Below are 483887 nucleotides of genomic sequence, written 5' to 3'. Positions count from 1 at the left end.
AAAAAGCAAAGGATGTACATCTCCTAACTGTGCCTGTTTTAGCTTTATTATTGGGTTCACTCTTGGAGTGCAACACTATGCCCCATGGCTCCCACCCCCAACCAAACACTATGCCCCATGGCCCCCTCACCCCCAACCAAACACTATGCCCCATGGCCCCCTCACCCCCAACCAAACACTATGCCCCATGGCTCCCACACCCAACCAAACACTATGCCCCTTGTCCCTCACCCCCAACCAAACACTATGACCCATGTCCCCCTCACCCCCAACCAAACACTATGCCCCAGAGCCTCTTTACCCCCAACCAAACACTATGCCCCATGGCTCCCACCCCCAACCAAACACTATGCCCCATGTCCCTCACCCCCACCCAAACACTACGCCCCATGTCCCCCTCACCCCCAACCAAACACTATGCCCCATGTCCCCCTTAACCCCAACCAAACACTAAGCCCCAGGGCCCTCTTACCCCAACCAAACACTATGCCCCATGGCTCCCACCCCCAACCAAACACTATGCCCTATGTCCCTCCCCCCCAACCAAACACGATGCCCCATGGCCCCCTCACGCCCAACCGAATACTATGCCCCATGGCCCCCTCAACCCCAACCAAAGACTATGCCCCATGTCCCCCTCACCCCCAACCAAACACTATGCCCCAGGGCCCCCTCACCCCAACCAAACACTATGCCCCATGGCTCCCACCCCCAACCAAACACTATGCCCCATGTCCCTCACCCCCAACCAACCACTATGACTCATGTCCCCCTCACCCCCAACCAAACACTATGCCCCATGTCCCCCTCACCCCCAACCAAACACTATGCCCCAGGGCCCCCTTACACCCTACCAAACACTATGCCCCATGGCTCCCACCCCCAACCAAACACTATGCCCCATGTCCCTCACCCCCAACCAAACACTATGCCCCATGTCCCCCTCACCCCCACCCTAACACAATGCCCCATGTCCCCCTCACCCCCAAGCAAACACTATGCCCCAGTGCCCCCTTACCCCAACCAAACACTATGCCCCATGGCTCCCACTCCCGACCAAACACTATGCCCCATGTCCCTCACCCCCAACCAAACACTATGACCCATGTCCCCCTCACCCCCAACCAAACACTATGCCCCATGTCCCCCTCACCCCAACCAAACACTATGCCCCATGTCCCCCTCACCCCCAACCAAACACTATGCCCCAGGGCCCCCTCACCCCCAACCAAACACTATGCCCCATGTCCCCCTCACCCCAACCAAACACTATGCCCCGTGTCCCCCTCACCCCCAACCAAACACTATGCCCCAGGGCCCCCTTGCCCCCAATCAAACACTATGCCCCATGGCTTCCACCCCAACCAAACACTATGCCCCATGTCCCTCACCCCCAACCAAACACTATGCCCCATGTCCCCCTCACCCCCAACCAAACACTATGCCCCAGGGCCCCCTCACCCCCAACCAAACACTATGCCCCATGTCCCCCTCACACCCAACCAAACACTATGCCCCAGGGCCCTCTTACCCCCAACCAAACACTATGCCCCATGGCTCCCACCCCCAACCAAACACTATGCCCCATGTCCTTCACCCCCACCCAAACACTATGCCCCATGTCCTCCTCATCCCCAACCAAACACTATGCCCCATGTCCCCCTTAACCCCAACCAAACACTAAGCCCCAGGGCCCTCTTACCCCCAACCAAACACTATGCCCCAGGACCCCCTTACCCCCAACCAAACACTATGCCCCATGGCTCCCACCCCCAACCAAACACTATGCCCCATGTCCCGCACCCCCACCCAAACACTATGCCCCACGTCCCCCTCACCCCCAACCAAACACTATGCCCCATGTCCCCCTTAACCCCAACCAAACACTAAGCCCCAGGGCCCTCTTACCCCCAACCAAACACTATTCCCCATGGCTCCCACCCCCAACCAAACACTATGCCCTATGTCCCTCACCCCCAACCAAACACTATGCCCCATGTCCCCCTCACCCCCAACCAAACACTATGCCCCAGGGCCCCCTTACACCCTACCAAACACTATGCCCCATGGCTCCCACCCCCAACCAAACACTATGCCCCATGTCCCCCTCACCCCCAACCAAACACAATGCCCCATGTCCCCCTCACCCCCAAGCAAACACTATGCCCCAGTGCCCCCTTACCCCAACCAAACACTATGCCCCATGGCTCCCACTCCCGACCAAACACTATGCCCCATGTCCCTCACCCCCAACCAAACACTATGACCCATGTCCCCCTCACCCCCAACCAAACACTATGCCCCATGTCCCCCTCACCCCAACCAAACACTATGCCCCAGGGCCCCTTGCCCCCAATCAAACACTATGCCCCATGGCTTCCACCCCAACCAAACACTATGCCCCATGTCCCTCACCCCCAACCAAACACTATGCCCCATGTCCCCCTCACCCCCAACCAAACGCTATGCCCCAGGGCCCCCTCACCCCCAACCAAACACTATGACCCATGTCCCCCTCACACCCAACCAAACACTATGCCCCAGGGCCCTCTTACCCCCAACCAAACACTATGCCCCATGGCTCCCACCCCCAACCAAACACTATGCCCCATGTCCCTCACCCCCACCCAAACACTATGCCCCATGTCCTCCTCATCCCCAACCAAACACTATGCCCCATGCCCCCCTTAACCCCAACTAAACACTAAGCCCCAGGGCCCTCTTACCCCCAACCAAACACTATGCCCCAGGGCCCCCTTACCCCCAACCAAACACTATGCCCCATGGCTCCCACCCCCAACCAAACACTATGCCCCATGTCCCGCACCCCCACCCAAACACTATGCCCCACGTCCCCCTCACCCCAAACCAAACACTATGCCCCATGTCCCCCTTAACCCCAACCAAACACTAAGCCCCAGGGCCCTCTTACCCCCAACCAAACACTATGCCCCATGGCTCCCACCCCCAACCAAACACTATGCCCTATGTCCCTCACCCCCAACCAAACACGATGCCCCATGGCCCCCTCACCCCCAACCGAATACTATGCCCCATGGCCCCCTCACCCCCAACCAAACACTATGCCCCAGGGCCCCCTCACCCCCAACCAAACACTATGCCCCATGGCTCCCACCCCCAACCAAACACGATGCCCCATGTCCCTCACTCCCAACCAAACACTATGACCCATGTCCCCCTCACCCCCAACCAAACATTATGCCCCATGTCCCCCTCACTCCCCCAACCAAACACTATGCCCCAGGGCCCCCTTACACCCTACCAAACACTATGCCCCATGGCTCCCACCCCCAACCAAACACTATGCCCCATGTCCCTCACAACCAACCAAACACTATGCCCCATGTCCCCCTCACCCCCAACCAAACACAATGCCCCATGTCCCCCTCACCCCCAAGCAAACACTATGCCCCAGGGCCCCCTTACCCCAACCAAACACTATGCCCCATGGCTCCCACTCCCGACCAAACACTATGCCCCATGTCCCTCACCCGCAACCAAACACTATGACCCATGTCCCCCTCACCCCCAACCAAACACTATGCCCCATGTCCCCCTGACCCCCAACCAAACACTATGCCCCATGGCTCCCACCCCCAACCAAACACTATGCCCCATGTCCCTCACCCCCAACCAGACACGATGGCCCATGGCCCCCTCACGCCCAACCAAACACTATGCCCCATGTCCCCCTCACCCCCAACCAAACACTATGCCCCATGGCTCCCACCCCCAACCAAACACTATGCCCCATGTCCCTCACCCCCAACCAGACACGATGGCCCATGGCCCCCTCACGCCCAACCGAATACTATGCCCCATGGCCCCCTCACCCCCAACCAAACACTATGCCCCATGTCCCTCACCCCCAACCAAACACTATGCCCCATGTCCCCCTCACCCCGAACCAAACACTATGCCCCATGGCTCCCACCCCCAACCAAACACTATGCCCCATGTCCCTCACCCCCAACCAGACACGATGGCCCATGGCCCCCTCACGCCCAACCGAATACTATGCCCCATGGCCCCCTCACCACCAACCAAACACTATGCCCCATATCCCCCTCACCCCCAACCAAACACTATGCCCCATGGCTCCCACCCCCAACCAAACACTATGACCCATGTCCCTCACCCCCAACCAGACACGATGGCCCATGGCCCCCTCACGCGCAACCGAATACTACTTACATTTTGTACTACACATTTTCCATTGTTTATTTCTATTTAGTTATTGTATCTCGTCTGTTTAATTAAATTATATACATTTTATTGACCATAGATTGGACATTCCGTTATTTTGGACTGCTATAGTTTGATGTTTGGGTTGCCCAAGAGGAGTATGGCCTTCGTTGAGTCAGGTTTCCTCAAAAAGCAAAGGATGTACATCTCCTAACTGTGCCTGTTTTAGCTTTATTATTGGGTTCACTCTTGGAGTGTAACACTATGCCCCATGGCTCCCACCCCCAACCAAACACTATGACCCATGGCTCCCACCCCCAACCAAAAACTATGCCCCATGGCCCCCTCACCCCCAACCAAACACTATGCCCCATGGCTCCCACCCCCAACCAAACACTATGACCCATGGCTCCCACCCCCAACCAAAAACTATGCCCCATGGCCCCCTCACCCCCAACCGAACACTATGTCCCATGGCCCCCTCACTCCCAACCAAACACTATGCCCCATGGCTCCCACACCCAACCAAACACTATGCCCCATGTCCCTCACCCCCAACCAAACACTATGACCCAGGTCCCCCTCACCTCCAACCAAACACTATGCCCCAGGGCCCCCTTACCCCAAACCAAACACTATGCCCCATGGCTCCCACCCCCAACCAAACACTATGCTCCATGTCCCTCACCCCCACCCAAACACTACACCCCATGTCCCCCTCACCCCCAACCAAACACTATGCCCCATGTCCCCCTTAACCACAACCAAACACTAAGCCCCAGGGCCCTCTTACCCCAACCAAACACTATGCCTCATGGCTCCCACCCCCAACCAAACACTATGCCCTATGTCCCTCACCCCCAACCAAACAAGATGCCCCATGGCCCCCTCATGCCCAACCGAATACTATGCCCCATGGCCCCCTCAACCCCAACCAAAGACTATGCCCCATGTCCCCCTCACCCCCAACCAAACACTATGCCCCAGGGCCCCCTCACCCCCAACCAAACACTATGCCGCATGTCTCCCACCCCCAACCAAACACTATGCCCCATGTCCCTCACCCCCAACCAACCACTATGACCCATGTCCCCCTCACCCCCAACCAAACACTATGCCCCATGTCCCCTTCACCCCCAACCAAACACTATGCCCCAGGGCCCCCTTACACCCTACCAAACACTATGCCCCATGGCTCCCACCCCCAACCAAACACTATGCCCCATGTCCCTCACCCCCAACCAAACACTATGCCCCATGTCCCCCTCACCCCCAACCAAACACAATGCCCCATGCCCCCCTCACCCCCAAGCAAACACTATGCCCCCGTGCCCCCTTACCCCAACCAAACACTATGCCCCATGGCTCCCACTCCCGACCAAACACTATGCCCCATGTCCCTCACCCCCAACCAAACACTATGACCCATGTCCCCCTCACCCCCAACCAAACACTATGCCCCATGTCCCCCTCACCCCAACCAAACACTATGCCCCAGGGCCACCTTGACCCCAATCAAACACTATGCCCCATGGCTTCCACCCCAACCAAACACTATGCCCCATGTCCCTCACCCCCAACCAAACACTATGCCCCATGTCCCCCTCACCCCCAACCAAACACTATGCCCCAGGGCCCCCTCACCCCCAACCAAACACTATGACCCATGTCCCCCTCACACCCAACCAAACACTATGCCCCAGGGCCCTCTTACCCCCAACCAAACACTATGCCCCATGGCTCCCACCCCCAACCAAACACTATGCCCCATGTCCCTCACCCCCACCCAAACACTATGCCCCATGTCCTCCTCATCCCCAACCAAACACTATGCCCCATGTCTCCCTTAACCCCAACCAAACACTAAGCCCCAGGGCCCTCTTACCCCCAACCAAACACTATGCCCCAGGGCCCTCTTACCCCCAACCAAACACTATGCCCTATGTCGCTCACCCCCAACCAAACACGATGCCCCATGTCCCCCAGACCCCCAACCAAACACTATGCCCCAGGGCCCCCGCACCCCCAACCAAACACTATGCCCCATGGCTCCCACCCCCAACCAAACATTATGCCCCATGTCCCCCTCACCCCCAACCAAACACCATGCCCCAGGGCCCTCTTACACCCTACCAAACACTATGCCCCATGGCTCCCACCCCCAACCAAACACTATGCCCCATGTCCCCCACACCCAACCAAACACTATGCCCCATGTCCCCCACACCCCCAACCAAACACAATGCCCAATGTCCCCCTCACCCCCAAGCAAACACTATGCCCCAGGGCCCCCTTACCCCAACCAAACACTATGCCCCATGGCTCCCACTCCCGACCAAACACTATGCCCCATGTCCCTCACACCCAACCAAACACTATGCCCCATGTCCCCCTCACCCCCAACCAAACACTATGCCCCATGTCCCCCTCACCCCCAACCAAACACTATGCCCCATGGCTCCCACCCCCAACCAAACACTTTGCCCCATGTCCCCCTCACACCCAACCAAACACTATGCCCCAGGGCCCTCTTACCCCCTACCAAACACTATGCCCCATGGCTCCCACCCCCAACCAAACACTATGCCCCATGTCCCCCACACCCAACCAAACACTATGCCCCATGTCCCCCACACCCCCAACCAAACACAATGCCCCATGTCCCCCTCACCCCCAACCAAACACTATGCCCCAGGGCCCCCTCACCCCCAACCAAACACTATGCCCCATGTCCCCCTCACACCCAACCAAACACTATGCCCCAGGGCCCTCTTACCCCCAACCAAACACTATGCCCCATGGCTCCCACCCCCAACCAAACACTATGCCCCATGTCCCTCACCCCCACCCAAACACTATGCCCCATGTCCTCCTCATCCCCAACCAAACACTATGCCCCATGTCCCCCTTAACCCCAACCAAACACTAAGCCCCAGGGCCCTCTTACCCCCAACCAAACACTATGCCCCAGGACCCCCTTACCCCCAACCAAACACTATGCCCCATGGCTCCCACCCCCAACCAAACACTATGCCCCATGTCCCGCACCCCCACCCAAACACTATGCCCCACGTCCCCCTCACCCCCAACCAAACACTATGCCCCATGTCCCCCTTAACCCCAACCAAACACTAAGCCCCAGGGCCCTCTTACCCCCAACCAAACACTATTCCCCATGGCTCCCACCCCCAACCAAACACTATGCCCTATGTCCCTCACCCCCAACCAAACACTATGCCCCATGTCCCCCTCACCCCCAACCAAACACTATGCCCCAGGGCCCCCTTACACCCTACCAAACACTATGCCCCATGGCTCCCACCCCCAACCAAACACTATGCCCCATGTCCCCCTCACCCCCAACCAAACACAATGCCCCATGTCCCCCTCACCCCCAAGCAAACACTATGCCCCAGTGCCCCCTTACCCCAACCAAACACTATGCCCCATGGCTCCCACTCCCGACCAAACACTATGCCCCATGTCCCTCACCCCCAACCAAACACTATGACCCATGTCCCCCTCACCCCCAACCAAACACTATGCCCCATGTCCCCCTCACCCCAACCAAACACTATGCCCCAGGGCCCCTTGCCCCCAATCAAACACTATGCCCCATGGCTTCCACCCCAACCAAACACTATGCCCCATGTCCCTCACCCCCAACCAAACACTATGCCCCATGTCCCCCTCACCCCCAACCAAACGCTATGCCCCAGGGCCCCCTCACCCCCAACCAAACACTATGACCCATGTCCCCCTCACACCCAACCAAACACTATGCCCCAGGGCCCTCTTACCCCCAACCAAACACTATGCCCCATGGCTCCCACCCCCAACCAAACACTATGCCCCATGTCCCTCACCCCCACCCAAACACTATGCCCCATGTCCTCCTCATCCCCAACTAAACACTATGCCCCATGCCCCCCTTAACCCCAACTAAACACTAAGCCCCAGGGCCCTCTTACCCCCAACCAAACACTATGCCCCAGGGCCCCCTTACCCCCAACCAAACACTATGCCCCATGGCTCCCACCCCCAACCAAACACTATGCCCCATGTCCCGCACCCCCACCCAAACACTATGCCCCACGTCCCCCTCACCCCCAATCAAACACTATGCCCCATGTCCCCCTTAACCCCAACCAAACACTAAGCCCCAGGGCCCTCTTACCCCCAACCAAACACTATGCCCCATGGCTCCCACCCCCAACCAAACACTATGCCCTATGTCCCTCACCCCCAACCAAACACGATGCCCCATGGCCCCCTCACGCCCAACCGAATACTATGCCCCATGGCCCCCTCACCCCCAACCAAACACTATGCCCCAGGGCCCCCTCACCCCCAACCAAACACTATGCCCCATGGCTCCCACCCCCAACCAAACACTATGCCCCATGTCCCTCACTCCCAACCAAACACTATGACCCATGTCCCCCTCACCCCCAACCAAACACTATGCCCCATGTCCCCCTCACCCCCAACCAAACACTATGCCCCAGGGCCCCCTTACACCCTACCAAACACTATGCCCCATGGCTCCCACCCCCAACCAAACACTATGCCCCATGTCCCTCACACCCAACCAAACACTATGCCCCATGTCCCCCTCACCCCCAACCAAACACAATGCCCCATGTCCCCCTCACCCCCAAGCAAACACTATGCCCCAGGGCCCCCTTACCCCAACCAAACACTATGCCCCATGGCTCCCACTCCCGACCAAACACTATGCCCCATGTCCCTCACCCCCAACCAAACACTATGACCCATGTCCCCCTCACCCCCAACCAAACACTATGCCCCATGTCCCCCTCACCCCCAACCAAACACTATGCCCCATGGCTCCCACCCCCAACCAAACACTATGCCCCATGTCCCTCACCCCCAACCAGACACGATGGCCCATGGCCCCCTCACGCCCAACCAAACACTATGCCCCATGTCCCCCTCACCCCCAACCAAACACTATGCCCCATGGCTCCCACCCCCAACTAAACACTATGCCCCATGTCCCTCACCCCCAACCAGACACGATGGCCCATGGCCCCCTCACGCCCAACCGAATACTATGCCCCATGGCCCCCTCACCCCCAACCAAACACTATGCCCCATGTCCCTCACTCCCAACCAAACACTATGACCCATGTCCCCCTCACCCCCAACCAAACACTATGCCCCATGTCCCCCTCACCCCCAACCAAACACTATGCCCCAGGGCCCCCTTACACCCTACCAAACACTATGCCCCATGGCTCCCACCCCCAACCAAACACTATGCCCCATGTCCCTCACACCCAACCAAACACTATGCCCCATGTCCCCCTCACCCCCAACCAAACACAATGCCCCATGTCCCCCTCACCCCCAAGCAAACACTATGCCCCAGGGCCCCCTTACCCCAACCAAACACTATGCCCCATGGCTCCCACTCCCGACCAAACACTATGCCCCATGTCCCTCACCCCCAACCAAACACTATGACCCATGTCCCCCTCACCCCCAACCAAACACTATGCCCCATGTCCCCCTCACCCCCAACCAAACACTATGCCCCATGGCTCCCACCCCCAACCAAACACTATGCCCCATGTCCCTCACCCCCAACCAGACACGATGGCCCATGGCCCCCTCACGCCCAACCAAACACTATGCCCCATGTCCCCCTCACCCCCAACCAAACACTATGCCCCATGGCTCCCACCCCCAACTAAACACTATGCCCCATGTCCCTCACCCCCAACCAGACACGATGGCCCATGGCCCCCTCACGCCCAACCGAATACTATGCCCCATGGCCCCCTCACCCCCAACCAAACACTATGCCCCATGTCCCTCACCCCCAACCAAACACTATGCCCCATGTCCCCCTCACCCCCAACCAAACACTATGCCCCATGGCTCCCACCCCCAACCAAACACTATGCCCCATGTCCCTCACCCCCAACCAGACACGATGGCCCATGGCCCCCTCACGCCCAACCGAATACTATGCCCCATGGCCCCCTCACCCCCAACCAAACACTATGCCCCATATCCCCCTCACCCCCAACCAAACACTATGCCCCATGGCTCCCACCCCCAACCAAACACTATGCCCCATGTCCCTCACCCCCAACCAGACACGATGGCCCATGGCCCCCTCACGCGCAACCGAATACTACTTACATTTTGTACTACACATTTTCCATTGTTTATTTCTATTTAGTTATTGTATCTCGTCTGTTTAATTAAATTATATACATTTTATTGACCATAGATTGGACATTCCGTTATTTTGGACTGCTATAGTTTGATGTTTGGGTTGCCCAAGAGGAGTATGGCCTTCGTTGAGTCAGGTTTCCTCAAAAAGCAAAGGATGTATATCTCCTAACTGTGCCTGTTTTAGCTTTATTATTGGGTTCACTCTTGGAGTGTAACACTATGCCCCATGGCTCCCACCCCCAACCAAACACTATGACCCATGGCTCCCACCCCCAACCAAACACTATGCCCCATGGCCCCCTCACCCCCAACCAAACACTATGCCCCATGGCTCCCACCCCCAACCAAACACTATGACCCATGGCTCCCACCCCCAACCAAAAACTATGCCCCATGGCCCCCTCACCCCCAACCAAACACTATGTCCCATGGCCCCCTCACTCCCAACCAAACACTATGCCCCATGGCTCCCACACCCAACCAAACACTATGCCCCATGTCCCTCACCCCCAACCAAACACTATGACCCATGTCCCCCTCACCTCCAACCAAACACTATGCCCCAGGGCCCCCTTACCCCCAACCAAACACTATGCCCCATGGCTCCCACCCCCAACCAAACACTATGCTCCATGTCCCTCACCCCCACCCAAACACTACACCCCATGTCCCTCTCACCCCCAACCAAACACTATGCCCCATGTCCCCCTTAACCCCAACCAAACACTAAGCCCCAGGGCCCTCTTACCCCAACCAAACACTATGCCCCATGGCTCCCACCCCCAACCAAACACTATGCCCTATGTCCCTCACCCCCAACCAAACACGATGCCCCATGGCCCCCTCACGCCCAACCGAATACTATGCCCCATGGCCCCCTCAACCCCAACCAAAGACTATGCCCCATGTCCCCCTCACCCCCAGCCAAACACTATGCCCCAGGGCCCCCTCACCCCCAACCAAACACTATGCCGCATGGCTCCTACCCCCAACCAAACACTATGCCCCATGTCCCTCACCCCCAACCAACCACTATGACCCATGTCCCCCACACCCCCAACCAAACACTATGCCCCATGTCCCCTTCACCCCCAACCAAACACTATGCCCCAGGGCCCCCTTACACCCTACCAAACACTATGCCCCATGGCTCCCACCCCCAACCAAACACTATGCCCCATGTCCCTCACCCCCAACCAAACACTATGCCCCATGTCCCCCTCACCCCCAACCAAACACAATGTCCCATGTCCCCCTCACCCCCAAGCAAACACTATGCCCCCGTGCCCCCTTACCCCAACCAAACACTATGCCCCATGGCTCCCACTCCCGACCAAACACTATGCCCCATGTCCCTCACCCCCAACCAAACACTATGACCCATGTCCCCCTCACCTCCAACCAAACACTATGCCCCATGTCCCCCTCACCCCAACCAAACACTATGCCCCAGGGCCACCTTGACCCCAATCAAACACTATGCCCCATGGCTTCCACCCCAACCAAACACTATGCCCCATGTCCCTCACCCCCAACCAAACACTATGCCCCATGTCCCCCTCACCCCCAACCAAACACTATGCCCCAGGGCCCCCTCACCCCCAACCAAACACTATGACCCATGTCCCCCTCACACCCAACCAAACACTATGCCCCAGGGCCCTCTTACCCCCAACCAAACACTATGCCCCATGGCTCCCACCCCCAACCAAACACTATGCCCAATGTCCCTCACCCCCACCCAAACACTATGCCCCATGTCCTCCTCATCCCCAACCAAACACTATGCCCCATGTCCCCCTTAACCCCAACCAAACACTAAGCCCCAGGGGCCTCTTACCCCCAACCAAACACTATGCCCCAGGGCCCTCTTGCCCCCAACCAAACACTATGCCCTATGTCCCTCACCCCCAACCAAACACGATGCCCCATGGCCCCCTCACGCCCAACCGAATACTATGCCCCATGGCCCCCTCACCCCCAACCAAACACTATGCCCCAGGGCCCCCGCACCCCCAACCAAACACTATGCCCCATGGCTCCCACCCCCAACCAAACATTATGCCCCATGTCCCCCTCACCCCCAACCAAACACCATGCCCCAGGGCCCTCTTACACCCTACCAAACACTATGCCCCATGGCTCCCACCCCCAACCAAACACTATGCCCCATGTCCCCCACACCCAACCAAACACTATGCCCCATGTCCCCCACACCCCCAACCAAACACAATGCCCCATGTCCCACTCACCCCCAAGCAAACACTATGCCCCAGGGCCCCCTTACCCCAACCAAACACTATGCCCCATGGCTACCACTCCCGACCAAACACTATGCCCCATGTCCCTCACACCCAACCAAACACTATGCCCCATGTCCCCCTCACCCCCAACCAAACACTATGCCCCAGCGCCCCCTCACCCCCAACCAAACACTATGCCCCATGGCTCCCACCCCCAACCAAACACTATGCCCCATGTCCCTCACCCCCAACCAGACACGATGGCCCATGGCCCCCTCACGCGCAACCGAATACTATGCCCCATGGCCTTCTCACCCCCAACAAACACTATGCCCCATGTCCCCCTCACACCCAACCAAACCCTATGCCCCAGGGCCCCCTCAACCCCAACCAAACATTATGCCATATGGCTCCCACCCCCAACCAAACAATATGCCCCATGGCACCCTCACCCCCAACCAAACACTATGCCCCATGGCACCCCCACCGCCAACGAAACACTATGACAGTTGGAAAAAAGATCTTTTTGGAGGTGTACCGTTTTATTTGTATTTAAAACTTACATTTTGTACTATACATTTCCCCAAATCATATAGGATGAAACAGTGAACCAGACATAGTTGATCAGTGAGAAACATTGCAGCGTTTCTCAGCTGTCCGTTTCTGGATCTCGGGCTCCAGTGAGGTTGTTCCTACTCTCAGGATAGCATGGAGATGTTGGTCAGTTAGTCTTGTCCTTAGGCTGGATTTATGTAGTTTCATTTGTGAAAAAACGTGCTCACAAATGTAAGTACTGCCAAACATAGAAACCATCTTTAATGCTTCCCGTGAAAGATTGGGGAATTGAGCAGTGTCCAGAGACTGATAGAAGACTAATAAAGGCATCTCTCTTTGCTTATTTTTGAGGGCACTACAGCACTGAAGTTCAATCAGTTCCAGTTGCAGTTGAGGTTGCACACTGTCAACATCAGCTGAGAAAGGGTCTGCAAAAAGTTTAAAAGAGGCTTGTTGGGATTTGAATTGTGAGAAACGATTCTCAGAAACATTTTGCAGTTCCTTCAGGACCTTCACATGCCGATACCATCCTACATACTTGTCATGGGGGAAATCCTCTGCACATGCGGGGTAGTGTACCAGCATCCCTTTCTCCAGTTGGGCTGTCAGAAGCCTTAACTTTATTTCAAAGGCACAAACTGCCTCAAACAGATCCGATATGAGATTTTGGCTTCCTTGCAACTTTAAATTTAAATCATTGAAATGGCCTGTCAGGTCAGTCAGAAAAGCAAAGTCAGCCACCCAGTCAATATCCTGCATGACAGAAGTGTCCATTCCCTTTTCATTAAGGAATGATTTTATTTCGTGCCGTAAAGCAAAGAATCGCTTCAGCACATTGCCACGACTAAGCCATCGAACACCAGTGTGATATAGGACATCACCATAATCCACCTTTACCTCTTCTAAAAACGCCTGAAACAATCAGTGATTTAAAGAGAGTGCACGGACAAAATTAACCGTTTTCACAACAAAGTCCATCACTTCAGTGAATTTGAAATGTGTTGCACATAATGCCTCCTGGTGGATGATGCAGTGATAATTTTTTTAATGGACAGCGTTCTCGCCCAAGTGCCTTTTCAAGCAGCCAATAAACCCATTTTGCTCCCCAACCATGGCTGGCGTCCCATCAGTCGTCACGCCTACCAAAGCATCCCATGGCAAATTTAAATCATCGATGAATTTTTGAAAGGCATTAAAAATGTCAGCACCAGTAGTCCTGCCATGCAAAGATACCAGGGAAGCCAGTTCCTGAAATACTTTGCATTGATTATCTACCCCCCGAATGAAAATTAAGAGTTGGGCTGTGTCACTTGTATCTGTGCTCTCATCAAGGGCAGCTGAAAATAACTTGACATCCTTACACCGCATTTTCAGTTGGCTGTAACAATTGTCAGCCATGTCTACAATACGCCGCTGGATACTCATAAGGGAAAGGGGAACATTTGTAAAAGCATCTTTTTTTTCTTTACACACTGCCTCGCAAATCTCCATCAGGCAGTCTTTAACGAAATCCCCATCTGTGAAAGGACGTGCTGACCTTGCAATAAGCTGTGCAACCTTATAACTCGCAAAGGTGGCACATTCAGATTCTTTTTTTTTCTGGGCAAAAACACCCTGTTGCTTAGTCAGCTGTGTTTTTAGCTCCCCAGCTTTCTCGTTTCCCCTTGCAAATCCTTATACTGTGAATGTTTTGTTTCACAATGGCGGCGGATATTATATTCCTTGGGGATTGCTATTCGTTCGAGACAAATGAGACACGAGTACACATTAGGTTTGGACTCTATGAAAAAAAAGTCTCAGTCCACTCATCCTTAAATTGACGGTGCTCCTGGTCAATCTTTCTTTTTTTTACTGCACTGAACATTGGCAGGGAAATCTTTGGATAAAGATACGAACTCCACTGTTATGCTCCCACTACGACGGTCCAAGTCTAGAGTATATACAAATTATATACTTTTTTGAGAATCCCAGAAGCGACAAAAGAACAAGATCAGATAAAGAACATAGCCTTGCCAGCATACCTTTTCATGCACTTATTGATGGATACTTTCAGGAATAGCGGGCTGCATAGCATATCAAACTGCTATGTTTGAGATTAAGGTGGAAATTGAGGACATTCTTTTAAAAAAGGGGAAAGGGGTGTTTGCTTGGTCCAGGAGGGCCTTCGTACTTTGGCCACGCCCCCTCCACTACAAACGCCTGGACTTTGAAGCCCGCCGGGTGAAGCCCGCGGGGAAAGGGCGCGGGGTGTTTGCGTCCCGCAGGGGGACTTTGTTTGGCCCAGGAGGGCCTTTGTACTTTGGCCACGCCCCCTCCACTACAAACGCCTGGACTTTGAAGCCCGCCGGGTGAGGCCTGCGGGGAAAGGGCGCGGGGTGTTTGCGTCCCGCAGGGGGACTTTGTTTGGCCCAGGAGGGCCTTCGTACTTTGGCCACGCCCCCTCCACTACAAACGCCTGGACTTTGAAGCCCGCCGGGTGAAGCCCGCGGGGAAAGGGCGCGGGGTGTTTGCGTCCGGCAGGGGTGTTCGCGGGCTGCAGAGGGGAAGCGTTGCACTCCTTGTTTGCCTGCAGTGATGTCACTCCAACTCTGAACAGTGGGATGTTGGAGCTTGAAGCCGCTGCTCACTGTATGGAAGCTGCTGCCGTATGCTGTCTTTAAAGGAGGTAACCTAGGTGACAATTCCTTACTGGCGCCTTTTCTGCCCCATTTTTGAGTCGATTCTCTGGGGCCTTATGCCGGACCACCCTGCTCAAGACACTGGGGGGACCTCAGCCCCTGTACCCCTTGTGCTTTTTGGACCTGAGCTCGGCCCGGGCCCCCCTCCCGGCGCCAAGAGGAAAATTAGACAGCTAAAGAGGAATCGGATAGCGGGTCCCTTAGCTGCCTTGACAACACATTGCGCACCAGGAACCACCCATGAGGCCACAGCACCCGTAAATTTTGGGGATACCCACTTCCTGCTCAATGAGATCCGTCATCTTCTGGATAGTCCAAGGGTAGAGCCCTCCCCCTTACTCGCACGGAGTCTGGTTGTTTTACCCTCCGTGCCCCGGCTGGACACTCCCATTTCATCTGTTTTGGCTGCGGGGGACAGACTGACACTAACTGCCCAAACTGCCCAAAGGGTCAATTCCTCCTCAAGCTCCCACAATAGTTCGTGGAGCGATTTATCTTCATCTACAAGTTCAGGGGGTAGCCCCCCCTTTGGTGTGTCCCTATTTTGGTCGGTCGAGATCATTAACCAAAACAATACACCCGCTGGGAATAACCATGAGCCCAACATGACCTCTGACCGACCCACCGAGGAAGCGCCCTTGCATAGGGGGTGTGGGTGTACCCAAGTTCTGGCGGAACTGCCCATCATCAAGGATCTGTTATACACTTTGCTAGAGGCCCAAAGGAAGGGAGATGGAACTGTTCAAGTGGAGGAGCCCATGATCAGCACCCCAGCAGACGAAGGGCACACGTGCCCACTCCTGGAAAGTTCCCTAGATTGTCTACCTGTAGAGGTCCCCCTGGTTTTGTCCACCCCCAAAGGGACTGCCGTTGACCAAATACAGGCACAGGCCTCTGCCCCCATGGTCTACGACTGTACCGAACCCAAAGCCCAGGGTCCATGGAAGTCGGGGGATCAACTCAAGTTGCCGGAACCAGGAAAACCCAATCATACAATAGTCTTTCTTCAGGGGGTGCCCAAACTGGCAGTAGACAAGCCAGAGCCAAGGGACGCTTTACTCAACAAATGCCTATTCTGGCTAAAAACCACTGGAGGCTGCCCGTTTGTACGTAGAGAGGCTTTGGCGGGGTGCATCATAATTACCAGCATGGGCAAAAACTCCCTGGACAGCATCAAATTGACTTTTTGGGACCATAGTATAGCACACAGGGTTTGGGGAGGTTGTGGACGGGCAGGCAAGTTATCGAAGAGTGGGATTTCAATCAGTATGCCTCCTTTTCTCACCCCTGTCGCCCCTGTTAGATCTGCCATAATAAAGACTGGGGCCTTTCCTAGCAACAGCCTCCTTTCAGGTGCTAATTTGACTGCCTTAGGCCCGAGGCGCCATGGATGTTGGAGGAGGCAAGGGGATGGTGGGACCTGATTTTGGACCCAAAGATCTGCTTAGGGTTTCCATTTGAGGGGGTGGATTGTTCGTACTGCCCTGTAGTCTTCTCTGCGGTTGATTCTATGCAACTCTGTACCAGAACCGTATTCTTATTTTTAGAAATGTTTTTGTAGGATGCACTTTGATGGTCATTTTTGGCAAAATAAAGTTTAAAAAAATATATATATACTTTTTTGAGAATCCCAGAAGCGACAAAAGAACAAGATCAGATAAAGAACATAGCCTTTCCAGCATACCTTTTCATGCACTTATTGATGGATACTTTCAGGAATAGCGGGCTGCATAGCATATCAAACTGCTATGTTTGAGATTAAGGTGGAAATTGAGGACATTCTTTTTTTAAAAAAAAATAACATTTCAAAGCACAAGCTGTTGCCAAATTATAAGCTTTTGAAAGGAATTATCACAGGATGACCAATTACTTTAGTGAACATACAAAGAAACTGATCTCAGTTTCTTCCTGGCCAGGGCAAAACTGACAGGAGCTATACCATATTGCGCCAGAGAACAGTGCTACAGGTATTGGCCACGTGATCCACAGCTGGGTGCAGGCAATGGGACGCCCTGAGCTCGCCCTTTTGTTGCCTGAGAACATTTCCAATATATTTTTAGATTCAAAACTGCAATTTCAATTAAATCTTGGAACCTTCACTTTGTATAAAGTGCTTGCCGGTTTGAATTCCTAGCAGATGAATAGAAATGTATTCCATAAAGTTAGCACTGATATTTATTCCTTTTGTAAATATTGGGCTTGGATCCTTTGAGGACCTTTTCAAACCCCCGGTTTCCCCTGTAATCTCCCCAGCTAACATTCCAATGGAACCTGGGCAATGTGGAGTGGCAGGGTAAAAAGATTTGGCTTCCATTTAACTTTTGGAGCCCATTCCCAATCAGGCACAACGTCGAATCCCCCACACCCCCCAACTCAGCACACACACTCAAACATGCAGTGTTTGGTTCATTGGTGAATTCTAAACTGGACAATGTTAATGCCACCTTAATAGGCATTCCTAAATATCAGATTCAATGACTGTAAGTAGCCCAAAAATGTCAAACAAGACCCACAAGCTCTGTCTCTCTCCTGGCATCCTATCTTCCTCCTAGCTGTACTCCAATGAAATAGTGTTGGTACAGGTGGTGCTTTACCAACACCCAATAACCCAAATTAAAAGCAGAGGCTCAGAAAATGAGGGAATGCTCGAGTACAGGGATGCAAGCATTTTGTTTTTTTTCAGGTTGAAAATGCCATCAGAAAAATGAAATCTGGGCATCCATGTTACTGAACTGTAATCATCCATGTTCATTCCCCATACCTACTACATGGCCAGCTTTAGCAGAAACTCCTCGCGGAGCCGCATTGTTTCATCAATCGCCAACCAGATTTGTAAGCCCAACACACAGGACACTTAGTCTCCTATTTCAAGGGACATCCGTATAGGAAAAACTCGAGACAGAAACTTACACGGCTGAATCCTGGATGGGAGGAATATAATCATTACACATGTGGAGAAGCCAATGGACAATGAACCAAGAGAAGCCCCAATAAATAAAGTTCTCTCCTGTCTGCACCAGAAAGTAGGACGCGATGTATAAGATCATATGACTTGAGTCCTTTGTAGGGTACGGATTGATTGGCGCTCCCTCAGTAATAGAGATGGCATAGTAGTGGGATGTGGCAAAAGTAACCTTTCCCAATGAGTGTATGCAAAAGCTTGTTGAATGTGCAATCCAACCTGAAAACCGTGCTCCACTATGCAGAGGATGCATAGGCAAGACAGGGGGAGTTGGTTAGGAGTTAATGAATCAGTAACATTCAACACTGGGTGCATGCTTTCTTAATTTTAAGGCCATGATCTTACTATGTACAAAATGACGTTATGACCAATATATATGTTTTACGTTTTTATGTTTTAAATGGTTTGTAATTGCTCATGCATCAGAAACTGATGGATGTGTTATTTATATAGCGCCTTAATCCAAAGCAATTATTTGTTGGTCAATAACTGTGCCCGTTTGCCTATGGGCCTAAGGCGCAATATAAATGATTAAATAAATAAATAGAAAGATAGATAGGGGCACACACACAAACAAGAACCCATACAGACCCGAACCCCCAATCCCCCAACTCCGAACTCCCCACCCCCCCAATCAGCACAATCTCAAACAAGCACCCATACAGACCCGAACCCCCCACCCCCAACTCAGCACACACACAAACATGCACCCATCCAGACCCAAACCCCCCCATCCCCAACTCCGAACCGCCCACCCCCCAAATCAGCACTCTCAAACAAGCACCCATACAGACCCAAACCCCCCACCCCCCAACTCAGCACACACACTCAAGCATGCACCCATACAGACCCAAACCCCCACCCCCAACTCAGCACACCCTCAAACAAGCACCCATACAGACCCGAACCCCCCACCCCCAACTCAGCACACACACAAACATGCACCCATCCAGACCCAAACCCCCCATCCCCAACTCCGAACCGCCCACCCCCCAAATCAGCACTCTCAAACAAGCACCCATACAGACCCAAACCCCCCACCCCCCAACTCAGCACACACACTCAAGCATGCACCCATACAGACCCAAACCCCCACCCCCAACTCAGCACACCCTCAAACAAGCACCCATACAGACCCGAACCCCCCACCCCCAACTCAGCACACACACAAACATGCACCCATACAGACCCAAACCCCCCCACCCCCCAACTCAGCACACACACTCAAGCATGCACCCATACAGACCCGAACCCCCCACCCCCAACTCAGCACACCCTCAAACAAGCACCCATACAGACCCGAACCCCCCAAATCAGCACACTCTCAAACAAGCACCCATACAGACCCGAACCCCCACCCCCAACTCAGCACACACACAAACATGCACCCATACAGACCCAAACCCCCCCACCCCCCAACTCAGCACACACACTCAAGCATGCACCCATACAGACCCGAACCCCCAACTCAGCACACACACAAACATGCACCCATACAGACCCAAACCCCCCACCCCCCAACTCAGCAGACACACTCAAGCATGCACCCATACAGACCCGAACCCCCCACCCAGCACACTCTTAAACAAGCACCCATACAGACCCGAAACCCCCACCCCCCAACTCAGCACACACACAAACATGCACCCATACAGACCCAAACCCCCCACCCCCCAACTCTGAACCCCCCACCCCCCAAATCAGCATACTCTCAAACAAGCACCCATACAGACCCGAACCCCCCACCCCCCAACTCAGCACACACACTCAAGCATGCACCCATACAGACCCGAACCCCCCACCCCAACTCAGCACACCCTCAAACAAGCACCCATACATACCCGAACCCCCCAAATCAGCACACTCTCAAACAAGCACGCATACAGACCCGAACCCCCCACCCCCCAACTCAGCACACACACAAACATGCACCCATACAGACCCAAACCCCCCACCCTCCAACTCCGAACCCACCACCCCCCAAATCAGCACACTCTCAAGCAAGCACCCATACAGACCCGAACCCCCACCCCCCAACTCAGCACACACACTCAAGCATGCACCCATACAGACCCTAACCCCCCACCCCCAACTCAGCACACTCTCAAACAAGCACCCATTCAGACCCGAACCCCCCACCCCCCAACTCAGCACACACACAAACATGCACCCATACAGACCCAAACCCCCAACCCCCAACTCCGAACCCCCACCTCCAAAATCCGCACACTCTCAAACAAGCACCCATACAGACCCAAACCCCGCACCGCCCAACTCAGCACACTCTCAAACAAGCACCCATACAGACCCGAACCCCCAAATCAGCACTCTCAAACAAGCACCCATACATACCCGAACACCCCACCCCCAACTCAGCACACACACAAACATGCACCCATACAGACCCAAACCCCCCACCCCAACTCCGAACCCCACACCCCCCAAATCAGCACACTCTCAAACAAGCACCCATACAGACCTGAACCCCCCACCCCCCAACTCAGCACACACACAAACATGCACCCATACAGACCCAAACCCCCCACCCCCCAACTCTGAACCCCCCACCCCCCAAATCAGCATACTCTCAAACAAGCACCCATACAGACCCGAACCCCCCACCCCCCAACTCAGCACACACACTCAAGCATGCACCCATACAGACCCGAACCCCCCACCCCAACTCAGCACACCCTCAAACAAGCACCCATACATACCCGAACCCCCCAAATCAGCACACTCTCAAACAAGCACGCATACAGACCCGAACCCCCCACCCCCCAACTCAGCACACACACAAACATGCACCCATACAGACCCAAACCCCCCACCCTCCAACTCCGAACCCACCACCCCCCAAATCAGCACACTCTCAAGCAAGCACCCATACAGACCCGAACCCCCACCCCCCAACTCAGCACACACACTCAAGCATGCACCCATACAGACCCTAACCCCCCACCCCCAACTCAGCACACTCTCAAACAAGCACCCATTCAGACCCGAACCCCCCACCCCCCAACTCAGCACACACACAAACATGCACCCATACAGACCCAAACCCCCAACCCCCAACTCCGAACCCCCCACCTCCAAAATCCGCACACTCTCAAACAAGCACCCATACAGACCCAAACCCCGCACCGCCCAACTCAGCACACTCTCAAACAAGCACCCATACAGACCCGAACCCCCAAATCAGCACTCTCAAACAAGCACCCATACAGACCCGAACACCCCACCCCCAACTCAGCACACACACAAACATGCACCCATACAGACCCAAACCCCCCACCCCAACTCCGAACCCCACACCCCCCAAATCAGCACACTCTCAAACAAGCACCCATACAGACCTGAACCCCCCACCCCCCAACTCAGCACACACACAAACATGCACCCATACAGACCCAAACCCCCCAGTCCCCAACTCCGAACCCCCCGCCCCCCAAATCAGCACTCTCAAACAAGCACCAATACAGACCCGAACCCCCCACCCCCCACCTCAGCACACACACAAACATGCGCCCATACAGACCCAAACCCCCCAGCCCCCAATTCCGAACCCCCCCAATCAGCACACTCTCAAACAAGCACCCATACAGACCCAAACCCCCCGCCCCCCAACTCAGCACACTCTCAAACAAGCACCCATACAGACCCGAACCCCCCCAAATCAGCACACTCTCAAACAAGCACCCATACAGACCCGAACCCCGCACCCCCCAACTCAGCACACACACAAACATGCACCCATACAGACCCAAACCCCCCACCCCCCAACTCAGCACACACACTCAAGCATGCACCCATACAGACCCGAACCCCCCACCCCCAACTCAGCACACCCTCAAACAAGCACCCATACAGACCCGAACCCCCACCCCCCAACTCAGCACACACACAAACATGCACCCATACAGACCCAAACCCCCCACCACCCAACTCCGAACCCCCCACCCCCAAATCAGCACACTCTCAAACAAGCACCCATACAGACCCGAACCCCCCACCCCCAACTCAGCACAAACACTCAAGCATGCACCCATACAGACCCGAACCCCCCACCCCCAACTCAGCACACCCTCGAACAAGCACCCATACAGACCCGAACCCCCCAAATCAGCACACTCTCAAACAAGCACCCATACAGACCCGAACCCCCCACCCCCCAACTCAGCACACACACAAACATGCACCCATACAGACCCAAACCCCCCACCCCCCAACTCCGAACCCCCCACCCCCCAAATCAGCACTCTCAAACAAGCACCCATACAGACCCGAACCCCCCACCCCCAACTCAGCACACACACTCAAGCATGCACCCATACAGACACTAACCTCCCACCCCCAACTCAGCACACTCTCAAACAAGCACCCATACAGACCCAAACCCCCCACCCCCCAACTCAGCATACACACAAACATGCACCCATACAGACCCAAAACCCCAACCCCCAACTCCGAACCCCCCACCGCCCAAATCAGCACACTCTCAAACAAGCACCCATACAGACCCAAACCCCCCACCCCCAACTCAGCACACACTCAAGCATGCACCCATACAGACCCGAACCTCCCACCCCCAACTCAGCACACTCTCAAACAAGCACCCATACAGACCCGAACCCCCCACCCCCCAACTCAGCACACACACAAACATGCACCCATACAGACCCAAACCCCCCACCCCCCAACTCTGAACCCCCCACACCCCAAATCAGCACACTCTCAAACAAGCACCCATACAGACCAGAACCCCCCAGCCCCCAACTCAGCACACACACAAACATGCACCCATACAGACCCAAACCCCCCCACCCCCAACTCCGAACCCCCACCCCCCAAATCAGCACACTCTCAAAAAAGCACCCATACAGACCTGAACCCCCACCCCCCAACTCAGCACACACACTCAAGCATGCACCCATACAGACCCGAACCCCCCACCCCCAACTCTGCACATTCTCAAACAAGCACCCATACAGAACCGAACCCCCCAAATCAGCACTCTCAAACAAGCACCCATACAGACCCGAACCCCCACCCCCCAACTCAGCACACAGACAAACATGCACCCATACAGACCCAAACCCCCCACCCCCCAACTCCGAACCCCCCACCCCCCAAATCAGCACACTCTCAAACAAGCACCCATACAGACCCGAACCCCCAACCCCCAACTCAGCACACACACAAACATGCACCCATACAGACCCAAACCCCCCAACTGTCATGCATGCTGGACGCTACGCTCGTAGGACAGCTAGACCGTTCTACTCCAAATGGAGGCTATTCGATACGTTACCGGGAAAACGACGTTTGCACTTTTCACGTCGCTAACTTCACGTGACTTTTGCTTCATCACGTGAACTACGGTATTACGTATTTAAGCAGCGTAGTAACTTCACTCGCTGCTTCTGATCGTCTCTATTGGCGTTGTGTAGCTGGACCTCTGATCTACATCCTGGCTGAATCCTACAGCTACTTTTGGGCCTTCGATAGCGTGTGTTCCGCCACACGCTGATTCCTGGAGCTATCCCTTCGCGTGATAATTCACACGCGTTCTCTGTCTCCAAGCGCGGCTGGCCAAGGCTGCGTGAATCCTGCCCGCGTGTAAAATCCACACGCGCTCTTCGTCTACACACGCGGCTGGCCAAGGCTGCGTGAATCCTGCCCGCGTGTAAAATCCACACGCGCTCTTCGTCTACACACGCGGCTGGCCAAGGCTGCGTGAATCCTGCCCGCGTGTAAAATCCACACGCGCTCTTCGTCTACACACGCGGCTGGCCAAGGCTGCATGAATCCTGGCCGCGTGTAAAATCCACACGCGCTCTTCGTCTACACACGCGGCTGGCCAAGGCTGCGTGAATCCTGCCCGCGTGTAAAATCCACACGCGCTCTTTGTCTTCACACGCGGCTGGCCAAGGCTGCGTGAATCCTGCCCGCGTGTAAATCCACACGCGCTCTTTGTCTTCACACGCGGCTGGCCAAGGCTGCGCGAATCCTGCCCGCGTGTATATCCACACGCGCACGTTGTCTTCAAACGCTATTTTCTTCTAACTCCTGCATCTGTGGAATTAACAGAAGGATTGATCCCTAAAGTGGGAAGGAAGCCTTTCAAGGATTATTGGAAGTGACTTTGAACTGAACTTTGGACGCTATCCTGTGGTGAACCCAACCCGTATCTAGCGTGAGCCTCGTTCCGTTCGGGATAAGTCTCCCTTACTAATTTTCCCTTCCCTGTCGTTTGTTCTTCATTTCGAATCCATCAAGAGACTTCTGGATTATTCTACCCAGAGATACAGGTCAGTGTGATCATTCCTGTCATTGTCTAATTCATCATACTCAGGTTGGAACAGTTACTCATGATACTTTAATTGGTCCTAGGCTGGGTTTCTATACCTTACCCACGCCCTTTCCAGTGATCCATCGCTCTGCCTGTTTTATCAGCCAGAGGGTTGTATCATTTGGAAGGTCTTTGTTGACTTCACGACTATCAAATCGGGTGAACAGGGATCCGGAAGACCCTACCTCCTGTATCCTTTTGAGTATTGTATCCTTTTCAGTTGAAACTTTGGTACATTCTGACACCAACGCCGAACCCCCCACCCCCCAAATCAGCACACTCTCAAACAAGCACCCATACAGACCCGAACCCCCCACGCCCCAACTCAGCACACACACAAACATGCACCCATACAGACCCAAAACCCCAACCCCGAAACCCCCACCCCCCAAATCGGCACACTCTCAAACAAGCCCCCATACAGACCCAAACCCCCCACCCCCCAACTCAGCACACACACTCAAGCATGCACCCATACAGACCCGAACCCCCCACCCCCAACTCAGCACACTCTCAAACAAGCACCCATACAGACCTGAACCCCCCAAATCAGCACACTCTCAAACAAGCACCCATACAGACCCGAACCCCCCACCCCCCAACTCAGCACACACACAAACATGCACCCATACAGACCCAAACCCCCCACCCCCAACTCTGAACCCCCCACCCCCCAAATCAGCACACTCTCAAACAAGCACCCATACAGACCAGAACCCCCCACCCCCCAACTCAGCACACACACAAACATGCACCCATACCCCCCACCCCCCAAATCAGCACACTCTCAAACAAGCACCCATACAGACCAGAACCCCCCAACCCCCAACTCAGCACACACACAAACATGCACCCATACAGACCCAAACCCCCCATCCCCCAACTCCGAACCCCCCACCCCCCAAATCAGCACACTCTCAAACAAGCACCCATACAGACCCGAACCCCCCACGCCCCAACTCAGCACACACACAAACATGCACCCATACAGACCCAAAACCCCAACCCCGAAACCCCCACCCCCCAAATCAGCACACTCTCAAACAAGCACCCATACAGACCCAAACCCCCCACCCCCCAACTCAGCACACACACTCAAGCATGCACCCATACAGACCCGAACCCCCCACCCCCAACTCAGCACACTCTCAAACAAGCACCCATACAGACCTGAACCCCCCAAATCAGCACACTCTCAAACAAGCACCCATACAGACCCGAACCCCCCACCCCCCAACTCAGCACACACACAAACATGCACCCATACAGACCCAAACCCCCCACCCCCAACTCTGAACCCCCACCCCCCAAATCAGCACACTCTCAAACAAGCACCCATACAGACCAGAACCCCCCACCCCCCAACTCAGCACACACACAAACATGCACCCATACCCCCCAACCCCCAAATCAGCACACTCTCAAACAAGCACCCATACAGACCCGAACCCCCCAACCCCCAACTCAGCACACACACAAACATGCACCCATACAGACCCAAACCCCCCATCCCCCAACTCCGAACCCCCCACCCCCCAAATCAGCACACTCTCAAACAAGCACCCATACAGACCAGAACCCCCCACCCCCAACTCAGCACACACACAAACATGCACCCATACAGACCCAAACCCCCCACCCCCCAACTCCAAACCCCCACCCCCCAAATCAGCACACTCTCAAACAAGCACCCATACAGACCCGAACCCCCCAACCCCCAACTCAGCACACACACAAACATGCACCCATACAGACCCAAACCCCCCACCCCCCAACTCCGAACCCCCCACCCCCCAAATCAGCACACTCTCAAACAAGCACCCAAACCGACCCGAACCCCCCAACCCCCAACTCAGCACACTCTCAAACAAGCACCCATACAGACCTGAACCCCCACCCCCCAACTCAGCACACACACTCAAGCATGCAGCCATACAGACCTGAACCCCCCACCCCCAACTCTGCACATTCTCAAACAAGCACCCATACAGATCCGAACCCCCCAAATCAGCACTCTGAAACAAGCACCCATACAGACCCGAACCCCCACCCCCCAAATCAGCACACACATAAACATGCACCCATACAGACCCAAACCCCCCACCCCCAACTCCAAACCACCCACCCCCCAAATCAGCACACTCTCAAACAAGCACCCATACAGACTCGAACCCCCCACCCCCCAACTCAGCACACACACAAACATGCACCCATACAGACCCAAACCCCCCACCCCCCAACTCCAAACCCCCCACCCCCCAAATCAGCACTCTCAAGCAAGCACCCATACAGACCCGTACCCCCCAACCCCCAACTCAGCACACACACTCAAGCATGCACCCATACAGACCCGAACCCCCCACCTCTGAATCCCCCCAGCCCCCCAAATCAGCACACTCTCAAACATGCAAACATACAGTCCCAAAAACATTCAAAACCAAACATTCATACACATCCGACACCCCCCACCCCCACATCTCAACATACACAACACAAACATCCAAACATTCATACACATCCGACACCCCCCACCCCCGCATCTCAACATACACAAAAAAACATTGAAAACCAAACATTCATACACATCCGACACCCCCGCCCCGCATCTCAACATACACAACACAAACATTAAAAACCAAACATTCATACACATCTGACACCCCCCCACCTCCGCATCTCAACATACACAAAAACACATTCAAAACCAAACATTCATACACATCCGACACCCCCCACCCCTGCATCTCAACATACACAACACAAACATTCAAAACCAAACATTCATACACATCCGACACCCCGCCGACCCCCGAATCTCAACATACACAACAAAAACATTCAAAACCAAACATTCATAAACATCTGACACCCCCCCGCCCCCGCATCTCAACATACACAAAAACACATTCAAAACCAAACATTCATTCACATCCGACTCCGACACCCCCCACCCCCGCATCTCAACATAGACAAAAAAAACATTCAGAAGTCCTTAGCTGGATCAGGGACCTCGATGGGGAGGAAAGAGAGATGCATCCACTGCTCGTTTTGTTTTCTTTAACTGAGGAAGAGGATAGAATAGTGGTGGCATGCAAAATGGTGCAGGGTCTATTGATGGCTGCTCGAGCATGTCTTACTATGACATGGAAGAGACCCACGCTCCCCAGCAAGAGTGAATGGCGAGCAGTCGCACTGAGCATTTACAGAATGGAGTGCCTGACTGCAGCATTGCATGGGGATCGTTCCACGGTAGAGAACGCCTGGTTGGAGTTTCGCTCTATATATGCGTTGTAAGGTGTGTTTGACACACGCTATGTCCAAAGCTACGAAGGCCTAACGATTGGATTGACTCGAGTACGTGTCTGTTAAATCAATGTGCGACTTTTATGCCCACTGCCATGACTGAAATGACGGTTAATTAATGTTGTTCAACGCTCTCTCTAAGTTCCGGTTTGATATCATGTGCGGGGGGTGGGAATTAGGGGTGGGATATGTTTAGATGCAATAGTTTGGGGTTTTCTTTTTCCTTTCTTTTTCTCTTTTCTTTTCTCAGGTATGCGATATAACTGATTGTTATAATACTTACATGCTCGCTTTTTTTTCTTTCTGTAACCAAGAGATGTAAGCTGCATTTATGTGACTGCCGAACTTTTCAAAATCAATAAAAGTGAAATTTAAAAAAAAAAAAACCAAACATTCATACACATCCGACACCCCTCCGACACCCGCATCTCAACACAAACAGACCACTTACCGGAGACGTTCTGGAAGGCAGGTAAGCTGGAACGCTGGCGAGGTAACTGGAATCATGCTACGGCTGGCGTGGTCCAAGGCTGAAAATGCCTTCCGGCATCAAGCCTTATGGACCACGCCAGCCGTAGTGCTGGCCCTCCATTGGTGCAGCACACACGCACTACGTGGCTCATAGGAGCGACATGGTGCGTGTGTGCTGAGCCAATGAGGGCCAGTGTTTTGTCCGGCCCGGAAGACAACAAAGACTTTCTTAATGGAGGGCGGCCGATGCTGCTTGCGGGCTGTCCTCCATTAGGAATGTCTTTGTGCCTCGTGGGCCGGACAAAAGAGCATGGCGGGCCGCAACTGGCCCGCGGGCCGTATGTTGTCCACCCATGTTCTAGGGCCATGCATACTCTCATCAGCGTATCATCATGTTGTTCTTGAGTTTGGCCGAAGACCAGGATGTCGTCGCTATAGTTCAAGCAGTTGGGCACGTGTTTGATGATGTTGTGGATTTCTGCCTGAAAAGTTTCCGCCGCTGAGGATACTCCAAAGCTCAAGCGCTTGTACCGGAACAGTCCGAGATGTGTGGCAAAGGTTGTTATATATCGGGAACCCTTGCAGAGTTCCAACTGATGGTGGCCTTTGTTTAAGTGCAGTTTGGAGAAGACCGTCGCTCCGTTTAGGAGATGTATCATGTCGGTTATTCGGGGGGCCTGATGACGTTCCCTGAGGATGGCTTTGTTTGGTCTTCTCATATCTACACATATTCGGATGTCGGGCGAGTCTCTTTTTGGCACTGGCACAATGGGGGAGACCCATGGCGTGGGACCTTCTGCTGGCTCAATGATGTCTGCCTCAAGTAATTTGTTCAGTTCGCTTTCAACCTGTTTTTGGATATTGATGGGGATTCCGCTGTAGTGCTGGGCTACTGGCGGGACGCTGGTGCCGATCTGTAGCTCGATTTTGTTTGTTTTTCAATTTACCAAGGCCTTTGAATAGTGATGGAAAAACCTGTTCAATGCTTGCCGTCAGATCCAGGTACTTGTGCACCATTAGTTGATACAGTATGTGAATGAGTCCCATTTCTATGGCCGCCTGATAGCTTAGTATGCATCCACTGTCGGTGGCAGCTTCTAGTACATGCATAGGGATGCTTTTTGCATGTTCCTTGTACCGGCATGACGCCATGAAGAATCCTTTGCATGCCAGGGGGGTCTTCGAGCCGTATGGGTAGATGAGGGCTCGTGCTGGTTGTAGGTGAGGGGTGTTTGGTATGCTTTTATAGACTTCTTCGCTGATTACATTTACAGTTGCCCCTGTGTCTATTAGGAACTCGGCAGCCGTTTCATTGACTTGTATCCTGAGTATTGGGCTGTGTTCTTTCGCCGTGTTGTTTCCTTTCTTTTTTCGGCGCTTCGTGTTTCTCCTGTCTGTGGGCTCTTTCTTCCAACGATGCGTTCGACGCGCTGTCCGATTGTTACTGTTCTATGAGGCATCTGACGTATCTCCTGGGTCGTCTTCTTGGTTTGGATGGAGTGGTCTTGCTCTCTCTCCATTCTCTTTTGTCTTGCCTTCTTTCAGGTTGCTCGTCGTAGTGTCTGTGGCGACCTTGATCATGGAGTTGGCGTGCCGTTCGGTGGTGTGTCGACGGGTTTTGTTCCTGTTCTGATGTGGACTTTCCACTTCTTCCTGCTCCTCTCATTTTGCTGCGGAAGATCAAGCATACAGCCTTATAGTGGTCTTCCCCTCCGCATGCAGAGCATGTTTGACCCATTGCAGGGCATATTCCCTCATGTGGATATTCGTGCCCACACCTGTAGCAAAAGGGGTCGCCATTGTTTCTTGCTGTCCCTTCTAGTTTATTGAGGTTTTCGTGCTTTCAGTGTGTGATTTTTATGTCATCTAGGCCTTCTACTTGCGCCGCGAGGGCAGCGTTGGAGCGAGCCAGGTGTAGAATTTCCTCCAAGTTGCGTGGCTGTTGCAGTAGTCGTTTGCGGAAGTCGGCGCTTTCGCACCCCACTATGATCTGCGACCGGAGAGCCTCCTCATTAGAGTAGTTATTAAAGTCACAGTGTTTCATTTTCGACCGTAGTCTCATGACAAATGTGTCTATCGTTTCCCCTCTGTTCTGTTTGGTGGTGTGAAATACATGTCGTTCATAGTCCACATTTGTGTGGGGTGTGAAGTATTCCGTGAGCGCTGTCTTCAGTTTGGCGTAGGTGTCTATGGTGCTTTCTGGTATTTCATCCAGAATGTCCTGCATGTTGGATCTCACTGCATGGTTTAGGAGGTTGAGTTTCTGTTCATCTTCTAGTGGTCCAGCCGCTTTTAAACACACTTCAAAATCCCTCTGCCACCTTTTCCATCGTGATCCGAGGGTGCCGGTGTCGGTGAGATCGAAATTTGCCAGCAATTGGGCTAGGAGGCTGTCCGTCATTTTTCTGTGTTCTGGTTTGGCTGGAGTCACTGGGACTGTCAGTGACTCTCCTTCTGAGCCGCTCATGGGCTGTTGCTACTTCTTTTTTGCTAAAAGTTCACCTTTCAGCTTAGGTTATACTGAAGTGGGCTTTTCTTAATCTTACACCACGTGGCCGGTTCGTTATGGGAGATTTCTTTCTTCTCCCAGTGATGTGAGGCCCTGGTGCCAGATGGGGGAGCTGTGCTATGTGCCGATGGTCTGTGAGGTTCACTATCCCGTGCGTAGCAGTATTTGAGCGCCGGGAGGGCTGCTGTTCCGTGTGTTGGTAGGCCTGTGAGGCCTTGTGTTGGAGACACGGTCTTCCCTCGTGTGCGGTGACGCCAGGGCTCCAGGAGAGGGCGCTGCGCCGCAGGGTGGTGGGTTTTGCTTGCGGTGGGGCGCGTGAGCTTACCCTATTCTTCATCGCGTTGGAGTAGTTTCTTCTGTCTTTGCCATTGGCGGGAGGCCAGTGTCCCTCGACCGCCCGGAGTGTGTGTGCAGGGAGCCGCTGCTCTAGGCCGTGCTCGTCGTTGCCCTTGGCGGGAGAATTGTCCTCTCCATCGCCCAGATGAATGCTACGTGGGGAGTTGCTGCTCCACCCGCGGATTTTGCGCAGGGGGGCACTCTTCCTAATGATGGGGAGCCTTCACGCTCCGATCCACTTACTCTGGGTGTCCTCGACAGGGTGGGGTCCCGTGTCTCCAGTGGTGGCAGGCGGCACACCACGAGGGTGATGGACCTGAGATGGCAGGCACGGTGGGGACTCGTCTCCGCTTCGTCACCAATATGGTGTCCTCTTAGTGGACCGCCTCACGCTAGGGTGTCAGTTGCTCTTCATTCATGCAATGAGAGACAGACACGAGCTGGGGTGCAACACTTCTTTATTCAACGAGTGCCTGCATCGAACTGCCGCCTTCCTCCCTGAGCGGCTCCTCCCCTTCCTCCCACTCCTTGGGCCTCCCCATGTGATAGGGTTGTAGTGACGACACCAGACCATGCTTTCACAAAGCACCTCATCAACAAAAACCCAAACTCCAGCGGCAGGACTCGCACAGGAACACTTCCTTCACTCGAACGTACCCTTTCCTTTTCTGCAATAGGAACCTGATCAGGAGCATCACAAACCTCTTCCACCACACGAACGAGCAGGAAGTAAAACAAAAATCCATCTTAGCATCGCTTATATGGGGCTTGGCTCGCCCCTTTCTTTTGTTGCCCTTCGCAGGCTTTAAAAACGCTTTGGCGCGCTTAGACTTATCCCTCCCCCTAACCCAGGGAGGAGGACCCTGACCCGGTTATCGGGGTGCCTCCTCCATCTTGTTCTGTCTTTCCATTGTCACCTTCAGAGCTGCCTCTACAGGTAATGGAGGGAGCCTGTGGCTTTAGTCTTTAGTCTTGGAGATGCCTGAGAGGTGTGAATAGTGCATAGCTCTCAACCATTTGTCACAGAGGTATGTGTAAACACCCGATTTTATTTTTGGCGGGTGAGAGGCCCATATGGGCGTGCAGGAGGCTTGAGTCAGCTGTTTACAAGGCGGGTGACACCCGCCAAAAGCGTGTGAGTTGAGAGCTGTGGGTGATTGGAAAGGGGAGGGTGCATAAAGCTACATACATGCTTTGGGGGACAATGACACTAATAATGGTCATTTAAATCATTTTCTTTCGCCGTTTCCTTAAGTCTTGAGAGTACTGTTGTAAAACAGCGTTGCGGGGAGAAGGGTGTATGTGGCGGGGGAAGAAGGAGGCGGCGCTGAAGGGAACACACATCGAGCCTGCTACTAATCTTTATCATCTCAGTTTATGTGTTGATCCCGTTTTCCTATTTGGTTGATAACGAACGAACAATCTTCCGTGGTGATAACCAAAACACTAGATCCTGTTGCCCGTGGTGCCAACAAAATCTGCTTCCTGCAAGTTTTTCTGGGTTATAGGCGTCTCTTCACACTGCGAGACGACGGAAACGTCAACTAACAGGTTGTCTCTCCCATATTATAGTACCCAGGGCATAGCACCAGACGACGGACAAAAAGATTTGATACACAAACAGTGCACATGCGCACATTAAGCTAACCTGCGCATGCGCTCATTATTTTGACTTTTCATCGACATGCTTGCAGTGTGTTTACTGATTGCAAGCGTTTGTGTAGCAACTCAGCTTGGTTAGGGGATAGAAGCGTGCGAGAGATTTGGTGCTCCCATGGCCACCTTTCTGTCCAGCGGAATTGGGGTGCTGCTGAGGACGCTCGGGGGGAAAAGCTGCGGACTCCAGACTCTCAGGTGACTGGGGTGACTGGGGTGATGGTGCTAGGCGCCTGGTGGGTCGCGCAGGGGTCAGTGATTTTAACCCACCTAGGAACATTATAAAAAGCGTGAGTCACTGGGCCATAGGGAAGATACTGTGCTTGCATGCACGACTGTCTTATGTCCTGATGCACTCGCCTTTCTTTGCTATTAGTCAGCATTCAAACTCTGTGCCTCTGCTACTGTTTGCACCCAAGCTTCATTTCCCTCCTGCAATTACTCCATTCATTTGCTTTGGGCTCCTGTATGTCTTGTGCTCCTGTTCTTCTTTGCAAATGTGTTATGTTCTGCTGGTTTATACCACGCATCGCTGCCATTTGCATGGTCTCTAGGTGCTCATATGGCTCCGCAAGAAATATGGGTGGGGTTGGTTAGTGACATTAGAGGTATACGATAGAAGTTGTGCTCTTCAGTGGGTGTGCTTTGTTGGAGGGGTAGTGTCCAGTGTCTGGGGGTTGTTTGCAACTGTTTGGTATTGTGGCATGATTAGCAGTGGCTGTGTGGTTTGTGTGCAGTTTTGCTGGCCTTTTGGGCATGTCTAGTACGTGAGAGGTATGCCAGTGGAAAAGCGGGAGGGTGGTAAGTCCCATTTTTTGGCGCTGGGTATGCAGTTGTTTTATTGTTGGTTCTAAGATCTATAGTATCCCATGTTTGCTTTGGTCCCAGAGTATGACTTGTGGAGGTGCACATTTTTATACTTGTCTCAGTGAGTTGTATAGACAGGTTTTAAGTTGTTTTCAGAATGTGTGCACACCCCATCCTCTGTGTATTTCTATAATCCTACTCACAGTGCTCCAGATAGAATTTTGAGGTAGGAGTACTTTACTCTCTACTTTGATGTGACAAGTAAATCCAAATTCCAGAGAGTAAGAGTATTCACATTTGCAAGAGAGTAAAAGGTATTGGACATCAAAGTATTGGACATCCATCAAATGTGTGCATAAAGCTAAATATTTGGAAAATACTAGAAACAGTACAGCCGTATTTCACTTGATCTGGCTTCAAATATTTTATTACACTTGTGGAAACTGCTCTCTCACGCAATAACTTGTAGGTTTATGCTATCCAGCTGCATCTTCGTGACATTAGGACACAGGACCTCTTAAGAATTTACTATAGCTACAGAACCATGTACCAACTAGTTGGGTATTCATAAATAAAGTCCCTTTCTCTACCAGGATCATTACTATGTCTCTCGCCTCTGACTGTTGCTGCCTCTTTACCTATGTTTCATGGCCTCTTCCTTAAGTTTTGGCTCTACCCTTCCTGTTGCTACTTTGTTTCCCTGTCTCCCACCTTTTTACTCTACCTCTCATTGTTTCTATGTGTATTGTTGTGATCTCTTGCTCTGTATCGCTTTGCATATCCTGTCTGGGAATACTATTATTGCTGTTTCTCACCTCTTGTCTTGCTGTCTCAATTGCTGTAACTCCAGTGCCTCTCGCTTGTGTTAATTACTCAGTTTTCTCTCACATTGTATTACTCTGGCACTCCCTCCTTTCTATTACTTCTCTGTCCCAAGTTTAGCCCTTTGTTGTCCTGTGTCTCCTAGGTTCACAATTGCTCTTCATCGCTTCTTTTTATTTGGAATTTGGCATAGCAGTACTAAGTAATGCAAGTTGAAAATGCATTTTCCATCTATAAATATAGTTAGTTTGAAAATTAGGGGGTGGTTCCTTTTTAAATGTTTGCAAACTTGCTTTTGAAATTAGGTTTAAAATTGCAGATTTAGAGTTTTCTATCAGATGCTGAATTAGTTTCCCTACAATTGCTTTACCTGCACTGAATACGACGAAAATTGACCTGAAAACCATTTGCCTCACATATAAGGCATTAAACCACTTAGCCCCACCATATCACACCAATAAGTTTACCATGAAACCCGCCACCAGAACCACAAGATCCTCCCAACACCTTATGCCTGACCTGCCCAGATTCTCTCTAAAAAGAGCGGGAGGGACGAGCTTCACAGTACTTGCCTCCCAACTCTGGAACACCCTACCTCTCAACATTAAAACTATTGAGTCCTTCCAGATCTTCAGGACACACATTATAGCTTGGCTCCTAAACAAAGAATAGCACTACAGATAGGCGGGCACACCTCCCTCTCTGCAACTATGTCTGTGAACTCTATAAACTGTTGTACTTTGAAAGTGTAGTACCCCCACTGCTTACTATGTTGGTTTTCTCTGTAAACTGCTGTATATTGAATTTGCTTTTGTCACACTCTGTAACCATCCTCATTAAGCGCCCTTCTACCTCTGGGTTTGGAGCGCTATATAAATAAAACAAAACAAACCAAGTATGGCAGCACTTGTGAGATGTGAGAGTTCTAAATCAAACATTTACCCTCCGGAAAGCTAAGTCAGTTCTGCTACAATTCAAACCTTTTATCACATCTTAAACACATATCACTGCATGCAGATGCATGAGCACGCCAAGTTATTGACAGGTTTGGAACTCTGAGGTGAAACACTGATCTGTGTGGCAGGTCTATCAACCCACTGAACTAAGTTTCCTAACAGGCTTAGTCATGAAACTAACTTGTCTGTAAGGCTTGTAGGGTTGGGGCATCAGCAGTCCCATGCTGGCTTACCTGACATAACTGGCTCATACCAAGCTCCATGCCTCTTTCAATGAACTATCCTACACGTGAAGCAGGCAATGTATAGAGGTACTAGAGATTTGGCAGACCTGGAGAATCAGAAGTTAGGAGAAGCGCAATACTGATAGCAGGAAGCCTTGAAGTCTCTCAAAGCAATGGAATTTTTCTCACGCTGTCCACCAGTGTGCATACTACCACCTCAGGAGAATGGAGGGGAGAGCTTGGAGACTGTTTCTCATTAGTGCTTTAGCTACATACTAAAACTGCAAACGCATGTTGCTACTGCATCATCACAATGCCACTGTTGGAAAATTCAGGTACTGTTCCAAAACCTAGCGTTCCTGCTAAAATATCTGGTTATGATGCCAATAAATGTGCTTTAGCACTGCTGTGAATAGTTCATTGTCCCATATGGTAGCTCCGCTGAGCAGCTAGAGTACTGTGCTTAAGTGTTGACCTGGTCTCATTTAAAAAATAATAGCTAGTCCGGGTGGGGGAAGGACTGCTAATGTCCCATTAAAATGATATAAAAGTCCATCAACAATCACTGGTAGATTTTCACCCTCCCTATATGCATGAATTATACCTGCTCAGGGGGACGATGGGGTACTAAAAGTAACATTCAGACCACGTGTCCACCAGCTGTTCCTTGCTCCCGCTGCTGTGACTAACAAGTGAATGTGCCCTTTCATGCATGCACACCCACACAGACGCACACATGCAAACACTTGCAATATTTTAAAACTATACCAAACATATCTACTAATTTAACATCAAAAGCCATTTTTTAATAAGAAATGCCAACAAGTGCTTTCTCAGAGGCTCTCCTAAAACTAAAACTCATCAGAAACCTCAAGCCATTAAATGCCATTGATGTACTTGTGAGATGAAGAGGAAACCTAGTATGAATTGCCTATGCAAATCACCAGTAAAATTGAAAAAAATATACTTCTGCAGAGCGTCCTCTATTAAAATCAATGAAAATTGCAGCAATAAAGACAAAAAGGCAGCTCTTGCTGGAACACACTTTTACACTGTACTACACCAATCTTCAAAATCGGGCTCAATAAGAATGCCAATTCGAATGAAACTTCCTAAAGTGTCAAAGCAATTTGCTTTGCACATTAGTGATGCAACATTCTTAAATAACATTGTACCACAGAAAATCAAAGCATTTGAACAAAGTGAAAAACGCACACTAATTTTTTCCCATTTGTTACACTTTACAGACTCAAAGTATTTGCTAGATGAAATAACCAACACAGGAAACTGTTTCCTGATCAGGAGTCGACCTAGTTGAATGTCAGCAACGAACTCCATGATTTGGGGGTGCTGCCAAAAAATAGCCTTGTAATGGATATGAATAAGAACAAGAAAGGTGCTGTATTCACAAGAATTCAGTGTGTAAAAAGGCCAGATATGCACCTTATCTGGAGGGCTGCCTACTTCTTTGTAATCCTGTAGATATACTTGTCTGAAGGATTTGTGAGTCTCTGTACGAAAAATGGGTGGGACCCCCTCTAATTTGCTATGTATTGTCATCACCAGAAGTGCCAATCTTTGAGCCAGTGCATCAGGAAAAGGTGCATTACAATTGGATGACATGAGTAAATCAAGCAACGATTTAGAAACTTAACCACATTTCTTCTCAGCTTATGCTGTTAAAAATAACTGTTCATACTTGACTCTCAAGAACGTAATTAATGCCCACTTTTGTAGAAAATGCTCTTGAAAAGCATACAAATTACATAATAAACCAGTCTGATAAAATATATGAAGGCTTGTAGAAAACGTTTCAAGCAAAAAGAGCATAATTGCAACTTTTGTTTTCCTTATTTTGTATGTAAGGGTACACGTACCAGAATGCAAATCAACGTGATCCTGAACAACCTCCTCTGTGCTTTCAAGTCTTAAACAACAATGCAACCTGCATGCTCCACCTGCTTGTAGGGCTTCTTGGACACATGCCCCCTAATAACCCTTTCCAAAAGTCTTAAAGAGGCCCCTTTGCCGAGCTGTCATTCGCATGCACTTTGTTTGCTTAGCCTGTGTTTGCTCTTCTGGCCTGAGCGGGACATAACAGGAATCAATGGGCCAGGAATATCACTGGGATGGGGCCATCACTGTTAAAAGCAGGCTTCCTACAAGCTGGGCACAATATTGGTTTCCAAATATGCAGCTTAAACTTGCATTGGAAAAAACAAAAAGGACATTTCCAAACTGAAACATGCTTCTTAAACTTAAATTAGCTAGGATTCTTTAAACCCCTCCCCCCCCGAATATAAGCAAGCGACCTGCCCAACCCATCCACTGGCCGAACATGTTTTATAGTACTTGTTTTTTGTATAATCAATTGCTAAAAGTTATAAGATTTACCGCCAGTTTTAAACATTTCAGCAACAGCCACTTAACCTGCTGACCTACCTTGGTAGCCTTCTTTTGTAGGTCATATCTATGGATCCCATAATCTGCTCAACAGTGCAATTCATGAACGTGACTTCTAAGTCAAGAGTATTTCACCTCCAGCCACAATGTCCCTGTGCATAGATTAATTGATTGTGTACCAGTGGCAGCGCGCCCATAAGACGGGTGGGTGCTGTCCCATGGGCGCCCTTGCTGATTATGGAGGAGCCAGCCTATTGTAAATGCTGAACACTGCCTCAGCTGCTTTTTGCAGCTGAGGGAGTGCTTCTGGGCTGTCTTAAACTGTCAGCCGTGCATGTCCAATGAGTTCTGCAAAGTCAGTGGCCTTCTGCTTCCCCAATTTTGCATGTCCCCTTGGGGTTGCTAGCTGGGGAACTGCATGCTTGTCTGTGTGGGGACGGGGTGCTTGTCCTGTGCCTCACTGCATACACTAACAGAGCGGGGCGCTTTGGCTGTTGTGCAAATTAGCTAGTTGCTTCCTGGTTCCTGTTATGCAGGAGCTGGAGCATTGGAATGACATTTCAGAACCGGGACAGAAGGTACGTTTAATTTGTGCATGCTTGTGTTTTATGTAGTGAGTGAGTGTATGATGATGGGTGCATGTGTGAATGAGTGACGTCATTCTGCATGTGAATGTGTGTTTGTGCTTGGCTGTGGAGCTGATTTCAGTCGGGGGGTGGGAGGGGATGCACAACCGTTCTACCCCAGCCAAAATCTGCTCCTGGTACAAGGTGCTGGGAGTGTTTAGGCCATTCTCACCCAGTACCTTACTCTGTCCACCCAAAGCACCTGCTAATGGGAACTCTTTGAGCTCACTTTAATCAAGCCTTACCATCACACTTGGCACCCGAAGTGCATGCCAGTGATTTTTCAATGCAGTCTTCTGAGAGTGAATTACTTCTTTGGAGCTGTAAACCCACTACTGGTGTAATAAAAATGTCGAACAGGTCTTCCTTCAGCTTCTCGTTTTTAAATCTTTTTTTATTTACAATGATAGTTTTTCTAAACTTTTTATTCATATACGTTACAAATTCACGGTCGAATACAGTCATAACATTTTAAGGTTACATTCATCTCATTGCTTTGGATCTTCTTTTATGTTCTTCCAGAATTGGATAATCGTATATGCTAGTTTTTTTTATTGTTTCCTAACAAAATGATCGTTCCTTTGGGTCTAACTGTACTGTGGATGTCTGGTACATTTCTGTGGATGTCTGGTACATTTCTCTGAAGAGCTTTCGCTTTTCAGTCAGTGCCTTGCAGTCCATTATTCCAAAAAGAAGGGATTCCATGGTTTCCGTTTCCTTCCAAAATCTGCAAAAGGCCTGGGTAGTCGCTATTTGCTTAGTTTTCGATAAAAGTTCTCGTGTTGGAAGGAGATTGAGGCAAAGTCGTAGGAACAAGTCTTGAATCTCTTTATCCGGAAAGATCCTCTGATATTTCGGGAGATGCTTGATGGGCCTTATCTCGGATCCACAATTTAGGTCCATTTGCTATTGACTCTTCAGCTGCAGCGTAGATATTCAATCGTTTAGCATTATTCTTATTTTTTTTTTTTTTTAGCATGCTGTGGATGTAAGGTCAGCATTTCCATCGATATCTCTGACTTCCTAAGCTGTTTTTCCATTCATTCAGTGTGTAATTATTAACATCTGCAGAATTTGTACGTCGAATCTCAATGGTTGGGATTTGTTCTTCGCTCTGAATTTTTCTCTACAGATGTAGATGTTTCCATATCATTAATGGATTGCAGTGACTGTGTCGCAATTTCATAACGGATCCGTACCATAGGGAACGATTGAGGTAGCACTAGTACTTTGCACCAGGAGATAGCTTCCAGCTGTTGCCATGTTGAGGTTTCGATTTTACTCATTGCCTCGCCTCCATATGTTAGACTTTCTACTACTTTTTTTCTAAAGAAGGCTACCACTGGTTTCAATGAACATTTCCCATACTTCATATGGATGTAAGCACCTTGTCTGGCTAGGGCATGTGCTTTGGATTTCAGGCGTTCGACCATTGCGCTTCGGACTTTGTTTGGTTGATCCAAATGCCCAAGTATTTCACTGTTTTAACTTGCAATAGTTTGTTTTCAAGAAACTAGATCGAATGAGCCTTTGTCCGTTTCTTGGTTAGCAGCATGATTTTCGTTTTTTGCAAATTCAGCCTCATGTAGCTTTCCAGGTGATCGAGGCATATCTGCAAACCTCTTTGAGTTTTGTCGAAGATAACTGTCATCTGCGTACAGCAGTTGAGTACCATTTATAGTCCGAAGTGAGGAGGTTGAAGAGGGTAGCCGCAAGGGGGCATCCTTGTTTCAGCCCATTCCATGTTTTAATCGGCGCGGTCACTACCCCATCCGCATTCATGCATATTTGAATACTGGTGTTATTGTATAGTTGTTTGATGGGTTCCACAGTTTCACGGGGACCACAAGCTTTGAGTTTGTCCCAAAGTGCTTGTGTACTAACCATGTTGAACGCAAGCTGCAGATCTACAAAAACTGTGTACATCTGGATTTTATCTCTTATAGCCTCTTGTTTTAGCAGATTTCATAAAAATAAATTGATGTTAGTGCCAGCTTTTTTTAGTGAATCCTGTTTGTCTTTTTGCCTGCCGATTGTTCCTCGCAGCCCACTTTTGAAATAAGAATGAGGCGAAAACTTTCCCTAGAGGATCTAGCAGGGCGATGGGGCGATAATTGCTCGGGTTCTTTCTATCGCCCTGCTTGAAAATGGGAACAAGTATTGCTGTTTGCCATGTTCGAGCTTTGGCATTTGATTCCACAATCGGATCGAACAGTTGCATACACAATTTTACCCAATATTGAGTATTCTGTTTAATGACCGCATTGGATAACCTGTCCGGTCCTGTTGCGCGGGACATATTCAAGTTGTTAATAAGGGTCAAACGGTTCTCATAAGTTTAGTCAAATGTCAATTTAGTTGGTTGTTTTTCGGATTTAGTACTTCTTGCTTTATATATCTCTGTGAAGTAGCTAATTCATATTGATTCTAGCACATCCGAAATTGTTCTATCGCTGGTGTTGGAGCGTTGATTGAGAATATTCCATACATTTTCTAGAATTTCTGTTCTTTAGAGCCTCGAGCATGATTTCTGCATCATGTTGAAATACCAGAGATCTATTAGATTTGGTCCAATTTGTGTATCGCTGTTTTTCAATCCTGATCAGCTTATACTTGTTTTCTTTGGTGCCCTTTTATTATACATCTGATCTTCCTACGCAGTTCAGTTTTCTTCTCTTTGATCCACAAATTGAATCAGTGAGAGTGTTGTGGTCTTTTTTTTTTTTTTAATCTTTAATATTTGTTTTTTGCTGAAAGGGACTTAAAAGCCATTCGTAGTTTAATATATCTGTCCCTTGCCGAGTCGTCATTAGGAAGGTTTCAGAGAGACATCCTGTTTGGTTTTTAGTCATTCGCAGTCTGGTGAGTCTTCCATCTAGTTCTACTTGGGGGAGGATCAGTTTTAATCTTACTGGATTCGCCGTGGACCAAACTATATTTATCATCCGATGATCGCTCTTGTTAGAATAGATAGTATCCGTTTTGAGAAGTTGAGAAATGTAAATGTAATCAATGATTGCTATGGACATTCCTCGCGACCAGGTGGGCTGTATTTCCCCTTTTTTATTTAATGGGTTGGTCGTGAGACAGATTTCGGTCGTCCATTTCTTTTGTCCATCGTCGAGCTCTAGTTTTGCTTCGTCATATCTGACTCCTAGTTGATGAAAGAGGTGCAGATTCAGGACGCTGCATATGATAAATTCAGTCTGTTGGAATTGTACAATGGCATTGTCAATGGGCATAAAGACGGCGTCTATGAACACCTCATCATTTATCGCCACCGGGTTCCAGTATACGTTCACAATTTTTTTTTCCGGCGGGCCAAATCTCATCACCTTCTTTCCTGGAGCCCTGAGATTGGTGTCTCAGACTGGTAATTTGGATCCATGGATTCACGTTGGTAGAGTCGATGATATCAAAATTTGCATCTACCTTTTATTAAGGTCAGGAGTCCTGCCGAGTGGCCTCCTTTAGGACCTTGTATTGCCAGATTTGCAAAGGTTAGAAAGCCTTCACAAACTGGCTGCTGAACCAGCCATGTCTCCTGGAGACACACCATCTGGAACTTGTTAAGGTTCTGGTTATTCTGCTGAAAAAGATGAACGTTGCCTCGCGAATTCCATAAACATAGGGAATTCTCGCATATTCGTTGAGTGAGTGATGGTTAATAATGAGGTATTGACCTCACCTGGGATCTAGCGTCTTCTGTGTTTTCTGTGTGTCTCCATATAAAATGCTTCATGTAATTCGTTCTTGGTCGATTATCGATATAGTGGCACAGCGAATCGCTATCCCATCTTGCACTTGAATTTCTCTCTTCGTCATCTCTATTGGATGTTGAGGCCTTTTTTCGATCCGTTCTTGTTTGCTTTATTTTGACTTCATATTCTTGTTTCACTCTTCTACTGGAATCAATATCTTCTATCTATTGTTCCTTATACTTGCTACAAAGGAAACCCAGTTAATGCAGTAGATTTTTGTGTAGCAGGATTTTGTCCCTCAATGATTTGTCATGCTGGTCAAACCACACAATATCCAAAGAGCGTTCCTCTAGGAACTGAACTAATATTATATCCCTCGAGCATATGAACTGAAGCTGGGGGATGGCATGTAGCAAACATAAAATGTTAGTTCTATTTAATATCAATCCCTCATTGAGTTTTGATATTTTTTTCTTCTAACTGTAGTCTATTCGTGGATTGCTTGCTTCTTGGATCGATAAATCTGCGTAGTATCAGTTGGTTGTTATTCGATTATAGTTTTAATTTCTTTTCCTGTCTTTTCCGTTGTGAGATGATACGGGTGTAATCTCTGCTATTGACCTCTCATTGTCGGTGGTTAGGTCAATAACTTCAGATTGGTCTCTGTATGAAACCTCTAGGTTGTCATTTAACACAACTTCACAAGAGAGCTCCACATCTATGTCATCAAGATCATCATCTGTTATGTCTTCACAGGAGAGGTTCCTACCTGCAGAATCTTCTGAGCCATCATCATCCTCATTGGTCAATGATTATCAGAGAACTAAGTTTGAATCATTTCCACTCGTTGCTCGTTGAGCCACTTCTATCTATGTGTATTGGTAGATTGATGGGTGGTTCCTGGTGAACTTGCGCTTCTTGCTCAATTGTGTCTGCTCTTTGAAGGGTAAGGTCTACATCCGGTTTCACTGTCTTTGGTCCGGCAAAATAATCTTTTTTGGTTTGTTGATTCTTTGTGTCCTTCTGGGATAGAGAAAGATGTCGCAAGAAGGCCCTTATGCCTTTCTGATTTTATTTATTTTTTATTTTTTTAATTTTTTTACTTCGACTTTGTTTCTTGTTTGTGTTTAGTTTTATCTTGGGTGGTCATAGGCACGAAGATATCAAAATTCTCTTTCTGCTACTCCCCTTGTTCTAATAATTGTACATTCTCAGGGCACTTTTGCAGAGCTGCTGCGACTGGATTGGCTATGGGTTTCATCTTTATTTTGGGCAGATATAGCTTTCGTGGGGTGTCTTCTTTTTGCCTAGGGTTCCCATTTCCAGGTGTTTCTTCGTTACTGGACGTATTCGTTGTTTCATGATAGGCAGAAATAACTGTTCAGCTACTCAATTCTTTGCTTGCTGATGCGTCTCTTGATCGAGGATAGTTATTTAGCTATCGTATTTGGCTTCCACATAGCAAGTAGAATGTTATTCATCTCCGTTTTGTCCATTCGATAATTTCTTGCAGGCTCGAATAGTCTATTCTGCCACAGCACACTTGCTTCAGCTTCATTGTTTATCCGCTCTTATATTCTGATCATGAATGCTTCTGCATAGATTTGTTTTGATTGTATTAGTGTCAATAAGGTTGCCTGATCCATCATCATCTCAATGTTGGTTTCATATAGCTTAAAGAATGGAATCGGAGCTTGAGATGTAGTTGTTTATCAACATATTGTGGAGATCTATCATTGTTGTTGGAATTGGATCTTTTAAGCATCCTCTTGTTGGATTGCATTGGCATTTGTCACGTGACTTCTCGGGTTCGCAAGGGTTCCGTATATTGCTTATTCAGACTTTTGTTCTTCATTGTTTTTGATGGTAGTCTGCTCTCATTCTGTCGAATTAGTGGAGAGGACTGCTGATTTCATGGTTGTCGAAGAGGACTGACAACCGTCTGTGTTGACATAGGTCTTTGGCCTCTTGTTTCTCCATTGCCAATTTCATAGAAAACCTCTTTCCTTTTCTCATGATTGCTCATGAGTAATTTCTGTGATGTCGAGTGATAAGCGGGCTGCACGTTTATTTGGCGTCTGGTGGGTTGATAGAGTGACATCTTCCAATTTTTATTCTTAGCTCTTGATGTTTGTGCCATTGCTGTTTCACCAGGATGGCTTTCTTTTTTTGTGTGTCATCTCCCACTTAATAGGTGGGAGGCAGTAACTCAGATCAGGCTCGTAGTTATGCAAGCCAATAGATGGGCGACTCGCTGTATTGCTGGTGTCAAATGTCGATTTTATTTGCTTGTTTGATAAAGATTTCGATGTCTGCTGTAACGGCATGACCTTGTTGTTGTTGTTCCTTATTTTGGTCGGCGAACCCATCGAGTCACGTGGACTATTGTGTGTCATGTCAATGGCACACACTGGATCGGTACGCCCTGTTCCTGTGTTTTGCAGCTTGCATATTTCTGCCTCTTCTTTGGTTCTTCTTGTGTCTCATGTCTGATCAATGTCAGCCTGCGGCTTTAGGCCGATATCTTTCACTGAGACCTGCACTACAGATATTGAATGCCGGATTCTCTCATTGGGTTTGTTCTCACTAGGTTCAGTGGATACCGGCTTCCGAAGCATTCTCTCATTTCAGTATTATGCGCCTCCGTCTCCGGGTGATCATTTTGCTCAGCGATGCTTGTTGTTTAGGAGCGCCATTGTAAGTATATAGTAATTTCAACAGTCCCGAATTTGCTATTTCAGGACGTACTTACCCGCTGGGCGTACGCTGATAGATGATTAAATCTGCTATGTTATAGAGCGGCGTCGCCTCGCCCAAAGACCACAAGACTCTGCACCCGACTCCACGGCCGCTCTGCGGCAGGGGTCGGGGTTAGGTAGAGCGTCCAGCAGAATTCACTGCAGTAGAAAGGGGACTCCCAGTGCAGGCAAAAGGCACCACAAGACTGTGCACCCGACTCCGCCCTCTCCGCTTCTCGATTTATAAACACTATGCCTGTCCTTCACTGAAGTCGTGTGTTAAAAACAAGCACTGGCAAAGCCATCATTTTTGGCTTGTGCATAGCTATTGTGCATTTGTCAGGCACTGCTATTGGATGCCCAGGTACTTGCACTATTTTCCACCTATTGCCATCAATGGCCAGTTAATGCCACAACGGCAGTGCCTGGTAATTGCTTTTCGCATGCCTACACAAGCCCAAACTGTTGGCATGGCCAATACTTGTTTAACTGGACATCTATGATAGATGCCTAATGACAAATACCACACCAGGCCATTGGGCCCTCCATTGCCTTGCATGCACACATAATCACATTGTGTGCATGCCAGGTGCTGGGGGGCCTAATGGGCAGGCATGGCATTTTTTACTGGGCAATTATGATAAAGCGAGCATGATAACTGTTATTATGTAGTTAGACTGGCATTTTCGTACAACCAGTTTGGACATGTTTTCATATCGTGGCCCAGCACTATTGGCGACTTGCATCTATTGGGTTATTTCATGAGTTACCCTTCAAAACCAATTGCAAACTGTTTGGATTTTTACCCAATGTTTTAAAAAAAAAAATAGGTGTGCTGTAAAATGCACCATTTTAAGCCATTATTTTAAAAATGTACTCTGGGGGGATCGCACAACCCCTCTTGATTGTTTCGGGCTCCCTCGATACACTCAGTGCTTTGGCAGATTTAGGGGAAATATTTATACCCTTGCAATAAAAAAATAAAAATTCACGAGCCGCTACTGGAGTCTACAGCCAGAAACTGTAAACACATTTCTTTTTTTCAACTTGATTTTATTTGCATTTGTAAACAGAACAAGACATTTCAAGAAATCGGCAAATACAGATGTAAGCCACCACACTGTCAACAATCTAGGTCAGTGGTGCGGTTCTCCCTCTTCGATGTCTCAGCTGCTTTTATCCTCATTATGTTTGTCTTCTACCCTTGTTGTCTCCCTCTAGGACCTCTTCCCCTCTCCCTCCCGATTCAAGTTCCACTCATTTGCTTATTCGATCCCTGTGGTTTCCTTCCTCCAATCCCCATTTGAGCAGCAGAGGGCACCATTCTGCTTGAAACTTGTCCATCTTGTCATTCACTGCCGCTGTCATCCTCTCCATTATCATCATGTTATGTACTTTCCCCTCCCAAACCTCTTTCGAGGTGAGCGTTTCACTTTTCAACACTGGTCTATGGCCAGTCTCTCTTCCCTTAGCATTGCTTCCCACATCTTAGAGAGTCTGCATTCTTCCCTATCTTTTTGCGGGATGCCTAACGGAGACTGTAGCGGGTCCAGACACAGCCATATTCCCGTGATTTCTTCCATCCATCTAAACGCCTCTTTCCAAAACGCTTGCACCTTGGGACGACACCACCACCACATGTGAGCCAAGGAACCTCGACTCCCCCAACCCCTGGGGCACATAGGAGAGGCTCCCACAAACATCCTGGACAATCTCAGGGGATCCCTACGCCAGCCCGTTAACATTTTGAAGTTGTTTGCCCATTCCTCCTTGGAAATCTCCTCCCCCGCTATATCAACCCAGTATCTCTGGAATGTTTGTCTCCCTTGTAGACACCTCTCATTCATGGCTTGTTCAGCTTGGACAATATACCCTTTCTTGTTGTGGACAAGTCGATGACTTTTTCCACTACTGTTAACTCTCTTGCCACCTTTGCACCCCACTTTGGGTCTGTCAATTTCCCCTTGATGTGGAGATATTCAAATACTGAAATAGAGTCCCTTCCCAGTACCTTCTGAACTGTTACCAACTCCAGGAAAACCCCATCTTTAAACAGTTGTGCCCACTGTTCAAGGCCTGCATCTGACCACGTCTGTGAACGTGCTTGTTCCTGGTGTCCCAAGTCAAATGGGAGGGCCCTCCATATGGAAGGCATAGGGGGGTACACAATGTGGCCCTCGTGTGCCTTTAGACTCTCGCCAGACAGTCCAGAAACCCCCCAGCATGGGGTGGGACCTTAGCCATTCCGGGATGGACCTGATTGTAGACCAGAGAACATCCCTCATCTTCAGTGGGTGTGCTAGGTCCTCCAAGTAGGTCCTCAAGTCGCCCCTCATGTGTTCAAGCATCACCCTAAATTGGGCCGCCTTCTAGTATAGGTGGATATCCACCCCCCCGCCCACCCCATTATCCCTTGGCAGGGTCAGGGTTGCAATTTTTACCCATGGCGTCTTGAATCTACGGATCTCTCCTGTCACTTCCAGAAGAACCTATCCGGAAGCTGCCTCGGAACGGCGCCAAACACGTATAGCAGTCTGGGGAGGATGTTCATTTTTATTGAGGTCATCCTACCGTTGCAGGTTAGTATCATTGGTTCCGATCTGTTTAAATCGGTTGTTGGTTGGGTCCGGAAGGGGCCATAGTTGATCGCGACCATCTCCTCCAGATCCCTTTTGACTTGAATTCCCAGGTACTGTCTGCTCTTTTGGACTGCCCTCATGCCTTAGTATCTCTTCTTAGAATCGAGGGTGGGGGGTGGGGTTTGCTCTGCTTTAGTATCAGCATTATTCCCGATTTCCCTACGTTGATTTTAACCCCTGAAAGGCTGCCGTACTCCGCGATTTGGGTCATGAGTGCTGGGAGGGAGTCTTGAATGTTAGTGAGGTAATCCAGTATGTCGTCTGTAAAGAGCGAGTTTATGCACTCAATTCACCCGAATCGGATTTACGAAAGGTTCCATGGCTAGGGCGTATAGCAGTGGGGAGCGTGGGCATCCCTGCCTTGTACATCTTGTTAGTTTGAAAGTATCTGTGAGTCCCCCATTAAACCGGACCTTTGCCCTGGGCCTGTTGTAAAGTTCAGCCACCCATCTCAGGAAATTCATTCGCAGCCCCATCCTCGTCAGGACCTTCATCATAGGACCTTCATCATGAAGGGCCATTCGTCCCTGTTGAAGGCCTTCTGAGTCTAGCGAGACCAGGCAAGCGTCTTGCCCCTTCATTTGTGCCCCATGGAACCAGTTCATGGTCTTCCGAATGTTATCTGATCCTTGCCTTCCCCTAATGAATCTCACCTGGTCTTCATGTATTAGAAGCAGAAATCCCACCTCCAATCTTGTTCCTAAAGACTTTCGCCAAAATCCTTACACCCCATTTAGAAGGGCGATAGGTCGATAAAAGGAGCCCCTGGTGGGATCCTTCCCCCTCCTTATGGATCGCTCGTTGCTAACAGCATCGTGGACGGCAGGCCCTCCTCTCTTAGGCATGCATTAAACACCTTTACCAGACACGGGGCTAACTATGACCTGAATAATTTGTAAAATGTTAACGAAAAGCCATCCTCCCCAGGCGTTCACCCTGACTTCATCCCCTTAATGGCCCGCAGGACCTTCTCTACCATTATGGGACACTCTATGGTTTCCACCATTTCCTTGGGGAGGCCCGTGAGGGGTAGCCCTCACAGGAATTAGTCTGTATCTCCTCCCCATTCCATTCCGAGGTATAGAGGGTACTATAGTACTTGCAAATTCGCACCTGATATCTTTGGTGTCATAAACGGACCTCCCCTCCTCAGTCTTTTTAACCCCAATGGTCCTCCTCTTTTTCTCCTCCATCAGTCTCCAGGTAAGGATCTTATCAGCCCTATCCCCTTTCTCATGATGTTTCTGTTTCAGAAACAGGAGTTTTCTTTCCGTGTCCTGTGTCAGGATGGCCTTCAATTGTGTTTTTCTAGCGTCAGTTTATTCGCTTCTGTGGGCGATATATACTTTCCCTGGGATACCCCCTAGCTGTATCTGCTCTATTTTCTGACGGAGCAAGCTCTCCTTCTACCCCCTTTTTTTTTTTCTTAGAGCTGATCCTGATCAGGCTCCCTCAGATAGTTTCATGAATTTCCTTGAGCCTGGGACTTTGCGTCTGTTAGGCGATGGCGCATAAAGGGGCCAATCTTCGTGACTCTTTTCCTCTCCTTACGTCCTTTGTGCATCCCCTCCCAACAGCTCTCCCATGACCGTTTGTATATTGTCCTCTGTTGCCAGTTTGTAACTATAGCCACCAACCTCAAAGGATATGGAAAAGGGGAAATCCCATCGGTATTTCACCCCTTCCCCACTGAGCCATTTCCTTAGGGGGCAGCATAGGCGCCTCTTCATTAGTGTAAGCGAGGAGAGGTCCTGATAGATCGCTATTTTCACGTTTCCCGGGGACACTGAGCCCTGCTCCTTCGCCTTTTTCAGGATTTTTTCCTATCCGGGTAGTTGTGGAAGTGTGCGAGCACTGATTGTGGCCCCCTCCCAGCTGCCCCTGCTCTGTGCACGCTTTCGATTTTTGGTTCATCCATGTTCTCGTCTCCGAACAATACCTTCACCGCCTCATGGATAGTCCTCCTAAGGTTTCTTTATGTTTCCCCCCTCCTTCTCCAGGATTCCAAAAGTAGTTTCTCCTCTTACAGGTTTTCAAAATCATCCATTTTCAGGGCACCCCCCTTCTCTCCAATCCCGCCAAACCTCATATCTATTTGGGTCTCTATTATCTCGAGGGAGGTCTGGTTGTTCTTGACTGCCTGGAGTTTCTCATCCATTTTGTCCATTATGTCAATTCTGACATTTATTCTATCCACTTTTCCTCCAATATCTGCCCTGATCTCCTCCAGGAGGGAGGCGACATCTCTCTAGGTGGACATTGGAGTCAGCTGTGTTGCTCTCTGACTTGGTCCTCTGAAATTTGAATTGTCCCAGTTTTGCCTTGTTTATCCCTCTTCCCCCGAAGTCCCTCACCACGCTCCAAGGCGGGCAAACGCCCCAGGTTCTTCTCACTGTCCTTTGCAATTGTTCTGTGCCACGAGACCAAGTTTTTAAATGACTGGGTGCAGTGGGCAACGGACACACGCCCCTTCTCTCCTTCTGGGTGTCTTTACCCCTTTTCACCTGCTTCCCAGACCTCGAGAATCCCCCTTCCCAGGCCCTGTCTGTCTCAGGTCTCTATGCGTGCCCCTTCGTGCTTGCTGCACTATCTAGGGGTGTGTGGTGTTCTATTCCTGACTCCACTCCCCCTCCAGGGTCTCCGATGTCAGGGGGGTGAATCCTCTTCTCGGCGGGCACACGCCCAAGGTTTTTACCTGGGGGTCCTCGCCTTATCTCTGTCCCTTGGTGTTTGGTTGGCGCACCGTTGGGTGTGGGTGCCTAGTCCCTCACTGTGGACTCTCTGCAGCTGGGGGCGGTGGGGGGGGGGTGGGAATCCTCCTCCAGACGGGCACACGCCCCAAGCTCTAACCTGGGGGCTCACACCTTCTGCAGGTCCCTCGCAGGTGGCTGGTGCGCCATGGGATGGAGGGGTCAAGTCTCTCACCGTTGGCTCCCCCGTGTTTCAATGGCCTCTTGTCAGGGCCCTCTGCAGGCACCATTTCCACCGGTTTGGGCCCCCTCTGGGTTTCCTGCACCCCTGGTGCCTTTGTCTTATCTTTTCTCTGGTGCTTCTGCGGAGCGGGATGGGGGCGAGGGGGGTCAGTTGCAGTAGGCCTCCGTCTCTGCCTCCCACGGGCCTTCTCACCTCTTGGCTATCGCCGGCGGGCCCGACATAGTCTGGGCCGACACCATGGAGCTCCTCGCCAGCAGGGTTATTGTCACTTTCCCGCTGGCTTAGACCGCACTGTTTTCTCGGGCACCCGATGTCCAATTAACTCTGTTTTTGGTCCGGAGTGCAGCCCAATGTATCCAAGACCACCTGGACTTCGATTGCACCCTCCGTGGGGGGTCAAAGCGCAGGCTCAGTTCACTTTTTGGCCTTATAGTCTGGAGAAGCGCAATCAGGCTGCGTACATACATGCGCCCCCTGGTGGCCTCCCAACTGTAAACCATTCTATGGGTGCAAAATGAGATTCCTGCTACCATTGCTAAAGAACCAAGGGAACAGTACAGTTGCCTCCTTTCCCCCGGTAATGTAACTTTTCATCTGTTGAACAGGCTGCCCTTGACTATAATTCGGAACTGAGTTATGAGTGATATCTCTTGACTGGATGTTATTTATAGCTCATTTGGAAGTTCTCATTTGGAAGTTCTATCTCTTCTGCCAAGTACCACCTACAACTACACGTTATTTCAAGCTGTGCTGGGAGGGATGTCTGCTTGAGTTAAAAGAATGCAGTCTTTTGCTGAGTGCATAGGACATTTTTGCAACTGTTAAACTTTGGCCTTAAACCTACTCTGAACATGCTTATGTCACAAATATTTAACCAGCTTGTCAAAATATAGGTATATTTAAACCAGTTGGGCCTGTTGACCCATATTTGATGTGCCTCTAAGCGCCCATGCCCCCCAGCCCCCCACCACCCCGTTGCATTTGTGTCCCTGGTTTGCACCAGCTAATACTGATTTATAGTATTTGTATTTTTATTGATTTATAAAGTGCCTTACACCAAAGCGCTGTACAAAGAACAACATGATACATAAAAACATAAACTGTGGAAGCATAACAATATGAATCAATCAAACAACAAAACAATAGAAAGAGCAATTAACTTAAAGGGGAGGGGGGGAAAGGGAGAGGGACAGGTTGGGGGTGGAGTAAAGTGGGAGGAGGGCAAGAGGGGGAAAGGGAGGGAGGAAAAGGGGGTAGAGGAGGGGAGGGAGAGTCAGGGAAAGAGAAGAAGGGGGGAAGTAGAAGGGGGGGGTAGGGGATTCGGGGAGGAGGATGGAGAAGAAGAGATTTCAGGGAAGTGCGGAATGAAGGGAAGGTGGGGGAAGAATGGATGGCAAGAGGGAGGGAGTTCCAGTGTAAAGGAGCTAAAAGCTGAAAGAAGCGAAAACGGGAGGAGGCACAGGGAGGAGGAGGTGAAGTGAGACGGAAATGGTCAGCTGATCGGAGGGAACGGGAGTGAGCTAGAAGGAGAGAAGGGAGGAGAGATGGGGGGAGGGTCAAGACCATGAAGAGATTTGAAGACAAGACAGAGAAATTGAAATTTAAGTTGTGAGTGAAAAGGAAGCCAGCCGAGGTAGGAGAGAGAGGAAGAGATGGAATCACGGGAGGTAAGGAGACAAAGGGTGCGTACAGCAGAGTGGTAGATAGATTTAAGAGGGGCAAGATGAGAATTAGGGAGTCCAAAGAGTAAGGAAGAGCAGTAGAAGAGGCGGGAGAAGATAAGGGAGGAGATTGAGTTTAGTAGCGTGGAAAGTGAGAGCGGGCGGATTTTGCGAATGGAAGCGACAGGAGTAAGAAGTGAGAGAGATGTGTTGGGAGAAGGAAAGAGAGGAGTCGAAGAGAATGCCTAGGTTGCGAGCCTGAGAAGAGATAGGGAGATTGGAGGGAGGGAAGTGAATGAAAGGGGGAGGGGAAGGAGGGAGGGGGAAGAGAGTTAGAGGGAAAGAATAAGACTTCTGTTTTGTCGGTGTTAAGAGAGAGAAATCGGGAAGACATCCAGTTCTTGATGGCAGTGAGGCAGGACGAGGGCTGTAGGTGGAGGTCAGTTGAGGAGGAGGAGAGGAGAGGAAAAGTTGAGTGTCGTCAGCATAGAAGTGGTGAGATATGCCAAACGAGGAGATAACAGGGGCAATGAGGGAGGTGTATAGAGAGAAGAGAAAAGGGCCAAAAACAGAGCCCTGGGGTACGCCATACTCAAGAGGGTAGTTAGGAGAGGACCGACCACCCCAGGAGACTGTAAAGGAGCCGGAGGAGAGGTAAGAGGATAACCAGTTGAGGACCGAGCCTTTGAAGCCAAAGGAGGAGAGAGTGTGAAGTAGGAGGGGGTGATCAACAGTGTCGAAGGCTGCAGAGAGATCAAGGAGAATAAGGATAGAGGATTGTTTAGCATGACGGGCAGTAAGAAGGGAGATCAGAATAGAGGTGAGAGCAGTTTCAGTGGAGTGTTTAGGACGAAAGCCTGATTGGGAGGGTGGTAGGATAGAGAAATTAGTGGTGAAGGATGAAAGTTGAGAGTATGCAAGGCGTTCAAGAAGCTTGGAAAGGAACGGGAGAAGAGAGATAGGTCTGAAATTCGAGGTGAGGCATGGGTTAGCAGAAGGTTTCTTTAGTATGGGGATGACCGCGGCATGTTTAAAGGCAGAGGGAAAGGTAGCGGAAGAGAGACAAACGTTGAAGAAGGAGGTGAGGTAGGGGACAAGAAGAGGGTAAATCTTAGGGATGAGAAGGGATGAGATTTAGTGACACCACTGCACATACATGCAAATTATTTATTTTTTAACGGTTTATATTGTATTTGACTTACAAACAAACCAACACAAAGACGGGTTTCACCATTTCCTTACAATCCTGTAGACCTATAGCAGTGCAAACTGTACATATACTGTCCAGTCCTTCCATGTTTCCACCTCCCCTCCAAGCCCAACTATCTTTGTCCATCTCCATTGTCTCGTTCATGCACTCCGTGACTAATCCCTTGAGTGAAAGGCTGACCCTCCAAACCCCATCCGCCCCTGCCCCTTTCACCTCACCCAAAAACATATCTCATCCTGACTCCTCTCTGTCATGAGCAAACATGGATTGTGTCGTTGCTTTCCAAGCTTAGAGGCCCTCGCTCCTTTCATGCAGCCCTCGTCTCCACGCTCTATACCATACTGTGGTCTCTGCTATTGACCGGTTTCAGGTCCTCCCACCAAGCCTCAAGTTTGGGACCCTCCACCCTTTTTCACGCCATAGCTATTCTACATTTTTTCCAGTATACAGATCAAGTCCTTCATTTTGGAAAGTGTGCTTCGTGTTTTCCACCTTGCGAGAAGAGACCCAGCAAGCAAGACTCAGCTGACCATCCCTGCATCTGAATACCTCCTCTTTTCACTCTTTCAGCCACCTCTCGCCAACATTTTTCGGACCACCGGGCATGCCCAAAACACGTGTATCATGTCCGCCCCCACCTGAGCACATCTCAGGCAAGCGTGATTGTCTATCCCCGCCATATAACATAGTTTGTGTGGGGTCATGTATGCCCTGTGTGTGACATACAGTTGGGTTAGCTTGAATCTAACGTTCCCCCGATACTTATTTGGTATGCAACAGCACCCTCCTCCATCGTCTGTGAAGGTTCTCCCCATGTCTGCCTCCCAGTTCCCACACACCTTCAACTTTTTGGTGTGGCAGTGTTACCCAAGAACAACTCGTACAATCTGGAGACCATATGTCCCCCTCTGACACATCATTTATGGTATCTAGTGTCGCATTGGTCTGCACCTCCTCTTGTGGGCCCAACCATCTCTGCCCAATTCTTCTGACCATACCTAGGTATAATAACTGTCCCTCGCGTATGCCATGTTCGTTAATCAAGGTCTGGAAATCCAATATTTTGCCTTCTTGTACTAAGTCCCCCAATATAGCTACCCCTTTACTTTCCCATTGCCCCTGTACTGTCACACCGCTCCCTCTGTTCTACAATAACTCCCACCAGAACAGGGATCAGACACTCCTAGGTGCTTCCATGCCCTAATCCATATGTCATTACCAAGTTTCAACAGCCCAGACGGTCTTACCCCAGCAAGTTCTGTCACCCACAATATTTCCTTCAGGAAGTAACCTCCTAGCATCGTTTGCAGCAACAAGGTGTCGTGTGACGGTTCGCAAAAATTCGCATCTGTCCTGCCAGGTAATAGCACCCAAAATTGGGTACCTTCACCCCACCCTCGGCATTGTCCCTCTGCAGTGTGCACAAAGCAACTCTATTCCTCCCTCCCTCCCGCAGGAATACCCTGTCCATAGCATCTAGTTGTGGAAGAAAGCTACTGGTATATTAATAAAATAATGCAAGAGGCAGTGGAGTACCACCATCTTCAGGAGGGCTGCTCTGCCATGTACCCCAAGGGGCAGTTTTTTTCCAGAATTCTATTGAGTTAGCTACGCCTTCCAAAGGCTTCAGCATGTTTTCCTATGCATGTCCGCCTGGTCATGCCATATACATTGATACCCAGATAACGAAAAGTGTCTGCCCATTCGAGACCCAGATGCAGTAGCTGCTCCTCACTGAGGCCTTTGAGCCCTGCAAGTGCGAACAAGCACGATTTCTCCCAGTTCACCTTAATGTCTGAGAACGTGCCATATTAGTCAATAACATCCAGTAAGTGTGGTAGGTTATCATGCGGTTGTCTCCCGTACAACAGCATGTCATTGCGTACAGAGAGAGACCAAGTGTTCCTCCCTGTCTATCTTGATCACAGCTTCTGTATACTTCCTGAGGAACCCTGCCAAAGGTTCCATTGCTAGGATATACAGCATCAGTGAAAGTGGGCAACCCTGCCTGATCTCGTACTTAGTTCTCCTGACCCTTGCAAAATTAGTTATTGGACTCAGATAAGCAAAGAATTGCATTTACACGTCGGTTATAGTTCTAATAAAAATGGTGCGTTACAGGACCTCTAATCACTTAAAATGTACAAAAATAAAAATAAACACATCAGTGATACATAGACAAAGAAAAAAATGCATCACTGCTATGATCGCTGCAGAAGACACCTTCATCACGGCCACTACGACACTGCTTAGTCCCACAGCAGGTAGGCAAAGAGATTGATTGTTTTAACGGGATCTGGAGTGGAGCGTCCGCCCTCTCAGTGAGACTGCTCCACCTGGGGTCCAAATTCTAACTAACTATTCCAGGAGGAAAACCTTGTCTCTTATGAGGCTACTTTCGATACCCACCCCTCATGGGTTGCCATGCTTCCCTCGGCCAAAGAGCAAACAATAAGCATGAGGTGCAAAAAGAGTGGAATATTCCATCTAGAAGCAGAAAAAAGCCATCTTCCCTCCTTGCTGTCGTTCCCACTACCCCTTATTACTGCACCTGCAGAGCGCTCCGACTCCCTTTCTAGATTGTCCTTCGGTGAACAATACAATAACGATTCTCCCCGGCTTGGTCATCTGGCCCAAATATGTGACCTTGTCTTTGCAGCAGAAATACATGTTTACTTGCTCAGCCCACAAAAACTTAGGCTTTGATTACTGTTTCATTGCAGTGAATGGAAGTGAATATTCAAGATGGCCGCGTATCGGCGCCATGTTTTCTGGCTCATTTCTCATGCGCACTACACCCTCTGTACCTCTCATGTAGCAAAGACTTGTTTACCTGTTCTCACATGTGCCGTTGGTGTAGTGTAAGTAGGTTTCATCCACTTCAAAAAGAACTTGCTGATCCAAAATCTCTCTAGGTTTGCTAACCGCAGTCCCAACAGACCGAGTCAAAGGCCATGACTGCATCTAATGAGGCCACCCCACAATCCTCTGCCCGTTGGTTAGTACTGTCTATGATGTGATGTAATCGCTACAAATTCCATGTGGTGGTACGCGCCGGAACATATTCTGTGTGGTCTGTGTGGACTATGTTCCCAATTACTCTCTTAAGTCTATTTCCCAACACCACTGTTTTACAGCCCTGGTTCACCATTGAGAGAGGCCTATATACTACCCGCAGCTCAATGGGGGGTTTTCCCGGCTTCAGGGTGGATACTATAATAGCCTCCCTCAATATAGTAGATAACACCCCAGGTCATACGCCTCTGCGAAGACCGCCAGCAGTCTGGGCACTAGTATTTCTGCATATGCCTTGATAGAACTCTCCCGACAGAGTCCGTCAGACCCCGGGACCTTACTTCGCCTATCTCCTCCAGCTTCAGAGGTGCATCCAGCAGGTCTACCTGCTCTCCACCTCTAGCCTTGGTAAATTAATTTGGGCTAAGGCTTCGTCAACGTTCCGTTTCCTCCTCTGAGTATAGGGTTTTGTAAAATCTTGAGAACACCTCATTGATCCCACACTGGGTTGTAACTACTTCTCTGTTTTCATCGGCAGTGGCACTAATCGTGTCCCTCTCGCCTGCACAGCCATGCCAGCTGTCTCCCAGGCTTATCTCCCTCTGCATGCAGCCTATGTGGGGGTGTTGCAAAATCCAGTCACTCCAACCTTTCCTATTCTCTCCTGCAGTTTTGTTGCAAGCCCAGGAGCTTCCCTGACTCCCCAGCTATGTTATGTTGTTATGTTATGAAAACGTATCGAGGGCATTACCGCCTAAAGGCATCTAGTCAGCCCCCAGACCCTGCAAAGCCCGGTGAACCAAACACAATGATTTGAAATCAATGCGCTTGGACACAGGAAGCCAATGCAAGCGTCGTAGGGTGGGGGTGATGTGGGCTCCAGAAAGAGCGCCAGTGGCCACCCTTGCTGCCAAGCTTTGCAACCGCTGTAGACTCTGGATCAAACCCTTAGGCTGGGCTAGGTAGAGTGAATTACAACTGTCTATTCGACTAAGAATAAGGGCAGCTACCGCTGGTGGGTGAAGATGGAAGGGAATAAAAGGTAGCACATTTCGCAGAATCCTAAGCTGGAAATGCCCTGATTTAGACTGCCGCCACTTGCTGAGTCATAGACAGGGCAGCTGAAAATGTCACCCCAGATTTTTCACTACAGGGACTGGGCCAGGAAATTGCCCAGTGACAAAGGCCAGAAAGAGGCCCAAAGTGACAACCCCGCCGGTGCACCAACCACCAGCACTTCGGTCTTGTCCTCATTGAGCTTCAGCCAGATCTGGTCCATCCAAAACCCATGGCTCCTAAGCACCGGCACAGGCATGACAACATCTCCGCCTAGTCGAGATCTAGACGGACCAGGATCTGTGTGTCAGCATATAAATGGCACCTGAAGCCGTATGTGCGGAAGAGGCTGAATATAGATGTTAAAAAGTATCTGCGACAAGGTGGAACCCTGCGGGACAACACAGAAGAGGGGGAAGAAAGGAATGGAGGTAAAGACATTGTTTGGTCCCTGTCAGCCTGGAAGGATGTAAACCAGGCTAGGACAGGCCAGCAGAAGCTAGCCAGGACAGCAGGGTGGAATGGTCGAAAGCTGGCAACAGATCTAATAATATCAGGGCCCCGACCGCGCCTTTATCAACCAGTCTGGTCATATCGTCCCATCACTGAAACCAAGACACTCTGTGCCTCGGCCAGGCCGAAAGCCTGACTGGAAGGGGTCAAAGAATCCAGAAGACTCAAGGAAAGGGAACTGAAGGGGGAGAAACCATTGCTTTCAACAGCTTCATGAAAAAGGTAAGAGAACTAGGCCGGAAGTTGGAGGGGAGTGAAGGGTCAGATAGTTCCACCTCCGTGTCCTCCACATTTTCTATCTCGTTTTCAATGTCCTGCAGAGCCCGCAGTATGTCAGCCCTAAGGCCTCCCATTTTCCCTATCGCCACTCCCAGCATAACTACGAGCGCCTCCCACAGCATGCTCATCTTTGCTACACTATCTGTGTTTAATGTCGAAATACTCCTCCATCTGTTCTCTCATGTAGTCCTGTAATGCCTCGCCTTGTAAATCTTCTGACCTCCATTGCCAGGTGGGTATCCGGGGTCATAAGGTGGTGTTCTGCCAAACCTCTGAGCGGAGCATGGTCTGAGAGAACCCTGGCCTTGTATTCTACGTGGATTAATTCTCCCAGGGTTTCCTTTCCCGTGAAGATTTAGTCCACCACCACCACCATCATTCTGCCCTCGTCATCCCTCTTGAATTCTAGCAACTGGATGGGGGCAGCCGGGGCTATCCAGGTAAGCACGCCCAAAGGCGTACTTTGAAAACTTTAAACGGGCGAGCCATACAGCTTTCATCCCCATTTCCTGGCTATAATGGATTGGTTATCAGTTGTGAGGTGCGTTTCTTGTAGCATTGCCACCTGTATGCCCTTCCTGACCAGATATGTGTGTATTCGCAGTCTTTTCACGTAAGTATTAAGCCCTCTGATATTCCATGTGATCATACTCACACCACTTATTCTTGACATAGGTGCTCGCAATTGGGCCTTCTGGTTCCCACTGCCCTGTCATTCATACTACTCTGTCCACCAATACCATAGCGTTCATGCTTCAACTTGTCGGATAACCCAACTCTCCCCTTCTCGTCAAGCCCCTGCATACCCCCCACACTCCCAACTCCCACAATTTCAACTCATTCCATGTCTCTGAACAATGGCCCAGCAGTGAGTCTACTGCTCAACATGCAGCTTATTGTGCATTTATGAATCCTGTAAAGTTTCTTAAACGAAACGGTAAACCATTTTTTGTGCATGTCAAACAAGTAGAAATCATGGAAATAAGTTTGACACTTTAAACAAGTGTCCAGCTTTAATTGGCTTGAGAGAAGGCACATCCTTGGGCTGTTAACTGGATCTTTGTGGGTGGCTTGCACCCATCAGGTGAAATCAAAACAGTCACCCTTAGTGTCGCAACTTGCCTGAGACAACAGCCACTTCGTGAGTATGCGTGCTATGCATGCTACCATTCGGTACTAATAAGAGCTTCCCATTTAAATGCACCATTGATAAAAGAGATGTGGTTGCAAAGCCTTTTGCATAGCTTTACTGCCAGGTGCTGGGGGAACGGTGTCTGGGGTGGGGCTAAGGCAGTGTTAGGGGGCTGTCAGGTCCACTCCACTCCAATTACCTGGATAGGGAGACTTAACACAGTCAAGATGGTGTGTCGTCCTAGTTTTTTATACCCATTTCAAATGCTCTACTCCAACCCTCCAATAAATACCCTAATAATAATAATGATTATAATATGAATGTGCTTACCAGAATTATCAATAGTAGTCAATATAGAACAGAAAATAACTCTTACCATCATTGCCCGAGCAACTTACTGATCAGATCCTTCCTGTCCAACCTGGAAAAAATGCCAAGTTCTCCAGAATTACGCTGTATGCGTTGTTAAAAAGATTCCAAGGGAGAGGCCACCATGGGGCGGCTGATATTGTCAGCCTGAGCGTGTAGCTCCTCCATCACTGGGTCCAAAGGGGATCAGAGCCCCTCCCCCTGGAGTGAATGCACTGGAGGGGGCCCATAGACCTCGGAGGGACGCGTGCCATGGGTGCCCTATCCCCACCCCATGGATGCGGTGTGGGACAGTGTCTGTCAACTATGCAGGCCCAGTTGTGGTGGAGCCCTGTGGGGACACCATAGAAGGCTAAAGTGGGCGGAGGAGACATTTGGAGGACAGGAGAGCGCAGGAGGTGTGGGCCCCCTTCTCAGGGCTGTGTGCCTGCCTTCCGACACCCTATTTTGCAGATCCTGTGCCGTAAGGACCACAGCCGGACACCCCATCCACAGGTCCTGCGCCACAGGGACCATGACCTGGCGCAGAGGTGAGAATGCAGCACCTGGAGAAGGGCCACAGAGTGGGAAGTGCTGGCATCCCCTCCCACACAGTGGGTCCAGGCGCAGCGGACTCGTAGAGAGGAGGGAGAAGAGGAGAGTGAGGCAGAGAGTGGTTGGAGCCGGTGTGATAGTAGACCCCCCACGTCTAACCCTCTGAACGTGAGCTGCCTCCTGGCTGGCAGATCGTGAGGTTGCAGTAGATTTCCTCCTCCCCCGCCCCCCCTTGCAACATACCTGGAAGTGGGCCAGCCCACAGCAGAGAGGGTACACCACGCCTGCCAATGATGGACACCTTATGGACGTGAGAGCCAAGCTAGCAAGCTTGGAGTGCATGCAGAGTGAGACCTGGGTGGAGAGACGGGGCCCCCGACCATGGCGGCAGCTGGGGAGGATTCTTCAGCCACAAAAAAAGACGTAGCTGCACTGATGGAGGAAATCAGAAGAATGAGGGACGACATTGGGGGAAGGGTCGACCGAATTACCCAAAGGATCGACAAGATGGAAGATGAACTGGAAGAGGTGGAAAACAACCAGTCTTCTGGAGATGCCATGGAGATGCAAATGGACGTCAGAATGTCTGAAATGGAAAGGAGAGAGGGAGAGATCACATTGATGATGGATGACATCGAGAATCGAGAAAGGCGGAAAAGACTCTTGTGATCCCAAACAAGGAAGGGGAGACTTAGATCGACCTGAGGAGGATCATTACAAAGTCACCAAACTCATCTTTGAGGATGACACTATCAATGAGTCCAAAATAGACGTGACTCTTTAAAATCTGTAAGGAGCTGGCCAACCCCGCTGCAGTCTCCACCCCTCCTCTCGCCTCCCAAGCTCTTTGCAATGCCCTTGCCTCTCACTTTATCTCTAAAACCCAGGACACCCTCTCCTCCACTCCCACTTCTTTCCCCCCTTATTCTTTGCCTGCATACCCTCATTCACCTACTCCCCCACCCTCTTTATCCTTCTTTTCTCTCTTCTGACATAATGAGGTTGCTAGACAAGTCCGATCTATGAAAGCCTCATCAAAACAGGTTAATCCCTATTCCTCTAAAAACATTAAGGACCACATTGATACCCTTGCTGCGGCCTTTGCCGATTTCTGCAGCCTCTCCTTTGCCTCTGGATCGTTACCCTCCCTTCTGAAGCACTCCCTTGTGCATCCTCTCCTTAAGAAACCCACATCTGATTCTTCTTGTCCGGCTAACTATCACCCCATTTCCATTGCTCCCTTTTTGGGCAAACTCCTGGAAAAGCTGGCCATCTCTCAGCTAAATCTCGATTCCAATTCTGTCAGTTCTCTCCATGATCACCAATCTGGCTTCAGAGCTGCCAGAAGCACGGAAACTGCTCTCCTGAACATCCGTGAAGATCTGCTTTTCAACCTTGACTAACACTTCCTCTGTCCTCATTCTACTTGATCTCTTCTCTGCTTTCGACACTGTCAACCATACCACCCTGCTCAACTGTCTTCGTGACAACCTGGGTATCACTGATCAGGCTCTGGCTGACCTCTTCTGATCTACCATCCCATGTACAACTTGGGTCCTTCCTAGCTTCTATCTTCCTTTCTACTTGTGGTGTTCCCCAGGGGGTCTAACCTGGCTTTTCAATCAATACCTGGCAACTCTTGCCTACTGCATTTCCATTTTCTGCTCAAATTTCCAGTGCTATGCTGATCACCCAACTCATTTTCAGGCTTCCCTCAGCCACCTCCTCTCCTTCCCTCATCTCTTATTGCCTAATTGCCATTCAAAATTAGTGTGCCGCCAACGATCTTTGGCTAAATGCCAACAAGACCGAGATCCTCATAGGTACACCTTCACTTTCCTTTCCCCTCACTCTCTGGCTGGCCTCTGTTGGCCCTCGCCCTACCTGTGAGGCCAAAAACCTTGGTGTCATTTTTGAATCCACACTTTCCATCTCTGCACACATCTCTGACATCTCTAAAGTCTAACTTCTTACTGCGCCTCCTTAGAGGTACTCTGCCTTTCCTCTCCTTTCCTCAGAAGCTTACTGTCTCCCAAACTCAGGTTCTCTCTAGGTTGGACTACTGCAACAGCTCTTTCTAAATCTATCTGCCTCCACTCTCTGCCCTTTACAACTAATCCAGAACAGGACTGCAAGACTTGTCCTTGGCCTGAAGCCCTGGGATCATATCTCTCCAGCTCTGAAATCCCTCCATTGGCTCCCAGTGGATGCAAGGATTAAATTTAAAACCCTCTGCATTGTCCACAAGGCTTTCTAGGGCCTGGGTCCAAAATACCTTCAACTTTCCCTCCGTAAATACCTCCCCTCTCAAGCTCTTCGCTCCTCTACTTCGAACTCCCTCGGGGTCAGTCGTTTTTCAAAGAAACGAGCTGGGGGTAGATCTGTCTTCGACTGGGGCCTCCCTTTGGAACAGCCTCCCTGCCACCTTAAAACTTGAGAAGAACCATCTCTGATTCCAGAAACACCTCAAGACCTTCCTCTTCGCTTCTGCCTTTGCCCCTCTTCTTCCCTGCTGATCTGCTTTCTCCCCGGCACCGTGCAGCTGGCCACCCCCCTGTCCTTTCTGCCCAGGTACCTGCTCACCCTGCCACCCTTCTGCGCGGCCTCCCCTTGCACTGGGGTCTGTATCTGTACCCATACAGTCCCCCACCCACTTCTTTCCCTTACTTATCAGATATACCTGATCTGCTTAACCTACCACTTGCCACTTGCTGGCTGCACTACCACCTATATTAATTTATTTAACTTATTTATTCTGTTCTTTCTTCTGTTCCGCACTTTCCACCTCTCCACTCCCCTCCGCCCCACATGCACTTCCCTTTTTCCTTTCCCATGCACTTGCACGTTAATGTCACTGGGCCTAGTAAGACAGTTGTTTTTGTTCTCGCCTGCCCCCATCCCCACCCTGGCCTGGTCGTGCTCTGAAACACGTGTATGAGCGCAATATAAATAAAATATATCATATCGGGATCGACAGGGCCAGAGGACCAGCGGGGCGCCCCAGGTCGCTTCTCGCCTGATTTCATATTCATCCCGATAGGCACAAGATCCTTGAGAGGGCGAGAAAGAAGGGCCCCGTGATGTATGGTTACTTCAGAGTAACGGTCTTCCAGGACCTGTCTTCACTAACACTAGCAGGGAGACGTCTGTGCTCACCCCTAACGAAGTGGATGAATGAGAAGGGTGTTCGATATCGGTGGGGTGTCCCGTTTTACATAACCTTCGAAGTTGATGGGACTAAATATAAACTGTCCACCGAGGATGAAATGCAGAGAGCAACGAGCGACCTAGGGGCGAGGCCACTGGCTTGCAGGGGCCAAAGGAGCGGGAGGTGGGGGGGCCGGCCAGTGGCACAACGCGGGGGTGGAGGTGGGGCCCCTACACAGGGGGGGGGGGGTCATATGGGGAGGAGTCTGAAAGGTGTTTAGACTGTCTGCCTGACATGGAGTGATCTTTGCACCGGAGGGGACTGCAGAGGAGTGGGTTAAGGGGTGCTAAATGAGGGGGAGGGAGACGGGAGGGGGAGACTGGAGGCTCTGAGAGCAAGTGTTATTGTGTTGGGTCCCGTGTGATGGGGTCGTGTTGGTGGTTCGGGCTCACCCTAGTGGTGATAACGACTGAAATTTCTCTGGCAGGGGAAGAATGCTCAGATAGAATAGGAGGTTCTGTTGCTGCCCAAGGAAAAAGGGAGTGGGTGGGTCTGCTGGACATGAAACCGTGTTCTAATGCTGCCCAACTCCGGATTTTTTTTTTTTAATTGTTTTATTAAGGTTTTTCAAAAGACATAATAAACAACATACAGACATTGTTTGGAGAGTACCATAGCTTGTCAAACTCTACTTTTCCCATCCCGCTCTCCAACATCCCACAATTCTTTATTGTAAAATATAACTCCCCACCCTCATCTCTCATCCCCTGTCCCCCGCCGCCCAGGAACAGTGTTTCAATTATCGTGCCTCATTATACATCGTGTTCTCAATTGTGTTGTGTGGGCCTAAATTGAGTTTTAGTCCCAGTCCTTAGTTCTGCTAATTCAAGTAAGGTACAATCTTCCACAGTTAGTAGACCCTCTCGGGTGATGAGCCTCTCAACGTTTTCTCCATCTTATTTGGTATGTCTATGTGGTTTCTACAAGTTCATGCCTCACTCAACTTGGAGTTTCACTCTTCAGGCATTAGTGATGTATTTGTTGACAAAGTCGCCTCATAGCAGTTCATACTGCATAGATCTTCCATGGAGGGCAGCTGTAATTTTCTCCATTGTGCAATTGTTAGTTGCCACATTAATCTATTCCCTTTTCCCCCGGGACCCTGGCCGCCTTCCAACGCATCACAAGACATGCTCGAGTGGTGAGTAGAAGTGGGGTCACTATTCCATTCACCCTTTTAAGTTAATCTTCACAATCTTCCATACCAAATAGTATGAGGAGGGGTGTAGCCTCATGACTGATCCCAGCTATATCTCTAATCCATCCCAGGACCTCATCTCAGAATACCTTAATATGGGGACAACCCCACCACATAATGCCAATAATCGGCTCTCTCGCTGCATTTTCACCAACAAAGGGGGCTTGTTGATTGAAACATCTTGGAAAATCTGTGAGGATCATATTGCCATCTATGGAGGAGCTTGATGGCGTGTAGTTTATACTGGCTCGCTATGGATGTTTGCGAGACCCCTTTACATATCTTTGCCCACAAGTCTGTGTCTATTGCCAGGTTCAGATCCTTCTCTCATATATCCATCAATTTGTTAGTGGACCCTTTTCCAGCATCTATCAGTCTTTATATATAATTGAGATCAGGCCATTGGTCTCTGTCATGGTATTGAGGAGCTTGTCAAAAGGGGTTAGGTCACTCTGCACCTTCTCCTTCCATTTATTCCTCGAGAGGATGCCTTTGAGTTGGAGAAAGGGGAAGACATGTAGGGGTCTTATCCCCAATGCATCTTCGAGTTCTGTAATCGTGATAAACTTGCCCTCCCTGCAGAGTTGACCCAGCCTCTCCAGGCCCACTTCAAACCATGTTTGAAATCTCACGATCGGGAATGTGTTCCCTAACACCCGGTGCCCAAATATGGCTTAAAGGAGACAGGCATGTGGCGATGCCCTGCATCCCCCCCCTCCCTTGAGGTCTCCCTCATGATGCCCAGTATAGGATGGTTTTGGAGTCTACGGAGTAGTTTGTTTTTTGGTACCCCTAGCGTTCCGTTAGGTGCACCCACACGCGGGAAGGTATGCCATGTGGTGTTGGGGTGTGTTTCGGTGGGTTCCAAGAACGAAATGTCTGAGAATTGTCTTCATTTCCAGACAATTTCAGAGACATTTCCCTGTGTCCACTCACCAAAACACGTCGCCAACAACAGATGTCGTACCTTCTCGCGTTCCCACAGGTGTCCCGACGAAAAAGGTACCTCACATGTGTGGGTGCACCTACCGGGGGCGCAAAAGGAAAAAGGTAACCCACTGGTAACCCCAAGCCTTTAGGCACATCCAGTTTTGTTCATGTGGGCAACCTACAGATTTGGGCCTAGGGTGTCGAAGCCAGCAAGGAAAACGGGGAACCCCATGCATTTTCCAAAAGAGGACACCCTTGGGAATGCGCAGAGGTCTGACTTGCGCGAAGCGACCCAGAATTTATTACCCAGAACCCCAGACAAAGTGAGCATTGTTTTTTTTCCCACCAAATATCACATGTTGTCAGGGATTGTGGCTAATAAAAACTGGTGCAATTTGCGCAAGGCAGACCTGTGTATTCCCACGGGTGTCCTCTTTTGGGAAATGCCTGGGGTTCCCCATTTCCCTTGCTGGCTTCGACACCCTAGGCCCAAATCTGTAGGTGTCCCACATGAACAAAATGGGCAGTGGCGAAAGGCTTGGGGTTACCAGTGGGTTACCCTTTTCCTTTTGCGCCCCCGGTAGGTACACCCACACATGTGGGATACCATTTTCATCGGGACACCTGTGGGAACGCTGGACGGTAGGCCATGTGGTGTTGGGGGCGTGTTTCGATGGGTGAGCTGAGCGAAATGTGCGGAAAATCTGTTTTTTTTTTCCCCCCACATTTTGTATTTTGCGGGGGTCTGGGTAATAAATTCTGGGCCAATTTGCGCAAATCGTACCTCTGCGGATTCCCACGGGTGTCCTCTTTTTGGAAATGCATGGGGTACATGTGATGTGGAGAAAAAAAGGAGCCAAATTTGGCCGAGATATCTCATGTAACAAAAAAGTGACAAGCCATTGAATGGCCACATACCGAAATCGCCAAAAGAGGCCCTGGCACTGGGGAGAAATACCCATGGCACTTTGTGAGGTGGAAGCAGTGGCAGCCGCCCTGGATACTGGGAGAAAGGAGGGGGTTAGGGAAGAGTCCTGTCAAGTGCTGGCCATCAATGAAAAGAGACAAACTACAGATCCCAAAATGCCCCACGAAATACTGCATCAGGGGGGAGGCACACCGATGGGTAAAGAAAGGAAAAAAAGGAAAGGGAGAACCGGGTTTCCTTATGTTAAAACCGCCCGAACACAAAGTACAGGGTTAGCCCACAGTGGACGGAGCAGGGAGGAGGTGGGGAATCTGAATCAGGTGTGTTAAAACCGTTGCTGAGAACACATGGGGCTGATTACGGGGGAGGGGCCGGACAAGGGTTAAATGCAACTCCAAGAGACTCAGGAGGCGTCTTATTTTTCAGGAGCAGCGCGTGGCGAGAGACGCCGCACCCGAGTGGAGTGAGACCAGCCAAGAATACGAGTGGGCTTACTTGTAGTAAGCGGAAAGTTCAGAGATTGACACCGTACCCGGTCCAAGGCTCAAGACCTTCCAGTGGAGAGAAACGGCCGCCTAAGAAGAAGGATTCTGAGTGGTGAAGTGTGTACTATTGACATTTTGGTTAATTTCGTTTTTATGGCCGGCGGACAGGTTGAAGGGTGAAAAGCCTGTAATCGCCTGGCTGTTATCTTGGAACTAATTAAGGCCAGCAGCGGCAGTTGCAAGTAAAGTAAGGCAGAACGCCTGTGCCTATGAGGTGAAAAGAACCGACATCAGTTGGCTGAATTTATTCATCTGTGACCAGTATTTGTTGTGCAATAAAACACTGTGAAAGGAAACCTCGTTTGTCTCCAGCTGACTACTTAACAGTGGTGGCAGCAGTGGGATTTCAGAGGAACGCAAAACCACCAGCAGCATGGAAGCCGTGTTAAAAGCATTGGCTGAAGGCCAACAACAACTACAGCAGTTGGTGCAAGTACAAGGACATCAAGCCCAGGCGGACCGGCAGGCCCTACAACAGGCTCTACAAGTGCAAACAGCAGCTCAAGAACAGGGAAGAGAAGCATTGAGGATTCTGGGTGAATCAATGGCTAACCAACAGGCACATCCAGCTACTCCCCCTACCGTACTTCAAAAATACCAGGCAGGGGATGACCCTAGTTATTTCTTTGTAAACTTTGAAAGAATAGTCCAAGCAGCACAATGGCCACAGGACAGATGGGCTTTCTTTTTGGCGCCCCTGATTACTGGAGTAATGCAGGGAGCCTATCAGGCTACCAATCCCACAGGGGACACCCCATATGTGGACATCAAGAAATCAGTGTTGGAAAGGCTGGGGATGGATGAGGAGTCCTATAGGCTCCAGTTTCGTGAAACCAAACTGAAACCCGGAGAGAGCCCCAGGCAACTGTTCTACTGCGTACAGGATTTAGCTGAAAAATGGCTACAACCCAACACAGCCACGATTAGACAGATTAAGGAAAAGGTAATGTTGGAACAATTCGTTGATGCCCTGCCTAGTCCCATACAAAGGTGGGTAAGGCAACATCACCACCTTACTCTGTCGGAAGCCATAGATGTGGCCACCGCCTATCAAAAAGCCGGAACACCCCGCACATTCACAACACTACCAGCGAGGCCCCCCAACGAAACTCCTATTATGCGCAGCAATTACAGGGGAACAATCCAAGAACCCAGGAATAGGCCAGACCCTAAGCCCAACAACGGAACCAGTGTCCTAAAGGGACAGGCACCCCAATGCTTCGAATGTGGGGAATGGGGCCATATAGCCCGGTTCTGTGCCAGAAAAACCAAGGCAGAACCAATGGACATTGGAACACTACAAGCTCCAGGATATCGGAAGAAACTGCCCTATGTGATAGAGGTAACGGTGGATGGACGTCCCCAACAAGCCATGATGGACAGCGGTAGCAGACAGACGGCCATACAACCGCATGTGAGTGAGCAAGATCCAGGAAAGGTGAGAACAATTGACATTAAATGTGTGCATGGGGATGTAAAAAGGTATCCTACGAAAGATGTTGTGTTGGGGCTACAGGGACAAGAGATACAAGTTAAAGTAGCCATTATTCCGGCCATACCAGCCCCGGTACTAATAGGGACAGATATTCCAGAATTCGATAACTGGTTAAAGGATGCTCCATTTGCCAAAACACAGATCGGGGTACCAATAAGAAGGGGGAAACTCACAAAAAGCCAGAGAAAAAAATATGGAAGAGAACAGGGGAAAAGGAATGGAAATTGCCCTCATAGACTGGTGAGTGGGAGACCATCTTCCCTCGTTCTGGACCGAAACCGGACTGGTTGAAACCCTTAAAAGGGCCAGGGAACAAGCCCAAGCAATGAGGGACCCCAGTTACTACTCCATACTTCAAGGAAAACCAAGGGCTAATATATAGGGTGACCAGAGGTTTCCGATAATCAGGAGAGGGAGCAATTGCTGGTTCCCCAGTCATACCGGAAAACTCTGATCCAACTGGCCCATGACCACACAATAGGGGGGCACTTAGCGGAAAACATGACAGTGAAAAGGGTGTTGCAGAATTTCTACTGGCCTGGAGTATATGCAGAAATAGCCAGATATTGTCAAGAGTGTGCCATATGTCAAAAAACTAGTCATCATATACCGGCTAGAGCACCTCTACAAAGAATGCCCCTGATTAGGGAACCCTTCCAGAGAATAGGGATGGACATTGTAGGGCCATTGGAGCCCACCAGTAGAGGGTTCCGGTTTCTCTTAGTGATTGTGGACTATGCCACTCGCTATCCCGAAGCTTTCCCTTTAAGGGGAATCTCAGCAAGACAGGTATGCGATGTGCTTATGCCGTTCTTTGCTCGAGTGGGAATTCCACTGGAGATAGTGACAGACCAGGGGAGTAACTTCATGTCAGTGGTTATGAAGGAGGTGTGTAAGACCTTAGGAATTCAACACTTGAAAACCTCAGTGTACCATCCCCAAACGGATGGGTTGGTGGAACGATATAACGAAACTATTAAACAGATGATAAGAAGAGCCACCAGCCCCACAGGGTTGGGATGGGATCGGGTTCTACCTTGGGTGTTGATGGTACTAAGGGATACCCCGCAATCCTCAACCGGATACTCCCCTTTTGAATTGTTATTCGGAAGACAGCCCAAGTCCATACTGGGTTTACTAAAAGACACCTGGGAACAACAGGGGGAAACCTCACTAACCGAATATGTTAAGGACCTAAAAGAACATCTAGGTAAACTGAGAGACTTTGCTCAAGAAAACCTGGGGAGGGCCCAAGACAGACAAGAGAAGTATTATGATCAAGGGAGCAGACCTCGAACTTTAAAGGTAGGAGATAAGGTATTGGTTTTGCTGCCTACCCACACAAACAAAATGTTGGCTCAGTGGAAGGGCCCGTATCAGAAAACAAAAATATTGGGACCTGTAAACTATGAGGTGGAACAAACCGAACGGAAAAATACATTTCAGAATTACCACATTAACTTGCTCAAGCTATGGAAAGAAGGAACAACGGACATAATATGTTCAACCCTCTCAGACATGTCAGTTTCAGAGCAAATGGTCCCTAAAAGCCATAGTAGTCTTCAAGATGTGGAAATGGGGGAACAGTTGAGTGAATCCCAAAAGAACGAATTATTGGATACCTTGGAGCAGGTGGCTGGGATTTTTTCAGGAATACCAGGAAGAACACATATGGCTACCCACTCTATACCCACGGAAGAAGGGAAGGTTGTAAGGCTCAGACCTTATCGAATTCCGGAGTCAAAACGTGGGGAAATGGCCAAGGAAATAGATAACATGCTCGAATTGGGGACCATTGTGCCATCTAAAAGCGCATGGTGCTCACCAGTGGTCCTAGTACCCAAACCTGATGGTACTACTAGGTTTTGTATGGACTTTAGGCAGTTGAATGCAATATCCCACTATGAAGCCTACCCGATGCCCAGAATTGATGAGCTGATAGAAAAACTGGGTTCAGCCTCATTCCTGAGCACCCTGGATTTAACTAAAGGGTATTGGCAGATACCCCTCGACCAATCAGATCAGGAGAAAACCGCCTTTTCGACACCTCAAGGCTTATTTCAATTCACTGTCCTACCCTTTGGTTTGCATGGGGCACCGGCCACATTCCAGGCATTAATGGATAAAATCTTGAGACCACACGAAGAATATGCTGTGGCTTACTTGGATGACATAGTGATCTTCAGCCATACGTGGAACGAACACCTGGCACATTTGACCCAAGTAATACAATCATTAAAAGAGGCTGGTCTGCACATTAACCCGAAAAAGACTAAACTGGCAGCACACACAACCAAATACCTGGGGTATGCAGTGGGGTCAGGGGTGATAACCCCCCTTTTGGACAAGATTCAAGCCCTACAGAAGCTCGGGCCTCCCGAAACTAGGAAAGAAATTAAAGCCTTCTTGGGGTTTGTGGGGTACTATAGGACATTCTTGCCACACTTCTCTACCATAGCTGCACCGCTTACAGATGCGCTGAAAACCAACCGTCCCCTACAGATCACCCCGGAGGCAGTGCAAGCATTCCAGAAGCTGATCCGGATGATTTCCACAAAACCTGTTCTCCATTGTCCTGACTTTTCAAAATAATTCTATTTGCAGGTGGATGCCTCGGGATGTGGTTTAGGTGCAGTGCTGTCCCAGGGGACTGAGCAAAACCTTTGCCCAATAGCCTTCATCAGTAGGAAGTTGCTTCCACATGAGATTCCGTACTCCACGCTGGAGAAGGAATGCCTGGCCATAAAATGGGCTGTTGAGCCTCTTCGATATTACCTACAGGGTAGACGGTTTACCATTTTTACCGATCATGCACCACTAAAATGGTTGGCTACACAAAAAGACTCAAACCATAGAGTTCTGAGATGGTTTTTGACGCTACAGCCTTACCAGTTTGTGACTGTACATAAACCAGGAAAATATCAGATGGTGGCTGATTACTTGTCACGTGCCATGGACCTGTCGAACGGCATGGCTCCTTGGGGGGGGGGGGGGGGGGGGGGGTGGGGGGGAAAGTATGTGAGGGGGAAGCAGTGGCAGCCGCCCTGGATACTGGGAGAAAGGAGGGGGTTAGGGAAGAGTCCCGTCTAGTGCTGGCCATCAATGAAAAGAGACAAACTACAGATCCCAAAATGCAGCACAAAATACTGCATCAGGGGGGAGGCACACCGATGGGTAAAGAAAGGAAAAAAAGGAAAGGGAGAACCGGGTTTCCTTATGTTAAAACCGCCGAACACAAACTAAGTACAGGGTTAGCCCACAGTGGACGGAGCAGTGAGGAGGTGGGGAATCTGAATCAGGTGTGTTAAAACCGTTGCTGAGAACACATGGGGCTGATTATGGGGGAGGGGCCGGACAAGGGTTAAATGCAACTCCAAGAGACTCAGGAGGCGTCTTATGTTTTAGGAGCAGCGCGTGGCGAGAGACCAGCCAAGAATACGAGTGGGCTTACTAGTAGTAAGCGGAAAGTTCACAGATTGACACCGTACCCGGTCCAAGGCTCAAGACCTTCCAGTGGAGAGAAACGGCCGCCTAAGAAGAAGGATTCTGAGTGGTGAAGTGTGTACTATTGACATTTTGGCATTTTGGTTAATTTTGGTTAATTTCGTTTTCATGGCCGGCGGACAGGTTGAAGGGTGAAAAGCCTGTAATCGCCTGGCTGTTATCTTGGAACTAATTAAGGCAAGCAGCGGCAGTTGCAAGTAAAGTAAGGCAGAACGCCTGTGCCTATGAGGTGAAAAGAACCGACATCAGTTGGCCGAATTTATTGATCTGTGACCAGTATTTGTTGTGCAATAAAACACAAAGGAAACCTCGTTTGTCTCCAGCTGACTACTTAACACACTTAAAGATATTCTTCTGGATATAAGACATAATCTAATACGAAAACAAATTCAAGTACATTACACATTTGAGTCATAAGGGCCAAAATGAATACAAGGTTTGATAATCAATGTTAATTCACATGTCAAAAATAAAAGTAGTCACAGAGAGATAAAGGTTAGTGATGGGGAGGATTGGTAGGCATGGGAACAAGAAAAAAGTTTGAGGTAGAAAAATGCAAAGAGAACATTTTTTTAAGTTAGTGGGAGTAACTTCCCCAATCAGCTATATTTGCACATATACATTGAAAAGTTATAATACTTGGTTGGTTGCTTTACCTTCTGAGTCAATGTCCATTGTATTCGTTGTAAAGATTTGGTAAATAACTGGGTTCAATCCCTTTATAATATAATACGTATCATTAGCTATCTGAGTCACATGTTCGAAGAGGCAGTAGATTGTACTGTCAATTAAAATCCTTATTAGGGACCGTTATATAAGTATTGCCTCCTAATTATAGGTATCCAAATACTGTGCATTTCTTTGCGTGTGCATCTGTTTGTCAGGTCTAAGCTTACCAAGATTGCAGCTCACGCAATTTGTAAGCAGTATCTGTAGTACGCGCTCTGTCAGTAAGGCATACGCGTTTGTCAATAACAAGGTTCAGGTATCCAAATACTGTGTATTTCTTTAGGTGTACGTCTGACTCGTGATTAATATTGTTCGGTCAGTTTACCATGTCTATGTTTACAAAAATGCGATAGCAGTATCTGTATGCACGCTCTGCAAGTAAGGCATATACACTTGTCAATTAGAGGTTTCAAGTATCCAAATAGTATGCACTTCTTGCGTGTGTGTCCAACTCATGATTAGTATTGTTCAGACAATTTAGCAAGTCCAAGTTTATAAAAATGCAGCTCGCACGAAGGTAAGCACGTTGTGTGTGCGCTCTGCAAGTGAAGCATAAGCGCTTGGTGAATGCGAGGTTCAAGGATAAACATTGTTAACTTAGAGACTGTCTCTTACCGTTTGTTCTTGTCCGTGTGCGTCAGCTAGTAAACGAGGCGCCGAGTGGTGTCTCTAATGAAACGAATGTATTCCATCGTCATGGTGACGTGATGATCGTAGTCCATTCTTACTTACTATTGCACGTCGATCACGGTGTGTGCCATCTTTAGGGATACGGAAATACATATTGACCACTGTTATGTGCCTGTTTTAACCCAATCTAATAGACTAAAGTAATAATGGCTTTATCTCAGCACTGTGTGCGTTGATGTAGTCGCAAAAATTCTTGAAAAAAGGTGTATGAAAAGGGAATAATAATAATTAAAATTCCTAAGAGCTCCAAAAGTTTAAATCTACTTGATGATGCTTAATTAGGGTTAGTGAGCGATACTCTTCCTGTAGTGAGATAGATATTTGCGTAAATGCACTATTAGACCAAATAAATGAACCTAAAAAGAGAACTGGGTCAGTCCATGTTTTCAAAGAATTTGGTTGAACAAAAGAGTTGGACATCACATTGTCTATGTATCATCGTAACTGAATGAAGTCAACCTGGTCGAGTAGAGCCATTGATGATTTACTTTATAAAGTAAGTCGAGTAGATTATTAACTAGTCACTCTTACATCTATTAATGACAACACAAATCCAAATGATAAGTACATTAGTCAGGTATTAAATGCATAAAGAGTCTCTTGTACATCATTGTATATCATGGGTAAATGCATATGGAATGGAGCATGTTAAAGGATGATCTACTAAAGGAAAGACACCATCTCATTGTCCGAGTTGAGACTCAACACGGTGTTGTTGAGTTTGCATATCATCCTGGCTTCTGCCTGGCATAGTTTTTTTTCTCTCTATTGCCTCCTCTTTTACCCAATGTTATTTTCTGAAATCCTATAAATCTAAGGTCAGCTTTGTTTGACAGTTGTTGTTTTTTCTGCCAATGATTGGCTAAGGGTAATCTCGGGTATTGACTGCCGATTTTAGCTAGGTGTCCTCAAATGCGTGTCCTCAGTTCCATATTGTTATACCTATGTACAAGTTACACACACATATAATCCCATATACCACATATTTTGTTTTGCAATTGATTGCGTGATGTATCTTAATCTCATTGTTCTTAAAATGAGTCTATTTTGTAATGCGCATATTTGCACATGGTGCAGGTGCCACATTTTCTGAAACCATTGTTGGGGTGGAGGGGGGGGTTGTAACCAATGTATAGGTTTTTCACTTTCCATATCCGGTAATAATGATGGACTCAGTTTGTTCTTTGGAGTTTGAGCCCGTTTGAAGATGATTTTCGGTTCCGCCTCAATATGGTTCTTGATATTCTCATCCAATTTCAATAGATGCCAATGTTTTGCCAACGTTTTTTTTTAGTATCTTATGATTGCTGCTATATTTGGTAATAAATCCAACTTTAGGTTGTTGATCTGTTAATTTCTTCTTTGGTACCAAAGTTTGTTCTTGTGCCAAGTTTTTAATTTTGTTGATTGCTTGTTCGACACAGTCTTTGGAGTAACCTCTTTGCAAAAATCTTCTTTTTAAGAGTTGGCATTCCTGGTTAAAGGTTTCCCTGAGTCGGACAATTTCTTCTTGCCTGGATAAATTCTCCAGATGGTATGTTCAGGACAGTCGATCTATGGTGACAGCTTGTGGCATGGAGTGTTGAGTTGACCTCCGTTGGTTTTCTAAAAGTCCTTGTGTTAAGTTTGTTATTGTCCACATAGATTGTTAGGTCTAAAAAGTTAATTGAATGGTCATCAATTGTCCCGGTAAATTGGATCCCAAACAGATTGTTGTTGATTCTGGTTGTGCACTCTTGGGATTCAATGTTGGTACCTTGCCAAATAAGCAAAACATCATCCCTGTATCTCATCCATTTTAGTAATTCTTTCTGATTTTGTCTTGGTATATAATGGTGTCCTCAAAGTAGCCCATGAATTGATTTGCTAGTGCCGGGGCTTATTTCGTGCCCATGGCTACCACCCATTGTCTGCTTATAATACCAATTGTTAAAGCTGAAGATATTACATTCAAGAGTCAGTCTAAGCATGTCTTTGATCATTTGTACATGCTGGTATATTGATGCTGTGTCTTCTTTAAATGAGTGGTCTATAGTTTTTATTGGCCATTGATGTTGAATGGAGGTGTATAATGCCTTAATAATGTAATAATAATAATTTAGCATTTATATAGCGCTATGAACCCTCGGGTATCTGAGCGCTGCTTATTATTACCGACGGTATGTGGTGCTCATTTATCGACCTATGTTGGACAGTTGAGAGATATGCTGGCTTGAGAGGACATGGCAATTTTGTTCCTGGCAACTAACCTGCAATAAACCTACTTATATCTTACCTGCTGGTCCGGGTGTTATTTCAGGTACCAAGATATTACACTGGCGACGAGGATGGGATCCTGTTGAGGAGGGGACAGTCCAGAACCAGGAAACATTGCCCTCCAGTGGATTCGTGTTCCAGTATCAAGCTTACAGCAGGCTGAGGTCCAGAGTTGTTTTATCTGGACTGCGCAGGCTTCTTCAGCAGGCCGGTGGTGCTGAATAAAGGAACCTGGTCGACACACAGGTCGGTCTGCAGCGTTGGAAAGGCATTTGGTCGACAGTTATGGCTGAGGGGCCCTCAGCAGACCAACTGGCTGACTGTCCGTGCCCTGGATGGTGCGCATTCCGGTTTCCATAAGCGCAGAGAGGCTTCTTATCAGGCGGTGTTGAGGGAGGAAAGAGGCAGCGTTTTGTTTAACCGAAGCGCACAATTGCTCCCTGCCGTGAAGTGGTGTAGCACACATCCGTGTGAGGAGTGCAGAAAAAGGTATTGGAGGTGTGCCAGCAGGCCGGGTGGTGCTGGTTGTCGCCTCCGGTCCGTGGGCACCCTATCATTGGAGAGTGAGACTGCTTTCCCTTACAGGTGCTCAGTGTGTTGGTGACAGGGGCTCCGGTCTGCAGGCAGCTGTCTAGAAGTAACGTATGACCGGCTGGTCCGTGCGGTGTACTGGGGCCCTGTGGTGCTGGTGAGAAGGGGGGCCTGGGACCATGGAGGGTGTCCGTCCCGGCGTGGCGCAGTGCCATGTACTGTTGACGTTTCGTGCCTGTGTTCAAGGCGGCGATGTTTACTCCTCGTTTCCCGTGTGCGGAATGGTGACGTCGGGAAGTCATCAACGTGCGTTCCAGCGTGTTTAGCTGGAACGCAGGAGAGATGTTCAGTGCCTGGAGTGTCGCGAGTGCTGGAGACGCGCTGTTTCAATAAGTACTTCCGGTTATCCTTCGGTTGCTGTTAGGAGTCCTCATCTTTTGGATAAGGGCAATAACGTGGATTTGTCTGATGACATGGATGGGGTGATTGTGGGCAACCGCGTGGACTCCACAGTGAGCATTGATCTCGTGTTGAGGGGACGCAGTTATGAGGATTCAAGGTACTGCAGTTCCATCAGGCCAGGCGCAAGGGAGGATTCGCCGTTGGCCTGCGACCGAAGTTATTGTGCTGCGTGGGCCTTGGAGGAGTTGGGCCCTATACCGTGGCAGCTTGATACAAGGAAGAGGATGCTCCTGTTGATGGGGGGGACATATTTCACTAGTGAGAATTTGTGTATTATTGGTTATGTTTAGGTTACAGTGTGTGTAGCATGGGCCCGTGTGAGTGAGAGTGGATGCGCGCGCTGTATGTTGTGTATGAGTGTATTTGGATATGGTTTGTGTCCTGGTTCAAATTGCAATATTGTGCGAGTGAGATTTTTTAATTGTTCTATTAATTCCCAAAAATTGCATTGTTTTTCCGTGTGTGACCTATTTCCTGCAGGTGGACTGAACTTATGGGATTTTGGACTCGTGGGTGGGGGTACTCGCCTGCATGAAGCTGTGTCTGATGGTCTCATTTAAAGTAATGTGTTAATGTCTAACCATGCTTTTTTATTTTCTTGCAGGTCGGGTTCCTCACTTGCGGGTTTGGAAGGACTTGTGGGTGGGGCACTTGCGGGTTGTTGATGCCTTATTGATGTAGTGTTTTACTATGTGCTTAAAGGGATTTGGAGTAATCAGTGGAGTCTTGATGTAGCGTTTCTGCAGTGATTTCACCCTAATGGTGTGTTTTAGCAGATTTATGCTAATGTTTTGTGTGTATGATCGCATTTCTGCATGTGAATGCCAAAATATTTATATATGCCCGCCTATCGTGTGCTTAGCAGGTGTGCATATGGTGCGTGAGAACCTCTTAAGTTCTTGATTGTAGTGTGGCATGGCTGACTTGGGGTCCGTTGTGTGAGGGAGTGTGCTGGGGTGGTGCAGTTGGCTGGACTAGGGGTCCATGGTGTGTTGTGGGTGTACTGCGGTTATGCAGTTGGCTGGACTTGGGGTCCTAGGTGTGTGTGTGGTGTGCTGCAGAGGTGCAGTTGGCTGGACTTGGGGTCCGTGGTGTTGTTGGTGTGCTGCATTGGTGCAGATGGCTGGGCTAGGGGTCCTAGGTGGTGGTGTACTCGGTAGTGTTGGTTTACGGTGGGTGTTTTGCGAGATCCTTAGTGTTGGGGTTTCTTAGGTGTTTTTGGTTGTGTTGGGGTGCCCTGTTGGGGTGTTGTTGTGGACTGATTTTGGGTTGGTGTGCTTGTTGCTCGTTTTGGGCTGGGTTCGTGCCCGGGGGTGGCAGCCCTGGTGCCCTAGGGTGCAGACTAGGGCGGAAGGTTGTTTGTGCACGGAGTGTTTGGTGCGTTAGGTAGTTTATCTGTGTGAACGCTGGGTCGTGGCAGGTCCTAGGTTCCAAGGGGCAGCTTGGAAGAGTTGGAAGTGCTTAGTTTATTTTTGTTTCTCGAGGTTATTTTCCAGTTCTGTTTGAGGAGTTAGCCCTTATTAGACTGCGTTGGGTTCCTCATTGTTGTTTTTTAGAGGGAGGAGTAGAATTGGGGTTGGATTCGGGTGTCTTGTTTGACACGGGTGTTATGTTGTCCAATTTGTTGGTGGCACAGTTAGTGTACTTCTTGGGGTTCCATGTAAGTATTGTTTTGTCCCATGGTTTCGTGTCCCTAGTGTCATAAATCTTGAGTGTTGAGGGTTATAGGTGAGCTCCGAGTGGCAGTTTCCTTGTCGCCATTGGAGTCTGGTTAGTTGGTGCATTACGTGCTGGCCACACGTGTATGTAGGGGTTTGTATTAGTGGTGATTTTTGTGGAATTCTCCTTGTTCAAGAAATGAAAGGAGGGAGATGTGTTGTAATGTGTATCTGAGGTGAGGTGATGACATAACTGTTAGATGGAATGTTGTGATGTCAGAGTGGAGTGTTGGGATGTTATGCTCTGAAGCTGGGTTCTATGTTGGACAGTTGAGAGATATGCTGGCTTGAGGGGACATGCCAATTTTGTTCCTGGCAACTGACGTGAAATAAACCTACTTATATCTTACCTGCTGGTGCGGGTGTTACTTCAGTTACCAAGATATTACAGACTGCAATTTACTTGCTCTTGGTCTTAAAATGTTGTCCAGATATTGAGATGTTCTCTGTTGCCCATCCTATGCCACTCAGGATGGGCCGGCCTTCTGGTATTATATATTACTCCTTGTGCATTTTGGGCAGAAAGTACATAGTTGGCATTACTGGTTCTCTTATTAAGAGATAGCTTTTGCCCTCATCCGACAGTAATCCTTTCCTGTGCCAATTGGATATTTCTTGTTCAAGTTGTTCAATAATTGCCTTTCTAGGGCTTGCAGGGAGAACCAATATAACATCCTGGGGTTTCTAAATGTTTTTTTGCCATTTCCAAATATTGCGATCTTTCCATTGTAACTATGTTTCCTCCTTTTGTCTGCTTCTTTTCTCACTAGCGAAGGGTCCATTGCTGGTTGTTGTAAGGCTTTGCATTAAGTTATGTCTTTGCCTTTGCCTGGGTTTCTTGTTGGACAGTTTGTACAAGTCTTCAGTTACAGCTTTGTAAAAGGTGTCAGTGATGTTGTCTGGTGGTAACTGAGGTACAAATATGGATGTAGGTTTTAGTTCTTTTGTCGTTAACATGTCTGATTGGATGTTCAATTCTTGTAATAGTTTTGGTACATCAAAGTTTTCAGTTTCTTGAATAGATCTGATGAGATGTATGTCGTCAATCTCTCGAATTGTTAAATCACTTTGTTCTATCTGTATTGGAGTTTGATAATTTGAAGGAGCTTTGGTTGCAAAGAAATGCTTGTTTGTTTCCGTACGAATTTGAAGAGATCAATGTTAATGTCTATGTTGTTAAACCATGAAGTTGGAGCAAAGGAAAGCCCCTTGTTGAGTAAATTACGTTCGTTCTCCGACAATTCTCTTTTCGATAAATTCATAACAAGGTCTCTTCCTATTTGTTCCTGTTGTATTCCTTAGCACTGGCTCTGGTGAACCTTCTGTTAGTGTTTTCTTCTGGTCTCTGATTTGTTGGGTCTTGGTCCTCCCCACCCCCTCCTCCTTGTGTAAATTGCATCAGTATCTTGTTCGTTGGTATTTGAAAACAGACCTGCTTGGGCATTTGGTTCCTGTTTCCCTTTTTATAACGCTTTATTTGGTTCATATACCCTAAACTGTTTTTCCTGGATATTGTCTCTTCTGTGTTGGTTTTGTCCATATTTGGAGTTTTGCCTTTTGAGTCTGCATCTGAGGTCGCTCGCTGAAGATGTATTTGGTGTGCTTGTTTTAGATCCTGTATTAGGGTATTGATTATATTTAGCTTGGAAAGTAAGTTCTGTCTCCTAAATAATCTCTTTCGTCTCTATAGTGTTTTCTTTTTTTTTTTTTTTACCTTTTGTTTATTGGCAGAAAGTGAAGACCGGAATAGCCCATTTGCACAGAGATGCACAAAAATCACAACAGCACAGTTGGGAATTATATCAAACATTTTGAGATGGCACCAGAGTGGGGGTGTATTGACAACTCGAGAGGGGGGCAAGATGTTTCGTCTTCATGGTAGTGTGTCAGGCTGTTCCAGCAGCGGGGGAGCGGGGCCCCACTCAACCTCGTTTTTATTGTTCAGATAGGTGCAGAATTCCGTCCACACATCCTTTGGACGAGATGGCATGGGCAAGGATCTGATATACTCCTCCTCACAGGTTTGTACCCAGGTGAGGGCCTTCAACCACATTCCAAAGGTGGCGGTAGAGTGGCGTTTCCAACCTTGCAAGATACATCTTTTAGCAACAATAGCACACACATTTAAGAATTTAGACATTTCTTTTGCATTTTCTCCAGGCCATATTCCAAACAGGGCCAGCGGGTCGAGGTCTACTGGGAACCCAATTATCTCTGTGAGCGCTCTCGTTACTTCGAGCCAGAACGCCCTCAGCGCAGTCAAGGACCAAAACATGTTCATATGATCTGCCTCTTCAGAGTTGCATTTCGGGCACTTGTGGGTAGTAGACGTGTGAATTTCGCTACTCTGAGCGGTGTGTAATAAAGTCTATTGAGTAATTTATATTGTATGCAGCGGAATCTAGCACTTAGGGAGACTCTGCGCGTGTGCGTACACATGTTGTACCATATGCCATCAGTGATTTCCAATCCCAGCTCTCTGGCCCAGGCTTCCCGTGGTTTGAGGGACGTGTTCTCTCGCTTTATTAGCTGCATTTTATACAGGGAGTACACTATACCCCTACTACCTGTGGAGTTTTCTATGTATTGGAGTTCGGGCGAATCTGGGGGCTCGTCTGGGTATGAAGGCCATATTGCCCGGACCGCCGCCCTTAGCCTAAAGTATTGTAGTAGCTCAAGCGCTGAGTTAGAGTGCCCGGGTCTCCATGTTTGGGGGGTGATGAATACACCATCTGGATATAGGTCTGCGAGTGCTCGGTATCCCAGGGCTTCCCAGTGTTGGATGAAATGGTGATCGTGCGTGGGGGAGAGACCTGGGAATTGACGTAAGGGTAGCCATTTATAGTATGGGCGGTGCCCTTGTGCTGGGTTCAAAATCATATCCCATGCTCTAATCATAGTGGCCACGGGGTCTGCAGGTGCTTCGGTCTGGAACGTATGGTGTAACAGGGTCATATTAGTCCCGTCCCCCGCCAGTTCCTCCAATTTGACGTGTGGAGGTGGGTTCAGGTGTGCATACCAATGTGTGGCGTTATGGGCCTGTGCCGCTATCCAATATAGGGTTAGATCTGGGGCTGAGAAGCCCCCTTTATCATAGGGAGGGGTCATGTGTAACCACTTTTGCAAACTGCCCCAGAATGCCAGAGGAACTGGGCACACGCAGCGTGGAGTCTCTTAAAATATTGCTTCCCGGGCCACACTGGAACATTAGCAAAGAGGTAAAGGAGCTTAGGGACTGCAATCATTTTGACTAGTGACAGTCTGCCCACCAGAGACAGAGGGAGGTTACGCCATTTGAGCAGCTTAGATTCAATGTGCTGTGCCGTTGCCTCATAATAATCAGCCAGTAAGGAGGCTTTGGTCAGTGAAACTTGTACCCCTAAGTACCTAATGCCTCCCGGGGACCATCGTAGGGGAAATTCACATGTTGGCTGCTGGGTTGCCGCAGTAAGGGGGAATATCTCGGATTTAGAATAATTGATGGTAAAGCCAGAGTACGTTCCTATTTTGGTTATGTCTCGGATAATCGGGTCAAGATGTGTGGAGGGGTCTCTGATATATAGAAGTACGTCATCGGCATACAATGAGATAATTTACGGCGTGCCCTGTAGGCGAATACCCTTGCGAGTATGTCTGTCCCTGACGTGATCTGCCATGGGTTTGATGGCTAGCGCAAAAAGGATGGGGAAGAACGGGCATCCCTGACGGGTGCCCCTGTGTAATACAGAGGGGCAGGAGACGATGGAGTTAACAAGCACCTTGGCCCTCGGGTTAGTGTATAACAATTTTATGTAGGAAAGCATGTTCGGACCTATTCCCATTTTTTCCAGTACGGCCCATAGGTATTTCCGGGAAACCATGTCAAATGTCTTCTGGGCGTCTAGTGTTACCGCCACTGCGTCCGCCTTTGGGTCAATTCTGGACATTATATTGAATAATCGGCGGATGTTGAGAGCAGTGGAACGGCCTGGAACAAATCCACTTTGGTCTGCATGGATCAGATGGGGCATAAATGGGAGGAATCTATTCGCAATTATTTTGGCAAAAATGTTCATGTCCGTGTTGATAAGTGACAGGAGCCTATAGGATGCACATTCATCTGGGGGTTTCCCAGGTTTGGGGAGAACAGTGATTAGGGCTTCCCTTAACGAGGGGGGGGAGAGTGGCCAATCGAAGGGATTCGGTCCAGACCCCATGCAATATGGGGGCTAGGATAGCGAGTAGAACTCAGATGTGAGCCCATCGGAACCCAGAGCCTTATTTTTCGGAAGGTCAGAGATCACCTGAACTATCTCCTCCAGGGTGAACGGGATGTCATGTTGTTCCCTGGTACTCTGGGAGATGAGGGTCATAGGGATGCGTTATAACATGTCGTCTAGATCTTGAGCGTTGTGTTCTGGTTGGGGGCCATAGAGCCTGGCATAGAAGCCAGCGAAGATGTCAATTATGGCCTGGTCGGACCAATGTCGTTCGCCTTGTTCATCTAGAATGCTATCTATCCGGGATCGGCCACCCTCCGCACGTACCAGTTTGGCCAGGGTTCTGCCAGGTCCGTCACCCTTGCCGTACCGTCGGGCGGCCACAGGGCGAGCAAAATAGCGCACCTCGCTCAAGGCGTGGGATTCAAACCTTTCTAGTTCTGTTCTAATTTTTGCAAGGGTGGCCGGGGTTGGAAATACAACTAGTGACGCAGGGATTTTTCTTTTACAGGCAATTCCAGGCAATTTCACAACAAGAAACAACGCATTTAGTTGTTATAGTGATTTCCAATCTAAAGAAGAACCATATTAAAACAAATTATTTTTGATAAGGACATATGGTCAATATAAAGATAACGAAATTCAAACAGACCAATTGGGGAAAGAAACAACTATACAAAGATCCTCCTGAAGAACCGTCAGATAAAAAGACGGGGAAACACGTGTCGAGGACAATAGAGGACAACAAGGACACAACCAAATCGTAAGGACACAACCTAATCAAGGACATTTAGGCCACTTATAAATTCTAAAGAGGATATTTAGGATACAACTAACCCAAACAAAAGGGTAAAAGTGGACATCAGAAGTGGACATTAAGGACAAAATTACAATTGAAATTTCTAAGGACATAATTAAATCCTAAAGAGAGTATTTAGGATATAATCAATTTAGACCAAAGTGGAAATTAACTGCAAGACATTTTATTGCAGTGAATAATAATATGAATGTTCAATAAAAAGGCGCCATACCAAACAATACAGTATTATTTTGATTATCTAACCCCTGGGCAGCCTAAGGGGGACTGTATTTTTGGATTCTGAGCTGCCAGCAAGACAACATCAACAAGAATCTATTGCTTATCCTTTTTAATTATACACTAACAACACAGGACACCAGTAGCTGCCCAAAGGCTGTATTTTTACAAATCGTGGCCGGGGTTGGGGCGGAAGCATGTTGTTGTTCTAGGATTTTGAGCTTCGTTTCGGAGCAGTGTAGGGCTTGCCTTATGGCTCTAAGAACCCCAGCCTCTCTCGAGATACACATCCCTCTGATGTAAACTTCAAATGCTTCCCAGCGGGTGCCCTCGGGGTGTGTCTTGCGTGTTATTGTTTTCGAAAAAGGTGTTAAGTCCGATATTATCTCAGCTTTGAAGACGATGTCAGACGAGGCCTCTGGCTTAAAGCGCCAGGTTGACCGGGCGGCTGGAGTCTTAACCAGTTGGATCTGCAGCAGCACGGGGGAGTGATCAGAGAGCGTGCGGGGGAGAATCTTAACATTTTGCACCCTACCCATTTAGCACCCCGACAATAAGAACAAGAGCTATCGTGCACTGAGGAATAGAAGGTGTAATCTCTGACCTGGGGCTGAAGTGTTCTCCACACATCATGTAAGTTCAGGGAATTCATATGTGTGAGGAGCCGTTTGGTGGCTCGGGACACGCTCCTACGGGTCGAGGTTGTCATGTCCATGTCATTGTCAAGTATAAGATACATATCCCCACCCCATATAATGGGAACTTCCACATATTTCATGATAATGGCGGTCATAGCATCTATAAGTTCGGGGGAGTCGGTGTTAGGGGCGTAAGAATTCACGAGTAGGCATTCCTCGTTAACCAGGGTGCAATGAAGGATCACATACCTACCCTCCATGTCAATGTGGGATGCATGGAGTTTAAATTTCACCGATTTGTGAATGAGTGTTAGGACTCCTCTGGATTGAGTGGAGAATTGGGTATAAAATCTATTGGGGCCCCAGGATAGTGCAAGATTGGATGCTAGGAGTTTCTGAGCGTGTGTCTCCTGCAGCAGGAGTACCTTAATCCTGTGTCTTTGTGCATATGCTGTGATCCTACGGGACTTTGTAAAATTTGTCAGTCCCCGGGTATTCCATGTAGCCATGTTGACATTTTATGGGACATCCGAATTGTGAGAGCTTAAAAATCTGTGTCTGTTTACCAAAAGATGTGCAGCTGTGGCATTGTTGCGCTTCACTTCGAACCTAGTCCTCAATTTCTTGCCGATTTTCTTATAACTTCCCACAACTTTACCGCCCCCCACCCTCGCTGCTGCCCGGAAGGAACTAACAGTGTGATAATACCCTCCCCCCATACAACCAACTGCGTGCCGTTCCCAATTTGGCAACGCTTGACTAACAGCCCAACGGGGGCTCAACCATAAACACTTTGCCTCAAAAGGCATTGCAGCTGCAGTGGGGGCTACCGCGCCGAAGACCCACATTTGTTAACACATGTTATGATGATATATCATAAATATTTTACATGGCTAATGAAACATAATGTTACAAGGAAGGCAAGTAAGTACTTAGGTCATGAGAACCAAGCCATTGTTGGAGTGGTCTGGTCCCCAACTGATATGCTGGGGTGATGAGGTTCGAGACCAGTTGGAAGAGGCATAGCTGATAAGTCCATAGTAAGGTCATACAGCCTTGGGTGTCAGTTATCGTTCATTGGTTCCTCCATTTGGTCAGCTAACGTGATTTGCGCCTCGATAAATGTAACTGCCTCGTCTGGAACAGTAAAGAAGTATATCTTGTTACGATGGGTAAAATTTAGGCGAGCCGGGAAGAGCATTGCATAATTTTCCTCACTCTCAGCATCTTTTTGACTCCAAATTGACGACGTTCCATCTGCACTCCCACAGAAAAGTCAGGGAAAATTCTAATTGTTTGTGAGTCCAGCCTTAGTTCCCCTTTCTCTCTGGCTAATCTGAGTATATGGTCTCTGTAGCTTTGCAGTTTCGCAATTATTGGTCTGGGAAAGTCGCCAGGTTTGGGTCGGAGTGCCAGGGAGCGATGTGCTCTTTCCACGGTGAAGAATGGCGATAGCTCTGGGTTGCCAAGTAGGTCCTTGAGGAGGAGTTCGACCGCCAGTTCCATGCAACCGTTTAGAGCCGTTTCGGGAACCCCCACTATGCGTATATTGTTTCTCTGTGACCTCGATTCGAGGTCATCGCACTTGGCTTTGACCTGTTTCATATCACGGAAGGCTGCAAAGTTTTTGGCCATAGACTCCATCATTACAGTTAAGTCAGGCAGAGGTGGATCCGGCAGGGCATCCTTCTTCTTGCACCATGGGGTGTCCAGTCAATTCGTCGAAAAAAAACTGGTCGACTGCAATTTGGTCGACGCAATTTGGTCGAAAACCAAATGGTCGAATTTTTTTTTTATTTATATATTTATTTTTCGGGTTTTCGTTTAGTTAAAGGGGTTTTTAGAGAAAAAAAGGGGGTTGGGGGGGAACCCCCCAAAAAAATAAAAAAAAGGGTTAAAATAAAAAAAAAAAAAAAATTTCGACCATTTGGTTTTCGACCAAATTGGTTCGACCATTTGTTGTCTGGTCGACCAATTTTTTTCGACCAAATGTCTGGCAACCCACCATGGAGGAGGACGCCTGGTCTGACCTGAACGCTGCCTTGACAAACTTGTCCATGGCGCCTACCTTGTTTGCTCCTCTTGCTCTGTTCAACATTGCTGTCTCAGATGGGCAGATTGGTAGTGAACTCAGTACAGGAGTGCAGTAGTGGGGACGGCAGCTGACCAGTAGTTTTGGCGTGTAAAGTGGGGTTAGCAGGATCACCGTGATCGCCGCAGGTACAGTCGGTGGAGATAGTTGGAGAGAGGTTCGATGGGCTCCAGAGTAGCCAGAAATGTGTTCAGTGGTGTTGAGGCTCACTTGGGTAAGTTCAATGAATGTGGGACCCTCCCGGGCGTAGTGTCGTTCTTGCTACCAGTTGTAGCCACTAATAGTGAAGGGTGCCCTCCCCCCTCGTATTTTATAGTGCTGTTTCAGCTCCCTGGTTGCATATGTCCCATAGGTGGATTAAAGGAATTGCACTCCGTGAGGAGCAGCCGTGCGATTGTTAAAGTTGTGCTCCCAGCCCGCGAGTGAGGAAGGGCTGGGGAGACTTTCATGCGGCAGCGGTCATCGCCGCCTCCAATGGCGTTAGGGTCGGGGAGCAGCCACCGCTGCAGTGAGTAGGCCCAGAGTACGGCACACCGCCGCCACGCCCAGAGGGTGAACAGCAGGTAATGTGGAGGGGGGGAGACAGGAGCGAGCCGCAGCCGACTGTCAGGTTTCCTTCTCTTATTCAAGTTTCCTTTTTATTATTATCCTTTTCAGATTAGCTTTGTGTGGGTGGGAAGTTTTCCATTATAGTTGGTTAGGCCTTAACTTGTTGATTCAGAATCCTGGTTCTGACCCAAGGCAAGATGGAGCCTCACAGTGACAGCTCTGATTGGCTAGAAGACAATGCTGAACAACAATGAACATTCTAAACTGTCACTCTGTGCCTTTCATCATCAAAACCCCATCTGAGAGGACGTGTTCAGTGGCTGCTCCTGCTTTAGTATTAGGCCTGGTGGATTTTATCCTTCAGATCTCAGCAGTTGAGCGGCTACTTTCTTGGGGGTTCAGGAGAAGTCTTCAGCTGGCAGGAATTCGTTTGAAGATAGGAAAAGCAGGAAATCTTTGTGAATTCGCTCAGGAGATAAGTGACTTTATTTCTACTGTAAATCTGTTCATCTTAATAACAGTCTCCTTGAAAATTCGTTAAAAGTAGTGTTTCTACTAAAACTATTGAACTATCGGAGTGCGCTTGTGTTTCCAGTGCGGTGTTCCTTAGCGCGAGATTTTGACTGTCGCGTGCGTATTCAAGTGAGCGCGTGCTTTCTAGCGTGTGTATTCTGAGCGCGAGAAGAGGTTGGTCTCGTGCCATTTTAAACGCGCGTGTGTTTTATTGCGCGGGTGATCCTTTGCGCAAAAAGCTATACGCTGCGTGAGAACTACAAAGCGCATGTGAAATACAAAGCGCGTGTGATTTTTAGCGCGAGTGTACAAAGCGCGTGTGAAATACAAAGCGCGTGTGAAATACAAAGCGCGTGTGATTTTTAGCGCGGGTGTACAAAGCGCGTGTGAAATACAAAGCGCGTGTGATTTTTAGCGCGGGGGTACAAAGCGCGAGAATCTGTTCGTCGCGTGCCATGTGAGTGCGCTTGTGTTTTTTCCATCGCGAGTGATTTTGCGCGTGAGAATCACTTCGTTGCGTTTGAACTCAATAGCGCGGGTGTTCTTATTTCGCGTGTCTCGCAGGAGAACATTATTGCGCGTGTGGACTATTGCGCGTGTGAATTATTGCCCGTGTGGATTTTTTGCGCGTGTGGATTATTTTGATCGCGCGTCTTCATCCGTTTGCGCGTGTTCTTCAACCAGGAAGATTTCTATGTGAAGTTCATCGATAATTTTAATGGAAATAACCTGCGTGTGCAGTTAGCACGTGTTTCCTCTTTCTTCAAGGATTCAAAGACTCAAGATAATTATAAATAGTTTGAATAATGACAAGAAAGAACATTTTAAAGACAATCTAATTGAACTACCAGTGCATGTTGGAAAAAAGACAAACAAAGAACTAAGTCTTCCAGTCTTGCCTAATGTAAGAAGTTGCTGGGAATTTCAAGTATCGCAAGTAAGAGAGATTTTCAGCTTCTTATCCGCTTCTCTAAGAAATTTCAAGAGAAGAACCAGGTAGGATTCTCAATTATTAGTTAAGGATTAATGACTTCCCATTCATAAGGTTAAGTAAGTGAATTAAGGAAGTGTATATGTTATTCTTTATCCTCTGCAGGTTCAGCACTGATTAGCCTTGACGCAGTCTGCCTGGTGTTGTTTTGTTGTCCCATTCCCCCTTTCCCTTTGGGGTGTAGTTTACAGAGCTGTATTGAAAACTAGTTCTGGGAAATACATCTCAGGGGGATTGTCGGGGGTTCAGCAGCTTCCGCGGATACAGGACCTCTCAGCCTGACACCGCCTCGGCGATTAAGCCGGGCCCGCGGGAGCTCCGGCGAGGCAGCGGATGGTTGGCAGCACGCAACCCGCCCCCCCAGGCACGCACCTCCTCTGCCCGTGATCGGCGGGCCTTGCGGCGGCAGACCGGAAGAAGCCCCCGTCGCTGTCCCAGGGTAGGAGCGCGGTTTCCGGCCTGGCGGCGCACACGGGTGCCACAGCGCCCCGCTCTCTGAGGTCCAGGAGGCGGGCCCAACGGCCGCACAGGGCCAGCCGGCCGTATCTCGGCAGCAGCTAAGTCCCAGGCAGCGGATTTTTCACAGTATGTGCCCCGCGGCTAGGGGAGTTATCCGGTAGGTTATCTGGGTTGGAGATGTACGGATTCCGCCGTTGTCCACCGATGTAGATCTGTGGGTCTCGGAGCTACGTAGCTAGGCGGCCATCTTGTCGGCTGCTCAACAGCGCCCCCCCTCTTTAGTGTTTTCTTAGTTTAATTTCTTCTTGGTAATTTTTCAAAATGTCATGCATAATGTTGTAATTCTTCTCTTTCGTTGTCTCCAAAGATTTCATTTGTCATTTCCTTTTTTTATAGTGTCTATTTGTTCTATTATTCTCTTCCAAAATCTTCTTTGAGCTACAGTTAAGAATCTTTTCCCATAGGTCCGCAAGATCTTTGTCATTGCTGAAGTTAGGGAATATAAGGATCCAAAGTCCTCTTGGGATGAGTTCACTTTTTACATGGTTCTTTAGGGAACTATTTCCCAATATTTGTCGATATTTTTTTTTTTCCTTTTTAGAAAAGCTCTAGTTTAAAGAATAACGATCTAAGGTCTTCTTTCTTCTATTTGATATGTATTTACCCATGATATACAATGATGTACAAGAGACTCTGTATGCATTTAATAACTGACTAATTTGGATTTGTGTTGTCATTAATAGATGTAAGAGCGACTAGTTAATAACCTACTCAACTTAATTTATAACGTAAATCGTCAATGGCTCTACTCGACCATGTTGACTTCATTCAGTTACGATGATACATAGACAATGTGATGTCTAACACTTTTGTTCAACCAAATTCTTTGAAAACATGGACTGACCCAGTTCTCTTTTTAGGTTTATTTATTATTTGGTCTAATAGTGCATTTACGCAAAATATCGCTCACTACAGGAAGAGTATCGCTCACTAACCCTACTTAAGCATCATCAAGTAGATGTAAGCTTTTGGAGCTCTTAGGAATTTTAATATTATTCCCTTTTCATACACCCTTTTTCAAGAATGTTTTCGACTACATCAACGCACACAGTACTGGGATAAAGCCATTACTACTTTAGTTTGTTAGATTGGGCTAAAACAGGCACATTACAGTGGTTAATATGTATTTCCATATCCCTAAAGATGGCACACACTGTGATCGTGCAATAGTAAGTAACAATGGACTCCGATTATCATGTTACCATGACGATGGAATACATTCTTTTCATTAGAGACGCCACTCGGCGCCTCGTTTACTAGCTGACGCACACAGACTTGGATAAGAACAAATGATAAGAGACCGTTTCTAAGTTTACAACTTTTATCCTTGAAATCCGCATTCACCAAACGCGTATGCTTCACTTGCAGAGCGCGCACACATAACGTGCTTCCCTTCGTGCGAGCTGCATTTTTATAAACTTGGACTTGCTAACTTGTCCGAACAATTCTAATCGTGAGTTGGACGCACACGCAAAGATGTGCATAGTGTTTGGATACTTGAAACCTCTAATTGACAAGCGCATATGCCTTACTTGCAGAGCGCGCATACAAATACTGCTCACTATTGCGTGAGCTGCATTTTTGTAAGCATAGACATGGTAAACTGTCCGAACAATATTAATCATGAGTCAGACGTACACCTAAAGAAATACACAGTATTTGGATACCTGAACCTTGTTATTGACAAACGCGTATGCCTTACTGACAGAGCGCGTACTACAGATACTTACAAATTGCGTGAGCTGTGATCCTGGTAAGCTTAGACCTGACAAACTGTCCGAACAATGCTAATTATAAGTCAGATGCACACGCAAAGAAATGCATAGTATTTGGATACCTATAATTAGGAGGCAATACTTACATAACGGTCCCTAATAAGGATTTTAATTGACAGTACAATCTACTGCCACTTCGAACATGTGAATCAGATAGCTAATGATACGTATTATATTATACAGGGATTGAACCCAGTTATTTACCACATCTCTACAACCAGTACAAATGACATTGACTCGGAAAGTAAAGCAACCAATCAAGTATTATAACTTTTCAATGCATACATGCAAATACAGCTGATTGGGGAAGTTACTCCCACTAACCTGAATTTTTTTCTCTTTGTATTTTTCTACCTGAAACCTTTTTCTTTTTTCTTACCTACCAATCCTCCCCGTCACCAACCCTTATCTCTGTGAATTTACTTTTATTTTTAACATGTGAATTAACATTGATTATCAAAACTTGTATTAATTTTGGGCCTTCTGTCTTAATTGTGTAATGTACTTGAATTTATTTCGTATTATATTATGTCTCATATCCAGCAGAATAACTTAAACCTTGTAAAAAGCCCTGATTTGAGACAGGCTTATGAATAAGCCGAAACATGTGTTATCACTAAGGACAACCATGAATAAAACACAATGTGTGGATATAATTTTTGCCGCTGTCTGTTAACTCAGTATCTTTTCAATCACTATTTATTAATTTTGAAGCCAAAGAGTGCACCATATTGTTCTATCAATTGTATGGCTTTAGGGATGGATGTCATGGGGTCCCTCATGTGTAGCAATAGATTGTCGCCGTACAATGCCACCTTGTATTCTATCAAACCCACCTTCAGTCCCTTCACTTGCTGATCTGTAACTGCAAACAGTATTGCGGACAAAGGGCAACCCTGCCTCGTTCCGCTACCCAGGTCCAACCATTGTGAATAGTCTGAATTTTCCGATAGAGATGCCTTGGGGGACGTGTAAACAGCTTTCACCCCACTTCTAAATCTATCGCCTAATCGAACTTTGTTCAGCACCGCTTCCAGGAAGCCCAGTCCACCCCTTCGAACACTTTCTCTGCGTCGACGGATAGGAGAACAGGATCTCCTGTCATTTTCTTTTCATGGATTAAGTGCAATGTCTTACGCATCGTATCTGCTCCCTGTCTCCCCAGAGTAAATCCGACCTGATTCAAATGTATCAGTCGGGGCATATATATCTCTAACCTAGCTGCAAGTTTTCTTGTATATATATTTTGGCGTCGATATTTAGCAATGATATTGGGCGGTATGATCCGCATTTTCTGGGGTCTCTGCCTGCCTTAGGGATTACCGTAATCGGCGCCTGTGAGAAGGAGTCCGGGGCTATACCTGTCTCTAGGATATCATTAAAAAGGTTGACCATAAAGGGAAGAATGGATGGGAGAAAAGGTCTTATAAAATCCTGCCCTATAGCTGTTGTTTCCTGAGGCCTTCCCTAACGGAAACCTCTTTATCGCTCTTTCAACTTCTTCCGCTGTGATTGGGGCGTCTGTTGCTTGTGCTTCCTCTCTGGAGAGCTATGGCTTTTCCACACTCCCAGGTACCCATCTATTTCTGTTCTCTCTTGTGCCGTTTCCGATTTATATAATTGTTCATAGAGCTTCGCAAACGCCTCTGGAATATCCTCTATCTTTGTATTCTGGGCATGATTCCCTCACCGTTCTATGGCAGAGGCAATCCTCTCCGCGCGTTGCCCCCTCAATCTGGCAGCCAAGAGGACGTCTGCCTTATCCCCCTTCTCATAATACTTCTATTTAAGAAGCTGGAGTTTGCTGACAACTTGTCCTCCTTCAAGAAGTCGAAGCTCTTCCCTTTTTTTTTTTTTCCTGGCTCCGGCGATCTTCTCCTCCCTCCACACCATGGCCATCCCTGTAACCTCATCTAAGTGTGCAATCTCTCCCCTTAATCTATTTTCTATGAGATCCTGTGATAAAAAGGAAATACCAGCTGGCTTAGGCTCTGACAATGGCAGGCAGGAAGACCATATGAAGGGTTAATCAGGCTGGCTGAACAACAAGAGTAATTGACAAGTCACTGAACCAATCCGAGATTAGCTTTTGGTTGACAAGTAAGTGTCTGATCGTATTGTGTTGCTACTTTGTTGCCATGAAACGGAGTCGGAGGTTTTGAAAGATGACAGTTATGGATGGGCTTACTGATCGCTCCGCCTGAAGCAGAAGCTGAATTAATATATTTATGAAAACAAAGTAAAAGTTGCAAGTAAAAAGTGAACGTAAGGAAAGGTTTTTACTACGAATAAAAGATACTTAGACAAGAAAGAACTTGATGTAAAGAAAGAACTAGACACCTTACCAAGATTAGAAGAGAGAAAGAATAAGACATAGTCTGAGGAAAGAAGAAATAGCAAAAAGAGACTTATTTAATTTGTAAGCAAAGAACAAGTATTACTTATAGGGGAAGATGGAAAGAATGTAAAATAAACAGATGTCATGAGAGGAAATAACAAGAGGAGTTGAAGGAAAGTAAGGAGAGTTGTGATAACGGAGACTATAAGAAAGACTTTGAGAACTTGTGAAAGTAATTTTGAGAGACTTACCTGAAACAATCCGCTGTTCTGCATGAAGTTAAATTTCAAGACAAGGTCATCAGGAGAGTTAAAGATGTATCCTTTTCACCTGCATATAGAGAAAGTTATAGTTAATAAAAGATGTTATAGAAACAGAATAACATATACTTTCAGGCTCAGTGTAATTATTTCACAGCAAAGAGAATACCGGCTCACAGAGCCCTTTCCCGTTTTTTTTTTAGCAGCCTCTCTAATCAGGATCCCCCGCCATGTCGCCTTCCCCGCCTCCCACACCGTTCTCTTTGATACCTCTCCAGTGTTGTTTATTCTGAAATATTCCTTTATTTCCGTGTCCATTTCTATACAGAAGACTGGGTCTTTCCACAGTGTCTCATTACATTGCCACTTCGATCCCCTGTGCAGCAGGCCTTCCCAATTGAATTCAGCTATAACCATGTTGTGGTATGACCAGGAGATTGGTGAGATCTCCGAGCCATTCGCCACTTCTACCAACCCATCCAAGGCATACAAGTAGTCAATTCTTGTGAATGTACTGTGGGGTGCTGAATAAAAAGTGTATCCTGTGTCTTTTGGATGGAAACCCCTCCATATGTCTCGTAACCCATAACAACTCCATCACCTCCGTACGGCCACTCTCCGCTGGTTCACTTGCGTCAGGGTTACCTAGTTGTCTGTTCAGCTTAGTGTCTGCCCACAAGTTGAATTCCCCCCCACACCTCCAATATTACATTCCCTGCGGCTTCGTTCGTTATAGGAATCGAGTTTGGCCCATGTTGGGGGGAATACAGTGTTGCCAACGCAACGGTAACTTTATGCGCAGTACCCACTACCAAGAGAGCTCTACCCTCTACATCTGCCCGCACCTTAGTGATGTCTAGGTCCAGCCCCTTTCTAGCGAGTATTCCCACCCCTGCTTTCCGGAGAGGGCCAGAGCTCTAGTATTCCACCCCCAACTTAGAGTGCAAGACCCTGCGTTCCTCCCCTCTTGCATATTTAGTCTCTTGGAGGAAGAGCACATAAAGTTCCGATCTCTTAAACTCCCTGTTCACCAGTGATCGCTTTGTAGGCAAATTCAGCCCCTTGACGTTCAGTGTGCTCACCCTGAAGAGACTACCTTTCTGAGGTCCCATTTCCACCGCCATTTCTTCCTTTTTGCATGGTGCGCTTCTAAGGTGGGGCCTCACCAACCATGACCCTCAGACACCTGTCCCCACTTACAACACGTTTCATACTTGGAAAGAGACCTGTTCCTACCCATCCCTCCTCCTCTCCCCCTACCCCCTCCCTATTCCTGTGTCTCCTCCAGCTATGTTGATGTCCCAAAGCCGGTTCCGGACCACCAGTAGAGACCCGAGATACCATGATCTCAGCACAAGAACAATCCGATAGTCGTTGAGCCCCCCCCCCATCCCCTGCCAAAATCACATAACACTGTATATCGTCTCAGAATAAATGCGCCCCAGCATGAGATGCATCACCTAGCTTGCAAATGTCTGCTGTATAGGTAAGTCTGTGCTCCTTCTCACTAGAAAGCCCCTGGGCTAGTGCCCTCAACCACTGTATGGCCCATTCAGCTTTCAGCCAGCCAAACATTAACGCGGTGGACGATCCGTCGCCTTCACTCAGTTTCGCTTTTCGGTCAATTCGCACCTCATCCTCTAACGTGTTCATATCGATGACCGAGTTTTAGTATGCCGTTCCCAAGGTTGTTCCCGAGCATAGTAGCACTTAGTGTTGTGTTCTTCAGGCAACGCACCCGGAGAGGCCGTTCATCCTTCTGTACTTCCTGGACCCCGGTATCTGCCTCCTTTTTGGTCCCTGAATACGCCACTGTCTGTCGTCTTTCCTTCTTTCCTCCTGACTCCATTAATTATCCCGGTTGCCCAGCAGATCAGTTATGCAGATATGTATATCCTTTTACGATCTCAGCTTCATCTTGTTCCCGTCTAGTTCGAATTTAAGGGAGAATGGGTAACCCCATCAGTACTGAATTCCTTTTTATTTTTTTTCCAGCCATTTAGTGAGTGGGATACACAACCGCCTCGGGGCCAGCGTCAATAATGATAAATCTTGAAAGATTGTGACACTTGCTGTGCCCAGAGAGATTTGTGCACTGCGCCTGGCTTTCTCAAGGATGCTGGCCTTATCAGAATAATTGTGGAACCGAGCGAGAACTGTTCTTGGGCCTCCTGCGGCGCCTCCTGTTCTATGTATTTGGTCAACCGTTGGTTCATTGATAGTCCTATTCCAACAATGATTTCATGGCGGGTCCTTTTCAAATCTTGTTCAGTTTCTCCTTCTCTGTCTGGGATCCCGAAGATTTGTAGGTTGTTTCATCGTTCACGGTTCTCCAAATCATCCATTTTCAGACCGGAACTCCTCCTCCTCCTCCTCCTCCCAAGCTACTATCTCTGCAATCCTCTGCTCTATCTGTGTCTCTAGGGGTACTGTGAGAGATCTGATTGTGCTCAACCCCTTTGAGTCTTTCCTCCATTTTATCGATTCTCTGCGTGATCTTGTCGACCTTCACTCCTATATCTGCCCTCATGCCCTTCATTTCGTTCAGCAAGGCTGCTATGTCAGCCGTAGTCGCAGCGGCCTCCACCCCCGATGCCGCCATAGTGGATTCCCGCAGAGGACCCGGATTGGTGCGATGCGGGATATGGTGCAAGTTTCCGCTGTATGTCCATGCCCTTTCCTCGTATCAGTGGATTAGCCGCTGCTATCTTGGGTCTGTTACGATGTCATACTCCTCCCTTTCACGTCTCTCCTTGCTGGGGAGATCCCTCGAAGTGCAGCACAGTTCTATTGACCTATGGCGATTCTACCCTCTGGTGCCTGATCATAGGAGGAGGGCACACGCCCCAAGAACGGGGGCCCAACCCTCACAATGTCAGAAGTGACTTGCAGCCATGAGAGTTAGTGGCACATTTAGTCAGGGCACCACAGGTCGATTAGACTCGGGGACGGTACCTGAAAAGGTCACTTTGGGCTCCTACTGGGGTCCAGGGTACTTGTCAGCCGTGAACTCCACGCAGTTCTTACAACATAGGGAAGGTTCTTTCTTTTGACCCCAACAGCTGCTTCCAGGAGGAGGGCACACGCCCCGATTTCAGGGGCCTAACCCTCCAGCGTTTCCTCGCAGTAACCCACTGTCCACCTCTGCCTTGTCTTATGAGGTCTTTGCTGATTCCATACCGTGGCAGTAGAGGGGACGTGTTCAAACCGTTGGATGACCTTGCCTATCGTGCAGACATCCGAGTCAAGCGGGTCCGATGGGTATTTCCGTGTGCCTGTGCCCTATGGTATGCGTGTCTTGGTCCAAGGCCACTGTTTGTGCATGCTGTGACTACTGAGGGGGCACAAGAGGACCAGTCGATGACGCTTGGGGTACGACACCTTAATCTATGCACGATCTTTGTTGTTAGTCCCACAGCTTCAGTACCTCCACACCACTGCAGATCCAACACGGGATCAGGATATGCATCGGGTCAGGTGTGGTGTTCAGTCTTTCACTTGGAGGCCTCCAGAATGGTTCCAGGAGCGTGAAGCTGTGTGTACCGAACCCATGTGCCAAGTGCTGCTTTATCCTAATCCACTTATTGTCTGTAGAGTGAACCAGGGTCCCACGATACAGTCTGTGGCTAGAATATTAAGTTGTTTTTGTGGGCTGGCCCTGGGTGTTTTTGCTCTTGGTGTAGAGTGTGTTCACTGACCTGCTTTAGTTCTGTAGGGGCTGTTAGACCCAGCCAGTGTTCTCACTGGGCCCTGGTCATTTTGTTGCAGGGGCCAAAATGGGGTTGAGACAGGGCCTCGCTGTTCCCTTCCTTGCTGGGGGTTAATATATCGGGGAATCCAGGGTCAAACACTTTATTCAATGGTGGGATGTCACATGGTAAGATCACTGTTGCGCATGAGGGCACCCCCAAGGTAGATGCGTAGCTGCTGCGTTCCCCATGTTTGCCGTAGCGAGGTCAGTGAAATCGTCGGTTCCCCCCACTTTGGACGAATCAGGGTACTGGTACTGAAATGGGCCAGAGGGTGCTGGCACTGAAATGGTCCACTGACTGTTTCCCTCCGCGGAGGCTTTGCACAACAGAACGCCACGTGTGCATGGCTTGCTATCTGCAGTAACACGCACACGTTCACTAGAGGCCCAGGGATCAGGGACCGTCACGGCCTCACAGGTGAGCTGCGGTCTATACGCTAGTATCCGTCCAGCTCATGCGCTTCACCAGGTGCCACTGTAATGCTTGGGGGAGGGAGCTGGAAACACAGAAAAATGTGTCTCTTACAGGCAACTAGGACGACCCCAGACGGTCTTGGCAATCTGGGACAGCTATTGAGAGAGTTCCGTCCCGCCTTGTCCTCACCGCCGGTCTGCCTCCCTCAATGTGTTGCAATGAATCGCGGGAGGAGGGCATACGCAGCGGGGCGCCTGAAGGTTTATGTTTGGCGCCTCTCCGGTGACTCCTGCTCCAGTGGCGTCCTTTTTTTCTTTTTTTTCACGTCGCTCCTTGCGGTGCAAGCACTTGCATTGGTTAATGGTGCAGAGTGGGACTGGGGGCATTTAGGGAGGGAGGCCGCCTCGGCTCCCCACCTCCAGGAGGGCTGCTGAGCGTTCCGTGGGATTACTGCAGCAGGCCTCCTGTCTCTGCCTTCCACGGCACACGTGGGTCGCAAGGCACTTTCGTTTTCCGTTCGATCGGCCAGACCGCTGCTTCCTCGCAGCAAACTGCTTGGTCTTGGTTCTGCACGCTTCCTGCATCAATTTACTACGTTCTTTCTCACAGGGTGAGGGGGACATGTTCCTACCCCTCTTCATTCGATCTTTTCCGGGGTGGGGGGGTCTCGTAGTGGGGGCTCAAGCCACTGTGGAAACCAAGGGTCGGGGCGCTCACACAGAGGTTGATATCATCAGTGCATCCCCTGGTGGCCGATATCCAACTCCGGGTTTTAATACTGCACCTTGGAGCCCAAGGGGATCTCCAATGGATCACCCTGGACAACCGACCCCTTCAACCAGCTACGGTGGGAGAATGGGTATGGGTACCGAGCGATGGAATCCCCAGTAGAATCAAGGAAAATCCAATGCTGGGGATCTTCTGGGAGATTTGGGGAAAAGGCATGGAAATGAAGGAATTTACAACTTGGCTCTCCGCGTTGGGACACCTGTGGGTCCCGGGAGTAAGAGATGCAATCCTGAATCTAGAGATTTCAGGCATGGTTTGGAACTGGGCTTGAAAGAATAGGTCAGCTGTGGAGGAGTGCGGGGGCGGGTTCATAGATATTCTGGAACTTGAGGAGGCCCTAGGTATAGGAAAATCCAGTCTTTCTGTATTTACAACAAAAGGGGGCACTTACCGAGAGGGCATGGAGTGAACAAATACGTCAGGATCTCATTCCCTCTGAAAAACGTCTAGATACTAGGGTGGAGATGAAGGGTCTGATCTCAGCAATGTATGGAGCCCTCGTGGAAGCAGGATGGGGGCGGGTCCACAGAGCAACTGAGGGCAAAGTGGGAACGGGACCTGGAAGAAGAGATGGACCCCTCCCTGTGGGGGAGTCTCTGTACGAGAGCCTTGCAGACATCCATCTCGAGCCAATACGAACAGCACGGCATAAGGCTCCTACGTAGGTGGCAATACGACCCGCCCAGACTCTCTAAAATGTATTGGGACGTCAGCCTGCTTTGCTGTCTGGGGTGTGGACGGAAGGCCGATTATTGGCATAGGTGGTGGGGTTGCCCATGGGTGCAGTTCTTTTGGGATGAGGTCCTGGGGTGGATTAAGGAGGTGGAGGAGATCAGCAGGGTTACATCTCCCCTGTTGGTCCTGTTTGGGATGGAGAGGCAGGACGGGGACTTCTGTAGCCTGCCTAAAATGGCTTTAGGCTTAGTGTTAGCAGCAAGAGCATGCCTCGCCACGAAATGGAAATGTGTCCACACGCCAGATAAAAAGGAGTGTGTTAATGTTGCAAGGAACCGCTACGTGATGGAGCGGATAACGGCGAGTTTGCATGGCCGGGCGGGCACGATGGAGGTGGAATCGGGGGGGCTTTGCTGATATACCGGAGAGTGGAGGAGTGTCGGGGGGGGGGGGGGGAGGGGGCAGGGAGGATCGTTGGGGGGGGGGGGACAGATTGAGAGGGGGATCTTGGCCTTTGGCAAGGGACTAAGTGGTGAGGGAGGCCAGCATACGCACTTGAAGGTGGTGGTAGAGGATGCCAGAGTAGTGGCCCGGGGCTAAGTAAGAGTGTCATAAGTAGTCACAGGGGTAGAAGGGTTTGTAGGTAGGAGTTCGGGAGGGGGAGACTGTATCAGGTGGCAGGAATGGGGGGGGTGGTGGAGTGGTAAGGGAGTTGGTCATTGTTGACTCATGAGAGGCAGGCACAGGGCATGTGCTCCTATGATATGCTAAAGTTGATGCAATGGTATGCCTCTCAGTTATGTTGTTACATGTAATAAAACTTTTAATAAAGTCTAATTTGAAAAAAAAAGAAATTCAAGGAAGGTTCAATATCTCAGAGCACGGGAGGGACCTTCACTGGCTTCCGATAAAGGAACACATACATTCTAAAGCATGCACTCTGATACACCAATGCATCTTCGGAACAGCTCCATCATACCTCAAAGCATGGACTCCTGGTTACCCCGTCGGAACATGCACTCTTCCAATCGGATGCAGGTGTCCTGTCCGGCTTTCAAATGAGCTAAGGACCTAGGAAGATCCTTCCCAGTAAAAGCAGCTCATTTGTGGAACTCTGTTCTTGGACATGAGGCAAGCTTGAATTCCTTCCGCAAAAGTCTCACAACTCACCTTTTTAAGTAATGAGATCAAATTGGCCCTGAACTCCCTTTTCTCAATCGGACTGTCCTGTCCTTATTGTTTGCCCCTAATGTATAATTGTTGCGCCAGATGCCTGTGGGCCTTTGGCGCAGTAAACAAATAAATAAATGCTCTTGAATGACATAAACTACTGCCAAAGGGCCCAATAGTTAGATTAATGATGGTTATGACTACTTATTTCATTGAAAAAATTGTTCAAAATCATCTGGATTTTTGCTCCCGCTAGGGAAAAGCCATGGGACATATATCTATGTAATGGTGCCTTTCACTTCCCTTAATGCATCCTAATCAGTTTCCTTGTCACTACGATTTTAATACATCATCGATCCGCATAAGTTTCTCCACCTATTAGTTACATGATTGGTCTTCAGTAAATATTTAAATAATTTCAAGCGTAGATTTAACCTGATGGCATCCATTTGTCAGAAACTTGTTAGAGTACGTTTCTGCAATAGTATGGGTGTGCAATTCAATATTAGAAGAACTCCTAGGAGAACCTGCATATCAGTCCTGTGAGCGTACTTTGTAACTCGCATATTAATTTAGCTTCTTTTCTCAGGATTAATTCATGATTCCCAAGTCTTATATCTTGTCGAAAATGTTCAATTCCCGGCCGCATTCATCCCTGCTTGCTGCCAGGGCCTCCACGAACTTCTATGTGCCTGACTGAGCCGGATCAGCTTGCGTCAACGTTCGAACCCGGGTCTGATGCATCCACCCACTAAGAACTGAATCCAGGTACTATGACACTGAACTGCCCTCACGTCCCACTGGGACCTGTGGTGGGTCAGAAGAAGGAGTCTGACACATTTTTGACATTTCTTTGATATTTTGTTAACTAAATTAACTAAAGGTGCTTGCCTGTCGTCAGGAAGTCCAAATCAAAATGTCCTTAGTTCAAACCTAAATCTGTTTGATCCTACCGCTCATGGTAACAACTAAAGTTTGCCAGAAGAAGGTCTCTTCTGGTTGCTTCCCTTTGGCCATCTATCTTGAGGCTTTATCTCGGGGTTTTCTTTATTCACATATCTCCAATATGAAAATGTCACTCTATAGAAACTGGTTCCTTTATAATCTTGTTTGTCTGCAGGGTTTTATTCAGGAGCTCATGTAGCCCAATTGGTAGCAGTCTGTACCACCCAGATTTACCTGGTAGCTGAGCAGTCAGACTTCTCTCAAGATAAGTTAGGCAGTATATAGAGTATACACAATAGGTACGGAGTAAAAAAAAAAGGAGGGAAAAAGGCAGCGTTATGAAAGCACACAATTTCAATACTTTTAAAAGAACCACAGTGAGGCAGGTTAGGCAAAGTCTACTGGGGAGCAAGGAAGTTCAAATCCCAGGCCCACTCTTAGAGAGAGCAAGCGAAATGTGTCCAGGATCACACAGTGGGGTTATGCCCAAAGAGTCTATGTAGATAGTTCGCAAAAGATTGAGATCAAATCAGGAAAAGTTAGTTAACAGGCCCCAGGCTAACCCAGGTTAGCAAGTCGAGGATTTACTGTCATCCCGAACGATCTGTCGCAAGGGAAGCCAGGCGGAAAACAGTACCTGAAATGGGAAGGATGCTCCAGCGGGGGCAGTTGTTCCTGGCAGCGGGTGCAAGTCAGTGTTTCGTCCAGAGGAAGAGGAGGTCTCGACGTGGAGGAAAGATGAAGATCGTTGCACTGCCAGGGAAGAAACCAGCCGCAGAGTTTTCTGGTTACAAGGTACTACCCTTTTCTTTGCGGTAGTGGTAAACCGTGGTATTCCGGTTGCCGGGGTGCTTGGCACAGGCAAGGCGGCCACGAGATGGTCCACGGAGGCGAAAAGACGGGCAAACTGGTTATCCCCACCAGTCAAAGGAAGAAGACTCTCCGGACTGGAGATCTCCTCTGTCGTCGGGAAAAGTGGTGAGACGGTTCAGCAGGGCTCCACCGGTGGTGTCGTCGTTGCAGGTCGGCTCGGCTTCTCCCTCCTCAGATTCTTTAGGTCCTGTGGCGACTTCTGAAGTTCCAGTCCCCAAAGCCCTGCTTTTATGCAGAAAACCCCCATTCATCAGTCCTAGCTGTCACTCAAACATGCTAAGTGGTGAGCCGGCTGGCTGACCACTGGGCCAATCACACCAGAGTGCGACTTGAGTTGCCAAGTCAACTCAGTCCAGGGTGCCAAAACCCCCTCCCACACACCCCCCTGGTACCCAGACAGAGTGGCACCACTTTTGGAGGCTTCTGTGGAGAAGCCCGCCAAAAAGTGGAACAAAGGGCTCGACTTGGGTTGGAGTCACAGAAGCGAACACAAACGCCATTTTGGAACTGAGTTTCGGCAAAAAATACCAACCAGTGAATTTATATTAATTTAATAAACCGGCGGTATGTTCGAGGCTATATTAAATAGTGGTAGCCTAGAACAATGGGAAAATCCCATAGGAATATATTTGCGGTCGAATATAAAAAGTAGTATCCACTGCCACCAGCCAAAACTCGGTCGGGGGGAACTGGACAGTGCCCCCTCGAACAACAGACCCCGGGGCAATCGAATTGCCCCGACCAGTACGTCCACAATATGATGGTTTGTACTGGTTCTGTTCACAATTTAAGACTAGTAAAGCCAATGGTGACTTTACATGCCCTGGGAGTCAGTAGTCAGTCCTAGGGTATGGAGTCTATGTTTGGAGGTCGCTACGACACCCCTGGGTTACTGCATGGAGGGTGCTGTGTAACCCACATACCAAAAACACATGAAGCCCTATGGGGTGAAGGACCCCATAGCCCATAAAACACATTCAAAGTCAAAGGAACACCTCAAATCATGTCTAAGAGTGGGAGAAAGAGAGTCTCACTATTAGCAGGAGAAAAAAATAAACCCCAAAAATCCAGCAAAGCTGCTGGGGGACTCACTAGGTTTGGGAAATTAGCCTTTACAGAGAATTCTCCCTAACACTCACAATCTGCAATCTGAACATTATTGCTTTAACTGCTTACTCTGTTTATAATATGTTTGCCCGGAAGCCTCCACCGGTACCATCACTCTTCGCGGGTGATGTTGTAGTGCTGGGCGCTCGCTTGTGTATGTTGCTTTCATTCCTTGTTTCCCTATTTTGGGCTTCAGTGTCTGTGGGTTGTCTCGTTCGGCAAACACCAGCTGGCAGGAGCCTTCAATCCTCCTGGTTTTGGCGTAGTTAGGCTGGCGCTGGGCCCACCAAGCTGCTACTGTTGTCACACCACCTCGTCGGACGGTCCTCCGAATTCATACCTTACAGCGGCTTTCCCTTAGTCCGTTTTACTGAGTCTCCAGCGTCTCAGCTTGTCGTTCTGCTTCTTTGCTGTGGGCTCCCCAGCTCCACTCATCTCGCAGCTAAGTCAAGGGGCTTCCCCCTACGCACTCTTCTCTATTCCTCCTCTCTGATCCACTCGGCCTTCTTACATACAAGTCCCGTCTTAAAGGGGGGTTCCCTTTTTCTTCAGGCGTCGTGCTTGATCCAACATTGTCTGAAGTCAAACGTGAGGACCCATTATTCATTATGGAAGGCAGTCCCATATATGCAGATAGGGTGGATTACATAGGGAGTTCCCTGTGGGAACGAGTCCTTGACCCCTAAGGGGGAGTCCCTGCCAGTGAGCTTCCACTTGTCCAGACCCTTAGGGAGGGACTTGCAGAGCAGGCTCAACTCCCTAACCTCAAAGGGGCTTTCCCCCTGCCCCTCCCCCACCCCCCTGAACCGTCCTTTTCTTGGGGAGAACGGCTAAATACTCTCGATTCGTCACAGACCATAGAGACTGGTTAAGTCACAACGATCCTGTTTTCAACCCAATATCCTTTTTATGGTAGTACCTTACCTACCACCCCTGCAACTACGCTAACATTGCTACTTTTTCCAGTCTGTTGCATTTTCTCTGTTCTTTGCTTTGATGCAGGTTTTTGTATAGTAATCTTTCATTCTATGTGCAGATGGTGTTTTATTAAAGTGTTTATATTTTTATAGACCCTTGATTGGACAGTCCCTTTATTTTGAACTGCAATACTGTGTTGGTTCTCTACTGGTTCACTTTCACAGCCTTCCCTCTGCCTGCGTTACCAGAAAAGGCGAATTGGGTATATCTCATTATTGTCCCTGTTTTACATTTATGATTGTGTTTTGCTTTGTCGAAGTGTGAGGGCTGAGGTGGCCATTTTTGTCCCCGCTCATCTCTGTACTGCTGTGAGGCAGAATCTTTGTCACAATGTTCTGTTCTTAAGGGGAGGGCACAAATATTTAGATTGAGGGTTAATATAGTGTAATGAATCCGATGGCATCATTACTTCCTTTACGGCTGTGGGGACGGCAGCCGCTACCTGATCTTGACCCTCGGGGCAGCTATATGAGGGAGGATCTCCTTGGTGGAGACAACCTCCGGGAGGGAGTGGTGGTGTCCAGGGATGAGACATTGTATCCTCTTTTTCCCCTTACAGGATGAATCTCCCAAACAGCCTTCAGTGGCTCCTTCCCTGCTTCCCCAAAGGAGATTGCTGAATTTCTCTCGAACAAAGCTCTAGAACATTTCTCCAACCGTGAATTGCCTTCAGAACAACCATTCCTACAATGTTTTAGTGTAAGTTAGTAAACTAGTATTCCCAGAAACAACTTAACACTGCGATGAAGAGGAGGAATGGAGGAATGCACAGCAGAGGAAGCCCCTCCGGACAGGAAACACTCTAGTTCTGAGCATACACCTGCGCCTGGGATGTTTAAAAGAAGATCACAAGAAGAAATGGCAGACTGCTGGGTGGAGCGGGCTGCAGCTCGTCTAGTGGCCGGAGAACTGATGCTGGAGCCAACTGTCTCTTACAGTGAGCAGTAAAGAACAGCGCAAAGATGATTTCACAAGTATAACAGCAGAAAGCAGTGCACCTGAGCGTTCACTGGTGGAAAAACGCAAAGGGAAGCTTACCTGAGAGCCGAGAGGAGAAGCCGAAACAGAACCACGGGAGAGGAGGAAACCAAAAGCTGAGCGGCGCTAAGTGGAGCAAGAATCTAGCAGCTGTCATTGGCGAGCTGCAGACAGAACAGGAGACGCCACAAAGAGCCGGTGAGTCCACGCTGGAACAAAAGGAGCACCGGTGCCGATTGGCGAACACGCCGTATGTTAAACATTGAACGATCCAAGTTGGATAAAGAGCGGAAATAGTTTCTCAATAATGAAAGCACGAAGTTAAAAGCACATTTGCTTCAGAAGGGAAACTTGAACAGACAATGTAAATTAACCCACAAGCTAAGGTGGTGAATAATTGGAAGTGTTGGCAAAACACTAATGATGGGGCAATATATTATGGACTAAAGGATTTAGCCAAAAGGGCTATTGTGGTAAACTATTAAAGGTGGAGATGCAGAGATGGGCAACTACAAGAAGCCCTGGCAGGTGAGTATACCAGGTATCCTGAAAATCTAAAGGTCACAAATGACTTTGATATTGAATAAGAGGAAAACACTACAGCTTACACTTGTAAGTTGATTAGGGCTTGCAAACCTTTTCTGTCCAAAGAAAGTTGTACAATCCTAGCTAGAGCACTTATCCTCTCTAAGCTGGATTATTGTAATGCTCTGTACTTGGGGGCGAGCAAATGCATCACCAATAAAATCGAAATCCTGCCGAACAATGCTGTCGGAGCTGCTCATAGCATACCAAGCAGGGAACACATCTTGCACTTGAGAAGACAGAAAAAAAATGGCCCTCTACTAAGGACAAAATTATGCTTAAAACCTTATCATTCACGCATAAATGCCTTACTCAAGCAGCCCCGATCTACCATTCCGAGAGAATCATTAGAAAATCCACAGCGCGGCCCACAAAGGACAACCAATTTATCTTGTCTGGTTGTGCCTAGATTTAAACAAAAAGAAGCAGGGGGAAGTAGCTTCCCAGTTATGGCAACACAAGCAATGGAATACCTTACCTCCTTCACTGAGAGCCAACCAACCTTTCTTCATGTTCAGGCGTAATACTATAAAGTGGCTTGTTACCAATGACACGACTGGATAGTTCTAGTCCTGTACATACAAGGATATCCGACGTCCTGACTTTGCTAAGTATCTTCTATCTGATTACCTATTTATTCTGTTCTGCACCGGTACTTTATGTATAGATTTCCTCACCTATCTTGTATAACTCGCTGCATCTATTGTGTTTTTGTATCCACTGTAACTAAGCTGAAAGTATACTTGTAACCTTTGTGTGAAAGGCACCCAGATACCTCCTTGTCGTGTGTGCCATGCAAATAAATAAACCAACCAACCAGAACTATTATTGTGAAGAAATTGTGAAGAAGAATCCAGTGGAAGGCAGACACCCTCTGGATAAAATGGCAATATCCTTAAGAGACTTTATGTTGGTGTTATTTATTTCTTTTTTTAACACTTTTGAAACCCTGAAATCCAAAGACATCCTTTTCAACATAAGCTTTATTTCATTGGAAGTTATGGATGGATGGGTACCCAGGACAGGAGCCAGGCTGCCATTGGCTAGACCGACTGCGGTCAAACATCACAGGACCCCACAGGGGGCACCCATCCATCCATAACTAGCCTTGATAAAGACCCCAGGGTCGAAACACGTGTCAGCTGACCATAACTGGGACCAATAACCCACGTAACAACCTGATGAATAAATTCTATCTTTGCACTTATCACCATATTAACTGTGTGGAAAATCCAATTTATTAAAAATAAGCAAACCGCGAGGTATCCAGGATCTTCCTTGATCACGCAAAAAAGGTGTGGGCTTCACCTCCAAACCACACCCTGTGACCGTACAATATTAATACAGGACATCATACCAAACCGAGCTCAGCAAGGACGGTTCCACATCTAGGGCCCCCCGTACATCTTATTTCATTGGAATGTGAGTGTTAGAATAGTACCTTGGACTTGCACATTCTGACACTGACATATCCTTGGTTTTGAGTTTCGGTAGGGACACTCTGCTAGTGCAGGGGCAGCAAGGCCTTTTCCCAACCCCTTTATTTTTAGCAATACAATTCTTTAGCCAAAACCATGTCTAAAGTTTGGCCGACTTTCATGCCTGACCCTTCACAATAGCCATATTTTCATAGTCCTCCTGAAGGAGAGGTTGTAAACTTTTGGGATGTACGTCAAGACTGCATTCCAGAGAATGCTTCCTTGGGCCAAAAACACAAAAGTGCCTTTCTTTACGAGGCAAGTTTTGTAAGGAGTCTTTTATTTTATGATATTAAAGATATTAATGGTAATTATTTCAGGGATTTCTTCAGAATTAAGTTAGGGTCAATGCCGAAATAGGCACTGTGAAGAACACCTATGGCCTTAAATATGCTTCCATGTATAATGGGGAGCCATTAGAGTAATCTGATGGTTGGTGAGACGTGAAGGGGCCAGGTCGCAGATAGGGCAGGCTTCTGAGTTTTGGACAAGTTAGAGCTGTGGATTTGGGTCATGGGGATGTTGAGGCAGATGCCACTGCAGTAATTGAGATGGAGCGAGATGAATGCACTGATGGCGATTCTGTGGCTTCTTTGGAAGAGATTATTTGTCAGTGATTTGAGGGAAAGGAAGCTGTTTTTGTTTAAAGCATTTATTTTGATGTTGACGGTAAGCACTGCCTGGATAATTCCCAGGTTTCTGACCTTTACAGAAGCCAAACAAGTTCCCAGTGACTGAGGCAGTATTTTCAGAACCCATGACAGTGGACCAGAGTTGAAGGCGATTATTTCGGTTTTGGTGGGGTTGTACCGAATTCTGTTGGCATTCATACAATCTGAGACTTTTGTCATGCATTTTGTTAACTTGGTGGCGAGGGCGTTTGGGTCAACTACAAGTCTGGGATTTGTGTCAGTGTTAATGAGATCTGCCAGTGGTCTGAGATATATAATGAATACGATTGGAATGGAATGGAACCTTGAGGTACTCCACAGGCTAGTGCTGCATCTTCAGGTTTGAAAGGTAGTCGATGAAGTGTGGTAGGTCAGATGACGGAGACATGCTATCTGAACTCCTTTTCATGCTTTAAAATTTCTTTAAGGTAAAAAGATCCAATCTTTCCGTAAGACACTAAGCACTACTCTAAAAAGTAACATGTAAAAGGGGGATTGTTAGGATGTGGTAGATGCAGTCCTCTGTGCAGAATCCTATTTGAACCTAGTTTCTCACTCTGCATCTGAAAAGGAAAAAACAAATGCAAACAAGATCAACTTTGGGCCATTGCCCAAATAAAGCTGGTTCCCAACACCCACCCGTGTCTCTTTGTTATAGGGTTCTTGCCTATGGGCACATCCCCAAACATGCAGTTTGTTTCCTTGCACACTCCCTTTCCTGCCCACTCCCCACCTTGGGGTTTCTTCCTTCCTTTCTCTTTCCCCAATCTGGGGTTTCTTGGTTTTCTCCCCACACCAGGGCTTGTATCTATCTCTCTACTCGGCTCTTTCTCCACACTGGCGCTGGTCTCTTTTCCTATGTCCAATCTGAGGTTTCTCTATACTTCACCACTCTGGGGCTTTCCTCTTCCCCCACCCTGGGGCTTCTTTTCAGTCTCTGCACTCTGGTGCTTCTCTCACTTTTGTCCCCCATTCTTGGGCTTCTCAGGTTTCTCCCAGCTCTGGGGTGTCTGTTCTCACCACCTTGGGACTTCTCTGTGCTCCCCCCAACTGTGGTTTCCTTCCATCTTCCTCGCTTCACCGCCCAGTTCCCTGGGTCCACCCCATACCTCCTTAGGGTGTGTAGTGCACCTCGGGAGCGGCGTTTGGTCTATCTGACAAAGAGCTGCTTACGTGACTCGTCAACAAGGGTCTGCGCCAGTCGCTGTCATCTCAGACCACCCTCCCCTAAACACCCCCCCCCGCTTGCTTTGCGCAGGGTTGTGGCTTCTGCTTCCCTTCTGGCAGGTCTCTTGGTGCTCTGCCTGTTCTTGTTCCCTTCTGGCTTCTCTGAGCCAGACTTGTTTGGCTACTCGTTCGGTCGGCGCTGGTGCCTTCCTGCAGCATAGACTGCTGACTGTGACACCAAGTCTGCCGTCTCAATCTGCATGGCCGCAACTCCAGTGGGCAATCAAGCATCCTTCTCTGTGTGCTCGCCTCTGTCAGATAGGCTCTATAATTGATGCTCATCTTAGGGGGATGTACCATCCGCTTCTCGGCTGTCTCAGTGAAGGACTGAGGATAGTAGGGGATCAGAAACCAAGTCGGGCATTGCATGCAGGGTTTTAGGATTAATATGCATGCAGGGTTTTAGGAGTAATATACATATCTGCTCCCATATAGCCAATAATGGTTTGAGGGGGTCCCGCTTTCCTCTTTCCCCTGAGGGGGGTCAGGGGGGTTTAAGAATTGAATGCTCACCTTGCTAGTCCCAATGGGTTGACTCCCCCTTTGGGAGAGGGGACAGACTCCTTGGATTTGTCACCGCAGTTTGACAGGAAGGATTTGATCCTTCCAGGAGTTCATTGTTGATGGCAACTGAGGTATTTGGGCATAGGCGCTGTTTGTGTTGATTTGCCTTCTGATGTAATTATTTGCTGCTAGGAGAATAGATGTTCCTCTGCCAGGGCAAAAGTTGGCTTGGTGTTGCAGGTTATTGCTTTGGATGAATGGTTTGAATTGGTAAATCACTGCTCCTTTTAGTAATTTTGCAAGGAATCTGTTTTGTGAGATTGGACATTTCCTGGATCTGATGGATTGAGGCAAGCTTTTTTGCGTTTTGTTTTGTTGCTGGGGGCATGTTTGAGTACTTGTGGGACACTACCTGTGAGGAGGGAGAAATTGAGTAATGAACGGGTGTCTTTTTTGAAGTAAAGGTGTGGAATTTTAGGGGTGTTTATCTTACCAGATAAAATGGTTTATATTACGATTTGTTCTTAATTTACTTTTCTTTTTTCTTTAGGTGCAGCAGCAGCAGCAGCAGTGGCATGATCACCAGCAACCTCTGCTCTGTGGTGAGATGCTTTACACAAAGCAGTGGTTCAGAAAAACCACCAAAACGCCCCCTTTCTGCATATATTCGTTATGTTCAGGAAACCCAACCAGTATTCAAAAAACAGCATCCAGGTAAGGAAAAATAAAACCTTCTTTTGATGTTGAGGCCATAGCAGATATTGATTGCTAGAATTTCAGGATGGTATCATATTGATTAAACGGTATGGGTTTTTTGTCATCTCATATATAGTTTGTAGAGGCTGTACTGCGTGGGCGATTCTTGTATGATAACCACATCTTCAAGCTACTCAGTTGGCGTAAGCTTTATCGTTAATTTATTTGAAAACCTTCAATTTTACATGTTCGAGAGGGGCCTTAGAATGTTTATTTAGATTCTTTCAAAGCAAATTATACACTACAAGTTTATTTTTAAGCAAATGCTCTGGGTTATGTAGGCACTAAACACAAAATAAAGGAAATGTGGGTACAATATTACGGTTGAACACATGACTTTTCATACCCACTGTTCTCTATTTTGATGCATTAACATCCAAAGGGAAAATTCATTTTGTGAGCTGTACCTCACATATTATACACCAATCTAGTGCACACTCTTTCAATGCCAGTGAGAGCTGTGCAGTCAGATGTGCTTTTGCCATCCACCGTTTGCTGCATGTAAGGTGACCATAGGAAGCGAACAGTATGTTGGGGAGAAGGAAGGGAGGTGAGCCAATTTACCAACGTTGTAAATTGGCTCTTTTTTAAAAAATTGTACAATGTTTATTTCCTATCACTTCATTATATATTGTCATTATAAGACTGTTACAACTGTTTTACAGAGAAAAGCACATTCTCAAAACCTAAAATAACCATGTCTGCTCGGACTGCAAACCAGATAACTCGTCAGAAAAGAAGACCACGTTTCCCGACACCCATTATGACAACTTTCCATATCACTCGTACATATGTTTGGAAAAGGAAGGCAAAGTTGCAATAAGGGGAGGTAAGGGTTTGGGCAAAGGGGTATGCAGGTGTAATACTAAATTAAGGAAACCTAGGTGCAAAAGAAGTTGACAATTTGCTTATTTTTCAGGGAGTTTTGAACATTTGTAGCTCACGCTTCTGACATACGAACAGGTTATATTCCAAGATTGACATTGTTGTACACATAGTGTTTCATTATAAATATCCCTATGCGGAATGGGACAATTGGCACCATCAAGTGTTCTGACCTGCTAATCAAAGAGCATTTTGGAAACATAAGAAAGAACACAGGTCTTTTATGTTTGATAAATGTGTGTGAGAAGACTGTATTCTTGAGTAACTGAGTACATAATAATATTGGCCACTGGGCTTGGTGCTCCTTTCATTTCATAATTCTCATCTCAACATTGAAGCATTTATACTGATTTGGACAACCACAGCATTTGGATGTGAGGGAAATCATAGCTGCAACATCGACGATTACATTCGGACTGTGTGAGCCGGGCAGAATTTTAGCTGGGTCACAGGGCATGGCTGTGCAGATGCTGAATTTGCAATGCACAGGAACCCAAATAGTATTTATATAACACATGATTATACAGTGTCTCGATTGCAACATTCTTTGACTATACACTGGAACCTAATAAAGAATTTGTTGTGGCATCTGGTCTCGTGAACCCTTCCACACTATTATTTTTCCCTTTCTCATCTGGTTTTCTTTGTGCAGGGGGAAAAACAATCAAACATTTGAGCCGCATACTCTTTTTCAGTTAAAGCTCAATCCGGACTAAGCCTTTTCGTTTTATCTTATTTTATTAAGTAGCCTAAGTGCTAAAAGTAGTTGTGTACAGATAGATCATCAGAGTTCGTCACAGCGAGGTCCTTAGAGTACCAAGTTACATGAATGTTTGTGCAGAATAGGGTCTGTTTTTGGGGGAGCGTTTCCTTATGCTCACATCAGTGTCTGATATGATCCTATTATAGGTACATCAAGAAATCCCTTCCTGGACAAAGCTTTAAATGTGACGAAGTTCCACTTTACAGTCACATTGGGGAGGGCAAGGCCGACTTGTCAGATTCACGGCCGACTTGTCAGATTCACAGCCTTTCTGTGCTAGGCCATCTCCGATGATTCTTGCATAAATATGCAGTTATGAAATCTCAATGCAATTTGGGGAGAGTTGTGTGTGCGACTTCTGGCCTCTGATCATTGCAGGCAGTGAAACTTAGAACAAATCTAACTTTGTTCTGGGAGGGGCAGTGACATGACTCTGACCCATAAAGTATTCACAGAATCTTTACTTTAAATCATCACTGCGTCATGAATATGTTCAAAAGAACCAATCCTGTTTTTGTCGTGACTTTCTTTGGCAGAAAACAGTGTGTTTGCCTGGGCAAGGCTATTTTGATGTGTTTATATGTGTATTATTTTTTTATATAACACATTTGCCATTAATTGAACATTGCACAGTGAATGCTTAGATGTCACCCCCAACAAGAATTATCTCGATTATTTAGTCCTTAGCAAAAAGGCCAGCTTCACAACAACCAACTAAATGAGGACATTTCAGTGGTAAAGAGTGAACGAAATGTGAAAAGCACGCTAAATGTAAAATCAAGGTGTCCAGCTCTGCAGGTCAGATCTTGAAGTGGGAGTATTTTACTCCTTTTAAAAAATAAAAATAAAAAAAATGTTTGGAGTACAATGATTTTTTAGGGAGTAAAAGTAAGTCACATTCCCATTAGAGTAAAAATGATTGGTATGTAACATTTCTTAAAACCAAATTTTTCATGCGCATTAAAATATACATTGTGTACATCTTCATACCAGGCAGTAATAATAGTAGAGCTTCCTACTGTGACACTACGTGTTCTACTGGTCCAAACATATCCATGGAGCTGTGTGGATGAAAGTAGGGGGACTGGCCCATATCTATCTCCTATTTAATTGTTGGGAGTGTTTTTTTTTCTCCCTACTTTTTATTTTTGGGAGTATTTGACTACTAGTAGTGAATGAAATTCACTGATAAAGCCCTTATCTGTAGGGCTGAATAGAACTCCTAAAGTCACTTTCCAAGATACTTCAATGGGACAGCACCTCTAAACGCACTGGGTGCAGTCCAGCTATAAAAACTAATTTCCACCACTCCTCCTAAAGCTTCTATGCAAAACCTCTGTCACAGATGATTCAGGAAGCACATTGATGGTTTGAGGTTTTTTTTATTGCACTTTCAACAGGCCCCATGTCGGTCTCTTGTCTAAAAAGCACATCCTTCGTAGCCCAGACTTCCTTAACCCCTTGTTAGTAGATGGTGATTTTCACCCTCAGTACACTAATAGTCTGTATGAACTGCAATGGAAACCTTAAGACCTATGGCCTTCTCACTAAACTCCCTGCGGCACTTCCTAACTTTCCACACTCTATCGAGTTGTTAGTGTTCTAAGAGGGTATGGGATTGTGCCTTGCAGACAAACTGCTAGATGCATTCTGTCTTCTACCAGGCTCACTCTTTTCGCTCCCTCTACTGATCTCTCTGCGCACCCTCCCCATGTCCATCCACCTTTACTCGCTCACCCCTTCTGATGTCTCATGCTTTCCTGGGCACTCCTTTACCCTTTTGAAGTTAGTGTTTTCCAGCATTTTATGGATATTTATAGAGTGCAGCATTCACCAACGAGAGCATCAAGGTGCTCGGCCATGAGAGGTGGGAGATGGCAACAGGCATGTGCGCAACATTAAACGAGAGGAAAAGAGCAGAGTCTCGAGTCTGCAAAGGAAAGTGAGGTGGTCCTGTACCCGGAGTAATGGAAGAGGAAGCAAGTTCCATAGCCGGGCAGCACAGACAGAGAAGGAGTACCTACCAAAGTGAGATCGTCGGATGCGAGGAACAGGGATACAGGGTGAGGAAGCAGAGCGAAGGCAGCGAGAGGGAACATGCCAAGCATATTTTGCTTGAAGATAGACTGGGTTGCTCTTGTAGAAGGTGCTGTGGACTATATACAAGGCTTTAAGGTTGACCCTGCTGGCAATCGGCAGCCAGTGAAGAGCTTAGAGAGCGGCAGTGGCCAAGAGAGCCAGGGAGCCCCCAGGGCCAGACGGGCTGCAGAGTTCTGGAGAACCTGAAGGCCGTGGAACAGGTACTTGGGTTGGGCCAAGTAGAGGGAATTACAGTAGTCAAGAGGGCCAGCAATGAGGGAGGAAACGACGATCGGGTGAAGGGAGACAGGGAAAAAGGGAAGGGCCTTACACAAGTCAGTGTTTGAAATTAACAGCTTGACAGACCGCACTCACCTGGGGAAGAAGAGGGACAAGGAGGGTTTGACCCCTAGGCTTTTGACAACAAGCGAGGGGCTAGGGAGCGGCCCAAGCTCTGCGGGCTAGTAAGCATCAGACCAAAGAGAGGCATCCCGTGGGGGCTGACTAAAAGGACCTCCGTTTTGTCCCCATTGAGACAGAGACAGTTGAGTATCATCCAAGCATGAATGGCAGAGAGGCAGGAAGGGCACTGGGAGGCAGTGTCGGGCAAAGCCAGATCTATTCGGATCAAGATCTGGGAATAGTTGGCATAGGAATAACAGCAGAAATCAAAAGCGTGAATAAGCGAGATGAGCGGGCGGATATAAACATTGAAAAGAAGGGGAGAGAGCGCTGAACCCTTTGGGACTCTGCAGAGAAGGGGACGAGCAGAAGATGTAAAAGGGGACAAACGGAGATTGAGAACGATGGTAAGAAAGGAAGTAAACCATTGCAGATCTATGCCGGAGATGCCCAGTTGGGAGAGCCTCTGGATCAGGATGGCGTGGTCTATGGTGTCAAATGCAGCAGAGAGGTCCAGGAGCAGTAGGGAACCCCCCGCCCCCCTTCCTCTGGTCTGCAATCTGTGCAAGATCGTCAACCACTGACACTAGGACAGACTCCGTGCCTTGGCTAGGCCTAAAGCCAGAATGAAAAGGATTGAGGCAACTGTACTTTTCCAGGCAGGAGGAGAGCAAAGGTGTGATGTGTCGAACAGTTTCATATTGTAGGATAGAAGAGAAATGGAACGGAAGTTAGCCGGGAGAGCCAGATCAAGATTCGTTTTTTTTTAAAAAGGGCTTGGGGATGACCAGTGCATGTTTGAGAGGGAGGGACACCAGTTGCCATAGAAGAGTTAACAGAAGAAGACACCAGCGAGACAATCTGGGGAATGATCTCTTTAATGACCCTGAGAGGAATGGGTTCAGACCGGGAAGCCGATTTAAGGTGCATCGTAGCCACGATGACGTTGGCTTCAGAGACAACTGAGAAATGAGACCAGAGAGCCAGGGGCGCAGAAGCAGAGCAAGCAGAAGGAGGCAGAGGGACTGAGCACTGTGATGGGGTAATCTTATGTCGAATAAGAGAAATTTTGTCCTGAAAGAAAGAAGACTGGGAGCAACCGAGACAGAGAGGGACAGATCTGATTCACAGAGGGAAGGGTGGACAGCGAGTGAACTATTTTGAAGAGAGTTTTAGGGGCATTAGAAGCCGATTCAATGGAGGAGGTGAAGAAAGCACGCTTGGCCTCCACAATAGTTGACTGATATGTAGCTTTTGCTCTGCGGAGCGCAAGCAAGGCAGAGGGTGAATAGTCAGTTCTCCTTCTGCGTTCAGCCTGGCACCTGAATAGGCGCAGCACGGCAAGCAATGCTGAGAACCATGGCTGAGAAGGGCGGCCCTGTGGCCGCCAAAGCGCTGGCAGCAGATGTAAACGCAGTCGCCAGGGTGAATAAAATCAGGCGGGGTATCACTAGGGAGATGGTCTGCGATATTTGTCACAATGGCAGCCCGACGAACACTATTCTAGCGGCGGGCTGGGGGGCGAGGTAATGGGGGAACCGGGGGAGCCAGAGACTCCCTAATGGAGAATGCAATGACTACATGTCAGACCAAGAGTCCGGATGGCTAGAGTGGAATGTGACCAAATCTGGAGAAGCAAGGATAAGTTCAAGAGTTTTTCCTGAAGAGTGAGAAGGGCCAACAACAAGCTGGCTAAGGCCACAGTTGCCGAGAGCAGATACAAAGCGAGAAGTCTAAAGGTCAGACACATCTTTGGGATGAAGATTAAAATCCTCGAGAAACATGATGGAATTGTGGTGGAGCTTCAGCTCAGAAAGAACTTCAAGAGAACCAGTAAAGAAAGTGGCAACGCGAGGGCAGTGGGGGTTGATAGGACAGGAGGAAACGAGGGTACAAGTGGGTGAGATTTCAGCATGAAAAAATACATCATTCCTCGAGCAGCGTGTGAGAGAATGGTAGAACTGAGCATTTAAAAAGTGAATTAAATATCATTGCAATTTCACCCCAGAATGTCATGCATGGGATATGGCATGATTTTCACATGCTCATGAATATTCCCTGTCAGGCTGGGAATCCTCCGTAAACGAAAAAAAAGTTTCACTTTCACTCTAAAACTGTATTTCTCCTCTAAACCAATTAGTGTTATCTGAGTCCTACTACCCTCATCCAATTTCTGTTCTCTCCCTAAGGCCGCCTGTGGCAGCCATCTTCAGATTTATACTGCACACTTCAGTGTTGGGAGTCCTCGAGTCGCTCTCTGAGCTATTTTGTACTTTTCCGTGAAGAAATTTGGAAATTTGGAAAAAAAGCTCTAATTTGTTTCATCGAAGCCTGTGTGCTCCTGTCTCTATCGGCCAGCAGCGTGGACCCATTGTCGGTGAAGTTGCATGCCCCTTAAAGTGGTTGTTCGTCAAAGTCTTGGGCCTACTTCGTGCCCTTTGACCATGACAGAGGAGAAAAAGGAGGGAATGACCCTCTTCAGGCCCTGGGAATGACTCTCTTCAGGCCAGTGCAGGCTATGTAACGACTTTGTGGAGGACAAACATTTGACAATGTCTATACTGCCTGCACCCGGACCACAATGAGGATGGGTGCGAGATATGCCTGGGCTTCTTGAAGAAGACAAAGACATGAATAGCAGGCTGGGGGCATGGTACCAGTCGAGCAAGGCCTCTAACCCTGTTCTCCGAGCAGGGTCATGCCTCACCCAGGACCGGCCGGTCAGAGGAGCGGCCTCACTCCAGGATGAGGTGAAAGTGCTTAGAGTATGCCCCATCCATGGGGGTCCAAGATAAGACCAAGAACCGCAAGTCCGATTCCAACAGGTTTGCGGCTGATGCGGGTCCCAGGTTGGATAGGCCGCGACCACCATCGCCGTCCACCTCCACTGCCTGCCATCGAGCTCCTCCTCAAAGAGGAAGTCGTCCACTCCTGCCAAGTTACAGGACTAATCAGAAAAGCCAAGGCCGGAGGAAGAGAAGAAGGCTGCGCAGCCCAAGCGACTTTGTCATCTTCTGTAACGACTGCGGTGGTAGGTGCCGACTCGCCTCTGAGGTGCGACGCAGCAGCTGAGGTAGCAGTGAAGGCTGCAGGCACCACTGGGGGGAGGGGGGGTCTAGGGGGAGGCACTGGTCCAGATCACAGTTCAAAACCCTTGTGGAGCAAAAAGGGGAGGGGGAGGTGGCCGCAAAACAGCCCTCCAAGGTTTGCGTTCAACCAATGGACATCTCATCCACGGACAATGACCACCAATGCAGTCCACGAGGACGACGGCGACACAGAGCCTGCCTAGCACTCCATTGTTCCCTCCACATCCGAGGGACATAGTCATTGATGTCCTGTTGACTCTCCACACCCTAGTGATGGAGATCCAGCAGAGGTTGCCCCCAGCACTGGCACCTGTGGTACTGCAGGCCCTTGACCAGCCAACACGCAAGAAGAGGAAGTGTTGTCCGCTGCAACCGCATCAGTCTCCTCCACCTTGTTGGGATCCGACTCCACCAGCGGACCTTGATACACACACAGACATTGGTACAGAGATGGCCACGGAAACCGACGAAGATGAGGCCTTTGTCCTGGCAGACAACGAATCACTGCACCTGGACGCCCCTCGTAGTCTTTCCGCCAGACGAGGTGGGATCATTCCACTCGATCTCCAGGGCATTTGAGCTGTTCCAGCTGGTGCCTGAGGAAACCAATACAGAGGGTTTCCTATATCAGTGACGCAAGTCCAAGCGGAAGACGATCATGTCGGTACACTTTTTAGATGACATTTGGGAGAAAGGCATAGCCCTTGTGAAGAACCCATGCATGGCTCCAACCAAACGAGACAGGTTGGAGAAGAAATGCAGGGTGCCGGACCCCATGCCCAGGTGCTTGTGGTCCCAACCATCTCCAGACTTGGTAGTGTCGGCTGCCGCATGGAAACGTTCGGCCAACCCGGCTTCCGCATCATAAGTCCCCCCCGGGACAACTAGGGGAAGATCGATTCCTCGGGGAAGAGAGTCCTATATATACGGCAGCATTCACGATCAAGGCAGCTAATGCTCTGGCTATCTTGGCCCTATACAACCGGGCGCTTTGGTACAAGTTGGGCCCTATCCTGGAATTCCTCCCCAAAGACAAGAAAATGGAAGCTCTTACCGCCTTACAGGAAGGGGAGGTGGCGTCGGACCATGCCATTACGGTGGCAGTGGACATCGCCAACACAGGCTTCCGGCAGATAAGAAATGGAGTCTCTCTTCGTCGGCAGGCATGGTTGAAGGCCACAAACTTTCGGCAGGACATGCCCATAAGTGGTGAAAATCTGTTTGGGAATGCAGTCGACTAATACCTTCAAGCCATAAAGACGGACACGAAGACTGCCCGTTCACTGGGTACTCTACAGCAGCATCGTGCCTTGTCTTTTTCACTCCTCCAGGGGAAAATCAAGCATATCATCCAAGGGATACTCCACGCCACACAGGCAACCTCCATACAGGAAACCTACAGGGGTCGCTCCCAGGTCTACGGTAGCTGAGGCCAGCGTTGCCGTCGCCCGCAGGTCAGGGCTCCGGCACCGGTGCCTAAGCAAGCCTGCTCCGTCCAAGACGTCAGGCCCCAACTTGTGCACCCCGGTGGGAGGCCGGCTGACTAGATTTGTCAACGAGTGGAAGATAATCACCACTGACAGATGGGAGCTGGACGCATTCGTCCGGGGACACACCTGGCAGTTCCAATGCAGGTTCACTCGTATACCACATCGTTCCCCAGGAACATGCTTAACTCAGAATGAGCCCCTTTGTCTTGCAGGGTGACTGATTTAAGCCTGTTTTTGTCCATTTCTAAATGATATACCTCACAGTATGGCAATAGCTGCTAAAAAGCCATAATTGGTATCCCAAGTGCACCGATCAGTGTGTCTAAAATGTTCAAATTGTTCCTCCTTCATGTTTCATTTACACTTTCGATGACATAATTGAATCTCTCCTACTGACACCTTGTGAACTCTACTTCCTCCCAACCCATCCAGCCCCAATCTGAGCAAATTACACCCCGCTTCCCAGCGACTACAGTATAGCTTCTATTGCCATGACTAGAGTACCATATGCCATCCGGTGTGCAGGCCATAGAGAGCAGTAGTGGGAGGTAGAGTGATTGCAGTAACTCCACATTGCAGTTGCAACTGAAGGAGCGCAGAGACGCCCAAGCCACTGTTTGCCGAACGAATGCTGGTTCTGAGAGGGTCTCTAACTTCAGAGACCTTGATTGCATAGGTTACGCAGTGGGAAACATTGTTTTTGAATGGTAGAACAGGCCATGGTTGCTCGGAAATCTGGGAAACCTGCTGGCTCTGATATGGTACCTCTGGATTTTTATAGAGATAAAAACTTAATATCTGGGCCCCGATTTTGACCAGAGTATTTAATGCAGCTATACACTCAAGGGTGGTCCCTAGAACATGGAGGGAGGTAACGATAATCCCAGCGTATGAAAAAGGAGGAAGAGCACCCAGGAAATTACCGACCAATTTTGTTGCTAGATTGTGCTGGGAAGACATTCGGGAAGGTACTACAAAAATGGGTGGATGACCTTTGACTCAAGGATAGGAGCACCTGGGAAGCAGTTTTTAACTTGCACTTTGGACTGGAAAGTTGTTTGCCTCCGCTAGATGCGTGCATCGTACCTGGCTAGTCCGGAGGAGGATGATGGGTACTTTTAAATTTTACAGTGGAAAGTGAGATGAGGCTGCAGGCTCTCCAAATTGGGGGAAACCCCATCAGAAGATAACAATTAACGTAGATACCATTTTCAAGATGTATGTTTGTTTTTTATGATATTGTGTGGCTTACTATATAACATTTTGTGCAATTTGACTATCGATTTTTGTAATAAATTGTGCTGAAGGTATAATCTGAATAAAGCTTTAAAATGAAATAAATGCTGTCCCCCTGAAGACCATAGTTGCAAAGGTCGCGCGGCTGTAAGTGTGAAATTTAGAAGCTTTCCCCATAGTAAGTTGGGCTCCGGTTGCAGGCGAGCACCGAGAGCCTTTAGAGCGAGGAGAGCTCCTTTTCCAACCGGCACGGGCCACGGAAACCAGAGAGAAGCAGTTTGCTGAGCAGAAGAACCAGAAGACCCAGAGGCAGCGGAGGGAGCACACGCAAGACCCAGTCAGTTGAATAACATATTGTGACCCTGCAGCGCTCTGTTATTGCCCGCTGGCCAGGTCCGGCTACTTTGAATATTGAACTGATGTAAAGCAGAATATTAATCATTTTGAATACCGAGCTGATACGAAAAGGAGAAAGTAGCAGAATAACAACTTGGTCGGACAAGCCATAAAGGTGTAATTGTGTTTATGGGGGTCAAAATAATTGCCAACAAGAGAGGGTAATATTGGAAGAACCAATACAAAGAATTGTTCCCAAAGCCAAAAGAGGGCAATAGCAGAGCAAGTTAAAAAGAACCAGTATTGCTAAAGCCAAGAGAGGGCAATTAAGAAGCCGGTTGTTTATGAACCCTATTGTTAGAGGGAGAAGGAAGCAATAGGGGCAACTGACCTAACCAAGCATTGCCTAAACCAAAGAAGAGTGAGAGGGAGCCATTATCAGCACTTGGTTAATGCAATAGTGGCAGGAAAGCTGCCCTTCTGACGGAAGGTATTCAGGAGGAGGGAAGCATAACTTGCCTTGCATGTGGCAATCCCAAGTGTGGAACAAACGAGCATCAACGTGTCTCATGTTTTCCCCAAAGAGGTAGTCAAAACTGATGTTGTGGAAAATGAAGTTTATAAGTTGTTTGAAGTAAACTGTACCACAGGAGTACTTGTAGTAGTGTTGGTAGTTTCATTAGTCCTGGCAGGCGAGTATACCACAGTAAGGGACCTTGTATTTGTAGAGCTGGTAGGTGAGTGGACTAGGTGAAAGGTATTAAAGTACTGTGGTGTGGTAAAATGTTGAAGTGACAAGGTCACTCAAGTACATTCTGAATTGTTGTGGAATCATCCTGACAAAACAATATTGCTGATGCAAGTATTTTGTGAACTGTTGACAAATCATCCTGACAGAAGCATTTTTGTAGATATTGATGAACTGTGGAAGCATACTTATTTTCTGAGAAGCATTTGTGTGCAACTCTCTGCAATCAGTGGAGAGATGAGACTTGTTGAATATTTTGAACTGTTAATCAAGTCCAAGTGAGAGACTTATTGGAGCAAGAAGAACTTTATTAGAACTTTATTATAAGACAGAACTTCCTTATTTTGAACTGTTGATTGAAAATCCTGTTTGAATCTGGGGAAAGGTTACAAGGAGAAACAGTTAACAGGTTTTGAGCATAAGCGTTCTGTTATAATTGAATTGCTATATATTACTTTAAGTTTGTTGTATGTACAAGTGTGAGGGACAGATTCCCTTTTTTAGTGTTTCTGGTCGTTATTTTGATAGGCAGGACATCCTCGTTGGTGGCGGGGTGGGGGGGAATAGTGAGGCGTTTATCAAACCCTTTTCAGTAGTTGTCCGCCTCACATTTCTGACCCCTCACAATACACAATTATAGTATCCTGAAGGAAGTTTGACTTCAATTCTAACTTCTAACACTGAAACTGGATAAAAGGTTACTGGTCCTGAAAAAATTGACCTCACCTCGCATGAACGTTAATTCAACAAAAATACCTTTATTATAAAGTTATCAAAAAATCATAACAAATCTTAAGATCTATTAAAAACAGAAATACAATCAAATCATACATTTTCAATTTGTTTACGAATACAATATAGCTTCCACGTGTATTGGTTCTCAAGGTATACAGTTCTTATTTGGATCTGTAACTTAGAATGTCAGAGCTAAGCACGCTGGTCAAAATTACCTCTGTATACTTCTGCAAAGCCCCTGATTTGAATTTCCACATACACAGAATAAGACATGCTGCAGCGTGGTGGGCTGCTTTTAGGTGCTGGGAGCCGTAACAGGAGGGCATTAACCTAATCTATGTGTGAAATCCTAAGCACCTGTCCTGCGGAAAGATCAAGGGTTTGATTTTTTGCAAAGTGTGGAGATTTAGAGCCAGGCCGTTTGGGCCTTCTTGGCTATGTGTTTTTGTAAGGGTGCAGAATAAAGACTGACACGAGGAGTCATGGTGTTAGGGTTTTCTTTTCCATTTTACACCTTGAGTAAAAGCTAACTCTCCCTATCTCTAAGTGGGGCTTCCCTGCCTCAGCGGAATTAACTAGTGACAGAATGTCCAAAGTAAAAGTCCCAGTGTCCAAATCCTAACTGTCCCTTACACACTAAGCTAACTAAATCAAAGGAGATGTCTTCTTGATCCAGAGAGGTGACTCCCTTCCCCTGGACAAAAGGCAGTTCTTATCAGATTCTCTTCATCTAACTACAGCCACTCCTTGACTGTCGGAGAAATTTCTTTCTCCCCCTAGCCTTCCAAAATAAGGTTTTTTGTGTCCCACACTCTGGTTGGTAGCTTTAGCTTACCCTCACCAGCTACTGTGCTGAAGAACATCAACCTGGATACTCTTTCCAAGCTTTCATGGGTACTCGACCCTTGGGTGCAGACCTGGTTCCCTCTCGCCAAGCGCTGCACTGTAGAAGTGTTGCCTGGCTGCCCTCTCCAAGCTGTAGACTTGGTTCACTCTCCTGCCAAGCCTTCGTACAGTTCCATGGTCGATTTGGGTGTGCGTCCCAGACTCTCCTTCCTTGGCTTTGCAACAACCTCCTTGAGGTGTCCGAGCCCCTGTGGCTTCCTGCATACTTTGTGTTATGGCTTGCATGAGTGCTGGCTCCCTTCAGTCAGCTGGGCTTGATCGCGGCACTCGAGTAACTTTCCAGAGCTTCCTTTCCCCTGCAGCGGCTCCACAGGTTTCTCCTTCTTGGGGATAGCGTGCTTGTTCGCTTTTGTGGTCCCCCGGTCTCTGGGGCTCCTGTAGTCTCGACCCCTTCTGGGCTGTGCTGTCCTCCTCCTTTCCTGGACCGGCCGCGGACACTCTCTCCTTCTGCTCAGCGTCCCGGTCTACGCCCATCTGGCTCCTCTTGGCTCTCAATGTTCCTCCTGTCAAGTCCTTTGTTGCTTTTTTTGTCTTACTTCTGCTTGTGACTGCTCATGAACCACTAGACTACTGAAAGTGGTTCCAATGCTTACTCTGTATTGCTCCGTATTCCTTCCTCATCTCAGTACAAGTGATTGAGATGGTAACTCACTAGTACAACTACTCATCTCAGTACTCGCTATTTCAGTTGCCTTAGCAAAGTTGAAAGGGTGTGAGGGTAAGTGTGAAGAGGAATGAGGAGACGAAGGAAAGGTGGGTTAATTCTGGAAAGGGGCACCAGGGTCATGTGCTTGGTGGGAATACTGTGTTCTCCTGATGTGGTAGTCACTGGTCCTAAAGGGGTTTTTCCCCTGCCATGAGATCCACCTGCTGAATGCCCCCCCCTGTTGGGCTATTGGGTAGTGGCCTCATCACCCTGGCCTCATGGGAAGGGGCTCCCTTTCAGATGCAGTGACGACATCATGTGATTTGTCAGTTTCTGGAAGGACAAGCTGCGGTCAATGATTCAGCCTAAGGATTTAGCGTTATCCGAAAACTGCGGATCACTTCCTTCTAGGCACATATCATTGAGCCATTGTTGAATAAGTTTTTTTAGCAGGGGACCGATGATGACTAGTACGGTCTTAGATGGGTTAAGTTTGAGGTAGGCAGTTGGCCTCCAGCACTGTATGATGACCAGGTAATCCCGGATAATGTCCTGTGGGCTTTATTCTCATGTACAACTGAGTATCGTCCGCATGTTAGCGGATGCTTATTTTGGGATCTTTGAGGAATGTGCCCAAAGGATCAATGAGAGGATGGACCCTTGCGGGAATTCAAAGCAGACTGGGAGTCGGTTAGAACACATGTTCATCTGGATGGTTTGATGTCTCCCTGAGAGGTAGGAGGTAAGCCAATTCAGGACAGTACCAGAGAATCCCATACTGTCAGCGAGGAGGTAGAGAAGGCGGCTGTGATTGACACGAGAGGTCAAGGATGACCAGGAATCCCTTCTTTCCTCTTCGATTTGATAATTTAAGGGGTTTGGGAAATGGGCCTTATGAACCTCTTTGGACCTTTGTTTTTCCCCTTTTCCTCTGGCACAACTCTTGCTATGTCAGGCCATGCGTAGGTGACGAGGTCTAATTTTCCAACTACATATAGCGAGGAGGGATCTCCTTGGTTACTCCCGAGGTGAGCTGATCTTCCTCGATACCCCTATACCACACGTTCTTCCTTCACCCACAACAAGGCCATCCCCTACAGATCAGGGTCTTCCTCCTACCCTATTGCCCAGACCAGTCGTGCCTCCCTCAAACATTCCTGTCCTAATGCTGTGAAACTGGTTTTCTCGTGATCTTCATTGACCTTCCTCCATTACTTCTCTTTTCCCCTCCGTCTGGTATTCTCTCCTCTGTTTCTTCACCCACCTTCTTTAACTTCTGAACACCCTTCCTCCTGATGTTTACCATCCTGCACCACACGTCTCTTCTGCCTTGCCATGATCCTTCTCCAAACACCCATAATGTCAATAATGTAATAACCTGGGATTATATCGCTCGTGCCCCGAGTTGGCCTCCCTATGAGGTTTTTCACATGTTTTGGGGAATTGGGGAGGGATTGGGATTGGATGGATTTAATAGATTTTTCACCTGCTAATTCAGGATGCGGAGAGTGGAGAAAGTTTACCAAGGGTGTCTGCCATTTTGGTATTTACTGGGACCTTTGGTAGTGTGAATGCAGCAGTCTAGAGTTACCTCCAATTCTCTAGGCTCCCTTCAAGGTTAATGGAGCTCATAGCTGCTTACAGCTGGAGCTTTTGTTCTAATAAGCCGGTGAAAATCAGTTGAGTATCTCCCATGGTCTGCTTGCTGTTTTAACTGTGCAGGAGCACATGGGAGATCAGAAGGGCTTCAATGGGGTCTAATCTGGGTTTTGCCTGCCAGCAGAAGGGAAATTGAGCCCATCGATACAATGTTTCCTTAGACTAAGTAGCATGGGATTAAAGAGGTTGTGCTTACTCGGTTGTTGACTTGCCATTGTAAGGGGAAATAAATCTCACATATGTTGCCATTGACTGCGGAGCTAATTGTGTATCACTCAGTTTTCTGTGTGTTGTGCATTAATACTTGCTTGTCAAAGCGATGAAATGAACTTTCTCAACATGGCGCCTTTGTGTTACTTACCAGGAGCAACCGAGAAGGCATGTCCCCCCAGCCTCGACCGCCGGAACCTGAATAGAATAAGGATTCGTTTCACAACTAGGATCCAATTTAAGTCCCACAAAAGCGGCACGCTATGGGCCCAAAAAGGACTACCGGTAGCTACCAGATTATGAAGATGAAGGCGACAAATAAGATACTGAGGCTAAGCAAGATCTAAAGAGTGGCAGTAATCAATCTGGCTCAGTACCAATGAGCCAGATAACCCTAAAGGAACAACTCTCGCTGCTGATTAACAAGATTGGCACATGTAGGGGTTTTACTGGTTGCCATGACATGACAGGTGCTAACTTTCTGGGGGACCCCAGAGTCCTGTTTCACCTTGTGACTGTGATTGTCTCCTGACATATGATGGGGGCTAAGTGGGAGTGAAAGGGGGTGGAGGGAGATCCTCTTTATACCATCTCCAAGTCCTTCATTCTTTAGCGTTGTAGGGGGTGCTTAACCCCTTTTTTCACTTCACTAGAAGTCCCCCATGACATTTTTTATAGTTTCCACACGTCCTTTGTAATTTATCAATTGATACAAATTCACCCTTGTTGAACAGGTCCTCAAGTTTAACTAGAGATAGCTTAACAAGTTCTACCTTGGCTGCAGTGTTGGTGATATTTACGCCCAAGGCCCTAACAAGGTATACGTCGGAAGAGTGTGGGACAGACATCTCAAAGTCTTTTGCATGCACCCAATATGCAGTTCAACCATTTTATTTCACGCCTGATGGTGTGATGTAAAGTGGGAGTGGCGGATTGTACCAGGAGATGGCACGTAGGGCTTGTGCTATTAAATACTGTCTCTAGACCACGCATACCTAACCCTCCAAGATAATATGCAAGTGTCATTACTTCATGGATCGCTTTAGGGCTTATAACCTTCCACAGTTGCTTCCTCAGCACTGTTTTGAAGATCAAAAAAGCTGGTCAGAGGCTTAATGGGAATAAGGTACAACATGTTGGGTCCTGTCAGTATCTTACTTCAATTCAGTTTATTGCAGAGCAAAACAATGTCATTCCAATAGAGAAAACACAGAATGTTGCCAAAACAAAATAACAAATTCAAAGATTTTCTTTAAACAAAAAATGAAGAGCAACACTAGAAGTTACTGATTGCTAGATTGATTTAATTAAATATATATATTTATCCATGCTGCATGAATCAACTAGGCCTGAGCAAACCGAATAAATGTTACCCAACAGATAATTGCTGATTTTAAAGTACCTCCACTCCAAAGTAGGAAATCATGTGTACAACAGTTTTTTTTTTCCTTGAATGATGTGATTTTGGGCACTATAATACAAAAATGTAATAAGGTTTCCTTTGACACATTGTCACAAAAGCACATCCCATGTGGATCTGATGTAGCCTTCCAGTCTACTGTAAACATTGCCACCAGGAGAAAACCCCAGACTCCATTCTATTTCTAAGGTGTTGAGAAGGGGAGTGGATGTCACTGACCAGTGAATCGCTATACGTGAACATTATTCCCAGATTGCCAGTATTACAGAGCCTCTCTCACTGTTGGAAGAGTTGAACTCCTCCCCAACTCTGTCTCCTGGAGGACTCCATTTTTGTTTTTTTTATATTTCAAGGGCGAGTGCATAAATCACGTAGGTCTACGGTACAGAAACCTTCCTTGATGTGACTGAGCCAATCCATTTGGGAATAGTTGTGCAAGGACAATATTGAGCGGGCCTGTCTGTCAATCCCAACATTATACCACAGTTGCATGCCATAAAGCCATAGAGCTGCCTGCATGGCTGTAGAAGTAATGACTAATTCAGTGTGTTGCAAACCGGTGTGCCCCAACTGGAAGAAAGATGAGTTGCTAATATTAAATTATTGCATCAATTTTTATATTTTTATATTGCATGAAATATTGAATGTGTGAATTGTGGTTTTATAGGGTTTTGAGGTAGTAAATGTGTTATTAGAATTGGATAGGAGTGTATAAACAAAATGTATTGTGATTATTTGTATAGTATGTATATTGAGTTTTTATAAGTGCATTTGAATTTCTTTGTGTTTGTAAAAGTGATTTTGGAACTGAATACAAATAAATAAAATATTACATTTTGCCAAGGTCCAGGGTTTTTGCCCTGGCACACCTCCATAACTTCCCCTGGTCTACATCGCCCACCCCTGTGAGCTGGGCATGGACTTATCACAAGAGCAGTTTACTCCACATTGATCCCTTTAAGAAGGATAATGCCACAGGTAGTATTTTCAGTAATAGGAAGAATACTTGCAGAGCCCCCTCCAACCCCATCCTACAGGAAATGGCTTCTCAAAGGTATAATCTTCTGGTGGTATCACAGTTCACATCAATTTGTTCATGAACGTAGGCTATTGTGAAAAGAGGTCACACATGCACTATTGCATGGCTTACAGTCAGCCAGACGTTCCCTCTAAGATTAAGAATTCTCAATATCCAAGATGGCGGACCACTGATAAGCTCGGCCTGCAGAGAGAAATGCGGCAAGGCCAGAAACATGACACGGCAGGGGGGGGGCTAGGACACATCCCTGGCAAGCTTCAACTGGGAATTTACTAGTTCTCACCTTCGTGCTTCGACCGCACTGCAGTGTGATTTTTCTGTATGCAGATTCTGAATCGCTGCCAAGACGTCCAGGGGCACCTTTACAGAATACACGGATGCTGGATGAGGTTAAAGGCAGTTTTTAAATGTACTTATAACAGGTATAGAGGTTTCCTTCACTAGTAACACAAACGTTTGCAAGAGAAGAAAGACTGAACGATTGGTCCACTCTACAAACACCTTTCCTTATCCTTGCCTGGTGATGAAATAGGATTTTGTTCTCGATTGTCCAGCTTTACTAAAGGCGTTGGCAATAGTTTTCTGTATAGTTTGCCTGGCCAGTCTATTAGAGAGATAAATGTGCACTAGTTCTGCACCTCTCTGGATGCATGGCAACTTAGTCTGCATATTTATTTCATTAAATCATTTCTGTAAGAATGAAACCCAAAGTAGCTGCTTGCTTTTAAAGAGCCAATTGGGAGCTTGCCTGGGCCACAGATTTCCCATATTTCTGCAAATTCTGCCTATTTTAATCTCTGTTGCAGAAAATGTGTCATCATGTTCTACACCAAGATCCAAGTGGAAGTCAGTCTATGGAGGGGTATAATCTGCTACAATGTTGTAAATTGTGTGAAAATGTATATACCATTTCACCTCTGGCATACTCATGTCTATCTCTGAGTGGGTCATCGGCAGGAACTTGAAAACCCATAACTGCCTGGGAAGAAACACTGACCAAACACAGATCTAGGTCCCAGTGTTTGCACTCCTTCAACCCATCACACGGAGACCAATCCCATGGCAGGCTATAGAGGAATAGAAGACTAGCACATTGTGTTGGAATTTAACACTAGCGGAGACTAGGAGTCTGTTGGAGATGACTGGGAAAGGAGGAGACAGAGGAGAAGAATGGGGAAGAAGAGGGAAAGTGGCTTGGTACCAGGAAATAGGAGGGGAACGTGGAAAGACAAATGGGCTTGATCAGGACGAAGAGGGTGAAGGATGAAAGAGGGAAGAAACTTGGGAGCCGGAAGGAGGAACGAGATAAAATCTTGGGAGAAGGACAGAGAGTAGGGATGGAAGATGTTTGGTAGCGGGAAGGTGGAGGGGGAAGGTGGAAAGATAAAGAGGCTTTAGTATGAAAGTGTAAGGTGGAGGCGAGGCATAACCCACAGCTTAAGTAGAGGAGAACCACATGGATGTCGAGATGGATAAGGTCTAGGTCGAGGCGCAGATGGGGAAGGTTCTGCCAATATGCCCTACATCTGGTAGGCCATTGATGGTGGAGGTGCGAGCACACCACAGGGTGTTGAGGAGGTGTCTGGTGTTTGGGCACAAGGAGGGAAATGGGGTGGAAAAAGAAAAAAGAGCAAGCCCTGAGAGGGGAACTGGCAGGAGCCCAGAGGAGGGTCTCCAAAAGTGAAGGAATGGGATTGGTTGGTGATGGAACCAGAGAGTGAAGACCCTCCCTCAGACAACACAACCAGTAGTAAAAGCAGCGACTGGAAAGACTGTCCATGAAGATATTAGCACTTCTATTAGTAGTCTCCTGATCTGTAGAGTAGCGAGAGCAGCCCCAAGAACACTCATCTGGAGTAAGTGAGGAGGAAGAGGTTATCAAACCACTTTAGACTGAAAAGGCAACCATTACCTGTGGCATTTCAGGCCAGGAGACATGTACATTGAGACGGATTGGTTCTAAAGAGTAACTAGTACTTACTGGTGCTTACCTAACCTTTTATTAAAGATTGCGAGGTGGATCCTGCTGGGTGAGGGACCTGTTGCCCTTTGGTTCAGTTTGGATTTCTGGAGCATGCACATGACCAATCTAAATCCTCTGTCTATTAACAACCCCTGGGCAGACGAGCACGCCAAGCATTAATGGGACAGGCTGTGTGCTGGTAACACGGAACACACTTTCCTTGATTTTAAATTTCTTTTCATGTACATTTGTTGATCCGATGCACCGCTTTCTTTCTTAAGTGCCATTTCAAAGTGTTTCTGCTAATCATATTTCTGATGTTTGTTAATCTGCTTAGAATCACATGCTGTGCATAGGTCCGACATCCAGTGGTCACTGCGGAGTATTGCATTTTGTTTTTCGTAGTCGAAAAGGGGACGTTGACAAGGCGTGTCTGAAACACTATCCCTATAGTGACGTGCGTTGTACCCACAATCCCTCACGCGTTGAGGTCCCTCAGATTGTTTTTTTCCACCCAGCTTCTGGTCGCCTTCACGCGGAGCTCCTCGAGAGACATTGCAACTCCTCGACCTTTGGTCGTTTTTTCTCATTATATTAATAATCCCTCCCTCGACGCAGTTGTAAGCTGTTCTCCGCCGAAAAGAATCTTCGACGGAGGGTCGAGCGGAGGAAATCCTTCGGCGCTGCCGAACACGTGGCCTGGCCTCGCAGGCCATATACATTAGGGAGAGTGGGGTCGTGGGACATCTCTGGGTCTTTTCTGAGAATGCCTTTCCCTTTCCCCTTCCTTTCCCTTGGGGTGCTTATCGCGATTTATTGCCTCGGCTATGGAGAGGACACCCTTTAAGTTTTGCCCGCTTTGCAAAGGCAAATTTACTTGGAAGGACAAGCATTCACGGTGTAACCGCTGCTTGCCCCTCGATCACAAGGAGGAAGGTTGCGCGGCTTGTCGGCTTCTTAAGCCTAAAACTCTGAAAGAACGTAGAGTTAAAAGGTGGGCGGCCTACGCGATGTCGAAGGCCGAAGGTTCACCAGCCGCTGCTACCACCGACAGTGACGAGGAACGCGATAACACGACCTCCGCTACGGAAGTCGAAACCCCCTCTAAGGAGCGCTTGCGCGCTTCGTCGTCTGTCCCCGGCCACGACGGGCTCGGCTCACGCCCTGCTTATGGGGATGAACACCCCGGCGACACTGACGCACACAAAGACTCACATAAGCACACAACCCACGGCTCTTCTTCGTCTAAGACGAAAAGAGCTTCGGCGCCCAAGGAGACGCAGGTTCCACCGGCGGCCTCCTCGGACCGTTCAGGTTCGAAGCCCCTCTCGCAACCGCAGCCGCGACCAGCGACTGGGCTTTCGGCAAATAAGGGCGCCGCCCCCAAACCATCGGCCGGCGCGCATCAACAGAAGGCGCATACCGCCGTAGAGCGTTCGACACCCATAGCGTCAAACGCAAGCTTCCGCCGACAAACGAGTCGCCGACAAACGAGTCGCTGAAAGCTTGGCGAGGATCGCTGTAGCCGACGCCCAGAAGCGTACGCCGAAAGACACGTCGAGCGCTACGCATAAGTCGAAAGACACGCCGAAAAAGCCCGAAGAAAGGCAGGGACTACCCCCTTCAGTCGGGGGGTCACCCAGCACACCTGAAGGTTTTTCGGAGGGCGACGGGACACTTTCCTCGACGCTTTGGGAGAGGTCGAGCCGTTTCCAGTTAGATGACTCTTTTTTTTCCCCCGCCAGACCGCTCTGGGGTACCCCATGAAACCATGGAAAGACTCCACCTCTGTATGGAGAGGATGGAAAAGGTTTATGAATACCCAGACCTCTCAAACTCCCAAGAGGACTAGAGAAGGGCCTCAGGAGGACCCCAGGGCCAAAAATCCGAGGCTAGTCGATCCCCAGGTGGACACAGCCTCAGACTTCCATAACGTATACGACCTCACTGGGGAGGAAGAATACTTGGAGGAGGAGGATGATTTCATAGACCATCAAGTAGGACAGAACCGGGAGGAATGTCTGGAAGACACGCCAGACATTATAGAAGAAGGCTTCCGAGAAGACACTGAAGAAGGACCTTCGCACCCCTGGCAATCCCCATCAGTGTATTCCGACACTGATGTCCTAAACCTAAATCCTCCTGACAATTCACCGGTTAGGAACACGTCTCCGATTGACGATCAGCCCACTTGCAATGCACTGTTGCGCAGAGCAGCAGCACATTTCGAACTGGACACTGGGGAGCTCTCTCCAGAATTAGACTTTGTGGAAAAAGTAATTAAAGAGAAACCCCCGGTCAGCCAGACCATTCCCCTCCTAGCTTCAGTGAAGAGAAGAATCATCCCTTTGCTGGCCACTCCCGCATTGATCAGAGGGGTCAATCCAAGAATTGAAAAACTTTTCACTCCTTCTCCCTCAGACCCGCTCTACATTAGGGGACATTCCATTCTGGATTCCCTAGTAGTATCTAATACTAGAAAGAGGGCAGGGGTACCACTTTCCACCAGTGAGGCACCCCCTGACAAGGAGGGCAAAAGGCTATATGCCCTTGCAAAAAGAGTAACTTCCTCGGCTGCCTTCTCAGCAAGAATTGCGAACAACAATTCTTTGCTTGCTAGCTATGCAGACGCACAGTGGGCCAAACTGCGCAAGGACGCCGAGGAAGCACCGGAGCCTTTACGTACACGCCTACTTTCAACTATTGGCGAAGGAACCCAGGTCAACCAGAGCATTGTAAAAAACTCTCTGGACGCGGCAGAAACAGCGGGACGTTCCCTGGTGCAGGGAATACTCCTAAAACGCCATGTATGGCTAAGCAACTCAGGGTTTAAACCGGAGACACAGGCGTCTTTAATAAATAAACCTGTGGAAGACTCTAACCTATTCGGAAAAGCGGTGGATGAAGCTCTAGAGATGGCGAAAAAAGAGTTCGATACTATCAAGACTCTTGACCAAATCTCTAAGCCCACTACCAGACGCGGCTATGGCAACAAACGCTTTTTTCGTGGCCAACGCCAACAACAACAACAAAGTCAGCATCAACAATACCCTGCCACCAATTACCAGACCAATAGTGGGCAGTACAGCCAAAGAGGCCAACGCCGGGGTAAGGGGAGAGGTCGGGGATCCAGCCCCAGAGGCTCCCAAGCCCCCAACAACTCCAAGTGACGCAAAGATTCGCGTCCCCTCCCATGCAACACCGGTCGGGGGCCGGATAACATCTTTTCTTCCTACATGGGAGGATATAACGTCAGACCGTTGGGTACTTTCCACCGTAGCCCACGGATACTGTATCGAATTCAACAGTTCCCCATCCTACAGACCCCCGAGGGGACGTCGCATGACACCGGAACATCTTGCCATCCTTCTCCAAGAAGTACAACAACTGCTGGAAAAAGGAGCCATAGAGGTCGTGCTTCTATCTCAGGTAACGGAAGGTATTTATTCAGTGTACTTCCTTGTACCCAAAAAGGATCTAACCATGCGCCCTGTATTAGATCTGCGCCCAGCGAACAAGTTTATCAAACCCCAAAAGTTTCGTATGGTAACCTTACAGGAAGTGATCCCACTGCTTTCTCGGGGAGATTACATGACAACATTGGACATGAAAGATGCATACTTTCATATTTTAATGTTGCCAGCGCACAGAAAATACCTCAGGTTCATGATAGAGGGCAAACACTACCAGTTCAGAGTGCTACCCTTCGGCATAGCATCTGCACCAAGGGTATTCACGAAGGTGCTGGCAGTGGCAGCGGCCCACCTGCGCAGGTTGTCCATCCCAGATTACCCTTACCTCGACGACTGGCTCATAACAGGGGATTCTTACGAAACATGCTTCTCCAATACCCAAAAGACGGTAGACCTTTTGTTCCAGTTGGGCATCTCCATCAACGAAAAGAAGTCCAGTTTAGACCCCAGTCAAATCGAGCAATTCCTAGGGGCTCTAATTCAAACAAAGGACGGCCTCGTCTTCCCCTCCAAAGAGAGGGTCCAAAACATACTGTTTCAAATCCCTCAATATGTGACCGGTCGAGAGGTGACGGTACGCAAAGCAATGCGCTTGCTAGGAATGATGGCGTCGTGTATTTATTTGGTACCTCACGCGCGCCTGCGCCCAATGCAAGAGTGGCTCAACAGCCAGTGGTGTCAGGCCAGCGGACTATGGGAGGATCTAGTTGTGGTCTCGCAAGCCTTGGTTCTCTCGCTACGGTGGTGGACAAAGGAAAACATGGAAAAAGGGAAACCCTTTGCCACACCCGCGGCGGAAGCCACTCTAACCACAGACGCATCCCTCACAGGATGGGGGGCGCACCTATCCCATCAGACTGCTCACGGAGTGTGGACTCCGAACGTAGCATCCAAACACATAAATCTACTGGAGCTACTAGCTGTGTTCAAGGCGCTAAGAGCCTTCCAGGAACACCTACAAGGCAAAACAGTAATGGTCCTTACAGACAGCACTACAGCCATGTACTACATCAACAAGCAAGGGGGCACCCACTCTCCTGGCCTGTCCAAACTGGCCCAGAATATATGGAAATGGGCTCTCAAACAGGACATGTTCCTGCTATCACTACATGTACCCGGGGAACTCAATCTGCTGGCAGACAAACTCAGCAGAGATTTCCCCCTGCCCAAAGAGTACGAATGGCGACTGCACGAAGACATCGTCTTCGACGTCTTCACACAATGGGGATTCCCAGAAATAGACCTGTTCGCAACCCTGGAAAACTCACAATGCCTAAGTTACGCCTCCAGGTACCCCCAGAACCAATCCAAGGGGAACGGTCTGTCGATGCAAAGGTCAGGGAAATTTGTTTACGCTTTTCCCCCGACTCCCCTTCTCAACAGAGTGGTGCACAAGATGCACCAGGAACAAGTGACCATGATACTAGTGGCCCCAATGTGGGCACGACAACCATGGTTCGCTCACTTGATGGAGATGTCTCTATCCCCCCCAGTAAAACTCCCCTGCCCGTACAACATGCTGTCTCAGGACAAGGGCAGGACTCTGCATCCATGCCCCCAGAACATGAACTTAGCAGCTTGGCTCCTGAGATCATAGAGTTCGGACATCTACTGCTTCCGCAGAGATGTATGGACATTCTCAGGGAAGCCAGAAAACCGAACACTCGCCACTGCTATTCTAGCAAGTGGAAAAGATTTGTCATCTGGTGCAGGAGTAAAAGCATCAACCCTATTGACTGCTCTCCCACACATGTGGTCCTATACCTGACCCACCTATTGGATTCAGGTCTAGTGTTTAACTCCATTAAAGTCCACCTAGCTGCACTTTCTGCATACACCACTTCCCAACTCAAAGTGTCGTGGTGGAGGATCCCTGTTATAAAAGCCTTCATGGAGGGAGTAAAGAGGATACACCCCCCAATAGCTGACCCAGCTCCCGGATGGGACCTTAATGTGGTTCTTACCAGACTCATGGGCTCTCCATTCGAACCCATGCACAAAGCATCTCTTAAACACCTCACGCTTAAGACTGCTTTTTTAATAGCTATCACCTCAATCAGGAGAGTAAGTGAACTTCAGGCTCTTTCTATTCTAGACCCCTTCGTTACAGTTCACAAAGATAAAGTGGTTCTACGCACTCACCCTAGGTTTGCTCCGAAATTTATTTCTAAATTCCACGTAAACCAATCTAGAGAACTACCAACGTTCTTTCAAAATCCTTCCAATTTGGGAGAAAGGACTCTGCACACACTAGATGTACGCAGAGCGGTCATGTTCTACATGGAAAGAACCAGACCACTGAGGAAGACCAATCAGTTCTTCGTCTCGGTGGCAGCAGGAAGAGAAGGAGATGCGGTTTCAAAATCCACTATTTCTAGATGGATTGTTCAATGCATCACTCTCTGCTATACTCTTGCTAAGAGAGAACTGCCCTTTAAGCCAAGAGCACACTCTACTCGAGGCACGGGGGCATCCATAGCATTCATTGCAAATGTTCCCCTTGAGTCCATCTGCAAAGCGGCTACCTGGAGTTCGGTGCACACCTTTACAAAACACTACTGTCTAGATACACACTCTAGATCTGACTCCCAGGTGGGACAGGCAGTATTACGACACCTTTTCTCTACTGTTCCTTCTCATAACCCACCGCCAACTCCGGGTACTGCTCGCTAGTCTATGCACAGCATGTGATTCTAAGCAGATTAACAAACATCAGAAGAGAATGCATTACTTACCGTAAAAGCATTTCTGATGGTTGTATCTGCTTAGATTCACATGCGCCCACCCTTCCTCCCCGCTCGGATGGAAGGAACATAGACTTCCTTTATATATCTCTCTCTTTTCTGTACTCACTCACGACTAGAAGGCTCCCTCAGGGCAGAAAAATACAAACAGAGGGACCTCGACGCGTGAGGGATTGTGGGTACAACGCACGTCACTATAGGGATAGTGTTTCAGACACGCCTTGTCGACGTCCCCTTTTCGACTACGAAAAACAAAATGCAATACTCCGCAGTGACCACTGGATGTCGGACCTATGCACAGCATGTGAATCTAAGCAGATACAACCATCAGAAATGCTTTTGCGGTAAGTAATGCATTCTCATATTTTGTCATTGTGGTAACCACCAATCTGGTCTACACTGCATAAACCAAGAAAAGCACACTTGTCAATGCCTTGGTAGCCTCTGCTTTGGAATGTGTACTAATTTCTGTATGATTCTACAATCCTAAAAAATATGTAACGTGCATACCGCTAGTCTTCATTTCTTCTCTTTCATTGTTCATTTACAGGTTGTGGGTTTGGAGCTGAGCGGGTGCACAACCTGTAGTTAGGAAGGAAATTATTGTCCCATAAAATAAAGTGGACATAGTCTTTACCTTACATGGTTGTAGGTTGAACATATGTCCCACCATGTCACCAGGCCACCCCTTTTCAAATACTGGGCTTTCATTTTGCAAACTCTTGGCAATTCAGTACTTCAGCCTAATTGAACACCAGCAAGAATGTATTGGTTTGGTAAATGAGTGCCCAGGATGGGACAACTTCTACCTTAAGTAACATGGAGTCCACTGCTAACCCTACATATTCAATAATGAATGAGTGATGGAAAAACTATTGTAATCCTCCCCAAGCAGATTCTTTGAAGAGAGAACAGTGGTGAACAACTTTGTCAGTTTTCATACAAATGTAGAATTTTGTCTAATTCTGGATTTCTAAGCATCCGTAACTGCGATGCGTTTCATTAATTTTCCAGAATGGAGCAGGCTATGATCACCTGGGCACTTGGTAGTGGCAACAGAGCTGTGAATCAGGTTGGAAAAGCGGACCTAAAATTAAAAAAATGCATATTGCTTCCATTGCCCAAACCCTTTGAGGGGCAACAGCCAATATACATTTATTCTTTTCTGGGCCAAAGTTAGCCAAGGAAATTTGAACGCAAGTTGTCCAGCCAGTGATGATATGATATGGCATTTACAACACGCCTGTACACAAGTGGAGAAATGAAGATATGAAAAGTACCCGTTTTTTTATAGTGATGTATGTGGAAGCTGTAGGGCTGATGTTCAAATGCTGACAGCGTCTACTAACCCCATTTGATTTCCAAGGATGATAACCTGACTACTGTTGACTTAATAATGACAATTTACTTTAAAAAATGGCAGTAGTTTCTTTGTTAAAACGCAACACATTTGTTATTCATGCCTCTCCGAATTATACATACTTTTGCCTGTGTGTAGAAAGGATTGGGGCCCATATGCAAAAGCAACTGCGTCTCAATGCTGCCATCTGTTTTCTTGAGCTCCATGTGAGAAGCATGCATACTTGGCCAAGTTAGAGTTTAGATCGTAGAGTTTTTATGCACTTTCTTTTGGGATGGGCTCTAAAAGGATTGGTATACATGGTTTCTTGCTTATGCCCAAAACCTCACCTCCCCTTTAGGTTGAGGATTATACATAATTATTTCCAACACAATTGTTTCTATATTGTGTAACTGTAGGTCATGCAATTTTACTTATTTGTGTTTTCTTTTTCTTTTTGTGACCAGATTTGCGATTTGTCGATCTAACCAGACATATTGCACAGTCTTGGAAGACTCTTCCCGAATCAGAGAAACAGGTACATTTCAACCTTGATTCTGAAAGAACTCATTACTAAAGTTGACAGCTAGGTTTTTGGATTGGCCCATTGTAAGAAAGATGGAGGCCTTGATTTTGAAACAATTGAGGCGGCATGCTAAGAAGTGGGGAAGAAGAAAAGCCTTGAAAAGGCAGAAACGCAGCTATTGTGGCAAGTCAGAATAAGGACATGCACACTCTGTGGATGTTTCTGACATGTATTCATTGAAGAATATAAATAACGCCTAACTTTCCCCATCACTACGGGGTATTCCATACTTATTTTACTGACTAGACTGCTCATCAAGCTCAAAGGTATAAGTCTGCTGTCCAAAATTAATGCTAACTGGCCCTACCACTATTCTAATAAACTAAGCTGCAGAGACTCTCTTCTTGGTGGATGATTCTCGCACTTCTCTTATTCTTGGTAATGTTCAATTTTCAAATATTCTCTTGTTAATTTTTGTGACAGTACCTGTAGTTCTTTTTGTGGACTTTTGGCTTTCCTCCTTCTTCAATGATTACTTTATTTGGTCTTTGCCGAATCCTTTGATTCATAGTAATGTACTCTGGGTAACCGCAGAAAGTCTTTTCCTAGGTTGTGTACAATTAGGCTTAAACCTTTCTTGGCATAGCCTGTTTTGTATATTGTTTATTCCTGTCCTTCACTTTATTATATACTCTCTGCTGCGTGGCCCTCCATGTTCATGATTTTTCTCTGCCCCTTGTCAAATCCTTTGGTTCGTGCTACTATGTTCTGTGAAATCGTGGAAAGTCAGTGTCCTTTTCTACGTGTTGTTTTCTATGCAATTATGTTTCAACCTTTCTTGGTGTCGTTTTTTTTTTCTCCTTTGATACATTTATTCCTGAGGCTTCTCTTTGTCCTTCACTTAAGAATATTCTTTCTCTGTTCTGCTCCCCTCTTCGTAGGATAGTGTTACCCACTTTGCATTGATCCCTCCCTCAGGGTTATTTATGATCTTCTCCAGCATGTGGTCTGGCATGTATTCACATGCTCATGAATATTCCCTGTCAGGCTGGGAATCCTTGGTAAAAGAAACAGTTTCATTTTCCATTTAAAACTGTATTCCTCCTCTAAACCAATCGCTGTCCTCTAGGTCATACTGCCCCCCCTCCAGTGACGGTCCTCTACCTAAGCCCCTCCTGTGGTTGCCATCCTCAGGTTTTTACCGCACGCTTCAGTGTTGGGAGTCCTCGAGTTGCGCTATGAGCTATTTGTATGTTTTATTTCTCGTGTTTTCCAACAAGAAAAGTTACATTTTTCTTAAAGCACCTGTGCGCTCTTTCCTTCATCTGCCGACAGCGGGGACCTGGTGTCAGTGAAGTTCCGTGCTCCTCAAGGGGTAGGATTCATAGAAGATTCTGGAAGGCAATCTTGGGCTTACTTCGTGCCTTCCGACCATGAAGGAGGGATGATCCCTCTTCGGGCCCTGCACCAAATGTATTTGTATTTTGTATTTTATTATACTTTATATAGCGCCTTTAATCAAAGCGCTTTACAGGGCACAATCAGCGGTACATTAATGCAATAGAGATCAGTGTTTCATGGTCAACCAGTATCAATCAGACAACTGAAGCAAATGAGTTTTTAAAGAAGAGCGGAACAGAGAATAAGAGGTAATGGATCGAAGAGATAGAGTAAGAAGGTTGCAGTGTGGAGGAGCAAGAAGCTGGAAGGAGCGAAAGCGGGTTTGAGCACAGGGGGGACGAGGAACATAAAGTCGAAAAAGACCAGCAGAACGGAGAGAAGGAGAATGAATTAGAGGAGAGATGCAAGATAGTGAGGGGCAAGACCGTACAGAATACTAGACAAAGGAAATTGTTTTTGAGCTGAGACTAAAAAGAAAGCCAAGTGATATAAGGGAAGAAGAAATTGAGTCCTGATAAGAGAGAAGGCAAAGCGAGCGAATTGAAGAATGATAGATTGATTTAAGACGAGCAAGACGTGAACTGGGAAGACCAAAGAATAGAACAGAGCATTAGAAGAGTCAGGAGAAAACTGGCGAGGATACAAGAAGCTTTGTGACGTGAAAAGTAAGGAATGGGCAAATTTTATGTTTATTGTAAAGATGAAATCGACAGTGCGTGAAGTGAGAGAGATATGATGGGCAAAGGAAAGATTAGAGTCAAAATAAAGACCAAGATTGCGAGCGGTGAGAGAGATTTGGTTGATTAGAGGGAGGAAAAGAAATGGGAGGAAACGGGGAAGGGAGAATATTGGCAGGAAAGAAATATTTCCAGCATTAGAGTAAGGTAGTGAGAAGTCATCCAGGATTTAATAGCAGTGAGGCAAGATGAGTGTGATGAATGTCCGGTGTGAAGGATGAGAAGGAATCGGCATAGAAGTGGTGTGATACTCTAAAGGGTGAGATAATAGGAGCAAGAAAAGAGGTGTACAAAGAGAAAAGGACCAAGGACTGATCATTGAGGAACTCCGTGATAGAGAGAAAGAGGAGGAAAGAGACGGCAAAAGTAAGGTCAGATAGGTAGGACGAAAACCAGGATAGAACAGACCCACGAAAACCAAAAGATGAGAGAGTCAAGAAGCAGGGAATGATAGTGTCAAAAGCAGCAGATAAATCAAGAAGAATGAGAACAGAAGAGTGTTTTGAATAACGAACTGGGAGGAGAGAGTCAAGTACGGAGGTCAAAGCTGTTTCTGTAGAATGGTGGGGTCGAAAACCAGACTGAATGGGGGGAAGAAGAGATGGATCGGACACATTTTGAAATTTGTGAGTAAACAAGACACTTGGATAGAAAAGGTAGGAGAGATAATAGGGCAAAAATTTGAACGAGAAGAGGATTTGCTGTGGGTTTCTTTAAAATAGGAATAATAATTGCGTGCTTGAAGGCAGAGGGAAAAGTCGAAGTGGTAAGACAGATATTAAAAAAGGAGGTAAGAAAAGGTACCAAAAGCAGAAAGATTTTAGGAATAAGTAAAGAGGAAACGATCACCGGGGGCAGCGGTGGGGTGAGCTTTGGCCAAAAGAAGGACGACTTCAGAATCTGATTCAGGAGCGAAATTGGACAAAAGTAATCGAAGCTGTTGGAAAGGATAAGGAGGAAGGATTATATGAAGGTGACGATAAAATATCCTGGCGTTAAGAGTGTACTTTAGAGGAGAAGCAAGATTGGCTGCTGATAAGGACAATGTAATAGAAGGATCAGGTGTAGGAGGAGAAAGAAGGCGAGTCCGAAAGATACGACGGGGATGAGTAGATTGGCCATGGAGAAGATCGGAAAAATAAGTACGCTTGGCAGATTTGATGCAATTGTTATAAAGAGCATGGTAAGAGAAATAAGTGGTTTAATTGGGGGGGGGGGTCAGAGTTTGCACCAGCGCTTTTCGAGGTGGTGAAGAAAACGGTGCATCGATGAGAGATGAGAAGAGAGCGAGGGATGGGCAGGTTTGCGAGTGGGGTTAAAGGAGGAAAGAGGATGGATTTGGTCAAGACTAGAGGCAAGGGATGAAGAGAAAATGGACGTTGCTTGAGAGAGAGAGAGAGAGAGAGAGAGAGAGAGAGAGAGAGAGATTTTTTCGCGGTAGAGGAGCAGGTGCTGGAAGAAATGGGTGGGAACAGGGAAGCTGAGAGTAGGGAATAATCTGATAAGTAGGTAGGAAATGTAGATCCGGAGGAAACTGTAAATGATGAAATAAAGATCAAATCAAGAGTAGAACCAGACGTATGATGGGCTATGGAATGTGTTTGTGGCAGACATGCACCTCTACTGCCTACACCCGGACCATATAGAGGTAGAGTGCGAGATACGCCTCGGTTTCTCTAAGAAAACGACGAAGGACAGGCATAGTAGGCTGGCGGCATGGCTTAATACCAAGGCCCCTCACCCGTGCACCGAGCAGGTTCATGCCTCGTCCAGCAAAACAAAAGAGTTGATGGCTGGAAGGTTTAGAATAAATCTTGACCTCTGGCATTGCTCTGGGCAACCCTCCAGACCATCGTTCTTCGCCTGCCAAGCCATTACAAAAGGGGAAAGACCATATGCAAATCAGGCTTGCTCCCACCCCCAAAGGGGTAGTCCAGCCCGAACTACTAGGTCACATCCCTTTTGCACGAGACCACAAGCATCCCCAGACATGTTTCAGCCTTGTCATGTTTCCAGGTCAGGCCGGTCCGAGGAGCGGCCCTCTAAATCCTTTGAGGGTGCCTCATCCATGGGGGCCCAAGATAAGGCCAAGATCCGCAAGTGAGTCCACCGGGTTCACTGCAGAAGCGGGTGGATTGGGCACGATCAGCATCACCGTCCGCCTCCATTGCCAGCCTACCCTCAAGCTGCTCTTCAAAGAGGAAGCCATCTTCCCCGGCTAAGCTAAGGGAGAAATCTGAGAAGCTGCGGACAGAGGAAAGGGCCGCAAAGGCCTAATTGGTGACTCCGTCAACGTCTACTACTACCACAGCCGCTAAGGGACATTTCCTTGGATATTCTATCGACTCTCTGTCATGATGCCTACCTCCAAGGAGCCGGGTCTGACCCAGCAACCCCAGAGGCAGGCATCATTTCCCCCAGGGGAGTGCCAGCGGGCCCAAGCTGGGGCCCTTTGGACGCAGTCCTGGCGCCTTAGGCGCCAGGCTCATGTTGGACCTCTGTCCTGGCGCCTTAGGCGCCAGGCTCATAAAGCTAGACATGTGTTCAAGTGTTTTAATGTGCACTTACCTGATGCAGACCATGCTGCCACATCCAGGCCCTCTTGAGGCCTGAATAGGAACTACTTTACCTGTGGGACTACTTTCCACCCGGGTGTGGTCGGGGAGGGATACATACCTGATCGGAGGAAGGATACACACTTGGAACTTCTTCCAAAGCTATTTAAACCACACCCGATCAGCAACTCACGCTTCGCGTTGTTCTGCTCCTCTCAGCTGGACGCTCACCGTGTCAGCTCCTGCATCTGGACTTCAGCCACGCCTGTCAGCATCCTGGGTCACCTGCAAAGGGAGACAAGAGACCTACCAGCTAATCTGCACCACGTAGACATCACCGACGATCCTGAAAGGGAAGACATCATTTTTAAAAGCATTTTGTTACGATCGCTGCAGCGCTGCATTTCGCTCACCTTTCCTGGGTTCCTCCATCTTCAGCAGCGATCATCCGGATACACAGCCACTTCCCAGAGCCTAGAGAAAAAGACAAGAATAAGAGGTGAGAGAAGGAAGGGAATAGGAAAAGCTCATTTTCCTTCTAAGACTTACCTGTTGGGTCATTCCCATTTCATTTCGGGTCTTGCTGCTTCCAAGCAGGATCCCGGCCCCTATGGGGAAAAAAGACAAAGACATTAGATGAGCGAATGCAAAAACATTACCTGAGCGCTCATCTAGGACTTACCAGATCTTTACTGGAACTGCACGTTTCACTTCGGGTCGGCGCCATATCTCCGGCATTCCGAACCCCGGCCCCTATGGGGAAAAGACATCAACATCAGCGCTTTGTTGCAAGAAGTCTCCAAAGTAATCTTCATTCATCACCTGAAAAAAGACAATGAACATTATTATTTAAAGCTTGAACTTTTGAACTTGCAACAGAACTTTTACAGCGCCTTACCAGTATAATCAAGCTTACCTGAACTCCCATCCAACCTCAATCCAGTGAAGTAACTGGGTTCAACGCGCCCCTGCGTCAGAAGCAGGATGGAGAGCTCGTCCTTTCAGACCCTAAGGTGAGACTTCACGGGGAATCGTGGAAGGGTATCGTGGAGGGTTGGAAGAGAGTGGGAGGCTTGAGCATAACTCAGTCAGTAGGTAATACTCCCTTTTCACGCACAGGGGAATATTCCTGCGAGCCGGAGAAGCCAGAGTAGAGGGCCCTTCCTGTCCATCTCCAGAGTCCTGCGCTTCACCATTGAAGAAGCATCAGCACTCGAAGCCAGACCTGCGCCTCCGTGGGAATCAGGTGAGCGTTACACTCTCCACCTTGGTGTCAGAGATACAGATGAGAATGCCTCTGGCACCAAACTGGCGGAAACCCAAATGTAATTGATTCTTGATTGGGATCTGTGCACATCCGATAAAAACATTTGGCCCTCTTCCTCCCCCCTCAACACCCTCCACACATCTTTCAACCCTGACCCTCAAACCGCTTCTTCAGCTGTGGAGAAGCCACCACCACCCCCACCCCCCCAACCACCCCCAACCCCTGCTGTGTTTCCCCCAGCCCATAATCCCCAACCTTGGCCCGGACCACGCCCTCTCACCCCCCCCCCCCCCCCCCGTAACCCCCTACCCTCCTCCCCTCACTTACCGGACAATCTCGTACTTTCTTGTTCTAACATGATTTACTCCTCCCCCCCAGTCGTAGCACACAGCCCATGAGTCCACCACCCCCCATCTTCCACCCCAATACCACTAGGGTTTCCCAGCCCCCTCCCCGTTGCCACTTGCCTTGCCCTCAATGTTCCAAGCTTTCATCCCTCCCGGTGGCCCCCGTACCGCCCCCTCCTCTTGCCCCGCTCCCCCACTATCGACCATTCCCATGGCCTGCTCCTCTCCCTTTGGCCCCCTCTGGGCACAGGATCCCCAACGAGGCCCCCCACCTCGCTGTCCAGCTCCAAGCTTATAATGCTAGCCTCCTCCTGAAGCGTGGTCGCTCGCTTCCGACTCCCCTCCCACTCGAACACTAAGCCGAAAGGGAAGGACCACTTATACTTGATCCCCTTCTTTGACAGCTCCTTCAGAACTGGGCCCATATTCCTTCTTTTCAGCAATGTGCTAGCTGCCAGGTCCTGGAACAACTGAATTTCTTGACCCTTATAGAGAACTGGCTCTCTTTGTCTGGCTGCCTGCAACACTGCTTCCTTCTGTCCGTACCTTGCTAAGGCAACCACCACCTCCCGCGGTCTGGCGTTCGATTCCCCCAAGGGTCCGACCAACCCTGTGGGCCCTGTCCAAAATTATCGAGCTTGGGTCACCCTTGCTTAAGAGATCGGCAAAAATCCCCTGGCATTCCTCCTTCAAGTGATGGTCCGCCGCTGCCACGGGCAGCAACTTAATTCGTATATTAACCCGCCGAGATCTATTTTCCAAGTCCTCAAGCATCACCTCCATATTCCTTGTCGCTGAGTCTAGTCGGTCTATGGCTTCAGCATTAGCCATTGTCTCCCGCTCGTTCTCCTGAAGGCCCCTTTCCAGTAAATCAGTCCTTTCCCCTAACTGAGCTACTTCTTGACGGATTTCCCACAGAGCAGCGTTGATGTCAGTCCTCATGAGTTGGAACTTGTCCTGGAAAGTTTGCGCCAATGATTCTCTGAGTCTGCATTTCCCCTCTGAGATCCTGCCTCGTCATCTGCGCTGATTCCGCCACCTCCTCACAGCCCCCGTTCTCCTGTGGTGTTAATGCCGGTTTTATGCTGGGGAGCTCCAGCGGGGTGACCGGCCCCTCCTGATTTCCCTTTAGACCTGGAGGACATCTGAGCCAGGCTCGGGCCACTCCAAACCTCACGCTGCAGCTCAGTGGGCTGGAGACCCCCTGCTTCCGGCCCCAACAATAATCTGCCACCAGCCCAGAGAGTCCGTCTCCCGAGGGGTGCGCACTTTCTTCCGGATGGTCCGAATGGGCAACCCACTACGTGGCACTTCAGATCCCTCCTCACTCCCCTTTCGTAGCAATTATCCGTCAGCCCCTTTAGGTAAGTGATTGCAGTGCTCCATTGAGGTCCGCCTTACAGTAGACTATCACTGCTCTCCTCCGTATCTTGCGTCCAGGTAAAGGGGAGAGCCAAAATGGCAGTGTCCGTCCTCCCACCTACACTGCCCCTGCCATGGGCCTCTCCAGGTACCCTCCTGCCCCCGTAAAATTGTGCCTCAGGGCCTCCAAACCCCATTCTCCAGGCAGCCCGCAGCTCTGTCCACAATCCTGGGCTCTGGGGGGCCCCTCCCCCTGGGTCTCGCACTTGCCTTTACTCTTGCCGGGATCCAAACCACCGTCCCGCTCCGGTGGGTCGTGGCGCTCTTCCGCCCCCACTCCTCACCTTCCGCGCCGAGGGGGCCCCACCAAGGCCTCCAGTGGGTCGTGCGCCAGCCCCCACCGCCGCTACCTGCACAGGGTGGGCAGGCCGTTCCAGCACACGCAGCTGCCTCACCCGTCCTGGAGGTGCCATGCTCCTCTCACTCCCGCTCCAGTAGAGGCCCCCCAGGGCCGCCTAGTTGCACCACCACAGTCCACGAGGAGACGCATGAACTATCCGAGCGGGTGCAGCCTGCGACCGCTCCTCCCCTCTGACACCCGCACTCCGCTGGCTGCCTCCCACCAGCCGCTGCGGTGTTGCCAGTCCTCGCAGCTCATCCCTGATTTTGGCGCCTCGTCCCCGATGTCGGTGCCTCTTAGTCCCGGGGGCTCCGAAGGCGCAGTTTGGCTCCATCGCAGGTCCAGATCTGCGAAGGATTGGGGGGGGAAGAGTTGGAACCTCCAAAACCTGGCCCGGGAAGTCGGAGCAGCCGTTGGCACGTCTACTCGTTGCCGGCGGCCATCTTGGAATCAGAAACCAAACTGTTTTGAACGAAAGTAGCAAGCAGCTAATTGAAGAAAGAACTTAAACTGTTGATACGAAAGGGGAAAACCAGCTACAGAGGAGTCGGGCACCACGTGGGCGACTACCCTGTTGAAACTACTGTTAAACAACAGCAGGTGGCCAGTCTTGTGGAACACTCCCGTCCCTCGCACACCCTATGTGTTGAAATAATACAACCAAATATTTGTATAGTTCAATAGAAATTCTTAGTACATAACAGTAACTTGTGCATTGTGTATTTTTATACATTTCAAACATAATTTTCAAACAAGGTTTCCAAACATGATTTTTCATCAACAATAGTGTTTAACAGCAAGTAAAAAATTCTTCAAATGAAAATTATTAAACTTAAAGCTAGAGATCTATCTAAGTTAGTAACAATTACACTCATTGTTCTACTCGTATTAAATATTCCATATTAGGTGATATATCTCTGTTTTGCTCAACGCTCCTCCTTTTTAAGAAAACTTCATAAATTGATATACCTAAAGGTGGATACAGATCTGGCAGGGATTCTTATCCAGAATATGCTATACCACACAGCGTCCTTAAGCAATAGAAACATACTCATTTTGGAGCATTATCCAGGTGACTATCCTATCCTAATTTTTGTTATGACAGATATATTGAATTTCGGAACTATATATGAATATAATAACTGAAATATCATTTCTGGGTTTAATTACTTGTAGACAAGAAAGAAGTACAAAAGAGGAACTAACAGCTCCTGAAGAAGGGAATAGATCCGGAAACGCGTTGAGCAAAACAGAGATATAGCACCTAATATGGAATATTTAATACGAGTAGAACAATGAGTGTAATTGTTACTAACTTGGATAGATCTCTAGCTTTAAGTTTAATAATTTTCATTTCAAGAATTTTTTACTTGCTGTTACTTAAACACTAGTGTTGATGTAAAATCATGTTTGAAAATTGTTTGAAATTTATAAAAATACAAAATGCACAAGTTACGTGTTATTACTAGGAATTTCTATTGAACGATACAAATATTTGGTTGTATTATTTCAACACATAGGGTGTGCGAGGGACGGGAGTGTTCCACAAGACTGTGGACACCTGCTGTTGTTTTACTTTTGTATACTGCCTAGTGTCAGGGTTGGTTTGTCTCCCTTGCACCCCCAAAAATGCTCTTGAATATAATTTGTTTAAATATCATAGGTTTAAAGGTGTGCTTCTAGCTACCAGGGTATTTGTTGAAACTACTGTTAGCAGAAGGCCTTGGGAAAGGCGCGAAAGGGGGTAAAGTGGTAATACAGGGGTCTAGTAAAATCCTCTGTACAGTCAAGTATTTGACCGACAGATGATTATGAAGCTAACAGAAGTGAATCCTGCATCATAAGAACTGTTCAAGAAACTGTGTAATTGGCTAAATTGGCGAGTGTGAACCCAACGGAGGGATGCTGATAAAGAGGGGGCAAAGCCAAAAGTCCCAATGAATAGTGTGTTGATGTGTGAACCCGGCATACTGACCCCATCCAATGACCGCCCTCTCCCAAAGCCCCTCCTCTGGCAGCCATCTTCAGATTTTTTCTGCATGCTTCAGTGTTGGGAATCCTCGAGTTTGCTCTGCGAGCTACTTCTACGTTTTTCTTGTTTTTTGACGCAAAAGGTTCTATTTTTGTTTCGAAAGAGCCCGTGCGCTCTCTTCTCCATCTGCTGACAGCGAAGATCGTCAAAGATTCCAGAAGGCTATTGGGCCTATTTCACACTCTCTGACCATGATGGAGGAGGAGGAGGAGGGAAGGTCCTTCTTCAAGCCCTGCGCTAAGTGCAGGTTACGGAATATGTTTATTGAAGACCAGCACCTGCAATGCCTCTGTCTGCATCCGAACCATAAAGAGGTGGAGTGTGAGATGTGCCTTGGGTTCTCCAAGAAGACTACGAGGGACAGGCACAGTAGACTGCCGGCGTGGCTGAACGCCAGGGCCTCTGCCACTTGCTCTGAGCAGGATCATGCCTCACCCAGGACCGGCCGGTCCGAGGAGCGCTTTTCTAGGTCCTTTGAGGGCACCTTATCCTTGGGGGCCCACGCCCAGTCCGAGTCCACCGGGTTCGCAGCAGAAGCGGGTCCCAAGGTGGACAGGGCGCAATCGACATCACCCTCCGCCTCCATTGCCAGCCGGCATTCGAGCTCCTCGTCGAAAAGGAAATCTAACCTGGCTAAACTGCTGGAGACGTCAGAGAAGCCACGGATGGAGGAAAAGGGCGAACAGCCCAAGCAGCCCCAATTGGCGCAGGATAAGACTTTGGCGGTGAAGAGTTGCTATCACAACGGCTAAGGGAGCTGACCCTGTGAAGGTAGCCCCCAAAGCTCAGAAGGTATCCCTGCCCCCAAGGAGCGACACCGCCGTAGTGCCTCTGGCAAAGTCTGCTAGCACGCCGGAAGGGAGTAAACCGGCTCAGACCCTGGTTCAAGTCCTGCAGTGGGGAGGGGTTGTGGGGGGTAAGGTGCGAGAAGGCCCTGAAACAGCCCTCCCTGGCCGTGGCCCAAGCCATAGAGGTCCTGTCCACGGATGATGAGGACCAGGAGTCCTTGCGCATGGTCCAAGAGGACGTGGAGCATGACGACGACGACAGCGCGGGCCTAGTGTTCCGATCCGCCAGCTCGCATGAGGGATGTCTCTCTGGACATTCTGTCGATCCTTCACACCTTGGTGTCAGACATCCAGAAGAGGATTCCCCCATGCCCTGTTCCAGTGGTCCCTGAGGCCCCTGTTTAGCTTCCAACAAAGAAGTGGAAGCATCAACCAACACCCCCATTTCAGCCTCCACATCTGCGTCAGTGCCCTTCTCCCCCAACAGACCCAGATACGAGGACGGAAAGGGCCACGACTAACGACGAGTATATAGTCACAGCGGACAGCGAGTCTCTGCATTTGTATGCGCGCCCTAGGCTGTCCCCACTGGATGCGGTGGGGTTCTTCCACTCCATGATCTCCAGAGCCTTTGAGCTATTCCAGCTTGGTCCCAAAGAAACCAGGAAGGAGGGTTTCTTGTACCAGAGGCGTGAGGCCAAGAGGAAGACTATCATGGCGGTGCCCCTTCTGCACAACGTGTGGGAAGAGGGCCTGGCCCTCATGAAGAACCCTTGCATGACTCCAGCCAAACGGGAGAGGCTGGAGAAGAAGTATCGGGTGCCAGACCCCGCACCCAAGTGCCTCAGGTCGTAACCATTGCCGGATTCAGTGGCATCAGCGGCTGCGAGGAAACAGTGCTAACCAGTCCTAGTCTTCGGTCCCTCCAGACAGCGAGGGAACGAAGATGCATGCCATGGGAAGTTAGTTGATTTACAAGGCAGCGTCAACAACCAAGGTGGCCAACGCACTGGCGATCTTAGCCAGGTACGTCAGGGAGCTGTGATACGAGCTGGGGCCTGGGGAACTATTTTGAAGTTCATCCCCGACGATAAGAGGATGGAGGCAATCGCTCTTTTCCAGGAGGCGGAAGTAGCGTCTGATCACGCCATTACATTGGCATTGGACATCGCTAACCAGGGGTTCTGGCAAATTGGGAACAGTGTCTGCCTTTGTCGACCAGGCTGGATGAAGGCCATGAATTTCCAGCAGGAGGTCCAGGCGAAGGTGTGAGACATGCCCTTCGATGGAGAGAACTTGTTTGGGAAGGTTGTCGATAAGTCCCTCCATGCCATCAAGGCGGAAACGGAGACAGCCCGTTCCCTGGGCACTCTGCAGCAGCTTCTTTTCGCTCTTCCAGGGGAAAGTCGAGCAGGTCTGGGATAGGTTTCTCCTCTTTGAACCATCAGCCCTGACTCAGGACTCCTACAGAGGCCATTCCCAGGCATTCAGTAGCAGAGGACAGTGTCATAGGCTTCACCCGCAGGGCAGGATGCCGGCTCCGAAACAGGCCTGAACCGGCTGGGATGTCGGGCCCCTTCACGTTCACCTCGGTGGGAAGCCAACTGACAAAGTTCATTGGCGAGTGGAAGAAGATCACCACCGACAGAGGCAGACCCTGGAGTTTCAAAGCAGGTGTCTGCGGATCCCTTCGACTACTCCAACGGCTCCTGGACTCCAGAGTCTATTCCAGATACTTTCTGGTTAGAAAGAAGACAGGGGGCTGAAGGCCAATCCTAGACCTGCAATATCTCGACAAATACTTGCAGTCCCAAAAGTTCAGGATGGTCACGTTGAAACACATGCTCGGCCAACTGATGATGAGACTTCTTGACATCGCTGGACCTGGAGGACGCCCATTTCCACGTCCCCATTCACAAATGCTGGACATTTCTGCGTTTTGTAGTGCAGGGTCAGCACTACCAGTTCAAGGCTCTCCCTTTCGGATTAAAGTCTGCCCCCAGAGTGTTCACAAAATGCCTGGCACCGGTGGCGACCCATTTACTTCTACTGGCCATACCCGTACCTTGACGACTGGCTCATCCGGGCCCGGTTGCAGAAGTTGGCCGTCGAACACACAGAGGCGACCGTCCAGCTACTGACGGATCTGGGATTCTACATCAACTATCCAAAGTCCTGCTTGACACAATCGCAGAATGCGCTGTTCCTAGGAGCCAGACTAAATACAGTGTCCTTGCTGGCGTCGCCCTCGGAGGAGAGGGTAGCGGCCATTCCAGGGAATGTGCAGCAGCTGTTGTCGATGAAGACAGCCACGGTGCGGAACATCAAGTTGTTGCTCGGCATGATGTCATCCTGCATCTCTCATCCGACTCTGCAGGTTACACATGCAACCCCTCCAGGAGTTCTTGGACGCTTGCTGGATACAGGTGTCCGAAAGCTTGGCGGACAAGATCCCGCTCGATGAGGAGTGGGCAATAGGGTGGTAGTGCGTATGCTCCAACATCGCCCGGGGCATGGGGTTTTAAAACCCTCCATACCAGGAGACGCTTCAGAGGCCTGTGGCTTCCACAGGAGAAGGATCTCCATCTCAACTTCCTGGAGCTACGGGCAGTGTTCTGAGCCCTCAGGTCATTTCTTCCGTCTCTGAAGGGCAACGTAGTGCGGATCTTCACGGACAACACCACCACCATGTTCTAGATCGGAAAACAGGGGGGGAACTTGATCGCCAGGGCTCTCCAGGGAAGCACAGGAGCTGTGGTGCTGGGCCATCAGACAAGAGATGTTCCTTGTCCCTCTTCACCTGGCGGGAGTCAAGAACACCATTGCAGCAGACTGCCTCTGCAGGGAATTGCATTCCTGCCATGCGTGGACTGCATCTTCGTCAAGTGGGGCTGGCCCCAGATCGATCTGTTTGCGGCAGCAGTAAACTCCAAATGCCAGAACTTTGCCAGCCGATTCCACCAACCGAGGAGCCTAGGGGACGCATTCTCCTTACCGTGGGAAGGGATGTTTCTGTACATATTTCGTCCATTACCTCTTCTATGTGTCATCAACACACTCGGACAGTGCCAATGCAGGATGATACACTGCGCCCTGGCAGATTTGATATCTGGACCTTCTCAGCCTGTTGGTGTCTCCTCTGGTCACGCTGCCAGTGGTTCTGGATCTTCTCACAAGAGAAGGAGGCACAATCCTTCATCACAACCCAGGATCGCTGAATCTGAGTACTTGGCTGCTGCAGCTCTAGGGTTTGGCGGATAGGAGTTGCCTGTGGACTGCAGAGATGTCCTGGCCAAGGTCAGGGTGTCGTCGACGGTCACAAGTGGAAGCATTCAACTACGTGGTGCCGGTATCCGAAGATTACCCCTCTGAGGGTCACGGGCCTCAGTCTTCCATACTTCTTATCCTTGGCCAAGGCGGGACTGGCGCATCCTTCTATTAAGGTACATCCCGTGGCTATCTCCGCTACACCAGGTCTCCAGGAAGGTCTTCAATTTGGTTTCATCGACTAGTCAATGAGTTTCTCAAATTACTTTTTCGATCTTTCCTGCCGGTGAAGGCTCCTGCCCTGGAGTGGAAACTCCACGTGGTGCTGACGAGGCTCATGGGGGCTCCCTTCGAGCCTTTGCATCAGGCCCCTCTCAAGTTCCTCTCATGGAAAACGGCTTTCCTTGTGGCCATCATCTCTGCCAGGAGGGTAGGTGAGATCCAGGTCTTATTCTGCTATCAATCATACCTGACTTTCCACGAATCGAGGGTGGTGCTGTGGACGCACCCCACTTATATGCCAAAGGTTCCATCAGAATTCCACCTCAACAAGCCTTTGGTGTTACCAGTTTTTTTTTTTTTTCCCGAAGCATTCGTCACTGGCTGAAAGGGCCTTGCACTCTGCGGACGTTGCTCGTGCCTTGCAGTTCTACGTGACATGCACAAAAGAGTTTTCGGAAGACTTCTCAACTATTTGTGAACTTTGGTCTTGTGAACCATGGATTCCATTTTAAGGTGACTCACACGCACTGTCATCTGTTGGCCGAACCAATTGCTGCCCGGCAGTCTGAGAGCCCACTCCACCTGAGCGATTGTTGCGACAACAGCATTCCTGTCTGATGTGCCCCTGCTTGAACTCTGCAGGGCATCTATGTCGAGGTCCACGCACACCTTAACAAAGTTCTACCATGTCGACCGGGATTCCAAGGAGGAGTCCAGAGTCGGCCAAGCAGTGCTACGCAACCTGTTCGCTTGGGTTGAGTCTGTTCCGGAGGTAAGAGTGAATTGCTTCCGTTGAGCCTTGCCACCTCCTGCGGTTGTGTAATGTACTGCTGTGTATTTTGTATTTGTTATTCATGAGCATGTCAATCCACGCCAAACCCCATGCTGGAGAAGGAAAAAGTTACTTACCTGTGACTATTGTTCGCCAGCATGGATCTGGCATGTATTCACAGGCAAAGCCTCCCTCCGACCCCTCTGCGGCTCTTCTTGGCCATACTGCCACTTTACTTGCTTACTAAATCTGAAGATGGCTGCCAGAGGAGGGGCTTAGGGAGAGGGCTGTTATTAGATGGGGGGGGGGGGGGAGTATGACCGAGAGGACAGTGATTGGTTGAAAGGAGAAATGCAGTTTGTAAGTGAAAGTGAAACTGTTTTTCTTTTACTGAGGATTCCCAGCCTGACGGGGAATATTCATAGGCATGTGAATTCATGCCAGACAAATGCTCGAGAACAATAGTTACAGGTAAGTAATCTGTTCCTTCTCGCTTGTGGGTACCCCCCTCTCGATCCTCAAGGACCCTCCACTGAGGTGATCCTACCTTGCTTGTCCACCCCCAGGGTCAGGATCCAAATATGAAGACCATTCCCTGGCCACCTGAGAAGAGGATCCAGGTGGGGAGTAGGAGTGAGGATACCCTCGGGTTTCTCACAGGTGTCGGTGGTGTTAGACAGGCAGCCTGCCCACCACAAGATCCTCGAGGTCATGCCACCATACCACTTTGGGCTCCACTTGCCTCTGCTTTTCGCTTTCTGCACACGCTGGGCTTACAGTGTTTGTTTCCCGTTTTCAGAGTACTTCTGAACGTTGCGGGCTCCGGAATTCTCCCGCTCTGCCTCCTCAGCTCTTATGCTCCTCCCCTGCCTTGGTATATGTTCCTCTCTCTGCTTTGTTCGGCCTGCACTCTCTCTCTTCAATTTCCTCGTCCCATTTGTTTGTAGATTTTTATTTAAAGAGCGATTTTCGTTTTGTTCATGGTGGTGGCATAAAATAGCTTTCTCTTCAGCCAAGTCTCGGGAAGTGACACTACTTTGGAAATTAGTTAGCCTCACAGGCCGGGACTTCCCCTCTTGAGGAGAAGGGACTTATTCCCTCGCTTCATCACATACCCTTCCCCTTATTTGTGTGGCTTCCCCTCTTCTTTTTTTTTTTTTGTTTTTTTTCTCCAATTATATCTTTTATTGAAATCTCAATGAACAAAGCGATAGATCAACTCAACATACAGATGAAATAGTAACATTGAAATTTCGTTTCTTGTTTTATCTTTCACATTATATCCCCCCCAACTTAAGATATTTGAATTGGTTTCCTTTTGTTTCCCATACTGCTTTCTGCATCCCGTAATGTATCTCATTTCAGCATTCGTCGTTTAACCTTCCCTGTCTCCCAAGTGTCTCCACTTTAGTCCCGTTCGTTAGTCCTGTAATGTTTCAGCGTCTGAGGTATAAAAAACACATGTTCCTTTTCCTGTACAAACTCGAGAAATGGGGCCCAGATGCGAGAGAACCATGTCATGTTTGCCATTGCGTGTGCTGTCCGTTTTTCCATGGCCATAATTTTGTAAATCCTGACCCACCAATATGATGGGGTCGGCCCCTCATCAGTTTTCTGAAAACGTGCTTAGTTCAGTTTCGCCGCCAACAGCTGTTATGAGCTCTGCACTGGGGTCTGATGCGGCAGTATTCCATCATCGGGCACATCCTCTACTAGGCAGTGAAGCTTTGGTGATATCTTTAATCTTTGACTTGATTTCTTGCCAATGTGTCTGTATTGTGGGGGGCTGCCACCACATGTGTAAAGTCCCCAATCTGTCGACATGCATGCCAGCAGCGATTGGAATACTCGGTGAGATTATGTATAGTCTGTGTAGGGTCATATACCACCTATAGCGCATGTTTATCGCGCACTCCTTATACGTAGTGCATCTGGAGATTATGGCGGCTCGGGTCTGTATTTTCTGCCATGAGTCTGGCGCTATCTCTGCCCCTATATCTTTTTTCCCAGTGTGTCATATACGCAAGTTTGTCTTCAGTTGAGGCCTTCTCTAGTAAGCGGTAGCAGCTAGAGATTTTCCAGCTGCTTAGACCCTCTGACCTCTGAAGATCAATTCCGATCGGGGGCAGGGGGTGTGTGCCCGCTCGAGCTACTCTTGTTGTTGGAAACCCAGTGTCTGATTTGGAAGTACCTAAAGAGTTCCGTTTCAGGAAGGGTGAGCTTTTCTTTACAGTTTTATGAATGAGAGGGGGAGTCCGTCTTTGTACATGTCCCTTATTCTTAAGTTCCTGAGCCATTTCCATTGTGCAAATATGCCCTTCGTCATACCTGGCGAGAATTATGGATTCTGTAGTTTTGGTGACAAAGGTCCCAGTCCGTTTTCACCTCCATTTGTGCACAGGCTTTGTCCCAGGTATTGAGGGTGTCTCGGGTGGAATCCAACAAGGAGGCCCTCGCAGGTTTCTGCAGCAATGGTAGATGTGGGTGCAGGCTTGTTCTATCATTTCCCATTTGGACCACTTGTCTCCTAGCGCCCATTTTAACATCGGCGCAATCTGCGCTGCACGATAGTATCGCTGTATAGACGTTACCCCTAGCTCACCCATCCCTTTTGACCTCAGAAGTATGTAACGTGAGATTCTAGGGGGTTTCATTTTTCAGATGTATTGGCCTATCACTTTCTGTAAATCCAGTAGGACTTTGTCAGGGATTAGGATTGGTAGTGCCTGGAAGACAAATCCGAGTCTTGGTACAATCGTCATTTTAATTGCTGTGACCCATCTCAACCATGATATTTCCTGGATTTCCCAACTTTTCAAGCTGGTTTTAGTCTCCTTCCATAACCTGGGGATGTTGGCTCCCACGAGGGTCCAGTCTAAATGGAAGGTTGCTTTCATTGACAAATTGGGTTGTAGGCAATTCCTGATTGCCATTCCCACTGACTTCTGGTGATTTACCCCAAATCCCAAAACTGAGTGGAATCTGTCAAGGAGGGCCAGTAATGGTGGGACCGACTTCAGGGGCTTCTGGAGGAAGTAGATGACATCAGCATATAGTGCCACTTTGTGTGTTGCCTTTATGTGTCGGGCCGATTATGGATGGACTACTCTGTATCATTTGTGCAGGGGTTCTAGCGCAAAGACCAGCGGAGATACTGGGCACTTTGCCTTGTTCCTCTACCTAAGGGGGTCGGGGTTGTCTTGCCGCTGTTTACGTTGACTACTGTGGATGGTATTTGGAAGTTTGCCAGTACTAATTTATAAATGACAAGGCCAAACCCAAAGGCTGACAATAAAGCTTGAAGTCCCATGACATGCTGTCGAATACCCGGTGAGCTTTGAGAGAAAGGATTGATAGTGCCCCCGGGAGTTTAGGAGTCAGTTCTATCAAGTTAACTGCCCTCTTGATGTTGTCATGGGCCCTCTGTTTTTGATTAACCCTGCCTGGTCTTCGTTTATGATGTGAGTGTGAGGGAGGACTTTGCCCAGTCTTGTGGCTAGAATGTTACTATAGATTTTTGCATCAGAGTACAGTGCGATGAGGTGCAGCTCTCGGGGGTCTTTGTCTGGTTTTAATAGCAGTGTGGTCGTGGATTCCGCCATGGATTCAGTTATGTTCCCTGATTTGGCAAAAGAGTTAAATAGGGTGGTGAGCTGTGGGATCAGGGGCCCCGCAAATTCTTTAAAAATCTGTTGGTTCACCCATCTGGGCCAGGTGCTCTTTAGGGCCCCAATATAGTGGCGGGTTGCCGCTTTCCTGAGTTTCGCTGCCAGTAGTTTATTAGCTTTGTTGCCCCTTGTGTAAAAGTATTTTAGTTTTTTTTTTTTTTTTTTTTTTAATCTGTGATCATTTTATTGTGCTCGTTTAGTTTGCAAATGCCACTTGGCCAGTGCATTTCGGACACTTAATGTTAATCCAACCAATGCAGTCAAAAAACATAAAGGCCAACATTAACTGAATTAACCGTTCATGTGTTATCAAAGGTTTGCATAATTCTGAATTTTGGGATCATTTGGAAACCCCATATGCATTTGAACCATGGTAAGAAGCAGCGTAGGTCATTGGAAAAGAAAAAAAGGACCAACGAATAAATCGTAAATTATCATGAGCCAAAAAACAAAATAATAATTGAAGCATGCAAGCATTCAAAATATAATGATAGTAGTAATCAAAGCATAATGATGGTAATGAAAAAAACATGATAATGAAACTAAAAAAAACAGTGAGGCCACAGACGGATAACCCTAACAAACCAAGAACATTTAGGGAAGAAAGTAACTGTTTAGACATTGTCAGTATGAAGTACCATAAAGGGTTTCTCATTGGTGTTAAAAAAAAAAAAAGGGTGAAAATCTATTTGTAGATATGTCGCTAATGAATTCTAAATGCTGTGTTTTGTTTAGACTGTGCATGCACAATGGGTTAGGTATACAGTCACAACAGTCTGATCTCAAGAGAAAACTGGCAAATCTTGCATCCAATGTTACCCTTACACTCATTGTTGAAATTAGGCTTAAAGATGGATAACAGATGCCATCATGCTGTGGTGAGCTTCTGTGATATCTTAAAAACGGGTGCCTGTATGTGGTTCCTTTCAGTAACATTCAGAGTGAAGCTTATTTTTATTTTAAACTATTTATATTTATTCTATAACACAACAACTTACAGACATTGCATTATAGATGACAACACATCACAGTACAAATCTTGTCTGCTTGTTCCCAGGTTTCCCCCAACCCCGGCCTACCTAACACCACACAATTCCACCTACTCTGTTTACTTTCCATCAGCAACTCCAACTACTGCACCTCCTTGTGTAGGACTGTGTTCCTTCTCTCTAACATCTAGTGTGGATGTGACCAAATACTCCAGAAACTATCTCCAGGCTTCCACCCCTCCCTCTTCCCGGTCCAAGTTCCTATTGACTGCCTCTTGCCACACCACAGTTTCTGCATTAGCCCATTTTAGCAGGTTCCTTCTACCATACTTGCACTAGAGGTCTCGTCCGCATTTTACATCCCATCCCTATTCTGCATTTAGCTAATATATATGTTAGATCCTTCAGTTTACTCACATGTTTAGCTCCCTTAGGCCTTGTAAAGCCCCCCAGCAAGCAGGCTAGGGGGAATCCATGTCCAAGGTGATATCCGCTTTTGCTAACGTTTGAGCCACTTCCTCCCAGAATCTACCTATCTCTATGCAGGCCCAGAACATGTGGGCCAGGTTCGCATCCACCTCCCCACACTTTGGGCATGATTGTATCGCTGCTTGTCCAAACTTCGCTATTCTATTCAGGGTTAGATATGCTCTGTGAGTTATATATAGTTGAATCTGTTGAAGCCTTGCGTTTCTGGATACCTTTTTATGGTACGCCATAGCTCTGTTCCACACTGCGTCTGACATTGGTTCTTTCAAGTCTGCCTCCCATTGCTGTATCGTCTGCCTATCCTTCCCCACTCTGGACATTAACAGCTCATATATCCGCAAGACTTCGTGCCCACCTTCTGACATCATAAAATGTCTCAATTGTTTCATCTAGCTGCCACAGAGCTTCGGTTTCCGGCCATCTGGGTTTCAGATTCTGCAGTAGGCTGGAGTGTGTAAGGTGTTGCCCTGGGGTGCACTCCCATTTCTATCAATACCCCAAATTCCTTAGGTACACCTTCCTTTATCAGGTCCCCTACTGTCACCACCCCTTTAGGTTCCCAATATTTCTTATTCAACCGCAGTTGGTCACTTACTCCTTCCAACGCCACTAGCGGAATCTGTGGGGAATACGGTGCAATGTTCCCCATCAACTGACAGGCTCTACGCCACATTGCACACCCTAATGTCAAATACCTGGCCATACAGGTTGTGCGAGAGTCTGTAAACCATATAACGTCATTTAAAAAGAACTGGATCCTTGTTGTTTGTAACAGCCTCGACATGTGCGTTTGTTCATCAGATAGCCATTTTGCTACAAATTGCAGCTGGCTAGCAACAAAATATATTTTGAAGTTGGGTAGTTTTATCCCCACTAGGTCAAACGCATTCTGAAGCTTCAAAGTGCCACCCTACATCTTGAGTTGCACTATAAGAAGTTCCTACATATACTGTGTAATCTGTTGAACAACCTCTGTATCGCAAATGGGACATTTGTGAAAAAGTGAAGGAGTCTCCGGAGTACCACATCCTTCAGTAGCGCTACGCGTCCCATCCTAGATCATGGCAATCTAGCCCATAAAGATATGGAATTCTCAGTTTCGTTCATTGCTCTCACTGTGTTCCGTATATGTTCTGTCTGAGGATTATGATAAATGTCTACCCCTAAATAACAGAACGGGTCTAATTCCCATTTAATCGGCAGCACCGGCAATGCACCCACAGCCTTACCAACATATTCTCCTAATGGAAACAGACTTGACTTTTGTGGATTAATCATTATGCCCGACAAAGCAGCATATCTCTCCATCACGTCTAGAATATATTGCAATTTTTTTTCGGAAAGTTGCAAGTAGGAGCATATCGTCTGCGTACAATGATATCCTATGCCTTCCTCCTGGCGTGTTTATCCCTGCCTCTCCGTATTCATGCCGCAGATAAACCGCCATTGGCTCCAGTGCCAATATAAAGTGCATCAGAGACCAAGGACACCCCTGTCTCGTACCCATACTTCACTGCCATTGTTCTGAAATGATTGTGCCAGTTTTAATTCTAGCCACTGGTTCGTTATACAACAGACTCACCCACCGCCAATCTGTCCTGTTCTTCCGCACTTAGCTTGGGCAGACTAATCTCAGACAACGCTTCCTGTATCTCTGCCACATCACACTCTGGGATTTCCTCATACAATCGCTAATAATATTAATTAAAACATTTATTTACTCCTTCTTGTGACTCGTCCAATTCTCCATCCATTCCCACAACTGTTCTAACTGTTTCCCGTTTGTTCTCGCTTTTGTAGAGCCAAGCTAACAATCGCCCCAGTTTGTCTCCTTCCGCATGTTGTATCAGTGTATTTCCTGTAACTTAATTGCTTAACCTGTCCCAGTGTTTTCGACATTCTTGTTGTAGGCACCTCCAGTGCTTCTTCTAAGGACCTTGCCCCTGTTTGCGCTATAGCTTCTAGTCTGCTCTCCGCTACCTGTAAATCTAGTAAAATAACATCTTGTATTGCTTTTGACTGCGATATGGCCACCCCTCGCACCACTACCTAATAAGCCTCCCACAGCGTACCTGCTGACTTTACACTGCCCTTGTTATGCTGAAAATATGACTTGGCCTCACCTTAGATGTTCCCGAAACCCTGCATCTTTGAGTGCTTCCACCCTGAGCCTCCATGTTGAGGGGGGGGGGCGAGTTTGACATGTGACAACCAAAGGAGCATGGTCCGAGAGGATCCTTGCTTTGTATTCAGCTTGTTTGAATTCCCCTAGTAATTCTCCTCCCGCAAACACATAATCTAACCTTAAAGATTCGTAGGAGCATTATAGTGAGAATATACTCGTTCCTGCTGATGAATTGTTCTTCACACGTCTTCTAACTTAAATGTGTGCAACAGCGCGTTTAAAGCTTTCACTGCAGGGGCTGGGTGAAAAAATTTACTGTCCGACCTGTCTATTACCGGGTCTAGCGTACAACTAAAAACACCTCCCCATATTAGCGTTCCATCCTTGTACGGGTTTATCTTGGTATCCAAGGATCGGAAATGGGCAACTGTGTCGTGATTTGGGGCATATGTGTTAATAACGCATATTTCTCTGTTTTCCACCCTCCCTCTCAGTATGACCATCCTACCATCCGTATCCAGGTTGGTCTGGAGGACCTTGAACGGGACTGTCTGTGCCACCCATATCAGCACCCCCCCTGGAATATGCAGAGTACGTAGAACCCAGGGTCACCCCTCTTCATTTCCGTACCGTCTGTCTTTGGTCAGATGCGTTTATTTCAGTAGGGCATTTCAAATATGCCATTACTCTGTTTCGTTTGATGTAACTGTTCAAACCTCTAACATTCCAGGTGGCTATCTTGAGTTCACTGATCATCTCTAAACTTCCTGGCTCCATCTTCCTATTACCTCCCACACCCTTTACCTGCTGTGCGTGCCTGTAGGCCAACTTCGCTCTAACTATGCCAACTACCCTCCCCCACCCTCCCTCTCCCCAACTGTTCCCAACATTTGCCCAGCTTCGAACCCGAAGCTCGGGCATCCCTGCATCTAGCTCCAATTCCAGCTCTACTGCCGGTGTTCGGAGTGCAGCGGGAGGATACTGAGTATCCTACCCAATCTAATCTAATGGGGTTGATGGTGTGTTCCTGGTGCCGTCTAGATCTAGGTGGCGCCGGTGCTTCCTGCATTTAGCCTGTTGTAAATTAATGTAAATTAATGTACAATTTTTTAACTCAAATGTTTGATCATTACACAATGGCCACTGAACGGTTCAAATGTACAGTTCAAGCAATGCAGGTTCACTTATCATTTCTGCTTCTCGTCTGGTTGTGTGTCTCAGACGGAAAGTTCAGTGTGTCCATCCATTTATTCACATCATCCGGAGTCTTGAAAAAAGCAGCTCTATCTTTTGCCAGGTATAGCAGCATGTACTTAAGATTGGCTGCACGTAATCTCCTCTTGAACGATATGTAGTTCATCCTTTGCTTCTGCACCAAGAAAGTGTAATCTGGGTAATCTGGGTACGCCGTGATGGTCGTTGACACTCTGCTTATCGTTTCACCTTTCCGAAAGTGTTCCAGGATCCTTTCCCTGTCTTTATAGTTTAGTAGCTTGGCTATGATCGGCCTAGGTGGGGCCCGGCTTGTGGTCTTCTTGTCAGGGCCCTGTGCGCTTGTTAAACTGTGAACCCCTGTGTGATTGACTCGGCTCCTATCTCCTGCAACATCATATTTTTGACTAAATTTGGCAGGTCCAAGCCGCCTTCTCCTTCCGGCAGCCCAAAAGTGCGTATATTATTCCTGCGTGCCCGACCTTCCACCCTATTCTCCAGATTCCGCACCTGCTGTTGCAGCGTGGAGACCTCTTTGGAGTTTGCGCCGCAACTGCTCGTGTTAGCCTTCACCTCCATCTCCAGAGTTCCTGTATGTTTCGTCAATGCCCTGACATCTTGTCGCAAGAGGTTCACATCAATACTGATGGCGTCCATTTTAAATTCCAATGCTGACTTGCAGGATCTGCTGATCACTCTGCCTGGGGGCTTCACCTCCTTGTGCGACCTGCCCTGTTGTTTTGGCATCGTCCATCGTTTGTGCTGGTTTAGCGAACGCTTATATCAATGACTGTTTCCCTTTGGTCTTGTTCGGCTTCGATGCCATTGTTGCATCCACGGCCCACTTTTCTGCTATAATCAGTACAGTCCACTGTGTAATGTGCTATAGTACAGTGGTGGGTGGTGCCCTTGTCAGCGTATTTCCTCCATTCACTGTGTTCACAAACCACCTCTAGGGTTTATTAGGTACAAAGTTTCTTCTTTACACTGGCGTCAACTTGAAACCTAACCTAAGTCAGTGGTTGTCCCGTCTCAGTGTCACTCCGACCCCCCTCTCCTCGCCACCATTGCCTCAGGTACTTCGCCTGGAACCTACAAAAGCAGTTGGTAGCACAGCAGTCTGCTCAGGCTTCTTCCATGCACTGCCCCTCGCCCCTCTTTCGTTTCTCTTCTAGTGCTCGCCGTCAGTTCCTAGACACCCGGTGGTCTCTGCCATATGCTGTCCGGCGCCGTCATGCGTGGGCCTTCCTCAATGTAGCTTGTTGTATCCATATTCCTGGATGATCCGGGCTGCTCCGTTCTGGGGCAGCTAATATTTCACCCACTGCTTCTGATGCATATGCCATTCACCACCATCTTCTCCTATAGGGGCCGTTGAACCACGAGGTCCCCACGCCCACCGTCTCCCTACATATGGCACAGTTTCTCGTCTTAACCGGATGTTGCAGGCCTTTCTTAGAGTCTGAATCGCAGTGAGGGAGGATGCGGCCTGTGCAGTTCTGTATTGACCAGTAATGTTTCTACACTGCCAGTTACATGAATGTTGGTGCCCCAGCAGGTCCTGGCAAAGCATCCCATCCAATTCAGCGTGTTGTTCCTTTATCCGCAGCTGTAGAATCCTTCCTCGCATCCACTGAATCCTCTGCCGGCCCGCCCTCCTCCTCACCTATTGTTGGGCCTTGCTGTTCGGTGCCAGTGCCTCCATTCGGGCTGCACGTGGCTTTCCACACCTCTATGCTGTTTACACTATGTGGTGAGACCGCTTTGCTTAGCACTCTTTATTAGCCTCCGGCGTACATGTGTTTTCAAATCTCTGGCCTCGAGCATCCGTGCAATTCGGAAATCTCTGCCAGTTTCTTTCAGATATGTGTAACTGTAGCCTTATATTATTATAACAAGATGCACTGTCAGTTTCACGCAAATTGGTTCATCGGTCCCATGCGGCATCCGTAACAGGTGTACTTGATGCTCAGTACTTCATGTTGTTACTTTGTTACCGCCGCACTCTGGGCATGCTGGCACACTGGCGGCTGTATCTATATTTCAGCAGCCCGCACATTCTTTTCTTCAATGTCATGGCAAGATTAGCAAGCGTTACAGACTGCTAGCTTTCTCTCTGCTTACCCTTTGGGGGCCCCCGCTTTCATTCACACGGTGCAGCTCCGAAGGATCACTGCTCTTTCTTTCTGCAGCCGATCACTCTTGCTCATTTCTGTCTGCTCCAAACACGTCTGCAGGCTGTAATCAGTCCTCGGATGTTTATCTCTTCTCCGTATCGCTTTGTCCTCAGCCGACCGCCATTTTGATTCTTCTGTCGTGAGCTGTAACAAACTTCCTTGGACTCGTAATACACGCAGAATAGTATTGATCCATTCAAGATCCTGCTCCAATTATGCAGTGCATGCTCATGAATCTGCACACATGAATTTACCCGCCGTGGCGAACTCTATGCGCAACTGCTCATCCAAATCATTTAGGATCAGCAGGAGCACCTCTGGGACAAGTCCTATCGCATGGCCCATCGCATTACCACGCCCCATGTAATATTGTTTTATCTTAAGTATGGACTGTGCCGCTTTCCCCATCAAGTGGGTTTCCAGGGCCTGCCAAGCTATTTTTAGGTCTCGAAGCAGGCGCCTGCTCCTTTTCATTGCATATGCCTTCTCTTTTTCTTGTTCTATCCCCTCTAGCCTATACCAACGGCCGAACGCGGACAGATTTGTACGGAGACCGTGCTTGAACTATAGAGGCTGGGATTGAGCCCATGACTATTTTTGAGTGCGAGTGGCTGAAAAGCACCCTTCTGAACATTCAATCAATACGATTAGATGTTTCGCTAAACTAGCCCTGATTTGAGAAAGACGACTGAGTTCGTTGAAAGACGTGTCATCATAAAGGGCACTTTTTGTATTCATAAAGTTAAAATTGCTTAAAAACAAACCTTGACTAAGTGGAATCTGCTTTATTTCGTACTGGCGCATGAGTGATACTAAGTAACTACTTTTCCAATACTTATTTTCAAAACGGAGTGGAGGAACCATTTATTCTCCGTTGTTACAAAACTCATGCGACTAACACTGGGATATTGTTGAAGAAAACAGGGCGCTGAGGTCTCCTTGAGGAGTGTTTTTGCAAAAGGTTCCTCAACTCTATTTGCTTTATCCCAATATATACGTTGGGTTCTACCTTACCCTATGATGACCCCTTGGAAGACTGCCTTCCCTGTGTCCCATATTGTGCCCATATCCATTCCCTCTGTTCTTTTTTTCTTTAAAGTAATGGACTCTCGCCTCTGCTATGGTGGCCCTAGCGGCCGTGTCCGTTAGGATGTGGTCATTAAATCTTCAAGGAGGTTTCTGACTAGGTTTGCCCTTACCCAAGTCTAGTCCTAGTTCGACAGGAGAGTGGTGTGTGAGTGCCTTGGGTAAGATCTCTATTTCCCCAACCGATGGGATAAGAGTGGTGGAGACCAGGTACATGTCTAGTCTTGAGAAGCCCCTGTGTGCTGGCGAGTAAAAAGTGCATTCCCTCTCCCAGGATGGAAGAAATACCATGTCTCTATCAATGAGAGTTCCCTCAAAATTGTTGTCATGGCGTAATAATTGCTTCTATCAGTGGTAGTGGGAGCCAGAGTGTTGTCCATCGTCGGGTCAATTACACAGTTGAAGTCCCCTTCTAGTATAACATAACATTTGCTAATGTTTCAGTGTAACCCCCCCACAAACTCTGCTTGTTTCTCATTAGGACCGTATACAACCCCCAGTGTGGTTCTACGATCACCCAGTCTTCCTTTGATTAGTACATATCTTCCTTGTGTATCTTGCATAACTTTGGTTATTCGTAATGGGATACCTTTGCAAACCATAATAGATATGCCCCCTTTTTTTAGGCCACTTGTCGCAAAGTACGCTTGCGGATACCCTCTAGTTGCGAGCCTCTTCTTGTCTTCCTTAAGTGGGTGAGTCTCCTGCAGGAATACTAAATCCACCTTTAAGGTGGAAAGCCTCTGAAGCACAGCTTTGTGTTTTACCGGCAAATTTAGGACTGCACATTTAGCGTCGGAAACGTTATTTCAGGGGCCGCCATCAGGGGTCCTTTTAAGCCTTGGTTTCTTCGCCCTGCCTAGCTGGGAGCCCAAATTCGTTTTTCAGGAAGGCAGTGTCGATTCATGTTTGAGAAGCCGTAATTGAGTGTGTACAATAGTACAAAATAAAAACAAAAAATAAAACCCCAAGCAGTCTAATGTTTGTATGTCGCGACTATTAACTTGAACGACAAAGCCTACTATTTGTCATTCTCAATTAGTCTTTTGGGCACCATTCCCTCATTTCAAACCCTTCCCCTGCTGTGTATGTCCTCTGTCGTGACGTGTGTGTGTGTGTAGCTTTTTACCCTTCTAGTGAATAAGGTGATTGAGCCCGTCATTGTTATTCCCCTTTGCGAGCAGGTGTTGACACTGGGAACCGCTGCCGTCTAGGTTTCCTTGCATTGCTTCTGCTGCTCTAGCTCATGTTTGCTTGCGGTCTTGTTTTTCCAGGGCCCTCTGAATCATCTGGGTTCCCACTCGTCAGGTCTGCTGCTTCCTCTTCCGACCCAATCGCATATTTCTGGTTTCGAAATTCAAGTAGGATTTTGCAGGGGAATCCCATCGGTATCTGATCTTGTATCTTGTGTGAATGGAACCAGGCTGTCACCGCATGTAGTTTCTTTCTGCTGCTAGTTTGCGAGGCGCAAGGTCTTGATATTAGATTTGTGCTCCACGGATCTGTACCGGGTTTTTTTTTTTTCTGGCCGACTGACATGATTTGCTCTTTCTGCTGGAAATAGTCGATATTGGACAGTACACCCAGCAGCAAGTTGTGGCGCAGTTGCATTGATGTATATACTCTGTGTGTCCTATCCAGTTGCAGTGCCGCCGAATCTGGAAGATCTAGGAGCTTGCGAAACATATCCTGCATATATTCAGTGACATCCTGATCTAGGATGTCTCGTGGTACTTCTCTTATCCTGATGTTATTTCTGCGAGACCTGTTTTCGAGGTCCTCTTGCTTTATCCATATTCACTCCACTGTTACTCTGCCAGAACCCTTTTGCTGAGCTCTGCTTGTTCATGAGCTTGCTCGCGTAAGTTATTTTCAGCTTCATTCATTCTTGATTCCAGCCCCAACATGTGCGTCTTTAGGTCTGCCACTGTCTTGACCATTGCTTCTTTGGTTGCCTTGATTTCTATTGTGAGATCCTGTTTTAGCGTGGAAAGCATTTCCATAAAGTCCTCTTTGGTAAACGAGGATGGGGTGTTTGTGCTGGCAATCCCAGGAGGTGGTAGGTGGATCTCTGCCTGTCTCTTTGGCATTCCGTTCTTTTGATTTCTTTGTCGTGTATGCCCAGCAGTGCTTTTGTCTCCTGTCCCCACCTTAGGTGTAGCTCCTCCTTTCGACATCCTCTTCTCACCAGGCCTTATGTCGAGTTACTGCCCCTGGGTCTGTCCTTTCTTGCTGCAGTTATTGCATCTGTTGCTCTGTGCTGCTATTGGCCCACAGTCCGTGCTCCGGAGTGTTTCTATGAGAGGAGCTGTCCATCCGGGGGTGGTGGCGGGGTGTAGGCATTATCTCTTCTCCAAGCCAGTTCCTGGAGGGGTATTTTCGACTGAGACTATGAGGACCTGGGTCCTTCGGCTTTCACAGTGAATGTGCACGTTAAAGTAGGCCGGTTATCTGGTGAATTGCCAGTGTGCGGTCTATCCGTACTGAAAGTTTCTACTTCTGTACCCTTTCTGCCCATATACAGACGCTGTCGGGTACTCACGGGTGCATCTATGGCTCCATCAGGCCAGTCTGATCTTCCTCTTCGTGCTCCGCCAGTGGCTTCTTGCTGGGCTCCTACATCCAGTCGATGCCGGGTGGATGTGAGAGTTGCGCCTAGCGGCGTGCTGGCTACCGCAGACCCGTGCTGTTTTCTGGGCTGCTCACTTTGTGTCTGTGCAGCTGCAGCATCCAGGCAGAGTCCACAAGCTCAGTTATTGTGTCTCTCGCCGAGCACTCTTGGTGCCCCGGAAGTTGCCGGTGCTCACTGCCCGCCCAACCCCCGCCCCCACACCTCCCCTGGGCTTTCACTCCACTCTGCTTTGTTGTCTTTACCTGTTCCGTGCCAGGACTTTGTTTCTATGGTGTGTTGGCCCGATAAGCATTATCCGGGCCGAGGCGCGGGATGTTTGTTGCGGTGCATTGTCGCTATCACGCAAGGCTTCTCTCTTTTCCGGCTTTGTTTCCTCTAACACTACTCAACTCCTGGCTTCAGCCTTCAGAGCAGAGCGGTGATGCTCGCCTCATTCCGCCGTGCGGTCCTGCTATTTTCATCCTAATGTGTTCTGTCATTGCACACTACGCCGCCATTAATCTCTTGGGGCATGAGGGAGAAGTGATCTTTCACCAGTCCCATATGTAGGAGTCCGAGTAGTTGATGGAGGATTGTAAAGGAGAGCGTGGAGTTTTCATATTTTGGGCTACAGTAGGTGTTAACAGTTCTCTTAAGTGCCTATGATTACTTCTTCTGGTAGACCAGGTACTACTACAATTTTTTTCATAGTTGTGGGATGGTCCCTAACTCTTACGGATAGAGGTACTTTAGGATAAGTCTCTAAATCTACATGAACGCAAGTTATTTTTACTGCATTGAATGTCCTAGTAATACAAAACACTGATGCTGAGAAAGATGCGGCAACCCGACCGGTTGCCTGAAGAAAGACTGGGATGCTGCAGGGTTGAGAGATTCCCAGGAAGAGGACGCTGGCTGCAGTGAGCTGATGGCAACGAGGAGCGAGAGAGAAGCTCCCAGATGTGAGAAACACTTGTGTGCAGGCACGTTATAAATGCCATATCATATCAGATGGGCTTGGAGCCCAGAGATGTTCCCCCAACGTTGTTTACGGTAACAGGGAGAGAAAGAAGACCGGATGTCTAAAAGGGAATAGTTAAAGAGTTCAAGAAACTCGTCCCAGTACAAGTAATGAAAAGTTGAATAGAAAACTAATGAACTAAAATTGCTTTTATGTAAGAAAGAGAATCTCTGTCCCTGAGAGGTAGAGAAGGCAACATTGTATATCACTACCCTGGGAAAAGGGAAAAGGGGAAAAGGGGAAAGTATCCAACCCTTCAACACCGAACGAAGGGGACATAAGCGGAAGAGAACATTATGAATGGAAATGCTGAGAAACATTTAGGAACAATTTTAATGCGAAAGAAGCTCCTAGAAATCCCTGCGAGGGTGAACAAGGTTCAAGACAGTGAGAGAGGAACCTAAGAGAGAGTCTTATAAATTGAAGCTCAGAGAGACCACCAATGTAAACCATATACAGGACCGAGAAAGTCAGAGCAAGGTGAACCACAATTGTCTAGAAAGCCAGAACTACAGAAGAAAGTGTACGTTTCTAGGATGTTCTTCATCCTCTAAGAAGGATCAAAGAAAGTATATAAGTTTAAGGAAAGCTATTGTTTAGGTGGTTAGAAAATCTAACAATCTCATGAACTGATACAGCATGTAACTAGACTATCTAGGATTACCCATTAACAAGAATTCCAAAGACTGATACAAGAAGTATCCTCAGGAGAAGGGAGCTATTTGCCTGGCCTTAGTTTATTTGGAATAGTGATAGGGTCAGTTGTCATTTTGGACAGCCTACTTATTTATTTGGACATTCATGGACAACTGACGTGCACCCTAGTTCGATATACAGGTAGGATATATCCCATAGCGATAAGGGAAAGCTAGCCTTTATTCTTCAATAAAATAATTTGGGATTCGTCCTCAGAGTGCCTGCTTCCTTCTTCTGACCCTCCACAGAAGGCATTTGCCCATATGGGGCTGAAAAGGTTGGTACCTACAGTGATATTACAGTTTTATCCGGGTCTACCTCTGTTTCTTCAACCTCTTTGCCATGACTCTGCTGTTAGCCATCCTATCACTGTAGGTTCTTCTGGGGTATTTTTAGGACAGAACCTAGTGATATGCCCCTTTTCCCGACGCAAAAAACAGAGAAACAGGAAAGGAGGAATTCATTTGCCCGATTTCTTCTTGGGGAGTTATTAAAGTTTTCGTTAGTGCCTTGGGTGGGTTTCTTTTAGGGTTAGACTTCACATCTCCCTTTATTTCTATTGGTCTCATTAGATCTTTAAAATATTTGGCTGCTAACAAATGGGCTTGTGCTACCTGAATGGCCGTCTCCAGCGAGGGTTGATGTTGCAATATCCCCATTGCAAAGATGGAGGAAGGGCGTGGATACATTGCTCAAGTGCTAAGGTCTCAAGGACCTCTGGGAAGGTTTACTTCCCCAACCATTGGGCAAGCATATTCTGTACTCTGGCCAACCCATTCTAATGGACTTTCTTTGGGTAAGAGATGAATATCAGAACTTAAGTCGGTAAAACCCATCTGTCTGCCCCATCCGCTGTAACAATGCCTGTTTGATTTCAGGACAATGAAAAGTCCCTACTGGATTTGCATTTTGATATGAGGCTTGCAGGTCTCCTTTGAACAGATAACAGATGTTTAAGCACTTGTAACAATTAAATTGGGCAGCATGCTGTTTGAAGTTTTAAAAAAAAAAAAAAAGGCCCCAAATCTTTTCTTTGCTGGTATGGCTGGATTACACTATGGGGAAACTATCCTTTGGACTGGATTTGTTCGTACTTGGTCCAGCCTATCCTGAAGTCACTGATCCACCTGTGTCTGGTGTTCTATCAAACGCTTGAGGTGGGACTTGAGGGCGCTTCTTTTTATGTTCTCACAAGTATTCCTCATCTTTCATATTCGTGTATAGTCGGCCTTGCTACTTCGTGAAAAAAAAAAATCTCAGCAGAGGGCGCTGTGCATGGTGTTGTGGCGTCGATGTCCTTTGAGGACCGCTGCGGAACGTCGACATCAGCAGTATAAATAGCTTGTGCAGCGCCCGTTGGCTTCAGTTCTGTTTTTCTGACAGCTTTTCTTCGAGTACTAACAGCACGCTTTGTTTTTCTTTCGAAAAATGTCTTCATATTCAACCCCTTCGGCCCCAAAGTCGAGATTTAAGAAATGTTACGACTGCGGGGCGAAGATGTCAATAACCAATCCTCACCGTGTGTACCTTTGGTGTCTCTGTTTCAGGCACCGTACCTATGACTGCGGATCCTGTCTGTCCTTGACAGAAAAAGCTCTCTGAGAACGCAGAGGTAAATTGGCGGTGGGGAGGGAGGCTTCAAAGTCTACTTCGACTAAGGAAAAGAAGTCGGGGGTGTCTAAAGACTCCACTCTGCGTAAAGGTTCGAAGAGGTCCTGGTCGAGGAGTTGATCGAGGCAGTCTTCTTCTTCGAACCACAGGTCTCCCTCTTCATCAGATTCCTCTACAGGGGTTATAAGGTGCCCGACTAGATCGGATTCCCCACATAAATGGGATGTCTTCAGAATTGTAATGATGCATATTTTTGACCATGCGACTTCGAGCCCCCCTTGCCCCTTAAAACATTCACGCAAGAACCATGCCTCGGCCGCTCCTACGGACGACTCAGGGAAATAAAAGGCTACTTCGTCAAAGCCGAGTAAGCTGCTGTTTGTCGAGATACTTGACCCGAAGAAAAGGCATCAAAGGTATCGACTCGAGAATAGAGTCCATCTCCGATACAGTCAAAAAAGTTTATATCGTGTAAGTCTTTGACAATTGTGTCGATGCCATCGGCGCAGAGTGTTCGATGCCAAAATTGAGGCCGATTTCTAGCAAATCGACCCCTTTTTCGAAGCAGTCTTTGACACGGTCGACTGAATCTTTGATTCCCATCGAAGTCCATACCGGTTCAGGAAAAATCTTTAAGCCTATATCGAAAAAATACTTTTTCAAGTTGATGTCTTCCATTTATGAAGAGGAAAGTGCTTCTGATGAGGAGACTTCATCATTTGGGTTGCAGTTTGGCACTCAAAATGTACCTGAAGAGCTCATTGACCCAGAGTCAAGGATGAAAGACCTCTGACTCCCTGCAGTCTGCTAGTGCACTTGATACTTCTCCAGAACTGGAGTTTGGCAGTCCTGACCAGTCAGAGCATTCTGATTCAGGTTATAGAAACCTTAAGAACAGTCACTGAGTATATGGGGTGGAGTAGGGCTTCCCTAGCATACGAGCAGGATGACATGACTGACATCCTAGATCAGGGACCTCAGAAGGACCCAATCTTATCCTTCCACAATGCCCTTCAGAGGAAGGTTGTGGCCAATTGGGAAGCTCAAGAATCTGGGCCTGCTCTGAACAGGAACTTCTCTAGGAAGTATGGACCCTCTTGCAGCGATCCAGACTATCTCACCAAACATCCTACGCCTGAGAGTTTAGTAGTCCAGGCTGCTACTTCAACCAAACAATCAGCCCATCGTCTCTATCCCCCGGATAGAGAGGACCAGAAGGTTGATGCATGGGCTTTTGCAAGGTCTTCACATCAGGCAGTATGGCCTTGAAGTCTACTAACGTTACATGTACCGTGGCTAGATTTTCTTATACCCTGTGGGACTGTGTTGCCATGGCGGCTGATTATATCCTGGAAGGTGAGGAAAGGGACCGCTTCCTGAATATATTTAAGGGGGCGATGGGAGAGTGTCTCCAATCAGGATTGGATACTGCTGACAGCATCAGCAGATCCATGGCTGCAAACACTGTACTGCGCAGGTTTGCGTGGTTGAGGAAGTTGGGGTTTGCAGTGGACGTGCAGGCCAGACTGCTCAACATGCCCTTGGACGGCTTGAGGTTGTTTGGCAGCAAGGCGAATTAGAGTCTGGAGTAGTTGCAGACCTCCAAGGTTGCTTGGCATTTTACAAACAGATCAAAACATATACAGTATGGACAATCATAAAGGCTGGATTTGACAATATATTTTACAGCAGTCAGTGACGTTGGTGTACAGTATTGGGTGGCCACATTTCTTCTCAATCAAGTGAGAAAAGCCATGTTTTAGGTTCCTTTCTGAAAATGTGGTGTGTAGGAGCGGATCTTAAAGCTACGGTTATCGAGTTCCAAAGCTCCGGAGCCAGGACTGGGAAGCTGCTGCCCAATGCTTTCTTTAGTTTGAAGTTAGGTACCTTAAGACAGTTTGCGTGAAGGCACCTGATAGGACGTTCAGAAGTATGCTTAGTAAATTTGTCCACCAGGTATTTCTGATCCTGGTTAGAGAGGCATTTAAACATCATGTTGAGGGCTTTGAAATTAACTCTGTCTTTAATGACCAGTCATTTGGTGGAGCATCTGGCGTTGGAGATATTCTGCTTTCTAGGGAAGATTAATGCAGTTCTGAGGGTGTTATTTTGTAAGGTTTGCAGTTTGTTAATGTTCTGTTTGCTAGACCCTAGTTACAGTGCATTACAGTAGTTTAGCTTGGACAGAAAGAGTTCTGGATAATGTAATGCAGCTGTCCGTGGATAGAAATGGTGTACATGAAATGAGTTTGCATGTGTATCTGGTAGCTGAGGCGGTAGCATTAACTCGTCTGTTGAGGTTCAGTGCTGAGTCTATGTAAAAGCCTAAGGGTTTCACCTTTTTGCAGACATTGATGTTTAAGCCGTCAATGTTGAATATCATAAATTGGTGCTAGGTTTGCTCAGTTTAGTTGGGGAGCCAATGAGCGAGAGCTCAGTCTTGTCATCGTTGAGACAAAAGCCTGTGTGTAGCCATCCAGGCTTGTATGACAAGGTACATTTTGTTAATATGTGCTACGTCTGTATTGTGATCACCTCTGATTGGAATGGGATCTGGGTGTAATCTGCATAATTAGTGTAGGAGACACCCAGATTGTCATAATCGTCAAACAAGGGCTTCGTGAAAATGTTGTACATGGTAGGTGAGACGCAGGATCCCTGCGGTACCCCACAGGTTACAGGGACTGGGTCAACTGAATCCGTATAGAAGACTCTCATTGAGTGGTTGTCTAAGAAGGATTGGATCCAGGCTGAGGCCTCCTTGGAAAAATGGGCGGATGACGTCTGATGATTGCAGAGTACATGGTGATCCACCAAGTCAAAAGCGGCGGACAGGTCTAAGAATAAGAGGATGGCTAGTTCCCCTTGTCCTTCAATGCATCCATTTGGTTTTTTAAATAGAGTGCCGTTTCTGTTCCATGTCTTGGCCTAAAACCTGATTGACAGAGTCCTAACAGGTTGTTTGTTTCCAGATAAGACTGAATTTGGAGGTAGGCTGCCTTGTCTAAGAGTTTTAGTAAAAAAGGGACCGTTGTAATTGCCCTGTAATTAGTAGGGATTCGATTTGTTTTTTTTAGGAGAGGGAGAACCTAAGCCTCTTAAGTTAGTGGGGACTACACTTGTGCTGAAAGAGGAGTTGATTAGCTTAGTTCCCTAGCTGCCTCTATGATAGTGGTCGCTAAGCAAGAGTCCCCTAGGCATCTGGATGGTTTAAGTGATGAAATTATATTGATCACTTCTGGTATAGTGACAGGGGAAAAGTGCAATTCATCGTTTTGCTGCTTGTGTGTGTATGAGTCTTGACTCTTCAAGTCATTGGGTGAAAGGGTGGCGTTTTTAGTTACTATTTTTTCTTGTAGATTTTGTTGCATAAAGCAGCTTGGATGTTGGTTCACCAAGTTTTGTTTTTGTTGCAGGAATCTGTGAGGGTATTAGGAGATTCCAATTCTCTTAAAATGGTAGAGAGTTCCCTTGAGCGGGAATTGGCTTTGGCGATTCTATCGTTCAAGGTGTCTCTTTTTGTTTGAAAAATGTCTAGTTTGTCTGTCTGAGATTCTAGACAGTGTCTCCTTATTCTGTGCAGTAGGTAGTAGGGTTTCCCAGAACGTTTTTGCCTGCCTTTTTTCATTATGTGTGGCTTTGCGGCTTTGAGTAAACCAGGAGAAAATGAGCTCGAGGTTTCTCTTTACGTAATTTGAGAGGGGCAATTTTGTCCATACCGTGGTTAAGTGTAGAGTTATAGAGCTCAACTAGTGCTACTGGGTCTGAACTAAGATTGGATGTGTTGGTGATAGGGTGGAGAAGTGGCAGTAGATTATTGAAAATTAGAGTACGTTTATTTCTGGTCATGGCAGGGGAGGGGGCATTTGAGATTTGGAGTTCATTAGATGATGATCTTGAATGGTGAAGTCGATAAAATGGTCCGTCCATGCATATGGCTCAACAGCCGTTGGATCAGTTGTGCAATTCAGGTCAGCCAACCAGTCTAATGTGTGACCTTTGGTATGGGTAGGCACATTTATCCTGAGGGTGAGGCCTACCTCAGTGATGGAATTAGCCCCATGTTGAAGTCAAGTATAATAACTTGCGAACCTAGTTTTGTATTGGTGGGTCAGTAAGACAGTGATGTCTTCATTAAATTAGGAGATCTGTAGACTAGGTGCATAGTAATAGTGCTGGATGCAGTTAGTGGGTGTTTTACGGTCGGTAGTTCACCAGACGGGAAAGGGAGATGTTGGGTAATTCTTAGGGACAGATTAGTTTTGGCCACAAAGGCAATGCCTCCTCTTCCTCTGCATCTAACTGAAGGATAGAGTAGTTCTCCGGTTTCGCTAGAGATAGGGTAGGTCCTGCCGCTGGGTGAAGCCAGGTCTCAATTATGGCAAGAAAGTCAATTGGCAATGATGAGGTCAGCAATGTCAGTCACGTGGGCAACCATTGATCTGGCTTTGATAAATGCACCTTGATGTGGAGTGGTTTCTTGGTCTGGAAGTCATTAGGGGTAGGTGGTGGTTTAGGTGTAGGGTGGTAGGTTTCTTTGTTATGTTTAGCTTTGGCCTTGGTCTTAGGTTGAGCTTGTGGAGTTGTTATTGAGGGTAATGATGCAATAGTAGAAGGGGTAGGTGCGGATAGATGTGTGAGCCTAGATCCTACCCTCTGATTCCTAATGCTGGTAGGGCAAGGTTGATTGGGCTTTGGTTTATTGGCAGATTGATCCATCCATTGGGATGGGGTCATGGAATACAGAGAGTGGGTATTGTTTAGCAACTCTAATACAAGTTGCTTCGGCTGGCGAAACAATGGAGGTAAGTAGGTCTGATCTGAGTGGGGGAGTGGTCGGGAGCTATTGGGACTAGTTGTAGTCATTGTGATAAATGAGCTGTTATCTAATGTGATTAGTAAATGTGAAGTCTTGGAATCTGTGAGGAGATTCTTTTGTATGAGCAAGTTGAGGGCACAAGTTACTGTCGTTATGGCTAAGAACCATAAGACTTTTAGCATGATTTACTTGTAAAAAACCCATTTTGTTGCCTCTAAGTACGCTAGCATTTAGTGGTGCGAAGTTCGGCTAGCAATTAGTATGCATACAACAAAACAGCGTTAAAGGCAAGGTGTGAGATATCCTAGCAGTAGTATGCAGGAAGGCGGTTATAGCGTATTCAACTATGGAGCTTGTCAGGTCACTCGGCCTTCACGCATGGTTTCTTAGAGGCTGAGATATAAGGATTGGGACCTCCCGGATGATGTAATGGAGATTTTGCTTTCGGCCAGAAGGCAAGCAACCAAATCCTTGTATTGGCATTATTGGAATACATTCAGTAACTGTTGCAAGGACCAGAATGTGGACCCTTTTCAATGTGGCACTCCTTTGGTGCTTTCTTTCCTGTTGCATTTGGCTAATCTGGGGCTCCAGATTGGAACCATAAAAGTATAGCTGGCGGCGCTTTCTATTTTTTAAGAGCTCCTCTGAAGAGGTTTCTTATTTCAAAATACTTTAATTGTTCAATTTCTGAAGGAACGCACTAATGTGTACCCCCAATCCCGTTTTATCTCCCTGCATGGGATCTAAACCTTGCGTTAAAATTTCTAACTTGTACCCCTTTCGAGCCTTTAGATTCCTGCCTGTTAAGGCTCTTAACTCTGAAAATGTCATGGCCATGGCTCCAGAACCCCGGACCCTGCACCATCAGGGCACGAGATCAAGGGGGCAACACAACCTTTTATTGTCCCTTGGGGACCTCAACTGGACTCGGTCCTGGCGCCTTTGGCGTTTGGCCTTTGGCGCCAGGCTCATAAATAAATATGCGCTAGCACATTTTATTTGTTGCATGTATTTGGTTTCCCCTGCAGGGACCCCCATATGCTTTGGGTCGGGCGTGGCTGCTGCGGAGGCTGAATGCACGTGTTAGCATCCTTTCAGGAGTGCCAGGGTGGGGCCGATGAGTCATGACTATGGACGTGGCCAGAGCAAGCTATATAAGCCTCCCAGCACGCGCTTCCGTTATTCTGCTATTGCAGCGTAACACTCACTGCCGCCTAAGCGCATCTTACCTGTTTTGAGTTACCAGCCAGAGCACACCTTACATGTCTTCAGCTACCAGCCAGAGTGCATTTTACCTGCCTCCCGCTATCAGACGCAGCACTTACCTTGCCATCCGCTTCCTTCGGCACACATTCTCGTGGAGTCAGGCATCCATCTTCCATCTCCAGACCTCCGGGTAGCGGCACTCCAACTCGACGTTGTGACAGACAGTGCCTCCAAAGGAAAAAGACAAAGAAAAGGTGCGAAACCTATAAGACAATACGTTTAAGGTAGCACTTCGCCTAAACCTCGAGCTTGACCTAAAACCAACACTCACCATCTGTTGGAACATTGTGAACTCCATTCTCTTCCTATTTGGCCTCGCCTTTGCACCGCAACTACCGCTGGGCCGCATACCACCTACTGGGAGAAAGCGGAGGAAAGATATTATTACAAGGATACAGACCATAATTGAGAATCAAAACTACAATATTTAAAAAGCCAAAAGACACTTTAAAAAAAAAAAAAATTATTCGGTATTGCCATGTTAGCAGCAGTGGCGAGTGGTCTGAGAGGACTCTAGCTTTGTACTCCGCCTGCGGTATTTCGGTCAGTAACTCCTGCATGACAAATACATAGTCCAGTCTTGTGTATAGGCCGTGTGGGGCTGCATAATGTGAATATTGCTATCCTGCGGGTGACGTGTTCTCCATGCATCTTTCAGCCCAAAATCTGCCAATAGTGCATGTAGTGCCTTTGCAGCCGGGGTGGGTCTAACTATTTTGTCTGATCTATCTATGGTGGGGTTCAACACACAATTGAAGTCTCCCCCCCACAATATTGCCCCCCCCCCCCCACGCTGCCACTGAGTGTACTATACAGGGTCCTAAAATACACAGCTGTATCTTGGTTCGGGGCATAAGTATTTACGATGCAGATCTCTCTATTTTCCACCATCCCTCTCATGATCGCCATCCGCCTCTACCTGTGATCTCATCAACTGAAACGGAACATGTGGGGCCACCCATGTGATTACCCCTCTTGCATAGGCAGAGTATGTTGCCCCCACCACTGTCCCTCTCCATTTCTTCCGTACCACTTCCAGCTTGTCTTTTGTTAAATGAGTTTCTTGTAACAGGGCTATATCCACTTTCTGTCTGCGTAGGTACATCATTACCTTGTTCCGCTTCAGATAACTATTGAGCCCCCTAACGTTCCAAGTGACTATCTTAAGGTCTCCCATGGTTCATCTCGTTTTCTGTGAGGTGTAGGCTCACCCCATAACTCTTCCCCAACTATAACAAACCACAGCACACAACCCCTTCCCTCCCTCCTCCCCACCCTACTCCAACCCCAACAGCTGCCCAGCTCCATCCCTGGATCTCCGGCTCCCCCGCTTTTGGGCCTACCCTGACACCCTGGGCAAGGCCCCAGCAGGGCGTCACCGCACTATCGGCGACCTAACTAAACTCTAAATGGGGGATGTAAAGGTTGGTCCTGCAAGGCTCCTAGTCCAAGTCTTGATCGCAGTATTGGCGGATCATGTGTTCTTCCAGCCTGATCACACCCTTCAACAAGCTACTTCAATGACTATATTCCCGTCCCATAGTCTTAAGTTCTGACACCCCCCGGAGTTTCAAAAAACAAAGTTCTGTGCTTGTGAAAAACCTTCAGTTTAGCCGGGTAAAGCAGCATGTTCTTATGACCCGCTTCTCGCAATCTCCTCTTGACTGCCCCAAAGTTCATTCTGCTCCGCTGCACCGTCAGGGTATAGTCCGGGTAAGCCGTTATATTTGCCGACCCTCTTTGTATTGTCCCACCTTTGCGGAAGTGTTCCAGGATAATTTCTCGATCCCTGTAGTTAAGTATCTTGGCGATCACCGGCCTTGGTGGGCCTCCTGGCGGTGGTTTCCTCGTTGGGGCCCTTAAGCGCCCTTTCCACCGCGAACCCCTGAGACAGCATTCCTCCAGTGATTCCTTGTAGCAACATTGTTTCAACGAATTCCGTGGGGTTATGGCCTTCTGCTCCTTCTGGTAGTCCAACAATACGGATATTATTTCTCCGGGCTCGTCCTTCTGCCTCCTCCGCTCTGCTCTCCAGATTACCCACTCGTTGTACCAGGGCGTGAAGCTCCGACCGGTGGGAAGCACAGTCTGCCGTGTTAGGGCCCATTTCCTTCTCGAGGTTCCCCGTGCGCTCCGCCAGAGACCTAACGTCTTGCCGTAGCAGGTTCACATCCTCTTGCACTGCCCCAACCTGGAGCTCCAGCGCTGTTTTTAGTTCTGCCACTGCCAGTTCGAGCTTGGTCTCCCAAGCCGCCTTCAGATCGGCGATCACCTTTGATTCGCGTCCATAGTGGCACTGCTCCCAACGTGGGCTTTGTCTTTGTTCCTGGCTCCTTTTGGGCCGGGCTGCATCTTAGTGTATTCCTCTAATATGGGTTTCTTACTCTTCAGTCTTGGGGGTTTATTAGAAATAGTGCTGTGTCTGAGTCGTGGGTCAGCCCCTTTACCCGTGGTCTTCAGTCCCAGCAAGAGTGGATTCTTGCTATCCTCAAAGCGCCGATAGTATCTGCTGGTTCCTTCGATCGTCCCTGCTCCGGGCACTCCACCAACGCATCTCCCCTTGCTTTCCTTTCACTGCGGCCACCCGGACTAGGCAATGTGATTATTTCGCATCCCTAGTGATCCTCCTCGGCTGTTGTCGAACGGAGACAGCTCCTCCGTCTCAGGGGTGCGCCCCTCGGGATCTCTTTGTTCTCGTCCGCGGCCATTTTGATGTCTCTTCCGCGATCGGCCTCTCAGTACAAAGTAACAATACGACTGTTCCTCCGCTGTAAATTTGCAGTCAGCCTGCTCATGCTCTGCTCTGTGCCTTCCCACGCCTCCACATACTTTTTGGGCCGCCGCTAATCAGAAAAATATGCGTTTCTTGGTCGGATCAAGTTGTCGGATCAGAGCTCACAGGGTTTCCAGCCTATTCCATGGGTGCCAAGCCACGCCCTCCAAAAGCCAAAAGAAACTTACCTTTAGGAGTGGATAAGCCACAGCCGGTCTGGGCTGCCACGCGCATCACATGGGTCAGTGAAGGAACTCGGTCCATTCAACGCGCCCCTGCTGTGAGAAGCAGGACTGAGAGCTCGCCATCATCAAACAGATAAGACCATATGGGTCGGCGTATGCTCGCCACATTCTGGGAAGAAGGATTAGAGAGAGACACTAGTCATACAGCAGCCTTCTCACGATCTCTCGCGTCCTCACCGGGGCAGTGCTGACAACCAGCGCAGTCCACCGCACACGAGTAGGGGAGGAAGCCTGACAAGGGGAATTCACGTCCAAGGAGGGCTGCAAGCGTGCCCCAACGTTCCCGCACAGACCAGGTGAGCATAACAGAAACTGCAATTCTTTTGCCATTAACATCAGCCCACAGGGTGAGTTGCAGGCTCTTTCATGCAAGCCTCTTCATACTACATTTCATGAAGATCCTCGGAGTGAAACGATAATTCCTGCTGAAAGTAGTCGGACTTCAATTTGTCACAGGAGATAATACTTCCATATTTCTACCCCCCCCCCCCCCCCCCCCCCTCATTTGGGCAAAGAGGAGGAAAGACTGCATAGGCTGGATCCAAAAAGGGCTCTAAGCTTTTATAATGCAAGAATGGCCGAATTTCGGCTTGATGATCAACTATTTGTGGGATATACCGGGCCTAAAATGGGACTTGCGGTAACTAAACAAACCATATCCCGGTGGATTACACTGACTATTGGCGAATGCTACAGATTGGTGGACAAAGACCCACCGGAAGGGCTTAGAGTTCATTCCACGAGGGGCATGGCAACTTCTGCGGTTCTACAAAGGGGTGTCCCTATAATTGACATTTGCTCGGCGGTGACTTGGTCGTCCATTCATACATTTGGTCATTGGTTAGCATTATTGCTTGGACAGTTCTTCCACTCAAGGAGGTGTTTTTGCTAAGGCAGTCCTTCATTTAATTCAAGATAAATTTAAATAGTACTCCCTCCTCCAAATTGTCACTGCTTTGGGAGTCTATCAAAGATGAGGAATACGTGGGAGGACACAATCCATTCGAAGAACATGTTCTTTCAACTGGATGTTCCTGCCACGTGTTCCTCATCACCCCTCCCAGGCTACCCCACCCTACAATTTATGTGATTTACATTCTGCGTTACCCGAGAACTTGCTGGATTCGTTCCTCGATTGATGGAAAGAAAAAACAGAACTGAACCCAACGGGCGCTGCACAAGCTGTTTATACTGCTGATGACAATGATGCTCCATCCTGCACAGTGCCCTATGCTGAGAATTTATTTTCCGAAGCAGCAAAGCTGACTAGATGGGAATATCAAAGAGAAGGAATACGTGGGAGGAACATCCAGTTGAAAGAACGTTACCAGGGGTAAGTAACTGTTCTTTTGGACTAATCACTTCCGTCTCCTCCCACTCGTCTGAATTCTCAGTTACTTCAGGGGTATTTTCTATTCCTTCTTCTGTGTCCGACTCATCAGTTAGCTTAGAACTAAGGACTGTTGGTGGTACTCTTTACTCTAGGCCAATGGGTTTTCTTTCTCCTAAGGAAGGCTTTATACCAAACAGTCCTATTGGTCAGAGTTTATCAATAGGGTGGGAGTTGTCTATCTCGGGACTTCAGCATCCTACTACTGACACCAAAGTGCCGACAAGAGAGACGCCAGAACTTACCTCCTCACCCGAGGCTCTTCACACATGTCACGCATTCATCAGGCATGGTAAACCATGGTGCCTATACTGTGCTGCACAACGGCCTTAAGAGAATGTTTTGCAAAAGGCACTCGCCACTACCATGCCCCACCCCATTCCTACCGTACACTCCTACATGCAGATCCATGGCGCAAATCCACCCACATTCCCCGGCCTCCTCACAACCTGCAGCCTCATTCCCCTAGATCTACCAAGCCAGCGGCCAACCCCCGGTCAACTGTACGAGACGGCAGTAATAAAGCTACCCCGGCTCCCCTGGCATCTGCTAACGCACTTACCCTGCAACCTACTGCGGGGAGGCCCTTGCAGCCCCAAGCAGGCACTAAACCGCTGCACTACACCACCAGCAAAATGCTTACTTGTCTGTATTTGTATGGATTTGAAAATGTGTATAGCGCACATACGTAAAGGAACCAGGCAAAATAAATTGCATCTGGGCGCAGGTGATAAGTCAACAAGGAACTAACCGAAATACGCTACTATGTTTTAATTTAAAAAAATGGGTTTTCAATTTTTTTCTGAACTCATCAGCGATTTAGATTCCCGGAGTTCGTATGGTAGAGCATTCAACGCTATGGGCCCTACATGGGAAAAGCGTCTATCGCCCCATCTGACAGTTTGAATGAAGGACCTCCAAGAATTTTTGCTTAAATGAACGCAAACATTGTTCAGGTTGAAAGGCTGAAATATTTGCCACCAGATATCTCTGGGCTGTCTCTTGGATGCACTGAAAATCCGACAAAGGGATTTAAACGGCACCCTTTGTTGTACAGGCAACCAATGGAGATCTCTCTCAGGTTGTAAAATATGATAGTGTCTTGGCAAGGAGAAAATCAATCTTACGGATTAATTCTGTGCTACCTGTAAGCGCTGAAATTGTTTCTTTGGAATACCCATGAGCAATGCATTACAGTAGTCGAGCCTTGAATTTACCAAGGAACCGAAGATTATCTATCTATCTATCTATCTATCTATCTATCTATCTATCTATCTATCTATCTATCTCTGAGGCTTGTGGAATCTGCTTAGATCACATGCTGTGCATAGGCCGACATCTAGTGGGAGCTGCAGAGTATTACAGTTTGTTTTTCGAAACTCGAAAATGGGTGTCGACACAGGGCGTGCCAGTAATACTATCCCTAGTGTGACGTCCACTGTACCCAAGATCCCTCACGCGTCTAGGATCCTCAGATTGTTTTTTTCCGCCATACTCGTCGGAAACATTTTGCGGAGTCCCCTGGCCTTAGCCATACTTTTGCTAAAATATTCATTTATTGACATCCTTCCCCATCCCAACGTCAAACTTCGACACTCGACGCCGGCTGGAGAAGAAATCGACCGTCGGCTGCTGCACGACGGATTTGGGCCTCGGAAGGCCACTGGCCTCGGCCCTGCAAGTAGGGAGAGTGGGGGGTTTGGACATACTCTACACTCTTGGTATATAGGTACACCTTATACATTTCCTACACTTAACAGCCCGCTGCCTCAAGGTGCGTATGGAGGGTACCCCTTTTCAATTCTGCCCCAAGTGCAATCGCAAATACCCTTGGGTCGACAGGCACGCCACGTGCAATCTCTGCTTGCCGAGGGGCCACCCCGAAGCGAACTGCAGAGCGTGTAGTAGGTTTAAACCTATGACACTTAAGGACCGTTCGACGATGCGTTGGGCCTACCTCGCCAGGCAGGCGGCCATGGCAGCGGGGGGGGGTGCCTTCAGCGATGGCAGCGACGCCGTGCTTTTGGATGGCGAGGGCATTACGGCGTCGAAAGACAGCCGAGCGCAGGTCCCGACCTCGGAAGGTCGTCCGACAGGGCGGCTATGGGGAAGACCCCCGCCGACACAGGCGCTTCACACACCACCCACACTAAACACACGAAGTCCAACCGAGACTCGACGACGTCGAGTGCTCGGAAAGAGGCACAAACGGAACGGTCCGAATCGGTGTCCTCTGGGTGATCGAGATCGCCGCATGCTCCAGGCAATCATCCACTCTTGCCAAGAGTGTCTCGCTCCCTAGGCAAACGGAAGTTCGATCGTCCGAAGACGACTTCCACCCCCAGGCCGCACTCCAGGAGTCGGAGCCCGCAGACAAGGTCAGCACGGTCCCACGTTCGAAGGACAGGGACTCTACCCCCGATCCTCGACGCCAGGCGTCGAAAACCTCTGGAGCCACAAAGGGACAGGGAAAACACTTTTCCACTCACAGGGAGGGGGCAAAACAGCAGAAGAAGCAGCCTTTGCACTCTTCCACACCTGTAAAACACTCCTCTCCTCTTAAACAGGCAGACCAGCTCAGGGTCTCTGGTCTCACTCAGTGGCCAAGAACCACATCAACCTGCTAGAGCTTCTGGCAGTATTCAGAGCGCTTCAAGCGTTCGAGCCCCACCTACTAAACCTGTCAGTGCAAATCCGGACGGACAGCACAACAGCCATGTTCTACCTGAACAAGCAAGGAGGGACTCGTTCGCCAAATCTGTCCAAGCTTGCCCAGAAAATCTGGATATGGGCACTCAGACGGAACATCTTCCTGTCATCACAACATGTTCCAGGGGAGCTCAATTCCCTAGCGGATACTCTGAGCAGAGACTCCCTCCCAGGGGAGCACAAATGGGTTCTACACAGAGAGGTCGTAGAAGATATCTTCTCTCAGTGGGGTTTCCCCACTATAGACTTATTCACCACAAGCGAAAACAGACAATGCCCAGGATTTGCATCCAGGTTCCCCCAACCAGACTCCCAGGGGAACGCGCTGTGGATGAACTGGTCAGGGATGTTTGCGTACGCTTTTCCACCAACTCCTCTCCAGGAAGGTGGTGAACAAGATGAACAGAGAGTCGATGACGCTCGTCCTAGTTGCTCCCACTTGGGCAAGACAACCGTGGTTCCCACACCTACGCAGGATGGCGGTGTGCGAGCCCATCAAACTTCCAGCCTGGTACAACCTACTGTCCCAGCACCAAGGTCAAACAGTGCACCAGCAACCCAACTCAATGAACCTGGCAGCATGGCTCCTGAGGTCATAGAGTTTGGACATCTCAATTTACCACAGAGGTGTATGGACATCCTAAAGGAATCTAGGAAACCAAACACAAGGCACTGTTACTTTGACAAGTGGAAGAGATTCGTTATCTGGTGCCAGAGTAGACAAATCAACCCAGTTGATTGCACTCCTTCCACTATTGTTACATACATGCTCCACCTGCTGGACGCAGGATTGGTTTTTAACTCACTGAAAGTACACCTGGCAGCACTGTCAGCATACACCACTTCCCATAACAAGGTCTCGTGGTGGAAAGTACCAGTAGTTAAAGCCTTCATGGAAGGAGTAAAGAGACTTCACCCTCCTATTTCAAACCCACCACCAGGGTGGGACCTTAATGTGGTGCTATCTAAACTCATGGGACCCCCTTTCGAGCCCATGCATAAAAGCAGTCTCAAACACCTGACTTATAAAACGGCCTTCTTAGTAGCTATTACTTCTATATGAAGGGTCAGTGAAATGCAGGCTCTGTCAGTGCAGGATCCCTTCTTTACGGTCCATAAAGACAAACTGGTTTTACGCACACACCCTAGGTTCTCACCTAAATTTATATCTAAATTCCACGTAAACCAGTCCATCGAGCTTCCGGCTTTCTTCCAGGACCCTCAAAGCTCGGCTGAGGTGAAACTACACACCCTAGATGTGCGTAGGGCAGTCCTCTACTATGTAAATAAAACCAGACCGCTAAGGAAACCAGATCAACGGTTTGTCTCCGTAGCTACAGGCAGAGAGGGGGATCGCGTCACTAAAGGTGCCATCTCGAAGTGGATTATTAACTGTATCCAGCTGTGTTACTCACTCTCTGAAAGAACTCTGCCTTTCACGCCAAGAGCCCACTCTACTAGAGGCATTGGGGCCACTCTGGCTTTCATTGCAAATGTACCCCTTGATACCATTTGCAAAGCAGCTACTTGGAGCTCTATTCACACTTTTACTCAGCATTACTGCATTGACACCCATTCCAAGGCAGATACACAAGTGGGACAAGCGGTTCTAAGACACTTATTGTCATGATCACTGCTTCCAAGGAGCTAGGACCAGCCCAACGTCCTTGGAAGCAGGCCCCTACCCTTCATCCTAGGCACCATCCGGTCCCCACTGGGACCTTTTGGACCTTGTCCTGGCGCCGGTGGCACCAGGCTCATCAAAGTCACTGGTCCCGGCACTGGAAGTGCCGGGCTCATAATTTGTATGAAGATGCTTGGGTGGACTTACCTGCAGCAGACCATGCTGCTTACTTACCAGCCACATAGGAATCCTCTGTGAGCCCGGACTACTTTCTTACCTGGGTGGGGCAAGCTCCACTCCCTGGATACAACACTGGAACTCTTCTGGAACAGGAACTCTTTTCTTACCCAAGCGAGGCCGTGGAGGAAGATGCCTCATCACTCCAAGGCTATTTAAACCACACCCGATTGATGAAACGTGCTTCGCGTTATTCTGCATCTGCAGCAGAACGCTCACCGTGTCTGTTCCAGTTTTCTTCTTTCCGATCCTGAACCTGCAAGAACAAACGCTTACCATTCCTGTATCCAGCCTTCAGTAGCACCTGCAAAGACAAGAAACAACAGGTTAGCACGGCAACCTTCACGCGCAGCGCTTTCCTCACCTGATCCATCGGCAGCTACCATCTCTTCACGCTGCTCCTCCGCCTGTGAAGACAAAAGCATAGTTATTCCTGTGTGGAATTACTTACCGGCACTCCGGGAATTCCGGTTTTCTTCAACGCTGCAATCCTGCACCTGAAAGACAAAAGAAGAGACATTAGACAGGTATTTTACTTACGCGCCATCGCGCCCGCCACAATAGGGCGCCTGCAAATACTCCGGCGTTTCCAGCGTCTCTTCAACACCCGAACTCACAACTGCAAGGGAAAAGAGACAGTTAGAGAGCTTTTGAAAAGCAGGCAACCAGCATTTACTTACGCATTTCCAAGCGCGTCATTCCAAGACTCTGGCTCGAACTTCGGCTTTCTTCACACCATCTTCTACCTCAAGAGCCCTGCAAGACAAATAGAAAAAGCATTATACAGAGCCCTGTTCCACATTAACGTGCCCACGCACCTAAAGACTGTAAGGACTTAAAAGGTGTCCGGAAACTCACAGTTCGTGCAGTTAACGACGGTAGCAATCCTCTGATGTCAAGAGGCCTACGTTTCACCCAGTGAAGGAACTGGCAACGGCACCCTGCACCAGACGCAGATGGAGAGTCCAGCATTCACCTATCTAAGGTGAGCACGTTGACCTTGCGGCTCCACGGAAAAGCGAGGAAGGGAAAGGGAGAGACATACCCGACAACCCCAGATCATTAACCCCATATTCTTTCACCTGCAGATATCTCACTCTTCGAGTTAGACACACAGTGCGAAGAGGCTCAGCCCCGGAAGCCAATCGAGTCCTGCACTTCACTTTTCGAGTCACAGACACCATCCTGCCAAGACCGGCGCCTCCGTGGGAATCAGGTGAGCGTTACACTTATTTGCTCATGACCCTTCTCACATCCCACCTCCTTCTTCAGGTACTGCTCGCTAATCCATGCACAGCATGTGATCTAAGCAGATTCCACAAGCCTCAGAAGGGATACATTACTCACCGTAATCGTATTTCTGATGCTTGTATCTGCTTAGATTCACATGCGACCCACCCTTCCTCCCCTCTGAGAGAAGGCGCATGATTGCTTGTAGTCTTACCTTTCTGTCTATCTGCTTGTATTATCTGTACTCGCGCTACTCCTCATGCTACCTCATGTCAGAAAAAATACAATCTGAGGATCCTAGACGCGTGAGGGATCTTGGGTACAGTGGACGTCACACTAGGGATAGTATTACTGGCACGCCCTGTGTCGACGCCCATTTTCGAGTTTCGAAAAACAAACTGTAATACTCTGCAGCTTCCACTAGATGTCGGCCTATGCACAGCATGTGAATCTAAGCAGATACATTACTCACCGTAATCGTATTTCTGATGCTTGTATCATATATATATATATATATATATATCTCTCATTCAGTTTGCATTTACCTTATTCTCACTGCCTTTATGGGATACTACAACTCCCATAATTCTCCTCCTTTCCTTATCAGCCCAGTTACTGAGACGAGTAAGAGGAAGGTTCCGACTAGGAAGATTACCACTATTAAAAATCAATGGCCTTGTCCCACTAAAGAATGCCAGGCATGGTCAGCCACGTCCACACACACCTGAAACTCGTGGACAGTTTTCCAAGGTATAAAGGTGCAGCACGGGAAGATCCAGAGCGTGAGACCGGGGTCAAGAAGGAAAGCAAGTCGGATGGCGAGACGGAGGAGCAGCTGAGTGAGAGCTGCTGAGAATCTGGCCAGGGAGAGTGGGATGCCGAGATGCTGACAGGCTGCGAGTAAAGGCAGTGGAGAGCGTGGGGAGGGAGCAGTGTCTCCAGGGAGCCAAGAGGGTTCAGAGAAGAGCCACAGGGTTGGCCGATCCCTTTCCTGTAGATGCCAGAAGATCGTTGGTTTCCTCCACGGGGCTGTGAGGCCGCCCGGAGTGTCTGAGTGGCAGGTGGGCAAGACCCTGACCTTGACGTGCTAAAGTTATCACAAGTGGTGAGTTTTAGGAAAGAAAGCCTGGTTTGTGAAAGGTGCGATTGTGTAAAGTTAGGGTTTTACGCAAGGCTACCCATATGAAGATAAAAGACTTTTTGAAGTGAGACTGATCGTAATGAACCAGCTAGTGAGCCGATGAGAAACAAAGTATCAGGAGCGGTGTCTTATGCAAGGACACATTATTGAAGGCCCTGTCAGTGATGAAGAACTATGAATTTGAAATATGTGCAAAACCGTTGAAGAGAAGTCACAAATTCCAGAGAGAATCATTGTGCATTTAAGAATAGTGAAGCCGGGTGAGGGAAGCCCGTCAGAACCTATTGAAGTGAACTGTGTTGTGTATGAAACCTATGGTGCGTCAGGCGAGGAAAGACTCTTGTGAATACTTTGAACTGTGCATACTACCCACCTTGAAGCAACTAGAGTCCCAATGACCTAAGCTTTCGGGAAGGAATCTGTGAACCAACCCATTGCCAGTCTGACATTCTGTTGATACTCTTATTTATTCCATGCATTTTCCCACACTTAGTTATTGTAAAGTGTGAGGGCAAGTATAGGTTTCTGACACAGACTTTTCTTTTGTTTGACTGACTTGGACAACTTTCCTTTGCTTTGATGGTTGAGACTACTCCCATTATAGAATTAGGGCCAGTTAGGAAGTCCCCAACCCCATACAGAATTTAACAAATGTGTTGAAAACTTGTAACTTTTTAAACTTTTGATATCATACCTGCCTCAGAGTGGTGAGTCCGAATGAGGATGTGGACACCCTGAGGATATTCCCAATATATATGTATTAAAGAATACGAATAAGGCCTGACTTTCCCTTTCGCTTTGGGGTATTCCCGATCTATTTTACTAATAAAGTGCTCATCAGTCCTCAGTAAAAGTCCAAAGGAATGAGCCTGCTGTCCAACACTAATGCTAACTGACCCTACCACTAATCTAACAAACTAAGGGCTGGAGAATGTCTCCCTTCTCCAGATGGATGTTTCTCACACTCCTTTTCCTTAATTTTCCTTGTTTCTTGTAGATGTTCAATTTTCAAATCTTGTCTTGTTAATTTCTTTATCAGTTCCTGTAGTTCTTTGCAGACTTTTGGCTTTCCTTTCCTCTTTAATGATTCCCTTATTTGGTCTTTGCTGCATCATTTGATTTGTATAATGTACTCTGGGTAACTGTGGAAAGTGTTTTTTCTTAGTTGTTTACAATTATGCTTCAACCTTTCTTGGCATAGTCTGTTGTATATCATTTATTCCTGAAGCGTATCTGCACTCCACATTCTAATATTCTTTCTCTGTTGCATTACCCACAAAGTTCAGGGTTCCTGAGGCTTCCATATCCTTCACTTGATAATATTCTTTCTCTGCTGCTTCCCATCAATGTTCAGGGTTGCTTTCTTCGGCCCTTGTCGAATCCTTTGTTTCAGGCTAATATGTCCTGGGCAATCGTGGAAATTTCCCTTTCCTATGTGGTGTCTGTTTACTATGCAATTATGCTTCAACCTTTCTTGGCGTAGCCTATTTTGAATGTTATTTATTCCTGAGGCTTCTCTGTCCTTACATTGGAATATAGTTTTTCTGTTACATTCCCCTCAACATTCCTTGAGTAACTGGGTGTCCCCTCTTTGTAGGATAGTGTAACCTATGTTCCATGTATCTCTGTCGGAGAATTATGTATGATCTTTCTTCTTGTACCCACATTGTTCAACTTCATCAGATTTAGTTTGGCAACTTAATTGTACTGAGACGAGTCTATGTGCTTGCATAAAGTGCTCTGCTCAGCCTGCCGGTTCTCTTGTTCTCCCTGTTGCCTTTAGCCTGTCGCGAAAATGTCACCGGGGCCTTTACTGGCGTGCAACCTTCAGCTTTACTTGGTTTCTCTGTCGGCTCCCTTTCGCATGTGCCTTCTCCTTATGTTTCTCTTGCTCTCTCTGCATCTTGGTATCCCAATGGGAGACCAGAGCGTTTGCCAATTCCTGATCGATAGTGTCAGGGTTGTTAGACAGGCAGCCTGTCCACCACAACGTCCTTGTGGTCACGCCGCCTTCCCACTTTGGGCTCCACTCGCATCTGCTTCTCGCTTTCTGCACGCGCTTGGCTTCCAGGGTTTGTTTCCCGTGTTCAGGGTACTTCTGAAGGTCGTGGGCTCCATGTCATGATGCCTACCCCCGGGGACCCAGACCAAGTCCAGCAACCCCGGATGCAGGCATCAAGTTATTCCAAGCAAGCCCAACAACCCCTGCTAGGGGCTATTTGGGTGCAGTCCTGGCGTCTATGGTGCCTGGCTCATATGGAGAGCTCATAGATTTAAACTTACCTGATGCAGACCATGCTGCAAGAGCTCCAAGCCAAAAGAGGCTTGGAAGGGACTACTTAGGGACTATTTTTTACTCGGGTGGGGCTGGGGAGGAATACTTACATGGGACTACTTTGGAGGCTATTTCAACCACGCCCGAAGAGCAGCACACGCTTCGCGTTATTCTGCATCCAGCAGTGTAACGCTCACCGTGCCTGCAAGTCTGCATCCAGTCTTCTGCCACGCCCGCCTCGAGTCCGGAGCTCCTAGAAAAAGGGAGAAAGAAGGTGAAAAGGTTAGAACAAGAGCAATACCTTTTGATCCTTACCTGAATTCCCGATCCACCGCGCCTTCCAGCTGGAAGAAAGAAGTTATTTTATGCGTGCCGCCTCGCCTGCTGCAGTGCCGCGCTGAACTCACCGGCCTTCGCAGCATCTTCACATTCCACCGCATCCTTCTGCATGTTTCCGCCGCACTCCGGCACCTAAGGGGAAGACGAGAACAGCAAGGTGAGCCAAGGGAATAAACAGAGGCAATATTAGTTACCCCCCATAGACTTACCTGATTTTACCACCGGGGGTACTATTCCTCTTCACGGGTCGGCGCAGCATCCTCTCCGAAACCCAGCCCCTAAGGGGAAACAAAAGGACAGCGAGGTGAAACAAAGGGACAAACAAGGGGAAACCTCCTCTCCACAATAGACTTACCTGATTTTACCGCCAGAGGCATTTTTCCCCCGAGACTTCATACTTTCTCTCAGCGCCTGAATAAGGGAGAAAACAGGTTACATACTGACATTATTTTATCGAACTGTGTTGGATAATACAAATCCTTACCTGAATATTACCGGTTGCCACGAGGAACTCTTCGCTAGGGTCAAGCTGCAACCTGCAAGTAATCGGACAAGAGTGAAAGAAGACATTTGAACTCTTACGAAATACATACTTACGGCATCTTGCCGGAAATCTCATTATTATTCTGGAACTCACCAATTCCTTCGAGCCAGTGAAGCAACTGGTTATCTACGTGCCCCTGCGCTCAACGCAGGATGGAGAGCTCATCTTTCCAAACCATCAGGTGAGACTATAAGAGGGGACATCAAAGGTGATCAGTGGGGAGAACAGCGGGAGTGGGGGGGGGGGGGGTTAACGCTCAACTCCACGGGTAGTTAATTCCCTTTCTCCATTTGCAGAAGAATATTCCTACGAGCCAAGCAAACAAAGCTAGGTGGGCCAGTCCAGTCCGTCATCTCGGCACTACGCGTCACATTGGTGGAGACCGCAGCTGTCCAGTTCAGATCGCCCCTGTGGGAGCCAGGTGAGCATAACACTCCACGGCTCTCTTCAGCTCAGCCTCCTAAAGCTCTATGCTTCCAGTGGGCCTCCCGTGCTTAATCTCCTCATCCCAGCTGATTGGAGATTTTTATTTAAAGAGACATTTTAGTTTTCTTCCTGGTGATGGTATACATAACTTTCTCTTCCGTCAGGTCTCAGGACTTGACAATACTTTGGATATTAGATAGCCCCATCTAAGTTCTCATGTGATATGGTTTAGGGAGTTCCTCACAGTAACGGGAGTCCTTGTCCTCTAAGGGAGAGTCTCTCCCAGTGAGGTCCCACTTGCCTCTACCCCTTGGAGAGTATTGGGGAGCGGGTTCACTGTCCTACACCCTCAGGGGCAGGCTCCCCCTTAGGGAGAAGGGACAAATTCCCTCGATTAGTCACACTCTGTACTGACTGTTTTTTCCCTGTCGGCATTTCAGATTATATAATCAATATGCAGGTGATGGAGCACTTGGTCTTGTCCCCTGCCCTTCCAACCTTCTATCCTATTGATTTGTTTAATAGAAAACATTGAAATCTCAAGTAATTTATTTTATTTATTTATATAGTGCTTATATACATGTTAAGTGCGTCAAGGCGGGAAGGTAACGCAGTAATCATTCTTAAGAGTCTGATCTAAACAGAAAAACTAGCATACTAGGCCTGACGACATTTCTTCTAGGGCAAGTGCATGAAATGGTACAGTTGAGACCATGCTCAGGAGCGGGGTTGGTGGGGGCAGAGGGACAGGACATACGACTAACCGGACCTAATCTAGGTCATGCATGCGTACAGAAACGCAGAGACAAAGGGGTGGGGGGGAACAAAGAGTCCGGTCCAGCAGGGAGGTTGCCCTGCTCAAGGAACGTAAGTTGAAAGTGCAGTAATGTTGAGCAAAGTGCAGTGGCCCAGAGGCAAGTGCAAAAGACTGGCGGAGGAAGCATGGGACCTGTAAATGAACCAAGCTACCAGTCAGCAAAAACTGAACAGCGTTAGGGAGGCGAAGGAGGTGGAGAGAGACGAAAGAAGGTTAGCAGGGGAGAGGGAGAGAGAAAGAGGGGGAGAAAAGGAAGGTCTTGTGGAGTTTCCGGAATTTAAGGTGCTCTGGCTCAAGACGGAGAGGGGCAGGGAGGCTGTTCCAGAGGGAAGCAACTACAGAGGATGAAGATCTACCCCCAAATCTGTTGGTGAAAGCGGCTCACCCACAGAGAATTGGAGGACGACGAGCATAGGACTCTAGAGGGGGAGTATTTAGGAAGAGATTGTTGTAGATGGTGCGGGCTCCGGCCCCAGAAAGGTTTGTGGATTATGCAGACGGCCTTGAACTTTTCAGCCACATGAAGCCAGTGGAGGTATTTCAGCACCGCAGAGATGCGGTCCCAAAGCTTGAGGCAAAGGATAAGTATTGTGGTTCTGTTCTGGATGAGTTGTAGAGGACGGAGAGTAGAAGTAGGAAGATTGAGAGAGGCTGTTGATATAGTCCAGCCTAGAAAGAACCAGGGCTCTCGAGGTGATGAGCCTCTGGGGGAAAGTGAGAAAAAGGTAAAATACCTCATAAGTAAGCTTTTGACACTTGCAATTGGCAGACTTATCTTTTAGTGTGATTTCATTGTAGGTAAAAGTATTCTTGCCATGTGACCTCTTTGTTAAAGTACCCTCAATGGTGTCGGGCTTGGGTGGGGTGACTACAGTGGATGAGTACCTCCCCAAGTTAGAGAGTGATGGGCCCAGGGGATCTTGGGGTCACCCTCTGTTAACTCTGTCGGAAGGTAGTGGACAGTCACTTTGAAATACTAATAGGCCCCCGTCCCCTTTGTGAGAGCCTGTTGCTCATGGTTGGCAGACCCACAGTCCAAAGAGGAAATTAAACTTCCTGGCATCGTGGATGCTTCAAATCTTGAAGGAAACCCCATTGATATTGCCGTCACTAGCATAAGGAGGGGATGCAGATGTGTTGCAAGGCTTAGGGAAAGGTTATGTGGACTGTGTTGTGAGGCAGGTTCCCTGAGCACCTGGCAACTCCCCCACAGTCTGCAAACTTCACGTCCCAACTCAAGACAAAAAGGAGGCCAGTGTGCAAACTGCTCACAAGACTTCTTGGGCGGCCTGCAAACTCTGCACTTCCATACCAAACTAAGGCTTCCTGGTCAAAGATATTGTTATCGGAGAGCTAATCCTGGAGGCCAGAATACAGCCCAATTGGAGGTGGAGGAAAGTGGTGGACTTCTACCATATAGAAGCTAAGTCTCTGAGTCCTTTATTGTTTGAATATATGACCACTGTGGTTGATTGGTGAGAGAAGGTGCTGGGTGTGAGGCATACTGCAGAGAATTATCAGAGGAGGTTGGAGGACAGAGGGTTTAGACAAAGGTGTTTATTAGAAGAGTACGTCGGGAGATCGAGCTAGAGGTTGGTGGAATAGAACGTCACTGAGGGGTTTGGCAGAGAAGAACTTCAGGCGAAGAAGCTAGATGAGGAAGGTACTGGCGGTCCCAGTTGGTGTGAGGAGGAACATAAGGGAATGAAATGTAGAGAAGTTGGGGGAAAAGTGTGGGGAAGGAGGTATGACAAGGCCCCAAGAACAGACCTGTGTGGGAGAGGCGGGAACAAGTTGGCTATAACCCCACCCCTTGAGAAACTGCTGTTGCATTACCAGCTTTTGGAAGCGACCCAGAGGTGCTTTCAGGAAGCCATACACGGAGGAAGGTCGGCCAACAGGGCTTGGGAACTCCTCAGAGCCTGCAACAAATGTCTGGGACATATGTTTGTGACAGAAATTACTGCTGCCCGGATTACGGGGAGGAGTAGTTTATAAACAGCCTAATCTGCCAACAGTACTACTAAACCATCAGTGATCCCAGAAACAGGCAGAGCCCGAAAGATATACCTCCTTCACCTCTTTTGGTAGTGCAGGCTATAATCTCCAGGAAGGTTGTGAGCTGATCAATTTTCAACACAAAGCACAATATTACAGTGGTTCCAAAATAAAAGAATGTCCAATCGAGGGTGGGTTTTCCTGGTTTGAAAAGCAAGGGTGATCAGGATTTCTGCAGCAATGTCTGTGTTCATGAATGTGTCTTTGAAAGTCAAGACAGGGAGCTTGGGTCACAAAGGTCCTCCAAGGTTGACCATGGGGACAGGACTTCATGGGATACCTTTTCCCTTTATCTTCCTTTATCAACAGCCTTGAGCCAGGCTTCTAAGCATTTTACTGCGGTTGAGGCGTTTGAGATTTGTGGTACTTCTGGTGAGTCGGTTCGATGTGTGAGCTCCCGTTGGAGTTGGCGACAAAGTCAATGGCTTTAAATAGAGCAGTTGGTCGCTTCCACAGAGGCAAGCCGCCAGCAATCTGGTTGAGGTGAGGCAGTCCACTTCAGTGGGTTGATCCGGCGTCTGGAGGTCGCGAAGAGCAGGTAAGTGAATCGAAGATGCGTAGAGTGTCTAAAGCAGCAACACATATCCTTCAGTGCCTTGAAGTGGTGAGTTGAGGGAGGTTGAACGGGCTCAAGGGTTTCTTGAGACAATTAAACAGGGTTTCAGCTGCTTCTGGGCTACCGGGATACCCAGTCTGAAGTCTCCAGAGAAAAGGTGAGCCCTAAGTTCCACAATTCCAGTCCAGGAAGTGGTCTGGCACCTTCATGAGGTCCTTCAATTCCAGTCCACAGGCAGCAGGGAGCCCCTGGTCCTCAGGAGTGCCTCCCCTTAATGTGCTCTTAGCATGGTTAGGGAGCAGCGGTTGTCTCTGTCTGGGACGCTTCTGTCTTCAACTCTATGGCAGAGGGCTGTGGAATAGACTGTATTGTGTCCAAGAATGGATGAATCCTTCTTTCAGAGGTGATGAATCCACTAAGGAGGGTTTTTCACTCCTTTTTTTATAAAGGCAAATCTTACAGGGTATTGGTTCAAAGCAAGCATGTCCTAAGGGTCCAATGCAGGCTTCTATAACAAGTGTCTGCAGAAAGTGGGGGTGGGGGGGGCGGAGGGGAGGAGGGTCCAGAAATTGTAGAGCCCTAGCAGAAACCAAGATGGTGGAACCTGTTTCTCAGCTCCCCTCACTCCACTGGCTGCTCTAACTGTCCCCTTCCCATACTGACTTTAAAGGTACTCCAGTGATGAGCACCCTAGTACGAGTGTAGCTTTGTCAGGACTGCTTTTGATACACTAGTTCACAGGGCACCTCCTTGGGAGGGTTCCTGTGACCTGGGAGGCAGCCGTTGGTCTTTCTCTGGGAGGCTCATAAGGCATATTCCTGGCCATTGTTCCAGTTGACTGTTGAGGCGACACAGAGACAAGACCCTGAATACACATTTCTCCAGCATGGGGTCTGGCATGGATTCACATCACAAGCAATCACTTTCCTCTGGGTCATACTGCCTCATCCAATGACAGTCCTCTCCCTAAGCCCCTCCTATGGCAGCCATCTTCCGCAAGCTTTGTGTTGGGAGTACTTGAGTTTGCTTTGCGAGCACATTTTTTACATTTTTTCATGCTTTTTGCAGAAAAAGGTTCTATTTTTGTGCCGAAAGAGCCCGTGTGCTCTTCTCTCCATCTGCCGACAGCAGGGATCCATTGCCGGTGAAGTTCAGTGCCCCACAAGGGCTAAGATTGTCGAAGTTTCCAGAAGGCCATCTGTCCAACTTCGTACCCTCCGACCATGATGGAGGAGAAAGAAGAAAGGACGCTCCCTCTTCAAGTCCTGCGCTAAGTGCAGGCTTCGAAACGTTTTTGTGGAGATCAAGCACCTGCAATGCCTCTACTGCCTGCATCCGCACCACAAGGAAGAAGATTGAGAGATATGCCGTGGCTTCTCCAAGAAGAGGACAAAGGACACGCACAGTAGACTTGCAGCGTGGCTAAACACCAAGGCCTCTGCCCCATGGTCCGAGCAGGGGCATGCCTAAACCAAGGCCAGTTGGTCCGATGAGCAGGTTTCTAAGTCCTGTGAGGGCACCTCATCCATGGGGGCCCAAGATGAGGCCATGCACCACAAGTCCGGGTACACCGGGGTCGCCATCACCGTCCGCCTCCATTGCCAGCCAGCAATCCAGCTCCTCCTCGAAGAGAAAGTTGTCCAACCTGGCTAAACTGCGGGACAAGCCTGAGAAGCTGCAGACGGAGGAGAAGGCTGAGTTGCCCAGGAAGGTCCAGGCAGCACAGGATAAATCTTCGTCGACGATGGAGCTGGCACCGGCTGCTCTCTCGAAAGTTAAAGGGGCTGACCCTGAAAAGGTAGCCCCCGCAGCGCTAAAGGTATCCCTCCGTCCGAGGCAGGAGGCCACCGTGGTTACATTTTTTAAAAAATATAGTTAACCATTTTATTAACCATGATGTGGAAAACCACCATATTCCCACAAAAAACAAACATACTTTAAAATGCAGAAACCAAAATTGTGATTTTAGGTCTGAGAAATTAGTTGTAGGCACCCTGTTTGAATAAGTCTGCTACCTCACTTATAGGTGTGAATGGCCCTTCATCTTCCTGGTCATTTGTACTTTTGTGGCTGTGGGGCATAGATCATTGTATTTTTTTTTTTTTTAAACCTTTACTTAATGTTGCACAGATAACACACCCACACATTTTGAAATAATTACAGAACATTGACATTGCAACAAGTTGTAGTCCTTGTTATTCTGGATCGTCGGCCTGAGATTTATCACACAAATATTGTTTGTATCTAGCCCATATGTTTATGTGTCTGGCGGTGGGTTGTAGTGAGTTTATGTATAGTTCCTCAGTGTCGTTTGTCCATATCGTGTCTCTGTCCCAATCTCCTTTCGTTGGAGGGGTGTTGCTTTTCCACTTCAGCAGAATCACCCTTTTAGCTATCAGAAGGCTTAAGTTCAGTAGTTTCCGCCAAGTTGGATTCATCTTTCCTGTGGCTCCAAGTGGACATAACGATGGTGACCAATTAATGGGCTGGTCGGCCGCTTCGTCTAGCGCTGTCCAGATCTCTGCCCAATACTCTGAGTTATATACATGACCACAGCATATGAATAATGTCTGCTTCTTCCGATTGGCATCTTGGGCATGTACTTGTCACTGTGGGGAATATGCGATTCAGTTTGGCAGGGGTATAGTGTGTTCTGTGAACAATTTTATAATGGATTAATTTATATCTGGCATTAAATGATATGTGCTTGGTTAAAGAACATATCTGTTGCCAGTGGTTGTCCTCTATGGGATATCCCAGGTTTTGTTCCCATTTTTTCTTGGCGTTGTGTATTACCGGAGGGCGGGTCTGTGTAATAGTCTTATACAGTGTGGATGCTGAGATTTTCCCTTTCTCCGCAGTGAACATATACCCCAGGCCCCAATTTATTTCTGGCTCTGCTGGGAAGGTGGGCCATATATTTGCGATGGATGATTTAACGCGCATATATTGCATCTTAGGTTTTGGCGCGTCGCCTATTATGTCTTTGAGGGTTTCCCAGGCCATAAAACATTTATCTGTGAACAGTTGGCCCCATTGGGCGATACCCCTGGCTCCCCAATGTGTAGCTGTTTCCCTGTCTAGGGTGGGTGGTATATTGCGGTCTCCCCAGATCGGCATGCTCGGATAGTATAGCCTCTCTGCACCATAGATGTCAGTGATTCTAGCCCAGGCCGTGGCTGTGACCTGTGTGGGATCAATGGAGTTATGGCGTTTGGGTGTGACAACGTGATATTGTGGAGTAACTTGGCGGGAGTCGGTAGATGGGGTTCGGTCAGCGTGCCCTTAGGATTGAGGAATTCTGTAGCCCATTGGGTGGCGTAGTGTGCTTGTGCGGCCAAGTAATGAAGTTCAAAATCAGGTGTGGCAAAGCCTCCCTGTGGATATGGATCAGTTGGTGCCCTCCAACTCAGTCTGGAATGTCCCCCCCCCCCCCCCATGTGAAAGTGGTGCAGGAACTTTTTATTTTTGTAAAGAGTGCACATCCTGGCCATACCGGAACTGTGCTGAACAGGTAGAGTTTTGGAAGGATTATCATTTTGATGAGGGCGATTCTCCCCATCATTGAAATAGGTAGGGCGCTCCAACGTACCATTATTTGCGCACAGTGTTGGCCAGAGTATTGTAGTTCAGAGCGTGGGATAATTTAGCAGTCCTAGTCACATATGCTCCCAAATATTGAATGTGTACACCGTGGTTACTTTGACAAGGTCTGCTGGCACGCCGGAGAAGTGGACACCATCTCAGAACCTGGTTCCAGCCCCTCGGGGTGGAAAGAAAGGTGGGGGGGGGGGAACTAGGCCTCGGAATCAATCTACTTTTCAATCTAAATATCCGACCCCCTCTGTTCCCTCCTGGACAGCTTGGGTGTGTTTTTTAACTATGCTGACACCCAGCTAGTCATGGAAACAACAGGAGTTTATGCCACCGAAGCTACAGCCCTCTCAACCATATTTCACCTAATTAAAGATTGGATGTCATCCAGTTGGCTATGCATTAATGGCAATAAAACAGAGCTGATGATCTTCGGCTCAACTGCTGCACGGGCTAAACTAGGCACTGAGTACACCAGCTTTCAAATGGCCATACGCTACATTCCTGTCCTTAGCAAGGTGAAGACTCTGGGCATTCACCTGGAGGACCCCCTTAATTCAGATGCACATGTCAATCGGATGACAAAAACTTGCAAATACTCTCCATTTCTTGAAAAACATCCGACCATACATCACCAGAGACAATACGGCAACTATTGCCCGAGCTACTGTCTTGTCTTAAGTTGGCCTATTGTAACTCTTTAGTGATGGGAGCCTAAACCAACAACCTATGGAAATATCAAGTACTCCAAAAACATGCAGTACACATTGTCAACAAACTCACAAGACGAGAAAACATTTCATCACACAGGAGGAACCTACATTGGCTACCCATACAGGAACCCATCAATTTCAAAGTAGGGTCCATTATCCATAAATGCGTACATGGAGCAGCTCCGTCCTACTTGAAAATGCAGACACCACAATACTATCCCACCAGAGCATTGTGGTCAGCAGACAAGAAGATCGTATGTCAGAAATACAAGTGCAAAAACGGCCTGGGAAGGTCTTTCCAGTCAAAGCGGCAACATTTTGGAACTCCCTTCCCACCTCAGTCACAAGGGATAGCAACCCAAAAACTTTGTAGAAAGTCCTAAAAACTGTGCTTTTTAGGTAATCGCCTTTCCCTCGGTAAAGTCCTTCTGTTCTTTGTCCCATCTTTGATGGCTAGTCTTTTGTGTATGTGTTGCTGCGCCCCTAACCCCAGCCCCCTTCAATGCCTGAGGGCTTTCGGCACATTATAGATTGAAATAAATCAATCCAAGGCTGTGGCCCAAGACATGGAAATTTCGTCCACAGACTAGGACCTGGGGTCCCTACGCACAGTGCACAAGGATGTGTAGGAGGACGACATTGCGGGCCCAAGTGTTCCGATCACGCTTGTTCCGCTGAGGGGGATGTGTCTCTGGACATCCCGTCAGCCCTCCATACCTTGGTGTCAGACATCCAGAAGAGGATGCCTCAGCGGTCTGTTCCAACAGTCCCCCACCCCCGACCAACCGTAGACGAAGAAGAGGAAGCGCCATCCGATGCCCGCATTTCAGTCTGCACAGCCGCGTTGGGTCCCCTCTTCCCCCAGCAGACCCAGACACAGGGATGGATAAGGCCATAACTATGGTCCCCGCAGCCTAGGGCGTCCCCATTGGACGAGGTGGGGTCGTTCCATTCCATGATCGCCCGAGCCTTATAGCTGGTCTGGCTTGTGCCCGAAGAAACCAGGAAGGAGGGTTTCCTGTACCAGAGGCACAAGGCCAAGAGGAAGTCCATCATGGTGGTAACCCTCCTGGACGACTCGTGGGAGGAGGGCCTGGCCCTCTTGAAGAACCCTTGCACAACTCCAGCAAAGCCGGATAGGCTGGAGAAGTACTGTGGACTGGAATCCGCACCCAAGTGCCTCAGGTCGCAACCATCGCCAGGTTCTGTGGTATTTTGCGGCCGCGGGGAAACTATCATCTAACACGTCCTAGTCTGCTGTCGCTCGGGAAAGCGAGCTTAAGAAGATGGATGCCATGGGAGGAAGGTGATTTACACTACGGCGTTAACCATCAAGGCGGCCAAAGCACTGGCGATCCTAGCCAGGTATGACAGGGAGCGGTGGTACAAGCTGGGTCTGATTTTGTAGTTCCTCCCAGATGATAATAGAATGGAGGCGATCGCCCTCTTCCAGGAAGCAGAGATGGCGTCACATCAGGCCATCCGTGCTGGACGTTGCTGACACAGCGTTCCGGCAGATGGAAAACCATGTGTTTTCGTCTCCAAGGCTGGATGAAGGCCACAAATTTCTGCTAGGCGGTCCAGACCAAGGTACTGGACATACTTTTTGACAGAGAACCTTTTCGGGAGGGTCGTCGATGAGTCCCTACAGGCCATCAAGGTGGATACAGATACGGCCCATTCCTTGGGCACCCTCCAGCAGCACCGCTCTTATTTTGCTCCTCCAGAGGAAAGTCTGGCAAGTCTTCGAAAGTTTTCTCCTCCTCGTACCGTCAGCTTTCCAGATCTACGACCCAGGAAGCCCACAGAGGCCATTCTCAAGCCTACGGTGGAGGACCACCTTGCCGTCGCCAGAAGGGCAGGGCGACTGTGCCGAAGCAAGCCAGAACCAGCCAAGACGTTGGGGGTGCCCCTCACCCCACACCCGTGCAGCCTGGTTGGGGGGCCAGCTGACTAGGCTAGTCAGGGAGTGGGAAAAGGTGACCACCGACAGGTGGATGCTGGACGCTCTTGCCCAAGGACATAACCTGGAATTTCAGCACAGGTATCTGCGGATCCCTCCGGCGGCCCGACAGTAGAAGCACATCCCTCAGCTCTTGGAAGAGGTACGGGCCATGCTACGAAAAGTGGTGATAGAGCTGGTTTCCTAATGACTCTGGGGCTCGAGTGTATTCCAGATACTTCATGGTAAGAAAGGTGGGGTAGGGGCTGGAGGCCCATTCTAGACCTGCAGTGTCTTAACAAGTACCTCAAGTCACAGAAATAAATCAGGATGGTCACTGTAATAATCCATGGATATCTTGGGTAGGTCCTATTACTCGGCTTTATTCCATGTTACACAAAGTCCCTTTTAAGATGACAAGTGTGAACCACTGGGTCCCATCACCCAGGCTGCGGCTCTCCAACTGACATACAGTGGAATCTTCACTGCAGGCATTCCTACACTAACAGCTAAACATTCTCTCAGGCACACCAGTGTTCTCTCAAGCATTCCCAAACGGCTGCATTCACACCAAGCACATTACAACAGTCACGTTGCAACATGCGCTCCGCCAACTGGAAGGAGTGGATTTCTTGACGTCGCTGGACCTGGAGGACGCCAAATTCCATGATCCCATTCACAGGAAACACCAGAGGTTTCTACGCTTTGTGGTGCAGGGACATCACTACCAGTTGAAAGCCCTATGCTTTGACTTGAAGTCGGCCCCCAGAGTGTTCACGAAATGCCTGGAACCAGTGACAACCCATCTGCGTCTATGGGGGATTCACGTATACCTGTACCTGGACGACTGGCTCATTAGGGCCCGCTCGTGAGGTTTGGCCTTCGGACACACAGAGGTGGCCGTCAAGCTGCTGATGGATCTGGGATTCTCCATCCAAAGTCCTGCTTGGCATAATTGCAGAACGTGCTGTTCCTGGGAGCCTGACTCATTACAGTGTCCTGCTTAGCATCACCCTCGGAGGAGAGGGTAGCGGCCATTCAGGGGAAGTTGCAGCAGCTGTTGTCGATGAAGACGGCCACGGTGTGGGCCATCAAGTCGTTGCTTGGCATGATGTCATCCTCCATCAACCTCATCCGGCTCAGCAGGTTACAGATGCAACCTCTTCTGGTGTTCCTGGACGCCCGCTGGGTGCAAGTGTCTGGAAACTTTGCGGACAAGATCACTCTGGACGATAAGGTGGTAGGGCATACTCTCCAACATCACCTGGGGCACAGGGGTTTCAGAACCCTCCATGCCAGGTAACGGTCACCACGGACGCTTCCCTGGAAGGCTGGGGAGCCACCACCAGATGTCAGCACACCAGAGGCCTGTGGCTGCCGCTGGAGAAGGATTTCCATATCAACATCCTGGAGCTACAGGCAGTGTTCTGGGCCCTCAAGTAGTTTCTTCCATCTCTGAAGGGCAAGGTGGTGAGGATCTTCACGGAAAACACCACCACAATGGTCTACATCGGGAACCAAGGGGGGCACTCCCGGTGCTCTCCAGGGAAGCACAGGATTTATGGCGCTGGGCCGTCGGACAAGAAATGTTCCCCGGCGCTCTCCACCTAGCGGGAGTCAAGAACACCATCATGGATTCCCTCAGCAGGGAATTGCGCTCCTGCCACGAGTGGGAACTTCGGCAGGACCAGGTAGACCACATCTTCGCCAAGTAGGGCAGGCTGCAGATCGATCTGTTTGCCACGGCGGCGAACTCCAAATGCCAGAAGTTTGCCAGCAGATCCCAACAACCAAGGAGCATGGGGGACACATTTTCCTTCCCGTGGGAAGGGATGTTTCTGTATGCATTTCCTCTGTTGCCTCTCCTGCTACGAATCGTCAATACTCTCAGACAGTGTCAGTACAGGAGTATACGCATAGCCCCGGCGTGGCCGAGGCAGATTTGGCATCCGGACCTTCTCAGCCTCGCCTCCGATCAAGCTACCAGTAGTCCCGGATCTTCTCGCCAGAGAAGAGGTGCAATCCTGCATCACAAACCAGGATCGCTCAACCGAAGGGCTTGTCTCCTTCAGCCGTAGAGTTTGGAGGATATGACTTGACTGCAGGGAGGTCCTCTCCAAGGCCGGGGCATCGTCGACTTTGAAGTGCTACGGTCACAAGTAGAAGCGTTTCGCTACATGGTGCCGGTTGCAGAAGATTGCCCCTCTGAGGGCCACGGCCCTGCAGATTGTTCCATATTTGCTATCCTTGGCCAAGGCCGGACTGGCGCACGCTTTGATCTAGGTACATCTGGCTGCTATCTCCTGCTACACCAGGTCTCCAGGAAGATCTTCACTTTGGTCTCATGGACTCGTCCAAGAATTCCTCATAGGACATTTTCGTTGTTTCCCGCCGAAGAAGGCCCCTGCTCTGGCGTGGGAACTTAACATGGTGCTGACGAGGCTCATGGGGGCCCACTTTGAGCCTATGCATCAAGCCCCTCTCAAGTGCCTCTCGTGGAAAATGACTTTCCTGGTGGCCATCACCTCCGCTAGGAGGGTAGGTGAGATACAGGCCGTATCCTGCAAGCAGCCATACCTGACTCTCCACAAATCGAGGGCGGTGCTGCGTTGTAATGTTCTACTGCTGTATTTTCGTTATTCATGAGCATGTTAATCCATGCCAGATCCCATGCTGTATCCCACTTACCTGTAACTATTGTTCTCCAGCATGGGTCTGGCATGGATTCACATGCAAACCCTCCCTCCGTCCCCTCTGCTGCTCTTTTTGGTCATACTGCCACTTTACGTGCTGCCAAATCTGAAGATGGCTTCCAGAGAAGGGGCTTACGGAGGTGGCTGTCATTTGATGGGGGCAGTATGACCCAGAGGACAGTGATAGGTTTAGAGGAGAAATACAGTTTTTAAGTGAAACTGTTTTTCTTTTTACTGAGGATGCCCAGTCTGACGACAGGGAATATTAATGAGCATGTGAATCCATGCCAGACCCATGATGGAGAACACATCTTTCATGGGCGAGGACTGCTCACCTGATATTACTATGGTATCAAACAATGTGCTGTATAATTGTGGTATCCTAGCAGCCACCAACCCAAAGGGTGGACAAATGCTCAAAATAAACCTAGTAGGTTATGTCAGAACTATATGCGTTAACACGAAATAACTGGGCAGACATACCCAACTTTGACTGAGAGCAACCTTTGCACTGAGCAACCTCTCGCCCGTCTTCTCTCTCCTCCTACTCCGGATCTCTCATCCAATTCCACACTTTCTCCTTCGGACTTTGCTAACTTCTTCTCCTCCAAAATCCTCACACTCCGGCAAAAAATTAACTCCCTCTCTGACTCCCCCTCTCCTCCTCCACCCTCTCCTCCCTCTTCCATTATGTCCGTCTTCTCACCTGTTTCCCCTTCTGATGTCTCCTCCCTTCTATCCAAAGCCCACCCCACGTCCTCCCCCTCTGGCACTCTCCCCTCCATTCTTATCCCCAAGATCTACCCTCTTCTTATCCCTTACCATACCACTTTCTTCAACTCCTGCTTCTCCTCATCAACCTTTCCCTCTGCTTTCAAACATGCGACAATTATTCCTATTCTAAAGAAACCCTCTGCCGATCCACTTCTCACTGCTAACTACAGACCTATCTCTCTTCTACATTTCCTTTCTAAGCTTCTTGAGCGCCTAGCCTACTCTCAACTCTCATCCTTTGTCACTACTTCTTCTCTCCTTCCTCCCTTCCAATCTGGCTTCCGTCCCAAACATTCCACTGAAACTGCTCTCACCTCTATCCTCAACTCACTCCTCTCTGCTCGACATGGCAAGCAATGCTCTATCCTTACTCTCCTTGATCTCTCCGCAGCTTTTGACACTGTCGATCATGCACTCCTGCTCCACACCCTTTCCTCCTTCGGGTTTAAAGGCCTTGTTCTAAAATGGCTATCCTCTTACCTCTCCTCCCGTTCCTTTGCTGTATCATGGGGAGGCCATACCTCTCCTTCCTTCCCTCTTATTTACGGTGTTCCTCAAGGCTCTGTACTTGGTCCTTTCCTCTTCTCTCTTTACACCTCCCTCATTGCCCCTGTTATCTCCTCGTTTGGCATCTCCCACCATTTCTATGCTGACGATACTCCACTCTTTCTCTCCTTCTCACCTGACCTCCACCTTAAGCTCTCCTCCTGCCTCACTGCCATCAAGAACTGGATGTCCTCCCGCTTTCTCTCTCTTAACACAGATAAAACCAAAGTCCTTTTCTTCCCCTCTAATTCTCTTCCCCCTCCCTGTCCTCCCCCTTTCATTCACTTTCCTCCCTCCAATCTCCCTATCTCTCCCCAAGCTTGTAATCTAGGCGTTCTCTTTGATTCCTCTCACCTTCTCGCAACACACTTCACTCACCTCCCGCACCTGCCGATACCACCTCTACAATATTTGCAAAATCTGTCCCTTCCTCACATTCCACGCTACCAAACTCCTAATTTCCTCTCATCTTTTCCCACCTCTTCTACTGCTCTTCGCTAATCTTTGGACTTCCCGCATCTCAGCTTGCCACTATTAAATCCATATACCACTCTGCTGTTCGTACCCTTTGTCTCCTTACCTCCTGTGACGCCATCTCTTCCTCGCTCTCTCACCTTGGCTGGCTACCTTTCCACTTAGAGCTAAAATGTTACTTTCTCTGCCTTGTCTTCAAATCCCTCCATGGTCTTGCTCCTCCTTATCTCTCCTCCCTTCTCTCCTTCTACTCCCCCCCACCCCTCCCGTTCCCTTCGATCCGCTGACCATTTCCTTCTCACTGTACCTCCATCCCCCTGTGTTTCCTCCCGTTTCCGCTCCTTCCAACTTTTTGCACCTCTGCACTAGAACTCGCTCCCTCTCACAATCCGCTCTACCACAACCTTCACCTCATTTCGCACTTCCCTTAAATCCCTCCTCCATTCTCCTCCTTGAAAACTCCCCCTCTGCCCTCACCCCCCTTTTTCCTTCATCTGATTCCTCTCTCCCCTCTCCTACTCCTCTCTCTCCCTTCCATTTTCCCCCGCCCAATCCATCTCCTACCCCCCACACCTATTCCCACTCCCCTCCCCCCTTCAGTTAATTGCTCTTTGCCCTATTTTGTTGAATGATTCAAGATGTACATTTTTGCTCCCAATGTTATTTGTTGTTATTTTGTATTATGTTGTTCCATTGTACAGCGTCTTGGTGTAAAGCGCTCTATAAATAAATCAATCCTTCCTGTGTTACAACAATCTTAAGGAGAGACAAACTCATCACTACACAAGCATTCTAGGCCTTTGGGGTTCTCTTAGAGTTCATGTTTTTTTAAAGCGCAACAAGAAAAAGAAGAAAAACAGGATAGAGGTTCTACCTGTCTCTTCCTCTACTAAGAAATGTCCTTAGTTTGTGCTGGTGAGCAGCCTGCTTATTAGTGGATAGAACAAGAAAAAACAGATGCTAATATATTGTCCCTAGGCTAGAACAGTTATTTTTTTTCTGTTTTCACAATGCCACTTTCCAAAAAGAGCAGCCGTCTGCACGCCTTTTAATACAAAAGAAAAATGAAAAAGGGGGTTAGAGCACCCAATACAGTATTTATGGCCATTAATAACTTTATTGGCCAATACTCTAGGTGTCTAAACCTGGTTACAATGTGTTCAGTAGCTATGTAAACTAACCAGCGGCGACACCAGTATGTTAACTGTTCAACCCAGCTGATATGACGTAGTGCGTGGCAGTTGTTCTCTAAACATCGCTACTTATGTCTCTACAGGTTTCAGTGGTTAGATTAGTGGAGCCACCTTCTTCAGGACTGTCTTCTGGGAGTACGAGACTCCTATGCATACATATTAATATTTGCTTTTCTTAGTTTGCTCTGATTTTACTTTACCAGCATACAATTTAGAAAGATCTCACCTTCAGCTTCCTCAGCAAGACATTAGTATGTTTTTTTTTACCTTAAAATGCAAATATGAGATGGATCAGTTCCGTCTTAGTTATTTCAACAGCAGCTTCTTTATTTAATTCGTTTTTCAATGATATTGGTATTCATTACTCAGGATTCGTGGTTCTCTTTTGGTGTTCAAACTGTGTCAAAATTGTGGTGGTTTTCTTCTTCTATAGTTTTTTCATGCGTAAGAAACCTATAATCATAATAAACGGTACATAGGCGTTTTAGTCTTTGTATGTCTCCAAGTTATGAATCTATTATTAGCACCAAAGCTTCACTTTAATTGCACAGTGGAAGACTGCACGGTTTCAGGCAGATCTTTCGTTTGTGTCATTCATGTATTCTGAGTATAGTTTTTGCTAGGACAGTCTGGCCCTATTTGAATTGTCAAGCAAGAGGCTAAATTGCAGTCTGATGTATAAAGTTCTAGGCATTATGCAAATATGCAATCGACCCTGAACATTTGTATGGGAACCCAAGTATAATTTTCGACTGTTATGTTACGGGTCAGAAATGAGAGGCGGACAAGTATATGGGTTTTCTCAAAGTAGCCATCTTTATTTAAATAAGAGTGAGCAAAACACCTCACTTTCCCTAACTAAACGAGAATTGCCCTACCTATTAAACTAAGGCAAAAGGAAAACACTCTAAACCGGGTTCTGTCCCTCACACTTATACATTTCACAAAACATATATGTATTAGATGGCAATTTAAAGTCAACAATATAATCATTATTTGCAAACACATTTTTATAACCGTTCCTTGTAACCGGGGTCAATTCCCCTTCCTAAAGATTAAAGCACGATTCTTAGATCAAAATTCCAGTCAAAGTTCTTTTCAATATTAAGTCTGTTTGAAATAAGTCTTCCACTTGGCACTTGGATTAAATGCAACACAAAGGTCTCTTCCAATGTGACTGTTCAAAGTTTTAACAATTTTCTGCTTCAACACAAACAAGACTTCTATCTTCCAACTCTTTCATTGTTCAATATCTTTGTCTTCATACACAATAAAAATTTGTCAGGATGAGTTTTTATCACCGTTCATATCATCACCTTCTATTGGTCTTGCCACTTTCCACCACAACCTTCAACCACTATGCAGTACTTCAATGTCTTCTTCCTCGTCCACTAACCTGCCAAGACTAACCACTAGAAAGTCCCTTTCCTGGTATACCCTCCTGCCAAGATCACACTCCTACAACTACTACCAGTACTCGGTGGTGAGTTTTACTTCAAACTCCATAAAAGGTCTTCACCCTTCAACAATTTTGAGATGTCTAACTTCTTTCACAATTACATTTATTTATTACATTTATAAAGAGTGCCTAACACTCTGGCATCTGGGCGCTTGACTTAAGAATACAGTTACACGTACATTTCTTGAATTGGGCAATGGGCGGTGAAATGCCAAGCGAGTTACAGTCTTGTATGCAGTCGGCAGATAGTTACTCGGATACTACATTGTTAACAGTGGTAAAGCCTATGTAACCAGCCACATATTTCTATGAATTGGGTAGGCAAGGCAATTGGTCTGGGTATTGCCAGGTAATTAGAAGGTACAGTTGCACAGGCTCGAGAAGGAAAGCAGTAGAGCCTGGAGGGATGCAGTAGGTCTGAGGAGGAAGTGGGTTTAGTGTTTGAAGCATAGTGCTTGTTAAAAGGAGCTACACTGGTTCCTGGTGTCTTGGTTGAAAAGCCAGGTTTTCTGTTTTTTTCTGAAGGACCATAGGGAGGGGTCCATCCTAAGTTCAGGCAGCATGTCATTCCAGTAGTTTGTTGCGAGAACAGGGAAGCTGGAGCCCCCAGCTTTCTGCCTTTTGAATCTGCGCGAGTTCAATTTACTTACGTAGGCTGAACGGGTGAATCTGGCTGATTGTGTTTGAGATCAGGTTGGAGAGATAGCGTGGAGCAGTGTTAGCAAGGCATTTATGGGTCAGGGAGAGTACTTTGAATTTAATGCATGCTCTGACTGGTAACCAGTGGGTGTTTCTTCTGGCCGAAAGCATGTGGTCTGACTTTGGGATATTGAGGGCCGCTCTGATGGCATTATTTTGTGCGATTTGAAGCTTCTTGATGTTTTTAGTAGATGTACCAGCGAAGATGGCATTGCAGTAATCTATCCCCGAGAGGATTAGAGCTCTGGCTAGTTTGATGCGATTCTCCACTGTGAGGTAGGGTCTACATGCTGTGACAGAATGTCCTTTGTTCCTCTGACGTGTTTGCCACATGCAATACAGGTTAATTTCTTCTCCCCTTGTTAATGTTTACAAGGAGGGCTTCTTTCCTGCCACCTTTTTGCTTTTTCTGCTTCACCAATTAACTGCTGATGTCGTCTCCTGGTTTAGTTTTCTTTCACTAGAAAAACGTGTTTCCCTCGCATTTATTATTGCCTCTTTGGCTTGGGCAATGCTGGTTCTCTTGTTCAGGTATTGCCCCCGCTTTAATTTGACAATGGTATTTATAATCATTTACAGGTCTTGCCCCCTTCTTTTGGTTTAGGCAATACTGGTTCCTTTGTTCATATGTAAAAATGATTCCAAAGATACTTTACTTCATTAGTTCGGTATTCAAAGTGTCTGTGTCCAGACATCCGTCTTTCACGGAGCGCCCCGGGGGTCACCTTGCATAGGCAGACGCAACAATTTTCGTCTGTACTTCCTTCCAACTAGTCGCTGGTTCAACTTCCGCTTCCTGCGTCGGGATTCGAAAGTTTCACCGCTCCGGTCACACCTCAGTGCTTGTGCCTTCTGTGCTGCGAGTCTGCTACACTCCTCGACTACTCAGGTGCTCACCAGCCACCGGAGTACTGCACAGAACTGGGAGAGCTCCTCTCGCCTGCTGGATAGTCAGTCTCTGCACTGCTTCCCGCTGCACAATCTCTGCACTTTGAGGTGTAAGGAAGACATGGTATCAACAGTAAGACGATCACAAATAACCACAGTTCAAGGGTGTTCATTGAATTTCAATTGGGTTTGAAAAACTGTTATCTAATCCTAAAACTGAAGATGGGAGCAAGCTACGACCATCAAATAATAATGCAGTCCTAGTGGTGTCTTTTCAAAATAAAGGGCCTAAACTAATAAACCTATTGCCAATCCCTACTTCTAAATGCAAATAGTGTGGGAAATGTTAAGTGTTTAAGAAATGATATGTCAGGATATTCCCTTTCCCACATTTTCAGCACGGGACATGGCAGCACACTCGAGCTTAGCACAGTCTCTGGCTTCTCTAGCATGAGGGTGCAGCTCAAAACTTCAATACCATGGCCGTCTGTGCGAAAGTCTCTTCCTTCAGAGGGCCTAAAGTCATTTCCTCTATGCATTTCACATATACACAATTTTGTTAGATGATTTACTATTCACCTCGGACCCCCCCCCTGCCGGGCTCAGATCCATTTCGACACAAAATCTTCAATCAGTCTCCCTCAGACGGGCTTGGACCAATTCATCTACTTTAATACAAACTTGCTTAAACACAAAGCTTTCAATTGATATCCCTATGCTGGGGTGGGACCAACTTTATCTACTTTGCCATCAAATTTCTTTACTCTCTCAACATCTAAGACTTTCGATTGTCCATAGGATTTTGCTTGACACGCTGCAGGACCACTTCGATTCGCAATCCTTTGCCACTCTTTATCTTGCTCTCAGCTGGATACCTTACAGATACCTTCGATTGAACACACACGCAGTGTTGAACCACCCTGTCAAAGGTATCGTATCTGGGTTGCCAAGTTAAATCACTGCGACCCCCTGCTCCCGCTCTCCCAACTTCACTATGACCGGCCTCCATTGGCCCTGCGCCCTCGCCCACTAGTGAGGCAAAAAACCTAGGGGTCATCTTCGATTTCACACTCTCCTTCTCCTCTCACATCTCTGACATCTCTTAAAAAAAAAAAAAAATAAATCCTGCTACGAGCTGGACCTCCTCACAGGTATTTAACCTTTTCTAACCTTCCCCCAGAGGCTTACTGTCTCCAGATCCCTGGTTCTTTCTAGACTGGACTATTGCAACAGTCGCTTTCTCAATCTTACTACTTCCACACTCTGTCCTCTACAACTCATCCAGAACAGAACCACAAGACTTATCCTTGGCCTCAAGCCCAGGGACCACATCTCTCAGGCACTGGAATCCCTCCACCGGCTCCCCGTGGTTGCAAGCATCAAGTTAAAGACCCTCTGCATAGTCCACCAGACTTTCTGGGCCTGGAGCCCGCACTATGTACAACTCTCTGTCCCTGAAATACACTCTCCTTCTAAAGCCCTCCGCTCGTCCTCCAACTCTATCCGGGTGAGCCGATTTTCAAAACTGAGATTTGGTGGTCGATCTTTCCTCTGCTGGTGCTTCCCTCTGGAACAGCCTTCCTGCCTTTTTCCGTCTTGAGCCTGATCACCTTAAGTTCCCGGAAACTCCTCAAGACCTTCTCTTCTCTTCCTACTTTTCTCTCCCTCTTCCTTGTTAACCCCCTGTCTATTCTTGCCTACTGCCCTCCTCCCTCTCCCCTTAACTCAGATCAGTTTGCTGACTGGTCGCCTGCTGCACCTCCAGAGCCTCACCGGTCTCAAGCTCTCCTGCCATTCCTCACACTTACCCCCAGGCCTCTGCACTCCACCTACCACTTCTTTACTCATCCCTTGAGCACGGTAACCCATCTGCACTTAACCCAGGGCCTTGGACTGGACGCACGTGCACCCCCCCACACCCTTTCACTCCATGTCTGGCACTTACATTACCTAGAATGTCCTGGCCTGGTCGGCCAGGCTTAGTACAGTAATTTTCTGTTTCTGTATGTCCCTCTCCTCTCACCCCCCTTATCGCCTTACCATCTGTCACGCAGTTGCACTATTTGAGCTTAAGGACTGTATGTTCTTCTCCCCCTCCTTCCTCCCTCCAGTGTTTTACACCCGCACTTGTAGTAAGGCCTTCAGGCCAAGTTTGCTAGTCATTTTTGCAAGATCATTTGGAAATTTCAAGGCCTAAGAATGACTATGTATTCCCCTGTTCATGTCCCGCCTTGAAGCGCTTTGAAGCACTTAACCTGTGTATAAGCGCTTTATAAATAATTGCTCCTCTGCTGTTCAACTTTACTCATGTTGGTTATCACATGCGTTTCATAGAATGTTCATTCCAGTGCTCGCCATTCAATGTTGCTGCTTGCAACCTTGGCTTCAAAACAGACCAGTCTTGTATCAGTCTCCCCAACTCACCGGCTGTATTGATTTCACTGTTTTCACGGCTTTGTAGTTGGAGCCAAGGGTAGTACTATGGCAGCTGGCGATACTCCCGCCTTGATTATCAATGCGGGAGGGCCCCGGGTACCTCCGACACACAATGCAGGATTCTTCAGCCTGGTTTCTTGGTCTTACTATTCTCGAGGCTTCGTGAAAGTAACGGTTCCTTGTCGAAAAGGTCAAGGGAACTTCCCTCCTTGCGATAACCTTCTGTTTCACAATCTTTCTCCTTGTGTTAATCTGCCATCTTATAAACTGTTGTTTCCTTGTGTGCTTTGACTCTGAGTGTACTCTCGTGCTCCGCCTTTTATCCATGTGGGGAAGTGTAGTGTTGTGTGTGGGTGTGGATGTGTGGTGTGTGGTGTGTGTGTGTGTGTGTGTGTGCTGATCAGTAATTGCCTGACCATTGTATTTGGGTCTACTGCTCAGGTGTTAGTCCATTTTCTCTCATTGTGGGCTGTCTTTGAAAAAGTATTCAGTTGTAAAAGTGGGGGACCGGTGTGGGTTGATTTCCTAAGTATCTTACCTGGCATGATGGGATAAAAGTGTTACTGAAAAGGGATACTGGGTCTCGCCATCCGGTGTCCTACTCCCTGAAGACCCTTCCACCAGATGATCCTCCCGCAGTGGTCCACCCCAGGAACTGGATCCAAAGGCGATGTCAGTGTCCTGGCCACCTGAAAGACAGATCCCTGGGCACTAGTGGGTAAGACATCTTCTGGTTTCTCAGAGGCCACAACTTCTACAACTCTCTCAGGACCATAACGTTCAAAAAATGCAGCAGTGGTCTGGGTGTCTCCGCTCTGCTTTTGCTACTCACACGGCGGGGTTCTCATAGCTTGCACCTGAGGGGGTCTGAAGTAGTCACAAGTCCCGCTCAGGTGTGGGTCATTGAAGCCATTAGACGGTGCATCAGAGTTCTGCACCTCTGAACTCCTCTTCCTCATCCCAGTACTTAAAGCATTATGGGACTTGAAGTCCCCAATGTCCTGAGTTATTTTATCCTTATCCAGTTGGTTCTGTTTAAGGGTTTTATTAAAGGTACTTTTAGAGATTTAAAGGGTTTAGTGTTTGGTTCTTGTTTCTATATCTTATATTCAAAGGTCAACCATAACCCTCAGAAATAATGGTATTGATTCTCTGATTGCTATTCACATAATGCTCATGCTGACAATAAGGGTCTTCATTACTAATTTACATTCTTTTTTAAAAGAGACAAATTGCTCACTTCCAAATATAAAAAGCTGCCCCCATAAAAACCTTAATTTCTCCATCAAAAATAGCTGACTAGAATTGATTAGATTCGATCCTTTGAAGATCCCCAACGAAATTTGAGTACCCTTTAGAGTACCATTCCTTTAGTTTGGTGCACATAGTTAAAAGGTGTCTTGCTGTCTCAACCTCTAATTTACAGTGTCTGCACAATCTTTCAGCACGGGGTATATTAGTCCAAGCCCCGATTATTTAATTACAGGGTAGAGTATTCATTCGTAACTGTAAAATAAATCTCCTCAGGGTCCTATTTCCTGTATTTAACAAATACTGTTTAGGAGTAGCTGGTTTAAGACCTTGAAGAGCATAAGCTGCATATCGAGGAATATTATGTAGATAAGACTGATTTTCACTCAAATCCCAAATACATGCTTTTTCTTTGAGGCTTTTAAGGATGCGTACAATATTATCCTTCCCCCGTAAATTCATTAAAACCTAAGGTTTCAAGGAAGGGTAGTACTGTTTGTTGTAAACTAACCATATAAGAGTTCTGATACCTGCCTTCACTCTTATTTTTCCCTATGAGACCAAGAAGGTTTTCATTCCCCTCTTCCACCAAATATTATTTTAAAATAGAGTTTACAACATCCTATTTTCCGCAGCGTGGAAAGGGAAGTGGTCCCCAACTCGTATCTTATTGCTTGTATAGGCACAGCTTTAGGTCACCCAAGAACTGGCCTCCAAAGCTTCCCTTCGAGTTGGTCTAATTTAGTCAGATATTTGCTTTCCACTGTTTCTATAGCATACATAATTCCAGGGATAACACAACTCTTATATACTTCAATGGAGTGGCCATCCTTACTAACCATGTATTTCCTTATCACGTTCCATTTCTTTAAAGTTTTCAGAGTAACAACCTCTTGAAAGAAATTAATACATGATTTACTCAAAATGAGCATCCCCAAATAGGGATAGCATCAACAACCTCCAATTTAATATTTTTAATGTGCCATCTTGAGTTAAGCTTTTTTTTTCTTGTTTAGTAACTCCAAATGCCATAATTTTAGTTTTATTTATATTAATATCGAGGTTATTTGCCTCCGAATACACAGACAAACCATTCAACATTCTTTACAATCCTAGCGGCGTTTTATCCATAAGGATAGTATCATCTGCATACATGAGTCCGCATATTGGTTTCCCAGCCAGGATAGGTGGAAAATTGTTTAAGCTCTTAAAACTCTCCCACATGTCTAATACATATAGATTATACAATATAGGAGAAGTGACACAGCCCTGTTTGAGTCCAGTATTAGTTCTAATCTCAGATGACAACATCCTTCCTTTACCCAAGCAGACGTCACCGTGGTTTCCCTATACATTTCCTGTAAAAAATGGAGAATTTTTGGGCAAATCTTTTTCCCCTCTCAGTTTCCCCCACAAAAGTCCCCTATTGACACAGTCAAAGGCTTTAGAATAGTCTATAAAGCATACATATAATTTTTACCCCTTATCCTTAGAGCTAGCTGTGATGTAATTCAGCATAGTCAAGTTATCCAGGGTACTATATCCCTTTCGGAAGCCCGTTTGTTGAATAGAGAGAAGACTATTATCCTCTATCCATTTATTCAAACTATCCACTAGCAAGGAACAAAAGATCTTACAACTATATCCGCCATTGCCAGAAGTCTGTAATTATCTGGCAATTTTCTGTCCCCTTTTTTAAAAATAGGGACAACAATAGCTTTCTTCCAACTTTCTGGTATAGTACCTGTTTCCCATATACTTGTGAATAGTTGGAAAAAGATACCTGCCCAGTTCTTAGGGTTTTGTTTTATAGCAATGTTTGCCAGCCCATCCGGCCCCGGGGCACGAGAGGAATTCATTTTTGAGATCACTTTAAGAATGTTGGTAATATCAAAGGGGAAATTGGCCATACCACATGGATTTATATTAATAATATCAGATATGTGACTAGTCTTGAAAAAGAGATCGGTAATATATTGTTTCCAAGCCTCCTGGCCAACATCATTATTTTCTCTATTGTCTTCATCCATTAGGAATTGTCGATAAAGGTACCACATTTTTTTTGAGTCATGTGTTTTGCATAGCTTATATATGCATCTCCAATTTGCATTATTGGTGTTATATTTATAATCCTTTATCCAATTTTTATAGTGCGTCTTTGTTACTAATTCTTTTACTTCTCTCTTTGTCATTTAAGTCACACATCTGCTTAAGTTTTCGGATGTCACGCATCATCTCTTTTTTCCTATCATAGATTGCTTGATCAAACTTATGTGAATAGTTTTTCCCCTTTGTATTTTTCAAAATGACATTACTGTTTGTGCGTCGTATTATACCCAACAAGTTGGTAATAGAATTAAGCCCATTGCAGGCAATGTCTTGACCATCAATAATTAAGCGATCAAACAGACCATTGAAAGAGGCTAGATTTTTATCAGACCACATAATCCTATTTCCACTTGCTGAGAATTGTATGTTCATCTCCTTATCCACTCCCCATCTTTGGGTTCCAGGGTCATAGTTAAATTTACCCCTAAGAGGAATATGGTCGCTCAATAGGATATCTACATGCTCGAACGAGATGTTAGAATATCTTTGATTTTTATTTACGAACATGTAGTCTAACCTATAAGAGGCCTTTCCATTAGACCAAGTATTCCCATCACCTGTACCTATATTTGTTTCCAAGTACATGAGTCCCCAATCAGTCATCAGGTTCATCCATCGACAGCCCAATAGGGTTTGCTGGTTTTTCCCCCCCAACCCTGATACAATCCTGTGATTCTATTGATGGTTATAGCTGTTTCCTCCCACAGTTCTTTATACCTATTCATTTCCTTTACAGCTAAATCACATTGGGCATTAAAATCTCCAACTATACAAATATCAGAATCAGGTGATTCCAGAGACCAGCTTTCAAGAGTCAAATTGAGATACTCCCCAATCTCCCGGATATTTTCCACACCAGGTTGAGAGTAGATATTTATAAGAAGAAATTTCCTTGTGGAGCTTCCTCTATTTATAGATGCACACATGACATTCCGAAAATTCTGATGTTTCTCATATGGTTTATAATTAAAGTGATTTTTTATCCCAATACAAAGTCCTCCATAGGGACGACCCTTCTCCCCTTTATTGGCAGTTTTATGCCATATATTATATCCATCCAATAAGATTTCCCCAGTGATCCAGGTTTCTTGGAGGGCAAAGATGTCACTCTCTAATAATAGTTGTATGCCATCCTCATGTAGAAGAGAGTTAAAACCCCTACAATTCCAAGAGAGAAGGGTGTATTCATTAATACATCCCTTATCTCAGTTAGGGCATGGGATATTTCCTTCCAAAATTATTTCCTTAGAGTTACTTCCATATTCAGTGCTAGTTGAGGGGAACTCCTCCAAACCCCTATTTACTACACTAGGATTTTTATGTTTGGGAGATTTGCATATCCCAATTTCATATTCATTCCCCCATATTCCATTTGAATTCTCCCGTATAAGATCAACAAACACCGCGGATCTGAATCGGACAATGACCCAATTTTCCCAGCTTCCAATTTTCGGTAGGGTGATGGATTCTATGTCCCCTGTGTTCATATTTTGCAACTGCGGTATGGATATCAATTTATTCAGTAACCATGTCCGATTTAAAAAGGGGCTTTCATCTGTAGTGCCTTTTTCTATAATCTTTATGGTTTTTCCCACTGAGAGCTGAGGCTCTTCATTCATTCCAGCAAAATTAGCCATGCCAATTTTTTGATTACTATGCATGGCCAAACACTCCATCTCCCTAATATATATTTCCTGCTCTGTTTTAGTGAGAGACAAAGCAGTACTATTCCTAGGTATTGTAACATATTTAAAATTATTTCCCATAGGTACCACATCCTTGGGTCCTGATTCGTCCATCACCTGTTTGTTACTTTTTAACCAGTTCTGTAGACCTCCTTTTTTTGTTTCCATTTTTTTCCCTGGGTCCAGTATCTGCTGATGTTCAATAATTTCAAAGTGATTCCCCACTTCAACACATTCAGAATCTGAAGAAGCCGTAGCTGCTAGAGCCATAGTATCCTTCTTAATTTTCTTAGTAGTTGTGACCTTAGCCATCGCCACCCTTTTCCGAGTGGACTTTCTATTTTCCCTTTTTCGCCTAGTTCGTCTCTTCAAACCTTGGGATACTGTTACTTCAACAATACTCTCATTCGGGATAATTTCTATAGATATATTATCCCTAGGGTTGGGCGGCTCCTGGGGGGGGGGGATTTAACTGAGCATATTCTTTCTTGCTTTCATTTTCAGCCACTAGGACCAATTTGCTCAGATCTCCTAAATCATCACTTATTTCCATTGGATACTTCCCCCGCCCCCAATATTCCTGTATGCCAGTCCCGAGGGATCTGGTATTATCAATGTTCTGTTGTACCAGTACCTTAATATTCCTTTGTTCTTTAAGCAACTTAGTACAGATGGTCAATAAAACATCCATCATAGTAGTGAGAGCATCAAATTTTTCCCCAACCTCAAGGGAGTTTGCATTAACCCCGCTCATGTCTCTATTAAAAGAGTTATTGAGTGAATTCTCTGTAGGGTTCCATGACACCTCACCTTCATTACAATCATCTTCTCCTTGTATAAATTTATTTAAATCTGGGGTGTCAGACAAATTAGATCCAATAATATTATTCATGTCAGTATCCTCAACTGCAGAGATATTAGGGTCATTATCTGTTCCCATTGATTGACGCCTAAGGTTATGCACTAATGTCAGCAGGGAGTTATTGTCAATCATTGAACTGTTAGTAGGGGGTGAATGAGGTTGTTCAGTATCAGGTACCAATACTTTTTCTTTAATAGTTAAAAACTAAGTTTCTGATGTTTGTTAATCTGCTTAGAATCACATGCTGTGCATAGGTCCGACATCCAGTGGTCACTGCGGAGTATTGCATTTTGTTTTTCGTAGTCGAAAAAGGGGACGTCGACAAGGCGTGTCTGTAACACTATCCCCATAGTGACGTGCGTTGTACCCACAATCCCTCACGCGTCGAGGTCCCTCAAATTGTTTTTTTCCGCCCAGCTTCTGGTCGCCTTACGCGGAGCTCCTAGAGAGACATTGCAAATACTTACTACGGACCTCGGTCCTTAATTATACTTATTATATTGTTAAAGATCCCTCCCCTCGACGTTAGCTGTGAAGCTGTTTCTCCGCCGAGAATGTTTTCGACGGAGGGGAAGAGACAGAGGAGATCCCTCGGCGCTGCCGAACACGTGGCCTGGCCTCGCCGGCCAACATACAGTAGGGAGAGTGGGGGTTCGAACTTTTATCTTCCCTTTGAGAATGTCTTTCTTTCTCCCCTATCTTTCCCTTGGGGTTGTTATCACCAGTTATTATTGCCTCAGCTATGGAGAGGACACCTTTTAAGTTTTGCCCACGCTGTAGGGGCAAATACACTTGGAAGGACAAACACAAGCTCTGTAATCGTTGCTTGCCCCTCGATCATAAGGAGGACAGCTGCGTGGCCTGTAAGCTCTTGAAACCAAGAACTCTTAAAGAATGGAAAGTTAAGAGGTGGGTGGACTACGCTATGTCGAAGTCAGTTTCCTCACCCGCCGCCGCTGTTACAGAAAGTGACGAGGAGGGTGATAACTCGACATCCGTTACGGAAGTCATTAGCCCCCAGAAGGAGCGCTCGCGCTCCTCAACGTCCGCCCCCGGCCCCGACCCCATAGGCCTAAGCACACAACCCACGGCTCTTCTTCGTTGAAGACGAAGGATCCATCAGCGCCGAAGGGGACGCAGGGCACTCCGGCGTCTACCTCAGACCGTAAGGGTCTCAAGCCCCACCTGCAAACGCAGCCGCGACCAGCGATTGGGCTTTCATCAAACACGGGCGCTACCTCAAAATCATCCGACGTAACGCTCCATAGAGCGGCCGTCGAGGAACAACGCGTAACGCAGGCAACGTCGACACCGGAGCCCTCTGCTGACAAACTATTTGTCGAGAGCTTGGCGAGAATTGTTTCCGAAGACAAACGTAAGCGGACGACGAAACAAACGTCGAATACTGCACAAAAAGCTATGGAAAAGCCGAAAAAGCACAAGAGTAGCCAGGAACTGCCCCCTTCATCTAAGGGCACTTCTGAACTACCGGAGGGCTTTTCAGAGGGCGACGGAAACCTTTCTTCGACGTTGTGGGAGCGTTCTAAGCGTTTTGAAGGTGAAGACACTGATTTCCCCCCTCTAGACTATTCAGGGGTCCCCCATGAGACCCTTGAAAGACTCCATTCTTGTATGGAGAAAATGGAAAGGTTTTTGGGAAGCCAAAACCCACCCACACCCAAAAGACCAAGAGAATGGCCCCAGGATGACCCTAGGGTCAAGATATGCACTAATGTCAGCAGGGAGTTATTGTCAATCATTGAACTGTTAGTAGGGGGTGAATGAGGTTGTTCAGTATCGGGTACCAATACTTTTTCTTTAATAGTTAAAAACTAAGTATTTTGGGTTGGTCAGGTACATCTTTAATTCCACCAATAGGCTCTATCTTCTCTCCCTTCTTATTATTTTTTCTTTTTCCCGCCTTCTTGGTTATTACCGTTATAGAAGTTGTAGGTGTGCTTTGTTTCCCTTTTTTGGACCTAAGATTATGGGAGCGTGGGCTTGGAGACATAATAATAACTGCAGTAGGTCAGTTGGAATATCACTGATCTGTATAATCAAGCTCCAGTACCAAAATTAGAGTAATATTCACAATACACACCTTTCACTATGAATAACGATGCAAAGAGAAAAATAGTCTCGATGGGCTAAAACCAATATAAGATATTAAGCAGAGTGCCTCAAACAAGATCATAATAGTGTTAAAATTAATCAACACTTAAAGATATTAAAAAGAGCGAGCAATTTAAAACTCCTATTATGCAACGAAGCCGCTGTTACAATATCAACATACTGAGTCCAACAAAAAATAAATAACTATCAACCAGTTTTGCAGAATGAATATGCCAATGTTCCCAAGATAAATATGAATACAAATTCCACAAATCCATCTGGTTTGGGAACGCCCGGCAGCTTAGGAAGCGGGCCTTAGTCCGACTCTCCCCCCCACCAGGTCGTTATTTTGGCGATATCTTTGAGAGCTGAGTCACTTACAACTGGTCAATGATGGCAAAATACAAATTTTTCCACCCGTAGCTTACTAAACGTTTATACTTGCGTCCACAGCGCGTCAAACAGTCGCAAAACGGTCAGCGCCCTTTACACCTGTCGGGCTTAACGCCACGAGGGTGGCTGTGTCGTCGCTTTCAGCAAGTTGTAAGTCACGTGATCGTGACGTTCGAGCCCCAAGCCCCGCCTCCTCCAGGAAGCAACAGGCTCTCAAATACCAGCAAGAGCGTTTCCCCAGCTCGCAGTGCTGGCAAAGTTCACAAGTGCACCCGTTTGGAATAAATAAGTTTCATTCAATGCGGCAGTGAACTAATAACTTTATTACTAATAAATTCTGTGCTTCTTGGAAACAAAAGCGTACTCTGACAACACGCTATTAGGTAATCTGGCATTAGGGAAACTTCACCTTACGAAGAAGATAAATACTGTGTCCCACCTGATGGAGTCACATTATTCCTTTGGTGGCCGCCTTCTCCGAGGTGATCCACCCAGCGAATACCACGCCCAGGGTTATGATCTGGTAGTGGCTACCTTCCCTTGGCCACCTGGAAAGATCGGTGATACCTAAGTTGTCACGGAGACGGTTGAGCAGGATGGTATTGTTGACCTTGTCGAAGACAGAAGCGAGATTGAGTAGGATGAGGACAGAGGGAATGTTGGAGTCAAGGTTGGAGAGTAGATCTTCACAGATGTTCAGCAGAACAGTTTCCGTGCTTCTGGCAGCTCTAAAGCCAGACTGATGGTCATTTAGACAGCCAACAGAATCAGAATGAAGGTTAAGCTGAGAGATGGCCAGCTTTTCAAGGAGTTTGCCCAGAAAAGGAGTAATGGAAATTGGGCGAAAGTTAGCAGGACAAGAGGAATCGGCTGTGGGTTTCTTGAGAAGAGGATGCATTAGAGTGCTTCAGAGGGGAGGGGGAAGACTCTAGAGGCAAAGGAGTGGTTGCAGAAATTGGCAAGGGCCGGAACACGGGTATCAATGTGGTCCTTGATGGTTTTAGAGGAACAGGGAGGAACCGGTTTTGACAAGGCTTTCATAGATCAGACTTGTCTAGCGACCTTGTCGGGGGAGAAAAGAGGAAAAGACGAGAACGAGGGGGAGGAGGGGGGCTGGCTGAAGGAGGGTTAGCATTCACAGAAGACTGGAGAGGAGGGAGGAGAGGGTGGACAGTATGTCATGAGTTTTTGAGATGAAGTGAGAGGCAAGGTCATTGCAAAGAGCCTGTGAGACGCAGGAGGGTTAGAGACTGTAGAAGGGTTGGCCAGCTCCTTGCAGATTTTAAAGAGTTCAGCCGAGTTATTAGATCCTGCAGAGACACAGGCTTGGATGTGGGCTCTCTTCTTGGTGCAGTCAGTCAGTATTGCCTTTGGAGCAGGCGACAGGCCAGTTTGTCAGAGGATGAACAAGAAGCCCTCCATTTCCTTTCAGCCGCCCTACACTTGAGTGTTTATGTGTAGCTATGTCAGAGTCCTACCAAGAATTGATTTGGCTTTGGACTTCAAACAGATCCTCATGACAGGTGCAAGAGCATCAAGAGTATCAGAAATAGAAGAGTAGAGCAGAGACAGGGCTGTGTCAGGATGCGAGTCAGCCAGAGGTGGAGGGGAGTGGGGGGGGGGAGAAGGTGGCGGCGAAAGCCTCCAATGACAAACAGTTAATGTGCCAGATGTCTGAGAAGGTAGGTGGCAATATTGGGGTAGGCTGGGCCTAGTGGTAAAAGAGGGAGAGATGGGAGGATCCCGCATGGTGGGCTACTCATCATGTGGACAATATTCAGTCTGCCCACAAACTTCAAGGTCTACCACAATAGACCTTGGTTTAAAAACACTGTGGAGCCGAGAACAATTCACAAACTGTAATTCATGTGATGTATTTAATCTGATCACATGTCCATGCAACTTAAAATATATTTGAATGACAAGCAGACCAATAAAGAAAATAATTCATGAACACACATCCTGTATACGTACCAAACTGGTAATTGCACTCTTGTTAGATCATTTTCTGGAAAAGCGACACATGGATAGTGACTTTAACTGGACCATCATAGAAAAAGTAGTAAGCCCACCGATGGGTGAAGATATGCAGGCTATCCTCTTAAAGAGAGCAGAGATCGATTTTTGTTTTTGGTTAAAAACAGACCAAAAAGATCTGAACAAAATAATGTGGCAAACATTAGCCACTCTGTAATAATGACATTGATTAAATTGTTTTAATTGTCCATCCCATAAGAGACTGAGAGACTGCTTTCTATGAGGGAAATGCCCCCTATGAAACGTTATCCTTCTTGCTTGAATGAATATTTCCCCTTGAAAAGCTCTCCATCAAATACGCATTAGAATATCTGTACAAATCTTCTTCAAGACCTATTCCTAAATGACTCTTTCCCTCTGAGAGATCTCTTCTGATAGCAAACTATAAACTGATGTTTTGTTTATCTACCTACGGGACACAACTGAGAGTCAATGGACAAGTGGCTTTAGCCATAAAGCGATTTAGTTTGCTCCAAGATGGCGCACCCTGAAGAGCGTATGTTATTGTAGAATGCTAGAGCCTGGTCTGAGTCACATGATGGCACACAGTCTGCGTGGATCCACGTACGTAGGATTGAGACATAGCAGTCACTCGAGTTTGGAATAATCACAGACGAGATCTCGACTGAAGGTATAGAGCTTGCCTTTTCCAGTGAGTATAGTTTGTGCTATCAGGAGGAGCGATATTGTTAACATGCTAGTAATAAGACTACTTAATTCTGAGACGTGATGCAAGTCAAATTGGACACCCTGTTTCACTGTGCCTTCGTTTTGTAGCAGCCGCTCACTATATAGAAAAGGTTTGGTTTGCCATGTGATGCGTCACAGGCTGTCCTGTATTTATGTACTGAAATGACAGTTGAAAATGATACTCGGGTGAGCATACAAATACCAGGTCGATCGCATATTTACATAATTGCTAGAACCTTATAAATCAGACTGCAATTCGGACTCTTACTCCACAGTTCAAATATGGGCAGCCTGTCCTAGCAAAAACTATATTGAGTATAAATGAATGACACAAAAGAATGATCAACCTGAAACCATGCAGTGTTTTACTGTGCACATAAATGGAAGTGTTGGCGCTAGTAGTAGATTCAGAGCTTGGAGACATACAAAGTCTAAGATGCCTATATACTGTGTACTATGATTATAGGTTTCTTACGCATGAAACAATATAAGAACAACACCACCACTTTGACACCATTTAAGTACCAAAAAAGAACCAGCAATTGTGAGTAATGAATACTAATATTGAAAAATGAATAAAATAACAAGCTGCTTTTAAAATAATTGAGACGTTATCCATCTCGTATTGCATTTTAGGGTTAAAAAAATCTTGCCGAAGAAGCTGAAGGTGAGATCTTTCCAAATTGTATGCTAGTAAGGAAAAGTCTAGACAAACCTAGATATGCAAATATTAATATGTATGCATAGGAGTCTCGTACTCCCAGAAGTTAGTCCTGAAGGAGGTGGCACCACTAATTTAACCACTGAAACTCATAGACGCATCTGTAGCACTGTTTAGGGAACATGTCAGATCAGCGGTATTCAATGATAATGTCACTAGCGAAATGGCCACCAGGTGGCAACATTTCCTTAAAAATGCACCCTCCAGAAAGGAAAACATTTTCCTCAAATATTCTAGGATTGGAGGTGATAATAATTATACCCCTCCTAAAATATTTGGGGGAAGAATTTTAGGTGTCGCATACCATGGGGACTTTTTTTTCCGGCGACATTATCACATGGAAACATCAGCTGGGTTGAACAGTTAATATATTTGTCTCCCCACTGGTTACTCTTCATAGCTACTGAACACATTTTACATTTTAAATTTAAACCATGTTTAGACAGAGTTTTGGCCAATAAAGCTACTCATTGCCATAAATACTGTTCTGGGTGCTCTATGCCCCCCTTTTTTCAATTTCCATTTTTCATTTTTTATTAAAGGTGTGCAGACAGCTGCTCCTTCTGCAAAATGACATTGTGAAAACAAAGAAATCACGTTTCTGGCTTTCGTGGAAAAATAGTAGCATCTTTTTTTCTTTTTCTATCCACTAATTCAGGCCACTCACCAGCACAAACTAAGGGCATTTCTTAGAGTGTTGGATAAGATTTTGTAAAGTCGAACTGGTGTGGGACTTCACTACTTATCCCTTGGTATTAGGCAGAACCAATTCTTAATATAGGCCTGCACTACACAAGTTGGTAGTGTGGTAGTGACTGGGCAACCAGGCTTATTTTAGAAGGGGTAATGTGAGCTGTAGAGTAGCACAATGTAATTGTGTTTACTTGGTGACTTGTGTTTACCAAAGTTATATTAGAATGTTTATTTATATACACAAGGCAAACTCAAGCAGTAACTTATAGTAACATTCAATGGAAGATAGAATTCATTTAAACAAGAACCAATAATGCAGGTGAGCTATTTCTTTCTATGCTCAACATGTTGCAGCACACAGTGACCTCAATCAAGGTCAGTATTGGCACTTCTTTTTGTTCACCATTAGAAAATTGGGTTGAGGAGAGAAAATGGTTAGAGTTAAATTAAAACACACTTTCAACTGGTTCAATAGTTAGTTTCTCCCAGAAGGATGTAGGCAGTCTTTTATCCCAGCAATAATAGTGTCAACAATTAAAACCTAAAGGGAACACGCACTGCCAAATCCAGTAGGCTTCAGAAGGAGGAGCCTTTAGGAAACCTGGACAACCAAAGTCAATGGGACAGTTCCAGTTCTGATGCAGCTTTTCTTAGAAAATGGTTTCAAACATTCGGGAGTTCTTTGAAGAATTACTGGAGCTCACGGGGAGCCCACTTGATAGAGAACATGCTGAAAGGCCTGCACAGGTGAGTAGAGGTCAACTCCAAAGAAGTTAAAATAGCGCTTCCCAAGCCAGGGAGCACTACAAATGGCAAAAGGTAGTTATATCCCAAGCCCCACAGTACCGTGTAATTGGAGAAGAGGTTCCAGCTGGATGCCTACCTGACGCAGTGATACAGACCCTTGTCCCTGGTCCTTGGTCGTGGTGACGAAAGGGAGGACGTCTGGTGGGCTTCTGTGGCAGCACTCTGGAGAGGGACTCGGCAGCAATGGATTCCAAATGTTTCAGCGGCTCTGTGGTTTTGGCACCTTCTTCTCAGCACCATAGAGAAAGAAATGGCTCCAGTTGGAGTTTCCTCAGGAAGGTTTGGCCAGATTAATTCTCTGGAAGACGTTCCACTCGATGATAGTCAGGAGTCCTTGGGCATTGGGATGGTGCAGCCTAGGAAAGTATCAGCCAGTCGGGGGATGAGCCAAAAGGAAGCGGGTGTAACGCTCACCTGATTCTCGCAGAGGCGCCGGTCTTGACTGGGCGACTACCGTATCTTCAAAGGTGATGTGTAGCACCCGGTTGGCTCTTTGGGCCGGACCTCTGTGCACTGTATGCCTGACTTCAAGAGTAAGATGTCTGCAGACAGAAAATATGGGATTAATGAACTGGGGTTATTGGGGTGTCCCTATCTCTTCCCTTTTTTGCTCTCCTGTAGACCCCCAAAGGTTAACGCTCTCACCTTAGGTAAGTGAATGCCGAGCTCTCCATCTGCCTCGGGGCAGGGTGCTGTAACCAGTTTCTTCACTGGATCGGTAGCGCAGGCCTCTTGACTTCAGAGGACTGCTGTCCGTCGTTTACTGCACAAACGGTAAGTTTCGAGTAATTCTATTGTCTTTAAAGTCTTTAGCAATGATGTCTCTTGTTTTGCAGGTTCCGGCGATGGCGGATGACGGGCTGAAGTGAGTTGAAGATGGAGTCCGTATGATGAATAGAAGCGCTTGGAAGCACGTAAGTAAGCGCTTGTTGCCTGCTTCACGATGCGCTCTAACTGTCTTTTATTTTGCATGTACGAGTTCGGAGCGGCTGCAGGGTGCCGGAATACCCACTGGGGTTGATGTGGAAAGGAGTAATGGCACGTGAGTATCAAAGTTCCCCAATGTCTTTAAACACACCTTGTTTTGTCTTTCAGATGCAGGATGCAGCGCCGAAGGCCTCCGGAGTGTGCGAAGAGTCGGTAAGCTTTTGTCTTTCAGATGCCGGAATGCAGTGTGAAGACCTCCGGAGCGCACGAAGAGTAGGTAAGCCTTTGTCTTTCAGATGCCGGAATGCTAACCTGTTCTTTCTTGTCTTTATAGGTGTTGCTGAAGACTGGATTCAGGATGGTAAGCCTTTTTCCTTAGGCCCAGGATCCGATGCAGAAGACACGATGAGCGTTCTGCTGCAGAGGATGCAGAATAACGCAAAGCAAGATTCATCCACCGGGTGTGGTTTAAATAGCCTCCTGTAGTGCTTAGGTGTCTCCTTCCACAGCCACGCCTAGGTAAGAAAAGAGTTCCTGCTTTCCAGAAGAGTTCCAGTGTTCTGAATCTAGGGAGTGGCTCCTGCCCCACCCAACAGGAAAAGTAGTTCCAAACAGAAGAGGATCAGAGGCTCAGCTGGCAGGCAAGTAAGCAGCATGGTCTGCTGCAGGTAAGTCCACCCAAGCATCATGAGCCCGGCGCTTCCAGCGCTGGGACTGGGCACATTTATGAGCCTGGTGCCACTGGCTCCAGGACTGGGTCCAAAAGGTCCCAATTGGGACTGGTTGGCCCTCGGAACCTGGGTTATGGATCTGCTTCCAAGGGAGTTGGGAAAACCCTGACCTTTTAGAAGCAGAGATCATGACAGCGGGTCTCGAGACTAGTTGGTCCCACCAGCACAAGGGAAGAAGTCGTCCTGCGCGGATCTTCCCTGTCGCAATGAAAACGGGGTCAGCATAGCTGCAAGGCTTCACCGGCGCTTCTGCGGTCCTGCAAGGTGCTGCTGGCGTCTCTGCTCGTTCTCTTCATCGGATGTCTTGTTCCAGTGGTTGGCTCTGCCTTTAGTCCAAAAGCCTTGTGTTTTATGCAAAATCCCATTCATTCACAGCCTGAGGGCTGTCAATCACCTGGGGGCTGGCTGTCCTTGAGGACAGCCAGCCAGTCAGAACTGGTTTCAGTCAGGCACACCTAGAGACCAAGGACAGCAAAGTTTCGGGATCCTCCCTCAGTTCCTGCCTTTCCAGACACACTGGAGCCTGGGCAGGCTTCAGGGCTGAAGCCCACCAAAGGCAAAACCCACAAAGGACTCAGGAAGACGGGGGCCATTTTGGAAAAACTGTCACCCATGGGTGCTCTACTGCAGCTGAGAAATCGGCCTGCTAGTACCCTGCACAAAAGGTACTAGAAAGTAACCACTGCCACCAGCCATTCAAGTTAGTGTAGCAAAAGGTTACATGAGAAGTGGGATAAGGAGTTACTATGTAACCCCTAGCACTCCACATAGGGTGGTGTGTGCTGGACCCACAAAGGAAAAGATAAGTAAGATAAGTCTCTCGGTAATGGTAGTTCACCCAAGAAAATGTATTTAAACAGTAAAGGACTTCTCAGTGGCACTGCACAGAGGGTGATGTGTCCCCCTATGAAAAAAGCAGAGGTCTATGGAGTTTGCCAGACTCCTTAAACAGTTAAACATCCTAGTCTGGGAAAAATGCATGAGTGAGTGGCAAAAAGTACCACTCACTCAGGAGGTTAAAAATCAAAAAGATCCCGGATTCCAGCAAAATAGCTGAGGGTCTCTAAGGTTAAAGCGAATTGGCACAGAAACTGAAAATACTCCCTAACAATGAGTTATATAGTGATTGTCATAAATGTTGTTGCAGCAGGGAGCACCTCGGAGCTGTACGCTAGCTATTGCAATCCCTACATATAGCAAAGGGATTGCGCATCATCTCACTCCTATACACCAGTGGACGGGGTCTCTCAAATACTGCACAAGTTTGTGATGCACTTAGAAATGACATGTGGAAGTCAAATGCAAGCCTGCTCTTATGGCCATCAATGTGGCAGAACAAAAATGCATTTGATGCAAGCCCTATTGACCGATCACTTTTACAGTGACAGTTAATCTTTTGTGACCGATATATGTATTAAAACTAACTGGCAGAACATGGAGATTTGCATTTCTTTGAACACTCACATAAGTGATTTCATTAAAAAAATTGAGACTCCTCAACAGAACATCAGGAGTCGTCATTTAGAACTTGGTGGTGCTCTGTATCGGTTGAGGAAGGTAAATTGTTTAGGAGCTAAATTTGTCCTCCTAAAATTAATCTTCAGGAGGTCTTTGAGGAGGGTATCCTTAAGATTATTTTAAACATACATCTTGTAAAGGCGATGCTTGCCCTGCCATTGCCATAACAGTAGCAATTACTTTTTCATTTTTTTATTGTTCTACAACATCTACACATAGATAAAACAGTCAATATTTGGTGCATAAAAACAGTCCTTAAATAATTAAAAGTTTACACAAAAAAAGGCAGGATTCCCCTTTTGTAAACAAAGCTTGCTAAAAAGCTAATAGCATCACTATGGTAGAACAATTGTCGACAGCACAGGCCTTGTATTTTCAAAATTGGAGCAGTCTGTTCTTAACCTGGTTGCAAATGTGGAAAGCAGCTGCCATAATCGCAAGTGATTCAGCACCATCCATATATGGTGCTCCAAGTCTGGTCCGAGATATAGTTCCAAAATTCCCCATAACCTTTTTTGTAAAAATCAACCAATATGCAACAGTTGATGAGAACATGTCTCGCCGTTTCAATTTCCCTTTTCCATATTCTGCAGATCCGGTCCTCATTTGCGATCCCAGCCCAGGCCCCCCATATTACTAAATACAGGTAGGAGTTTGAATCTCAAGTATACAATCAAGCGTATGAGGGCGGAGGAATGGTACTTGCTTACTTAGTTACGCGGGCTATCTGGGAATCCACCCTTGTGTGTGTATCTCATATTTAGATTTTACCAAGAGCTTTGATAAAGACTGGATTCGATCGTGTTCCATTTTCTATTTTAAGAATTTTTTTTTTAACAGGCCGTAGTAGTGAAACTCAATGAGACTAGTTGGAAGTTGCAATGCCCCACTGGCCAGGAAGTGATTACCAACCATACGTTCGAGATCTGTAAACCAAGTATTTTGTGAGCGCCTTATCTGATGTGTCATGACAGCCCTCAGCAACTGATTGCTTGTTTCCTCTGAGAACGTTATACTAACCCAAAGTCTACATGCTGCCATTTTTCAATGGTCCATAAGAGATGTTAACCCAAGTTCCAATCTAATCTCCTAGAATGGCGTTGCACATGGTAGACCAAGTAGCGAGCGTAGTATTTTGTCTTCGAGGGGCGTCAGCCATTTGGTATTTTCTGGATACACCTCTAGAGCATATATAATGGCTGTGACAATTACAATCTTGTAGGCTCGAACCAGTTTCAATTGAACCTCGACCAATCCTGTTGATGATCTTTCTCAGGACCATCCACTTCTTCCAGTCTTTACATTTAATACTGCTAGGTAGGGGTTTGCAGGAATGGTCATTGGAAAGCTGAATTCCTAAATATTTATACTCGCTAGCCCGCTCAATTCGCAAGTCGCCCCCCACCAGACAGAGGTGGTGTTCTTTCCAAATATAAGGATATTGGTTTTTGGATGGGTTGATTCCCAGCCCATTGCCATTAGTGTATTGGTGTAGTGGTTAAGAGCATTGTAGGCCAATCGGGGTTCTGGAGAATATTGCTGTATCGTCTGACAATGAAGGGGATTTGTACCATAGATAGGCAAATGATTATTGCCATCTATTTCCAAATACTCTGGAAAATCGGAAACATACAGATTTTATAGCAAACGGGCTAGTGGATAGTCTTGTTTCAGACCTTTGTTGGTGTAAAAAGATTCTGATAATTCTCGCTTCTGTGATAGGCAGATTCTTATCTCTGTATCAGAGTATAGTATCTTGAGGAAGTACAGCAGTGACTGGTCTATGCCCCAACTGCTTTACTTCCTCAGTCTACTACGGATAACTGAGTCAAAAGCACCCGAATAGTCCACAAAACAGACATACAGGGGAGACTCCTCATAGAACCAGGGGTCAGATATCGGGGACTGGATAACCCATATCAGGTGGGAGGTGCTATAGTTCTTCCTGAAGCCCGTTTGGGAATAATGGAGCAACCCCCTCCCTTTGACCCAGTGTTAGGGAGAATTCTCTGTTTAGGCTGAATTTCCTAACCTAGTGAGTCCCCCAGCAGCTTTGCTGGATTTTTGGGGTTTATTTTTTTTCTCCTGCCAAGAGTGAGACTTTTACCCTCACTCTTGGACATGATTTGAGTATGTTCCTTTGACTCTAGATGTGTTTAATGGGCTATGGGGTCTTTTACTCCATAGGGCTTCATGTGTTTTCATGATGTGTGTTACACAGCACCCTCAGTGCAGTAACACAGGGGTGTCATAGTGATCCCCCCAACATAGACTCCATACCCTGGGACTGACTACTGTCTCCCAGGGCATGTAAAGTCACCAGTGACTTTACTAGTCTCAAACTCTGAACAGAACCAGTACAAACCATCATATTGTGGACGTACTGGCCGGGGCAATTTGATTGCCCCGGGGTCTGTTAGTCGAGGGGGCACGTCTCCGTCCCCCCCTGATCGAGTTTTGGCTGGTGGCAGTGGATACTACTTTTTATATTCAACCGCAAATATATCCCTATGCGATTTTCCCATTGTTCGAGGCTACTACCATTAATTATTTAATTCCTATAGCCTCGAACATACCGCCAGTTTATTTTATATTAATTCGCTGGTTGGTATTTTTTGCCAGAACTCGATTCTAAAATGGCGTTTGTGTTCTCTTCTGTGACTCCAACCCAAGTCGAGCCCTTTGTGCCACTTTTTGGCGGGCTTCTCCACAGAGGCCCTCCAAAGTGGTGCCACTCTGTCTGGGGTACTTAGGAGGGGTGGAGGGGGATTTAGGCACCCTGGACTGAGTTGCCTAGGCAACTCAAGTCGCACTCCGTCTTGATTGGCCCAAGTGGTGAGCCGGCCGGCTCACCGCTTAGCATGTTTGAGTGACAGCTAGGCTGAGTGAATGGGGGTTTTCTGCATAAAAGCAGGGCTTTGGGGACCGGAACTTCAGAAGTCACCACAGGACCTAAAGAATCCGAGGAGGGAGAAGCCGAGCCGACCTGCAACGACGACACCACCGGTGGAGCCCTGCTGAACCGTCTCACCACTTTTCCCGACGACAGAGGAGATCTCCCGCCGGAGAGTCTTCTTCCTTTGACTGGTGGGGATAACCAGTTTCACCTTCTTTTCGCCTTCCTGAAGCATCTCGTGGCCGCCTTGCCTGTGCCAAGTGTTAGGCAGAAACCTGTGCAGTTCCCTTGGGGAACACTGCAAAAGATTTAAGACTACAGGTAGAGCAGTAAACCCCTTTGGTAGCAGCCTGTACCACCCAGATTTACCTGGTAGCTGTGGCTGAGCAGTCAGACTTCTCTCAAGAAGAGTTAGGCAGTATGTAAAGTATACACAATATGTACCAAAACACAATAGCACAAGCAAACACTGACCAGAGCTTGGTTTCAAAAGTATATAGTTATTTATTTAAAATACACATAAGTTAAAAACACTCTAGCAAAAATATAGTAAAAGTACTTCAACACAGTTATAATGAAAGTAGATTCAATCCTTTCTCCTATCTAGACAACTCTAGGTAAAACACCACTTAATTAAAACAGAGGTGAGTGCTTAACGTTAGATGACACTCTAGTAGTTTCCAAGAAAGGGAGAGAAAAAGCAGAAATGGGTTAGACACACCACTCTAAGGTCCAGAGCACTTGCAATAGGCTTACAGAAGAATAAAGTCACAGGTGAGCAAAAGTCACTAGGCAGGGCCCACTCTTAGAGTAGCCGGAGCGAAAATGTGCCCAAGATCACACTGTTAGTTAGAGATTCAAAGTCTTGCAAAGAGTCAAAAAGAGGTTAGAGTGGCTCAGAAAGTTTAGCCAAAGTGTCCCAGGCACTCCCAGGTTCGAAAGCCGGGGACTAAATCTACCCCGTACAGTCGGTAGCAAGGGAAGCCAGGCAGAACACAGTACCTTAAGCGGAAAGGATCCTCCAGCGGTGGCAGTTGTTCCAGGCAGTGGCAGCAGGGCTCGACGTCGGTCAGGGGAGAAGAAGTTCTCGCTGAAGAGCAGAAGAAGAGGGTCGTTGCACTGCCCGGGAAGAAACCAGCCGCGGAGTCCTCCGGTTAAAGGGTTGGTGCCGACTTTCGCGGTATGGGGGTAAAGTGTGGTATTCCGGTTGCCGGGGTGCTTGGCACAGGCAAGGCGGCCACGAGATACCTCAAAGAACGGAAAGAAGGCGAAAACTGGTTGTCCCCACCAGTCAAGGGAAGGAGCCACTCCGTTAAGAGTTCTCCTCGGTCGTCGGGAAAAAAAAAGTGGTGAGACGGTTCAGCAGGGCTCCACCGGGTGGTGTCGTCGAAGCAGGTCGGCTCAGCTCTTCCCTCGTCGGATTCTTGGTCCTGTGGCGACTTCTGAAGTCCCAGTCCCCAAAGCCCTGCTTTTATGCAGCAAACCCCCATTCACCCAGCCTAGCTGTCACTCAACCATGCTAAGTGGTGAGCCGGGCGGCTCACCACTTGGGCCAATCAGGACGGAGTGCGACTTGAGTTACCAAGGTAACTCAGTCCAGGGTGCCTAAATCCCCCTCCACCCCTCCTAAGTACCCCAGACAGAGTGGCACCACTTTGGAGGGCTTCTGTGGAGAAGCCCGCCAAAAGTGGAACAAAGGGCTCCACTTTGGGTCAGAGTTACAGAGGCGAACACCAACGCCATTTTAGAATCAAGTTTTGGCAAAAAGTCCCAACCGGAGTTATAAAAATAAATATATAAACCGGTGGTATGTTTAAGGCTACCGTAAATAAATAATTAAATGTGTTAGCCTAAAACAATGGGAAATCCCATAGGAAAATATTCGCGGTCGAATATAAAAAGTAGTTTCCACTGCCACCAGCCAAAACTCGATCAGGGGGGACGGGGACGTGCCCCCTCGACTAACAGACCCTGGGGCAATCGAATTGCCCCAGCCAGTACGTCCACAATATGATGGTTTGTACTGGTTCTGTTCAGGATTCAAGACTAGCAAAGTCTTTGGTGACTTCACATGCCCTGGGAGACAGTAGTCAGTCCCAGGGTATGGAGTCTATGTTGGGGAGTCCCTAGGACACCCCTGGGTCACGGCACAGAGGGTGCTGTGTGACCCACATCACAAAAATACATGAGGCCCTATGGAGTAAAAGACCCCATAGCCCATTCAACACAAGGTTTAACCAAGAAAACACACTTCAACATGTCCAAGAGTGAGGGTAAAAGAGTCTCACTCTTGGCAGGAGAAAAAAATTAAACCCCAGAAATCCAGCAAAGCTGCTGGGGGACTCACTAGGTAGGGAAATTCAGCCTAAACAGAGAATTCTCCCTAACACCAAGCACCCCGGTAACCGGGATACCACGTTTTTCTACTACCGCGAAACCAAGGGTTGCTCCGCGGCTGGTTTTTTCCCTGGCAGTGCAACGACCTTCAGCTTTCCTCCACGTCGAGATCTTCTCTTCCTCTGGACGACGCCGCGACTTGCACCCGCTGCCAGGAACAACTGCCCCCGCTGGAGGATCCTTTCCACCTAAGGTACTGTGTTCCGCCTGGCTTCCCTTGCAACCTACTGTACCGGGTAGTTTAGCCCCCGGCTTTCGAACCTGGGTTAGCCCGGGACACCCTGGCTAAACTTTTCTGAGCCTAACTAAATCCTTTTTGAACTCCCTGCAAGACTTCTAAGCCTATTGTAATTGTGTGATCTTGGATGCATTTGTGCCCTGCTCTCTCTAAGAGTGGGCCCGGCCTATGGACTTTGGCTCACAAGTAACTTTTGACTTTCCTGCCTTGCTAAAGTGTTCCTAAAAATTAGTGTGGTGTATCTTCCTACATTCTGCCTTTTTCCCTCCATTTTTTTTCGTTAACTTATTGGAGTGCCATCTATAGTTAAGCGCTCACCTCTGTCTGGAAATAAGTGGTGTTAACTAAGACTTGTCTGATGAGGAATAAGGGATGTATATATATAAATAGTAACTGTGTTTTGAAGTGATTTACAATAATAGTGCTGGAGTGTTTCAATACGTGTGTTTTTAAATAAATAATTATATACCAAAACTCTGGGCAGTGTTTGCTTGTGCTATTGTATCTGAGTGCCTATTGTGTATACTTTGCATACTGCCTAACTCTTCTTGAGGGAAGTCTGACTGCTCAGCCACAGCTACCAGGTAAATCTGGGTGGTACAGACTGCTACCAAGTGGGTTTACTGCTAACACCTGTAGTCCTAAATCTTTTGCAGTGTTCCCAAAGGGAACTGCACAGGTTTCTGCCTAACACCCAGATTGTCAACATTCCCAGCAGTATGCTTGAGAAAACTTTGGAAGAGCTATCCAACATAGCTAACATGCGAAAGTTGGAGGTTATGTCCCGGAGGCCCGATTTATGGACCGGTACCAAAACTGATTGCTTCCAAGACTCTGGTATTGTGCTGGTCTCGCAAATATGGGAAAAAAGTAGGTATACTAGGTCTGCCCAGAGGGAGGGGTCGTCCTTGAGGACCAGATTACTCATCCCATCAGGCCCTATTGCCGCAGAAGATTTCAAGGTGTCATTACCTCTAGGTCAGTTTCATTGAGATAATGCCAAACCCACGTGTCTTTCATGGTTTGAGTTTGGGTGGTGTCCGGGGCCTCTCTCTCATCCCAGTAGGTGATCTTTATATGGGATGCCCATGCCTCCTCTGAGACACCTATTATCTCATTTGTACTGGAGTCAGCCACTGAGAAACGGATTATATACCAGACCTTCTTTGTATCGTTAGTTAGAATCAATCTGTTTATATAATTCCAGCTTGCACTGGAAGAGCTCCTTCGGTGGCTGGCCAACCATGATTTAAAACTGTTTTTAATAGTGACTTTTCACATTACTCTCTGCGCATTCTAGGCCTGCTTGCTTTTGGATCTGTCTCAATTCCCTGTTTCGCTCCCTTTTTCTTTTCGCAATATCAATGTCAAAGTTTAGAGGTGCAGCTACCATCTGGGGGAATCATACCGTGTGATTAAAAGTGAGGGACGTGTGTCAAACGGAGGGTGCAACATATCCCCACAGAGGAGATTCGGGTGGGATCATCCACCCGGAAAAGGTTTTAATCCATACTCCACATTTGCACCCATACATAAGTCCACCCTTTGGACGACCCGCAATCGGGATGCTAGGCTGAAAAGCAGGATATAACCGTCTAAAGCAAACCTGATTGTCAGCCAAGTCTCCTGCAACATGAATATATTAGCATTCTTTAACCTAGCAAACCCCTCTGGGTTAGCCAGCAAGTAACTATGGCCACGTTTGTTCCAGGAAATCATGATTGGGTCGCCAGGTCAGGGAGGCTTAAGTCATTGCAGAGTAACGGGTATATTAAGCCAGATGCCCAACACATAACCCTCATGCCTAGGCTGAACCTTTATAGGGTTGTGTGGCTGGGAACCCTCCTGTAGGTCATATGCGCGAGCCATCTCTTTGTATGGTTTGAATATCGCCACCTCGAAACCCTACGCTGCAAGTTCATTGGCATATTTGCAGATCATTTCCAGTCTCCGGCAGGGACGTGGTTATCAACACCCATTTTGTAGCACTGCCTATCCGTGGTAGTTCCAAAGAGGAAATATCCGAGACTGTCCGCTTGGATAGTGTAGGAATAAGGCCAAACAGCTGGAATTGCCATAACTGATTTAGAAAAGGGCTCTAGTCCAAGGATTTTCTCCACTATCTTGACGAACCTTGAACCCAAAGCATGGCTACCAGGCAATTTGTCTTGCCCTGCCGATATCTTTTGTTGTTGCAGTTGTTCTACATGTTATAGCCAAGAAGGTCTGCTGTTATCACGATTTCTAGGGTGGGCAGTAGGAAGGGCCTGCGCATAGAGGTTTTCGGACTACATCTGGATTGTCTGCTCAGTAACTGGCATGGGTTTTCTTTCCAGCTGCTTGTATCAACTTAATGGATAAGTTTGGCTATCCTGGCTTGTCCATACTCGGGCCACTCCTTTGACCGTATGCGTGCCTCTGCCACCACTATCCGGTTTGTTGGTTATAGCTGGAGTCATAGAGGAGATAGTGGTGTGCTGGATTTTGCCAATATTTTCAATGTTTGCCTTGGTGCCAAAATGATGTTCTTTGTGAGGCAATCTCTGCTAAGAGCAACCCTCCATCCCCTTCCCGTTGGGTACCGTGGCCCATCTGTCTAGGGGGCCACGTAACTGTTCCTGCCTTGGCGAACCTTCACCCATTTCCTTGGTAATTGTGTAATAACCCTAGACTGAAGGAGGGTTTTTTTTAGGGGGGGGGGTGATTCGACTTGTTTGTGTGGGTTGGGGTGTTGAGTACTGACCTGCTGAGTACTCACACATGTACAGGTGGTAGAAGTATGACTTTTATAGTCTTTGTTGTAGATCCTATCCGGCGGGCTGTTTAGCATTGACATTTCAGCACAAAGTTCCTTAATGGCGTGATCCTCCGAGTGGGCCACAATATTTACGGTGTCCTTTCCTCTTTCTGCCACTTATGGTAGCCTGCTGGGTTTTGCCCCAGGAGGCCCAGCCAGGGGGCCACTAGTTTCAGCCATATTTCCATATGTTTTGGATGCCATCATCGGTTGCCTACCCACCTTAGTTAAAACAGTACTCTTTTGCAAAGGAGGGAGGTGGTATTTGATTCTCTGCCAGTTTGGTGACTACTAGCAGAAGGGCTTCCTACTTCACTTCAATGGAATGATTAGCCTGCAAGGGACTACTTGTGCCCTCTCCAGCATCCAGGTCATCACTGTAGGAAGTGTCTGTTTCCGATTCTGTGTCTTCATCAACACTGTTGAACGTAGAAGTGAATTTATCAAGATGGGGTGCCGGACAAGTTGGTGGCTTGAGTTTGAGCCGAAACTTCTAAGCCCAAGGATTTCCTTCTAATATTTTTTCAAAGGTTGAGGAGAGATCCATTATTATCGATCGTAAAAGAAGTTGGCCAAGGGAGGGGGCTGTATCGTGGCATCTGAGGGTTCCCACTGGGTGCCCACCTGCGTATGCAAAGGAATCCGTTTCTTTGCACAGTGGTAGGCGAGCCAACAGTTTGTTGAAGTAGCCTTTGATTTTTGTTTGTTTACCCAGCCCCGATGCATCCTTTTTGCCTTTCTTGGCTTGGGGGCTGGTGTGATGGGGGGGACATTTTCCCCTTGCCTGGGTGGGGGGCAGGCTATGCCCCCGCTTACCCCTTAAGGTTGAGGTACTTCGTAGTCTGCATCTAGTTTGCTTGGATCCCATCTGGTCAATGGTAAGGGGTCAAGTCTTAGGATAAAAGCAGTTCAGCTAAATGGTTAAAATGCCCCCCCTCTGTGTTAAGTACAGTTTTTCAGGTGGCTCAATGGGGACACAACCACCACAATCACTGCTCGAGCCCAAAGAGAAGAGGTAAGGGTGAAGTAGCAAGCAGGGAAAGAAGAAAAAGTCCAGCCAATCAATCAGCCTTCCAACTGCAGCACTTACTTAATGGGGGGTGGTGGGGATCATGCCACAGCTCCCACGGGCCATGCAGACCACCTTCCGGTCCCACCTTCCGCTCTGAGTTCCGCGGTCCATGTGGCTATAAGAGGCATCTGCCGAGTGCGTCCTTCTGGTGCCCCGCCTCCAGTAACAGCCAGCAAAAACAGACCCCACCACCGCAGACCACCTTGCGCTCGCACCCTCCACTACCCGATTAATAGTCTCACCTCTTTAATCACCTGTTTAGTCCATTTCTCTTTTTCTACCTCCTTGTGTAATGATGGGTCTGAAAGAGGTTTGAGTTACACTTTTTTACTTAAAGTTACGCTGGATCCTGAGGTCACCGGGAATTGCCGCCCGATCACGAATGTTCCTTTGCTATTTAAAATTCTGGACAGGACAGACTACCTGCCTCTCCAGGATCATATTGAAGGCAATTGTTTGCTGGGCCAGCATCAATCCGGTTTCAGGAAATTTCATGGAGCAGAAACCGCTTTGACTGAAGTCCCAGTTTTACTGGAATTATAGATGGAGGTCCAACTGCTCTGCTGCTTGACTTGTCAACAGATTTTGATCTTGTGGACAACTCACTATTGCTCAAGTGGCTTACTGAGATTACCAACTGCTCTGATTTGGCCATAGAATGGATCAGATCTTTCCTCAGTCCTAGATTCTCGAGGGTGTCGTCTGCAGATGTTAAAGCATTTCCATTCCCCTTGTCATGTGGTGTACCACAGGGATCGTGCGTATTCCTCCATATTGTTCAATATATATATATATATATATATATCTGTCCATTATTCGATCTTTTGGATGAAGCTGGTTTGAAATGCACTAATTATGCGGACGTTACCGAGCTTGGCTTTGAGTTGACTGGAAACTATGACTCTGATTCCTTTACCATCAATTATGCCTATTTGTTGGTACACACATGGATGGCCACTAACTCACTGGCTACTGATGATCGCAAGACCGAGCTGCTGATAGAGTGATCGGCCCAGCGTCTGGAAAAAGTTGAGCAGTAGGTGCCATAATTCAAAATTTCACACTGACATTCCATCTGAAGTGTGCTTATGGTGACATGCTCCGTTTTACAGAAAAGAATGGTAAATATTTTGTAACCAGTCACCATGGGCCAAGTTCATTTCTCTTATGTTCGAGTATGTAAACTACGGAACTCACCCTGCAGGTCTAGTGGGATTTTTACAAATTTGCAAGGCCTGTCTAGGGTGCTCAGGTCTAATGAAAACGAGAAGCTCCATCAGGTAGTCTGTAAACTTAAGAATTTTATTTTGGTGGAATGAGTTTTTATCACTGTGCCCTGGAACTCGGGAACAATCTTCCCTGTGCTCTACGGGAGGTGTCAAATCTCTCCAGCTTCAAGAAAGCTATAAAGACACACTTTTTTAACTTTAATGATTATGCTAGCGCATTAAATGTGATCTCTGGTTTGCTGGTTCTTCAACTATTTCTTTCTTCTGTTTTTTAAATGTTTTGTCCTGTTCTGGTTTATGTGCGCACTGAGGCCGATTTGGGGAGTAGCGCATTAAGTAATTAATAAAAAAATAAATCAAGGCAGGCCCTCCAAGATTTAATTAAGCAGTACACATGGGAACCTATTAAAAGATGCTGTGAAACCTGCATTGAGAGCCCATGTTATTTATCTTGTTATAATAATTTTGTAACCGTTCTAACCCCTTGTCTATTTGTCTCTTATTACAAGCAAGTTTTTTCTTTTATTGTTTAACGTGTGGACCTAGCTGGAGAGCAGCGGAGCGCTGTACAGTGTGTGGGTAGCCGGCATTTGGGCTTGCATCTTTTAACAGTAGTGCAGTATTGCGAGGTCTGTGCGTCAGTATGTGCGCCCATTGGAATTAATCCTTGGTCAGGTGGTGTTGAAGGAGCCATGTTTTGAGAGATTTGCGAAAAGGGAGAATTGTGGGGTAATTCCGAGCCGACAACGGGATAGAGTTCCAGAGGGTGGGTGCATGACAAGAAGGGTTGTTTGCGGGTCCTCTCTGTTCTGATATTACATGCTTTTAATAGAAAAATAAATTCCCAAGTCTGTAATCACTTTTAGTGCAGTGACGACACAGGATGCTCATCTAAACCTATGCAACGGGTGTTTTGAAATGGTGCTCTTAAACCATCTCCTTTCACATTCTAAAGCCAATTTATACTAGCTTTGGCTTTGCCAATAGTTTTGGTAAAAGGCATTTGCCAGGCACTGCCCTAATGGTAGCAACTGGCCATTAATGAAGCGGTTGCAAAATTTTGCGAGTACCTGGGCATAGAATAGCCGTGCCTGGCAAATGGCTATCTAATCCCTATACACAAACCGAACACTTTTGACTTTGCCAATGCTTGTTTTTTAAATTTTTTTTTTTTACTGGATTTCAGTGAAGGATACACACACTGCTTATAATTCAAGTGGCTGAAGGCAGACCTGCTTAAGTTGTTTTTTATTACAGCAGTAGCGTGTTTAAAGCTCCAATTAAGTCATTAACTCCCAGACTGATTTGAAATAACAGACACAGGCACTTTGAGTGCAAAGGTTGATTTTACTGCTTGATAAGCTAACTCGGAGATCCAAGTACCTTGTGTTTTCAGTGGGGAGTGGCTGGAAGTGGGTTGGAAGGACCATAGGGATTAGCATGGCCTGGGCAGTCAACTGGTGGTTAAATAACCAAACACCCTCATGCTTTGTGTGCCTCCTTACATGCCATCTCCCCCTAGTTGTACTTCAATGCAATAGATTTGGCTTGTAGGTGGGGCTTTCAAGCTCTACATTGTAGAGCTCTTTGAACTTTTGCAGACAGGGAAGAACTCAGTCTGTAAATGAAGAAAGGCGTTTAACTTCCTTTGACACTACAGTGAGAACAGCAACACGTTTTCAGCCTGCACTTTGATTCCAGCAGCAAGAGCTGGCCTTATTTATCACAAGTATGGCGAATCATGTCATGCTTGCGCATTAAGGGAAAAGCGCAGCTCTGTCCTAATTTCACAGCTATTAACAGATATGCCATAAACGGGCAGACAATTTCGGCATTTGTGTTTTTGTATTTATTTGTGCTTATATAGCGCGTAGTGTCAAATCCCTGAACGACATCTGACAAAAGTTACATAGTTGGGTAAGGCAGGACAACCTAAAATCCATTTATGAATGGGAAAGAAAATGTATTTTCAGATGAGTCAAAGGAAAATGAGTGAAAGGAAAAAACTGATTAAGAGGTCGCATAGAGAGAGGGAGAGAATTCCATAGTTTAGGAGACGAGAGAATTGCTGAAAGCGTGATTGGGCACAAGGAGGACAGGGGACTGAGATTTAGTGATTGGGAAGAGCGGATTTGGTGGTTGATGCAAAAGAGCCAATCCCACATACACACACACATTTGAGTAAAATACAGAAAAAGTGATATTGAAGACTGTGCTCAAAAGATAACCAATAGAGCAAACGGAGTGCCTGAGAATAAAAATGAGGTTAACGAAAAATAAGACCAATAGAGGAATTAAAGATGGAACGTATTGGAGCAAGCTGATATACGGTTCAACCAAGAAGAGAAGACCAATAATCAATATGCGAGATGATGATACTACTGTCCAAGAGTTTAGTCGCACTTAAAAGTTAAGAATGAGTTGATCTTATGAATATTAAATAACTGAAAACGACAACCTTGAGCAGTAGATACAATCTGGGAAGAAAGGTAGTGCAAAGAATGCAATGCAACACAGAATTTATGAACTGTAGTTGAAAAAGATGGATGCACTGGAGGGAAAAATATAGAAGAAGGTGGAATAGGAACTGGGTTTTGAGAGCAAGGGGGAAAAACAAAATGCCAGTCTTGGAAGTGTTCAGATGCAGAAAATTCGATAAAATCCACGGCGCAATTGAGGAGAGGCAAGCAGAGGGGTTAGGATGCACAGACTGCGAGAAAGATGAGAAGGAAAAGAATATTTCTCCAGCATGGGGTCTGGCATGGATTCACATGCTCATGAATATTCTCATCAGGCTGAGAATCCTCAGTAAAAGAAAAAAGTTTCACTTTCACTTAAACTGTTTTTCTCCTCTAAACCAATCACTGTCCTCTGGGTCATAGTGACCCCATCCAGTTACCGTCTTCTCCCTAAGCCCCTCCTCTGGTGGCCATCTTCATATTTTTACTACACGCTTCAGTGTTGAGAGTCCTTAGGTTTGCCTGTGTGCTTTTTTTCTTAAACTGCCGACAGCAGGGCTCTGTTGTCAGTGAAGTTTCGCGCCCCTCAAGGGCGAATATATTAAAAGATTTTACAAGGCCTTTGGGCCTACTTCGCTCCCTCCAACCATGATGTAGGAGAATGAGGGAAGGTCCTTCAGGCCCTGCACCAAATGCAGGCTGCACAACGTGTTTGTGGAGGACAAGCACCTGCAATGCCTCTACTGCCTGCACCCGGACCACAAGAAGGTAGAGCGCGAGATATGCTTTGGTTTCTCCAAGAAGACAACGAAGGACAGGCATAGTAGGCAGGCAGCATGGCTTAACGCCAAGGCCTGTGACCTGTGCTTTGAGCAGGGTCATGCGTCACCCAGGACCAGCTGGTCCAAGGAGGGGGTCTTCTAAGAGCCGCATGTCAGAGTCCACCAAGTCAGCATCACCCTCCGCCTCCATTGCCAGCCGTCAATCAAGCTCCTCTTCGGAGAGGAAGTAATCTACCCCGGCTTAACTGCGTGAGAAATCTGAAAAGCCGTAGATGGAGGAGAAAGCTGAATAGCCCAGGCAGGGTCAACCGTCACAGGCTAAGACCTAGTCGGTGATTCCGTCGACGACCACTACTGCCATGACAGCTAAGGGCGCTGATGCGGCGAGGCTAGCTCTCACGACTCAGAAGGTGTCCCTACCCCAAAGACGCAACACAGCTGCAGTGACTTTGGGGTGAAACTGGCGCACGCACCAGTTCAAGACCATCGGGGGGCGGGAGGGGAGAGGGGATGAGCGCCCAAGCCATGGAGGACTTGTCCACGGATGACAAAGATCAGGTGTCCTTACATATAATCCACGGGGACGTTTAAGAGGAGGACGGCGGTGACAACGGAGCAGGGCACAGTTTTCCTGTTTTGCCATCTCCGCCAAGGGACATTTCCTTGGATTTTCGGTCGACTGTACACACCTTGGTGTCAGAGATCCAGATGAGGATGCCTCCGGCTCCTGTGGTCCCCCAGGTCCCTGATCAGCAAAGCAGAGGCGTCATCAGACGCCCCCATTTCAGCCTCTGCCAACACATCGGGTCCCTTCTCCCCCAGCAAACTCAGACACTGGTATGGGGACGGGTTCAGCCACAACGAAGGATGATGAGGATATTGACGCAGCGGACAGTGAATTTCCACACTTGGATGCTCCACATAGTGTCCCCACCGATAAGGTGCGATCGTTCCACTCCATGATCTCCAGAGCACCCAACCGATTCCAGCTGGTACCCGAGGAAACCAGGAAGGAGGGCTTCTTGTAACAGAGGTGAAAGGCCAAGAGGAAGAATATCATGGTGGTGCCCCTTCTGGACGATGTTTGGGATGAGGGCCTGGACCTCATGAAGAACCCTTGAATGGCTCCAGCCAAACGGGATGGGCTGGAGAAGAAATATAGGGTACCAGACTCGGCACCCAAGTGCCGGAGGTCGCAGGCATCGCCGGATTTGTTGGTATCAGCGGCAGCGATGAAACAGTCGGCCAACCTGTCCCTGTCCGTCCTTCCGGACTGCGAGGGGAAGAGGATGGATGCTATAGGAAATAAGTTGATTTTACACTGCAGCGTCCAATATCATGGCAGCCAAAGCACTGGCAATCCTTGCTAGATACGACAGGGAGTTGTGGTACAAACTGGGGCCGATTCTGGAGTTCCTCCCTGTTGATGAGAAAATGAAGGCAATCGCTCTCATCCAGGAGGGGGAAGTGGCGTCGGATCATGCCATCACAGTGGCATTGGACGTCGCCGACAGAGTTCCGACAAATGGAGAACAGTGTCTACCTTAGTCGCCCAGGTTGGATGAAAGCCACAAATGTCCACCCGCAGGTCCTTGCGAAGGTGCTTGACATGCCCTTCAACAGCGAGAATTGTTCGGGAAGGTCAACGAGTCCCTTCAAGCCATCAAAGCGGATACAGAGATGGCCAGTTCCCTGGACACTCTCCAGCAGCACTGCTCTTCTTTTCGCTCCTCCAGGGGAAAGTCGAGCAGGTCTTCCAAAGGTTTCTCAGTATTGTACCAATAGTCTTCCACAACCCAGGAAGCCTACAAAGGCCGATCCCAGGATTACGGTAGCGGTGGACCGCATTGCTGTTGCCCACAGGGAAGGACGCTGATGTTGGAGCAAGCCTGAACCGGCTGGGACGTCGGGCCCCACCCCGGCGGGAGGCCGACTGACTAGGTTTGTCAGCAAGTGGAGAAAGATCACCACCGAGAGATGTAGGTGTCCGCGGATCCCTCCGGTTACCCGTCAGAAGCAGCACATCCTTCAGCTCCTGGAAGAGGTACGGGCAATGCTGTGAAAAGGGGTGATAGTTCCCCAACGGCTCTGGGGCACCGGAGTCTATTCCATCTGGAATCTACTTTTTGGTCAGAAAAGAAGACTGGGCTGTAGGCCCATCCTAGACTTACGGTCTCTGGGAAAAATACCTAAGTCCAAAAAATTCAGGATGGTCACGTTGAAACACGTGCTTGGCCAACTGGAAAGAGTAGACTTCTTGACGTTGTTGGACGCCTACATCCACGTCCCCATTCACAAGCAACATCGAAAGTGTCTACGTTTTGTGGTGCAGGGACAGCACTACCAGTTCAAGGCCCTACCTTTAGGCTTAAATTCGGCCCCCATAGTGTTCACGAAATGCCTGGCACCAGAGGCAGCCCATCTACTTCTACAGGGCATACACGTATACCCGTACCTGGACGACTGGCTGATTTGTACCCGCTCACCCGAGCTGGCCGACGGACACACGGAGGCGACTGTCTGGCTACTAACGGATCTGGGATTCTCTGTCAACTATCCAAAGTCCTGCTTAACGCCATCACAGAATGCACTGTTCCTAGGCGCTTTGCTCAATAAGATGTACTGCCTGGCATCGCCCTCGGTGAAGAGGATAGCTGCCATTCTAGGAAAGGCGCAGTGGCTGTCGACTAAGACGACCACATTGCGGGACATCAAGTTATAACTGGGCATGATGTTGTCCTGCATCTACCTCATCCGGCTCTGAAGGTTGCATATGTGACCCCTTTAGAAATTCCAGGACGCCCGCTGGATACAGGTGTCCGGAAACTTCACGGACAAGACCTTGCTCAACAAAGAGTTGCGATGGTATGGTGGGGCGTTAACATCGCCCAAGGCACATGATTTCAAAGTCTGCCATACCAGGAGACGGTCACCACGGATGCCTCCCTAGAGGAATGGGGAGCGCACAGTGGACATCTGCACGCCAGAGGCCTGTGGCTGCGGGAGGAGAAGGATCTTCATGTCAACATCCTGGAGCTACAGGCAGTGTTCTGGGCCTTCAAGTTGTTCCTACCGTCTCTGAAAGGCAAGGTGGTGAGTATCTTTACAGACAACAACACCACCATCATGTTCTACATCATGAAGCAGGGGGAACTCGATCCCCAGCGCTCTCCAAAGAAGTGCAGGATTTGTGGCGCTGGGCCATCGGACAGGGGATGTTCCTCGTCCCTCTCCACCTGGCGGAAGTCAAGAACACCATTGCAGACTCCCTTAGCAGGGAAATGCGCTCCTGCCACGAGTGGGAGCTTTGTCAGGATCGGGTGGATCTCATGTTCGTCAAGTGGGGCAGGCCCCAGATAGTTCTTTTTGAGACAGCGGCAAACTCCAGTGCCAGAGGTTTACCAGCCGGTTCCACTAGCCGAGGAGCCTGAGGACGTGTTCTGTTCCTCTACGCGTTCCCCCGTTTACCTCTCCTGCTATGAGTCATCAACACACTCGGTCTCCATGCAAGATGATGGCCGTGGCAGATTTAGTATCCGGACCTTCTCAGCCTGTTGGCGTCCCAAACGGTCAAGCTACCAGCGGGTTTGGATCACCAGAGGAGGCGGCACATTCCTTCATCACAACCCCGGATTGCTGAACCTGAGGGCTTGGCTCCTGCAGCCCTAGAGTTTGGAGGATTTGAGTTGACTGCAGGGAGGTCCTCCCAAGGCCAGGGCGTGGTCGATTTTGAAGTGCTACGTTACGTGGTGCCGATCTCAGAAGATTACCCCTCTGAGGGTCACAGCCCTGCAGGTTCTTCCATACTTGCTATCCTTGGCCAAGGCTGAAATGGCACACGCCTCCATAAGGTACATCTGGTGGCTATTTCCCGCTACACCAGATCCCCAGGAAGATCTTCACTTTGGTCCCATCGACTCATCAAGGAATTTCTCATGGGACTTTTTTTTTTCCACCAGTGAAGGCTCCTGCCCCATGGTGGGAACTCAACATGGTTCTGACGAGTCTCATGGGGGCTCCCTTTGAGTCTATGTATCAGGTCCCTCTCAAGATTCTCTAGTGAAAAACTGCTTTCCTGGTGGCCATCACCTCAGTCAGAAGGGTAGGCGAGATCCAGGCCCTATCCTGCAAGCAACCATACCAGACTTTCCACTAATCGAGGGTGGTGCTGCATACGCACCCCTATTTCATGCCGAAGCTTTTGTCGTAATTCCACCTCAACGAGCCTTTGGTGCTACCTGTTTTTTCTCAAAACCTTTGTCACCGGTGGAAAGGGCCTTACATTCACTGGATGTTGCTCATGCCCCGAGTTCTACATGACACGCACAAAGTTTTTGGAAGACTTCACAACTATTTGTGAACTTTGGTCCTGAGAACCATGGGAAGGCACTGTCCAAGGCTTCCATTTCAAGGTGGCTCTCCGGCTGCATCATACACTCATCGGTTGGCGAACAGACCGCTGCCTCGCCGTCCAAGAGCCCACTCCACCAGAGCGATTGCTGCAACGATGGCGTTCCTCTCTGGTGTGCCTCTGCTGGACATCTGCAGGGCTGCTAGGTGGAGGTCCGCCCACACGTTCACGAAGTTCTACTGCGTCGACAGGGATTCCAGGGAGGAGTCCAGAGTCGGCCAACCAGTGCTACGCAACCTGTTTGATGTGAGACTATTCCAGAGGTAAGAATTAATTACTTCTGTTGAGCCTGACCACCTCCTGTGGTTGTCTAAGGGTATACTGCTATGCCATAACGAATGTTATTCATGAGCATGCGAGTCCATGTCAGACCCCATTGTGGAGAAGGTTTAAGTTACTTATTTGTAACTATTGTTCTCCAGCATGGGTCTGGCATGGATTCACATGTGAACCCTCCCTCTGTCCCCTCTGCGGATCTTCTTGGTCATACTGCCACTTTACGTGCTTACCAAATCTGAAGATGGCTGCCAGAAGAGAGGGGCTTAGGGAGAGGACTGTCATTGGATGGGGGCAGTATGACCCAGAAGACAGTGATTGGTTTAGAGGATAAATAGTGTTTAAGTGAAAGTGAAACTGTTTTTTCTTTTACCAAGGATTCCCATCCTGACAACAGGGAATATTCATGAGCATGTGAATCAATGTCAGACCCATGCTGGAGGATAATAGTTACAGGTAATTAACTTAAACCTTGTGAGTTGTCTTCTTGGAGATGATGGGAAAAGGGAACAGAAATAATAGAAGAGTGAAGAATGGTATACATTGAGTACTGGAGAGGACCAAGAACATCCAAGGTGCCCCGAATTGTAGTCGGTAGGAAGATGAGTGGCCAGACCAAGAAACAAAATAAGTGTGATTCACCAAATAGGAAAGTAACCATATGTGAGCAGTACTAGAAATGCTGAGTGACAAAAGCCTTGAAGAGAGGATAGCGTGGTCAATGGTGTCTAAGGGTGCAGCTAAATCGAGGAAGATAAGAAAATAATGCATGTTATAGCAAGCAGAAGGAAGCAAATCAGTCATGGAGAAGGGTAGGACAGTTTCCGTGGAGTGGAAGTGATGGAAACCAGATTTCAAGGGTGTAGCAAAAAATGAAAATTTAGCTAATAAAACACCTGGTAGTAAACGATTCTTTCAAGAATCTGAGAGACATAAGGTGCAAGAGAGATGGGATAAAAATTAGATGTGATAGAGGGATTGATGGATTTTTCTTTTCCAAAATAGGAATGAAGTTAGCATGTTTTGAAAGAAAAAGAGAAAAAAGTGGAAGATAGAGAATTGTTAAATTAAAGAATTGGGTAAGAAGTTAGAAGTGGCGCGACCGCTGTGGAATAAGAGTAGAAGGTATAGAATTGGAGGGTGCTTCTGTCAGATTGACATAGGTAAATGCAGTTGTGTCAATATTCGTAAGCAAAGAAAAAGAAGATGGCGAATGAGAAACAGGACAAGCAAGGGTTGCTGAGGACTCTACTGGACTATGCGAGTAAGGAGCACAAAGGTTAATAGGGTGGGGGCGCCTAGCTCAGGGGCAACACGTTTGTCTTGGAAGTAAGACAATACAGCGCAACGCAAGTTCGAATACCGATCCCACGCTTAGAAACCAATCTCTGGCATCAAGTGCGTTTATAAAAGAACAATTGTAATTATAATTCTCCAGCATGGGGTCTGGCATGGATTCACATGCTCATGAATATTCCCCGTCGTCAGGCTGGGAATCCTCGGTAAGGAAAAAATCATTATCCGTTTTGTTTCTGATCGGTCTTTCTTAGTAGTAACCAATCACTGGTCTTTGGGTCATACTGCCCCCAGCCAATGACTGCTCTCCCCCTAAGCCCCGCCCCTGGCAGCCATCCTCAGATTTTTACTGCACGCTCAAGTGTTGGGAGTCCTCGTGCTATAGTTCCCGAGCTTTTACTGCGTTTTGCGCTTTTTCAAAGAGGTTTATCTCATTTTTCAGTCTAATTGAGCCTCAAGCTCCACCGTTTCTACTCCCGATCAACAGGGACCTGTTTTGGATTTATCTACGCCCCTCAAGGGTGAAGTTTTTGTCGAGTTGCGCTTCTTGGAGGATTCCAGAAGTTTTTGAGGCCAACCTCGTGGACGAGAAGAACATGGCCCAGGAGAAGGGAAGCTCGACTCCCGGCAAGTTGTTCAGGATCTGCCCGGGATGCAACCTACAAAATGTGTTCAAGGAGGACGAGCATTTGAAATGCCTTTACTGCCTCCACGAGGACAAAACGCACGTTGAGAAGGACTGTGTGTTTTGCTTTAACATGTCGGAACGGATGAGGGATCGCCGGACCCGTCTCTCCAACTGGCTGGAACGCAAGAGCCCAGCAGGTGAGAAGGAGGAGAAGAAGTCCGAGCGGTCTTTTAAGTCCTGTGAGGGCGCCCCGGCAACGGGGGCCCAACAGAAGGCAAAGCACCGCGAGTCCGCGGGCACCGGGAGTGCCGAACGGTCGGTCTCCTCGGCTGCCAGGCAGGGCGCACCTTCACCGACGCCATCAACCGCGAGCCAACACTCTGGCTCGGGGGAGAGAAAATCCGAGAACCCGGCTAAGCTTCTGGAGAGGCACCGGTCGATCTCGGAGGAACCGGCCGAGGCGGTGACCCTCCCCCTAAGGTGAAGGCCTCAAGCGCGCCCAAGGTGGTGAAGGCCTTGATTCACCCGGCTAAGGCCTCTGTTGAGGGAGTCGCTGCGACCCTAGCGAAGCCTGTGAAGGCTATCCCAGTGGAGGCGACCTCGGGGCCCAGTTTCCCTGCCTCCGCTGAGGGAATCCTCTTTTAGGCCCATCGAGAAGACCCCCCGTGAAGACCCCGTGGAAAAAGAGGGGGGGGGTGGCCGGTGGCCGTCACAGACACATCCTCCGAGGAGGAACTGGCCGAGAATTTGGAAGCGGCCCAACCCCAGGGGAGGAATCCCAAGGAGGGGGACGACGAGAGCGAGGGTGGCAACAACGAGGTTCCCGTGGAGGAAACGTGGCTCCCGGCACGCCCGTCGCAACCCGAGCCTCAGGACAACTCGGTGGCCATTTTGACGGCAATCCAAGCCTTATGCACAGAGATAAGGACGAGACTGCCCCTGCCCCCGACGGACGACCCAGCTGTACCGGGTCCGTCGGGAAGCCTTCAGAACAAAAGGAGAATTCATCCAGTGCCCCTTCAGCCCTCATGGCCTTCTCAGCCTTTGTCGCCTTCCCCGATTCCGAGGGACGACACTGGAACAGACACGGCCACGACGGGGACGGATGACGACGGCGGTGACGACGGGACTGGCCTCCTGTCTCCGATTCCTTGGGTGTTCCCGCCCGACGAGATGGGCTCCTTCCACGCCATGATTGCCAGGGCATCCAAGCTTTTTCAACTCTGCCCTGAGGAGAAGGAAGGCTTCCTCTACCAACGGCGCTAGGCCAAAAGGAAGACTGTCCTTGCGGTGCCGTTGCTGGATGACAAGAACCCGTCTACGACACCTGCCAAGATGGACCGGTACGAGAAGAAGTACCGGGTCCCCGACGCCGCCCCGTTGTGCATTAGAGTGCAGCCGACCCCAGATTTAAGATTTGGTCATCTCAGCGGCGGCCAAGAAGAAAGCGGGGGGGGCATCAGCGTCATCCTCAACTTCCCCACTGGACGGCGAGGGAAAGTAGCTGGACGCCATGGGACGAGTCATCTCGGCGGCTATGACGATTAAGGTGGCCAACGCCCTAGCGATTGTGGCCCGCTACGATAGGGAATTGTGGTACAAGATCGCCCCCCTGTTAGATTTCGTCCCGGACGACAAGAGGGAAGAGGCCCTGGTGATCTTACAGGAGGGTGAGGTGGCGTCGGACCACGCCATAACTGTGGCCACGGATATTGGCGACACCGGTTACCGCCAGTTGGGCAATGGCGGTTGCCTTCGACGGCGGGGGCGGCTCAAGGCGACGGATTTCCGCCAGGACCTGCAAGCCAAGGTTTTGGACATGCCCTTCGACGGGAACAATCTGTTTGGAAAGACTGTGGATGAGTCGCTGCAGGCCATCAAGACCGACACAGAGACGACTTGGGCCTTGGGAGTTCTGCAGCAGCAGCGGCCGCCCTTTCGGAACTCCAGAGGCAAGCAAGGTGCCTCCAAAGGATTTGGTGGTGGCTCCTAAACCTACCGTCAGGCAGCCTGCTCCTCGTCGCAAGAAGCCTACAGGGGACGAGGCCAGTCCGGTGGATCTCGCCGTCGCCACCAGGGAGGCCAGGGCCGCAAGGCTGCTTCCAAGCAAGACTGAACCGGCCGTCGCGTCGGGCCCCCACCAAAGCACCCCGGTGGGAGGCCGGCTGACCAGGTTTGTCAGCGAGGCCGGCTGACCAGGTTAGTCAGCGTGTGGAAGTACGACCGGTGGGTGCTGGATGCCCTGGTCCACGGGCACACTCTGGAATTTCTAAAGAAGTGCCCCTGAATTCCTCCCGTGGCTAGGAAGGAAAACCACATACCTCAACTACTGTTGGAGGTAAGGGCGATGCTCAAGAAAGAAGCCATCGAGCTTGTCTCAAAGAGACTCCGGGGCTCCGGAGTATACTCAAGATACTTCCTCATCAGAAATGAGACAGGAGGTTGGCGCCCCATCCTGGACTTGCTTCAGCTAAAGAAATACATCAAGGCACAGAAGTTCTGGATGGTCACCCTCCAGCACGTGCTGGGCCAGCTGGAGGAGGGGGACTTCCTATCGTCGTTGTAATTGGAGCATGCGTACTTTCACATCCCCATCCTAAAAGGACACCAAAAGTTTTTCAGGTTCGTAGTCCAAGGGCAGCACTACCAGTTCAAGGCCCTCCCATTTGGATTGCACTTGGCGCCCAGGGTGTTCACCAAGTGCCTAGCACCAGTGGCTGCGCCTCCAGGGATCCATGTCTACCCCTACCTGGATGACTGGCTCATCCGAGCAGGGACAAGAGAACTCGCCGTAGAACACACAGCAAAAACCATCCGGCTGCTCACGGACCTGGGATTCTCTATCAACTTCCCCAAATCCCACCTGGTTCTGTCGCAGGTCGCGCTGTTTCTGGGAGCCAAGCTCGATACAGTAGCGCAGTTGGCCTCGCCGTCGGAGGAAAGAACGAAGGCCATCCTGGGCAAGGTACCGCATCTGCTGGCCACGGACGTGGCCAGAGTGAGGTCCATGAAGTCCCTTCTCGGGATGATGTCCTCTAGCATCTATTTGGTGCGCCTGTGCAGGCTTCGGATGTGCCCTCTGCAGGAGTTCCTCGACGCCCGTTGGATGCAAGCGACGGACAGCTTCGAGGACAAGATCTTGCTCAACAAAGCATTCCGCCATGCAATTCGATGGTGGGGCACCCGCGTGCATCTCGCCGCGGGCACGGATTTTCAGACTCCAGCATACCAGCTGACGGTGACGACGGATGCCTCCCTGGAGGGGTGGGGAGCGCACACCGTAGATCTTCACGCGAGAGGCCTGTGGCTCCCGGAGGAGAGGCCTCTCCACATCAACATACTGGAGCTCCGAGCAGTGTTCTGGGCCCTCAAGTCATTCCTCCCATCTCTCAAGGGCAAGGTGGTGAGGATCTTCACCGACAACACCACCACTATGTTCTACATCCAGAAGCAGGGAGGAACCAGATCCCCAGCCCTGTCCAAGGAAGCCCAGGATCTGTGGCACTGGGTCGTTGCCCCTGGATGTTTCTGGTACCTTTTCATCTGACAGGGATAAAAACACCATCGCCGACTCACTCAGCAGGGAGCTGCTCTCGTGCTACTAGTGGGAACTACACCAGGATCAAGTGGATCATCTCTTCCAGTGATGGGGCAAACCCCAAATCGACCTGTTCACGATGGCGATGAACTCCAAGTGCCAGAGGTTCGCCAGCAGGTTCCCCCAGCCGAGGAGCATGGGCGATGCTTTCTCGTTCCCCCGGGACGGCCTGTTCCTGTATGCGTTCCCGCCGTTGCTGCTAGGGCTCATCAACCAACTCAAGAGGTCCCGGTGCAGGATGATCCTCGTCGCACCGAGGTGGCCGAGACAGATCTGGTTCCCGGACCTTCTGGACTTGTCAACGTCCCCACCAGTCAAACTGTCGACGGATGCAGATCTTCTCTCCAAAGAAGGAGGCGCCATTCTTCATCACGACCCGGAGTCACTGAACTTGCAGGCCTGGCTCCTGCAGCACTAGAGTTTGGAGGGTACCATATCCCGGCTGACTGCAGAGAGGTTCTTTCAAAGGCCAGGGCGTCCTCAACTCTCAAGTGCTACGTACACAAGTAGAAGAGGTTCTCTGTCTGGTGCCGTGCACAGAAGATCAACCCTCTACGGATTACAGCCCCTCAAGTGCTACCGTACTTACTGTCGCTGGCCAAAGCTTGAGTAGCGCACGCTTCCATCAAGATAAATCTGGCAGCGATTTCCCGATACACCAGAACTGCAGGACGGTCGTCTCTGGGGTCTCATCGCCTGGTGAAGGAGTTTATGAAAGGACTGTTCCGTTCGTTCCCGCCGGTGAGGGCTCCAGCCCCGGTGTGGGAGTTCAACGTGGTGCTGACCAGGCTCATGGGCCCGCCATTCGAGCCCTTGCATTCGGCTCCGTTGAAGTTCCTGTCGTGGAAGACAGCGTTCCTTGTGGCCATCACCTCTGCACGACGCGTGGGAGAGCTTCAGGCCCTTTCCTGCAATCCTCCATACTTGACTTTCCACGAGACGAGGGTGGTGCTGAGGACGCACCCCTCCTTCATGCCCAAGGTGCCGTCAGACTTCCATTTCAACGAGTCTTTGGTGTTGCCAGTTTTTTTCCCATCGCCAGCCGAGAGGACTTTGCACTCGCTGGATGTAGCTAGAGCGCTGAAGTTCTACGTGGACCGAACGAAGAGTTTTCGGAAGACATCACAGCTGTTTGTGAACTTTGGACCTGTGAACCAAGGGAAGGCTCTCTCGAAGGCTTCCATTTCCAGATGGCTCTCCGGCTGCATCATGCACTGTCATCGGTTGGCAAACCGACCGTTGCCCGGCCGTCCGAGAGCCCATTCGACCAGAGCGATCGCTGCTACCACAGCGTTCTTGTCTGGTGTGCCCCCGCTGGACAGCTGCAGGGCTGCTACGTGGAGGTCGACGCACACCTTCACAAGATTCTACTGCGTCGACCGGGATTCCATAGATGAGTCTGGAGTCGGCCAGGCAGTGCTGCGGAACCTGTTCGCTTAAGGTGAGCCTGGTGAGGAGGTAAGAGATGCTTAATGTTGAGTTTTATGTAATGCTTAATGTTGAGCCTTGCCACCTCCCGTGGTTGTGCATGTGTGTACTGCTATGTATTCTTTTATTCATGAGCATGTGAATCCATGCCAGACCCCATGCTGGAGAAGGAACCAGTTACTTACCTGTAACTGTTGTTCTCCAGCATGGGTCTGGCATGGATTCACATGCGAACCCTCCCTCCTACCCCTCTGCGGCTCTTCACTTGGTCATACTGCCACTTTACGTGCTACCAAATCTGAGGATGGCTGCCAGGGGAGGGGCTTAGGGAGAGGGCAGCCATTGGCTGGGGGCAGTATGACCCAGAGATCAGTGATTGGTTACTACTAAGAAAGCCAGATCAGAAACGAAACTGTTAATGATTTTTTCTTTACCGAGGATTCCCAGCCTGACTGGGAACATTCATGAGCATGTGAATCCATGCCAGACCCATGCTGGAGAACAACAGTTACAGGTAAGTAACTTGTTCCTTATCACTCTCTTCACCTATCCCTTCTCTCTTTATCATCCAACTCACTCCTGATGTTATCAGCTTCCCTCCAAATCACTGGTATCACTACCAGCGCCTCTACTATAACCTTCTCTCCTGCCTCCAACTTTTCTCACTTTCACACACCTACTCAACCTCCTTCTCTGCTCTCTGTCAGGGGTCAGAAATGAAAGCCGAACACACATTTGTCATGTTTTTGTGTAAAGACTTGTATTTAAATGAAAATGGGTCAGTAAAATTCCTCTGACCCTATTCTAAAGAGGAGTGTACCTACCTAGGAACCAAAAACTAAGGATGTGTCTGGGTCATGATGTTACTAACTGAAAAGCCGTCTTTGTGTCCAGAATTTCCTATCCTGACCCTCACACTATGAACAAAACACAAAGTGTAAAAGGAAATGTCTTCAAACTGATATAAGCAAAAACGTGTTCACAATTGAAAATTATAATGGCTCTAACGAAAATGTTCTCCAAGGTGAAAGAATTTGGACCCAGAGGGTGGTTCCCTTCCCCTGGATATTGAAATGAAATGGAATGGAAATGTCACTTTTTCTAAGAATTCCTGTGTCTCTCTCCTTTATTCACAATGTTCCTGTTAGGCAACAAGTCCTGTAACAATCTTTCGAAGGGATTGTGTCCTCCGACGTATTCCTTATCTTAGATAGAAATCCTTCAGCTTTGCTGGCCTCGGAAAATTTTTTCGCCAGAGGGCGCTGCGCGTCGATGATCGCCGAGTCGATGACCCTCGACGGCCTCCGTGCCGACGTCGACGTCATCCTGCCTATAAAGGCCGCGCGCAGCGTCCGTTGCTCAGTTCCGTTTTTCCGCGCTTCGTTGTGCCTCGGAACACCGTTGCTCAGTTCTCGTCAAGATAACGTATATAATAACTACTATTTACCTCGATATCGATGGCATCCTCCTCCGACCCGACGACCCCTCGGTCCGGTTTCAAAAAGTGCCGAGACTGCGGGAAGAAAATGTCGTTGACGGACCCTCACAGGGTCTGTTTGTGGTGTCTGGGAATCACGCACCAGAGTTCGGAGTGTGAGGAATGCCTTTCCATGACGGCGAAAGCCTTGAAGGAGCGTAGGGGGAAGCTCGAGAGAGGTAGGTCAACTTTAACTTCCTCGAAAGCTTCTTCGGTAGAGTCGAGACGTTCGTCTCCTCACCATAAAAAACACTCTCGATCTAGATCACGAAGTGGCTCCCACCACTCGTCGACATCGAGACACTCGAAGAAGAGACGTAGGAGATCCCCTTCGTCATCTTCGTCGAGTTCTCCTGAGAGAGTTCATTGCCCCACAAAACGCAGCTCGCAAGCTGAGTGGGAGGAATTCAGGAAAAAGATGCTAAGCGTCTTCGAGAAAGCGGCCTCGTCCCCCTCGAAGACAGCTGAGGGTGATACCCCGGGTAAAAAACCCAAAAAATCTAAACGCCGCGAGTCGCAGTACCCGGCGGAAAAGTCAACCCGAAAGCGCCTCGAGCCATCGGGAGATAAAGCATCATCGACGCCATCGTCGAAAACTCCTTCGAAACAGAGGTCGGCGCCATCGACGCCGTTGTCGAAGGATTCATCGGCGCATCAGTCGATCGAGTCGACGCCGACGTCGACGCCGATATCGACGCCGGTGAAGGAAAGAACCACGGCTACTCCACAGCCAACGGTTAGACAAAAGACCTCCGACTCGACGCCGAGAACGTCGACGTCGTTCTCGAGCAAGACTCCGATCCTTTCGAGTTCTTCGAGGCCTAGTACACATTTCTCGACGCTTTTCACGGCGCCTTCGAGTACTTTCACGTCGGTGTCGACGACATCGACGTTTTCAAGGCCTGTGATGATGGCTCCTTCTGCATTGGAAATGGGGTTTATACCATTCCAAAAACCAATGTATCCCCCTTTAACCTCGATTTTTGAGGAAAGGGAGGATTCAGACCAAGATATTGATTTACAGAGGACCACATCACCAGAGCCAGAGACTTTCGCCTCTGAGGAAGGAAGATTAAAAAATCTTCAGGATGCACTTCAGGAAGCTAGTGGCTTGGACACTTCTCCTGAAGCAGAATTTATCAAACCAGACCCAGGAGAACATGCGGAGACTCCATATAGAGCTCTGATGTCTAGAATCATAGAATTTATGGGTTGGTCTGCACCTTCTCCTGCCTTTCAGCAGGATGACCTCACTGACATACTGGACAAGGGCCCACAGGAGGATCCTGTGGTTCCATTTCACTCTGCTCTACAGAGAAGGATTTTGACAAACTGGGAAACGCCAGAAATTATCCCGGCAGTAAATAAAAAACTGTCAACAAAATACAGGGTGGCTAGTTCTGACCCTGAATATTTGTCAAAACACCCTACTCCTGAGAGCTTGGTTGTACAGGCTGCAACCTCATCAGGCAGCACATCTGCATACCCCACTGCTCCGCAGGATAGGGATGACAAAAAATATGATGCCATGGCTAAGAAGGTTTTTTCTGCCTGTAGCATGGCGTTAAAGTCTATTAACGCGACCTGTACGCTCGCTAGGTTCAGCCACACCCTTTGGGAGTGCGCTTCATCAGCGGCTGACTGCCTCCAAGAAGGAGAGGAAAGGGACGCATTTTTAAACATCATCAGGGATGGTAAAGATGCGATGTGCGAGACCCTACAAACTGGCCTAGATTCTGCTGACAGTATCAGCAGGGCCATGGCGGCAAGTACCACAATCCGCAGGCATGCGTGGTTGAGGAAGTCTGGTTTTGCCTCTGACGTGCAGACCAGGCTTTTGAATATGCCCTTTGACGGTTCTACCCTCTTTGGAAAGAAGGCGGATGACAGTTTGGAGAAACTGCAAACGTCCAAGGCAGCAGCCAAGTCATTGGGAGCTGCTATCCGTCAGAATACCTTTCGTCCTTCGGGATCATCGTGGAGAGGACGGTCCTTTCGTTACTATTCCTCATATGGAAGGGGCAGGGGACGACCGGCTCAAAGAGGCCAAGGAAGATTTACCCGTGGTGGACGGGGTAGGGGAAAGAAAGCCGCACCCGCAGGAGCAGGAGCCACTTTACCTTCGGCAACTGCATCAGCCGCTTCAAAACCACTCTGAGGTCTCCCCTCACAGAACACCAGTAGGGGGCAGGTTAACTCACCATCTGACGGAATGGCAGGCTATTACGTCAGATGCTTGGGCTCTGGAGACAGTAGCCCAAGGTTACTGCCTGCCCTTCCTACATATCCCTCAGAGTCATCCACCGGGGAACAACCCTTTGAAGCTTCCAGATCCGCTCCTCTTGCAGGAGGTTTTAGACCTGCTAGAGAAAGGTGCCATAGAACTGGTACCTGTAGCGGAAAGGAACAAGGGTTGGTACTCCCCCTACTTCATAATACCGAAGAAGGACGGAGGACTGAGACCCATCTTAGACTTACGGGAATTGAACAAATTCCTCCGAAAGGACAAGTTCAAGATGGTGACTCTCTCTCAGATCCTTCAGGCCCTCCAGCTTCAGGACTGGTTGGTATCTCTAGACCTCCAGGACGCTTATTTCCATGTGCCGATCCATCCCAGGCACAGGAGATACCTGAGGTTCGCAATTGGCAGCTCTCATTATCAATTTCGAGTTCTGCCATTTGGGCTAACCTCCGCCCCGAGGGTCTTTACCAAGCTAATGTCGGTTGTGGCTGCAAGTCTAAGGAGGGAAGGGATTCATGTCTACCCTTACCTAGACGATTGGTTGATCAGAGCTGTATCTTCGGAACAGGCTCAGAGACAACTAGATTATGTTTGCCACTTCCTTCACAAGCTGGGCTTCTCCCTCAATTTAAAGAAGTCACAGATGATACCATCACAGAGACTCCAATTCATTGGAGCAGTCCTGGACACTTCCCTGGGAAAAGCCTTGCCACCAGAGGTGAGGGCTCGAGATATTCTGCAGATGGTCATCAGATTTCAGAATGCCCAATATCTCCCAGCCTACGACTTTCTGAGGTTGCTAGGCCTCATGGCATCCTGCATATTCCTCGTGCCGGAGGCTCGCCTGAGAATGAGATCCCTCCAGTGGGCACTGAGAACTCAGTGGTCACAGTTCTCAGGAAGGATGACAGATCTCCTTCGGATCCCGGTCAAAGTAGCCCGAGACCTTCAGTGGTGGGCCTGTCGGGAGAACATCCTGAAAGGAGAAATGTTTTGGCAACCATGGCCGGAGATAACAGTAGTCACGGATGCCTCACTCACGGGGTGGGGAGCTCACGCCAACGACTTGACCATCAGCGGTCGTTGGTCTCCATCGGAGTCCAGACTACATATCAACCTGTTGGAGCTGAGAGCCATCAGACTAGCGCTGAAGGCTTTTCTGCCGTCTGTACGGGGAAGAAACGTCCTAATAATGACGGACAATACAGTGGCCATGCACTACCTCAACAAAAGAGGAGGCGTAGGCTCACTACCACTGTGCAGAGAGGCGATGCAGCTCTGGTTTTGGGCAATTCAGGAAGGAATCTCTCTATCGGCAATTCACCTAGCCGGAGAGAAGAACTTGACAGCGGACGCTCTGAGCAGGCAGAGCACAGTCTCTCACGAGTGGGAGATAGCTCAGGAAGTCCTTCAAGAGATCTTCGCCCTTTGGGGAACCCCTCAAGTGGATCTGTTCGCCACCAGTATCAACAGGAAGTGCGACAGATTTTGCTCAAGGGAATTTCCCCCGAGAGGAGCTCTAGGAGATGCGTTCGTAGTGGACTGGGAGTTCCCACTTCTGTACGCGTTCCCTCCGGTCCCTGTCATTCCTCAAATGATCAGGAGGTTGAGAAGGTTTCGGAAGACCATGATCCTAATTGCCCCGGATTGGGCCAGGAGAACGTGGTACCCGGACCTTCTAGACATGTCCATCTGCCCTCCAATTCGACTGCCATACAGAGAGGATCTTCTCTCGCAGAAGGAAGGTCAGGTTCTCCATCCAGCCATCAAGACCCTCAACCTTCACGCTTGGTGTCTGAAAGGTTGAGGTACAAGGATTGGGACCTTCCGGATGATGTTATGGAGGTGTTGCTTTCGGCCAGAAGGCCGGCAACTAAAACTCTATACCGCTGCCGTTGGAACAAATTTTGCAGCTGGTGCAGAGAAAAGAATATTGAACCCTTTTCTTGTGGTACACCTATGGTGTTGTCATTCTTACTTTACCTGGCTAATTCAGGCCTACAGGTTGGCACAATTAAGGGCTATCTCGCAGCGCTATCAATCTTTAAGCGCACTGCAGAGGAACCTTCATACTTCAAAATTCCATTGGTAATACAATACCTAAAAGGATTAACTAATGTTTATCCCCCGAAACCTTTTCAAGTTCCCTTATGGGATTTAAACCTAATTTTAAACTTCCTAAAGGGTGCCCCTTTTGAACCACTACACTCTTGTTCATTGAAGCTTCTCACCCTCAAAACTGTTTTGCTAATAGCATTGACATCTGCTAGAAGGGTTAGCGAGTTGCAAGCCTTATCGTGTAAACCTCCACATACAATCTTTTACAAGGACAAAGTTGTTCTTCAGGTGAAGCCTAACTTCCTCCCGAAGGTAGTCTCGGAGTTTCACATCACTCAGAAGATTATATTACCTTCTTTCTACCCTCCTCCTCATCCGGGGAAGGAGGAAGAGAGACTGCACAGGCTGGACCCTAAGCGAGCCTTGAGCTTCTATATCAGCAGATTGGCTAAGATCAGACAAGCAGACCAACTCTTTATAGGTTATGCAGGACATAAGTTGGGCCTTCCAATAACAAAACAAACCATCTCCAGATGGATTATTTTAGCCATTCTGGAGTGCTACAAATTGGCAGGAAAGGAGCCTCCTCAAAATCTAAGGGCTCATTCTACCAGGGGTATCGCAACATCCTCAGCCCTTCAAAGAGGGGTGCCAATTCGAGATATATGTGCGGCTGCCACATGGTCGTCCGCACATACATTTACCAAATTCTATAGCCTGGATTCCTCCTCTAGTCAAGAAACTAGATTCGGCAAGGCTGTGTTACACTCTGTCCATTCTGGAAGGGTAACATAACTTTTATTACTCCCGCCTCCAGTCACAATACCACTGCTATGGGAGTCTATCTAAGATAAGGAATACGTCGGAGGACACAATCCCTTCGAAGAACTAGTTACTCTTACCTTGTAACGTTCTTTCGATGGGATGTTCCTCCGACGTATTCCTTATCGACCCTCCCATCCATCCCCGCAGTATGACTTCCTGTGGGTTTGCAGCCTATGCTCCTTCAAGGTGATTAGTCTAATCCAAAAACATTACTGGGGACTACAAAACGGAACTGAGCAACGGACGCTGCGCGCGGCCTTTATAGGCAGGATGACGTCGACGTCGGCACGGAGGCCGTCGAGGGTCATCGACTCGGCGATCATCGACGCGCAGCGCCCTCTGGCGAAAAAATTTTCCGAGGCCAGCAAAGCTGAAGGATTTCTATCTAAGATAAGGAATACGTCGGAGGAACATCCCATCGAAAGAACGTTACAAGGTAAGAGTAACTAGTTCATCTTTAACACAAGTTTCTCCTTTGTCTAGAAAACACTGTCCTTCAGTATTTCTTATAGGTTTGCTACTCGCTTCGTATACTCCCCTGCTAGGACTCAGTGTGATTCTAACTGTCTGGTGTACTCTCCTGTCAGGACTTCTTATATGTTTCACAGTTCCTCTCTATCACCAAAACTGCTTATACTGTTCTTGGCCCGGGTTATATGTCTACAGTAATGTTCTTTCAAACTTTGCCCCACACTTGCATCTCATGCATCCATATCTTATTGGTGCTTGAATCTGTACTTTGCCTTTTCTGCATTTAAACAATCTTCTTGTAGTTTCTGTGTTAGCAATCTCATAACATTCATATTGTCTTTGGTGCAGTCACCTTTATGCCCTGCGGTCTCAACTTGTTTTGGGTTGACTCGTCAGTTCTCTTCAGCGTCTCTGGTCATGTTCGCGCTTCTGCGGCATGGCTCTGCTGCTCGCTTCCAACTCTGTATTGTGCAGACGTCCTTCTTGCTTCCTCGTGGCTCAGCGGTCACACGCCTGCTTCCCTTTATGTCCTGTTATAGAGAACGCTGCCACTTTGAGCTGCGGAGCGGTCAGGAACTCTCTCTCGGCTCCTGCTGTCTCCACGGCACGGCCTGCTCGCACGCTGCATTTCTCCTTCTGTCTCATCGGACTACTCTGCTCCGCCACACTGGTACAGGTCCCCTGCGCTCAAAAGCCTCTTCATAGGAACAGACGTCTTCTCCTGCACTTCCACCCTCAGTAGTGCGGTTGCCATCTTTAAATGTCCCACGCACAGATGATTCTCTACAACCTGTCTGCACATAGAGCTTTGGGCTCCTGTAACCTTGCACCAACTCCTTCACCCTCCTCGTCTCAGTACTTCAGTGATTATGGGAGTTGGAGTCCATGGGTGTCATTGGATGTATAGCATTTAGTTTTTCTCAGTGGTTTTACATGAGAGAGCATTTTCACATAAAGGTATGTCAGAAGCAAAAGGTTTTGTTGGACCTTTGTGTGTCGAGGTCATAGATCAGGGTTTGACCTAAAGAATATTGGGAAGATGTTGGGAACAAACAGCTGACAATAGGCCCTTAAGGTCTTGGGCATTAGAGGGTCTTCCTCATGGAAAAGGGGGGGGATACGGCGTCTCGTCCAATTAAGTCATGACATCTTCCTGGTAGTTGTCTCCTCCCATGTGATCCTCCCTCATATAGCCGTCCCCAGGGTCAAGATCAGGTAGTGTCTGCTGTCCCCTGGCTACATGGGAGGTGGTCACCGCCGGGGAATATATGATGAATCCATTGCATTCATCACATCTTGCTCACAACAAAATTGCCATTACTCCCTCAGTCCCAGCAACCTACCTTAACCTTTTTTACAAATACTCCCAAGACTCCGCCTCCCAAGTCCTCCACTTGCTACACCCTCCTCTCTGGTCTCTTGGCATCATTCCAGCTCTGCTGCTTTAACCCACATACCCCACATTGCCATCCTACTCGTCTGGTTTTTTATAGTTGTGATTAATTAAATGGAGTAGTCCTGAATTCCCCGGCAGTTGCTACCTGATCATGACCCTGGGGGTGGAGCTGTGAGGGAGGATCGCATGGGAGAACTATCGGGAAGACAGTGTTCCTCACTTTCCCATGAGGAGGATCCTCTAATGAGAGTTCTTAATGGACTATTGTTATTGTGGCCAGGCTCCCACATGTAACCCAAACACCCACAACTCTGACACAAGACCTTTTTGTTTCTACTCTCTTCAGGTGAAACCTCTGAGAAAAACTATCTAAGCGCTAAAAGACCCATGACATCCATGAACTCCAACTACCATAACCACTCGGGTACTGAGACGAGGAGGAGGAGCAGGAGGATGAGGGAGTTTGTGCAAAAATGACAGGAACCTGATGTCCAACATGCAGACTTGTTTTCCCAATCCCTCTGTGTGTGGGACATTTAAAAATGGTAACCACACTGTTGGAGGGGCGAGTGCAGGAGAGGACGTCAAACCTCATGCTGAGACTCACAAATGCGGAACGCTGGAAAGCTGCCGGAACAAGGAGAGAGAAGCCGCATGCGAACAAGGCGAGCCATGGAGATGCAGGTAGCCAGAGTAGGAGCTTCTGGCGGGTGAGCCATTTGCAGAAGCAGCGTTCTCCAGTCTGGACCGAGTGAGACACCTGGCGTGTGAACGCGGAGCCATGACACTCAGAGTGGAAAACGTCTGAGGGAGCCATAAAGGTTCAAGCAGAGTCAGAGGGCCCCAGGGCGTTCAGACAAGCATGCCACCAAGTACATGAACAATATGAGATCGCTGGTGTAGAAAATACCCAAAGCCTATTTAAATGCAATCAGGACAAAGTATAAAAACAAACCCCAAACACATGTAGATGCATGAGATTCCAGTGTGGGGAAGAGTAATCCAATAAAAAATAGTTGACTGCAGACAAACAAATCATAAAGGCAAATTCCAATCAATTGCAGATGAATTAAATGTCAATGTGGGGAAGAAGTTTGAACTGAGCAATTGGCACCAAGTCCTCACGGTATGTGCTATTGTGGTACAGCCAAAGCACTGTGAAGTTGATATAGGTACCTGGTAGGGGCGTATACGTGGTGTGTTGGAAAACTGCAAAAGAAGTCCTGGTAGGTGAGTACACCAGGCAGCTGAAATCTTATGACGATTCCTGGCAGGGGAGTACACCAGGTGGTCTTATTAAGTTACAAGAAACACTACAGAAAGATTGTTACTGAAGTTATTGTTTAAACAAGACCTTTGAGAGTTCAACAAAGGAACTGTTATTTACAAGAGACACTTTTTGCCGTCCTATCAAGAATTTAGGGGAGGTGGAACAACCTCTGGGTCCAAGGATCTTTACCTTGGAGAACATTATCGTTGGAACCCGTTTTGATACTTTAGGTTTTGAACACTTTTTGCTAATATCAAGTCGGAGAGATTTCCTCAGCTATCATAGAACATGGGTGAAAATTGGAATTCATGGAGAAGGAGCTGCAAGTAGCTCTAACTTGAGATTATTTTCCTCCGACTAGGAGCTACGCATCATTCCCAATGTCCATACTATGGTATAAACCCAAAAATGCACTTCTTGATCCCATCTTTCCCTCACTTTGTTGCTCTGTCTTGTATGCTATTGCTCACTGTTTGTTGAATCATCAGTTGCTGGCCATGTTGCTTTACACATCTTCACTTTTGATATTCTCTTTAAAATGGCTTTTCTTTTATTTCTTTTACGTTTTATTTTGTCAATTCATCAACCATGCTGCTACCTTTCATTTTGTCTTTAATTGTTGCTACATCATAACTCTGCCATTACATCTGTTTCTGATGTAATCTCTGCTAGTCCATTTACTGCCACATTTTCATCTCTGCTGACATTGTTTTCTTTGGTGTGACCTTGCTCACGCTTTCTCTGTGCTGTTACTATGCATTAGTGCCTAATTCTGCATGTAACACATCTAACCTCCGAATGAGAAGTAACTATACCTTTGTGTCCAGTGTACATGACCCTTCATTCTTTACAGGTCTTCTAGAGATTTACTATGTAGCTTTTAATGTAGATTCTCTGAGCTATAAAGTTAAAGTCAGATAGGTTAATTTGTCTTGCACCATTTGGCTTGGGGAGCCAGACGTAGCTCTTGATAGCTGTTGGTGTCATGCGAACCATGGTTTATAAAGAAGCTAAATAGTTACCAGCTCGCAGCAATTTCTCATACAAATGTACACATGAAAACCCTGATCTCTGCTCTGTTGCCACTTTGCAATACAGGGATACGAAGTGGCTGCAGAAAAAGCTCGTCAAGCATACAAAGAGGAACTATTTCAATATAAAGCACAGCTCTCTGGGGCTCAGATAGATGCTATGTATGAGGCAAAGCGGCAAAGAAGAGCAAAATTGAAAAAGATGAGAAAGAAGAGGGTAAGATATTTGTTCTGCAGCAGAAAACGGAAAGAATGTCAAACTTATATTTGCTGTGAATGTTTCTGTTTGGTATGTTCAATAATGTAAGTTATTACAGAATTGTGTTTCCACATTGGCTAAGCAATGTGTGTAGTGAAGAATAACCTGCATTTCAGCGACGGCAATAATTTTTCAGTTGCTCACTATTAAATTGCTATAAACCCTCACAATTTAGGGTCACGTTTGTACACGAATCTTAAGGTACTATCCATTTTACAGTTCCCATTTTTGTCTTCACTTGTTGCACGACACCAGCAATTCCTTCTGTGATAGTATCATGTTTCCAGATAAGTTAAGACCTAACATACTACAGTACATACTAATACATATAGTGCTACATTACATAGTTCACTCCATTAACAATTTCTAATCTTTGCTCATCTGAGAAAAAGTTCTAGTGAGATTATGAATGTCTTCTGTCGTTACCAGGAAAGGAAATTAAGTGAGGCTGTGTGCAGCATGCTTCGCGTCCTTGTCCTTAAAAGAAAGTGTCTAATTTCATTTTGTGTTTTTATGTTACACTTTCCATTTAGGTATAAGGTGAAATTAAATGTTTTTCAGAGGTTCGGCAACATGATGCGCTAGCATTGGTTGCAAACGGGAGGATGCCAATGATGAAACGCCTACAAAGCCACTCTGGCGACAGACTAGTTTCTTCCATCCCCCTTTTCTTTTTTAAATTCTAATTTGCATTGTTTTCATGAAGACTTTTCAAATGTCATTAAATTGAAGTACAATACCAGGAAGCCAAATACAAAAATGCTAATCAACAATTATTGACGACTTGTCAAATTAGTCTGATAACCAGAACACCTTTGTACTTACCCCTATACACACCCTCTCCATGAACGGATCAGCATTTTCACAATGTACTTAAGCAGTCTATTCTGCTTTCTTCATAGTGCATGGTGAATACGAAAATTAAGTTACTTACCATTTAATTCCCAGAAGGCCATAGATTCCCCTATTTGGAACAAAAAAACTATCTTTGTTTGTTGTTGCCCATATAATGTCTTGCTATGCATGAACCAAGTTGGTGGGACATCAAATTTACTTTTCAGACTATAAACACCTAAGACAATGAACTCTGTACTCTCCTGTACTCTTATCAAGAACAGATCCTCTTAATTTCAAATAATAAACATTGAATGTGCACTATCACGAATCAAGAGTATTCGTCCCTTCTCACCAAGGGAGCACTACTCCCTTTGAGGCTAAGGCGGTGAGTGCGCGCTGCAAGACCTTCCCTACGGGTCTGGGCAAGTGGACCTGTAAGGGTGCAGAAGTAAGGCTCTGACATGTAGGTGTCAAGGTATTGGCTATACACTTTAATTCAAATGTGTTAAAGGAAAAGAAAACAATAACTAGCTGTAACTCGGAGGGGTTTGCCTTCCTCAACGGAAATAACTAGTGTCGGAATGTTCAAAGTTAAAGTCCCACTGTCATTTTAACTCTGCCCCTTACATACTAAGATAACTAAACAAAAAGGTGTCTTCTGGATCCAGAGGGGTGTCTCCTTTCCCCTGAACAAAAGGCAGTTTTAGATTTTGTTCATCTCATTTCCAGCCACTCCTTTGCTGTTGGAGAATTGTCTATTTCCCCAGACTTCCTTAGGCATACAAAGCCATTCATTGGGGGTCCCAGACTCTGGTTTGTAGCTTTGGCTTACCCTTGCCAGCTACTGCATTTAAAAGCTTTGCTCTCTCCAAGCTGGATGGGTGCCTGACACTTGAATGCAAACCGGGTTCCTCCTCGCCAAGTCATGCACTGTAGAAGCGTTGCCTGTATGCTCTCTACAAGTTGTAGAGCTGGTCCACTCTCCTGGTAAGCCTTATCACAACTCTGTGTACTACAAATCTCACAAACCTCCAGAAGAATAGATGCAAGTGAAAAGAAGGAATGTATGAGAAGTCGAACAGTGATAAATGCCACACCGCCTGGAATACCAAATCCATGAACAATTGGGAGGTGCCACAAGAGCTCATGAATAAAACCCTATACACCAAAAATATTATATTGAGCAACCTGTTTGTTTAGCGTGACATTTTCATATTGGAGATATATGTGGAATATGAAAACACGAAGATAATGCCTCAAAATAGATGGCCAAAGGGAAGAAGCCAGAAGACATTCTTTTGGCAAACTTTAGTTGTTGCCATTAGCTGTAGAATCAGATTTAAGTTTGGACTGAGGACATTTTGATTCAGTCTTCCTGACAACAGATGAGCACCTTTAATTAAGTTAGACGGGGAACACACGTATAGCAATAGGGCAAGACAGGCCTTTTCTTTATCGTATTAATAAAAGATCAGACATGTCCAAAATATGTCTGACTCCTTCTTTCGACCCACCATATATGGTGTCTGAAGTGGGTTGTTGATGACCCAATCGTGTCAGACCCAAATATTATTTTGCATGGTAACATCCATTGACAAACTCTTCCCCCATAGGTCATTGGGGTATAAAACCATCCCTCGGAGTGAACCCCAAATATATCAGCTTAGAGCCCACAGCATTCACTTAGAAACTCCCTTAAGACTCTGACATGGAGGAAAAAGGAAAAACACCCTTTCGAAGGTTTCCTCATCACGACACCCCAGGGATTTAAAATGAGTACACCTGAATCCCTGCTGGAGCGAATCATAGACCACTAGATCAAGGTGGATCAACGTTGCCAAGAGATTCTCGACGAACTAAGAGCTGGTCCCACTCACCGGGCAGTACCTCATGGTGTACTCCAGCCCTATCACCAAGGAGATGATTTGGGGGCATTCTTAATACATTTTGAATGGAAAGCAGCCTAATTTAATAGGGATGAAAATATAAAGTTCTCTTACCTTGCCTCATTATTAAATTGAGAAATACAAGCTTTGTACCGAAATATAAATCCTCAAGGAATAACTTCTTTTTCAGACATAAAAAGGGCCCTTTTATACCAGGAACTAGGAGGCCAGGTACAAAATGCTCTTACCCAGTGGCCTGGAAGAAAGACTGTGTCGAAGTCCTAGAAGCGCTTGTCTTAGAGTAGGTTGAGGCCCTACCCCCATCCCCCCAACGAAGTATATTACAACAACCTCAGCCATTCTGGAAATTGCTATCCAGACTGTGCAGGCCCATTTCGAGGCTGCCCTGTATCTTAAAAATACTGGCAAAGTCGTAAAACCATGAAGAGACGTTAGACCACCTCCAGATTCTTATCCATGGAGAAATCACATGGACCTGAGAGAATGCATCCTCGAGAACCCTCAAATAAGGAGGAAGTAACTAAAAGAACCCATCCATACTGAAAACAAAATGCAGACCACCCACTAGAGAAGAGATAGGAGTGGTAAAATCACCCTTTCCTGTTTCTCCTATCTGTTTCTCTTATGGAGAGAAGGGGCACCTTGCCAGATTCTGTCCCAAAAACATCCCTGAGGAGCCTATGGAAATACGGTGGATAGTGGCAGAACAGTGTAGCTGGGAAGAAGGGAAATTGGAGGACAATCCTGATAAGGCTGACGTCTACTATTGTGTGCAGGAACCCTTCCAGAGTCATCAAGATGTTTAAGTTAAGGGAGTCTGGCCCAAAGCCCTTATTGACTTTGAGAGTAAACAAACTGCTGTACAAGCAGATAATACTATACCCTGAGGAACTACAGGGAGAACAAGCCGTCAGAATCGGATGTGTTCCAGGGGATGTTGAGACCTATCCCAAAGTACTTCTTCTACTAAGGGTCAGAGGCTTACCTACCACTATGAAATCTGTTGTGGTGCCCGGACTCCCTGAAGAAACAATTATTGGTAATGACTTCCTAACTTTTTCAGAGCTCCTAAATACTCCCTCAAACCAGACTACCTCAACAAAATATTCTCCCCTGCTATGCTTGGGTACTTAAGAATCTCCCGTCCGGAAGATTGCACCTTTTGGGATTAAGTCTCCCAGTTCCAAAGCGACACATCGAAGGCTCCGGAATGAAGAAAATTCGCCAACCCTAAAGGAAGATGGTCTGCGTCTTATTTAGAGAAAGGGAAGCCACCCCTTAAGCGAAAGGTTATGTGAATCAAGAGTATTCATCCCTTCTCCCCAAGGGAGAGCCACCCCCTTTGAGGACTAGGGAAGTGAGCCCGCGCCACAAGACCCTCCCTGGGTGACTCTCCCTTACGGGACAAGGATTCTCAATCTGACGGGGAACTCTTGATGCATTCCACCTTATCTGCATATAGTGGACATGCCTTCCATAATGAATAATGTGTCCTCTTTCTGTTTGGCTTCAGGCAATGTTGAATCAAGTGACTGAAGAAAAAGGGGATACTTCTTTAAGCTGGGACTTGTATGTGGACGAGTGGATCAACAAAGAGAGAGAATTGTGTGCAGAGAAAGCCCCCTGACGTAGCTACGTCTAGGAGGGGCAGAGCAAAGTGACGCCACGGAACCTGTGGCAATCCGAGAAGCAAATAACGCCAAGCTGTAACGCTGTAGACCCGGCAAACCGGAAAACAGAAAAGGCGTTGTATGGATGGAGTTTAGAGGACCGTCCGATGAGCTGGCACGACCACAGAAGCACTGTGGTGACCTCGCTGCCAGTCTGTCTATGCCGAAACTAGTGCAACAGGGTGGAATGAATTTATAAAATGTTGCTAACATAACATAGGGAAGAAACCGGAAGAGACGCATACTTTTGGCAAACTTTAGTTGTTAATATTAGTGACTGGGTCTGATAGATTTAGGTTTGGACTGAGGTCATTTTGATTTTGGACTGCGTGACGTTCGACAAGCACCTTTTAGTTATTTAGTTATGTAGGCAACACCCCTATAGCGGTGGGGCAAGACAGGCCTTTTCTTTATCATTTTAATAAAAGATCAAAGAAATGTCCAAAATATGTCCGACTCATTCTTCTGATCCACCATTGTACATTGACATACCACCCTTCAAAATATATCTCATGTATGTGTTCAATTTCATCAAACATTTAAAACGCCTTTTTAGAAATGTTTTACATGTTTCTGTTTGGTTGTTCCAGTTATTGGGTTTTGTACAAATATAATTACATTTCTCCCAAGTAAAATCTTAGAAAACAATTCTTCCTTCAATCTAAAATCTGTGGCTATCTGGATCACAAAAAAATCTGTTCTAACACTTTATGGATGTTAATCCGTTGTCACTAGATAAACCTGCTAGCCATCTCTACAAAATAATAAAGCAAATATACCAATCTGCGTTCAACCAAGCTATCAAACACATTGAATAAATACAAGTTGTGAAAATTACCACGACTGACCTGTATTACAGTTCGAATTTCAATAATCATACCCATTTTATTAGACTCTCCTTTTCACTTTATTCCTTATAAAACCCAAATTCCAAGTTGTAAAACCCCAATATCTCAGGTGTTTGTTTCTAAGGTACAAATAATGTCAATCTCGAATATGCCAATTGTGGTTTTTCACAATCAAAAATCCATTACCTGCCACTGATGCCTTTGCTGTGGTTCCTCTGCTTGGGCTAGAGTAGCTTCCAAGCAGGTGTCTGAACTTGTTACCAATTCCTTTAAAGCCTCTACATCCCATATTCTAAGTACATTACACCTTACCTTTACTATAGAAAAACCTTGGCTTGCCTTTATCCCAACACTACCAGTCAAAGTGTTCCCAACAGCATCTTTGTTGTTTAAATAGCAAAAAAAAATCCATCCCTTTCAGGAAGCTAGTGAATTGTGAGATTGCAGCACAACTGGGTGCCATCTTGAGTGTGGTAACTTTGTTTTCTATGTTTATATACAGGTTTTATACCGTGTTTCCTGTCACAAATTGCTAATCATTTTTGACTTTTTTTCTTCCTTTGTTCAAAATGTGCAACATTCATTGTTTTTCTCCTTTAATAAAATGAATCGTATTTTTTCGCAGTATAATTTTAAAACATGATATAACTATCGGTTAGAGTATTACAAAACTGGCGTTCCATTATCCAATAGATCTTGATATTCTTTTGAGTAATTATTAACTGAACTCTTATTTATCCTAATCATAAATATTATTTGTACCATTTATTCCATGCTGGATAGTGTAAGTGTGCAGAAGTAGACGCAGGACACAAAGGTGGCATGTTTGTTGGTACAAACCTTTATTTAACAGAACAAAAGGAAGAATCCTACCTGTCTCTATAGCTAAGAGGGGTTTCCCTGCCGCAAACAAAACTAAGGATGGCGTCAGAATGTCTGTCAAAACAAGTAGTCCACTGTCCTGTGTCCCAAACCTATTCCCTTCCTATACACCTGAACAGAAAGACTATAAACTAGGGTACACCCTGGCTCAAAGGGTGGCTCCCTACTTTGGGAAGGTTTATAGGTAGTTTATGAATCTCATGAATTATTTCAATAATGTTTGGATTTTAGCCAGAGGATATGTCCTTCCTCTTTAACTAACTTCTGCCAAAGGATCTCTTTCTCTTCCCCTGGTCTTCTCTTGATTTGAAGAATATCTTTCTCTTCATTTGTTCTTTCTCTTGCCAAAATGTCCCTCTTCACCCCCTCCAGAACCCCGCCGATCTTCTCTTCTTATATCTCCTGATTTCCATTCATTTTCTTGTATGGAAGGGGGTGCCCCTTGGAGGTTGGAGTCCTTCCCCTGATCCTTGTGCTGCATCACACACAGCTCGTAATTGAGCCAATTCTGTTTGGATTTGTATACCCCTCTGCCGACCTTGTGAGCAATGGATAGATTTTCTTCGGTTCATCCTCCCCCTTCTACTTTTCTCCCTCGTCTCCCTTCATTACTGCTGGCGCTTCTGACCCTTTCTCCCTCTTATTTGTGGCAGGAGTTTCTGCGAACATCCTCCACAAATCTAACATCTCCCTTCTGTTTTGAAGTTGCTTCCCTTGGTATTTAGCTGTTGGGTACATGGATAGGTGCTCTAATGTTCCCTTATCAAAAGACCCCATCTTCCGGCCAAGCATGCAACCGTCTCTCCCCCTTTGTTTCTGTTACCTATTGGCCATGATATTTTTTTATTCTTTTGGGGGGAGAGGTGGTCTTCGCCACCTCCATCAACATTCCTGCACTGAAGAGATCCTGTGTGTGCCAAAGGGGGAGACACCCCCACTCGCCCATTATTCGCACTAACAGCAGCAAACAAATGAATATCCAAGCCTTTATTAATGCCTAGAGACTCCATTTTGTGATGCACCCGAGCGCCATCTTTTACTAGGCCTGAAAATGATCTCTAATACTGCCTCTCCCCTGCCCAGTGCCTCGCACAGACAGCCCAGGCCACCTATGCCTCCTGCCAGCTACACACAACCCCCATTCTCACGGAAGTCCAGTCATTCATTGTTGCCACATCAGTATCATCCCAGGCCTGATGAGCTCACTGCACTGTGTGAGACCAGAGCAGGCCCCAGCCCATGTGCACATCCATCTCCACTAACCTGCCTGTGCCACCTCGACCCCACCAGGCCACACACTACTGGTCCCCCCCCCACTCTTTGATATAGATACACATCTGACCCCTCGCAGAGACCAGCCGAGGACACCCACCAAAGTCCTAATCCTATGCACCAATATATCCTTGCCAAGACTAACACATGTCCGTCCGTATCATGAGGCATCAGGTAGTTCAAAAATCACAGGGCAGACACCTAGGTCTGGGGCGCTGTGTTTTATGAACGCCCGCCTACAGGGGTTGGAATGCCGATATATCTGCCAATGGGTTCAGAAAGTACCGCCATGTAGGCCAAAACATTTATGCTTGTAATTTTTCATGACATCAGTTCCTGTTATTGTAGATTAGATAGAATTGTAGAGCTCCTCTGACCCGACCTCGACCTTCACTCCACAGAGATGAGCTCAGCAGACCCACATGTGCCTGCAGCAACGGGGAGCAACGTCCAATTAGCATCCATCCTCCCCGATACCAACGAGCATGGCATAGGCCTCCCCCTCCCCCCCCCCAATCAACTACCATGATTTCTACCCTATTTGAAACGTCACGACTGACGATGTTTGTCCTTTTAATGTGCTGCCTGTGTATTGTTTGGCTGAGAGCTCTCAGGCAGCAGAGTTCTTTGCTTGCGTTTACCTTTTATATAAATTAGTTTTACTTGCAATTATTCTCTTGGTCTCATTCCCTAGCGGGGTGTGTACGTTATTTGGTCTCGGGTATTCGTGCGCTGCAGGGTGTGAGCCTTCATTTGGTGACCCCAACGTGATATTCCTTGAGATACCCCTGTACTTGCGGCAAGATCAAGGGCTTCCCCAGAAGGGCCTCCCCACCTATGGCTGACCAGTCCCAAACAAAACGTGTATGCAGAGAGAAGGTTTTGTTGGTCCGGCTTTGCGAATACCCAACTGCACGCCGGAGCCAGGTGAGGTCACGACAGGGAGGCCCAGACGTTGTGAATAGACTGCGAACGGAGGCTCTTGGAAGAACACGGGCACATGAGTATTAATTGCAAGTGAAAACAAATAAGGGAAAGTGGGAAAATAGTTTTTGGAGTTTAATAAGGGAAGGTAACACGCATGATTAGGGTATGAATGAGTAGGATGAGTGTATGAAAATAAGCGCTCTTTTTTTTTTTTATGGCCATTGTTTTGATATGAAAGGACAAGTTGAAGAATAGAAGAGAAACAGGAACCTAGCTCTGAAAGGGGGTAGAAGGCGGCGCTGCATTGCACTGTCCCGACCAGTGCGAATAACAAGTGGAGAAAAGGATAAAAATAGGAGTCTCGTATAATTAGTAGGCTGGGAAACAAATGGTGGTTATTTTTATAGTTTGTTGTATTAGTTCATTATTTTAGTGTTCTTACAACGTTTAAGGAGGTAGGCCCAGAGGGGGCAGAGGTGATGTGAATGGTAAATGCGTGAGAAGGGGGGGTATGGTCTAAACAGAAGGGGTTCACGGTATAAAGGAATATTTTAAGATTTAAGTTTTGTTTTTTCGGTGTCTGTCAACATATTTGTTGGTCCGTTTGTCAAAATGTTCAATGGTTAATGTCTTTGTGTCTGTCTTTGCAATGTAGAAGTAATGTTTTTGTCGCGACCCACATCCAGAAAACCCCCCTGGCAAGCCCATGGGGCAGGAGGGGTCTTGGCTCGGGTCTCCAACAAATTTAGGTATCCTTTGCCTAAGCCCTCTTGGGGCCAGTCCTGGCGCCAGGCTCATACTTAATAAAGACTTGTGTTTAGGGAACTACTTTATTTCAAGTGCCAGCCAACATGGAGGCATCCACATAGCTTGGCTCCTTGGAATCGAGCTATGCGGTATAGTGTTTTGCGTGTGGTACCCTAGGAACTACTTTACCTGGACTACTTTCGTGAAGCTATTTAAACCACACCCGACTTGGATAACACGCTTCGCGTTACTTTGCTATCGTGCAACGTGACGCTCATCGTGTTCAGCTGTACCTGCGAACCTCAGAAGAACAGCATCTGTAAAGAGACAAAAGGACATCGTTAGCAGCAGCAACTTACCTGTAATTTTCATCGTTAGCTGCCCACAGCTCCTGCGAACAGCATCCTAGGATCAGCGCGTCTCCCGGACCGACGGATCTGCAAAAAAGGAAGAAACAAGGCATTAGACACTTCTACAACATAACAAACTGTGCCGAAAAGCTCATCTCGCAAGTCGCCCCTCGAGCAGCATCGCCTCGGGATTTTATATACCGGGTGACCACCGTGATCTATGGGAAAGAAAAGACAACAGGTTAGCAAAGGCAAGGCATCATAGCGCTGCGCATAGCGCCTACTTAGCGCATCATAGCGCTCTTTATACGTCACCATTTACCGGCGAGACCCTATTCAGTCAATGCATCACATTGGACTTCCGCGCACCAAAGGAAGAGAAAGAGACATTTATTAAACCAAGAAAGGCATGCAAGACCAACAATATACAACAGCAATAAGACCTACCTGAAAGACTCAAAGCGGGCCGGCATCAGTGAAGTAACTAGATCGCATTTGCCCACAAAGGACAATGCGCCCCTGCCAAGAAGGCAAGACGGAGAGCACGCCAGAATTAACAACAAGGTGAGGAGATCGCCAGAGGGGCTGTGGGCATACGGGGTGGTGGGGGGGGGGTTGCTTACCCCAGTTGCACAGTCTTGAACATTGCCCACCTGTATTCCAGGCAGAACTTCCCCGCTGGTCACATCTGGGAACCGCAGAGAAGGATACCAGAGTCCCTACGGCTGGGTGGCGTCCCCTTGGATACCAGGTGAGCGTAACAGTTTTAAAGTGAAAAATAGTAATCGTTGTTGTACTAAAGATCAAGATCTGAAGGTAGAGTCAGAAAAGGAGCGGGAGAAAAGAGGCGCTTTGACAAACATGTGGATGGATAACCCACTGTCACTTTTTTGTAAGCACCTTCCCTTGTACAGTGACCAAAAAGAAAAAAGTACCATGGCCAATGGGTAACTGAAACAAAGGGGGAGGGATCACCTCATGCATGGCCGGAAGAAGGGCCTTTTGATAGGGGGATATTTGATGGCCAAATACAAGGGGAAACAGCTTTAAAATAGACGAGAGGTGCTGGATTTGTGGAAGATGTTCGAGGAGACACCCACTACAAATAACAAGGAAAAGGACACGGGGTCCCCGGTAATACCAAATGAGAGGAGAAGGAGAGGTGGACTGAAGAGCCTAAGAAAATATACCCATTACTCGCGAGACCCGCAGAGGGATACGCTGACCTGATGTACGTACCCGGGGGAAGTGTGCCCACCACACCCTCCTTATGTTCCAATAACTAAGACTCCTGCCCCCACAGGGCCGACCACTCAGAATATAGAAATAGTACTAACATCCACCCAGGCAGAATTGGCCCGATTACGAACTCTGTGCGAAACACTGCCACTACCTGCGGGAGGGCACCCACCATTTCAGCCCCCATTAAAAAGCTTTTCCTTGCTGCCTTGCCTTGCTGCCTGAGAACGAATGGAAATCGGGGCACTTTCTCTTTCGGATAGATGGCGCCTCAATAAAAATGGTAAGAGTAGAACGAGAAGGCGAGATAGAAAATGTGGGATATGATACAGTGGCCTCAGAAAGAGATGAGGAATGCTGGAGTAACTTTGAGGAGTTCGAGGAAGGGGCGGTAGGAGGGGTACAGCAGGTTCAGTGGGCACCCCACAAATAATAGGTGGAAGAAGGATGGGAGGGAAGGCTCTGGAGCAGGGTGGGGAGAACAGCATTGGCGAGAAAAAAGGGAGCAAAAATTAACAAAGGAAAGACCAGGTCAAAATTACAAATGCCCCTTATTCATAAAGGAGCGGGATGACCCCATTATGTGCCTTGGACACTGATGGACAAGAATAACCTCCTCAAGGCCCTCGCACAACTCTCAGTGGGTGCGGAAAAATTGATATATGCATTTGAAAAGAACACAGCAGGGGTCCCATTGGCCACAGGAGATATTAAAAGCCTTTTAGTTTCGGCCATAGTAGACCAAGCAGAGTCAGGATGGGTGAAGGTGGGGTTCCCGGGAGTGATCATTGGCAACGACCTACATGATGGGGCGTCCTTTAATGTGAGAGCCAAAGTGTGGGATGCACTGAGGACATTCCCCGACACCCCAGATTTACACTATATAATGCAATGCACTAAGGGGATGAGGAAGACGTTGCACAGTTCATTCTTCAGGTGCAGGAGATGCAGCCCGCGGAGACGGGCACGCCTGGGACCAATCCACCTCCCTATTTGACTTCATTAAAAGAGTCCTCCCAAAGGAAGTACAAAAGGCCCTTGATAAGATAGCTCGTATAGAAGCCGAAGGATGGCCAGAAATACAGAGCATCATAGTGCACCATTGCAGGAGGATCAAAGAAAGGGAAAAAGAAACAACCCAGAGGAGATTAGCAGAAAAAGCAAATCTCATACAGAGCAAGTTAGTAACCGCAGTGCCGCCCTCAGAGCAGCAGGCAGAAGGGGAGGTGTCAGTAGCCATACAAGCTAGGATGGCTGCAGCGTGGGCAGACAACGGCCAGTAACAGTGGGGTGGAGAAGAACGGTACATAGGACCCCAATGGCAAGGAAGACCCGCAAGAGTGAGAGGTGGGTAAAGAGGACAATAGGGAGTAGGAGGGAGATATGGAGGACAAGGACCAAGAGGGGGTGGTACAGGACCATGCTGGTCGTGCGGAAGCTGGGGCCATTTTGCAAGGGAATCCCGCATTCGGCCAGTGACCAATTACCAAAACAACCAGAGCTATAGCAATGAACCGCAGTACGGATACCGACACCTGGGCAGCCCATATGGCCTACCCATAGGAAATAATGAACCAGATGGGCAGCCCGATAGTAGACCCATACCAGGTTACAATACACCTAGACACCCCCCGCACTGTCTGCAGTCCTGCCCAACCTGACAAAACCAGGTGCCACATACACATGCAAACCCATTTGTCACTACCGCCAATGGTGCACCAGTGCCTTATCAGGGAACATGTGTACTGAGTGAAAATGTTTTTTCTTGGCCTGGGACAAACACCCACCCACACTAGGACAGCCCACAGAGAGCACTTTTGTGTCCAGGCCTATCAATTACCTTACGCCCAGACGAGTAACTACTGGTGGGGGTAGAGCTGGGGAACAAACAGTTCATCTTTTTGGTGGACTTGCGGGCAGAGAAATCATGTTTATGTGAAGGTGATTTCCCGCTATCTGGCAAAAATCTTGAGACTCAAGGATTCTCTGGGGCTGTGGTCAAGGTTCCTTACACAGAAGATTTGGATGTTAGGATAGGATGGAAAAACAGTAAAAGCACTCCTCCTGTACCATGAAAACTCGCCTGTAAACATATTGGGATGTGTCATACTCGGTAAGTTTAACATGACCACAGCATTCAGACAGGGGTATAATATGCTCCACCCCCGGTATGTGCTCACTCTGAGCAATGCTGCTAATACAGACCATAGCTAACGATACAGCTATTCAAGGGATACCAACCGATGCAGACATGTTTGTTTACGGCATACAAGTGTTAGCAAGAGTAGTGCCAGAAATCATGCAAAAAGACTGGAGAGTTCCTTTGGTTTTGTTTTTTGCCCAGTGGCCACCCCTGAGATATTGCCTGGTACTGTCCTGTCTCTCGATCTGCAAGGGGTACAGGTTTCAGCAAAGCGTATTGTAGCAATTGGCCTGGACTCACATGGGTGCGAGTGGCGGACAGTGCTGTGTATTGACCCAAACATATCATTGCGTGAGCTGACAGATGCAGAGCTGTTCACTGACAGCGACACCATACTAGAAATATGCATGTCCTGTTATATGATACAAAGCAGATGAGTGACCAACCCCCTCATAGCCGTTGTCAGTGCACCGCCATCTTTCTCTGTTTCAGACTTGCAGCAAGTGCTGCCATATTTGTGGAGCACAAACCCCCATGATGTAGGATTATTAAGAGAAGTGACCCAATCAAACTCAAACCCGGTGCAATATTGCCCATGGTCAGGCAGTATCCCCTGTCAAGGGAGGCAGAGCAAGGAATAAAAGAAACACTACGTGCACTACTGCAACAGGGCATCATTGTCCCATCCAATGCTCCATGTAATACCGTAGTGTATCCCATCAAAAAAGCGAAAGAGGGGTTGTGGCGTATGATCCAAGACCTCTGCCCACTTAATGAGTATCCAAAAGGAGTTCCCTCTCATCCCAAACTCTGGGTCCATTTTGTGCAGTATTCCGAAGCAGGCCACACGCTTTACAGTGTTGGACCTGCATAACGCCTTTTTCTCAGTACCCGTCGGCCCAGAGTCCCAGTACCTCACAGCATTCACCCTAGGGGGGGAAACGATATGAACACTGCAAACTGCCCCAGGGCTACTGTGAAAGCCCCAGAATTTTTAGCAGAATAATGCAAAAAGACCTCAGCAATATTGATGTTCAAAGCACGATCATTCAATACATTGATGATCTCCTGATGTGTAGTGAGGCGGAGGAAACATGCCAGAGGGACTCTGTTTCCTTGCTCAAACTGCTGGCCCAAAAGGGGTACAAAGTAGACAAAAATAAACAGCATTACTGTCTAACCGAAGTTCTGTACTTGGGCCAACTTATTTCAAACGATGGTAAAAGGATAACACCAGATAGGGCGGCAACAGTGCACGCCTCTGCTAGACCCCACACGGTAAAAGATCTGCAGAAGTTCCTGGACATCTACAACTATTGCAGGGCCTGGATATTAGACTATGCCACCTACACACAACCTCTATTGCAAGGACTAAAAGAAGCTCCGAGATAAAACACCAATCACATAGACCCCTGAAATGCACACTTCCTTTACAACACTGAAATAACTGATATGTACAGCTCCCGTCCTAGCCACGCCAGATTATGAAAGGGAATTTTTCCTGTTTTCACATTCAAATGGAACACTGATGACTGCAGTAATGGCACAAAAGACATGCTTGGGCCACAAGCCACTATCCTATTACAGCGGCACTCTTGATTCAGTAATGCAGGGGCACTTTGCTTGCGAACAGGCTCTTGCAGCTGCTGCCTTCACAATTGAAAAGAGCTCGACAATTGTGATGGGATGTTCTGTCACATTGTTCGTTGAACACTCCCTGTTTGCCATACTCGAACAATCAAAGTTCACACTCATCACAGAGAGTACCTTAGCCGCTGGGGGGATGGCCGTTTGTGTTTCTCATCTGACCTTTCCTTATTGGGATCTACAGTACAGTTAAAATCTCCTCCCCAGAGCAACCTCCCACCTCTATAAGGTCCCAGCCTCGCACACACTGACCTGAAGAACACAGTAACATCATGGTTCGTGGCATACGTGTTCACAATGCAAATCTCCCTATTTTCTATCATCCTGTACAACATTGCCATCCTCCCTTCATTGTCTGTCTTTGTAGTGAGTACTTTGAATGGTATCGCAGGGCCACCCAAATGAAGCCCCCCTCGCATATGTGAAGTATGTGGAACCCACCAAATTTTTTGTTTTTGATCATCCAAGTGTGTTTCCTGCAGCAAGACTATCCCAACTTTATTCCGCTTAATATACATACTCGCTCTCTTATGTTTCACATAATTGTTAAGCCCCCTGACATTCCAGGTCATATTAACCGTACCCGCCATTAGTAGCAATGACTAGAGTGTCAGTGCGGCCACCAACCCGTTGCCAGCCTTAGTAAGACTTTCAACGCAACATATAGGCATATGTGCTGGGCTCTCTGCTTCCCACCCTCACCCTTTACCCCCTCCCCGCTGCAAACAAACTTCAACCTTAACTGGTCCCGCTATGCCATGCATGCAAGGACTTCCCTGTTTCCGCTCCATTCAACCTGGTCTCAAGACTAGTCTTCTGGTGCCCTTCGGGCGGGCCCTGTACGGTAGCACTTAAACGACTTCTTCGGGGGTGGGGGGGTAGCGAGTTCACTCTAGGCGTTAACACTACTGGGCTTCTGTAACTCACACTTCTGCTCCTGCTACTTCATCACTTATCTTCTTGCTTCTGTGTTACTTGAGTTACTACTACTACATAGCACAGGTACTGCTATTACTCAATATATACATTTGTTCTGTGTCAGTCCTGTTGCTGCCACCTGCGCTAGGTGTCTTGGCTCTGTTCCGCTGTCTCCGGGATCTGCCCGCTATCCATCCACTCCCGTGCTTGCATTGGCTTCTTGAAGAAGAGGACCTTCCCATTATATAGCACCTTTTAGCTTTGCTGGATATATTAAGATGTATTTTAGGTCTGCTTTCCTAAACCTGGCCTTTATTGCAATGTACTGGGCTCTCCTCTGCTGAACCTGGAAGATATAATCCGGATAGACTGAAATCTTGGCTGACTCGCTTTGTATTGTCCCTCCTGATCTGGAGAAGGCCAGGATCTTCTCTTGGCCCTTATAATTTACTTTGACTATCACAGGTCACTTGACGGTGGTCGCCTGACAAGGGAACGATGTGCTCTTTCCATTGTGACCCATGTGTGAGTTCTCCAGCCCCTATTTCTTGGAGCAACATGTTTTCCATGTAGGTTGTTGGATCAAACCCTTCCGGTCCATCTGGCAGCCCCACGATTCTTACGTTATTTCTGTGTGCTCATTCTTCCGCCGCCTCTGCTCTGCCCTCCAACAGCTTGACTTTCTGTTGCAGAACGTCAATGTCCTTGGCTGCTTGTGTCTTTGCTTCTGTATTTTCCTTGACCTGTTCCTCCAGTTTCCCGGTACGTTCTGCAATGGCGCAGACATCTTGTCTCAACAGTCCCACATCAATGCGCACCGTGTCCATCTTGGCCTCCAGTGTCATTGGCAGCGCTGCGATGGCTTCCAGGATCTGTCGTTTCCCCTCGTCCGCTATGTTATTCGGGTTAGCTGTTTGTTCCTTCTCTTTGTCACCGTTGCCTGCTTTCTGGCGAATGGATGGGCATTTTGTGAAGGTGTCCAAAGTGGCTTTCTTGTTTTTGTTCTTGTTGCACTTGGTGGCCATCACTTGCTGCTTGTCTCGTAATGCCCACTGCATACCCTGGGTCTCTAGAGTCCGAGCACCTATTTCAGGTACCAGTGTTCCTTCTGAAATACCGTCTCAGGCTCTGCGTGCCAGCTTTCGGGTGGTTCACGCTCTTTGCTGTTGCGATCTTCTTGTTTCCCGTCAGTCCGGTCTTGTGCTGCTGCCTTCCCGGCAGGTCTTCTTCCCAGTGTGCCCTAGGTCTGTATCGCTTTAGTTCTGGGGGAACTCAGTTTGTTATGACCCTCTTATCCTCCCAACACTTTGAAGCAGGCACAGTACGGTCCCTCCACCAATCGACTCTTTCAAAGCACTCGCTAGAAGTGGCCTCAGCTGGTGTCTGGCTTCAGTCCCTCTGCCCTCCACAGGCCAGTCTGGGCAGGATAGGAGGGGGGAAGTCCAGGTTCATTCAATCTGTCAGTTGGGACCTGCTGACTACTACACCACTGTTTGATCCACTGGCCTGGGGCCTCTGCCTCCAGCTGTGGGGTGCCTTTCTTGCAGGCTTGTGCGTGGCGATGTCTGACCTCTCTGCGGGGTCTTCTATGTAATCTGAAGCTCTACTACAGTGTCCCATTTGGCCTGGCGTCTTGTGGAGGCCTGTGGCCCGGCAGCCATCTCTCGTGTTGTGCCACTCCTGTGCTTCCTTGGTAGCCCTCCTCCACCAGGGCCTGGCCGTTCCACCTTAGGCCTGTGCTCCACTGTGAAACTGTTATGCCCCTCTTCAGTGAGAGAGAAGCCACTTTCACAGGGGGCCTGATCTGTTGCGGGGCGTATGCTGTTGTATTATTCTCTTGCCAACTTCTTCCTGTTTCTATTGCCAACGCTCTTTTGGGGGGCACGCTGCACACGACCCCCCCCCAGAGTCCTCTCACTGGGCCTGTTGTTGTGGCCTTTAGCTTGTCTACTGTTGCGCACTACTCGCTCCTTATTCGGAGCCTGTGTGTGCCAGCAGCTTCCACCGTGAGGTTCTCTCTATCCTCCTCTGGCAGTGTTCATTGGGCTCGGTGTATCCTGGTGTGACCCTTCGGCCGTCACAACTCGGCGATGCTTTTAGGAGTCGGGGTGCCCTGGTATGTTAGCATACTATCAGTTCTGCGTGCCCCCCCCACAACCCACCTCCCACTCCTTACCTCTGGCGTCCACAGGCCTTGCGGTCTTTCGCACTGCCTCCACTTCGCTGGCAATGCTCCCGGTCTCAGCTGGGGGCAGGATGGAGCACTTTTGCTTTTTCTGGCAGCTTGCACGGTCGCTGGTTTCAGCCTGCTTGTGGCCCGTCCTCCGTTTGTGTATCCGCCTGCCTGTTTCTGTCCGTCCGAGGTGCTCCACTTGCTTCTCTCCGTTGCTCCGTGGCTCCAAAAATAGCACTGTTGGGACAGCCGCTTACCGCCACCGGCCCTGGGTCTCCTTATACACAGCTCAATGCTGCGTATCTGTCAGCCGGTGTGCCCCTTGCCCCTCCACGTTATGGCCGTTGGCATAAGTCTCCTGCAGCTCCTATACCATATCAGCTCGGTTGTCCGATCCGCTGCTGACCGTCTCTGCCAGCAACACGGCTGAGCAGTCTCAGTTACAGTCCACAGCCCGCTTGTCTCTGCGTGCTTAAAGCATCAGCCGCCATTTCCCCTTTGTCTTCACAATCACTGCTGCAGTCCTGCATATCGGTGAAATTGGTTCCAGGCAGTGTTCCACAGCCTCACCTCACCTCTGCTCTGCAGCTTCCCACGTGTATATTGCAGTTATGCACATGTTTCTGGTTGTTTTGGGATTCATTAAGTCATGTAACGGGACGTTTCTCTGTCAGATCTGCAGCAGCTTTGAATGAGAAAGTCGTCCTCACATGGCTGTTGGCCATGCCCCCCCTCCACTCCCCCCCCCTTGGAATCCATACTTATCGTTAAACTGTCTAGTACCTGCTGTAAGCGGGAAAAGTACAGATTTTGTGACATTGATCTTTAACCCGTAGAAATCCCCAAAAGCCATCACATCTCCCATGACCAGACCTAGATTGTGGCTTGGGTCCATGACATAGAGAAACATATCTTCTGCATAAAAGGAGACGACTGCCCCATGTTTGTACAGCTGTATCCCTCTGTGTAGGTGCCGCTCTCTGATCATTTCAGCTAAGGGTTCAATAGCTAACACGCGCAGCAACAAGAGAGGGCATATAGCCGATGTGAGCTGGCCGTTCACAGGGACCTTAGCGCTGGGCATGGTGTAGAGGAGCCTGACTCGGGCGACAAATTCATCCCCATCCTGCACAGTACTGTAAACAGAAAGGGCCATTCCACTGAGTCAAATGCTTTCGTGGAGTCCAGCAGCACAGCCACGATCGACTCGTCTTGTAGGACCACGGACAATAATCCAAAAACCCTTCGTAATAAGTAGGAAGTGCAGTGCCCGACTGGTAGGCTTTCACACATCTCTGCATCTACAGGACCACTCTGGATGCTGTATTTTGGCCAGAATCGTATTGTCCATATTAATAAGAGATTTAGGGCGATAGAGTGGCAATCGTCTGCTGTTTTATCCGGCTTCAATAGTATCACCACCACCCCCTCTCCTAATGACTCTGGTAGCTGGCCATCCCTCAGACTTTGCCGATACACCTCTAGAAAGTGTGGGGCCAGCTTTGCAGTGAAGTTTTTATAAAACTCGGCTGTGTAACAGTCTGCGCCCAGGGCTTTCCCTGATGGTTATGATTTGATTGCCGCCAGGAACTCATTCAATGAAATGGGGCGGCCTAACCATTCCCTTTCCTCTGCTGTGCACCAATGCAACCGCCATCTGATCAAGGTAGACGGCCAACTTGTGCTGGGTGATTCGAGGTCATCCTGTTTGTCCGTTAATTCCTTGAGCGCTCTCTTAACCAGAGCTAGGTCTCGTGTGGCAGTATAGGATTCATCCTCCATGGTGGATTCCCGGTCCTCAACCTCATCTTGGGGCTCTCCATGTTTGTCCAGGCATACCTGCATATGGCCCACTTTGCATGTCGGGTTGTCCATCTTCCTGTTTAGGGACTGAATGCTTGCCTTCACTTGAGCAAGCATCATTTTGAGTGTTCCTCCTGGGTACAACCCGGTAGAATGAACAACGCCACCCGGGGAGTCCTCCTCAGAGACTAGCTGCTTTGCCATCGTTGGAACCTCGAATTGCAGCTTCGACTGTTTGCCAGATTTCTGGGATTTCGACATGGTGTCGCTTTCCGCTCGTCGTGCTCTTCCCCGTTCCGATCGAGCCTCTGCTGTGCCTTCCAGGGGCACTGTTAGGCAGAAACCTGTGCAGTTCCCTTTGGGAACACTGCAACAGATTTAGGACTACAGGTGTTAGCAGTAAACCCACTTGGTAGCAGTCTGTACCACCCAGATTTACCTGGTAGCTGTGGCTGAGCAGTCAGACATCCCTCAAGAAGAGTTAGGCAGTATGCAAAGTATACACAATAGGCACTCAGACACAATAGCACAAGCAAACACTGACCAGAGCTTTGGTATCAAAGTATATAATTATTTATTTAAAAACACACTGTTTGAAACACTCCAGCACTCTTATTGTAAAACACTCTAAACAGTTACTATTATGATATATACAACCCTTATTCCTTATCAGACAAGTCTTAGTTCACACCACTTATTTCCAGACAGAGGTGAGCGCTTAACTATAGATGGCACTCCAATAAGTTCATGAAAAAGGGAGGGGAAAAAGGCAGAAAATGTGAAGGTACACAACTCTAAGATTTAGGAACACTTTTAGCAAGGCAGAAGAGCAAAAGTCACTTGTGAGCCAAGGTCCATAGGCTGGGCCCACTCTGAGAGAGAGCAGAGCACAAATGCGCCCAAGATCACACAGTTACACTAGGCTTTGGAAGTCTTGCAGAGAGTTCGAAAAGAGTTTAGAGAGGCTCAGAAAAGTTTAGCCAGGGTTTCCCAGGCTAACCCAGGTTCGAAAGCCGGGGGCTAAATCTACCCCGTACAGTCGGTGGCAAGGGAAGCCAGGCGGAACACGGTAGCTTAAGTGGGAAGGATCCTCCAGCGGTGGCAGTTGTTCCTGGCAGCGGGTGCATGTCTCGGCGTTGTCCAGGGGAAGAGAAGATCTCGACTTGGAGGAAAGATGGAGGTCGTTGCACTGCCAGGGAAGAAACCAGCAGCGGAGTTTTCCGGTTAAAGGTATTACCCTTTATTTTGCGGTTGTGGTAAAACGTGGTATTCTGGTTGCCGGGGTGCTTGGCACAGGCAAGGCGGCTACGAGATGCGTCGGGAAAGCGAAAAGACGGTGAAACAGGTTATCCCCACCAGTCAAAGGAAGAAGACTCTCTGGCAGGAGATCTCCTCTGTCGTTGGGAAAAGTGGTGAGACGGTTCAGCAGGGCTCCACCGGTGGTGTCGTCGTAGCAGGTCGGCTCAGCTTCTCCCTCGTCGGATTCTTAGGTCCTGTAGTGACTTCTGAAGTTCCAGTCCCCAAAGCCCTGCTTTTATGCAGAAAACCCCCATTCACTCAGCCTAGCTGTCACTCAAACATGCTAAGTGGTGAGCCGGTCGGCTCACCACTTGGGCCAATCAGGACGGAGTGCGACTTGAGTTGCCAAGGCAACTCAGTCCAGGGTGCCTAAATCCCCCTCCACCCCTCCTAAGTACCCCAGACAGAGTGGCACCACTTTGGAGGGCTTCTGTGGAGAAGCCCGCCAAAAAAGTGGAACAAAGGGCTCGACTTGGGTTGGAGTCACAGAAGAGAACACAAACGCCATTTTAGAACCGAGTTTTGGCAAAAAATACCAACCGGAGAATTAATAATAAATCAATAAACCGGCGGTATGTTCGAGGCTATCGTAATTAAATAAATAAAGATAGTAGCCTCGAACAATGGGAAAATCCCATAGAGAAATATTCGCGGTTGAATATGAAAAGTAGTATCCACTGCCACCAGCCAAAACTCGATCAGGGGGGACGAAGACGTGCCCCCTCGACTAACAGACCCCGGGGCAATTGAATTGCCCCAGCCAGTACGTCCTCAATATGATGGTTTGTACTGGTTCTGTTCAGAATTCAAGACTAGTAAAGTCAATGGTGACTTTACATGCCCTGGGAGACGGTAGTCAGTCCCAGTGTATGGAGTCTATACTGGGGGGGTCACTATGACACCCCTGTGTTACTGCACTGAGGGTGCTGTGTAACACACATCACAAAAACACATGAAGCCCTATGGAGTAAAAGACCCATAGCCCATTAAACACATCTAGAGTCAAAGGAACACACTCAAATCATGTCCAAGAGTGAGGGTAAAAAAAGTCTCACTCTTGGCAGGAGAAAAAAATAAACCCTAAAAATCCAGCAAAGCTGCTGGGGGACTCACTAGGTTAGGAAATTCAGCCTAAACAGAGAATTCTCCCTAACAGACTCCACACTAAGGATATATGTAGCCCTTCTTACTCCACCGGTTCGCCACCTCCACCGTCTCACTGTCCCTCGCCTCTCTGTATCTTCAAGGTGTCGAGATCATCCCCCCCCCCCACAGTATCTGTCCATGTATTGATGTCCCCAGGTTCAGGGCCAGCACAACATCCCCAGAGTTATACTGTGCTTGAGAGGTGGGGGGGCACAAGCGGGAGCCAGACACCTGCAAACTCACAGGTTCCGGGTCTTTTGCACCATCTCTCGTCTGGGTATCACAGCATGGGTCGGTAACCCAGACACCTGATTAGATGTCCACTCCTAAAGATGGGTCCCAGTTATTCGTAGGCTTGTGTCTTGGTGGTAGCTCACTCTCTCCCCTGGTTGTCTGGGTGTGTGCAGGCTGGCATCCCAGGTCTGGGCCCTGCTCTTGAATTAGGACCTGTATCAGAGCAGGCCTTAGCAGGACAGTCTCTCCCGTCCCCAGCAGGGGTTGCTCTCAGGTGTGCAAATAGGTGCCGGGGCCTCTGTCGCTGCATGCCCTTAGGCATTGTCTCCAGTGGATTCACGCTGCTAGCCAGCGGTCCCCAGGCACATGGTCACTGGCGGCTAGTTCGGTCTGCTCCGGTGTCCCATTCTGGCATCGAAACCTATTCTTCAATTCAGGGCTCTGCTATCCGCTCCACACATGGGCTGTCTCACAGGTGCTGCGGGATAGCCTCCTCCGTCCCTCACTCAGGCGAGAAGTTGCTTGCTCCTCGCGTTGGACCCGGCAGGCCAGATTTACATGTCCACTACGCAGCTGGAGCCAGTGCTTCGTTTTCAAGCATCGAAGCGCGCAGGTGCCCCTGATTTTCTGTGGGTGCCCTCCGCACGTTCATGCTGCACACCAGATGTCTATTATGAATGCGGAAGGAACGATTCTGTCAGGATTTTGTCTGGATATCCGGGACTGCTCGGGAGCTCACAGGCCTGCAGCCATTTTAACTGGGCTCTAAAGCCCCCTCCTTTTCCATTAAAGACAAACTTGAATGCAATATCCGTCAATGTTTTCTTCAACCCCCTAAAAACCGTGTGAATCTTTCTGGGACAAAATCTTCAGCCAAGGAAATGAAGTGATATGAGCAAAGACTCTATGGTAGAATTACATTCAGACTTTTTAAAGGCTTCTAACATGCTGACCAGAAATGAGTTTCCTCTGAATACTGTCTGTCCACTGGAGTTTCCTTTAAACTAACGATTAGGACCACTTGATCCCCATTCTTCCCACTTAGTTTCGTCTTAATGGTCTTCATCAACTTTGGAAGAGTGTTTTCTTTTCTTCCCCTAAAACGATTCGATCTTCTTTGAAAGTAAAGTATAGTGCTTTATTTGACTCACACTGTAACATTATGTCCGCGCAGTCTATTGCGTTATCTCCATTCCTGAAACTATATAAAAACATCAACAACAACTTCAAAGATCATGCAACATTGCTAGCAATGATCCTCTCCAAAATATTTTTTGTGGAATCATTTATATCTTCTCTACAAATAAGAGTGGACCATGAGGCAGAGATTTCCTTGCGACCCCAATAGAAACTTCAAGAATTGCTGGAAATAGCGTGTGCAGACAAAAAATAATCCTAGGCTCATTATTAGAAATTTTTAAAGAACGCAAGGGCGATCATTCAACGAGACCAACACGCTACATGGTATTAATAAATGCAACAACATAGATAAACATCACTCTCAGTACACCCTTAAATCATGCGGTTTTAAGCTTCCAAACCCTTGCTTATAGAGCGAGGTTCAGATGGAAGAATTACAGCGGTGGAAGAAAGATGTCATCACTGACAAAATGCCCCTAGAACAAGTGTTGGTAAAGCCAGGAGAGGGAAAACTTTATAGGGGAACAATCCTCTTTGGCGCAAACGCTGTTAGAAACAAATCAAGACCTCACAAGGATGTTGGAAAATCCCTATCCAATCTTCCAAAACGAAAAAAAGGGAAATGTCCAACAAAAAGCCAAGACACCACATGAAAATCCAAAAATATTCAAGGAGGAAAAAGTGTGAAATCCAATGATGCAAGAAATTTCATTCGTAATTTAATAACACCACCTATATCTCCAAGGAGAGTAGTCAATAAAAACTTGACTTATCCTGAACACTGACCTTTGTTGCAAAATGGAAATAAAGATAGAAACTCGAGCACCACAGTGTTTTAATTGAAGAATCTGATACATAAGAGCTTTTAAACATGTCTATTTAGTCAATGGATGAAAATCTAGAGCAGGGCGAGATGATGGAGATTGGTTCTCATGCATAGACTCAGATCAATTCTGATTCTGAGGGAGAAGAAGCAAATGTGTCCTTGTCTGAGATAGAATTACCCTTTGACACTAGCCCAAAAAAGAATGGCCATAAAGAATGGCCATAGAATTGAATACAAAGAATAACTATAAAATGTCCAAACCTCTATTTGAACCTTTAGGAAATCGGATTATACATCTCTCACCTAAAAAGGAGATCGGGAGTAAACATTTATTTTTACAACAAATTTGATCAGCAGAAGAGGTTTAGTGTTAAACCGGTACAAAGTTCAAAAATTATTTCATGACATCCCAAAAATACATTTCATTAACACAGATGACATAAATATTAATGTATTAATGAATATCAGCCAGACAAGGTGATACTACATTTAATTTCCAATGTGGTTAAAAATTCCCTACTTGAGGCAGCCCATTTGCTTCTACCACTGGGGTTTGAACTCATAGAACCTTTTACTAACATGTAATTGCAGGGTGATCAGTTACATGAATCCAACAAAATCTCTACCACTCTGAAAACGAATCTTGAGAAAGTCCCTGTCTTCAAAGAGTGCAAAAGAGTACAACAGTGGGGGGAGGCTCGAGTGCTCTTAAGGATAAAATATAGAGATTTGGGCTAGAATTACTCACCTTTTTATTATCTGAATACAAAGAGGTCAAAAAGAGAGGTTGCAAATTGAATTTGGCCCCTTAACACATTTATGACTAGAAGTGGTCTTATCTTAAAAAAAAAAAAAAAAAAAAAAAAAAAAAAATCAATTCAGATATATGAAAAATAAACCATGCAGTACAAAAAGCCAAACTGATAAAGGAAACAAAAGTATAAAAACGGGTTAAGCTTTCACAGAGCAATAATGATGCAAAATGATGCATAACATATGTTGACGGCTATAGGGAAAAGAGATTCAAAAGAAATTTGGCGAATGATAAATATTATGCCTCAACCTGCGATTATGGTGAATGCAGTGACTGAAGCAAATTTAATTGAATTATTAGAAAACGTATATGGTCCTATAGGAGAGAGGAAAAAATGTTTTTAAATGTTTTCTTTTTTATTTTTTTTAAATTAGCCTGGTCTTTCTCGTTTGACAAGATAGACTTAGAAATGCGAATTAAAAAAGCCAATTCATCGAGAGCTCCTGGCCCCAATGGCCTTACTAATAACACCAAAAAGGTAGCCCTGGAGGAGTGGTCACTTTTTATTTTTCGATTGTTTAACAGGTGCAAAACGTGGAGATATATCAGATTCCTGGAGATTGGTGATAATCATGCCCGATGTTCAAGCGAGTCGACAGGACGAACCCACAAAACTATAGCCTTCTTAGATGTGTTCAATAAACTGTTTAGCTCAGTGATCTTGAAACGTCTACAGAAATGGGCTAATGAAGCAGGAATGTTGGACCCTCGTCAAATAGGTCTCGTAAAAGGGGTTGGCATCAGTTTGAACTTGTTCATTTTTAACCTGTTAAAGACAAGGACCATAAAAATGGCTCAAATGTATTTCGCTTCCATCGATTTGAAGAAAACTTGACAGTGTTAATAGAGAAACTCTATGGCTCAAGCTAACGCAATGGGCCTACCCATAAGATACTGTTGGAAATTAAGGCCCTGTACTCGTCTACAAAGATTCGGATCAAACTAGACTCTCGGGGCCCATTAACCAAGACAATTTACACCTATAGAGGGCTCAAGCAAGGGTGCCCGTTGGCCCCTATTCTATTTAATCTATATCTTTCTGATATAAATAAGACTTTGAAATTGGCTTCTGCTTTCCCCCCCGAAAATGAATGGCCAACCATTGGTATGGATGCTTTATGCAGACAATCTTCTCATTGTAGATCAAGCTCTGATAAGTTTACAGCACAGGGTAAATGGCCTCCAAGAATATATGGATTGGAATGGCTTACACTGAAACATCGATAAAACAAAAATTCTAGTCCTATGCTCATTAAGGGGAAAAAATGATTTTGAACCAGAATGCTCTGCAACAAGTACAAACTATGACCTACCAGGGCACATGTATTAATTCCAGTATAAATGATAAAACACGGAAACTGGAATTGAAGGCAAAAAAAAATTGGACTGCCCAGGGAATCCTGATACACAGGAAATGTGGTATATTTTCGATGCTCACAGTGATTGCCTTTCATAAATCTAAAATGATCCCCACGTTAACATATGGAGCAGAGGCCTTCCTATCCCTCTCATGGAAATCATTGGCAACCTAAGAGGATATTTTTTGGAGGAGATTACTGCAATTACCAAACAGAGTTCCTATTTCAGTGATTAGAGATGAGCTGTGTATACTATTGATGTGTGCGGTTACTGTATGGAAAACTTTTACTGTTCTGTAAATATATTGTCTGACATGCCGTTGCCTTTCCATATTTAGAAAAACTATAATGAAGTAGCCAGATTGTTTAAGCAATTGAAAAATAAGTGTGTGAACATTCTGAATTACTTAAAGCAGAACAGCCAGTGGCTAATCCTGGATTCGTGAAAAGATCCAATCTTGTCAGCATGATACCAACTGATCTAAACAGGAATAAAGGTAAACTACATTTAAACATGAATAGAGAGGCTAGAGCCTATAATGTCCTCCTTAAGTACTCGGTGAATTTTCCTGTCTATCCTTACCACTTAATGAGATTCTGATTGAATCTATATCCTAAAAAGCAGGTATTAGCCATTTGACAACATAAAATGGTAGACTTGACATGCAGATTTTGTTCAGTAGAAGGAAATATGGAAGATCTAAAACATATAATGCTGTTTTGCACTGGTCTTACTTCACTCAGAACAAGGTATCTGGGAGACTTTATAAAGGAAGTCCCTGAATGCTGATTCTGTTTTACACTGCTAATAGGAGAACATTTTCTGCTAACTTTTGCAGCAATGTAATTTCTTAATGAAATATTTAGCTACGGAAACATCAGATTTTAAGGATGAACTTAATGATTAATTTGAATGAGTGGAAATAGATATCCATTTTATGTTGGTACTTGATACATAGATAAAGGTTTGTAATAAACTAAATATCTAATTAAAAAATATATAACCTTACTCGCCAGTTAAAGCTCATATCTGGGACACTGTGCAGCAAAAGCTTGACACTGTTCCCAAAGCCCTAAAATCACAAATATTGAAGACTGTCTCTGAGGGCAAACAGGTTGCCAGTTGCATCCTAAAGAATAATTTAGATGCAGCAGATCTTGCTGGACGCATTATAGCAGAAGGCACACTTATGAAATGGCACGCGTGGCTGTCAGTCAGGCTTCAAATTTAGGACACACGCCACCCTGTTAAACATGCATCAAACCCAATGTTCTGTTTGGCAAGGAGGTTGATGATGCACTAAGGAGTGCAAAAGAGGCACATGAGATGTTAAAATTATTGGGCCAGATTAGCAACAGACCATTTGTACAATGTGGGGTGTTCAATACCTGCTGCTCCTTTCGCGGACTGGGTTACCCCTGTCCACCAGTTACCAACCCACTTTTGAAAGAGGATATAAAGGGGCAAGAGGTAGAGGTAGGGCCTCCACTACTAGAGACGCCCTTGCCTCTAAACAATGGCAACCTGGTACAGGTTCCCTCCCATGCAACTCCAGACAGAAGTCTCATTTGCCAACCCACCCATGCATGGGGGGGGGGGATCACATCTGAACAGTGCGTGTTACCCATACTCCATTGAATTTTTAGAAAAACCCCAGCACCATCCTCCAAAACACCAGAAGATGTTGGCACAAGACAAGAAGTTTCTACTAGAAGAGATCCAAGTCCATGTGTCAAAAAGGCACGATCAAACTGGTCCCTGCACACCAGGTAAACAAGGGCATCTATTCAGTTTACTTCCTTGTGCCAAAGAAAAACTTGACTGTGCGCCCTGTACTAGATCTACGTTCAGCCAACACACATATAAAACCGCAAAGGTTTTGCATAACAACTGTACAGGAGGTGATTCCACTGTTAAAAGAAGGGGATTTCATGGCAACTTTGAATTTGAAAGATGGCAACATTGAATTTGAAAGATGCATACTTTCATAGTTCAATGTTGGAAGCGAACAGAAAATACCTGCGCTTTCAAGTTTCAAACAAGCGCTACCAATTCAAACTCCTCTCCTTTGGCATTTCATGAGCGCCATGGGTGTTCACAAAGGTACAAGCAGTGGTGGCAGCACAAATATTCAATCCCACTGTACCCTTATCTCGACGACTGGCTCATTACCGGAGAAACGCCACAAATTTGCAAAGACAACACCCAGGCAACAAGCAATCTGTTGTTTGATTTGGGGTTCTCCATAAATGAGAAAAAGTGAAGTCATGTCCCCAGTCGAGTAAAAAAAAATTCATGGGAGAAATTATGAAAAATCAAGAGTTGGTTTTCCCCTTCAAACGAGTATACAAAACATGCTATTCTAAGTAGCTCACCACACAGCTGGTCATCAGATAACGGTGCACAAGGCAATTCGCCTGCTTGGGATGATTGCTTTATGCATTCATCTTCCACATGCGCAGCTGCACATGCGCTCCATGCAAGAGTGGCTAGTGAAGCAGTGGTCTCAGACAAGCAGTCAGTGGGATGACTCCACTCCTACACAAAATAGTGCACAAGATGCGTGAAGAACAAGTCACTCAAATTCCAATAGCCCCGATGTGAGCTTGCCAGCCATGGTGTACACTCCGACTCAAACTAGCAATGTTCAAACCGATCAAGCTTCTGTGCCCATACAACATGCTGTCCCAACACAAAGGGACAACATTCCATCCATACCCTCAAACTCAGAACTTGGCAGCTTGGCTCCTGAAGTCAGAGTTTGGGCATTAAACATCCACAATGGTGTATGGACATCATTAAAGAAACATGGAAGCCTAACACAAGACACTGTTATTTTAACAAGTGGAAGAGATTTGTCATTTGGTGCAAGTCACACAACATAAATCCAATTGACGGTTCTCCATCGCACATAGTTCACTATGTGCTTTATCTCCTAGACTCGGGTCTGGTCTTTTATTCCATCAACGTACACTTGGCAGCTCTGTCTGCTTACACTACATCTCAAAACAAGATATCCTGATGGAAAGTACCAGTTATCAAAGCATCCATGAAAGGAGTTAAGACCATATCCCCCCATTTCAAATCCACCACCTGGTTGGGATTTCAGTGTTGTACTCACAAAACTCATGGTTCACCCTTTGAACCAATGCACAAAGCCATTCTGAAGCATTTAACTTGCAAGACTGCTTTTCTAGTGGCTATCACCTATAAAAGACGAGTTGGTGAACTCCAAGCACTTTCATTCCAATATCCGTTCACTATCATTCACAAAGACAAGCTGGTCCTTAGAACACATCCTAAGTTTTCACCAACGTTCATATCGAATGTCCATTTTAATCTATTGAACTTCTTGCTTTCTTTCCACATCTTACTAATTCAGCAGAAAAAAAGTCTCCATGCTCTGGATGTAAAGAGGGTGGTCATGTAATACCTAAGCAAGACTATAACAAACCCTTTGTTTCCAAAGCAATTGGCAGAGAAGGAGATCAAGATGGTCAAATGCATCCAACTTTGCTACTAACTGTCAAGATATTACATTTTACACCAAGAGCCCACTCTACTCGAGGCAAAGGTGCTACTTTAGCATTTAATGCAAATGTTCCTTTAGATGCAATTTGCAAAGCTGCTACTTGGAGCTCCTTTCATACCTTTAATCAACATTACTGCCTAGACACACACTCTAAAGCAGATTCTCAGGTGGGACAACCATTATTAAAACATCTATTTGCCTCTGTTCTGTACCTTCACACAACCCACCTCCTTCCCCGGGTACTACTTTCTGATTTATGCAAAGCATGTGTTCTAAGCAGATACACAAGCCCCAGAAGGCATGCATTACTCACCGTAATCATATTCTGATGCTTGTATCTGCATGTGCCCACCCTTCCTTCCCTTCTGGAGTTGAAGATGCATATTGTATTGTAAGGTATTTTATAGAGCGCAAATAGAGACCAAAAAAGACACCAAGGCGCTTGTGAGAGACTGGTGAGGACAACTCCAAGACAGGATTAAAACGGACAAGACTTTAGGTTCTTCCAAAAATTGCCAACGGACCTTCATAACACTCCTAAATATCTTCAAAGTGTTCTAAAACGTTAGGGGCTAGTACCGTGAAAGATCTTCCTCCAGCCGGGGCCTGGCAGAATCTGGGGCTACACAGCAGAGATTTACTGGCAGAACAAAGCAATCTACTAGGGTTATAGGGAGTGAGCCTAGGCCGTAGAGATTCTGCGCCAGCATTGTGAGTGGCTCAGTGTACAAGACACAGGATCTTGAACTTAACCAGCTCCTAATAGGAAGTCGGTGCATTTGACACCAGTAGGTCCTGAGAGTGCGACGGTCTAGCAGCACCCAAGGCGAGATGCGCAGCTTCATTATGAATTTATTTTAAAATTTGTTTATTGGCATTTATCAATGTTATTGCAGTAGCTTGACATAGAAATATACACTGTTAAAGGATGGTGTGGATTCCGTGAGAGAACATTAACATTAACAAATTAACAAATCAACAATTCAACAGTAACTGTCTCCAAGTGTTCCGTTCGTTACGGTGGCCCAGGTTGCCAGTTCCGAGGGGATCAGGTCAGCCGGTGTTAGGGGGGGAGGGGGGGTTGGAGCTTGTAGGATCCTAGTAAGGTGAAGGTCGGCTGCTCTTGGGGTTCAATGACATTGATCGTAGGGCCATGTGCCATGGGCTCATTTCCTTCATGGGGGCTTGTCGTCCGAGGGATGAGACAGGGATCCTATAAGTTCTTTCCAGGCCGCTAGGGTCATGCTCGAGGCATCCGTCGATCTAGCTACGCTGTCTTCCCATGCCCTTGTTTCAGCCTGTATCCAGCGTTCCGATTCCCTGTGCCATAATTTTTGTTGGGGTCCTGCAGGTTTTTTCCAGGACATTGCGATGGTTCTTTTAGCCAGTATGCACACCATATCCATTAATTTGACTAGGTGCTTAAGTTTGGCTGGCCTGGGGTACGTTCCTAGTAGGCATTCATCTGGAGTCCATTTGTACACAGCAGGCCCAGCTTTCTCGCATGTCTGCTGTACAGCGGTCCATAGGGCTTGTGCTTTGGTACACGACCAAAACAGATGGATCAGGTCCGCATTGTTCGCCCCGCACCAGGTGCAGTGAGATTGTGGTGATTTGGTGAGCTTCGCCAGCCTGGATGGGGTTAAGTATGTTCGATGTAGGAGGTTCAGTTGAATTTGTCTAAATCTGTGATTCCTGGAGACTGTTTTAGGATGCGCTAGGGCCCTCTCCCACTCTCCACTCGTTATCTCCCGGCCCAAGTCCACTTCCCATCTGCTTTTCAGACCGGCACTGCGCGGGTTAGGGATGTCGCTCAGTTGGGCGTAAATCTGGGACACCGGCTTCCCCCCCTCGCCCAGGTTATACAATAATGTAATTAGGGGGTTTGATTCTGGTTCCTCTGGCCATGTTGCCCACTTATTTCGTGCTGTAGTTCGTATCCTAAGATACCAAAGAAACTGGCCTGTGGGCACTCCAGCCTCTTCGCGTAGTCTTTCAAATTCCTTAAAGGTACCGTCAGCGTATAGGTCCCCCCATGTGTATATCCCTTTCCTTTCCCAGTATCTGAGGTGTTGTAGGTCCGAGTCGGATCTGCATAGGTCCGAAATTAACGGTATGTCCGGAGAGTACTGGTGTCGTGTGTGGGCGAGTGTCTCTGCTCTGCGCCAAACTTTACACCCTAGAGCTGCTATAAGGGGGGCATTTTGCATCAGGTGGCCGGGGGCCCAGATAAGTTCCCTCAAATGGATTGGGGAGATCAAGGACTGGAGCAGAGGAGTTTCAGATGTGACGTCGTCAGCCAACCACTTGGACACGAAGGAAAGTTGTGCTGCCAAATAATATTTTTCAAAGTTTGGGAGTTGGATCCCCCCCCTGGCTGTACGGGAGGACTAAGGTGGTGAGCGCTATCTTGCGCCTTCCTTTCCCCCATAGGAAATCTCGAAGTATCCCTTCTAGGAGGCGAAAGAAGGAAGCGTTGATATAGTAGTGAATGTTTTGAAACTTGTACAGAAATCTGGGAAGGACGATCATTTTAATTATTGAGGCTCTACCCATCATGGACAGGGGGAGTTTTGCCCAAAAGTTCATGGATTTTCTCAAGGCAGGGATTGCTGCTCTCGTATTGCGTTCGTGCGTCAATGCCGGGGAGTGCGTTACATGTATACCCAGGTATTTGAAAGTGGTGATTTCCCATTGTACCCCTAGGGAAGGGAGTTCCGGTGTGTTCGTGTTCCTGAGCCCGCCAGAGGAAAGAGGCAGGACTTTGCCTTGTTAAATTGTATACCTGAGTATTTTGCAAAATTGTCTAAGACGTCCAGCATTGTGGGTACGTTGTTGTGTGGGTCCCTGACGTATAGTAGTACGTCGTCTGCATAAAGTGAGATGATGTGATCCTCTCCCCCTAAGCGTATCCCGGCGTCAAAAAATTGTTTCCGAAAATAGATGGCAATAGGCTCTAGTCCTAATACATAGAGCATGGGGGATAGTGGGCATCCCTGTCTAGTACCCCTGCATATGTCCCAGGCGTCAGATATGTATTTTCCGGTTTTCACTCTAGCCTTGGGTTCCATGTAGAGAATCCTGACCCACCTAACGAACCCCGGGCCAAAGCCAAAAGTTTCTAGAACCGCTACGAGCCATTCCCAATATATCGAATCAAATGCCTTGATGGCATCCAGAGACAGCAGCGCACATGGATCCGTGAGGTCCTGTGTTTGGTTTATAACCTGTTGTAGTCTGCGTAAGTTCATGGCCGTGTTGCGGCTCGGTATAAAGCCGCACTGATCCATGTGCACGACCTCCCCTATGATTCTGGCCAGCCTCTTTGCTAGCATTGTCGTCAGAATTTTCACATCGTAGTTAAGCATGGCTATTGGGCGGTAAGAGCCACAATCGTCGGCGGGTTTGTTGGGTTTGAGGATCGGGATCAGGAGGGTCTCTCTCATACTGTCAGGGAGCCGCCCTCTCTCGTATGCTTCTCGGAAAACCTCATATAATAACGGTGTAAGGGACCTTTCATATGCTTTATAAAATTCGGCGGGTAGCCCATCGTTCCCAGGGGTTTTGCCGGCGGCCAGTGCTTTGATCGCCTCAGTTATATCGTCAGTGGTGATGTCTGCCTCTAGGGCCTCAGTTTGTTCTGGGGTCAATCTGGGGAGGCCTATTTCCTCTAGGGTATCTGTAATCTGTTCTCGGGGAACTTGGTCCGTATGGGAGTATAGGTGTTCGTAGTAGCGCCTGAAGGCATTATTTATGTCCTGTTGTGTATGGAATTTGTTGCCGTCTTCGTCTCGTATCATGGTGATGTTGTGTCGTGGGTGTTCTTTCTTGCACAGCCAGGCCAGCAGCCTGCTCGGCCTGTCAGCCTCTGTGTGTGCCCTATTAGTCTTAGTGGTATAATCAAATTTGGCTAGTCTGTCCCATGCCAGCGAGCATTTGGCTCTAAGTGTTTTGAGGGTGTCCTCTCTTTGGTGCGTGTTCACCAGGGCTGCCTCCGATTGTTCAATCTCTTGTTCCCAGTGGTCTAGTTCCGCCCGGAGCTGTTTTCTGATGCCGCCCGCTTTAGCTGTGATTTCCCCCCTGGCTGTTACCTTTAGGGCGTCCCACATTGTGCTCAAGTATTTGACGCTTCCGGTGTTCACTTCTATGAAGTTACCTATAAAGTCATGTAGTTCTTCCCTGAACACTAGATCCCCCAGGGCGTCTGTCGGCATCCTCCACATGGGTATGGGGGGTCTAGGGCCAGTGTGATTCCACTCTATTAAGAGTGGTGAGTGGTCCGAGATGGTTCTCCCTAGGAATTTTGCGCCGTCTATTTGTGATAGGTGCTCTTTGCTTACAAAGAGATAATCCAATCTCGTATGGAGATCATGTGGGGAGGAGAAGAACGAGTATCCCCGGGCGTCTGGGTGTTGTTCCCTCCACGTGTCGGCCAGGTCTAATCCGTCTATTAATGAGGACAGGGCCGCTGTTGCTGTTGAGGGACCCTTCGGGTGGGGCTGGGACCTATCGAGTGTGGGGTCTCGCACACAATTGAAGTCCCCCCCCCCAAAGAAAGATACCGTGCCTGTATGGTGCAAGTTTAGGGTACATCGAATTCAAATATGCCGGAATGTTGGTGTTGGGAAGGTAGGAGTTCACTATACATACCTCTTCTTGTTCTAGTCGGCCCCATGTTATCACAAACCTGCCCTCCGGGTCAATTTCCGACTTAATTAAATGGAATGGGAGTTGAGGGTGAATCCAGGTGTATACTCCTCTCGAAAATTTGGAGTAAGTGGTTCCAATTCCTTGTCCTCCCCAATGCTCGCATAGTCTGGCCAGCGAGTCAGCCGTGCAGTGTGTTTCTTGTAACAGTGCTATTTGCACTCCTTTTCTGTTCAAGTAGGACTTAATTCTGTTTCGGCGTGGATAAGTTCCTAGGCCCCTTACATTCCAAGATATTATCTTTATTTTAGTCGTCCTAGTGTGTTGATAGGGTATCCATTGGTCCTGTCGTGCAATCACCTACTTCTTCCGTTCGTTCGTCTAAATTCGGCTCTTCCTCTCCCAGCTCGTCCTCTCCGGCATCTTCCGTTGTTACTCTTGGAGACATTTTAACTTGGGTAACTCCCATTATATGCATGGGGAAAACAAACCAAACAACTCTAACTGTCCCTAGCAGTTGCTTCAACGTGCAGCGCTCAGGGGGTCCCGAGCCTTCCAGGCCAATCCTGGCCTTCCGGATCAGGCAGTGTGTAGGCAGACTGCCTGCACAGTTTTTGGTGGGGTGGGTCGCTTTCCTTTCTTCCGTGTGTTCCTTCGAGCTGCTGTCCGATCTGGCTTAGATCTCAGTAGGACTCAAAGTATGGTGCAGTTGTCTGTTTTATGCATTCTTGTGGGGTGGTCTCTGTTTTCTCCTTGCCGCGACAGGTATGTGATCAGCCTAGATTCGGTTGTGGTGGTTCATCTTTACCCTCAGCCAGGTTGTTGTGTTCTAGCCACATGTTTGCTGCGGCTGGGGTCTCAAGGAATATCGCTCTCCCTTTATATAAAACTTTGAGGCGCGACGGGTATAGCAACATATATTTTAGGTTGAGCTTCCGTAATCGTGCTTTTATTGGGATGAAGGAGTTCCTTGCTCGTTGCACTGTGGGGGTGTAGTCCGGGTACATAACTATTGCCGCATCGTTCCTCCTGATCTCTCCGCCTTCTCTAGAGTACCGCAGTATGATTTCTCGGTCTCGAAAGTTCCGAATTTTAGCGATGATTGGGCGTGGATGCGAGCCGGGTGGGGGGCGCCTCTGGAGGGATCTGTGGGCTCTTTCTACGGAGAACCCTTGGGAGAGGTTCCCTGGACCAATTTCCTGTAGCAGCAGTGTTTCGATAAACTCCGTCGGGTCCGAGCCCTCCATGTCTTCAGGGACCCCCAATATGCGTATATTATTGCGGCGGGCTCGACCCTCGGCATCCTCGGAGCGCGCCTCCAGCCTGGCCACCTTCTGTTCTAGATCCTGAACTTTTGTTTTTAGGTCTTGGGTGTTCTCCACGTTGTCCTGTAGGGTAGTTTCTGCCGCCGTGACCCTTTCCGTTAGGTTTCGGGCATCGTGACGCATAAGCTGTATGTCCGATTTCACTTCTTCGATCTTTCCTTCGACCGACGTGCGGAGGGCCGCTATTGCTTGTAGGACTTGTGTGTGTTTGAGATCATCCTCTTGATGGGGCGGCTCTTCTGGTGGCTCCCGATCTGGTTGTGCTTGTCTTTGGGGTCTGACTGTTGTGAAGGAGTCCATCGTGACCAATTTGGGTTTGCCTCTGGGGGGGGACATCCCCCGTTTCCAGGCTCGCCGCCTCGCGTGTCCAGTCTGGTTCTGAAGGGTATATCGGCTTCTCCTCCGGTCCCTGGCTTGTGGTGCAGTACTTGTGTCACCGGGTGTGATCTGCTGGGTGAGATCTCCTACCAGTCAATGCCAGACGGCCCAGATCTGTTGCTGCCCTGGCGACCCACTTTCGATCTGAGCTATTCAGGGTGGTCCTTCTGTTGGTTTCGGCCGGATCTAGCCGCCTTTAGTTCTCCGATCTCGATGGTTTCACCCCGCCGTTGATTTTGTTTGCTGCGATAACTGCCCTGGGGGGCGACAGTCAGGCACTGTATTGCCACGGCCTTGCGACCGTATGGTAAGATGGCGTTGAGTGGGATTAGGTTTCGGAGCTTGCGGTGTTCAGCTGAGTTTCAGAGGGTCTCAGGGAGAGTGCCCCTCACCCTGAGAGCAAGCGGTGTGTTGGGGCTCCACGGCTATAGTGGGGGGGACTTCTGTCCGCTGCTGGGTCCCGTCGGAGCTGTGTTCCAAATGGGTGTCCTTAATTTTCTAGAGCGCGGGCAACCCGGGGCCTATTATTTGAAGCGAGATGCGTCGGGTGGCCCTTCAGCGCTCCGATGTCGTCTCTTGGGGATCCCTCTGGAGTCGGCGGGCCCCTTCCCAGGTCGCCCCTAGTTAAGGTCGTTTGGGTTTCGGCGCCGATTCGTAGGCCACGCCTGTTGCCCTCGTCGCGTGGGTCTCCTGATGGGACCCTGGTACCTGGCTGGGTCTTTTCGCTGGCCACTGCCAGTACGCCTCCGACTCGTCTCGCCGTCAACGATGCTCCCCTCTCCGCGGCCCGCTCCGACCTTCCAGGCGGCTGGTTCCTCTACGGCCGCTCGGGGTTTCCAGTCGCGATTCCCGGCGCATCTCCTCTTGCGACGTGGTCTCCGCAGCCTTTCAATACTAACAGTGGACCGGGCCGCGGCCAGACGAAGCACCGCGGTTCTGCGGATATCAATTCCCCTCACATCCGTCACAGCGTGTGCGCCGCCATCTTGCGGGACACAGGGGCTCGTCTTTGCGTCCCACGTTATTGTGCTTCCCAGCTCCGATTTTCCACGGGAGCGGGGTCGAGTGCTGGAGACCGGTTCCCCTTCGTGGATTTATGTTTGCCACCGTCGTGCAGACAATTTTAAGGCAAAAATTCAGGTGTTGACAGGATCACGGACCGGAGCTCCACGGAAGCCCGACTTTACTGCATGCGTGCTGGCCACGCCCCCCGCGCAGCTTCATTATGAAGAGTGTGCAGGGGTTGCAACAAAGCCTCAGGTTGACCAAGATAGTCTGTTGCAAGAATCAGCGGAGCCCATAATGGATGCAGTGACAATCTTAGCCTTAGATTCAGGTGGAAGGATGGGTAAAACATTTTTCAAGACTTTTAATTTGGTAAAGCCAGATTGGCAAACAGCATAAATTTGAGCCTGCCTGGAGCCACTGGCCATACATTTAATACCTAAACTTTTCACTGTAAGGGCAGGTTCAGGGCAGGGGCCTAGGGAGTTCGGCTAGTAATCCCTAAGGTGTTAGATCCAACCAGAAGGACTTCTGTTTTGTCCCCGTTAAGTTTGATCCAGACCTTTGCCATCCAACCTCCGCTGCAGATGCTTTATCTTTACCTTTTCTACTTTATCTTTCTTGTACTCACACAAACACTTCATGCGCCCTCATGTCAGAAACAAAACTATCTTGAGGGACCTTGACGCCTGAAGGATCATGGGTACCGTAGACGTCACTCAAGGGATAGTATTACAAACATGGCAAGTTGTTGTCCCTTTTCAAATTTAAAAAACAAGTCATGCAATACTATGCGACTACCACAAGATGTCGGCCGATGCATAGCATGTGAATCTAAGCTGATACAAGCATCAGAAATAAAGATTACAGGTGAGTAATGTTTGAGTGATGTATGCTTTATATATATATATATCGGCAAGTTCATTCTTCATTTGCACCCGGGTTAGGGCGCTGAGCTAATCGGATCCTCGTCTTGCTGTTTCCAGCCACCCAAGTCTTTTCTCTGAGTGGCGCCATCTTTTTTTAAAATTATTTTAAAATTATTTTTTTAACCCCTTCCTTGCAAGTGCATGCACAGTGCCAAGGACAAGATAGCTCGTCCTTTTTGGCACCTTGTTTTGTGTGATCCCTGCAAAGGTCCCCCCTCACTGCCAGGGGGCTGGATTACCTTAAGTTTCACGTCGGCGTGCGTAATGCACATCGGCGTGAAACTGAAAGTAATTTTCACCGCAGCAGCCATTTCGGGCTGCTGCAGTGAAAATATAAGGTGAGTCTTCCCCTTTCCAACGATACCCTGTGTGACAGCATTGCTGCCATCGGATTGGGCACTCGATGCGCGGGCAGCAATGCCCACTAGACACAGGGATGTCTTTGAATGCGGGGGAGGTGGGGGCTGCTTACAGTAAGCAGACCTCGCACTCCCCCCACCCCCCCCCCCCCCCCCCCCCTAACCCCCAAAGCATGGGGGCACATATGTGTACAACCCTGGGGGCAGATGGCTGAAGGGAAGGGAAGGGGGGGGGGGAAACAAAAAATAAACAAGGCGATGGGGGTGGGGTGGGGGGGGCCTGGGATTTTTTTGCCCCCCTGAAATGGTGGTGGCCCTCCCCCCCTCCCACACCAAGTGGAAAGAGGGGCAGATTTATGCCCCCAGGCAGGAGTACATGAGATGGCCCCCCATCCAATTGGTGGCTGGGGGGGGGAGGGCCACCAGGAAATAGTGTGCAGGCCCCCCAAAGGATGGGGCCTGCAGGTTAGGGCCGCCCTGGGGGCCGATGGCTGATCTGCCCCCAGGAAAGGGGGCAAAAAAACAAAATAATAACAAAAGGGATTTTTGGGGGGGGCACTAGCCACCAGGGATATATTTGACAGAAAAGGGGGGTGACCCTCTCCCGCTCATCCCAAGGGGAAATGGGGGCACCTCTTGTAGGCCTCCCTGGGGGCAGATATCTTCTCCTAGGAAGGGGCATCTGACCCCAGGGAGGGCTGCATGAGATGCCCCCCCTCTTATCTGCCCACAGGGAGGACTGAATGAGATGCCTCCCCCTGCCTTTGGTGTGGGGGGGGTAGAGGGTCACCCCCCAGTACATTAGAAAATTACCTGGTGGTTTAGGGTGCCCCTCAGCCCGCCCTAAAGTATAGTGTACCTTTTCCATTTTTTTCTTTGTTTACGAAAGTTGCCTTGACGCAGAGAGGCACATTGGTGTGCCAATCTGGCGCCGGGATGCCCAAACCTTACTGTCCCCACTGGTGGGACCTATCCCACCATTTTTGGGGGCCCTCTCCCCCACCCCAAATGGAGGGGGGTGTACCTCACGCAGCCGTTTGTAGGAGGCCCAGGAAGGCCTTCATGAGGTGCCCCCGCCAACCATTTGGGGTGCGGGGGGGGAAAGAGGGCCCCCCAAAAATTGTGGGACAGGCCCCCAAGTTGGTGGGGCAGTAAGGTTTGGGCATCCTGGGGCCAGATTGGCACACTAATGTGCCCCTCTGTGCCAAGGCAAGTATTGTAAACAAAGAAAAAAATGGAAAATGGTGGTATGCATTTTAGGGGGGGGGGCTGTGGGGCACCCTAAAGGGACAGGGAATTTTCTAATGGGAAGGGGTGTGACCCCGTTTCCCCCACCCGCAATGGAGTGGGTGCCATGTCATGCAGCCCTCCCTGGGACCAGATATCTGCTCCTAGGAACAGACCCCTGAGCCCAGGGGGGAGTGCAGGACAGCCCCCCCTTATCTGTCCTTGGGGAGGGCTACATGAGATGGGCGGCCCCTCCAAATTGGCCATGTGTGGATTCCCACGGGTTTCCTCTTTTGGGAAAAGCATGGGGTTTCCCGTTTTCCTTGCTGGCTTCGACACCCTAGGCCTAACTCTCTAGGTTCCTAGAGAATTTCGTTTTTAAATGATGGGTTAAAATGGTGAATTTGACAGCAATTTCAGTGAAAAATTCGGTAAAAAGCCACATAGTTTGCAAACCATTTTGTATGGCAGCACATAAAAAAACAATAGATGGAAGCGGAGTTCGGAGACGAGTTCAGTCTACTGCAGAACTCTGTGTATGAACCCCTGTGAGGAGCTGCTGCGACGGACCCTGTTGCTTTAAGGCTGAGGACCTGCCTACAAAAGCTGCGTGTCGGCGCGGAGTTCGGAGACGAGTTCAGTCTACTGCAGTCCGCTGCACGTCCGCCTGCACGCCAACACATCCCAGGTAGCGGGCTGAGCCGCCGTCTAAATATAATACAAAATGGTGACAGCAACACCGAAGGAGGGACCGCAGACTCGGCAAAAATCACTGCTATATCGAAAGAAACCACCGCAGAGGTTGAATAAGGAGGTAAGCCAGATGGATTTGTCTGTACCGAATGATTCAACTGGGGCAATTATAAATGCGGACAAACTGGGAGCCAGTCGATCGTTGAAAGGCTTAGTGCCTTCCTTAGCCCATCTGTGCCAGACTGCAATTGGTTTCGCGCAGACGGAGACTGCTCACATGGGAAATGAAAGTAACGAAGGCATAATACATCATCAATGTGTGCATGCAGAAAAACTTGAAAGCGGTCCAGTTGAACCGGTAAATGCCTTCTCGCCTTCGGTCTACATTGACGCTTATGAAACCCCTCAAATCTCTCCCTTTGAACTAACTGACCTCGATTTGTTGGGTATTAACATTCCAAATGTTCTATCCCAGAATAAAGTTTCATTTCCTCCCCCCTTGGCAGATCGGAGAAGATCTGGAGTGCAGTTCGTACTTTCTCCCCCAATGCTTCCACTTGCCACAAAAAATATACGAATGACTTCAATACCGTTCAGTACTATGAAGGCAGCAGGTTTTAATACAGTTAACGAAATAAAATCGGGGAGAGGGGTGAGTCTTGATTCTATGCCGACTGAAATAACGAATGAAATGCCATCTGAAATTGCCGCAGCGGCGGAGAAAGACCTTAGTCAAAAGGTCTTTCTTGAAGCCGTGGGCACGAATAAAGAATATGTTCTGCAGATGCAAAAATCACAGGACTCTTCTAGAGGTAAGAAACCTATCGAAGTTCCATCGACAGAACTCTCAGGACGTGAAGCAAGGTTGGCTGCAAGGTTAAAAGCCGACTTTTTAGCAACTTACCAGCGTTTAAATGACAGCTTTCAACAAAATCAAATGGTACATACATCTAGAAAAGAACCCGCAGACAACAAACTAGTAGGGAATTCATCTTGGAACATATCATTCAGGTCTGAGGGGTTAACGTTAGCTGTGGACAACTCTACACATCAAAAATCGGACGCAAACTTGGAATCGGTAGGCTCAAAGGATGTAGAGGCCAGAGCTGTCATGAGTAACTCCAAGCTGGCTGGTCGGACAAAGGAAAAGAGTGCCGCCCTTGGAGAGAATCAAGATGTTTCCGAACAAGTTAGGACTGAACCACCTTCCAAAAGCTCGCTATCCACAGCGGCCGGAATACAAATCTACAATAATGTGTTGGCTGCAACATCAATTGCCTTATTACCATTTATGAAATTGCATGAATCCCTGCAGGATGCTGTAAGTGACCAAATGACGCTTTTGGCTTCTGTAAATGCCAAGATTTCAACGTTAGAAACTCTTTCGCAAGTAATCATGCACAGACTGGACTATGAAGCTGAAACATCTCTAAAATGGCAAAGCAGATTATGCGATCTTGCTCGTCAGGCAAATGGTGATAACGCTGGCCTAATTGATGCAGTAATTGAATGCCCAAAATGGATGCGCCATAATAATTCAACGAAAAGTCGAACAGGAAGAGCGGGTCTGGATGACTTGCCCAGACAACTATCATTGACTGAATCACCAAAAGGTAAGCCTGGCCTGATCCCAAAACCTTGCCTCAAGCCCTCAGGATTGTCTAGCTGTAGTATGGTCCCTGAGTGCCCAGTTGATGGGCAAATGAATATTGGGAACAACGTCCTTGACGTAAGAGACAGGGGTTTGAAGTCAAATGAAGCAAGCAAAAAGCAGACGTCGCTCGTCCAGCTCAACCCCCTGTCCCAGCAAGAAAGATCTGACAATACTAATAATGGCGTCGCGATTATAGCATCGGCAGAGCCGGAGCAAGCACAAGGGGATCGGCTGCCAGGGCTAGAAGTGGAAAGAGCTGTCCCAGGAAATTTATCGGAAATACTGTCATTTGGGATCTTTAATAAATCCACAACAGCAGAAAAAGTGAGCATAAACCAACTCCTGGATAAAAAGAGAGGGGAAAAAAACTTAGACGCGCTCTACCCAGAAGCAAGCGGCTAGACGCGTGCGTAAAACAGGCAGTAAAAAATGTATACGGAATCTATCGACACCGCCACGCCTGTCTATGTTTCAACGCCAGGCGACGCAACCAAAGGAGCCTGATAATTCCATAAAAGAAACTGAAACAACGGAAGTGCTCAAACGGTGCTTGAAAAGAACAAGAGACTGTTCAGGTTGTAATGACGACGAAGTGAGTCATCTATCGATTTATGTGAATTCTCAACTTACTCAATTGACGACGATGAAGTAAAAGAAGTGGCTGTTCCTATGGTGGAAAAATTACCGGGTGACATGGGTAAGGCCAAAGAGGTTCAGCCTAGACCGGGACTTCGAAATGTCATTCCAACTCAAGTAAGTGGGCTAGTAAGCAAAAACAACAAAAAGGTGCCTCTGTCTTTGCCAACTAATATGGAAACAGAAGAGCAAAGCAGCAAATTGTCAGCTGTTTATGCCCAGTCAAATGATGTGTGCCAACTTAAATCCGAAACTAACAAGAGCACAAATTGAAAAGCTTGGTAGAAATTCTAATTTGAAAAACACAGAGCCAAATGCTCCATCTGAGAGGTATCTGGAAAATACAAATCAAAAATGTCCTGCTAGAACAAAAAGAAGTAAATTTGAATCGTCGGAACATATTAAAACTTTTACAGTGCATCCCAACTCTTCGATCTACCAAATCAGACGATATAGCGGTAGTTGAATACATGTCTGAAGACCATCTGGACTGGGTCAACCTGCATCTTAATTCTAGCACGCTAAAGGAAGCTGTAAAGGATGCTGCTGGCGATTTTTTGTTCTTTGGCTTCGAAATAATATGTGCCGATTCTCAGGACGTAGAAAGTATTCCCTATCCTTCTATGGAACAAACAGAGAATGAAAAAAGAAGAAAAGAACTGTGGGATCACATGAAGATAAAGCGATCATCAGATCAAAGACACGCTAAACAAATTGGCCAGTAGCTCAGCGTGAATGGATTGGATATCAACTATCAACTAATGTCATGGAACACACGAGGCTTTTCCCATCTTTTTGAAGGTAAATGGCAATTAGCGGACAAAATTTCAATTATATGTTTACAAGAAACATGGCTACGTGAATGCCCAGTGTGTGATGGATATACAGTCCTTCTCAACCTGGCAGGTAAGAACTTGTTTGGCCGTCCCTTCTCTGGTTTGATAACCATGATAAATAACAGTGAGGACTGGAAGATTCTGTCAACTAAAAATCCAAACATGTTCGCACAAGTCACGACAATTCAAAACACCAGGTTCTTAAATTCCAGTAAACAGGTGACTCTGATAGTGAACATTTATTGGAATCCAGCAATGATCTCACAATCAAGATTCATTGTTGAAGTTATGTCCGAAATTGACGAGTGTCTACTCTCATTCACCGATCCTGCAATTATAATATGTGGAGACTTCAACTATTCTTGGGTAAATAAACCCCTGACAAAAAGCATAACAACTGCATCGAGGAGCAATGAGCATTTGCAGGATCGGGATGAAAGATGGGCAAAGGAACTTGCCCTTAGAGACTGCTCTATGCTGAATGGATGCACTCGTGGTGACATCCCCCCAAGTTTTACCTGGAAGCGAGGAGATTCCATGAAGACGCTCGATTATATATGGGTGTCTAGGAACTTCTTGGAACAAATAATCACTTTCAAAGTCACTGACACAGAAAAAAGCGACCATGACGCACTAATGCTGAAATGGTTGAAAGTTCAAAAAATAACCTCGATAAAATACCCGGAGAGGATTACTATAAACAATGGAGCCAATAGGCTACGTCTGAATGAATCTAAGCTGGTCAAAATAAAATCCCGTTTTGTTAACGCGATCGACACCACGGCAAGGATAAATTATACATTGTTATTACATCAATACAAAACGAGGTCCAATACACGAAAAGGGCATGATGTCGAAGTAAAACATACTTTTAATCCAATAATAAAACGAGAGAAGCAAAATCTTCGGAACGACATCAGGCTCTTAAGAAAGGATCCTAGCTCCTGCAACAACATATTAATTCAAAAAAGAAAACAGCGTTACCGAAACTGGATGAAATCGTTCAATTTGAGTCGAGTTCAAGTTCAAGCCGAACAGATGCTGAAATTAATTCTGCAAAAAGATAGCAGACATATTTGGGAGATAATTAATACCGGTGGGATTAAACATACCTTTGCAATGTCAAATGGAGTAAGTGGAGCAAGCTGGGTGGTGCATTTTACTACCATATTTGACGATTGCAACTGCATTAAGGTCCCCGAATTAGTTCTCCCTGTTGAAAGATGGAATGTGGCGGACTCAGAGGAAGACATTAATCGGGCAATTCAGAAGCTAAACTCTTCCAGAGCAGCCGGCCCTGATGGTATTTCAAACATGATGCTAAAAAACCACAGCTCTGTATGGGCAAATTTGATGAGTACACTATTCGAAAGAATTGCGCTGGAAAGAGTACTGCCTGATTCCTGGTCCAAGGCGGTGGTAGTCCCGATATTCAAAAAGGGTAATCGGGACGATCCAAACAACTATCGCCCGATCGCCCTTCTGGATACAATCGGAAAAGTATTTGGGTCCTTCCTCCAGAAACGTCTCGCTCACTGGGCTGATGAAGTCGCAGCTGTTGACCGACGTCAAACCGGATTCACAAAGGATGTGGGGGTTGAGCTTAACTTGGTCCTTTTGAACTGCCTAAAATTAGACGCAATGAGGCGCAAGAGAAAACTGTACATTGCCTTCATAGATCTGAGTCAGGCTTTCGACAGTATCAATCGCAACCTGCTGTGGAAGAAACTGCATGCTTGGAATTGTCCAAGTGAGTTGCTGGCACCATTGATTGCGCTACATTCCAACACATCCATTAGAGTTCGGCTAAATGAGCAAGGCGACTTATCTGATGAAATATCTACAAAACGAGGAGTCAAACAGGGTTGCCCTTTAGCAGCCCAGTTATTTAAGCTCTTCATTTCTGACCTACCTCTAACATTAAGTGAAGTAAGATCCTTTCCTCCGTTAGTGAATGGTCATGAATTAAGTTGGGCTGTTTATGCCGACGATATTGTGATTATGGACTCTACTCCTATTGGACTGCAACGCCTGCAAAATGTATTCCAGCAATATTGTATGCAAAATGACCTACGAATTAATAGCAATAAGTCAAAAATCATTGAGGTTGGCCAAATTAAATCAAAGAAGTCAGGTAACTTTGAATGGAAGATAAACGATGAACTTCTCGCGACAACTGACAGTATAAGATACTTAGGAGTTTTGTTTAACACCTCAATTCGAGAATGGGAGTGGTCTCAAGACTTGATGGCCGGGATGAAAATGTTTGCATTGCAAGGGGCAAAACTGCATGCAGCCTACGGAAAATTCACTCTAAAGCCGGTCTTAACATTCTATCTTCAAAAGGTAGTTCCCGCGATAACCTTTGGGAGTGAAACATGTTGGAATCTTCCTGAAGACTTGTGGGACAAGCTTGAAGGCAGATTTTGGCGCAAAGTGTTGAGATTACCAAATAGCTCTTCAATTGTGGCAATACGATATGAGCTATGTATTGAGGCCCTATATGGAACTGTTTTGTGGAAATCATTCTCCATGTTTAGGAAAATGCGGATGGAGACGGTAGTAAAATCATATGAAATTCTACACTCTGTTTCTGAACATTCATCTGCCTTTCTTTTAAAGGAGTGGGAGAAAAAACTACTTCTTATACTTGAAGACGCTGGAGTTTCCGTAGAGACTGTAATATTCCGTCCCCAAATTGCGAAGAAAAAAATTTGCCATCATAATTGGCTAAGAAATGAAGAGCGCCGAAACAAACTGACTACTTCTCTGGACCTTGGAAGTGCGCAGAATAGACTCGATGCAATTCCAAAATACTTGGAGAAATTTCCATCACAATATCATCGTAACATGTTCTTGCGGCTGAGACTTAACTTATATAAAACCAGGGAGACACAGCTTTTGAGGTACGATCCGCTGGTGCAGTCGGCACAGTGTCGATTCTGTAAACTTGGCCAAGAATCGGTGAGACACCTAATCTTGGACTATGAAGCCATTACAGCGCAGCGTAGTCTGTACCTAGATCGCTTCGCTCCCTCGTCGGGAAACATGGATTCTTGGTGGTGTTATTTGATCGCAGGTTTCAATACTCAGCTAACCTGCGCAATAATAAACTTTATGGACGCACTACAGCTAAACAACTTGGAATGTAATTAGAGATCTTATTTAGTGAAGATCTTGAAGACTTGAAGTACAAATGTAACAACGTTTTTCTTTCTTTTGTAATAAACTAATGTTACAATAAAAAAATAAAAAAAAAATAGATGGAAGCAACCACCACAGTGCCCAGGACCATTTTTGAATGCATTTTCATTATGCTTTTGTCCGCAATATATGTTAATATATAAAATGTTTTCATGCTGGCTATGCATGCTGCACTAATATATTACCATATAAGGACTCCCAGCCAATAAATAAAAGCCATGCCGCAGAAAGAATCTACTTTGCGACGAACCGCAGGTATTCACCCCCCCCCCCCCCAAGGGGGAGCTCCCCTGTGAGGTTAGGGTGGGGAGCCCACTCTGCAGAAACTCTTTGGGGGTCGAGGCAAGTGTGACCTCACAGGGAGACTACCTCTTTGGGGAACAAGGACTCCCGTTCCTGTGAGGAATTCCCTAGACCAACACATTTAATGGCATAGATGGGACTACCTGATGAGCCTAAGAATCTGGCATCCTTGGCTTTCGCACAAGACAAGAGTAAACCAAATGGCACGAGAAAAGGGGATGTCTCTTTAATGCAAGAGGAATATTTAACTGTGCCGAGGAGGAAGAAACAGGATGTGCAGGGGAAGCCCCCTGGCATCATTACGCCGGCAGGACGCGGCGCACGAGCTACTTGCGAAGACGCGTACTCTTGGAGATCGAGACAACGTGAGTTGACACCAGAGAACCGGCGTGTGCAGATGCAGAGTATTGGGTCAACCAAGAGAGAAGCAAGCAATCCAGTGGTGGTGTGACCACGAGCTAGTCGTGGTGAGCATAATGCCCCAAGAACAATGCTGATAGTGCCCTTGAAGGAAGCGAGGCACGCTGCCAACGGGCAGCACCAGTGCAAAGCAGGAGTCCGACACTGACCTGAGAAGCAGAGGGAGAGAGAAAATGGTCTCGAGTGACAGCCGAGCCCAGCCACCGGCCCCTACCAAGTAAGCAGTACCTGGTGGACCGGGAGAGCATGACGGGGAGAAGAGGGAGGCCTCCGTGATGTCTCGATCACTCAAAGAAATCTCATCCCAGTCCCATGAACGAGAAAGCAGTGTTTAAGTTATGTAATGGGATGGGGGTTGGAGAGTAACAAGGAGGGACCGAGAATTAGTTTCCGGCATGGGGTCTGGTATGGGTTCACATGCTCGTGCTTCACCGTTGTCAGGCTGGGAATCCTCAGTAAAAGAAAACAGTTTCACTTTCACTTTAAAACTGTATTTCTCCTCTAAACCAATCGCGGTCCTCTGGGTCATACGGCCCCCATCCAATAACAGTCCTCGCCCTAAGCCGCGCCTCTGGCAGCCAACTTCAGATTTTTACCACACGCTTCAGTGTTGTGAGTTCTGGAGTTGCTCTGCGAGCTATTTATACATTTTTTCCATGGAAAAGTATGATTTTTGTTTCCACCAGAGCCTGTGTGCTCTTTCCTCATCGGCCGGCAATGGGGATATGTTGTCAGTGATTTTTTTTTTTTTGCGCCCCTCAAGGGTGAAGATTCGTTGACGTTTTTAGGGAGGCCATCTTGGGCCTACTTTGCACCCTCTGACCATGACGGAGGAGAAAAGGAGGGAAGGACCCTCTTCAGGCCCTGCACCAAATGCGGGCTACGGAACGTCTTCGTGGAGGGCAAACCTGTACAATGACTTTACTGTCTGCACCCGGACCACATTGAGGTGGAGTGCGAGATATGCCTGGGCTTCTCAGGCACGGCCCAGATCCCGGTGCAAAACCCCCAGGGAGGAAAAGGGGGCGGGGGTACGAGGAGGCCTCAAAACAGCACTTAAAGATTGGCGTTCAACGGATGGGCATCTCATCTGCGGCCAACGTCCACCAAGAGTCTGTCCATACGGTCCACGAGGATGACTATGAGGCAGGGCCTAGCGCTCCAATGTTCCCTTCGCAGCCAAGGGACTTAGCCATGGACATCCTGTCGACTCTCCACAACTTGGCGACGGTGAACCAGCAGTGGTTGCCCCCCTGCACCGACATCTGTGGTGCTGCAGGCCCCTGACCAGCCTCTGCGTAAGTCAAAGCCTCATCAGCCTCCTCCAACAACTCTGGCCCTGTCTCCAACAGTGAATCCGGACACTGGTTTGGAACACTGCCATGGGAACCAACGAAGATGAGGACTTCATCCTGGCAGACAATGAATCACTGCACCTGGATGCCCCTCATAGAATCTCTACCAGACCAAGTAGGATCATTACATTCGATGATCTGTAGGGCCTCTGAGCTGTTACAGCTGGTGCCTGAGGAAACCAGGAAAGAGGGCTTTTATCGGTGACGAGAGTCCAAGACAAAGACTATCTTGGCAGTTCCATTTCTGGACGACATTTGGGAGGAAGGCCTAGCCCTCATGAAAAACCCATACATGGCTCCAACCAAGCGAGACAGGTTGGAGAAGAAATACGGGGTACCAGACTCCACGCCCAAGTGCTTGAGGTTGCAACTGTCGCCAGACTGTTGTGTCGGCTGCTGCAAGGAAACGTCGGCTAACCTGGCTTCATTGTCATCAGTTCCCCCGGACAACGAGGGGAAGAAGTTGGACGCCATGTGGAAGAGTCATTTACATGCCAGAATCCACGATCAAGGCGGCTAATGCTCTGCTATCGTGGCCTGATACGACCGGGAGCTTTGGTCGTCATTAGTAGCTGCTAAAGGACTGAAGGTCATCTGAAATCCATCTCGCAGTTACTGAGACACACTTAATTAAATGAAACTCAAATCAAAGGAATTGTGATGCAACAACTTATTTTATGCCTTTTTGTTAGGAAAGCTTTTCTTCTTGCACCTTTCCCTCCATATAATCTTACGGGACCTACGGTCATTTTGTTTATTTTCTAGCTCCATCCTGACTTTTAGATGTCAGTACAGCATCTGCTTTACTACTTTTGCCTGTTTTGCTCATTCTTATTGGGAAACGGACTAGTCCCTAAAACTGTCAGTACTGAGAGACCTTTTGGAATTCTTGTACTTTTAAAATTTCACAAATCACCTTACAGTGAAATACAGTTAGGATACGTTGTATCCTTAACTTTTTACCTAATGGTTTTTTGGTTACTTTGGGTGAAAGTTATTTTTTACTGTTATTTTTCTCGTGCATTTACTGCAAATGCCTACTAAAAGTGTCTAGCACCATAAAATGGCTGTGCTGCATGGTTTTCACTTTTTCTTTGGCCATCTTGGCCTTTTGCTGCCTTTCTGGGTCAGGAAATGCCATATATGGTAACTCCTTTTGCAGTGAAAGCTGCTGCTTTTGTGTGTGTGTGTGTGTGTGTGTGTGTGTGTGTGTGTGTACACGTGTGTGTACACGTGTGTGTACACGTGTGTGTACACACCACCAGAGGAGGGGGGTGGGGACTGTCGGTTGTTAAAATGGATTTCTGAACTCTGACCTGTTGGGCAGAGTTCGGAAGGCCAGCTTGGTTTCTTGGAATAGGGTAACCTTCTGGACAAGTCAGACCAATCAAGGGAGCATTGGCGGCGGTCAAGACTAGGTCTCAGGATGGGTGAGGGTGACTGAAAGACCTCAATGAGCACACAGAGCAAAGGACACTTAGAAATCACTCCCAGTCAGGTGTATATATATTAAAAATACAAATACATTTATTCTGGGCCTTTGAGTTTCAACACACAGTAATTATCAACAGTAATACTTTTAAACCAATATGACTCTACTACAATACATTTCTGATGCTTGTTAATCTGCTTAGAATCACATGCTGTGCATATGGTCCGACATCCAGTGGTACCCGCGGAGCATTGCATCTTGTCTTTCAGGGACCGAAAGGGGACGTCAGCATAGGCATGTCTGAAACACTATCCCTATCGTGACGTGTGTAGTACCCAAAATCCCTCACGCGCCGAGGTCCCTCAGATTGTTGTGTTCCGTCCAGATAACTGGTCGCCCTATAGCAGAGCTCTTCATGAGACATTGTTTATCTTTCCGAATTGTCGCTTTTATTCCCCGTTAAGTCACTTCGCCCATCAAGAACATCTTCGACGAAGACTACGGGGGAATTGTCACTTGGCTGTGGATTCCAGCGCCTAAGATCTGGCGTTCGGACTTCCACGTGGTCGGGCCTTCTGGCCGGCCTACACAGTAGGGAGAGTGGGCTCGGGGTTTGCCATACTGTTATTATGTCTTTCCTCTTTTCCACTGCTTTCCCTTTTGGTCTGGTCACCCTTCCCTTCTGCTATGGAAAGGACTCCATTTAGATTCTGCCCTATGTGCAGGGTTAGATATCCGTGGAAAGACGAGCACACCTCGTGTAACCCTTGTCTCCCCCTAGAGCACGACGAGAGGCTGTGTTCGGCGTGTAAACCCCTTAAACCTAAGACCCTTGGGGAGCGCCGGTTAAAGCGGTGGGCCGCATACGGCATGTCACACGTGGAGCCTCCTTCCCCTGCTGCTACTCTAGCCGAAAGTGACGGGGGCACGTCGGAAGACCAAACGTCCAATGCGGACGTTCTAGACTTTGAGGCGGACACTTCTAGGGCCACCATGCCCGTCCCCGACCCTTCCAGGCTCAACTCCGGTCTTGCTACAGGGAACACACCCGGCGACAGGGGCGTACAATCGCACCGCACCAAGCACACAACCCAAGCGCCGTCCTCGACGACATCATCGAAGAAGGTGAAAGCGGCAACGGGCCCGCCAGAAATTTTGGCGGTGCCCACGGATCGGTCAGGTCCAAAGCCTTCCCCGCATCCGCTACAGCACATGACGACTGGGCATAACAAACATAACAAGGGCGCTACTCCCCAAACTATACGCGGCGAAGTTTCAGAACAAGAAACTTCAACGGATTCCAAGGGTTCCAAGGCCCGTACAGGCCCGAAAAGTAAAAGTAGGCCTCTACCCGAGAAGCCATCCGCTGGCCCTTCTGGAGTCGCGGAAGACATTTTCACTGCCGACACATCATCAGAGGCGTTGTCTCCCGAAGATTCGGTGACTATCCTTAAGAGCATCAATAGGATTGCTACGGCGGTGGGCCTAGTTCCGGTTCCACCCACAGTTATGGGCCAACCCGCCGAAATGTTTTCCAGGGATTTGGAAGACGATCCCGAAGACTCTTACGAAGAAAGCCGGGTACCCTTCTCAAGCGCACCCTGAGGAGATCCTCTCAACGCCTTAGGGCGGAGAACACGGTTCCTACTCAGCTAGGTCCGTTTGGGTCGTCCAAGTGGACCATGGAGCAATGTGAGGGGTGTATGGATCAGCTGGAGCAGTTTTTCAGGGCTTCTGATCAACCTTCGCTGAAAAAAGCTTGGGTAGACCCTAACCCTCAAACACAAGATGTCCAACACCTAGATGTCCAACACAAAGTTGACTACCAAGAAGAGGTCCAGTTGGACACGTATAGAGACATCTATACAGAAGAAGAGGAGTCCTCTTTTTTGGACAACTATGGGGAAGATCAAGGAGCAACGGACAACTGGGAGGACACCCAGCAGGATGATCACAACTCTTATATGGTTTGCCTCGACTCTTCCCCATCAACACCGATTCGACAAGCTTCCCCGGTGGATGATCAAATGGCTTTCAACAATATGTTGAACAAAAAGCAGCGGAATTCTTTAAAATTGCCACGCTTGAAGCCTTGCCTGAACAAGATTTTGCGGAGGACATTCTTAATGAAAAGCCTCCGGCAAGCCAGTCTATCCCTCTCTTGAGCTCTGTAAAGAGACGGCTGGCCCCTCCCTTACTCACACCCGCTCAGACTAGGGTTGTGAACCCAAGGGTCGAAAAACTTTTCCGACCCTCCCCCACGGACCCGCTTTACATCAAAGGACACGCAATCCCAGACTCGCTGGTGGTGACCAACACTCGCAATAGAGCAGGGGTTCCCCTTGCCATGGGAGAGACACCCCCGGACAAGGAGTCCAAAAGGTTGTATGCCTTAGGCATACGGGTTACGTCGGCGGCAGCCTATACCGTCCGGATTGCCAATAACACGACGTTACTAGCAAGCTACGTCGACGCCCAATGGAACTTACTCCAGGAAGGCCTTCAAGAGGTTCCGGAACCAACCACAGCCAAGCTTCTCGCCATTGTCTCAGAGGGCAAACTTGCCTACCAGAATGTGGTAAAGAATACCCTGGACACTGCAGAGACAGCAGGCAGGTCTCCCGCACAGGGTACTCTCCTAAAGAGGCACGCGTGGCTGCGCACGTCGGGCTTCAGGCCGAGACCTAGGCATCCATTATCAACAAACCCATCGAAGAGGCCAACCTCTTCGGGAAGGCGCTAGACGATGCGTTGGAGACAGCCAAGAAGGAGCACGAGACTATTAAGTCGCTGCACCAAATTTCCCAGAAACCCTCTTCACAGAGGGGCAGTAATTCTCGGCGGTCCTTTCGAGGACAAGCCCGCGCCGCTCAAAACTATTTTGGCATGGGCAATTTCAACTCAATTCAACCGGCTGCAAGCCCCACCTACTCCCAGAGGGGTCAGAAGCGCGGAAAGAATATAGGCAGAGGCTCCAATTCCAGAGGAGCGTCAACTTCGGGTCAGAAATGACCACCAAGTCCAGACCCCTCCCATGTCTCCGGTCGGGGGGCGATTAACATTTTTCCTCAAGGCATGGGAGGGGATAACTTCAGACCAGTGGGTCTTAAAGACGGTCGCCCATGGTTACTGTGTGGAATTCGCCCAACCTCCACAGTTCAGACCGCTGAAACATCGAAGCCTTTCACCGGAACATCTGCAGATCCTGATCCAAGAGGTGGAAGCGCTGCTGGGAAAGGACGCCATAGAAGCCGTCCCGATTCTTCAGGTAAGTGAGGGTATCTATTCAGTGTACTTCCTTGTACCCAAAAAGGATCCCACCATGCGTCCTTTTCTAGACCTGCGCCCAGCGAACAAGTTCATAAAGCCCCAGAAGTTTTGCATGGTAACACTGCAAGAGGTGATCCCATTGCTAAAACGGGGACTTCATGACAACATTGGATATGAAAGATGCATACTTTCATATTTCAATGCTGCCAGCGCACAGAAAATTCCTAAGGTTTGTGATTCAGGACAAACACTACCAGTTCAAGGTACTCCCCTTCGGCATAGCCTCGGCGCCAAGGGTGTTTACCAAGGTCCTGGCAGTGGCAGCGGCACACCTGCGCAGACTTTCAGTTCCAGTTTACCCTTACCTCGACGATTGGCTCATCACGGGGGACTCGTTCGACGTTTGTTTTTTGAACACCCAAAAAACAGTAGACCTACTGTTCAGCCTGGGATTTTCTATCAACGAAAAGAAATCCAGCTTAGTCCCCAGCCAAGTAAAGCAGTTCCTGGGGGCTCCAATTCGTACCGAAGACGGTCTAGTCTTCCCTTCCAGCGAGAGGGTTCAGAACATGCTCTCTCAGGTTCCTCAGTATGTAGCCAGTCGAGAGGTGACGGTACGCAAAGCTATGCATTTGCTAGGGATGATGGCGTCATGCATATACTTGGTTCCCCATGCGCGGCTGCGCATGCGTCCCATGCAAGAGTGTCTTATCAGCCAGTGGTGTCAGGCCAGCGGACAATGGGAAGATCTGTTAGTTGTCTCGCCAGCCCTTGTTCTCTCTCTGCAGTGGTGGTCGAGGGAGAACCTCTTGAAGAGGAAAACCTTCACCACCCCTGCAGTGGAAGCCACTCTCACGACAGACTCATCTCTTCTCTCACGGGGTGGGGGCTCACCTGCTTCAACAGACAGAGCACGGAGTGTGGTCCCCTCAGGTAGCGTCCAACCATATAAACCTACTGGAGCTACTAGCAGTGTTCAAAGCATTGAAAGCCTTTCAGGAGTAACTGCAAGGGAAGACAGTGCTGGTCCTAACCGACAGCACAACAGCAATGTATTACCTGAACAAACAGGGGGGCACTCACTCTCCAGGGCTATCCAAGCTGTCCCAAAACATCTGGATATGGGCTCTCAAACACAAGATGTTCCTGATATCCCAACATGTTCCAGGGGAACTCAATCTTCTGGCAGACGTATTCAGCAGAGATTTTCCTCTGCCAGAAGGGTACAAATGGCGACTGCACAAAGACATTGTATCCAACGTCTTCGCAGAATGGGGGTTTCCAGAGATCGACCTGTTCGCTACTCAGGAGAACGCCCAATGCCAAGATTATGCCTCCAGATACCCCCAGAACCGATCCAAGGGGACGGTCTCTGGATAACTTGGTCGGGGAAATTTGTCTACGCTTTCCCCCCCGACTCCCCTTCTGAACTGGATAGTACACAAGATTCACCAGGAACCAGTCACCATGATTCTGGTGGCTCCCATGTGGGCCCGCCAACCTTGGTTTGCGCACCTGATGGAAATGTCCCTCTCCCCACCAGTCAAGCTGCCCTGCCCGTACAACATGTTGTCTCAGGACAGGGGGGAGACTCTGCACCCATGCCCACAAACTCTGAACTCTGCAGCCTGGCTCCTGAGATCATAGAGTTTGGACATCTGCAACTCCCTCAAAGATGCATGGACATACTGAGGGAGGCAAGAAAGTCCAACACACGTTATTGCTATACCAGCAAATGGAAACGTTATGTCATCTGGTGCAGTTCCAAAGGCGTCAATCCCACAATTGCTTGTCTTCACACATTGTGTTATATCTAACCCATCTGTCGGACTCTGGGTTAGTCTTCAATTCCTTAAAGGTTCACCTAGCGGTGTTGTCAGCCTACACCACGTCACAGCAGAAAGTGTCATGGTGGAAAATACCTGTGATTAAAGCCTTTATGGAAGGGGTTAAAAGAATGTATCCCCCCATCACTCACCCAGCCCCTGGGTGGGATCAAAATGTGGTTTTAACTAGGCTCATGGGACCCCCTTTTGAGCCTATGCATAAAGCTAGTCTGAAAGACCTGACTTGGAAGACAGCCTTTCGTAGCTATCACTTCTATCAGAAGAGTTCGCGAACTACAGGCCCTCTCGGTTTTGGACCCCTTTGTTACAGTCCACAAAGATAAGGTAGTTCTGCGCACACATCCCAGATTTGCGCCGAAATTTATTTCGAAGTTCCATGTGAACCAGTCAATCGAACTACCCACATTCTTCCAGAGACCTACTAACATGGCCGAAAGAAGCCTTCTCACACTAGATGTGCACAGGGCAGTCATGATCTACATGGATAGAACTAAACCACTGAGGAAAACTAAACAATTCTTTGTTTCAGTGGCAGCTGGTAGAGAAGGGGACCCTGTCTCTAAATCAGCAATATCAAGGTGGATTGTCAAATGCATCACACTAGGTTACACTCTTGCAAAGAGAGAACTGCCCTTGAAGCCTTGAGCTCATTCTACTGGAGGCACTGGGGCATCCATAGCATTCATTGCAAATGTTCCCCTAGAGTCCATTTGTAAAGCGGCAACCTGGAGTTCTGTACACACCTTTTCAAAACACTATTGCCTAGACACTCATTCTAGGTCTGATTCTCAGGTGGGACAAGCAGTACTAAGACATCTTTTTTCTACTGTTCCTTCTCACAACCCAACTCCGGGTACTGCTCGCTAGTCTATGCACAGCATCTGATTCAAAGCAGATTAACAAGCTTCAGAAGACATGCATTACTTACCGTAAAAGCATTTCTGATGATTGTATCTGCTTAGATTCACATGCGCCCTCCCTGCCTCCCCGCTCGGGGTGGAAGGAACATAGACTTCTTACTACTTTCTCTCTTCATGTACTCACTCACTATAGCCTTGGGCTCCCTCATGGCAGAAAAAATCCAATCGGAAGGACCTCGGCGCGTGAGGGATTTTGGGTACTACACACGTCACGATAGGGATAGTGTTTCAGACACGCCTATGCCGACGTCCCCTTTCAGTCCCCGAAAGACAAGATGCAATACTCTGCTGTTACCACTGAATGTCGGACCATATGCACAGCATGTGAATCTAAGCAGATGCAATCATCAGAAATGCTTTTACGGTAAGTAATGCATGTCATATACAAGACCAAGTGGCCTACAGGGTTAAACGCACAGAATGGTTCCACAACCTGCAAAGGAAGGAAACGGGCAGTGCAAATTATCTTTAGGCCGTTCTGCTAAGTTCAATACCTAACAGAAAGGCAGTCCAGTCCCTACGTTGAGAGGAGCCTAGTGCTTAAATGTACTTTCAAGTGTTGATGCACGCGATAGTGCAGAAGGGCGATACCGGGGTCTCTTGTAGGGTCTGTAGCAGCTCAGGAAGGTGGGGTGAGGTGATGCAGAATAAGTTTCCACTATTCGTGGAGGGTCTCCCAAGAGGGCAGAACAGGTTCCAGGAGTTGGGAATGGTTCGATAGCTCAGGCTATCTGTGGAAAGGAGAGTGGCCCTCAGCGGACACTTGTGCGTAAAAATGGGTGGATGCGCTAGGGGTCACCGCTAAGGGTTTGAAGTACTCAATGACATCCGGCGCACTCCGGACCAAACTTCGGCATTCGAGTCCACTTCGGTTCCAGGTTCAAATGCGGCAATTGTGCGGCTCTGCGGCTTTCAGCGGCGATGTTACAACGTTGATTCCCAAACGGGACAGTGGCGATTTCTCCGCTCCTGGTGGATGGATAAGGCCAGTTTCACTGTAGGTTTCAGGGCACAGGGGGGCACAGCAGCAAGGCACCTGCGAAGTCCGTCACCACAGCTGGGGCGACAAGGTAACCGCGTGTACTTTGGTTCAAGCGCTCTTTTACTTCAAACCTGGGAATACCAAGTGAACGAAATTCGGTGTGAGAGTGCCGTGAATACAGAGCTTGCGATGTCCCAAGTTTTAAGGGTCTCCACGAAAGGTCCTGTGCAAGCTGGTTAGCCCAATGTTTAGTCCAGGGACACTTCCGAGAAGGCTTACTTGCAGGGTTTGATGAAGGTGCCGGGAATAGTTGGTCCCACTATTCTAATGGATCAAAGCGTCTTCGCAGACCACCTAGTTCGATCAGATGCAGAGGGGTCCAGCGGGACAACAGCGGGCTCAGGGTGCCAAACCTTCCAGCGGGACACTGGCGGTCCCTCGACTCAGCTTCTTGGTTTCAGGATACTTGGATGCTATCCTTTGTTCAGTGAGAATTCCAGAGATCGACCTGGTATGGGTGTTTGGGGCCTTCTCTTATCCAGAATCTCCTTCGCCCCAAGACAGAGAGGACCCAATGGGAGATCTGCTCACATACAGGCACCCCAGATGAGGACCAATCACGGACCATGTGGTCCCAGTCATTCACAGCACATCAGACTCTCTGGCGGCACCCAGGATGTGTATTGGAACTAGACAGTGCAGACCACATACTGGAAGCAGACATACAAGGCATGCAGAAGCCCGCGAAAGCTTGGTGCTTCGTGTGCGAATGCATGCTCAGCTCGCTCGACCTTGGGAAGGTGAAGGGGCAAGATGTGCAAAGGACAGACAAAGCACCTTGTGGCATGGCCATTTTGGAGCCAGGCCACCTTTCTGTGCCAACCGCGGTAAACATAGCTTGCATGGCAAGAAAGGGTTAAAAATACATAAAAAAATAAGCTGCTACCAGCCCTGTCGAAGGCAATCTGCCTGCCTCCACTCTCCGCCCTCTGCAACTTATCCAGAACAGAACTGCGAGACTTGTCCTCGGCCTCAAGCCCAGGGACCGTATCTCTCCAGGACTGAAATCTCTTCACTGGCTCCCAGTGGCTGCGAGGATTAAGTTCAAAACCCTCTGCATTGTCCACAAGGCCTTCTGGGGCCTGGGGCCTAAATACCTTCAACTCTCTCTTCCTAAATATCTTCCTTCACGAGCCCTTCGCTCATCCGTCTCCAACTCCCTCATGGTCAGCCGCTTCTCGAAGCAACGAGCTGGGGGTAGATCTCTCTCCGCAGCAGGGGCCTCCCTCTGGAACAGCCTTCCCGCCTCCCTGAAACTTGAGGAGAACCATCTCCGGTTCCGGAAGCACCTCAAAACCTTCCTCTTCACTTCTGCCTTCTCTCTCCCTCTCCCCTGCTAAACCTGCTTAACTCCCCACTGAAATTCTGCACTAAACCTGCATCTTGGCCACTCTCAGCGACCTCGGTCCAGGGCCCAGCCACTCTCCACTTGCACTGCCTCCCTGGCTCCCCCTGCACTGTGGGACTGTCACTGTATCCCTACAGCCCCCTTCCTAGCACTTGCTCTGCACTTACCTCGCACTTGCCACCAGCTGGCCCTTTATTTATTATTTATTATTTTATCACGCTACTTACCGTGTACTGCACTTTCCCCCCCTCCTCCTCCCCCTGCACTTTCTCCTTTTCCCCTTACCTCTGCACTTGCCCGATCTGAATGACACCTGGCCTAGTAGGATCCGTTTGTCTGTCTTCCCCTTGTTTCCCTCCCTCCCTGCCTCGTCGCGCCTTGAAACACTTGTGTATAGGCGCGTTACAAATACCATATCATATCATATCATATCACATCCACACTTCTCCTAAAAAGTCCTACGAGGGTGTCTAGGGTTTTTTAGAAATGACAGGAAGACCTAAGTGCACTGTACTTTAAGGTACATTGTGCACTTGTAACATGTTTCAGAAAAGTTGCAACATTTGGAAAGGACAAAGTCTCCCAGTACTGACTGTCTTTAAGGGCATGTCTGTTTCCCCATAACAAAGTGAGCGAAAAGCCCAGGGGAGTGCATCTGAAGGCTGTGCTCCACTGGCAGTCAGACTATGGTGTTTAAACAGCAGCAAAAGGTTGGGGGGGGGGGGGGTACACAACTGGAGGGAAAACATCACATAAATGGGAATCTTTCCTAACATCGGTCCACATCCTTGCACTTCGAAAGTCTGTTGCTGGACGGATGTGATGACCAGTGGTTGTCCAGAATTGGACAGCACTGGGCTGTTTGAATCTTGCAGAGCCTTACTGTAGGACTTGGCCTCTGGTCACCGTAACTCAAAGCAGGCCCACCCTTAAAGAGTACGTATACGCTTTGTCCGTAAAGCAAGTTTATTGTACAAACGGCCGGGAGGGTGTAGATGACATCAAAGAGTCAAACTAACCTGTCTCTCTGAATCCCACAAAGAATACACATTTTATACAGTTTGTGACAGTTAAAAAACTCCCAAGGGTTTTGGTACTGAGTCACCCCCACACATGTTTGGGTAAACCTATACAATGTAACCATATTCCCTTTATTTCCCACACTTCGTATTGTATACATTCATCTAAGCACCATTCTCTTTAACTTATAATTGCATGTTTCATATTTACACTACACCCCTCTCTGGGGCCCTCCATATTTGGTCATAACCTCGCTCTAAACTATGCGACATAGCATTCCAGCCCACATGGTCCCGACCCACACCTTGACAACTGTTGAAAATCCATGATCTATTGATGCTCCTTTCCCTGCAAGGATACTGCATCAGGTTTAATTGCCAGGCCCTAAAATCTGGCCAAACCAGGTGGCCGGAATCCGCCCGTGGTTCAATAAATGACACCTATATATTTAGAGATTGGATCTCCCCTTCACAATGCACCCAAGCCATAAAAAAGGCCTTCTCAAAACTGACCATCTGATCTTCATCGCAACTGCTGCTTTCCTTACCCAACCTTGTAAAACTGGTTTCTCAGTCACACAGAGTTCAATTGCCCAACCCAGGTTCTCAGCCAAGCGCAATTCCCAACTTGTCAGAGAACTCTGCGGCTAAACAGATCTGTATATTCATACTGCCCAAACCCTATTTCCCTAAAGGCCCCCGTGTATGTGTACGTATAGATGCATGTTCAGGACTACAGCATCCCTCACACTGATTTTCCCATTGCAAATCTCCTACCTTGCATGGTCACGTAGCGCTCTTCGCTACCCGATTGTTAAGCGCTATGTGGCATGACACGCCTGTGTTGCGTTTATATTGTATCAGCAGTTTTGACATTTATCTTGCTGCGCACATGCAATTCGACAATGAATCTGCTGAAACACAAACAACTCTAAAAATAAGGCGTATCTCATTCCCATTACCTACACTGGATTCATGCTAAATTGCCACATTATGTCAACATCGCTGTCAACCCAACCACCAATATGGCGCACGCAAATCCAACTTCGCTTTACCCCTGGAACCCTTATCAACTACCCCAACATTACAAATGGCGAACTTGGGCTGGCTCCCAACCTGACACCTGGATAAAAGGAAGGCTCTTATAGCCATTCGACAGATCATTGGGCAATAAGAGGCATAATCCAGTGGAACATTTGATTCCTTGTTGATGGCTGTAATTATAGCATGCTCAAAGGACTGAGGTTTGACCCTTTTTGTTCTATGTAGTTCTAGACCTTAGTCAAAGGTTGAGCCAAAGAATTCACAAAACCTTTCTAGAAGGCTGTGGAAAAGCTGTCCTCCCCAGGGGCTTTTTTTGTTGGCATCCTACAGTTATCGAGGTGCAGAATTGTGCAGATTCTACTTTTGTCAGTTTGGGAAGTTTCAAATCCCTTGGGTACCCTTTGTGTCTCATCCTTCGAGCCCTCACTGTAGAGCTTCTGGTAGAACTCAGAAGCATCTTGTTATTTCTCCTGGGGAGGATCACACCTTTCGCTTTTCATCTCTAATCCTACCTACCCATCTATCCCTGTGCCCTTAGTCTCCATGTTGGCATTGAATCAGACTTCTCCCCTTTTCATAGAATTTGTCTTTGAAGAATGTTTCCTGAAGAACTCTCCCTAGGGCTCTCAACTCCTGCCTTTTTTGTCGACATTGTTATTGAGATGGTCTGCGTCCTCTCCTCTCCTCTCAGATGGAGGTGTTTCTCCAAGTCCCTTGCTTCTCTGTTTAGCCTCAACTCTGTAGGGCTTTTTTAAACAGCCCTCTTAAAATTGTTTTGCTGCCTCCCATACCGTTCTTCCCTTTTCTTCCCCTGATCACCTTAAAGTATTCCTTAATCTCATTGTCAATCTCTTCTGCAAATAGTGGGTCTCTCATAAGGGCATAATTGCATCTCCCAATTGTTCTTTGTGGAACACGTCTCCTAGATCTATCTTCATCACCACCATATTATGGTGTGATAGGCCACTTCCCATATATCGCATCCAAATACTGCATGATCTAGCTTCCTTTACATAAGGAAATTGTCCATTCTTGTGTAACTAACATAGGTACCTGAAAAGAAGAACCCCTTCACTCTTTGATTCATTTCCCTCCACACGTCAAACTATATATCTGCATTAATTGTCTCAGCCAGCTTCCATCTCTTAAATTCAAGGGTCGAGACGCCTCCCTCCATCATGGCGAGTCTGTCCATGGCTCAAGCTGCCCACGTGTTAAAGTCTCCTTGTATGATTAGGAGACCTTCCTCTTTAGTCCCTATGGTTTCCAAAGCCGCCTCACAGACATGGATATGCGATTGATGGGGGCAGTAGATGACCGACAATGTTTCTGTTCCCTATGCAACCCTTTATTATCAAAAGTCTTACTTCCATGGCCTCCAGTCTCAGTGTTTTATGCAATGATACCCACGCCTACTTTCTTACAGTGTCCCAATGACCAAAAAAGTTGCCCATATGCCTCCCTTATGTTTATGGTCCTCTCCCTCCTTTAGCCTGACCTCTTTTGCAAATAATACACCCAGACCATGTTGGTTGAACTCTCTTGCAACTTGGGGCCCTCTTGTTTGTTCCCATCGACAAACGTTCCTTCTTCCCTTCATTTTACTTTTTTAATCTATCTTGAGGGTCGTATTTCTTAGTTGCCCTCTCTTGTTCTCGTTTTCTGTAACAAGAATTTTCCAAGCATTTTTTGCTGTCTACAGCCCCTGCGCCACCCCACCCCAATTAAGCAATATGGCCCAAGCGGCGGGGGCATTACCGAGTCAGGTAATGCCCCAGGGCCCATAGTTATAGGCCTGTGCGAGCAAGATCTGCGTGACCGGTGTACTAAAAGCTGTTTGTTTCTGTCCGAAACATTGCAGCATTTCGGGACAGGAAAAACAAAAAGACCAAGAAAATGATCGCCGGGAAAGGGAAAACGGAGTCCATTTTCCCTTTCCATGGTGACCATCGGGAGTGGACGCGCTGGTAACAGAAGTGTGCCCAGCGCGTTGGCTCCCGAAAGACGACAGAGAAGAAGGTAAGTGGGGTTGGGAGGGGAGGGAGGGAAAAGAAATAGATGTACCTGAATCCCCGGCGGGGGACGAAGGCAGCCTCCAGCCGTGTGGAGGCTCGGAGCAGGGATGGCCCCCCTCGAAACCTCTACACGGCTGGAGGCTGCCACGCCATCCGCTGTGGACAAAGAACGCAGAAGGTAAGGGGTGGGAGGGGGGGGGGCAAAGGCAGTTTCTCAGCTGTGTAGAGGCTTGGAGCAGGGATAGCCCCACTTCGAGCCGTCTCATTGGTTGAGGGGGTGCAACGCCCCCTCTGGGAGCAATGGCTGTGGAATCCCAGCTGAGGGATTCCCGGCTGGGTAATGCCCTGTCGAGGGCCAATCCGAATGCGTGTTTCATTTTGATTGAGCCCTCGCCGGGTACTAATTTCCTTTAACAACATCTTAACTCAACTTTGGTACACCCATGTTCATCTGGGTATCTTGTGTCTGCTCGTATCATGCCTTTTCTTAAATGAAGTGTATGCCATTGTCTATAAGCACAATCCCCTTTTTCCTTTTCACATCAGTGCCCCATACATTTAGGTACAGTCTCTCCCAGGATTTGGAAGCCTCTTTCTGCACGATTCTCTTCCAGTGCATGCAACTGGATTGTGCAAAATTTTCCTGGTGAGGGCTTGCTTATCTTCCTGATTTTTCTTGCACCTTCTGTTTTTTCTTCCTTTTCTTTCTCGCATCACTTCCCCTTGAAATACATCATCCCCTTCGGAGTTCCTGGATTGACTCTTTTGTAGCCACTCCCTCCCTTTTACCAGATAGGTGGCGTAGGGTTTGCGGTGCTTCCTCCTTTTTACTTATTCTAAAATATTTGCTGTTCTGTTCAAATATCTGTGCAAAGGGGAACACCAAGGAGGAACACCTCACCCTATGTATGGTCAGCCATTGAGTTAATTGCTTGCATTTTGGAGAGGTACTGAAATATTCTGATGTTTGATCCCTCATACTCTATCTCATACTTTGTTCTCACTCTTGCCAGTACTTCTGCCTGATCCTTTAAATAGTGCCACTTCACCGCCACCGATCCATCCTCCCACTCTACATCTGTGAGCTCTGTCTATTTTCAGATCTTTACCCCGTTCCTCTTTGAATAGGGTATTAATGATGCCTTTAACTTTCCTCTGTGGACATTGAGAGGAAACTTTCCTTCCAGTCAGTTTCTTTCAGGCCCAGAATTCTCAAGTTGTTTTTTCTTTCCCTGTTTTGTAGATCGCCCACTTTAAGGGCCAGTTCAGATTCTCTTAATTTTTAGCACAGGACTCGTGCCCTGTACTCAATGCTCCAGATAAGATTTTGTAGTGGGAGTATTTTACTCACTGGTTTTTTAAAGTCGGAAGTAAAATGATTGATTTTTTAGGGAGTAAAAGTGTAAATCCAATTCCCAATGTGGCTATTTTATAAGTGAATAAAAATGTTAACTGTAAAACGGAATTGTTTTTGTAATAGTTTCTTTGCACCTAGTTATTCATACACATTAAAAGATACATGTTTACTTCCGATCAGGCATTAATAACAGTAGTTTCTCACTGTGGTACTACGTGCACTTCTGGTCCAAGCATATCCATGTAGGCATGGGAAAGGCACTTGCCAGGCACAGCTGTAGTGGTATTAACTGGCCATTGATAGTATCAGGTGCACAAGGGGGCGAGTACCTGGGCATCTAATAGCAGTGGCTGGCAAAAGATTAATACTTAGGCACAAGCCAAATCTGTTGGCTTTGTCACTGATTGTTTTTAACAGTTTTTCAGTGAAAGACACAGTGCTTGGAAATCGAGTGGCTGATGGCATGCCTTGTAAGACATTGTTACATGAGTAGCACGTTAAACTCCAATTAAGCCTTGAACTCTCAGAAGACTGCTTTGGAGAAAAAAAACACGGACTGACACTTTGAGTGCATAGTTTGATGGTAAGACTTAGTAAGGCTAGCTCAGAGTTCCCAAGACGAGGCATTTTGGGAGGCGCATTAATGGCCATAGGGATTAGCATGGGGAGTCAATGGGTGGGCACATAACCTACCAAACACCTACAGACTGTGTCCCTCCTCATATGCCATTCCTCCCTTTACTGTAATACAACAGTGTTGGCTTAATAGACCAAACTAACAAGAGTATTTTCTAGGGGGCTCGTAACCTTTACAACTAGTCACTCACAAGCGCCCATGGGACACTTTCTTATGCTGCCCTTTTCCGGTTTTCTTTTTGTCTCACATAGATTATCACATTTAACTAATTGATGATTGCCAAGGGAGAGTGGATGAGTTTTATTAATTAGCTGTCCGACAACCAATCTCTTAGTTCTGAGTAATGATCCGTTCTGTCCATAGTGTGAAGTCTTTACGTTTCTCCACACAGCCTGACTCACTGGCTGACCGCCTGACCACAAACTCATCGTCTGTGATCAGAGACACATTTATGAATATCAATTCGTGAGTTCCAAATGGACTTCCCAGCAGGTGTAGACTGGTCCTATAGGGAACTTTGGTGGAGATTGCCTCTTTTGTGGTAACCTATTTTATTTCCAAATGTTCTCATAGGAAAAGGGTTGGTCTTGCTGAGCCTGAAAATGTGTACCATGGGGCCACTATGAAAATTATTTCCAGGCCCTCCTGCTTCCCAGTGCTTCTTGGAACCTGTTGTCCGTTTCTGGTGAACAAACTTGGCAGACATAAGGCTGGAAATTGTAAAACCTGCGCTGGATTTCTGTACAATGTCACATGTAAACTGCATTAAACGTGATCAGTGAGCTCTAAACACCCTTTGCAGAGCTAATAAATGCGTTATGATTTTTAAAGAATGGCTTGTGACAATTTCCCTTTCACATGTGCAAACATCTATTACCATAATGTTTGTTAAAAATAACTTGCTTATTTACAAGTAAATTATTCATGTCAGTATGGTAACACGTAACAGGTTCATTAAAGTGTATGTTTAATTAGATCATTAAAATAAATAACGCACACAATTTACTCCTTCTCTCCCCAGATGATGGTGGTCCACATTGTCCACACCACTTAGACCCTCTACCCTACCTACCCTGGGGTGCTGGTAGCTTTCAAGAAGCAGCACTAGGCAGTTACCATGCAGCACTGCAGTAAACTTGTATGTGTCGCACACATGCCAACATTCTGTGATCAAAAATCTGTAGGATTCTTTAAGTTTCAAAAATGATTAGCATAATGATAACACAATAAATGTCATGTGAACTTTGACCTTATGACATCCCCAGAAATTGCCACACCTGACATAAGACCCTGAAGAGATCATAGGAAAGTACTGCCTGGTGTGGTCTATCCCAGACCCTCTGACCCATCATGATCAACACAATTACAAAATGAGTGACATGTGAGCACTGTGGCCAGCTTCTGCCTCCTTAACACATCTATTCCTCGTATACCACACCAATAATAATGATCTGATTCTTCATTAATTTGGATTTTTAATATTACCGCTGGAGAGGGAGATGCGGGTGTCAGTACTGTGAAGAGGAAGAGTAGGAATAGGCGTAATACAGATAACCAGTAAGTAATCAGAGCATTACCACCACGTACCTCTTCCTCGTCGCAGTACTTACTTATTGAAGTATACCAAAGATCCAAGATCAGACGGGCACATATTTGGACGGAAAAGGAATGATCTCCCCTTGCACAGCAGGAGCAGTAGCATTCCATGGAGAATTGCGAGCAACCCCCAAGGGAAAAAAGGGGAGTGTTGAGGGCATCCTGCACAGAGATCAACCAGGAAGGGGCCAAAAAGGCAAGTGCTCTAGATAGGCCCAGGTCCAGACCGCTCAACAGGACAAACCAGACCAAGGGACCGCGACAGAATCACAGAAGTCACAGGAAAAGCAGGGAGAGCAGGATTATTATGGGACATGTTATGTGCTTTGAACTATGAGCTTTGAGGGGGTGGTGTTATACAAAAAATTGAAAAGGGTTCTCGGGAAGCCAAGTCTACCACCTTCAATAAGTACTGTGACAAGGAAGAGGGACATAGAGATAATATTTTAGATACAGACACTGACTACATACACCAAGAAGCAGACATATGTGCAGGACTCTGCAGCAAAAAGTCTGTGTTCCCTGAGGGCCACTGGACATTGCAGCCTCTTCAAGGGTTATTCATATTTCTCTGTTCACGTAGCATTTTTGCAACATAGTATAATCCTTTTCAAATGTATTTAGTTGGTTTTTAATCCCCCCCAGCATAGGTATTCTGACAAATCTATTTTAATTCTTACACAACTTTAGTGCCACTACAGCTTTCAAATACAACCAATCACACACTTGAGTGAAATATTTGTAAGTGGTGGTCACACTTAATGTATAATTTGGAGTACACACCTGTCTAACTTGGCAGAGTTTCAGTTTTCATGATTGCACAGAACATACACAGACAGGCTATGTTCACTTTGCCACTAACCTCAACACTTTGATTTGTGAAATCAATTTATATCATCTATTTAATCAAATGTATTTGTTTACACAATGTAATCGCCTGAATAACAAATAATCCGCTGGAAGATTTGTATCTATAAGCAGCTGCCAGCAGACATTGGGAAGCATTTGTGCGCCATGGATGAACTGGAGTAAATAATCTCTGCACGGACACATTGAGAGAACAGAACTCAGGGTGTCACCTACGCTGATGCTCTGACACTTGCCTGGACCTTGAAACAGGTGTCTGTCCCTGTCTCATGAGGTCAGTTCTAGACTGCAAATACTGTCAGCGTAAATCACATTTATGGGCTATTAACCCGCTCCCCTCCATCACACATGAATAGATGCTGCTCGCTGGGCTGATAGCTGTGCCTCATTCAGACAGCCCGGCCTGGGAGAGTCATAAATTGGTAGAAGCTGTAAACAAAATCTGTAGGCGGTAGGACTGCATAAAAAGCAGTAGCCTACCGCCTAAATCTGTAGTGTTGGCAAGTATGGTGTTGGGATGCGATTCAGAAAATGGAAAGGAAAATAACATTCTGTGACAAAGACTGTGGACAGGGAGCAATGCACCTACTGGGCTGGCATGCGTGCTAATGGCTGCCAGAACCCGATGACGGCGTGTGCCGTGACGCCGGTGAGCACAGCGAGCACACCACCACCAGCAGCAGCTAGCTCTGCCTTGGACACAGTCTCTGTGCCCTATTCCGAATCGGAAATTCAGCAGTGTGTAATACATTCACTGAGCGAAGTGACATGATGTGGGCTGTCATTCACTACGCTCAGTGCATGTATTATATAATAAGCACTGCACGGACAGTTGAGTGCAGCTCGACGGGCCTTTGGTGCACTGGAAACACCAGCAACGAGGCTGGCACCATGGCATCTGACTGGAGCTGCCTGGCACCCCTGAGGGTGAGGCCTAGAGTAGTTTGCGCCCCATTCCCTCATGACGTCCCTGGGAAGGCCCTGCTCTCCCCTACCAAGCCAGCCAACTCCAAAGGAAACTTGGGTGTGGCGCCGTAGAGTTGAATGATGCAGACAGTAGCGCCATCTAGTGGAGGAAAGAAGCTTTTTATGAATAAATCCTGTGAACACCTTCTGTAACCGATACAGAGCGGAAAAGGAAATGCTCCGTATTTGCAATAATTAAATGCATAAAAAGGCATGACATACACCTCATCTGAAGGGCATGAGGACACAGTGTGTGCAGAGCTTCAGGATTCGAGCTAAACTTGGAGATGCGGCCGAGGTTGGAAATGATTCCAGCCGTTCCCTTGCTGCAGTTTGGACAGTGACGATGCCAAAACTGACGCTGAGGTGGCTCGGAGGTGTTGTTCGGAAATCTAATCTGCGGTGTCAGAGGGATAGTCTTGTTTGTTCTGCCCTTCTCAACAAGGGAAGTTAGTAGAGTGCACTTGGCTGGCTCTGTCACCTGCATTGATCAGGGTTCTGGGCACCAGTGTTTCATTTGCAATAGGCCTTATCCAGCCAGCAGGCCAGCCCAAATCGGCCCTTAGAATGATTAGAGAGAAGAGCTTTCCTATTTCCTCTTCCTTGGATCTAAAACACACCGACACATAGGCTGCTTCAGTTTATGCGATTTGCCATGAACTTCTACTTTGCCTGCTCTCAGATAATTTGGTGAGCCACGCGGCTGCCATTCAAAGACCCATCCCCCCCTCCATTCAAGTCAATAACATAACCATTATGTTGTGAGGCTGGCAGATTACAGGGCCGTGGAGCCTGCACAGCTATGTGATCTATGCATGATGTGCTATTACAGTGTGCTTTATATATGTATCATCTTTAAACTGACCCTGACGAACACAGCCTTATACAGTGGGCACAGCCGAAACTTGTTGGTCTTCTACCCTGCTGTACTTCAGCCAAGCACCAAAGTTTTAATACCTAGATGCCTGGATATGTAAAGGCCGTATGGTTAGGAGCTATATGTATAGTTTTTCTTTGGACTGCTGCATTGGTTCTTTTATATGTTAATGTTAAAGGATATTTGTACTGCGCACTATCACCACCTGAGTGGTCCCCTGGCGGCTCTGAAAAAGGGAAGGGGGGGGGAGGTGCGTTAGTGGGAACAGGCTGGAAAACTGCAAGAGAGCAGTGAAGTGCTGTTTGCGGCCTCGGCCCGGAGGTCCATTGGCTGGGCTTGAGGTGTTTTACAGTCGGTAGCAGTCGTGTGCTGTTGTGTGGGTTGTTTTGTTATTGCAGTGTAGTGAAGTTTGTGCAGATTGTTGTGTTGTAGGCTTGTGCTTGTGGTTGTGTTTGTTTAGAGTGTGAGGTGTGTGCAGAGGGGGGAATTTGTTAGTTGGTTAATTGGCCTCGCTGTCTGGAAGCGAGGTGCTAAACTTTCGTATTCTCTTCAGGTGGGGTTGCTTAAGATACCAAAAGTATCTTTTCTTAAGCATTTTTGTATCTGGTGGTGGGTTTGCTTTGATTTGTTTCACTTATTGGTGACATGGATTTTATGTGATGATTATCATTTATGTGTTGTATCAAAATGTGACTGCTACTCTTAGTGATATTGGCATACTGCAGTCTGTGTCCCACTGTGGCATTGTAGAATATATGCTGATTCATTCAGCCCAGTCTGTGAGATATTTATACTTGGGACGGTGTTGTTATAGTTGAAAACCATGAGCATTTCTCAGAGAGTATCACTTCTTTTGTTACTAGTTATTAACCCTTTGCAAAAGGTGTAAATTGAGTTTCGCCTATCTACAGTTAGTCTCATTTGCAATAGGCCTTGTCAAGCCATCTAGCCACCCCAAATCAGCCCTTGGAATGATTAGAGAGTAGCGCTTTCCTGTTCCTTGGATACCCTGTCTTCACCTCTCTGGTAAAGGACTTGGAAGTAGACTATACTCCTAATCATGTTCAGTGAATCCTTCTGCAAAATTATTCCAAAGATTAATCAACTAAGGGGAGGTTTTTCCTCCCTTATTTTGGAATAATACAGTGTATTGGTCCACAGCAAGCCTGTTGTGGGTTTAATTCTGGATTCTCGAACACGTGTCCTTTGCCCACTGTCATACCTGGTGTCTTCTCTGCAAAAATTGGGGTGGGGAAACACAAAGTTAGGCAGTCCTACCGAAATCCAAGTTGGTGATACCCCTCAGTGGACTGAACCTCTCCTCTGGGCTAATCAAACTCCTACACAGGAGTCGAACATTGGAATTTATGGAGCAGGAGATGGAGGTAACTCCTGGGTCTCCGGATTTTCCTCTGGCCAGGAGGTATTACTCATAACCCAGTAGCTGTTACAGTCCAGTCTCATGATTGGAGTTCCTGAACGTTGGTGTAACGTACTTTTCCCCCGAAATGTCATGCACCCAAAAATGCACGTGTTTAAACCCAACCTTTCTATTGTTGTGTTGCACGGTCTTGTTTACCTTTTGCTATTTCTGTTGTATCATCTCTTGCCAATTTGCTTTACATGTCTGCACTTTATACAGTCTCATTAAATTGCTTTCCCTTATTTTAAAATATTAAATTCCTTTACTGTCAGCTCTTCCATCGTACTGCTATTTCTCCTTTAATATTTTCCTATCCTGGCTACTGTATCATTACTCTTCCACTATATCTGTAACTGCATTAATCTCTTACTTTCTCTTTACTGGCACCACATTTTTATCTCTGCTGCCTCCTCTTTTTCTGTGATGCGCACTTGCTTACTCTCTCACTGCATCAGAATGAGGCACTAATACATAGTATACAACAAATCTAACTTTCAAATGAGAAGCAACTTTGTCCAGTACATCTGCCGTTCATGGTTTACATGTCTTCTAGTGGTTTGCTGATGCAATTTCTCTACAAATGCCCAAGTACATTGTTAATGTTCAAGAGTTTTGTTTGTGCTGCATCAGTTGGCTTGGGGAGCCAAAAGTAGCTCCCGGAATCTGTAGGTGTCCAGCTAACCAAGCTCTTCTAGGCCATATCCAGGAGCTAAATGGCTCCCAACTCTTGACAATTTCGAACCCTGCTACTTCAAAAGGAATACAGTAATCAGTACTCTGGTCTGCAATGGCCATTGCCAAGAGGGCTGTTATTTAAGTATATGTTTCTAGGAGTTCTGCCAAGGAGGTTTTCTGTTCCCTGGAGGAAGGTGCTGGCATTCCTTAGGGTGGATCAAAGAGACCCATCCTGGGCTGGTCCCACTATGGTTGGTGTCTGTACACCCAGGCCAGACAACTAATTCACACCAGGCACTTTCATTAACTATTTGCTGCTTGCAAGCTTAAAATATTGATACCCAATACTTGTGCATGTATAGTTTTGTAATCTCAGCAGTCACAATATCAGAACTAGACATGGCGTATATTTAGACATTAACTGTCACCAGTCAGCTGGGGTACATAAATATAACATTTTGAATCAGAGGTGCAGGTGGTTAAAAAGCAACCTCTGCCTGTTGGAACTTTTAGGTCCACCAACTGTGATCTTTGAACCTGCTTTGCTTCTACAGGGCAGCTGCTGAGTGTTGTCAGGTGATGGTGACAGGAAAGTAAATGTGTGCATTATGCTTTTTGCCACGGAGCATTATGAAAATGGGAACTGCTTGGCAGATCTTTCAGAAACGGAACTACCAGCATAATTTTATTAATCTCAAAAGCTCAGGCTATTTCATCCTCTCGGATGCGATTCGGTCACAGCGTCTGAGCGATTTTAGTGGGATTGCTTTTCTTAGCATTAAACAGAAAAGCAACTGAGAATCATTTCAACCTCATTAAGAAAACCCTAATATTGAAACATGTCTTTGCCGAGCAGCAGTTCTATAAAATAGCTTAATGTTCAACAACAGTCTACAATATTACTTAACTATAATGCTTAAAGATGGCTGGTTGATCTTAGAACTGAAATGTCACATTATTCAGAACATGGCATTTACTTGTGCAATTATGAATCTGACTCCTAGTGCTTACTGTAGTGTTTGGATGATGGTCAATATTATGCTTATAGAACTGTTGGACCTGTTCTGACCTGGCCAGGCCGTCTCAGCAGCAAGTATTTTATTGCAGCGGCTTCTCATTTGTGAGCTTATTGTGGGTGTACGCCAAGCAACACAACTTGTGAAACAATGCCATTAGAAGGGAGAGTGGCTGCGTGTATGCTATGCATTGCTAATTCGGTAATACATAGGCTGTAATCCTAAATTGCCCTGGGTAATCCAGATGTGGACCTCTTGCTCTCTGTGCTTACAAAGGCACAGCTTCACCTCACTGATGATTCCCTAAAAGGTCAAATATAGCTCTGACCTTTAAGTGGAGAATTGCATAGCATTTTGGTGCTGGATTACCCAAGTGTTTGGGACCAGACTGATGATGCAAACTGATATTTCGAATGGATTGTGTCCTCCCACGTATTCCTCATCTTGCATATATTCGTATCTTCAGCTTTGCTGCTTTGCAAAAATAAATTCTCTACCAGAGAACGCTGTGCCTGAGGTATCGTCGCCGATGTACCTCGGAGGCTGCCGTCAACGTCATCCGCAGTATAAAGGGCTTGGAGGCGGGCCTGTTGGCTAAAGTTTTGTTTTTCCGATAGCTTTCGCTTCGCGTCACGAAAACGGCACTTCAGTTCTTCTGTCTTCCTTATCGAATCCCTTCACGGCCAAAACTGGCTGTAAGAAATGTCAGAAATGCAGGAAGGAAGATGTCAATCACCGACACCCATCGGGTTTGCCTCTGGTGCTTGGGTCCGGACCATCAGGTTGACGAGTGCGGTTCCTAAGCAATGACAAACAAAGCTCTCAAGGAACTGAGCGGTAAATTGGTGGTGGGGGAGGAATCCTCGAAGTCTTCAAGAAAAAAGAAAGACTCTGCTGTGTCGAGTGATAAATTGCAACACAAATCGAAGAAATCGAGGTGGAGGAGTCATTCTAGGAAGTAGTCTTCTTCTTCAAAAGAATCAAAGAAAATGCATCACCAATCTCCCTCGTCCTCTTCATCGTCCGATACATGGTTTATCACCTGCCCTTCAAAGCATGATTCCCCTAGAAAGTGGGAGGCTTTTAGAGCCTCGATGATGAGAATCTTTGAGAACACGGCACAGACCCCCTCGAAAAAATCTTTTGAGGACCATGCCCCTGCTCATTCTAAAAGTGACCGAGGGGAGGTCAAAGACCAACGGTCAAAATCTGACAAAAAATCGTCAATGGTGTCTTCGAGGGAAACCTCTGATACCTCGTTCAAAAAGTAAATTGCGCCTACCAGTGCATAAACCGGAGGCAACACCCGACAAAATGGCGCCAAGTGCCCAACCGCCATTAAAGGCGGTGTCCAAGGCTTCCTTGACGCCTCTGTCGAAGGCCTACTCGATGCCTGTATCAAAGGCGTCGACAGTTCACGCAACGCTTTCATCAGGGGCTCCTTTGGCGGTGTCGAAGGCTTCTTCGACAGTGTCGAATGCTCCTTCGACTATGTTGAAGCCTGCGTCGATAACATCAATGCCTTTTTCAAAGTCGACTCTAATTCCGGCACCCAAATCGACTTCTTTGTCGAAGCCAAGGTCTATGCCCATTGAATCACCAAGTAAAAGGTTTCATCCTGAGTCTAGACAGGATTTTTTTAAATCTGTCTTCCATTTCTGAAGAGCAATCCTCTGAAGAGGACATCTCTCCTTCTGGTGTTAGATTTGGGACAAAAGATGTTCCCGAGGAGTTAGTTGATCCTTGCTCTAAAATGGCTGACCTGTATGAGTGTCTATAGACAGCAAGTGGTCTGGACATGTCTCCCGAGTTGGATTTTGAAAGACCTGACCCTGCTGATCATGCAGACTCAGGATATAGGAGACTTCTGAATAACGTGACAGAATTCATGGGTGGAACAGAAGTTCCCTTACTTACCGGCAGGATGACATGATGGACATTCTCTCTGAGGGTCCTCAAAAGGATCCTGTCCTTCCCTTTCACATAGCTCTGCAAAAGAAGGTGATGGCTGCATGGGAAGACCCTGAATCAGGACCTGCGGTAAATAGAAAATTCACGAGCAAATACGGGCCCTCTTCTTCTGATCCTGAATACTTAACAAAACATCCGTCACCTGAAAGTTTAGTGGTCCAAGCAGCCACATCCACTAGGCATTCAGCATACCCTACAAATCCCCCAGATAGGGATGACAAAAAGATTGATACATGGTCTCTCAAGATTTTCTCTTCGGGAAGCCTGGCTTTAAAATCGACAAATCTGACTTGCACCCTTGCAAGATTCACATACACCCTGTGGAATTGTACGACAGCGGTGGCTGAACATATTCCTGATGGCGAGGAGCGAGAAGGTTTTCTTGCGATTGTGAAAGATGGAAAGGAGGCTATGGGGGAATGCCTTCAATCATGACTGGATACTGCTGACGGCATCATTAGGTCCATGGCATCTAGCACAGTGCTACACAGATTTGCGTGGCTGCGGAAGTCTGGCTTTGCACCGGACGTGCAGGCCAGGTACTTAATGTCATTTGAGGGCTTGAGGTTGTTCGGCAGCAAGGCGGATGAAAATTTAGAAAAGCTGCAGACCTCAAAAGCGGCAGCTAAGTCTCTTAGCGCTTCTATAAGACAACTTCAACAACACTCCTACTCGGGCTAATCTTCCTGGAGGGGACGTCTCTTTCGATTCTACTCCTCATTTGGGAGAGGGAAGGGACAGGCTAGTCAAAGAGGACAGCAAAGAAAATGTCCTCGTGGTGGAAGAGGAAAAAGTGCTAGATCAGCCCCAGCAGGGGCAAATGTCCCCTCAGCTGCTTCTGCAGCCGCCGCAAAGCCACTCTGAGGTCTTGACCCCCAAGACCCCGGTGGGAGGCAGGATCTGAACGAATGGCGGGGTATTACTTCAGATGCTTGGGCACTGGAAACAGTAGCCCAAGGTTACTGCCTTCCCTTTCAGAAAAGACCTCTGGATCATCCACCGGGATACAGCTCTGCGAAAATGACAGATCCGCTCCTGTTGCAGGAGATTTTAACCCTGCTAGAGAAAGGTGCAATAGAACATGTACCTGTAGCGGAAAGGAACAAGGTTTGGTACTCCCCATACTTTCTCATACCGAAAAAGGACAGAGGATTGAGTGCCATGGATTTGAGAAATTTGAACAAGTTGGAAGATGGTCACACTTTCTCAGATCCTTCAGGCTCTTCAACTCAAAGACTGGTTGGTATCATTGGACCTTCAGTATGCTTACTTTCATGTGCTGATCCATCTCAAGCACAGGAAGTACCTAAGGTTCGCGATTGGCAATTCTCACTATCAGTTTCGAGTTCTGCCATTCGGGTTGACCTCCGCCCAAGGGTCTTCACCAAGTTGATGGCGGTAGTGGCAGTGAGTCTTAGGAGGGGTGGGATTAATGTTTCCCCTTACCAGGATGATTGGTTAATCAGGGAACGGTCACCCGAACAAGCCCGGGAACATCTGAACATGACCTGCCACTTCTTACACAGACTGGGCTTCTCCCTCAATTACAAGAAGTCAAATATGATGCCATTCAAAAGCTCCAATTCATCGGAGCAGTCCTGGATACTTCCTTGGGCAAAGGCTTGCATCCTGAGATAAGAGCTCATCACATTCTGCAGATGGTAGCAAAGTTCCAGAATGCCCGGCATCTGCTAGCCTTCGATTTTCTGAGGTTGCTCGGCCTCATGGCATCCTGCATTTTTCTGGTGCCAGAGGCCAGATTGAGAATGAGATCCCTTCAATGGGCCCTCAGGATTCAATGGTCCCAAATTTCAGGGGATATGTCAGATCTTCTGCAAGTTCCCAAGATCTTCGATGGTGGGCTTGCAAGGAAAATATCCTGAAGGGAGAATCTTTTTGGCAACCGTGCCCAGAGATAACAGTAGTGACGGACGCCTCACTCACGGGGTGGGGAGCCCACACCAACAATCTGACAATCAATGGTCGTTGGTCTCCATCGGAGTCCAAACCACACATCAACCTTTTGGAGCTGAGGGCAATCCGACTAGCGCTGAAGGCCTTTCTGCCCTCTGTACCGGAAAGAATGTCCTGATAATGACGGACAACACAGTGGCCATGTACTACCTCAACAAGAAAGGGGGCGTAGGGTCACTACCGCTGTGCAGAGAGGCAATGCAGCTCTGGTTCTGGGCAATGCAAGAAAGAATCTCTCTGTCTGCAGTTCACCTAGCCGGAGAGCAGAACACAGCAGCGGACACTCTGAGCAGGCAGAGCAGTTTCTCACGAGTGGGAACTAGCTCAGGAAGTCCTTCAAGAGATCTTCACCCTTTGGGGAACCACTCAAGTTGATCTGTTCATGACCAGTGTTAATAGGAAGTGCGAACTGTACTGCTCAAGAGAACTTCCTCCAAGAGGAGCTCTAGGGGACGCGTTCGTAGTGGACTGGGAATTTTCACTCCTATACGCGTTTCCTCCAGTCGCAGTGATTCCTCATGTAATCAGGAGGTTGAGAAAGTTCAGGAAATCCATGATCCTAATTGCCCCGGATTGGGCCAGGAGGACGTGGTACCCGGACCTTCTGGACATGTCCATCTGCACTTCAATATGTCTTCCGCAAAGAGAGGATGTTCTCTCGCAGGAGGAAGGTCGGGTTCTCCATCCAGAGGTCAAGATAATCAGCCTTCACGCATGGTTTCTAAGAGGCTGAGATAGAAGGATGGGACCTCCTGGATGACGTAATGGAGATTTTGCTTTCGGCCAGAAGGCCAGCAACAAAATCCTTGTACCGGTGTCGCTGGAACAAAATCAGTAACTGATGCAGGGATAAGGATGTGGATCCATTCTTATGTAATACTCCTACAGTGCTTTCTATCCTTTTACACTTGGCCAATTAGGGGCAATAAAAGGATACTTAGCAGTGCTATATATTTGTAAGCGCTCCTCAGAAGAAGTGTCTTACTTCAAAATGCCCTTGGTTATTCAGTTCCTAAAAGGACTCACAAATATGTACCCTCCAAACCCTTTTCAGGTACCTATCTGGAATTTAAATTTAGTTTTTAAATTCCTCACATGTATTCCATTTGAGCCCTTACATTCTTGCCCGCTAACGCTCCTTACTCTAAAGACAATACTTCTAGTGGCAATTGCATCAGCCTGCAGGGTGAGTGAGTTGCAGGCGCTCTCTTGTAAGCCTCCTCACACCAGATTTCATAGGACAAGGTTACTATTAGAGTCCAACTCTCTTTTTTGCCAAAAATAGTTAACCTGTGACAAAAAATCACTTTACCTTCCTTTTATCCTCCTCATCATGCAAGTAAGGAGGAAGAAATGTTACACAGATTGGACCCTAAAAGGGCTCTGTTTCTATATCTCTAGATTGGCTAAACTTAGGCAATGTGAACAGCTTTTTGTGGGATATATTGGACACAAATTGGTTCTAGCAGTAACCAAACAAACATTGTCCAGATGGATAATTTTGGCAATCACTGAATGCTATAGGTTGGCTGGAAAAGATCCTCCAGATGGGCTCATTCAACAAGGGGCACAGCAACCTCAACAGCTCTTCAGAGGGGTGTCCCGATGCAAGACATTTGTGCAGCGGCCACCTGGTCCTCTATGCACACTTTTATGAAGCATTATTCTCTAGATTCAACATCACCACAAGAGGGTCTCTTTGCCAAAGCTGTCCTTCATGCAGTCCATGATTAATACTTTCTGGTACTCCCTCCTCCAAAGTCATACTGCTTTGGGAGACTAATTAAGATGAAGAATAAGTGGGAGAACACAATCCATTCGAAGAACAAGTTACTTACCAACTGTAACGTTCTTTCGATTGGATGTTCCTCCCACGTATTCCTCATCGACCCTCCCATCCTACCCCGCCGTACAGTTTACATATTTTGCACTCTTATGTTCCTTGAGAGCTTACGGTTTAAGGGGTATGCCTTATCACCTCATCAATGGAAAATATACGAAAAAACAGAACTGAAGCAAACGGCGCGGCTCGAGCCTTTTATACTGCGTATGACGTTGACGCTAGATGGCAGCCTCTGAGGGACATCGGCGATGCAACCTCTAGCACAGCGCCCCCTGGTGGAGAACCTTTTTTTCTGAAGCAGCAATGCTGAAGATACGAATATATTTAAGATGAGGAATACGTGGGAGGAACATCCAATCGAAAGAACGTTACAGTTGGTAAGTAACTTGTTGTTCTCTGTGAAACATACGAGCTAAAACGTGGTTGTAGGACCACCTTAATATTTTAGCCTTGTTCGTTCCCAGTAGAAGGGCTCCCACACTTTGCTGCTTTTATATTATGAGCAGAAGATTGCCTATTGTGTATGTGCTAAAATAATGTATTTTAATACCCATTTACCACTAAAGTCTCAGTATCATATGTTGCTGGCAGCAATGCATACTTGGCCTGCACATATACAAGAGTCTGTTGAGTGGAAGAACTTTGCAGTGATGTTTATAAACCTGTCTAGGATTGACACTGCTAGTCATGACATTGCAGCAGAGACCTTGCAGACGCAGAGAAAGTTTGAGGGACATGACCTGTACACCACTTGTTTTCAGTTTTGGCTATATAGATATCGCTGCTCTGACATCAAACTGATGTCACTGTTAAGATGGATTTTGGGAGTCCAACCTTTTATGGTGAACAGGAGAGACACTAAAGTCTAGTCAAACACAATTAAGGTAGGAAGTAGAGTTGTAAGGCTTCGACTTAGGAGGGTGTGTGAGAGTGGTTTATTGCTACAATGAGTCCACACTCCGCAACATCAATGATTCCATTTAGACCGGTAGGTACAACAATATACAATGATTTCTCAGGGCTTTACAATGCACACTAAGCAATGAAACCTCTCAGCAAATATTGTCACACACTTAATATAAAACATATATATCACCCATAGGACATTAGGAGAAGATGGAAAAGCACATGATTCAAATCCAGTTCAAAACAGGTAAGTAGTCAGATGCACACAGTTCAGTAGAAACACTTTTAGAGCAACGCTGCCAATATTGCCCTTAAATCCTCAATTCCAAATTTATGATTTTCAAGTATGTTTACTATGTCACTGGACGATGCCAGTCGTTGTGACTCAAAGTTCAAAAAAGTTAAGGAAAGTTCAGGTACGTACCCCCACATGCAGACACACACAGGCCACCGCTTAGCCTGAGAAAGCAGCAGCTTTCCCAAAGAGAGGGTATTCCATATAAACCAATTCCAGCACTGAGAGGGCAGGAAGATAGCCAAGGAACAATATTGCCAAAGGACTGGGGAAGGTCTTGTGGCACTGTCATCTTGGAGTGCTAGCCAATCTTAGTAGACATTTGCAGTATTTGCAAATGTGCATGTTTAAAATATTAAAAACATAGAAGGAACATTTCTCCTGCCATAGGAAAATATCTTATGCCACCAGCCCATCCTGGGCACACTTTAATTGTGACCCAAAATGTATAAAAGAAAGAGTTTGAAGGATACAAATTAGCCTAACCACACTTCACTTTAGGGTGATGTGTGCAGTTACAAAAATACAAGAAATGCATAAAGAGAGACCTAATCTCTCAGCATTCATATTCTTATAAACTGATCAGTCGCATTTGATGATTCTCAGGATTGGGGCCCTTGCCTGCGAAGCTAGAGAGGGCAGCCTGCTATGCAACAATTCCCCTAAAGGTGCCATAATGGAGGACCTCAAATGGAGAGACTCCTCTCCTGGGAAGAAAGACTCCTGTTCCCTGATGGATCTCCCTAACCCTCTTGCTTTTGAGACCAAGAAATCCTTGAGGCCCTCCAAGAAACCACCAGAAAGCCCTGTTATTTCAATACTCCCTTTTCTCACTTATGTCTTAATACTACCAAGACGAGGAAGAACAATAAGGCAACTTCCATAAGTACTGATAACAGGAAGATTGAAGGAGTGATTCAAACTACTCTTTTTTCCAAGTCTAAACAATACTTTGAAAGGTGGCCCAAAGGAGGCATGAACAATACTGACATCAAAAAAGGACTATGGCACTCTACTGGTAAGGACACCGCTACAGGACATACAAAGCAAGAAGGGACTCAATGAGAGAAGAACCCAGCGTGAAGCCTGTCAGCCACTGGAGATTCAAACCTGGGGGTGAGGAAGTGAACAGGAGATGCTGGTCCTCGGTGGAGAGGACGTCCTGCAACAGTCGGCAGAGCACTCCACAAGCTGATAGAGACACGACCTATGCAGAAGCTAGAGAGAAGCCGACAGTGGCATGACCTCGGAGAGGTGGACCAGAATGTCCTCCAACTACTCTTGATACCGAAAAGTCAAGAAACCTGCAGAGCCAGCACAGTGCAGCGGGAAGGAGAGAGACGTGAAGAGTGTTCGACCAGAGAGAGCAAGCAGAACCGATGACGTGCCTCCTCCAGAACAAAGGTAATGGAAGTCACTTGAGACCTGGTAGGGATTTGGGTGAGAGCAAAGAGTATCTCGGGAGTAATCTCCTTCGTCACAGTAACTCCAAAAGAGCTATCCAGGATAAAGACTACTATGGGAGCAATCTCCCTCACCAGAGAGCTTGTGGAAAGAGCCAAGGACATTACAGGAGTAATCTTCCTTGTTGTCAGGGCCAAGCGAAAGATGAGGAAAGCCTAGGAATATATATAGAACACTGAGCAAGAATTAAATGTTGGACATTTCAGCAAGTCCAGAGAAGCCCTTTGGATAAATTATAAGAACTGATGAGAACTGGATCTAGAAACTATCAAATAACAGCTTGTAATTCTGAACCAGTTGGACCAGGAGAAGGGAGTAATTATCCTGGTTTCATTTCTGTTTGTTGAATACGTTTGATTAGTGGTAGGGCCAGTTAGGTAGGGTAACCTCTCTAGGTATAGGAAAAGAAAGGTCTTTTCTTATTTGAATAAAAACTGTGAGTTTAAATACCACCCATTTGTCCGACTCCTCCTGCTGTCTTACCAATCGCCCAGTAAAAATCAGCACAAAGCAAGGTAAGTAAAGAAGGTTTTACTTGCCTCCAAAATGACAGACAAGAAGTCAAAATAAAGCAAAACGAAAGGATGCAGAAATCTATGGGAATAAAGCAGCAAAAATGTAATCTTTCTGAACACTTATGGCTGTGTCAGCCGTGTGGTTATGGATGGGCTTGCAAGGCAAATTGGTTTACCTAACCTCGTTGGTAGTTTTGTTCTAATTTTCCCATCGGGGCTTTGAGTTTTCACAATTCATGTCATTGCCATTATTACATAAAGAAACTAATAGTCCGATTGCAGTGAGTCCAGAAAAGGTATGGACTTCAAAAAATAGACCAGGTGAAATGTGTCTGGGAAGCACTGTACTTGCTTTTGTGGTATCTAGAAAATGATTCTGGATAATTAACGACATGTGCAAGTCCTTCTTTTCATGACTTCTTAATTACATGCATACACTTCTAATCTGATTGTCACCTGGGTGTTAAGATAGCAAAACACTGAGGCAGGTAAACTTTGCATTCCATGATGATCAAAGTAATCTACTTTCGGGTACTTGTGCTCAATTTATTTCATAAACATATTGGTGAGCTTTAGTTTGGATTTTGTTTCTTATTAGGAATTGGTGGTCTCATTTATGTTCCTCCAAATGGAAGGAAATAGGCGTTTGAATATGTTTTTTTTTTTTATTTTTTAAAGCTACCCTGCTTTGCCACTAGTCCCACAGTGACTGTATGTTCAGTGTAAAACTTCACCTTGTTTTCCTTTGCATGTAAACCTTTTTGCTTTCTTGGCACACGGTCAAGACGCTGAATTGTAAATTAAAATGCTTCATCAAATTTGCAATGCTTTCTCTGAATTAGTAAACTGACCAAGAGAGCTGTGGATCATGCTTGTAATCATGTTTTTGTATGTCCAATAGGAGTTAACCGTGCTTGGGAAGCCCAAAAGACCACGCTCTGCTTTCAACATTTTCTTGGCTGAACATTTTCAAGATGCTACAGGGAGTCATGTCTCGGTATGCCTAAACTATCATGTGTTGTGTACGTGGGAAAGAAGGCCATACATTTATGAAGATTCACATGCCATAGGATGATATTGTCCACTTTCTGAGCATTCTTGAAAAAGGCAGTACATAATGTTGAGTAGGTGAAATCCTGAAATTCTGGATTTGAATCGTAAGACGTATTTGCTAATTTGCTAATTTTCAGCCATAAGAATTATTCCATTCATTTGTGTGTTACGAATTCAGATTGCCAACTAATTTGTATAACTTTTATCATGAAAGGAGCTTTATTTATGAGTTGGAGACTCATCACTGACCAAACCTAAAACTGCATTCCTTGTGCGTCCGGCCTGAACTGTATGCCTCGTGTAGTCCTCAAGCAATCCACACAGTCCCACCATCTGAAGTTATAGACTCCGCTTAGGTCCTGTCTGCCCATCTAACATGACTGTGCCACAAGGACCAAAACAAGGGTTTATTGAAGAGGAGCGAAAAGCAGCTCATGATAATCTTTCATATCCCAATAAACAGGAACTATCACTGGTTAAGAAGGAGCTAGTAGATACGATCTGCAAATCGAACTTCCACATGAAATGCACCCTACAACCTTATGCTGATGATATGACCATCTTTGTTCATATTTCCCAACCTATAGAGTTAACGTCTCATACGTATGTGGCACAACACCAGTTGGCCCGGTGAGACAAAAGTAGCGCATGGTAGCTAGCTGGTGGTGTCCTGTTAACCAGGCATAGCTCCGATCTCCTGACAATGTTGAATCCTGTCTCTTCACTGGTATCCACTTTAATAGTACAATATGAAATAATATGCTTCCAGCTCAAAAACAAACCCTGGTCCACTGTTTGACATGCTCCTGAAAAGAAAGCCGCCTTGAATAATTACCTCCAGCCGTACCAATTTCCAGATTAAGGTCGGTTGGTGGCAGAGCCTCGCAAGCCAAGTCAGTAGCTAACCTCCTACTGTCCTTTGCGAAATCCTTAAGGATTCATCCTCAATGGAATGGGCATGTGAGGATTGCTACTGTTACTGATGGATGGAAAGTTTGCCAGTCATCGTCCACACTGCTGTACAATCCCCTGTAAGAATATCAGAACAGTCTGTCAAGGTTACAGTTGCAGGTCGAGCAAACAGTAGAAATTGAGGAAGTGATGTTTTAGTGAGGGCAACAAATGAATAAAAGCTATCAAAAGGATTGAGTTGCAATAGGTGAAGAAATAGGTTTTAAATGGTTGTCTTTTTTTGAAAATACTATGCAAACTTCTGTCCAGTCTTGTTTTTGGGTGAGGGTGGGTTTGTTGCATGAAGGGAAATGTGTAGCGCCGCATGTAACGTACCTGATGTGGTGGGTGGAGGACGTTTGTGGATGAGTTCAACAGAATTTCCTTTTCTCAAACGTGTTGCCATATGTAGAGATGTAGAAGTGCTGGATGCGTCTGACTCGTGTAATCTCTAGCGGTACTCTTCGGTTCATAGCCAAATGTAGTCCTTGACCTTATGTGTTCCTTTGATATTTTTATGTCTGACGAACATGTTTTCGTTCTACTTATGGATTATTGCAAAAACTGTATTGAGGTGTGGTTTATTGGGAAGGTTGCTACATAGTGTGATTGTTTTTTTGTTTTTTAAAGAAATGGATTTGTGGTTATCATCTGTACAATTGTATTTAGTTCGTCTTAAAAACAATGTAATGTATCATCATTGTGTGCTTGGTCATTCTAGGACGTGTCTGTATTGTGCCCAGTTTAGTGAACAAGTGAATCTAATTGTGAAAGGGAAAGTACAATGGGGAATTCCAAAACAAGTTGCCTTCTAGCATGATTTTCAAAATGTTAAGGTCATACAGCTTTCCATCCTTTGCTTTTTCATGATACCAAGAGCGGTCAGGAAGGAAGATCTGTTTGAAGTGTCTTAAATAGGGAATTGGTTACTATTTGCTTCTGTGTACACTGCAATAGAGGGTCAAAATCCCTCCTCTGACTGAGTATTTTAGGAACTGTCTTTTGGTACGGCTCTCTATTCCTTGCGGACAACTTTAATTATGGATGCAAATTGGGATAATCTGATATACTACTCTACGGGTTGGTCCATCCATTTAATGAGGATAGCTCCAGAGGTTTGTCGAGTTTGGATGTAAGCATTTAAAGGTGATTTACCACCAGATTAATTGCCTCCATACCTTGATTAGATGTGTGCATGGGTAAGAAATCAATTAATAGGAGCTCTACTCCATGGGTGTCTGAATTTAGGATTGATGTAATCTGCCTTAAGGAGCCAGGTAAAGTAAAGGACTGGTCTCGGTAGCACTTGACCTCTGCACGCCTACCAAAAGGCAGAGTTGGGGGGTCTTCATAAATTGCACCAAAGATGGTAGTTTAGCTTTAGAGCGCCAGTTACCATAGTGAAAACTGCAGCTATCGCTCCAATTTATGGGTGACATTGTAAGCTCCTGCTGACCTTGTGGGGGGGGGGGTAGAGGGGAGATGTGATTCCTTTCGTTGCCCAGGGGACTAACGTGGTGGTGTGTCGGTTGCTGTGTGGTGGTGGTTGGCCACTGACGGTCAGTACTTCTTGCCCTGGTGTCCATACTCCTAATGACTGACTCAAGTGGCAGAGTGTAGTATAATCCGGAGCCGCATTGTACTGAATGAAGGTTGGGAGTAGGGAGCAGCTTCTTTGTCCGTGGCTCGTTGAAGGTATGGGTTGGACACTGCTGCTGGCAACTTCTTGGTGGGTCAGAGGCAGGTGCCATCAGCGGAACCTGCGATGGGGCCTGATGCTCACTTTTACTACAGCTCAGCAGCACCCCGCCCCTCCCCCCCCACCTGCTGTCATGGAAGCCTCATCACAACAATACCAATAGAAAGGATGAACATAAATGAAGGAGGTGCAAATCTGATTTTAGTCCTTGTTTTGGAAGGCACTGCAAGTAGACATTGGCCCCTTATCCATTGACATGTGCTCACCACCTATTTGCAATAAATAGTGATTCAGCTTCCTCGTTGACTCGTTGCGTTCTACTGATTTGGCCATCCAGAGAGAGTAGTCTTACTGGCCTTTCCCACTTCAAAGCACTGTAAGCCACAAAGCCCAGCACAAAATCACTTTCTGTTTTAGTTTGGGCTGTGACACTTGAAATTGGATGATGGAGATGCCTGACCAGAAAAGGAGCAGACATGCAGCAGAGAACACTGCTCTCTGCTCTGTCCTTTGCGTGGACGTAGGTTCTACACCTCCCTGCACTAAAAGGGCTGTGGGGCCTTGAGTTTGGGCGCGTGTTAACTGCTTAAAAGTACTCCCCTCTCCCTGAAGGAGTGGAAAGTACTCCTCGCTCAGTCTGAAACTGAACAGAGCAAACATTTGGTACTGATGTGAGCAACCAGAAACAAAGTACAGCAATCCCGGAGTATACCACTGTGAGCTTGTAACGGTCAGTGAGGAAGACGTTGCGCAAAGCAAAGTCCATTAGATCTTTCTGGTCTGTCGAAAAAGTAATTCTGGCAACATGGGAACATTTAAAGGTGCTGGACCACTCACTCCATCTCCGGAGAAAACAGGCAGCGACTGAGGGTGGTGTTAACCTGTTAACTAATCAAGATCTCAGTGTTTTTGATTGCTAAAAGATAGTTCAAGAACAGTTGAGCAGGAAATACAATGTGCAGCCGCTGACCTTTACGAGGCTTTGTGAACTAGAACAGTATGTATCCCAACTAGGAACCTGATTGGATGAAACCGAATACTTACTGCAATGAGATGCAGCATACACCCAAGCATGCCTCAAAGAAAACAATGAGAAATTCGAGGCAATGCTAGCAGTTATTAAAGACTTAGAAAATTGCCATAGAAGGGTACATTTGTGAGTTAGAGGCCTTATTGGAGGAGACTTGAATGGATGGGCAAACATGATGTTCAAAACGTTTCCTAATATTACCCAGGGTGATCTGATATTGGGTCCATAGTGTGGTTCCATTGTGGTGGGGGAACCCAAGGCTTTCCCCAGAGATGTCATAATGACATTTCATTTGTTTAACATGGAGAGCTTGCTCTGGGCATCTCTGTAAATGGGCATTATATCTTAATAAGGATAGTCTCGGGTCATCTTTTAGAACATATGAGTGCCGGCTGCTGAAAAAGCAATCCTTCTGTTCTTTGATGTGCAAACTTGATTCTATCATCAATTGTAAATGGACATGACCTTTTTGGGCTGTCTTTTACGTGGATAGAAAAACGAGTTGGCTCCTGTGATGGGTCAGAAGGACACAGACTCTTTGAAGACATTTTTAAGTCTGATTTCTTAAATAAAGTCAGAAAGGCTTAGCTATCCCTATGGCTCTGGGGTGTTCCCTACCTAAAGAATAACTATGGTGGTAGTCGGTCATTTTTCCTTAATGTCCTAAAAGAATCTGTCCACCATCCCACTATTTGACCCTATCACTATTGTAACAAAATAAAGGCAGGAGAATGACGCCCTTCTCCTGCTCTGTGCTTCCAGCACTGGTCGTCTCAGTATATTTTCTCTTCTTTGGCAACACTTTATCAGTTCAGAAAATTACTTTCTTACATTAAACAATTTGTATTCCACTTTTGGCAAGTCTTTGCTTGCTTTGACTTGTTTTGTTATATTGGTCAGGTGTGTCTTTAAGTCCTGTTATTCCCTCTTTCTCATATCACACTCTTTTATTTTGGGCGTCACATATTTTCCTGTTTTTGCAGGATAGGAATATATTCCATGGTTTAGTGCCTCCTTTGGGGATTTCTGTATCTTTCTTTCATTTGAGATATTCACATTCATTCAGGTTAAGCTTAGGCTTCTCTCACTTTTGTTCATCTCCCTCTTTGGGAACGTTATTATTTCTTCCTTTGTATTAGCAGTTCACTTTTAGTAAACTTATTCTATTCTTACTTTAATCCCCTCCACAGAACATTCTTGCTCTTTCCCCCAAATTATTACAGTTCACATTTAACAATGATAATTCACTTGTATTGAACTCTCCTTCAATTAGCATTATTGGTTGTGTGTTTTTCATCACCGTTCCAATATAGTAATTATTCTTTCTTATTTGTACTGAGACAAGTTATTTGTTCTGTATTTTACTCTTCATTGTTCTTCCTGTGACTCTTCTGTCCCCCGTTACCTTAATTCTTCTTAGGAAATGGTCCTGGTACTTTATGGGTCTGGTGTCGGTTCCTTGGTGTACCTCTCCTGCGGTCCTCACGCTTCTGGTTTCTCCGGTATCTCACCACTGAGCTGTCACACTGGTAGCAGCTTCCCTCTGATAGTCTCGCCTTTGTTGCAGAGGCTATTTGCCCACCTGGATTCTCTCAGGGTCACACCACCTCCAATTCTTCTCCTGTCAAGCTCTTGGGTATGATGACCATTAATCACTCATTCTCTTGCTTCCCACCAAGTTTGCAATGTGTGGTTTCTGCGTCCTGTGAGGACTCTGGCACTTACGTCAACAGGGGGCTTGCCCTGCGTGTAGACGCTCCTCTTGCCCTGTTCGTCCTCTTTATGATGAGTGTTTTCCTTTCAATCCACTAGTCTGTGGATTGGTTACTTTTCCCTAAAGAGACGTCTTTCTCCTGAAGAATAGCATCCCTCCGCCTCTTCTTCAGCCCAGTCGTGATGCGTGACAAGTTTTGGTATTCCCATGTATGCAATTATGTTAACTGGTAAAGGGAGATTCTCACAGGAACGCGAGTCCTTGTCTCTAAAGGGGGAGTCTCCCGGTGAGGTCTCACTTGCCTCGACCCCCTAGGGAAGGTGGTTTGTGGTTTGCGGAGCGGGCTCACCTCCCTATCCTTACAGGGGGGACTCCCCCTTGGGGAGAAGGGGTAAATTCCCTCTTGTAACAGTGCACATAGATAGAAGCGGCTTCAACCATGCAGAAAAGACATTTAACTGACTTCAGATCCATCCACACCATATACAATTCAACAGCAAGAATAGAATGAAAGGAACCATTCTTGTATGTTCTTTACAAATTCATGAGATATGGTGAGTTCTTTGTTGCCTCTTACTTTGTCAGGTTGAAGCTGCAACTGTTACATTGTGGACCCTCCTGCAGTACTTGGGGAACTTTAGGAGCAGTTTCATAATGGTTTGGAGGAGAAACTGGATTTGACAGTCTGTCATATTTTGTTCAGAAATGTGGAATTTGGACATTTCTGGGTGCAACAAGGCTCTCCTATGGCTGATGCATGATGCACCTTCTCCTAACATTATCTATTCTATAGATCTTGGTCCGGGTTAGGGGACGGAGATGGCCGATACACAGGTAGAGATCTGGTTTATTGCTGGGAGAGGAGCTTCTTCTCTTGAGACCTGCCACCTGCTATGGTCTCATTCCCCTTTCAGACCGATTCCACTATGTATGAGCTTGGTCTTCGTTAAAGGTTAGTACTGGGGCTTGTTATGGTTCTTATTGTTTGGGGATTAGGGGTGAGGGCAAAAGTACCTGCTTAAGAAAGCTAACATAATTGGGGAGAAGGGGAAACTTTTTGCCACATGAAACGACAGACATGGTTGTTAAGAGCCCTTAAATCTGGCTTAAAATTCAAGTTCACTGTAGTTAATGTTAAGAGGTTGAACTCTCGTAATATGAGTCTGCCTATTGCATTTTCTTCGAGAGACCAACAGCAGATATTGGGTGCCTTCAGGAAACTTGTATTTTGAAGCAAGACCTTCTTAGATTGCAGTCTCATTTTATCATCAGACAATTCTTTTGAACCGCCAAAGAGAAAAAAAAGAAGGGTAGAGGTCTTATTTAGTGAAATCCTTTGCTTTTTCATGATACCAAGAGCGGTCAGGAAGGAAGATCTGTTTAAAGTGTCTTAAATAGGGAATTGGTTACTATTTGCTTCTGTGTACACTGCAATAGAGGGTCAAAATCCCTCCTCTGACTGAGTATTTTAGGAACTGTCTTTTGGTACGGCGCTCTATTCCTTGCGGACAACTTTAATTATGGATGCAAATTGGGATAATCTGGAAGTGGCATATTGTCTGACTGATGCCGGGAGGCTTATGCGTTAAGCATGCATAAACTTTTCTCACTCTTATAGGATTTCTCTGAGAATAAACTAGATTAATGTGAAACTTGCATTCTGCATGCGCTTCACAATGGGACAACAGCGTACCTACCTTAACATGCCTTGGCTTTTTGCCAGTTTGATCTCATAGCCGAGCCATTGGCTCAACTTAGCCTTGATCAGGGACCCTGTAGTTCACCAGACAGGAACTACCGAAATATACTTTCTCCAGCATGGGATCTTAAATTAATTCAAATGCTCATGTATATTTCCAGTCGTCGGGCTGGGAATCCTCGCTAATATTAAAAGCAGTTTTGCTTTAGAACTAAAAACTGTAACTTGTACAACCGATTGCTGCCGCTTTGGTTCATACTGCCCAAGCCAATGGCATTCATCCTGGTCCACTCCATGCCCAGTGGCCATCCTCAGATTTTTACTGCACATTTACGTGTTGGGAGTCCTTGGATTTTGCTCCTCAAATCTAGATTCATTCTATTGTTGTGAAATGTCTCCATCGTTTTAATCTCTAGTCACATTGATGACCTCCAGCGACGGGGACCCGCTACCGGTTAATATCCTTTGCATCGTTTTTTTCCGTGTGTAGCCTCCTCCTTGGACATGGGCCTTCACCACGCGGCATGGCCGATGCCAGCAAGAAGAGTCCCTTCAGGACCTGTTCCAAGTGTAAACTGAAGAACATCTTTGTGGGTGATCGGCATGGCAAATGCCTCTACTGCTTGCACCGAGACAACAATGGGGACAACTGTTACATCTGCAAGTGCTTCTCCTCCAACATGACAGGATCGTCACAGAAGGTTGGTTACTTGGCTGGAAGAGGGTGCCATGGCCTCAGTGCGAAGTCGTGCCTCTGCCCGGGTCAGTAGATCCATTGAGCATACTCCCTCTACTAAGTGGTTGAGATCAGTTGAGAACACTTCCCTGGGGAACAGACCTAAAAAGGCAAGAAGTCCCATGCTACAACTTTATCTCAGCTGACTGCTTCCAAGACAGGGTCCATCACCACAACTCTGGTGGTCTCATCGTCATAAAAGCAATGCATGTCGACAACCTCTCTGCCGACGAGTCACGCATTGTCAGCGGGCAGAGCACCATTCGTGAACAGTCACTTCAAAGGTCACATTCATGTTCTTATTCCATCATAGAAACTCAGGTCTCCGTAGGAGTCCAGGAACAAGTCATCCTCACCGGTCTATCGACCAAAATCTCAGTCTCTCACCTCGTCGATGGCTCCTCCTTCGACTATCTCATAGACTGCTCGAACTACATCGACTGACCCGTTGACGGCTCCCATGGGAACAGCTCCTAGATCCTTGTTGCTGGACATCCTATCTACTCCGTACCTCTTGGTCTCTGAGGTGTAGCAGCATCTGCCTCACACAGATCCTCAGGCTGCTCCCTGTGGGAGTCTTCCGTTGCCCTCAATGCCTGCTTCCTCTGGGAGACTTCCGTAAGACCTGATTCCGGCTGGTGGCGAGCCCCCAGATGTGCATCTGCCCTCCAGGGAGACTCCACCGGGTGAGATTGGCTGCTTTCATGCACTGATGGCTCTGATTCATGCTGTTTGCATCTTCATCTTGTATTCTGGCTTGCAACATTGTGTAACTACTGACTTCTGCAATTGTATTCACTCTCCCCTCTTGCTTCTCCACTCTTTTTGACTGCTTACTCTCTGTTCTCTCCTCCTCTCCCTTTCTCCCTTTTCCTATCTCCTCCCCTTACTTTCTTCTATGCATTTACTCTTATCAGAATTGTCCCTGGACCTAGTACGATAGCAACTTCGTCTGTCTCCTTCCCCTCCCCTTACTTGTACCCCTCCCCTGCACCCTTCCGGCACTATCTGAAATGTCATCAGGCCTAGTACGGTAGTCGCTTGTTTCGTTGCACCCCTCTCCCTCACCTTTTGTTTTTCTCCGGCTCTACCAGAAATGTCGTCAAGCCTAGTACGGTAGTCGCCTGTCTTTCCATTTCCTTCCCACTCTCCCCCTCCCTTCCTTATCTATGTCTTAGCTCTTGCACTATCTGAAATGTCGTCGAGTACGATAGTTAATTTCACATCCTTACTGTTCATGACCTGTTAGAATGTCATTGTAATTTCCCTTGTGCCCTCCCTTGCCTTGAAGCGCTTTGAAACACATTGTGCATAGGCGCTATATAAATAGACTATCATATCATGCAGCAACATTATTCAACCTGGTTCCTCAAGAGAAGAAAAAGGTGGGTTTCCTTTACCAAAGTTGAGTCCTCTAGGAAACAATTTGTCAATCCCCCTGCTCTACGACCTATGGGAAGATGGCTTATTGGTCATGAAAACTCCTTTCTCTGCCCCTCCAAAGAAGTATCGCCTGTAGAAGAAGTATTGAGTAATAGATTCTACCCCAAAGTGTCTTCGTTCCCAGCCTTCACCCGACTCTGTGGTTTCTGTTGCAGCAAGGACAAGATCTACTAACTCTTGATTTGATTTTTGATTTGTAAGGCGTCTAGAACCCATCAAGAGTGGGAAAAGCCAGCAACGGGTAAACATAGCAACACCTGGGTTACTAAAAATGAATAGTCTTTAGCCTCTTCCTGAATCTCAAGAGGTCTGTCTCGGAACGTAGTTCTTTGGGCAGCTGATTCCAAAGAATGGAGGCACAGACATTAAATGATCTGCCCATGCCCCTGGTTCTCCTACTTTTTGGGACAGATAGGCGCACTGACTCACTTGCTCTAGTGAATCTAAGATGATGCTGAATTGTAACACAATCTCTTAAATAATCCGGGGCCTTGCCATACAGGCATCTATGAACAATGCTCAAAGCTTTAAAACAGACTTGTGCTTCCAATGGAGACTCTTCCTATGTATAGTAATGGGCTGATGTCTAGGAATCCCCTTGACTATGCGCACAGCATCGTTTTGGAGAACCTGGAGGCGCCTTATGCAGTTATTACGATCTCCAATCATCGGAACATTACAATAATTGATCCTCGGCATGATTAACGCATGCACGAGGATCTTGCAGTTAGCTTCCGTTACATATGGTTTCACTCTCGAGTAACCTAAGGAAATATTGTGCTTTGTTACATACCTGGTCAATATGCAGATTAGAGTTCATAGAGGAGTCAAAAATGACACCCAGTGTTTTGACTCGATCTGCCGTTTTGATAGTATGTTTATCAATAGAGAAGCTTTCATACTGGCCATCCAGTTTAGATCTGGCCTGAGGGGACTGAAAGGGCATGAGCTCTGTTTTAGGGGAGTTCAAGCACATCCCATTTGTGGCTATGCAATATTGTGGCCATCTTCCTCTCCCTACTAACTGTTCCTCTCCATGCATGGTTCCACCAGAACAGGAGGGTAAGAAGTTAGATGCTTTTGTGAAACGCATCATCTCCACTGCTGTCTTCACCATTAAAGTGGCTAATGCTTTAGCTATAATCTCCAGATACAATAGGGAGCCGTGGTATAAGCTGGGACCCATCCTAGACATCCTCCTGGAGGACAAGGACGACGAGGAGTTGGCATTATTTCATGAGGGTGACGATGCCTCTGATCTTGCGATTTCGATCGCTTTGGACATTGCAGATTCTGGTTTCCAACAAATGGGCACCCTGGGCAGTGCTCTGCAGGCAAGGCTAGTTGAAGGCCACTAACTTTCACTGTGAGGTCCAGTCGAAAGTTATTGACCTGCGTGGACCTTTTTGACAAGGCCGTGGATGAGACCTTGCAGTCCATAAAGGCAGACACAGATACGGCACGCTCCTTGGGTACTCCTCAGCAACAAAGGTAGTCCTTTCGTTCATCCAAGGACCGTTTCTCCAGATTCACAAGAGTACAGGCCAGCATATTGCCAACCTGTGCTCTCCAACATGCAAGAGGCGTACAGAGGATGTTCACAGTCCTACAGAGGGGTAAATCGACCTGAACATGTCCAGGGCCTGGTCCCCCCCACCCCCACTTCAGCACCCCAGTTGAGGGCAGTGGTCTATCAGTTTGTCAATGAGTGGCACAACATCTCCACTGACAAGTATGGGCTCAGCATTGTCCAGCAGGGTCACACCCTAGAGTTCCTGGACATATGCCTTCCTGCTTCCCTAGACCTAGAGGATGCCTACTTACATATCCCCATTCATTCAGACATTACCAATTCAAGGCTCTTCCCTTCAGTCTCAAGTCGGCTCCGATGGTCTTCACAAAGTGTCCGACTCCAGTGGCAGCCCATCTATGGTGTTCAGGGATCTGCATCGATCCATACCTAGACGACTGGCTGATCGCGCCCGCTCTCTTCCAATAGCCTTACAGCACACCGAAGAGACCATCAGGTGCCTGACTTTGCTGGGATTCTCGATCATCTATCCGAAATCATGCATGGTGCGATCACAGAACGCTCTTTCTAGGCTCGCGTCTCAGCACACTGTCTGGCTTTTCCCTCAGAGTAGATGGTCGAGTTCATCTTGAGCAAGTGCAAAAACTCTGTACTCTTCGAGTGACAACCATCTGCGCCATCAAATCTGTTGGGGTTGATGTCTTTTATACACCCCCCTAGTTCCCCTTTGCAGGCTGCACATGATGCCTCTACAACAGTTCCTAGATGCCAGGTGGCAGCGAGTATCGGGCGCCTGGAAAAACAAGATCACCCTCATTCAGTGTTCAGTAAGTCCCTGCAGTGGTGGTCCGTTCGTCAGCATCTCATGTAAGGCCTCCTTTCTACCTTCCGGCACATCAGCCCATGATGACGACAAACGCTTTACTGGAAGAGTCGGGAGCACACCCAGGTCAACTTGACGCTAGGGGCTTATGGCAACCAGAGGAGGAGTTGCACATCAACATTTTGTTGCTGCAAGCAGTGTTCTGAGCTCTCAAGTTATTCAAACCCCAACTCCAAGGTAAGGTGGTTTGCATCTTCACGGACAACACGACCACCATGTTCTACATTGCGAAACAGGGGAATGGGGGCCCACTCTTCCATTTTATCCATCGAAGCGCAAGCAATGTGGAAATGGGTGATAGATCAGAAGTTGTTTCTCATTCCATTCCATCAAGCAGGCATTCACAATATCACAGATTCACTCAGCAGCGAACTGCGATCCTGCCAAGAGTGGGAGCTTCATCAGTTCCTCTTCTCCAGGTGGGATTGCCCTCAAATCAACCTATTTGCCACGGCAGCAAACACAAAGGGCCCCAGGTTTGCCAGCCAGTACACGCAACCAAGGAATCTAGGGGAATGCCTTCTCGCTCCCCTGGTTGGGACGATTTCTCTATGCATTTCCACCAACTCCACTGATTCTGCGAGTGATAAGGGCACTCAAACGTACCCAGTGCGAGATGATACTCATTGCTGTGGCGTAATCCAGGCAGGTCTGGCACTCGAGGCTACTCCACCTCCATGCATCTCGCTGCCTCCTCTTCCAGACCTGCTGTCCAGAGAGGGAGGGTCTGTTCTCCACCATGACCCAACATCCTTGAAACTGGCGGCTTGGCACCTGCAAACCTAGAGTTTGGTCATTAGTCCTTGCCCGCAGAATGCAAAGAAGTTCTGTCTAAAGCTACGGCACTGTCTATCCTTACTTGCTATAAGCACACATGGAAACACTTCTCTGTGTGTTGCAATTTGCAGGGGTTTTCTCTACTTCACATACAAGCTCCTCAAATCCTGCTTTACCTGCTCTCCCTAGCAAAGGTGGGCTTTGCTCATGCATCCGTCAAGGTACACCTGGCAGCTATCTCCTGATACACTTCAACGCCTGGCAGGCCTTCCTTGTGGTCTCACAGACTAAAGAATTCCTGAAAGGTCTGTTCAGAGCATTCCTCTTTGAAGGCTCCAGCCCGCACATGGCAGCTCAACGTCAATTCTGTCAGAATTAATGAGTTCTCCATTTGACCCTTTAACAGTGTTTCTCTAAAGTTTATCTTGGAAGACGGCCTTTCTGGTAGCTATCACTTCGGCCAGATGTGTTGGAGAGTTACAGGCTCTCTGTTGCAAAACGCCTTATTTGTCTTTCCACCAGTCCAAGTTGGTGCTACATGGTCCTGCAACCTTCATACCAAAGGTTCAGTTGGACTTTCATTTGAACACGCCTTTAATTCTGCCTGTTCTCTTCCCCTATCCTACCTCTCATGCAGGGCAGGCTGTGCATTCACTTCATATGGAGCGTGCTTTGAAGTCCTATGTCCCACACACTAAAACCTATTGTACAAATTCTTAGTTGTTTGTAACATTTGCACTTGAGTGGCAACGAAAGGCCCTCTTCAAGGGTTCCATTTCCAGGTGGCTCTCTGGCTGTATCTTGCATTCCCACTGGCTTGCAAGCAGGCAGCTGCCACGAAGACGCTTTTAATATTACTGAGGATTCCCAGGCTGACGACATGGAATAGTCATGAGCATGTGAATCCATGCAAAATACCCATGCTGGAGAAAGGAAATTACAGGTAACTAACTAGTACCTTAGTGAAAATCCAAGTCCACATGACAAGATTGGTATTCAGTGGGATGCCTTCAAATTATGATTAAGGGACTTTTGATGGAAAAATACTCCAGAATGTAATTGCTGTTTCTGATGCTTGTTGATCTGCTTAGAATCACATGCTGTGCATATGGTCTGACATCCAGCGGTAACCACAGAGTATTGCATCTTGTCTTTCGAGGATCGAAAGGGGACGTCGGCATAGGCGTGTCTGTAACACTATCCCTACCGTGACGTGTAGTGTACCCAAAATCCCTCACGCGCTGAGGTCCCTCAGATTGTTTTTTTCTGCCCAGATTACTGGTTGCCCTAATGCAGAGCTCTTACATAGAGATAGCGTTATTGTCATTATTCTCCAGCATGGGGTCTGGCATGGATTCACATGCTCGTGAATATTCCCCGTCGTCAGGCCGGGAATCCTCGGTAAAGAAAAAAATCAGTATCAGTTTCGTTTCCGATCTGTCTTTCTTGGTAGTAACCAATCACTGGTCTCTGGGTCATACTGCCCCCAGCCAATGACTGCCCTCTCCCTAAGCCCCGCCTCTGGCAGCCATCCTCAGATTTTTACCGCACGCTCAAGTGTTGGGAGTCCTCGTGTTTAGCTCTCGAGCTTTTTGCTGCGTTTTCGCACTTTTTAAAAGAGATTTTCTAATTTTTCGGTCAAATAGAGCCTCAAGCTCCACCGTGTCTAAATCCGATCAACGGGGACCCGTTTCGGATTTTCTACGCCCCTCAAGGGTGAAGTTTTCATTGAGTTATGCTTCTTGGAGGAGTCCAGAAGTTTCTGCGGCCTACCTGGCCATGGCCCAGGAGAGCGGAAGCTCGACGCCCGGAAAGCTGTTCAGGGTTTGCCCTGGATGCCAGCTGCAGAATGTGTTCAAGGAGGACGAGCACTCGAAATGTCTCTACTGCCTTCATGAGGACAAAACCCACGTGGAGAGGGACTGTGCGTTTTGCGGGAACATGTCGGAATGGACCATCAAGTCTCTCCTACTGGCTGGAAGGAAATAGCCTGTCAGGTGAGAAGAAGTCGTCCGATCGGTCTTCTAAGTCCTATGAGGGTGCCCCGGCGACGGGGGCCCAACAGAAGGCAAAGCACCGCGAGTCCGTGGGCACCGGGAGCGCCGAACGGTCGGGCTCCTCGGCTGCTAGGCAGGGCGCATCCTCTCCAGCGCCATCAACCACGAGCCAACGCTCTGGCTCAGGGAAGAGGAAGGCCGAGAACCCGGCGAAGCTTCTGGAGAGGCCCCGGTCGAACTCGAAGGATCCAGCCGAGGGGGACCGAGGCGGTGACCCTGCACCCAAGGTGAAGGCCACAGGCCCGCAGAAGGTGGTGAAGGCCTTGATTCACCCGGCCAAGGCCTCTATCGAGGAAGTCGCGGCGACCGTGGCGCAGCCTGAGGAGGCTACACCAGTGCGCCTCCGCCGAGGGAAGCCTCTTTCAGGCCCATCGAGAAGACTCCCGTGAAGACCCCGGCGGAAAAAGAGGGGGGGTGCCGGTGGCCATGTGGACACTGACACAGCCTCCGAGGAGGAACTGGTTGAAGTATTGGAGGGCCTCGACGAGGGCGTCGAAGTGGCCCGGTCCCACGGGTGGGATCCCGACAAAGGGGATGACGAGAGCGCCGGCAGCGCCGTCGAGGTTCCTAGTCAACCGTCGTTTCCGGAGCCACAGGACAACTCTGCAGCCATTTTGTTGGCAATACAATCCTTATGTTCGGAGATAATGACGAGATTGCCCATACCACCAACGGAGGAGCCAGAGCCAGGCCCGTCGGGAAGTCCCCCAAACAAGAGAAGACGGACCCATCCAGCCCTGCCTTTTCAGCCCTCGCGCCCTGCTCAGCCTTTCCCCACGTCCCCCATACCTGGGGATGGCACGGGAACAGACACGGCCACGACGGGGGCGACGGGACGGAGCTCCCATCGCCTCCAGCCCGGGCCTCCCTGACCAACGAGATTGGGTCGTTCCACAGTCCTCGCCGTGCCTCTGCTGGATGACATCTGGGACGAGGGTCTCGCCCTTCTAAGGAACCCATCTACGACGCCTGCCAAGAGGGATTGGTACGAGAAGTACCGGGTCCCCGACGCAGCACCTTTGTGCCTTAGGGCGCAACAGACCCTTGACTCGGTCGTCTCAGCGGTGGTCAAGAAGAAAGCGGGGGGGGCATTGGCCTCAACGTCAACTTCCCCGCTGGACGGCGAAGGAAAGAAGCTGGATGCAATGGGACGAGTTATCTCGTCGGCAGCAACAACGATTAAGGCGCCCAACGCCCTCGCGATCGTGGCCCGTTACGACGGAGTTATGGTACAAGATCGCCCCCCTGTTGGACTTCCTACCGGACGACAAGAAGGCTGAGGCACGGGAGATCTTGCAGGAAGGTGAGGTGACGTCGGACCACGCCGTAACGGTGGCAACAGACATTGCCGATACTGGTTTCTGCCAGCTAGGCAACAGCGTTTGCCTCAGACGACGAGGGTGGCTCAAGGCGACGCATTTCCGCCAGGACGTACAAGCCAAGGTTTTGGACATGCCGTTCGAAGGGAACAACCTGTTTGGGAAAACAGTGGATGAGTCCCTCCAAGCCATCAAGGCGGACACAGAGACAGCTAAGGCCCTAGGAGTTCTCCAGCAACGAAGGCCGTCCTTTCGGATCTCCGGAGGCAAGCAGGGTGCCTCCAAGGGATTCGGCGGTGGCTCCTCTACGTACTGCCAAGCGGCCCGCTCCTCGTCGCAGGAAGCCTATAGAGGACGAGGCAAGTCAGGCGGATCCCGCCGTTGTCGCCAGGGGGGGGCCAAGGCGGCAAGGTGTCCTCCAAGCAAGATTGAACCGACCGTGGCGTCGGGCCCCCACCGAAGCACCCCGGTGGGAGGCTGGCTGGCTAAGTTCGTCAGCGTGTGGGAGTCCATCTCCACCGACCGTTGGGTGCTGGACGCCCTCGAATTTCTAAAAAAGTGCCCCCGTATTCCTCCCGTGGCCAGGAAAGAAAGCCGCGTCCCTCAACTACTGTTGGAGGTAAGGGCGTTGCTCAAGAAAGGTGCCATCGAGCTCGTCCCAAAGAGGCTCCGGGGCTCTGGAGTATACTCAAGGTACTTCCTCGTGAAAAAGAAGACAGTGACGACCCATCCTAGACCTGCGACGACTGAACAAGTACCTCAAGGCACAGAAGTTCCGGATGGTCACCCTCCAGCACGTGCTGGGACAGCTGGAGGAGGACGATTTCCTGTCGTCGTTGGATTTGGAGGATGCATACTTTCACCGTCCCATTCTAAAAAGGACACAGGAAGTTCCTCAGGTTTGTGGTCCAGGGGCAGCACTACCAGTTCAAGGCCCTCCCGTTCGGATTGAAGTCGGCACCCAGGGTTTTCACCAAGTGCCTCACTCCAGTGGCGGCGCGGCTGCGCCTGCAGGGGATCCACGTCTACCCCTACCTGGACGATTGGCTCATCCGCGCAAGGACAAGGGAGCTCACCGTAGAACACACAGCGAAGGCCGTCGAGCTGCTCACGGACCTGGGGTTCTCCATCAACTTCTCCAAGTCCCACCTGATCCCCTCTCAAGTCTCACTGTTTCTGGGAGCCAAGCTTGACACAGTGGCGCGTCTGGCCTCGCCGTCGGAGGAAAGGACAAAGGCCATCCTAGGCAAGGTGCAGCGTCTGCTGGCCACGGACGTGGCCAGAGTGAGGTCCATCAAGTCCCTCCTCGGGATGATGTCCTCTTGCATTTATCTCGTGCGCCTGTGCGGGCTTCGGATGTGCCCTTTACAGGAGTTCCTCGACGCCCGCTGGATTCAAGCGACGGGCAGCTTCGAGGACAAGATCCCTCTCAACGAGACCTTCCGACGAGTGATCCGGTGGTGGGGCACCCACGCTCATCTAGCGGCGGGGACAGACTTTCAGACCCCGGCCCACCAGGCGACAGTGACGACGGATGCCTCCCTGGAGGGGTGGGGAGCGCACACCGGAGATCTTCACGCGAGAGGCCTTTGGCTCCCGGAGGAGAAGCCGCTCCACATCAACATCCTGGAGCTCCGGGCAGTGTTCTGGGCCCTCAGGTCTTGCCTCCCGTCCCTCAAGGGCAAGGTGGTGAGGATCTTCACCGACAACACCACCACGATGTTCTACATCCGGAAGCAGGGCGGAACCAGATCCCCGGCCCTATCCAAGGAAACCCAGGACCTATGGCATTGGGCCGTTGCTCAAGGGATGTTTCTGATGCCGTTTCATCTGGCAGGGATAAAAAAAAAAAAACACCATCGCCGACTCACTCAGCAGAGAGCTGCGCTCGTGCCACGAGTGGGAACTACGCCAGGATCAAGTGGACCGACTCTTTCAGCGATGGGGCAAACCCCAGATCGACCTGTTCGCGACGGCAACGAACTCAAAGTGTCAGAGGTTCGCCAGCAGGTTTCCCCAACCGAGGAGCATGGGCGATGCTTTCTCATTCCCCTGGGACGGCCTGTTCCTATATGCGTTTCCTCCGTTGCCGTTGCTGCTCTGACTGAACCAGCTCAAGAGGTCCCGGTGCAGAATGATCCTCGTCGCACCGGCGTGGCTGAGACAGATCTGCTTCCCGGACTTTCTGGTCTTGTCAGCGTCCCCACCAGTCAAGCTGTCGACGGACGCAGATCTTCTCTCCAGAGAAGGAGGCTCAATTCTTCATCACGACCCAGAGTTGCTGAACTTGCAGGCCTGGCTCCTGCAGCACTAGAGTTTGGAGGATACGATATCCCGGCCGACTGCAGAGAGGTTCTTGCGAAGGCCAGGGCGTCCTCAACTCTCAAGTGCTACGGACATAAGTGGAAGAGGTTCTCTATCTGGTGCCGTTCACAGAAGATTAACCCTCTGCGGATTACTGCCCCTCAAGTATTGCCGTACCTTCTGTTGCTAGCCAAAGCTGGACTATCTCATGCTTCAATCAAGATACACCTGGCAGCGATTTCCCGATACACTAGGACTACAGGGCAGTCATCCCTGTGGTCTCATCGCCTGGTTAAGGAATTTATGAAGGGACTGTTTCAATCATTCACGCCGGTAAAGGCGCCAGCCCCCGCGTGGGAGCTCAACGTGGTGCTGACCAGGCTCATGGGTCCACCATTCGTCCCCGTTGAAGTTTCTGTCGTGGAAAACAGCGTTCCTGGTGGCCATCACCTCCGCATGACGCGTGGGAGAGATCCAGGCACTATCCTGCAAGCCTCCATACCTGACCTTTCACGATACGAGGGTAGTGCTGAGGACGCACCCCTCCTTCATGCCCAAGGTGCCATCAGACTTCCTTCTCAACGAGCCCTTGGTGTTAACAGTCTTTTTCCTGTTGCCTTCGTCACCGGCCGAGAAGACTTTGCACTCGCTGGATGTAGCTAGAGCACTGAAGTTCTACGTGGACCGAACAAAGAGTTTTCGGAGGACATCACAGCTGTTTGTGAACTTTGTACCTGTGAACCAAGAGAAGGCTCTCTCGAAGGCTTCCATTTCCAGATGGCTTTCCGGCTGCATCATGCACTGCCATCGGTTGGCAAACCGACCGTTGCCCGGCTGTCCGAGAGCCCATTCAACCAGAGCAGTTGCTGCTACCACGGCGTTCTTGTTTGGTGTGCCCCTGCTGGACATCTGCAGGGCTGCTACGTGGAGGTCGACGCACACCTTCACAAGATTCTACTGCGTCGACCGGGATTCCAGGGAGGAGTCCAGGGTCGGCCAAGCAGTGCTGCACAACCTGTTCGCTTAAGGTGAGCCTGGTGAGGAGGTAAGAAATGCTTAATGTTGAGTTTTGATGTATTGCTTAATATTGAGCCTTTGCCACCTCCAGTGGTTGTGCATGTGTGTACTGCTATGTATTATTATATTCATGAGCATTTGAGTCCATGCCAGACCCCATGCTGGAGAAGAACAAGTTACTTACCTGTAACTGTTGTTCTCCAGCATGGGTCTGGCATGGATTCACATGCGAACCCTCCCTCCTACCCCTCTGCGGCTCTTCACTTGGTCATACTGCCACTTTACGTGCTACCAAATCTGAGGATGGCTGCCAGAGGCGGGGCTTAGGGAGAGGGCAGTCATTGGCTGGGGGCAGTATGACCCAGAGACCAGTGATTGGTTACTACTAAGAAAGACAGATCAGAAACAAAACTGATACTGATTTTTTTCTTTACCGAGGAGTCCCGCCCTGACGACGGGGAATATTCATGAGCATGTGAATCCATGCCGGACCCGTGCTGGAGAACAACAGTTACAGGTAAGTAACTTGTTCCTTATCGACTTTGTCGTTATTCCTGTTAAGTCACTTCGACTGTTGAATCCTGTGAGACAACGCCGAAGACTGCTGCAGACTTTAGATGCATGTTGATCCCGGCGGCGCTGCCGTCCACGTGACCGGCCTACACAGTAGGGAGAGTGGGGTCGGGGTGGACATATTCTTTACAAGGATGCATTTCCTCTTTCACCTGCTCTGCTCCCTGGGTTTTGTCATCGCTGTATATGTCTTTCGCTATGGAAAAGACGCCATTAAGATTTTGTCCCTCGTGCAGGGCCACATATCCTTGGAAAGACTAGCACGCTCAGTGTAACAATTGTCTGCCCATCGACCACAACGAAGCGAGTTGCGTGGCCTGTAGACTCCTCCGCCCTAAGACGCTTAAGGAGCGCCTCATTAAGCTGTGGGCGGTGTACGGCATGTCGCAGGCCGAATGTTCTTCCCCCGCTGTTGCAACCACCGAAAGTGATGAGGAAACTAGCGATGACCAGGCCTCTGTGTCGGCAGCCATTGACCTAACGGCGGATTGCTCTCGATCCGCGACGCCCGTCCCCGACTCCACCAGGCCTGATGCGAGTCACGCTATGGGGAAAACACCCAGCGACAGGGACGCACACGATCATAACGCCAAACACACAACCCAAGGTTCTTTCGAAGCGTACCAAAGCGCCAACTGAACCATTGAAATCAACTGGATCCTCTGATCGGCAGCCTTCTTGCAACCGCAGTCGCGGCCTGCGACTGAGCAATCCAAAGTAAAGGGCGCGAACACTAAATACACGCGGACGTAGAGGTGCTCCAGGAGGACCAGACCCGGTGGTGTAAAAATCCACTGCTCAGCCTCCGGTTGTCCCGGGGGCGTACAAATCCACCGCTCAGCCGGTAGACCACCCAGATTCTCCGACCATTACCGAGAGCATCACAAGGATTACTTTGGCAGTCAGACTGAAGGAGCGGTCGAAGGAGGCAGTGAAGCACGAAGAACGGCCGAGACATGTCAAGAGAGATGCCACAGCGCCCTGAAACCCTGCCAGGTCTATGTGGCGAGTCCTGTGCCTTTGTCAGGCACATTAGGGGAGAAATCTCAACGCCATAGGGAAGAAGATGAACTCTTTCCTCCCCTGCACCCCTCTAGTTCATCCTCATGGACCAGGGTGAAATCTGAGGGATGTATGGACAGATTAGAAAACTCTCTTATTCTGAGACCCTTGCTTCCAGGAGGCCTTGAAGACTTTCCTTCTACTCCTGTATCCATGTTTCAAAGGACATTGGAAGAGCCACATGAGGAGTTTACTTGTGTCCTCACAGATGATGATGATGTTATGTACACTTATGATCAGGATGAAGATGGCACCTTTTCTGGAAAACTACAATGTGGATGATCAGACGGGTCTTATGGACAATTGGGAGGACAGCTGTCAGGTTGATGCTCAACCCTGGACTTCCCCTACTCCCACCCAGGACTCCGATGTCCTGTGCATAGATTCCCCACCACCACCCCCCCGCCCCCACTCGGGCTCGGCAAGCCTCCCTAGTGGACGACCAGTTAGCGTTCAATGCCTTCTTGAAGAGGGCGGCAGACCATTTTCAGATCGCCACTCAAGAGGCCTTACCAGATTCTGATTTTGTGGAGGATATACTCAAAGAAAAACCTCCGGCCAGCCAGGCCATCCCTTTGTTGAGCTCAATCAAGAGGAGATTGGCACCTCCATGTTGAGTTGAGTTGAGTTTATTATTTATAGCGCGCGCCAGACCCGAGGGTAACCGGGCGCGTTGTTCAAGGATACTTTAAACTTTACAGGTTACATATGATTACAAATAGTGATTATACATAGTAGAAATTACATAATGCAGGCCATGGTATATACATGTAACATAATATAAGCAGGAAATATGCAGTAGGGAGAAAGAGGATATATAATTATGTACATAGTACGTTTGTAGAACAGTGGTAATGGACTATCGGTCATTTTCTTTGACCCAATTGATACAGTTGGATCTGAAGAGAGCGTAGGATTGGGGGGATCTCAGGCCGGGCGGGAGGGAGTTCCAAAGCTGGGCAGCTTTGACCGGGAAGCTGTTTCCTCCGGCCATACTTAGTTTGAATGGGGGTATCATTAACTGGTTAGAGTATGCTTCTCTGGTGGGTCTAGTGGAGATTTTTCTGTTGAATCTAGCGGCTAGGTATTTAGGTGCTAGATAGTTGATGCTTTTGAAGGTTAGAGAAGCTGTCTTAAGTTTGATTTTGTCCGCTGTGGAGAGCCAATTAGATTGTCTTCTAGCTTCTGAAATATGCTCCCTTTTTGGAATTCCTAAGGCAGCCCTAAGGGCATTGTTTTGTAGTGTTTGAATCTTTTGCACCGTGTGTTTGTTGGCTCCTATATATAGAGCGTTACAATAGTCCAATTTCGACAGCACTAATGCTCGGGCAAGGGTTAGGCAGTTGGCAGTGGATAGGTATGGTTTTGCGGCTCTGATCAGCTTGCAGGTATATGCGGTGCTGGATGCCATTGCGCTCACCTGTTTGGTTAGGGAGAGGTGGGAATCAAGGTAGAACCCTAGTGTTTTTACCACTTTTGCCACCTTGATAGTGTTACCGTCTATGACGAAGGATGAGTATTCTTCTTTTAGTCTTTTGATGTTGATGCCAGCCCAGACCAGGGTGGTGAATCCTAGGGTGGAGAAGCTGTTTAGGCCTTCTCTGACTGACCCTGCCTACATCAAGGGTCATGCCACGCCAGATTTGTTAGTGGTTACCACTTCTAGAAAACGGGCAGGTGTTTCCGTGTTTACAGGAGAGGCACCACCTGATAAGGAGTCCAAGAGACTTTATGCACTGGGAAAAAAGGTAACAACTGCTGCTGTGTTTACCACCCGTATAGCCAATAACACCACACTATTGGCCAGCTATGCAGACGTCCAGTGGAACCTTCTACAAGAAGGCCTTCAGGAAGTACCAGAACCTACAAGGACCAAGTTGCTTGCCGTGGTTTCCGAAGGCAAACAGGTGAACCAGAATGTACTCAAAAACACTCAGGATGCTGCCGACACAGCAGGGAGAACCCTGGCACAAGGTACCCGGCTCAAGAGACATGCATGGCTGAGGAACTCCGGTTTCAAGCCAGAGACGCAAGCAGCACTGATTAACAAACCCGTTGAGGAGACCAACCTGTTTGGCAAGGCAGTGGACGATGCTCTTGAAACAGCCAAGAAAGAGCATGAGACACTCAAGTCCCTTCAACAGATTACACAGAAACCCTCTCCTCTGAGAGGGAGCGGCTCCCGCCGGTCCTTTCGTGGGCAATCTCGTTTTTCCCAGAACCAGTATAACGCATTAAACAACTGAATTCGGGACAAGGGTCTAGTACCTCCACCACTTATCCACCCAGAGGACAGCGGTGTGGGAAAGGTAGAGGATGAGGTTTCAACCCCAGAGGCGGTCCCGATCCAGGTCCCCTCCCATGCAACCCAGGTTGGGGGCGTATAACATCTTTCCTTTCTGCATGGGAGGGGTTAACAGACCATGGGTACTCAAGACGGTCACCCACGGGTACTGCTTAGTATTTGCCCGACCACCCCAATTCAGACCACCAAGATCAAGATGTCAGACGCCAGACCACCTGCAAATCCTACTGCAAAAGGTGCAGACCCTTCTAGGAAAGGACACCATAGAAGACGTCCCTATTCTACAGGTAAGCAAGGGTATTTATTCAGTGTACTTACTTGTACCCAAAAAGGATCTCACCATGCACCCTGTGCTAGATCTGCGCCCAACGTACAAGTTTGTCAAACCTCAAAAGTTTCGTATGGTCACTTTACAGGAAGTATTCCTGCTGTTGAAACAGGGGGATTACATGGCAACACTGCACATGAAAGATGCATACTTTCATATTTCAATGTTGCCAGCGCACAGAAAATACCTAAGGTACATGATAGAGGACAAGCACTATCAGTTCAAAGTACTCCCCTTCGGCATTGCCTCGGCACCAAGGGTGTTTACAAAGGGACTGGTAGTAGCGGCAGCACACCTGCGCAGACTATCCGTCTGGGTTTACCCTTACCTCGATGACTGGCTCATAACAGGGGAGTCCTACGAAACATGCCTATTGAATACTCAGAATACAATAGACCTCTATTCAGTCTGGGATTCTCCATCAACGAGAAGAAATCCAGCCTAGACCCCAGTCAAGTCAAACAGTTTCTAGGGGCTCTAATTCAGACTAAAGACAGCCTCCTCTTCCCCTCCGAGAGGGTTCAAAACATGTTTCAGATCCCTCAGTATGTAGCCAGCCGGGAAGTGACGGTACGCAAGGCCATGCGACTGTTAGGAATGATAACGTCCTGCATTTACTTAGTTCCTCATGTGCGTCTGTGCATTCTTCCCATGCAAGTGTGGCTCAACAGCAAGTGGTGTCAGGCTAGCAGACAATGGGACGATCTGGTAGTTCTTGCCAGCCCTTGTTCTCTCTGCAGTGGTGGCCGAGAGAAAACCTCTTGAAGGGGAAAACCTACACCACCACCGCAGTTTAAGCCACTCTCATGACGGCATCTCTCACGGGGTGGTGGGGTGGGGGCTCACCTGCTTCAGCAGACGGTGCTCGGCGTGTGATCCCCTCAAGTAGCGTCCAACCACATAAATCTCTTGGAGCTATTAGCGGTATTCAAATTACTGAAAGCCTTTCAGACACAGTTACAGGGGAAGACAGTCCTGATCTTGACAGACAGCACCACAGCCATGTACTACCTGAAGAAACAAGGGGGTACACACTCTCCAGGGATATCCAAGCTTTCCCAAAACATTTGGATATGGGCTCTCAAGCACAGGATGTTCCTGTTGTCCCATCACATTCCAGGGAAACTCAATCTTCTGGCAGACGTGCTCAGCAGAGCTTTCTCACTGCCCGTGGAGTACGAATGGCGACTACACGAAGACATCGTCTCCAACATTTTCGCAGAATGGGGTTTCCCAGAGATTGTCTTGTTCGCAACTCTGGAGACTGCTCAGTGCCAAGATTACGCCTCAAGGTACCCACAGAACCGCTCCAAGGGGAACGGGCTCTGGATTGCATAGTCAGGGAAATTTGTTTACGCTCCCGACTCCCCCACACCCAACTCCATTACTCAACAAGATTGTGCACAAGATGCCCCAGGAACCAGTCACCTTGATATTGGTGGCCCCCATGTGGGCCTGCCAACCCTGGTTCTCATTTGATGGAGATGTCCCTCTCCCCTCCTATGAAACTGCCCTGCCCGTACAACATGTTATCTCAGGACAGGGGAGAAACACTATACCCATGCCCGCAAACTCTGAATTTCGCACCTGGCTCCTGAGGTCATAGAGTTCGGACATCTTCAACCCCCTCAGAGATGTATGGACATACTCAGGGAAGCGAGAAACCAACACCCGATATTGCTATTCCGGTAAATGGAAACGCTTTATCTGATTTAATGCCAATGGCGTCAATCCCATTGACTGCTCTCCTACTCATTGTACCTGACCCACTAACTGGATTCAGGCCTGGTTTTTAATTCTCTAAAGGTTCACTTAGCTGCTCTCTCAGCCAACACTACGTCACAGCAAAAGGTGTTGTGGTGGAAGATACCAGTTAGTAAGGCTTTCATGGAAGGGTTTAAAAGGATTCATCCCCCCATTTCTAACCCAGCTCCTGGATGGGACTTAAATGTGGTTCTGACTAGACTCATGGGGGTTCCCCTTTGAGCATATGCACAAGGCAAGTCTAAAAAATCCTTACCGATAACACAGGCTTCCTAGTGGCTATCACTTCTATTAGAAGGGTTAGTGAACTACAGGCCCTTTCAGTACTAGACCCTTTCGTTACTGTTCAGAGAGAAGGTGGTTCTGTGCACTCACCCTCGATTTGCGCCTACATTTATTTCCAAGTTCCACATGAACCAGTCAATAGAACTGCCCGCGTTCTTCCAGAACCCCTCTAACATAGCCGAAAGAAGCCTACACACGTTAGATGTGCGCAGGGCAGTCATGTTTTACCTGGAAAGAACAAAACCACTGAGGAAAATAAACCAATTTTTCCAGCGGTTTTAGAGGTAGATGGGACCTATTTGGGTAGCTCCATAACTGAGAAAAACCACAATACCATTAGCAAGACAAAAGTGAACAAAGCCACAGCTCTGATGGGCTCCCAGCATTTTTCTGTAGGACTTTTTCACAGCAACTTGATAGCCCAGGCACGTACACTTTAGTTATTTTTAAGAGGCTTGGTTAATCACTGTAAAAATGGGAGAAACCGAGATCTGTGTGCCCCTGAGGGAGGATCGGGATTCAATAAGCTCCCATCGCCCTATGGCTCTGCTTAATCCAAACTATATGCTAAATGCCTTTCTCCCTAAAATAGTAAGAATAGTGTAGTCCAGGATCATGGGAAGACTGGCAGGCACCATCTGGAAAATCAAACACCTTATTGCTATTGTGTATAAGACATGTTCATTGGCAGCTCTCATCTCCCCCATTGTGAAGAATGTGCTTTACGCCTTCTGGCAGCCATTTTTTAGTATTGTTTTGCCGGAATTGTGTTGAGAAAAGCTTTTTTACGGTGAAGTTTTTCTGTGCAGCTTCGACAGGTAATGTGTCTTTAAATGGCTGCCAATCCCATGCCCACTCACTCCCTGGCAGAATAGGTAGAGCCTTTGACACATCACAGTCAGAGGTGATGCTACCACTAGAGAACTCTCCTATGCAGGCATATCTCATAAGATGGCCTTATTTGCTGATTATTTTCTTCTCACTTTAACACTACTTTCTTGGTCTGTCCCAAACATGTTGCAGTCCTGAAGGACGTTACAAGAGTTTCAGGATTTATAATAGTTTGATTTGTAAAGTTATTATCATGCTTTGTTGTAAACATTCCACACTATGAATTTACTACAAATCAATTTCTACAATCATGAAAAAATAGTTAATATGCGTAAAATCCAATTTGATAAATATTTCAAACCTTGCAGAAAAATCTAAAGTAAACGCAGAATGTTTCCATAAGTTCAGCACATTAGAATTAGTGGTATTTGATTGCCATTTTAAATTATATTCCTAAAATCTTTTGTCTTAATTAAATCATGGTTACGAATGATCATGCCCGATAGCTGCATCCTTAGAATGTCTCTGTAGTAAGCAAATGTTTTAAAGTTCTAATGGATTCTCTGCTTCCACGGATTCCTCATCTGTGACATTCCTTTCTCAGCACATCTGTTCTGTGGAAACTTTTCCAGCACCAGGGGCGCAGCTTAGCTCCGCCTGATGCCTCGAACATGCCCTGCGCTGGATAGCACTTTGTGGCCAATATATATAGTGCTACCGACCCCCATGTGATCAGTTCCTTTATTACACACACTCTGTTGGTAATCGGTAACACGATTGTTGAGCTTACTTTTTTTTTCTCTATGCCATGCCTACTCCGTCTAAGGCCTCAGGCTTCAAGCTGCCTGTGGACTGCAGCTGGCAGATGTCGGTCTCAGATCTACACTGGGGTGTCTAGTTTGCTTGGCCGAGGACCACGACGCCCAGGATTGCGGGTCGTGCCAGTCCATGCACCCGAAGTCCCTGTGGGAAAGGGTGGCGCAACTCTTGACATTCCTCCACAAGACAATGGGTGAGGCTCTGCTGTCTCATTCGAGGTCGTACAGTGCGGATCGCCTCTCCAAAGTAGGGGTGGCACCACACAAGGGGTTAGAAGCAGCATCATCAGAAGAGGTCTCGGTCCCATGGTAAATCCTCACACTGGTGTTCCTCTTCAAAAAAGAGCCACCGCTCCAGGGGTTCTCCTGAGCCAGAGGAATGGGAGAACATCTGCCTGAAGATGTTGGACATCTTCAGCAAGGCGCCGGTGGCTTAGGCCTCGGCGCCTGTGATGTAGGCAGCAACCCGTCTGCTTCAGCTGTGGTTCCAACAGGTCCCAAAGTGTCTGTTGTGACCAGCAGGGTTCCTGCTGGAGACCACTCCTGCACGCCTGGACCAGAAACCGACCAAAGTCCCTCAGCACTGACAGGCCCCACCTTTGCCGTTGACTCTGCGGCCACACGATACCTTCCAGTTTTGCCAGCTCCTACCACAGGAAAGCCTCAAACCGCCTTCCAGAACTTGATTCTCAGGTGACCAGTACTCTAGGACGTTGGCCCCATCCAGGTCAGAGTTTCAGTATAATAATAATTTAGCATTTATATAGCGCTAAGAATCCTCCGGTATCTGAGTGCTGTTCATTATTTCCCACGGCGTGTGGTGCTCAGTTTGCTCATTTATCGACCTCAGAAGGATGAAAGGATGAGTTTAACCCTGCCGTCATTCAAACCTGCATCAACAGGCTCTGCATGGATATCAAAGCAAGCGTTCTACCCGCTGTGCTATCGGACTGGCAACATATTGGATGATCCTCCCAAGATGGAGATGCTCCAGCCCTTTAATGTGGCAGTGCAGGTATCCATTCTGGAGATGTGGGAGAAAACTGCCTCTGTTACGGCAGTGGACCGGGAACTGATGAAGAAACACCCCCGTGCCACATCAAACCCGACCTTTCTCTCCTCCCATGCTTCACCGGATAGTTTGGCGGTTCAGGCTGCGACGGGTAGCCTGAAAACTTCTACCTTCCTGTCCTACCCATGGACAGGTAAAGTAAGAGGTCTGCCTCATTGTGGTGCTGGAAATGCACCGGAGGGACAGGGCCTCCGTATCCTTGTCCTTTAATGCTTTTTATCGTGTGTTCTGTCATGTTTTCCGCGCAGGAGTTCATGTGAGACTCCTGACGGTGCAGCTCTCTCTTTTGGTTTGGTGAACGGACCCGTAGGATACCCTTATGGCACCCATGGGTGGGGGTACAACCTTGTGCCCCTAATGTATGTTTTTGGGCACCTGTGGGTGGCCCGCAGAGCAGGGTATGGGCTGGTGGCGGCTCCATGCTGAATTTGACAGGTGCGTGGAGTATCCTCCATTTTTGGGATACCCCGGCCCTGCCATTGGGATCAGTTGATTCCGGATGGAAAACAAAATGGCCCCTGCGGCCTCTTGCTTTCTATTACCTATTACCTTGTTTTTCCCAAAGTCCTTGGAAGCCCTGGCTCTGTCCCTTCCCCCTGACTGGCTGTTGGGTGGAAGTGCCATATATGGTGGTGTTGTGAAGGCACGGCCAGACTAGTTGGAGCCTTCCCAGTGACTGTATGTTGTGGGTATCTCCTGTGGGTGGGACCTGGGTGAATAGAGTGTGTGACGAATATGCATTCTGTGTTGTGGATGTCTAGTATCTGGTGGTTGACGCAATGACTGAGACAGCCCTGCCAGAAACCGGTATGAATGCAGTTGGGAGTGTTGAATGGCTCGGTACTTGTCCCAATACACATAACTTGTTGTGAGTGTCTGGATAGAAGTGAATGGCCTGAATACCTTGTGTGCCTGATTGACTGCCTGCCTACATGAATGCCCTTGGTCGTGATTGGATGCTTGAGTGACCCAGCGGAATGAATGGGAGATCAACAGTATATCTGGGGACCTCTCACTGCTAGGAATCGTGTTCAGAAGCTGAAGTCCACTACGACGAGTAACTGGAGTATCTGAAGCTTGACCTTGAAGCCCTGCTGGACGAGAAGAATTGCTGTTGCTCTCCTTCACAATCTGAAAGCTGCTGTGCCTCCAAGGACTGACCCATAGAGGACCTGGTAAGGCGCTCTCTTCCGGAGCTACGAGGGACCATCGTGCACAGCTGATCTTTGCCAAAGCTCCCTGGTAGACAGACCTTCGACAGGCTGCCGACCCAAGACGGGGACTGCGGCGGAATCTCAAAGAGAAGTACTCGGACTGTTGTCCACCACTGTCGACGACCGCCGTCGCCGAACGGAGCCGCCGTGCTCCCGTTTGCCCAAGAACTTCATTTGATCATCGGACGCTCTCGTCTGCATCGTCGCCTGCTTTATCCCGTTGGAGAAGGCCCGACCGTTCACACTCCAACGAGCATCCGCCGGTGTGTTTCCCGCCACCTAAAGACCACAGACGCTGATGACTCGACGCCCTTGCTGGGCCACAGTTCATCATCTCTTTGCGGTCCAGAACTATCGTCACCGAGGTGCCCCGCACGCCTCTTCCCTGCAGGACGCCAATGCTCTGTCGTCGACGAGCACCGCTAGGAACGAAGCTGCCCCTTCACTGCCGTAGTTCAACCTGTTCGCCGTCGGACGTTCGACCCGTTACTCCTGCCTTAAAGGGAGGGCACTCAAGAAGGGCCGTCGATTCCCCGACACCGAACACCGAGTTCCTCGACGCCTCTCGACGATCCATGGCTCCTGCTTTAAAGGGAGTCACTTGAGAAGGATCGGTCGACGCATCTTCTGAGAACTCTACTCCACCCGGTACATTGGGGGGGTAAAACCTTAATAGGAGGAAATAAGACTATTGAACAATATATGGACTGGGCTTGTGCTATATATCTTTATTTACAGGTTGCACAGGTGGGGGGGGATCTCCACACAGAACTGTGCCTAGCGGTAGGGGTCCGCATTCTGCCTATTGTTTCAACCATCTTGCGTTCCTTCCTATCTCTATTGCTGGTTTCCTCGTTATTGATCTGTGTGACATTTTAACCGTACAGTTGATGCACTTTAATGAGATTTGATAACATTGGTGGTACCACTTTAGAATTGTATATATTTATCATTATTGACTTCCGAGTACAAAGTGCATTATTGTGATCGTGTACATACCTTTGAATATTATATAAAGACTGTGTTTTCAGTAATAGTGTGTGGAAATTCCTTTGTGGGGGTTCGGGGACTACACTGTACTTAAGAACCAGCCCGCATCACCTCCTGAGAAGCTAGGCCTTGATTGCTCGTCCATTGCTACCAAATAGAGAATCTTGGCTGGGGTCCTCTGTGCCTCTCCTCTACCATATAGAGAGCGGAAGTACAGACACCCCCTACCAGTCTTTACACTCATGGGGTGTAAAGGTTTTGTCGGGCAGTCTTGCACTGTATGCAGTGAATGTCTCTTGCATCATGGCACACTTATGGCAAGGAAGCAGCACGCCAGATGTGGCAATCTGGACTGGACGCTGCAGACTCTGAGGGCAGGTCAATGGCCACCCGCACTGTGGTCATGCGCCACTTTTAGCTGACATCAGGTTTTTTGGCCGATGTTCAAGCCAAGCAGTTGGCCTTTCACTTGCCAAAACCTCTTTGGAGCTAAGGCTGATGACGCCCCCCAAAAGGTCCAGCCTTCGAAAGCAACAGCCAAGTCTTTGGGACTTGCCATGCAACACTCACCCCACGCAGTCAGTCTCTGGTGGTTTTCGTCCCTCCCCCACCTATGCCCTGAGGGGCCATGGCCAATCTTCCCCAGCTAGAATGCCGGCATCGTTACCCACAGGTGCCATCCCCCGCCACGGCCGAGGGCGGGAAGCCTCCGTGACTGGCTATGCTGCTGAACATCGGTGGGTTCAGGCTATCCTTGGTCAGGTCGGAGTTGAGTAGTCAAGAACCACACCTGATATTTGGCCCTTACAGGTCATCGAACAGGGGTATTGACTGTGTGCGACAGGCATTTCAAAACCTTTATTTAAAGTTTCAGGGTTGGTGTAATACTTAACGAGCCCTGGCTCTAAAGGGTTGTTTCCTTGAAATGATGCTCCTAAGGGCTGGTGATGTCTGAAAGTCTGAAAATAAAAATAAAGTCCATCTGTGTCTAAACCTATGCTTGACCTCACTCTGTACAAAAATGTGTTGGGTCTTTTGACAAAAATGAAGTGGTTTAACAGAAAAATGGGGAAAACCAGGGTTGGTTTCCGGTGGCTTTCTTGCCAGGTGTGGTTTTAAGCTCATCAAAATGAGGAGTTCAATCAAACATGGCTGCTTACAAGACCTTTGACACAGGTTCCTTGCAATGAACTCCAATATCTTCAGTGTCTTTGACTTCCTTGGGGTTCCCTTCTCCAATCTTTAGTCATTTTAACACTATAAAGCAAACCAATACGTCTCCAACTTGGTCAGGCCTCTCGGGGTTCCCTTCCCCAAGCTCGGGCCCCTTCCAGCTTTCAAAGACAGTTTATCAGGATGTGCTTTGATTTCTTAAGTAGGCCTCTGTGTTCCCTTCCCCAAGCACAGGCCTCTACCAACTTTCAACACAAAACAAAATCTATCCCAGTTCCTATTATGTTTCTCAGGGTGCCCTTCCCCAAGTTTAGGCCGTTCTAATTCCAAACACAGACAGATGGTCAGGATATGCCTTTTTCTTATTTGCATCTTTTCTTACGTACAATCTTCTCATCGGGTAGAATCAGAGGCTTTTGAAAACGCCAGGCTCTTTGCTTTTCCTCAGCGTGACCTCCTACCCTTTGCCCCTCTCTTTATTTCTTACTTGCACTTTCCTCGGCATCTTATATCTTCAGGTGTTTATTGTGCACACTTGCATTGTCTTTTTATTTCTTTCACTTTGGGGTGCATAGTGTTCCTTTCCACTATGTACTCCTCCTGTGCCTCTTGCACCGTCCTGCTTTAGCATGCCTCTTTCACTCTTCTGTTTCGCTCACTTCTGTATTTGGCTGTGCCCACTTGCACTTATTTTCCTTTGCTGTGCGTCCGTGCACCTTTAATGCTGTCACTTTCTTTCTCTGTGTTCGCTCGCACCTTTTCCTTACTTTCGTTTCGGGCTGCTTGCCCTCTCTTGACTTATTTGGGAACCCTTGCACTTTCCTTTTATTTTGCTTCTGTCTGTTTAATTACAGACCTATTCCTCTTTTAAATGCCTGGTCTACATGCTCCCTTTTTCCTGGTCTCCCTGACCTTGGCCACCATCGCCAGGTCACCCTCTTCCTCTGTGAATGGGCTGACCTCATTTCCTCTACCTCGCAGCTTGGAGGATCTCAATATCCACCTGGACTCCCCAGACTGCTCTGTGCTTTTCCGCAACCTATGCGACTCTCCATTCTACCCTCTGGTCCGACTCACTCTCCCAGACACACGTTGGATGTTCCCCCTCTCTAATCCCCTCACTACTCCTCTCTCCTGGACTGACCACTTTCTTCTTTCTTCTCACTTGAAGGTTCCTGTCCCCTTGGCAAAGGCCCACCCAGCACTGCCACTTTCCTTTGCGGCCATTCAACCTATGAAGCGAGTGTCAGTGGCTGCCTTTGCCTCCACTTTCTCTCCCACCACCTACTCCTGTGGCTGACTCCCATCTTGACACAGCCCTTTCCAACCTTTACCTTTCCATCTTTTAACACTCTGGATATCTGTGCCCCTTTAATGGGGATCCGCCTGAAGCCTGCCATCCAGTCCAACTCTTGGTGCGACTCCAATCTGGCTGCTCTGAAATGCAAGTGCAGAGTAGATGAACGGAAGGGACGAGCTTCAGGTGTACCCTCTGACAAAATGGCCTGCTGCCTGCTCGAAAGGCAATAGAGACTCCATCTTCTCTAAGAAGAGGGTCCATATTCAAGCATGCATCTCTATGACCTCTAACACCACAGACAAACCTTTCAAAATCTGCAAAGAGCTGGTCAATCCTTCTGCAGTATGTACCTCTTCTACACCTACCCAGGCCCTCTGTTCGGCTCTAGCTTCTCATTTCACCACTAAAACCCAGGACATCCTGTCTTCACTCCTCCTCGTCTCTTCTTTCTAGGCCCTCCTTGGCCATCCCCGCTCCTCTCCTTCTCTCTCCTGTAAGACCCGATGCGGTTTCCATACAAGTCTGGTCTATGAAAGTCTCATCAAACGGGTGACGCTCTGCTCCTCCAGAACAATTAAGGACAGCATTGGCCTTTGCCGATTTCTCTTATCACTCCTTCGCCACTGCATCTTTCCCCTCTCTTCTCAAGCCACCCCCTTTTGCACTCCTACTAAAAAATCCCTCTGCCGACACCTCCATTCCGGCATACTATTGCCTGATCTCTATCACTTCTTTCCTGGCCAAACTCCTGGAGAAGTTGGCTTTCAAATGGATTGTGTCCTCCAACGTATTCCACATCTTTGACATGTAATGGCCACAGCAGTGCTGTTTCGGAAATTTTTCGGCAGAGGGTGTCCTGCGTCGATGGCGTCGGGTCGATGTCCTTCGAAGGCCTCCATCGAGGGCTACGTCACCGGATGTTATAAATATATGCACCAAACCCATGATGTGAAGGCACGTTCTACCGCCCATTAAAGCTACACTGCTCTCGAAGGGAGCAACAACGCCTCAGTTACATAAAGCAGTGATCTAATCAGCCAAAACAAGATCTCCCGCCCTTCGCCACCCTTGCACCAGGCGTTAGGGATCAGCTAATTTAACCCCCATCCACCGCCCTGTCACTGTCCATCCCGGTGAACTGGGGGGCTGCACCTCCCCACAGGACCGTCACCTCCCTGCTGGTGGACCCGCTCTCCCCCGACCTTCGAGCCACACCCGGGCCAGGCTCCAGCCATGTGGCCACCCCTAAGAGGCCCACCGCACCAACAACACCCTGCAAGAACTAGCACCATCGTAGCGCCACCACTGAATCTCCATGACAAGGTGACCCGCGCACAGAACACTAGAGACCATAGGTACTCCAGGGTCTTACCACACATCCAACCACATGATAGGAGTAGCATACCCCACCTAGATTGTGCGTTTGAAAACAACCGCCGGGGGGGACCCAATCAACACCGCGCTCAGTCCAATAGAGAGCCGAGCCTACCCATAATGGCGAAAACAGACAAATCTCAACGGAAGCAAAATTTTGAGGCAGGAACAACAGCCAAGACCCCCAAACCCGGCATCGGAGCTGAGTCCCCTGCCGAAGTCACAGAAGAGGAGGCGGCACCAAACCTGAACATGGACATAAGAGAAATTCTACTAGATTTGAAAGCCGGCATCGGCAACCTTGACAATAAAATGGACGCTCTATCCTCCAGGGTAGACGAGCTCCAACATAGGCTTGACAACCCTGGAGACAGGCTAAATGCAGTGGAACAACAAGTTTCAGTCCTAGACGACAGCTTGTCTTCATTCTCGACGAGAATCACCACACTTGAAGGACAGATGAAGGCTGCCATCGCCAAAAATGAAGACCTAGAGGGATGCGCTCAGCACAACATCAGGCTAGTTGAAGTACGAGAACAACACACCAATAGAATGGAAGACCTGGTAGAGAACATCTGCAAAGACCTATTCGGAGTATCAGTGCTTTCACAACTATTTGTGGTGGAGAGAGCCCACAGGGTCCCCGCGACCTGTCCCATACCTGGCGCAGCCCCAAGGCCAAACATAGCCAGGCTCCTCAACTACAAAGACCGGGACATTATCCTACTGTCATGGCCACTGGGCAGGAGCCCAGTGCTTCACTTCATGCAGGGTCCCAATGGACCCAGTCTGGGCGACTATGGCACCAAGCTCATTTCAAAGTGTGCATGGCACACAGAACACCAAAGGCACGTGCAGCAAGGTCGGGCGGGCCCTATTATCACAGGGAAGGCACGTGCAGAAGACAGGAGGAGGAGCAAGGTGGGGGCCACAAGGCGGGGCCTAAGGGGAGTGGCTGGGGCCAGGCTATATAAGCCGGCCCCACCCCCATATTGGCACTTTGCGTTAGTTTGCTGAGAGCAGCGTAACGCTTACCGCCGTTCAGAGGACTCTTACCTGATTCAGCACGTGCGCCTTCAGTCTCCGGAACCCTCCAGCACCTACTGGTTCAACACGTGCATCTCCAGTCTCTGGATACCTCGACCATCTTACCTGAATTCAACCACACCATCTCCGGAAACACTGCCATCTTCTTTCCACTTTGCAGTCCCTGTGAACGCCTTACTTGAGGCCACACCATCGCTGGAAGTGCTGCCATCTGCTCCCCACTCTGCTGCAGCTGCATTCATCTTACCTGCCTTCCGGAATCCTCTGCCGGTACCGCCCAGCATCCTTACCTGTTCTTCATTCCACCAATACGGGGCCTTCATCGGGTGCAGCCTCCACGCGGATCTTCATCTCCGGCAGCCAGTAGGAGTCGGACACCGCTCACCAGCCATCGCTGACCTGCCGCGCCTGCAAAGGGTATAAGAGACAAGGTGAGCAGTCACATAGACTTTAACTCGCTAAAGCAGCACTACTCACAAACTTGGTGCAGCTTCTGAAACTACCTACTTACCAGTGGTGGGGGCATCCGGAGCAGACTCTTTTCTCCATCATGCGCTCCTGGGTCATCTTCATCACTACAGGGGAGAGAGAACAATATATCGTTACAAACAATATTCCTTGGGACATTATTGTTACAAGAATATGGACAACAATCATAGTCATAAAAACGTAGTCAAGATGGAATGGTCGCAGCCGGTCTGGACCACCACAATTTGGAACAGTGATGCAACTAGGCCCACCGCAGCGCCCCTGCTGAAGGAAAGCAGGACGGAGAGCTCATCCTTACGTACAAACAGGTGAGCCTGCATGGGTAAACTTCTACGCACTACATTTTGGCATGAAAGGGCAGAGGGGAACTGCGACTCCATCACGCTATCCTCACTGCCTCTCATCTTTTCGCAGGAACAGGCCCAGCCTTCCGGACACAGGGAAAGACAGCAGTTGGTGGGAGAGAAGCGACCTGAAGGAGCCAATTCCGGGAAGGGCTCCAACCGTGCCCCAACGCCCCCGCAGAGACATGGTGAGCGTATCGCCTACGCTTGGCTAGAGTCAAAGGTGAACTCCATTATGACGGGGATTCCATTCAGCTGTTCCCGGATTTCTCCCCGGCGGTGCAGGCCCAGAGTGAAGCACAGGCTACAGGACCACCAACTCCTATACTCCATGCTATTCCCTTCCAAACTCTGTATTCAATTTGATGGCAAAACCAAGTTCTTCAATTCACCCGACGAGGCAAACACTTTCCTTGACAGGGCCGGCTGTAAAGCTGCGGACAATAATTTAAGGCTCCCCAGGAGAGACTGCACGAGGAAGAACCCACCTTGAAAACATAGCACATCCAGCTCGTTCCCTCGCTCCGGAACCTGGAATATGCACACTGGAAGACTGATCGCAACACCTAAAGAGAGCCTTTCTTCTTGGCAAGCCACTAGCACCCCAAGCACAGCAATAAACTCACTGTTACCACGAGGGTCAAACTGACGGGCATGTTGGGGGTTGCCGTGTTCAAGCGAGGGAGAATAAGGGCGAGTTGGGGATAGTCCTGTTGAAAGAATACACAGTTCCGAACATGCACCAACTGAGGACCAGTCGCCTATCCTACGACCCGGCCGAGGCCTACCATCTCCTGCCTGCTCCGGACGCTCCGAAGGTTTCTGTCCTTCCACTGCTGAGGGTATGTTACCCCCCTGAAACACCTGCAAAACGATAGAAATCGACGGACAAGTTCAACCTAGCCATATGGAACATTAGAGGGGGCAACCATCCAACAAAAACATGCAAAATAACTCCATATCTGCAAAGAAATAAGATTGATGTCGCGCTGATCCAGGAGACGCACCTATTGCCCAATACCGAAAGCGGCTGGGCCCGAGAACGGGGATGTCAGATATTTTGCCTCATACTCCTCCTTAGCCAGGGGAGTTGCCATCTTGATCGAAAAGAACATAACATTTAGATAGATGACGGCAGAGAAAGATCTGGAAGGCCGAACAATGCTAGTGCGAGGGATCATAGAAGGCAAAGACATCATCCTAGTGAACTCCTACGGGCCGAACACCGACGGACCAAACAACTTTGACTGGGTGATGACCCACTTAGAAACAGCTGGAGAAGCCGCAATCCTATGGGGTGGAGATTTAAACACATCACTAGATCCCACAAAAGACAAATCTCACATCCCAACGTCCTCCCCCTCTAAAGCCAGTTTGCAGATCGCTGAAATATGCAAAGCCTACAACCTTTGAAGACATCTGGCGGCACGAACACTAGGAGGCACGCAAATATACGTACCACTCATGGGTCCTTAAGACTAGTTTGAGACTCGACTATCTCCTCGTATCCTCACACGGTCCCTGGCAATGGGGTCAGAGCCAAATCCTACCCAAGACCCTATCGGACCACTCGCCAGTAATCCTTGAATGCACTATACCAGGAGACAAACGACACAAACCCCACTGGAGGTTTAAACCAGGAGCCCTTCAAGATCAGGTCTTTGCAGGCGAACTGCGAACCGAAATAATGTCCTTTATCGAAATAAACCAAGGCTCTGTAGCATCAGCAGGCACATTTTGGGAGGCTCTGAAATGCTGGGTCAGGAGAATATGCTTGGCGAAAGAGAATGGGATATTAAAACTGATCAGGAGAGAGTTATCAGCGAGTGAAACCCGACAAAGTACTGGAGCAAGAAAACTCAATCACCCAATCCACAATCCCTGGCTGCACTCAAGACAGAATTAGAAAACTTCAAATCAGGAGCCGAGAGAGAGGTGAAATTTCTATCCAGGAACCTGAAAATACGCCAATATGGCGCGAAGGCTAGAGACCTGGGGCCCTCCTTGCTCGTCTCGTGGCAGCTGAAAGCAAACCAACCTTAGTCGAAAACATCTGCGACCAAAACGGCGACATGATGCACACTGAAGCAGAAATTGTCTAAACCTTTCGCAAGTTCGACCACAAGCTGTACAATACTTACTACACTGCTGACCCACTAGAACTAGCCAGATACTTGAACAGTATCGAGCTCTACTGGGTCACTGCTGAATTGCACGACCCACTCAACGCACCTATCACCATAGAAGAAATTCACGAAGCCATAAAGGGACTACCCAACATCAAGTCTCCCGGCCCTGATGGCCTAATCGTCGAATTCTATAAAACCTTTGCACAACTACTGGCCCCACTCCTACTGCAGGTATACGAGGAAGCACTAACCACAGGGTCACTACCACCAATCCTCTGCAGGGCCGATGTAATCCTTCTTCGCAAACCCAAAGAAGATTGCACCTCATATAGACCCATATCCTTAATAAATTTGGATAACAAGATATTGGCGAAGATCCTCACGGCAAGACTGCTCCTTCTGATGCCGGCGATGGTACTGGCGGACCAAGCGGGCTTCATACCAGGCCGGAATACATCATTCGGCATTAGGAGAATGTTTGGAGCAATGGAAGCCCTAGACCCAGAGAGCCAGGCAGCAGCGGTCCTGCTAGACGCCGAAAAGGCTTTCGACACGATAGAGTTGCCCTTCCTGTTTGCCATCTTGCAACGCATGGGCCTAGGCAAATACTTAATTCAATTAATCAACCTCCTATATGAACACCCAACATCCAATATCATTCTGGTAAAAACTTGTTTGTCGGACATACACCTGCGGAGAGGAACTAGGCAAGGATGCCCTTTGTCAGCAATTCTGTTTGCACTGGTTATGGAACCCCTAGCTTCAGATCTCCGAGGCCGCCACTTCGACAAAGGGCTCTCTCCTGGCCCACACAAACTAATCATATCGCTATACGCCGACGATGTGGCCCGCTTTCTTCACAACCCTGCAGATAACCTGAATCCAGTGATGAGGGCAGTGATTAAGTTTGGCAATTTCTCCAGACTGAAAATTAACCAATCGAAATCCATAATTTTCCCCCTAACTATCAACACCCGTCAATTCACCAACGACTTTGTGTTCCAGTGGCAACAGTCAGAGGTCAGATACCTGGGCATCCTGCTCTCCAGAGCTAACCGGTGATGCAAGACAACTACGAAAAGACAGTGGAGGAGACCCAAAACAAAGTAAACGCATGGAAGCTCCTCCTGCTCACCCTGTGGGGGAAAGTCTCCTTAGTCAAAATGGTAATTCTTTAGCTATTTACGAATATTCCCATGGTGTTGCCGGAACATTTCCTTCAGCGCATCAAAAGCCTGATCCTCGAGCTACTGTGGGCGGGCAAGAAAGCAAGAGTGGCCTACCCTACGCTAATTCAACCTGTGACGAAAGGTGGCCTTGCGCTCCCAGACCTCAAACGCTATTACTGGGCTGCACAAGCCCAATTCCTAAGCCACTGGTATGCCACGCAGTTCATCAGACCCCATGTCTAAATCGAAAGGGCTCTGGCATCCCCTTATCTCCTCAGAGCTGTCATCTTTGGCCAACGACAAGTAACTCACAATTCGATGAACATTGTCCATAACACCTATGCGTCCTGGAAAAAAATTGCTCTGAAAAGTGGGATACAAACCAGATTCTCTCCCCTCCTTCCAGCGCGCTTCATACCAGGAATACCCCTAACCACAGAGCGATTTTACCTACAATGCACCGGTAAGCTGCAGATAAAATCTCTAGGAGACCTCTTTATCGATGGCATCTTCCTATCACTGCAACAAGCCCGAGACAGGGGCCGCGATAATTCTCTCGATATATTCATCTACTTTCGGCTGCGTCATACCCTCCGAACCAACCTTACCACCGTCCCACGACAGCCCCCACTTGGCGGCTCCTCCATGGAGTGATAGTCTCAAGGCGAGGGTAGATTGGTATCAGAGATATACAGATCACTCCTTAGCAAGACAGTTGGGGACCACGATCGCAGAAGAGGACTGGAACTACATACTGCGGCTAACTCAAAAGGTCTCTCTCAATACGAGATACAAGCAAATACACTTCAATTTCCTACACCAGGTCTACCACACACCAGCGAAACTCAGCGTCCAACAATCTCAGCAGCATGCAGCCGCTGTAGCGCCCCAGCTGCGGACTTCATGCATTTGGCATGGGCATGCCCAGACGTCGCCTTGTTCTGGAGAGTGACATTGGAAAAAATATCAGCGATTATTGGCACGCAACTCAACCCCAAACCTACTCTGGCGCTACTGGGACTCACCAGGCACTTGCCAGCATAAGGAAACTAGCGAATCTGTTGGTACTGGCGAGGAGAAGAATCCCAATTAACTGGGGTCACAGATCTTCACCGGTGGCTAGACGATGTGACCTACTGCCAAGATGTCGAAACATGCTTCGTAAAGACCCTACCGCTTCATGCTCATCCCCCAGATATATGGGGACCCTGTAATATCCTATTTGATTACCACGGCAGACACAACTTCCTCACATACCTCGTCCCCGATCACCGACCGGAGATCCCCAACGCGCAGAGAAGGACCCAGTGAACTTCATATACCGCGGACTACTGCCTAAAGGACCCCAGACTAAAACGGAGAGGGAGGAGGGGAGGAGTGGGAGGCGTGCAGATTGGGAATCTCAGAGGCCGGTGCATGGCCTATTTGTTAATGTATGTTTAAAAAACAAAAAATAAAGTAAAAAAATAAAATAAATAGGACTCACAGCGCCCGTAGCCTCAGTTCCATTTTTTCCACAAACATGTTTGCTTCAAGAACTCGGCGCGCCTCGTGTGTTCTTTGTGAAAATGTCTTCATCTACCCCTCTGACTCTGCAGTCTGGCTTTAAGACTTGCAGGGACTGTAAGTCCAAGATGTCGATTACAGACCCGCACCACATTTGTTTGTGGTGTCTGGGCAAGAGTCATGATACCGACGACTGCTCGAAGTGCCAGTCGTTGACTGCTAAGGCCTTGCAGGAGCATAAGGGGAAGTTACAGGTAGGTTGGGTTTCTAAAAAAAAAACTAGTAAGTACAGAAAAGCTGTGGGTGTTTCCACCAACGATTCGAGGGGTGACTCTCCTAGTCGGTACGAGTCCCGGGGATCTCGGTAACGGAGTGGGTCCCACCACTTGTCCTTGTCTCGGCACTCCCAGAAGCAGCGTCACGGTTGCTTTCCCCGTCCTCATCGGTTGATGTCACCGCTAGGAAAGTGGCTTGTCACACAAAATCCTCGCCTCCTGAGGAATGGGAGGCCTTCAGGGAGCCAAATTCTGGCGATTTTCCAATCCCAGGGCACAGATCCATCTGCGCCTTTGGAGGAAGCCGACAGGGAACGGTCTCGGTCCGATGCTCACACGCCTTCGGGCCGGGTTCTCAGTGCGATAAACATCGGGAACCGTCGAGGTCCCGTTCGGACAAGGCTGCGGTTGATCGGCAGAGACGTGCTAGGTCCAGGTCTCGGTCTTCGTCCCCGGTGAAACCGCAGAAGTCTGGTAAGGGCTCGAGGTTGGCATCTACTCCGTCTGCGCCTGGTCCGTCGAGTACGAATGTTGGTGCTTTACCTTTACTCCAGCCCTCGGAGCTGTCGGCGCCATTGTCGATGCCGAAGCCGTCAGCGCCTTCGATGCCTTCGATGCCTTTGGGGCCATTTTGCCGGTGGGGTTCCCTGGTACTGTGGATCCTCCAAGAAAGGATAAATCCAAGACTGGGCAGCCTCTTGTCGACTCTAGGCCCACTCATGTTCCTAGGCAGGAGTTTTCAGTCTCTGGATGATATCTATAAGGATGAGGAGAGGTTGGATTTGGATTTTGAACCTGTTGAGCCTGATGAGGCTCCTGTCTTTTCCAGAGACAGTCATTTGGAGGAGTTACGTCAGTCATTGCATGATGCCAGTGGCCTGGACACATCTCCTGAGGTGGAGTTTGGCAGGCCTGAGCCTGGGGCTCATGCGGAATCCTCCTATAGGAGATTTATGGCTAGAGTTACTGAGTATCTTGGTTGGTCCAGTCCTCCAGTGGCATTTGTTCAGGATGACCTTACTGATATTTTGGATCAAAGTCCGTCCACTGACCCAGTGTTGCTGTTTCATTTGACTTTGCAAAAAAGGGTGGCGGCTACTTGACAGACCCCGAATCTCTTCCGGCGGTTAAAAAGTAATTAACTAAAAAATACTGCCCTTCTAGTAGCAACCCCAGCTACCTATCCTCACACCACCCTCCGAGGGTTTGGTGGTTCAGGCGGCTACGGCCACCTCGAGGCAGGCGGCGTACCCTACCATCCCTCCTGATAGAGACGACAAACGTTTCGATGGTTGGGCACGCAAGGTGTTTTCTGTGGGGAGTATGGTGCTGAAGTCGGACAACTGCACTTGTGCCTTGGCAAGATTTTCACAAACTGTGGAAAATGTCTCTCTAGCGGCTGAGCATATTCCCGAGGGGGAGGAAAGGGATGGGTTCCTTGCTCTTGTGCAAGATGGCAAGGATGCCATGAGTGAATCCCTTCAGTCTGGGTTGGACACAGCCGACAGTGTTAGCCAGTCCATGGCTGCGAGCACCGTTATACGCCGGTTTGTCTGGTTGCGGAAGTCGGGTTTTGCTCCAGATGTACAAGCCAGTCTTCTGAACATGCCCTTTGATGGCTCTCATTTGTTTGGCACGTATAGCATCCTATGTCTGATTGATTTTTTTTTTTTAGTGCATGGTTTTAGGATTGTGAAGTTTTGCAGTGCTAATACACAATTGGACTGCCTTGTTTGGGATCAAATTATTGTTCCTTCTTTCTTTGCCTATGTGACAGGTTGAGCTAATCAAATTACTAATTTAACCAAATTGTTATATCCATCTATGTCCAGTTGACCTGGCTCCTGTTGTCTGAGTGATTGTTTCTTTCCCCAGTGGAGAATGTTGTTCGGGCAATTGAATATCTATTTGAGGGATTTTTGCCATTCTTCCCCTGTATGGCTATCTGGCATTGAATTGTTTGCAGTATCCGTTTGTGACCAGCACTTTTTATCACACATCGTATTTTACATTTTTGTATGTCCATTTCTAGTGTGAACTCTAAATGATTTAATATTTTCTTAATGAAATTTGATTAAAAAAATAAAAATGTACCTTTTTTTATAATTCTTCTTGTGGTCTGTATGGGGTGATCTGTGGGGTCAGCTGGAGGTTACTGCCCCTATGTTATTGATGGAACTATGTCTTTTTAAGTGAATTTAGCTTTATACCCGCTGGCTTGACCATTGTTTGCTCTCATTTGTTTGGCAGCAAGGCTGACGAGAGCCGTGATGAGAGGTTGCAGACCTCAAAAGCTGCTGCTAAATCTTTGAGCACAGCTGTGAGTCAACCTCCGCCTTTTCGTCTTAGGGGACCGCAGAGGAGGGGAGATTCCTTTCGTTACTACTCCTCTTTTGGTAGGTCGAGAGGAGCCGCCTATCGATGGGGTTAACGTAAAAGCACCCGTGGTGGTTGGGAAAATGGGGGTGCCAAAGCCGCTCAAGCAGCTGCCTCTTTGCCTTCAGGTGCTGCTGCAGCCGTTCCAAAACAGCTATGAGGTCATGTTCCACTGTTCGCCGGTTGGGGGCAGACTGTCTCAGCATCTTGAAGAATGGCGAGCTATTACTTTGGCTGCTTGGGTTCTGGATACAATAGCTCACGTCTACTGCCTTCCCTTCCTAAAGCGGCCTCATGACAATCCACCAGGGTCTCTATCTTTGAAGCTTCCGGATCCGCTCCTTGTGTAGGAAATCTTGACCCTGTTGGAGAAAGGTGCTATAGAACTGGTGCCTGTAGCGGAGAGGAACAAGGGATGGTATTCCCCATATTTTTTGATTCCAAACAAAGACTGGGGATTGAGACCCATCTTGGACTTGCATTGGTTGAACAAACTCCTTGGGAAGGACAAGTTCAAGATGGTCACTCTCTCAGGTCCTCCAGGCCCTTCGACTTCAGGATTGGTTGGTGTCTCTGGACCTACAGGATGCTTACTTTCATGTGCCGATTCATCCAAAGCACAGGAAGTACCTGAGGTTTGCGGCTGGCTGCTTGCACTTTCAGTTTCGGGTCCTGCCATTCGGATTGACCTCCTCCCCGAGGGTTTTCACCAAGCTAATGGTGGTGGTGGCAGTGTATCTCAGGCGAGGGCGGGATTCACGTCTACCCCTAACTGGACGACTGGCGTATCCGTGCGAGTTCTCACGAACAAGCGGTGTTCATCTCAGCCTCACCTGCCGCTCCCTCGACAAGCTGGGCTTCTCCCCTAATTTCAAGAAGTCTCATCTGACACCGTCCCAACAGCTCCAGTACATCAGGGCTGTGTTGCACACGTCCTTGGGAAAGTGCTCGCCTCCCAAGGGGAGGGCTCATCACATTGTACAGATGGTGGACAAATTTAATCATTCCCAGCGGCTTCCGGCTTTCAAATTCTTATGGTTGCTCGGCCTCATGGCATCCTGCATTTTCCTGGCGACAGAGGCCAAACTGAGGATGAGATCCCTGCAGTGAGTTCTAAAAATGCAGTGGTTATAATTCTCAGGCAAGATGTCAGATCCCATTCAGATTCCATTCTCGGTCTTGCAGGATCTTCTGTGGTGGGCCAACGAGGGAATCTGATGACGGGGGAGCTGTTTTGGCAACCGTGGCCAGAGGTGACAGTAGTGATGGATGCTTCCCTCAAAGGGTGGGGAGCCCATGCCGCCGATCTCCGTTGAGTCCAAACTCCACATCAACCTGTTAGAGCTGAGGGCCATCAGGCTGTCCCTGAAGGCTTTTCTGCCATCTGCGTGGAGGAAGGTTGTCCTGATCATGACGGACAACATAGTGGCCATGCATTATCTCAACAAAAAAGGGCGGGTAGGGTCACTCCCGTTGTGCAGAGGGGCAATGCAGCTCTGGTTCTGGGCAATCCAGCAAGGAATATCACTCTCGGCAGTACATATGGCCTGAGAGGAGAATGAGGCGGCGGACGCTCTGAGCAGGCAGAGCACGGTCTCTCACAAGTGGGAGTTGGCTCGGGAAGTCCTTCTGGAGATCTTCGCCCTTAGGGGAACCCTGCAAGTGGATCTGTTCGCGACCATGCCAACCGGAAGTGCGAGAGATTCTGCTCAAGGGAATATCCTCTGAGAGGTGCCTTAAGATTGTCATGGATTGGTCATTCTGACTTCTGTACGCATTTCCTCCGGTCCCCGTCATTCCTCGGATTCTAAGGAGAGGTTGCAGCTGTTCGGATCCCACATGATCCTCATTGCTCCGGATTGGGCCAGGAGTGCGTGGTACCTGGACCTTCTAGAATTGTCCATCCGCCCTCAATGGAAAAAGCCTCTAAATCTTCCCTGTCTTCTGGGCCATCGCTTACACCTTCGCCTCATGACAGGCCTCTGAACCGAAACCGGCCCCCCAAAGTCGGTTTGGACACCGCGCACAAAAAGCCCTCCTTTCGCATGGTGAAAAACAGGTGGCAAAAGGTGCATCAGCGTCCCCTAAATATACGGCGAAAATGCAGGAACTAATTCAAAAACACGTCCCCACCAACCTGTTAAAGACGGTCACTAAATAAATTGACATCGTCAACACCTTTGTTGTCTTCCCAAAGCTCTCATGTTATGGGTTCCTCCTCCCCTGTAGACAAACTATCACATGCTGTGCATCACAAGGATCAGGCACCCTCCCAAGCCACCCCTATCCCTTCAGGCTTTCCGACGTTTTATGACTGGACCCCTGAAAAATTCAACAGAGTTATGAAGAGGATATCATGCTTTGTTGACTTCATGGAGAATCACCCAGAAGAACTAACTGCCCTTAAAGACGCCTCCCAGTCAATGGCGGCAAAACATCAACCCCCTGCCAAAAAAAAATTCTTTCCCCACAGCCAAGCACTTCCGCCCTAGGTCCCCGACCTCCACTTACCAAGACGCCTCTAAGGACTTTTATGGTGTAGATCTCTCAGGGTCACATGACCCTGGCTCTCATGGAGACCTATACAGTCGGGACCAATACTACAATGACGACATATGTCATCCAGTCGCCTGGCCACTAAGATCAGCCAGTAGCATATTCACCTGTAGATAATCAGCTCCCATACAACAAACTGCTGATAAAAGCTGCCCAACATTTCAGTATTGACACACAAGAGGCACAGGGAGACGAGGACTTTGTGGAGGACGTTCTTGGCAACAAGAAGTCTGCCACTGTTTATTCCACTGTTAGTCTATGCAGAGACTTATACAGCTCTCCTTACTTACGCCTACCCTCACAAGGGTGGTTAATCCTAGAATTGAAAAATTATTCAGGCCCGCGCACACTGACCCCCTGTATACTAGGGATCAACTAAAACCTGACTCACTGGTCGTCACCACTACCAGAAAGAGGGCAGGCACTCCTCTGGCATCAGCTGAAGCACCGCCAGATTTAGAGTAAAAAGATAAAAACTCTTGGAAGAAAAGGTGCCTCCCCAGCGACATATCATGCTAGAATTACGAATAATACTACACTCCCAGCTAGTTAAGGCAACCACAAGTGGGATGACTTGGAACAACAGGCTGAAGCGTTTCCAGAACCCCTAAAACCAAAATTGCTAAGCACCATCGCAGAGGGCAAGCAGGTATCTAACTGCATCATCAAAAATAGTCAGGCTGGTTTTAAATTAGAGACTCAGGCCACACTCCTTTACATGCTAGTGAAACCTAATGTCCTTTTTGGTGAGGCTGTTGAAGACTCACTCAAGAGGGCGAAGGAAGAGTATGACGCTCTTAAATCCCTCGGCCAATTAACTAGCAAGCCCAACGTGCAACAGGGCTCCTCAAACTCCAGAAGGTTTTGGGGTCAGGGTTCACAACGTTCTTCCAGATACATTCATGGTGGACAGTCTTCATCGTGGGGCCCATTGCAAGGACAATCTTCCTCTTCTGGTTTAAAAGAGGAAATAAAAGATCCATAGGAAGAGGCAGAACCTCACCTGGGAGTGGTTCCATCCCTCCCAAATAACGATGCACTGCTGCAGGTCTCCTCCCATGCCAACCCAGTAGGCAGTCGGATTTCACACTTCACCCACGCATGGGAGGGGATAATGTCCGACAAGTGTGTCCACTGTGGCATGCGGGTATAGCGTCAAACCTTTACAAAAGCCACCCAACCGCACGCTGAGACACAGAAAGAGGACGCCAAAGGAGCGGTGCATACTAGTAGAAGATGTGAAGACCCTGCTGGAGAAGGGCGCCATAGAGATCGTCCCAGCAAACCTGGTAAACAAGGGTATTTATTCAATGAACTTACTTGTGCCAAAAAAAGACCTGTCTATGCGCCCAGTCCTAGATATAAGGCCTTCCGAACACATGTCAAGCCACAAGTTTCCTTCTCATGACCACGCTTCGAGAAGTGATCCCCCTCTTAAAATAGGTGGTGGAGGCTACATGGCCACATTGGATATGAAAGATGCATACTTTCATATTTCAATGCTGGCTGCGCACAGAAAATATCTGCGATTCAAAATAGCGGGCATACACTACCAGTTCAAAGTACTCCCCTTCGGCATCACCTCCGTGCCAAGAGTATTCACAAAGGTGCTCGCAGTAGTGGTAGCACACCGATGTAGAAAGTCAATCCCCATATACCCTTATCTTGACGACTGGCTAATCACCTGGGAATCTCCTCAAATTTGCAGACAAAATACACAAAAACCGAAGGTCTATTTGGGTTTCTCCAACAAAAAGAAATAGTCTAGTATCCTGCCAAATAAAACAATTTCTGGGAGCAATTTTAAAGATAAGAGGAGCTGGCTTTCTCGTCAAACGAGTGTGTGCAAAGCATGCTGTTGCAAGTACCTCACTACTAGGCCAGTCGCCAGATAACTGTACGCAAAGCAATGCGCTTGCTTGGGATGATGGCCTCATGCATTCACTTGGTTCCACATGCGCGCCTGTGCCCAATGCAGGAGTGGTTAGCGAAACAATGGTCTCGGGCAAGTGGTCAGTGGGACGATCTAGTGTTTGTTTCGCTAACCCTGGTACAGGCTCTTCGGTGGTGGTCCAGGTACAACCTGCTAAAAGGAAAATGCTTTTGAGTTCCACCAACACAAGCAATCCGAATACAGATGCATCATTCGTCAGATGGGGCGGAGGGGGGCACATCCTCCACCACACTGCCCATGGTCCGTGGACACACGCTGCAGCCCAAAAAACACATCAACTTCCTGGAACTTCTGGCCGTTCTCGTGGGTTTTTCAAGCTTTTCAGCAACATCTTTTTAATCAAACAGTGCAAGTCCCCCCAGACCGCACCACTGCCATGTTCTACATAAACAAGCAGGGAGGAATGCACTCTGTCTGTCCAAACAATCCCAGAAAATATGGAAGTGGGCACTCAAGCGGAACATATTCCTAACCTCTCAACATGTTTGGTAGGAACTCAATGCTCTGGTAGTTTTTCGAAACAGATACCCTCTAACAGAAGAACACAAGTGGCAACTCAACAAAAATATCCTAGATGGATTCTTCTCCCAATGGGGTTAGCCCCCGTTAGATTTGATATGATATGACATTTATAACGCATCTATACACAAGTGTTTCAAGGCGCAACGAGGCAAGGGAGGGGGAACAAAGGGAAGACAGACAGCGATCTTACTAGGCCAGGTGACATGGAGATTGCACAAGTGCAGGGGAGATGGGAGGGGAAAAGTTTGAGGGGAAAGGGAGGAGGGCAGTGCAGTACATGGGATCACACAGTACAACAAATAAAACAAATAAATACAAATAAAAAGGCAGGCCAGCTGGTGGCAAGTGCAAGGGTAAGTGCAGACCTCAAGTGTCAAGTGCTGGTACAGGATTGTAGGGATACAGAAACAGACCCTGAGTGCAAGGGTTTCCAGGGGTGAAACCAGTGCAGGAGTGCAACTGACGGGGAGGGGACCTGGGCCCGAGATCAGAGGGTACCCAGGTGACCAGTGCAGTTTCAGTTTCCACCAGTTGTTCAGCAGAGGAGAGCCGGAGACAAATCCGAAGTAAAGAGGAAGGTCTTGAGGTGCTTCCGGAACCGGAGATGGTTCTCCTCTAGTTTCAGAGAGGCAGGGAGGCTGTTCCAGCAGGAGGCCCCAGCCGAGTAAAGAGATCTACCAGCAACTCGTTGCTTGGAGAAGCGACTGACCCTGAGGGAGTTGGAGAAGCAAAGGGCTTGAGAAGAAAGATATTTACGAAGAGGGAGTTGAAGGTATTGGGGCTCCAGCCCCCACAAGGCCTTGTTGACAATGCAGAGGGTTTTGAACTTAATCCTCACATCCACTGGGAGACAGTGAAGATATTTCAGTCCTGGAGAGATACGATCCCTGGGCTTGAGGCCAAGGACAAGTTTTGCAGTCCTGTTTTGGATGAGTTGCAGAGGGCGGAGATTAGAGGCAGGCAAATTTAGAAAGAGTCTGTTGTAGTCCACCCTAGAGAGAACCAGAGCTCTGGAGACCGTGAGCTTCGGGGGAAGGAGAAGAAAGGAAGAATACCTCAGAGGGGGTGCAGCTGGTTGGGTGACTTCTTAGAGACGTCAAAGATTACATTTATCATATATTATATTCAAGGCCAGGGGTTCACACACTGGGCGCACTCACCGGTCAATATCTACATTCTTTTATATGCTCAGTGAGCCCTTTTGGGTGTCAAAAATACCCCATAATCATGTCAATATTGGAGCCGCCAACTTATCAGCTTAGCCAATCAACAGTATGAAGCTGGTTCACTTATCCTGTCCACTCTGGTCATGGCCATTTGCATCAGCCGGGCAACCCTGTGCGTCCAACCAACTCGCTGCTTCCTCGGGTGTGTTGAAGTCTTGCCCTTGTGTAATACTTTCAGTTTCGCAGCATACAGAAGCATGTATTTAAAACCAGATTCCTGCAGCCGTTTTTTACAGCCACATAGTGTAGACGTTGCCTTTGTACCAGCATTGTGCAGTCCGGGTACGCTGTAACAGTCGCTGATGCTCTTACTTATTTTTCCACCCTTGCGGAAATGTTCTAGGATCTTTCCTCTATCTTTATAGTTCAGTATCTTATCAATAATTGCTCGGGGAGGGGCTCCCGGTTGGGGCATCCTAAGTAGGGCTCTGTACACCCTCTCGACCGTAAACCCTTGAGTGAACACACCTGCTCCTATCTCTTGTATCAGCATGTTTTCCATGTAATTTGTCGGGTCTTTGCCTTCCTCACCCTCCGGCAGCCCCACCATCTGTATGTTAAGTTGTGCTCGCCCTTCCGCCTCCTCTGCTCGGCTTTCTAGGTTGCACACCTGTTGCTTTAATATGTGCACCTCCTTAGCATTGGCCATGCTGGCCTCTGTGTTAGTTTTCACTTTATTTTCTAGGCCACTCGTGCGCTCTGCCAGCGTTCTTACATCCTGTCTCAAGAGGTAAACGTCCACACTGACCGTGTCCATTTTGAATTCCAGTGCAGATTTTAATACTGCCATAGCCCTGTCGATCTTGCTCCCCCATGAGGATTTCAGCTCTGCTATGGCCTCTAGGATCTGGTGCTCAACGCGTAGTGGGGTGGTTATTCCTGGTGTATCTCCCTTTGCATGTGCAGACGCATCTAGTGACGGTGGCGGTTTGGTGAAAATGTCCATCGTAGGTTGCTTCCCTTTAAACTCGCTGTTTTTGGACACCATCTCTCTCGTCCCACTGGCCTTCACTTGCTGTGTTATTCCCATGCCTCTCAGGTTCCCGTCCGTTGATTGTCCGGGAGCTTCTCTATGGTTGATATATCTGCCGTGCGAAGACTGGCGGCTAATAGTATGTTCTTCCACACCCTCGTGGATGCCTGCCTCTATCGGTTCTTTTCTCCCCTTTGGGGGCTTTATGTACTGGTTGGAGGTGGGCGAACCATGCGCTCGTCTCTTGCAATGTCACAGATTTGGGTTGCATGATCCAGTGTTTTGCCCTGCGACCGACTGAGGATTGGTCACTTATAGATCTAAATACCAGTGTACATCTGTATAGGACTCAAAATTGACATTTCAAGGAAAACTGCTCCTGACCTATATGTAAATGTACACCATGTACTAACACTCACCGATCTGCCTTGCTTTATTCCTGTTGCAGAATTCTCCGAATGGGAAAATTATTTGTTTAATTTCTTCTGTTACTAAAGCAAATGTCTGTTGTTTTTGGTAAAACAACTCTACCATTTAAATAATATTGTTATACAGAGTCTTGGTAAAAAGTTCACTACTGTAATCTTGTTATTTTTGCTTTTTGGTTACTGTATTCCTTCTGCACACAGAACTGGCCTGAGACTTTTGCTCTATTACTGCCTGAACTTTTTAACCCTTTTCTTTTGTTTTTTCATTGTATCAGGACACTGTACTTTGGTTTATGTTTTGATAAAGAAAGTGGAGTGCAATAATAAAAAAACTACATCTCCCTAATATATGGTTTCTTGCAATAACAGAGCATACCCACCCCCAAGGGGGTTTTTAGTTTACATCACTAGGATGAATCATAGGTGAACTTTTGTATACACCACAGATTCCAATAGAATCCAACACATATATAAATTATAATATTTTCCAACTTTATTAGGCGGCTACCCCCCCCCCTGTGACGCATTGCCCTGCAAGTATTGCAGTCAGCCATACAAGTGTGTCTTTACCTTCGTGGAGCCTTGAATTTTTATGCTCTGACTACCTTCTGGCCACAGCAGCTGTCTCTTGTTTTTTTGGCTGACCCCATCTTCTCCTATATTGACTTCCGTGCATTATCCAACGTTTATCTGTACCTGCCCCTTACCTCAGCGTCTGGTTGTTATGATTAGCAGGGTGCTTTTCCTACACTGGTGTCTATGCAGTGTTCTTGGGTCTTGTTTCTGAGCCATGCCGTCAGGACCCGAGATCGCACTGTGTGTCTCGCACAGCGCTACAGCATGTAGGGCAGTTTGGTTCCTGCGGCTTACCGCTGGTGGGCCAAGTTTTGGATCCCAGCTAGAGGGGATGGGGGGGGTATTATCAAGGCGCAATCCCGCCCTGCAGAATAGTGGCTAATTTCCACTTCCTTGCAGTGTATCAGAAGGTTCCTCAGCTTCCTTCCCCACCTCACCACTGCCTTTGTTGCTCCTCATGTAGCTCCCATGGCAGTTGCTGGTGCTGCCCTTGATCCGTGCACTCCTCGCTGGGTTCTACTGTCCTCTTCTTGCTATGCAGCTGCACGTCTGACAGTGCCTGATGTGTGTGCTTCTCGTTCAAGACGGCACGTCATGTCTTGTACCTGGATCATGCGCTGGTCTCTCACCAGGTCACTGCGGTCGCTCACCATCGCTCAGAGCAGCGCCCAGCTCTGTTGTTTGTGCACCCCCGCCCCTCCTCCCCCTCGGCTATTCTGCTACGCGGCCATTTCGGGTGCCTTACTGCCGGTCGGGTCGTTCCTTCGCAGGTCTGATTGGAACTATACCCTCATCAGCAGCACTTCGCACGCCCACAATTATGCTCCTTCCCATCCAGAGAGAGCTCTTCAGTATCAGGCAGTCCTCCCTTTACTTTATTCACACCACATTCCTTACTTATGTTGTAGTGCAGATGAGCATCTGTGCCGCACGGTACAACCATAATGACCTTCCGCCTCAATTACGTTCTGTCCGTGGCTGCTGCTATCATGTACTCCCTCAATACTGTTTCTGCCCACGAGCCAGTTATTTGTGTCACAATCGTTCTGTTACTACTGTTCTTAATTCACTGAGGCGCCCGCCGTGCTCAGTTCAATTGTTCGCTGTTTGTATGCAGGGAAGCTCCTGCCCGCTGTATGAGGCTTCAGAACGATTTTTCAGGGATATGGACTCCTGGGGTCCCCGTGACCTTCTGTTCACTGTGGAACCTCCTGCACTTGATGAAGCTCTGCTGTCCTTGTCGGCCGAGATCAATCTGCTCTATGTTCGCCCTTTTCCATAGGCAGGTTGGGCTCCCTTATGTACATTATCCTCGTACCGTGCCGGTGCAGCACGCGTCGGGGCCACCCAGCACAGCGACCATGAGTGCACCGCTGCAAGCCCCTCTATTGGTTTTGTGCTCCACACTGCTGGAGCACTTTCTGCTGCATGAGACAATGTGTCACTGCAAGGTGTGCATTACGGAGGATAGCCAAAGGCGATGTGTTTCCTCGCTGTGAATACAATGTATTCTCTCCCACTGGTTATGCCCAAACTTCCTATGTTGCTCAGCAGCCACGTCCATGTCCAGTTCACTGCTCCTGTGTTTTCCTTTGTCTGTAGGCGTCTGCCCTTTTGTTTCTGACTTTGGGGCATCAAGCTTTTTCTTTACGGTTCCATAACTTCAGTTTCACTCATCAGTTCCGATCCACCGGGCACTCGCCGTGCACCACACACACTCCGACAGCTGCAAGTCTATTTAGTTATTATATCTGTCATCTTGGTTCTTCGTGTGCGTCAGGATCAATTTCTGATATGCAGGAGCACACAGGAAGAACAGCCTATTCCATGGCTGTTAAGCCACGCCCCCTAGAGACGCCATTAGATGTGAGGAGAGTGTGGAGTCGAAGATGACCCTGAGGTTTTTAACCTCACAGGTGGGAGCACGAAGAGGGCCAAGAGAGGCCGGCCAGCAAGTGACAGGAAAGGAAGGGAGCAGGTGTGCCGATGAGGAGAATCTCAGTCTTACTGGCATTAAGGCAGAGATCATTGGCGGCACACAGCTCCTGGATAGCAGACAGTCGGAGATGAGAGAAGAAGAGGTGGCGGAAGTGAGCTTGAAAATTAGTTGAGCATCATCCGCTCAGCACTGAAAGTTGGGGACAGAGCAGCAATACGGTGGGCAAGAAGTGCCAGGTATTGGGTGAACAGCCAAGGAGAGAGGTTAGAACTCTGGGGGAACACCATTGGTAGGTAGAGAGAGATGGAGGAGAGGAAGGACCCAAGTCGGTCCTGGGAGGGTTGATCGGATAGGAAAGAGGTCAGCCAGGCCAGTGCCTGTTTGGTGATACCCAGGTTATCACAGAGGCGGTTGAGCAGGATAGCATGGTTGACCGTGTCAAAGGCAGAAGAGAGATCAAGTAAGATGAGGACACAGGGGGTGTTTGAATCGAGGTTGGAGGGCAGGTCTTCACGGATGTTCAGGAGAGCAGTTTTCATGCTTCTGGCAGCTCTGAAGCCAGACTGATGTTCATGGATGCAACCAACGGATTCAGTGTGAAGATTAAGCTGGGTGATGGCCAGCTTTTCCAAGAGTTTGCCCAGCAAAGGAGTGATGGAGATAGGGTGATAGTTAGCCAGGCAGGAGGTGTCGGCTGAGGGTTTCTTAAGAAGAGGGTGCACATGAGCGTGCTTCAGGGGGGAAGGGAAGACTCCAGTGGCGAAGGAGTGGTTGCAGAAGTCAGCCAGAGCAAGAGCCAGGGTGTCAATGTGGTCCTTGATGGTTTTGGACGAACGGGGGTGAACCTGTTTTGTCGAGACTTTCATAGATCGGACTTGTCTAGAAACCTCATCTAGAGAGAAGACAAGCAGCCTAAACGCACCACAAGCCTAAACGCGCAATGCCCAGACTCCTCATCCAGGTTTCCCCAACCAGGGTGGAAGAGGTACGCCCTATGGATGAACTGTTAAGGGAAATTTGCTTACGCTTTTCCTCCAAAGTCACTTCTCAGCAAGATAGTTCACAAGATGCACCAGGAGCAAGCATTTCTAATCCTGGTTGCTCCTATGTGGGCGAGAAAACCTTGGTTTCCACATCTGCTCAAACTGGCGATGTGCCACTCAATCAAGCTCCTGTGCCCCTGCAACATGCTAACAAAACGGGAGCATCCCTCCACTGCCGTCCTCTATGAACTTGGCAGCTTGGCTCCTGAAGTCATAGAATTTGACCACTTAAATCTTCCCCAAAGGTGTGTGGATATCCTAAAGGAGGCATGGAAACCCAACACCAGGCACTGCTCTTTCAACAAGTGGAAGAGATTTGCCATATGATGCAGGTCACAAACACTAAAGCCAACACAATGTCCCCAAGCTAACGTTCTACATTATATGCTTTACCTGCTAGACTCAGGCCTAGTATTCAACTCCATCAAAGTACACCTGGCGGCTCTGTCATCTTGCACCACTTCACAAAACCAGGTGTCCTGGTGGAAAGTTACACTCATTAAAGCATTCATGGAAGGAGTAAAGAGGCTATACCCTCACATCTCTAACCCTCCAATGGGTTGGGATCTTAATGTCATGCTCTCCAAGCTCGTGGGTCTGCCCTTTGAGCCTATTCACAAGATCAGCCTAAAACATTTGACTTACAAAACTGCATTCCTATTAGCCATCACCTCTGTAAGACGAGTCAGTGAGCTACAGGTTGTTTCCATGCAAGACACTTCATAATCCACAAAGACAAAGTTGCCCACAGAACAAAGTTCCATGTTAATCCATAGAACCTTCTTTCAAAATCCATCCAACTCAGCTGAAAGAAGCCTCCATACACTTGATGTACAGGGGTGGTCTTGTACTATGTGAACCAAACTTAAACCCCTAAGGAAAACAGACCAGCTCTTTGTTTCCATAGTACCTGGGAGAGAGGGCGATCACATATCGAACGCCATCTTCAAATGGATACTCAAGTGCATGCAGCTCTTCTATTCCCTATCCAAAGGACTGTTACCTTTCGCTCCCAGGGCTCACTCTACCAGAGGTACCGGAGCTACCTTAGCCTTCATTGCAAACGTTCCTCCAGACGCCATTTGCAAAGCTGCTACATGGAGTTCCATTCATACTTTCACAGAGCATTATTGCATTGACACTCGCTCAACGCAGATTCACAGGTGGGACACACGGTTCTAAAACATCTATTTGCTGCTGTAACTTCTTACATCCCACCTCCTTCTCCAGATACTGCTTGCTAATCTATGCAGAGCATGTGATCTAAGCAGATCCACAAGCCTTAGAAGGGATACATTACTCACTGTAATTGTATTTCGGATGCTTGTATCTGCTTAGATTCACATGTGCCCACCCTTCCTCCCCTACTAGCTTCGAAGGCGCATAAATGTTTTCTGGTTTATCATTGTTTCTGCTTTATCACATCTGTACTCGCGCCACACTTCTTGAACCTCATGTCAGAAACAATCTGAGGGACCTCAACGCGCAAAGGTTCATGGGTACAGTACACGTCACACTAGGGATATTATTACTAACACGCACTGTTAACGTCCATTTTAGACTTTCTAAGCAGATGCAAGCATCAGAAATATGATTACGGTGAGTAATGATCCCATATACACAATACATCCTTTCTCACAAACTTTCCACAGTACATTAAGTAAAGCAACGTAATTCTCTGTGTACAGATGTGCAATAATGCCATTCATTTGTGTTAATGCTCCTAACATACATGATCTTTAATTGTTCCATTCACAAAGGACTTCTTCCTTGTATCATCTTTGTCCTTTGCTCAGAAGATTGTGATCCTTTTCTTTTAAATCGAATTAAAAATAGTACTGACCAATTTCAAGAAATAGTTACCAGCTTTACACTGTAAAATATGAGAAAATCAAGAAATTATAATGAAGGTAGTGGTGGTTTTTGCTGTGTTGGGAATATTTGAGTCACTAGAGCCCAGAAGTGAAGAATGTGATGCTTTCATGAAGAAAGCCAGTCTTTGAATCTTATTTCATGTTTACTTTTCATCTAGGTAAAGTTGAAGTCCATGTACGATGACTGGAGTAAGCTTGATGCCTCACAAAAAAAGGTAATGAGAACCCCCGCTATCCTAACACCTGCTTTTCCTCTGTCACAAAACTGTTTTTTTCCCCTCTACTCTGGCATATGGACTGGTTCCTAGAGCTTTTTCCAGGAATACAAATGTGCAAGTTATGAGTAATGCACCGAATTCCTATGCCTAGCTCACAAAAAATATGTTTTTGCTTATTTTATGCTCAGTTGTGTAGGACACACACCGGTGAGCAACCGCCAAGTCATAACTTTCATGGACATCCACTACATTTCCCACACTTATCTGTACAGGTAACTTAACTGAAACAGGCCGTAGAAGGGCAATGCGTTTAGGATGCAACAATTAATATTAAGTTGCCAGTATGTGTGTATGAAGTGACACGACATGGGAGAATAATTTGCAAGCAGGAGAAAAAAAGAATTCAGTTGCACAAACATAATTCGGATGTTGCACACAGTTGTGTATCTTGCTGTACATTAAGCCTACGTTTTCAGGAATTCGTTTTTTCTCTTTCCAAGTGAAGCCAATTGCATGTGTAAGTACTGACAGACTGAAGTTACCCATATCTTGCAATACATATCTAGTAGTAACTTAGGGCAATACTTGGGCTCAATTTACAGCTCTAGTAGTAATTTATACATGCACACAGTAACCTTTGTGAATCATACCCATGGTCAACGTTTTCACTTTTATATGAGGTGCATTGCGGCGAATGTCAAATTGTCAGTGGATATGATCACCATTAATATCTTATTTCCTTATACTGCTAAACCATTCTACTCTGAACTGGGCTGCCTGTGACTCACCAATGTCTCTTGACCACATTATGCAAGAGTAGTCACTCGGGCCTTTGAAAAGTGCCTCAAACTGACCTCTTAGAATCCAGTCCTGGAACTTAGTTTGTTAGCCAACTATTCAGCCTTCCTTTCCTGGGGATCTGCTCTCCAACCGTGACTCTTAACATTCCCTCTGTCCTCATCCTACTCGATCTCTCTTCGGCCTTCGACAAGGTCAACCATAACATCCTGCTCAACCGTCTCTTTGATAACCTGGTTATCACTGATCAGGCTTTGGCATGGCTGACCTCTTTCCTCTCTGATCGATCCTCCCAGGTCCAACTTGAGTCCTTCCTATCATCTATCTTCCTCTCTACCTGTGGTGTTCCCCAGGGGTCTAACCTCTCGCCCTGGCTTTTCAACCAATACCTGGCAACTGTCACCCACTGCATTGCTATGTTCTGCTCAGATTTCCAGTACTGTGCTGGCGCCACTCAACTCATTTTCAGGCTTCCCTCGGCCATCTCCTCTCCCTCTCTCATCGACTAACTGCCATTCAAGATTGGTGTGCCGCCAATTATCTTTGTCTGAATGCCAGCAAGACTGACATCCTCGGCACACCCTCACCATCCTTTCCTCTCACTCTCTGGCCGGCCTCCCTTGGCTCTCCTCATACCCCGACCTGCGAGGCTAAGAACCTCATGGTCATCTTCGACTCCACACTTTCCTTCTCGGCCCACATCTCTGCGGTCTCAAAGTCAAACTTCCTACTGCACCTCCTCAGAGGCACTCTGCCTTTCCTCTCCTTCCCCCTGAAGCTCACTGTCTCTCAAGCGCTGGTTGTTGCTAGGTTGTTGCTAGGTTGTACTATTGTACTATTGTAACAGCCTCTTTCTAAATCTACCTGCCTCTACTCTCTGACCTCTGCAACTAATCCAGAACACGAATGCGAGACTTGTCCTTGGCCTCAAGCCCTGGGATTGTATCTCTGGAGCTCTGAAATCTCTCCATTGGCTCCCGGTAGATGCAAGGATAACATTCAAAACCCTCTGCATTGTCCACAAGGCTTTCTGGGGGCTGGGTCCAAAATACCTTCAGCTATTCCTCCGCAAATACCTCCCCTCTCGAGCTCTTTGCCCCTCAGCCTCTAACTCCCTCAGGGTCAGTCGTTTTTCAAAGAAACAAGCTGGGGGTAGATGGGTCTTCGGCTGGGGCCTCCCTCTGGAACATCCTCCCTGCCACTCTAAAACTTGAGGAGAACCATCTCCGGTTCCGGAAGCACCTCAAGACCTTCCTCTTTGCTTATGCCTTCGCTCCCCCTCTCCCCTGTTCATCTGCTCTCTCTTGGCACTGTGCACCTGGCCACCCTCTGTCCCCTGGCCCAGCTACCTGCTCACCCTGCCACCCTCCTCCACTGTCTCCCGGCCACCCCTTGCACTTGGGACTGTATCTGTACCCACACTTGCTGGCTTCACTACCTCTGTTTATTGCCTCTATTCTCTATTTATTTTTAGTTATTATTTATCCGTTTCTCCACTGCTCCGCACCTTCCACTCTCCCCTTCCATGCACTATTCTTCCCCTCCCCCCATGCACTTGCGCGTTCTAAATGTCACTGGGCCTAGTAAGATCGTTGTTTTGTTCCAAACTGTTCCCCTCCCCTCCCTTGCCTTGTCACGCTCTGAAACACTTGTGTACGAGCACGATACAAATAAAATATATCATGTAACGTACTCATGATACCTGTTAACCTCTTGCTAGAGTCCCTACCCAAATGGTATTTTTGTTCATAAGTGTAGGTGGTCAAAATAGGTCCAATTTGGGAAATACAGTAGTCCGTTGGGGTAGTTTGAATCTAGCTGGGGCATTGATGGCTGTAGTGTATGCGTACCAGTTTTGTTTAGGATCTTTTGTTGCAACATTGTACTTAATTTTGTTAGGACATGGTATGTGTAATGGTTAAAGCAACTACAAACCTATGTCCTAAGCATGTCCTTTACAGTAAACAGATGTATAAGAAATATAAACCTCTTAAAAAATGATAGATTATATGTTGTGTTCACATAGGTAAAGGGTGATTGTGCAATTTCTGGAGCACAGCTTGTAGAAAACTTAAATGTTTTTCACCATACTTGTCATGGGTGTTTAGTCAAAGGGGAACACCAAGCGGGAGACAGCATAATGTTTTGATTTCTGGAGATTGATCCTCTCGCAGGTTTTGGATTCACATTTTGGTGTTAGCAGTGAAGGGGAGATTGTGGGAAGGAAAGTAGGGGTATGCAACAGCCATCATAAAAACGATTGACTTTCCAAAGGGTCTACCGTCATATGTACACTATCCGATATTTCCAATTTTAGTCAAAAATTCTTCTTTTAGTCGACAGCAGTCTCACAATTGGGTCAACCTTTGAACATGTAACTCATTCGGTGAGGAGCACTGTGTGCATGATGCTTGGTTCTTCCCCACTGCCCCCAAGGCACCCTTGTTTCACTAATGTGGGTAGCCAGTTAGGGAGGAATGACATTAGTTGCAACTTCTGTGTATACACATTTGTGTCGATGTTCTTTAGTGTGCAGTCAACAGTCGGACAGGAATTCCAGTGATTTAAACCTCCTGCTCGCGAAGAATAGCTCTCATTTAAAGGCTATGATTACGACATCTTTTCAAAACTAAAAGCGCTTAATGTTTTTCAATTTGTCTGCTTGACTTATCTGGGAGCTCTGCTCGGAGTAAATCATACAGTCCAAAATGTAAACTTTTGCTTTATTCTGCTGTAAAAAAAAAAATAGAAAGACTGGCGTGATCCTATGAGTTTGTTGTGTCTCCATTTCCTAGTCTTTACATATTATATACCATGCTTCTCTTTCAGGCTTTCCATTTAATGCTGGGAGGAAAAGGTCTGTCTCAGGATATTAGTATAAAGAGCAAATACACCACTGGTTACCCAACTTCCCTACACATGGATAGTTAGGTGAATACTCTGAGTGATAATTAATTACACTCGGCTGCATGAAGGGCTCTTGCGTCGGTATCACAAAACACACTTTTTAATTTGCATATACATGGTTAAAAGAAAGACCATACGTGAACAAAACACTTAAATGGTCACACTAAAAAAACAAAAGACATCAGCGTTTATTTTGGCGTACTAATAAGATATCAATTCGAAAAAGTAACACATGTTGAACATGAAATCAATGTGATGTTAGTATCATAGGTGACATGTGTTAGCATGACATCATAGTTTTTAGTCCTGCCCCTTCGTCCGTCTTAGGATATTTACATGTGCATATTAACAAATATATCCTTTTTAGCTCAGACACTAGTCTGTTTTGAATGAGTTGCAAGAATGCACAGTTGCCATTTTGATTTTTTTTTTACTTTTGTCGGGTTGTTTAAACCTTTCACATATAAAAAGAATAATTCTACATTCATATGAAAACAGAATTATAGATCTTACAATTTTATATTAAAACTTTATAAATAGATTTGCCTAGCCATATATGTAAAATAATCAAACAGTTAATTAGTGCTATGGTTAAGCCATTATAAAACCCATTCATAAGACGATGCCAGAATTCATCGGAACTAGGGAAGGATAAATTGTGTGCCAATTTGCCAAATGTTCATGTCTGAGATCTAACGTAGCAGGGCAGTGAATTAAAATGTGTTTTAAAGATTCAGTGGACATGCAAAGTGAGCCAAGTCGACAGACTATGTTCAGTGGGTATGGACCTAATTGGGCCCCATCGTTGCAAGGTCCTCAATAGGTTAAAGTGAAAACTCATACAAATATGCTGAAACTTGGGATTTTGAAAAAAATGTGCCAAATAATTTGGGAGAACAGAGATGTGCTGATATATTTCTACAGATTCTGTGTACAATTTATAGTGGGTGATTAGATCCTGGTCCTTGGGCCATCCCAAGAATCTCAGCTTCGAGGGTTTGGGTCAGTCTTCCATATCTGACAGTAATCACCACAACTGTGCTGCTTCGGAAAATCTTTCTGCGTGGATGACGTCGATACGCTGTCCTCGAGGGCCTCCGTCAAGCCGACGCCACCGGATGTTATAAGTAGGACGCACGACGTCCGTAGCCTCAGTTCTGTTTTTTCCGCGAACGTGTTCGCTTCGGAGATCTCGGTGCGCCTTGATTCTACTGAATCATGTTCTTTCGGTTCTTCGAACCTGTTTCTTCATTGCTATTGTATGATGTCTTCGGCTTCTTCTACCCCGCGGTCCGGGTTTAAGAAGTGTCGGATGTGCGGGTCCAAGATGTTGCTGATGAATACGCACGACGCTTGCCTCTGGTGCCTCGGGGAGGACCATGATACGGACGACTGTGTCGACTGCCAATCGCTCACATCGAAGGCCTTGCGGGAGCGTAAGAAGAAGCTGTCGGTTGGTAAGGTGGCCAAGCCCTGGAAATAGCGTTCCACTGGTCTTTCAACTGAAGATTCGAGGGGCGACTCTCCGCATCGTCGTTCGAGGCACTCCAGGAAGCATCGTCACAGGTCGCTTCCCCGTCCTCTTCCGAGGACTCTGCTCGTTGGCGGGTTCCTTGTCCCAACAAGCATTCCACTCCTGAGGAATGGGATGCCTTACAAAAGGAGATGTTGGCGATTTTTCAATCGCAGGGCTCCGGTCCGTCCGCGCCGTCTGAGGACTAAGGATGGTCGCTCTAGACATGCCCGTTCCTGTTCCCGGTCCTCGACGCCCTCAAGACCGCGAGAACCTGTGAAGTCTTCGAGGAAGACATCGACACCGGCGGCGCCGAGGTAGTCGACGGACTCTCTCGAGGCCCCGCCTCCGAGGAAGTTGTCGACGCTATCAGTGCCCAGGCTGTTGAGAGACACGCTTGGGGCTCCGCCCTCGAGGCCGGTGTCGACGCCGTCGAAGCTGTCGGCGCTGCGCTCGACGCCGATTCTGTCGACGCCTTTCGAGGCAGCCTTGTCGGAGGTACCCCGTGGCACGGTGGCACCCCCCAGAAAGGCGCTGGCCAAGGCTAAACATGTCTTTGTGCCTTTTTCTGTACCCTCCTTCCAGCCTATGGAATATATTTCTGAGGTGGATGAGGGGTCTGAGGAAGGTGAGGTTCCTGCAGAGGTTCCTGATGATATTGTTTCTGGTCAGTCAACTTGAGGACCTGCGTCAGTCGCTGCACGACGCCAGTGGTCTAGACACCTCTCCGGAGGTGGAGTTGGGTTGGCCAGAGCCTGGCACGCATGCCGAATCCTCATACCGGCGCCTCATGTCGAGGGTCACGGATTACGTGGGGTGGTCTGCCCCCCCCCTGGGGATTTTCAGCAGGATGACCTGACTGATATCCTAGACCAAGGTCCTCCAACTGACCCGGTGCTGCCATTCCATATGGCCTTGCAGAGAAGGGTGGCTGCGGCTTGGACTGCTGCGGAGAGTCTCCCAGCAGTGAGCAAGTCCTTGCCGAGGAAATATCGCCCAGCCAGTGGCGACCCCTGCTACTTGACCACGCACTCTACTCCGGAGAGTTTGGTGGTGCAGGCGGCTATGGCCCCGGCAAAGCAGGCGTCATACCCTACCATCTTTCCTGATAGGGACGACAAACGTTTTGACGGCTGGGCGAAGAAGGTAGTTTCTTCTGGGGCTATGGCGCTTCAGGCTGCCAACTCCGTTTGTGCCTTGTCTCGTTTCACGCACACTCTGTGGAACTGTATTTTTCCTAGCGGCTGATCATATTCCCGAAGGGGAGGAACGGGATGGTTTCCTTGCTATCGTGCAGGATGGCAAGGATGCAATGTGTGAATCCGTTCAGTCGGGTCTGGACCTGGTTGATTGCGTCAGCCGGTCCATGGTGGCGAGCACCGTAATACGCAGGTTTGCGTGGTTGCGGAAGTCTGGTTTTGCTCCTTATGTGCAAGCCCGGCTCCTCAACATGTCCTTTGATGATGGTGACCATCTTTTTGGCAGCAAGGCTGATGAGTCTTGAGAAGGTTGCAGACCTCCAAAGCTGACGAGAAGTCGTTGGGCGCTGCAGTTCGCCAACCTCCGCCTTTTCATCCTAGGGGACAGCAATGGAGGGGAGGTTCCTTTCGATATTACTCGTCCTTTAGTAAATCGAGAGGAGCTGCAAGTCAAAGGGGCAACGTAGGAGTGCCAGATATGGAAAACAAGGTACTCGAGGTGCCAAGGCCACGCGAGCAGTTGCCTCTTTGCCCTCAGGCACTGCCGCAGCCTCTTCAGCTCAGTCATGATGCCCATGCTTCTCCGGTTGGGGGAAGGCTGGCGCAGCATCTGGTAGAATGGCGTGCCATTACTTCAGATGAGTGGGTTCTGGAGATCATAGCCCATGGCTACTGTCTTCCTTTCCGGCAGAGGCCTCCTGACAATCCATCAGGGAACCTCTCTTTGAAGAGTCCGGATTCGTTCCTTGCGCAGGAAATTCAATCCCTGCTGGAGAAAGGCGCCATAGAACTGGTGCCTGTAGCGGAGAGGAACAAGGGATGGTATTTAGAAGAAAGACGGAGGATTGAGACTCATCATGGACTTGCGCGGTTTGAACAAGCTCCTCAGGAAGGACAAGTTCAAGATGGTTACTCTTTCTCAAGTCCTCCAGGCCCTTCAACTTCAGGACTGGTTGGTGTCTCTCGACCTCAAGGACGCTTATTTTCATGTGCCGATCCATCCAAAGCACAAGAAGTACCTGAGGTTCGCGATTGGCGACTCGCACTTTCAGTTTCTGGTCCTGCCGTTCGGATTGACCTCCGCCCAGAGGGTCTTCACCAAGCTCATGGTGGTTGTGGCAGCGCATCTCGGGAAAGGGCGGGTTCATGTCTACCCCTACCTGGCCGATTGGTTGATCAGGGCGCGCTCTCCCGAGGAAAGTCCTGGATCATCTGTCCGTCACCTGCCACTCCCTTCACAAGCTGGGCTTCTCCCTCAACTTAAAGAAGTCCCACTTGACTCCAACACAGCGGCTCCAGTACATCGGAGCGGTGCTCAACACATCCCTGGGGCAGTGTTTCCCTCCCCGGGTAAGGGCTCTTCACATTCAGCAGATGGTGCACAGGTTTCAACTCGCCCAGACGCTCCCGGTGTTCAAGTTCTTGAGGTTGCTCTACCTCATGGTGTCCTGCATTCTTCTGGTGCCAGAGGCCAGGTTGCGGATGAGATCTCTGCAATGGGCCCTCAAGCTTCAATGGTCCCAGTCCTCCGGCAGGTTGTCGGACCCCGTTCAGGTGCCGCCCTCGGTCACCGAGGACCTTCTGTGGTGGGCCGTCATAGGCAGTCTGATGAGGGGGGCTCCATTTTGGCTGCCCTGGCCAGAGGTGACGATCGTGACGGACGCATCCCTCACGGGATGGGGAGCTCGCTCATGCCAATGAGCTGATGCTCAGCGGTCGTTGGTCTCCGTCGGAGTCCAGACTCCATATCAATCTGTTGGAGCTGAGGGCCGTCAGGCTTCCCCTGAAGGCTTTTCTGCCGACTGTGAGAGGGAAGAATGTCCTGATTCTGAAGGACAACACAGTGGCCATGCACTACCTCAACAAAAAGGGGGCGGGGGGCAGGGTCGCTTCCTCTGTGCAGGGAGGCGATGCAGCTCTGGTTCTGGGCCATCTAGCAGGACATTTCGATCTCAGCAGTTCATCTGGCCGCAGACAAAAACGAAATGTCGGACGCTCTGAGCAGGCAGAGCACAATCTCTCATGAGTGGGAGTTGGCTCAGGAGATTCTCCTGGAGATCTTCGCCCTTTGGGGGACCCATCAAGTGGATCTCTTCGCCTCCAGTGTCAACCGGAAGTGCGAAAGGTTGTGCTTGCGGGAATTTCCTCGAAGAGGAGCCTTGGGAGACGCGTTTGTGGTGGAGTGGTCCTTCCCACTGCTGTACGTGTTTCCTCCAGTCCGCATCATCCCGCAAGTGCTGCAGAGGTAACGGAGGTTCGGTTCCCGGATGATCCTCATTGCTCCGGCATTGGGCCCGGAGGACGTGGTACCCGGACCTTCTCGACTTGTCCATCTGCCCTCCACGTCGTCTTCCGTACCGAGACGATCTGCTCTCACGGGAGGTGGGGGGGGGTCTGGTTCTCCATCCAGAGGTCAGATCCCTCAACCTTCACGCTTGTCTTCTGAAAGGTTGAGGTATAAGGATTGGGACCTCCCTGAAGACGTGATGGAGGTGTTGCTTTCGACCAGATGGCCAGCAACAAAGTCCCTGTACCGTTGCCGTTGGAGAAAGTTCTGCGACTGGTGCAGGGTTAAGAATGTGGATCCTTTTTCATGTGACATTCCTGTGGTTCTGTCTTTTTTGCTTTTTTAGCCCACAGGGGCTTGCAAGTGGGTACCATTCAATGTTACCTGGCGGCGCTGTCCATATTTAAGCGCTCGTCTAAGGAGTGTTCTTATTTTAAAATCCTGTTAATTTCTCAGTTTCTGAAAGGGCTCACTAATGTATTCCCTCCGTCACCTTTCCAGGTGCCCGGGTGGGATTTGAATCTTGTTCCCAAGTTTCTAATGGGTGCTCCATTTGAGCCTTTACATTCTTGTCCTTTGAGACTGTTAACCCTGAAAACTGTTTTTAGTTGCGGTCACTTCCGCTCGCAGAGTGAGTGAGTTACAGGCACTGTCTGTTAAGCCACCCTTCACTGTGTTTCATAAGGACAGGGTTGTCCTTAGAGTTTGTCCTTCTTTTCTTCCGAAAGTTGTCGGATTTTCATTTGAGCCAGAAGGTCATTCTTCCGGCATTTTATCCTCCTCCGCATCCTGCTAAGGACGAGGAGAGGCTCCATAGGTTAGATCCTAGGAGGGCTTTAAGTTTCTACATTTCACGCATGCCCTGGGTCAGAGTGGACGATCGGCTCTTTATTGGTTACGCTGGAAGGCGTTTGGGACAAGCTGTGACTAAGCAGACTTCGTCTAGATGGATTATCTTGGCAATTTCTGAATGTTACCGCCTGGCGGGTAAGGACCCTCCAGTAGGCTTACGGGCCCATCGACTAGGGGTATGGCTGCCTCTACTGCCCTGAAGAGGGGTGTTCCTATTCGTAACATCTGTAAAGCTGCCACTTGGGCTTCGGTCCATACTTTTGTACGTCACTACTCCCTAGATTATATCCATGGAAAGGATCTGGCCTTTGGCAAGGTGGTCCTTTACTCTGCAATTTGATTGGGCATTCTAAATTTGTACATTCTAAATTCTTTTCCCACCTCCTTACGTTGGTACTGCTTTGGGAGTCTGTCATAGATATGGAATATGTTGGAGGACCCAATTCCCTCGAAGAACAATTTACTCTTACCTGGTAACGTTCTTTCGATGGGATGGTCCGACGACGTATTCCATATTGCTCCCTCCCTGCCTTCCCCGCTACAGAATTTTGTATGCGATTGCAGCTTACGTTTCCGCAAGGCTTTCTGTGGTCATACTGGCAGAAGATTGGTACCACAAGTTCCGGGAAAAAACTACAACTGAGGCTATGTGCATCGTGCGTCCTACTTATAACATCTGGTGATGTCGGCTCGACGGAGGCCCTCGAGGACAGCGTATCGCCGTCATCGACGTCATCGACGCAGGACGCAGACGCCGAAAGATTTTCCGAAGCAGCACAGCTGTGGTGATTACTGTCATAGATATGGAATACGTTGTCGGACTATCCCATCGAAAGAACGTTACCAAGTAAGAGAGTAACTTGTTCTTTTTTAATGTTGACCAGATTCAACAAGAGATCCCAACGATTGCCGCCCACCTCTTGTAACGAGCTGACGCAATCCTGGACCAATATTAAGCAGTGGACATGATGGACTGAAGGTGACGTCATGAAGGGAGACAAACAAGGATTGCTCTGGCTGATCCAAGATTTTATATAACTGGTTAAACTTCATCAACATTGTGGAGTCATACCATGACTGAACCCCAAATAATATAATGGTTTTTATTTAAAAACACTCAATCTTTTAGGTTCTGATTACCATCTGTGACCAATTGTGGGATTCAGTCACTTCTCCCCAGGGGGAGCCTTTCCCTGTGAGGCTAGGGAGGTGAGCCCACTATGCAATACCTTTTCTAGGGGTAGAGGCAAGCAGTACCTCACCGGGAGAGATTCCCCCTCTGGAGACAAGGACTCCCATTTTAACAAAGAACTCCCTTCGCAACCCATCTTCTGAAACATCTAACGGAAGAACATATGAAGAACAGACAAGAATGTTATTGCTAGCCATGCTCTCTAGTTATACCTATAGAGAAACATCTATCTGATACTGAGACAAAGATTTCTGGAGGAGTACAGAGTCCAACTCAAACAGAAAAGAAGGATTTTGACACTATCCTAGGGAAGTCTCACGGCAGCGTCATAAGATGTGGAGACCTAAGGGGGAGAGAGCCCAGGATGTTTGAATCCGCTGGAAGGAGCACGCTGATAGGAACTTGGGTGCTCAGTGTCATTACAGAAAAGCCAGAGTGCAGCCTATGACGCGTGGCGCTGGACGTGACAGAGGACGTGGAAGACTGAAGTGGTTGCAGGATGTCCCAAATTCGATAGCTGAATAAGTGGTGGTGTGAACCATTACAGTAGACCGGGAGGTCCCTGAACTACACTGATACAATTTATTCCAAGGTATTGTGGAGTGTGCAGACCAACGGTGAGTCAAAACTAGTAAACATCGTGACCTGAAAAGAAGAGTACCATCATATCGGAGAGCCTGGTTGTTGGGGAGAATTCTCTTATAAGGCTAATTTCCCAAACCTAGTGAGTCCCCCAGCAGCTTTGCTGGATTTTTGGGGTTTGTTTTTTCTCCTGCTAAGAGTGCGACTCTCTTCCTCCCACTCTTAGGCATTATTTGAGGTATGTCTTTGACTCTGTGTGCTTATGGGCTATGGGGTCTTCTACTCCATAGGGTATCATCTGTTTTTTGTGTATGTGTTACACAGCACCCTCAGTGCAGTAACACAGGGGTGTCGTAGTGACCCCCAAACATAGACTCCATACCCTGGGACTGACTACTGTCTCCCAGGGCATGTAAAGTCACCATTGACTTTACTAGTCCCAAATTGTGAACAGAACTAGTACAAACCATCATATTGTGGAAGTACTGGAAGGGGTTAATTCGATTACCTCTGGGTCTGTTTTCGAGGGGGCACTGTCCAGTCCCCCGTCGTCGAGTTTCTGGCTGGTGGCAGTGGTTACCACGCAAAATATTCCACCAGAATATTTGATATGGTATTTTCCCATTGATTTTAAATGCACTACTTTTTGGTGCAATGTTAAAGATACCGCCGGTTTATTTTTAAATTTTTTTTTTTAAAATTTGTTTATTGGTTTCATAACAAAAGATAGACAAAGAGTACAGAAAAACATCATTGGCGATTGGTTAAGCATATCAAGAAAACAACCCAAAACCCCACCACACCCTCTTTTCACCCCTCCCCCCAAAACCACGGTTAGTTCACTGTTCCTCTCTAGTCTGTGCCCGTATCCGGGCAACTCCACTCCGCTTCGTATCATTCGCCTCAGGGTGGAGCAAGGGCACCGTCGGGGCCACCCAACGGTGTAGTTCCTCGCTGGAATCCAGTCTTTGCACATGGATAGCCGTTTCCCATGCCGCGGTTTCAGCTATGATCCACTTCGTGAGGTCTCCCCACCATAGGGGCATGTGTGGACCTCTAGGGCTTTTCCACCCCATGGCAATACGTCTTTTGGCTGTAATGTATATGAGGTCAGTGAGCTTGGATAGGGGTTTGTTCTTCCTGTTTCGCCTATATCTGCCAAGGACGCAGGCCGTAGGCTCGTCCACCTCAACTACGATGTCTGCGCCAGCCACTCTGTCCTTCACTTGTGACCAGAACTCCCTGATTACTGGGCAGCCCCAGAACATGCGAGTCATTCCCGCTCTGGGTTCACTGCATTTGGGGCATGATTGGGTTCCAGCACCTGTGAATCTTGATCTGGCTTCAGGTGTGAGGTACGCTCTATTGGTGATATACAGTTGAATAAGCTGCAAGCGGGCGTTCCAGGAAACCTTCTTATGGTAGTGGGTTATATCACCCCAATCTTTGTCTTCAAAAACAAGGCCCAGTTCAGTTTCACTTACTCCTGCTTTTGAGGTCTCCCCTGGTCGTACCCCACAACAGGGCTTCGTAGATTCGTGAGGTTTCGTGGCCCCCCTCAGCGGAGTTCAGTATCATTTCAATGCATTTGTTCTCCTCAGTCAGGTCAGCAGCGACCGGCCATCTCATGCACAAGGCCTGTGCAACCACCCTGTGCAACAGGAACTGTCCTGCCGGCAGGCCCGTGGTCTCACAGAGTTCCGAAAAAGTGAGGATTTCCTGTTCTTGAATCAAGTCCCCAAGCGTGGCCACACCGAGGGGCTCCCATTGTGTACGTGTTTCAACATGCCCCCAAGAATGATTGACCATGAGTGCAGTGATAGGGATCTGTGGGGAGAACGGGTCGTCCGACCCGACCAGTTTGCAGGTCATTTTGCAGAGCCGGATCCCGAGCTTAGCGAGGTAAGGGCCGTGACTCGTAGCACCCTCCCCAGCCCACAGTATGTTCGAGTCACAACCGGTGGAGGGCCGGCTGAAGGAGGCGAGTGTCTGTCGTGCTTTCATCAGCCATCCATTGCGTGGCATGTCTCAGCTGGCTGGCGAGGAAGTACAGCTCAAAGTTGGGGATCTTAAGTCCGCCCCTCTCGTATGGTCTTTGGAGAGTCTCCAACGCCACCCTGTGCCTACCTCCCTGCCAAAGGAAGCCCCTACAGAGTTTGTTGAGTTCTTTGAAAAATGAGGGGGGGATGTTGAAGGGGACGTTAGCAATGTTCCCTCTAATTATTTTTCCTTATGTGCGGAACTGGTTGGCTGTTGTGCACACATTATTTTCCATGTGCGCAACTGACGAATGAGGTAAGCCACTTTGTGAGCTACTGTCGCAGTTTGGGAAGGAATTTCCTCTTGCCAGCCACTGCAATTCTTTACAATTCTTACAACAGTTTTTCCAAACACGTAGTCTAAAATAAAATGTCAAATGTGATTATACAGAAAACTCGTCAACCAGTCCAAGACTTTAACATCTGCCACAGTACCTTGCAAACGTACTTCTGTGCAGAGAACAAAGTATGTTTTATGCCACTGGAAAATCACTCGTGTTTTACAAAACACAAATATCTCTTGTGATAACTGATGTGGCTGTCAAGAAATTCAGACAGAATACAACATTTGCCGATGGATTAATGGCAATTAAAAGCAAGGTGTCAAAAAGCATGCTGATAGGAGTTCAAGTGCCACTTTAATGAAGTAATTCAAGGTCCAGGAGAACATGCTTCTAATAATGTGTGTAAGGATGATAATTGCACCAGAATAACTGCACTTCAGAATATGATCAAAAGTTCCTGTGCTTCTACTTACTATCCACATTACATTCTTCTGTGGGTAGTGATAACACCAGCCTTACAGCTGAGAGACTTATGCACCATCCATTCTTACTCCCGAAAAAAAGGAAAAACGAGAAGCACTGAACATATGATTGCTTCAACCCACTAAGCTCCACTGATATTTTTTGGAATTAGTGACTAGTAGAGCAGTGGCATAGGAAGGAACTCTAATAATATTAATGCCTGATCCCAAGAGGAATTTTAAGGGGAAGGAAGATCTTTTAATAAGCAGAAAGAATCCCTAATGGCAAAGCTAATTACTTTTTTACTCCCTGAAAAATCATTTGACTCCAAGTAGGGAGCAAAATCTGATTAGAGCATGCTTGCACCCCTGATAAGAAGTAAAATGACAGGGCACATAATAACGTGTATAGTTTTGCCCACCTTTGCGCACCACAGCCTAAAAACAATTAAACAAGAGCCTTACTGTGGTTTATTATGGAGCCCTGTTGAAGAAAATCACATATATGCCTTTTAAGTTAATATCATCAATTCATCCGAGATACAACTGATCGAGTGCATTCTGTAACTATGGCCCCTATTCTGTAATTCTTTGTGATCAGTTAAATAAGATGCAAGGAGATGCAAGAGAACACATGGTTATATTGAAAAGCCCTCAGCAGCTGAGCATAGAAAGAAAAAGAAGGTGCTGTTGTCAAGACGGGTACTAGAATTTCCTATCCGTTAGCAAACAAGCAACACATTTCCTTCTGTGTACTGCCGAAACGTCTGACTTGGTTTTTGAAATGTGCTGCTTTGTTCATCACCCGCAAGGAGTCATGACCTGTGCTCTTCCACCCATACCCTTCCCCAGGCCCTACGCTAGCCTACAATACTAGTTGATAGAGCACTGTAAAAAGTGAGTGATTGTAGCAGTAAACACTCACAGGGATATTTGCAGACCCACAATACTTTGCAAGTAAGGCATATTTAATGCCTCAACATATTATGTGCATTTTAAGAATGTCATGACTCTGCATGTGCACAATTCTTTTGCAGTGCATATAAGATTGTTTGCAACATACCACACCCTTATATCATTGCGTGGCTACTGTCGCAGTTTGGGAAGGAATTTCCCATACAATGTGTGAAAGTCTATTCCCAAAGGAACTCTGAAAACTTCGAAACGATGCAGATTGTTTGAAAAGCATTCTCTTGTCTGAAAATCCGGTGCCTTGATATGATGGGCGAGAAATCCCAGGCACAGTCCATACCCATAATCCCTTGTTGGCTGAGCAAATGGTATTGCAATGTTGCTCTCCACTTATAGGGTAATGTTAGTAATGCTAACGTAGGAGACAGTGAGCATCACATATGTCTTCTCAAAATCTTTAGAGGGCAAATTAATATTTGAGTTTTATAATGCGTTAACTTGCAAGGAGGCCGTTTCAAAGCACTTGCTTGACATATGTACAAAGAAGAGGCAATATGGGATAAGGGTACAAATCCAAGTAGACTACTTACTTACAGTCAGTATCCAATATTTGAGCTGGTAGTTCGATTATATAGTGTGGGTGACGGTTTTGGTAAGGCACAATCAGTAACTGAAATTCTGGCACATGAACATTATTCATGTTACAACAAACATAAAACAAGTGGATATAGGAACACGTCTGCTAACCTTTCGCAGAGCCAAGAGAGGAAGAGTCACCATTGTCTAGTAGTATCTTAATGTGTTATGGGGAAGAAGTTAGTCATAAGGTATAAGTGTGGTAGAGTCAGGTTTAGGAGTCATAGATCGGCAGGGAACATTATTTGGTTAATGCGTACAGGCCTACCGTGGTTAGATTCTTCTGTTCATGGAGCCAGTTTTTCATATTCGTTTTTAACCTCATGTGTGGGTATTTTACTGTTAGGGATTTTAGGTGTCCCTTCCATAGTAGTGTAATGCAAATGAGTAGAATATCAAGATTAATTGCTTACTTTAAGAGAAAGACAATTTCAGGTAATTGCTGTGGCTTGTGCCTTATTAAATCTTTTTGAATAGGTGAGAATTGTCTGTGTGCGCTGCTAAAAATCTTCTGAGCTGCACTCAGAAGGAAGCTGGGCAAGCGCACATGCGCACAGTTTAGAGGGAACATTGGATGTTAGTGAAGTTATGTAATAGGCGGGGAAGGGCGACCATTTTGAGGAGTCTAGCCCTCCCGGCCATCGAAAGCGGGAGCCGACCCCAGAACTCCATGGATTTCGTGAGAGAGTCTTTGGCCCTTACGGTATTAAGGATGTGTTCTGTGGCTGGGTTGTGGTGTATAGTTATCCCCAAGTATTTGAAAGAAGTAGCCTGCCATTCGAGATCTAGAGGGGGGAGGGGTCTGTATTCATCGGTGTAAAGTGCTGCGAGGGGATAAAGGCAGGATTTGCTCCTATTGATCTGGATTCCGGTGAGCTTGTGGAAGCAGTCCAGGGTTTCCAGGATGTAGGGAAGGAGGTGCTCAGGGTCCCGTAGGTACAATAGGGTGTCATCAGCATACATAGAAATGAGGTGGGTCACCCCGTCTATCTTAATGTCTCCCTCCCCATATTCCTGTCTCGGGTAGGGCGCCACTGGTTCAGCGGCAAGGATGTATAACATGGGGGACAGAGGGCACCCCTGGCGGGTGCCTCTGTGTAGGGACCATTTAGCGGAATAGGTTTTGTTGGTGCGTACTCTCGCAGTGGGGCCAGCATAAACTAGCTGGGTCCACTTTAGAAATACAGGGCCTATCCCCATTTTGGCCATGGTGGCATACAGCCAGTCCCACCTCACAGAATCAAAACCTTTGGTGGCGTCAAGTGACGCCACTGCAAGTTTCTGCGGCCTTCCCTCAGTGCTATAGATGACATGATGCAGCCTGTGCAGGTTCTCGGTGATGGAGCACTCCTGGAGGTATCCCGTTTGGTCTTGATGGATCAACAGAGGGATAATTCTGCGCAGCCTATTCGCAAGCAGGGCAGTAAGGATCTTACAGTCAATATTAAGCATATAAAGGGGCCTGTATGAACCACAATCTTCCCCGTCCCTCCCCGGTTTAAGCAAGGGTATAATCACAGCCTCATTCATGGAGTCCACGCTCAAGGCCTCATTAAAGACCTGGGCCAATATTGGGGCAAGAGTTTCCTCATAGGTCTTGTAAAATTCCCCCGGGAGCCCATCCGAACCCGGGGTTTTCCCACCTGATAGCAATCTAATTACCACCCTGACCTCGTCGGGGCTGCGGGCTCGTCAAGGGTCTCAGCCAATTGCAAGTATAGTTTAGGTAGGTCGATGACGTCAAGGGCGTCTTCGATCCTGGTGTCAGAGGGGGGGGGCGGGGCTTCGGAGTACAGGTTACGATAGAAGTCGGTAAAGACCGAATTCATTTCTTGTTGGGTATGTACGGCCGTGCCGTCGGGAGTGAGTATGTGGCAGATGGGTGGCCTGGGGGTCTCCCTTTTATAGAGCCAAGCTAAGAGTTTCCTGGGCTTGTCTCCCAGAGCGTGGATTCTCTGTGTGCTTGGCGTAACTCAGTTTACCAAGGGATTCCCAATGAGTTAGTCAGGTTTGTCTGAGTTCGGCCATTTTTTGTAAGTGGTCAGGGGACGGGTCAGCCCTACCTTCGAGCGTACTCGGGTCCCTTTCTGCACGCTCAAGCGAGGGTGTAATAGATCTCTGAGCTCCCCCAACTGCTGCAATCATCTCGCCCCTCATGACCACCTTATATGCTTCCCAAGTTGTGCTCAAGTGTTTAACGCTATGCAGATTATTTTGCTAATATTCCTCAGTGCTATCTTTTATGCGTTCCTTGAATGCAGAGTCAAGTAGGGCCTCAGCCCTCAGCCTCCATGTGGGTATAGGGGGTGTGGGTGGGAACACCTCCCAGGTTACCAGAAGGGGAGAGTGATCCGACAGCACCCTAGGCAGAGAGCGCATCAACAAATATGGACTGTTGCGTTGGGCTAAGAAAGATGTAGTCCAGCCTGGTGTGTACAGCGTGAGGTGGGGAGTAGAAGGAGTACTCTCGTTGCTCAGGGTGCTGGACCCTCCATAGGTCACAGAGTTGCAACTGTTGGTCACCCCCCCCTCCCCCCCATATAATAATTCTTTCCACATACGGGCTGAGTCGCGCGTGAAGGGAATGGAAGCAGGCTGTCGTGTCATGGTTGGGTGCGGAAGTACTGACCAAGCATACCTCTTTGCCCTCTATGGAGCCGCACAACACCACCATCCTACCCTTGTTGTCTTTTAGTGCTAGTGAGTTTGAAGGGAACAGTAGGGGCAATCCAAATCAGAACCCCTCTGGCGTAGGAGTAAGTCGAACCTATTAGGGTACCACGCCAAGTTTTTGCCAGGGCTTCCAGTTTCTTGGGAGTTAAGTGAGTTTCCTGCAGCATGGCGATTCCGACCTTGCATCTTTTCGGGTAGGTATGGACCCGCCGTTGTTTAATGAAGCTGTTCAGGCCCCTGACGTTCCAGGTAACTACCCTTATTGTATCAGCCATAGGCGTAGTGTGGTTTATTGTGTTTAACGGGTGGAGCTCGGGATCTAGGAGGTGCTATTGCATGTGAATTGTTCCCGTGGTTTTGATATGTCCCAGTGCATGTCCCCAACTTGTGCAAAAACTCCTATTCCCACCCTCCCTGCGGTTTATTTATTTAATATTAAATCAACGGTTGGGTCTTTTTGCCAGAATCTTTTCTACAATGGCGTTCGTGTCCGTCTCTGTAACTCTAACCAAGGTCGAGTCCTTTGTTCCACTTTTTGGCAGGCTTCTCCACAGAAGCCCTCCAAATGGTGCCACTCTGTTTGGGTTCCACAGGATGTGTGGGGAGGGGAATTGGCACCCTGGACTGCATTGCCTTAGCAACCCAAGTTGCACTCTATTCTGATTGGCCCAGTGGTGAGCCGCCCGGCTCACCACTTAGCATGTGTGAGTGACAGCTCGGCTGTTGAATGGGGGGTTTTCTGCATAAAAGCAGGGCCTTTGGGACTGAAACTTCAGAAGTCGCCACAGGACCTAAGAATCCGAAGAGGGAAGAAGCTGAGCATCTGCAACGACACCACCGGTGGAGCCCTGCTGCAACGACCTCACCACTTTCCCAACGACAAGAGAAGATCTTCTGCTGGACCAGTCTTCTTCCTTTGAGCTGGTGGGATCAACCAGTTTGCCCCTTTCGCCTTCCAAAGACGTCTCTTGGTTGAATCGCCCGTGCCAAGCACCCCGGTGGCCAGATAGCCAAGCTTCACCACTTTGACCGCGAATAACAGGAACGCACCTTTTAACCGATGAACTCCGCGGCTGGTTTCATCCCTGTGCAGTGCATCGACTCCAAGTTTCCTCCTCGGCGAGATCCTCTCTTACCCTGGTCGAAACAATGAACTGCAACCACTGCCAGGAACAACTGCCACTGCTGGAGCTTCCTCTCTCTTTAACGTACTGTGTTCTGCCTGGCCGCCCTTTCCACGGATTGCTAAAGGTGACCCCTTAAATCCTTGGCTTTCCAACTGGGTTGGCCCCAGACCTTTTAACTTTACTTCTCGAATCACCCCAACCTCTTTTGAACATTCTGCAAAGACTTTTAGTGCATTTTAAACTCTGTGGTCTTGGGCACATTTTAACGCTTTGCTCCATTTAAAGTGGGCCTGGCCTATGAACCTTGGCTCTACAGTGTATACTGCCTTTACTCCCTTGCATTGAACTTCTAAAAGTGTTGGGAACTGTTTTATTTTTATGCTCTGCCTATTTCTCTCCCTTTAACTTAACTATTGGAGTGCCATCTAGGTTACGAGCTCAACAAATAGTGGTGTTTTAACTCTGACTTGTCTAATAGTTATCAAGGGAGGTGTTTATACTTTACCTGACCGTGTTTTAACTTGCTTTTGGTTTGGAGTGCTAGTGTATTGCCTAAAGTGTGTTTTAAATAAATAATTATATACTTTAGTTACAAAGCTCTGGTCAGTGTTTGTTTGCTCTACTGTGTTTTTAGCCCTATTGTGTATACGCTACATACTGCCCTACTCTTCTTGAGAGAAGTCTGACTCCTAGCCACAGCTACCAGGTAAATCTGGGTGGTGCGTTATCCCCGCTTAAGCCAGGTAACTGGGAGAACGGGAGACTCGGAAGGGGGACCGAAGAGAACAGGGATACGCCTACTCGTCCCAGTAAACATAAAGTCGCACAAATAGACAAGAGTGAGAAATATTAGTGGAACACACAGACTCGTCCCAGTAAAGACAAACAGCCTCATCACGAGTTGGGCTGTATTCCCGGCTGTAATACCGCCGACTGTAATAGCCCTAGCACCGACCGGTCCGGCTGTATTACCGCCGGATCACGAGTTGGGTGTTAACGGTAAATCCCCATTCCCCATTGGGTCCATTGGATTCAATGGGGTATTTTCAGCGCTACTTATGCGGGCTAATCCAGCCGGCGGTAATACAGCCGAAAACAGGGGATTTTCACCTCCAGAGAAAGGCTGAAGGTAAAACAGCCGATTTAGCGCCCAACTCGTGATAGGGCCAGGCCTTAAATGCGGCTGTAATACCGTTACTACCGCATTTAAGGACTACAGCCCAACTCGTGATGAGGCCCAAAGTGTCCATAATAGATAAAGAGAGTGAGAATCATTACAAGAAGGCTCAAACTCGTCCCAGTGAAGTTGAACTGCCTGGAGTATATAAAGAGTGAGATTCATGGAACCCTCATACGTGACCCAGTAGCGACAAAGCATCACAGGTCTATAAAGTGAGTGTGAATCATTACTGGGATGCTCACACTCGTCCCAGTCAGTACAAAGTGTCAAGGGTACCCGAGGAGATTAAAAGTCATTGCTGGAGGGCTCATATTGGTCCCAGTTAAGATACCTCACTGAGAGTGAATGAAAGGCAAAAGAATAAATGTTTGAGTCCTCAGACTTATCTCAATCAAGGAAAGAAGTGAACATTAAATAGAGAGAGGATCTTTTGTTTAAATGACAAAAACAAAAAGAGAGCTTGTGGAAGGAAAGAGACCGTTGAAAGTTTGAAGGATCCAATATTTGAACTGTATGATTTAATAGCTACAGTCGCCAAGAACTACCCGAGTGTATCCAGTAATAACTTTGCAATGTAAATGGATGCCAGGTGGCAACATTCCCCTAATAATGCACCTACCAGATAATCAAACGCTTTCCCCAAATATTCTAGGATTGGATGTAATCATTTAGCATTATAACTCTCCTAGAATGTTTGGGAAAGAATTTTAGGCGTCCGAATAAAGTCCCCTACCTGGTGATTTTTTCATTGTGACATTTTCACATGGAACTCTACCTGAGGGTATGCTATTGAACAGAACTGGCTGAGAAAGCTTCTCACACAGGGGAATGAAGTCCTTCTCCTGTGCCTTAGTTGGTAAATTACTGGTAGGGCCAGCATATCTTAGTTTTGGACAGCAGACTTGCATTTTGATTTGGACTATCACCAATGACTGACAAGCACCCTAATTAGTTTTGCTAGGTAGGGAATACCCTAGGAAAAGTTAGGCGTTTTCAACTTTCATTTAAAAACGTGAGATGGAAAACCAGGGTATGTATTCTTCTGACCGCCACACATCTCAATCAACCTAAGCAAAACACATTTTAGGTTGATTCAGTCTTTCCATGAAATACTATATAATGGTCTGCAATTGTATCTTACTCGTCTAAAACATTTCTTTCCGTTTGTACTTGGAATATTTAATAGTGTAGTGCTGCACACAATGGGCTGTCATGTTTATTCCCCACACTTTACAGGTAGATGGAGGTGTATTGGTCTTAATAAATAATGAAATGCTTATTATTTAAGTCTTGGGTTTACAATGCTCCCTTGTATTTCTCACTAGGAACTCTCAAAATGCTAACTATGCTCCCTTGCAGTTCTCAGTAGGAACTCTCAAAATGCTAACAATGCTTCCTTGTGTTTCTCAGTAGGAACTCTTAAAAATGCTTTCCATTGAATGCCTTTCCTGGCCCATCTTTGAATAATGTTAATAATATAATTTAAAGGGCACGTGCGCTTCTAAAAAGATAATTCACAAAGAAATGGATTCTTATTTTGGGCCTGGCTTGCTTCCTCATACCCATGTCTTTAGTTGCTGGCTTGGGTGTTTCAGCTTATTTAAGATCTGCTAAGGTTCTTCAGATCATTCGGGCATATTTCCTCTGCTCTGCATGTCTGGCTGGCTGTGGGGACAGCACCTCATCCTTCTCAGGTTGCTCTCCTAACCTGATTGTGTGGCCCCATGTATATACTGTTTTTGGAGCTCATTAAAAGTTAATATCCAGTGGTTTACCTTTATTGGTCACTTACGTAGTTTCCACATCTTTGTTTACCTATTGTTCATTTATGTTTATAGAAAATGTCCCTACATAATTGGTTCTTGTATAACCTCATCAGACTCCTGCTGCTATTCCAGTGTGTCGTCTTTTGTTGATTTATCTCATCTGATAAAACATCCCTGCATTAACTGGGTGCTTGTTGGGTCGTTTTTTGGGGGAGAATGTCGCTAGGAAAAGGTCACCAGTGAGCATTTATTTTTCCTGCTCCTTAAAAAAGCTTTCCCTGGCATATTCTAGGACTGCTGTTACTCATTGTAACTCCATTCCTACAATATTAGGGAAAAGTGCTTGATTTCCTTCGGAGCGCAAATTTGGTTAAATGTCGCCCCCTTGTGACCTTTTCCTTGGCACAATATCACTGGATACCATTGGGTCTTCTCTTAGCTCATCCAATACTTGATGTTATTCTAGTGTCCTGTCTGCTGTTACCTTATTTGATCAAAATTGTCTCTATCCTTGTCCTTCCCTTGATCTAGTTCCTAGTCACATGTTGCATCTTGCTTGGCCTATTTGGCCACGAGAATAGAGAAGGGACTATTCACAATCTGAGTTTTTCCTGACTGTGCATCAAGATGATTGCAAAATAATCTTTGAGGCTTTTTAATTGCTAAATGTAAAAAAAGATTACTTTATTTGCCTGCTAGACTTTTCCTCCTAAAGAAAACCTCAATATATGTATATAACTACTATTCTTAATAAGCAAGCTCTTTCTACAGAATGCTTAGCTAGTTGAGGCCTAGCGTGGGTGCTTCATTGACAAATGTATCTAATGAATGCATTAGCTTAATACATTACTATCCATGTACATTCTATTGTTGTAAACTGACTCTTGCCAATCTATATGTGAGAGTGTGCATAGTAGTTGACACATGTATGCTGTACACAATTCTGATCACTGAGGTGTCCATATATATACCTGCTAATGGTCCAAATGCTGTATGTTGAGGTTTCATAACTTATGTATACCTCGGAAATAACCGAATAAATGACATGTCCTTATTACTAGTTTATGAACTGCTTTCCTGCATTACCAGATCCACACCTCCGGTCTTTATTCAGGTTTTGCCATCTGGCCCAATTCTCCCCATCGGGGCCCCTGAGGAATAACTGCTTTCACAATTCGTCAACTTTAGGAGCTCTACTACCACATGGACCATTTAACACTTCATTAGCGAAATCCTATAAACAGCCAGCTCCAGCTCAGACTTCCCGTCCTCCACCTCCAAAGGTACCTAATCCTCCTCCTTTTGCATACTAATTCTTTAACACCATCTCCCAGGTATTGTAACCAAAGGAACACCACTCTGTGCCCCCTCCAATCTTTGTGGAGATGTTGGTGTAGCTGAAGATAAAACAGAATTCCAAGTAAGAGGATGACGGAAAAGTAGTTATCCATCAACTCCTTCTATGAGAGGGGCCTCTGTGTAATGGAGTTTCTAGAATTCCAAGTACCCTCTCTCGCCAACATCGAGACTGGTATACTTGCAACTGTGCAGTTCATGAAACCTGGACAGTCCAGCATTCTTATGGAAGATGACTCGATTAGAGAAGCTACAAATATTTTGGAGACTCATTCATAAGCTTCCGTGAGCATAAGGATAGATTGTAAATTCTGCCTGCCTTCGTAGGAGAAGCTCTCTGTCTTCTAACGTGTCTGCTTAATTTGTGGTCGTTTATACATCTCTGGCTCCAAGGGGATCTGTTCTCTTCTTTCTCTCAGCCCCTGTGAAGAGTCAGGAATGATACTAGGACACAAGTTGGACAGGATTATGGCTAAAGACTTTTAGTAGAACACAAATGGGGTTGGGGAAAGGTCTTGATGTCCCTGCACTAGCTGAGTTGCCCTACCTAAACTTAAACCTGATGATCTGTCAGTGTCAGAATGTCCAAAACAAAACCGTCCTGTGTTTAAAGTACTAATCTGAACCTCACATTATAAACAAAGGAATTCTAAAGTGAGAAGGATGTCTTTGGCCTTGAGTGTTTGGTAAATGTTTAAAAGAAACAAAAGATGTGTAATTTCCACACAGAGGTTTCTTATGGATAGATGTCCTTTCGCCAGAGGCTTCTTCCCTTCCCCTGGATTCTTTGTTGCCTTCTTTTGTTATAAATAACAGTTCTTGACTTTCCCTTGGAGCAACAACAAAAGTTATATTTGAGCCAATTGTCTTTCTTTTGTGTGTGGTCGGAATACCTGTAGTACTCTCCTGCCAGGATTTTTTATTCTCTTGTCTCTTAGACCAACACAGCTTACTGGCTATTTCTTATAGTTTGGTCACGTTCAACTTGCCCAGTGTGTTCCTCTACCAGGACCTCCTTTACACTCTTGTGACTGCCTGGTATACACTCCTGCCAGGCTTTCTGGATTCACACTGTTGCAATTGCATGGTACACTCTCCTGCCAGGGCTTCCTGAAACTACACACTTCTAATTGCCTGGAGTTCTCTTCTACCAGGGCTTTCTGTAATCTTACACTTGGAACTGCCTGGTATATTCTCTTGAATGCACAGATTTATAGCTGCCTGGTCTAGTCTCCTGGCAGTGTTTTTCGGGTGTGGGCTACTGCTCACTTTCCCACCTTTGATGGCTCTGTCTTGTAGCCTTTGAGGCTAAAATACTTGGTTTCTTATATATTGGCTTTTCAGTCTTTCATATATTTGTGACTGTTAGGTAAGATTTGACAAAAGTCCAACTTGTGTGCGACTTCACAAGCCTTATCACTTGGTATTGGGGACCTACCTCTTAATATATGCCTGTACTACACAAGTCGGTAGAGTGGCTGAGCAGCCAGGCTTATTTTAGGAGGGGTAATGTGAGCTGTAGAGTACAAAAATGAAATCTGTAAATGCCAGGCACCAAGTAAGCACTTACACACCCAAAGTTATATTAAATTATTTATTTATATGTACAGACGGCAATTTAAGCATTCTTTAAGAGTAGCAATTACTAGTAATATTCAACAGAAGACTGAATTCATTTAAATAAAAACCAATAATGCAGGTGAGTAGTTTCTTCCTATGCTAAACATGTTCCAAGACACTGATGGACATCAATCAAGGGAGGGATGTATTAGCACTTATTTCTGTTCACCATTACAAAATTGAGGTTGGGAGGGAAAATGGTTAGTCAAAGTAAGAACACACTTTAGCAACTTGTTCAATAGGTCGTTTCTCACACAGGGATTTAGGCAGTCTTTTATCCCAGCAATACCAGTGTCAACAATTAAAACATGTAAGGGAGCAGGTACTGCTAAAGCCAATAGGGTCATAAGAGGAACCAGGAAACAAGGACAGCCAAAGCCAATGGGTTCCAGTTCTGATGCAGCATTTCCTTGAAAATGTTAATCAAACAGTCGGGAGTTCTTTGAAATCACAAGGGTGCCCACAAGGTTTTGTCTGGATTCGTTCTCTGGAACATGTTGCACTCGATGATGGTCAGGGGTCAAAATCGGGGCCTGCACAGCCGCAAGGCTTCACCGGCGCGTCTGCGGTCTTGGAAGGTGCTACTGGCATCCCTGCTGGTCCTCTTCATCGGATGTCTTGTTCCAGTGGTTGACTCTGCCTGTAGTCCCAAAAGACTCGCCTTTTATGTGAAATCCCATTCATTCACACCCCTAGGGCTGTCAATCACCTGGGAGGTGGCTGTCCTCCAGGACAGCCAGCCATCCAGTCAGAACTGGTTTCAGTCAGGCACACCTAGAGACAAAGGATAGTGAAGTTTTGGGACCCACCCTCACTGCCTGCCTTTCCAGGCACACTGGAGCCTGGGTGATCATCAGGGCTAAAGCCCGCTAAAGGCAAAACACACAGGACTAAAACCTGGTCCTGGAAAAATGGTCACCCATTGGTGCTGAACTGCAGCTGAGAAATCAGCCTGCTAGTTCCCTGCACAAAAGGTATTACAAAGAAACCACTGCCACCAGCCATTCGAGTTAGTGTAACAAAAGGTTGCATGAGAAGTGGGATAAGGAGTTACTGTGTAACCTCCCAGCACTCAACATAGGGTGGCTGGTGTGTGCTGGACCCACAAAGGAAAAGGTAAGTAAGATAAGTCATCTCACTTTTCTTGTAAACGGTTATTCACCCAAGAAAAGGTATTTAAACATTAAAAGATGTCCAAGGAACTTCTTAGTGGTTGTTGCGTGTCACTATGTAAAAAGCAGATGCCTATGGAGTTTACTAGACTCCATTAAACAGTTCAAAATCCATGTCAGACAAAAACACATGTGTGTTGCAAAAAGCACCACTCACTCAGGAGGTTAAAAATCAAAAAGATCCCAGATTCCAGCAAAAGAGCTTGCGGATTAGGGTTAAAGGGAATTAGCACAGAAACTGGAAATTCTCCCCAACAGTAACATGGATGGACAAACGTCAAAGACTATCCCTTTTGGAAACTGCCTTTTCCGTCTTTCTCTCTCCGGTTTTACAAACAATTCCTTTTCTCTTGTGGTTTCACAAGTTACATTTGTGTTTCAGTTTGATGTACTTGCTGACGTGCCCCGGTGTTCCCTCTGTCCCTTCGTGGACTGTCCGGTTCTTAGTGGCATTTTCTGTTGTTCCTATGGGCTCCCGTTGGCGGTCTCAAGCTGCCTTCCACGTTGCATCCGTTACTTTACCGGTTTTCTTCTTCTTGAGGTTTCAGCTGCGCTCGTCTGCTTCAAATGGGATTCCGATGAGCGAAGTGCTGCTCTCCGATGCTGGCGAACGGCCAGGAGCTTTCTGCTTGCTTCGGTCGTTCCTGCCACACGTCGCCTGCTTGCAGCAACCTTCTCCCTTCAGGACTCCGAGCCTATTGGCTCCACAGACTACTTCTTGCATGGAGAGGAGCAACGTGCTCCTGCCAGCAGCCTCTGTGATTTAAAGGTACGCTTGCTGCCACTAAAGTGCTGCCTGTGCACTTGGATTCCTGTGCTCTGCAATACTGCATTCCTCCTCTTCTCCCAGTGTTGTGGGGATTGTGGGAATAGTAGTCCCCTTCTAAAAATAGTGTCTAAGTGTTTGCAATGGGTTTTAAAGGCAAACTAAGTTTGGATGAAAAGTATGTAGGACTGGGAAAAGCTTTTGTCAACTATACAAGGCCAGTTGGATTCTAAGAGTTGGCCTTTAGAACGTACAGCCGGATTCATACTAACCCCCATGGGTGGAAGAGGGGGGATGCATTGCACTAGTCTATTAGGGCATGGGGAGTTGGAGGGATATTTTCCGAAAGGAAAGAGGGATACCATGTCTCATCAGATGATACCACCACCATCTCCCGAGGGATGTCGACAACCCCCTTCCCCCAATGTGATCCTCTCTCATATATCCGCCCTCGGTCAGGATCAGGTAGCGGCTGCCATCCCCTGGCCACGTAGGAGGAGGTTACTGTTAGGAAAGATTTATATTTACTGCACCTTTCCTTCCATTTTAATGGACCCCCAAACTTTTTGATTTTATTTTTGATTCTGACCTGTACTTTTTACAGCGCAGTGAAGCCTTAAGCTTCACTACACTGTCGTTTGCTCATCTGTTATGGTGAAACTGACATGTCTTTAAGTCTATCAGTACTGGGAATCAATGTTTCCCTTATCCTATTTACTTGGTTCTACTTGTAACTTATCACTTGTGGTAACTTTTTATCATTGTACAATGTATTTGCAAGGCAGTACAATGGGGTACACTTTGGTTTTTGCCCTAGACTAACACAGGATTTTTGGTTACTCGGTGTGCTAAATGGACAAGTTAGTGACATCAGTGACTTTTTACAAAACATTTTTTGGTGCTTTTCGTTTTAGACTTATCGCATTTGTCTACTTACTGTGGGATACCAAACAAGGCCATGCCACAAGGTTTTGCTTGTCCTTTGGCCATCTTGTCTTTTAGACTGTAAGGCCAGGAAAATCCTTACATGGACTTCCAATGCCCAGGAAAGCAGAGGCTTATGGCGGGCTACTGGAGGGCTATGTGCGTTTCTTGGCAGGATGTGGGCTGGGACTGTCTGGTCCCGATCCACAAACTGCTTTCAGTGTGTCTGAGTGATAAGCATGAGTAATCCCGCAAGTGGACCACTGCGGGGGTGTGTGTGGTGTTAGTTCTGCTATTGGCTAGTGGGAATTTCTGATCTTACCCTGCTTTTGGGATAAGGGGACCCCTGCACCCACTATACAGAGATCCTGGAGAAACCTGAAGGAGGCAAGACACCTGTCCAGCTGTGAGACCCGTGAGGGGACTAGAGACACGTCTGAATGTCTGGAGACCAACTTATGCTGCTGTCCTGGAAGAGACCTGTCTTGATCTTCAGCAGTCCTGCGAGGGAGTTGCGACCCGTGGGGGGAACATCCAGTCCCAACGTCTTCTCGGTACCCTGTGAAGAACTCTGAATTTGGGCTACCGTGCTGACGTCCACGTTCCTCGTTGAGTCCTAGCGTCAAGGGGACCCGAGATAGGAGGGAAAGTCCGACCGCGACAAGCAAGTCCCCTTGCATCGCAGTGCTGCGGTAACCACCGTCCGAAACGGCTTACCAGAGTTAGGTCCAGTCCTGAGGGGTCCTCCATCATGTTTTGCTGCATTCTGCCACCGAGAGTCCTTGCACCAGCCAAAGACACCGACCTCAGATCTGCTTGAACCTCCAAACCCTGCGAATCAAGGACTGAGTCGGACGGTGGGAAAAGTGACTTCAGACCTTGTTCCATTGACCTGCCAAGTCAGTATTTATCTGTCATGAAAGCTCATCATATAACTCAATGATATGTCCAGTATAAAATTAAAGAATTGTCAGCATGATCAATAAGCCAATGTTAGCACTCACCTCTTTATCATGTTAAAGTCATGGAGGAACATCCATAGCTAAATCACAGCAACTTTTTGAGAGGCCTTCCAGTCTTCGTGTACTGTATTAACTAGGGGAAGCAAATAACTAAGTTATAACACCCAGTTTTAATTGGACTATTGTATGTTGTGCAACATCACAAACACAGAGGTAACCAAGAGACAAATCCCTAAGCACTTGCTTATGGCCGATTCTTCAGGGATACAGTCCATTTAGTGCGCCAATTGTATGCAGCCATATCAAGGGCCCAGTCTGGTCAGGCTCCCATTCACTAGCACTAGGATGCAATGTCTCACTATCCAACTTAAGAGAAGCACATCATAAAAATGTGTCCCTTAGCATACCATATTCAACCTAATAACCCCATCCCCACAAACGTACTTGTTTAGTTTTTCCTTCTGTGTCTGTATGCGTTTTCGGCACGTCTGTGACTTTTTCACGAAGTGCGCCATTGGCTTGCATGTTTAATGCACAATAACCTGCGTAGCGATGTGAGAAAGTTGCATGTGTGGTGAAAAAGCACGTTGGGCGTGTGCCATTGTAGCGTTGGTAAAGAGAAAAGACGTTATGACAACATAGTTGTTCATTAACAATGTGTATCAACCCTATGTGCAAAAATGATTGCAAAGATCAATGGCATAAGCTGAGCACATATTCAACACCAACATACCTGTCCTCATAAATGTCTCATATTCTTCCAGTGGCTCCTAAATCATAATTAGTAATACACGGATATCACCAAGGATAAGAAATTGAAGCCTATATCTAACAGGAAGTTAAATTGACAACCTTTTGGGTGGGACCGAAGTTTGAAACAGTATACTGTCTGCCGCATTTGTATGTTAGCGCTGTCGTCCTGCGGTTGCATTCAACTGTTAAAATTAGTCTCGAATATGTAGGTTTCTAGTTAAATTTTCAAAAGTAATTTAGGACTAGAAAAGCAAAATGCTCAAAAACAACTCATTGCATTGCTGTTATTTTTACAAAGTCTATGAATAATGGTGCAGTTACATGGTGAAGTACATAAAGAACATAAAGTCCCTATGTGGCACTATGTAGATTGTAGGCTCCACATATAATCACTTAGCAGGTAGTTGGATAAATAAAGCTCAGTCACAATCCTCATTACGAATATTTTTGTGGCTGTCAAGCCTGTAAATCCGCACATGTTCCTTGTGCAGCAGATCTTTTGTTGTATTAGCGGTTTGAGGTATGCACTCTACAATTCACCACAAGTTGTCAGGTGTGTGTCCTGCTTCCACAAAATGTCTAACTAATGACACATTTAAGTTCTTGCAACAAATGCAGGATCTGTGCTCACCTACACAAATAGTTTTTGATCTGGCAGTTTGCCCAATGTATCTGATGCCTGTGAGAAACCAGAAGGTGTCCCACCCACACGTCCCTGGGGATCTGTCATCCAGGTGGCCAGGACACGGCCATCTCTTTTGGGTCCAGTTCCTGGGGGTGGACCAGTGCGGGAGGATCACCTGGATGAGGGGTCTTGGAGTGGGACACCGGATGGTGAGACGCAGTATCCCCTTCCCTGTAACACCTTTACCCCATCCTACCATGTAGGATATTTAGGAACTCTGAAACACCTTCACATGGACATCCTGCTATGAGAGAAAACAGACTTACACCCAAGAAGTATACCTGATGTGTCCCAATGCGATGGTCAGGCGAGGTCAGGCAATTACAGACCATCACACACACCTGACACACGGATAAAAGGCGGAGCACGAGAGCACACTCTGAGCGAGGCAAAGCACACAAGGAAACTGCAGTTTTGAGACGGCAGCTGAACGAGAGAAGAAATGCGTCAAAACAGAAGGGAATCGCAAGGAGGGTCAATTTCCTTGACCTTTTCAACAAGGAACTGTTACTTTCCAGAAACCTCAAGAATAGAAAGCTTAAGACCAGCAAATTGGGCTGAAGAATCCGGCATTGTGTGTCAGAGAAACCCGGGGCCCTCCAGCGTCAATAATCAAGGCAGGGAGAAGCAGCAGCTGCCCTGGTACCATCCTTGGTTTCAAGAACAAAGCAGCATCTGTGAAATCAACACAGCCAGTGATTTGGGGAGACGGATACAAGATCGGTCTGTGTTGAAGCCAGGGTTGCAAGCAGAAACATTGTATGGCGAGCGCTGGAATGAACATGGTTAAAACGCGTGTGATAAGAGACGCAAGTAAAGTTGAACTGCAGATGAGTGATTGAACTTTAAACGCAAGATACAGTACCTTTGACAAAGTGGTCCAGCACCGCGTGGGTGTTCAATCGAAGGTCTCTGTAAGGTATCCAGCTGAGAAGTGGCAAAAGTGAAAGTGAGGAAAAGGTTATATCAAGACGAGAACGAGTAATTGTGAATCTAAGTGGCCCTGCGACAGTTCAAAATCCTGCACACAGTCGGAAGTCTTCGATTTTGATGAAGTAAAGAAAGTTATGAAAAGTAGATACATTTGGTCCAACGCCAGCAGAGGGAGACCCAGGGTGAACAGAAAATCCCCTGAGAAGTTGTATATGTGAAATCCTAAGAAGAAAGGAATTTTAATGTTTGTTGTGTTGCATCAGGCACTCTGAAATAAGAGACTTTGCACACAGAAGGCCTTGATGTCGAGATTTCGAAGAGCAACCTCATGCTAGAGAAGCCAGAGAGTGTGCTAAGCTTGAGTGTGCCACCTTATCCCGTGCTGAAAATGTTGGAAAAGGAAGCCAACTACTTGAATATCCCAACATCATTTCATGAACACTTTTCTTATGCAGAACATTGTTTACCACACTGCTTGTATTTAGTAGTAAGGATTGGCAATAGGTTTATTAGGATAGGCCTTTTTATTTTGACAGACTCTACTAGGACTGCGTCATTATTTGATGGTCGTAATTTGCTCCCATCTTTAGATTTAGGATTAGAGGCGCATTTTTTCAAACCTAATTGAAGTTCAATAAACACCCTTGAACAGTGATCACTTGTGTCAGTTTTACTGTTTGATACCATACCTTCCTTACAGGCCACAAGGGGCAATCAATGCAGTATAGTAATCTAGATGTTTTGCACTTGGTAAACTGCTTTAGATGGCATAGTTTTGGCTATTTTGAAACACTCCAATTATTTTGTATATTTGCATGCAGTACAGGAACCAAATGGAAGGTGTCTTTTTTAAGGGGGGTAAGCGTTCATATTGAGGGTTGGCTATTTTGCACTCTTGGGGATGGGAAACAGTGCACCAATTGGTCTCTTAAATGTCAATTACATTTGAGTGTGAACATCTGTCAGTTCTTCAAGGCATAGTTGTATAAATGGCCAATGTCACATGATTACTTGTTTTATCAATGTGGTATGTGGGCTATGTGTAATTGCGTATTCCAATTTTTCATTGTCCGTTTGTCGTGGTTGTGAAGACAGTAACTGTTCCCTGGGTGTGTATTGTGCCCCTCTTATTAGACTTAGTAATCATGTTTGTGGGGTAACCCCGCTCTCTGAGACATTCATCTAACTATTGTGGCCTGTTCTTGGTAATCGTGAATGGAGCTACAGTTCCTCTGAATGCGCGGATATTGTCTGTAGGGAAGATGATCTTTCTGTGCTCATGGGTGGTAACTCAAAAAAATGCAGTACAGTATTGCAGTCAGTTTCCTTTCTAAAAAGGCAGCAGTGGAATTTGATGCCTACATGTTTGATTGTAATATCCATGAAGTTGATCTTGAAGTTACTAGGTTCCCTAGTGAATTGAATGTATTGGCTGACATTGTTTTTTTAATATAACAATTTTTATTCAGTTTAACAGTTTGGAAAAACAAACAACTGAATGCACATCACAAATCAACACAGGTATCGGATAGATCCATTGCACAGCCCAGACGACAAAGCTACCCACCTTATCTCAGTCTTTCTTATGGCATTCAATGATATTATTGTGCAGTCATGCCCTCTCCTCCCACCTATGCCAGAGTCTGTCTTGCCTTTTCAGGATATCCCCGTGCAGTGTATACGCGTTGTTCTATAGACCTAAAGATATTCACATCAGCGACCCATTGTTCAAAACTGGGGCACCGCAGAACCCCCCACTTCATTGCAAAGTTCAGTTTGATCAGGCCAGTTGTGGATAAAAATAACTTAACATAGCGGTTAGACGATTCCTCTCCCCAAATGCCCAGCAGTAGTGACTTGTAGTCTTGTGGTGTCTCCACTTCCAGTATATTGGAAAGTTTATTGCAGCATACCAACCAAAAGCTCGGGATCTGAGGGCAATCCCATAAAATGTAAATAAAGGTACCTTCTCCCACTCCACAACGCAAACTATGCGATCCATCGGCACAACATATTGAAACGGTGATACCCTAGAGTAATGTACTCTATAGAGAAACTTGAACTGTATTAGGCATAGCATGGAATAGATTGCAATCTCACGGGAGATCATCAACGCCACCACCCAGCCCTCTGGGTCGATAGGTCCCACCGCCACTTCCCATTTTGCTTTGAGACTGGACAATTCTGGTGTCGCAAAAGCTGTGATTGTTTGATATAGTGTAGCAGTAACCTTGGTGTTTATGCGCTCGAACAGGACATTCCGTTCCAGTGGGGAACATTGTGGTGTTCTGACTGATGGGGAAGGTGCGTATGTAATGCATGAGTGATTTGTAAGTAGTGGTATTCTGTGTCTAATAAGCCAAATTTCCTCTGCAGTTCAGCAAAAAAAGAGAAGGTCCCCCCTTCAACCATGTCACCAATAGTATTTATACTTGCTTCCATCCATTCTTGCAATACAAGTAATCTATTTAATTCCAGCAAACTGCCATTTCCCCATAGGGGTTTCACCTGAGTCCGTTTCTTTTCCCATCCGATATGCTTATTGGCCTCCCTCCTTACCTGTACCATGTGCAGTGTCATAGATGGAGAGGAGGCTCGCTGTGTCCCTTGATACAAGCAACCAAGCAGTGTCATATCCTGCAGTCCCATTACCTCTGCTCGAATATGAGACAAATCCCGGTCTCGGTGCATCACGTCATTAACAATCGCCATTTGGCTCGCCAAATGATAGGATTTGATATGTGGAAGTCTGATCCCGCCCTCCCAAACCGGTCGCTGCAATGTAGCTAAAGCAATTCGTGGTTGTCCACCGCTCCACAGAAGATCCCTAAGGACGGACTCAATCTTGTCTAATTCAAGCTCAGGGATCCATAAGAGGGTGTTTGGTACGATATATAGAAAGCGTGGTGGTGCAATCATCTTAAAAAGAGCAGCTCTGCCGAATAAAGATAATGGAAGTGCCTTCCAGTGTTGGACATCTCTGGAAAAGCAATCGGTGACCGGGTGTAAATTGTCAGAGGTATTTTGACAGGTCTACTTTGACCTGTATGCCCAAATATTGGAAACTTTCTTTTTCAATTCGGTATGGGCAGTTCAGGGGAATTGCAAGATTAGCCCTCTGAACCGGAAAGGGTATGGATTTTTCCCAGTTTACCTGTAACCCGCTGAACGCTCCATATTCCCTCAGTAGTTATAACAATCGGGCACGAGCGGGCCGAGCCACCCAAGTATATCAGTAAATCATCAGTGTACAGTGAGACCTTGTCTTCGCCTCCCGCTGGCCAGCGAAAGCCTATTCACGAGTAATGCAGCAAGAGGTTCTATAGCGTTCTCAAATAACAAAGGGGATAGGGGACATCCTTGACATGTTCCCCCACCCAGTGGGAAGGTCCTAGAGAGCCTGCCGTTCACCCTGACCTCTGCCAGGGGAGACTTTTACAGGAAGTGGTCCCAGTCCAAGAAGTCAACCCCATCTGGTCCATAAAGTCCCAAACACTCTCCCAGATCGCTGAATCAAATGCCTTCTTGAAGTCTGTTGCCCAAAGCGCAAGGGGAATATAATCCGGATGAATTAAGGACAAGATATTACAGCAAGTGATCCATTCGCAAGCACTTTGTCTTCCCCATTAATTAGGAAATCGGTCTATAGGATTTGCAGAGTTCCGGATGCCTGGCTGGTTTAGGGAGAAGTGCAATACCTGCCTTACACAGGTCTGGAGGGAGAAAACCTTGTTTTTTTTACAATGAGGAAACCTATTCTACATTGGGTTAACCACCCTCTCCCCAATCCTCTTACACGTTTCAACTGGGAGCCCGTTAGGACCTGGTATTTTCCTGGAGTGTAGCTGGGAAATCGCTGCAGCGATTTCGTTTTCCGTTATTTCAGCATCTAACTGCAATTGCTGGGCTTCCAACAGACGAGGAAGTGCAATATTATTTGGTACTGTGTCATTCAGTGGTAGCTCTGGGCTAAAGTGTAGCATAGTAATCTGCAAAGACCTCAGCTATTTCATGGTCAGTCCTTGCAAACCCACTCTGCTCGGCCCTTAACTCCTGGACATGGCGGTGCCCTTCGTCCCTTTTCTCAAGCCACGCTAATATTTTGTTGACCTTGTTGCCTGGTTCATAGATACGACTTTGCATCTCCCAATGGGCCCGCTTGGCGTTGTCCATCGAGACATGCCACAGTATCTCTCTGCCCGTGAGAAGAGATCGGTGTGAATCAGTTGAGCCCGAGAGTAAGTATTCTTCTTCCCATTTATTTACTTCTATCTCTGCTTCAGTTATGCGTCGGAGCTGGGCCTTTTTCTTGGCCGAGATCCAGGAGAACATTTCCCCCCTGAAGTACTTCTTTTCATGCCTCCCACACAGTCCCTGGGTCATCTACCGTACCATTATTAATGTCAAAAGTATTCTGTGGTTTTGGCTTGGATGTGATCCATGAAGTCTGGGAATCCGAAATAGTAATTGTTCAAATGCCAAGACGGAGTCGGTTTAGCCCTATTTGTTTGAATCTCAATCATCATTGGCGAGTGGTCTGAAACTCCATGGGCAAGATAGTTGGCCGTGGTTGCTCTATAAGCGTCTCGTTAATTGAGAAAAAAATAATCCAAACGCGACGGAGCAGTGTGTACCACTGAATGGAACTAATACCCACCCTCCTGCGAATGGAGGTCTCGCCAAACATCACTTAGCCCCATTGTCGATGTGAAGTCCACACGTTTCGTGGGAGTATTGGGGATTTGTGCCTTGTAAATGTGTGCGGTCTAGGGTTACGTCCATAACGTCATTGAAGTCTTCCCCAAGAATCCACCGGTCAGGTTGGTGGTCTACAATTGCGGCCTGAATGTCATTTAGCAGGTCTGTCGAGAGTGGTGGAGGAGCATACACCGCTAATCTACCACCAGTCTCACCCCACAATTCGCCGGTCAACATGACAAACCTACCCTGAGGGTCTTTCTGCACCCGTAGTAACTTATTGGGAAGGAGTTTGTGAAGTGTTATCAAAACTCCTCTGGCCCATATGGAAAAGCCAACATGCAATGCAGTTCTGTAATTTGTCCTTCGAAAAAGTGCACATGTTGCCTCGGCCAAATGTGTTTCAGTGAGGAGGGTGATGTCAGTGGAATGCCTGTTTAGGAACTGTGTGACTAGTCGGCTTTTAATTCCAGAGCCTAAACCGTTAACATTCCATGTGAGGAGTTTAAGAGAGCTCATACTATCTCTGTACCGATGTTGTGATCAGTTCCATGACTAGGTGCATGCCAGTGTACATAATGATAAAAGTAGCTGCATATGTGATGTTACCATTCAAACCCATACAAACAAAAAACTCCCTGAATCCCCACACCCCATACTCCGGCCCAGCCCAAAGTACCTGTCGGCCAAAAATGTTCTGGTATTTAACCCATGTACTACTGGTGAAGAAACAACATGAAACACAAACTAAGTCCAAACAATCCAACAGTTAGAATAGAGACTACAAGACAGAGGGGGTGGGCTGCCTTGCTGTCTCAGTCGGAGCCGCTACATCCCTGCGGCCATGAACGGAGCATCCCTGGGTAGGTGTTACAATATCCATGGCATCAGTCCCAGGACTGCTGTAGTGGTGATCTCTTCTCCCCTTTACTTAGTGTTCAGGTGTCTTCCTCTGGTGCAGCCGAAGTCCGTTCCAGTTCCAGTTGTACGGCCCACGTCCAGGCCTCATGTGGGTCTGTAAAGTGTTGTGTAGTTCCCTTATGATATATTTTTTATTGCACAGGGAATAGCAAGCCATATTTAACCCCGAGGGATTGCAACTTTCTTTTCAGTGGATCAAAAGATTGCCTGGCTCGTTGCATTTCCCTGGTGTAGTCTGGGGAAAAAATGCTATTTTGGGTCCATCATATGTGATTGGCCCCATTACATGTGATTGGCCCCATTACTCAGGCCATCTGAAGTTGCCCATCTCCGTCCCTGTAGCTGAGCAATTTAGCAATTACTGTGCAGGGGCTGCCGCAGGGGCAGGTTGTCCCAACGGCATTCGATGGGCCCTTGCCATGTCGACTAGCCACTTCTCGAGGAGCAGCTGCATATTTGGGACCCTCTGGTTTTTCAGGGAGACCCAGGATCTGAATGTTGTTCCGTCTAGATCTGCCTTCACCCTCATCGACTCTGCTTTCCATAAGCTTGAGCCATTGCACCACGGTTGCCATTTGGTGTTCCATAGCGTTAACGGGGTCCTCTGTATCGGAAATGCGATGTTCAGCCTCTCCTGTGCGGGAGGATAATTTCTGTAAGTCATGTAGTATGGAGGACACCTCTGAGCTAAGGCCGTCCACCTTCTCCTCCATGGACGATCGAGAATTTGCAATGGCAGCCATCACATCCTTAAGGGAAATGGTATCTTCTAATGGTGTGGCCCCCCCCTGCGTGAGCAGTAAGTTAGGAGTGCCGACCCCACCTGTTGTATATTGTGCCATTTTACTCTGGGTGGAGACCTTCTTAAATTTGTCCTTAACCATGATGTGATTCTATGGCCTTGGAGGGTAACCCCCGGTTGCCACCGGATTGCAAAAGCTTTGGGAACCAAGACAGTGTCTATATGTGGAGTTCTAGAGATTGGTGTCTGGTCAGTGAAACACCCTCTGATGTCAGCTCCCAACATAGCAATTTGGGCAGGAGAGGATTCAAGGGGGGGGGGGGGAGAGTATCTGGCGCAGCCTCGCCACAAGAGATTAATCATAGCTTGCGTTGCCATTCTGAAATGTTAGAGCAGTAATTAATGGGTTATTGCAAGGGCAGTGTTTATAGCACTCTGCAGTCGAAAAGCTGACCACCTCACCTGCACATCTCGGATGACACATAGTCTGGCTTCAGCTTGGCGATGATTCAGACCCCGATGCCCCCCACCCTACTCTGCTCCATCCTGTCAAAATGCTGCTGCTGTTGTGGGTAGGGGGTCTCCACCAGAGTGAGATCTTAAATCACTTGAGACCAAAAGGTACCGTAGGTCGCCTCCTGCCTTGGAAACTGGGAAGTCTATCAAAATTGTCTTTCGTCCAGTGCCAAAGGCGGTCTAGGATCCCACCGCCCTGGCCATGAGGAGTCTATTATGCTCCAACAGGCGCCTGGTACCCGCTACTCCCTGTGTATAACTGCGTAGTTGTCTTATGTTCAGTTGCACGTATTGGGAAGAGAGGATGGGAAAGAAGATTGCTACTGTATTTCCTTTGATATAAACTAAAAGCTGTCCAGTCTGTCGGACTGATCTGAGAGAGGACCTGGTTAGGTCTCCCCGAGCCCTGAGGGTCCATCTTGCAAAAACTGCTACACTTAATCAAAGCACCCTGGAAGCGAGTTCTGTGAGTCTGACGTACGGAAAAGGGGTCAGCCGAGAATCCTGAAGAGTGCCTGGTCATCGAGGCAGTCCATTGATGTTGAAGTTCTGAAGATTTCTGTGACCGCTGGAAGCCAGTGCTGCTTGATGCCCGGAGCCGTCACCCACTTTGTCTCGCTGGAGAAAGTTGAGGTCGCCGGCTACTGAGGAAAGTCTGCCAGTGGGTTTCCTGCCACCAGAAGCCAACAAAGACGTCCCGAGGACACTAACAGAGTGAAGATCCGAGGTCCAGCCCGTGGTTGAGTCCTGATTGCCGAAGTTATCTCGAGGTACGTGCTGCAGCTGCAGCACCGACAGGCCAGAGGACTGCCGAACGTGACTCTCAATGCCTCCTGCCGGGCCGGCCTCCATCACTGAACCTTATTTGCGGTACCAAACACTTTGCATCGAGGTTTAACGCATGCCTCATCTTCCCAGGACTTCCACAATCGATCGCCAAAGAGCACTGTGAAGGTCGGAGCTGCAGCATCACGGCAAGTGATCCCGTTGACAAACCCTCGAAGAAACTCTTCCACTTCAGGTACATTGGAGTGGTTGAACATTTTTACCAAGAAGGAAGGCTTATTGAGCATTTATGGACTGTGCTTGTTAACTCTTCAGTACAGGTTGCCCAGGTAGGGGGCGGGGGGGGGGGGTTCTCACACAGAGTTATGTATTTATATCCAAAGAAAGCATTCTGTCATTGTTTAACCTTAACCTGCCTGCCTTCCTTCCTTCCTTATTGTCTATGTTGATACACCTTACTGAAAGATGTGTATGCTCTATTATAACTGTCAGCAGTTGATGCATTTTAAAGGAATCTAAAGTCTGTGTGGTATCACATAGGATTGTAAGTATTTGCCATTATAGAATTACCAGAGTACAAAGTATGTGATTGAATTATGTAAATATCGCTGAACCTTATTTTTATATAGAGAACTGTGTTGGCACATAACATAGTGTGTGGATATTCCTCCCGGGGGATTGGGGGATCAGTGTAAAACCAGCCTTCATCACCTCCTGAGAGCTTAAGCCTTGGCTGCTTGTCCATAGCTACCATATAGAGACCCTTGGGTGTTGTGCTCTGTGCCTCTACTCTGCCATATAGAGGGCAGATGTACGGATAACCCCCTCCAGTCTTTACACCGACCTCCTTCCACTGGTCCGACAAAGCGGCTGGTGAGCGGCTCGAAGATCCCCTATGGTCCTTTGCGGATCCCCAATTACTGTATCAGGCCACAACACCCTCTGCCAACCAAGGCCCCCAAACCCTCGGGCGGGTATAGCGCCCCTCGCTCGCCCACCATGATAGCCTTCAGTCGATCTCCTGCTAGTAGTGGCCCAGCGGGTTCTCCCAAAGATAACGTTGGTTGCGAACCGGCACAAAAACAGAGTTGCAGGGCTTTCTGACTTCCGATTTCCAGCAGAAGCATGTTATTTCAGTACCTCTGGGTCCTGTACATATGATGTCAGCAAAGCTGGATGCCGGCACTGGGAAAAGAACATGATTTTAAGCAGGATATTGGTGGCTCACACGTGGCTGCAGCAGGTCACTTCTTCACTCATTCATCACGCAACAGTGTCCCGTTGGCTGACATTGTTAATCCAAGTATGAAATTGTGGGAGCACTTGAGAACCCGAGCAAGATGGCCTCCAGTGATTGAGGCTCTGGGAAAGTGGAGCCACTGACGGAAAATGCTACAGTTTTGAGCCAGTCTTGAATGCAATGGGGTAGAGGCAGTGCTTCCTGACTTCTCTGCCTGCAAGGTGTGGCTAACGCAGCATGATTGGGTCCGTCTGCTGCAGGCACGGCCCATGCCGCGCCCCTGCAGTGGGGAGGCAGAGCTCCTGACTCGTCTGACCCTCGGCATCCCTGTTTGGTGTGGCAATGCCGGGCAGCATCCTAGCCGGTTGGGTACTCCAGATTGCAGGGGCTTTTGGTGACTATGTTGACCAGATTCCTGCAGTGTGTTGTGATGGTGGATGGGTGAGTCAGCGTCCCGGGTGCACCTGATGAGCCATATTGCATCACATACTTCACGCGACTGCTACCACCCCATGGGGGACATCCTCATGGAAGACTCTGGATCGGAATGATGTGACGATATGGGAACAAGCTAAATGTCATCCTCTATTCCAGGCTGGATGTCTGGCTGCACCAAGTAGCCAGCAATCGAGTATAAAATAAAAGCCAAGTATAGATGATCTGGTAGATAGTTTATACTGCCCGGGTCTGGACCCCTTACCACTGGATTGTGTGGCCCTGCTCACCCTCTGTACTGATTATGAAAATCGTCCTCCCTCTGTCAAGATACCTGTGGCAGTATGGATCTCTCGGGTCAGGAAAACTAGGGGATACTGTCAGCTACGTTTTTACTCAGTCAGACTGGCCTGTTGGTGGGACCCAGCTCTCATGCTACCTGAATGTAAGAGGTACTTGTAGACCCCAACTCTGTCCTTTATACATCTTTCAGAACCCAGATTATTCTTTCATACCCTGGTGACGCCAGGAGGGTGGAAGAGCTGCTGGTAGACTGGTGCAGCCAGGTATGCCCGCACCCTACCAGTGACCAAACAGTCTGCCAATTGTGAGACGTGTGGGTTACCAGGTCCGGCAGCGCTCGCTGGCCCCTCAGATACACAAGATGGATACCTCCTTGCAACTGCTGGCTATCTTGATTGAAGTGAAGACTATCAATCAGCACACACTAGACACAACATGACAGTCCAGTACATTATGAAGGACATAGCCATATGAATGCACAGGTGGAGCCCACCACAGAAAATGAGCAGCAGATCAGCGCTGTTGAAGATGATCAAAGGTCCATAGAAACTGATTTGGATGCTGCCATTAAACAAATCCGACACCTCGGTGCAAAGATTGAGGATCAAGAAAACCGTTTGTGGCACAACCTCATCAGAGTGGTGGGCATTCCCAAAAACCTGGAAGGCTAGGACATGGAGGGGTCCTTATATTCGCTCTGGCAGACGGACCTACATATTGAGAGAATCTGCGAGAATATATAATCGAAAGACCACATAGGGTGCCCTTCGCTAAACCCACCAAAGGGGAATGGCCGAGAATAATTCTGCTTCGGTTCCTGAATTGTCAACATAAATGAACAGTGCTAAAGTCAGATTAAACATCCGACACACTGCGCAATGATGGGGTCCTGATTGGTCTCTTAAATGATTTTTCAGCGGAGGGAACTATGTGACGCAGGGAGTTCAACCTGATTTCTCTGAAGCTCTTAAGGGGCCGGATCACTAAGACTATTTGAAATCCCCTGCATTGTGTTGCTTCCGATACAAAAAGCAGTGGCACATGTTTGACTCCCGACTTGAAGCCTAAGCCTGGCAATTCCTGAGGTAACATGACATACTTGCGGCGGATTGTAACCCGGATGTTGACACACATTTCTCAGACGGCGTGGCTACTCGACGGCGTGAGTTCTAGGGGCCTGTTACGCTCACCTGGCTCCCACAGAGGCGTCGATCTGAACTGGACAGCTGCGGTCTCCACCAATGTGACGTGTAGGGCCTAGATGACGGACTGGATTGGCCCACCTAGCTTTGTTTGCTTGGCCCGTAGGAATATTCTTCTGCAAATGGAGAAAGGAAATTAATCTCCCTTGGAGTTGATCGTAAATCCCCCCACCCCCTGCTGTTCTCCCATAGATCACCTTTGATGTCCCCTCTTATAGTCTCACCTGATGGTTTCAAAAGATGAGCTCTCCATCCTGCATTGAGCGCAGGGGCGCGTTGATAACCAGTTGCTTCACTGGCTCGAAGGAATTGGTGATTTCCAGAACAATATTGATCCCGAAAAGTATATAGTTCGTAAGAGTTCACATGTCTGACTTTCACTCTTGTCCGATTCCTTGCAGTTTGCAGCTTGACCCCAGCGAAGACTTCCTCGTGGTAGCTGACGAAGTTCAGGTAAGGATTTGGCTTATCCTACACAGTTCAATAAAATAAGGCCAGAATGTAACCTGTGGCTTGCTCTCTTATTCAGGTGTGGAGAGAAAATATGAAGTTCGGGGAATAATGCCTCTGGCGGTAAAATTAGGTAAGGCTATTGTGGTGAGAAGAGTTCCCCTTGTTTGTCCCTTCGTCTCACCTTGTTCTCCTTTTGTTCCCCTTGGGGGCCGGGGTACGGCGAGGATGCAATGGAGACTGCGCCAACCCGTGAAGAGGAATAGTACCCCCGGCGGTAATAGGGTAAGTTTATGGGGGTAGTTACTATTGCCTCTGTTTATTCCCTTGGCTCACCTTTGCTGTTCTTGTGTTCCCCTTAGGTGCCAAAGTGCGGCGGGAACGTGCAGAAGGATGCAGTGAATCGTGAGGATGCTGCGAAGGTCGGCGAGTTCAGCGCGGCGCTGCAGCAGGCGAGGCGGCGCGCGTAAAATGCTTCTTTCTTCCAGCTCAGTGGTGCGGTGGATCCGGAATTCAGGTAAGGATCGAAGGTTTTGCTCTTACTCTAACCTCTTCTCCTTCTGTTCCTCCCTTTTTCTAGGAGCTGCAGACTCGAGGCAGGCGTGGCAGAAGACTGGATGCAGGCTTGCAGACACGGTGAGCGTTACGCTGCTGGATGCAGAATAACGCGAAGCGTGTGCTGCTCTTCGGGCGTGGTTTAAATAGCCTCCAAAGTAGTCCCAGGTAAGTATTCCTCCCCAGCCCCACCCGAGTAAAAAAATAGTCCCTAGGTAAAATAGTCCCTTCCAAGCCTCCTTTGGCTTGGAGCTCTGCAGCATGGTCTGCATCAGGTAAGCTTGCAGCATGGTCTGCATTAGGTAAGTTCTACTCTGAGCCTGGCGCCTATGGCGCCAGGACTTGACTCTCCATATGAGCCTGGCACCATAGGAGCCAGGACTGCACCCAAACAGCCCCTAGCAGGGGTTTTTGGGCTTGCTCAAAATAACTTGATGCCTGCTTCCGGGGTTGCTGGACCTGGTCTGGTTCCCCGGGGGTAGGCATCATGACGTGGGCCCCAGAACCGATGAAGGAATACTGGACGGACACCCAAGGGTCCCCATTGCTGATGAGAATGTACGTGGAGGACTACACACTTGATCGCCGGGCCATTTTACTATACTAAGGGGAGAGCTGAATTTCGACTCACTCTGCCAAATGCACCCGAATAGACGATGGAGGTGTCCCCTGCTCTTGTCGAACACTGGACAGGTCTTTCCACCAATATTCATGAACCAGAGCGGTTCAACAGATTTATTGCTGCAGCCACCCGGAACGTCACAGGAGCTCACACAGCAATGCTCATCCTGCCATGTGCGCAACAGCGCCCCCTCCATGCTGAATTTGATAGGTGCTCTGAGTATCCTCAATTTCCAATTTGGGATGCAAAGGCCCTGCCATAGGAATCAGTGGATTCCCGATAGGAGACAAGATTGCTCTTGGGGCCTTTTGCTTTCTATTGCCTGTTACCTTGTTTTCCCAAGTCCTGGGAAGCCCTGTTTCTGTCCTTTCCCCTGACTGGCTTTTGGGTGGAAGAACCATAGAAAGTATTGCGGGGAAGTCCAGGCCAGATTGGCTAGAGTCTTCCCAGCGACTGTATGTTGTGGGTACACCTTTGGGGTAGAGGGTGGGGTACCTTTGTGAATAGACTGTGTGACCAATATGCATTCTATGTTACGGGTGTTTGGTTTCTGTGTGTGTGACACTAAGAATGTGAGAACCCTCCCTGAAAACTGACATGAATGCAGTGTGGTGTGCTGAAAGGCTGGGTGCGTGTCCCAATCCACAATCCTTGTTATGGGTGTCTGGGTGGAAGTGAATAGCCTGAATGCCTCTGAGCCCGATTTGCTGTCTGCCTGTATGAATGCCCTTCTGTCTGATTGGCTGATGGAGTTTGGCTCAGCAGTGTGAATGAGGGACAGATGTGTATATCTGGGGACCTCTCACTTCCCAATTTGTTCAGAAGCTGAAGTTGAAACTTGAAGCTGCTTATCCTTGAAGCCCAGCTGGAAGAAGAAGAATTGCTGCTGCTTTCCTTCAACCCAATCTAAAAGCTGTTGAGTCTGTCGAGGACTGATCCGAGAGAGGACCTGCTTGGCGACCTCTCCGCGACCTCTCCGCGAGCTACGAGGGGACATTGTGCAGAAGCTGATCTTCATCGAGGTACCCTGGAAGGAAGTCCTGAAAGGCTGTCGACGGATAAGAGGTTTACGGAGAATCTTGAAGTAAAGCGCCAGGACATCGAGGCCATCGAACTCCGTTGACTGGGGATCAGAGGATTTCCGTAACCGCTCGAAGCCAGTCTAGTCGTGTTGCCTAGAAGCAGGGACAGCTTGACGCTGTGCTGCTCGACAACCGGAGCCGCAATGCTCCACCTTGCCTAAGAACATTGAACAAAGGGCTCCCTTGCCGTCACTGTTGACTGCTTTGTCCTGCCGGAGAAAGTCGAGGTAGCCGATGACCGAGGAGAAGTCCGCCGGTGGGTTTCCCGCCACCCAAAGCCAACAAAGACGCTGACGGAGTGAATATCTTAAGTCCACCTGTGGGTGAGTCCCAATCACCGAAGCCATCCCGACGCTCGCGGCTGGGCCTACATCTATCACCGAGTCATCTTTGCGGCACCGAGGTGGACCGCACGTCTCATCTTCACATGACTTCCACGATCGATCATCGAACAGAACCGCAAAGTCAAAGCTGCAGTCTCAACGCAAGTGTTCACTTTTCTTTGAGAAATCTTGATGCCCTGTGTCTCCTGCTTTAAAGGGAGTCCACTCTAGAGGGATCCATTGATAAAACATCGAAGAAACCCATCTATCTCGGGCACATTGGGATGGTTGAACATTTTAACGAGGAAGCGAGACTATTTAAACATGAATGGACTGGGCTTGTTAATGCTCTTTATTACAGGTTACCCAGGTGGGGTGGATCCTCACTCAGAACTGCATCTTGGTAGTTAAAGAAAGAATTCTGTCATTGTTTAACCTAACTTGCCTTCCTTCCTACGATCTATGCTGTTACACATTGCTGCCTGATTTGTATGCCATTATAACTGTCAGCAGTTGATGTATTTTTAAAGGAATCAATAGCGAAGTGTGGTACCAACCAGACATTGGCAATTCTAATATGGCAAACATATACAGAGTACAAAGTGTTATTAATGTATGCATATACCTTGAACCTTATTTTTATATAAAGAACTATGTTAACACATAACTTAGTGTGTGGACATTCTGGGGGCTTGGGGACTACACTGTACTTAAGAACCAGCCCGCATCACCTCTTGTGAGCTTTAAGCCTTGGTTGCTCGTCGAAGCTACCAAATGGAGAACCTTGGCTTGGGTGCTCAGTGCTTCTACTCTGCCATATAGAGGACAGGAGTACAGCTACCCCCTCCAGTCTTTACAGTAGTTTCCACAGTAACCACCACAACGCCAAAGGTGGCTTTACTTCCACAACCTCGATCAGCTGTACTGATAAACGACTTCATTGCTGGCTATACCAATTTTGCAAATTCCAACCATCTCTTCCTTCCCGAAGGACTCGGGTAGGGTGAAGGAGTTGCTGCTTCCGTCAGATTTTCTGCCGAGTCCCGGGAGGGTGTCTCCACCGGCTCCAGTGGAGTTGCCAAGGAAATCTCCCCACATCTATGGAAGCTCAGAGGAGGAGTAGCTGCCCGAGGGTTTCTTCTCAGACCATGAGGGTGACCCAGGTCCTATATCCTAGGAAGGTTCTCTACGCCAGGATCCATACCTGCCTTTTGCTACAAGAGGTTTCCGCCCAGATCCTTTCTCATTTGCACTCAGGCATGTGGTGTTGGACATTCTCACTGCCCTGCACACTTAAACAGCTGAGCTTCAACAGAGGCTTCCTACTGCTCCGGCACCGGGGCCGGCCTGCTTTCTGCCCAGGCATCCTGCTGGACTTCAACCCCAGGCAAAGTCCTCGCAGACCTCAGTGAAAGCTGAGCCTTCCCGAGGTGCCTGCCGACGCTGCCTCATAGGCAGTTAACCCCGGTGGAGGAGGAACCACTGCATGGAGACACTGGCATGCATACCATGACAACTCTTACAGACAAGTTTGATTGTCCCGGCTGACAGCAAACCTCTTGGTAACGACAAGCCTACCAGAGCTTCGCCCTCAGATGAGATTGGCTCCTTTCCTGCCATGATCTCAAGGGCTTCAAAGCTCTTGAGTCTGGTGCCGTAGGAGAAGAAGAAAGATGGATTCCTCTTCCAGCGCCGTGAGCCCTCGAGGAAGACTGTCATGTCAGATCCATTGTTGGACGTCTGGGAGGAGGGGTGGCCCTTATGAAGATGCAGAGTACCACGCAATCCAAAAGAGACCCGCTGGAGAAAAAATAGTGTCCCGGATGCTGCTCCTAGAAGCTCGTGGTCACAGCCATCACCAGACTCTGGTGTCGGCCGCCACCAGGAAACGCTCGCCAAATCCTTTGTCCTCTTCGATGGTGTAACCTGACCAGGAGGGCAAGAAGCTGGATGTGATGGGAAAACGCATCATTTACACCGCAACTTCCACCATCAAGGCCGCCAATTCCCTCGCCATCCTGTCAAGTTACAACAGGGAACTTTGGTACAAGCTTGGGCCGATATTGAATTTCCTGCCGGATGACAAAAAGGCAGATGCCCTGGCCCTGTTCCAGGAGGGCGAGGTGGCCTCTGACCACGCCATCATGGTGGCAGTGGACATAGCAAACTCTGGGTCACGCCATATGGGCAATGGGGTGGCCCTTCCACGCTAAGTTTGGCTGAAGGCCACAAGCTTCCGGGCGACGTTCAGTCCAAGGTGATAGACATGCCTTTTGACGCGAACAACTTGTTCAGGAAGGCAGTGGATGAGATGCTCCAAAATATCAAGACTAATACTGAGACAGCATGCTCTCTAGGGATCCTGCAGCAGAGGAGTTTGTCCTTTCATTCCTCAAGCGGAAAGGTTCCCTGATCCACCAAGGGGTACAATACCCCCTACTGTCAACCCTCCCTCTCCACCACCCAGGATGCCTACAGGGTCTGCTCCCAGGCCTACGGCAACAGAGTCTTATCGTAGTCGCCCACAGGCCAGGACGCAGACAGCTAAGCAGGCTTGAACTGGATGTGGACCCGTGCCCCCACTTTCACACCCCATGGCGAGGCCGGCTCTCGAACTTTGTCAAACAGTGGAAGCACTCCACCACGGACAAATGGGTGCTGGACATTATTCAGCAAGGGCACACCTTGGAATTTCAACACAGCTGCCGTAGCACTCCTGCTGTGGCACATCAAGAACTGTACATGGCCCAACTATTGCTGGAGGATCAAGTCATGCTAAGAAAAGGGCCGAAGGAACTGGCCCCTCAGAGACTATGGGGCTCCGGAGTGTACTCCAGATACTTTCTGGTTCAAAAGAAGTCAGGAAGTGGGTGGCCAATCCTGGACTGGAGACGTCTCAACAAGTACTTAAGTTTCCAAAGGTTCAGGATGGTCACGTTGCAGCATTTGTGCGACCAGCTGGTGTGGAAGGGGAATTTCTGGCCACTCTGGACCTGGAGGACGCATACTTTCACATCCCCATTCACTAGAAGTATTGGAGGTTCCTGCGCTTTGTGGTCCAGGGACGGCACTAGCAGTTAAAGGCCCTGCCCTTCAGCCGATAAAATCTGGACCAATGGGGTTCACAAAGTGCTCGACCCTGGTGGCAGCGCATCTACACCTCTAGGGCGTCCACGTCTACCCTTATCTGGGTGACTAGCTCATCTGGTCCCACGTGAGCCAGCATGCAGCAGAGACCATACACCTTCTGACAGAGCTCTGATTCTCCATCAATATCTGAAGTCCTGCGTGGAGACATCTCAGAACTCTGTTCCTGGGTGCTAGTAGAGGGCGATGGCCATCCTGGGAAAGATGCTGCTTCTGTTGGAGGCGCACTCCGCAACAGTACGCTCAATCAAGTCGCTGTTGGGCATGATGTCCTCCTCCATCCACCTTTTCCCCTTTTGCAGGCTCCAGATGAGCCCTGTCCAAGAGTTTTTCAATGCAAGGTGGCTGCAGGTCACTGGTTACCACGGATGCCTCCCTGGAAGGGTGGGGGGGCCTGCACAGGACAGTTGCACGCCAGAGGACTCTGGCTCCCGTAGGAGAAGGACCTCCACATAAACGTCCTGGAGCTCTGTGCAGTCTTCTGAGCCCTCAAATCATCCCAAACTCTTCTCCGGGAGGAAGGTGGTATGGATCTTCACGGCCGAGACCACACCACACCATATGTTCTACATCCGGAAGCAGGGCGGGACATGCTCCCCACGCTCTCACTGGAAGCCCAGTTTCTGTGGCACTGTGCAATTCTTCAGGACATGTTCATTGTCCCCTTTCACCTGGCGGGCACCAAGAACACTATTGCAGACTTGCTCCGCAGGGAGCTGCGGTCCTGCCATGAATTGGAACTTTAGCAGGTACAAGTATCCTTTCTCTTCCACATGTGGGGGTCAACCCCCGATCGACCTCTTCACGATGGCGTTCAACTCCAGTGCCAGAGGTTCTCGGCAGGTTTCCTTGCTGAGGAGCCGGGGGGTGCCTTCTCATTCACGTAGGACGGGCTCTCCCTGTACGCCTTCCCGCCGATTCCACTCCTGCGACTTGTGCTCAACACACTCAGACTTTGCCATTGCAAGGTGATCCTCATTGCTCCAGCATGGCCACGGCAGATTTGGTACCCGGACCTGCTTCGTCTTTTTACTGAGGATTCCCAGCTTGATGACGGGGAATATTCATGAGCATGTGAATCCATCCAAGACCCATGCTTGAGAACAGGAGTTATAGGTAACTTGTTCAATCCCTCAACTTTGCTTCAGAAATTTCTAACATTCAAAATACCCTCACAAACTACCTTGTATCCTCTCACTACCCTCTCAATTTTCTCCATCACCCCTCCTCTCGTGATAATCTCTTCTTTTGCCCCCACTAACCGTGATTCTTGACCTGCTCCTCGGGGCTAACTCTTCATATGCCCTCATTGACGCATTATCCCTGCATAGTGAAATTCATAGCTACAGTGTTGCTCCATACCCTGCTTCCCTCTTCAACTCCTCTCTTGACACTGCCACTTTTCCATCATCCTACTAGTTGGGTACTGTCATCCCTATCCTTAAGAAACCTGCCCTAGATCCTAGCTGTCATGCCAATGTTCATCCTGTCTGCACACACACTCAGGCACTCCAGCATCCTTTTCAATCTGGCTTCTGACCGCTGCACTCCAAGTCTGCTCTCCTCAATGTCAGTAACTTATGCTAACCGTTCATCTCTTCTTATTCTTCTCTACCTCTCTGCTTCCTTTGATACTATGAGACTTTCTGACCTTCTCTCAACACCATCTCTCCTAGGCATCGGGGACAAAGCCCTTGCTTGGTTTGCTTCATATTCCACCGTCTAACACTTGTCCTGGAACAGCCTTATCTCCCCACTCACCCCCTTACTGTTGATGTTCCCCAAGGGTTCTGCTCCCCCTTATTTGGTTAATCACATTTCTCATTATCGGCCTACTCGTGTTCTCCGCCCAGCCGATAAGTACCTTTTTGATATTCCTGCCACCTTGTGGGATGTTTTTACCCATACATCCGAGCCCTACCTCAAAACTATGCAGTACTGACATGGAAAACATCTTGATGGCCAGAGATTCCCAGAAAATGCCCAGGGAAGTGCATGAAGAATAGGCTGCCACTCATTTTTGCCGATGTTATGGGCACAGAAGGGCACTGCCTAAAACCACCATTGGACTACCCACACAGTAGTCTGAAACCATTGGGAATGGCAATGCTGATTGCCAAAAGCAACCTAGAATTGTGGGGAATTCATTTTCTTAAATCCTAAAAAGGGGTGCAGTACCAGTACTCACCACTATCAGAAAGCCGGCGTTTTAAAACCACCAGATTTTGTTTAAAACTGAATAAATGAACCCAAGGCAAGCCAAAGAAAGACTTACTGAGAGGTGGATACAATCTAAAGTTATATTCTGAAGTGACTTGAAGGTTTATAACAAGACTGTCTGAGCTGTGGATTTCAGCAGTTTAAGTAAATTTGGACTGAAAGACACTAAAAATCTAAATGTTTAAAAGAAATGAGTGACCTACCTTTGAGTGTCACATAGGTTGCAATTGTTTTAATGTCATAGTTTTAAACTTAGAATCAGCATTCTAGCTGCATATGTAAACATTGTCTTGACTTAAACTGGGTAACAAAAAGTGACATTTTAGCTGGGGCCTGGCTTAAGGAACTGAATTCTGCCCACCAGCTACTCCCGACAGGAGTTGAGACTTGCACAACAGCTGTGTTCCCAGGCCTATCTGCCTTTTGCTGCTCCCACCAAAAGGGATATGACACTTCCCTGATTGAATTGCCTGGGCTCTGCAGGAAATTAAACAAAGCCCTGTCCTGACTCGGGCAAATGTTTTATTATGGGGGCCGTAAAAAGTGGCTTCCTCCTGGAAGTAAAGGGGAGGAGCACTGCATGTGAGAGCAAGCTGGCTTGGCAGAACTGGAAAAACCAGAAATTCAACCTTGTGCTGGGGGGAAACCACACCCCTGTAGCCAGAATATGGTTTTAGAAAAAGATGAATAACTCATAGAGCGATCTGGGGGCAAGCTAGCAGTTAAGAGGGTATTACTTAAAATGTATGCATGTTAAAAATCTGACACTTCATCAATTAATGTCCATACTCCTTGCGCACATGTGTGTAAATTTGGGGTAATGTCCGATATTGCGAAACCAGTTAAAAAGTGCAAATGTTGCCATTTCTGAATGCAAGCTCCCAGGAAGAGCAGATTTGGACAGGGTATACCCCCTGTGATATGTGATGGGTGCATGTAATTTTAAACAAATGTGTACCTGTGCAAATATGTCTTTTGGGTAAAAATATAGATTGTGTGTAATTTGACAGGGGTGGGTTCTCTGTATCATAAACAGACCTCATCATGATGACACTTCATTTCATTCCCCCAATCAAGGGGAAGCGGATGAAGTGGCCAATGACAAGTGGAGAGGGGTAGAGCTTAGTGATGCTGCACACACACCCATTTTCAAAACACATACAAGCAGACAGACAGGACAGATAGGGACATTCAATTCCATTTGCTGCAACGCGCTCTGCCGGACCATACCACATCCAGAGATCCAGACTTCAAATCCATCAATCTCCAGAATCCAGAGAGGCTAGAGAGAGAGCAGAGCTGACCCAGACCGCTGTTAGCAGAACCAGAGAGCTGACCCAGATCACTGTGAAGTGCAGGGACCAGACCAGAGTCCAGTCTAAAACCTGACCAGATCCGTGGCGAGGCCCATTCTATTTCAAAAATATATTGCGAGTACCCAGCAGAACTGTGCAGAACCAATCTCTTAGTTAAAATAATATAATTCAATCTATTTTAATCTAAGTAGAACTGCCTCCTAACTGTCACCTGTCATTTGTAAAGCTGTCACCTGTCATTTCTAGTTGCTAGCTGTCATTTGTCTTTTTGAACTTTAAAATTTCAAATCTGAAAAACTACCTTTAGTTAATCGTTCATAACTCCGTAACCGTTTGTCCTAGAGACTTGCAGTAACTTTCCTCTGAAAGCTGGGAATCGCAGTTTTGCCGCAATCGCGAAAAACGCACTCGCAAATTTGCCGCGATTTGCAAATTTCTCAACGTGTGAAAACAGCAGTTTTCTTGCTTTCAGTTGCCAAAAATTCGTTTAACCTGCTAGTTACTCCTAGATCCTTGCTAAAGTGAGCCTGGACTAATATTAACTTGATACCACTCACCCTGAACCTCTAGAGGGAATTAAAAGCATTTTAGCATATTTTTCACTTCATTGCCAGCACATATAAAAACATTTTGGGCCTGTGTTTCCAACTTCTGTAGTGTAAGCTTGCTGGGGTGAACTGAATTACAGTTGATTGCATTTCTGAGAACTGTGTGCTTTCCTTCCATTTCCTTGCATTGCATAAAGGGGGGAGGGGATTGCCAGAGAAAAGTGATTACATTGCTTTGTTGAAATCATATTGAGTATTTTCTGTATTGCATTTTCATTCAACATTACATCCATCTGAACTTATATAAAGCATTCTCTACCACCTTATTCTTCTGTTCCTATTCACAAGTGTGCTAGTGCCAGACTATCCATTATTGATTACTGCTCAGATTCAGTGTGATATTCAATTATTAAATTATTATAAAGTGTGATATATATATATATATATATATATATATATATATATATATATATATATATATATTGTTTAAATTATCAAATAAACCTTTTAACTTGCAAAACAGAACTACTTCTTGGCTCAGTGGGGTCAGGGGGATTCCCAGGGAGGGGTGTTATATAGGGGTAGTCATCCAGAACGCATGAACTGGACATAAAGATATATCAATAAGGGTTTCCATTCAGTATCCCCGACTAGGCATTCACTTAGCTGTAGTGTTGAATTGAATCCTCTTACAACCTGTTGCGTCCAGAGGGAACATACATTTTTCTGTCTATGGGCCATGGTTGTGGATTGCCTACTATCCCTGTGCAATTTGACATCTCAGAGCTTTTAGAAAAGCTCTGAAAGCCTTCATTTTCCAGTAATAGTTTATATTTTTGATCCTTTTCCAGTAATAGGTGGTCTTCTTGTGATTATCAACTTTGATTAGACAGTGAAGCATTGTATAACCTGCGCCTAGATGTGGTCTAGTTCATTAAGTATGCAATATGAATCTATCCAATCATTGAAAAAGGGTCAGTCCTGCAACCACTTCTCTTCACTCTCTATACCTCTGCACTTGGCAGTTTGATCTCCTCCTATGGATTCTCCCATCAACTCTTCGCTTATGACACACCGATCTTCTCCTTTCCCCCATTATCTAATGAGTTATGGTCAAAAATGTTTGTCTCTCCGCCATCAAATGCTGGATGGCATCTCATTCACTCATGCTCAACTCCTTTAAAAAACTGAAGTTCTCTACTTCCTATCCAAACAAGCTATCTCTTCGCCCCACCCCCACCCCCCCTTTTCTATTCTTCTCTCCCTACTTGGCTTACGCGCGAAACCTTCTCGCTCTTCATCTCCAAATCTGCCACTGGGGTCAGACTTGATCTCCTCCACATCAGAAAAATAGGATATCTTCCCTTCAACACTGCTAAGCACCTAATCTTTAGTATTCAATCAATCGGATTACTGTCAGTCTAGTCTTGGGCCTTTCCAACTATGCTCTCGACAAAGTCCTCAACTTTGCTGTCTGTACAATCTTCAATTTTCCCCACTTCACCTCCACCTCCCCAGCCTGTCTTAATTTAGGCTGGTTATGTATGAGACAGAGGGTAAAGTATAAACGTATTCTCATCTTCAAAACTATTCAGGGACTTTCCCCACCCTACCTATCGGCCCATCTCACTCCCTACTCTCCCCTGGCTCCCTATATTTATCTGCTCACCTTCTTGCCACCTCTCATGCCCCTTCCACTCTCCCTCGTTTCTGCTCTCTTCCACTCATTTCTTCCTTACTTACTCTTCCTGTCCCTCTCTGCAGTACATTCACTCTCTGTATTTAAATCCAAACTCCTAGCGCTCCTCCTTACTGAAGAACCACTTGCATAGCTTTCCTCGACACATTTCCTTGCTCTCCTCTCCCCATGCCTCCCTACGCAAACCGCACAGCACTTACCCTTCACCTATTCATCCTAAAACTGCTCTTAGCGCCACTATCTGGTTCCTATATCATGCTCTTGCCGCTGGTTCATGTTTACACCACCCCTGCAGCATCTGGTCTTACATCCATATCCTCTGACCCATTGTTAAGAGTACTGGTCCTCCACTCTGAAAATCAGTGTTAAAGTTTTGTAAGCATTTTTTGTGCCAAAAAGGCATTGTTTTGCCTGTAATTTTCATTGAATAAATAAAGCAGGAAGATCAACTGGAAGAAGGCAGTGATCAGATAGCAGCACCTAAAGCCCTTCTGAGACCAACGGACGAGCACCGCTTCCAACAGACTTACTCTGGAGGCAAATAGGACGCCCTAGAGAGAGATGACGATGCAACATGGGCTACCACCCAGAAACCGCAAGAAATGAGCACAAGTGCCTACCCACAAACAGGAGACTGGAGCGTGTAGCAGCTGAGAGAGGTGCCAATACCTAGGGCGTGCTGCAGACTCTGGCAACTGAGGGGGCCAGGGCAAGGATGGTGAAGACCCTATGGAGAGCCATAATGCAGACTGGATCCAGCCGGTAGTTAAAATGGCCTCCAGTAGGAAGAAGAGACGTTCAGGCATACAGCCAATGTAGAGACTCCTCAGCGAGCTACCACAAATAGCCAATCGCCCCGTAGAAGTGTGAAGGAGTAAGGAGGCAAGGACTCTAAAAGCAAGGGGCAGAATCACAACAGAGGTGGAGGTTGGCTGCAGGAGAGTCTGCAGTGACCGGAAATCCAGATACCTGAAAGCAACCAAGCGATGATATGAGTCAACACTACAGCAGCAGGGGCAGCTACTGGCCAGATAGAGTGGAATAGGGGTTAAGGCTTTGAAAGGGCCTAGTGTGGAGAACCATGAAATGCCTGGGACAACGACCCTTGAAAAGTTTGCTGAATCGGAGTAGGGACCTTCAGCGCATTGCCCCCTATACATCCAAGACATTGAGTCTACCTTGGGTATGAAGGGTGCCATATTGGTCCTTAATGTGAAGGGCACTATACCCCTAGAGTAAAAAGGGGGACCTTGTAGTGGGATCGGCATTCTATCCCTTAGTTGGGAAAAGAAAGAGGAGCAAGGACATGAGTGTAAGATCCCTTTAGAAAGAGAGTGAATGGCACTCAAACCCTAATAGTGAACTGGGGCACTATGTCCCTGGACAGGGCACTGTGCCAGGCACTGTCCTTTTGGTGTGGATTACAAAAGTAATGTAAAGTGGTGTGATAGCGCACTTCTGCCATGTTTGGGCTTGCTGCATGTGGCTCTGTATAAAAACAAGGAGGGGGTTATTAGTGGGAGAGGCAAGAGAGGCAAATGGGAAACCTGTGGTGGTAATGGGTGCAGGCGTTCTGTTTGTGTGCTTGGCGGGGGGGGGGGCTGGTTAGTAGCTAATTTTGGGGGGAATGTGAAAGGGCTAAAGATGAGAAGCTTACTCAATGTGATTAGTGTTCACTGGCTAATGGCTAGGCATATGGTGGCTGCTTGTTAGGGATTTGTGTGTGCCTAAGGTGATAAGAGACCTTAGAGAAGTCTGTTAGTCTGGGGGGGGTGGGGATAGGGGAGTAGGCCTTAAAAGGCAGAACAACCTTATGTCCTGCAATCCTACTTCTGCCCTCTTGCAGGAAGGGGCCATTTTGCTTTTTCCCTTACACAGACGCACACACTGTTACACTCCCCTGGCTCCCACAGAGGCGTCGGTCTGAACTGGACAGCTGCGGTCTCCACCAATGTGACGCGTAGGGCCGAGATGACGGACTGGACTGGCCCACCTAGCTTTGTTTGCTTGGCCTGTAGGAATATTCTTCTGTAAATGGAGAAAGGGAATTAACCATTTGTGGGGTTGAGCGTAAACCCCCCACCCACGTTGTTCTCCCCACAGATCACCTTTGATGTCCCCTCTTATAGTCTCACCTGATGGTTTGAAAAGATGAGCTCTCCATCCTGCATTGAGCGCAGGGGCGCGTTGATAACCAGTTGCTTCACTAGCTTGAAGGAATTGGTGAGTTCCAGAACAATATTGACTCCGAAAAGTATGTAGTTCGTAAGAGTTCACATGTCTGACTTTCACTCTTATCCGATTCCTTGCAGTTTGCAGCTTGACCCCAGCGAAGGGTTCCTCGTGGTAGCTGACGAAGTTCAGGTAAGGATTTGACTTATCCTACACAGTTCAATAAAATAAGGCCAGAATGTAACCTGTGGCTTGCTCTCTTATTCAGGTGTGGAGAGAAAATATTAAGTTCGGGGAATAATGCCTCTGGCGGTAAAATTAGGTAAGCCTATTGTGGTGAGAAGAGTTCCCCTTGTTTGTCCCTTCGTCTCACCTTGTTCTCCTTTTGTTCCCCTTGGGGGCCGGGGTACGACGAGGATGCAATGGAGACTGCGCCGACCCGTGAAGAGGAATAGTACCCCCGGCGGTAATAGGGTAAGTTTATGGGGGTAGTTACTATTGCCTCTGTTTATTCCCTTGGCTCACCTTTGCTGTTCTTGTGTTCCCCTTAGGTGCCAGAGTGCTGCGGGAACGTGCAGAAGGATGCAGTGGATCGTGAGGATGCTGCAAAGGCCGGTGAGTTCAGCGCGGCGCTGCAGCAGGTGAGGCGGCGCGCGTAAATGCTTCTTTCTTCCAGCTCGAAGGCGCAGTTGATCCAGAATTCAGGTAAGGATCGAAGGTTTTGCTCTTATTCCAACCTCTTCTCCTTCTGTTCCTCCCTTTTTCTAGGAGCTGCAGACTCGAGGCGGGCGTGGCAGAAGACTGGATGCAGGTTTGCAGACACGGTGAGCGTTACGCTGCTGGATGCAGAATAATGCGAAGCGTGTGCTGCTCTTCGGGCGTGGTTTAAATAGCCTCCAAAGTAGTCCCAGGTAAGTATTCCTCCCCAGCCCCACCCGAGTAAAAAATAGTCCCTAGGTAAAATAGTCCCTTCCAAGCCTCATTTGGCTTGGAGCTCTGCAGCATGGTCTGCATCAGGTAAGCTTGCAGCATGGTCTGCATCAGGTAAGTTATACTCTGAGACTGGCGCCTATGGCGCCAGGACTGACTCTCCATATGAGTCTGGCGCCATAGGCGCCAGGACCGCACCCAAACAGCCCCTAGCAGGGGTTTTTGGGCTTGCTCAAAATAACTTGATGCCTGCTTCCGGGGGTTGCTGGACCTGGTCTGGTTCCCCGGGGGTAGGCATCATGACACACACACACATAAATATTTTGATGGGGAAATGGGAAAAAACTGTAGCATGGGCCGAAGAAAATGAGACCTTCACTGACAAAATAGTTTTGTGGTTACGCTACATTGACGACTTATTCATTGTATGGGATGGCACAGCTCAATCTTGGAAAGAGTTTGTCAAACTCCTCAATGCTAATGAATTGAATTTGCAATTCACCGAACAACACAGTAAACAATCTATCGTCTTTTTAGATGTGAAGGTAAAAATCACTGATCAAAAAATTGGGTGTGAATTACATCGCAAAATAACGGGAGCCAACATCCCACTCCACGCAAATAGCGCACACCCAAAAAGTCTTTTATGGAGCATTCGGTATGGAGAATTTTATACGTATTAGAAGGAATTGCAGTGATGTTAAAGACTTTGACTCAGCAAGCCAGATCACGGCTCAAAACTTTTTGAAACAGAAGTATCCTAAACTGGTGATTGAAAGATCTTACCTGAAGGTCAGGGATATGAATCGACAAACCCTACTGACGACATCTCAATCCAATTTTCGGAATAGTACAAGTAAGGATACCACCAGGCTAATACTGACATTCGGAAGCCATTCATCCATCATAAGAAACATCACGAAGTACTGGAAGGTTCTTAAAGTGGATAAAGATCTTGGTAACATGCTGAATGAACGACCAGACATTACTTTTCGTAAGAGTTTGGCCATTAAAGACTTAGTGGTCCAAAGCTATATGGCTTCTGAAAAGACATTCACAAGCAGTAATTGGCTTGTAGGCGGACAAAAAGGATTTTACAAATGTAAAGCATGTAAATATGCGTCCTACTGCAAGAGTTATACTCATCCAATTCACCCAATTTTGTTGACAGAAATACAGATCACAAGTAAAATCACCTGTGAATCAGAATTTGTGGTATGTGTCCTGAAGTGCCCTTGCCTAAAATGGTATGTGGGCTGCGCCAAGTGCAAATTGAAAATACATATTTTGCAACACATTAGAGCAATAGTCAATAAGGACCACGCATATCCCATGGCAAAACCTTTTACGGAGTTTCACAATGGAGATCCTAGTACTCTCAGGTTTTTTGGTGTCCATAAAATTACCAGCGGCCCGAGAGGAGGCGATAATGAAAAACTACGACGACAGGAGGAGACTAGATACATCATAGACTTTGAGAGCAAAAACCCGAGGGGCCATAACGTGGATGAGGAACTGTATACTTTTTTGGGAACTTAAGATATGACAATTTGCTCCCCATATTATGATCCATCGAGCCCAGTATGAACATCTCCTCTCCATGTAGTCTGGTCTAAAACGGCCATCAAATTGGTTCACTGGTCCATTACTATTATTTTTGTGCTCTATGGGTCAGCGAAACTTACTGCTCATGTTTAAAACTTTTATGCTGACTATTTCTCTTTCCTGAATTGGTTTCTCCTTTCCTTGCCTGTCTTCCCGTAATGGTTTTTTGTTGGTTGATTCTTATTTTAAACCTTATGTCTTTTCCCAGATGACACCCATTTACACAGTTTACAATTGAATAGTTGAACCAAAATGTACTTTGATGTTATTTGTGACATATGCCAATTTACATCCTTCATGGTGACTAAATTGTGGCCATACAAGACGATTGTTGAGCTCTAGTTTACTATGGGCAATATTGTGCTATGCAGAAACATGGTTTTAGTAAAGCACTTTAATTGATGACCACAATATAATTCTGGCCATCGCATTATGCTGCTACCACTTTATTAGAAAATTGTTTTCTGCATATAGAACTACAAAACGTCACACAATTGCCCTCTACCATTACATAATTATTTTTTTCTGATCCAAAGGTCTGGTTTATAATCAATGCTACAGGATTTTATCTATGTTTATATCATCATGTGTAGCGTCCCTAAGACGTTAATAGTATAACTACTGCTCGAATTGTCCATGTTGGCCGCACGATAGTTTTAAATTGTCAAAAAATATTTTTTTGATGAAAATTTAAACTACACTTCTATTGCATATCAGTTAGCGATTCTCTCGTGAATAGTAATAGAGGTCCGTATGAATGCTATCCATGAAGGTAATATGAGATATTTTGCACTTTGCACTTTCCAAGATGGCGGAATGTAAATACTAGCATCTGTGTAAGTTACCTTTTCTGTGTTCATTGATGTGTCATGGGTTAAAAGAACTCCCAGTACAGGGCGGAGTTACTGTGAACACTCATCAATGACATTTGTGATGTCATCTTTGATGTCCTGGGTGTTAGTCTTAGCAGTGCACAGTGGTGGCGCGAGTTATGGTTGCTTAGCTTACCATAACTGGCGAATTTCAGGGGTTTTCTGGTTTTACTTGGAACCATAATGTCCCGTTAAAGTTCTTCGTAGTGAATTTCATTGGTTTTTAGTAGCGCAACTTAACCATAACGTCCCTTTTAACAAAGTTTTTTTTAACTGATATATATATTCTTACCTGACGGCGCTTCCGGGTCCTGGCGTGCTTGTCAGACCCTGCGCACCCTCTTGTGCATTGCAGGGGCTGACAGTTCAATTTAAAAAAGACCAGTCTGTGCGGTCACAGAGCAGTCTTTCTAAATCGTTTTTGTTTGATTTTGGGTTTTTTAAAACTATTTTCTAACTTGGGACCAAATCTTTCTGTCTCACTGCCTCTTTCTGTCTTTCTCTGGGTCTCTCGCTGGCATTTTCTCGGTCTCTCGCTGCAGGTCTGTGTCCCTCGAATAGATGGATACATTATCCCCATGTACAACAACCTATGAATTGGCAGATGGGGAGGAAAGTCTGGAGACTCAACCCATTACCATTGGCTACATGCTGTGAGATCTGGGGGGTGGGAGAACATTTGGTTTAGAGAAAGTGCTTCTTGATATATGTTGGACCCACGTCCCGATTTTGCATTCCTTAATATGCATGTGAAGAGGATTTGGAACAGTATCCACACGGTTGATAAAAGCTTAGCTCTTTATTATTTGTCCTATTGTCTTATTTAAGGAGACAAAACCAATGAAGGGTATACTTGTTACGTTCTAGATAAACCCCAGTCCCCATGGGCGTTTATCCAAACCCGTTCCCTGGTGAGAAAATGGAGGTGATTTGGTTCTTGTCAATCAGCCACGGTACAAACATACATGTTCCACTTCAGTGATGTCATGCTGGGCACTTGTGACCTATTTAATCATACCGTTATTGTATAGGGCAGATTGTTTCCTCTCGGTTATATGATTTGTTATATATAACGCGCCTTTACACAAGTGTTTCTCTTCAAAGTGCCAAGTGGGAGGTATGCATCAACGTATTGTGTGTAATATTAAGGTATAAGACATTAACATTGTTCTTTTGTGAAACGGAGATTGTTGTCTAGCTGACTTGATACAGGAAATCCATTATACAAACAAAAGGTTTAACACATTTGCATAGTACATTGTGCTTTTTTACCGAGGACTTTTTCACTGGAACAATGCGGTTTTGGTGTAGACTGGTATAGACTGTCACTGTTCTTCAGGATGTTAGATTTGTTAGATTTGAAATATGCAGACGGTCTTACAAAGGACTGCAGCTGCAACATGTGAGGTCTCTTATTTAGTGGCCGCAACACCCCTATATGCAAGGTCCAGCTTTACAGAGGGGACTTGCATACAGCGAAAGAGACTGACTTCAGGCAAAATGGGCCAGCAGTCCTCTCCTTCATGCATGTTTGAGTTGCCTGACACTTAGACGTGTATTGGTCTCTAGCACCCACGCATGTTGTGGGTGGGCTTTCACACTTAGGGGCCTTTCAAGACTCATTAACAATCGGATTTGGTCTGCATTGCACTCTGTGCCTGGTATGCACTGTGGGGGCAAGTGCGCACCTCATGAAAGAATGCGCTCTGGGATATGGATGGCGCTGGTGCATTCTATTCTTTTTAATTTGTATATAGCGCCACACACCTGGAGGCATCAGAGCGCTGACCAGATTAACAGAGAACACATATCTACGTGGAAAGATCCAAGCTGTATTAATTTTTGCTTTTGCCAAAGAGAAAAGTCTCCAGGCCTTTCTTAAACTGAGATGAAGAAGGAATTGTCCTCAAAGAAATGTGCAATGCATTTTCAGTGCAAAGGAGCCCAACCATCAAAACTCGTTCCCCCAAATTTCTTTAGAGAAACGTGGATAGTATAAAAGGGCATCCTTGTTAGAATTCAGAGTTTCTTATAGGGGCATTTTCAATACGTGTGCTAAGGTAGGAGGTGGCATTACCTCACAAGCACTTGTGCCAGAATCTCTATTCCACTAGGAGCCAGTGTAGCTTTCGACAGGCCTTAGACACGTGGGAGTGCCGCAAGAGCCCAAAAACTGCTTGCTGCTTGCACTGCCCCATGCTGAATAGTTTGCAGTTTTAAGTGCCAACTAAGAGACCATTACAAGAATAGAGTATTGCATTAATGGTGGCAGCAGCTACTACCGCCCTATTCTGTTCAGATAGAGACGTATTTGCCAAAACAATCTAATCATATATGAACAGGATGAGCTTAAATGTGCCACATGTTTGTTGGTTAATTGGGAATCCAAGTTTAGACCCCTAACGTTTTAACATGCTGGGCAGCAGGACTGGTGTTGCCCGCAATCAGAAATTTGGAAATATTGGTAATCCAATTTTTTCAGCCTTGGGTCAGTTCAGTCTTCTTATTTAATGCTAAGGAGTTTAACGCTATCCAAGACTGAACTGCCAAAAAGACTTTAACGATGTCTACATCCCTGGAGTACACCCCAGACAGTGCAAGGAGAATCTGCGGTCATAGTTGGCGAACTGCACGCTGAGATCATCCAAAAGGTCACACAGAGATCTGATGTACACATTAAATAATAAAGGAGAGAGGCATGACCCCCGTGGTACACCACATGTAGGAAGCACAGGGGACTATTGATAATCCTTCTTGATAGCTTTAGCTTGTCTTGGCTGAAGAAAAGATTTAAACCACTTAACAGCTTTCTCATAGCATTTCGTTTTCCTGGCCAGTCAGTCTATCAATAGGTCGTGATCGACTAAATCAAACACAGCCATTCAGCTGCAGAAGCTGTGCATTGTGACCTTTGTCTACATTTTTAATAACATTAGACTTCAAGTCTAACAAAGCAGTTTCCGTGCCATGCTTTGAGCGAAATCCAGACTGGCCAATACCAAGTATTCCATGTTGTTAAACAATTCAAATGGACTGTAAGCAACATTCCCCCTATCCAAAATTCCTGCGTTTGCGACGAATCGACCTATGCAAAGCCTGTGGGGTAACTCACTTGTGTTCATTTTCCACTAGTGTGGTTAGTGTTATCCTAGTAGAGCTATAGGTTCTAGAGGCAGTTTCGCAGCACAGCAAGTCTTTTAAAAGTTAAAAACCCAGCCCTAGCTAAAAGGCAGTTCGTATCGGTTTAACGTCTTGCAAAACAGAAGAAATCAAAATTTCCTGTGGTTACTTTCTAGTCTCTAGGAAGGAAGATACAAAAAGGTGTTTGGCAAAGTTTGTATGCAGTACCCTTTGGGACCACAACACACAACTATGACTACACGTGTAAGCAAAACCAACCTTTGTTATAAGTATGTACTGCAGTTTTTGGTTAGCGGAACTGAGCAACCAGGCTTATATCAAGAGGGAATGTGAGATGTAATGATGTTACACAGAAGTCTACAATCACTGGTGATCAAATAAACTCTTACACTCAAGGTTTCTTTGTTAAATACTTATTAATTTATTTAACTGTCAGTTTTAAACATTCAGTTTTAAACATGGAGTGCGGAGGACTATGGAGAGCGGATAAGTATGGAGATCGGGTGAGAGCGGAGATCGGGTGAGAGCGGAGATCGGGTGAGAGCGGAGATCGGGTGAGAGCGGAGATCGGGTGAGAGCGGAGATCGGGTGAGAGCGGAGATGATGTGAGAGTGGAGATCGGGTGAGTGTGCGGAGAGCGGTTTGAGAGTGGAGAGCGGACGAGAGTGGTGAGCGGATAACTTTGAGAGCAGATGATTTTGAGAGCGAATGAGTGTGGGGAACGCATGAGTGTGGGGAGCGCATGACTGTTTATGGACTGAACGAGTGTCCTACCTCGACCAGTATGTAGACTGGACGAGTGGATAAACTACACGAGCATATAGTCTCGACAAGTGTCTAGACCTGACGAAGTGTGCGGTCTGGACGAGGGTGCGAACCAAACGTAGGGTGCGGACTGGACGAATGTGTGGAACGGACGATTATGTGCAACGGACGATACTTAACATGCCTTGGAATGAAGGAAACTCTTGAAAACATACATCACGCCACACCCCACGCTTACTCTCTCCCTTACACCACCACTCATCTAGAACACAGAGATACTATGACACCATTCGGTATAACTGTTCTCATATCTACATCTCCCGCTTACTCCACATCACTCCAAGTAAACATCGCTGGTTTCTCACCACCCAGCCAGGCGTTCCTCTCAGGCCTAACGCAGCCACACTCGTTCCGGATAAAGCCGACCAGAGCGAACACATACTCATGATCTCTCAACCACCACACCTACAGCTAAGAAGCAGCTACCACTTGTTTTCGCACCAGCTGCACACATACATGGTGCGCACACGCACTTTTTGACTCCCCCCTACTCTCTTTACTGACCTGAACTTCGGTTCCCAAGGGCGTTCAACCTACCAGCGCCTTCAGACCATACCAATGGTATATAAGGCGCTATATAAATGCAAAATAACATAACATAACATAGTGTACTGAATTAGCACTCGCAAGTGAATTAAAACGTTTGTAAATGGGGCCCTGAGTGTGTTACATAACAAAGGTTCTATGATATGTGGCTTCAACCAAAAAAGCAAATGCCCTTGTAAGTTGAGCATAGCAAATTAAAGTAACGGAAGCATCCAGACGGTCCCCATTCGATCTTGAACAGTTTCCATGGGTGAAATCAGTAGTCTTTGTTTAACATACAATGATATTGGCTTACAGGTGGTATTGATCAGATTTCCTCTTTGCATAGAATTAGTTTCAAAGTGACATTCTCATGATCCAAGTCCCCTGGATGAACAGCTAGCTGTGTGCTTAACATTTCACAGTAACTCTTCTTGACATTTTGCAACATGTATCTAGTTACATCTTCATGAATCTAGAATAAACACGCCTTAATGAAGGCAAGTTTCGGGCACTCGACGTTTTATGGATTTGCTGAGGCTACAAATGAACTAGATGTACTTATAACCAGCCAGGCTATCAAGGATCCCAACTTTGTGTACCCTTTCAGTTCATACTACTTCAACAGTTCATTATGTATTTCTCTGTTTTTCCCCATTTCGTGTAACAAGCAAAGACTAGATGCCAATCAAATATTTCAAGACTGCTTGCTATCCGAGTTGCTTCAACGCGAACATGAACAATGTACATTTTAAACATAGTGTATGCAGATATTTGTATGACCTTAACAAATTACCATTTCCATTTCATTAGTATATTCGGAATAAAACTGTGCTATGAAACAGGTTGGCATACAATATACTTTTCAAATGTGCACCAATTCATATGACAATTTGAGTTAGCAGCTGCAATGAAAACTTGTAAACAATATTCCGTTATTGAATTTAATACAGTGCTAAAATGATTTATAATTTTCACAGTTCTAAGGATATTATTACGAATAGAAAACAATACCCCGAATCCGCCCGGCCTTATATAGGTTAATATAGTGCCCATGATATTAATTGCGTTTCGGGTCTGAAAATAAAGTGCAGGACGAAATTGTGAAAACACTTTAGCCCATAAAACAGGTTTTTATTAACGGTATATAGTTTACAAGTTTGTATCGCAACTGTGAACAAACATAAATTGTATGTCATCCTTTTAATTATTTTTTGTGTATCATTTTGTGGAATAATTTTATTTGGAAGAAACCACTGAAATAGCAAATTAGTACTATTGGTGAAGGCATATTACTCGCAGAGCGTTCTCCAAGTCGAGGGCTTAGTAAAAAGTAAGTTACCCAGAAAGTGGCTTTGTTCATTACTTCTGGGAGGAGCGTTTGTGAAATCTATAGAACCCACCTCAACTTTTGAGCTGTCTTTTGCTTTGATTTTATATTTAATGTATGCAGTAGATTAATCATGAAAGTACTTTTCAAATCTGAAAGGCTGGTTTTATTTTGCAGCCATACGTTCAGCTTGCAGAAGATGACAAGATCAGATATGAACATGAAATGAATTCCTGGGAGGAACATATGATTGAGCTTGGGCGGGAAGACCTGATTCGTTTCGAAAACCGGATGAAATTAAAAAGAGCCAGGAACCCTAGAAAAAGAAAGAACTATGTGAGCAAAGCTTCGAAAGCGGCCTCCTCTGGATCTGATAGCACTTCCCCGCTGTCTTCGAAAGCAGACCAGGTGTCCAGAAGGCACACAGTTGAAGAATGAATCCTGCAAATGCATTTCAGTTTACTCCTGCCACTTGGGTTGGCCCATGACCCGTAACATTGTTTACTGGTGCTCAACCAAAGAAATCATGGAATGTCCAACACATTGGTCCCTAATATGCAGTGTGGGAAGAGAGTCTACCTGGAAGACTCGCCAGGAGCCTTGTGTGCAGAGAAATGTTTAAATCCACATAACTATGTATTTTCAAGCATCGCCTACGTTCTATGAAGGGGACATTTTCCCACTTTTCCCGTTGGATGACCCGTTTATTCTGACATGGTTTGCAAGTACATGCACACTTCTATATGTGGTAGGCTGTCATAGCTGCCATGTTCAGTTCTGAGATGTATCGTTTGTTATTTTATAACAATGCTTCGTTCTGGCATCAACAATACGTGCTTACTACTTTCAATCATTGTCTAAAGTACCTACAACATTGATATTTTTGTACTGCTTCTGATTTTGGAACATAAGATAATGTATCAATAATTGTGTAGTTTGATTGTGTCCATGTTAGAATAGAATAAAAAACAAATTTTAACGAACCTATGTGCAATTATATTTAGTGACTTTCTAAAGTGCAACCGATCACCCGAAGCATCTCTTGCTCATTGAGTGTAGGTTAGTGCAGGCGCACCACAAGCACGACCTTTTAACCGTGGGTTGCTGTCTTTTATGTAGCCTATGAGCAGTCCATTCCCTATGCAGCGAGAGCGTGCTGGACGGAGGCAGCAATTTCTTAACATGCCATGTCAGGTACGGGTATACATAGAGCAACACTTAAGGCCAGTGGTTATAACAACAACAGTTTCTAATTATTTCCAGGACAATTTTTACTGCAAAGCATTTGGATGTTCCCGGAGCGAAAGTACTACTGTACACAAGCACAAAAATACATTTGCCCTGAAAAGCTATACAGAACCGACAGAATGCACAGATGATAATTTATTGATGTTTCTTTTCTATTTAGAAATATACATAAGAGCCACGAGAGGGCAGGTTTGGCCATAACGTTAAATATTTCTTGTTTTTTAATGCGGACGTTAGCATTTTGTGGAAAAAGGAGTTCTCGCGCAATTATTTTGCCCTGAAAAGAACAGGATTGTCGCCTTTTTTATTTAACGTGTGGTGCAAGTTAATCTAGAATTTCAGCATTTTTTTGTGTGATTTTGTTTACATTTTTTTTAAATTTTTTTTTATTTTTATTTGTATTTAATCAACAGATTTTTACAAAGTGACATTTTGTCATGAAATTCACATAAAACGGATGGTCTCGCTAAAATGTGCCTTTGTCGCGGACTATGTCCGTGGCAGATTTACTGATTCCAATATTTTGTACGTAGCTATCTGCCATTTTGTCTCATCTCCTCCCATTAAACAAGCCCAACAAGCATCTTCATCAGCTATAATAAAGTCCGAAAAAATATGTCTCAAGTAACGGCTTCTTACTTGTTGGTTCGCGGCACATTTTAGAAGTAAATGTCGTATCGATTCTATTTCTTGTGCATTGCAAAAACGACAAAAGTTAGATGCGGCTTTGCCTCTTATTGCCAAGATCTCGTTTGTAGGCAGAAGATTGAGGCGAGCACGTAACAGCATGTCTCTCCCCTTCCTACAAGGGAATTTTTTGATGAATTCTTGTAATTCATTTAGTCTTTTAACATTTGGCGGCAGGTGAGCAGTTAATTTATTTTTTCCTGCAATTTCCAAAGTTAATATCCAATCGTATTCTCGTAGTTTTTTGAGGACTTGTTTCGGATTGCTGATTAGTGTATCCTCGTTCTCCTGTATTTGTTTCAACACTCGGATGTTATCATTTTTCCATTTCGTTAGGCTTATGATAGTGGCTCGTTCAATTTCCTGATTTATCAAATTGTAGATTGATGGAGGCTCCGCCATCTGACATTTCCTATAAAGCATCCATTTTGCCTGTTCTACGGAGCTTCTAAGGGACGGCAAGCTAAGCTCTTTACGAATTGAAGCACCTGATGTTGAGTTGGGCAACATGAGGACTTTCCTCCAAAACTTTGCCTCCATTTTGGTCCAGATATCTAATGGCAAGTTTATCATGGCGTCACCTCCATATGATAGTGTTGGCATCACCTTTTTCTTGTAAAATTCTCGCACTGGTATCAGCGAGTATCTGCCAAACTTTCTATCTATTGCCCTGGCTTGGGCTGCCATTTTATTTACTTTCGCTGTTAACGATATTTGCATAGCTTTATCTTGTTTTGTGCTGTCTAATGTGACTCCTAGATATTTGAAGTCCAAGACTGTTTCAATCGGCTTGCCCTCAAGATTTAAGCGAGGTCCTTTTCTTTTTCTGGTCGACTTCTCGAATCTCAGCAGTTTTGTTAATTTCCAGCCTATTTTCTTGCATATAACTCTGCAAACTTGCCATTTGTCTCTGTAATCCCACGGGAGTATAGTCCAAAAGGATTAGATCGTCCGCATATAGGAGCCTCGTTATAGGCGTTTTGCAAAGTTTCGGTGGGAAAGATCGTGTTGTTGTGTCTGAGCCATTTATGTCACCAATGAATGCCAGGAACAAGGCCGGGGCCAATGGGCACCCCTGTTTCACACCTCTAGCTGTTGATATCGGGTTTGATAGTAATCCGTTTTGATCCAAACGGATCCGCATGTTGGTGTCTGTACAACATTTTGCCTAAACTTGCTTATTGGAAGGAGCGCATTGGCTCCTCTTTCAGAGCCGCCAGAGCGCCAGTGGAGCACTCTGGTGGTGATAGTGCGGCGGTACAAATGTCCTTTAACATTAACAGTGTAACAGTGTAATTAACAGTGTAAAAACGTTTTATTTATTTTTTATTTTATATATTTTTTTTTTACTGAAGGAGATTCGTCACTGATGCTTGTGAAATAAGCCCCTTGTTGGGGAGAATTCTCTTATAAGGCTAATTTCCCAGACCTAGTGAGTCCCCCGCAGCTTTGCTGGATTTTTGGGGTTTGTTTTTTTCTCCTGCTAAGAGTGTGATACTCTTTTACTCCCACTCTTAGGCATGATTTGAGGTATGTCTTTGACTTGTTATGTGCTTATGGGCTATGGAGTTCTTTTTTACTCCATAGGGTATCATCTGTTTTTCTGTATGTGTGGTACACAGCACCCTCAGTGCAGTACCACAGGGGTGTCACAGTGACCCCCAAACATAGACTCCATACCCTGGGACTGACTACTGTCTCCCCGGGCATGTGAAGTCACCATTGGCTTTACTAGTCCAACATTGTGAACAGAACCAGTACAAACCATCATATTGTGGAAGTACTGGTAAGGGGTAATTCGATTGCCCCTGGGTCTGTTTTCGAGGGGGCACTGCCCCGTCCTCCCTCGTCAAGTTCCTGGCTGGTGGCAGTGGTTGCCACGCAAAATATTCCAGCGGAATATTCTCTATGGGATTTTCCCATTGATTTTAAACGCACCACTTTTTGGTGCAATGTTAAAGATACTGCCGGTTTATTTATTTAATATTAAATCACCGGTTGGGTCTTTTTGCCAGAACTCGATTCTAAAATGGTGTTTGTGTCCGTCTCTGTAACTCTGACCAAGGTCGAGCCCTTTGTTCTACTATTTTGGCGGGCTTCTCCACAGAAGCCCTCCAAGTGGTGCCACTCTGTCTGGGTTCCATAGGAAGGGTGGAAGGGGGAATTGGCACCCTGGACTGCGTTGCCTTAGCAACCCAAGTCGCACTCTACTCTGATTGGCCCAGTGGTGAGCCACCTGGCTCACCACTTAGCATGTGTGATTGACAGCTAGGCTGATGAATGGGGGTTTTTCTGCATAAAAGCAGGGCCTATGGGACTGGAACTTCAGAAGTCGCCACAGGACCTAAGAATCCGAAGAGGGACGAAGCTGAGCCATCTGCAACAACGACACCACCGGTGAAGCCCTGCTGCAGCTACTTCACCACTTTCCCGACGACAAGAGAAGATCTTCTGCTGGACGAGTCTTCTTCCTCTGAACTGGTGGGACCAACCAGTTCACCCTTTTTCACCTTCCAAAGATGGTCCTTAGTCGAATCGCCCGTGCCAAGCACCCCGGCGGCCGGATAGCCAAGCTCACCACCTTTGACCACGAATAAAAGGACTGCACCTTTTAATCGGAAATTCTGCGGCTGGTTTCATCCCTGTGCAGTGCATCGACTCCAAGTTTCCTCCTCGATGAAATCCTCTCTTCCCCTGGTCGGAACGAACTGCAACCACTGCCAGGAATGACTGCCCCCGCTGGAGCTTCCTTTCTCTTTAAGGTACTGTGTCCTGCCTGGCCACCCTTTCTACAGATTGCTAAAGGTGACCCTTAAATCCTTGGCTTCTATACTGGGTTGTCTCCAGACATCTAACTATATCTTTTGAATCACCCCAACCTCTTTTGAACACTCTGCAAAGACTTTCAGTGCACTTTAAACCGTGTGATCCTGGGCACATTTCGCTTTGCTCCATTTAAAGTGGGCCTGGCCTATGAACTTTGGCTCTACCATATAACCTGCCTTTCTCCCCTTGCTCTGAACTCTTAAAAGTGTTGGGAACTGTTTTATTTTATGCTCTGCCTTTTCTCTCCCTTTTTAACATAAACTATTGGAGTGCCATCTAGGTTAAGCACTCACTTCTGTCTTAACAAATAGTTGTGCTTTAACCCTGACTTGTCTGATAGTTATCAAGGGATGTGTGTATACTTACCTGACTGTGTCTTAGATTACTTTTCATTGAGAGTGCTAGTGTATTACCTAAAGTGTGTTTTAAATAAATAACTATATACTTTTTATACAAAGCTCTGGTCAGTGTTTGTTTGCTGTACTGTATTTTGGCCCTATTGTGTATACTCTGCATACTGCCCTACTCTTCTTGAGAGAAGTCTGACTGTGACTTAACCTAAGTCCCTTAAATAATCAAAAAATAGCCCAGATACAAAAATATGAGGCAGATTTTTAGACTGCCTACCAACGCACATAACTTGGGAATACTTTATAGTAATTGGCATCTCTCTTCCACCCATATATTTCACATAGGCATTTACAAGTTTCTGTAGTGCTGACGCAGTATGTGCCAGTAACACTGCGTCCTCAGCGGAAGACAACAGTGATATTTCTCTCCGCAACTCCAGGTGTATCTTTTGTGACTTTATTTGATTCAGTTGTCAGATTGCAGAGGTTGAACAATAGTTGTGCCAGGACACACCCTTGCCTGACCCTGTGTAAAATGTCAAATGATGGCGATAATTCCCCTTCATTGTTCAACCTCACTGGCGCCTTTAGGCCCGTATGTAGGGGAGATTAATATGTTCAAATTAGGCACTGGTAAGCCCGTCGTTTGGAGCAAATTCCACAGCCTTATGCGGTTTACCCTATCGAATGCTTGACTAAGGTCCATGAGCCCCAAGTAGACTGGACAGTATAGCCTTTAACATATTTTCCAGAATCAAACTGACATGCTGGACCTGCTCTACTGTGCCCACTCCTGCATGGGTGTGTTTTGGAAAGGAAGGTTAGTGCGGATGAGTGAGTGGTGATTGTGGTTTGTTCCTATGAGCAATGCCTATAGAGACATTTGAAGCATTCACAGCAGAAGGTGGAGACCAGAAGGGCTGAGGCAATCATATGCATGCAGGCCTTGCAAATTCTTTATAATATCACTAGTCCTGCAGGACTAGCTTCTTAGTTCACCTACTCGCTCCGAAAATATATGCTTACCCCAAAGTTCAAAGGCGGAGGGGAGTTCTCGTTATCAGGGCTATTTCAGAAACAGAATGAACTTCATTTTATTACAAACAAAATCAAAGTTCAGTCTATCCCGCTCTCACTAGATGATATTTGGTCAGAGAACTAGATTAGTTCAGTTTTGAAGTAGTTAAGTCTGCTATACGTATGACTTTTGCAGAAACTGTTGATGTAAAATAATATAGTCCACGATTCCAGTAGCACCAGTGCGCGTTAGTAGCTTCTTCACTCTCTTGCATTGCAATACCTGCACCTACCCGACAAAGGTTGAATGTAATGATGCCCCTAAGCAGTAGGTGCCAATATAAGTGCCAAGCTAAGTGTGGCTAAGTGTACACTAGTGGCTTCCGAAATTGGGATGAGGGGGTGGGGGGAGAATCGGCCAAAACAAGGCCACAGAAGATACTGTTGGCATGAAAGAAAAAGGTAGACCACACAAAGCTCATGATTTTGCACTTTAAATGAAAAAAGTACAAATGTTACTTTTTAAATCTTTGCTACATTTCAAAATGGCCATTGAAGGAATAGTGCGCACTGGCCACCAGGGGGCGCGAGGATTGTTGTTGGACTTTGCGTGAGCGCTGCTACTTTGGGTCCCTAGGAGGGATTGAGCCCCCACTTTGACGACCCCCCAAAGATTCTACGTCGGTGTGCTGCCAGCAGAGGACCCCTTCCCTCAGTTCGGTCGAAAACCCGATCGAAAACGCCCCCTGCAAACCGGAGACATACATCCCTCAAAAAGACGTCACACATAACGGCTCCGTGGCCCGCTCGCAGGAAACTGCGCAACGGTCGGAAGCGGACCCTAGGCCTGCCGAACGGAGAAAACCTGAAAGACCCTGAACCCCGGCCACGGAATTCACACTCCCGGCGACGTTCCTTGCCTCAAAGGGGATGGGACAGCCTCGGTCGAGTCAGCGGAGCCTCCGAAGAGCGGAACCGGCCTAGGCCCTGAGACAGAGCTGAGACGGTAGGCCCATCCCACCTACCTCGTAAACAGCGCCACCACCATGCAGCAGCGGTTTGGACCCCTCTCGGCCTGAATGTTTCGCCTTGCACAGAGGAAAACACCCCCAAAGCGTCGCCGGACCTGAATGCTGCCCAAAGGGCACCCCGGGTAACCCATACACAGTACTGAACCGCCCGTACCCTGGGCATATCAATAAAAGCACAACCGACATCTCTCCCAACACCTAATTTACAGAGAACGTCGACATCGGAGTGCAGAGCGTAGGGCCCCCGACCCAGGGGCGTGTGCCTCCTCTGCCCCGACTCCATCTCCCCATCGAACAGCATTGGTGACACTAAGGAGCCTTGGGAGAACCAATGGACATTAGGGAGAAACTAGCCACATTCTCCTACGTCTCAACTTCATCCGAAAACTGTGCCCATACCATGGCGAACCCAAATCCCTCGGGAAGTGAATCCGCAGCTACCAAAGGGGACATTGCCGCCTTGCTGGGCGAAATAAAGAATATGGGCGCCAGCATTGGCTCCAAAATTGACCAGATTACCCAACGTCTAGATACCATGGAGGAGAGGCTCGAAGGGGTCGAGAACAATCGAGCGTCCATAGACACTCTTGAAACGCAACTCGACCAGCGGATGACCGAACTGGAGCAACGAGAGGAGAGCTTCAAACTAAAGCTTGATGATTTGGAAAACCGAGAGAGGCGGAACAATCTGAGGATTTTCGGAATCCCGGAACGAGAAGGGGAGACGGAGAGCGATCTGAAGAACACCCTGCACGACATCATCAAACTCTTAGTCGCTGACGATGCAGTTGACGAACCTAAGACTGAGCGGTTGCACAGAGCCGGAGGGCCCCCAGGTGGACCAAGATCTGTCCTTCCTCGATTTCACCGCTTTCAGGACAAAACACGAATCCTCGAGAAAGCAAGAGGCAGCGACTCAATTACCCTCCAAGGATCCCGAATCTCGATATACCAGGACCTATCATCCATGACCCTGGCACTTCGACGCATGTGCGGGCCTATCACCAAACATCTGAAAGAAAAGAACATAAGATACAGGTGGGGGTACCCCTTATCTCTGTCCTTTGAATACAACGGAAACAAAATCAAGCTAAGCTCAGAGGGGGAGATCAAGACGTACATCTCTGACCTCCTTGGATCAAGCGCAGAGGGACACGATCGGGGAGATCCGCGTCACGAAGAAAGAGTATGGCTTATACAGGGTCCCAGAAGGAAACGTGTCAAGGGATTGAGGAAATTTCGGAGAGGCAATACCCCCGGGGGGGGGGAGAACTGATGATCCACAACACTGGTAAGACGACATATACTCTAATACATATGTCTGTGGCCCGAACTGTGTAAGGATGTCTAGGCTCAAAAGAAATTCGGACCATGTAAACAATGGTGGGGGGGTGAATGGGGGCTCAATCAAGATTATGATGTTATAATAATCTTGGGGACCCAAAGCGACGGTCCCTAAAGGTGGTTCGATGCAGGACCAGAGTCTTTATCTGGGTCCGCACGGACGCCGTCAATGTGGGCAGGCAAGAAATGTACAGAGGATGAAGCATTATCGGCAACACAAAGGATCACTCAAGACGATGCGAGTCCTTATGACCAATATACTCACTTGACACGGGTCTCAAATCCACAACCGAAATACTCTGATAATGGCACCAATTGAAGAACAGAAGGGTGGTGAGTCCCTAAGGATAGGAACACGTAACGTGAAAGGCCTCAACTCGCCGACCAAGAGATCACTAGTGGCAAGGGAATTCCGCAGATCTCAAATAGACATTCTCCTTCTACAAGAAACAAAGTTTGCCAAGGGGGAGAAGAGAGGAATACTTGGAAAAAGAGGGGGAAAGGAATTCTGGGGCTCGGGCCCACTCAGGAAAGGCGGAGTCGGAATCTTGATCAAGAAAGGAATCAACTTCGAAGTGGATAAGACCTGGTCCAATGTAAGTGGGTGGACTCTCTTGATATCTGGGACAATCGCAAAGGTCAAAGTAACAGTCGCGGTAATATACTCCCCCCAATGCAGGACAAGCCAAGTTCCTAGAAAAGACAATACCCAAAATAATGTTGGAGGCATCCGGCAAGGTTGTTATTGGAGAAGACTTTAACCAGTGGGCAGACCCGACAAAAGACTGGGAACCAGGCAACCCTGAGATAAGAAGCCAAGTTAGAAGTAAAAGCACTGGACTTTCAGACATAATGAAGATATATGACCTGCAAGATGTGTGGAGAACTAAACATCCTGATGAATGAGGTTACACATTTTACTCCAATCCGCACAAAACATTCACCAGGATTGATTAGCTGTACCTCACCAAGGACCTCCTCGATACCACAACACTATCTGAAATAGTTCTGATAACCTGGTCAGACCATGACATGGTCCTATCAGATATAAGGTGGGCAGACTTACCCGTTTCAGGAGGGAAGTGGTGCTGTAATGAAAGCCTGTTGAAAGATTCAGTATTTAAAATAGAAATGGCAACTGAAATTGAAGAATACTTCAAACTGAATAACAATGGGGAAGTCTCCAAGCAGACAATATGGGAGGCGGATAAAGCCACCTGGAGAGGCATCCTTATACGAGAAGGATCTAACAAAAAAAGAGAGAGAAAGATCATTGAGCACAGACTTGGGTCCGAAATATACCAACTGGAAAGTGAGAACAGGGAACACCTGGGCACGGACCGCAACAACATCAACATAGCACAACAAAAAAAGGGAAGAACTCAGACTGTTGGAGCACGAGCAAATTGCGCGTAAACTCCGATTCCTCAAACTGAAATTCTACGAGAAGGGGGACAAGGCCGACGCGCTATTGGCAGCCAGACTCAGGGAACAAAGGGCAGAACGGAAAGTGAAAGAGATAATTGAAGAAAACCCTACGAACCCCCCAACCCCCCACACTATCCCGGAGAGTTTTGCCAACTTCTACAAAGCGTTGTACACCTCGGAAGTGACTCCAGGGCAATCCAATACAGAACACTATCTTTCCCAGATAGATATGCCCAAAATCTCGTGCCCCGAAACTGAGCTCTTAGAATCTCCGATATCCGAACCTGAGGTCCAAGAGGCAATTAAAAGACTAACTGTAGGCAAATCCCCTGGAGAGGACGGTTATACCGCTGGGTTTTATAAAACCTTCAGCGACCAACTAACACCATTCCTGACAGAGCTCTTTAACGAGATATTAGAAACAGGGACGGCCCCCCCGACTCCTTTACGTAGGTGCTCATAACAGTGATCCCAAAGGAAGGAAGGAACCCCAAACTTTGTGATTCATACCGCCCAATTTCATTGCTCAACTTGGATGCGAAAATTTACACCAGGGTATTAACCGCTCGATTGGAAGTACTGATCCCTCACCTCATACACAATGACCAAGTCGGATTTATATTGGGTAGGCAAGGGGCTGACACCATGCGCAAAACGCTACATCTCATCCACTCATCACCAGAACTTGCAAGTGACTCTGCCCTACTGTCAATAGACGCAGAAAAGGCCTTTGATAGAATGGAGTGGGAATTCTTGAGGGCAGTCCTTCGCAAGGTGGGGATAGGGCCGAGATTTAGGAAAGGGATACAAGCAGTATACACATCCTCAACGGCGTCTATCTCAGTTAATGGGGAATATTCCAGATGGTTTGTCATGGGACGTGGTACTAGACAGGGGTGCCCCCTCTCTGCTATACTTTTTGCACTCTCCCTAGAACCCCTGGCCCAAAAAATACGAGCCGACCCCAGAATAGAAGGCATGCGATTGGGAATAAAAGAATATAAGATAGCACTCTATGCTGATGATATACTTTTACACATTACCAACCCCTCTGTATCTGTCCCCCATGCTCTCCAACTATTAGAAGAATATGGCAAACTCTCCGGGTTTAAGGTGAACAAGACTAAATTAATATTGTTCCCTTTGCAAGGAACAAAAGAGGAAAACTGAACTAAGATCTTCTCCTTAGGCCTTAAACTCGAACACTCTGCCTTCAAATACTTGGGCATCCAGATCACCAAAAACATAACGTACCTATGTGAAGCCAACTTTCCTCCCCTCCTCCAGAGCTTCTCGGCCGATCTGAACAGGTGGGACAAACTCACGATATCGTGGTTAGGGCGGATTAACGCCATTAAAATGGTATGTATCCCCCGATTCCTATACCCTTTCCAGAGGTTACCTATCGAGATACCAAATGCGTTTTTTGATGAAGCTAAAAAACGTATGCTTAAGTTCCTCTGGCAGGGAAAGGCGGCCAGGATTGCATTCGACACTCTGACACTCTCCAAGGACAAAGGAGGAGTAGGTCTCCCCGACCTGTGAGCATATTACAAAGCCTCACAACTACGTATCCTTATCCCACACTTACGTGATCACAACCACCTACAATGGGTCCACATGGACAACCATTACTTCACACCGGCCGCTGTGTCAGAATGGCTATGGACCCCTCACAAAAGGATACAACGGAAAATTAAGGGCCACCCGATACTGAGTACCATCTGGAACATCTGGCAACCAAGCACCACCTGGCCGTCCCCACTTAGCCATTTATGGTCTCCTGGTATAAACGATCATATACCTGAGGTAGGAAGATTCCAATCCTGGTACGAGGCGGGACTCGAAAGGGTAGGGCAACTCCAGCAGAAGGACAAATTCATTACTCTTCCAGACTTAACTGAAGCCCTAGGAATAGGTCCATTATCCACCTTCCAATACATCCAGATAAAAGGAGTCCTCACAAAATCAGCATGGAAAGAAAAACTGCAGAGAGAACTTGCCCCATTCGAACAACTCTTGGATTCCAAGTCTGAAACGAAGGGTTTGATATCGGCTATGTACAAAGAACTTATTGAAGCAGGCACCGGGTCCACAGAAAATCTTAGAAACAGATGGGGTAGGGACTTAGGAGAGGAGATAGACCCAGAACAATGGGAAATGATATGCAAAAATGCATCCAAGATGTCCTTATCCAGCCAATACAAATCACACGCCATCAAACTCCTACACAGATGGCAATGCGACCCACTCAAATTGTCCAAGATGTTTCAGACTCTGAGCCCGAGATGTTGGTGAGAATGTGGAGAAACTGCCGACTATTAGCACATGTGGTGGAGCTGCCCACGCATTAAAGTATTCTGGGAGGAAGTCCTGGCATGGATTAAAGACATAGATGGCATACAAAGAGACGTTGATCCACGTTTGGTTCTCTTCGGAATGGAAAGAAATGAGGATGAGTGGTCTAGACTCAGGGGTCTTGCCCCACACCTACTAGCAGCCCGTGCACTCCTAGTAACAAAATGGAAATCCAAAAAGGTTCCAAGTAAGAAGGAATGCATCAATTTGTCAACCAACATTTACACAATGGAATTGATCACGGCATCCCTGCATAACAAAGCATCGCAATGCGAGACCTTATGGTCGGACGTTCGAGGCA

At 47.6% G+C, this 483887-nt stretch overlaps 1 protein-coding gene across 4 annotated transcripts; it reads left to right on the top strand.

The window, feature by feature from the left end:
- The first annotated feature begins 33417 nt into the window (after positions 1-33417).
- Positions 33418-472280, top strand: TFAM (transcription factor A, mitochondrial). 4 transcript variants are annotated; one of them, XM_069611229.1, is made up of 7 exons: positions 33478-33679; positions 110910-111064; positions 138736-138806; positions 266373-266522; positions 348469-348564; positions 405454-405510; positions 471475-472280. In XM_069611229.1, the coding sequence occupies exons 1-7, from the start codon at positions 33600-33602 to the stop codon at positions 471733-471735; spliced, it is 870 nt and encodes a 289-aa protein (XP_069467330.1). In that variant the 5' UTR covers positions 33478-33599; the 3' UTR covers positions 471736-472280. The 4 variants fall into 4 exon arrangements, with proteins under 4 accessions (XP_069467331.1, XP_069467330.1, XP_069467329.1 ...); XM_069611228.1 differs by having other exon boundaries at positions 110907-111064; positions 471475-471868; XM_069611227.1 differs by having other exon boundaries at positions 33479-33679; positions 110901-111064.
- The last annotated feature ends 11607 nt before the right edge of the window (positions 472281-483887 follow it).

Source organism: Ambystoma mexicanum, chromosome 8, assembly GCF_040938575.1.
Source record: "Ambystoma mexicanum isolate Mex_15411 chromosome 8, UKY_AmexF1_1, whole genome shotgun sequence".
Taxonomy (NCBI): Eukaryota; Metazoa; Chordata; class Amphibia; order Caudata; family Ambystomatidae; genus Ambystoma; species Ambystoma mexicanum.
Note: the sequence above shows the minus strand (reverse complement) of the source record. Positions and strands in the feature narration are given on the sequence as shown.

Excerpts from the sequence above, each read along its gene's own strand:
- TFAM (XM_069611227.1), top strand. The coding sequence starts at position 33,600 with ATGGCCACCTTTCTGTCCAGCGGAATTGGGGTGCTGCTGAGGACGCTC. Across the intron at positions 111,065-138,735 it reads ATTCAAAAAACAGCATCCAG|ATTTGCGATTTGTCGATCTA; the intron begins GTAAGGAAAAAT and ends TTTTGTGACCAG. Across the intron at positions 348,565-405,453 it reads CTACAGGGAGTCATGTCTCG|GTAAAGTTGAAGTCCATGTA; the intron begins GTATGCCTAAAC and ends CTTTTCATCTAG.